Source organism: Schistocerca americana, chromosome 3, assembly GCF_021461395.2.
Source record: "Schistocerca americana isolate TAMUIC-IGC-003095 chromosome 3, iqSchAmer2.1, whole genome shotgun sequence".
NCBI lineage: Eukaryota > Metazoa > Arthropoda > Insecta > Orthoptera > Acrididae > Schistocerca > Schistocerca americana.
In genome coordinates this window covers 849,256,921-849,833,636 of record NC_060121.1, presented here as the reverse complement: position 1 = coordinate 849,833,636, position 576,716 = coordinate 849,256,921, and the positions used below count along the sequence as shown (strand labels likewise).

At 42.2% G+C, this 576,716-nt stretch overlaps 2 protein-coding genes across 2 annotated transcripts; both read right to left on the bottom strand.

Annotated features, from left to right (window-relative positions):
- Nucleotides 1–54,660: 54,660 nt before the first annotated feature.
- Nucleotides 54,661–71,821, bottom strand: LOC124606717 (ribonucleoside-diphosphate reductase subunit M2 B-like). The gene is made up of 7 exons (XM_047138747.1): nt 71,661–71,821; nt 71,493–71,570; nt 71,225–71,410; nt 70,727–70,962; nt 70,413–70,641; nt 70,114–70,332; nt 54,661–55,176 (listed from the first exon to the last, which is right to left on the bottom strand). The coding sequence occupies exons 1-7, from the start codon at nt 71,730–71,732 to the stop codon at nt 55,024–55,026; spliced, it is 1,173 nt and encodes a 390-aa protein (XP_046994703.1). The 5' UTR covers nt 71,733–71,821; the 3' UTR covers nt 54,661–55,023.
- A 153,517-nt stretch (nt 71,822–225,338) lies between these two features.
- LOC124607367 (nucleolar protein dao-5-like) lies at nt 225,339–556,302 on the bottom strand. Its single transcript, XM_047139680.1, has 3 exons — nt 556,250–556,302; nt 251,152–253,670; nt 225,339–228,150 (listed from the first exon to the last, which is right to left on the bottom strand). Exons 2-3 carry the CDS (start codon nt 253,582–253,584, stop codon nt 227,668–227,670), a joined length of 2,916 nt encoding a protein of 971 aa, XP_046995636.1. The 5' UTR covers nt 253,585–253,670; nt 556,250–556,302; the 3' UTR covers nt 225,339–227,667.
- Nucleotides 556,303–576,716: the final 20,414 nt, after the last annotated feature.

Here is a 576,716-nt window from a genome sequence, read left to right as displayed (position 1 = left end):
GCTTTCACAACTTTAGGTTGGCATCAATGGGATGAGCCAAGAACAGATGATTGATAAAAACTGATTTGTTTATAGTCTCTATATTGCATTTAACAATGGTATGTTCACTTGAACTTTCCAAATCATTTGAACAATGTTCAGTGATCTATCTTTGCTTTTTGAAGGTGAAAACCCAGCTACAATCTCTTCTTGGATCATTTAAAGGTATGGTAAACATCATATTAACTGCAGAAATTTTTATAAGCAAGTATAATAGTTCAAAGATGGTCAAACTTCAGTAACTGACAAGCAGCATCCTGGCTAGCCAGTTGAAGAGTCAACTCCTTCACTTGAAACCTTCATTGACAACATTCATGAAGTCCAATGTGTTAACAATTGAACTTACAGGAAAAACCATTACATTAAATGTTGGCACACAATGTTATCAGTAACAAGCTCAAGTGCAGCAAAACATGTGCAAGGTGTGCCCCAAAATAGTTAACACAACAACACAAGGAAACAAGACTCAAAATGTTTCCAGCCTTGGAAGAACGCTATGAAAGGGAAGATGACTCTTTTCTAAACAAGATTTTAATGTGTGATGAAACCTCTGTTCACCATTTTTAACCAGAGTCCAAAAGAATAAGCATGGAATGGAAGCACACCAGCTCATGTCTGAAAGAAATTGAGAAAGCAACCAGAAGCAGGAATAGTAAGGTTGACCATCTTTTTGGATGCCTTAGGTGTCATCTTTTGTGATCAGTTGGATGATCAGAATACAATAAAGAGGGCTTACTACTCAGACATGCTGATAAACAAAGTAAAACTGGCAATGAGAGAAAAATATCATGGATCTCAAAGAAAAGGCATGATAATGCTACGCGACAATGCTTGCCCTCCCACCATCCAAGTGACCCAAGAAATCAATGAAAACATAGGTTTGGAGATACTGCCTCATCCTCACTACAGTCCAGATTCAGCTTCCTCAGATTTTCATTTGTTTGGTCCATTGAAGGAGGCATTTTGTGGAAAAAAAGATCAGTAACAATGAGGATGTCAAAGAATTTTTGGGAGAGTAGCTCAGACAAGACAAAGACTTCTTTGCATCATGTATAGAAAAACTACATCATCATTTGGTCAAGTTTATTAATATTAGTTGGGACTATATTAAGAAGTAGTAAAGTCTCATTTTGTAAAAATATACATATTTTTTCCATTAATTTGTCTCTTTAATTATTGAATGTCCCTCTTAGCTCAATTCAGTTCAGTTCCTATCAAGATGTGAAATGCAACACAGTCATCAAAGCATTTATACTGCATGAAACTGTATGATACTGCATGATACTGTATGAAACACCACATAGTACAGACAAGAAGTTAATCAACATGATACAACATATTTTTGTTGTTGCGGTCTTCAGTCCAGAGACTGGTTTGCTGCAGCTCTTCATGCTACTCTATTCTGTGCAAGCCTCTTCATCTCCGAATAACTTTTGCAACCTACATTCTTCTGAATCTCCTTAGTGTATTCATCCCTTGGTCCCCTCTATGATTTTTACCCTCCACACTTCCCTCTAATACTAAATTGGTGATCCCTTAATGCCTCAGAAAATGTCCAACGAACTGGTCCCTTCTTCTAGTCAATTTGTGCCACAAATTCCTCTTCTCACCAATTCTGTTCAGTACTTTCTCATTAGCTACATGATCTACCCATCTAATCTTCAGCATTCTTCTGTGGCACCGCATTTTGAAAGCTTCTATTCTCTTCTTGTCTAAACTAGTTATCGTCCATGTTTCACTTCCATACATTGCTACACTCCATACAAATACTTTCAGAAAAGACTTCCTGACACTTAAATCTATACTCGATGTTAACAAATTTCTCTTTTTCTGAAGCGCTTTCCTTGCCATTGCCAGTCTACATTTTATAATCTCTCTACTTCAATCATCATCAGTTGTTTTGCTGCCCAAATAGCAAAACTCATCTACTACTTTAAGTGTCTCATTTGCTAATATAATTCCCTCGGCATCACCTAGTTTAATTCATCTACATTCCATTAGCCTCATTTTGCTTTTGTTGATGTTCATCTTATATTCTCCTTTCAGGACACTGTCCATTCCATTCAACTGCTCTTCCAATTCCTTTGCTGTCTCTGACAGAATTACAATGTCATCAGTGAACCCCAAACTTCTTATTTCTTCTCCATGGATTTTAATTTCTACTCAAATTTTTTTTTGTTCCCTTTACTGCTTGCTCAACATACAGATGGATTAACATCAGAGATAGGCTACAACCCTGTCTCACCCTCATCTCAACCACCACTTCCCTTTCATATTCCTTGGCTCTTATAGCTGCCATCTTTTTGCTGTACAAATTGTATATAGCCTTCCACTCCCTTTTTTACCCCTGCTACCTTCAGAATTTGAAAGAGAGTATTCCAGTCAACATTGTCAAAAGCTTTCTCTAAGTCTACAAATGCTAGAAATGTAGGTTTGTCTATCCTTAACCTATCTTCTAAGATAAGTTGTAGGGTCAGTATTGCCTCACGTGTTTCAACATGTCTACGGAATCCAACCCGATCTTCCATGAAATCAGCTTCTACCAGTTTTTCCATTTGTTTGTAAAGAATTTGTGTTAATATTTTTTGCAACCATGACATATTAAATTGATAGTTTGGTAATTTTCACACCTGTCAGCACCGGCTTTCTTTGGAATTGGAATTATTATACTCTTCTTGAAGTCTGAGGGTATTTCACCTGTCTCATACATATTGCTCACCAGATGGAAGAGTTTTGTCATGGCTGGCTCTACCAAGGCTGTCAGTAGTTCTAATGGAATGTTGTCTACTACCGGGGCCTTGTTTCAACTTGGGTCTTTCAGTGCTCTGTCAAATTCTTCATCCATTTCATCTTCATCTACGCCCTTTTCCATTTCCATAATATTGCCCTCAAGTACATCACCCTTGTATAGACCCTCTACATACTCCTGCCACCTTTCTGCTTTCCCTTCTTTGCTTAGGACTGATTTTACATCTGAGCACTTGATATTCATACAGGTGGTTTTATTTTCTCCAAAGGCCTATTTATTTTTCCTGTAGACCGTATCTATCTTACCTCTAGCGATACATGCTTCAACGTACTTACATTTGTCGTCTAGCTATCACTGCTTAGCCATTTTGCACTTCCTGTCAATCTCATTTTTGAGACATTTGTATTCCTTTTTGCCTGCTTCATTTACTTCATTTTTATATTTTTTCCTTTCATGAATTAAATTCAATATCTCTTCTATTACCCATGGATTTCTTCTAGCCCTCGTCTTTTTACCTACTTGATCCTCTGCTGCCTTTACTATTTCATCTCTCAAAGCTACTCATTCTTCTTCTACTGTACCTCTTTCCCCTGTTTTATGTCAGTCATTCCCTAATGCTCTCTCTGAAACTCTCTATAGTCACTGGTTCTTTCAGTTTATCCAGGTCTCATCTTCTTAAATTCCTACCTTTCTGCAGTTTTAATATACAGTTCATAACCAATAAATTGTGGTCAGAGTCCACATCTGCCACTGGAAATGTCTTACAATTTAAAACCTGGTTCCTAAATCTCTGTCTTACCATTATTTAATCTATCTGAAACTTTCCAATGTCTCTAAGCCTTTTACACGAACACAACCTTCTTTCATGATTCTTAAACCAAGTGTTAGCTTTGATTAAGTTATGCTTTGTACAAAATTCCTCTTTCATTCCTTACCCCCAGTCCATATTCACTTACTACTTTTCCTTCTCCTTTCCTACTATCGAATTGCAGTCCCACACGACTATTAAATTTTCATCTCCCTTAATTATCTGAATAATTTCTTTTATCGCATCATACATTTCTTCAGTCTCTTCATCATCTGTAGAGCGGGTAGTTGGCATGTCTATCTTGGCTACAGTAATGCATTCACCTATGCTGCTTGTAGTAGATTTCCACGTTCCTATTTTTATTCATTATTAAACCTACTCCTGCATTATCCTTATTTCATTTTGTATTTATAACCCTGTATTCATCTGACCAGAAGTCTTGTTCCTCCTGCCACCGAACTTCACTAATCCGCACTATATCTAACTTTAACCTACCCATTTCCCTTTTAAAATTGCCTAACCTACCAGCCTGATTAAGGGATCTGACATTTCACACTCTGAACTGTAGAACACTAGTTTTGTTTCTGCTAATAACGATGTCCTCCTGAGAAGTTCCTGCCCGGAGATCTGAATGGGGGACTATTTTACCTCTGGAATATTTTACCCAAGAGGACACCATCATTATTTAACCATACAGTAAAGTTCCATGTCCATGGGAAGAATTACAAATATAGTTACCCTTGCTTTCCGCAGTTCACAGTACCAACACAGCAAGGCTGTTTTGATTGATGATACAAGGCCAGATTAGTCAATACTCCAGACTGTTGCCCTGAAACTACTGAAAAGCCTGTTGCCTTTCTTCAGGAACCACACGTTTGTCTGGCCTCTTAATAGATACCCCTCCATCGTGGCTGCACCTACAGTATGGCTATCTGTATTCCTGAGGCACACAAGCCTCCCCACCAATGGCAAGGTCCATGGTTTCCACTAAAAGGTATTACATAGATAAAAGCAGCATAAATGTTGCTATAGATCACAACATAGCAAAATCAAAGTTAATTTAGCAAAAGAAAATAAGATAAAAGTATTTCAGTTGCCCCTTGGAGGCAAATTTATGTACTTCACTGATTCCTCCCTATTATCACACATTAGCCAACCTGGTGGTTTTCTGACCCTCAACGTTTTGGTCCCGAGTCAGTCAGTCCACAGCCAATTTTCAGAGGGAAATTATGTATTGTTTCAAGTGGAATTAGAGTCTGTTCAATAGTGTCACACGTACCATATTATTCTGCAAAAACTGTGAGGTTAGGCTTTGACTGCTCATAGATGTTCAACAGTAAACTATTGTAGCAGTATGTTGATGTTTGGCTGCAAACTATTAATGAGGCTTATCAAAAGTTAACCAATAGTGAACTGACCATATAACTGTGTAATATTGTGGGGTTGTGAACAGTGAAAGTAAAGAACTGTGAAAAGTGACTGTGCAACTGTTGGCTACATTGTTTACTGTAGTCAGTGTGAACTTCCACTCCCACCCCCTCCCATTTTTCAGCCAGTATAACAATGCAGTACATTGACACCAAGATCTATCAATGAAGAAGTAGCGCAGGTGAACATCGCATGCGGACCTCCACCTCAAGCATGGCTACATCAGTACCTTTGTCCATATCAAACATACCAGCCACCAATATAATGTCCATTTCAATGTGTGCCGCTAATTCCGTACCAAGAAGTCCCTGCCATACAGCCTAGACACCCATAGCCATCATATCTGTAGTGACGAGCAGTCCCTCTCCAAATATACCAGATGTCCTTCTGAGGCCTTCACAGACTGAAATTACCCTCCCAATGTTGTAGAGAAACACATCTCCCATGCCTGTCTGTCCAGTCACCTACCACCTACCACCTACCACCTACCACCTACCACATACCTACTGTCGAGCCACAGAGGAGCACTTGCCTCATGACTCAGTACCACCCAGGTCTGGAGCAACTGAATCATATTCTCTGCCAGGGTTTTGACAACCTCTTGTTGTGTCCTCAAATGAGGAATATCCTACCCACTATCCTTCCCACTCCTCCCACACTGGTATTCCATTGCCCATCAAACCTACCCACCCCTGCACCCAGCCCCTTTCCTCATGGCTCATATTCCTTCAATAGACCTAGATGCAAGATGCGTCCCATACATCCTCCCACCAGCATTTATCCCAGTCCAGTCACAGGCATCTCCTATCCCACCAAAGACAGGGTCACCTGTGAAAGCAGTTATGTAATCTACAAGCTAAGCTGAAACCATTATGTTGTCTTCTACACGGGCATGACATCTAACAGGTTGTCTGTCTGAATTAATGGCTGCTAAGAAACTGTGACCAAGAGACAGCTGGACCCCCACTCTGAATATGCTGTCCAACGCAGTGTGCTTCGCTTCAATGATTGCTTCACAGCATGTGCTGACTGGATCCTTCCTACCAACACCAGTTTTCTAAATTGTGCAAATGGGAATTGTCCCTTAAATATATCCTACATTCCTGTTAACCCCCCCCCCCCCCCCCAACCTGAACCTTCATTAACCTCAGTACTTCACCCACCTACTCTGTTCTCTCCTCCTCTCTCCTCCCACTCTAGCACTAAGCTCCCTTCTATTCCACCAATGCATCCACTAGTTCTTCCCCCTCTCTTCATCTCCCCTTTTCAGCTCACCCCCTCCCTCCTTCTCAAACCTCATGACTGCACCTAGCAGCCCTAACCCTACCCTATTCCTATAGCATTCCAGCATTCTCCCACAAGCAACACTACACCTTCCCTCACCCTGATGTGCATGACGTAGTAGGTCACTGTCATGCACATCCTATAGCCTGCCAAGTTAGTTAGTTAGTTAAACAATGGAAAATGCAGGATAGAATGTAACACGTAAGTGTGGCTTCAACTGCCAGAGGCTGCAGTCATGTGTGTGAGTTGCATTTGCATGTGTGTTTGTGTGTGTCTGTTGCCTATTTTTGACAGAGGCCTTGGTGGCCGAAAACTTATATTGTGACAGACTTTTTGTTGTGTCTATCTGCATCTCAGCATCTCCACTAAATTGTTAGTTAATTAGTTAGATACTTAGTTTTGTGTTCTGTGGATCATTTGTATTATTAACCACACTGATGAGGAGCGAGAAATTTTACATTCAAATGTAAATATGGATACATGCTTGTCATCTATTTTTTTTTAGTGCTGTTGTGGGTTAATAATTCCTACCAATTAGCTTTTACACATTACAAAATTAGAGAGTCTTCTACATAATAGAAGGAGTTATCAAGGAGAAGCTTTCTCATTTTGTTTTCAAATTTAAATTTGCTGTCTGTCACTCATTTTATATCATTGGGTTCATGATCAGGAACTTTGCTTGCAGCATTGTGCACCCATTTTTGTGCTAAAGACAACCTTAATGTGGCACAATGAATGTCATCTTTTCTTCTTGTGTTGTAATTATCTACATCATTGTTCTTTTTGAACTGCAGTGAATTATTTACAACATACTTTATGAGGTGATAAATATACTCTGAAGCTGTAGTCAAAATGCCTAACTCCTTAAACATATGTCTACAAGATGACCATGGATGAGCACCACATATTATTCTTACAGTATGTTTCCGAGCAACAAATGCTTTCTTTTTTAAAGTTGAGTCACTCTGTGAGAAGTGGGATACCAGCAGTATGGTACCAGAACAGTGACACTGCATAGAGGTACAATTTCCACACTATTTATTAGTAAGCATGCATACATAATACGTGGAAGCGTTACGAGCATACAGAACACACTAACCCCCACTGCCTTGCAGGGCAGTGATTCTCATTTACAGGGTCATAGATGCTACCATGTGCAGAAAGGCTGTGGCGGTGCATCATCTGTCTGAAGTGATGTAGGCAGCCATGTGATTGTGGATGCAATGGTAGACATGTCATAGTCAACATGGTGTGCCAGAGGGTGCAACTATCAGGTTGCCACCAACAGCATTAGCAGATAAAGAAGTAGTCTCAGCAGTGACTAATTGCTGCCACAGGAGATGTTTTGGGGCCAGCAACGGTGTAAGCCAGGGTGGTGATGATGAGTGTAACATCAACTGAAACACAAGTGATGAGCCCTGCTGTGTCAATTTCTGATGCGACAGGGGTGGTGTGCACAAAACTGTGTGTGAGACTGCTTGCGCACAACTGCCTATCCCTGTAGGTAGTGGTAATCATGAGGTTTGCATCACATAATGTGACGGATATGTCATCAGGTAGAAAATCATGAAGGTTCACACGCATTTAGAAATGTCTGTTGTGACAGGCCTGCTCAAGTCCATGCCAGTTTAAGCCAGTTCACTGACACTGTTGTTTGCTTTCCAGCAATTACTATATCAAAAGTATTTACATCAAGTTTCAACAGTCAATATGGTCCTGTAAATGGCGGTTATAGGGTGGATTTTACTGATTCTGTATGTAGCATCACATTAGAACACGTCAGGTCTCTATGAATAAAAATTCGTTGTGTCTTGATGGAAGGGGAATGGCACATGGATGCTTCGTATATGTGTGTGCACACATGTGACTAAATCTTTAAGTCCTGGTCTGTGGACACCATTTGATGTGCTATGAATCTTTGAATTCAGGGGGTAGAGAGACAGGCTCACTGTATAGTGTTTTGGCAAGGGACGCATCAAGGTCATCTTTATGTGCCATGTGAGAACCCATGGAAGGTCCTCCATCCCTGATTCTGAGTGGCACATGAGAGCAGCTTTCATCATCTGATGCCATCATTCCACAAGGCCTTTAGATTGACAGTGGTAGGCCATTGCGTGGAACAGGCACAGCTGCATGGGTTGCATAAGTCATTGAACAATTGGGATTCAATCTGCTGACCCTGGTCCGATGTTAAGGAGGCTGGGCAGCCAAATCTGGCAATCCAACTGATGGTGAAAGTTTTTGTTACTGTCTCTACTCATATGTCAGAAATGGGTGTGGTCTCCACCCATCATATTATGCGGTCTCTCATTGACAGAATGTAGTGGTAACCATACAGTTCAGAGAGTGGCCCTATGATATCAGTGTGGACATGCAGGAATAGCCCTTTTGGAATCAGGAATTTGTCGAAGGGGGTCTGAGTGTGGTGGCCACTTTTTCCCTGTTGGCATGGAATGCAAGTCTTGGTCCATGTGGCACAATCCACATGGTGAGGTGGTGCAGTAGTTAGCTTACTGAACTCACATTCGGGAGGATGGTAGTTCAAACTCGTATCCAGCCATCCTGATTTAGGTTTTCCGTGATTTCGCCAAATCGCATGGCCGACTTCATTCCACATCCTTCCCTAATCTGATGGGACTGATGACCTCACTGTTTGGTTCCCTCCCCCAAATCAACCAACCAACCTTTCTTATGTTAGGCCAGACAAACCATTCTGTGATGAGGTGTATGGCAGGGTACATGCCCACATGTGCAAGGTTGTTGAGAAGGTCAAAAATTGTCCTGTGATATGGCTCTGGGATGATTGGTCAGATCCATCCATTTGATATGTCACACAAAACTTGTTTGGTCATGCCAGGTAGCAGCATTGTTGCAACTGGAGTTCAGTGTCTGGTTTGTTAAACAAGCTGTGGAGATCAGTATCTGTCACTGGTGCAGCTGCGATTCTTTCACAATCCAACTGGGCGGAGGTAGCTGCAATATGCGAAAAATAGTCTACCACAATGTTATCAGCACCTTTAACATATCACATGTCAGTAGTGAACTGTGCTACAAAATCTAAATAGTGGAATTGTGTGGGTGCAGAATATGCTGACGTGTTGAGGAATGCATCTACCAGTGGGTGATAGTTCGTATATATGGTAAGGGGTCTCCCCTCAACATCAACTTGAAAGTGACGAACACTTCATATATGGCTGGTAGTTCATGGTCAATGTGAACCATTTTTCCTGGATGTCGGTAAGTGTGCATAAGAAATACCTGAGTGGTTGAGAGATTCCTCCAATCTTTTGTTGTAAATCATCCCCTATCATGTGATCATTAGCATCAATGCAATAATTAGAGGTGCATCAAAAAGGTTCAAATGGCTCTGAGCACTATGGGACTTAACATCTGAGGTCATCAGTCCCCTAGAACTTAGAACTACTTAAACCTAACTAACCTAAGGACATCACACACATCCATGCCTGAGGCAGGATTTGAACCTGCGACCATAGAGGTTGCGCAGTTCCAGACTGAAGCACCTAGAACCGCTCGGCCACAATGGCCGGCGATGTGCATCAGGTGATGGGTGGGCTAGGGTCATGGCATGTAACAGGTATTCGTTTATTTTGTTGAAGACTGCCAGCATTTGCAGTGTCCAATGGAAGTGTCATTTACCAGATGTATTCTTGGTGTGCAGTATTTGAGTAAGTGGTAGCTAAGTCTCAGTGGTGTGTGGCAATTAGTTCCTGTAGAAATTTACAACTGCCAAAAAACATATGCAGTTCTTGGTATTTGTTGGGTGGTGGGAGGAGGTGCATCTGGTCAGTTTTCTCAGGAGTAGGATGCACCCCCGATGCGTTGATGTTGTGTCACCCAGGGTTTCTCAAGTTCTCAATTATTTTGGTTTATCATGTCCCCTTGAGATGCCAGCTTTTCAAGGACAATACCCAGGTGGTTGTCAGCATCTGGCTTGTTTTGCAAAAAGATTATGATGTCATTGGGATAGGCTTAACAAAAAGGCATGTTGAACAGTACACTATCAATAAACCTTTGCCATGCCTGCGGCACATTTTTTCGTCCATTTATCCCAGTTTTTGGTAAATCTTCATCTGTTATCAGAATTTACAGGCATGCTGTTTCCAGTCAACAATGTTAAAAATTTTTGTCCACCAAGATGTGGGAAGAATCATGCAAGTCTGGAAAAGGGTAGCTGTCAATGATTGTACGGGCACTGAGGCAGTGACTGTGTTGTAGCAGACACAAGAGCAGATGGTAGAGTGGTCACATCAGTCCTGGCATCAGTGAGGAAATATGTGGATACCTGTCATGGATGAATAGTTGGAGAGCATCTTCCCATTGAAAAGCCGTGTCAGTGCTATTTTGTTGTGCTGTGCACAGACATCTTGTTAATGAAGAGCGGCCTGGTATTCTATGTCAGTTCAACGTACTAGCTTGGGCAGGTTCAGTGACCAGCTGGGAGGGCAACAACCTTGGCTGTCATTGTATGTGACTGTTACCTGCTGGAGCTGTGAAAGGTGATTGGGGTGTATCTACGTTCTATGGCAGATTTAGGAGCCAAAGTGTCTTTAGCACATGATCAGGCAGGAGCTGTGGGTCAATTAGGACTTGTAACTGTTACCAGAACAAATACGGTGTACTGTTGCCCAAAGTAGGCTGTTGACAAAATGTAGCTACTGCTCAGGTGTGCATGTTATTCATTATGGCAGTAGTGTCTTGGCAGTTTCGTATTTGTAAGAAGCCAGAACATCCAAAAGCAAGTCACTTGTAAGTTCCACTCTGTCTCCGAAGTGGTTAAGAAGAGAGGCAAACTTCTCATCATCCCCAATAATGCCACTGACTAGTGATGTAAAGAAGGCACTGACACCATGCTTTGACACTGGTGCCGGAGCATGGTACCAGAGATGGCGCGGTGACACAACTTGAAATGAACCAGTGCCAGTGGTACTCATATAAAAGTAAATCTGCAAAACCATGACAAGAATAAAAAGGTCTGTAATGTGAACATTGGCCTTAAAGGGCAACTCCTTATTTGGTAAGGGCAAGAACACACATCAGTCAAGCTCTCTTTCCTATGAGTTCATCAAACGGTATGGTGGGTGCGAGCAATGGCATTTTTCCCTAGCAAAGCCAATGGCATGGTACTTACAGACCATTAATTTCAGATCCATGCCATTATCAGTGGTAGTGTCAGGACAGATTGCTTCTACTAGTTCTCACGCCCCATCAGATGCTGCTGGACCATGCCACACTATGCTTTATTCTCTTTCATTATATTATCAATTGTCTTGAATTATGTGTCAATGGTAGACAGACAAAAATCTAGCCCATTGTGGAGCTATTTCACTCCAGGTATAAAAACCAGTGTATAGCAGTGTGTGATATTTGTAAACCTTGTGTATCGTTCATATCAACAATAACACGTTTAGAATGGTATATGCTACATCGCCACCCAGTTGTGATTTTACCTCAAGGTGGAGAGCTGATTCAGATGCTGGGAAAACTGAAATAAGAGTGGTCCTCAAAAGAAGAAAATAGACCTCACTTTATCAAAAAAGAATCTACATGGATTTACAGCCATACAGTTTGGTAGAGGCCACTGGATTTGTGGAGTGCACTCAAGCACTGAAACTTGACTGTGAACTCCCATCAAAATATGTTTTAAATAATTCACTGATAACTTCTCAGCATGAGTCTTGTCAGTTTAAAGTATGAGAATATTTTCATCTTGCACCTTCTGACTGTCTAACTACTGACTGTTGGACATCACTTAATACAGGAATTTTCATGGCTGTCGCCTCCCATTTTATTTTGCCAGACCTGTGACCATGCAGAGTGTCTTGTTAGACTGTTTTTCATATTGAGAGAGACACATTGCAAAAAGTCAATATGTTCAGCTTAAGCACATCACAAATGAATGAAACATCAATGAGAAATTTGTTGTTTCACTCATATGTTGAACTTAATAGTACAATTTGCATTCTACATCTACATCTATATCTAAATCTACATCTATACTCTGCAAACCACCATGAGGTGCATGGCAGAGGGTGCTTTCCATTGTACCAGTTATTAGGGTTTCTTCCTGTTCCATTCACTTACAAAGTGCTGGAAGGATGATTGCTTAAATGCTTCAGTGCATGCAGTAATTATTCTAATCTTATCCTCATGAGTCCTGTATGAGTGATATGTAGGGAGTTGTATTAAATCCCTAGAGTAGTCATTTAATTCAATTCTTGAAACTTTGTCAATAGACTTTCTCGAGATTGTTTACGTCTGTCTTGAAGACTGCCAATTCAGTTCCTTCATTATCTTTGGGGAACTCTCCCACAGTTTACACAAACCTGTGACCATTTGTGCTGCCCTTCACTGTATACATTCAATATCCCCTGTTACTCCTATCTGGCACAGATCCCACACACCTGAGCAATACTCTAGAACCAGCTGCACGAGTGATTTGTAAGCAGTACCTTTTGTGGACTGAGTGCACTTCCCCAGTATTCTACAAATAAATCAAAGTCTACCATGCGCTTTACCCATTATTGAACCTATGTGATCATTCCATTTCATATCCCTACAAAGTGTTACACCCAGGTATTTGTATGAGTTGGCCAATTTCAGCAGTGACTCATTGATATTGTGTCATAAGATACTTTTTTTTCATTTTGTGAAGTGCACAATTTTACATTTCTGAACATTTACAGCAAGTTGACAATCTCTGCACCACATTTAAATCTTATCAAGATCTGACTGAATATGTATGCAGCATCTCTCAGACAGTATTTCATTATAGATAACTGCATCATCTGCAAAAAGCCTGATTTTACTATTAATATTGTCTGCCTGGCTGTTAATGTACAACATAAACACCAAGGCTCCCAATACATTTACCTGGGGTACACCTGAAGTTACTTCTACATCTGATGGCTCTCCACCCAAGATAACATGTGCCCTCCCAACCAAAAAGTCCTCAGTGCAGTCTCAAATTTCACTTGATACCCTGTACCATCATACTTTTGACAATAAACATAAGTATGGAACTGAGTAATAAGCTTTTTGAAAATCAAGAAATACTGCATCTACCCCATTGCCTTGATCGAAAACTTTCTGAATGTCATGTGAAAAAAATTCAAGTTGGGTTTCACATGATCGATGTTTTCGAAATCCATGCTGGCTGGCATTTAGGAGCTCATTCTGTTTAAGATACCTTACTATGTTTCAACTCAGAATGTGTTCTGAGATTCTACAACAAATCAGTGTCAAGGATATTGAATGGTAGTTTTATGGATCACTTCTACTGACCTTCTGGTCGATGGGTGTGACCTGTGCTTTTTCCAACAACTGGGCATGGTTTTTCTTTCTTTTTTAGGGATCTATGATAGATTATAGTTACAAGAAGGGCTAACTCAACCACAAATTTGGTATAGAATCTGACAGAATTTCATTGGGGCCTGGAATTTTGTTCCATTTTAACAATTGTGGCTGTTTCTCAACACCACTGACACAAACTTATTTCATTCATCTTTTCAGTGATACAAGGATTAAATTGGAGCAATCCTGTTGGGTTTTCCTTTTTAAAGGAATATTTGAAAATGGAGTTAAGCATTATAGCTTTTGTTTTGCCACCCTCAATTTTAATTCCTGCCTCATCCACCAGAGACTGGGCACTAACTTTGGTACCACCAACAGTCTTTACATATGACCAGAATTTCTTTGGATTTTGTGAAAGGTCATTTGACAATATTCTGGTACAGTAGTCACTGAAGGCATCAGGCACTGCTCTCTTGACAGCCAAGGGCATTTCATTCAGCATATCTCTATCTATAGCCCTACACTTTATTTTATATCTATTATGCAGTAATCTCTTTTTCTTTAGAAGTTTATTTACAGTGACTGTATACCATGGATGTTCCCTCCTATTATGAACTGTTCTACTGAATACATATCTATCCAGTGCATGGTCAACTATTCTTTTAAACCTGAGCCACACTTCCGCTACATGCTCTTGCCATGCGCTGAAAGGTTCAAATTCCAAGATATGACACTACTGATTTTTTATCTAGTTAATTGAACGTATATCTTTCTGCTTGTTTTAGTTGTTCTTTGCTAATCATTGTTGCCACAACTGTTTCATGGTCACTGATACCGGCTTCAGTGTGGACATCCTCAAAGATGTCAAGCCTGTTCGTTGCCATTAGATCCAAAATATTTCCATCATGAGTGGGGTTCCTAACTATATGTTCTAGGTAGTTTTCTGAGAAGGCATTCAGTAAAGATTCACAGGATGCATTTTCATGCCCACCACTAAGAAAACTGTAATTTTCCCAATTAATTGTTGTATGATTTAAGTCTCCACCAATGGTTATAGTATGATTAGGGATCTTACGTACAAGTGAACTGAGGTTTTCTCTAAAGTTTTCAGTTACATCAGGAGATGAGTCTGGTGGGTGATAAAAGGATCCAATTATTATTTTAGGTCCACCCATGATACTGTGTCTTGCCTAAATAGTGGATTTAAGTTTTTTGTCTACTGCAACAAATACAGCACCTCCATTTCCAGTTTGCCTATCCTTTCGTGTACACTTACATTTTCCCCAAAAATTCCATTGCTGTCAATTTCAGATTCTAACCAGCTTTCTGCACCTAGTATTATGTGAGCTTCATTGCTTTTCATGAGTGCTTCAAACTCTGGCATTTTATTACAAATGCTTTGGCAGTTTACCATTAGGATTTTAATACTCTCACCGGTGGGGGCATTTCTTTCAATATCACACTTATACGTCTAGGTTGCTATCATTATATGGACTGTACGGAGAGTTGACTAATCTAAAAAAAACCTTATGTGCACCTCACTCACAGCCAGCTACCATAGTAGCAGCCTCTGGTGTGTAGTGCACATCTGACCTATTTATGGGAACCCTACAGTTCTCAACCCTATGGTGCAAGTCCAGAAATTCACAGCCTAACTTGTCACAGAACCTTCGAAGTCTCTGGTTCAATCCTTCCACTCAACTCAAAATCAAAGTACCACAATCAGTTCTGGAGACAATACTGTGAATTGTGAGCTTTGTTGAAACTCCAGGTGCGAGGCTGGTCTTCACAACTTTCTTTTCCAGTTGCTGGAATGACCCAAGAAAGACCTCAGAGCCCTGACAACAGGCATCATTTGTTCCAAAGTGTGACACAATCTGCCATTGGTTGGACTCTGTTCCCTCAACAGCTGCCAAAATAGCCTCTTCAACATGTTGAATGAGGCCCCCAGACATACACACTGAGTGCACATGGTACCCTTTCCTGTCCCTTGTTGCCATTTCCTTAAGGCATACCATCATTTGCTGTACATTTGAACTGCTGATGATTAATAGACCCCTACCCTTTTGCGTTTGCATCCTCCTGACACCAGACAGAGCAGGTTTCCCCAAACCATGTGAAGTGAATCCCAATGGCTCAGTCACTTCCAGTGAAAGACAGCATCTCAAACTAGTTGATTAGGAGGATTGGTCCTCCCTGCTCCCCACCCCACATGTCACCCAGATCTATCATTGACACACCAGTCTGTAAAAGGACACCCTCCTCTAACATTACCTTACTTCAACAGAAGAAATTGATACCAAAAATATTTTCGAATCTTGTATAGGTTAATATTACCTCTGCCATTTACCTAAAGGACTTTCATATGATTTTGTACATGATGTATTATATTTCAGGATAAAATGTACAAAAACAAATTAATTTATTTTTGTTGTAACAGTCGTTAATTACTATTGTTTTAGAAACATTTGAAAATAAGAAATATTTGGCATACTTAAAATTCCTATTGTTAGTTGCACAATCTGACAATATTTATTAAATTTATTTCTGGATGCATTTGTAAAATAATGATATACATTAGTCGACATTCATTTGTCAAGAAAATTTGTAAGCTCTTTGGAATATTGATAGGGCACACAGAATGAGAAGAGTGGGCATGCCTCTATGTGATCTGACATGTTTTTAATTTTGGCAATAGCAATGTAATTTTCAATTCAAAAGTGAAGATTTTGAAGATGGTGTGATATACAAAAATGTTAAAAAATAAAAATCAAGATAAAAACAGGCAATTCTTCACTATTATCATGTCATTTGGAACTTATAAAGTCAAAAATTTCAGTCTCAAGAATCAACCTCTAGATGTGATGAACTGGAGCCATTTATGAGAAAAGAAGATACGTAAAAAAGTTTATTTGTAAATCTTACTCCTCTCAAAGCTTATTAAAAGAGTTAATTACTTTGAAGACTGACAAACAACAAATGATGTGAGGGTAAGATTACAACTCGCAGCAGCCAAGTGGACAAATAATGACAGATCCTGTACTCTCTGCAGAGGAGACAGGATCCACAGGAGAGGATGGTACTTGAGATACCTCTGACACAGGTATCACAGGTACATGACTCTCAGGAGCTCTTCCAACACTCTACAGCAGCTACCAATCATTTGACAGTAGTCAGGGTGATGTCCATCTACTTACAAATGTTAAGTGACTCATCCCATGTTTGAGAACAGCATTCACAGTGGGGCTGCATTTTGGCAGGCATAATGTATTACAAGGCAATGAACAAATGACTTTAAATGAAACCTGCTGACTATCTTCTAATCTGTTGAGCTAAAAATTTGCTAATGCTGTATAAGAATTGAAGCAGGTACACAAAATGAAATTTCTATTGAGGCAACACAAAACCTGTGATAAAAATTATTAGTTTTCTAAAACATTTTGATGTAAATTATGGTTGTTAGCAAACTCTAAAACAGAGCTAATTTATCACAAATGCAGATAATATATAGGGCTACTCCCCCTTAGGAGAAAACTAGATGTAACACAATATGTTAGTTAGAAAATCTGCTATAGGAACTAAATCACAAGCCCCGATTTGTCACAAATTGCTCATACATTATGCAGAGGGCAATGGTAGCTTCTGAAAATTCTCAGAAATTCATTTTTATTTTGCTTTAATACACAATGAAATTCAGGGGTGATGTACTTTGGCTGAACTGTGAACCATACACACTGATTTGCTATGAATTGATTTACATATCCAAAACATTTGTATCACTAACTTACAGAACTATGGTTTTGTAAGTATCTGAAAATTCTGAAACTAACCTATTTCTCACATAATTGTACAATGACATTAGAGAAAGATTGTTCTGAATGAGGCTAGACCTACTGTACTTAATAATTTTAAAAGAGCACAATTTAGTTTAAGCCAACAATTGACAACAAGAGTACCAGTTTATTGCAGCACACCCGAATGTTCAAAATTTCACAATATATCACAATACAGATGGGTATCGATACAGTCAATGAAACATTAGGCAGGAGAAGTAATGAGAACAGTAAAATATGCCAATATAGAACTTTAAATCAAAGTGCAGTATTGTACAAGCGGTCTCACACAAGGCAAAATTCCTATGTCAGCTTTTATATATACACTGAAGTGCCAAACAAACTGGTATAGGCACGCACATTCAAATACATATGTATGTAAACTGGCAGAATATGGCACTGTGTTTGTAAATGCCTATATAAGGCAACAAGTGTCTGGGACAGTTGTTAGATCAGTTACTGCTGCTACAATGGCAGGTTATCAAGACTTAAGCAAGTTTGAACGTGGTGCACAAGCAATGGGACACAGCATCTCTGCGGTAGCAGTGAAGTGGGGATTTTCCCATACAACCATTTCATGAGTGTACCGTGAATATCAGGAATCCAACAAAACATCAAATCTCTGACAGTGCTGCAGCCAGAAAAAGATCCTGCAAGAACTGGACCAAAGATGACTGAAGAGAATCGTTCGACATGACAGAATTTCAACCTTTTGTAAATTGCTGCAGACTTCAATGCTGCGCCATCAACAAGTGTCAGCGTGTGAACCATTCAATGAAACATCATCTATATGGGCTTTTGGAGCCAAAGGGCCACTCGTGTGCCTTTGATGACTGCACGACACAAAACTTTATGCCTCACCTGGGCCCATCAACATTGACATTGGACTGTTAATGACTGGAAACATGTTGCATGGTCGGATGAGTCTCATTTAATTGTAACAAGCAGATGGACATGTACGGGTATGGGGACAACATCATGAATCCATGGATGCTGCTTGTCAGTAGGGGACTGTTCAAGCTGGTGAAGGCTCTGTCGTAGTGTCGGACATGTGCAGTTGAAGTGATATGGAACCCATGATACATCTAGATGTGACTCTGACTGTTGACATGTATGTAAGCATCCTGTCTGATCACCTGCATCCATTTGTGTCCAGCGTGTATTCCGACAGACTTGTGCAACTCCAGCTGGACAACGCAAACCCCACACATCCAGAATCGCTACAGAGTGGCTCCAGGAATACTCTTCTGAGTTAAAACACTTCTGCTGGCCACCAAACTACCCAAAAATGAACTTTATTGAGCATATCTGGGATGCCTTGCAATGTGATATTCAGAAGAGATTTCCATCCTCTTGTACTGTTACGGATTTATAGACAGCCCTGCAGGATTCATGGTGTCAGTTCCCTCCAACACTACTTCAGACATTAATCGAGTCCAAGCCACGTCATGTTGCAGCACTTCTGCATGCTCACAGGAGCCCTACATGATGTGAGGCAGGTGTACCAGTTTCTTTGGCTCTTCAGCATAAATAAACGTGTGTATTGCACAGAAAACACTTCTATACAGTCATCCTGATGAAGAACACTGCAGCATAAGTTTGTCTTGATCAAAATCATAACATTTGCAGCACCAACGATGTACAGTGTATCATCTAGGTAGAACATGACATTTTACATGATCAGGCTCTTCCATAAACCTCCAAGTGCTGTGAAAAGCATGGCTGCTTTACTGTATAGATGCTAATCACTAAGAGTCCCACCATTGCAATGGAAGAATGGCTCATTATTCATGATATGTGTGCAGTTTTGAAGCCATTCAAAATAGTGACAGATGAAATAAGTGCAGATCAATATGTATTGGCACTGAAGGTGATTGTTTGAAGGAAGAGATTACTTCAATTCAAAGAAGTTTCATAGCCTCATGAAGCAAGTTATAGACACACTAGTGTCAACCCATACATTCTTGGATCCTAGGTTCAAGAAAGAAAGCATATTTTACAATCTTATTGATGCCAGAAAGATCAAGGAAGATTTAATCATCAATGTAGCAGACCTAATTTTAAGATCCCATCCAGAAGAGAGTGCATGGAAAACTGGAAGTCCTGTTGCTGCATACCTGCATACACAGTTGCTGATGAACACGAAATAGGCAAATTTTCACCATGGGCTACCTACAGTGAGGACTTAGCAAGATGTCAGCAACCACAATTTTCAACACCTATGTCTCAATTTATAGAAGTAAATGGATAAGCCACCTAAATGTATGTTTATTGCTATTATTATTTTAGTCACTTTAAAATATTCGGAGTGACATTCTACTGAAACATGAACTCAGTCACTGGACATTCAGATTAGAGAAATAACATTTATTTTTATCTTTTTATTACAGGTACCAGTGTAAAGGTACACCCTTTTCTAACATGACCTTTTTTTTTTAAGAAATAGCCGATACCATGATTAATTTCGGATCTCATATAGGTGAACATTATCTTGGCTGTTTCACTGAAAGAATTTCATATGATTTTGTATATAATGTATTATGTTCTAGGCTAAAATGTATAAAAAGAAATTCATTTGTTACAATTGATACAACTAAAATTACTCTTCTTTTAAAAATATTTGAAATTACAAAATGTCTGGCACATTTAAAATTCATACTATTAATTGCAAATCTAACACTAATTATTAAATTTATTTCTGGATTCATTTACAAAATAATGATATAACTTGGTGATGATTCTTCCTTTGTCAAGCAAGTTTGTAAACTCTTCCGTTTTGTAAGCTCTTTGGAATATTCAGAATGAGACTTTCACTCTGCAATGGTGTGTGCACTGATATGAAACTTCCTGGCAAATTAAAACTGTGTGCCAGACCGAGATTCGAACTCAAGACCTTTGCCTTTCTCAGGCAAGAACTGTACCATCTGAGCTACCCAAGTATGACTAACGACACGTCCTCACAGCTTCAATTCTGCCAGTACCTCGTCTCCTACCTTTCAAACTTCACAGATGCTCTTCTGGGAACCTAGCAGAACTAGCACTCCTGGAAGAAAGGATATTTCAGAGACATGTCTTAGCCACAGCCTGGGGGATGTTTCCAGAATGAGATTTACACTATGCAGCAGAGTGTGCACTGATATGAAATTTCCTGGCAGATTAAAACTGTGTGCCATACTGAGACTCAGACTCAGGACCTTTGCCTTTCATGGACAAGTTCTGCTAGGCTTGCAGAAGACCTTCTGTGAAGTTTGGAAGGTAGGAGACTAGGTACTGGTAGAACTGAAGCTCTGAGGACGGGTCATGAGTCACGCTTGGGTAGCTCAGATGGTACAGCTCTTGCCCACGAAAGGCAAAGGTCCCAAGTTCAAGTCTCGGTCCGGCACACAGTTTTAATCTGCTAGGAAGTTTCGTTGGAATATTGTTAGTACCACAAAATTTAGTAGTAGCGGGCATGCCTCTGATGGAATCAGAGGTTTTTTTTTTTTTTTAATTTTGTCAATAACAATTTAATTTGTGGTGTATAGAAGTGGAAATTGTAAAAACCGTGTGATATTTAAAAATGTGACAAAAAATAAAATTCAAGAGTAAAACAGGCAAATCTTCAAACATTATCTAGTCATTTGGAACCCACTACATCAAAATTTCAGCCTCAAGAATTTACCTCCCGATGCGAGAACTGCAGCCAACAACTAGACAAAATGAACATAAGTAAAAAGTTCTTCTTTTTTATATCTTAAGCCTCTTGAAGCTTTCGAAACTTTTGCAGAGACAGAGACATTTAATGGTGATGTCTGGGTGAGTCAGGTTACACCTGAAAGACCCCTTAATAGCTAGGCAGGCAGATCTGTTAAAATGGTGTTTTGGAAGAAAGGTGTGTGTTGTAGCAATATCCATCCCTGCCAAACGTGTGTTTTCAAAAGCTGGTCAAATTTTTACTAACAGATGAAACAGCCTGTCAGTGGATAAAGTGAAAAAAATACTGTTCTTAAATGTGAATGGAATGCTTATCTGAGGATTATTTTAAAGTATTTTGCTTGTAAATATTAATATAAATTATGGTACATTAATGTGTAGTTCCTTTTTTTGTCAATACATGAAGCATGAATGTTTTTATATGAGTGCAATGAATAAGTATGCATCATGGCACTGACAGCACAGTGGCACTGGTGTTTTGGCATGGAGATGCATGTGGCACTGGCAATAAAATTTGCATCGCTACCACTGGATGACATCAAACAGTTGTTGAGCACAAAAAACATTGCAGGAGAATTCATGTGGAGCAATGGTAGTTTCAGCTGATAATGGATGGTCTGGTGCATGTCAGTGGTTTGACTGTAAGGCACCATTGCAAGGTGGGTGTGGCATGGAGAGGAAGGAGTGGGAGTGTGGGTGTGCAAGACAGGCAGGAAATGTGGCTTGACATGGGGTAGCATGTGATGAGGCGGGTCATGTCGTGGCATGGGTGGCTTCAGCATCGTACTGCAATGTGCATAGAATTTGACTAACTGTTCAAAGAACAGCCGTGCATGTGAGTGTAGTTCTGGGGCCAATGCGGTCGGTATGACTTTCCCAATGTCATATGTCTGAGATGGTGGAAAATGCATGCACATGAGCCCCTGGAACTATAATGAAGAAAGGTACAGTCCATCTATTATCCAGCGGCACTGTCTGTGTGTCATGGAGTTTGTGCAGATGTGCAGTCATTTGCGGCATGGCTGATGCAGGTGTGATGTCACTCAAACTAGAAAGCAGCAGCATCTGACCTTGCTGAGGCGAGGTAATGAAAAATGCATTCTTGGAGTCCATCACTGGTTTGGTGCTGGGTGCGGCTGATGCAAATGCGAAGCATAGTGCTGGACTGAAAGCAAGTAAGTTGTGATGCCTGATTCCTGGTGAAGTTGGGCTATGAGAGACACCACAGTCTGTCTCGTGGAACTCGCATTCAGTCACAATGGTCAGAACAGGATTGGAAAAATCGGAATGCAGAGATATTGAAAGATGATACAAACCTTGACCCCACAGTCTGTTGTCAGATGAATGATGAAACAGAACAATGGAGTGGTATGGTGCAGGCCACTGTTGTTCAGCCATAAAAGCATTGTGGGAGGTGTCCATATGTTTCATGTCATTAATGTGAGTGTCGTAATGCTCATCATCACTAGCACTCGAACCTGTGATGTTTTACCCTGTGTGAAAGTTGAAAGTACTTAGATCAACATTTGTTATGGAGGCAGGAGTCCATTGTTTATTGTGACTCTTTGCTGTGCTTTTGTCTGAAATATCAGGAATAGATTCATTTGGTGTCAAATCTGGAATGTTTATCATAAAATCACTCAGTAAATTTGACACTCATCGTGGCACAGTTCACTTGCTGGTATCAGCAGCAATACAAGATTGGTCCAAAGATGTGGCAAACAATGAAGGCATTGTCGCTATATTATCCAGCCCTTTAAGTATTGTCCAAGCCTTGGTGGATATTTGGTGATTTTGCACACGGGTTGGAATTCATGAGCACTGGTTGAGAGATGTTGTCGATATTGCCAAAGAAATGGTGAAGTTGTATTATTTGTAACAGCAGCATTGTTGATGGTGTAACTGGCGCAGCAGGTTTTCAACTTAACAGATAAAATTTGGAGTGACATGTAAATTCAGGGTAGGGGTACTGCCAGTGTGATAGCAGGATAGTGACACACCACTTATTAGTAAGCACATATACATAACATGTGCAAGCATTATGGGTATACACAGCATACTAACTCCCACTGCCTCATGGGGCAGCGATCCTCATTTAGAATCAGAGATGTTATGCCACCAAAACTCCATAACATTATTCCATATGTTGTTGAAAGCAGATATCCAAAATAAGGTAGGTGGTGAAGAAGTATGCATTTATTGGTTTTACTAAATATTTTTAAAAAACTTGTAGCAATAAATTACTCAAGCAACATCTACTGTAAAATCTTGGTAACATTGCGTGAAAGTTTCATTGTCATATAGTTATTATTAGAGGAGTAGTAAAAGTTTTCCTATAAAATAATTTTTTGTATTCTTACCCGCTGTGGGATAAGAGTTTGTGGCCTGGGGGGAACATGCATACTTTTACCCCTTATTGAAGGAGATGCGAAGGATTACAAATAGGTACATGGAGAAACAGACCACAAACTTTTATTTTTCAGGAAATCCAAGTAGTAAATGTCATAACAGTCTGAGATTAAGGCCAAAAAAGTTTTTATTGAGGGAAATGCAGTGCCACTATATTGCTTGCCCTCCCTTCAATGAAAAAGTTTTTGTAAATTGGCTGAGGTGCTCACTACCTTTGCCAGTTTTAAGACTTTTCTTAAAGTAGCCTCTAAAAGCCCAGTAGCTTTGGCTGCTTGTAGTATTGAGCTCCCACTTTCAATTAGTTCAGGAAGTCGATGGTTGATTGGCTCTATAAATGGCTGTTGAGTTGATGTTCTTGATTGGTTTCTGGAAAAAAATAGCACTCTCTGATTATGTTTGAGATGTGTTTGAGAATAGGGCTGTTTGAAAAAACCACCACCCAGTGAAAGAAAAACTACAAAAAGAAAAATTAATTTAAGTTCTCTAAGGTGAATAGTGAGGCATCTAAGATAAGTAAACATCAATAAAAAAAAACCTGGAATTTGCTAGAAGGGACTGCACAAGAGGTTAGGAGGTAAAAGTTCACATTAGATTCTTGATAGGGTAAATATATACCCCATGATCTTTGACCTCCATTAAATCTGTGTACTTCTACCAATTTCCCCTATACCTTTTTATGGAAATCTAAAGATAATGCACTAACTACAGTTGAGGAGATCAGGAGGATACCGGAAGCTTATAGCTGACAGTTCTGGTATCTGTTTTTTAAATAGATTTAGGTACACCCAACACTTAATGAAAACTATACAAATTTCACATCAAAAACACACAAAAGTAACTTAAAACACTTTCTCCGGTTGTGAGAGCTTGACTGCCACAAGGTGCGGAATAGAACTCAGGATATATTACATATTTACTGCCTCATGGAAGAATGCTGCACTCCTGCTTTAGGCAGTGGCTGCTCATGAGTCTACATTCTGGTGTTCACAAATTTATAGATTTAGATAAATTTGAGAGTGTGAAATTAATAGCATCTGCTGTACAATAGTAGGGGAAACAGGAAAACGGATAACTGAATACGCAACAAACTGTTCCCATATTTGTTTATACATACATATATTTCAGCACAAAGAAAGATACATGTGTACACTGTGATGCCTGAAGGGAGGTAGTGTGGGCGTCAGCGTCAGAGTGAGTAGTGCGAGGTGGCAGGCGCACGACTGGAAGCTCCATCTCAGTCAGGGCAGAGTTCGAATGCACAGTGACAGGCTGCAGGTCCACATCGTAATCAGACAGCCAGCGGAGGTGGACGATGTGTTGGCTGGCCTGGGAGCAGAGGTGTGGGGAGGGGTGCAGCATGCGAGCGTGCCTGCTCCTAATGCAGGTCAAGCCATCCAAGGAGATGAATGCACGAACTCTTGATGGATCGCACTCTCGGGGGAGGGACAGGCTATGCACTATCTTGACATCCTGTTCCTCGTTGAGTGTCGAGTCTGCAGCATCTGTGAGGAGCAGGAGCACACAGTCATCAAAAGTGACAATCGACACGTTTTCGATGCAGTTAGGTGGTAAATTGCAGCGCAAGTTGAAAGTCGGGGAGCAAGTCTCTGCAGTAGATGAAACATCATCAAAACCTGCGCATGGGGTTGATAACGACATGCTTGGGAAACCCGCAAACTGCGGTGACAAATCATCAGAAAGAGAAGACCCTACCACGGGATAACTCATTATCGGGCTCGGCAATGGAAAATTTGTCCAGATGGTTTGACTGGGACAGCAGAGGGGTGTCAGAGTCTACAAAAGCAGGCTTGAGCCTGTGTAGTGAAACAGTCTGCGGGTGATCTTTAACCATAATGTCGAACGTCATCTCGCCCCTCCGGAATACTTCAAAGGGGCCGAGGTATGGGGGTAGCAGGGGTTGTCTAACGGAATCGTCCCTGAGCATAACGTGGGAGCATGTGTTGCATGAGGTTGGCATATAAGTGTCCGGCGGGAAAGGACTGACAGGCAGATGTATTGTGCATGTCTAAAGTGGGTGCCTATTCTACAAATAAAGTCTTGGGAGGTGGGGAAATCCTTGGGTGCTTGAGGCAGGATAAGTTCCCCATGTAGAACCGGGTTCTTGCCAAAAACGAATTCGGAGGTGGTTCCCTGTTAATCAGGTTCAAAGGTCGAATGGATACCATGTAACACCCAAGGAAGCACCTCAGACCAGAGGCAGTCATGGCACCCAAGTGCTGTTTTAAGGGTGTGGTCCTATCATTCCACTAAACCATTGCTTTGTGGGTGGTAGGCTGTTGTATAAATTTTTTTAATACTGCAAAGGTTACATAGAATCGTGAAAAGAGCAGACTCAAACTGTCGACCCTGGTCATTGGTGATGGTGGACGGGCAACTGAACCTAGCGATTCATGATGAGACGAATCCCTTGGCCACAGTTTCTGCTGTGATGTTGGGTAAAGGAACAGCTTCCACCAACGAGACATGCAGTCGATTGCGGAGAGGATATATCTGTGGCCCTCTAACGGTGGCAGAGGGCCAATAATGTCAATATGTACATGACGAAAACATCCTTGTGGAATGTCAAACTTGCCAAGGGGGGGAGAGGTGTGGTGTCTGATTTTGTTGCATTAGCGGGAAATGCACCTGTGTTCCCAGGTTTGACAGTCCTGCTTAACATTTTTCCAAACAAAATGCTCAATAACGAGGCATGTGGTGGTGCAGATGCCAGGGTGGGTGAGGTTATGCAAGGCGTTGAAAGCTTGTCGGCGCAACATGGGAGGGAGCAACAGCTGCAGAGTGTCGGTAAAAGAGTCGCACCACACTTCATCCGAAATGCCGGGGAACTTGGCTTTGGTAAACACAAGCAATGTCTGAGGATCCGTGAGGAGAGCTTGAGATTCCTCGTCAGAGGCCTGGAGAGCAGCTAGGTTGGATAAATCGATGATGCGTCAGACAGTATTGATCCATGAAAAGAAATCAGCAGGGATGTTTTCCGTGCCTTTGAGGTAGCGTACGTCCATAGTAAATTGAGAGACCAGGCTGAAGTGGTGGAAATGCCCAGGGGGTGGATCCTCGAGAGGGTTGCAGAAAGCGTCTGCCAGTGGTTTGTGGTCAGTAAGGATGAAGAAAGAATGGCCCTCGATGTCAGGTTGAAAGTGTTTGACGGCTTCATAGACCACCAGAAGTTCTCTATCATAAGGGGAATATGTCTTCTGTGCTGTAGACAGTTTTTTAGAGAAGAAATGAAGAGGTGAAACCGTGTCGCCTTTGTGTTGCTGTAATACTGACCCGACCGTGAGGTCTCTGGCATCCGTAGTGATGAACATTTTGGCAGACGGATTGGGGTGGGCGAGTACGACGGCATGAGCTAATGCTGTCTTTAGAGCCGAAGGCCTCTAGCGTAGGTTCAGTCCAACAGACTGGCTTAAGGCCCAAAGTCTGTTTGCCGGACAGCGAGTCCATCAGTGGGGCCTGCACGGCAGTGGCAGAAGGTAGATGTCTATGGTAGTAATTTATAGTACCCAGGAAACATCGGAGTTGTTTGTACGTAGCTAGGGGTGGCAATGACGTGATAGCCTGCACGCGGGATTTGGGAGGCTGTATTCCGTCTGTGGAGGTGGTGTAACCCAAAAATGTCACAGAAGACTGACGCAAATGGAATTTATCTTTGTTGACCTCGACACCATTGGAGTTTAAGGCCTGGTGGACCTGGGATAAATGATCTTCGTGGTCCTCAGTCGACTTGCTGAAAATGAGGGTGTCATCGAGGCATGCAAAGCAGAACTAGAACTGTCATAAGATTGAGTCAATGAAACATTGCCACATTTGTGCCGCATTCCTTAAGCTGAATGGCATGAAGTTGTATTGGAACAAATCGAGCTGCGTGATGATAGCAGTCTTTGGAATGTCTTCCAGCGCTACGGGAATCTGGTGACAGGCACGTTTACAGTCAATCACACTGAAGATTGTGGTGCTCGATAACATATGGGTGAAATCGTTTATGTTTGGCACTGGGTAATTGTCCATTATGGTATGAGCATTTAAGCATCTGTAATCACCACACATTCGAAAAGAACCATTGTGTTTGGTGACAAGATAAATCAGTGAAGACCAATTGCTGTCCGATGGCTGCTGAATGCCTGCCTCCAGAAGTTTGTTAATTTGCTGCTGGGCCGCGCGCGCAATTTAATGGGGTTGAGGCATCTAATCTTGTGCCTAATAGGAGGGCCGGCAGTGGTAATTATCTTGTGTGTCGTTCCGTCAGTGACGGAAAAGACAGAACAGCACACGAGACTGAGTAACATCCTGACGTCAAGTTTTGGGACGAGTGGAGTTCGATTAGGCGTAGCCATTAGCACAAGTGGGAAAAGGCAGCATGAAAGTCACATGCCTATTACATGAGCATGGCATGCGCTTGTATGGAGAGGTCAGCTGCGCGTGCAGCACGGAGCGGATCGGGGCGTGCAGCGACTGTCTGTTGTTAGCTTTGCCTTGAGTAACCGGCGTGGGCAAGAGAGGCATTGGCATCATGCGGGGAGCAGCAATGGCCACTGAATCACATGGCTGGCACACAAGAGAGGGGGAATGTTTACCAGCATGTGGGGTGGCTGCCTGCATGGTGAGTGTGTTCACATCGTGCGCGCGACTGTCATTAGAAGCACTGTTTGAAAGATATGGCACTGCACATAGCGGGTGTGTGGCGGGTGCTTTGGCGTATCTTGGAAGTCCTACTGTCTCATGGTAGGATAGGCTGTCCTGTAACCCGGCACTACACTACTGGCGTGGGCGTGTTACTAGTAAACATGTCCCGAACAACGGCCAGTTGCAATGTCCCTGATGAGTCACGTAAGCACGATATGTCAGGCACGGTCGGTACCATGGGAACAAACGGATGAGTGGCGCCCTCCGTCTTAACTGCAACACTTCTCTGTCCACCACTCCCACCATACTATCCCTCCCCCTCCCTGCCCCAGCCTCCTCCTTACCTCCACCCAGTTGCCACTCCCATCATACACTGGTGCTCCTGCTCACAGTGTGGTTTCAGCTCTCTGAGACTGCAGACACGTGTGTGTGTGTGTGTGTGTGTGTGTGTGTGTGTGTGTGTGTGTGTGTGTGTGTGTGTGTGTGTGTGTGTGTGCACGCGCGCGCACGCATGTGTGGATGTGTGTCTACTGCTGACAAAGGCCTTAATGGCTGAAAGCTATAATTGTGTTAATCTCTTTGTCCACCAGTTTGATGGAAATTAACATACATAGCAATACTTAAATGGAGAATTAAAGTTTATTTGCAAGAAGACCAACCATTAAAACTTCAATATAGGAGTGGTCCACTCATAAACATTACAGGTTAACCTTCCTAGCAATAACAAGAAACAATGTACAAAGTCATTTTAAAGAAAATAATCACATAATAATCAAACAAAATCAAATAAGTCAACGTATACCATTACTGGGGCCTCTTAGGGACTAATAGATACTGTAATTTGGATATGCACCAAATGGCAGAAGGCCAGTTAAAATGTACATGTGTAACCCAAAGGCCTGCTCAACATGGAGCAAGCGAGTGTGCAAATACAAGCACGCACACACACATTACCTGCATGTACATACCTTTAGGCTTAGCGCAGCTTTAGTTACAGGTCAAATCCAATAACTCGCCCCAGGAAGGGCCATGAGGTCTACAACAAACAGAAGTCATGGTCAGTAGTATAAAATACTCAATGATAACAAATAATGATTTCAAGTACCAGATTAACATTGCAAAATATTAGCTTGGCACTTACAGAAACCTCGGATTGGCACACACAGCCCCAAAGGGGTTGCTGAAAGGCATAAAGGAACCAAATTCCTGGTCACCTCACACCAGGGCAGAATTAACATTCTTTAAGTACAGTACCTACTGAACAGTCTTCATATATAATTTCAAATAAATGCCAAGGAGGCTAATAGCTTCAGGACTCCAGGTAGGCACCGGATAATAGTGCCATCCTGCTCATATCTGCTAACAAGTTGTTTAGTACATCTCGGCGTATGGAGTAGACCACAACTGACTGATGCACTTCATAACCAGGATACATTCGATAAGAGCTGCTCCTTGCCTGCTAACTCTCTGGTATCAATGGACAATACTGCAGGAAAATTCATTCCCCCATAGCCCTACAGTCAATAGTTTCATCTCACTGCAATTACCGGGACGCCGAGTACTCACCCCATCTGTCCAGCTCCATGTCCCACATGCCACTCACTACCACATTGTCCCAGAGGGAACACATAACCAAGCAAAGATGGTACAACAAGGGCCAGAATCGATAGGACATGCACACAAGTGGCGCCAGTAGGATCGCGCATGTGCCCTCACAGAAGCTGCAACAGCTCAGCGACCTATGTGAAAGAACAGTCTAGTAATTAAACCACATACCTGTATAAACATATTCTGTTTAAACTAGAAGTCACCAGTAAGTGTAACATATCTAGTGACCTTGAGTGATTGGAAGAGGCTTATTAAAATTACATTGAGTATAAAGGTGAGATCAAATTGAACATTAAAGACCAAGAATAGGTGTCAATGGTTTTCAGATCTCCATGGAAAAAAAACAGCTACTCTTAGAAATAAAGAAAACAGATACAGAATCTATGAAATCAGAAGGGAAAGCAATTTCAGAACCTTGGAAAGCAACAACCAAATTTTTGCAATCAGAAATAAAGCCCAGGAATATTAGTGTAGATTCTTTGAGGAAGGACAGAATAGACATCAGAACAGATTTAGGTTCAAACTGGAATTAGTTGGGAGGGACCATAATCCTACTAAGAGGGAGGTTTATGAATGCATCAGTATATCAGCAGGTGAATTGAAATGACAGAAAAATAGAGTAGATATCAATACTGTTATTATAAGGGTTCAGTCAAATGAAAACCAAACACCCACCACAACAGGACAATGAAATGGTTCCATTCAAAAGTAACCACCACATGTGTTAAGACATTTATCCCACTGGGAGACAAGACAATCAGTTCCTGTTTCGTAGGACACAGTCAGCTACTGACAAATCCACAACCGCACCCACTCTTGCACTTTCTTGTCCAACTGAAAATAACATCCACATGTCATTCTTCAGGTTGTCAAAAATGTGAAAACCATACAGTGAAAGATCCAGGCTGTATGGAGTATGTTGTAGTGTTTCCCAACCAAATCACTGAAGTGGAGGCATGAAACGTGGAACCACAATCAGTGCACAGTGCTATGAGGACACTTTGCAGAAACTGTTATGGGTCATAAAGTCAAAACACCCAGGAATGCTGTCAGACACAATCATTCTGTTGCACAATAAGGACTACCCCCACACTGTTAATTGGATGAAAGCTATGCTTCAGTGGTTTGATTGGAAAACACTGCAACATTCTCTGTAGAGCCCAGCTTTTTCACTGTGTGATTTTCACATCTTTGGTGACCTGCAGATGGATATTGGTTTCAGTTGGATGAGGAAGTGCAAGATTGGGTGTAGTAGTGGACCCGTCAGCAGCCGACGGTATTCTCTGAAACACAAATTGATCATCTCCAGCTCCTAGGGGGATAAATGCCTTAATGCATATGGTGATTACTTTTGACTGGAACCATTCCACGGTCCCATTGTGGCAGGTGTTTGGTAGTCATTTGATTGCGTCTTGTAGTTCAGAAAATTATTGTCCAGAAGAAATATGTAAGAAAAGGATAATGAATATGATGAAACATTGGCAAGGAAAATAGAGCAGGAGGGAAACAAGAAAGATAGTGATTATGACAGTTGAAGTGAGTCAGATGAGATAGAATCAGGTGATGAATCTAACAAAGGTGGCAGAAAAGATTATAGTATCAAAGGGTAAAGTTAGAAAGGAAAGAAATGAGCAGCAACCAATGTGATTGATTCAGATGAGGAAAATGCCATTAGAATATATATAAACGGAATATGCTACAGATTGAAACAATGACAAGGAGAAACAGGGTCTTATGGAGCAAAGGTACTGAGTTAAGTCTTGGTAAAAGAAGGAGCAAGCAGCCCTCTTGAGCAGCACCTACCACATGCTGCTGTCTCTTCGTTGCATGCAGTGGCATCAGCCCAGTCAAACAGGAGGTGGTAGCCAGGAGTAGCCTGCCCTTGCCCACGATGGGCAGCTGGCAGGTTGTGATTTTCCCCAAAGGTTGTTTCATTTGATTTGATTAGATTAATTATTCATTTCATAGACCCAAAAAAGAGGGGATCTTCCTGGGTATGGAACATGTCAGATAAACACATTACAAAAATGTAATTAAAAAAACTTGAGTTTCATTAATTTTAATGATCCTCAGTCAATAAACAGTAAAATTATGTACATGAATTGAAATTAAACTTCTAATATTTACAAGTTTAATACTTACATCTGCTTTCATTAAATCCATCATTCCACAGTAGCTAATTACTTGGCTATTACAACCAAGTATTGTCAAAAATTAAAGTATAATAAATTTTCATTAAAATGGTCTACTGCACTTGAGAAATTCATGGATGGAATAGAAGGAGTTGGCCACCAAACATTCTTTTAAACTATGTTTAAATTCTGCCTTGTCTGAAACTAAACTCCTAATGTTTGCTGGTAACTTATTGATAATATGTTGCTGAATACTGGACTCCTTTCTGGGCAAGAGTAAGTGATTTTAAATCTTTATGTATACTGTTCTTATTTCTATTATTGATACTGTGTACTAAGCAGTTAGTTGGAAAAAGAGATGCATTATTTACAACAATCTTCATTAAGGAATAAATATACTGAGAAGTTGTGGTTAGTATGCCCAATTCTTTGAATAGGTTTCAACATGATGTTCTTGGATTTACACTACACATTACTCTTATTATACACTTCTGTTCTCTAAAAAATTTTTCTCGGTTTGTGGAGTTCCCCCAAAGTATGACACCATATGACATAATGGAGTGAAAATAAGCAAAATATGCCAGTTTTTTATATGTATATCTCCTATGTCTGACATCATTCACATTGCAAACACTGATTGGTTTAGGTGCTTTAGCGGTTCATTAGTATGTCACTCCCAACTGAATTTATTATCAAGTTGTAATCCCAAAATTTTACACTCTCAACTTCTCCTATTTCCATGTCATCATATTTTATACACACACTAGAAGGAAATCTCTTGGAAGTTCTGAAGTGCATATTGTGGGTCTTTTCAAAGTTTAATGACAGTGAATTGGCTATAAACCACTTATTAATGTCAGTAAAAATTTGATTAGCTGCCCTTTCTAAATTTATATTTCATTTACTATGTATTGCAATATTTCTATCATCTGCAAATAAGACAAACTTGGCATCTGGTAATGTAACAGATGACAGGTCATTAATATATACAAGAAAAAGTATTGGACCTAGTATGGAACCTCGGGGAACACCACATGTAATTTCTTCCCAGTTAGATGATGTCTGATTGCTTACTGCTGAAGTGTTACATAATGACACCCTTTGTTTTCTATTAGTAAGTTATGGCTGAAACCACTTTGCCTCACTACCAGTGATGCCATAATATTTTAATTTACTTAAAAGAATGCTGTGATTCACGCAGTCAAAAGCCTTTGACAAGTCACAGAATATGCCAATTGCCTCTAATTTGTTGTCTAATGAATAAAGGACATTTTTACTGTAAGTGTAAATAGCCTTAGAACCCTTAAGAAGCCCAAACTGTGACTTTGACAGTGTGTTATTTTCACTAAGGTGCTTAAGTAGTCACTTGAACAGAACCTTTTCGGAAAATTTTGAGAAATCTGGCAAAGGTGAGATCGGTCAGTAATTTGACGGCATTTCTTTGTCCCTTTCTTGCCAGTCCGGGAATGTTCCTGTGATAAGTGATTGATTACACAAATAACTTAAGGTATGACTAAACTCACATGAACACTCTTTTATTAACTTTATTGATATGTTACCATAACCACTAGAATGCTTTGATTTCAAGGACTTTATGATGGATTCTATTTCTTTGGGTGAAGTAAGTGTCAATTCCATTTTACTGAGATTGGTTGTGTGCACTGGTCTCAGATATTCCATTGCATTATTTCTGAACCTGACAACACCATGCTATCAGTAACAGAGACAAAATACTTGTTTAAGTGGTTTGCAACACAACATGCATTTGTTACCAGGATTTCATTTATTTTTAGAGCTATTTGTTCCTCCTCATTTCTGGTCCTATCTGTCTCTGGCTTAACTATATCCCATATTATTTTTTATTTTATTGCTGGATGTATTTATCTTTTCTCGTAATGCAAGTGTTTAGATTTCTGGATAACCTTCATCAATATTTTGCAGTAATTTTTGTAATGAGCTATAATGCTAGTGTCAAAGGTGTCCCTACATATCAGAGAGAGTTTCCTTTTGGTCTCACATGATATCTTTATCCCTTGTGTGATCCATGGTTTCTTATTAGACTTCTGCTTAATTTAAGTTACCTTCAGGGGAAAACAATTTTCAAATAAGGTGCTAACTTTATTAATGAATGTTTTGTATTTTTCAATTGTGTCTTGTTTACAACATCCATCCAATTAATTTCTTTGAGCAATCTCCTAAATTTCTCAGTTTTTGACTGTTTTATTGGCCTTCTGTACTCCATTGTGATAGATGTTTTACCCTGACAATTTTCAAAATTTAATGTTAGGTGTTGCATGTCACGGTAAGATAGCCCATTTACTACTGGTTTTGTAATGTGGCTTAGTTGCGTAGAATTGTGTATAAAGATGAAAGGATAGACTGCTACTCATTATATAGAGGAGACCCAGATTCTTAGACGGGCACAATGAAAAGACTTTTTGTTATACTTGTCTGCGACTCAGTGTCTCCTCTTTATGGACATTAGCAATCTATCCTTTTTCATAACGTTGTTGTTATTTCACCCTGGACATTCCAAGTGTGAATACCTTGTTACTTTGCAACTTATTACTAATGAAATATTTCAGAAACTGGTCTTGTACAGCACAAGAAGAACCACAAAATCTTTCCTTTAACCTTTATGTGTTTGAAAAAGTATTAGCTGGTCTATCATCAAGCTGTTCCTGTTAGTCAGTAAGCATATACTTTTTACCATTTCAAGGGAAGTTACATAAGTTACATGAAGCTTTGGAAACAACTTTCACCATATTAACTTGTAAGTGTATCCACCTTAAACAGATTCTCCACTTCTAGATGAGTATATTGAAAGTATTTTCCACCACATGATGTGCCCTGCATATTTGTTTATTGAAAATTTCTTTGAAGGATCTTCTCTTTTGTAATTTAAACCTTTCATCATCTATCGGCATATGGGAGATCCCATCTATGTTACCAATGGAGTTAGGAAATTGCCTCCATTCCATGAAGCCAATCTCAATTTTCTTCGAAATTTCCTCCATTGGTTGAGGTAATTATGGTCATCATAAAACATTGTGCAATTCTTGACGGACATATTTGGCTACATGTAGACAGTTGTTCTTCCCATGTAGAGTGAAAATGCAGTGGTGTGGTGTGATTCAACAGTGGCTAAATATTTGTAACTGCAGTTCAAATGTTCAAATGTGTGTGAAATCTTATGGGACTTAACTGCTAAGGTCATCAGTCCCTAAGCTTACACACTACTTAACCTAAATTATCCTAAAGACAAACACACACACCCATGCCCGAGGGAGGACTCGAACCTCCACCGGGACCAGGTGCACAGTCCATGACTGCAGCGCCTTAGACCGCTCGGCTAATCCCGCGTGGCTGTAACTGCAGTACCAGCAGCTAACCAGTCAGCTGCATTTTCAAATACACACACCACTAGCTATGCTGCTGCATTTCCTACTGCCATCACTGCAGCATGATGACACATTCGTTCATTGAGCCTATTTTGTGTGTTTGTCAGTTGAGTAACACTTACAGTCTTTCATAGTGGCCAGGGTGCATCATCTTCTAAATAGAAACTGTATTGAACAGTGACAGATTTTGAAATCTTTTGTATCTGTACATATTTCTACATTCAAATCTACTGTTAGCAACTGACACTGCAACTACAGAACAAAGTTATGCATTATTTTTACTATTTGATATTAGATATAGAAATAATTAATATCTTGTGACGATGTTGCCTGCTTTATCTCTTCATTGATTGTCCTTGGTGTTGAAGTATTGGCTGAAAAAAAAAGGGGTAGAAGTTCAACTACTGTCTACTGTAAATGATGTATCCAACAGATGCACATTTGCATTTCACAGTTTTTTACTTTCACTGTTCACAACCCCCCAATATTACACAGTTATATGGCCAGTGCTATATTGTTTTAACTCTCCATAAGTCTCATTAATAGTTTGCAGTTGAACAGCCACATACTGCTACAATACATCTATGACCAGTGAAAGCCTAACCACACAGTTCACAGTCTTTCAAATAAATTGAACAGACACTATCATTTCTTTCACACACAGCCTATTGGTGTAAACTTATTTCACTGTTAAGTTGATGCATTGTTGTCATTCTAACCAACACAGGTTCCTCATCTGAAACTTGGCCGTGGACTGACTGTCTCACAACAAAAAATCTGGCCCTAATACGAGGGTCACTCAAAAAGAAATGCACACTACTTTTTTTTAAACCTATCTTTTATTCTACATGTTTGAAAGTTTTACAGTGTGTAGATACATCCTTTAGGAACAATATTTTCATTTCTCCACATAATTTCCATCCCTCTCAACTGCCTAACACCATCTTGGAACCAGCTCCTGTATACCTGCATCGTAAAATTCTGGACCAACCTGTTGGAGCCACTGTTTCACAGCGTGCACAAGGGAGTCATCATCTTCAAACCTTGTTCCAAGAAGAGAGTCTTTCAGTTTCCCAAAGTGATGATAGTCACATGGGGCCAAGTCAGGACTGTAAGGCAGGTGTTTCAGTGTTGTCCATCCAAGTTTTGTGATTGCTTCCATGGTTTTTTGACTGACATGTGGCCGTGCATTGTTGTGCAACAGCAAAACATCCTGCTTTTGCCAATGTGATCAAACACAACTCAGTCGAGCTTGAAGTTTCTTCAGTTTGTCACATATGCATCAGAATTTATGGTGGTTCCACTTGGCATGATCTCCACAAGCAAAAGTCCTTCGGAATCAAAAAACACCGTAGCCATGACTTTTCCAGCAGAAGGTGTGGTTATGAATTTTTTTTTCTTGGGTGAATTTGCATGATGCCACTCCACTGATTGCCTCTTCATCTCTGGTGAAAAATGATGGAGCCATGTTTCATCACCTGTCCCAATTCTTCCAAGAAAATTATCTCCACGATTCTCGTACTGTTCCAAAAGTTCACTGCATACCATTTTTCTTGTTTCTTTGTGAGCCACTGTCAACATCCTGGGAACCCACCTGGCACAAACCTTTTTTAACGCCAACACTTTCAGTATTCTGCAAACACTTCCTTCCCCTATCCCAACGTAGTGTGACAATTTGTTCACTGTGATGCGTCTGTCAGCAGTCACCAATTCATTAACTCTCTGCACATTGTCTGGAGTGTGTGCAGTACGAGGCCTGCCACTGTGAGGACAATCCTCAATATTGCCGTGCCCACTTTCATCATGTAACCTGCTTGCCCACCGACTAACTGTACTGCGATTGACAGAAGCATATCCATACACCTTTTTCAACCTCTTGTGGATGTTTCCCACTGTCTCGTTTTCACAGCACAGAAATTCTACGACAGCACGTTGCTTCTGACGAATGTCAAATGTAGCAACCATCTTGAAGAAGTGCTGTGATGGCGCCACTCACAGAAACAGGTTGAACTAAGTTTGAAAACAAGTAGGAAGGATGTATCTACACACTGTAAAACTTTCACACATGCAGAATGAAAACTGTATTTTTACAAAAATAGTGTGCATTTCTTTTGGAGCAACCCTCGTATATCCTCACAATAATAGGGGCCGAAACTACACATTGTTCAAAGTTAAATTTATAGAAATTACAATTAAAACTTTACTCATTAAATTAACTGAATACATCAAAAACTTCTGCCTTTTTAGCAGTTTTTCCTACCACAAGGTTTAGGCAGAATTATTTGTTTAAATGCTAAAATTATCGAATATAAGCACTCAAACAATACTTTTGACCAAACTGTTAATTACTTATGAATTAATTAAGGCCTGTCTTTGCTAACATGTTTCCGACTAAAGCCAAATAGATACTTTAAGAATACTAGCATTTAGTTTTCCAAATGTTTACGATTATCACAGAATTTATATTTGTTTATATGTCAACAATAGGATTTAAGTTACAAAACAGTTACTGATTTTACCGTATAATGAAAGATACTAAGTAATAGTCAAGATAAATTAAAAAATCAATTACTTGCATAAAACTAAGCACAAAATTAGATCTGGTGTTACATTCTTTAAGACTAAGGGCCAACCTTTTTCTTTTGTGAAAATGCAGATTATACTTGTGTATGTTAATGGTAATTAGTCAACATGAAAAAACGAATTTGAGGAGGCAGATGGCAAAACAAGAAGGGAAGTAAAAATATCCCAGCTTGCTTCCTCACAATCTGAATTCTCTGTTCATGAACAGTATCTGTTCCTTGCTCCTGTATCCAATAAAGAATCCCATAGCATGCAAAGGAAGTTATAACAGTAACAAAATGTACTATATGTCCCTGCTAGTTATGCCAAACAATGCTTTTCTCTCCCTGCACCCATACCCTGGTATCCCTCCCCATTCCCTGCCCCACTCCAGATTACCATTCAATGTGACAGTTACACTTTGGTCGTCTTCACAGTGAGTAGCAATTTATGCTTTTGCTAATGTAGCTGTACTATATGTTAGTAATAAATGCAGCACATGAAATAAAATCAGTAATTTGCACGTGGTTTGATTGACAGTAAGGCCATATAAGTAAAATGGTAGAACTTACAAGACTGCTGTAGCAAATATCCAAAATTCATTAAGGGAGGCACAGGTTCAGCCAAAGTGATACCAAAATTGGCCATTGGTAAGTCAGATGGAGTTTCTTTCTGCTACACTGTCACCACATCTTCCATCATAGAATGGTAAGGAGCTAGTGTAACCACTGCCTGATTATGTGGCTTGAGAGAAGAGTTGTCAAATGAATCTGCAATGTCAGCTCCTCTAGTGAAAAAAAAAAAAAAAAAATCAAAAAGAAATGAAAGAAGCTGTGGCTGGTATCAGACAAAATATGCAACTGGATTGAGGATTCCTAGGTAGGGAGAACACAGCATGTTATCTTGAATGGAGAGTCACTGAATGTTGTATATTAATGATCTTGCAGGTGGTATTAATAGTAACCTCGGACTTTACACAGTTGATGCAGTTATCCACACTAAAGCAATAGCTTAATGAAGCTGTGTAAGTATTCATTCAGTCCTTTATAACATTTCAAAGTGGTGGCAGTTCAGAACCATGATTTGCCTCTGAACACAAGGAAACACCATTCATCAGCAGTCAGGGCCTCACTCAAAATGCAGCCAACTGTGTCGTGATAGCAGCCTACGAGTGACACAGAAATTCGCTAGCCCACCTATTGATAGTCTCCAACTAATGGTTCAGGATGACACAGAAGGTTTTAGGGAGTCCATTACTTCTTCATGGTTGGCAGGCACAGATGTGAAGTGGTTATGACACGCTTGGTGCAAAGTATGACATTTCTCGCACATGGCAGTAAGGTGTTTTCATGACGAGTATGCCTGCACTCATGTTCCCTTTTAGTCCAACATCAGACAACTGTCACATCTGAATGTCCCAAAAATCTGGATATTACATGATTTGACCATCCAATGAAGACTCACAATTAGGCCCCTTTCAAGCTCTGCCATGTGCTGATAACGCTGTCTCGCACAAGTATGTTCTTCACAGTGATCATAACATCTGACACTGTTCATGCCCCTCGTATTCCCTACCAGGGCTGGTAACAACATTAAACATGAACATGACTACTGCATGCAGGTAGAGCTGTTCTATGTATCACAGAGAACTGCAACTCTACTCATTTGGAATCCTCCAATGGCATATAAGTGTACAAAGCTCCAAGTTCCACTGACATCCAACCATGTCTTCTGTTACAGCACTTCCCTCGACACACAGTGCAACTGCATTTTTATGATTATTAATAGTTTTGAAAATATGTAAGTAGTGAATTAAATCTCATTATGTTACAGTAAATAATGAAAAATAGTAATAGCAATAGAAGAATAAGCTATCATAGACAATATACCTCAAATAAATTTACATTCTTTCCTGTGAACTTTCTCCAGTTCATTTTGAATGAGCTCATATAATGTTTCGAACTGTTTATGAGCTATTCAAAAGTAACTGAAGAAGTGGTCTTCATGAGACCACAGTTCCTTGCAAAGATTGTTGAAATCACATACCCAATTTCTTGGCTTTCTCAGTAAAAGTGCAAATAAAAGCAGCAGTCATTTGCCTGCAGAACTGCTGGTCATGTTTAGTGCACAGCAGCTGACTCACTCACAACAATCAACATTTGACAACTGAACTGCAGCATCTTGTGCGTGCTCTGTTTGACTGCAGCTGACTGCGGTGGAGAACAGCATATTCTGACTGAGTGGGTGGCCTGCTCTGTTTGATTGCGCCTTCGGATGTTATGGATGGAAGGAGGGAAAAGTCACCATACAAAAGGTTTCCAATGACATTGGAAAGTAGTGAGTCACCTCAGAAGCATAAAACAAAAGGATCACTGAATTCACCCCTTAAGCAGGCATGTGTGTGACATACATGGCTCCTCCAGATTTTTGCAATTCACTCTTTTTTGTCAAATTGTAATCTCTTAACTTTAGTTCTATTCTGTAAGTCCATTAGCAACATTTGACTGTAGAATCTATCACAGCAATTGACATAAAAGTAACCAGGAAGAGAGTATAAGTAATACTGGAAGTCGATTGGGATGTAAATAAGCAAGCAAAATACAAAGGAGATTGTTTGGTAGAGGAAATTAGATCAACATGATCTGGGCTGGAGAGAGAAAAAGGTGTGTTAGAAAGAGTGAAAAAAAGGTCACATAATGGCTACATAGTTTGTAGTAAGAAAAAAGAAAAGTAAACATTGATAAGGACATTATGAAAGAATAAACAAGGACACTTATTAATAAGAGAAATCTTGAAGGAAAACAATAGTGAAAAATGTAGATCAATGTTAGCATTGAGATGAAAAGTAGTATGACCTCAGGAAAGTCAAAGGAACTTAGAAAATAATGATGTAACAAAGAAGAGGAGAAATGAAATTATAGAGGAGAATAAGAGAGGAAAAAAGGAGGAAACGGAAGATTAGGAATGACTGATGAATTAAAAAGAAGAGAGAAGGAAAGTCTAAAAAAGGCATCAAAGTCAAAGTAGTCCCATACTCTGGAGATGGATGTATGGGAGCAGATGGAGGAATCTTGTATTGCCATTCAAGGCAAGATCCTAGTGGAGATGATTATTAGTTGCCTTCCTGTGACCTGTTAGGAAGTGTCAAGTGTGTATCTGTACTGTATGTATGATTGCGATGATTGCTCGTATGGTGTAGTCTAGGTTTTGTGTCGTTATAGATGAAGGCAAGAGAGAAGGTGCAACCCACTGTCGGCGCACAGCTTACTCTTGAATAACACCAAGGGGATCAATGAATTTAATGTCCCTACCTGACAGCTGGATTACCATCAACATTGCCACATGCCCTCGCTTCATTCTCACTGTGGAGAGGTTTGGAATTTGATCCAGGACAGTGGTGCAAAGACTGGTGATCAGCAACTTTATGCCATCTCCTGGCATTTGCCTTGCCCGCAAAATATGGCAGTGAAAGATTTTCCACCACCAGTGTTTCAACAGGATTACTTCCACATCAAGTGCCACCATACAGTCATGCATTAGCAACCTTGGCTGCAGAGGCAGTAAAAGAAGCACATTAAACTGTGAAATAGATGTATTAAGGATTAAAATAGGAATAGTAAATCATTGGGCAATGATGTTAGGATCCATTAGCATATCTGAAGATGATCAAAAGAGGAAACTGATATGCAGAGTAAATGAAGGGCAAAGGAATAATGGAGGCTTCACAAAGCAAAAGAAAAAAGTCACAAGAGTACCTTTCAGAATGTAGAAGTAGATTCTAGTGCAATTCCCCCATCCCTTTCCATTTCCCTGCCCCTGTCTGTGTCTGCCCAAGTGTTTTATTTAAACAATTTTGGACATATTTATTTATTTATTTACATGTGGTAACTATCAATAGTCTACCAAGCCAAAAACTTTGGAGTTCAGTCTGTATTAGATGTGATGTACTCTTGTGCTCTTGTATATACAGTTTATCCAGACAATAAAGTTCACATTGTTTCTTATAACTGAGTGGCTTCTCTTACCTCCAATGAGTATAGGGATAAATACCCACATTGGTAGCCCTGGATTATTTTTTGTTCACAATTAACTATTTTCATGTGTTACCACTATTCAATGTCACATTATGTAGATAATGGATCTGTTATGTGAAATACTTTGGATCCCACTCTTCTTGCTATGGTCAAGACAGTGATTGGGTGACTGTAAAGCACAGATGCACCAAAGAAAGTGCCAGTTTCAGGTGCTCACGTCCAGTCTTTTGATATTGGCCCGTATGTGCCTAACTTAACTGTGACTGCACCGGCATGGTGGGAACCTCATACAGTGCTGTCATTGCACACAGCAACGTATGCTGGCTGCCAAGATCTGTTTACCAGCATTGATTGAGGTCTGCATCATTTGAAGCAAGAATTCACCTTGCAACCTCTTGGTTCTAAGTATCCACCGCCTTTGTCAGTTTGTCACCCACAACAGGTAGTGGACACTCATTACACACAAGTGCAGCGTTCCATTCAGCTGCACAAGTAGTTTCTCACAAACTTTCCGTCTTGCCTTCTGACAACCATGGTCATCCCACCTGTGTCTGTCGGATTCACTCCCACATGCTGTGAAGAAACCATTGCAACCAACCACATCGCCAGCCCTCTTCCATCATAAACTGAGCCAACCAACCTCTATGCAACATTTCTCAGCCGGCAAATTCCCCAGGTTACCACAGCTCCAGAAGGAAAATCCCAAGGCATTGTTAGGCCCTATGGATAACATTCTTCACATACACTCAGTCCATATGGTTGGTAAGCCACCTTCATGACCATACCGACCTCATTAGTGACCTGATTTAGAGCAATCCAGAGGCAATTCATCATATTATCCACAAGGAACAGCTTGGTGACAGAAGCTCTCAGGTTTTCAAACCTCGTCCAGTGCAGTCGCCAAAAATCAGTCTTTTCTTCTCACCCAGTTAGGTAAGTCTCCCATGATCCGCAGTTCTGGATGACTCTTCTGAAATCTACCCCTTTTTCCTAGATTTCTCTAGTCCTTTTCTTTCATCCCTCTTCCTTCCCCTTCAACACTTCTGACTTTAGTATAGACATAGTCATTCTTAGCAATTGCAAGTACGATTATTCACAATTAACTGTTACATTATGTAATTGCAATTACACACGACATTTAGTGACCTCATGTTTCCGAATCACACTATAATGATTGCATTGCACACCAGAAAAACTATGTCACGTGCAGGGAACAGTTTAATGCACTGTACGTAAGTTTCACATCATCTGCCCCATGCAAAATCACTCGAGAGCAAACCGTGTCATGTAATCAATGCGTACCATGACTAGCAATGACTTACCAGTGATAAACGCAAACCTTAGTCCAATTGCAGTGAATTCCCCACCCTTCTAGCGGGAAAATTCAGTACTACATTTCGCCCAACTTTACAGCCAATTTATCTTGGTCCACATCTCGTCAGACAAAACTAAACACAGTTCTGTGGTGCTTGCATTTAATGAGCAAATGGCTATAGAACTACAAGACATCCTAGCTTTGCCGTCAAATACTGGAAGATGTGCCTCTATCAACCACACACTTGTCTCGGCCAGAAGCTAGGACACTTGAGAAATTGCTCTGCACTGAAGAACTCAGCGACTGCACACTATCTCAACCACTTTGCTGTCTTCGGCACGATTAGCAGCATCTCTTTGGCAGGCAGTGCAATTAACAACAGTATTATGAGGAATATTTGGCTGTCATACTTACCTGTGGATACACAGAAAATACAGTTTGCACTGGTGACCTTGATACTTTAACTCAAACTGCTGACCTAACAGTCAAGACGTATCCATCAATGAATGTTGCAACTATCTCTGCCAGAACAGGGACAGTGACATATTACCATCAGAAACAAGTGTTCACCAGGGAGAACATCAGCTGATATCACAAAAAAATTTGGAGCTGAAGCTCGGGAGAGTTGGCCACACTACAAGGGAAACACCACCAGAAACTGGTAATGAATGTGACAGATTTCAAACTGGACAGCCATTGACTGCTTATAATTGGGCACTTTGTTGCCAGGGCGCTGTACCTGATCATTGGTATGGACTTATCTTTTTAGTGTCTCCTCTCAGACCTTCACTATCCATGCCTGCTTGATTCTACGACAAAAATTGTCTACTCGTGGTCACCCTCACCATACCAACCAGCTGGTATCAGAGGGACTCCAGGTCATTCACCATACAATGACATGCTTTGTCAGTTCCCTGTCCATCACCTACTCCAGCACCACTAAGACAATTCAACGGTACATCACACTATTCAGGATTGCCAGTTCACACATGGCCTCTTCAGCTGTGTCTGGAAAAAGTAAAGATCATACAGCAAGAGTTCTCTTTCATGTTAGCACAAGGGATCAAATGCTCTGGGTTTTTCCACCACATATAGTTCCTGAAACCTGGTACGCACATCCATGGTAAGATTGTTTTCTCCACGATCATCTAGCGAGAGAGCATGTAGCACATCTACACCAAATATTCACTCGACTATAACATGGTTTAATGACATTATCGATGTTTTAATGCAAAAGAAGATTGAGTTATCTGACATAAGTGTAGTTATCTGACATAATTGTATATATACAGGGTGTTGAAAAAAAGGTGTCATATATTTAGAGGGGTGGTAGTACTCATAAGTCCTGTATACATGGTCTCTAAAATACATACCTTAAGAGCTATCAACACTTCTTCAGTAGAATAGAAGTGTTTCATAGTATTGAAGAGGAACAGATGTGCTTCTCAAAATTTTGGACACTCCTGTATTTGTAAAGAAAGAACCAACTGTGTGCCTAATATGTCAAGTGTTTGTTGCTGGTTTGGATGCTGATATAGTGTTTATTGACAAAAGTGGATCCTGTGTTCAAACAAATGTCTGTCACATTTGCATTTGGTGCTACAAAAATTGGTGCTTTACTTGTTGTCATTTTGCACAAGTCAGTCTCAAGAATATTACACACACACCTTTCATTCTGCAAGAGAGTATTCAGAGGGGGCTTATCAGAAGCTTTTTCAACCATAAATATTTATGTCAGATGACAGCAGCACACAAAGAAATGCTGAACAACTTATCTGCATCATCATCATTTAAGACTGATTATGCCTTTCAGCGTTCAGTCTGGAGCATAGCCCCCTTATAAAATTCCTCCATGGTCCTCTATTCAGTGGTAACATTGGTGCCTCTTCTGATGTTAAACCTATTACTTCAAAATCATTCTTAACCAAATCCAGGTACCTTCTCCTTGGTCTGCCCCGACTCCTCCTACCCTCTACTGCTGAACCCATGAGTCTCTTCGGTAACCTTGCTTCTCCCATGCATGTAACATGACCCCACCATCTAAGTCTGTTCACCCTGACTGCTACATCTATAGAGTTCATTCACAGTTTTTCTTTGATTTCCTCATTGTGGACACCCTCCTGCCATTGTTCCCATCTACTAGTGCCTGCAATCATCCTAGCTACTTTCATATCCGGAACCTCAACCTTGTTGATAAGGTAACCTGAATCCACCTAGCTTTCGCTCCCATACAACAAAATTGGTCGAAAGATTGAACGGTTCACAGATAACTTAGTCTTGGTACTGACTTCCTTCTTGCAGAAGAGAGTAGATCGTAGCTGAGCGCTCACTGCATTAGCTTTGCTACACCTCACTTCCAGTTCTTTCACTATGTTGCTACCCTGTGAGAATATGCATCCTAAGTACTTGAAACCGTCCACCTGTTCTAACTTTGTTCCTCCTATTTGGCACTCAATCCGTTTATATTTCTTTCCCACTGACATTACTTTCGTTTTGGAGATGCTAATCTTCATACCATAGTCATTACATTTCTGATCTAGCTCCGAAATATTACTTTGCAAACTTTCAGTCGAATCTGCCATCACAACTAAGTCATCCGCATATGCAAGACTGCTTATTTTGTGTTCACATATCTTAATCTCACCCAGCCAGTCTATTGTTTTCAACATATGATCCATAAATAATATGAACAACAGTGGAGACAGGTTGCAGCCTTGTCTTACCCCTGAAACTACTCTGAACCATGAACTCAATTTACCGTCAACTCTAACTGCTGCCTGACTATCCATGTAAAGACCTTTAATTGCTTGCAAAAGTTTGCCTCCTATTCCATAATTTCGTAGAACAGACAATAACTTCCTCCTAGGAACCCGGTCATATGCCTTTTCTAGGTCTATAAAGCATAGATACAATTCCCTGTTCCACTCATAACACTTCTCCACTATTTGCCATAAGCTAAAGATCTGGTCCTGACAACATCTAAGAGGCCTAAACCCACACTGATTTTCATCCAATTAGTCCTCAACTAATACTTGCATTTTCCTTTCAACAATACCTGAGAAGATTTTACCCACAACACTGATTAAAGAGATACCTCTGTAGTTGTTACAATCTTTTCTGTTTCCATGTTTAAAGATTGGTGTGATTACTGCTTTTTTCCAGTCTGATGGAACCTGTCCCGACTCCCAGGCCATTTCAATTATCCTGTGTAGCCATTTAAGACCTGACATTCCAATGTATTTGAAGAGTTCCGACTTAATTTCATCCACTCCAGCTGCTTTATTGCACTGCAATCTATTGACCATTTTCTCCACTTCCTCAAATGTGATCCTACTTCCATCATCATTCCTATCCCATTCTACCTCGAAATCTGAAACATAACTGATCGTATTTTCACCTACATTGAGCAACTCTTCAAAATATTCCCTCCATCTGCCCAAGGCATCCACCGGATTCACCAGCAGTTTTCCTGACCTGTCCAAAATACTTGTCATTTCCTTCTTACCTCCCTTTCGAAGACTGCTAATTACACTCCAGAATGGTTTTCCAGCAGCTTGACCCATAGTCTCCAACCTGTTTCCAAACTCTTCCCAAGATTTCTTCTTGGATGCTGCAATTATCTGTTTGGCTTTGTTTCTTTCTTCAACATAACTTTCTCTGTCTACCTGAGTTCTAGTATGTAGCCATTTTTGATATGCCTTCTTTTTCCTTTTACAGGCTGCCTTGACTGTGTCATTCCACCAAGCTGTTTGCTTCATCCTACTTTTACACACTACTGTTCCAAGACATTCTTTAGCCACTTCTAGTACTGTGTCCCTGTACCTTGTCCATTCCTTTTACAATGACTGTAATTGACTACATTCAACTAACTGGTACATTTCTGAGATCGCTGTTATGTACTTGTGCCTGATTTCCTTATCCTGAAGTTTCTCCACTCTTATTCTCCTACATATGGACCTGACCTCCTGCACTTTCGGCCTCACAATCCCAATTTCACTGCAGATTAAATAATGATCAGTGTCATCAAAGAATCCCCTGAATACACGTGTGTCCCTCACAGCCTTCCTGAATTCCTGATCTGTTATTATATAGTCAATGACAGATCTGGTTCCCCTGCCTTCCCAAGTATACTGGTGAATGTTCTTATGTTTAAAAAAGGAGTTTGTGATTACTAAGCCCATACTGGCACAGAAATCCAAGAGTTGTTTCCCGTTCCTGTTGGCCTCTATATCCTCTTCAAATTTACCCATAACCTTTTCATACCCATCTGTTCGATTTCCAATCCTGACGCTAAAATCACCCATGAGCAGAACACTGTCCTTATCCTTTACTCTAACAACTACATCACTGAGTGTCTCATAAAAACTATCCATCTTATCTTGATCTGTCCCTTCACAATGCGAATATACTGACACAATCCTAATTTTCTTGCTAGACCCTGTCAAATCTATCCACATCAGTCGTTCGTTTACATACATTATTGCAACTACGCTGGGTTCCATTTCTTTCCTGATGTAAAGCCCTACATCCCATTGTGCTATTCCTGCTCTGACTCCTGACAGGTAGACCTTGTATTCTCCCACTTCCTCTTCTTTCTCACCCCTTACCCGAATGTCACTAACAGATAAAACGTCCAGCCCCATCTTACTTGCAGCCTCTGACAGCTCTACCTTTTTCCCAGAGTAGCCACCATTGATATTAATAGCTCCCCATCTCATTACCATTTGTTTGCCAAGTCGTATCTTAAGAGTCCCTGATTTGTCAGAGGTGGGGCTCCGTCACCTCAAAAGGTCCGAGGCATTTTGCTCTGATTGTTGCCAGCATCATATTTAAAGTACCAGGGAAGCAGGTTGCTAGCCTTAGTTGCCCCGAGTCCCATTGGGTTTTACCCCTAACGGTTGAGGGACTAACCGGTGGATTTGGTAGCCTTTGCCGTATGAGCAAAAAGGTGACCACGACTCAGAATATGTCCGAGATGCCCAGCCTTCTTCCAAAGTAACTGGTATCCCGACTGTCGGGACCACTTACTTGGCCACTCATACGTTGCTCGTGGTTCATGAACTAGGACATGACTACAGGAAGCCACACCATGAACTTATCTGCATATTTCACATTAATCAAGATCTTTGGCATCAGTTATTGCAAAGTGATTATGACCACAGTCTAATTTATTAGGCTGTGTTAGGACCATGGAGGAAATTACCTCCATAGCTGTGACATTATTGAAGACTACCAATAACCAGCTATGAGCAAATTCCAAACTGTACTGTGTGCCAATGCAATGCAACAAGTTTGAGTGTGTGTGTGATTTATTAAATGAGGAGAAAGTGCAGTTAAGTAAAAAGTCCAAGAAACACCTAACACATTTGTGGGGACAGTTTGAATGGTGTTTACCACTGTCACATAGAGATCAAATATTTCTGTGAATCGTAAATATGAATTTTTAGACATAGAACTATGGCATTGTGAAGGTTTTAAAATGTGCGCATTAGTATACTTCACTGCAAAGACCTTTGAAGCATACCACAAGGAAAGATTTATTTCAGTTGCCAATGGGAATGCGAGAAGTCTTATGTTAGCATATGGGGGGAAAACAAATACCAAGGAAGGAGCAGTATTAGAGATGTTGAATGTATGGATGACAATACTTACTTTGTAAAAGAGAAGCCTCATCAATACATCGTCGCTTGCAGACTGGCAACAGGTGATTTCATCCATATGAAGCTTGGGCCAACATTGTAAACACCTATGCAGGGGGAGGGGAGGGCATCGCTATATTTAAGTGATTCTTATTGACACCACTGCAAAAATACGCTTTGGGTGGCCAATTTTCAGCACCATTCTTGAAAATATCACAGGAAAATCAAGTGCAAATAATGAAAGCAAGCCAAACCATTATATAAGGTGAAGTACCACACACTTAAACTTCCAATAAATCAAGAAGACAGCAGCATAACTGTCAATAAAAACCTACAGTACTGCTCAAAATAGTAAAGCCTACTGGCAAAGTATTGCTGTTATATTGCAAAGGAATTCAGATGCTGAACACACAAAAATTCTCACCAAGTTTGGGTCTGATTTGTGGAAGCTACAAATTCCAAGTACTGTATCATTTATTGTAAAAAAAATCTCAAACAATTGAAGTATAACCTACATCGGTGACACTCAGCAAAGAAAGGAATCTACTATGCTGCACCGGATAGATTGAATAAGAAGTCAAACCTGAATTGATGAAAAGAAAGTGTGTTCACAAAATTGCATCAAATATTGAGGATAATGAACCTACCACCAAAAAATACTCATTTAATACAAAAAGTGTTGTTATATTTTTGTATGTACCTAGTTACGATGACTGCGTAACGTAACTTATACATCTTTGAAGTTTTATTTCTATTCTATACAATAAAATAAAACAATGTGTATTTTATTCCCTATCCAAAACACACAAAAAATGACCCAAAACAAACACGGATTTGTAGCACTCAGTTGATGCACATTGTCACCTCATGCAAGTCGGTCAATGTAGAAATGGAAGCACTGTCATGTATGCCTCAATCCAAAGATTCAGGCATACGCTTAAAGGTAGACTTTTATACTTCTCACAGACCACTATCTAAATGTGTTGTTTGCTTTCAGTCAGAAGCCAGACTAAGGGTTGTTGCACCAGTTACCACATCTGGACTTCATTGCAAAATTTACTGCAGGCATTCATCTACATTTACTTGGCTACTCAGCAAATCACACTTAAGGCCTGGCAGATGGTTCGTATTATCCCACTCTCTAACAGCACATGGAAAAAAAGACGAGCACCTGTACCTTGCTGTGCAAGCTCTGATTTCCCTAATTTGTTATGATGGTTTCCCCCTAGGTAAGTCTGCATCAACAAAAAATTTTCACTTTTAGAGGAGAAAGTTGGCGATTGAAATTTCATGAAAAGATCCTGCCACAACGAGAAATGCCCATTTTAATTATGTCCACCTCAAATCCGTTATCACGTTCATGATACACACTCACCTATTTCTCAATAATACAAAACATGCTGCTCGTCTTTGAACGTCCTTTGATATATTCCGTTAACCCTACCTGGAAAGGATTCCACACTCTGCAGCAGTGGTTCAAAAGAGGGCAAACAAGAGTAGTGTTGGCAGTCTCTTTGCTTGATCTGTTCCATCCTCTGGAGTTGCTGCCAATAAAACAGTCTTTGATCAGCTTTCCCCACATTTTCTCTGTTTTCTTTTCAATTTAAGTTGTTCACAATTGTAATTCCTAGGTATTTAGTTGAATTTCCAGCCTTCAGATTTGACTGACTTACAATGTAACTGAAGTTAAATGGATTCCTTTTATCACTCATGTGATGACTTCACACTTTTCATTATTCCAGGTCAGTTGGTAATATCTTGCATACATAGACATCTTTTCTAAATAGTTTTGATCTTGTGATGACTTTACTAGTTGATAACGGAATCTGCAACAACCTAAAAGGGCTGCTCAGATTTTCTTCTAAATCAATTATATTGATAACAAACACCATAGCACCTTGTGCCTATACACTACCTCGGGTAATGCCAGAAATCTTATCCGTTTTACTCAACGACTTCCTGTGTTACCACGAACATACTTCTCTGACAATAAATAACAAATCAAGTCGCGTAACTGAGATAATATTCCATAATCATGCAAATTAGTTACAAGTCATTTGTGAGGTATGGTGTCAAAAGCCTTCTGGAAATCTATAAATACAGAATCAATCTCAAATTCTTTGTCAATAGCACTCAACATTGCGTAAGGAGCTAGTTGTTTCACAAAAATGTTTTCTAAAGCCATTGAGTACATGTCGATAGACCTTTCTATTTGAACATACTACACATTCCAAACTCCTGTGCCATGTCAACGTTAATGATATGGATCTGTGATTTATTACATTACCCCTACTACCTTTCTTGAATATTTGTGTGGTCTGAGAGACTTTCCTGTTTTTGGATATGTATCTTCTATCAAGTGAGCAATTTTGCACTATTGTCAAGTATTGGGCTACTGCATCAGCATACTTAGAAAGAAACTTAATGTGTGATCTGAACCAGAAGACTTGCTTTCATTCAGCGATTTAAGTTGCTTCACTACACCACGGATAAGTTACTAATGTGGCAGCTGCTCTCAATTCCAATACTTCGTTTTCTTTTCCACCCACAGAATTTCAGAGGGCTGTGTTTTATCAACTCTGCTTTAGCAGCACTGTCAATAGTTGGCTGGTTGTTTCGGGGAAGGAGACCAGACAGCGAGGTCATCGGTCTCATCGGATTAGGGAAGGACGGGGAAGGAAGTCGGCCGTGACCTTTGAAAGGAACCATCCCGGCATTTGCCTGGAGTGTTTTTTTGGAAATCACGGAAAACCTAAATCGGGATGGGCGGACGCGGGATTGAACCGTCGTCCTCCCGAATGCGAGTCCAGTGTCTAACCACTGCGCCATCTCGCTCGGTACTGTCAATAGTATTCCCATTGGTATCGCACAGTGAAGGCATGTTCTATGTGAGCAGAATGGACCCGCAGATGCACTATTTTGCACCAATGCCATCACAAAGTAACTTTACATTGTAGCACTTGCAAACATCCAGGAAAGAGACAAGCTGAAGGCATGCCTCGAAGCATCATCAGGCTTACAGCTCCAACACATCCAAATACCGAGCTTGAACGTAGCACTATACTGTGATGTATCAATGTCACAAGCGCAACCGTTTTCTACGGCAGATTTTACGAACCAAGTGACTTAGTCTATTCGTAGCCTCTCCCATCCATAAGTATGGGCTGCTGTGCGACTGGTGCAGGTATTTATTTTCGCAAATATTGGAGAGGACTGTAAAGCATTTGTTCACCAATGCACTGCTTGTTACTGCAATGAAGTAACTTGGCACATAATGGCTCTGCTAGGTACCTTCGCCTCACCAAGTCAACACTGTTCATGTCCACTTCCACATCATTGGACCTTTGCCACGGCCAGAAGGTTACAAATATTGCCCGACAGCAGCAGACTTTCTCTCATTGGCCTGAAGTGTACCATATACAAGACAATGGCAGCAACTGTAGGTGAGTTATCCTGTATGGAGTGGATCCCACACTACAGCATTCCTCTCTGTGTCACTACTGATCAGGCCAAGCAATTCAAGTCTCATCAGACTGACAGCCTACATGTTGTTCCACTAGGCCTTCCAACAGCCTTCAAAGATTTCAACACAAGTCTACAGGCAGACATCAATTGCTACGCGAATTCTTTATTGACACATCAAACAGTATTATTGAAGCATCTTATTTTACACAATATCTTCATTTACAGATCTGCAAGCTCTGTCATGTGATTTCCAAGCACATATTCCTTTCCTGCAATAAACTCATGCACAAACAAGTTATTGTCCAACATGATGCTATTTGGGAACCTCTTTCTCAAACAGCAATTGATCAGGAAAACTACAGTTAAGGAATCACCGAATTACAAATACATCTTCACTTCCCATCCAAATGATCTCTAATGTACACATGAATGTTTCAAACTTTCAATACCCCCCTACATGAGATTTTTTCCTAGAGGCAATTATTATGGAATTACTACAAGATGTAAATTTTACAAGTAAGACTCTTTAATAGACAATTTTATGCTGTACATGTTTTCTCTGTGGAAGACATTAAAAAGCTTGCTACACACACGACATATTCACAACACCAGTGTTGCAAGATGGCAGTTAAACCATTGACTAGGACCAATTTTACCCACAGCAGTAACAATGTCGACATTTCAGCTCAAGATTCATGTACAGTCACATGTGACATGGACCTCAACAGACTGGTGTTTGCATGTGCCAATTTGAACTTTAACTGCTGCCTTACCCACAGCCTATATACTTTGTGAATTTGGAAGTTACATTATGATCATAGCAAAGATTATATCCATCACTCGTTACAATGTACCTCTCTCTCTCTCCTTTTTATAAAAAACTTAAATTTTGATGTACAACATCCAGGTTCATAATTTTGCTAATTTAACTGAATTCTTAATTAGTGAATTATATGGAAAAATAAAGGCACCACTTGATTCAGATATATTAATGCAACGTAAGTAAGTCAAACCTATAAACTAAGCATACTTATAAGCTTAAATCCATGAAGCACTTAATGGGTCTAGCCAAACTTTAATTCCAGCTATTTCCTAAGATAACGAGTGTCTTCAGAGGGAAAGGGGGGAGGGGGGGGGGGGGGGGGGGGGGGCACTGGTTACTGCATAGGTTGAAATCAAGGGTATAAAACTAGGTGTCCCAATCCCCTTGAACTTACTGACTAGATCATTAATTCTGGCCACATGGCACCAAGATAATTTCAGTTGCAAATCACTTTTTATCAACAAGCATTAAGAGAAATTAAATATGCCACTAGACTCAGCAAGCTGGACACTTCATGAACAATTCAGATTATGCAATAGTCTTGAGTATAATTTACACACATATTGCATGTTTATTTGGCCACAGTTTAAAGACAAAGAAAAAAAAAAACTTAGTACTGAAAAGAAGTAGAATAGTAACAGGTAGAATAAGAACTTTGCCATTGCAAATGACCTTGCAGAATAACTCAGTCTGATGTTTAACAAAATAAAAATACAGCTCCAATCAATGGTACAATTCAAAATGAATTCACTAAACATTATTCAATACAAGAATTCACTGACGAGTTGCTGTGTTATTACAAAGTTAAAAAGATAGAAATATAATTATAGATATGTCTGGAGTTAAGAGCTTCCCACATTACACCAAGTATCTCAGAAGCCATGAAATAATTGTTCAAGTTAAAGGAAGAAAAACAGCATCTCGAAATTTTACTGCACTAAAAATTTAATCCTACAACAGAATTTCTCCATCATGTGCAATATCAAAAACTTATTGCAATGGTAGAAATGGTACCTAATAGAGGTAGTTTTTTATATTGACTGGAAATGTCAACTCTCCAATCACCTACGATTTACTCTTGAGTTACTATCATTTGCACCAGTCTTCAGTCATTTATACGCAATTGAAAATTAAGTTGCATGCAAAATTACTTTACTATGAAGACGACATCTGTAACCCAACATTTCCACCAGTTATCACAATGAATGACCCAAGGCTTACCTGTCGTGCCTTACACTAGTGTGGTCATCCGGATGACGTCTTCGAATGTTGTGATATTCTCCCTGTGGTCCCACCTGTTACAGGCTGGCAGACCAATAAATTGCTGAAATAGTTTAGTGCCTAGTTGGGCTCCAAAGCATAAGTAGCAAATTTACTCTGCACACCATTTCTATATTAAAATCATAGCATTCATGTTGCAATTTCAATGTTGTTGCCATCTAGTTACAGAGCTATGAGGTAAAATTTAAATAATACAAGTCCATAATACTGAAATCTTTGTATTTTATTTCATAGAAATATATACAAGTAAAAAAGTATTGCACAGTCATTTTCACACAAGCCACTTATAGCCTGTCTAGACAGTTATTGGGTAATTGCATATAAAAAGTCCCAGCCATAAGGAGACATTTGAGAAGTAATTTTCCATATGCAAACTCTTTAGATACAGTCTGTTCAATTATAGCCACAAATAAATAAACACATGCATAAAGTGACAGTATGGAAGTAAAGTTACACGAGTGGAAATGGTGATTGATGAATACTACAGAAGTGACAGAGACAAACACATAATAAAATATACAAATTTACAAAGGACCACAGGTGGACAAGGAAAGAGTATCACTTTTCAGAAATCAGCGTCTAGTGTGAAGACATTTTCTTCTTTGCTCGCCATTACACCACACTTCTGGTACTCTCCTACTTTCTTCTCAAAGAAATTAGTCTTTCCCTCCAAGGAAATGTGCTCCATGAAGTCAAATGGGTTTTCTGAGAAGTATACCTAAAAGACAAAACATAAACATTATTTTATTGGCAATGGGTCTCAAAAGTAACCTCAGGTATGTAAAAGTATGCCTCTATAGAAAGATTTCTGCTACTGACAGAAAGGGAGCATATTTAATGAGTTCAGAAGTACCACAAAATTGTATTATATGCGCGACACACAATGTAAGTACACAGAATTCTAGTAACACTATGCACGAAGTATTTATAGATCACTTTAAGTACAACATGATAGTCCACCATCTTGCAAATGAGTGAACGATGTAATGGATTTACACTATTGAGTGAGCTGTGTCTGATAACTGCTGTTATCAGGTGCAGCCAATGTAACTGAACTGTTCTCTGTTCTTTGTAAACAGTGTAAACCAAATGAACAGAGGTGTATAATTTTGGACAAAAATAACCAGATTGTACAATAAACAATAACTGAATCAATACACAAAAATTCCTTAGGCAGCGAGAGCAGCAGCAAGATTACAATTAACTAAAACAGATGCAAGAAAGAAGTATTTTCTTGAGCTTCCACATTTACAAGCCACATTGTGTTTACTACACAACGTGGATGCTACAATGAACAGAGGTACGACGCACATACAGGCTTTGATGTCACAGCCAACACTGCCCTTCCTCATTGCATAGCTTACAAGCACAGGGCATCTTAGTTAAAAAGCCATCATTTATTACACCTGTTTCTTAATTTTCTTGTGTTTTAGCATTAACTAACATGAAATAAGCACAAATTTTAACTAAAGGTGATCTGTGATATTATGCATGCATACAGTTAGGCGTATTACCCCTGTAGTGAGTCAGTCTGTGGTTAGGTATCAAACAGTGAAGGTGAAGACTGCATAATCTGCAATTAGTGTTACGTGATCATTACATTATGCAGTCTGTCTTTAGCTATATGAATGTGCGGTCCATACCTAAACTGCTTAAATTAACACGTTAAGTTCGCCACCAGATAATTTAACGATATGGTGCTTATTGGTGTAATGTATGGGTCTAATATTTGGACATCTGTTACAAAACATTAAACAGGCAACATTGTGTGTAAATAAATATGAAGTGATAGAAAATCAGTCCCTGTAGGCCAGTGTACATAATTCACATATGCCCATCAAATCCAGTAACAGCTGAAAGACAACCAGAGACCAACAGTCGGCTGAGGGTTAGTACCACGTTACTGATGTTATACCATATCCACTTTTACATTTATAACAATTAATTTAAGTTCTATAATTAACTTAATACCCTAAAGTTCCCAGTAGGTGACTTGCCCTACACTCAGAGAGAACAGCCCAACCCCTTTATTAATATTTATAAAGTCTTTCTTACCAGGAAAAAACAAATGGTTAATGGTCTGTCCACAAGCGTACTGTAAATATGGAAGTTCGATCAACTTTACAACCACTTCTTGAGTGAGCAAACTAGAAGATTTTATTTAACTTCAATTGTGAAACCACTCGATTCCTAACAACTTTAATGCATACAACCAAATCAAAGTTGTAATATATAGGCTATGTCACTTTTCCTGCTAAATTTCTGATGACCATAACTTCCACTTGTGGGAGTCTTCTGTGAATCACCTCTACATGCGCAAAACAGTTTACTGTACTTTTGACCTTGAGAGTTAGTTAAGTTTGACTGTGTTTCATAATATTAAATCTTAAATCAACGAAACCTGGTGGAATACTGAAGTGCCACAGACTACTTTTAATAGTAACTGCTTTAGGAAGAAGCAATTGAAGTACACTCTTGGAAAAAACAAAAAAAGCCTCACTATGGGTACACAAAGTAAATTTGCAGCCCTTTGAACATCTTCGCATTATCAATTACACTGTTCTTTGTCTCCCCCCGCCCAATTTGTCATGCGATACATTCAATCATTACCTAAAGACTGTTTTATTTAAAATCACTTAGCACTTCATGTCGTGAGGCAATTCTGTAACTATTCTTGAGCTAATGTGACTATTGCATGAAGTCTTTTCTGTTTTCCTATTCTTTGTATTGACACTATTACACAGATGTCTTGTGCTGTGTTCTCTGTACTAGTGTAATTAGTGAGTAATGAAGTTTTACAGTCTCTAAACTGTGTGTGTACTTCATATGAATAGTATACAAGAAGTACCCACAAATGGTGATCCAAAGCGGAACTGTTTACCTTGTATGTACATACTGATATATACTACACACCACTACAGTGTATCTCTCTTCCTGAGGAGCATCATACTTCCAGAACTGGTATCAACTAAGACACCAGCCTTTAACAACAGTATTTGCAAGGGAATCAGGAACAGAAGAATTCCACCTATCTGGCCAACCAATGGTCAATTGTGCGTAATGCCAAGTTGCACCATTTTTCGCTTGCAACATCGAGAAATTTATTATGATGATTTCGCAACTGGACCTTATGGTTAGCAAACAGACAGATGTGTTTGACATCAATCTTCTGCTGTTCTTCGGAACACCATCTCCGAACATTTCGTGCTGCCCCAGAATTGCAGCTTACAAAAAAATCACGTAGACTGAGGCAGTAACTGGTACTTCCTCTTCGAAGTGCTCTGCTGCCCCCTGCCCTTGTTGACAGAACAAGACCTGTTACATGGACAATCAATAGAGCTTTTATGGTTCATAGGTTTGCCACTACCCGTTTGGACAACATTGTCATTTCAAGACCTACAAATTGACTTAACTAGCACGAAAAGCAGACACACTGCCTATTGATTACGCAAATCCAAGTTTGTGTGAAGTGAAATCTTATGATATGGTGAGCAGCCCCAAACCAAGCATTACAGCCTCAGTTGTTTCAAGGAGCACTGTTTCTCCGCCAGCACCCACTCCAAATCTGCAACCATCTATGGACCATTTCATCACCATATTTGCCCACCTAATGCCAGGTGCAGCGACAGCAGGATGCAGTTTGCGACGAAGCAAGCTGGGATAATTGCAATCCCCCCCTCTTGTTTTGCCATCTGCCTCCTTAAATTTGTTTTGTTACTTCTATTTGCCCGTAACATACATGAATATAAACTGCATTTTCATAAAAGAGAAAGACTGGCCCTCAGTTTTAAAGAATATAACACCAGATCTAATTTTTTGCTTAATTTTATGCATGTACGACTTTCTAATTTATTTTGACTATTCCTAGTTAATCTCTTTCATTATAGGGCGAGATCAGTAATTGTTTCGTAACTTAAATTATACTGATGAAGTATAAACAAATATCAATTCTGTAATAATTATAAACATTTGGAAGACGAACTAATAGTATACTTGAAGTATGTATTTGGATCTATTCAAAAACACGTTAGCAAAGCCAGCCCTTAATTCCAAAGTAATTTCCAGTTTCGTCAGAAGTACTGTTTGTGGAACCATATATGTTAATTTCATCATTTAAACAAATAATTCAGCTTAAACCTTGTAGTAGAAGAAACTTAAAAAAGAACCAATTTTTCAATGTATTCAGTTAATTTAATGAAGTTTTAATTGCGATTTCTGTAAATTTAACTTCAAACAATATGTAGTTTCAACACCTATTATTGTGAGGATATATAATGGCCCGATTTTTTGATCATGAGACAGTCAGTCCACAGTAGAGTTTCAGAGGAGGGACCTGTGTTTGGTAGAATGACAACAATGCAGTAACTGAACTTTGTAATAAGTGTTACACAATTAGGCTATGCATTAGACCAGTGACAGTGTCTGCTCCATATGTACCTTTCTATTCTTCGAGAACTTTGTGGTTAGGCTTTCACTGCACGCAGATGATCAACAGTAATCTATTGTAGGAGTATGTGGATTGTTCACCTGCTAACTATTAAAGACGCTTATCAAAAGTTAGAACAATAGTGCATTGGTCATGTATCACTGTATTATTAGCGTGTTGTCAACATAGACGGCAATGAAATGCAACTGTGCATGTGTCGGCTACTTTATTTACCATAGCCAGTGCCCAAATTACAAACATCATTTTTCAGCCAGTGTAACAATGCAGTATGTTGACAATCAACAACTGAAGAAATAAAGGCAGGTGGAACTGTTAAGGCCACATCTTCCAACGACAGCCATGCGTGCAAATGGGGCTGGTTTTGTAATGTTTTACTACATTATGTGTCTACCCAAACATCCCGAATGAGTGCCAGTAGGTGTGCTTACTCATTGAGGTCACTTTAAGCACCTACAAGATGTAGACAACTGTATCCACAGTGATGGAATCAGACATTTTGTAATGGACAGGCACACTGGAAATTAGCGTATTTGTAGCAGTGCAGTTGACCTTTGATTTCTGTGGTGAGCCACGATCTATCTGCTTGGTGATAAAGTCGCAATCTTATGCATTCATTTTTTTCTGTCCCCTAATGCATACATCGTTGCCAAGTGCCATGTTCTCCTACTGCTGCCACATTGTATAGCATTATGAGTGATGCCATGGAGCTCCATCACTAGGATACCTGCAACGACCACACCAATGTTATCGCAACAGTAGAATTTGTTACCGTTCCTGCATCCATATCCATGCTGACTGCACATGAGAAGATGCAGACTGTTTCCTCTGCTCAGATAAATCAGCTGCAGGAGAGTTTTCTCATGCTTGTGGCACAAGTATCTCACTAAGATGTTTCAGAATGTTCACGATCTTCATCTCTCATCTCATGGGCTGATTCTTTGCACATGGTTAGGGGAGGGGGGAGGGGGGGGGGGAATGGGACATGGCACTTGGGTGTCAAGTATAAGGGCCTTTATTTCTGTACAATTCCGGGTGATTACCCACTTTTGAATGTGATGGGGACTAACTCAAATGTAGTGGGCTCGTGCATCTTCAGTGTTACTGATTCTGCAAAAGCTTTTCTGACATACTAATGGCAGAGAAGGTAAGCATATAACTGCCGTAACTATGCCAACTGGGCTCCTCAACACAAAACAGTGCATTTCAGCCTCCCCAATGCAGCACAAACATAGCAACTATTTATGCTGTTACATGGATGGCATTCTCAACCTTTTGCTTGCTGGCAAATGCACCTGTGGAAACAGGTGTTCCGTGGACTCCTGTGGAGACTTCTGCCACTAACACTATTAAACTGGCAATTGACAATGCTACCTTACTGGTACATCCTTATCCAAGGGCACCTCTGGCTTTAATGGTTCACTCTTTCATACATATGTTGCAATAAGAATAGCATTGGATTGCCTTTAACAGACAACAGCTTGCAATTTTTCTGACCAATTATTTCAGACCATGGCTTGAAGGGTACATTTTTACAATGTTCACAGAACATAAGCCACTCACATCCCTATTTCACCGAATTACAGAGTTCAATTCGCCTAATCCATACCACCACAATGATTACGTTGTGCAGTTCACCACCATCAGGCACATCACCTGCCATACCTATGTCATGGCTGACTGTTTGTCACAGGATTGTGCACTGCTCACAGCTATCAACTGGGATGCTGTGGCCACCGATAAAGAATCCAACCCCCCTCCTCCTGCAGTGTCTTCAAGGTCCATCATCCGCAAGATTGCATCCGCAGCTCCTCCCTTTGCAAGGATCTAAACGAAATGTGTGGTGTGCTAGATCTTGCAACAAGGTATGCCTCCTCATCCTTATTTGATGGTGCCACCCAATTTTTAACACATATCATGACCTAGCTCACCGAGGAATCAAAGCTACCACAAAATTGCTTCCTGGTAAAGTAGTCTGACATGGTTTGCAGCACAACTGTTGCCAATGGGCAAGCTGATGTGTAACCTGCCAAGCTTTCGAAGATCATACCATGTACCTGTTCCTATTTCTTACCATATCAACTTTTAGATCTTAGGCCCTCTTCTTGCTTCACAGTGTTTGCGTTACTTTTTAACAGTTATTGACAGAGTTACACATTGACCTGAAGCTAGAATAATTGTGAATATTTCTACTTCTTTCATTACTTGGGCTTTCATCGCTACATGGTTTTCATGTTTTGGCATCCTCATGCTATTACTACAGACCGGGGCAAACAATTTAAGACAAATATTTGCAAAGGTATTTTATTTGTGTGGGTGTCACCTCACCCGCACTACTAATGACCATCCCGTGAATAATGAAATGGTACAGCACCTACACTGCACCTTGAAGTTCACCCTGGACTGTCACTGAATCTTAGCCTGATTTCCTTCACAGGGTTTTCTTTGCCCGCATACAACCTAAAAGGAGGGCAGCAGCTGTTCCCCACGAACATGTTTATGGCAAAGCTCAGGAAGTTCAGGCAATTTCTTTTCTCCTTGCCCCATGCCCCACATACAATTTGGTGACAAAATTTTTCCTACACTAATTGCAATCTTATACAAACACGCCTCCACACCCCTGTGCATCACAATTCAAAGCCTGTCCATTGTTGCAAAGACTTTTGTTACTGCTTTTAGTCCGGGCTTGTGAAAGGCAGTTAAGCCACCAGTCTCCCCTGTATACAAGCGTCCACTTAAAAAGTACTGCGTGGTTCAAACAAAACCTTTGTCCATGACATTAATGGGAAAAATGATACAGTTTCCATTGACCACTTTAAGTCAGCACATAGAGGATTTCGGTATGAATAATGTAAGCCCTCAACAGTCACAGGTACCACAGGCTGTTATGTCCATTATAATTATCCGGGCTGTTATGCCGTGGTCGGTTGATGAATTCCGTGGTGATTCCCAACGTTTCGTCTCCGACTGCGGGAGACATCTTCAAGGGGGTCCGTAGCTTGATGGAAGGTCCAACACACACACTGGCTCGCTACAGCCTGTTACAGTGTGTGTTTCCCTTCACCACCACCACCTACATGAACCAGTAGGCAGAATAAGTGCCACTTAAGGAGCTCCAGGTTATAGTGCACCAACTGTTTTGAACTGCAGTGCTACGCCCTCATATCATTATAGAAACAGGACAGCGGTGGGTGGTGTGGCGACAATGGTGATGCAGTGGACCAACGAGAGAGAAGACTTGTTACACGTAACATATTGTCTGTTTTGTATTACTTGTATTAGATGGTGTGTGTATGCTCTGGTACACATGTCTTGTTTCGTGTTCTTCAAACTCTACATTGTGCTTTTACTTCATATGAGTATACAGCAAGTACCCACACTCATTACAATCTCTCAGATCAATCTGGGATACAACGAGATGTAACAGCATCAGCCTATGATTTTCATTTCAGAGGAAGATTTTACAGTTAACTCATGAAGACTTTTCCATAAGCTGAATCATAAGAATGTACTGAGTAGACAAAACTTAATTCCTAATTATTTTCCACTGTTCATAGTGGTTAGGACAGCTCCCTATCACCCTGAATGACATCTTTTTAACTGGAAACGATTTGAAACACACAACACCCACCCAACCCCCGTCCCACTAAAATGTAATTGTAGTATTTAATTGTCAGCAATTGCCAAGACCTCACACTTGTATAGCACATAAGCAATTGCTTATAATAATTACTGACCCACAGAACATAATGGTAATACCCTACTATAGCTGACAGGAGTAACTGACTTGCTAAGACCAGATGAAACACTATATTAACAGTAGTCACTAATGACTGCTTTGGTTTAGGCTTCTTGTGTGTACCTGATGCCACACATTCTCCAACAACCATTCAGTAGTTGTCTGAGCATTACTGCTGTGAACGTTTTAACCAGTGTGACCATTAAATGTCATCTTAGGGAGTTACTTAGTGACTTTTCCCATTTGGTACGAGTTCTTATGGCTTGTTAACGTTGGCGAGTGACAGATTCTATATAAACAAGGGAGAGAGATCATTACAGGATACATGCTTTCTTTAAATGTTAAGTATAAAACGGTCGGCCTATCACAGATGTTACCAAATCTCAGGATATTACTGCAGAAGCAAGTGGTGCCAGCTTGAGGACTGCTAGCAGATTGCCAGTCAAGCTACTTTATTAGTGCAGAACTGCAGGTACCCAGTTTTTTTATCTCCAAGAAACAACAGCAGTGAAAAGCCAAAACATAATAACTTTAAGTTACTCAAGCTTTAACATCCAATGATAACTTAAATAATTACTTAAGCTAAGGGGCACCCCAAAGAGAAGCAACTTTCACACAAGAAACAACCATGCACACAAACCTGAAATGTTGAAGGTATCTTGTGGGAAGAGAGACCTTCAACATTGCAGTTAATTTCATATTTATTTTGTGAGAGTGAATATTGCACTCTCTAGGGAGCACCCTTAATGAAATCCACACTTGTATTTCAATTTTGAGGAACTGCACAGCAAAACTTGCTCACATCTGCAAGGATACCTCTTCACTGTTGAGCCAAAGCTCATCCTCATCCAAAGTATCTTCCCTACCATGACCTATGGAGTAGAATCTTCAACTATGAAGACTGCGCACCTTCCCAGGACTGATGCCTGAACACCTGGTGCCTTAGAAGATCTTTCTCACGTAACAAGAAATGAAGTTGTCCTAAAAAGTGCAGGTGAAAAAACTCAGTGCAAAAGTATTACAATATTCTGAAACCTTGACCCTTTGCCCACTGATCTTTATATAAGACAGCACCAAAAGTATAGCTCAGTCGCAATTTTCTACACACACACCACACACACACACACACACACACACCTTATCACTCAAAATCTGTACCTATTTTGTACAAGAAGAATGTATGGGCATCTCGCTATCTGTATCTTGACAGGCGCTGCTTTCTGTTAACTTCTAGAATTAGTTTGAAGCAAACTTAAATGATAATGTGACAATTGACAGCCAATGTGTCCTCACGAAGTCTACAGTGTATTCTTTACATTCTGCAGTTTCTTGTAATTCTGTTACTAATAGGTCACATTTGTAGAGCACGCAAGACATTGTGGAAGCTCAAGGGGAAGAACTAAATTATTCTTTATCACAGGGAGAAATAACGAGTGGTACAGCCTGAAGAAGACAACTATTCAGGTAATCTGCAGCCTGGTAAAAATCTTTCCATTTGAATAACATTGCTACAGATACTGCTGCTGTAATTGAAATTTAGTTGTATCTTTGTCTTAATGTGATGTTTTTCACAGGTCAATATCGTGATGAAGCAGCATCCAACACAGGATTCCAAGATTTGATTGGAGAATTTATGTCAAAACAAGCAAGAAAGAAAGAAAGAAACTGGTGTCAGCTCTGATGGCAATGTATCTCTCTGCACAACAGAATACTTCAGACTTTTCCATACAGAAGTCAATAACATGTAAAATCACTCAAGATTTTATCTCACTTTTGTAAAGGGCAATTACTCCTAGCATCACTATCATAAAATTTATAATCTAAAAGATGAAAAATAACCCTTGAAACTTCGTCTTTGATGTGTGTAGCCCCTTAAGATTAACTCAAACACAGATGTGTCAGTAACACTTTGAACAATAGTGCAAATAGCCGATTTTCGTTGTACTGTGAATATAGTAGGGTCTAGTAATCTAGAAAAACCTGTAGTTCCGCTGCATCAGGAGATGCTTAGGAACTATGCACACCAACAGACTTTCAGCTACCATCAGGTAACATATTGGTGTAACTGTCAGTGGTTTGAAACAAAATCTCAAACTAGCCACGAACTTTAACATATCCCATAAAAATCAACAGATTGACCTCAACTTGAAAAATAAACAAGGAAAGCTTAAATGCGACTGACGTGAAATTTTTGGGACCACCTCTTCAGGATGATCTCAAACGGAACACACACATCCAGCCTAACAGGTGAGCTGTCACCTATTTGCTATATGCTGCTGATACTGAACTCAAGTGGAAATAGAAAAACAGTACCACAGGTGTATCATGTGAGTTTCCAGTCTGCAATCAGATATGGACTCATTCTGGAGAAATTCACCAGGTAGGCAAACTATATTCGAAATGCAAAACAGAGCTGTTAGCATTATTTGCAACAAAGATATTGTCATTCTCTTTTTGAAAGATTTAACATCCTCAACCTTCTGCTCTTTGATTTTCATGTAGCAATTTCCTTCACAAAAAGATTTAAACCACCCAATGCTTCTAAATTAAACACCTCCGTAAATCACCATGAAACAAGAAAGTGCAATATTCTTATCTCATACCAGAATGTCTGCCTACCAGGAAAGTGTCATAATTTGTAATGAACCACAATTTCTACTCTGTTAATGAATTTTTTAGCAAGTTAAGTGAACACTGTATACTCTAAAGTAAAATTACAGATCGTGGCAAATATTACCTTTATCTGACTAACGTAAAATAGCAAACATGCACATAGTAAATAAACTGCATAAATGTGATAATACTTATGTATTGTCTATAGGAATTATTCATGGAATGTAACATTATGGCTATGGCCGAAAGCTTGTATTGTGACAATCATTTTGCTGTGTATCTGTGGCTCAGCATCTCTTGCCACATGATGAGCAGCCAATTTCCTTTTCGCAAATTACAAAATTACCTAGATTGAATGTGTAATGATGATTAATTTCTGTATCATTCCAATGTGAAAAATGTGCATCATTTTATGGCTGCATTGTATTTTGACTTGTGCTGTAGAGTACAGAAAATGACACAGGAGCAAATAAAAATAAATAATTCATACGGGGTAAAAAGGAAAATGAAAATCTCAGTTAAAATTTATGTAGGTGAAAGGACATCCTGACATTAAATATAACAGAATACGCAGTGACTGGAGAAAAACTACTGCTTAATATGGCAATTTTGAGAATAGCTTATTACTGCAATCAGAGCTGAAGACCATATCATACATAACAAGGCACCAATGGGAAGACATATCAATCATGACTGATATCAATCGTCAATATACATTAAAGGGAAATGCGTCACAAAAGATGTGAAGCAGTTATGCAAATTGGTCACAAATTAATATTCATATGGAAATGCTAAAACTGTAAACTTTGGTAGCCAATGGACGAATGTATGGCACTGTTACCGTAATCTCACCATGCAGTCAGCAAAAATGTAAACAGGGGTATGTTGACGACAGGGCGTAAAATCTTCACGAATTTCATTCCATTTACTCAAGACAGCAACGACAGTTTTAGGCAGGCGTGTGAACAACATATGCAGATGTCAGCATATGAGAGGAGTATAGTTCTGCAAAGCAGTGTAACATTAGACAGCAATATCAGTGCCTAATGAAGGTTGGAACCAAAAATGTGCTAGTAGACTGTTTCTCAATGTAATTGAAAAACTAAGCAGAAATTACCAGAAGTAAAATCCAACAATTTATTAACTAACTTTGTATATCTTGAAAACAAATCAAATTGTAAATATCTTTAATTATAGGCTAACAATATCACTACTTCAATGAAGCAAAAAGTACCTGCTGAGAAAACCTTTCATTTTCTTAAACTGGCCATTACAAAGCAAAAATACCCTCTCAAAGTGTTTGTAAGTGTGAACAGCAGAGTAACCTTTGATATGAATGGAGTAATAAATAGTTCACCAGTATGGGGTAATTATTACAGAAGTATCCGATTCCATCAAACTGCTCTGACCCACGACGTCACCAATATGGCTGAAACTGCTACCTTCAGTGTATCCAATACGGTGACAATGATGTCAGTACATACATGTGAAAAAAAAAAACTGCATGATCCTAAAGCAAACATTATCCCAAAAAGAAAGCCAGAACTACAGCATTCCACTACACCAATGAAAATCACGGGTATGTGACATTTCCCTCTACCTATACAGCTCAAACTCATCTTTCTATTCCTACAAACCCCCAACATCTACAACTACAGAAAGTGGAACCAAAACACCAACATCTCACCAACCGGAAAATCTGACAACACCACAGCAATCAAAAGACCATCAACCTACCATAAATACACACAAGCACCACAATTACTATAAAATAAACCCAAAACCAAAATTACTTACCGACAACAACATCCAGCAACATGATTTAAGTTTGCCACCACACGTGAACGCAACAAAAACACACACTTTCACACCACCTACAACCCACCCACATCACCATTCAACGAATTCCCCTACCCACCCACAACCCACCCCATTAACTCAACAACAACCAATACCAACAACCTCTCCCCCCCCTTAACTCACAACCCCACAGACCTCTCCCCCCCCCCACCCCACCCCTACCAAAAGAAAAAAAATTATTTCACAGGGACCCTCTTCTGCCATCATCAAAATGATACTGCAGGTCAGAAGATCACCTCTTCCACCCTCCCCCAAAACATCTGTCGTGTTAGTACAAGCCACAGTTTCACAATCCTTGAACTCCATAGAGTAATTAAGAATTAATCAATCATAACCCCTCTTCCCCAAACCCCGGTAGGACGAAAATGCATTCAAAACTGAAGTGCTCGCCTTCTGAATATATTCAATCAAATCCACAAATTCCCTCTCAGTACAGTCCCTAAAAAAAAAAAAAAAAAAAAAAAAAAAAAAAAAAAAAAAAAAAAAAAAAAACACACACACAGCATACCCAGTTCCCAAAACAATGCCCGCCGCCCCCTCCTCCAAACCAACCTGAGAACTACCACTCCCATACTTCTTAGGAACTGTTAATTTATCAACATCAACAACCATCCCCACCCCACCCAACTTCATCCTGTACTCAACATGCTCAGAACAAACCTCTCGATAAAACGAAAACCAATCCAACTCGTGGACAAAAAACTGATAGAAGACCTATAACAAAAATAATACGCCAGCAAAACAAACAACATGGCCAACCTAGTTTTCTCGAACCAGGTACTGTGTTTAATCAACTTCCAGATGTTATCCCCGTAACACTGCTACATAAATGCGTCCCTGGTCCAAGATGCCGGGAACTCTTTAAGACTCATTGTCGCCATAAATGTTGCACCTGACATTCTGTAAGGAACCCAAATAACTGCACAAACTTAACAGACATTACTTCAAGAATGTCCACACATTGTGCCAGTGAATTTCACTGAAATTAAATTTTTGTGACCTAGACTGTTATTGTTTTAATTTCAGTGGAAACCCTTTCAAACTCCATTATCCACCAACTATGTACACTCGCAGCAACATTACAACTGTCACAACAAAGACTCAAATGAATCCAATATGACACATTACATTCAGCACATAAATGTACACCATCAAAAGGCATAATCAAACAAAAACAACGCAACATCTACAACACAACCAACACGAGAACTCTTGAGCTGTAATGAAATGAAATGTCGTGTGACGAGGGCCTCCCGTCGGGTAGACCGTTCGCCTGGTGCAAGTCTTTCAATTTGACGTCACTTCGGCGACTTGCGCATCGATGGGGATGAAATGATGATGATTAGGCCAACACAAAACCCAATCCCTGAGCGGACAAAATCTTCGACCCAGCCGGGAATCGAACCCGGGCCCTTTGGATTGACAGTGTCGTGCTGACCACTCAGCTACCAGGGGGACATAGTACACAACACCATTACATCACAGGTCGAAGCAGACGGGTGGAATCTGACAGTTCCGCTGATTCATTACAGCTACAGAGACAGATATTAGGTGAACTTGAAAGTCAAATGCTGCTAGACACAGGAAGATGTAAATCATTCTGTGTACTCTGGAAAATATTTCTTATACCACATACTTTGACAACTGAACAGGAACAGCATGTCACTATTAAATGGTACAGAAATAAATGGAAGATTGAAGTAAATGCAAAGAACTCTGAAGCATGTGTACAATGGAAAGTCTAGATTACACTTTTAAATGTAATAAAAGCAAAACCACAGGCACCTTGCAGTTAATACACATTGTACAATCAATTTTTATTTACCTCAATAGATGACTAGAAGACGCAGTTAAGTTTTTCTAAGTTCTAAAGATCAGGTCTGTGATATTTTTGAAAACTTAATTGCAATATGTTAGGAAGAGAAGTTGGAAAGAAGATGAACACTATCCAGTCCACACTAGGACGGGGTTGCAGAGAAATAGGACTCTGCTGAAAAGCAAGAAGTATGTTAACTGATACTTTGTTATCAACATGTTTTTGGCTGGATGCCATTTTGACAGCTATGTATTTGACCAATCTATTGCATCCTATAGCTGTAGAAAATAGAAATCCCTATGGAGGGTGAAGAGGGAAGAACCCAAATCTAAGCAACTACAAAGTCAAAATATGATTAGTCTGGTTTCAGCTGCCAGAGACTGGTCGTGTGTGTAAGACGGCAACAAACAATTCTATGAACATAGAAATTCCGGAATGTGAAGGAAACATTCTTCTTATAGACCTAAACCTAAGGAATACTGATATGAAATTTTTGTAGCACATTCTTTAAATAATTAACCTAGAACAGATGAAGATTCTATGAGTGGCCTGAATTCTCAACAATGGAGAGAAGCTACTGAAATAGAACTGGAGTCAGTTCATCACAATGAGACTTTTGGATGGGCTGAAATATAAAGAAGGGGAAGTGGGGAATTATTTGTTTTTTGTTTTTTACAGAGTGACTGGTTATAAAATTGACATTTCAAGAATGGAAACACTTGACTGAGTAAAACTAGAAGAAACAAAGATAAATCTGAGTTGACACGATCTTCCGAGCCAAAACTAGAAATGGTGAAAGTTCTGCCCCCACCCTCACACAGCATCATAACTATGTCACAGTATTTAACACTAACTGCCATGAAGTCATCACATGCAACAAGGCAGCCAATCTGTTGGCCTAATGAGTCATGTTTAGCACTAATTCCAAGAGACAACATAGAAACATCATTTCTAAGTATCTCCCATTTTCACAACAAGCACTCAGTAGGTTTTACTGGAAGACTATAATAAACATTACATTACAATTTTGTATTAATTTAAAACAACCTTAGTTTTCAGAGCTGCACTACTATATAAAACGTGACAGCAGAGCAAAGGGTTACACTCACTGTTAATGAAACATCAGCGTAACCAAGGTGGAAGGACTACCATTTAAGTTCTTTAACTAGAAGGGCAAACTTACCTTTGAACAGCCTAACTCCACAAGAAGTCTGTCAGCAACAAATTCAATGTACTTCTTCATAAGGTCACAGTTCATGCCTATCATTGCTACAGGCAATGCCTCTGTTAAAAATTCTTGTTCTATTTGAACAGCATCCTTAATAATATTAGTTATTTCCACTTCTGTGGGCTTCTGCACAACATGCTTAAACATGAGACATGCAAAGTCACAATGCAGGCCCTGCAAAAGAAAATACTTATAAGTAACAAAAACTAACATTTTACATATACTTAAAACACTCATTTATTTGTAAAATTTACCTCATCCCTTGAAATAAGTTCATTGCTAAATGTAAGGCCTGGCATTAAACCTCTTTTCTTGAGCCAGAAAATAGCTGCAAAACTGCCAGAAAAGAATATGCCTTCCACAGCAGCAAATGCAATTACACGTTCTGCAAATGTTGCAGATTCATCAGCAATCCACCTGAGTGCCCAATCAGCTTTCTTCTTTACACATGGGAGCGTTTCAATTGCATTAAAAAGAAACTCTCTGGAAAAGAAACATAGTATACTCAAAACTATTCATTCATTGATTCATATATATGCTCCAGTGATAATGGAATTTTATCACAAACCTTTCAGCAGAATCCTTTATATATGTATCAATGAGAAGACTATACATTTCAGAATGCACATTTTCCATAGCAATTTGGAAACCATAAAAACATCTTGCTTCTGTTACTTGCACTTCTTGGCTAAATCTTTCAACTAGGTTTTCATTAACAATGCCATCACTAGCAGCAAAGAAAGCAAGGACGTGGGAAATAAAATGCCTTTCTTCAGGTTTAAGCTGCTGCCAGTGAACCAAGTCCTATGAAATAAAGATGCAAATTAAATAGAATGTTCCTGTTTGAAATATTACGGGGCGACCATGACTTAAAATAGTTGAACAGCTACAAGCTAACCATATCGAGGAAAATTATAGCGAATGTTCGAGTATGATACGTTAATTTAAGTTAGTTCAACGTAGCTAAGAGTACTATGTTGCAATTCAGTTTTAATGTGGAAAACGGGAATCATTCACACTATGCCTTGTAACAAAAAACACCGAACTGACACTTTAAGAGATGTACCTTCGATAAGTCTACTTCTTCAGCCGTCCAGAACGAGGCTTCTGCTTTTTTGTACATAGCCCAGATATCATGATACTGAATCGGGAAGATGACGAATCTTCTTGGGTTCTCCCTCAATAAGGGTTCCAGTTGAATATCGAATTTTCTGAAAGATTTCTTGTCTTTCTCAATGAAATTCTCGTCGCCCTGTAAAACATATACTCTGAAATACCCTAAACAACAATATTCAAAACATAACTAAGCATTGAAATAAAATTGTCTTCCTTACGAAGCTGATTTGTTGGACTATATTGTGCCGCGTTGTCACATCCAAAACTGCATTTCGATGCTTTCCGCTCGAATTCACCTAAAAAATGAAGTAATTAGTCGTTGGAAAACAAGTCAGCACAACATATAGAAACTCCCCTCAGAATAATAAAATGAATACAATACTTACATTAGGATTAATCTTTAACGGAGACAGAGTAAGCGGCACATTTTCTTTATCACCAACCGCTTGAAAAGGCATCTTAACAACGTTTACACTTCGACTACACTACAGCAGAAACCCAAGCCAAACTGACCAAGTTAGTGCATGCTCCCTAGTTATAAACACGAAAAAGGCGGGAAACAAGCATGCCTACCAATAGGAGCTTAAGGTCTCAGCTGGTGTTAGTACAGAGAAGCCAATTTTCCCAAACAATGCGCTTCATAGCACCAACAAAAACCTTATGCAATAACCTTTGCCCATTACATGTAATATTACTTTTTATCATAGGGAACTACAATCATAAAAAAACAATGCATCATTTAATCCAATGCACAATCTCACACTGACCATCATAATTTGGCAACGTTCAGTCCCGCCACTTTATAAATTTTGCCGGGAACCAGTTAACGATGTTCCCGCCGAATTGTTGTTTCGAAGACGTCACAGTGTCAAAGAGTATATGAAAGCTAGAACAGTTCTCCCATGTTGTTACTCGAAGTGTGGATTTACTTTGTAACTAGTTCAAATTATATTATAAAATATATCGCCACATAATTGATATTTCTAGAATTTGTTATAAAGTATACATAATACCGATTATAATTAATGATATTTCAAGACAAGTAGGACTTCTTGGTGAATATGCGAAGTACGATTTGATTCATTAGTTAATTTTTTTACGTGGCATTTCGAATGTCAGACTTACCTTAGTTTTTTTTCCACATGCATTTACTAGTCGTTAATGAATGTTTAAACACGAGTTAACGACAGTAATTGCCTACGAATCGTATCTTTGATCGCTGTCATAGAGAGCTCATGACTTCGTAATGATCGCGCTGTTGGTTTATGCATCCCGCACAATAAAAACGGCAGGAAAAACAGTAGACAACTGCGTTACTTGAAGTCAGTGCTGTTAATAAAAGGAACGCCCGTCGTTGACGTATTTGGTATAGGATATGTAATTTTATTTTCTGTTTCTGTTACGCGCCAGAGCGCGAGTGCTGCTAGCGAACCAGTACGAACGGGTAGACACAAATACGTTTGATTGGAAGATTACAATAATAACTGTTATAAAGGGTAAATGCTACACAATGTGTAGCATTTACCCTTTATAACAGTTATTATTGTAATCTACTGGCGCGTAACACAAACAGAAAATAAAATTACATATTCTATACCAAATACAACGCCATACACATCAGTGGAAGGATATTACCACAATGGTGCCCCACTGTAATATAGAACTTAACTTTTATGTTTACCCTTGAGGAAAAGCGCTTCCAACGAGTGTCCGTTATAGAACATGTGACTTAATTAAAAATGCTGTTGCTTTTGTAGTACAGTACAGTAATATACCGGTACTGATTGTTGCACAATTATGTTACGCTAATCTACAGTGACGACGTGGTTCTTATGGCAAATGATAATGTACATATTGTATCAGAATGTTTAAACCCATGGATGTGACTTTAACAATAATGCTTACGTCAACTAGATCATGACATCAATAGTATATAGATAGGTGCCTGTGTTGTATTACCAAATGCTTTGTTAGAAGTATTACTAGATAAAAACAGTAATATATGTGGAGCAGGAATGATTTCCTTTTTGAAAGCATCCGTTTTTCTTTTAGTATCAAGTAATTTAAAAGTAATTCCCATAATTATGAGTGAAAGGGTAACCCAAATCATTTTTCATTCTAGTGTCGTACTTGCGATCACCTCTGTTAATCTCAAACTCACAATTGTCATTAATGACTAAATGTACTCTAAGGATGTGGTTAATATTACTAGCAGATTACAGAGATGCCTGCAAGATTTAGACGAGTGAATACGAAACATAATTCTAATTACTCTCTTTGGTGGAATGAATACTCATTGCTTAACTGAGGAAATATCCCAGAATTAGAGAGCAGTGAATGGAAATGTGCGAACTTACTGACTTATGTACCCTTGAAGTTGGCAGTTATTCTAAGGGCAAATGTAGCTCTCTAAGTGTTTTAGCAGACCTAGCGTATAATATGGCCACCATATGTTTTCATCAATATGCACACCAAAAACCTTTACATTATCACATACCATTTCAGTCTTGCTACTTGCTTCACTACATTACCTACTTTGTGCTATATGTACTCCAGTATTATAGTTTTATTTGATATATTGGTTTATGGTGTGATGATAGCTAATGGTTATTATTTTCGTGCACCTGATTGATGATTTCACATTACACCTGAAGATGGTCCTTTTCTGACTGAAGCTAGTGGATTAATACAGTGACAAAATAGCTGTGTGCAAACCACAATTTTTCAATTTTTTTTCTAATATCTTACAGTAATGTACATGATATGAAAGTACTTCTGAATCTTTACTTGTTCTGGTTATTCTGCAGAAGTCCTTTTCTATTGTGAAGAGACTCTGATATCTGTAGTGATCAATGGCTTTCTGTAATGAGTTCCCATTTAATAATCTTTCTCATTTAATATTCTTTTTAAAAAAGTTGTTTTCAAGAACAGACACAATCTCATTTAGAAATATGTTGAAAGTGGAGCTAGCTTAGGCTCATTGTAAACTTCACCGTAGTCAACAGTTTTAAACTTTCTTTAAATTCCTCAGTAGTTTTGCCATTTATCAGCATCACTGCATTTTTAGTTTTTCTGACTTTACATGGAGATAATCTGCAATGTGAGTGACTGTGCATTATGATCTGCTAATCAGTTTCGTACAGGATAGGCGTGCATCTCTTTAGCTTCTACCGGCTGTATCTTCAGCAACACTGGTAGAGAAATTTGTAATTGATACTTAATTATAAGTGGCTGACAGCACATCTAGATAAATTTTCCTGTCCAATTGCTTCAAGAAATTTACAGTAACCAAAAAATAATAATCCTTTCTGTGTGACAGCACAATGTCCCCTTAATTCTTTTCATGAAAATTTCTATTATAGACCTGCTATTGTAACAAGCACAAGTCTTCCATGTCCCAGTATTAACCTGCAAGCCCATGCTTCAATATTGTAATGTATATAGAATATAATGTGGTTATTTTTACATTTTTGTATTTTCCACTTTTATGCATGTGACAACTTCCCCTTTATCTATAATAGTTCTACATGAATATGCAGCAAATATATAACAACTTCCGTTAACATTTTTTATCTCTGTGGTTGTATGATGTTCAGACAGACAAATGACATCAGTTTCTTTCCAACTACTAAAATCTTGCAAACAAATTAACGGCTCATTTACTTCATTTTTTATCCTCCTAATACTCTGTTGAAATAAGTTGGTTGTGCTTTTCACTCTATTATTGTAAGTTCAACTGGAAGACTCTTGTCAATTTAATTTCCTTTAACACTGCATTTCTGAATTTGATCAAAAGTGTCAATGTCTCATCTGACCACAGTAACCACAGGGATTTGATTAACTTCACATGTTCCACATCCCTAAAGGCTTCCATTCATGATGGAAAATATGAAAAATAATGTATAGCCCTAAATAAAAACGGAGATTCAAAATGTTAAGATAATTTGTAGTAAGAGTGGTCAGTGATATACTTTCAATCTAGCATTGGAGGTACAGAGCTTTGGAGCTCTGTCTTTCGCTAGCAAACTAGCAAAGGTACTCGTATTCACACACACAATCAAAAAGACAACAAAATGGCTGTGCCCTTTGACACAATGAGAGTGTGGATTTTGTAGCTGTGTGGTTGTGTGTACTTTCGCTAGGAAAAGAGAGAGAGCTAAAAAGTTAGTGTGGGTGCATGGCTGTGTGCTCTGTACATTGGTCCACTGTTAGTGTTTACCTTTCCTTTATGTATTCTTATATTATGTTTGGTAAATCTTATTAGAATGATTCCAACTGTCTTATGAAGCTTTAAATATTGTCAGCGGCTTGTACGCATTTAATATTATTCACTTGGGTGTTCCCACAGCCACTCATGTAGCACATCATTCAAAAGGCTGTTCGGTGTTTGTTGACATCTAGGACCTACATTTTAACTGTAATTTTTGTTGAAACAGCAAGTCCCCCTTTTCTTTTGCTTTTACCATAACACTTTAACACTTACTCTATAGTTATACAGGCAGAATCTTTCACCTATCATACTTACTGGGTACTGTCAAGTGTTTCACCTCAGATCTACAGTACGCTATATCTACATCCACCGCTGTACTCTGCAAACCAGTGTGAAGTGCATATATCCTCTTGTACCAATTATTAGGCTTTCTACCCGTTCCATTAACTTATGGAGTGCAGGAAGATTGATTGTTTGAGTGCCTCCGCGCATGCAGTAATTGTTCTAATCGTATCCTCACAATTCCTACGTGAGTGAAACATAGGGGGTTGTGTATATTGCTAGAGTCATCATTTAAAGGTGAGTCTTATTGATAGACTTTATTGGGATAGTCTACATCTGACTACAAGAGTCTTCCAGTTCAGTTTATTCAGTATCTCTGTGACACACTTCCGTGGATCAAACAAATCTGTGACCATTCATGGTATATGTTCAGTATCCCCTGTTAGTCCTATTCAGTATGGTTCCCACATGCTTAAGCAATATTCTAGAACCAGCCACATGAGTTATTTGCAAGACATATCCTCCGTAGTCTGATTGACTTCCTCAGTGTTCTACTAATGAACCAAAGTTTACCACCTGCTTTAGCCATATCCCTATAAAGTGTTACAGCCAGGTGTTTCTATGAGTTGGGTGATTCCAGCAGTGAATCATTAATATTATAGTCATAGAACTATTTTTTCCCCATTTTGTGAAGTACACAGTTTCACATTTCTGAACACTCTTTGGAGCACTTTCAAATCAATAGATCTAACATAATATGTGTGCAGCTTTTTTCAACAATATTTCATTGTATATAACTGCATCATTTGCAAAAAGTCCAGTTACTTTTAATATTGTCTGCAAGGTCATTAATATACAATATGAACAGCAAGTGTCCCAACACACTACCATGGGGTACGCCTGAAGGCTTCCATATCTAACAGTGACTCTCCATTCAAGGTACCATAATGTGTTCTCTCTACTTAAAAGTCCTCAGTCAAGTCAAAAATTTCACTTGATACCCTATATGATTGTACTTTTGACCACAAGCATAAGTGTGGTACTGAGTCAAATCTTTTCAGAAATCAAGAAATACTGCACCTAACTGACTGCCTCGATCCAAAGCTTTCAGTACGTCATATGAAAAAAGAATAAGATGGGTTTCACATAATTGATGTTTTTGGAATCCTTGCTGGTTGGCATTGAGGAGGTCATTTTGTTCAAGGTACCTCATTTTGTTTGAGCTCAGAATATATTCTAAGATTTTACAACAAATTGACATCGGGGATATTATACACTAGTTTTGTGGACCCCTTCTACTACCCTTCTTGTAGACAGGTGTGACCTGTACTTTTCTCCAAGAACTGGGCACGATTTTATGTTTGAGGGATTTGTAATAGATTATAGATAGAAAAGGGGATAACTGAGCCACAAATTTAATATAGAATCTGACAGGAATTCCATTGGGTCCTGGAGCTTTATTCAATTTTAACAGTGTCAGCTTTTTCTCAACACCACTGCCACTAATACTTATTTCATTCTTCTTTTCAGTGGTATTAGGATTAAATTAGGGCAGTTTTTCTGGATTTTCCTTTCTAAAGAAACATTTGAAAACATTTTAAGCATTTCATCTTTTGCTCTGCTACCCTCAATTTCAGTTCCTGTCTCATTCACTATGGATGGGCACCAACTTTGGTGCCTTTACACACGAAAATAATTTCTTTGGTGTGTAAAATATCATTTAACAATATTCTGCTATGGTAGTAATTGAGAGCATCTTACATTGCTGTCTTTACAGCCAAACACGTTTCATTCAGCATCTCCGTATCTGTAGCCCTATGGTTTGTTTTACATCTGTTATGCAGTAATCTCTGTCGCCTTAGAAGTTTCTTTACAGTGCATCTGTTGATTGGAGGCTTTTGTTTGTAACATGAAGCTTGCCAGTGGTTATCAGTTGATACACATCTGATTATGATGTCACAGTACGCCTGAATATGGTCTGTTCACAACTGAAACTGGTTGTGTAATAAATCGAACAGTACAGTTGCATGCCACCATGACTTTCACCAACTTTCAGAAGGGCTGAAATGTAGCATATGAAAACAATAGGCTTTATGGAAGGCTAGCACAAATAGAGCTGTGTGACTTTTAAACTGCGTAACTCTGACAACTTACATTGATGTGAAGCAGTGAGTAGCAATAACTATAGAAGTATTTGTGGGTGAAATACTGGGGAGTGAATATTCATCTCGTCTCCTGTCACAGCAAAAATATACATAATTACAACATTAGGTGTACACAAATAGACTTAATTCAAGTGACAGAGAAACTGAAAATCCCACTTGAAAGCTCTGTCTACATTTAAACAAAAACTAAGATGTCACCTCATCTCACCCTGTCACTTCAGTGTAAGGGAGTTCTTAGATGCAAGTACACGAAATCCTTAAATGAGAAAATCCACAAATTCCATGAGAGATCATGTAAAGATTGTGACATTCACCTGCTTTATATCTTCGTTGATAGTCCTCAGTGTTGATGTACTGCATTTTTATACTGGCTGAAAAATGGAGAGTGGAAGTTCAACACTGACTACTGTAAATGATGTAGCCGACAGTTGCACAGTTGCTGCTTTTCACAGTTTTTTATTTTCATTGTTCACAACCCCACAATACTACACAGCTATATGGACTGTTCACTACTGATTAACTTGATAGCCCTCATTAACAGTTTGCAGGCAAACGTCAGCATACTGCTACAATAGTTCACCATTGAACATCCATGAGCAGTAAAAACCTAACCACACAGTTCTTGTAGAATAATACGGTACATGTGGCACTAGTGAACAGACACTGTCATTATTTTTAATATCCGGCCTATTTGTGTTATACTTATTTCACGGTTAAGTTGATGCATTGTTGGCCTAATGAATACAGGTTCCTCATCTGAAAATCGGCCGTGGACTGACTTGTCTTGGGACCAGAAATCAGGCCTTTATACATCCTCACAATAATAGGAACTGAAACTATACATTGTTCAATGTTTAATTTACAGAAATTACAATTAAAACATAACTCATTCAGTTAACCGAATAAATAGAAAAATACCTTCTTTTTAACACACTTCTACTACATCAGTTAGGCTGAATTATTTGTTTAAATAATGAACTCAACACATATAGCTATACAAGCAATACTTTGGACAAACCTGTTAATTATTTAGGAATTAAGGGCCGGCTTTGCTAACATGTTTTTGAATAGAGCCAAATAAATATATACAGAATGCTAGTGGTTCGTCTTCCAAATGTTTATAATTAGCACAGAATTTATATTTGTTTATAAGTCAATAATAGAATCTAAGTCATAGAACAATTGCTGATTTCACCCTATGATGAAAGATATTAACCAGGAATAGTCAAAATAAACTAGGAAATTGATGACACACACGCAAAACTAAGCACATAAATAGATATGGTGCTATATTCTTCAAAACTGGGGGCCAACCTTTCTCTTTTATGAATATGCAGAATATAATCATGTATGCTAATAGTAATTAGTCAAAAATGAATTTAAAGAGGCATATGGCAAAACGAGAGGAAGTAGAGATATCCCAGATTGCTTAGTCACAAGGTGTGGTGGCCACTGTATGTATGCCCACCACCACGCCACGCCATCTTCTCATCCATCAGTCCCTAGAGTTTGTGAAAACAGTCACCCTGTGCGTGGTGCGGTGACTGTTTTCACAAACTCTAGGGACTGTTGGATGAGAAGGTACAGAGCAAAAAAGGTATATTGAACTTAGGTCCAGAAACGTACAGTTTCCATGCTAGAGACCATTTATTCAGTCATTTGTTGTTACAGAGGTTGCGGTCTAACACACGCTGTACCATGCAGCTACAGTTACAATATGTTTTGAAAATGGTTTCCATGTCCCTCAACGCATCCATGTATGTGCCATAGCATATTCTGTCTCAGATGTTCGCATCACCCAGGCTGAGCTGAATAGTGTCAAAGGCAGCTTGTATACGCTGCTCCAGTGTCTCCACATCTGGAATTAGCTCTGCATGCATGATACTTTTGAGATGGCCCCCATAACCAGATATTGCATGCGTTGGGATCCAGTGAATGAGCAGGCTATGCAACTGGACCCCCTCGTCTGACTCGTTGACCAGGGCAGACATGATTGAGATGCATCCAGACATTTAATGGAGAAGTGGGCTGGACCACCATCATGTAGTAGCCACATAATCCTTCGAATCATCGATGGCACTTCTTCTAGCAGGGTAGGCAAAGTCACCCGCAAGAAACACTGATAGTTCCAGCCTGTTAGGCGATGTGGAGGCAAGACTGGTCCCAAAATATGGTTGCCAGTTATACTGGACCACACATTCCATCTGCACTGATGCTGATGATTCACTGTCACCATATCATGGGGGTTCTGCATACTATCCCACAGATAAATTTAATGAGGGTTGAAGATACCACTCCACATAAAGATGGATGACAGAAATCCCAGAATCGTGGTTGCCTGGTGAAGAAGCCAGTGACAAAACTGCTACCGATATGGAAAGCCTGTTGCTAGTAAGCCCTGCACAGCTGTAAATGATATGGATAGTAACAGTAGCTATTGAGAATGTTCCACACAGTTGTCTGTCTTACCTTCTACTGGCAGGTCAACTGCCTGGTATTGACATAGTGCTCTCCTTTCATCATGTTAATCACATTTTCATTCAGGTCTAGTGTTTGAACATTTCGGGTAGGTCCTTCATGATTTTTCTGCTTCCTGAAACTCCATATTTCAAACAGGAAAACACTGTTTCAAACATTGAATGCTGTGGTTGTTGTCGGCAGGTATAGGTCTCCTGATACAACCTTACTTCCTTCCGCTGGTTGCCATTTGCCTGTCCGTAAGTAAACACCATGTCTGCAGACTCTTGCTGTGTACAGTGGTATACCACGTCAACTACAAGGTGAGTCAGCAAGAGAAGTGAATCAGACACAACATTACCAATGACTATGGCAGGGGAGGGCACCAGGGCATGACGTACAAGTGACAGTACCACCATCGAGGAGGAAACCATGCGTGGCTGCATGGTACAGTGTGTATTGGACCACAGCCTCAGTAACGAGATATGATTGAATAAATGGTCTCTAGCATGGAAACCATGCTTTTCCAAACATAAGTTCATTAGACCTTTTTTCTTCCATATCCTCTCATTAATCAATCCCTAGAGTTTGCAAATGGTGGAAAAAAATAATGCTGTATGTATCTATACTGAACTGTAGTGGTTCCACGTTCTAGGAAGTCTGTAAGATGGCGAGAGAGCAGTGTGCTTATCGCATACGCCATCTGCACAATGTCACAAGGTAGAGGATGACATGGTGGCTGATCGACATTCCTTGGACCTTCGCGGCATGAATGAGGAGCTAGGTAAGCTTAGAAATGAGGTTCTTCCCAGAACTGGCAAGGAAGTGATCATATGGGAAACACTACCTCGAAAAAGAGATATGATGATGATGGAGTGTGTTAAGACTTCAGGGAATAATGCTCACAGTTATAGAGGACAAAAACTGGAGAGGGAGAGATAGTTTAAAATGCATACCACAAATAGAGTATTTTGGATGTAAGTATTGTTCTGAGTGTGGGTTAAAATTAATGACAATTGGTTGTATGTCACACCAAGAATTAGCCTCCATAGTTCTAGTTTATTAGAGGTCAGTTTTAGTTGAGCTGTAGTAGACAAGGAAGGATCAGGGGGAGTGGCTAAGACTCGTATAGTGTTTGTTTCATAGCATAAAAATGCAATATTAATAACTAATGCTGGTAATTTACTATAGAATATGAGAGTGGTATATTTATGCCAGTTTTCGTAGCAGCTGTAAATGCTTTAAAAGTTAAAACTGTGGTTCTGCTAAGACTAAACATTTTGTCAAAAATAACTAATACAATCAGAATTGATGTTCCTGTCTTTGTGTGACAATTTAATGTGCATTAGTATAGACATGCTTGACCTGTTTCATTTTATTACGATAAATGTTGCATTTGGCAACCTCATGGCGAGTCATCGTATTCATCTATTATCTACATCTTTGGAAAATTTAAAGATTGTCCACACACAGAAATGCTTTTAACATCTGGTTACTAAGTTACATGTATCTCTTACAAATGACCAGTTTTTATGTGCTCACCTTTTTTTAATCTCCTTTGGTGTTTTGTCTTTTCAACTAATTTTTGTCCACGAAGTATCTGCCCAAGTAAATCTCATGCATTTATATTTTGTTGTTCATGAAGGGGTGCAGTGCTTGCTGCCACTATCAAGTGGTAATCATTGAATGTAGTGGTCCAAAATTTGAAAGTGTTGCCATGTGTTCCAAAACTATATTCTAGGGTCTCAAATCCATTAGGGTCAGTATTTTTGTTTCTGTCTTGTTTAATAATGTTTCAAATTGTTTTTACCTTAAGTTTAAGTTTCTTCGGTTAGTATATAAGTTTTGCCATTATAATGACAGAGTTGATGATTTTCCAATAGTCATAGTAATGGAGTTTCAAGTCTTGACAGTAGCTCATCCTCTGAATTAGGTAGAGCTCTGCCTTCCTACCACAAGATACGTTAATCCAACAAATTATCCACTCCTTGTTCTTGCTTCTGTTCAGTTTTGCCCTTATTTGTTTTAGGGGAAAATAAGATGCAAAGTGCTGTAGGAATATCTTTAACAAAGGGTTAAACTTCCTGTCAATACTCTCTACTTTATAATTTTCTCTCCAACATTCTTCGGGTGATAAGTCTTTGTTTTTGATTTTATGATACAATACTTTCTTTCTGTGGTCTGTACCTAAATGATCAGTATATTTTATAGTTGTCATTTGTCTACCATTGGCAGATAAACCATTGGCTGGTGGTTTTACAGCTAAATCACTGAAGATTTTTGTGTCTAAAACCAAATGCTAAATAACTGCTACACTTTGTCCATCCATCCTCATATGGAATATTAGTGTGGAAAATGTGCAAAGCTGGATATCGACTACTCTAGGGCTTCTCGGTAATATCGGAGAGAAACTCAGCATTACAATCTCCACACATAATGATTTTCCAGTTAAGTCAGAATAACCATGTTAAAACTGTTTATAGCTGCTTTTTGAAACTTAAAATGCTTCGTGCTGGTTGAAGTACATGTTAGTACTTCAGTGTGGTGTTTATCCTGATACACTATTAGGCTTTGCATTCTGAAAGCTCTTCACACAACACGAATTTCTGACATGCACAAGAAGTGTTTTGAAATTCCATCTTTTCTTTTCGGTGTATTGATATGAGAAGTTAGTCTTTTTTGAGGCTTCTGATATTTTGATGTAAGACACTAATACCGTGGCCTTTGTCCAAGCTGCAGTATTTTGTTGTGCTGGTATCTGTATAAATTGTGGTTACATTTATTCTGCAGCTCTGTCTTTTGCATGAGTTTACTTCCAAACAAGGGCTAGATAACACATTGGGAGCTGTGCGATGGGTTGGATACTGCTTTGGTCAGATTGAATGTGTCTGGCAATTAGCTGTACAAATAGCCTGTTCCTAATAGCGTTCAGGTGCAAAGCACGGTTTGTATGATGCACCAAGGGAGCGGTTGTGCATCACTCTCAACAGTATGGGAACATCCTTCTCTCCCTGAGCAATTTTCAAAGCTCTTCTTCCACAGAGCATTTTAAACAGATCATGCTGCTCAAAGAGTGACACAATCTTCTCACTAGTGTCTACATCTACATATATACTCCACTAGCCACCAAGCAGTATGTGGCGGAGGGCACAGTTCGCGCCAAAGTCATAATCCCCCCCCTGTTCCACTCGCGAAGGAAAAAAATGACTGTCTGAACTCCTCAGTACGAGCCCTATATTTCCCTTATCTTTGAATGGTGATGATTGCGCGATTTGAAAGTTTGTGGTAATAATATATGCACTACATCCTCGGCAAAGATAGGATTTCGGAATTTAGTGAGCAGTCCCTTCCGTTTAGCGCGTCATCTATCTGCAAGTGTGCCCCACTTCAAACTTTCTATGAGATTTGTAATGCTCTCGCAATGGCTAAATGTACCAGTCACTAATTGTGCCGCTCTTCTTTGGACCTTCTCAATCTCTTGAATCAGACCCAACTGGTAAGTGTCCCATACAGACGAACAATACTCTAAGACTGGACAAACTAACGTATTGTAATCAATTTCCTTTGTTGAAGGACTGCATCGCTTCAAAATTCTACCAATAAACCGCAATCTAAAGTGTACCTTGCCCGTTATTTGTGTAATCTGATAATTCCATTTGAGATCATTTCGAATAGTCACACCCAGATACTTGATAGATATTACTGCTTCCAAAGACTGGGCATTCTCACTAGTGTGCCTGATGTCATCCTCAGTTGTGTTATTAAATTTACAATCCAAATGTATTGTAAAATGACCTTTTTTTTCCAAGATGTTTCCCTAAAGAGCCTAATCAGATGTGACATTGCTGAGCCCTACACTTGTCTTAAAAATTTTAGTTATATGATAATCACTCCTCACATAATTGTGTGCCAATTTTGACATTCCTGTCCTGTGAGTAGTACCTAGCAGTAAGATCTCTTGTTAAGAAGATCTGAAGCACACCTTAGTCTTGTGGACTTACATACACATTGAAAATCCAATGCAGTAGCCCATGTGACAGGGAAGGATCATCATGTACTCTCTCAGTTACAGCCCCCCTGATCATGCAGGCATCATATTGCTGATACTTGAGCTGTAAACTTTCCATACAAGCCATGAAGCAAGTACTCATCTTTCCTTGGACACTGAGACCCAGGGCAGTGACATCTGTGTCAAGTAACCATTGTCATGGCTGGGTAACACAAGTGGAGAGAGCCTCCAACTGGAGTGGCATGAGAGCAATAGGATGTATCAAACTTACGCAAACAAATGACTGTACGAGAAAGAAACTTCTGAATAAACAGTGGCTACTGTATAATAGGTATAAAACTAAGCATAAGGCTATAGACAGAGATGCTGAATGAAACATGTTTGGCTGCCATTAGTGACAACAGCAGCAGAATGGTGCTGGAAGATCTCTCACAAAACCCAATGAAATGATAGCCGTATGGCATCAAAATTAATGTCCAGTCATTCACAGATGAAACAGGAACTGAAGTTGAGGACAGCAAAGCAAAAACAGAAATGCTTAGCTCTGTTTTCAAATGTTCCTTTACAATGAAAAACCAGAGGTGTTGCTCTAGCCTAATTCTCATACCGCAGGAAAGATAAGTGAAATAGGTATTAGTGGTGGTGGTGTGGAGAAACAGCAGAAATCATTAAAACAGAACAGAGTCCTAATGTAATTCCTAAGAGGTTCTACATTGAATTTGTGGCCAAGTTAGCCCTTCTTCTAGCTGCAATCTGTCACAGATCCTATGAACAAAAACTGTGCCTAGTAACTGGAAGAAAGCCTGCAACAAGAGTAGCAGAAGCGATCCACAAAACTACTGTCCAATAATCTTGACATCCATACAACATATTCACAGTTCAAACATAGTGAGATATGCTATCTTGAACAGCATGATGTACTGAGTGAGGTGGCGCAGTGGTTAGCACGCTGGACTCACATTTGGGAGGACGACGGTTCAAACCCATGTACGACCATCCTCATTATGGTTTTCCGTGATTTTCCTAAATCGCTTCAGGCAAATGACCGAATGGTTCCTTTGAAAGGGCATGGCCAACTTCCTCCCCTATCTTCCCCTAAACTGACCGGACAGATGACCTCACTATTTGGTCCCCTCCCCCAAATCAATCAACCAGCCAACTGAATGACCTCCGAAAACATCGATGTGTGAAATCCAACTCTCAGATAAAGTACTGGAAGGCATACAGCAGTGAGTCAGGTAGGTGTTCCTCGATTTCTGAAAAACATTCAACCCAGTACCACTTCTACTCTTATTATCTGAATTATGGAATATCGAGCAAAATTTGTGATTTGAATGAATATTTCTTGAGAGGGAGGACACAGCATATGGTCTTGGAAAAAGAGTCATCACCACTTTTAGAAGTAACTTCGGGAGTGCCCCTGTGAAATGTGTTGGAACAGTATTTATTAATAGTAGCCCCAGACTTTTTATAAACGATGCAACCATCTATAATGAAGTAGGCTACTGCCTGAAAGTAGCAGTACAAATAGTCAGTCAGATGTTGATAAGATTTCAGAGTGGTGCAAACATTATTGGAAACTTGCTTTAAATGTTCAGAAATATAAATCTGTGCACTTCTGTAATTTTAAAAAAAAAAAAAACAAAACAAAACAAAACGTACTCTCCTGCGACTACGATATCAGTGATTCACAGTTGGAATTGGTCAATTCAAACAAATTCCTAGGCATAACACTTTCAATGTGTATGAAATGGAACAACCATGTAGGTTAAGTTGTAGGCGAAGCTGGTGGCAGACTTCGGTTTATTGGTAGAATTCTCGGGAAATTCAATCTGTCTGCAAAGGAGATTGGTTATAAATTACACTACAGGCCATCAAAATTGCTACTCCACAAAGATGACGTGCTACAGATGCAAAATTTAACCGACAGGAAGAAGATGCTGCGATCAGCAAATGATTAGCTTTTCAGAGCATTCACAGAAGGTTGGCGCCGGTGGCGACACCTACAACGTGCTAACATGAGGAAACTTTCCAACCGATTTTTCATACACAAACAGCAGTTGACCAGCGTTGCCTGGTGAAACGTTGTTTTGATGCCTCGTGTAAGGAGGAGAAATGCGTACCATCACGTTTCCGACTTTGATAAAGGTCGGATTGTAGCCTATCGCGATTGCGGTTTATTGTATTGCGACATTGCTGCTTGCGTTGTTCGAGATCCAATGACTGTTAGCAGAATATGTAATCGGTGGGTTCAGGATAATATGGAACACTGTGCTGGATCCCAACAGCCGCGTATCACTAGCAGTCGAGATGAGAGGCATCTTATCCGCATGGCTGTAACGGATCGTGCAACCACGTCTCGATCCCTGAATCAACAGATGGGGATGTTTGCAAGACAACAACCATCTGCACGAACAGTTCGACGACGTTTGCAGCAGCATGGACTATCAGCTTGGAGACCACGGTTGCGGTTACCCTTGACGCTGGATCACAGACAGGAGCGCCTGCGATGGTGTACTCAACGACAAACCTGGGTGCACGAATGGCAAAATGTCATTATTTGGATGAATCCAGGTGGTGTTTACAGCATCATTATGGTTGCATCTGTGTTTGGTGACATCATTGTGAATGCCCATTGGAAGCGTGTATTCGTCATCACCATACTGGCATATTACCCGGCGTGATGGTATGGGGTGCCATTGGTTACACGTCTCGGTCACCTCTTGTTCGCATTGACGGCACTTTGAACAGTGGACATTGCATTTTAGATGTGTTACGGCCCATGGCTCTACCCTTCATTCGATCCCTGCGAAACCCTACATTTCAGCAGGACAATGCACGACCGCATGTTGCAGGTCCTCTACGGGCCTTTCTGGATACAGAAAATGTTCGACTGCTGCCCTGGCCAGCACATTCTCCAGATCTCTCACCAATTGAAAATGTCTGGTCAATGGTGGCCGAGCAACTGGCTCGTCACAATACGCCAGTCACTATCCTTGATGAACTGTGGTATCGGGTTGAAGCTGCATGGGCAGCTGTACCTGTACACGCCATCCAAGCTCTGTTTGACTCAATGCCCAGGCATATCAAGGCCATTATTAAGGCCAGAGGTGGCTGTTCTGGGTACTGTTTTCTCAAGATCTATGCACCCAAATTTCATGAAAATGTAATCACATGTCAGTTCTAGTATAATATATTTGTCCAATGAATATCGGTTTATCATCTGCATTTTTTCTTGGTGAAGCAATTTTATAGGCCAGTAGTGTATTTGTATGACATATCCTAGAATATATCTCAAGTTTGTGGGACAAGTATCACACAGGATAATAGAGGACAGTACTACAATCCCCACTTATCCCTCTCATAGGATCATGGGGACAAGATTAGATTAATTACAGTCCACATAGAGACATTCAGAAAACAGCCAGCAGCTTAGGACATGACTCCCCTGCTGAATCACTCCATGAAGCTCACAACATAAGAAAAACATAAAATAGAATTAAGCAACAATGAACCCAATATGAACTCAATAGACTGATGCATGCCAGATCCAGAGAATCTTCCTTTCAACATGAACCCACAGTTTTTGTCTTTGCACATTTCATATACATACGTTCTTGACACATCAATGTAGAAGCCACATCAGAACTATTCAACCATTTGTTCTCAAACTAAGAAGAAGCCAATAAGGTGCTTCTTGTGACATTACATCCACCTGGATGTGGGATGATCTAGCAAACATAGCAAAATTGTGGACTATATACAACAGAAGAGGATGTAAATTGCATCATTACAGAGATTCTCAACAATACTGTTGACTGCAGCAAGAAGATAACATTCTACAAATTGTCAGAATACCAGGTAAATAATCTGAGGTTTTTTACTCCAGTGGGGGTTTACTGTCTTAAGGTGAATTCCAGGATTCAGTAGTAATAGAATAAGACCACCTTAATTTAAAATTAATCAAATCAAATGAGTACCTATATTTGAAAATAAAAAGTGCCACCACAGCATAACAGCAATTGGCGGCAAAGAGCTCCACCCTCCTGCAGTCCACCATTTTCAGAGGAGGATGATTCAAAAAATAAATGCTGATGCTCCATATGTGAGTGGAACAGGAAAAGTCCTAATAATCAGTACCATGGGATGTACACTCTGTCATGCACATAACACTATTTTGCAGTGTGTAGATGTATAAATACCAGTCAATTGTCATGTATTCATAACTTACTGAGTTATCCATTGTTAAGCCTGAGGCTGTTGATAGCTAACTAGAAGACTGCAATACAGGATACCAGAGACACAGTGCAGGCGGCTGCCATAAGTGGTGGCGTATAAGTTACACAAGGTAAACAGTAACAAAAGATGCTTGCAAACTGCAAACATATGGGCAGTGCTTCCAGGGTAGGAGTGTCAGTTCAGAGAACCAACTGATAACTTCGTACAGTGTCTTAGGCACTGTTGTAAGGTGTCACAGCAGACGTTGGTCACAGATATGATTGTCTTAGCATATACAGCATGCACGATTGCTGCTCCTTAGAACAGCAATATGAGTGGATTCACACAGGTTAGATCTAGACAGGAAATGAGTAAAAGGGCTAGAGCAGTGGTCCACACTCCCAAGAAAGAAGTCTCTACCCTTAGGGTTGGGCATAGTGACGCAAAACACTATTCCTGCTGGCTGTAGTAGAAGGGTGATGACTTTCACCTGAACGCTGTTGCTATGAAATATGGAGTTTGTTAGTGTAAAACCATCGAACACCCCTACCTGTTACAGTAGGAGAAGGGGAAGGACCTTAGTGTGGTTGGTCATAGATATCTTGGAGGTGCAGAGCGACATATCAGAGTAGCTGATGGCTGTAAAGTGGCAATGGATTGGTTGAGTGACTACAGACAGGAAGAAACAGTGCACCACCACAGTCCTTGGAAAAACCCAGAACTTTCATATTTAAGAGTGTTCTCAGTCAGGATGCCTACTCCATATTGGTCAAAACCCGTCTCAGGTGGGCTCCAATTCACATCTGTTTTCTAACGTGGAATGCTGCTCTCGAACATCTGTACTTTAAAAAGCTGCTACGGACTGCTGCTTCTGTTACTTCTCAACTCCATATATGCAGGTGCAGACTCCTGTTGTGCCAGCAGTCGAATTATTTGCATTTTCTAATATTTAGACATAGCATTCAGTGTAATGGTTAGTCTGAATGCAATAAAAAAGTGTTATCCAGACCCTTGAGAGCCTTGGGTCTCCTAAAAGTAAGTCCCAAAATCCGCACATTTCATAGCTGCTGTGTGGCAGTGTTTGGTGCTGATCCAAGAAATCACCTGCCATCACTGGAAGTTTGTCTTTCTCCATCTGCTACCAGTGGCTCATAAATTGCAAACTAGGGATGGGCTATGATCGCGCTCGAGAAATGCACGACGTGGAGGCAATTTCTCGAGAATGTCTCGGGTACGCTTGAGGAGTTGACAGTGCTACGCTCTCTGAGAAATTGCGAAAACCTTCAGTACACGAAGCACTGAGCCGCAGTGGTCGTACTCGTCGTACGTACGTGCACGGAAAACTTTGAAATTCTATTATTGATATCAACTTTACTAGTGTTATTAATGTGTACTGAAGTATTAGTATATGTCTCATAAGACAAAAATCATAGAATTGTTGTTAAAACAAAGCACAGAATTCGCATGAAACAGAAGCTTTATTCTTACAAAATAAATTACCTTGTACATTCTGCATGTATGCATGCATGCATAAACGTAAAAGAGAAGTGCTATAGCCTTTTATATACAGAGACTGCGTACATGCGTTTACTTACTGAAGAAAGAAAGGAAACAAAAGTTGTGCAGCAGAAGGCATTTTTACATCCCATTGCTGCACTGCCATCGATTTTTGTTTAGAAATATGATTTTATTAACCAATTGGCCTTTTAGTCTGATTCTTTGTTTGTTTATAAGAAGTGCTGTTTTCGGAAATATTCTTTCACTGGGAACAGAAGTTGCAGGTATTGCAAGATATTTTTTTGCCACGACAGCTAGACCTACGTAACTGTTTTCATTTTTTTTCCAGTAGTGTAAAGGATTATCCATGCGTTTGTAGGTACGGTTCTTCCAAATATCGTTGTTCCTGCAGGTCTATGATATCACAACCGCTTTTCATTAGATTTTTATTGGAAACCTCTTCATCGAAAGAAGCCCATAAGGAACTACTGGCGTTTTGTACGAAATGGTACTCATGGCTAGTGTCGTCAGCAACCGAATGAGCAGATCGTACGGTCTCTACCACGTTTGTGCACTCTGCTATTAGGCTTGCAATGGCATGTGTTGAATGAATGGGATTTGTAAATGGTAACGTTTTAAATATTGGGTCGAGAACTGTGGCAACGGCATGTACTTTGTCTGTTTCTATTAATCCTAGCCGGGCTATTAGTGAGTTGTGCAGATGCTGTAGCTATTGCGCTGTCGTGGTAGCCCACTTCCCATTGCATAGGTTAGGATTAGCTGTCTGATTATCGGAATAGCTTTCGAAAGAGAGGTATAGTTTTTAGTTGAGATTCACTTGTTACCACTTCAAATGGCTCCAGTACACACAAACATTCGCTCAAAATTCGCCATTCGTCAGCTGTGAGGTTCTCTACACCTGAATACAAAGATGATAAACAGGCTGCAATACATTCCTTTTCCTCCACTAGACGTTGTAGCATATAAAACGTACTGTTCCATCGGGTTTCGGTTTCCTCAATCGATTTTTGAACAGGTTTTTTCATTAGATCCTGGATCTCATGGAGTTTTTCATTAGCATTGCAACTTGTTTTAAAATAGCTAACAGTATTTCTGGCCTTTTCCCGCATTATGCAGAGCTCGCTGTTCAAAGAACTTTTCACACCTAAATTGATGGTGTGTGCTAAACAAGGCACATGTTGCTAATCTATGTTGCCACTGTGAATAAATTGTACTGCTGCTGTCATGTTACTGGCGTTGTCGGTTGTGATGCTTACAACTGTGTTTTCAATGTTCCATTTTGAAATCACGTTATCTAACGCCTCACTCATATTTAGCGCTGTATGCTTTTCCGGGAAACGGGATGTCTCGAGAGTTAAAGCTTTCAGGCACCAATTAGTGTTAATGAAATGACTAATTACAGCAATATATGCCTCACTATTGAGTGAGGTCCAAATATCGGTCGTTAAAGAAACTCAAGTTGAGTCTTCCACGGCCAAGTTTACAGTCTCTTTCTGTTTATGGTTTTCGTCCTCAATCATGAGGCGCAACTTTTTTCTATTTGGTATCGAATATTGTGGGTCCAACAAGTGAAACAAAATGTCGAAAACCAGTGTCCTCGACGATTGAAAGCGGTTGAAAATCGTCTGTTATCATGGCGACTAGTGCTTCATCCAGCTGTTGCCGTTTACTTCCCTCTATGGAGAGAAACGTAAGATTTAGTTTAGTGCTCCAGCAATGGGATACGTTATGCTCAACAACCAGTCCAATAAAATTACACATCGTATCGTGCAAAAGCTAGAATAGTATAGGTTTGATTTAGGGGTATGTTGTATGCTATTGGAATACGATTAAAAAATCAATGTTTTTTAAGCGTGGCGGACCGCTTCGGACACTATCCGAAATTTTTTGCACGGAATTCACCTTTCGTACCATACGTACCTGGATATTTTGTCTGCCTCGCACTATTGGAAGAACTAGCCTTTGTACCCACGGACGTCGCTGTTTTCTTGCTCGATAAATTGTGCAGTTTAAGATGTCTAATCATGCCCATTGTATTTTTTGATACATTACGGAGATTTTTACGAGAAATATTGCAAGTAACGAATCTCCATCCTCTGTAAAGTATTGCCAGCACCATGACGTTCGTTTTCGAGTGTCCATATTGATCTGAATAACAACTTTAGTCGAATGAAACGTGAGACATACTAGTTACGAGCACAGCGAGCGTGTTTGTCTAGCGGCGGCATTCAATTCATAAAACAACAGCCGCGCGGCGTATGTTGTCGCAGGCAACTGGCGCGCAGCGGCACACGCCGCCGAGCCGTCTCGTGAGCTTCTCGAGAATTGCTTGAGAACTAGAGGATCGAGGAATTCTCGGTGCACTCGAGTCGCCGCGCGTCGCCATCCCATCATTGTTGCAAACACCTGAAATCATCTTTAAGTCCTCATACACTTAATGTATCCTATGCCAGGACACGAAACGATATCACTCCGCTTAAATTCTTCATTGTGATTAAGGTATCATATTCTGCATAGATCTTACCATTCAAACTGATGACGAATAATGTGTACTACTAGAACAATGAGGAGTGCATAGAGGTCCAAAGGACGATCGGAAAATGGTGTTTGCATTTAAAGAGACCCTTCACCCAGAAAGGTTAAAGTCATCGTCTACAAATGCAGTGTCAGACCCTATGTATCTGCAATGATACGTCACCAGTGCAAGCATTTCAGAATGTGCACTGTGTAAGTGAATCAACTTGTCGAAATTATACAAGAGTGTAGCATTAAGACAGACCATGTGAACAACCTTCTGAAGTGTGCCTGGAGCTATGTTGTTTCTGAGGCCATTTTGGCTGATCTGTGACTGTCATGAGGGACGGACATTCCACTCCACCCATCCTTCTCCTGTGTGTGCAACTTATCACAACCCCCATAGCCATGACAACAGGGGAATGGGATTGTGTATGTGTGCACATACACTGAAGAGCCAAAGAAACTGATACACCTGCCTAATATCGTTAGGGTTCCTACGAGCACACAGAAGTGCCGCAATACGACATAGCACGGACTTGACTAATGCTTGAAGTAGTACTGGAGGGAACTGACACCTTGAATCTTACAGACTGTCCATAAATCCGCAAGAGTAGAAGGGGGTGGAGATCTCTGAACAGCGTGTTGCAAGGCATCCCAGATATGCTCGATAATGTTCTTGTTTGGGGAGCTGCGTGGTCAGTGGAAGTGTTTAAACTCAGAAAAGTGTTCCTGGAGCCGCTCTGCAGCAATTCTGGATGAGTAGAGTGTCGCATTGTCGTGCTGGAATTGCCCAAGTCCGTTGGAATGCACGCTGGACAAGAATGGATACAGGTGATCAGACAAGATGCTTACGTATGTGTCACCTCTCTGAGCTGTATATAGGTGATTCAGGGGGGGGGTCCCATATCATTCCAACTGCACATGCTCCACACCATTAAAGAGCCTCCACCAGCTTGAACAGTCCACTGCTGACATGCGGGGTCCATGGACTTGTGAGGTTGTATCCATACCTGTACATGTCCATCCGCTCGATACAGTTTGAGATCAGACTTGTTCCAACCAGGCAAAATGATTCCAGTCATCAACAGCCCCATGCCGGTGTTACTGGGCCCAGGCGAGGTGTAAAGCTGTGTGTTGTGCAATCATCAAGGGTATGCAAGTGAGCCTTCTGCTCTGAAAGCCCATATCGATGATGTTTCATTGACTGGTTCACACGCTGACACTTATTGATGGCCCAGCAATGAAATCTGCAGCAATTTGCAGAGGGGTTGCAATTCTGTCACGCTGAACAATTCTTTTCAGTTGTCGTTGGTCCCGTTTTTGCAGGATCTTTCTCCGGCCACGGCGATGTTGGAGATTTGATGTTTTACTGGATTCCTGATATTCATGGTACACTCATGAAATGGTAGTACGGGAAAGTGTCCATTTCATCGCTACCTGGGAAACGCTGTGTCCTATCGCTTGTGTGCCGACTATAAAACCATGTTCAGACCTACTTAAATCTTGATAACCTGCCACTGTATCAGCAGTAACCGATCTAACAACTGCACCAAATGCTTGTTGTCTTACATAGGCGTTGTCGACCGCAGCACCGTATTCTGCCTATTTACATACATCTGCGTTGGAGTACGCATGCCTGTACCAGTTTCTTTGGCACTTCGGTGTATAAGATTTATCTGTGGGATTGTGTGGATATATATAAGGCTCATCTGCAGGGAACCAGCTATTCCATCTAAACTACTCGTTTTAGAGCAGTTTCACGTCTGCTTTCTGCTATAACGTACAGGTTGACCTCCAGTGGCTCAAAACATGTGACTGTCACCTTGGCATCTGATAAAAGTTGTAACTGAAATGAGAATCGTCGGCGGAATATGAAGATACCGTTCACTGAGGTGGAGTGGGACCAGTTCTTTAGAAATTTGACCTCCAGTGGTTCCAAACATGTGACTGTAGGCCTGGCACTTCATAAGGAATGTGAGATCATAACTGAAACAAAGAATCGTCTGTGGAATATAAAGGTGCTGTTCAGTGAATTGGAGCGAGACAAGTTGTTTAGCAAATTAGGGTACGTTGCATCTTTGACCATGGAATAAATTCAATTTCCTCCAATAGTTAATATCTTTTATCACACATTATCTCTCCTTAGTATGTGAGGTGTTAGTACTCTGAAGATAGCACCAAAAACAGGAAGCTGTACACAGTGCATCTATCTGCAGCTTCCTAGTGTTGTGAACTTACGTAGTTTGTGCCTTGCATTATATGTTACTTGAGGCAGATTGAGTCGTTGGCTGCCACAAGTTCAACGATTTTGTGTAGTATAGGACGAAGCATTACGTTCAGGAGGAGGAATCATTAGACCAGCGCTTGAGAGAGAGAGAGAGAGAGAGAGAGAGAGAGAGAGAGAGTGTGTGTGTGTGTGTGTGTGTGTGTGTGTGGTATGTATTAGTCTGTTAGCGCTCCTATAGACTCGAATTCCATACTAGCTGAATTTACAGCATGGAAAAAGCGTTTGTTTTAAAGTGTGGCAAGAAAATTTAAAAAAGTCCGTACTGTTTGCTGTGTGTTTATTTGCATGAAGTATTTTCAGGAGCTGCAAAATAAGAACAGGGGCCGGTTGTTGACACCTCTCAGTCTAGTCCTGTAGACAGTCTCCTCGTTCAGATGGGGATCTTACCTCTTCAGTTCTAACCAACTCTTACTCACTCACACAGCACTACATGTTTACTTCATAATCACGTGCAGTGTTTTCATGGCAGAGCTTAAAGCCACCAACAGCGTCCTATATTTTATTGAAGGGATCTCCCTCGACGGTATTTTAATCTATAGTGACACAGTGAGCAGCCTCTGCACTGTTGTGTTGTTTTAGTCTTCTATACACTGTTTTCGCTCTTATCTTAGTCGTCCTACCTGCTCAGTTGTCTTTCTGTGGGTCTGAAGTCACATGTGTTTCCTGGGAAATGAACTGACAATCGTTTGGCTAGAGAAATAAGTACTCATCCAGCATTCACTTTGATGAACTCAGGTGCGGATTTGTGGGTGTAAATAAGACCTCTGCTTACTGAGAGTTACAACCACCTTTGATGGGCTACTGTACTTGTACTAAACAGAGAACTGTCAAGGAGACAATGGCTTTATGGCACTCCTCCTCCTGTTCCTCCCAGAAATACTCCACTGTCCCACATCGTTTCTACATCAGTCGTACCAGATTGACCCACAGTTTTATCTTACGTAACGAGCCACTCCACAAGTTGTCTGTGAAACATTATGGAGAGCAGCTCACATCCTGGTGGAATGCAACCTCCGTCTGGCTCTACATGCTAAGCATGATCTGCAATGTTATTTGTCTTTACTATTGACAGATGAAATAAAAACAACTGAACTGTTTCTTCGTTTCCTCAAAGAAAATGGTTTATATTCTAAGATACAGAGATGTTGGTTGGTTGGTTGGTTTGGGGAAGGAGACCAGTCAGCGAGGTCATCGGTCTCATCGGATTAGGGAAGGACGGGGAAGGAAGTCGGCCGTGCCCTTTGAAAGGAACCATCCCGGCATTTGCCTGGAGCGATTTAGGGAAATCACGGAAAACCTAAATCAGGATGGCCGGACGCGGGATTGAACTGTCGTCCTCCCGAATGCGAGTCCAGTGTCTAACCACTGCGCCACCTCGCTCGGTACAGAGATGTAAATTGCTGTTGGGATGGGGGCAGGGTTATGGGGGTTGGTATGTCTCACACCACTTGCTGGACCTTTGGGTGGGCCTCTGTACTGTATCAACTCTGCCACTCACTGTAGTCATCCTTCTTGCTGTTTTAGATCTAATTGCTTTTAGGTGTGGTTAGTAGTTTTTTCTGTCACACCCTCTCTTGCTTTTTAGGAATAGCTTTCTGATGAAGGCAATATCTGAAGGATCCTTTATCCTTTCTTCTATACCTTCATCATACTCTGCAAGCCACCTGACAATGAATGGCAGAGGGTGCATCTGGTACCACTAACTGATCGCCTCTTCCCTTTTCCACTCGCTTGTGGTGCCGGGGGAGAATGATTGTTAGTAAGTCTCTCTATTAGTTCTAATGTTTCGAATTTTTTTTTTTGTGAGTTGTACGTGGGAGGAAGCAATATGTTATCTGACTCTTCCTGGAGAGTGCTTTCTCGAAGTTTTAGTAGTAAACGTCTCTGTGATGCACAACGCCTCTCTTGTAACATCTGCCACTGGAGTTTGTTGACCAACTTTGTAACTCTCTTGCTCCAACTAAACTCTAAACTATTCCATGACTAAACACGCCGCTCTCTCTCTCTCTCTCTATCTCTCTAACTCACACACTCTACCTACCTACTAGTCCTACCTGGTAAAGGTCCCAAATGGATGAACAATACTCAAGAATTGGTCGAACAAGCGCCTTTTATGCCACTACCTTCGTGGATAAGTTATATTTCCTTAGGATTCTTCCTATAAATATCATTTGCTGTGTGTGATGATTCCACTCAAGATCGCTGTGGATAATTAGTCATAGATGTTTTATGGTAGAAGCTGTTTCCATCAGTTTGTCATCAGTAATGCATTTCTGCAGTAGTAGATTTCTTTTTGTATGTATGCGCATTATGTTACATTGATTGACATTCAGGGTCAATTGCCAGAGCCTGCACCATTCACCAGTCCTATGCAGGTCATTCTGAAAATCGATACTCCCTTCTGGCGTGTCTGTTTTCTTGTAGACAACCGCATCTTCTGCAAACAGCTTTAATGAGCTTCTGATGCTTTCTACTAGATCATTTATATACATGGTAAACAGTATACATGGCAAACAGTAATAGTCTTATCACACTCCCTTGGGGAAATTGTATTTGCATCTGTCGATTTTGTTCCTTAAGGAGCGACGTGTTGAATTCTGTCTGCAAGGAAGTCTTGAATCTAGTCACAAGTATTTGGTAAGCTCGTATTTATTTTTACCAAACGGCAGTGCTGGGCAGTGTGAAACGCATACTGTAAGTCAAGGAACATGGCATCAAAATGAGCACTATTGTCTAACGCGCTACATATCTTATAGAGGAATGGAGTTATCTGACTTTCGCAAGATCACTGTCTGCTGAATTGATGTTGATTTTTAAAGAGGAGATTTTTGTTGTTCTCCAAAAACGTCATAATTCTTGGACATAAAATATGTTCCATAATTCTAAAACAGAATGACATGAACGAATAGGCCTATAATTATGTGCATCTGTCTTAAACCCTTCTTGAAAACGAGAATGACCTGTGCTTTTTCCCGTCGCTAGGTAGCTTTCGTTGTTTCTGTGATCTGCCTTAAACTGCTGCTAGAAGGGAAGCAAGTTCTTTCACATAATCTTCATAGAATCCTATTGGTATCTCATCTGGTCGTGATGCCTCCAATAGTAAGCGATTGTAATTGCTTTTCTGTTCAGCGATCGGTTGTCTCAATACCTGCCATTTCGGCTTTCAGCGTCCTCTATACTAGCTGACGGCAAAAGAATAGTTGAACAGGCTTTTAAGCTTCCTCTGAGAGAGATGAGTCTACTCTTATATTTAATGCGTTCGTTCAAAAGATCGGCGGTTGGACGGTGATCTCAGGAGCAGCCCCAGTCGTACATGAGAGCCTCAGGGGAATACTCACTGTATCTGCCAACCTACTGGCCTGATTATTTTTCTGAGCTTATTTTACCATTATCACTCCAGCTGATTTCGTTACGTTCTTAGCCTTCTCACTTCCACTTTCCCAGCTAGAAGGTATTAGTTATTCCATTACTGGCAGGGGAGACATATGTGTTTTTCTTGCCACAGGTGAGTCCTGTGGGAGATCTCATCTGCTCTCTGACCTGCATTCTGGCCCAACCTATACGCAGGGTTACTCGTAAATACATCCTGGGTTTCAGAAGATGACTGTGTCAAAACTGCTAGACATACAGAAAAATGAGATTCACCAGTGTATAGAGCATGTCTCCAAGTTTGGATTCGTAGTAAACGCCATGGCATAGTAGCAGTATTGCGCCAGTACTGAGTATGTGTAATGTGAATTAAAAACTTGCAGAGCTGCCCTATCCACTGATAGATATTTATTTTCTGCATGTATCGTAGTTTTCATTAGAAGGACGAATGGGAGAAGAGCAACATGACTTCAGAACAGGAAGGTCCATGGTGGATCTAATTTTTGCTCTAAGACAACTGTAGGAACAGCACTATGAATATGGAATACATCTATTATTGACCTTCCTGGACATTGAAAAAGCGTAGGATAGTGTAGGTAGAAGCAAGGTATGGAAAGCCCTGGAGACCAGAGAAGCAGCAAAACAGATTATTTGGAGGATAAGGGAAATGTACCATGGAAGTGAGAGCTGTGTGAAAGTGGGAGGAGAAGGATCAGCTTGGATTGAACAGAAGAATGGCTTGAGGCTGGGAAATGCACTTTCACCATTACTCTTCACTGTAGTGATGGATGGTATACTATGTACAGTAGCACAAGTAATTAGTGAAAGGAAGATGAAAGCTATGGTGTTTGCAGATGATTTAATGATTTGGAGGAATAAGGAGGAGGAAGTATAAGAGCAGTTTGACGTATGGGAACGAGAAGTACAGGAATATGGGATGAAATTTAGTATAAGTAAGAGTGAGATGATTATCACACCAAGAAAGAGGGAGAGAGGAACAACTGGAATAACAATTGGTGGAGAACGATTGAGGAGAGTGGAGAGTTTCAAGTACCTAGGAAGCCTGATACAGGAAGACGGAAAAAACAACAGAGAAATAAACGAGCGGGGGAGAAAAGCGGAAGCATTTCGGAAGTGTGTCAGAAGCCCGATATGGAGAAAGGATGTAGCCCAAATCACTAAAAAGGTTATATACCGGTCATACCATGTCCCGATCCTGACATATGCATCAGAAACCTGAGTTATGAAAGGAAGAGAGAAAAGCAAAGCAAAAGCTAGTGAGATGAAATTCTTGAGAAACAGTATTGGAGTAGCAAAGACAGACAGGTTAAGAAATGAGAGGATCAGAGAGTTAAGGAAGGTGGAACCTTTACAAGAGGAGATAGAGAAATCAAGACGGAGATGGTATGGACATGTTAAGAGACTGGAAGGGAAGACAGTACCCAGGAGGATACATGAGATGAAACTGGAAGGAAAGAGACCAAGAGGAAGACCGAGAGACAGATGGCTGAAAGGATTAGAGGAGTGCGCCCAGAAGAAAGGAGAAGTCTGGACCAAGGTGAAAACGGAGAGATGGTGGCAAGACAGAAGACGATGCAGAGGCCTATGTTCCGTACAGACCCGGCCGGAGGCTGGAAACTGTCCAAGATAATGATGATGGCAGTTTTCATGTGGTCATGTTCTAAAACCATGGAAGTACTTACGAATAATCTTGTAATTTTACCTCCTTTTAAATTATTTCTCATCTCTTGTATCAATATTGTTTTGAGTGTTTCGATTTTATCACTTCTACGTTGATCAAAATTAGATAAAATTTTCAGGTGAGGTCACTAACTCTGTATGGATTATATTTTGAGTGAGGGGCTGATATAACCCTACTGCTTAGTGCCTTAAACGATCCCACTCCTGTTACTCCCTCCACAACCAATCAAACAGAAGAAGCTCATTCTCAGATGAACTTGCTGCACTCCTTTAGCAAAAGGCAGACGGGTAAACTTTGCACTTCCGTTTAATGTGAATGCTGCCAACAATAACGAAAACTGTAAACGCATGTACCTGAATGTGAATCAAAAGAAATTTATTACAGTTGTGACTTTGGTAGAAGATAGTACTGTTTTTCACATTTGTGAAATCATGTGGAACAAGATGGTTTGCTTTACTCCCTCCAGACTATGTTTGTTCCTCTGAAGTCATATTTCGAATCTGAAAACAAATGTTCATTGGTTATCAAATAACTCTTTGAAAAACCTTTACGAGAAACTGTACTCGCTACACAACCAAATATCAACTTCTCACATGGCAATTCAAAGAGTAGAGGCTGAAACAATTACAGTCTTTGAAGTAATTTTTGTGTTAAACGGTTAAAAAGGTAATTCAGCTTCCAAAGGTGACGATTGTTCCACAATATCAGCTGATAGGTCAGTTTTTAGTAAATTGGGAAATGAGGGTTTATCATCAAGATTACAGAATTTGAACAGATTGTCCATACATTTCATCAAATCACTGCTGAATATTTAAATAAGTGGCTTGACCCTATTGACAGTTTGTGGGACTGCAGTTGGTTAACACTTAAGGCAGGAGCGCTCCAGTGGAAGGATATACAAAGACTAAGGATTTCATTCGTAAAATGGCTCCTTCAACTACTACAGACGATACTGGTCTGTATAGTTAGTAAGTGTATATTAAAAATGTATATCATCGAAAGTAGTTAAAAAATTGAAACTGGGATAAAACATCACCTAGCGATTGTTGTGTAGAAATTATTTTACATTGTACGAATAATATGGACAATGTGCCTTATACAAATTTTCTTGAAATATTGGAACTTATTCTTTGTTTTACTAACACCATCACTGAATGAGTGTTTTTTCATGTGAATGGTTTGTGGTCAAATGATCCCTTCAGTGCAGAGTTTCAAAGTCATGTTGATTAATTAGGTGAACTTTAGACTCATTTTGTAAATTTTTACATAATGCTGTGTGGTAAAGAGATCTTAATGAAGAAGATCCGTTCATTAGCAAAATATGAATTAAGAATGACTCCTGCACTAATAATTCTACAGGACTGTTTGGCTGGAGTGCTTTCAGAGCTACTGTATATGTTAAGTTACATATTATTTATGTATTTACTTATTATTGGTTTCAAAACCATCGTATTTATGACGAAACAATTTTACACACTCTCTTTTGACCCTTCTTTCATTGGGAAATATAAAACGCCTGCTTTTCTTGTTTGAAAAATATGGTCATCTTAGGTACGGTATAAAAGGGGCATTAACAGCGTCAGCTGTTGATTGATCATTGTGAAGGATGTGGACATGTTACACGCTTATGTGAGACACTGTTTTCCGCACAAGTGGATATAAAAGAAGGAAACTGTTTTAAAAGATTCCTAAGTGACTCAGCATACCGTTTGTGGTCTGCATCGTCTGGGTAAAAATATGTTGTTTGATTCAGACGGATCGGAATTGTTATGGCTTACGACTGCATTCACTTATGTCTACATTCACTTCTTAAAGAAAATAAGCTTACATATATATTAGACACAACCGCCAAGGAGCAACATCATACTGCAACAAGGCTGTCAACATATCACTGCCATTTCAGCCCAAATGAGTTAGTGTGGTGAAATGTGAAGATGAACGTAAGGAATAAAGACAAGGCCTTTGCAATAAAAGAGGTAGAAAGGCTGTTCTGTGAAGGTCTTGTACTGTGGATGCAGCCTCGTGGAGGGGAAAGGTTTAACACATCGAAAAACTTACTCAAGCTGCATAGACAGTGGAAGCTATCATCAGTGGCCATGAACAGCTAATGATTTGCCTTGTTTCTAAAGGTGCCAGGGGTAAAATCAGGGAGCGAGAGGCTATATGTAATTCATATGAAACCAAATGACAGTTGTAAGAGTAGAAGGGCATGAAAGGGAAGCAATGCCTGAGAAGGGAGTCAGACAGGATTGTAGCCGATGATGATGGTGGTTGGTTTGTGGGGCACTCAACTGCACAACCATCAGTGCCCTTCCTATCTCTAATGTTATTCAGTCTGTTTATTGAGCATGCAGTAAAGGCAACAAAAGAGAAATTTGGAGTGGGAATTAAAATCCATGGAGAAGAAATAAAAACTTTGAGATTTGCCGATGACATTGCAATTCTGTCAGAGACAGCAAAGGATCTGGAACAGCAGTTGAATGGAATGGACAGTGTCTTGAAAGGAGGATATAAGAAGAACATCAACAAAAGCAAAATGAAGATAATGGGATGTAGTCGAATGAAGTCAGGTGATGCTGAGGGAATTAGATTAGGAAATGAGACACTTAACATGAGGTTTACTGTTTAGGGAGCAAAATAACTGATGATGGTCAAAGTATAAAGGATGTGAAATGCAGACTAGCAATGGCAAGGAAAGTGTTTCTGAAGAAGAAACATTTGTTAACATTGAATATAGATTTAAGTGTCAGGAAGTCGTTTCTGAAAGTATTTGTATGGAGTGTAGTCTTGCATGGAAGTGAAACATGGATGATAAATAGTTTAGACAAGGAGAGAATAGAAGCTTTCGAAATGTGATGCTACAGAAGAATTCTGAAGATAGGTGAGTAGGTCATGTAAGTAATGAAGAGGTACTGAACAGAATTGGAGAGAAGAGGAAATTGTGGCACAACCTGACTAAAAGAAGGGACTGGTAGGTAGGACACGTTCTGGGGCATCAGGGGATCACCATTTTAGTACTGGAGGGTATTGTGGAGGGTAAAAATAGTAGAGATAGACCAGCAGATGACTACACTAAGCAGATACAGAAGAATGTAGGTTGCAGTAGTTGCATTGTATTGTATGGAACCAGGGACCTAGAAATGACAGAGGCTTCATCCCCGCCGTAGTCCGCAGTGGTACACAACCCCACAATAGGCTGCAGTAGTCCACTCACCACACCTTCGCCCCACACCAAACCCAGGATTATTGTGTGGTTCGGCCCCCAGTGCCCCCCCTGCCCTGGGACCATCTCACACCAGACGAGTGTAACCCCAATGTTTGTGTGGTAGAGCAATTTTGGTATACACATATATGTTTGTGTAGAAGTTGCCGACATAATGTAACAGAGGTGGAATAAGGAGAACCACCTCACATTCACTGAGGCAGATGGAAAACCGCCTTAAAAACCATCCACAGACTGGCCAGCACACCAGACCTGGACACTAACAGTAATCCGCTGGGTGGATTCGTGATGGGGACCAGCACGCGTTCCTGCCTGGAAAGCAGTGCATTAGGCCGCATGGCTAACCAGGTGTTCTGCAGCAGTTACTCAGAGAGGAAGAAGCTTGCACAGGATAGAGTAGCATGTAGAGCTGCATCAAACCAGTCTCTGGACTGTAGACCACACGAACAACATGAGAACATCTGTCAAATTATGCAGTAACACTCCTTTGCCTACTACTGTTCTTGCATTGATTCCAACAGTTTTTCGGCAGGATTTGATGGCTGTCCATGAATACAAACATACTCTTCCCCCTGCTCGTGAAACTCATGAGTTCTCCATAGTACCTCCTGTGGTTGGTTCTTTTAGTTTTAGAAACACCTTGATGCAGATGATTGTCACTAGGCAATGAAGTATTGTCAGTGGTATTTTAAAAATATCAGAACTTTATAAAGCATAGCGAAACACAGAACAGTACAACGCAACAATCTAAAGTTTACAGGAATCACATTTCATTCATAAGTGAAGCCATTCAAGCAATATTTTCTTTTGTATACATTTATATACAGAAGAAACAGTTACACTGTTTACTTTTATTGTAGTGGCTTTATTTTTGCCATTTGACTTTAGGTGTGCCCTACTTTACTCAGCAGCCATTCTTCCTCTTCAGGCCTGTGTTTTCCACTGCCTTCCAAATCGCAAACGTTCCGACATCCAAGCCACACTGTATCAAGTCTCGTCCCAGCACAACCATGCTGATTGTTGAGCAACATCTCAAACATTAAATTCCTCTCCACGATATTTATTCGTTGTTCACATTTCCTTTAAAAAAGATTCTGGCTAGAACAGCCGGAGACAGCAATCATTTTTAAGTGAGTTTTGTTTGTATGATTGCATGAATATGTGTGTATGCTTTGCTTCCTTTCTGAAGAAGGCTATGGCTGAAAACTTATGTGAAAACTCTTTTCTTGCCTGCTGCTCGATTTGTGAGAAGCAATCTGTCCGTTTCACAGTATAGTTATTCTCTTATGAAGTTTGTTGTAAATAATCGACTGCACTTCAGCAGGAGCAACAATGCACACGATTACAGTACCAGAAGAAAAAAATGACATTCATTACACAACATTAAGATTGTCTGTAGCACAAACAGGGATCTACAATGCTTCAACTAAAAGTTTTGATCACTTACCCATTGATATAAAATGCCAGACAGACAGCAAAGTAAATCTGAAACTGAACGGAAAATATTTCTCTTTGACAGCTCCTCCTATTCCACAGAAGACTATATATTATTGTAATGTGTAAACAGTGACAGGTAGGAATTACTAACACCTGTCTTTAATTAACAACAAAAACAGATAAATGATATGAATGAAAGCTTTACAAAAAATAATATTAATGCAGAATGACTCATTCCACATCATTACGGTTTATCGCGCAAAGATACATGGGATAGGAAACTAACAAACTGCTTGTATCTCACAAAGTATGGTATAGCCTTATATACTTCAAAAACCTCAAAATGAAATTCAAAAGTAAAATCAAGCAGATGATCAAACTAGACATACATTGCAATTGTGATACATGTATGTTTGGTTACTCCTGAAAAAATCGACGGAGTTACTGGTGGGAAAAGAACAAACGGGTTATTCTTGGAAACAGGCCTACATGTTGCATTACTAGAAAAATGACTTACATACTTGTTAAAGCAAAACATCCATTTATGGGCTCTACATGTTCGAGACTATTCCTTTAATTACTTTTATAGCATTGCACAATGTTGGAATATATTTAAAAAATCATATCGCGTTTTTACCTTGTGAATTGCTATTATTGGGCATACATGCCATACATGCGTCATAGGTAACATTCGAAAGTGAAAAGATATTTAAACCACAGTGAGACCAATGCACTGACAATCGAATAAAACAAGAACACTATTTTGCATGGAGGTATACCTCTAAACAGTAATGTTTCTTTCACATTTCAATAATTGTCACTTCGTTGATATGTACAAGATATGAGAGCATGCCTTGCTTCTATTCTCAGTGCACACTTTCATGGGCTAACAAAGAACACATAGTTACGTTTTTTCCAAACGTGAACACCGTATATGTTGTGCATATGAAAATGTAACGAACAAGAAATAGTGTCAGTAAGCAAACAAGCATTGATTCTGGAGTTCCAGCTTCATTTCTATCCATACAAAGACGGTGAAAGTGGCATTACATGGATTACGAAAGCTTGCTTTTCCAGTCACTTCCTTTGCTTCTTGGTTATTGGAAATACATCAACAAAAACAGAATTCCAATAATGTGGCAAAATGTGTCGTATTACTAGAACAAACACGCATTTAAGAACAGATGAACGTTCGAAATTACCTTCTTGACACTATGTTATTCATGTAATCACTGTAATTGTTAGTATTTAAAACTGCATTTGGGCCATGCGACACAAATAACGAACAAGAAGCAGTCGTAAACAGTAGTCTGCCAATCATGAGGGTGGTTTGAAAAGTTCTCGGATCGGAATAGAAAAAAAATTACTTAAATCACTGAAACTTTTTTTTATTTTTCAATGTAGTCTCAGTCTAATGATTTGGTAGGTTTTGGCTCATTACCTCAGTTTTGGTTCATCTTGGAGTTCTCCTCGATTTTGCCAAAAACTTCGCCATTTAGCCAAAACCTACCAAATCATTCTACTATATTTCGAGAAGTTTAGGTCTAAATCCCCCATTTGCACTTAAAAGAATATATTTTGTACAAAGATCCATGTAAGAAAAATTAATTTAATTTTTTTATTTTTTATAAAAGGTGCATGTAAGAAAACGATTAGTGGATGTAAGAAAATAAATGGCACATGTAAGAAAATGAATAAATTAATTAAGAATCAAGACCATGTTAAACCAAAATATTGTAAATCATTTGAAAATTTTGGTAGCACTAAGGGGAAAAAATTTCACATTGTGAATTCTATATCATGAAGTTCAATATTTTTATTATTGAGTTTCTTCATCCCCTTATATTTCAATTTCATCTCTCTATCTTCAAAAAACTGAACATACCAGTCAGTAATTAATTTATAATATCTATCCGGTAAAAAAATTTTAAAATCATTATTAAGCTCTATACAAGTTTTTTCTCCATATGTAGTATTTACATATTCACATCCAGTAACATCATATAGAATGTTTACCTCTAGCTCACTTAGATTTTTAATCTCTTTTGGGGAAATTATATTGTTGAGCTTCTTGATTGGAGTCTCCATTTATATAGAAAAAAATTTTATTTTGATTTTTTATATTTTTTATTGTCCATAGGGTAGTGTATCTATGTTATTTTTCAAAACTTATCTTTTGTCATGAGGGCGCAATGCTTTCTTGCTTACTTCAACTCTGTAAATTTCATATCTGTCACTTGGAATCAGCTTAATACTATTGAGTGTTACTTAAGTAAATAAATTAGTGAAATCAAAGTGAACTAGAAATTAGAATATAAATGGAAAACTTGGTTTAGTTTGGAGAGTACATACTGGCACACAGCGGGCACAACAGCAGAACAGAAGAGACAATGACCGTGAAGTCAGCAAGTTCCACATAAGCGGGCGCTGTCGATTCAGCCATCAGGGCATCGCCCTACCGGCTCACGTGTTTCTCAGTTGTCGCATGTGAGCAAAGGCCCTCGCCTACATTCCAAGAGCCAATGACCGACGTTAAGAAGATTCTTCAAAAAGCTTTTCAACGTGACGGAAGAGGCAATGACCGGCTCACGTGTTTCTCAGTCGTCACATGCGATCAGAGGCCCTCGCCTACATTCCAAGAGCCAATGACCGAGGTCAAGAAGATTCTTCGAGAAGCTTTTCAACGTGACAGAAGAGGCAATGGCCATGAAGTCGTTCACCTCCAGTGAACTGAAGTGAATAAATACACGAGACGCGGTGGGCCCGACAGATGAAGACGGGGATGAAGACGAAGACGGAGATGGGGATGGAGATGAAGACGAGAGACGAAGGAAGAAAAGAAGAGTAGCAGTAGTTTTCAGTCAGTTTCGGTGCTGAAGACCGTCATGCAAGAAGAGACTGCATCATGCACAGACGCACCAAGTCCGCCGCTGTAATGGAATAGCAAGCAGCAGCCGTGGCGCCAGAAGACAGAAGTTAAAAGGTATTTGAAGTCTGATTTTTACATACCCGGGTGACTCATGAGGACGGGAAGGAGACGGCCTCACCTCAGCAGTCACCTGTGAGCTGGGATGAAGACCTGACAGCCGAAGACTGGCAAGCGGGAGTCCGTGGTTCGAGTTCGGGACACTGGCCTTGCCCCGCCGCGCCGCTCCGCTGGTCGACGCACAACACACGCGGCCGCTTAGAGAAGAGAAACACTGGGACGACACATCCAAGGTATCACCATCCGATGCACGTCTTCGCTCGCAATAATTAAACGGGCCACCTCGCGCCTTGCGTCTCCAGTCAACTGGGCGAGATGGCGACACGAGATACACACCGCTACGCGCAATCAGACGCCGCCGCCGCCGCTGGTGCCGCAGCAGAAGACTTCACAAACGACACAGCTGCCGCTCTCCGAACCAGAACATCCCGTAAGATACAGTTGTACAAATCTTCAATAAAAGTTATCTTATGTAAAAATGATGTTTCATTCGACCTCATACCCGAGCCAAGGAAGAACCCACCCTGCCCACATGTTGTTAAGAGAGAAAAGTTAATTATTTAATATTTTCACCCTGACAGAATGCTTTAGAATGCTCATCCTGACAATTGACAGCATCAAAAGAGAAAACCCAGTTACACTGAGTGACAGAAGTGTCACATTTAGTAACACAACTGTTACAATACTTCTATACTGTTCTCTACTGTTAAACAAACAATCTTTGTAAACTTCTAAGTTTATTCTGTTTTTAACAACACATTTCTTAACGCTTTTAAATTTTTCTGTATTTTATCACCAACTTTATAAGCATACATTTTTGCTCTTAAACTGCAGAATTCTTCGATTATTTTCGCGTTACATTCATCTTTCATTTTTCCTGAAGCTTTCTTGTTTACTTGTAGAATTCCATAAATATTACCTGTTGGATAATCACTTGTAATAAAGTAATCAATCACGGTTTTCTGTCTTCATAAAATTCTTCAGTCTGTATATTGTAGATAAAACCATGTGTATCTTGATAACACAACTCCATATTTTCTCAATATTTCTTTTTCATTACTCTATAGTGAGAATCATACATCAGTTCTTTAGATAAATCAAGTATGCTCATTCTGACATAGACAGGCTTATTAAATGTGATTTTTGTCTTTTTCATGTGAATGGCCACAAGATGTTCACAAAAAATAGTTCTTCCTCTAAAGTTTGGGTTTGCTATAAGATCATCACATTTTTCTCCATCTGAAACTAAGATTATGTCCACTCTGTTTCTTATGTTTTCCACCATCTTATCAAACAGAATTGTTCATTAATTTGTAGAAATTTTTTTCAAAATGGTTTTTGGCTTTAGTTCTCATTTGTTTATTGAAGTCTATATATTTCAACCAATTAGATTGCTTAAATTTTAAGACTCTGTATTTTTGTGAGTTTCATTCCAAGAGACAGACACTGTTTGGGGTTTCTAAAGTGAACTACGTAATTATGATTGTCAAGCAGGGTAGTCAACAACTTGCTTTCTTTAGTGTTATGCACAATTTTATTTTCAGGTGCAAGTGGTAAATCTTGATGTAAATCATGTAATTCTTTTGGATATTCTACTTCAAAAATATATCAATTTTTAGCAGTATCTGACATATCACTTATTCTTTTACAATAGAAAGAATCTGGTTCGTGCCATTCAAATCCTCAATATGGTAAATATTGACTCATACCATGACCATATAAACTGTTAGCATCTAAATAAGCTAAATAATTTGATACCTTAGTAACATCATAATTACTCAGATATTTGTTGTTTGCCTTTATGTATCTCTTGCAAGATTGTGATATTAATCCTCTTAGTCCCTTTTCAACCATCAGAATCATAGTTGAGTCATTTTCAACGTCACAAACCAAGACAAATTAGGAGCTGTAAAATACCAAGAAGGATCTTGTATACAAGTTTTTCTAAAATTTTCAAACATATCACCAAATAACAAAACATCAGTTTTCAGATACAAATAATGATGTTCACCAAGATTTTTCATATTGAATTTTTTCCAAACCAATTTTGCCTGTTTGTAATCTCCATCACAAATTTCACAGTCATTCAGTTTATTATAAAATTCATCTTTTGCTGGTGACTGTGTCTCTTCAAATTTCTTCCAAGAATCCATGTAATCATATGGAGAGACACCTCTTCTCATCACTAAATTGAATAACTCTTCTGAAGAGAAAAATTTCCTAATGTCCTTCATTTGTCGTCTCTTCAAATTTGAAGAAAGTTTGTCAAGTGAAGAAGCTATAAATTTAAATGTATCAATGAATCTCATTTTCAAACTTTCTGTCCTTTTACCAAAACTAATATATCTGTCTTCATTCTTGGGTATTAAATCTATCTCTTTCTTATCATAGCCAAGTTCTTTCACAAACAAATGAGAATCATATCCAGATAAATTATGTAAATAAATTGGTAGAAAGCATGAATGTTTCAACTTTAAATTACATTTATTGCATCATGGATTTATATATTTTCCAGTCAAATGATCGTGATGTTGAACCTTTTTATTTTTCTGTGAGTAATGACATTTCCACAGTGTACAAAGTTTAGATTTGTTATGTCTTGATTGTTCTTCAGGAGTTAATGGTCTTATTTCTTTAATTTCAGAATAAATTCTTCCAATTTCTTCAGCTTCTTGTGTGATAAATTCTATAAATTTTTTATGGCAGTTCGGTCCCCTCTAAACAACAGGATCTTCATAATGCCCATTTATATATTAAATGTAGTAACATAATCCACTTTGCTCATATTGTTGATACTTCATTGTATATGAATTTTCTAGATTTGCTTGACAGTTGTTGAGCTTCAATAGTAAACTTTCAAAATCAGCATAAATAAGAAATGGAACTTTTTGTGTATGTTGATAATTTTTAAAATTTACGTATAACCCTTTCCTTTGCATTTCTACTTTTAATGGTTTTTTAGTCGAACAACTTGGTGTTGATTATCTAGTTTTTCTGTACTAGTGAAGTGAAACAAACACATATCACAAATAAACTTTACTCCTTAACATTTATTAATTTGACTCGAAACAAGCCTAGATAAATTTATCATATGACAATAGTGTGAATTACTTCCTTCCTGAAACAAAGGAGATTTACATGTTGCTATTTCTTACATTTCGTAATTTTTAATTGATACACTTGATATGACCTCAGATGTTAAGTCTCATAGTGCTCAGAGCCATTTGAACCATTTTTTGAACTACTTAATCTCTAACCGTTTTCTTGTCTCTTGGTTTCTCAAATAAATTAGTGTAAAAGGGGAGTAGTTTTTCTTCATTAGTCCTAGTTTTTGGTTTTGTAAACACATCAGTAGAAATCGGAAATATTTTTTTCAATGGTTTAGCTTCAATTATCTGTTTTGCAAACACATCGGTAGAAAATGGAAATATATCTTTCAATGGTTTATCTGCTTTAGTTTTGAAAATTTCTTCACCATTATCAGTGTTATGATAAGGTAATTTTTTCCAGAGATTGGTCTTAGGGGAACCCACTTTCAGTGTGTGATGTCTAGCGATAAGTGCAATTAGGTCAGCTTTCCTTAATTTACCATACCCTCCTAATTTCTTTCTCTTACAGTAATCATGAAGTAATAAAACTGTGAAGTTCTCCGTTTGACCTCTTCAATAGTTGTGAAGTTTAGCAACTCCATTTGACCATTCTATTTATAGGAAATAAATATATTAGCTTTGTAAAAAAAAATCAGATTTCCAAAATTTCACACACCTGCTTTGTTATTTAAGAGATATTTAAAATTAAGTACAACATTATTTTTCTTTCTTATTCTTCATATATTCTAAAGTACACTTCTTACATTTATTATCATGTTTATCTTTATGTGAAGGATTTATGTAAAAATAATTCAAATTTTTAATCTCTACAGCCTTTACATTTCTTTTTAGATGAGTCAGTGTCCTGCTTTTCAACATTTTCCATTGACAGTAATATTTTCGAATGTTCTTCACTTCGAATCAACCATAAACGTTCTATGTAATAATATTTAGCAATATTTTTTCCACATATACAAGGAATTCGATTGTCATTGTAATTTTTTACATGATATTTTTTTACACATGGTCTACACATGTTCTGCAACCACCATTTGTGTATTTATGTAGTGTACAATTTTCAATTGACTTCTCAGTGTTACAATATTTGAAGAAATTGGATTTAATCAGACACAGTTTCAAAAGGCAGATTTCAGCTGTCAGTGACTCAATTTAAATAGAAAATAATTTATTAGATTTGTGGGAAAGAAATATTTTTCTAATTTTTCCAATGCGTCTTTCAAAATAGTTATTAGTTCAGGATCTAAAGCAGATGGTTTATTACAATCAATACCAAATAAAGGTAAATCAGTTGTACCAGGTCTAAGTACTTTTTTTGTAAATTCACTGTATTCATAGAATGTATCATCCTTAAAAAATACAATAATTCATTAACATATCTAAATAACGAATTTATTCCAGTAGGTAAGCCAGGAAATTCTCTAGTTATATTTCCTTGTAATTAAATGTAAACTTATATTTATCTAATTCTACATAGAAAAGTTCATTAAAGAATAAAAATGTTCTACCTGAATAAGTGTTAACTACTCCATTTACAAAAAGTTTGTACATAATCCTGTAGTAGATATTGAGTTTGGATATCCCGGAATTAACTGTAATGTGTGTAAATTCATCACATATACCATATTGTCAACAAATAAAGTAACTGTACCACTTCATTTTTGATATATGCCATCTATTTTATGGAAACTTTGAGGTAAGAATTTTAACCAACTGGTTATCAATTGTGGCTTATTATCGCCTATTGAGATCCCATTCTTATGAAAATACTATAAAACCCCATTTACAAAAGTAAGTGATTGAACTTTTTAATTTGACATAACGACTCAATTCATTCATTTGGTATGGAAGGTTGTGTTGATGATGGCTTAAGTGCTATACTTGGTTGCATTATTATTTTTTACCATAAAAACTTTGAGTAGCATCAATATAATCTTGCATTATGTTAGAGTCGACACAGCTGAATAAGTAATAGCGAGTAAAACACGTTTAGTGCCGGTAACTATATTTGTACTTCCAGGTAAAATACATTGAATACAATAACTAAGGAACACTCAATTACATACATGGAACTCAGAGCATACAACAGCAACCAGAGAGATCTATTATAATCCACATGATGTACTTTGCTATCATTTCACACGAAATATATTGTTCACACAATTCCGACACCCCCCTTTGAACATTTATTTTGTGGCTGTCCTTCACAAGATAAACCAAATAGTCCCACAGTCTTTTGAATCTTTTCTTTGCACAAGGGTTTTGTCAGAAAATCAGCCAACATGTCTTCTGCTTCACAGGTATTCCACGGCGATGTTCTATCACTCTATGTGGTCCGCAATAGAATAGTGCCTTAGATCAATATGTTTTGTTCTAGCACTAGTGACATCATTTTTATCCAGGTTAATGGCTCCTTTATTGTCACAGATGATCGTTTATATTCCACTATTAAATTGCGTTCTATTTCACATATTAATGTTCTTAGGCACAATGTTTCCTGTCTGGTGTAAGACAGCGCCATATACTCGGCCTCTAAGGTACTCAGTGCAACAGTTTTTTGCTTTTGGCAGGACCATGAAATGAGGACTCCCATTAACTTAAACCAGCAGCCATTAGTGGAGTGCCTATCTCCCGGTTCACTCCCCCAGTCTGCATCGCTGTAGCCTTCTAGTTTTGCATTACCTTCTCTATGGTTGTTTGAAGTTCCTCTTAGGTATCAGAATATCCTTTTCACAGCTTTTCCTTTGGGTCTCTGCAATATCTGCTCACTGCATTAGTGGCGAAAGCAATGACAGGTCGTTACATTTGAGACAAATATAACAGACTCCGTACTGCTTATAAATATGGAACATTCTTATCACACTCCACATCTGTCTCATTTATATTTAACTTCACTCCTACTTCCATTGGAGTAATTAGTGTTTACAATCAGTCATGCCAAATTTCTTCAAGATTTTTTCTGTATATGATGATTGATTTATTCTCAGTTCTGGTCGCTCTTCATCCTTAGTAATCTGCATACCTAAATAACGTTTAACTTATCCCAAATCATGCACCTTAAACTTGGTCTGCAGCTTTGTCTTAAAAATTCTCATTTGACTTTCGTTTTCAGCCAGGATAAAGAAGTTGTCCAACCATATTGCCCTTATTACTATCCCTTCTCTTTCACTTTTATAGTATATACTGCGATCTGCCTTAGATTACTTCATATTAATGTTAATTAGAGTTTTATGTAGGCATCGATTCCAGCACTGTCCACTCTGTTTAAGTCCATAAATACTTTTTTGCAAACACCAAACTTTTTCCCTTTTCGATCTGGTTTTCGTAGCTTCTCTTGGTGGAATGACACATATCTCTTCTTCCAGTTTCCCATTTAAATTTGCTGTTTTTACATCCATACCATGAATTGCTAAATTTCGTTTTGTTGCCAAGGGTAAAATATATCTCAATGAGGCATACTTGACTACAGGTGAAAAAGTTTCTTTGTAATCTACCCCTTGTTTTTGTGAATATCCTTTTGTTACAAGTCATGCTTTATGGTGATCAATTTTTTGAACTCTTCAAAGTGAATACTGGCATATTTTCCCATTCAAAGGTTTCGTTCTGACATACAGATTGCAGTTCTCTCTCCATTGCGTCTTTGCATTCTTGAGAGTTTGGGGCGCTCATTGCTTCTTCTGCTGTTGCTGGCTCATCATTAAAATACTGGGCTGCATACATTTCAAAATCTGGATGTTCTTTCGGTTTTGATAAGCGAGAAGAAAGCCTTACATTATTCTCTTCATTTTGTTCGTCCTAAAACTCATTGTCGTCATAAATAGTCTCCATTTACCTTTGACTCTCCTCTTCCTGTTCTTCACTTTCTCTTTCTTCACATAAGGTTTCACTCTTGAACTAGGTGCAGTTAACTTAGTAGTCTTGCCCTCTTCAGAGTCCTTTCTATTTTCAAAGAATACTACATCCCATTTTGTAACAATCGTTTTATTCAATGGATCCACTAATCTGTAGCCCTTTGAATTCTCACAACAGCTTACAAAAATATACTTTTCAGCTTTCAGGACCCATTTTCTTCTTAGCTGTTTTGGAATGTGCGCCATTGCATCACACCCAAAAGACCTTATATTGCTTAGGTCAGGTTTCCTTCCTACCCATATCTCATATCTCTGTAGGTGATCTATTGTTCAAATGTAAGGCCATTGATGCCGCCTTTGCCCAAAATCTTTTCATAATCCAGCATCAGTTAGCATGCTTCTTGCTTTTTCGACAATGGTCCTATTAGCCCTCTCATCAACCCCATTTTGAGATGGGCTGTACCTTATAGTAGTTTGATGCCTGATTCCCACTTTTGCGAGAAGTGTCTTCAATTTCTGGTTAATATCCCATTTTTGCGAGAAGTGTCTTCAATTTCTGGTTAATATATTCTCTTCCATTATCAGACCTGATAATCTTAATCTTCTTTCCTGCCCATCTTTTGACCATATTACAATATTCCTCAAAAATGTCACTCACTTGATCTTTGAAAATAAGAAAGTAAACATCAGTATATCTTGAATAATCATCAATAAACATAAGAAAATAATGGCTCCCATCTACAGATTCACACTCCATCAGACCACATACAACTGTATGGATTAACTGTAAGACATCTGTAGATTACTTTCACTGGTCTTAGAAGGTAGTCTCGCTTGTTTTCCTCTTATGCATATCTCACAAGGGTCCTTGGTTACACTATAACTATGTATTCCCTTCACCATATCCCTCATTAAAGACATCGTCTTTCTATTTAGGTGTCCAAGTGTGTGGTGCTATAAAAACCTGCCACTTAATATACTGAATGTCTAAGATTTCTATATTTACTGTTAATGGTATCCAACTTTAAAATACCCCTTTCGTTACTTACTGTAGTTATAACTTCACAATTTTAGTTGATTACTCCTGCACTATGCATGTCAAAAACGACTGTATTTCACTTCTTGACAATTTCCCCTGCAGACAGTAGGTTAGTCGCAACATTTTTTACATAATGAACATCATGTACCATAACCATATCGGATTCACCATTTACATTTGCATGCGGGTCTAGTTTCCTAGCGAAATGACGCTGAAGCTTGCTGCCATCAACAGTAGATTTTCCCATATGAGTCTTATCTTTAACATCATAAAGAAGAGATTTGTTTTTAACAATATGCACAAATACACCTGAGTCTAAAATCGATTCCACTCGACGATTACCCACATCTCCAAAAGAATAAAAACATGAGAGTGCCTTACCTTTATTATTGGTCCGTCTCTCAGAGCTGTCATCAACATACCTCTTTTGGTGCATGTCTGACCTTGGGTTTACTTTTTCTCTGCGCTGTGATGCAATATGCCCCTTCATCTTACATCTATAGCAACTCACTAATTTCTTCTTTCAGTTTTTTCAATAAAGAGCAGATGAAGTTTCTTTCTCCAGTAATGACAGTCTGAAGTACTCTTTACATCCTGTAGGATTTTCACTCTAACACTGTCACCCGTGATCGGTATACCTGAGCTTTCCAGTCCCATAATCATAGGCGCATACCTACTACATAACAGTAGTGTCCCTATCCATTCGTCAGTGATCTCAAACCCAATGTTTCTCAGTCGGTTCGACAGGGCTATTATTTTGTTGATGTATTTGTCTACACTTACATAACAATCCTACTACCCTTGTAAGACCTCCATTCTCAAATGCACTTCATAATTTGTCCCAGACTTCTTTTGCTGTTGCAGCTTTTTCAATGTGAACATAATTCACTGGGTCAACTAGTAATATCAACTTTGATTTTTATATACTATCCTTACCTGAATAATTCTGATCTATGGATTTCATTGTCCTATGCACCACATCTCATAGGTCATCTAAAGTCTAAACGTAAGTATGCTTCTACTGCAAAATTCCACGTTACATAGATTTCACAACCCATAAGTCTCTCAATCTGCGGAACTTGGGCTGCGCTCATTTTAATGGTAACTTTGAACTTCCTTGACGAAAAGAATAATACTGAAGAATAATACAAAGGAGTTGAGTTTGTCTTGTAAGGAGAACTCATACTTCATGCAAGTGCACTACTTGGAACTTTTCCAATACTTTCTCACTATTATATTGTATAGTTACTTATTCCAAATGCATTGCTGGGCCCATAACCTGTGAGAGTTGACACAGCTGAATAAACAATAGTGAGTAAAACACATATAGTGCCAGTAACTACACTCCTGGAAATGGAAAAAAGAACACATTGACACCGGTGTGTCAGACCCACCATACTTGCTCCGGACACTGCGAGAGGGCTGTACAAGCAATGATCACAAGCACGGCACGGCGGACACACTAGGAACCGCGGTGTTGGCCGTCGAATGGCGCTAGCTGCGCAGCATTTGTGCACCGCCGCCGTCAGTGTCAGCCAGTTTGCCGTGGCATACGGAGCTCCATCGCAGTCTTTAACACTGGTAGCATGCCGCGACAGCGTGGACGTGAACCGTATGTGCAGTTGACGGACTTTGAGCGAGGGCGTATAGTGGGCATGCGGGAGGCCAGGTGGACATACCGCCGAATTGCTCAACACGAGGGGCGTGAGGTCTCCACAGTACATCGATGTTGTCGCCAGTGGTAGGCGGAAGGTGCACGTGCCCGTCGACCTGGGACCAGACCGCAGCGACGCACGGATGCACGCCAAGACCGTAGGATCCTACGCAGTGCCGTAGGGGACTGCACCGCCACTTCCCAGCAAATTAGGGACACTGTTGCTCCTGGGGTATCGGCGAGGACCATTCGCAACCGTCTCCATGAAGCTGGGCTACGGTCCCGCACACCATTAGGCCGTCTTCCGCTCACGCCCCAACATCGTGCAGCCCGCCTCCAGTGGTGTCGTGACAGGCGTGAATGGAGGGACGAATGGAGACGTGTCGTCTTCAGCGATGAGAGTCGCTTCTGCCTTGGTGCCAATGATGGTCGTATGCGTGTTTGGCGCCGTGCAGGTGAGCGCCACAATCAGGACTGCATACGACCGAGGCACACAGGGCCAACACTCGACATCATGGTGTGGGGAGCGATTTCCTACACTGGCCGTACACCACTGGTGATCGTCGAGGGGACACTGAATAGTGCACGGTACATCCAAACCGTCATCGACCCCATCGTTCTACCATTCCTAGACCGGCAAGGGAACTTGCTGTTCCAACAGGACAATGCACGTCCGCATGTATCCCGTGCCACCCAACGTGCTCTAGAAGGTGTAAGTCAACTACCCTGGCCAGCAAGATCTCCAGATCTGTCCCCCATTGAGCATGTTTGGGACTGGATGAAGCATCGTCTCACGCGGTCTGCACGTCCAGCACGAACGCTGGTCCAACTGAGGCGCCAGGTGGAAATGGCATGGCAAGCCGTTCCACAGGACTACATCCAGCATCTCTACGATCGTCTCCATTGGAGAATAGCAGCCTGCATTGCTGCGAAAGGTGGATATACACTGTACTAGTGCCGACATTGTGCATGCTCTGTTGCCTGTGTCTATGTGCCTGTGGATCTGTCAGTGTGATCATGTGATGTATCTGACCCCAGGAATGTGTCAATAAAGTTTCCCCTTCCTGGGACAATGAATTTACGGTGTTCGTATTTCAATTTCCAGGAGTGTATATTTGCACTTCCAGGGAAAATACATTGAACACAACAACCAAGGAACATTCAATTACATACTTAAAACTCGGAGTATACAATAGCTCCAGAGAGAGCTATTATATTCCACATGATGCACTTTGCCACCATTTCACACGAAATATATTGTTAACACTATTCCAACATATAAATTCTAAATGTGAACCATTATAGTAAGGATACACAATTGATTCATAAACATCTGAATGATATATACCTAATGAGTGACCAATTTCATGAACTAAAACTTCTAATAAATTTGTCAGATGTATTTTGTCAGTTTCTAAGTACCATAACTCATCTTCATCCATATGTATTTCTATTGGATAATTATTCTTATTTGGAAAAAATGCATGACCTAACACATTTCCTTTTACACCTAGATCCTTTGGGCAACGATAACTATATATTTCATTTTTGTATAATCGCCTTTTATTTGAAATTACAATATTGGGGTTATTGTTAACGAGGTGAAATTTAATATTGGTATATTTTTGCCATAAATTAAATGCTTTATCTGTTATTTCTAATACTTTCTTAGTTGCTTCTTTATGGAACCATTTTATATTCTATAACTACAAGAAGTATCTTTTACACCAGATCTAGGGCGATTCATAAAATTTAAAGTATCTCACTTAACTCGCCAGTTATTTCAAGATTGTGTGTTAGTTGAAATAACATTAATGATTCTCAGAATACATCATCACTCACTTGAGTAAGTTATGTATCATCATGAATATTTAAGTAACCAATATCATACAATAATTTGTAGCTTCATCCTTTTCAGCAGATGATAATATTACAAACAACAGTAGTAGAAGTATTTTCATTTATATACACTCAAAATACATCATCATCATCACCATAAGCATCATAGGCAGATACTAAATCATAATCATTTTAAGTTGTATTGCTCTGCTCAATATTTATTTTAATAGCACATCTACACAATGGACAATTAAACGTTCTGGTACCGTATTGTCGAGAACGCGAGAGTAGCGTTGCAAGTCGTCTCAGGGTGCAAGCGCATGAGCTGGTGAATAATTCTTGTGCCCCTTTAGGTGATTTAAGTCCATTTTACTTTGTGTAGATCTGCTAGGTTCCAGAGTAATTAATTTGCAGGTTTGGTTATTTGAGAAATATTGAAAGTTCGCTTACTTCGGGATTCTTGTACAGAATATTTATCATTGTTCAGCTTTATTAATTGGCTATTTGTCCGTATTTTAAGAGAAATAACTGTACAGACACTGGTTGTGAACTTGTTAAGACTGTGAGAATATTAACAAATGTGCAACGTGTTAATGTAGCTGTGACACTATCAATCGTTTCTACCCTTTCAACGCTACAATGTGTTTGCTCCATTTCATGTGTTTCACGTTAGTATTCCTGCTGTATAAACGATGTTGTTTGAACCTGATGTATAGCACTAATGTTGTAACAAATCAGATAGGACTGAGTTATTGCCTTCATTTGTGGGTATTATTGGATGACTGGCAACTGATTCTGATCATACATACAGGATGTTTCACAATTCCTGTTATATTCGTGTAGAAGTTGTAGAGGGGTTTGATAAAGAACCCGTTGTAATGTCTCTTGCAGCGGTCTCTCTGCGATATTTTCAGAAATTTTATAAATTATATAACTCAGTACATATCTCGAAATATCTCTTCTTATCTTACCGATTATCAATGCAATGTAGTTTCAAACCCAATTATTCCTTGGAGCGTCCATTTACTCCATCGGAATAGCTTCTCTGCTATCTATGTTTTCTCTTATGAAAAGAATGAAGGAATGCTTGCCGATTAATCGTGAAAGAAGGAGGATGTATATGTATGTATTGTTGAGTTAGTCGCCATCTTGATGAGATTCTGTATGAGAAGGAATTTAATACATGAACTAAACTAAAGTAAGTGTGTTCGCGCATTATTTAACTGATTATTATTGACAGTGTCTGCTTACTACGCTGTGTTGCACGGGATCAGTGGGGAACGTCTGATTTACACTGGACGAACATGCCGTTTTGTATGCTCAAGATATCCAGTTACTTCAAATAAATAGGCTAACACGGTCTTACCAGCAGATCCTGGTCTTCCCCATGTGATCACCGAAAGTTAATAATTATTACCAAATGTTTTCAGGAGATCGACTGACAATTTTCGTCGCACCGAGACTTCGAAATTGCTTCACTGCCTTATGGAATTTAAGTTAAGCTCAATTTAATCAGGATAGAACAGTATTGAAATGTGTGAATGTGATAAGCCTGCTTTGTGAATGAAAATTCCCTTAACATACGCATGTTTTTACTATACTGATCAGTGAAGCTAAATCAGGCCGGTGTGAGAGAGGTTTTTAAATTTTTTGAATACCACAAAAAATATTAAAAATGGTCAGCAGGGCTAACTGGACGCTATTCAACCAGCTGGCTGTGTTTGAACATCACATCAGTGTCAAGGAATAGGTGGACCATATCACATAAGAGATCCATCATGTCACTGACTTACCCATCACGAAGTCCTCAGGTCATGTTAGGAGGTGACCTATACCTTGGTGGACAGATGAGTGCCATTCAGCCATCCAGGACAGTCATGCAGCTCTCCGATGATTAAGTGCTGCCCTACAGCAGCCTATTGAGTTGCGAGAGCGAAGGCTCAACGCGTAGTTAAGAAGAGTAAGAAAAGATCATGGCAAGTGTTCCTGGACTCTGTCAACCATTCCCCTTATTCTACGAAAGTATGGGAAACAAACAGGAGCATTCCTGGTGATCGCAGTCGTTCACCGATAGCAGCAGTGCTGAAACAGGGATGTCTCCAAACAGCAGCCAGAGACATCGCTCAGATGCTGGCAGGGAATTTTTCACAGACTACTGTCAGTGCCATCCAGGATCCGGCGTTTCGTCGCTACTGTGCGTCTATAGAGAGGGGCAAGTTGGATTTTAGATCCAATAGTTCTGAGGCCAACAACTCTCCTTTCTGCATGTGAGAACTGGAATTGGCACTGTCTGAGACTTGTGACATGTACGCAGTCGTGGCCAGATCCGGTACTGTATGTTTCGACATTTTCCGGTAGTGTCAAAGGAAACACTCCTCGAATTTTTTAATCTTACATAGCAGACAGGTACCTACCCCACCTTGTGGAGAGGGGCACTTTTGATACATCTCCTGAAACCAGGAAAGGACTGCACATATCGTAGTAGTTATCAGAGTATCACCTTACCGAGCTGTGTAGGAAAGACCCTGGAGCGAATGGCAACTCCTTAGCTGCTCTCAGTGTGGATTCCAGAGATTTCGGTCCACTATCGACAACTTGACCTTGCTAGTGGCAGCCATTCAGCACGCATTCCTACATAAACATCAGTGCATCGGTATATTCTTTGATATCAGTAAGGCGTATGATACTACTTGTAGATACTATATTGCCACATAACTACATCAGTTGGACTTTCATTGCCACCTCCTCATCTTCACACAGTCTTTCCTGTTTCAGCAGTTTCTTAGGACCCATTTTTGGTGACTCACTGTCAGATCGTTTTGAGCCATGGCCGTAAACAGTTGCACGTCTACAGTAATTCATTCTGTACAGCACTCCTTATTTGTGGACGGTTTTGCTGTTTTTTGTTCCTCCTCTAATATTGCAGTAGCGAGCCATCAGTCACAGCTTACAGTGTGGAGTTTAAAGGAGTAGGCTGCGAAGTCGAGTTTTCAGTTTTCTGTGTATATATATATATATATATATATATATATATATATATATATATATATATATGTATATGTATATGTATATATGGTGTGTGTGTATCTGTTCATTTTAATCGTTGTTGTAGTATTTTTAATTTCGTGTCTTGCATGTGAGGGACATCGTCCTACATTTCAGAGACTCAGTGAGGTTCCTGGGCCTCATTTTTCCTCGAAACTGTTGTAGTTGCCATGCCTAAGAGACCTAAAAGCCAGATCTCTCACGGCACTAAACATCATAAAATGCCTTAGCAACAGCTCTTGGGGAGAATCTCCTCCAGTTCTATAGGGCTTTCATGCATTCGCATCCCAGTGTATGGATCAGCGAGGCCTTTTTATTTGAAGATAATTGTCACTGTCCGTCATGAGGGGATTCAGTTGGCTTGGGACCAGTCCCATACCCAGCCTCTGTGATGAGGCCAAGGAACCACCACTACCACCAGGCGGCAGCTCGTCCTAGTGTAGCAGGTGTGTAGGTTTCTTGCAGCTCTGACTTCACCTGCACAAATGAGCCAAATGCTGTTTGGGATCCGCATGTAGCGTGTGCTGGAATCATTCGGTGCAGAGCAAGTACAGCTCTAAATCCAGTGTTTTAACCGTCTGCCGCCCTGGTTACTGGAAAGGACCAGACTACTTTTAGATCTGGAGCAGTAGAGGAGAAATTGTACTACAACTTCCGTTTTTAATGCGATATTTCTGACATTTTATCCGAGCAGCACAACTCTGTAGCTGCTTTTCTGGATCGGTTGAACCAGGGGACTATGTTGATTGCTTTGCTGTTTCCCTGGATCATGTCCTCAAGGTTCGACTGCCGCAAGACTTTAATGGCTTTGATGCAGGATTATATGCGGTTTTGCTGATGAGTCGTTTCTCCAGTGCTACATTTCTTGTCTATTCCTATTCTCTGAGTGCCCTTCACTCTCCGGAACGTTTGCACGCAGCAGATAAAGTAGTTCAGACTGTCCAGGATGCCCTCCTGCAACTACAACGAAACAGAAAAGAGGTGTGTTTCTGCTGGGTATCAGGGTACATGGGAATTGTGGGGAATGAAAGGGCCTATCCAGCAGCCAAGGAGGCGCATCATGATCCTCAGGTAGTTAAGAGTGCCATCCCCCTGCATGCTAAAACCTCGTTGTTGAGCTCCAGAGTCTTGCGTCAGGGGGAGTATGAGCGGGTGGAAGTGACAGACAATATGCCCCATCTAGTAAAGCCGAACTGCAGCCGTGGTGTACTGCATTCCAGCCACATAGATGGCATGAGATTTCTCCTCACTCATCTTTGCATAGGCCATAGCCCTTTGATGGATGGCTTATTGCTCCAGCGAGAGGACCATCCAGTGCGTGGCGCTTGCGGCGTACAGATCACTGTGCGCTACATTTTATTGGACTGTGTTTTATTTTCCAACCAGCCGACCGTTGCTGAATTGCTGGCAGATCTGCAATCTATTTTACGTAACCTTCAAACAAATTTGGTTAGAGTTTTAATCTTTTGTGGATTGTCCAAATATTTTTTCAAGATATTAGGTTCAAATGGCTCTGATCACTATGCGACTTAACTTCTGAGGTCATCAGCCGCCTAGAGCTTAGAACTAATTAAACCTAACTAACCTAAGGACATCACACACATCCATGCCCGAGGCAGGATTCGAACCTGCGACCGTAGCGGTCGCTCGGCTCCAGACTGCAGTGCCTAGAATCGCACGGCCACTCCGGCCGGCAAGATATTAGGGAGATAGTTTTAATGAGTTAAGTGGGTGACTGGGTCACCCATATTTTACGTAAGTGGTCAGCCAGTGGCATTTCCCTGTGCCCTCCTTTTTGCTCCATTGTCGTTTTACCTGTGTTTTACTCTCCTGCATAGCATCTTTTATCCTTTCTTGTTGTCTGAGCGTGTATGATCACGTTTTAGTAAATTTATCCACATTCGTTTCTTTTAATATGTGTAAGGGCGCTGGTAACCTCGCTGTTGAGCACCTGTAATCACCAAACACACACATACACACACGGCTTACAATGGCACTTCCTCTCCTGCTCTCGGCAGGGCCTGCCTGTAACCCCAAGCAGTATTGCTCTCCCCAACACATGTCCTCCCGACTACGACTCTACCAGCCACAATGGTCCATGTGCACTCTACTCACTGGCGAAGGCGTTATGCACTCCTGGAAATGGAAAAAAGAACACATTGACACCGGTGTGTCAGACCCACCATACTTGCTCCGGACACTGCGAGAGGGCTGTACAAGCAATGATCACACGCACGGCACAGCGGACACACCAGGAACCGCGGTGTTGGCCGTCAAATGGCGCTAGCTGCGCAGCATTTGTGCACCGCCGCCATCAGTGTCAGCCAGTTTGCCGTGGCATACGGAGCTCCATCGCAGTCTTTAACACTGGTAGCATGCCGCGACAGCGTGGACGTGAACCGTATGTGCAGTTGACGGACTTTGAGCGAGGGCGTTATGCACTCCTGGAAATGGAAAAAAGAACACATTGACACCGGTGTGTCAGACCCACCATACTTGCTCCGGACACTGCGAGAGGGCTGTACAAGCAATGATCAGTGGGCATGCGGGAGGCCGGGTGGACGTACCGCCGAATTGCTCAACACGTGGGGCGTGAGGTCTCCACAGTACATCGATGTTGTCGCCAGTGGTCGGCGGAAGGTGCACGTGTCCGTCGACCTGGGACCGGACCGCAGCGACGCACGGATGCACGCCAAGACCGTAGGATCCTACGCAGTGCCGTAGGGGACCGCACCGCCACTTCCCAGCAAATTAGGGACACTGTTGCTCCTGGGGTATCGACGAGGACCATTCGCAACCGTCTCCATGAAGCTGGGCTATGGTCCCGCACACCGTTAGGCCGTCTTCCGCTCACGCCCCAACATCGTGCAGGCCGCCTCCAGTGGTGTCGCGACAGGCGTGAATGGAGGGACAAATGGAGACGTGTCGTCTTCAGCGATGAGAGTCGCTTCTGCCTTGGTGCCAATGATGGTCGTATGCGTGTTTGGCGCCGTATGCGTGTTTGGCGCCGCGCAGGTGAGCGCCACAATCAGGACTGCATACGACCGAGGCACACCCGGCATCATGGTGTGGGGAGCGATCTCCTACACTGGCCGTACACCACTGGTGATCGTCGAGGGGACACTGAATAGTGCACGGTACATCCAAACCGTCATCGAACCCATCGTTCTACCATTCCTAGACCGGCAAGGGAACTTGCTGTTCCAACAGGACAATGCACGTCCGCATGTATCCCGTGCCACCCAACGTGCTCTAGAAGGTGTACGTCAACTACCCTGGCCAGCAAGATATCCGGATCTGTCCCCCATTGAGCATGTTTGGGACTGGATGAAGCGTCGTCTCACGCGGTCTGCACGTCCAGCACGAACACTGGTCCAACTGAGGCGCCAGGTGGAAATGGCATGGCAAGCCGTTCCACAGGACTACATCCAGCATCTCTACGATCGTCTCCATTGGAGAATAGCAGCCTGCATTGCTGCGAAAGGTGGATATACACTGTACTAGTGCCGACATTGTGCATGCTCTGTTGCCTGTGTCTATGTGCCTGTGGTTCTGTCAGTGTGATCATGTGATGTATCTGACCCCAGGAATGTGTCAATAAAGTTTCCCCTTCCTGGGACAATGAATTCACGGTGTTCTTATTTCAATTTCCAGAAGTGTAGCATCAAATAATCTGTCAGCTACCTCCGCCGCAGCGTCTAAGGATACGCCAGTTTGTGATGCAATAAAGGCTTTCACTTGGGGTGGCAAACGATTACTTCAGAGAGTGCGCAAAAGACTATCAGGCACGATTCCCATAGCCACACTTCACTCTGCAGGTGTCACAAATACTGTGAGGGTCTTCTGTCCCCAGTGTCTTCTTGGGTTAGGAATTGTCTGATGGGTTCTTCCTGCGAAGTGGAAATCAGTCGTACCACCTCTGTTTTTAACATCTAGTATGCGTCCATCGTAGGAGAAGTGGTGATCACAACCTCAACCTCCACTGCATATTTATGATACTCTTGGCTCACAACGATTACAAACTTGGATGCATCCGCCATAATTCCACCATATGGAAAGCTTGCTTCCACCTGCGCGAACCATAACACCTCGTTATGCGGCCAGAAGGGCAGCAAACTCAGGACGAGTCGTGAGGCTGGAGGCACAGGCTCCTACAATGCCTTCGTCATGTAGAACGTGGGTCCTTCCTGCTGTACAATAAGGCTAATTCTATCACATCGGGGTCACCAGTGTCGGAGTGACCTTGTGTCTGACGCCGTCCATACAAATTACTGCGTACGCACTATTAGTCACCAATTCATATCAGAATGAATAAGTATTTTACTCTGTTGCACAGGTAGCTAGTTCACGATGAAATAGAACCAACGTGAGAACTAGAACATTCAGCACTCAAAATCAGTGTAACTCCATAACTAATTAACAAAGAAATAAAAAACTTAGAAAGAGTTAGCAGCGCCTTTGGTCCTGGCGCGGAAGCACATTGGCAGCGTCACAAATTTACGCGTGAAACCCACACAACTTGCCATGAAGGTAAAAAAAGAAGGGAGTTGCCATTATGTCAGAAATTTGAAGCTGACGTCCGCCATCTTATATAGCCCAAAACATTAGGTTCGCCACATTTATATCTCCATGGTTCACTCCAGTGATACTTCACTGTTACGTCACCCTTATATACCTGTGCTCAGTTTCGTCCTTTGGGATATCTACCAGCTTTCACGATCGTATCTGAAATATCATGGTGGTTGGTGCAGACGGAACTCTTTCATAAAAAATACCAGCTTTATCATTTACGACTGTACTAATCGATCCGACCGTATTCTGTAGTTTAAAGGAATCCTGTTTCATTCGTAAGCGGAGCCGTTCAGGCAATATTGTCTTTTGTATACATGAATTATGGTTCCGCTGTTTGCTTTTACACTACTGGCCATTAAAATTGATACACCAAGAAGAAATGGTTCAAATGGTTCAAATGGCTATGAGCACTAAGCGACTCAACTTCTGAGGTCATCAGTCGCCTAGAACTTAGAACTAATTAAACCTAACTAACCTAAGGACATCACACACATCCATGCCCGAGGCAGGATTCGAACCTGCGACCGTAGCGGTCACGCGGTTCCAGACTGAAGCGCCTTTAACCGCACGGCCACACCGGCCGGCCCAGAAGAAATGCAGATGATAAACGGGTATTCATTGGGCAAATATGTTTTACTAGAAGTGACATGTGATTACATTTTCACGCAATTTGGGTGCATATATCCTGAGAAATCAGTACCCAGAACAACCACCTCTGGCCGTAACAATGGCCTCGATACGCCTGGGCATTGAGTGAAACAGAGCTTGGATGGCGTGTACAGGTACAGCTGCCCATGCAGCTTCAACACGATACCACAGTTCATCAAGGGTAGTGACTGGCGTATTGTGACGAGCCAGTTGCTAGGCCACCATTGATCAGACTTTTCAGTTGGTGAGAGATCTGGAGAATGTGCTGGCCAGGGCAGCAGTCGAACATTTTCTGTATCCAGAAAGGCCCGTACAGTACCTGCAAAACGCGGTCGTGCATCATCCTGCTGAAATGTAGGGTTTCACAGGGATCGAATGAAGGGTAGAATCACGGGTCGTAACACATCTGAAATGTAACGACCACTGTTCAAAGTGCCGTCAATGTCAACAAGGGGTGACCGACACGTGTAACCAATGGCACCCCAAACCATCACGCTGGGTGATACTCCAGTATGGCGATGACGAATACACGCTTCCAATGTGGGTTCACCGCGATGTCGCCAAACACGGATGCGACCATCATGATGCTGTAAACAGAACCTGGATTCATCCGAAAAAATGACGTTTTGCCACTCGTGCACTCAGGTTCGTCGTTGAGTACACCATCGCAGGCGCTCCTGTCTGTGATGTAGCGTCAAGGGTAACCGCAGCCATGGTCTCCGAGCTGATAGTCCATGCTGCTGCAAACGTCGACGAACTGTTCGTGCAGATGGTTGTTGTCTTGCAAACATCCCCATCTGTTGACTCAGGGATCGAGACGTGGCTGCACGATCCGTTACAGCATGTGGATAAGATGCCAGCTAGTGATACGAGGCCGTTGGGATGCAGCATAGCGTTCCGCATTACCCTCCTGAACCCACCGATTCCATATTCTGCTAACAGCAGCAATGTCGCGATACGATAAACCGCAATCGTGATAGGCTACAATCCGACGTTTATCGAAGTCGGAAACGTGATGGTACGCATTTCTCCTCCTTACACGAGGCATCACAATAACGTTTCACCAGGCAACGGCGGTCAACTGCTGTTTATGTATGAGAAATCGGTTGGAAACTATCCTCATGTCAGCACGTTGTAGGTGCCGCCACCGGCGCCAACCTTGTGTGAATGCTCTGAAAAGCTAATCATTTGTATATCACAGCATCTTCTTCCTGTCGGTTAAACTTCGCGTCTGTAGCACGTCATCTTCGTAGTGTTGAAATTTTAATGGGCAGTAGTGTATTGTAGTTTTTTTTTCTTCTTTGTGAACTGCTATCATTGGCCACACATTGAAAGTTGCATCATAGGCAAGATTTGAAACTACAGTGAGACTAAAGCATTGATAGTCTAATAACACAAAAACTCGATTCATCATGGTGGTAACCTCTACCCATCTCTTGTTTTAGACATTTCGATAATCGTTCAGTTTATTGACATGTACAAGACAGAACAGCATGCCTTTCTTCTTTCCTCATTACACACGGGATAACAAAGGAAACGTAGGTTAAGTATCTTGCACACGTGAAGGTTAAAAATGTTGTGCATACGAGTTGAAAGATGAAAATGTAACGAACAATAAGCAACCAAGCATTGATTTCGGAGTTCCAGGTTCATTTGCTATCGATACAAATACAGTAAAAGTGGAATTAACTGGATTACGTAAGCATAATTTTCACACCACAGTCTTATGTTCTTGGGTATTCGACGTATATCAGCAAAACAAGTTACATTAACGAAGCCAAATGTGTCGTATTACTAGAGCAAATATGCATTCAAGAACAGAAAACGCTGGAAATTGCCTTTCTTACAATGTGTTAGTCATGTAGGCACTGTAATTTTTGGTATTTAATACAGCTGTTATGTGCACACGACCGAAATAATGAACAAGAAGCAATGATAAATAGCAGTCTTCTAATGCTTTGGGCTATTTAAGATGTCGGCAGGCCCCGCCCACTCTGGCTTCAAAACAACGTGCACTCCAAGTCCATAGCGCCATCGCCTTTCTTCTTTTACCTCCACGCAACGTGCACTGAACAGGAACTTCACTTCTGTCTACTACAAACTGTTAAGGTACGCTGCCAACTTGAAATGCAAACTTCAAGTGTGAAGTTTCAGCGGCATGGATAAACGGAGGGGTGCTTTTATTGATTCATTTTCGGAGATGACTCGACGATTGAAAAACTTCATCTTTAATGATTTTTATTAATTAGGTCACAGTAGCATTCACTTAAATAATATTTTCGGAAGTTTGATTCACTGGGCACAGATTGGTCCATATACTTCTCCAAAAACTGTCTTAATGTAGGATTCAGTAGTTTCCACAAAGGGATTCCGGCATGAATAAGAGCATTACATTAAATCGAATGCAAATTATTATTTATTCGACTCGATATTGCAACTGCCGTTAGCAGCAAAGAAATCTTCATCCGAATACCTTGGAAAGTGCATTTTTGTGTTTGGTTGTACTGATATATTGAGAAATGAAATATTTCTTTTCGCAGTTCGCTGACTACTCACATATTTTGCATAAAAGTATTTTGCCGTCAGTAGAAATTACGACGGATCCGAAAGCGTTACTGTAACATCGTAATTTTCTGCGTAAAGGAAGTCTGAATTTCAGCATTCAACATCGTAACAATGACAACTAACTGAAAGGGAAATTGAAAAGGACAATGAAGCCGCATTTTAGCTTCGACATTCTTTTCTTTTGAAGGAGGTATGATCCCATAAGAAGCCAACTAATCACAAACGATAGTTAAAATTTTTGCCTACTGTTACCTCCTTTTACGGAGACATTATTTGTTGTTTTTAATAATGAGTAAGTAACCACCAAAAGGGCAACGAAAGGCAGTTAGATATTTATGCATAAAACGTAGAAGAAGGCAATATAAAACCGCTGTATTTCAGTCACAAAGATGAATATTCTACATCTACATCTATACTCCGCGAGCCACCTTACGGTGTGTGGCGGAGGGTACTTATTGTACCACTATCTGATCCCCCCTTCCCTGTTCCATTCACGAATTGTGCGTGGGAAGAACGACTGCTTGTAAGTCTCCGTATTTGCTCTAATTTCTCGGATCTTTTCGTTGTGATCATTACGCGAGATATATGTGGGCGGTAGTAATATGTTGCCCATCTCTTCCCGGAATGTGCTCTCTCGTAATTTCGATAATAAACCTCTCCGTATTGCGTAACGCCTTTCTTGAAGTGTCCGCCACTGGAGCTTGTTCAGCATCTCCGTAACGCTCTCGCGCTGACTAAATGTCCCCATGACGAATCGCGCTGCTTTTCGCTGGATCATGTCTATCTCTTCTATTAATCCAACCTGGTAAGGGTCCCATACTGATGAGCAATACTCAAGAATCGGACGAACAAGCGTTTTGTAAGCTACTTCTTTCGTCGATGAGTCACATTTTCTTAGAATTCTTCCTATGAATCTCAACCTGGCGCCTGCTTTTCCCACTATTTGTTTTATGTGATCATTCCACTTCAGATCGCTCCGGATAGTAACTCCTAAGTATTTTACGGTCGTTACCGCTTCCAATGATTTACCACCTATGGCATAATCGTACTGGAATGGATTTCTGCCCCTATGTATGCGCATTATATTACATTTATCTACGTTTAGGGAAAGCTGCCAGCTGTCGCACCATGCATTAATCCTCTGCAGGTCCTCCTGGAGTACGTACGAGTCTTCTGATGTTGCTACTTTCTTGTAGACAACCGTGTCATCTGCAAATAGCCTCACGGAGCTACCGATGTTGTCAACTAAGTCATTTATGTATATTGTAAACAATAAAGGTCCTATCACGCTTCCCTGCGGTACTCCCGAAATTACCTCTACATCTGCAGATTTTGAACCGTTAAGAATGACATGTTGTGTTCTTTCTTCTAGGAAATCCTGAATCCAATCACAAACCTGGTCCGATATTCCGTAAGCTCGTATTTTTTTCACTAAACGTAAGTGCGGAACCGTATCAAATGCCTTCCTGAAGTCCAGGAATACGGCATCAATCTGCTCGCCGGTGTCTACGGCACTGTGAATTTCTTGGGCAAATAGGGCGAGCTGAGTTTCACATGATCTCTGTTTGCGGAATCCATGTTGGTTATGATGAAGGAGATTTTTATTATCTAAGAACGTCATAATACGAGAACACAAAACATGTTCCATTATTCTACAACAGATTGACGTAAGCGAAATAGGCCTATAATTATTCGCATCTGATTTATGGCCCTTCTTGAAAATGGGAACGACCTGCGCTTTCTTCCAGTCGCTAGGTACTTTACGTTCTTCCAGCGATCTACGATAAATTGCTGATAGAAAGGGGGCAAGTTCTTTAGCATAATCACTGTAGAATCTTAAAGGTATCTCGTCTGGTCCGGATGCTTTTCCGCTACTAAGTGATAGCAGTTGTTTTTCAATTCCGATATCGTTTATTTCAATATTTTCCATTTTGGCGTCCGTGCGACGGCTGAAGTCAGGGACCGTGTTACGATTTTCCGCAGTGAAACAGTTTCGGAACACTGAATTCAGTATTTCTGCCTTTCTTCGGTCGTCCTCTGTTTCGGTGCCATCGTGGTCAACGAGTGACTGAATAGGGGATTTAGATCCGCTTACCGATTTTACATATGACCAAAACTTTTTAGGGTTCTTGTTTAGATTGTTTGCCAATGTTTTATGTTCGAATTCGTTGAATGCTTCTCTCATTGCTCTCTTTAAGCTCTTTTTCGCTTCGTTCAGCTTTTCCTTATCAGCTATGATTCGACTACTCTTAAACCTATGATGAAGCTTTCTTTGTTTCCGTAGTACCTTTCGTACATGATTGTTATACCACGGTGGATCTTTCCCCTCGCTTTGGACCTTAGTCGGTACGAACTTATCTAAGGCGTACTGGACGATGTTTCTGAATTTTTTCCATTTTTGTTCCACATCCTCTTCCTCAGAAATGAACGTTTGATGGTGGTCACTCAGATATTCTGCGATTTGTGCCCTATCACTCTTGTTAAGCAAATATATTTTCCTTCCTTTCTTGGCATTTCTTATTACACTTGTAGTCATTGATGCAACCACTGACTTATGATCACTGATACCCTCTTCTACATTCACGGAGTCGAAAAGTTCCGGTCTATTTGTTGCTATGAGGTCTAAAACGTTAGCTTCACGAGTTGGTTCTCTAACTATCTGCTCGAAGTAATTCTCGGACAAGGCAGTCAGGATAATGTCACAAGAGTCTCTGTCCCTGGCTCCAGTTCTGATTGTGTGACTATCCCATTCTATACCTGGTAGATTGAAGTCTCCCCCTATTACAATAGTATGATCACGAAACTTCTTCACGACGTTCTGCAGGTTCTCTCTGAGGCGCTCAACTACTACGGTTGCTGATGCAGGTGGTCTATAGAAGCATCCGACTATCATATCTGACCCACCTTTGATACTTAACTTAACCCAGATTATTTCACATTCGCATTCGCTAATAACTTCACTGGATATTATTGAATTCTTTACTGCTATAAATACTCCTCCACCATTGGCGTTTATCCTATCCTTGCGGTATATATTCCATTCTGTGTCTAGGATTTCGTTACTGTTCACTTCCGGTTTTAACCAACTTTCCGTTCCTAATACTATATGCGCACTATTTCCTTCAATAAGAGATACTAATTCAGGAACCTTGCCCTGGATACTCCTGCAGTTTACCAATATTACGTTAACTTTTCCTGTTTTTGGTCTCTGAGGACGGACGTTCTTTATCAACGATGATAATGTCCTCTCTGGTAAGCCGTCAGGTATTTTATCGTTTCGCCCAAGGGGGGGTCCCTCTAACCTAAAAAACCCCCGTGTGCACGCCACACGTACTCTGCTACCCTAGTAGCTGCTTCCGGTGTGTAGTGCACGCCTGACCTGTCTAGGGGGGCCCTACAGTTCTCCACCGAATAACGGAGGTCGATGAATTTGCAACCATTATAGTCGCAGAGTCGTCTGAGCCTCTGGTTTAGACCCTCCACACGGCTCCAAACCAGAGGACCGCGATCGACTCTGGGCACTATGCTGCAGATATTAAGCTCAGCTTGCACTCCGCGTGCGATGCTGGTTGTCTTCACCAAATCAGCCAGCCGCCGGAAGGAACCAAGGATGGCCTCAGAACCCAAGCGGCAGGCGTCATTCGTTCCGACATGTGCTACTATCTGCAGCCGGTCACACCCAGTGCGTTCAATAGCTGCCGGAAGGGCCTCCTCCACATTACGGACGAGACCCCCCGGCAAGCACACCGAGTGCGCACTGGCATTCTTCCCCGACCTACCCGCTATTTTCCTGAGGGGCTCCATAACCCGCCTAACGTTGGAGCTCCCTATAACTAATAGGCCCGCCCTCTGTGACTGTCGGGACCTTGCCGGAGAATCGGCCACTGGCCCAACAGGCGAGGCATCCTGTGGTGGCTCGGAAACGATGTCATCACCACTAGGAAGCACCCCATACCTGTTGGAAAGGGGTAAGGCAGCTGCCACGCGGCCAGATCCCACCTTCGCCTTTCGGCCAGGCACGCGCGAGCCCACCACTGTCCGCCATTCACCCTGGAGTGATGGCTGACCGGTAAGATGCTCACTGCCGGAAGACGCAGCGACATCAGGGGTTCCATGTGATTCCAAGGCCACCGAAGTAGGCATAGGTCTCACCACAGTTGCCCCAACGCCACTACGAGCCGACGCCTGCGCCTCGAGCTCGATGAGCCTAACAGACAAAGCCTCCACCTGCGCCCGAAGAGTGGCCAATTCTCCTTGCGTCCGCTCACAACAACCACAGTCCCTACACATGACTATGTTTACCCTACTCTATACGGTGACAAATTCCCAAGATAATCTTCTGATGAGCTACTCTGATAATCAAGAAACACTCACTCTCATTCAAATTAAAAATAGGTTTAGCACATTGAAAAAGACATCCCAGCAGAGTATGGGTCTGTGGTGATAATACTTATAGACAGGACCGCATTCAGGATCTACAAACTTCTATGATTGAACCTGTTGTGTGGTTCCACCAGGGGTAATTTTGTGGTAACTGTAGAATAAAAACAGCATTTTAGAGCAATTGTTGAATTAAAAGCCTTGAAGGTAGCAGTTGAGGTTTGATAAAAAATTGTAAAAACAGAGATTTTGGAACCAGGTTTTAAGCTCTAAGACATACATAGGGGCAGACGTGGATTCTGCCTGCAATTTGTTCGTTATGAATATCAAAACTGAAGAAATTGGGAAAAGGTAAGAAATTAAGGAGGTGGGACATAAGTAAGGTAAAAGAAACACAAGTCTCTGAGAGTTTCGGAGGGAGCATTAGGCAACTGTTGACTAAAAAGGTGGAGAGGAGTACAGTAAAAGTTGAATGGGTGACTTTGAGAGATGAAATAGTGAAGGCAGCAGAAGGTCCAAAAGGTAAAAAGTCAAGAGCAATTAGAAATCCTTGGATATGAGAGTAGATATTGAATTTAATTGATAGAAGGAGAAAATATCAAAATGCAGCAGACGAAACAGGGAAAGGGAACACAGGCGTCTAAGGCATGAAATTGAAAGCAAGTGCAGAATGGCTAAACTGGAATGGCTAGATGACAAATGTAGGGATACAGAAGCACATGCAACGAGGAGAGAGATAGATATCCTCCACAGGAAAATTAAACAGACGTTTGGAGGAAAGAAAAACAGCTGTATGAATATAAAGGTCTCAGACGCAAAAGCAGTATCAAGCAAAGGGAAAGCTAAAAGATGTAAGGAGTGTATAGAGAGTCTATAAAAAGGAAATTAAAGTGAAGGTAATATTATAGAAAGAGAAGAGTGCATAGACGAAGATGAGATAGGGGATATGATACCACGAGCAGGATTTGATACAGCACTGAAAGACGTAAGTCAAAACAAGGCTGCTGGAATGGACAACATTCGCTCAGAACTACTGACATCCTTGGGAGAGCCAGACATAACAAAACTATTCTACCTGATGTGCAAGATCTATGAGACAGGCGACATACCCTCAGTCTTTGAGAAGAATATAATAATTTCAATTCCAGAAGAAGCATGTACTGACAGGTGTGAATATTACTGAACTGTTAGGTTAATAAGTCATGGCTGCTACCACGAATTATTTACAAGGGAATGGAAAAAACTGGTAGTAGCCGACCTCGGGAAAATCAATTTGGATTCTAGAGAACTGTAGGAACACACAATGCTACACTGACCCTATGAATTAGCTTGGAAGATAGGTTAAGGAAAAGCAAACCTTCGTTGATGTCTTCTGTAGATTTGGAAAACGCTGTGGGCAATGCTGGTTGGAACATACCCTTTGAAATTCTGAAGGTAACAAGGGTAAAATACAGGAAGTGAAAGATTGTGTACAACTTGTACAGAAAACAGACAGTAATTGTGAGAGTCGATGGGCACAAAAGGGAAGAAATGGTTGATAAGAGATTTAGACAGGGTTGTCGCCTGACCCCAATACTATTCAATCTTACAATGAAATGAATACCCCTAGTGCATACAGGCGTTAATATAATTCAATGGGGACTGTTGAAAATGTGTGCCCCGACCGGGACTTGAAACCAGGATCTCCTGCTTACATGGCAGACGCTCTATCCATCTTTCTTCTTTTTCTTTTTTTTTTTTGTTGATATCATTTTGTTCTATATTCTTCATTGGATTTGTTCGATGACACCCGTTTAGGTTCTTCATTGATCCATTCACTCAGTTTTTTATAACAGGAGTAGCTAATCCTCTGACCGAACACACTGAGCTACTGTGCCGGCCGCCATCTGAGCCACCGAGGACACAGAGCATATTGCGACTGCTGGGGTTTATCTCTGGAACGCCTCCCATGAGACCCACATTCCCAACTTAGTGTCCTGCACTATATTCATAGTGTCCCTGCCCATTATACTTATTATTCGCGGCTTTTTGCCGATTCCTGTAATTTTGGCTCACCAGCTGTATATATATATATATATATATATATATATATATATATATATATATATATATATATATATATATATATAAAGGCTCAACAGCCATTTGACCATCTTCTTCTGTGCAGATGCACAAACAATGTCCGAATTCTTACGGGAGTCGGCAAAAAGCCACGAGTAATAAGTATAATGGGCAGGAGCACTATGAATATAATGTGATAATGTGGGTCTTGTGGGAGGCGTGCCAGAGATAAGTCCCTGCAGTCGCCCTGTCCTCTGTGTCCTTGGTGGCTCAAATGGATAGAGCTTTTGGCATGTAAGCAGAAGATCCTGGGTTCGAGTCCCAGTCGAGTCACACATTTTCAACTGTCCCCATTGACTTACATCAACGCCTGTCTGCAGCTAGGGGTATTCATTTCATTGTAATTTAATTCTAACGATCTCTATGGCAACTGATGGTATCTGTTCTTTCAGACAAGAACAGATACCATCTTCATATACTGTTCAATCTGTATATAGAGCAAACAGTAAAGGAAACCAAAGAAAAATTAGAAGGAGGATTTAAAGTTAAGACAGAAGAAATAAAAACTCTGAGTTTTGCCAGTGACATTGCAATTCTATTAGAGATAGCAAAGGATTTGGGGAAGGATTTTTACAGAATGGGAAGCGCCTTGGAAGGAGGATGTCAGATGAACATCAACAAAAGCAAAAGATGGTTAATGGTAATTAGTAAAAGTAATGCAGGTGGTGCTGAGAGTTAGGAAATGGGAGACTAAATGAAGTAGATAAGTTTTGCTATTTGGTTAGCAAAATAACTAGTGATAACAGAAATAGAAAGGATATAAAGTACAGTCTGTCAACAGCAAGAAAAGCGTTTCTGAAGGAGAGAACTTTGTTAACAGTGAATATAGTTTAAGTGTTAGGAATAAGTGAAAAGTGCATGATAATCAATTCAGACTATTAGAGATAGCAAAGGACTTGGGGAAGGATATTTACAGAATGGGAAGCGCCTTGGAAGGAGGATGTCAGATGAACATCAACAGAAGCAAAAGATGGTTAATGGTAATTAGTAAAAGTAATGCAGGTGGTGCTGAGAGTTAGGAAATGGGAGACTAAATGAAGTAGATAAGTTTTGCTATTTGGTCAGCAAAATAACTAATGATAACAGAAATAGAAAGGATATAAAGTACAGTCTGTCAACAGCAAGAAAAGCGTTTCTGAAGGAGAGAACTTTGTTAACAGTGAATATAGTTTAAGTGTTAGGAATAAGTGAAAAGTGCATGATAATCAATTCAGACTAGAAGAGAAAGGAGGCTATTTAGTTACTGAGTTGATTTCATGTTCCTTGTACATTTGCATGATAAACAATAATGATGTGGGACAAGTCATTTTACATAACATCACAATTTAATTTTCAAATGCATGATAATCAGTTCAGACAAGAAGAGAATGGAGACTAGTTAGTTACTGAGTTGATTTCATGTTCCTTGTATATTTGCATGATAAACAATAGTGACGTGGGACAAGTCATTTTACATAGAATCATAATTAACTTTTCGAATACATGGTGAACATTCAAAAAGGTTTTTTTAAAGGTATCTACAGATGTGAGTTACTAATTCCAACCCACCACCTTTTACACATTACTGCAATACAAATTGTTCAACAGAATAGAAGGAATTGTCAAAGAGAAACTTTTTTTAGTTTGTTTTCAAATATTACTTCGCTATCTGTGAGAAATTTTATTTTCCTCGCTAAGTTATCAAAAATTTTTGTTTGACTATGAAACCTTTTCTGTGCTAAAGATAACATAAATGAGAAGGAATAAATGTCATTTTTCCTTCTGGTATTGGAATTACACAAAGTAGACCATGTTATGGTTCCTTTTAAACTACAGTGGATTATTTACAACGAACTTCATCTGGGAATAACAATATTATGAAGCAGTAGTTAGAAAGCCAATCCTTAAAACATATGTTTCCATGATGATTGTGGGTGTGCACCATCTGCTACACGTACAGCATGTTCTTGAGCAATGGAGATTTTCTTTCTTAGAGGAGAGTTGCCCAAGAACGTTGTTCCATGACATTATTTAACTCAAATATACAAAATACGTCAACTCACTGATCTGCCTCTTCTCATGATTTGCAGTGATTTTAAGTGCAAATGGGGTTCAACTAACTTCTTTTAGAAGTCCCAAAATATTCTTTTTCCAGTTTAAATTCTCATCAACATGAACACCTAAGAATTTTGAAGTTTCCTCCCGATGTGTAACACTTATCATTGGTGTAGTACCTCTGGATGTACAGAAATGAATATGTTGTGTCTTTGTAAAACTGCAAACATGTCAATGATACTTTTAAGAACATCATTTGCTATTTCTTCTGTTTCTATATATATACATGCATGGATTGACTACAATAAAACAGTGTCATCTACAAAAGGAACTAATTCTGCTTGTTTGCATAGAAGATGGACGATCATTTACACATATGAGGAACAACAGTGAATCAAAGACTGAGCCTTGGGGAAACCCATATCTGATTTGCTTTTGAAATGTAGAGCTCTAGATGAATGCTGAATATTATGTGGGTATATCATGTAAACAATGAGGAAGTACTGAATAGAACTGGGGATAAAAGAATATCTGGCATAATTTGACTAAGAGAAGAGATTGGTAGATGGGACTCATCCTGAGAAATCAAAATATCGCTGGTTTAGTATTTTTGGGAAGTGTGATGGGTAAAAATTGTAGGAGATCAAGAGATGGATACAGAAATAAGGTTAAAAAAAATGTACATTGCAGTAGTTATTCAGAGATGAAGAGGTTTGCACAGGATAAGGTAGCATGGAGAGCAGCACCAAACTAGTGTTTGGCTGAAGACCACAACAACAAAAACAACAACAACATGCAATTGTATAAAATTTTACTATAAAATATATGGTTTAATGAATTGATGAGATTAAAATATTGATAATCAGTAAGATATTCAATGAGATTTATTAACATAATATGAAATGCTCTATTAAAGAAGAGAAGAAAAACTTCAGATTCATGTTCGTACAAAAATCGGTGTTTTAATTTTAAAAATAGCTACATGTAACTGTAAGCAATCATGTTTGTTAAGCAACTGCGAGGTAACAAAGGGAATGTAACATCAAAGCAAAATTGAAATATATTTGTTTCAAGTACAATAATTTCCCACAATATCTCATTATCGAAATTTATCTGTGAATGCTTGTCCAGTGTGTCAAGAGTCAAAAGAAACGCGTCTGGCGACAGGAAGCAAAAAGTTTTATGAGTCCTAGCTTGAAAAGAATGAGGTATGAAAGAATGGGGTGGATAACTGCCTGGGGAACTCTGGTTGCCATTAGCTCAGGGACAAGCAAGTCCCCGAAGAGGCATCCAAAAGAAAGACTTGCACTTAGTCATTGAAGCATAAGATATTATTATTACTTTAAATTTTTGGGGTGTGGGCTCCTAGACAGACTCTGCGTAAATGCAATAGGACAAGACTTGTCGTGCTGTGCTGGTTTTAGTTCCATGTTTACTGGTCGCAAGTGTTATTTAGGTCATTCATGTCTCCAAGCAGCAGAAGAGAGAACAGTCTGCGTGGAAACCATACCAAAGAGACCTAACAGGGATATTGAACGTATATTGAAAAGGTTAGCACGAATGGTCAGAGGTTTGTTTGACCTGTGGGAATGTGTCACAGAGATGCTGAAGAAAGTGAACTGGCAAACCATTGAAGATAGATGTAAACCTTCCCGAGAAGGCAACTTACAAAGTTTCAAGAACCGGCTTTAATTCATGACTCTAGGAATGTACTACAACTTTCTATGTATCGCTCAAACAGGGATCGTGAGGACAAGATTAGATTAATTGCAGCATGCTCAGAGGCATTTAAGCTGTCATTTTTGTAGTGCTCAATGCGTGAATGGTACAGGAAGAAACGCTAATAATAGGTGTAATAGGACCTACTCTCAGCTGTACACTTCACACTGGTTTGATATGTGTAGTTTAAAATGTAGATGTAGACATGTGAGTTAAAAAACTGCTCTTGATCTAGTAGACACTACCTTATGTGATGTTCAGAATTCAATAGTGGGCAAGTTGGGCAGAATCCAACTCACAACAAACAATGCGTTAGTCTTCGAGCAAGAATAAAAGAAATGAACCATGACATATTCATTTTTTGTTAGAAGAAAACTCAATGTACTTGGATGAAGGTCCATTTTGTCGCAGCAGAAACTGAGTAGCACCGTGGTGTAGTGGTTATGACACTAAACTGTTGCATGGAGGGTCGTGATTTCAAGACTCAGGTGGACTGTACAGTTTTAATTTTTATATTAGGCTGGAGTACATTCTAGAAGTATCCACAAATGTCACGAATCATTGTACTGGAATGTTCTGTAGCTGTATATACACTGTATGTGTTCTGCCCGGAGGCAGTTCGCTCCGCGCTCTTGTATGTGCAACTGCTGAATAAATCTTCGTTAAGTGAAGTTAGTGTTCGTCATTCATCTAATTACACCTTCTTCTACGTGACATTATTCTGGTGGAGACGCTGGGTATAGGAACTTGTGATAGCGCACATTATCTACGACACAGTGGCTCCCATCAGGCCACGACAGAGCCGCCATTTACGTGGCGAGAAACCCGAGTTCGAGCCGTATTCAACAGATCACAGTCTATCGGAGACAGAAAAAGCAGAAAACGTTACGATGACAGCAACTGTGTGCCACCACATGAGACATCCTTCCGGGTTCTCTGGTGACGATGGCCAAGATCCAAACAAGTGGCTAAAGGTATATGAGCGTATAGCCAAATTTGACAAATGGGATGACGCCGTGTGTTCGGCTAACGTATTTTTCTACTTGGAGGGCACTGCCAAGCAATGGTATGAGAACAATGAGGAGAAGTTCACAAACTGGGAAGTATTCCAGGCGGAACTGAGGAAGTATTTCGGTGACACACAACAACAGAAGTGCAAAAAAGCTGAAGATAAATTAAAGTGCAGGGCACAGCGTCCAGGAGAAACTACAGCATCCTACATTCAAAACGTCTTGGGGCTGTGTAAAATAGTGGAAGATACGGTTGCACATCTCATGAATGGTGTTGCTGAGGACATGTATGAAGCCCTACTCCTGAAGGAGGTTTCGACAGCAGACGACTTCCTAAAATGGTGCCAGTATATCGAGTCAATGCATCAAAAAAAAAAAAAAAATTACACGCAAGAAGTTTGAACGGGTTCCAAACGCCGTATCGATGTCTGTGATGGAGGAGGCAACTGATTTCACAAGTGTTCTTCGTCAGATAGTGAGACAGGAAGTTCAGAAGGCACTTGGATTGCACGACGACCAGAAAACCGAGGCACTTCAAGAGGTCATAAGGGAGGAAGCGGTACAGGCATTGAACCCAATAAATCGTCCTTCATTTCCCTTTATAACGGTGAAAAAGTCGAGACCCAGGCGGAGTTACGTTCCTGCAATGCCGCATGAGGAACCTGTTTGGACACCAAGGAAGACTGATGTCTGGAGGACCCAGGATAACCAACCGGTATGTTTCCACTGTGGACGACAGGGACATGGGGTGCGCTATTGTCGAGAAAGGCGGTGGATATTTGATGACGCCCGCACCAGAAGACAGCAGACCGATCTTAGCCGACGCCAACTCTGGGACGACGAAGATGAACAGGAAGATGTGGGTGCCGGGTGATGTAGGTCACCGTCGCCGCAAGCTAGCTACTGGAGAGGACGCTCCCCAACACGTCGATTAAGGTCTCCATCGCCGTTAAGAAGCTCCAGCCGATCACCTAGGCGCCACAACCTGGAAAACTAAATGTTGCGATCTTCCTTGGAGGTGAGGCCGCCGTCGATCACTACATAAATGATAGGAAACTACGTCGATATCCTCATGGATGACCGACCAGCCCAAGCTCTTACGGACGCTGGAGCATCATATTCATTCATTTCGGAGAAGTACCATCGTCAATTGCAGAAAACCATATTCGACGACAGCAAAACATCTCTGCTGATAGTGTCTAATGGGAAATACGTAAAACCTACAGGAAGATGCACCATTCATATGGATATAAGTGGCCTTACACAGTAGAATTCGTCGTCTTACAAGAGTGTAGTCATGACGTCGTTCTCGGATGGGACTTTTTGAAAGCTTCTCAGGCAATTATAGATTGCGGTCGTTCGAAGATTATGCTAGACGAGATGAGATACTGAGGACAGGAAGATGCGTCTGTGGAGACTATGTGTGCTGGATGAAATGATCATTCCTGCAGTCAGCGCTAGAAAGGTAGCTGACATGTATAATGTCATGCATCAGCCTATGGATCTTGTAGTGGAATGTAAGAGAAGCATACCACTGGAGAATAACTTGGTCATCCCAGCCCCTGTCGTCTCGTTTAAGAACAGTTTCAGTGAATTGTGGATAATTAACTGTCGCCGAGAACTGCAGATCCTTCCAAGGCGCATAAGCGTAGCAAACGCTGAGCCGTTAATTGAAGAACAGCTGACCGTCATAGAAACCTCCCATGCCGAGTCTGTGGGCGAAATTAGCGCTACCACTACGAGACAAGGTCTTCTAGCTCGACTATCACCAGATCTCACTAAGGAACAACAGAAGACGCTACTTGCCATTATTCAACAGTTCTCTGAATGCTTCATTCCACAGATGAAGAGCAAATTAGACAAATCAACGGTGAAGCACCGGATGAGCACTGGAGTCGATCAACCAATAAGCCAAAGAGCATACCGTGTCTCAGCAACGGAACGTCGAATAATTTGCGACGAGCTAGAGAAAATGATGAAGAATGACATCATTCAGCCTTTGCAGAGCCCATGGTCGTCACCAGTGGTCCTCGTCAGCAAGAAGGATGGCAGTTGACGCTTTTGTGTTGATTACAGGAAGCTTAATAAAGTAACTGAAAAGGACGTTTACCCTCTTCCACGAACTGACGATACACTAAATTCTCTGAAGGGGGCTAAATTTTTCTCAACCATGGACATGCACTCGGGATACTGGCAAATCGAAGTAGATGAGGCTGATCGTGAGAAAACTGCATTCATCACCCCTGAGGGCCTGTATGAGTTTAAGGTAATGCCGTTTGGTTTGTGTAATGCACCAGCAACTTTTGAATGGATGATGGATAATCTTCTAAGGCACCTGAAGTGAACGATGTGTCTTTGTTATTTAGATGACATGGACCATGGATCTTGATGTTGGTGGAGAGGCTTGCGTGCCTCAGCGATACAGATGGCTGTACCGTAGGTGCAACCACAATGGAGGGGTATCTGTTGAGAGGCCAGACAAACATGTGGTTCCTGAAGAGGGGCAGCAGCCTTTTCAGTAGTTGCAGGGGCAACAGTCTGGATGATTGACTGATCTGGCTTTGTAACATTAACCAAAACGGCCTTGCTGTGCTGGTACTGCGAACAGCTGAAAGCAAGGGGAAACTACAGCCGTAATTTTTCCCGAGGACATGCAGCTTTACTGTATGATTAAATGATGATGGCGTCCTCTTGGGTAAAATAATCCGGAGGTAAAATAGTCCCCCATTCGGATCTCCGGGCGGGGACTACTCAGGAGGACGTCGTTATCAGGAGAAAGAAAACTGGTGTTCTACGGATCGGAGCGTGGAATGTCAGATCCCTTAATCGGGCAGGTAGGTTAGAAAATTTAAAAAGGGAAATGGATAGGTTAAAGTTAGATATAGTGGGAATTAGTGAAGTTCGGTGGCAGGAGGAACAAGACTTCTGGTCAGGTGATTACAGGGTTATAAATACAAAATCAAATAGGGGTAATGCAGGAGTAGGTTTAATAATGAATAAAAAAAATAGGAGTGTGGGTTAGCTACTACAAACAGCACAGTGAACGCATTATTGTGGCCAAGATAGACACAAAGCCCATGCCTACTACAGTAGTACAAGTTTATACGCCAACTAGCGCTGCAGATGATGAAGAAATAGATGAAATGTATGACGAGATAAAAGAAATTATTCAGGTAGTGAAGGGAGACGAAAATTTAATAGTCATGGGTGACTGGAATTCGTCAGTAGGAAAAGGGAGAGAAGGAAACATAGTAGGTGAATATCGATTGGGGGAAGGAATGAAAGAGGAAGCCGCCTTGTAGAATTTTGCACAGAGCATAACTTAATCATAGCTAACACTTGGTTCAAGAATCATAAAAGAAGGTTGTATACCTGGAAGAATACTGGAGATACTAAAAGGTATCAGATAGATTATATAATGGTAACACAGAGATTTAGGAACCAGGTTTTAAATTGTAAGACATTTCCGGGGGCAGATGTGGATTCTGACCACAATCTATTGGTTATGAACTGCAGATTGAAACTGAAGAAACTGCAAAAAGGTGGGAATTTAAGGAGATGGGACCTGGATAAACTGAAAGAACCAGAGGTTGTACAGAGTTTCAGGGAGAGCATAAGGGAACAATTGACAGGAATGGGGGAAAGAAATACAGTAGAAGAAGAATGGGTAGCTCTGAGGGATGAAGTAGTGAAGGCAGCAGACGATCAAGTAGGTAAAAAGACGAGGGCTAATAGAAATCCTTGGGTAACAGAAGAAATATTGAATTTAATTGATGAAAGGAGAAAATATAAAAATGCAGTAAATGAAGTATTCAAAAAGGAATACAAACGTCTCAAAAATGATATCGACAGGAAGTGCAAAATGGCTAAGCAGGGATGGCTAGAGGACAAATGTAAGGATGTAGAGGCCTGTCTGACTAGGGGTAAGATAGATACTGCCTACAGGAAAATTAAAGAGACCTTTGGAGAGAAGAGAACCACTTTTATGAATATCAAGAGCTCAGATGGAAACCCAGTTCTAAGCAAAGAAGGGAAGGCAGAAAGGTGGAACGAGTATATAGAGGGTTTATACAAGGGCGATGTACTTCAGGACAATATTATGGAAATGGAAGAGGATGTAGATGAAGACGAACTGGGAGATAAGATACTGCGTGAAGAGTTTGACAGAGCACTGAAAGACCTGAGTCGAAACAAGGCCCCCGGAGTAGACAACATTCCATTAGAACTACTGATGGCCTCGGGAGAGCCAGTCATGACAAAACTCTACCATCTGGTGAGCACGATGTATGAGACAGGCGAAATACCCTCAGACTTTAAGAAGAATATAATAATTCCAATCCCAAAGAAAGCAGGCGTTGACAGATGTGAAAATTACAGAACTATCAGTTTAATAAGTCACAGCTGCAAAATACTAACGCGAATTCTGTACAGACGAATGGAAAAACTGGTAGAAGCGGACCTCGGGGAAGATCAGTTTGGATTTCGTAGAAATGTTGGAACACGTGAGGCAATACTAACCTTACGACTTATCTTAGAAGAAAGATTAAGAAAAGGCAAACCTACGTTTCTAGCATTTGTAGACTTAGAGAAAGCTTTTGACAATGTTAACTGGAATACTCTCTTTCAAATTCTGAAGGTGGCAGGGGTAAAATACAGGGAGCGAAAGGCTATTTACAATTTGTACAGAAACCAGATGGCATTATAAGAGTTGAGGGGCATGAAAGGGAAGCAGTGGTTGGGAAAGGAGTGAGACAGGGTTGTAGCCTCTCCCCGATGTTATTCAATCTGTATATTGAGCAAGCAGTAAAGGAAACAAAAGAAAAATTCGGAGTAGGTATTAAAATTCATGGAGAAGAAGTAAAAACTTTGAGGTTCGCCGATGACATTGTAATTCTGTCAGAGACAGCAAAGGACTTGGAAGAGCAGTTGAACGGAATGGACAGTGTCTTGAAACGAGGATATAAGATGAACATCAACAAAAGCAAAACGAGGATAATGGAATGTAATCAAATTAAGTCTGGTGATGCTCAGGGAATCAGATTAGGAAATGAGACACTTAAAGTAGTAAAGGAGTTTTGCTATTTAGGGAGTAAAATAACTGATGATGGTCGAAGTAGAGATGATATAAAATGTAGACTGGCAATGGCAGGGAAAGCGTTTCTGAAGAAGAGAAATTTGTTAACATCGAGTATAGATTTAAGTGTCAGGAATTCGTTTCTGAAAGTATTTGTATGGAGTGTAGCCATGTATGGAAGTGAAACATGGACGATAACTAGTTTGGACAAGAAGAGAATAGAAGCTTTCGAAATGTGGTGCTACAGAAGAATGCTGAAGATAAGGTGGGTAGATCATGTAACTAATGAGGAGGTATTGAATAGGATTGTGGAGAAGAGAAGTTTGTGGCACAACTTGACTAGAAGAAGGGATCTGTTGGTAGGACATGTTTTGAGGCATCAAGGGATCACAAATTTTGCATTGGAGGGCACCGTGGAGGGGAAAAAATCGTAGAGGGAGACCAAGAGATGAATACACTAAGCAGATTCAGAAGGATGTAGGTTGCAGTAGGTACTGGGTGATGAAGAAGCTTGCACAGGATAGAGTAGCATGGAGAGCTGCATCAAACCAGTCTCAGGACTGAAGACCACAACAACAACAACAACATATAGTGTTCTCAGAGACATTTGACGAACACATACAAAGACTGAGGGCCGTTCTTAAGTGTCTCCAACAAACTGGACCGAAACTTAATCCAAGAACATGTCTCTTTGGAGCAAAAGAAATCAAAATACTTGGGCACCTTGTGTCAAACGAAGGTGTGTGGCCAGACCCAGAAAAGGTGAGAGCTATAACGGAGTTTCGTATTCCTCATAGTATTAGAGATGTGAGTAGCTTCCTCGGATTGTGTTCTTATTACCGTCGTTTTATCAAAGACTTTTGTATCAAAGCCAGGCCACTCCAAGAGTTGTTAAAGGCCAATGCTAAATTTATCTGGATTGTTTCTCAACAAGATTCTTTCGATGTGCTGCGAGAAGCTCTGACGACCGATCCTGTACTTGGTCTTTATGATGAGAGAGCACCTACAGAACTACACACAGATGCCAGCGAGTATGGGATCGGTGCTGTTCTGGTGCAAATTACGGATGGAAAAGAGAAGGTTATAGCCTATGCTTCTAGGACACTTACAAAAGCCGAGAGAAACTACTCAACTACAGAAAGAGAATGTCTCGCTGTGATCTGGGCCATGTGCAGTTTTCGACAGTATCTCTATGGAAGGCCATTCACAGCTGTTACAGACCATCATTCACTTCTTTGGTTGACAGGTCGTAAGGATCCAACAGGATGACTCGCCAGGTGGGCACTACGTCTTCGAGAGTATGACATTACCATAGTGCACAAAAGTGGAAGAAAACACCAAGATGCCGACTGTCTCTCAAGAAACCCTGTGCAACACCATCAAGACTTTGATGAAGATAGTGACTGTTTCGCTGCACTCCAGGATCTCTCTGCTGAGCAGAAGAAGGACGCCGAGATATTTCAAATAATGCTTGCCTTAAATCGGTCAGAGGATGTGAAAGGACAATTTAAGGTAGATAATGGATTACTTTGCAAGAAAGATTTTGATCCGTTTGGAAAGAGGTGGCTGTCAGTGATTTCTAAACAAATGCTCTTAGATGTGCTACAGAAATTCCATGACACACCTGAGACCGGACATCTAGAATTTATTAAGACATACAATAGAATCCGCAAAAGATTTTTCTGCCCAGGCTTGTTGAGGAGTGTCCGTCACTACGTGTCGCACTGTCGAGAGTGCCAGAGGAGAAAGGCAGTTCCTCAGAGACCGCCTGGTCGACTGATACCAACTCCACCAGCCGAAGCTCCTTTCTAGCGTGTTGGGATTGACCTCCTTGGACGATTTCCAACGTCTGCTAGTGGCAATAGATGGATTATTGTTTGCACTGATTATCTGACACGCTACACCATTACAAAAGCCGTGAAAACAGCCGAAGCCTTCGAAGTAGCCAAATTCATCGTAGAAGACATTGTATTAAAACACGGTGCAACAAGGTAATTAATTACGGTTCGAGGGAAAGTTTTTCAATCGAACATTGTGACAGACATAAAACGTCGGTGCAACATTACTCATCACATGACGACTGCCTACCATCCGCAAATTAATGGGCTTACTGAATGCCTTAATAAGATCTTGGACGACATGCTATCAGTGTTCGTCAATGTTGAGGAGAGAAACAGTGCATAAGGTGCTACCTTTCGTTACGTTTGCCTACAACACCGCCAAACAAGACACCACAGGATTTACACCATTTTTCCTGGTGCATGGGCGTGAGGCAACTACGACGATGGACACTGTGTTTCCGTTACATCCTGATGACGTGGACGATGACTGCATCGGCCAGGTGTTAACCAGAGCTGAGGAAGCTCGGCAGTTAGCTCGACTCCGCACGCTGAAGGCTCAAGATAACGATCGCCGAAGGTATGACGCGAGCCACTGCCCTGTTGTCTACCAGCCTGGTGACCTCGTCTGGGTCTTCACTCCTGTTCGAAAGGTTGGTCTCTTTGAGAAGCTCCTCAGGCGCTACTTTGGACCTTATAAGGCTGTAAGACAGTTGTCTGACGTTACTCATGAAGTTGAAGATTTCGACCCCGACACAAGAAGACGAAAGATCAGAGATACGGTCCACGTCCTTCAAATGAATCCCTATAAGGATCCTGCAACCCAGGATAAATTCGAAGTTCCAGCGATAGGCAACAAGCAGAAAGGTGATGAAGTGCGCAGCGACAAAAGAAGTTCTAAGAAGATCACCTTCAGGGCGAGAATCAGTCATCAAGGGTCGGAGTATGCTTGACAAATGACTCGTTCGCGGACTAGGACGACGTAACACCGAGACGCTGTTCTCTTAAGGAGGGAGCAATGCCGCAGCAGAATTGAGTAGCACCGTGGTGTAGTGGTTATGACACTAAAGTCTTGCAAGGAGGGTCATGAATTCAAAACTCATCTGGACTGTGCAATTTTAATTTCTATATGCAGTTCGACTACATTCACCAATCATTATACAGGAATGTCCTGTAGCTGTATATATACTGTATGTGGCAGTTCACTCCGCGCTCTTGTATATGCAAGTGGTGAATAAACCTTCATTAAGTAAAGTTAGTGTTCGTCATTCATCTAATGACACCTTCTTCTATGTGACAATATATGTTGGAATTGTTCAGAGAATAATTGCAAAACTTATATAGCCCTTTGAGAGTATGGTTCAAATGGCTCTGAGCACTATGGGACTTAACATCTGAGGTCATCAGTCCCTTAGAACTACTAAACCTAACTAACCTAAGGACATCAGACACATCCATGCCCGGGGCAGGATTCGAACCTGCGACCGCAGCGGTCGCACGGTTCCAGACTGAAGCGCCTAGAATCGCTCGACTATAACGGCCGGCTTTGAGAGTATGGTGGGGATTATCGCTAAATGTGTGCGTCTGTTAATAAAACATGTATTTAAAACAATTCAGATCACCACTTTGTGATTAGTAACTGGTTTCAGTTAAAATCGTCGTCAGAACGGGTTAGGACTATACAAAATAGTCGCTGATCTTAATTTACCACGGACATGTCTAATAGTTATAAAACTGTTAGCCCTGTTTTCTTCGTCCATAATAATTCGACTGAACTAAAAGAGCTCATTCCAGAAGATCTTGTGCGACTTTTTTTCTTTTTGGTAGATTATTCATAATTTTATCATGTTCTGGAAAACATTTAAAGAAAGAAAGCTTTCTGAGATGTCTAATGAGTCGCTTTAAATATTAATAAACACTAGCAACAGTTAAATAGTGAGATGCTAGAAGTTATCCCGGCGTGAAGAGTAATCCATGAGGTTTGAGACTGTCAGCCGAGAGACGTCGATATTTTGCCACGGCTGACAATCATTCAGCCGTTTTCAAAGAGTAAAACTCACCTAAAGATGGCTGCATTGTTGTCAGCCGAAATAATGCGGCAAGATGTCGACGTCATCCGGCTGCGAGCTTGAAACTTAATGGAATAACGGTTAAAAACTACCTTAAAAATCAACTGTTGTTAAATATCATTAAACTACTTGTGCTTACTAAATTTCAGTTGAATGCAGCAGTATTAGCGGGTAAAAATGCTCTGTTTGCTTGCTTGTATAAAGCATCTGGTATTTATCTATTGATATTAGTTTAATATTTACATGGCCACGTCCAAAGCAAAGCAGTATATGAGATTTGAATCATCAGAGTAGGTATAAATCAAGTACCTAAGTGTTGGTCATCCTGGTTCTCGGAAATTGATGGGCTTTTGATTTCTCTCTTTCCCTGAACCAAAGAAAACTACACCATTTGACATTTGACTGAGTTTAGCGAGAGTAAAATTCAATGTCATGAGTGCAAGCCTAGGACATGGTGCTGAAAAGTGATGACTCCGAATTTTTTATGTTGTTCTCAGTTGAGGTACTATGTGTCTTGCGTATTACCCGGTCGACTTTCCTGCTTCGATCTTCGCCGTGATATCTACCCTTCCTTCCAACTGTAATCTGGTCTTGTTCCCCCCCCCCCTCTCCCAAGGGCTCCCCTTTTCGTCTCCCCTCCTTCTGCCAGTGTATTTTCCACAACCCCCCCCCCCCCCCTGAGTCCCTCCTCGACTGTTTCCCTCCCACGTCCTTCCGTCGCCAGCCCTCTTCGGTGCGCCTCCCGCCCGTATCCCACCTCTCCTCTCCTCCCTCCCTTCTTGACTTCTCCCTCGTCTCCATGTCCCTGGCAGATCCTCTCAGTTTGCGCATCGTAATCAGTGTGCTCCGTCTGTGTTGTGCTTGGTGCTGTTCTCCCGTGTGTCAAGAGCTATGATTTTCATTGTGCTGGACTTGTGCATAGTGTTACTGTCAGTGACTGTTATGTGCTATGTCGTCTGTCGATACTTTTAGGATCTGCTCATACTTCGCCTTGTGCTCTTTAATTGTCCCAGTGTGTGGTTTTTCTGTGAGCACTACTTTCTTATGGCTTTTATCTCCATTTTACAGTCGCCCCATTTTTGTCTGTTCTCTTCCGTACTGTCCCACTTTTTATATCTCTGTATACCATATTTTCTCCTTTGTGTTATTTTAAATGTCTTCTTTTGTATAATCACTGTCTTTCGGTTGAAGAGCAGCGCATTTGCTGCTGCCATCTCGCCCCAGATGGGACACTGAAGTACAATAAAGGAAAACACGAAAAACCGCTTCGATGACGCAGGTTGCAAGCCTCTGCCACTAGAGGATTCCGATTTGTAACGCGTAACATGGCGGCGTGTAAAGTAGCTATACTCCACTGAAAGTAGAGAAGGCCTGTAAACACACCAAGGTGCGTGAACACAGCGCTGATGTCGAGGGGTGAAAAATACAGGGAGTGCTCGCTCAGTGTGGCAGCATCTGTTGCCAGTGTAAGTCGTTAGTGTGCGCTGTTATACAGTGATGATCTTCGAATCTGATTGTAAAGTTCATCGATTTTGAAAGACAACACTTTGATTGTTAGTGTATCAGTGTCTGTAATTACATTTCAGCATTCTTTGATTCTGTGCCCATCCAACTGCTATTCCTTCTTTTCCATTAGTGTCACTTTCGAATAAACTTATTATGTCATCATCCACAGATACAACGTGTGAGGTCTCAATTTTGAGTCCACCCAAGAAGCGATCAAAGGAGAAATCATTAAGTTCTGCAGAGAAACACATGGTTCTTAATGTGTACAAAACGGTGCTATTGTACCCAGAGCAGTCAATGACCGATTTTCTTTGAACATAGCTGCATCTACAGGTGTTGGTCGTTATTAAATGTGTCGTGTGGCAAGTGAGTATGAGGCCACACAATCTTTGAAATCGCCAAAGAAAGAAAAATCACTATAGAAGCTTTCAGAAACTGTTGATGACCTTGATAGAAATGCGACACGAAGGGGAGTAGCATCATGATCATTTTTCGCAAAAACTGCCAACAATTCATAAAGTGGTTGCTGCTGTGAACGAGCATCCAGATTTGAGCAATTTCTGGAGAACTACATTTTATAAATTATTAAAAGAAATGAATTTTAAATATATTTGGCATGGAAACCATTGCGTACTAATAGACAGGAATGATCATTTTATGGAGGCGGCGTATCTCGAACCATTAAATTGTTGACAGGTGAAGGAAGATCAATTTACCATTTGGACGAGACATGGTTGAACGAAGGACATACCCGGAGTAACATATGGCTAGAAAATGCCATAAAATCCTCTAAACACGCGATATGTCCGTATCATCTGCTGGACAGACCGATGAACTGGCTGTTTGGTCCCCTCTGCCAAATCAACCAATTATCCACTGCAGACAATGAGCCCACCAAGTAACGCAGAAACGCCTTATTATCACACACATTAGGACCAATGCAGCACCGGCCAGGTGGCCGACCTGTTCTAGGCGCTACAGTCTGGAACCGCGCGACCGCTACAGTCGCAGGTTCGAATCCAGCCTCGGGCATGGATGTGTGTGCTGTCCTTAGGTTAGTTAGGTTTAAGTAGTTCTAAGTTCTGGGAGACTGATGACCTTAGAAGTTAAGTCCCGTAGTGCTCAGAGCCATTTGAACCAATGCAGGCTTCGTCAAAGGCTGTTTGTGAACTTTTGAATCCGAAAAGAGTGGAGACTACAATGACGAAATGTGCGCCGATACTTGCGACAAAAGGTTCAAGATGTTCTTTCTCGGCTTCAGGAAAACGCACCATACCATTCTCGTCGGAAAGCAAAAGTTCGTAATGCGAATTTGACTAAGAAAGATGTATCAGAATAGCTAAAATCTAAAGATATCAGTTTTGAAGGTAGTATGTTGAAGAGAGAACTACTGGAAATCGTTAAAAAAAATAAAAAAACGCAGTAGCGCACAACGAAATTATAGTGGAAGAAATGGCAAATACCACTGCGAATTAAACGCCATTAGGTTAGTTTGGGCTAGAATTAAAGCTCATGTTGCAGCAAAAAAAAGAACATACAAAATATCGGAAATTAAAGAACTATCAGAACAAGCAGTAGGAACAGTGACTGCAGAACAGTGGGAACACTTGAAAGTCAAATGTAAAAATTAAACTGCATTATAGAGAAAAGAGAAGAGCATTTTGTCATAAATTGTATGAAAGGAGCTCGTTATTAAAATTGCTTGCAAATTTGTGATAAGTTCTATGGCACCAAATTGCTGAGGTCATCGGTCCCTAGGTTTACACACTACTTAATCTAACTTAAACTAATTTATGCTAAGGACAGCACACACACCCATGCCAAAGGGAGGACTCGAACCTCCGACGGGAGCAGTCGCGCGTAAAATCGCTTATCTTTGAATCTGTTATGCCATGTGTCGGTTGTTTTACACTCTCTTTCAGCACATTGTAGCCCAGGTTTCTAATACAGGGTTTCTCATGAGCGATCCACGCTTCACCGACAGCCAACTACATAGTGTGCACGAAGGACTTTCGACACCCCTGCTTTCACTGGAACACTACATAACCTGCATGAAGGACTTTCGACATCCTGTGTTTACTGGAACAGAAGGTGGTCGGTCACATGAAATTGTTTTTGTTTCGTCCCAGTTCTCAATGAACAGGCTTCTTTGTTGTTCGCGAGAAAACGTGCTTCCAATTGAAATCCATAAAAGAATGAAAGCTGTTTACGGCTATGGTATCGACGTCAGTTATGTGCAGCATCAGCAACAATCCGACGCCTTCGATCATCTTCCATAAAGTACCGACTTGGCCTCATCCTATTTTCATCTGTTTCCAAAACGTGCAGAAAACTTCGAAGACTTCACTTTGATATACACTCCTGGAAATTGAAATAAGAACACCGTGTATTCATTGTCCCAGGAAGGGGAAACTTTATTGACACATTCCTGGGGTCAGATACATCACATGATCACACTGACAGAACCACAGGCACATAGACACAGGCAACAGAGCATGCACAATGTCGGCACTAGTACAGTGTATATACACCTTTCGCAGCAATGCAGGCTGCTATTCTCCCATGGAGACGATCGTAGAGATGCTGGATGTAGTCCTGTGGAACGGCTTGCCATGCCATTTCCACCTGGTGCCCCAGTTGGACCAGCGTTCGTGCTGGACGTGCAGACCGCGTGAGACGACGCTTCATCCAGTCCCAAACATGCTCAATGGGGGACAGATCCGGAGATCTTGCTGGCCAGGGTAGTTGACTTACACCTTCTAGAGCACGTTGGGTGGCACGGGATACATGCGGACGTGCATTGTCCTGTTGGAACAGCAAGTTCCCTTGCTGGTCTAGGAATGGTAGAACGATGGGTTCGATGACGGTTTGGATGTACCGTGCACTATTCAGTGTCCCCTCGACGATCACCATTGGTGTACGGCCAGTGTAGGAGATCACTCCCCACACCATGATGCCGGGTGTTGGCCCTGTGTGCCTCGGTCGTATGCAGTCCTGATTGTGGCGCTCACCTGCACGGCGCCAAACACGCATACGACCATCATTGGCACCAAGGCAGAAGCGACTCTCATCGCTGAAGACGACACGTCTCCATTCGTCCCTCCATTCACGCCTGTCACGACACCACTGGAGGCGGGCTGCACGATGTTGGGGCGTGAGCGGAAGACGGCCTAACGGTGTGCGGGACCGTAGCCCAGCTTCATGGAGACGGTTGCGAATGGTCCTCGCCGATACCCCAGGAGCAACAGTGTCCCTAATTTGCTGGGAAGTGGCGGTGCGGTCCCCTACGGCACTGCGTAGGATCCTACGGTCTTGGCGTGCATCCGTGCGTCGCTGCGGTCCGGTCCCAGGTCGACGGGCACGTGCATCTTCCGCCGACCACTGGCGACAACATCGATGTACTGTGGAGACCTCACGCCCCACGTGTTGAGCAATTCGGCGGTACGTCCACCCGGCCTCCCGCATGCCCACTATACGCCCTCGCTCAAAGTCCGTCAACTGCACATACGGTTCACGTCCACGCTGTCGCGGCATGCTACCAGTGTTAAAGACTGCGATGGAGCTCCGTATGCCACGGCAAACTGGCTGACACTGACGGCGGCGGTGCACAAATGCTGCGCAGCTAGCGCCATTCGACGGCCAACACCGCGGTTCCTGGTGTGTCCGCTGTGCCGTGCGTGTGGTCGTTGCTTGTACAGCGCTCTTGCAGTGTCCGGAGCAAGTATGGTGGGTCTGACACACCGGTGTCAATGTGTTCTTTTTTCCATTTCCAGGAGTGTAGATGAAATGGTGCGAGCAGAGTCGAGGCTGTGCCTCCATCAACAAAGTCCAACGCTCTACAGTGAAAGTTTAAACAAACTGGTCTCTCGTTGGCAGACATGTGTTAGTCGCCAGGGTAGCTATGTAGGCATGGAGGAAAAAATGTAGAATATTAATAAAGTTTGTTTGGTTTAAAAAATACTTTAACAGATTTAACATAAAAAATACGGAGGAATTAATTTTCACCTCGCAATCATATTCATCTGTAATCAATTCTTCAACCAAGTAGAACATGTGTAAACATAAACACTTTAAATGTCGCATCGAAAAAAAAACAGAGCTCTTGAAAACAGAATTGCTGAAAAAGGTATCAACTGATCTACTGTGGTTGATACAGTCGAAGCTCACAAGAGTGAGACTATTACACTTACAGAAAAGTTGATGGGCAAAACATATCGTTGCTATGATGCATGAAGCAGGTAAATCGTTTTTGATTAATTCAGATAAGAAAATTGACTGAAGTATTGCGTGATGTCCTTCTTATTGGGATCTGCGGCCGACGATTATTTGATAGTTCCCTGATCTTTCGCTAGGAAAAGCGAATGGCTTTCTCAAAAACTGACTCACCATTCGTGATGGAGGATTGGAGTCGAGCCCGTGGCTGGAGCTTATCTTAGGATCTTTGAAGAAGAAGCGAACCGGTGGCTGTAAATGAAAAATACTGAAAGAATATGTGGAAGAATGTGTGACTCCTGTAAGAGCGCAGAGGCCCCAAACTCGCTGTTGCAGGGACAACTTGGGCACACACCCACTTGGAAGCAGAGCGAGCACATGTATGTGTCAATTATTTGCTGCACTCAGAAGTCCTAAAAACAAAAATGGAGTCTTCAAATGAAAAACAAAAGATAGTAGTGCGTTTCTTTATTGCAGAAGGATGGCGGGGAAGAGAAATGCATCAAATAATAGCGCAAGTGGATGAAGATTTCTGCATGTCCGTTGCAAGGGTCAGGGCGTGGCACAACCGACTCAAGGAAGGCTGGATGTCGTTCACTGGTAATGCGCGATCTGGAACGTCAAACCGCATTACCGATGCCTTTATCCAGCAGGTGGATGTGCCCATTCTTGAAGACCGACGAGCTACGATGACAGTCGTTGCTCCAGAAGTCGGCTTGAAGGTCGGAAGGGCTATGGACAACCAGTGCTCTCTGTTCACTTGTGCTATTTTTCGATGAATTTCTGTATCCGGGACACCTTCCGCTGAAAGGAAAGGCACTACATCTTTTGGCTCCTCTTTTGAAGCCTCCATTTCACGGTTTTCACCACTACTGAGAGCAGTGTGTGATGGACGCGAGCACGTGCTATCTGTGTCATCACGCGGATGTGCTCCCATGTCCCTTTAGTGCAGGGGCTCCCAAACTTTTCCTCTACATAGCACTTTGAAAATCCTGGTACTCTCATGGAAGACCATGTTTATTTTGAAGGTTAGTAAAATTTTAGAAAATAGAGCACTTTCCAGAATGAGATTTTCACTCTGCAGCAGAGTGTGCACTGATATGAAACTTCCTGGCAGATTAAAACTGCGTGCCGGACAGAGGCTCGAACTCGGGATCTTTGTCTTTCGGGGGCAAATGCTCTACCAACTGAGCTACCCAAGCACGACTGACGCCGCGTCCTCACAGCTTTACTTCTGCCAGTAGGAAGGTAGGAGACGAGGTACTGGCAGAAGTAAGGCTGTGAGGACGGGGCGTGAGTCGTGCTTGGGTAGCTCAGTTGTAAGCCAGCACGGTAAATCAGCGTGTTCAGTCAGAGGAATAACTGCCCTCTGTAATAAAAAAACTGAGTTAATGGAAGTTGGTAGAGCACTTGCCCGCGAAAGGCAAAGGTCCCGAGTTCGAGTCTCGGTCCGGCATACAGTTTTAATCTGCCAGGAAGTTTCAGAGAGCACTTGATTTTATTCAGTGATTACTTCAATCATTACTAATAATACAGAAATAATAATTTTAAGAAAAATAATTAGTCTAAAGGAAGAGTCGAAAAAACACCATGTTTTTAATAGTTTTTCCACGGAGCATTTATTCAGTTCCCATGGAACATCGGTTTGGGACACCATACTGTAGTGGCGAGTTTGTGTACTCAGCACTCGTTTAGAGATCACACAGTGGCATTACCATCCCTTCAGCAGTTTTCATTTTGCAGCCTGTTTGTCTTTTTGAATGACCTTTATAGTATGTACTCTCCGCGCTAACGACCGCTGGGGGCGTTTTCGTGGTTGTTACGGGTGACACTCCTCCACTGTTACTTACAACGATTTGTTACAGCTCAGGAATTCAGGCTGTATTTATCTTAATGTAACAACAGATAAGCTACGGTGTTAACGACCAGGGAAACGTCACCAACAATGAAGAGTGAAACTTTGAGAATGCTAGACACTCGTACTGGCGAAACGTTATAAAATCATTAAACAATCATCGCCTGTCAATCCCAGTACGAAAGGCGACAATTGGCCCCGAAAGCCTAAAGAATTTAGTGAACAGAGTAAGATTACGAAGAGAAAATTAAGGCCACAAAAATGCAACTGGTGCTGTTAAATTCAGTTTTGTAAGCATTATGGTATATCAGATGCAAAAGTTTAAAAGTGTAAGTCAACGTTGAGCCCACCAAAAAGAATTAACCACTAGAGTAACAATCACGAAATTAATGAGAGGCACAGTACATAATCCCAAAACCTGCTGTAGAGAGTGTAAATATCATCTCCAATTGCTTGCAACAGGGGCATGGTAATGGTACACATAAAAATGGACATTAGTCTTGCATATGTACAGTTTGATATGACACTGATGTACTCGAAAGTGTTAAAAAAAAGAAGAAATAATTTCAAGTGCGTATAATTCAGAGATTACAGCTTGAGGTATTTATTGCAAACATGTGTAATCTGTGACTTCATTCTGGTTCGTTTAGCTTTTGGTGAACTAGAATGATGGAATGAACTAGAATGATGTTGTTGTGAACTGAGAATTCTTCCCTGCTGTCGGACATGAAATGACGAATAAATGACTAATGAGACAGCCCCACGATACGAGCCGGCAATTAATTGATATCAATAATTAAATGAAACCAAACACGAAGGGCACGAAATTAAGGAGTTAGTGTATGAATGTAAAAGACTGCTTATATTATCAAAACATGAAAGAAAAACATTTATGTCAGTACCATTTACAAGGGATGAATCGTCTCACCATTATTCGTGATTATTTGTCGTGTGGTGCTGTCGGCGCAGGCACTGCGTCGGTACGGCGCATTGCCCCAGAACTGTCCAGCTCCACGACGCGTAATCACAAATAACGGTGAGAAGAGTCGACCCCCCTTCCCCCTCCACCCCTTAATAACTGAGTCATGTACCTTCGTATTTATAACTTTGTTTTGCTTCGTGTAAACAGCGCTGAAATACATTTCTTTCATGTTTTGTTTGTATAAGCAATATTTCACATTCATACAAGAAACTTTTAATCAGTGCCCTTCGTGTCTGATTTCATTCAGTTATTGATATCAATTACTTGCTGGCTCCTAATGTGAGGCCATCTCATTAGTCATCTACTCATCATTTCATGTCCGATAGCAGAGAGTGGAAATTATCAGTTCACTACATATTGTGACGCCCAATGTGCGGCTTCTATCTGACTTCATTCTCACGTGTGTGAGAGCTAAATTTTCAGACACGACACAGGAAGAATTCCAATTCTTTTATTCGCGTATGTTAACCTCTGTGTGTGTGATGTCAGGTGCACGGATTGTGTGTTTGTGTGTTTTGGATGTGTTGCAAACGAAGGTATAAAGTAGATACAGTGACAGCTAGTGTATATACACTCCTGGAAATGGAAAAAAGAACACATTGACACCGGTGTGTCAGACCCACCATACTTGCTCCGGACACTGCGAGAGGGCTGTACAAGCAATGATAACACGCACGGCACAGCGGACACACCAGGAACTGCGGTGTTGGCCGTCGAATGGCGCTAGCTGCGCAGCATTTGTGCACCGCCGCCGGCAGTGTCAGCCAGTTTGCCGTGGCATACGGAGCTCCATCGCAGTCTTTAACACTGGTAGCATGCCGCGACAGCGTGGACGTGAACCGTATGTGCAGTTGACGGACTTTGAGCGAGGGCGTATAGTGGGCATGCGGGAGGCCGGGTGAACGTACCGCCGAATTGCTCAACACGTGGGGCGTGAGGTCTCCACAGTACATCGATGTTGTCGCCAGTGGTCGGCGGAAGGTGCACGTGCCCGTCGACCTGGGACCGGACCGCAGTGACGCACGGATGCACGCCAAGACCGTAGGATCCTACGCAGTGCCGTAGGGGACCGCACCGCCACTTCCCAGCAAATTAGGGACACTGTTGCTCCTGGGGTATCGGCGAGGACCATTCGCAACCGTCTCCATGAAGCTGGGCTACGGTCCCGCACACCGTTAGGCCGTCTTCCGCTCACGCCCCAACATCGTGCAGCCCGCCTCCAGTGGTGTCGCGACAGGCGTGAATGGAGGGACGAATGGAGACGTGTCGTCTTCAGCGATGAGAGTCGCTTCTGCCTTGGTGCCAATGATGGTCGTATGCGTGTTTGGCGCCGTGCAGGTGAGCGCCACAATCAGGACTGCATACGACCAAGGCACACAGGGCCAACACCCGGCATCATGGTGTGGGGAGCGATCTCCTACACTGGCCGTACACCACTGGTGATCGTGGAGGGGACACTGAATAGTGCACGGTACATCCAAACCGTCATCGAACCCATCGTTCTACCATTCCTAGACCGGCAAGGGAACTTGCTCTTCCAACAGGACAATGCACGTCCGCATGTATCCCGTGCCACCCAACGTGCTCTAGAAGGTGTAAGTCAACTACCCTGGCCAGCGAGATCTCCGGATCTGTCCCCCATTCAGCATGTTTGGGACTGGATGAAGCGTCGTCTCACGCGGTCTGCACGTCCAGCACGAACACTGGTCCAACTGAGGCGCCAGGTGGAAATGGCATGGCAAGCCGTTCCACAGGACTACATCCAGCATCTCTACGATCGTCTCCATGGGAGAATAGCAGCCTGCATTGCTGCGAAAGGTGGATATACACTGTACTAGTGCCGACATTGTGCATGCTCTGTTGCCTGTGTCTATGTGCCTGTGGTTCTGTCAGTGTGATCATGTGATGTATCTGACCCCAGGAATGTGTCAATAAAGTTTCCCCTTCCTGGGACAATGAATTCACGGTGTTCTTATTTCAATTTCCCGGAGTGTAGTTTCCGTTCCCACAGCTTCCCCTGTATTTTGTTATACAGTTTTACAACGTCTGGTTTGTTATTGTGAATATTCTGTTCCATGATTACATTTTTCTGTTTGCGGATACTAACGTTGCTATTCTCTGTCTGTTTGTTCTGTGGAGTGTCGTTATTCTATGCAACTGAGATCTGGGAGTCTGATAAATATTGAAACAGCCAGGCTAGTTGAGGAACGTTCGGGGCCTAGTGAGTAAACCACAAGGCACGTCTGTGAGGGATACGCAAAGTCAGCGTCCACTGGATCAGATTCTCGCGATATTAGAACACCACGTATCACAGTTAACACTAATGAGGGAGACGAATAAAACACGGTTTGACAGACTGGAGACTGAGCTAAAATTTTAATTAGGCACGAACTGGAGACGGAACGGCTCCAAGATACGGACGGAGGTCACCAACAGCGTGAACGGGGTGAGGAAAGAGTGTGAAACGAAGATTGGCAGCTTAGAAACGCGAGTAAACGTGAATATAACTGGTATCTCTGTGTGCATAGATGAGAAAAGTAATCATCCGAGGAAACAAACACAAAAAAAGTAATCATCCGAGGAAACAAACACGAGTGTCAGTCCTGGAGCAAGAAGTGTCTGCATGCGACGAGACAGTGTCTGTAGACCAGGTCAAGCAGACGAATTTGCAAGCCGCATTCCCGATGCACAGGGTGGATATACCTCTGCCAAAGTTCTGTCGAATGCGCAGTATTCTCTCGAGGGCATACTTAAAGAACATAAGACGCGTATCTGCTTGTGAAAGGAGTGGCAAAATGTAATGCTTTACTCGTTCCACAGTAGAAGCTCGGCCAAGGAGGGGGCTGCGTTTGACGTCACAATTTGCGAGAACACTAGTTACAATAGTTACAAGGATTTTTGCATTTCGTTTCTGGCAAGGTACTGGAACCTGGCTGCACAGGCAGGTGCAAAGATCAGCATATATCTGGGCAGTATGCACCACATTCACGCCAATCCATGGCAACATACGTTGCTCGCTTTGTCGTTCTGGCGGGATACTTCTTCAACAAAATGAAAGATGAGGAATGGTGCAGCGCGATGCGCTCACATTTTCCTTCTCACGGAGGGTAGAATGGGTACGGTTGAAACAAAGTAAATAGCTCAAGAACGCTTACGGAGAGAGTGTAGGGTGTAATGGGACAACGAAGAGGGCGACAGGTCTGAACACGAGTTTCATTGTTGCCCCGCTGACTGCACATGGTCGTCACATTGTGTTTTAAGAGCAAAAGTAAATATTTGCTTCTTACTTTTTTGCTAATGTCGTGTATTTTATTTGACTCAAAATAATCCGTGTCCGCCTGTGACTTATGTAGAGTTCGGAATTATGAGTAGTGTTATTATTACTACCAATACTATAAACTGTCTTTTACCAAAGGTGGAGTTGGGGACGGTTGAAACAATTTTTTTGGGTACAGTTGAAACAGTCAATATATTATTTTTGTTTTGTTTTGTAGATGCCTAGAGTTCGGGCGAGAAAGATATCCAAAAGGCAGATTGATTTGTCGAGTTATAAAGACGCATATGAAGAGGTAAAAGCTGGACACTCACTATGAAAAACATGCGTGGAATAATATACTGTTCTCTGTTGAAATATATACGAAAGTGATATGCGACAGGTGAGTACAATGAAGGTATGGGATATAGAGCATACAACAGAGTTTTCTATGAAGAACAAGAGCTAGAATTATCAAAATATTTGATCCGATGTGCAGATATATATTTTGGACTATCTAAGAAAGAGGTGACAAAATGGGGGGACGAACTTGGCATTAAGTATAATTTATCACGACCTCGAACTTGGGACGACAACGAAATGGCTGGTGAGGAATTGTTTCGGATATTTATGAGACCCTGAAGTGTCCGTACGCACTGCACAAGCTACAAGCCTATCCAGGGTGACTAGGTTTAATAAAACTCACCTCGATGCTTTCTATGACAATTTGGCTATCGTCATGGACCGCCATAACTTTGAACCCCAACACATATATAACACCGATGAAACAGGCATAAAGACCTTTCAAAAACCAGATAAAACTGTAGCTAGACGTGGTACTCGTCAAGTAGGTTCAGTATCTTCAGCTGAAAGGAGTACTTTAGTTACAGTAACTTTTGCAGCAAATGCCGTTGGCAATGTTATTCCTCCATAATTCCACGAGTGCGTTTCGAAAACCATTTTGTTAGGGATGGGCCAGTAGGATCTGCTAGAACTGCAAATCCCACTGGTTGGATTCAGGATGAATCATACATGAATTTCCTGGAACACTTCAAGAAGCACGCAAACGTATCCCCGTCTCATAAAGTGTTACTCATACTCGATAATCACTCCTCACATGATCAAATTACGCACTGGACTTTTTCAAGAACAATGGCATTGTCTTACTGTCCTTCCCTCCCCACTGCTTTCACGAAATCCAGCCACTTGATCAGCTGGCATACGGCCTTTTAAGGAAGGCTGTCAACTAGACCTGTGATGCAAGGATGTGAATCCATCCAGGAAAAACAATGTCGATCACTTTCGCAAAACGGGAATTTACCCATATAACCGGCAGCTGTTTACTGATCTTGGTTTTGCTTCTGCTATTGTAACGGATAGACCTAATCATAGAAATTCAGCTGAGATGGCAGTAGCAGGGACAACGGTTCAACAATTGGCTACCAATAACTCACCTGTTCCAACAATCCAGCAACAAAGCGTTGATGAACGCCAAGAAACTTTGAATAAGGCTACATCATCTAGACTTCACAGGAGCATTATCATCCAGGAAACTTCACTGAAACAGTCTACAAGTGCACAAGCCATTTTTAATGAAGCTGTTGTATTTACAACGGAAGCAGTACACCCATTACCAAAGATCACCCAAGGAAAAGGGCGAAAAACTAGAAAGTCTGCAATTTACACTAGAGAAAGAAGAGAAAAGAACATGAAGCAAGATTGAAATGGACCAGGGCTAAGTAAGTTATGAATATATTGGATAGAAGAAAAGGTAAGAAAATATTTCAAAATGAAAAAATAATAATCAACAGGAAATGTCATCAGAAGACATATCACAATATTCAGAGAGCAGACCCAGAGAAAAGTGGATTCAGTGCACCACTTGTAAACAGTCAGCTCACGAAGAATGCACAGAAGGTGGTCTTAGTTATCTTTGAAACAACTGTGACTCAGATTGATCTATAAGCTATATGTTTAATTGATTGAAGAAATGTTCGCTTTTAGTTTGTCCTGCAGGCAATATTTATTTGATTGAAGAAATGTTTTATTTTATTATTTGGAAATATCTTTTCGAGTATTAATACCAGTACGACATTAATTTTGCCATAGAGTGCCATAATTATGCATGTAACTAGAATGAATGGTAAATAAAACATGTTTCAGTACTGTATTTTGTATTATTTGCATGTGTTTTAACTGACCCTAATCACTGTTTCAACCGCCCCTAATACGGGGACGATTGAAACAAAACGGACTTTTTTAAAAATTTTGAATCTTTGTATAAATTGTACCCCAGGAACAAAAGCCGTTTCGCAATTGAAACAAGCTCTTTAATTTGACATATCGTTATTGTCAATTGGTTTGTAAACAACAATAACATGAGCGACAAAAGCCACATTGTTTCAACCGTACCCAATCTACTCTACAACGTGTACTCATTGGGAGCTGTCAAGAGAACAATTCCTCAATATCTTAAGGTCCTTGAATCTCATGAGTCATCTACTTGTCGTTCATTTCCGACAGCAGAGAGTAAAAATTATCAGTTCACTACAGTCTTTTTCTGTCACTTAAATTTTCAAAACTTGTCGAACTGATATCTTTATCATGTAAGCATTTGCCAGTCACCTGAGTATTCTAAGGGCATGTACCGAATGTGACAGCGGCACAGCCGAGTCAGACTGTAAACCTCAGCTCATAATTCTCAAAGTATGTTTGTTTCTTAGGTGGTACACTTTTATCAAAATAATTGCTGCCAATTTTTAATAAATAGTCTGGCACAGAAGAGTTTATACGAACTGTGGAAGATAGGAAATAATAATGTCGAGTCATTGTTAACTTCAGGCTACTCTTTATTATTGAATACTGTTACATTAAGTCACATTGAAATACTCGTTTATGATCTTTGTATACACATACATGTAAGTTGATGTGTTAATGACAACAAACATGAATTGTCTCAGAGAAACACAGAGTATTAATACTGACATATAGGCCTATGTTTTCAAGCAGGATAGGTTTAGAAAACAATTAACGATACATTGTTGATATCGTTAGTATTATTACACTGAACACTGAGAAGAAATAGATTAGTGGATTACCTATTTATTGAAGGATTTCCATTATCTGGACTTCAGTAGATGATGAAGGAAATATACTCACTTTAATCGTTTGAAGAACAGCATATTATGTTTTATACTGAATTTCTGTGAATCTAACACTGAAGTTTGTTATACATATTACACAGTTGAATGATCTTTTTGTTTATGTTACAATCACGAGAAATTTGAATATCAGCTATTAATTAATTGATAGAATGAGATAATCAGGTTTTTCTGTTCTACAGCAGAGGGAGACCATTTAATTAATACACCAGATGATTTGACTAGATATAAACATCAATCAAAATTTTTGTTCACAATATTTTCACCATATTGAAATTATGATTCACATATAGATAGTTATTCTGTAATTACCAAAAGTTTACTTACATCTAAGTACAATAACTGTGTGGAGTTAATGTGTGAAAGAAATGTTTTGCATTCATTATACAATCAGACAGCTTTGATACTGACTCAGCCAGTCAGAGTAACTAAGATCTGCAGTTAGTACTAATGAACATGACATTTCTTCATCTGTGAATAGCTTACTGACACTACAATCATCCACAGTCATGAAATTTTTAACAATAAGGTAAGTATGCTGATTTTGGACTAGTATAATTTGAAAAATTCAACACTGTAAATCATCATATAAAAAAGGAACAATTATATTGAAGTTGTGTGCAGAAACTGATTACATTCTAGATTTAAAATATGGGATTATACTTTCTTTGTTCCATGCTGAAAGGACGATTCAGTTAGACATACTTTACCTACACCAGTTCATACAAAACTGCAAGAATTATTGATCTCTATCAGTCTAAAACTGAAACTTAATATGGTATATTATTTTTTGTGATTTTAGTGCATTTTATTTTTATTGTGAATTTAAATAATAAACATTTCTACACATTTCATATTACATATAGACATGTAGGCCTATGTTTTCAAGCAGGATAGATTAAGGAATCAATTAATCCTACATTGTTGATATCATTAGTATTATTACACTGAACACTGAGAAGAAATAGATTGGTGGATTACTATTTATTGAAGGATTTCCATTATCAGGACTTCAGTAGTTGATGAAGGAAATATATTCATTTTAATTGTTTGATGAACAGCATATTATGTTTTATATTGAATTTCTGTGAATCTAACACTGAAGTTTGTTATACATATTACACAGTTGAATGTTCTTTTTGTTTACGTTACAATCACGAGAAATTTGAGTATCAGCTATTAATTAATTTATATAATGCGATAATCAGGTATTTTCTGTTCTACAGCAGAGGGAGACCATTTAATCAATACACCAGATGATTTGATTAGATATAAACATCAATCTAAATTTTCGTTCACAATATTTTCACCATATTGAAATTATGATTCACATATAGATAGTTATTCTGTAATTACCATAAGATTACTTACATCTAAACACAATAATTGTGTGGAGTAAATGTGTGAAAGAAATGTTTTCCATTCATTATACAGTCAGACAGCTTTGATACTGACTCAGACTGTCAGAGTAACTAAGATCTGCAGTTAGTACTAATGAACATGACATTTCTTCATTTGTGAATAGCTTACTGACACTACAATCATCCTAAGTCATGAAATTAGCTACATTTTTAACAATAAGGTAAGTATGCTGATTTTGGACTAGTATAATTTGAAAAATTCAACACTGTAAATCATCATATAAAAAAGGAACAATTCTATTGAAGTTGTGTGCAGAAACTGATTACATCCACGATTTAAAATATGGGATTTTACTTTGTCTGTTCCATGCTGAAAGGACGATTAAGTTAGACATGCTTTACCTACACCAGTTCATACAAAACTGCAAGAAGTATTGATTTCTATCAGTCTAAAACTGAAACTTAATATGGTTTATTATTTTTTGTGATTCTGGTGCATTTTATTTTTATTGTGAATTTAAATAATAGACATTTCTACATATTTCATATTATATATAGACATTAATTTGGTTTCAAAATAACATTATATTTGCCTACATTATGCTATTTGTGATTTTTGCTGATTATTATGTTGAAATTGTTTTGAATTCATAATCATGGACCAGTATCGCCGACAAGCTTGTATTAGACTGTGATAAGATACTATACAATATATTAAATCTAAGACAGTAACTTATGTTCACATTTTTGCTTTTCTGTGGCTTATCTGATGTCCTGTAGGTCGATTGTTGTAGTTTAAACTGAAGCATATTTTTAGTGGTTCAGCCAGTGATAGAGGTCATGATGTGGGGGAGGGTGTATGGGTATTACAGGTTACTTTTTTGGTAGGCTTGTCTGAGATCAGCATTTTGATCATAATTTAATGTGCATATTTAAACCTTGTGTTCAATTATGTCAGATGCACTTAAGGTTATTCAAATAAAAAAAGTTGTTACTAGACAGAAACTTTTGAAACTTTTCTTTACTTACTGGAGGAAAAGCTAAGGAACCATTGTTATCTCAGCTTGTTTCAACTTAATGTACAATATCTGCAACATAGACCTGTGTCTACAGTTGTAAATACTTAATGCATTCAGCATAAATACAACTTTTCCATTTTTCATCAACTGGAAAAAATAGTCGTTTTTGGCAGTAACGTCGTGTCTTTACCTAAATCAAACTATTTTTTCGTGATGAATTGTTAAAACCAAAATAAAATATCGATCATATTAATCATCAATTAGACAATTTATGTAAAACCAGTTAATGTTTTTAATTGTATAGAATGGTGTACTCACAGGGAGAATGAATTTTCATCCCACATGCTGACACTTTTGTTGTTAATTGCCGAACAGTATCTTCCTTTTTTGTAAGTGCTTAAATACTAGACACTTCAGCAGTCAACAGGTTTTTCCTTTCAGAAATGAATGCAGTTCAGTGATTACGGTTCAGTTTAAACTACAAAAACCAATATATTATTAATGCAACCATACTGCCACTGAAAGAAAGAATGTAATTTATTACTATTGGTAAAACTTATTCAATTATCCATTTTCTGGTATGACCATATTGTGTACCGTGTGCCACTCTTAAAAAGAATTTATGCACCTGTGACTGACCAAATAAATAATGAACTACGTAAAAACAAAAACACTTAGTTTAAGGTGTTTGCTTTAAAAGGCTTCTTTCTTATTCAGTAGCTGACTGTGGCAAGGTATTAGGTTGTACAGGCATGATGCTCTCTGTGATAGGCATCTTTGTAGCTGGAGGAGAGGTATCAATAGGCTTAGCTAGAGGAGCAACAGGGATACTTGGCTTTTTCTTGGCACGTAGGATTGCACGGAGAATTAATATTGCCAGAAGAACCATCACACCACAGCAAAAAACGCCCAGGCCAATCCAACGGCAGAGCTCTAAACGATAGTTGAACGCACTTGCTGAGGGATCAAGTACTTCCACGTCGTTTTGTGTGTCCAGCACAGCCTGGCGGGGTGGAGTAAGATGGCCCACCATCATGGTAATCGTGCCTATTGTCATCATGTTGATACTATCCATCAAGAAAGCTCGGAACCAAAGCTTTTTGAAATCCCACTTATTTTTCGTAGCGTGACGCACCACAATCATCTTCATCCTGTAAAAAATGCACATTCTTCTGTAATAAGTTGTAGGTCCCATTAATAATTACTATGATCAATTGTTAGTGACATAACACAATGAAATCAATCAACAACTTAATGGAATTATGAAAAAAATATTTTCTAAAACGTATGCACTTTTATTCCCAATAAAAATTTTTAATCTTAAATTTTTGTTTTGTACGTGTTTCTTCTTTTCATCTTTGATAAATTCCACCATCCTTCATAGATACTCTAGTAGGTCTCGTACTAACAATTAGTTGGGTGTTAGGATACATACAGGAGTTATTGGAAGTTACCATCAATTTTATCTGAAACAGTTCTTTGGTATTGGGCCAGCTGCGTCTATTACAATAAATACCAGGCGCACAATCCGAGAAAATGTTCCGCTACATGTGTTATGACAGTATTAAGTGGAAGTTGGAATAAGAGAAAATGGAGAGAGAGGCAGAGAGAGTGACAGAATGGTTGAACATTTTTAGAGACGGAATGGTGGAACATTTTTTAAAAAAATAAACAAAAATTTTGTGGAATCTAAGAGTCCACCACCCGAAAAACAGAATCTCGTTTGTTGCTAGAATTTCATAATCTGAAAGCCTGTATAGCTTCGCTTACAGTTTTAGCGAGAGCAGGCACTGCCCGCAGAGGAAACAGCGACTGCTGAAATTACGTTTTTCAGGGCAGCCACAAGTCGCACACAGTATTTTTCGCCCGGTTTCGCTCAATTTAAGAAGGGTATCGTCAGAAGCCATAAAACTTACGGTTCAGAGTAGTCGGTTGATTACAATGCAGATGCCAGAGGCTAAGTTAGTGTATAACAGTGTTTATAATGTCTATGGTCATTTATTACAAACACTGCTATACAGCCAGCTTACTTCTCTGACATCGGGGATGTAATCGGCCAATTACTTTGTACTGTAAATCTGACAACGGTCTTGTTAAATTGAGCGAAAGCGGTAAATAAAAAATATTGAGTGCGGCTTGTGGCTGCCCTGAAAAACTGAATTCCCCGGTAATCATTAAGATTTCCTTTTCGTTCAATTCTTTTCCCTCCATTTCTCAATGAAAAGGAGTTCATCATCTGTACATCTTTTAGATGTGTATCAGTCTGCTGTCACCTGGAGACATCTAAAGAACAGCTTTGTATTTAGAGAAAAATCGAATGAGGGAGTTGGGTAATATTGTCATGTATGTCTACCTGCATGCAAATTCATCTGAAGTTCGCAAGCCACCTGCTATACACCACTGTCTCTTCCTCTTTTTCCTGTTCTGCTCCAGTCGCGAATGTGCGCGGATTTCTCTAATTTTGCCTTCATAGTCTTCTCGCAAGGTATAACTAGACGAATAAAATAGGTACCCTAACTCTTCTAGGAAAGTATGTTCTCGGAATTTTAACAGTAAACCAAATCCTGATTGCAATGTCTATCTTGTAGAGTCTCGCACTTAGAGTTGCAGTCAACTCATCGAAGGAAGCACTTGAGAATTCACGACATCCAGAAACAGACGGCCCCATTATGTGAATATCGATAATTTTTGAGAGGTGCACATGGGGCCTGAAGATGGCATATTGAACCGCCGAAACTGGTAGGGAAAGTAAAGTAAAACATCTTCCCAATTTGCACGGCTGTTTGGAGAATTTCTTTGTTAAATATTTGACCAGCCGCTGTCCCACATCCACAATGGATCAACAGGGACACTTTCTGACGGTTGTTATAATCAATCTCTGTATAGCCTCTGCCGTTCCTAGGTTTACTTATACACCGAGGTGACTAAAATCTTAGAATAGCGATACTCACATATACAGATGGTGGTAGCATCGTGTGCACAGGGTATAAAGGGGTGGTGTATTGCAGGAAGTGGTATTTGTACTCAAGTGAGTCATTGGAAAAGTTTTCTGACGTTGTTATTACTGCACGACAGGAATTAATAGACTTTGAATGCGGAGTAAGTTTGAGCTAGACGCATGGGAGATTTAATTTGGGAATTCACTATTCCGAGGTCCACCGTATCAAGAGTGTGCCGAGCATACCATATTTCAGGGACTACCTCCTCACCACTGACAACGCAGTAGTCGACGGCCTTCACTTAATGACCGAGAGCAGCAGCGTTTGCGTAGAGTTGTCAGGGCTAACAAACAAGCAACACTGAATGAAATAACCGCAGAAATTAATGCAGGACGTAAGACGAACGTATCCGTTAGGGCTGCGCGGGGAAAATTGGCGATAATGGGCTGTGGCAGGAGATGAACGATGCGAGTGCGTTTGCTAACAGCACGACATAGCTGCAGCGCGTTTCCTGAGTCCATGACCATATCAGTTGGACCTTAGACGACTGCAAAACAGTGGCCTGCTCAGATGAGTCTCGATTTCAGCTGGTAAAAGCCAATGGTAGGATTCGAGTGTGGCACGGGCCCCATGACGCCATGGCCCTCCGTTGTCAAAAGGCACTGTGCAAGCTGGTGGTGGCTTCATAATGGTGTGGGCCGTGTTTACATGGAATGCACTGAGCCCTCTGCTCCAGCTGAACGATCATTGACAGGAAATGGTTATATTTGGTTACATGGAGACCATTTGCAGCCATACAGGTACTTCATATTGCCAAAGAACGATGCACCATGTCACCAGGTCACAGCTGCTCACGACTGTTTTGAAGAACATTCTGGGCAATTCTAGTGGATGATCGGGCCACCCAACTCGCCCTCCGTCAGTTCCATCGAACACTTATGCACCATAATCGAGAGGTCACTTTGTGCACAAAATCCTGCACCGGAAACACTTTCACAATTACGGACGGTTGTAGAGGTAGCGTGGCTCAAAATTTCTGCAGGGAACTTGTTGAGTTCATGGCACGTCGGGTTACTGCGTTACGCCGGGTGAAAGGGTGTGCGACACGATATTAATAGATATCTCATGACTTTTGTTACTCAGTGTACGTCGTCATTCTTCTTCAAATCGCTCTGTACGCGTGCTTCTTTGATATTTAGTGGACATGAGTGCTTCTAATGACTGTTCAACAATACTGTAATCAAAACACAATAGTTCATTTCTCATATTTGTGTGCAATATGTTTCGTTTGATAATGCTGAGGGTCAACTGCCAATCCTTGCATCAAGAATTGATCCTCTGAAATATGCAGTTCTATTTTAAAACTTTGCAGCACAGATGCAAACAAACAAATTTGAGCTAAGTTGGGAAATTCTGCAAAAACTAAAACTTGATTTATGGGCGACAGAATAATACTAGAAATTAATGTAACATAGTAAATGAGATGTACATAAGAGCAGACAGGAAACACCGGTTATAGACAATTTTCGAACGGTTATAAATTTGTCCGGAAAAGAATTATCCAGGGAAGAAACTTCTGTTCTCTCGAAAGGAGGAAATTTTGCAATTACTGCACTGAAGATTCCGACGGAGGATATTGTAGCTAATATAGAGGCGGGGATTCGGCTGTTACCATCACACACTGCTGATGAAGTTAGGATGGAAACAGCCAGGATACTGCGTAAAGCTAAGCCACCTAGCAGTAATCTGTCTCAAGGAGAAAGGAAAGCACTACGGGAGATTAATGCGGACAAGAGTATTATTGTGACAAGGGAAATGCTACCGTGGTGATGAAGAGTGAAGACTACCACAAGAAGATCAGTGACCTTTTGGATCTTACCACTTTCAAAAAATTGAAAAAGGATCCTGCAACGAAAATGTTGACAGTTACCAATCAACTAATAAAAAAGTCTTCTATTCCTTCAGAGGATAAAAAAGATCTTTGCAAAACGGAAGCTTATCCTCCTAGATTATATGGGCTACCTAAGGTGCATAAACCTAATGTCCCACTGAGACCGATAGTAAGTGCTATTGGATCCCCTACTCAAGAGCTGGCTAGACATCTTGCCACCTTGCTACAACCGTTTATTGGAAAAACTGATCATCATATTAAAAAGCATATCTGACATTTATCCTACTGACATAGTAGCTTTGTTTAGACATTGCCTTTCCACGACTTATTTTCAGTATAATAATGAGTTCTATGAACAAATTAATGGAGTGGAAATGGGTAGCCCTCTAAGTCCAGCCGTTGCTAATATTTTTATGGAATTTTTTGAACAGCAAGCACTGCAGTCAGCCAGAAAAAGGCCTTTGAAGTGGTATCGGTATGTGGACGACACTTTTGTCATATGGAATCACGGTGAAGAAGAACTGAACCGTTTTTTGAAGCATTTGAATAACATCAGTTCAAAAACACAATTCACTACAGAGACAGAAAGTAATGGACAGATAAATTTTTTGGACGTCTCAGTAATTAAACGAGCAGATGGGACTCTGGGTCACAAAGTCTACAGAAAAGATAGGCATACCGATCGTTATCTTCATAAGGATTCAAACCATCATCCCAGGCAGAAGAGAGGTATTATCAAGACATTGGTGGACAGGGCTAATAAAATCTGTGAGCCAGCTTATTTGAAAGAGGAACTAAACCACTTGCGAACCGCTTTCCAGAGAAATTGGTACGCTAGCAAGGAGATAGATAGAGCACTCCATCCTAGAAGAAAAATGTCCGAAAACGTGCAACAACAACAACCATTGGTGGGGAAAGTTTTTCTTCCATTCATCCACAATATTACGGACGGTATCGGGAAAGTGCTGGCCAAGTTCAGAGTTGAAACAATCTTCAGACCCACCAAGAAGATTAGTGAATGCTTAAGATCGGCGAAAGATGCACGACACCCTTTAGCTACTCCTGGTGTGTATAAGATTCCGTGTAGTTGTGGGAAGGTTTACATTGGAACCACAAAAAGAAGTATCAATACTCGCCTAACTGAACATAAAAGGAACTGTTGACTGGCACACACGGACAAATCGGCTGACGCGGAACATGTTTTTGAAACGGGTGACCATGAAATAAAATTTAGTGAGATGAGCGTGCTAGCTAAGACATCACATTATTATGCACGTATGTATAGAGAGGCTGTAGAGATTTTTAAACAACACAATAACTTTAACAGGAAAGAAGAAGGCTTGAAGCTAGATAAGATATGGCGATCGACTCTGTACCAAAGTGTGAGAATCGATTACCTTCGATCGAGAGTAATGACGCCAGCCAGAGATAGTTTTACTGTTGACAACACGTGACGAGTGGTGGCGCCCTCTACGTGCTCTATATAAACAGGACCTCCACGGCCTAGCAGCCAGTCGTAGACTCACCTCAGATGATGTTGCCCACAGCTGGCAACGAAACGTCAGGGAGAAGTATTTCTACTATTGGACCACGGCCTCTTAGCCCGGAAGTTTTAATTACTGAAGACGCCGGCTGTGAAAGCCTACACGCTATGATTATTCAGTCATACTTATCTAATAGATCTCAAACTGTTTACTTCAATAACCAATATTCTAGTTTCTTTCCCATTAACCATGGTGTTCCTCAAGGGTCAATCTTGGGCCCTTTCTTGTTCATATTATATATGAATGACCTACCTAGCAATGTAATAGATGGTAGTACAAACTGTTACTTGTATGCAGATGATATCAGTTTAAGTGTTACAGTGCCTCAAACAATAACATAAGTAACTCTACCTCACTCAAGGTAGATATAGTTTCTGACTGGTGCAATGCCAATAGCCTGTCTATGAACATAAGTAAAACACAGGAATTGAGCATTTCTTATAACAATAGAATCACCTTAGAGACAGTTCCTGTAAAGTTTCTTGGCATTGTTTTGAAAAATAATTTAGACTGGCAGGCATATGTGAATTATTTAACACCAAAAATTTCTAAAGGAATATTTATGCTCAGAAAATTACAAGCAACAGTAGATGAGAAAATTTTGCTTCCTGTCTATTATAGTTACATTCACTCTCATTTGACGTATGGGACAATCTTGTGGGGAAATAATTGCTACTCAAAATGCTTATTTACAGCCCAGAAAAAAGCTGTCAGACTGATATGTAAAATACCACCTAGAACTCACTGTAGAGAATTATTTATTAAACTTAGTATTATGACCTCGCCATGTATATACATATTTCAGTGTCTCTTGCACATTAAAAATAATTTGTCTAGTTTTGATCTGAATTCTGATGCACATAGTTATAACACACGAACCTGTAATGATGTAAGAAAAGATTAATGCTCATATACCAAAACTCTAAACAGCTTCAAACACACATCTGTGAAGCTATTTAATAAACTACCAGAGTCAGTTAAGTATGGAGCTGAAAAAATTTAAGATATTTGTAAGAACTTTATTAATTCAAAATTGTTTTTATACCATGGAAGATTTCTGTGAGCATAATTTCTAACATAGAGTAATTATTTGTGTATTTATTGTTATTCATCTACATCTGCATTTATACTCCGCAAGCCACCCAACGGTGTGTGGTGGTGGGCACTTTACGTGCCACTGTCATTACCTCCCTTTCCTGTTCCAGTCGTGTATGGTTCACGGGAAGAACGACTGCTGGAAAGCCTCTGTGCGCGCTCTAATCTCTCTAATTTTACATTCGTGATCTCCTCTGGAGGTATAAGTAGGGGGAAGCAATATATTCGATATCTCAACCAGAAACGCACCCTCTCGAAACCTGGCGAGCAAGCAACACCGCGATGCAGAGCGCCTCTCTTGCAGAGTCTGCCACTTGAGTTTGTTAAACATCTCTGTAACGCTATCACGGTTACCAAATAACCCTGTGGCGAAACGCGCCGCTCTTCTTTGGATCTTCTCTATCTCCTGTTGTTGTTTGTACGTTTATTGACGTTGCTTATATAATCTTTACATCCCTGTAAATGTTTTGTTTTTGGGCAATAAAAATCAATCAATCAACTGCACTTCTTTATTTACCGCCCCATCGCAATTGGGGGCTCGTCCGAGATACTAGTGTGCTAGGCAACTAGGCCCGAAGGCTAGTGGAACCAGGCAAAGCATGAACATTCCCGGAAACTTGTGTTTCGGTTAATCGAGTGCGCACCTACTATCGCCGTTCGACGACGCCATGCAGCGCGGATCGAGCGACCAGCGAAGGTGCAGCGAGCGCCAGCGGAGTGTGGGCGCGGCCGATTCTCAACCGTGCGACGGGCTGCCAGCGGCTGAGTGTCCACCAACCAGCGGATCTGCAACAAGCGACCATAACTACGATGCGCAACGCAGCCTCTTCAGCAGCGCCGGGACCGACGCAGCCCCTCCAGAAAGATAAGTGGTCACAGCAGGCGCAAATTTTGTTTTTGGTTTCCTTGTTTTCAGTTCCTGTGCTAGCCAGGGCAATGGGGCACAAAATAAAAAAAATCACTTAGTGATTGCGGGTCGTCAGGGAGTGGTAGTGAACCACAAAGTCCTCAGAGACAGGAGGAAATCGGTATCTCTGTAATGTCTAAAGAATTAATTGCTCTTCTCCAAAATATGAGTAGCTAAATAGATTCATTTAAAACAGATATGGATAATAAATTAAGTACTTTAGACACTAATTTTTGGAACTAAATTAAATTCCGAATTAAGTTCTCTGAAGATTAATGTGGGCGAAATAAATAGTCAATTGGGGTCAATGAAACAAGAAATTGTGACCGAATTAGGTAATAGAATAGAAAAAGTAGACGAGAGCTGGCATTCCAAGGTTGAAGCGGTTGAGGCTGAGCTGAAGGGTGAAATTGTTTTGGGAAGGCAGATGTGTGATGATAGGGAAGAGGCGACAAGACGATCTTTGGATGAAGTGAATGCGAAAATAGTGGCTAGCAATGATGAGATAAAAGCTGTGCTGAAAAATAAATTAGACAGTACAGCTGGTGATCTCAGAAAGGAAATGGCAACTGTCACCTCAAAAGCAAATGACAAAATTACCCAGATAGAATTGTATAATATTTCAGGTCATGCTGGTTGTCCAGGAATGCTGGCACCTAGTGGAAAGCCATTTTCAGGCGAAAACAAATATCATGCTGTGGACTTTTTGGCCAATTGCAAGAACTATTTTCTGCCTGGGATGTCAGATGAGACAAAAGTAAAATTTGTAAAGAGAATACTGGGAGGTTCAGCTCAGACATGGGCCTACAATTTTAAGGATCAGTTCATTTCATTTGAAATATTTGAACAAATGTTTCTAGACAAATACTGGAGTAAAAATAAGCAGTGTAGGTTGCAAAATGAGTTTTTGAATGGACTTGAGTACAGGGGATGCAGACAAACTATGAGGGAATTTTGGCAGAAAGAGTTGAATAAATTAGTACATCTGGATCAGCCTTTAGGTGTGTTAACAGAAATATCTACTTTAAGGAGGAGACTACCTGAGGAGTTACAATGGGAACTCATACATTGCCCCACTGATTCTGTGGAGAAGTTTTAGACTTTGTTGAGAGGATGGAGCAGGCTATGTGCTATAGGCCTGGTTCAAAGGGAAACAATCCAGGGAATAACCATAGGGATCTGAGGGAGAGAAGAAATATGAATTGGGGTAACAATCATCAAAATGGTCACAGAAATAGGAATTGAGAAAATAATCAGAGCCATCACAGGGACAGAAATATAAATGAATATTGAAGAAAAAATGGGGGAAGATATAATGAAGGGAGCCACAGTCAAAGGGATTTTAGGGGCAGTGATGTGAGAAATGACCCAAGGCCAATGTTGGGAAATGGATGTGGAAGAGGGGGACAGAACAACAGCACACAACAGGGACAGCATCCTTTAAACTAGGAGTTCTCTCACATGGGGTCCACTTTGGGACAAGACAAGTTGCAAACAATAGGGTCAAGAGATGGAATGATAATAATTATAATCAGACAGGGGGTGGTTATTCTAAAGGAGGGTGTGAAAATAATGATAGAAGTAGGAGAGAGGTAAGAATTTGTTGTATTGAAGCTTTCGTGAAATCTTCTCGGGTGATCAGCCGAGTAAAGGCGTCGTCTTCTCGCAACGTTTCGAAGGGTTTCGTACCCATCATCTTCAAGCGAAGTGTCGAGATGCTGTGTTGCGCGGTCCTATAAAGGCTCCTGGACCAGTGACTGATTCCGGGCGCCGACCAATCAGGTACCTGCGGAATCGGCCGCCGCGCCAGTGGTGGAGGGTTCGCGGCGCGGACCGGGCGTCGAGTCCCTGCCGGTTCCTAATACGTCTGTGGCCGCTACCGTCTTCGTGCCGGAGCGTTCTCTTCTAATTTTAGTTATTGCGGGATTCCAAGCTGTACTAAGTTGGAAACCAGTGTCTCGATTGATCAGGTTGCTGTTCAACCGAATTTCTACAGCCTCTTTGAAAACTGAATCCCAAAATCCTTTAGCGTCACACAGCTTCTTCGTACCCTCAAAGAGGAAGGTGTGTCCTTCGTTAAGGCTATGTTCCGCTACCGCCGATTTTTCTGTCTGACCAAGGCGTACATTTCTAATGTGTTCCGAGCGCCTCTGCGTGATGCAGCGCTGCGTTTGTCCGATGTATTTCGTACCACATTCACATTCAATACTGTATACGCCCGGAGTCTGCAGTCCTAGGTGGTCTTTGACTGAGCCAAGTATGTCCTTAATTTTACTTGGGGCATGAAAAACTGTCTTGATGTTGTGTTTCTCCAGAATGCGGGCAATCTTGGCTGTTGGCGGTCCCGCGTATGGTAGAAATGCCAGGCATCTGGTCTCATCTTCTTCTTCTGGTGTGTCTACCTTCCTGCTCTTGTGTAGGGCGCGCGAGATTTGCGTCTCATTATAACCGTTGCTGCGGAAGGTCTTCCTTAGGTGTTGTAACTCTGCAGGTAGGCTGTCATCATCACAGATAGACTTGGCCCTGTGCACAAGTGTGTTAAGCACTGAGTTGCGTTGTGCTGGGTGGTGGCAACTCTGTGCATGAAGGTATAAATCCGTATGTGTCTTCTTCCTATACACAGCGTGACCCAAGGTGCCATCGGGGTGCCTCTTGATTAGAATGTCAAGGAAGGGCAAGCTTCCGTTTTCTTCCACCTCCATGGTGGAAGAAAACGGAAGCTTGCCCTTCCTTGACATTCTAATCAAGAGGCACCCCGATGGCACCTTGGGTCACGCTGTGTATAGGAAGAAGACACATACGGATTTATACCTTCATGCACAGAGTTGCCACCACCCAGCACAACGCAACTCAGTGCTTAACACACTTGTGCACAGGGCCAAGTCTATCTGTGATGATGACAGCCTACCTGCAGAGTTACAACACCTAAGGAAGACCTTCCGCAGCAACGGTTATAATGAGACGCAAATCTCGCGCGCCCTACACAAGAGCAGGAAGGTAGACACACCAGAAGAAGAAGATGAGACCAGATGCCTGGCATTTCTACCATACGCGGGACCGCCAACAGCCAAGATTGCCCGCATTCTGGAGAAACACAACATCAAGACAGTTTTTCATGCCCCAAGTAAAATTAAGGACATACTTGGCTCAGTCAAAGACCACCTAGGACTGCAGACTCCGGGCGTATACAGTATTGAATGTGAATGTGGTACGAAATACATCGGACAAACGCAGCGCTGCATCACGCAGAGGCGCTCGGAACACATTAGAAATGTACGCCTTGGTCAGACAGAAAAATCGGCGGTAGCGGAACATAGCCTTAACGAAGGACACACCTTCCTCTTTGAGGGTACGAAGAAGCTGTGTGACGCTAAAGGATTTTGGGATTCAGTTTTCAAAGAGGCTGTAGAAATTCGGTTGAACAGCAACCTGATCAATCGAGACACTGGTTTCCAACTTAGTACAGCTTGGAATCCCGCAATAACTAAAATTAGAAGAGAACGCTCCGGCACGAAGACGGTAGCGGCCACAGACGTATTAGGAACCGGCAGGGACTCGACGCCCGGTCCGCGCCGCGAACCCTCCACCACTGGCGCGGCGGCCGATTCCGCAGGTACCTGATTGGTCGGCGCCCGGAATCAGTCACTGGTCCAGGAGCCTTTATAGGACCGCGCAACACAGCATCTCGACACTTCGCTTGAAGATGATGGGTACGAAACCCTTCGAAACGTTGCGAGAAGACGACGCCTTTACTCGGCTGATCACCCGAGAAGATTTCACGAATGGAATACGCCGAGAAAGTCTCAAATCACATTTGTATTGAAGCTGTTTTAAATGATGGAAATGAATTGGGGAGCTGGTGCATGGAGCATGGCAAAAGGAGAGCTTTTAAGAGGAAGAATGTTAGGGGTTTAAAAGCCCAAATGGTAGAAATCGATGCTGAGAATGTTTTTCGTACAGAGTTCAGCGATGTGAATTCTGAGAAAGATAGTATTGGTTTGGTGAGCATTATTAACAGGTCAGGGACTAAGGCGCTGTCTGAAGGTATAGATGGATGTTGTGATGACCAAAGTGTGTATGAAAGTAATAGTAAGAAATTTGTTGAGTTGTGTGTAATGGAAGCAGATATAGTGGATGATAACGTTCATTCTGAGAGGGCCAAGGTGCCTGAAACTAATGGTTTTGTAGATGATGGTAATGATTTTGGGGCCATAGTACCTATCGTTGATGTAGTGATAAATGAATATGTACCAGAGAGTGTCTCTGGTGAAATTTATGAGGTTAGCTGTGAGCAGCCAGAGATGTTCTGGTGAAAGTGTTTGTAATGTGCAGGATGGTAATGCAAGTGATGTTTTGGTGGGGAAAGCTGTATCTGAATCCATGAAACATGATGAAACAAATTGTGCTAGTGTTTACATGCATGGGGCTAAACAGCAAACTAAGAATGATGAACAGTGGAGAACTAAGGGGGAATCTGAATTGAACTTAAATGATTGGGTAGCAAGGGCAAAATGGTTGCAAAAATATACTCCAGAAAATTGGACAGTAGGGAAATATAATTTTGTGAACAGTTTAAAGCAGTCAAATGTTGAAGATGAGGCATATTATGATGTACTCAAGAAAATATTTGACGGGGATAAGGAGTCTGCTGGTTTAACAGTGGATTTTATAAATGAAATGGCAGGATGTGCTGTGGAGAGTAACTGCAGGGTTACAGATTGTGGAAAATTAGTGTATGATGAGGGAGATGAAGTTGAAAAGGTGAATAATTATGTAGTGTATGAGGATGAGCAGTATGGAGGTATGGAAGAGGCTGAATGGAATACTGGTTGGATGGGGAAGAGTGAATGTGATTTTGATGCAAGTGATTGTGTGGATTTTTCTAAGTATAACGGAAGTTGGGACCAAAGGTACCGGAGAAGGAAAAGTTTAGTTTTGCCAGAAAATTAGGATGGTTGGGCTTAGAAAATAAACAACACAAAGATGCTTTTGAAGTAATATTTGAAGGGAATAAGGAAACAGAATCATTCAATGGGGGCCAGGTATGCACTATGGAAAAGTACTGTGCTAATGAAGTGGAGGAGGATCTTTTAGCAGAAGTAGAGCTCAAGCAGAAACATTTTAAGAAGGTGCAACCAATAGTTAAAGTTAAGATAGGTAAAGTCAGTGAAGAAGCCTTGGTGGACATAGGTAGTACAGTCAGTGGGATAGCAGAGGGTTTCTACAATTATATAAGGAATGACAAAATGGTAGAATTCCTGGTAACAGGGGTTAGAATAAAAAATGCTACTGATAATTACAGCAAGACAGTGAGGAAGGGGGCTGTGTTAGATGTAAAGATTGGTGGAGAATTGTTTAGTCACCCATTCCTGGTGATTCAAAATTTAAGTATATATATGGTTCTGGTTACAGATTTTTTAAATAAGAATGGGGCAAATATCAACTGTGGGGACAGGTGTTGGAACTTAATGTTGGGGGATGTATAAAGGAGACAAAATTTGTAAATGCAACAGGTGATGATTTACTGGCAAGCTAGCACATGGCCCAGTGCATGTTGGATGAAGTAGGGATTGAGGAGGCGATAAAAAGGAAGGTCTATGAGATAGAGGGTGTTGGTGACAGTGAGAGGGAAGAACTGTATAATTTACTGGTAGAGAATAAAGACGTGTTCTCAGAGAGACTTGGGCAACTGGTAAATTTTGAATATAGTCAGGGTGAAGCCTCATGAGCCTATTAAGGTTAGGCCATATCCTATTGCCGTAATAGACAAAGATGCTATTAGGTCAGAAGTAAAATGCATGGAGGCTTGGGGGGGTGATTGAAAAATGCGGGAGTGAGTACTGTAACCCAATAGCGGTGGTCAAAAAGAGAGACAAGTCAGTTCGACTAGTTCTAGATGCTAGTAAATTAAATAAAATTATAATACTAGAAACTGACCACCCTGAAAATATGGACGAACTAGTCCAAGACTACAAAAACATAAGGATAATGACCAGTATGGACCTGACATCTGGGCTCTGGCAAGTTCCTTTGGCAGAACAAAGCAGGAAATACACTGCTTTCCTGTTTGAAGGTAGAGTTTACTAATATAGGGTAGTCCCATTCGGCCTCTGCATATCAGTTGCTGTCTTTGTTAGAGCACTGAATTATGTACTTGGGGATGAGTTGGTGACATTCTTGTGGCTACTACTAATTGGAGGAAACATTATTTGCTATTGAGAGAGGTGTTAACAACTTTGCAAAAAAGGGGGGATGAAACAGAAACTAAAGAAGTGTGACTTTGTAAAAGCAAAAATAAATTTTTTGGGCTATGTACTGTCTTCGGAGGGAATAATACCCATTGGAGATAAGATCAGAGCAATAGCTGAGAGTGCCAGACCCAGGAATTGGAAACAGTTAAAGTCATTCCTCGGCATGGCCAGTTTCTATCGGAAGTTTGTAAATGACCTGAGTTTGAATTCACCAAATCTGTCATGGTTAATGAAAAAGAATGTGGCATGGCTATGGAATGAGGAATGTAATAAGGATTTCAAAAAGATAAAAAGCAGTTTGTGTAACAGCAAGATATTGTCACTTCCATTCTATCTAGCGACAGATACCTCAGACTATGGCATAGGTGTTGAACTGTCCCAATGACAACTAGTAGATGGGAGGCCTGAGCATTGTAGCATAGCTTTTGCTAGCAGAGTGCTATCTAAGCATGAGTGAGGATATGGGATCTCAGAGAAGGAACTGTTAGCAGTGGTAAGGGGTTTCCTGAAATTTAGGGTGTACTTAGAAGGACATGAGACCATAGTCATGACTGACCATAAGGTTCTAAGTTATTTGTAGGATTGAAAGCTGTTGAACCATAGGCTGGCACAGCGCTCATTCTACAGCAATTACAATATGAGATTGAGAACATTAAAGGAACTGCCAATGTAGTTGCTGACATGCTCCCGCATTTGCCAAATCGAGGTGAGGAAGACATTGAGGAAGAGGGGAGCACAGCCAGATTTGTGAGGATGTATATGAAGGGAGTGGAAGGAGAAAAGCAGATCCGGGGAATATGTAAAGACATGAGGTGGGTGCAGAATACTGACCCAGTTTTGAAACTGGTGAAAACAAACTTTGGTACAAAGGGGCATGAAAAACTGGAGAAGTATTATAAAATTTACAAAGGGGTACCGTTTAGAAGGAGAGACGTGGAGCAGGAGTGGCGTTTGTGTTGGCCAGAGGAACATGTTCAATCATTAATAAACTATGCACATCTACGGTATGGCCATTAAGGGGCACAAAAGTGTTTGGGGGTACTGCAGGACTATGTAATCTTTAATAATATGGAACGAAGAGTCAGGAAACAGTTGAGTGCTTGTGACAGGTGTCACATGTCAAACATAGTATCATTGCCAGACAAGGGGAAATGCAAAACATCCTTCCCAGGGGAGTGGGAGATTTACTGGCAATTGATATTTTTGGCCTGTTACCAGGCAGTAGAGGGGGACAAAAGCATGTGATGCTGGCTGTGGATATGTTCTCCAAATATGTAATACTATATGGTATGAAGAGGACCACCAGCAAAGTAATGATTTGGAAACTGGAAGTAGATTACTTTAAGAACTTGGGGAAGCCAAAGACGGTGTTGACTGATAATGGATCACAATTTACTTCGAAGTTATGGGAGGACTACATGAAACAAGTAGGTGTGAAACATATGAAGACCTCCGTCTTCCACCCAGCAGGTAACACTGTTGCACGCTATGTGCATGGCTTGGTACTTGTGCTGGACCTATTGTAGCCATAAGCATACATCATAGGCTGAACATATTGCACCATTTGAAGATCTCATGAACAGTGTCAAAAGCAGTGCTACTGGGTTTCCACTGTGTGAGGTGATGTTGAACAACAGGTCAGCAAACTTGGTAGGTGAAACGGTAGACTTTCCTCCAGAATCTCCCATCACTAAGCAGCATCAGCAAAGGCTGGTTATAGAAAGAATGGCCAGAGTGGCTACACAAAGGAAACACAGGCAAGATAGTCGGTACAAGCCAGTTAAGTACAAGGTAAATGACCTTGTGTTGGTGAAGACGAAGGAACGGTCAAGTGACATTGATGGGGAAATAAAGAAACTATTTTAATTGTACCATGGGCCAATTTTGGTAGCAAGTTGCCCACACCCAAATGCATATCGGTTGGAGTCCCAAAAATCAAAAAAGCCACTATGGCTTAGAAATGTAATTGAGCTGCAGTTGTATAAACCACCGGTATGAGAAACATATGGGCATTGGCAGCCTAAGATAGAATTATATGTACATATACTTGAAGAGATCTTAGGTACATTAGCAATACGAATTTTTGGAGAAGTAAAAGTTATGTGCTGTGGTGTCTGAATAACGGTTGGGCTTTTATATATATATATATATATATATATATATATATATATATATATATATATATATATATATATATATATAATGGAAGGAAACATTCCACGTGGGAAAAATTATATATAAAAACAAAGATGAGGTGAGTTACCGAACAAAAGCGCTGGCAGGTCGATAGACACACAAACATACACACAAAATTCAAGCTTTCGCAACAAACTGTTGCCTCATCAGGAAAGAGGGAAGGAGAGGGGAAGACGAAAGGAAGTGGGTTTTAAGGGAGAGGGTAAGGAGTCATTCCAATCCCGGGAGCGGAAAGACTTACCTTAGGGGGAAAAAAGGACAGGTATACACTCGCACACACGCACATATCCATCCACACATACAGACACAAGCAGACATATTTAAAGACCTTTAAATATGTCTAATCTAGTATTGAACAGATTGTTGGACACAAGTACCCAGCTGTTGTTCTAGCCTGTTTCTTAGTTATGGTTTGCCCTGAAATTCTGTCTTAGCTGTGTCAGCTCTGGATCTGGATTGCATGAGGATGGGTCTAGGCTGGACCACTCTATGGTAAAAGGGGAAAACTTTCGTGTATATGAGATTTTCATTGGGGATTTTGTGTGTTCCCTGGTAGTGCTCCATAAACTGGCAAGTGGGAGGACAGGAAATAGCGCCAGAGTAGGGAGCTGTGACACTACATCTAGTCTGGGGGCATCCCTGGGAGACATTTTAGGCAGTTAGAAGTGGTAGTGCTTGTGAAACAAATTGATAAATGATATGTGTTCCAAAGTGAATAGATTGATTGGCAACAATTTGGTGTGCATAATATGCTGCCTAAAATAAGGAAGTTAAAAAATTGATAAAAGTTATTGTGATTTTATAAATTTGTTTGTGTTTGTTTTGCTTTGCCAGGCCTGTTGTACTATGCAAACACACATAGAAGACACGAATTTAGAATAATGGTCAAGGAAAATTATATTTTTTGGATTGGGGTTATTTACAGATATGTTACAACAAATTTCTTTTTGTTGGGCGCAAAATACATAGCGAATTTTAGTTAGTTTAGGATGATGCCACCGCCGACCAGGTTGCCAAGTAAACTGTTAACATTCTAAGACTAATTTAACATGACTAGTCGGTCACCCTTTCTGTGGTTTCTTTCTTTTTTTTTTGTGCTACTTGCTACCTCATATACTGCGTGCATGGGCTAGCAAGTGGGGGTATTGTGACGCTACAAACCCCCGTTACTAGATGAATATTTCTAGTATGCAATGATTGCTTTGTGGAGAGCGAGCGCGCTACATGGTACGCGGTTCGCGGAAGCGCGTGGCGCGCCCGCAAGACATTTGCAATGGTCGGTGGGATGGTCTCCGCTGCCGGGCGGCCACGTGGCCCGCAGCTTGGGGCATTGTTTGGTTTTTCGCGCATTACGCGGAAACTGTGTAACTTACTGTGAAGAGCGATGCTGCAGTGGATTGTGGTCAGCAATATGAACCTTCTGAAAGATCGATCTTTAGTTCAAGTCACGAGACGCAAAAGTTATAGTAACCTCAAAATCGGTTAAATCACTAATATTGAAAGATTAATAAAAATAGTAAATAACAACTTACAGGGATGAGCGAGCACTCATTAAAAACGTTTCGTCATAGCGGATAGAGTGCCATAGTTATATGTTAAGATTCATAAATAATTAAGCCCCTAAAGAACAATAAACAAGGTTTAAGGGGAAATTGTTTACAAAATTCAATAGAAAATTCATGACGTAAAGAATGGCACTGTATAATATTTTGGGTGGCATCACATGTATTTTAGACTAGTTAAGTTATACTATACACTTAACATGCAGTAGTTTTCATTGTTTGCATATTATTATTAACATTTATCGTCCATAATATATATATATATATATATATGAAGATTTTGAGCAGTGCATTGTGTAGAGCTCTGTAGATTACGTCTAAAAACGGTGCTATATTCAGTTCTATGTTAAAACTTTGCAGCACAGATGTAAGCAAACAAATTTGCGCTAAGTGGCGAAATTTTGCAAAAACTAAAACTTGATTTATGGGCGACAGAATAATCCTAGAAATTAATGTAACATAGTAAATGAGATGTACTTTTTAGCGCAGTTCCGATGGTGTACTTACTTCTGTCAAGGGATGTATGTATCAAAATTTGTAACCTTAAGTGGTGAGATTGGTACCTGCAGAACCAGGGGGTGGACATCCGAGCCTGTATAAGCGAGTGGCCATCTTGGCTACGGATCAATAGTTGGTCAGTCGTTTTGGAGGATGTGTGGCGCGCAAGTCAGGGTGGCCCATGTGGTCGTTTGAGAATTCTTTTTCGCGCCGGTTTATTTCGACAAAGAGTATTGGTTAATAAACAAGTGTTCAAGCATATATTTGGTGAACTGGAAGTGCTACGATTATTCGTGTGATTTACAAGGTATACATCGTCGTAAGTGAACTTGTGCCGTTCTGTGATTTCGCGCCAAAACTGCTAGAACAAAGAGGACAGTGGGATTTGTGGTTCTGTTCGAATTGATAGAGTAATTTTCGTTTATAGCAGCCTACATTACTGCTATTGGGGGCTCGGAGTCAAATTATTATTAAAGTAAAACTGTAAACCATCTCACCAGTGCTAATTTCATTGTGTGAAAGAAGAGGACAATGCCAATAAATAGTAATTGATCTGTATTGTGAAAAACTGATTTTGCTACGATAATCGCCTAATTTTTGTTCCCTATCATAAACCGTACTCATGAATATTAATTCAAAACTTTAACTAATGCGCGGGTGTGGAACAGTGTACTAATGCAACAAGTGTGGAAATCATCCCCTGAGACTTACGTGAGAGCCAAAATTTGCAATAACATTTTTTAACCAATATTTGTATATGCACATTTGTGAGAACTCTACAACCGCACTTCTTTATTTACTGCCCCATCGCAATGTCAATGTGATGTTGAATACGAATCTCCTCCTCTTCCTCACATGCTGAGCAAAATATGGGAAAAAGTAGTGGCCGTAATTGGCCAGTACTTTGAATCGTACATATTTTGTAAGATTATCACAATAAAGCCTCGAAGTTCGAGAAAAAGTGGAGCAAGCAAAGTTGTAGACCAAATATTAATCCTCGGTTTTCTGAAAGAGAAGACTCCTAATCCCTCATGTTCCAGTGTAACGATAAGTGACGGCATGAAGATGAAGAACAAAAGAGCAGAGAAGGCTGTGAGACAACGTCAGCCAATAGCATGATGACTAGGACCGCTCCACGACGGTAGTGGTCCCTAGCCAAAGAGAACATAAGTGCCGCTCCTGCCGGCCTCGGCTGGATAGTAGTGGACCAGCACTAGCAGACCAGGACAGTAACAGAAGGACACTAACAGAGTGGACTAGAAGAACAGTGATAATAACGATAGCAGTGACTTATGAGTGAGTGTGAATAACCTGCAAGGACATTGTAATTAGTGAAGAACTTTGATTATTTGCATGTCGTCATTTGCTTGCGACCCAAAGTTAAGTATTGTCAATTTACTTCATTGTAATAAAAATTGAATTGTTGTATAGCTATCTGAGAAGGCAGAATCCTTTAGGCATCCTATAAGAGACGAGTTGGCAGGACACCACACCTCAGATCTACAGATACTTCTGAATTTTGGTGTTTCCAAAATGCGTCAAAACGATGTGTAGTACAGAGTTCTAAAGGCTTGATTTTTTTTATTGTGTCAGTTAGTTTTACCTACATGTTAATTACTGCAGAAAAGTTGGAAGGAACTCAAAATACATTAGTTGTTTATCTAAAACGCCCCAAGAATAAGAATCCCAATAAAATACGTTGTTCAGTACTGTTTATTTGCATACTTGCAACCTGGTGATAGTGCTGTCAAAGAACAGTGAGCCTGTGGGGACAAAACTACAAGCTCCATTGTGCTGGCGTAAAGTCGTGCGTGCACACCCTGTGACATAGAGGTTGTGAGAAGATCGATAGAGGCCAATGACAGACTCACAGCAAATGTGCCACCAATGCCCTATAGCCTGAGAGTATTTAGAGCGCCACCATGAACTGAAGGGTCAGTCTGTCTCACCGAGTATGTTCCAGTCTGTCATCAGTCATAGCCCAGTCGGAGTCACAGTCACAGCCTCTAGCTCAGAATCAGGCAGCATATAGCGATCAGAATAGTTTTTATTTATTTATTTAATCGTATGGCTAGGGGGCCCCCGTCAGGTAGACCGTTCGCCTGGTGCCGGTCTTTCAAGTTGACGCCATTTCGTCGACCTGCAGTCAAAAATGGTTCAAATGGCTCTGAGCACTATGGGACTTAACATCTGAGGTCATCAGTCCCCTAGAACTTAGAACTACTTAAACCTAGCTAACCTAAGGACATCACATACATCCATGCCCGAGGCAGGATTTGAACCTGCGACCGTAGCAGCAGCGCGGTTCCAGACTGAAGCGCCTAGAACCGCTCGGTCACAATGGTCGGCGACCTACAGTCTATGAGGATGATAGGATGATGATGAGGACAGCAAAACACCCAGTCCCTGGGCGGAGAAAATTCGCTGACCCAACCGGGAAACGAACCCGGGCCCAGAGGATTGACAACCCGTCATACTGACCATTCAGCTACGAGGGGCGGACTGGATCAGAATACTGAACATAGCGGACTTTATATTTGACCAGCAGTGAGGCTAACATGGACTATTACAGAGAGCTTGTACAACAACGACTATCTTGAGTTAAGTAAATTTCTATTTTTATGAATAAAGAACCCAGTTAATATATGCATGCATTTTGTTTTACAGAAAGAGGATACCAGCCACCAATCAACAGCCTCTCCTTGCTTCTCTTGGTAGAAGCCTACAAGAGACGACATAAAAGATGACGACGAGTGTAATTCAGAAGAAGATTTTGCTTGCTTCTCTTGTGTTTTAGCCTGCAGAGATGCTCATTGCTAATTTCCTGTTGTGTTCTTACGTGTATTCCCGGAGGGGAGCCACAGAACTAAACAACTTTTCTCTTTTCAGAGGCTTTGCTTCCTTTTTTGCTGTAACATATTTGTGTGAACCATGGCTACCTCGCCTCCTCCACCGCGCGCCTCAGCCACTGTAATGGATCTACCACGAGCTTTTCAGTTTCAGAACCAACAAATTGATGCCTTGCTGACGACGGTACAACAACTTCTGCCAGCACAAGTCGCGTCCTCCACACAACGGATCGACAGACAAATCCAACAAGTGCCGCCAACCAGCATACCAACGTTCCGGCTATTTAACGACACAGAAGAGGAATGGCTTGAATACTTGACATAGTTGCTAGCTCGTTGTGCAGTTCATTGAGTTGAAGGTGCTGTGAAGCTACAATATTTTCTTTCAATTGCCGGGTCCCCAGTGTTCAGGTTAATACAAAAACTATTCCCAACTGCGTCTCCTGACGAACTCAGTTATGACGAAGTAACCGCTCCATTAACCAAGTACTATGACCAGCAAGTCCAAGTAGCTGCAGCTAGATGTAAGTTCTTTCGTTTGCAGAAAAAGCCGGATCAGACGTACCGTCAGTGGTACACAGAATAAACGGTCATGGCTAGGAAGTGTAAATTTAAGAGTAGCTGTGGCAACTTTTACCGTGACTTAATGATTAGAGATGTTTATCTTTCAGTGTCCCAGATAGTAGAATACGAGAACAGATCCTAAAGTACTCTGATCCATCACTTCCTCAAGTACTGCAGATCCTAGAGCAATATGATTGAGATGCCATAGCGGCCGATAAGTTTGACCAGGCCTCGATTTGTGGGGTTGAGTCGCCCCTTGCTCGTGACCACCCCAAGCAGCCACAGTACCGAGCACATACACAGCCGCGCGGGCAGTCATGTAGACAGGTAAACGGACCTATGAACTTAGTGCAGTCTTGCCCTAGATGTTTTGCTCGCCATAAAAGACCGGATTGCCCATAATGTAATGCAACGTGTTACACGTGTGGAAAAAAAGCCATGTCCAAGCAGTTTGTTTGCAACGGCATAAAAACGCCACTTTTCCGCACTCTCAGAGAAAACAAGCTCGTGCACATGCAGTGAACGTTGTGTTTTCTAAGCCCAAAACAGGTTCTGGCAAAAGTAAGATTAAGGTTGTGTCTCCTTCCCGCCCCAGTGCTGTGCAACGACGCTCTTACAAACTATTTGTCTCATCATGAATTGATGGCCATCGCGTGAACTTTCAGTTAGACACAGGTGCCTCAGCAACTCCGCTTAATCGTGCGACGTACGAATAGTTAGGCTCACCACGCCTTTCTAAGTCTACCAAGCGCCTAATGCTTACAACGGACAGGAAATTCCAGTGCTTGGACAGTGTAGTTAGCCTGCCACTTGCAAATCTCACACTAGGACAGTGAGTTTTACTGTGTTGAAATGAAGAGTCAGCGAGAACATCTTCAGTTTAGATGCCTTTGATTTGTATGGCCTTGGCATCCAAAATAACGTACTTTCCATATCGGCTTCTGATTTAATTTGACTGGTCGGTCACTCTTTCTGTGTTTTTGTTTTTTGTTGGTGCTACTTGCTACCTAATTTACTGCATGCATGTGCTAGCAAGTGGGGGTATTGTGACGCTATAAACCCCCGTTACTAGGTGAATATTTCTAGTATGCAAGTATTACTTTTCGGAGAGCGAGCGCGCTACATGGCGCGCGATTCGCGAAAGCGCGTGGCGCGCCCGCGCGAGATTTGCAACGGTCGGTGGGATGGTCTGCGCCGCCGGGCGGCCACGTGGCCCGCAGCTTGGGGCATTGTTTGGTTTTTCGCGCATTACGCGGAAACTGTGTAGCTTACTGTGAAGAGCGATGCTGCAGTGGATTGTGGTCAGCAATATGCACCTACTGAAAGATCGATCTTCATTTCAAATCACGACACGCAAAAGTTATAGCAACCTCAAAATCGGTTAATATCACGAATACTGAAAGATTAATAAAAATAGTAAATGACAACTTACAGGGATGAGTGAGCACTCATTAAAAACGTTTCGTCATAGCGGATAGAGTGCCATAGTTATATGTTAAGATTCATAAATAATTAAGCCCGTAAAGAACAATAAACAAAGTTTGAGGGCAAATTGTTTATAAAATTCAATAGAAAATTCATGACGTAAAGAATGGCACTGTATAATACTTTAGGTGGCATCACATGTATTTTAGACTAGTTCAGTTATACTATACACTTAACATGCAGTAGTTTTCATTGTTTGCATATTATTATTAACATTTATCGCCTAAAATTATATATATATATATATATATATATATACAAAGATTTTGAGCAGTGCATTGTGTAGAGCGCTGTAGATTACGTCTAAAAACGGTGCTATATTCAGTTCTATGTTAAAACTTTGCAGCACAGATGTAAACAAACAAATTTGCGCTATGTGGCGAAATTTTGCAGAAACTAAATCTTGATTTATGGGCGATAGAATAATCCTAGAAATTAATGTAACATAGTAAATGAGATGTACTTTTTAGCGCGGTTCCAATGGTGTAATTATTTCTGTCGAGGGATGTATGTATCAAAATTTGTAACCTTAAGTGGTGAGATTGATACTTTCATAACCAGGGGGTGGACATCCGAGCCTATATAAGCGAGCGGCCATCTTGGCCACAGATCAGTCGTTTTGGAGGGTGGATGGCGAGAAAGCCCCACTTGAGGGTGGCCCATGTGGTCGTTTGAGAATTCTTTTTCTCGCCGATTTATTTCGACAAAGACTATTTTTTGACAGTGCAAGTGTGCAAGCATATATTTGGTGAACTGGAAGTGCTACGATTATTTGTGTGAGTACGATTTACGAAGTGAACTTGTGGTGATCTGTGATTTCGCGCCAAAACTGCTAAAACAAAGAGGACAGTGAGATTTGTGGGCCTGTTCGAATTGATTGAGTAATTTTGGTTTATAGCAGCTTACATTACTGCTATTGGGGGCTCGGAGTCAACTTATTATTAAAGTAAAACAGTAAACCGTCTCACCAGTGCTAATGTCATTGTGTTAAAGAAAAGGACAACGCCAATAAATAGTAATGGAACTGTGTCGCGAAAAACTGATTTTGCTACAATAATCGCCTAATTTTTGTTCCCTATTATAAACCGTACTCATGAATATTAATTCATACCTATAACTAATGCGCGGGTGTGGAACAGTGTTCTAATGCACCAACTTTGGAAATTCCAGTGCTTGGACAGTGTAGTTAGCCTGCCACTTGCAAATCTCACACTAGGACAGTGAGTTTTTCTGTGTTGAAATGAAGAGACAGTGAGAACATCTTCAGTTTAGATGCCTTTGATTTGTTTGGCCTTAGCATCCAAAATAACGTACTTTCCATATCGGCTTCTGATCCAAAAGACAGTGTCGCTAGCTTGCTTAACGAATTTCCTCAACTATTTTCAGAAGGAATGGGAAAGCCAATACCTTTGCAGCGCATGTTACATTGAAAGACAATTCACAGTCTCAGTTTTTCCGGGCCCACTCCGTTCCAATTGCTTTACGAGACAAAGTAGCTAGTGATCTGAACGAATTGCAAGATAATGGTGTAATTCCTCCCATTCAAGCGAGTCAGTGGGCAAGTTCACTAGTTTTGTTGCCTAAGCCTTCTGTTCGCATTCAAATTGTGTTGACTTCAAGTCTAAGTCAACACAGAGACAGTAGTTGATACCTACCCCTTACCTCGCCCTGAGGAACTCATGGACGGCTTGGTGCAGGAAGTAAATTTTTTAAGATACATTTTCGTGATGCATACTCGCAAATTCTATTGGATGAAGAATCACAGAAAGTGTTTGTTGTATATACACACTTAGGACTGTTCAATTATTTGCGTTTGCCCTTCGGCACCCGCCATTTTTCGACGTTACTTGGAACAGCTGACTGCAAAAGTGCCATTTTTTTCAAATTACCTTTACGATACTATCGCCTCTGGTTGTACTCCAGAGGAGCACACTGCCAATTTTCGTACTCTTTTTCGAGTGTTGTCAGAAGCAGGACTCAAGTGTCGTCTCGAAAAGTGTGACTTTTCTTCAAAAATGAACTACAGTACTTAGGTCATGTGGTAACAGTCCAGGTGTGCACCCCCTAACCCCCCCCCCCCCCCCCCTCCAATCTCATTTGCTTGCAAATCGTGACATGTCTGTTCCTCGCAATGTGTCTGAACTGCAGTTAGTATTAGACAAGATGACGTACTACATTCGGTGCATACCGATTGCCGCCCAGATCGCGGCTCCATTGCATCGTTGGCGTCGCAAAAATATGCATTTCGTGTGGAGTAAAAACTGCCAAGCCGCCTTTCAGAAACTCAAAAATGCCTTGCTTTGACATGTTTAGTGAATTTTGACCCTGACGATCTGGCTGTTTTGCAAGTCGACGCTTCTTCCTACGGAATCGGCGCTGTGCTGTCACATAGAATTGGTGCACAAGACAGACATATATCTTTTGCCTCAAAGTTGTTTGCTCAAACTCAGTGCAATTATTTTCAAATGAAAAAGAGGCTCTCTCTATTGCGTATGGTGTGACAAAATCCCATCACTATTTGTATGGTCGCAAGTTCTATTTAGTGACAGATCACAAGCCTTTGTAATCCTTGTTTCATCCGTCAAAGCCGGTTCCTGCAAACACTGTTAAAAATTTCCACGATGGGCTTCGTTGCTTTCGCAGTATCAGTATTAAATTGTGTACAGACCTACGGCAAAGCATGGCAAGGCAGATGCCCTATCTCGCCTACCGATAGGCCCAATCTCTGATTTTGATGTATCTGCTGCAACTTGTTGCCAAATCGACGCACAGGACTCTGAATCACTGGACCCTTTTGCCTTGCACTACAGAAAAATTGCGCAGGTCACAGAAGCATACCCACATCTCAAGATTTTGTTACATTGGATTCGGACTTCTTGGCCTCGTTCATTGAACAATATCCAGAACTCGGTTGTGTGCCGATATTTTGCACGTCGGCATAGCCTTTCAGTTCAGCGGGGTGTGATTCTAGTTCAAAATGACAGTGGACAATCCTGTGTGTTTATTCCCAAAGTGTTGCAAAAGGATTTGTTGCGGTTGTTCCACCAAGGACATTAGGAAACTGTTCACACTAAACAGTTAGCGCGCCGGCACCGTAGCTGCAGGGCATGGACGCCCACATAGAACAGATGACGCCACAGTGTCGCACATGCGCGAAGAACCAATCAGCTCCGCCACAGACATTCGCAGCTTGGCCTAAGACTCAATCGCCATGGCAACGAGTGTACATAGACTTTGCAGGACCATTTTGGAACACTCATTGGCTCACAGTGGTAGACTCTTTTAGCAAGTTTCTGTTCACAGTGTCTATGAATTCTACCACATGACGTAGCACCATTTTGTCCTGCATATTTTGCGTCAAAGATTTACCAGAAGTACTTGCGTTGGGCAATGGACCACAGTTCACTTCACGTGACTTTGAAAAGTTTTGTGAATGCAGTGGCATGCGTCATTTTACCCGCAGTCCAACAGAGAAGCAGAATGCTTCGTACACACTTTCAAGCTAGAGATGTCCAAGCTTCGCACCACTCACACACGAGAACAGGCGCTGCAACTCTTTCTCGCCTCCTATCGCTCCCATCCACGAGACCGACCTTCACCGGCGAAACTTTTGCATGGCTGCCGCCATCGGATGCTGCAACACTTGCAGCATCCAGCGCCGCCAGAGGACCGCAAGTATTGCTTTTCACTACACGATCTTGTTCTTTTCAGGGTTTAATGCAACTGTGGGAGCTGGGAAAGAGGCACGATCCAGGAACACATCGACTCTTCTATGTATTTGATTGCAGGTCCCGATGATTTGCAGCGCCACCACCAGAACCAAATTCGCGCATGTCATTTGCCTTTGCAGCCGCCTGCTGTTGCCACAAGGGCAGCCCAGGAGGAGTGGATGGACGATGCTCCCTCGCCCCCACCGACCCCGCTCGCTGACATCATGGACCTGGACCAGCCATCATCGTCGCCGTCGCTGTCATCGCACCAGGACACACCCTCCAGCCTGAACACGTGCCCTGGCAGCAGTTTTCTGGAGGATGTTCCTGTTGACTCACAAGCCAGATGGTGGGGTGCAGTCAGGAGTGTGCCGTCCTTCACAGCTACAGCTCCCAGCACATCTCTACGTCCAGCATCCTGCCTCCCTCCCCATTGTCGTTGTCGTTCACAACCTCACTATGTTCAACAGTGCAGCATTTCGGGGGGTGGCGGGGTGGAGGAATGTGCTAGTGTAAGCTGGCACCAGCACACCGTGCAGCATAGAGGTTGCGAGAAGATCGACAGAGGCCAATGACACACTCACAGAAAATGTGCCACCAATGCCCTGTCAGCTGCCAGTATTTAGATTGCAGATATGAACCAGAGGGCCAGTCTGTCACAGTCTACCGCACCGAGTTAATTCCAGTCTGTCGTCAGTCACATTCCAGTCGGAGTCGCAGTCACAGCCTCATGCTCAGAATCAGGCAGCACATAGCTACCAGAGTAGTGAACATAATGGACTTTGTAATTCACCAGCAGTAAGGCTAATGTGGACTATTGCAGAGAGCTTGTACCACAATGACTATCTTGGGTGAAGAAACTTCCTATTTTTATGAATAAAGAACCCAGTTAATATATCCGTGCAATTTGTGTTATAGAAAGAGGATACCATCCACCAATCATCAGCCTCTCCTTGCTTCCCTTGGTACAAACCTGCAAGAGACAACAAGACGATATAAAATCCATGGAAGTAGTAGAGCTACCTGTGTGCCACCCCACATTCCATTGTTGCCAAATTTATTGAAGATGGCAGAGATGACGTCATCCAAGATAGCGGATTTTGGTGGGAAGTTTGAATTTTGGCAGTAAGATAGGGCTACCTCCACTAACCTAACTCTCCAGAAAAAAATTCGCTGGAAATTCAAATTCCAACACGATAATGTATCACACCACGAAAATGAAAGGTGAATAGACCAACTGGGCTATGTCCGCTAACCTAATCCCCTAGAAAATGGCGGAACGTTCAGTTCCCAGCAGGATAACGGCGGGAAAACCGGACTTGTCTTTATTATTATTTAAACAGTATGATGCAGGTGTGTTTGCCACGAGGTCCAGACTCCAACTGGCTTAGTTCATATTCTCGTCAGCAGAGGGTGCCACACTTACATCAGATCATCATGCAACTACCGTTATTCAAGACGGCTGAACCCAGTCTGTGTTCTCCATTTGGTCTGGACTCCAACTGACTTAGTGCATATCACTGCCACCAGACAGCGCCACCGCGACGTCAGATCATGACGAAAGTACAGTTATTGAAGATGGCTGCACCCGATGTATCCACCACGAGCTCCAGAGCTCAAGTGGCTTAGTTCATATCGTGACCGCCAGAGGACGTTACCGTGACGTCATGTGGTGACACAAGATCGTCTACTCTCTCTCTCTCTCTCACGCACGCATTATAACTGGACATGCACCGCTCCACTGACCTACATGCTCTCCAAATGTGGATGTGACTGGATTCAGTCGAGTGCAGTGCTATATTACACATCCTGATCAAGGCATTTGGGCTAGGTTGTGGCAGCTGTGCTACAATTACAATCAATTTTAGAACACAGAATGAGATGTTATGCCATGACATCCAAGTCGTGGCAGAAAACGAATTGTTTGGCAATGTACAAAAGCGTGTTAGAAAACAGTGTTTGAAACAGGAGCAGAGGGAGCGTCTCATACGATAATTCGCATAGAGTATAAGTGATGAAAGTTCAAAGTTATCTATGTGGTGTTTGTACATTTAATATGCTCGTCTCCACATAGGCAGCTGCGGTTTGATGTGTCGGACTTGGTGAACCATTAGCAATGCTGGGGTGGCTGCACGCTACGCTATTCTGAGGAAGTATTGTGAAATGGTTTTCTTCGCGCTGGAGGCCCACCGTAGCTATACGTCATTGCACCCACGATGATGCCTAGGTGACATGTAAATAGGATGAGCTTTTATAGTTTGTAATTTTTCTGTGTTTGGGTGGGTATAGAATGACGAAGATAGCATGTTGGGGTTCTGTAGTACTTGTATTTAGTTTGGGTACGCACCACATTGCGCGCATTTGCACTGAATGCTCAAAACTTGGTTCTGTTGCAGCAACGAAGGGTTTCTAAAAGGGTTGCAGAATGTGTTGGATATGTCTTCCTCTGACTTAAATTGGAACTAGCAGTTGTGGAAAGCTGTAGAAATGGCTGCAACTGGAGGATGTATAGGGTGTGATTAAACGGAGGTTGTAATTTTACTGTGGCAAACAGATTCGAGGAAGGTGATTTGTTTAGAGATACGACGGGGCGTGAAATATGATTGACTTGTGGGTATGAACCTATAAAAGTATCTGTCTGAATGGACGTAATTTCTAATATATAGGGTTAAGGCTAGAGATCTGTGAAGTTAGTGCATATTTTTCTTCTTAGGACCTCAATCAGCAAATCATCTACTACTACTGTCTGTCATCGCCTTAACTCAGCGGATATATCGCGGAACGTCTGATATGGTCTTGAGACAGAATATGTTGCAAAAAGTAATGAATTATGTAGTTGGGTGCAGTGTGAGGGAGCTGCAAATACCGGTCACATACCGCGTTCCTTAGCTGAATGACTTCCAAAATTCATTGAGTATATCGCGACCTTGCATCGTTGGCTCTTAATACTCACATTTCTACGGTCAACGTCACAGTATTTGTCTAGAAAACACCACTTCATTCAGAGGTAATGTCGTACCTCGATTCGTAAAGCAATTATAGGTTTTAACATGGATACTTGGGTGCACCTGTAGAACGATGAGCGCTTGTGAGACTAACATTCAGTAGTTGTTGGGATCGGTATTTTTTTCTTTAACATCTGCTCGATTACGTTTATTACTCGCAGGAAGAACTAAGAGACATGCACACCCATCGTTGATTTTCGGTCAGTGTTATTTGGTATCGTATGCATTCAGTTATTGATGATGTAATATTATACTTAGTATTAGTGCTGGGTGTGTGATATGTTCGCATTTGAGCATCAGGTTTATAAAGCATATGTGTTTGTGTAAAGGAAATGACTATGTGCTGCTGTAGGGATGGTATGGATTCAACTTGGAGTACTGTGATAGGAAAGGGAAGAGTGAAGAGTATGTCAAGTCATAAGAATGGTGGTGATATTTCTATTTCGCCCATTGTTGAATGCCGGTCAATTGAGAACACTATTGTAACATTTAATTGTAAGAATAATAATAAAGAAATATGAGACCGGTTTTCTGGAATGTGTCATTGTATGCAAAGTCTGTGATGGTATTAATTCACGTTCCCATGATAATTGTAGCAGTCTTCCAAATGCAGAGGCCTGTTGGGGTGTAGGAATGTATCATAGTTAACTTTACCATCTTCTAGACGACCGAATAGCGAACTAACACTTAGTATGTGCTGGGCGACTTTAGTGATCAGGTGTAGCTTTGAGAAGATGATGCGTTTGCGGTGGAGCATTATTCCCTCCCATGTAAATTGTTTGGTCGACTGCTTCTGCACATTTGGTGCCTTTATTTAGTTGAGGGAATATCGATTGTGGGATTGTGGAGTGTGTTGGACTCATGTTTGCCTGTTCTCTAGACCTGCGAAAGACCTTAGTTGGCTTGTAAATTATAGGAATGATTTGGAATATGTTACATCACCGACAATGGTATTCGAGAGTGCAAATATCGTTTTTCGTCTGTTTGTTTCTAGTTATTGAGCTGTCTAGAGCAGGATCCACCTAGCTAAAGTTTCGGTTCTTTTAATAGAGGAGTATGGAGATGTCTGTAGAAATGTGAGCAAGAAAGCGGAAAGAGTAACGCGCTTGCGCTAGGGTGAAACGAGCCTCTCTTTGCACATCAGTTCTGAGAGAGTGACTTCGGTTCGCTGATGTAAAGGGGATGATTTGGTATGGTGAGGGATATGAATTGCATGTTTACGAGATCGAGACAAAATGGATCAAATGGCTCTGAGCACTATGGAACTCAACTGCTGAGGTCATTAGTCCCCTAGAACTTAGAACTAGTTAAGCCTAACTAACCTAAGGACATCACAAACATCCATGCCCGAGGCAGGATTCGAACCTGCGACCGTAGCGGTCTTGCGGTTCCAGACTGCAGCGCCTTTAACCGCACGGCCACTTCGGCCGGCTGAGATCGAGACAGTACTCAGTGATATATTCCCTGGATGGAGATTGGTTTGAGGCTCCAATATTCTTGTAAGTATGGTATGTATTTGATGACTTATAGACAAGTTTCGGATGCTTAGTTTTCGGTTCTAAATTGTGATCAGTGTAAAATAGTTTATTACCACTAAGTGTAGCGTCTGTAGAAAGAAAGAACAGGTTGGGGGTGTATAGATTGAGGGAACTGTATGTGCAATTTAGTAATCTTTGCAAAATAACGACAGAAAGCCCCAGAAAGAAAAGGTGGATGGTGCTTCGTTACCGACCTCGTTAGTAATTCGACTGTTAAAATCGATAAGAGCGAATGAGAATGCTCGATTGATTGTGGTGGTATATAGGAGCAGTGAGAACATTTTCATATGTTTTGAGCAGGAGGGCTATCACGCTATGTCCGGGAGGAAGGCTGGATTCGGCGATATTTTGGTAAACAGGTTCTGTTAGGGTAAGAATTTCCGTGCATACAAGCTGAGGCATCAAGAAAGCAAGCATTAACTATTACTGGGACACTATACAACTCCCGAGAGGTTGACTTGGCTCTAATTTTTTTACAAAGCGATGTGACATAACAATGAGATTGGGGAAGTTGTTATATGAGTTTGTAATTACGCGCGTGCACTTGGCGGCGTTGCGTCGGTTACGCTGGGGGGGAGGGGGGTTACATGCGGTTGTGCAGTTGAGCGCGTGTGTCAACACGCTCTGTGCTATTCTGCCTTCAATGGTAAAGACAAGTGGTGCCTGGAGATGCCTTGAATATGGGACCGGCGTGAACGCACTTTGGAATGCTATGACAGTATAACGATGACTATATAGAAACATGCAACTTTCACTGGTGTTCGGTGGCGGCGGCTGGCGGGTGCAATGGAACGGGCTAGACCCGAGCTGCGGCTGCCTCACTGCGCGGACCAGCTTCGCTCCCGTCATCGTCGGCGTCTAGGTGAACACTTATTTGGATAGGAATTTCGTGGGTGTGGAGTATGAATGCGGCTGTCGCCACCTCATGTTTGCAGAAGCCGAGCAGTGAGCTGTGAGGGGTTTGACAGCTGACGGGCGTGTGACTTGCCAATCCTGTGGACAGGGCGTGGAGGAGGATGCTTTCACGCGTTGATTGCATTATTCTGTGAGCGGCCCTGTAGTCTGCACTATGCGTTATTTGGACAGTTTACGAGTACTGAGCGTGTTTTTAGATATGTGTACTGCATTATTTAGGAGCAGTTTGCTATTGTGTACTGAAATTATGAGTTGGTTGCGTGTCTGTGGGCTGTGTGACATGGCCTCAGGCACATCTGGGTGAGTATTCTGTGATAGTGTGATAGATATACTCTATTGTTAAATAAGTTATTTCTAAATAAATAGAGTGCTGTCAATCCTTACTCTCTCCAGCAGCCCAGAGTAGACTGAGTCCTTTTGCCACCATTTTCTCTAACCATCTTGGTTTACATCATGAAAAGGACGACAGCGTCCTCTGCTGGTGGTACTATTTGACCTCGTAGAGAACACGCTGTTTGCCGCCATCATGGATAACTGTACTTGGGTCATCAGTTGGTGTCACTGTGGCGTCCTCTGATGACGAGGAAATGTACTAAGCCAGTTCGGATCAGGAGCTTGTGGTAAACCCACTACATGGCGCCATCTTAGATTACGGTACTTGCGTCACTACAGCGTCCTCTAGTGGCATTGATATGAACTAAGTCAGTTCGGCTATGGACTCAGTGGAGATTGCACTTGGTGGTGGTACTGCCTCTAATTGTTTAAATAAAGGCTGGTCTATGATTTCGGCACTTGACAATTAGCAAGCAGAGTCTTTTACATGGATTATTATTTTGACAATTTACGAGTTGTTTGGCTATCTGGACGTAAGTGCTGTGCATTGTTTATGGGTGACTCTCATGTCTATAGGTTGTGCAATGTGTTATTTTTGACGGTTTACAATTAGCAAGAGTGTGTGTAGAGCTTTATACATGAGTTATGTAGGAGTAGTTTACAGGTCTGTATGCTGTGGGATACGTCAGAGCGTGTGTTCTGTGATACATATACTCCATCCCTAAATAAATTTCTCCCAAATAAATAAAGTACATTCCTTCCTCTCTCCATCAGCCTAGTGCGGGCTGAGTCCTTTTACCACCCACCCTAGGAAGAGGTGGCGGTCTGGCGACTTAAGTTAGTGGTGGTGGTGAGCTTCGTTTGCAGCAATTTTCTTACATTGGTAGCGAAAACGCAAGTGAGCTTTGTTTACTGGCAGATTTCACTCTTGGTGCTGGATCCTAGGAGGAAGTGGCGGTCGGGTGGATGAGGTTTGTTGCAACGGCGACCGGAACGGTCGCGGGGTTGTAGTGACGGAAACGCGGTGGGACCCGCGGAGTGGCCTGCAAACAACAACACAACGGCAGAGGATGGACACGACCAACGAAGGACCTGATGACACAACAAGAACAGACAACAGAGTCACGAACCAAACAAGACAACCACATCCACTCGTAAAGCAACAAGAAAGTCAATACGTTGCGAGGCGATATATCCTGAGACGCACGCGAGGTTAGACTGGCAGGCGTTTAAAAGTACTCGTTCGGGGACGCCGCTATTGGCTGCTGCGGGCCAGGAGGCGCGCGCCGCCACAGCTTACGGCGCGATCGTACAGAGACCTCTACGTCCACGACGTCTGGTGGACATTCAAATTCTGCGGCGCGCGGTACCAGAAGGTTAGTACAAGTATCCTTTCTTCACCCCCCCCCCCCCCCCCCCAATTTTCTTAGGTTGGTAACGAAAGCGCAAGTGACCTTTCTTTATTGCCAGAATTCAAACATGGCGACGGTTCCTAGGACGAGGTGGTGGTCTGGTCCTTGAAAAGTAGTTGAATCTAGGTAGATGAAAGCATAGTAAACACCTTTTTTTACCTATATGAAATTGTAAATTGAACTACTCAATATGATTAAAACTGAAATGCAATTAAGTACTTAGGTAATTGATAGGTTAGATGCAGGATGCAGGATATTTACAGAAGACTATGTCTGGTACATGTATGGAGGTGGCAGCTGAGGGTGTGTGACGTAAGCGGTCAGACACCCTCGGGCCGGTGGCAGGATGCATGTCCGGTTATAATGTGCACACGTGAGAGTGAGCAGACGATATTGTGCCATCATGCGACGTCACAGTAGCGTCCTCTGGTGGCCACGATATGAACTAAGCCACTTGAGCTCTGGAGCTCGTGGTGGATACATCGGTTGCAGCCATTTTGAATAACGATACTTGTGTGATGGTCTGACATCAGGAGAGCACCCTATGAACTAAGCCAGTTGGAGTCCAGACCCAGTTGAGAACACAACTGCTTGAAATTGGTTAAACAATAAAGACACGTTTGTTTTTCCCGCCATTATCGTAGACGTGCCGCTTTATCATGTTGGAATTTGAACATTGTGCGATTTTTATTGGGGAGGGGGTTAGTCTAGTGGAGGTAGGCCAAGTGTACAATCTTACATCACGTGGTGGATACACTGGGTGGAGCCATCTTGAATAACAGTACATGCGTCATGTTCTGACGTAAAGGTGGCACTATCTGGTGTCAGTAATATTTAATAGACTCTGGACCTCATGATGGTGGACACTGTGGGTGCAACCATCTTGAATAAGTGAACTTGCATCATGATCTGACGTCGCGGTGGCGCTGTCATGTGGCAGCGATATGAACTAAGTCAGTTGGAGTTACAGGCCCAGTGGAGAACACAGACTGCGTACAGCCATCAGCGTGATGATCTGATGTAAGGGTGGCACCATCTGCTGACGAGAATATGAACTAAGCCAGTTGGAGTCCAGACCTCTTGGCAACACACCTGCATGATATTGTTTAAATAATAGTAAAGATAAGTCCGGCTTTCTCGCCTTTATCGTGCTGGAATGTGAACTTGCCGCCATTTTCTAGGGGATTAGGTTAGTGGACGTAGCCTGATTGATATATTTTCCCGCCATTTTCCCGGTGTGATGCGTTGTTGTGCTGGAATTTGAATTTCCGGCAAATTTTGTCCTGGTGGGTTAGGTTAGTGGAGGTAGCCCAATTGCCCTATCTTCCTGCCAAAATTTAAACTTCCCGCCAAACTCCGCCACCTTGGATGACGTCATGCACTGTTGCCAAGTCTACATGCCCCCATCTTTCATGACATCATCACAGCCATCTTAAATAAATTTGGCAACAATGGAATGTTGGGTGGCACACAGGTAGCTCTACTACTCATAGAGACAGTGATTCAAACAAACCAAAGCCACATATACTTCTGAGTTACTGTGTTAACTTCTAGAAGATTCTTTTCCTTTCTTTATGTGTATTTGCTATTATGGGTTTCTCGCCAACATCATGACTGATAGCATACGTTTCGTGAATGGTATCTGATCAGTTTGCAGCTGAAACCATTTTGAACCTAAAATTCATTTAATAGTTACATATCTATTTCATACTAATATATAAAGACGAGTCATAGTTTAATGTTGTTGCCAGAAATCTCAAAACGTTCTTGACTGATTTATTTCAGGTTTTTGCATATTACTCTAATAAATGTTTGGATAGACATAAGCTACAAATTTTCTATTACACACACACACACACACACACACACACACACACACACACACACACACACACACACACACATATATATATATATATATATATATATTTATATATTGTTGACAAATTTACTTCAGGTTATTATACAATAGTCTAATAAATGTTTAGGTAGATGTAAGGTTCAAATCTTTTAATATATCCAGTATTAAATAAATATATAAAATCTAATCTCCTAAATGGAGACAAGCTGTAGTTTAATGACGCCAGAAATCTCGAAAAGTTTTTGATCGATTTATTTTTAAGTTTTACATTATATTCGAATAAACATTCAGGTGGACATAGGCAACACTTATATATATATATATATATATATATATATATATATATATATATATATATACTATAAAAAGAGGGAGTTGACAATATATAATGTATACACTATAAAAAAGAGAAACTTTGTTGGCAAAATTTTCGAAAAGTTCTTGACTGATTTGCTTCAGATTTTTATGTGATACTCTAACAAACATTCCGATAGACATATAATTAACGTATTTTAATGTATCATACTTCTAAATAGAGATATGTTGTAGTTTAATGCTGTTACCAAAGAATCTCCAAAAGTTCTTGACCACTTTACTTCAAGGTTTTGCACATTACTCTAAAAAAATTTCAGACAGGCATAGACTACACATGTTTAATGTATTGTAATGTGAATATCTATAAACTTTTTAAAGGGGATATGTTGCTGGCAAAAAGTTGGAAAAGTTCATGACAAATTTACGTCAGATTTTTAAATTTGGACGCACACAGACTATACCCTTTTCACAATATGTAATATATAAATCATATAAGAGAGCAACGTTGTTAACAAAAATCTCGATATTTCCTCGACCGAATAACTTTACACTTTTACACAATTCTCTAATAAACGTTTAAATAGACGTAGACTACATATTCTTTTAATATATGTATATACATAATCAAATGGATGCACGACTGCTTGAGGAATACCAGGCGTCACTAGTTGGGAGACATGCAAGTTACCGAGCTGGCATCCAAATGAAAGACTTGCATGAGCCTGTTAAGCCATGCAACATTATTATTATTTTACATTTTTGGGGTGCAGGCATGTATCTTGGTCACAAGTGTCAGTTAGGTCATTCACGTCTCCAAGCAGCGGAAGAGAGAACAAGTAGTGAGTAAAAAAGCTGCAGCTCTTGTTCTAGTTTTGCAGCCGTATGACATCGAGATCTTTCCACATTATATCGGCTAACAATCATGCAGCCATGTTCAGGGGAGGTTTAAAGCGTGAAATTCAGCTGAAGTTGGCTGAATGGTTGTCAACCATGGAAAAATCTGGACAGCACTTGATTCCTAGAGTGAAACCACATGGCATACTCGGTAAACAGCAAAGATTTCAAACATAGCAATTTTTATCAGCTTCTGGTCTTTGTTAATATTTAACGTGACACATTAGACGTCTCAGAAAGTTCTTCTTTCGTTACACCCTCTTCGCGAACGTGATGGATTTATGAATCATCCCATAAAAAGTCAGATATCCAAGAAATAACTTTTTTCTTATTAAATTGAATTATTACATCGCAAGTGAACATAACAGTTTTAGCAATGAATTGCAGTTACAAAGTACCTTAAAAATTAATTATTATCACATTTCTGTAAACGACTTGTGCTTGCTCTGGCTAAATTTAATACAATACTACTAGTAGAAAGGAACGCTACAGTTTCCTTGGTTGCATAAAGTATCTGTTGTTTACTTGCAAATTATAGTTTGATATTTACATGATGACGCCCAAAGTAGTGTAACATGTAAGGTTACTTATCATCAGACTAGGTATAAATCAAATTCTGAATAGCAGTAGTTTTGATTTTCAGTAATTAATGTACTTTTGATAAGTTTTTCGGCTTCCGATTGAGTTTTCCCAGAGTAGAATTCCGAGTAGTGAGTGCAAGCCCTATATTCAACAGCATGTCAGCAGCTGTCCTACTTCCTCATCAAGTAGAACATTTGTAAACAGATGCATTTTAAATGTCACATCGAAAAAACAGTCGTCTTTAAAACAGCACTGCTGAAGAAAATGCCTTGAATTCTTTAGCGGTGGATATGCTTGAAAATTGTGAGAATGTGACTGTAAACTCACAGAAACGTTGAGGAGGCAAAACCCTTCCTTGCTATAACGCATGAACAAGTTACTTGTTCTAGATTAATTGCAATAGGGTAGCTGACTTAATTACAGCCTGATTAATTCCGATAAGTTAAATGACTTACTTACAGCCTACTGGCTTTCGTACATGGAACTTCGGCCAACAATTTTTCGGACTGATGATAGAGGACTTGAGTCGAGGCTGCAACAGACGCTAGGATCGTCCAAGAAGAAGCGAGCCGATGGCTGTGAAATGAAAACCACTGAAGGGGTCGTAATGCCAAAAGGCTCCAAAATCGCTACAGCAGGAACATGGGCGCACACCCACAGGATGATAGAGCGAACACGTGTATGCGTCGAGCGTCCACTGTACTCAGCAGTAATGAAAACATGAGCTTCAAAAGAAGAGAAAAGAGGTATATTGCGTTTCCTTACAGCGGAAGGAGCGCAGGGAACAGAAATTCGTCAAATAATGGTGCAGGTGAATGAAGAATGTGTCAGGGCGTGACACAACTGATTCAAGGAAGGCTGGATGTTGTTCTGTAATGATACACGATCTGGAACGTCACACCGCATTACCGAAGCCTTTGTCCAGCAGGTGGTGTGCCCAATCTGGAAGACCAACGAGCTACGGTGGCAGCCATTGCTCCGGAATTCAGTTTGAGCGTCAGAAGAGCTACGGACAATCAGTGCACTCTGTTCACGTGTGCCATTTTTCGATGACTTTCTGTACCCCGGACACCTTCCACTGAAAGGAAAGGCACTACACCTTTTAGCTCCTTTTCCGAAGCGTCGATTTCTTACTTTTCAGCACTACTGTGTGCAGTGAGTAGTCGATTTGAGCACGTTCTCGCTCTGTCATCATGTGTGTGTGCAACCAAATCCCCATAGGAAAGTGGCTCCCAAACTTTCCATCTGAGAGAAGACTTTGAGAATTCTGGTACTTTGTTGGAACACTTTTTCTATTTTGAAAATTAATAAAACTTTTAAGAAATAGCCGGCCGGAGTGGCCGCGCGGTTAAAGGCGTTTCAGTCTGGAACCGCACGACCGCTACGGTCGCAGGTTCGAATCCTGCCTCGGGCATGGATGTGTGTGATGTCCTTAGGTTAGTTAGGTTTAAGTAGTTCTAAGTTCTAGTGGAGTTATGACCACAGCAGTTGAGTTCCATAGTGCTCAGAGCCATTTGAATCATTTTTTAAGAAATGAGGGAAAGTTGTTTTATTCAGGGAGTACTTCAATTTGAAATATATAACTGTATATGACGGGTATCATCAAACTGTCGAAAAATCCGCCATGTTATTAATAGCTTTTTGCGGAGCACTTATTCATTTCCTGTGGAAAACAAGCGTTACGCAGAGCATCATTTAAAAAGAAACCTGATCCAGTGGCGAGTATGAGGCCTCAGCACTCTTATATGGACCTCACCTTCTTCCGTTGACAATGGCATTAAGGGCCCTTCAGCACTTTCTCATTTTACAACCTCTTTGTCTTTTTGAGTAACCTAATATTATTTACTCTCCGAGCTGAAGTCCACTGGGGAATTTTTCTGGTTGCTATCGGTGACACTTCTCCACTGTTACTTGCAACGGTTCGTTGCAGCATTGGAATTCAGGATCCGTATTACTTGAGGCTTGCTCCTTTCTTCTGTTGCTTTGTTCATCAATTTCAATGCTTTCCCTGGACAAACGGAGGTTTGCTCAGATTCTTCTCCACAATTTGGACCTGAGTCCCGCTGTGAAGAAGTGCTTAGTTCAAAAGGCTCTGAGCACTATGGGACTTAACATCTATGGTCATCAGTCCCCTAGAACTTAGAACTACTTAAACCTAACTAACCTAAGAACAGCACACAACACCCAGTCATCACGAGGCAGAGAAAGAAGAAGAGCTTTCATGACGCTTTTTAAGGGAAGTCGTTGAAATTCGGGAATTTGACGATAGTTCTAACAGGAAAGAAGAGAGCCTTAAGATAAAGAGATCCAGAATTTCTGTGGGTAGGATAGCAATGTGTGTTCTGGCAGAGAATTTTCTGACATGAGCCCGTTCTTATCTGGGGTTACAGTTGAGACAACTATGCATGTTATACTGAATTTAGCTGAAAGTAGCATCAGCAAGGTCATTCCAGGAATCATGACATCCTGCCCTGTGCTGACATCAAAGAGGGGAGAGGCGAAGAGGGCCCTCCTACCCCTTGCAGTTCTGCAAATTTTGTGTGAAGTACCACCATCCCCATGCGCCTCCATTCTGCAGCTAGATACGACAAAGCACCTGAACTGCCGTAAATTTGGCCAACTGACTTCCAAAAATTCGTTTAAGGACTGGCTTCACCAGCCACATTGGTATCTTTGATCTAAAGCAATATATCATTCGCCATGGAATATCAAAACGATAGACAGCATATTTCTCTACAAATAATTAAAAACCAATATTTTCTTATAAAACACTAACAACTAATTAGTAATTCGAATTTGTTGAAAATGAATTTTATCTTAAGCACTATCCCACAAACCCCCAAAACCGCAAATCCATATCCTGTTTGCTTCTGTTACCATCAAATGGCTGCACTGTAGATAATGAGTGATTAGCACCACCAGCAGATGACTGCACTGTAAAATCGAGGAAGTTTGATCTACGTACCACAATTTCGCACAGCTGTCAACAGATTGTACAGTTAAAAAATGCAACAAAGCCATAAATTTAACACTTTCTCACATCTAAGATGTTCAAAAAATGTTCAAGTCTGCAAAAGTCATCAGCAGCACGAAAAATGCGATGTTTACATGGCTTGTTGAGGTTAATATGCGAAAACTACTGTTGGACACAAATCAATTCATATAATTCCACGGTATTGCGAAAACGTCTATAATGTAAAAAAAGTTCACATTAATTTCGACATATACACGAAACTGCCAAATTAGTGACCAACGTTCCAAAGTCTCAATGGTATACTTCAACACCTAATAGCAGATGACATTTGAAAACGTATAGCTAAAAATTCGATGTCATAAAACTATCCCAGACAGGCTTATAGGTGCAGAAAAATAAAGGTTAGCTGAGCAGGCAAACAGACAGACTGAATATAGCCAACAAGGCCTACTTAGAACACACCCTGAAATAAAATGTTTGCGCATTTTTAAATTGTTCTCAAGCACCAATTTTAGCAAGAACAAAGATAAAATATCATGTTGTTCTCTATAAACAGTACAAACAGCGTTACAGATGGTCATTTATAGGTTCAAATGGTTCAAATGGCTCTGAGCTCTATGGGACTTAATATCTGAGGTCATCAGTCCCCTAGAACTTAGAACTACTTAAACCTAACTAACCTAAGGACATCACACACATCCATGCCCGAGGCAGGATTCGAACTTGCGACCGGAGCGGTCACGCGGTTCCAGACTGAAGCGCCTAGAACCGCACGGCCACACCGGCCGGCGGTCAGTTATTGCTCTTATTACAAATGACACATGCCTACTGAAGGGTTAGTACAATAACAGCACTTTTGCAGACAGATCATTGGTGGTAAAGCACAAAAAATGTAGAAAAAATCTAAAATGTCTGTAAAATGCATAGGCTGCACAAAACGCTTGAAGTTTTACATGTTAGTTGAGGTTATCACATGTAAAAACACTGTAAGATTGAAATCAATTAATGTGCTGTCGCATACATCTGCAATGCAAAAGAAAATGTTAATTAATTTCCACAGATACACATATTTGTCAAATTAATCCCCCAAAATTCTTGTATACGTGCCCTAATGGCAGATTTCAACACGTAATAGCGTTGATATTTTAGAAGATGGGCCTAATAATTTGTTGTCTTAAAGCTGTGCTGAGATGGCTTCCAATTGCACAAAAATACTTGTTAGCTAAGCAGGCAAACAGATAGATTCAATTAACTAATTCGGCCCATTCTTGATGTAAGTCACAACATCACCTCAAAATATATATTCCCGCATTTAAAGAAAGTCGTCAAGCACCGTTTTTGGAGGGACAAAGATAACACATCATGTTATTCACTAGAGAAAATATCCATGTTATTCATTGCCATTGTTATAGCTCACAATATTACAAGAAATACGCGAAAAGAGGCATGTTCAGGTGGCAGCGGTATCTAAATATGTTAAGCGTGTATTCAATCTGTGCAGTTTCATTCTTAAGAACTATGGATTGTGCAAATAAAAACCCATAACCAACTACACCACCACAAAGACACACGAAACACAGACTGTAAAAGAACAGTACTGCTTGTAAACAAACAATCAAAGACGGTAACAGCGAGATATGTGACGTTTCCAAAGACAATGTCGGAGTCGATATCTCAGAAAAACTTATCATGTGCTGCGAGATGTCTCCCATTTGCAACCACAAATTAATTATCACCACATCTAAATTGCCTGTTTAACTCATTAAAATATATGATTATTGTAATTGAAGCTAAATCGCTATGATCGTTCAATTTCATACGCCTTGCAGTCACAAAGACCCACCATAAAGCGTCTAACACCCAACGCAAGACGTTGTATGACCACACTCCATTGCTATTAATTCGGAACAAATGCGGCAACATGAATTAAAGTGATGTTATTCTCTGTAACGTATAGATATCGAGACGCAGATGTGGAGTCGTTTTGTTCTAAAAAATTAGTGAATCGTAAACGGAAATGACGTTAGAGGTTGTACCAAGCCATGATAATGCCGCAGTTAAAATATACGCTTGATATCAAGTTCTAAACCACATCACCCATCTTAGGACTTCCAATAAACAAATCTCAAACAAAATGGCTCTAAATATTACGAGGTGTGGTACCCAATATTGCGACGTGACGACATGAAAGTGCCAATTTGCAAAGACGAAAATATCGACCTCATAATACACGGAAAAACAGAGATGAAATAATGTGATTGTAGTGGCAACAGCAGTGTGGATTTACCAATAACTGCCAAAGTGACATAATTGACTACCATAACAGAATAGTTGGAAAGAAAGATGCAAGTCATTATGTACATACCAGTCTTGCACAGAGATGGAACTCACAATACATTCAGCAGCGGTCTCCAGCCTGGTAACACCGTGTTCTTTAGCCGAGGAAGTTTTCTGTAGTCACGTGTCTGGATACTTTATAAAAATCAGTTAGCATAGAGTGGATTGAAGTACAATGTGAATACTATTACGTGGTATTTAATTCACTTAAGGTGTCTTGCACAGGGCCAAAGCAGAAGATCCATCCTGTTTCCATCTATAAGATTCTATTTTACCCTTTATTTAGATTCTGAATGCAGTAAGGTTCTATCACAATACATACGAGCTGTGAGTAAAGTTCTGGCGGTAACAATATAACAACCTAGAATGAAATTTTTACTCTACAGCGGAGTGTGCGCTGATATGAAACTTCCTGGCAGATTAAAACTGTCAGCCGGACCGAGACTCGAACTCCGGACCTTTGCCTTTCGCGGGCAAGTGCTCTACCAACTGAGCTACCCAAGCACGACTCAGGCCCCGTCCTCACAACTTTAATTCCGCCAGTACCTCGTCTCCTACCTTCCAAACTTTACAGAAGCTCTCCTGCGAACCTGCAGAACTAGCACTCCTGCAAGAAAGGATATTGCGGAGACATGGCTTAGCCACAACCTGGGCTTGTTTCTAGGTTTTCAGGCACACAGTTTTAATCTGCCAGGAAGTTTAATATAAAAACCGTTTGCAGAGTTTAAAACTGATGGAATACCGGTTACAATGGTAATTCAGCAGAGTTTCATAGCTGCCTGCTGTCATTTCCCAATAGCGAATCGCTCTCCATACAGTAGAAAACGTAAGTCCATGTGTGGTGTTCCGCACTTTCTACACTGGAGTAATAAGCCCCTAACCACAGTTAGAGTAAAACGTTTACGAAAGGAAAGAAAACCAGAAATGTAGGGTCTCAGAATCATATAGGATGTTACTACACTTTCAACTATAAGCGGCGTTCAAAAAGAAACGAGCCGGAGTCTAGAATGCGCAAACCGGTGGCAGGAGGGTAAAATCGTCGCGTGTGTAACGAGGTGTGGTTCCTAGCCGAGCGTGGAAGTTCACAGCCCGCCGCTAGAAGGCACATGTACACGTCACGTGACTATACAGAGCTAGCAGAAGCACGCATGAACCGTCCAACACTGCCACTCACATTGCAAACAGTGACATGGGGGGGTCAGAATAAAAGCAAAGAGGTGTTGTTCGTTTTGTGATAGCGGAAGGAGTAGGAAGAACAGACATTCATCGACGAATGTCACAAGTGTACGGTGACTGCTGTATGTTCCTTGCTAGGGTCAAAGCGTGGCATAAACGCTTCAGGGAAGGACAGGTGTCGTTAGCCGATGATGCACGGTCTGGAGTACCACACTGCATTACCTATGACGTAGTCCAGCTAGTGGATACTATCATTACCCAGGACTGCCGAGTGACAGTGAAAGCCATAGCCGCCATGGTCGGATTGAGCGTCGGAAGTGTTCACACCATCATGAAGGAACGACTGCACATGAGCAGAGTGTGTGCCCAATGGGTGCCCCACAGTCTTCAACCACATCAGGAAGCATGTCGGATGGCCCAGTGTCTTGCTCATCTGCAGCACTATGCTGGGGAAGGGAATACGTTCTTGGTACGAGTGGTGGCTGGAGATGAGTCATGGTGTCGTCAGTACGAACCAGGATCAAAACGACAAAGCCTCCAGTGGAAGCATCAAGGGTCACCACCACCACCAAATTAAACCAAGGCCATCTACACGAGTGCAGGAAAGGTTATACTGACGTTCTTCCTTGACCAAGATGGCCCGCTTCTGATTCACTCCCTGCAGCACGGGACAAAAGTGAATGCCCAGCGTTACTCCCAAACCTTGACCACCCTTCGCCAAGTGATCATATCAAAACGACCAGGCAATCTCACCTGTGGCGTCATTCTGCTCCACGACAATGCAAAGCCTCATACGGCCAACACAGTCTCGGCACTCCTGCCGGAATTCAAACGGGAGGTTCTCGGACACACTCCATACAGTCCGGACCTCTCTCCCTGTGATTGTGTCATTTTTGGTCCCCTTAAAAAGGGAAGCAGTTGTTGGGAAGGGAGTGAGACAGGGTTGTAGCCTCTCCCCGATGTTATTCAATCTGTATATTGAGCAAGCAGTGAAGGAAATAAAAGAAAAATTTGGAGTAGGTATTAAAATCCATGGAGAAGAAATAAAAACTTTGAGGTTCGCCGATGACATTGTAATTCTGTCAGAGACAGCAACGGACTTGGAAGAGCAGTTGAACGGAATGGATACTGTCTTGAAAGGAGGATATAAAATGAACATCAACAAAAGCAAAACGACGATAATGGAATGTGGTCTAATTAAGTCCGGTGATGCTCAGGGAATTAGATTAGGAAATGAGACACTTAAAGTAGTAAAGGAATTTTGCTATTTGGGGAGCAAAATAACTGATGATGGTCGAAGTAGAGAGGATATAAAATGTAGACTGGCAATGGCAAGGAAGGCATTTTTGAAGAAGAGAAGTTTGTTAGCATCGAGTATAGATTTAAGTGTCAGGAAGTCGTTTCTGAAAGTATTTGTATGGAGTGTAGCCATGTATGGAAGTGAAACATGGACGATAAATAGTTTGTACAAGAAGAGAATAGAAGCTTTTGAGATGTGGTGCTACAGAAGAATGCTGAAGATTAGGTGGGTAGATCACACAACTAATAATGAGGTACTGAATAGGATTGGGGAGAAGAGAAATTTGTGGCAAAACTTGACTAGAAGAAGGGATCGGTTGGTAGGACATGTTCTGAGGCATCAAGGGATCGCCAATTTAGTATTGGAGGGCAGCGTGGAGGGTAAAAATCGTAGAGGGAGACCAAGAGAAGAATACACTAAGCAGATTCAGAAGGCTGTAGGTTGCAGTAGTTACTGGGAGATGAAGAAGCTTGCACAGGATAGAGTAGCATGGAGAGCTGCATCAAACCAGTCTCAGGACTGAAGACCACAACAACAACAACAACAAAAAGGCTCTGACGGCAAATGATTCACCTTGGACGGCGACGTCCAGCTGCACGTGCGGAACTGGTTAATATCGCAGCCCCGGGAATTTTATGAGACAGTCATTCACTGCCTGGCGTCACAGTGGAACAAGTGTCTCAACAGCCAGGGTCAATACTTCTAACATACAGGTACTGGTTTCTCTACATCTAAATCTACATGACTACTCTGCAATTCACATTTAAGTGCTTGGCAGAGAGTTCATCGAACCACAATCATACTATATCTCTACTATTCCACTCCCGAACAGCGCGCGGGAAAAACGAACACCTAAACCTTTCTGTTCGAGCTCTGATTTCTCTTATTTTATTTTGATGATCATTCCCACCTATGTAGGTTGGGCTCAACAAAATATTTTCGCATTCGGAAGAGAAAGTTGGTGACTGAAATTTCGTAAATAGATCTCGCCGCGACGAAAAACGTCTTTGCTTTAATGACTTCCATCCCAATTCGCGTATCATATCGTGGCTCGTTTCTTTTTGGACGCCCCTTATACCTAGTATCAGCTGATTTTAAAGGTCATACAAGTACACTACTGGCCATTAAAATTGCTACATCACGAAGATGACGTGCTACAGACGCGGAATTTAACCGACAGGAAGAAGATGCTGTGATATGCAAATGATTAGCTTTTCAGAGCATCCACACAAGGTTGGCGCCGGTGGCGACACCTACAACGTGCTGACATGAAGAAAGTTTCCAACTGATTTCTCATACACAAACAACAGTTGACCGGCGATGCCTGGTGAAACGTTGTTGTGATGCCTCGTGTACGGAAAAGAAATGCGTACCAGCACGTTTCCGACTTTGATAAAGGTCGGATTGTAGCCTATCGCGATTGCGGTTTATCGTATCGCGACACTGCTGCTTGCGTTGGTCGAGATCCAATGACTGTTTGCAGAATATGGAATCGGTGGGTTCAGGAGGGTAATATGGAACGCCGTGCTAGATTCCAACGGCTTTGTATCACTAGCAGTCGAGATGACAGGCATCTTATCAGCATGGCTGTAACGGATCGTGCAGCGATGTCTCGATCCCTGAGTCAACAGATGGGGACGTTTGCAAGACAACAACCATCTGCACGAACAGTTCGACGACGTTTGCAGCAGCATGGACTATCAGCTCGGAGACCATGGCTGCGGTTATCCTTGACGCTGCATCACAGACAGGAGCGCCTGCGATGGTGTACTCAACGACGAACCTGGGTGCGCGAATGGCAAAATGTCATTTTTTCGGATGAATCCAGGTTCTGTTTACAGCATCATGATGGTCGCATCCGTGCTTGGCGACATCACGGTGAATGCCCATTGGAAGTGTGTATTCGTCATCGCGATACTGGCGTATCACCCGGCGTGATGGTATGGGGTGCAATTGGTTACACGTCTCCGTCACCTCTTGTTCGCATTGACGGCACTTTGAACAGTTGACGTTACATTTCAGATGTGTTACGACCCGTGGCTCTACCCTTCATTCGATCCCTCCGAAATCCTACATTTCAGCAGGATAATGCACGACCGCATGTTGCAGGTCCTGTACGGGCCTTTCTGGATACCGAAAATGTTCGACTGCTGCCCTGGCCAGCACATTCTCCAGATCTCTCACCAACTGAAAACGTCTGGTCAATGGTGGCCGAGCAACTGGCTCGTCACAACACGCCAGTCACTACTCTTGATGAACTGTGGTATCGTGTTGAAACTGTATGGGCAGCTGTACCTGTACACGCCATCCAAGTCTGTAGCTCTGTTTGACTCAATGCCCAGGCGTATCAAGGCCGTTGTTCTGGGTACTGATTTCTAAGGATCTATGCACCCAAACTGGGTGACAATGTAATCACATGTCAGTTCTAGTATAATATATTTGTCCAATGAATACCCGTTTATCATCTGCATTTCTTCCTGGTGTAGCAATTTTAACGACCAGTAGTGTACATACCCATATTCCACACACATAGATAATCTAAAATTGAAGAATTTTTAAAATTTTAAGTTTTTGCGAGCACAGAGAATAAGAAAGCATAATACATAATCAAACTTTATTAATTCTTACATATACCAATAAGCTCTGTTCCTTCCAGCAGTCTTCTCGGCGAGAATGTTCGGAGATTTTAATTTTACCTATTACTATTTTATAGCACTCCTCATCTTTCTCGTTGTACGCTACGAGTTCTTCTGTTGCACATCCTGGTGGAATTTCCGTGTAGAACTTAATGCTTATAATTTTTGCAAACGAGTGGTCATTAATTCTGCTATGCCGTTTGCTTTAAGGTATGAAATCGGTCGTTCGGTTACTGCACGCACAACATCCAGTGCAGCACATTTAGATACAGTATAACCAGTCCCTGTAATCAGGACCAGATGGGAATGGAGCTTAATAAACGGATTTTTCGTGTGTCGTTCGATGTAGTAAATATGCTCCAATCCATTATTTTCGGCCAGGACTGCAATATATGATCTCTTACCAGTGCTTTTAATGTAAAATGTAGATATTTGCTGTTCCACACCTATTACTAGATTTCGAAGTAAACGGTGTTTAAAGCGATTTGTAAGGCTTTCCTGCACATCTGCAATAGCTTCCTCTTCTTCCTATTGTAGTTTATATTCTTCCTTCATGGCAGTTATCTTCGCTGTATACTCCACTTTCCCTTTTTCTGCGACGATCTCTTCCATTCACAATTTTCTTTTCGGTACACACAACGCAGTAACTACAGGCAAAGGCATAATTTCTACAATAGGGAACAGTTTAAGTCTGTGAAATATATTTATTCACTCTCTTAGTTCTTATGGCACAATTTAGCTTGTGGGTACCAGTCCTAATTTAGCGATATCTATCGGTATTGTGGAGAACAATATCCTCGATTGAAACAAATACATTTTTCCTCCTTTAACATAGCATTTCTTCGTAATACATATGATGTCTGTGCTGAAGTCAACGTAAAGAATCTCCACGTAGTTTATGGGTAGATAATTAAAACTATATGCAGGCAGAACATAATTTGTAAGCTTTTTTCTCTCTTGATTGTCAGGAAGGGTTGTTTGTACACCAGTTAATTTTTATGTGTTGTTATTACCCCAGTAGACGAACAGCAGAACGTTGTTAAACGCCACACAGCAGCTGTTCAGCAACTTACTCATTATTTGACACCACATGGCAGTGGCGGCAGTACTTAATCGAGCATGCAGTACATCAGGGAATGTCGTTCAAGCTGGAACCAGCACGAGCGACATCCAGGGATATTGTTTGGGGCAGATCTATCAGTGCAAAGGCTGGGATAATGATTGGGTGGATCCATCTACACAAAGAAAATTCTTGGATAGTGTTCTGTATGGATCCACCCATACATGACCATCCGATGTGTCGTCCAAAACGTGGATCCACCAGTACTACGTCCAGGAATATTGTTCGGGCTAGATCCATCAAGTGGTACATCACAGAATATTGTTCAGGCTAGAACCAGCACGTGGTACATCCGTGGATACTGTTTGGTGTGGATCCACTTGTGCAAAGTCCATAGTAATTCTTGGGATAAATCCATCTATGCAGTATGCAATAATGTTCAGTATGGATCCACGCATGTATGATCTGGGGTAGCACGTGAAAGGTGGATCTACCTGCTTTATATCTGTGCCTGCAACAGCCTTCGCCACCGCCGCCGCCGCCACTGCCTCTGATGACAGCTCTGGAATCGGGGAACAGAATGTCAAAGCACTCCTACCTCGGTACTCATCGATAAAACTACGGATTGCATGGGGACTGTGGTATAAACATTAGTTAAAGACAGTTGCAAGCATCTACAGCCTCACAAACTGCAATTTATCTACTACTGTGTTGATCACATGATCTTTAACTTACGGTTATCTTGCAAATCATTGATTAGCTAGTGACCCGTTTAGATTAACATCTAAATGTATAGCTGCTCTCTATGCCATATTAATTGAGAACACTACAAATTACATGGATATTGTGGTATAAACATATGTTACACACAGATGCCTACATTTGTATCTCGAGCCTTACGAACTGGAATGTGTCTGCTGCTGCGTTGATCATGTGATCATTAACTTGAAATTCCCTACTCGCTTCTGCCCACCTGTGAGTGACATCGGATGCTTTGCTTCTCTGGCCACTTTACGCCCATGTTGCTGCACGATTGGTTATAACGTGTTGCACCAGCATGCCAGGATGGGGCGTTGCGTTAATACCTATAGTTAGCAGAACACACATTCTAAGAGGTGTGCTGATTGCCAGACACCTAACATCTCACACCTGGTGCCCGACATCTGATGGTCGATGACCTACTCCCTGACGCTCGAAGTCTGCCGTCTGATACCTGAAACTCGACCCCCCCCATGCCTGATGCCTGATGCCTAATGCGCAACACCTGACAGCCCTCAAGAAACTGACACACCTGCACACACAACAGTGCAGTCGATCTAGGAGTTTACTGCAGGTACAGTTAAACTGAGCAAGAATGAGCGGAGGATTACTTAATCAGAAGTACCACCATCTTTGATCCTTAGAGTGCAAAAGGAGACTCAATAGTTGCAACTCAGCAGCTTTCTGTGGTAGTGGAAAGTATCAAAATGCCTTCCCCCAACGTGCCAAACATCCCTCAGCTATTAGAGAGCAGATTGTGACCAAATCACGAACGATTTGGTTTGTGTTTATTACTGGAGAACTTGGATAATCTTGCTACTGATATTTGTAGAATAAATTACACAAAAAATGGCACTCTTCTCAGCAGGAAGAATTTAAGTGTGCTTATACCCATTACAGAAGCGTTTTGTAGTAACATTGCAGATACATGTGATCAAGTGGACTGTCAGGGGCACTTATAAAAGGGGCGGTCTATAATGTTAAAGAAGGAAATATGTGGATCATTTAACTATTATCTGCATAGTAAATTATCCAAGTTAGTCAAAGTTAATCACTGAAAGACTTCGTATCAAGGCGAAGCTGCCTTTTTTCCCAACACAGGAACAACTGTGCGACAGCAAGATGAATGTTACAAAAAATCGGAAGGAAAGCACTGGAAATCATTTTGAAGAAATACAAATACGCTGTGTCGATAACAGACGAAGTAGTATTAACTGACGTTAAATCGAATGTTCTAATGAAAGAGCTGCCTGGAATATTACAGCAGTTTTGTGTGGATGACTATTATCTTTTGGATTTGGACATAACTCAAGATTTAGTCGCAATTTTTAATAAAATGGAGATATGGTATTACCTAGTATCAAACCATGATTTCTGCTTTAAAGGAGACTGGCAGGTAAACAGCAATGTGACAGTTGACAATGATAAAACAGTTAGGATTGACAGTTTAATGTGGATGTCCCTCAGTTGTAAAATAAGGATATATAATAAATATATATGTCGAATCACAAGCCCAGGCGTGAACAAATTTATGAGTAACCACCATATAGATTTTATAACACGTTCAGACAAGCGACTACAAGGAACTTTTATGCCCACTCTGGCTAAATAATATGGTTTTACCAAGGCTGGAGATTAAAATATACAACTACAGAATGGATCGTGTCTGATTCTGTGCAGGACTGTTCAAGTGTTTTAAGCTAAATGGATCGTGTCCTTGATCCTGTGCAAAACTGTTCAAGTGTTTTAAACTCTAACTAACAGTATTTGTAATGTGCTCGAATGCACTCCATGACAATCACGTGCAAGTGGTGTCAGTTACCGAATAACTTGTTGGGTAGCTGCTGTGTGGCGTTTAACAACGTTCTGCAGTTCGTGTACTGGAGTAATAAGGACCCAGGAACATTAATTGATGTGCAAACATCTCTTTCTGAGACTCAAGAGAGAGAAAAGTTTGCAGATTATGTTTTATCTGCGTATAGGTTTGATTATCTATCTGTAAACTATGTGGAGATTGTTAACACTGCTGACTCCAACAAAGACAACATAAGTATTACAAAGAACAGCTGTATTAAGGTAAGAGAAACGTATTTGTTTCAATCCAGGACATTGTTATCCACCTATCGATAGATATTGCCAAATTAGGACTGGTACCCACAAATAAAGTTATCCCATAAGACCAAAGAAAATCAGGAAATGTATCACACAGACTTAAACCATTCCCTATTATAGAAATTATGCCTTTACATGTAGTTACTGTGGCGTGTGTACGAAAAACAAAACTAGAAATGGAAGAGATCGTCGCAAAAAAAAGAAACTGGAGTATACAGCGAAGATAACTCCCATTAAGAAAGAATATAAATTACAATTGGGAAAAGGAAAGCCACTGCAAATATGCAGGCAACTGCTTTAAATACTGTTTATGACGAAATCTTGCAATGACTGGAGAATGTTAAATATCTACATTTATTGTTCCCAGCACTGGTATGTGATCGTATGTTGGAGTCCTGGCAGAAAATTATGCATGGAACGTGTTTATCACTTTAAAGGACCCACAAAAAATCTGTTTATGAGGCTCTAATTCCACCTGGATCTGCTTACAAGGGATGATTATTTTGTCTGTAAAAATGCTTGACTGGATATTATGCACCTAATAACAGAACAATCGTTCACAGAGCTTGAAACCAACGGAATACCAATTAATGAACACTCGTTTCCAAAAATTGTAAGCATAAAGTTCTGTATGAAAATTCCACAAGAATGAGCAACAAAGGGCTGGTACTACACACCCAGGAAGATGTGAAGTGTTATAAAAATAGTGTTTTGCAGGAAATAACAGGTAAAATCAAAATCTTGGAATGCTCTCGCTTAGAAGAACCGCTGGAAAGAACAGAGCTAATTGTCAAAGCCAGAAAAGAGGTAGATAACAGCAAAACCTTAGATATGTATTGGAATTCCTTCTTTGTATCCAATGAAATTACTGGCTGGAGAAGAAATTAGAAGAGTCCAATGTAGATTTAATTCATAAGTTAAAAATTAACCTCGATGTTATCAAACCGACACCAAATAAAAAGAAAGAGCGAGTTGATTTTTGTGTGTGAATGTACATGAAAGAATTAATAAAGTTTGATAATGTATTATCCTTTCTTATTCGCTGCCCTCGCAGAATCCTAAAAAAATCTCCCATTTACGATGATTTATGTATGTTGGATGTGGGTAGTTCTATGAGCTTGAAAAGCAGCTGAAACTTGGTATCTATATGACTTCGAGCCCCTAATTTTCTGGGTTTCTTTTCTTTCGTATTCGTAACACACTAACCGTGTTTAGGGGCTTATTACTCCAGTATAGAAAATGCGGAACACCACACATAGACTGACATTTTCTTCTGTATGGAGAGAGGTTAGCTAGTGGAAAATGACAGAAGGTAGCTATGGACCGCTCCTGGGTTACCATTGTAAGTGGTATTCCATCAGTTTTAAACTCTGCAGACGGTTGTTATGCTGTTATCGCGATAACTTTACTTGCAGTTCATATGCGTTGGGATAGAACCTTACTGCATTCAGAATCTAAATAAAGGGTACAACACAATCTTACTCTGAGAGCAGAACGAATCATTGGCTTTGGGATTGTGCAAGACTGCATACAACAGTATTTACGTTGTTCTCCATTCCACTCTACGCCAATCGCTTTCATAGTATGCAGACATGTGTACATAGAAAACGTTTTACATATTCCCAGGTAAAGCACGTTGCGCTTAGCCTTCAGTATGGTTGTGTCATCCTTAATTATAGCAATACTTGGCAACGAATAGCATCGTTTATATTGTTTCTAGAGAATAGCACCGTGATATATCACTGTCCCTCCTAAAAGCGGTGCTCCAGAACAATTTAAAAATGCGGAAATATTTTATTTGAGGATCTGTTTTGAGCAGGTCACATTAGCTACATTCAGTCTGTCTATTTGCTTTCTTAGCTAACACTTATTTTACTCCAGCTATGAGACTGATGTGGGTATTTTTCCGACATCGAATTTTTATCTATATGCTCAAAAGTCAACTTTTATTAGGCCTTGAAATCTACTATTGGGGTACATACTTTAGTATTTTGGACACTAATTTGGCGATAATGTTTATATATTGGGAAATGAACTAGCACTTTTTCTACATTACAGACATCTTCTGAAATACTGTGATATCACATTAAATTATTTGTGTCGTACAGCAGTTTTTGTGTATTAATCTCAATGAGCTATTTAAACATCGCAGTTTTAGAGCTGCTGATGAATTTTACAGGCTTTTAGAATGTTTTCAACTTCCTGTATGTGGAAACTATTTAATTTACGAAATTTTAGTATATAGATAGAACTTCCTCGATTTTACAGTACAACCATCTGATGGAGACAAAAGTAGCCAGGATGTGAAAGTGGACTTGCTTTTATTTGCGTTTTCAAGGTGTGTGGGTTAGTACTGAAGGTAAAATTCGTTTCCAACAAATTTGAATTTCTGATTTGTTATTTGTATCCTAAAAGCAAATGTTGGTTTGTCCATCCTTTGTCACTGTTAACGATACCAGACACTGCTTTCCTTGCCCTCTACCCTACACTCCAGAAATCCCACCAATCCCTCCAAATGCGCCTCAATCAGTTTACCTCCTGTTGTAACCAATGGATGCTCAAGATGAACCCCTTCAAAACCCTGGTAATAATTATAGGATGAACCACCCGCACCTTCCGACTCCATGACTTCTACCTTACCATTTACAACCATGTTATCCAGTTGACTAACACACTAAAGTATCTTGGACTAACCCCAGATTGCCAGCTAAAGTGGAAACCACACCTACTGACCATCCAACAGAAAGTCCACAAGAGACTAAAACTACTAACAGGCCAGACTTGGGGATTAGACACCATCATTATTCTCTACACCTGAAAAACCAGGATCTGAGCCATCCTCCACTATGCAAATGTTGCATGCATCTCCACTGCACCTCCTGTCCCTCCAAATCTTTGAACGCCTTACACTTCATCTTGCTTTCCACAGCCGTTTACCTTCCCTCACCTGGGTCCTCTATCATTTCATCAAATTCCCACTGCTCCTCAGAAACATCAAATACATCCACTTCTCCTGTACTGATTGCAAGCTACATTCTAATCACTCCATTGTCTCCCCTCTGATCATCAACCTCGGTATGCTGCTGTGCCTTTACCTACACATACCTCCATATCTTATCAGAACACAATTTCAGCCGACTCCCTCTCCTAGACAGTGAGATCTGTCTCAATATCTATTCCTCCTATCAAATTTAGCTCTTCCTCCGCTATCCCTCTCCACATCAGAGCTCCTCTCTCCTTTCCCTCTCCATCCCTTTCCTCTGGCAATCACTGCCATACTCACATGACACACTACTCCTCACCCTCTGTCTTTCCACCGACTGTATTTTCCACCATCCACATCATCTCCCACTCTCATCTCCATTACTTTCCTATCTAACAGATCGCTATCTTCCTACTCACACTCCTTCGACCCTATGGAACATACACTGTCCTCAGACAGTACCTGTCACCCTAGTGCAGGTTCCCCAGATTCGATGTTTTTATCAGAAGAATTCACCTTCCTGTGATGTATTGTTGAAGTTTATATACGTCCGTTTTTTAACTCTCCATCTTTGATTTTTAATTTAAAATAAAAAAAAACCACAATTTTTGTTTGTGTTTCTCACCGTAAGTTTTTTTAATTCGATTGGTTGAAAAGTGGAGAATTGGACCACTAACAGCCCTCCCTCCACCCATATGGGGTGAGGGGATGAAAAACAATAAAGAAAAATTTACCAGTCTAACTGTCATTGTACAATTTTTTGGAAGTCAGTAAAGCAGACGTAGGTGACGAATTGTTTGCAAGTTCAAATACTTTGTCGTATTTGGCTACAGAGTGGGGGCCCATGCAATGGGGATGCATCACGCAAAATTTGCAGAAGAGCAGGTGGGGGTGGAAAGTCCCTTCCATCCCCTCCCCTCCTTGATCTTGCCACATGGCAGGATGTCATGATTCCTTGAATGACCTTGAAGGTAAGGATGAGCGATGCTGCTGTCAGCGAAATAAAACATGCACAGTTGTCTCACCTGTAATGTGACACCAGAGATGAGAAAGCACTGATGCTGACATCAACACATGCTCTGCCAGAAGAAACACTGACAACCTACTCCCATGCTGCAGTGAAGAACTGTTACGGGTAACAAAAGAGGAGTTGCAACGGTACCGATCTGGGAAAAGCCACAAGCAATGGCGAGTGAACCTTGAAAATGCTGGGGAAACGTCTGAAAATTCATTAAATAATCATTGGTCGACAATCCCAGTACGGAATCAACCAGAGAATGCGTCGACAATTGGCTATGAAAGCTTCAACAATTTAGTAAATTGAGCAAGAGTCAAAAGAGGAAATTAAGATGACATAAATGCAGCTATGTTCAGTCACATCAATTCTATGAGCAGTATGGTAAAGCAGATGCAAGTATTCAAAAGTTAAAATCATTGCTGAGACCACTGAAAACGAAAATAAACATTAGATGTACAATAATGAAATTAATGAGAAGCACAGTATGTGACTCGAAAACCTGCTCTAGAGAGTCTAAATATTAACACCAGCTGTGAGCAACAGAGAAGTGGTGATGCTACACATAAAAATAAACAACAGGCTTGTATGGGTAGAGTTTAATGAGTTATTAGTTTGTTGGAAGTTGTAAAAAAAGAAGAAATAATTTCAAGTGCACATGATTCAGAGTTTACAGCTTGAGGTACCTATTGCAAACATTCATGAAAAGTGCCATCTTTGTGTTCATTCTGGTTCGTTTAGCTTTTGGTGAATTGGAATGATGAAATATGTTCACACATCTGCTTCTGTCACTTGAGTTTTCAAAACTTGTAGATCTGAAATTTTAGTGTGCAGCCATTTCTCACTCACCTGTGTATTCTTAAGTAGGTGCACCGAAAATGACAGCAGCAAAACTGAGTCAAACAGTAAACCTAAGCTCATAATTCTCAAAGTATATTTATTTCATAGATGGTATACTTTTATCAAAAGAAATACTTGCAAATTTTAAAAAACAATGTCACACAGAAGTGTTTATGGGAACTACAGAAGATAGAATATAATAATATAGAGGCACTGTTAACTTCAGGTTAATCTTTATTACTGAATACAGTTATATTCAGTCACATCAAAATAGCTCCATTATGATTTTTGTATATACATATATATGTTGATTTATTAACAACAACAAACATGTATTGTCTTAGTGAAACACACAGTATTGGTATCGACATGTAGGCCTATGTTTTCAAGTTGGACAGATTAAGGAAACAATTACTCCCACATTGTTGATATCATTAGTATTATTATATTGAACATTGAGAGAAAATAGATTAGTAGATTACCTATTTATTGAAGATTATCTATTCTCTGGCCTTCAGTAGAAGTTGAAGAAAATATATTCAGTTTTTTTTATTTGAAGAACAGCATATTATGTTTTATATTGAATTTCTGTGAAGTTGACATTGAAATTTGTTACACATATTACTCATTTTAATACATATTTTTATTTGTGTTACAATCATGAGAAATTTGAGTATAAGATAATAATTAATTAAAATACCGAGATAGTCAGGCTCTTCTGCACTACAGAAGAGAGAAGGTGTGTAATGAATACACCTGATGACTTAGGTTTGACATAATCTTCAGTCTAAATATTTGCCCACAATATTTTCACTATATTGGAGTTATGGTTCACATATAGATAGCTATTCTGTAATTACCACAATTTTACTTACACTGCAGTACAAAAATTGTGTAGAGTAAATGTGTAAAAGAAATATTCTGCATCTGTTGTACTGTCAGACTTCTCTGATACTGACTCACATAATGAGAGTAACTAAAATCATCACTTAGTACTAATGAAGATTTCATCACTTGTAAATAGGGCACCAGCACTACAATTATTCCAAGTTATGAAATATGTTACTTTTTAAAAATAAGAAAAATATGCTGATTCCAATTAGTATTATTTGAAAAATTCAACAGAGTGTATTATCATACAAAAAAGGAAGAATTCTATTGAACTTGTGTGTTGAGGGTGAGTATATTTGGGATTTCAAATAATGGGATTTTGCTTCCTCTGTTCTTTGCTGAAATGATGATCAAATTAGGTATGCTGTACCTATACCAATTCATACAAAAATATAAGGATCATTGGTTTCTATCACTATTAGCAGATTAAAAATCAACTTCATAGGATTATTATTTTTTTGTGATTTCGTTGCATTTTATTTTTGTTGTGAATATAAATAATAGACAGATGTTTCTACACATTTCATATTACATATAGACATTACTTTGATTTCACAGTAACATTATATTTATCTACATTGTACAATTTGTGATTTTTACAGTCTGTTAGTTTGAAATTGTTTTGAATTAATAATCATGGTCCAGATGTTCAGCAAGACTTTTATTAAATTGTGATCAAATACTAAACAGTACTTCAAATCTAAGAGTAGCTTATGTTCACATTTTTCCTTGTTCTGTGACTTATCTGATGTGCTGTAGATCCACTGTTCTAGTTTAAATTAAAGCATATTGTTAGTGGTTCAGCCTTTGTCATATGTCATGATGTGGAGAAGGCTGTATGGATATTCCAGTAGGCTTCTCAGAGATCAGCTTTTTGTCATAATTTAATATGTATATTTAAACCCTGTGTTCAGTCAGATAGGATACATTTAAAGTTATCCACATGTATACAAGTTGTTGCCAGATAGAAACTTTTGAATCTTTTCTTTACTTACTGTACTGCAAAAAAACTAAGGAACCATTTTTATCTTAGTTTGCCTCAACTTCATGTACGATAGCTACAACATAGACTTGTGTCTAAAGTTGCAAATAGTTAATATATTCAGCATAAAGACAACTTTTCCATTTGGCCCCTGTTAGAAAAATTACCCGTTTTTTGGAAGAAAATTACTATTTTTATTCAAATGAAGCAATTTTTTTCATGATGAACATTGTTGAAACCAAACTAAAATATCGATCACATTAATCATCTGTTAGACAATTTATGTAACATCAGTTAATATTTTTTATTGTAGCGAATTGAGTGTTCACAAAGGGGAATGAATTTTCGTTCCACGAGCTGACACTTTTGTTGTTCATTGCAACGCATTGTATTACCTTTTTGTAAGTACTTAAATACTATCCACTTTAGCAGTTAACCCATTTTTTCTCTCAGAATTGAATGCAGTGCCATGACCATGTTTCAGTTTCAAGTATAAAAAAGAGTGGATTATTAATAACTACACTGCCATTGAATGCAAACATATAATTCATTACTATTGTTAAAACTCATTTACTTACCGATTTTCTAGTATTTCCATACTGTGTACACCATGCCATACTTCAAAAGAATTTGTGCACTTGTGTCTGACGAAATAAATAACGAACTATGTAAAATATAAACTCTAAGATTAAGGCATCTGCACTACAAGGCTTCCATCTCGCACAGTAGCTGACTGTGGCCAGATACTGGGTTGTACAGGCTTGATTCTCTCTGTGATAGGTATCTTTGTAGCTGAAGGAGAGGCCTCAAAAGGCTCAACAAGAGGAGCAGCGGGAATTGTTGGTTCTCTCTGGGCGTGTTTGATTGTAGACACAAGTAATGTTATCAGAAGAACCATCCCACCGCAGCAAAACACGCCCAGACCAACCAAACGGCAGAGCTCTAGACGGTGGTTGAACGCGATAGCGGTGCGATCAAGTACTTCCAGGTCGTAGCCTGTCTCCAGCACAACCTGACGAGGTGGTGTCAGGTGGCCCACCAGCATGGCAATCATGCCAATTAAGAGTAAGTTGGCGCCTCCCCAAATACCAGCGCGAAACCAAAGACCTTGGGAGCAACAGGATTTCCTTCTCTTAGCGGGATCCACCATATATTCGAAATCATCTTCATCCTGCAAAACAATGCACATTCATTTGTAATAAGTTGTAGGTGACATTATCATGATCAACTGTTAGTGATATACGAGGGTTATTCCAAAAGTAAGGTCCGATTGATTGCCAAATTGAAACCACAGTGAACATCAGAAATGTTTTACTTGTAACAATTAGCTACACCTTTCAGCTACTTCTCTACGTAGTCGCCGTTCTGACTTAGACTTTTGTCATAGCGTTGTACCAACTTTTCAATAGCCTCATCATAGAAGGCAGCCGCCAGTGCTTTCCGCCAATTCTCCACGCTGGCCTACACCTCGTTGTCTGTGTCAAAATGTTTTCTTCAAAGACAGCGGTTCATGTGACCAGAGATGAAACTCAGGGGGAGACAATTGCGGACTGTATTGTGGGTAATCTAACATTTCCATTTGAAAACGATGCAGGAGCATCTTCATTGCCCCTGCAGAATGCGGCTACGAATTGTCGTGAAGACGAAACAGCACGACAGTTATGTAATGTTGGCTGCATAGCTTCAGGCGAAATTTCTCACCAGGCCCTCGTACTTGGCGGCAGACACTATTTTCTAGACATCTTTACGCACTCACTGCGAGCTCAGAAATGAGAAGAGCGACGTGATGCTAACTGGGGTTATACTAGAGACACTACCCAACACATCTGTGCAAAGCTTTATCGGATTTTCATAGTCGTTTCCATTTCGCGACCGATCGGACCTTACTTTTGGAATAACCCTCGTAATACAGGGCGACTCAAAAGAACGGGAAATTTTGGAATGGAGATTAATGGACGAGCACAATTACTTCGCATATATTTATTTATATCAAAGTGTAGTACAGAGTATGCCATTATTGAATGTCACAAGCATTTTTATTTCTTGAATATCATATCTGATAGATGAGGTCCCCCTCGGCGCACATATTCCTGTAGTCTGAGAGAAACGTTACACATGAATCAACCTAACATTTCAGTAGGAATCCTGGAGATTTCCTCTCGTATTCTTGATTCAAGATCTTCGGTGGTAGCAGGTCGACTAGGGTAAACCGCGCTCTTAAGCGTGTCCCACAAGAAAAAAAAAATTGCACGCTATCAGGTCAGGCGATCTTCGGGGTCATGCAATGTCATACCGAGCCTTCAAGCGACACGGTTACCAAACAACAGTCACACAGCTCCCATCGATGTCCGTGCCGTATGTGCCATTGCTCCGTCATGTTGCAACCACCTGTTGGCAGGAAGATCTGGCATTTCACGCGAATAAAGTTTTCCATCATCGCAACACAATGAATAGACGTTGCAGTGATTATGCACCCAAGTCATCATAAAAGAAAGTAGTGGTTTGTAATGCCACTCGATGACATCGTGCACCATGCAGTAACCTCGCTGCAGTGCAATGCACGCTCGTGTAGCTGATGTGGATTTTGCTCAGGACAATAACGAAAATTATGCCTATTGACAAAGCCTGAGCTTCGTCTGAGGTCCGTAGGATGGTAATGAAATTGTTGCCGTCATGCACTTTTCCTATCAAGCGTTCAGCATATTTTATAGGCATCAGCAGATTGCTAGGTTGGCGCTGCTGAACGATCTGCAGCTTCTGCGGATGGAACTTCATATGCATTTTCAGTATTCGTTGAACACTCGAACGACGCAACTGTAGAGACTCTGCGTGACGTCGAACAGAGCGCTGTGGGTTTCTTACGAAAGCACTTCGTACAGCCTCGACACTGTCTCCCGTACGAGAGGTTCTGGCTCTCCACATTTCCATTTTTGTCATAGGCTTTTACCACAAAGGCATGCCGCACACCGTTCCCTTGCTCCATGTTTACTGTTTACTAAATGGCAAGACAGTGCGAGTAGTAGAATGTATATGTCATTCGCAGCCACCTACCTCGCAGCATTGCCACAATACTTTCCGAAATTTTCTGTTCTTTTGAGTCACCTTCTACGACAAAATCAAGTAACTACTTAATGAAACTATCAAAAATATATTCTAAATATCTTCAATTTATATCCCCACCGCAAATTTTTAAATTTAATTTTTTATGTTCTCCTACGTTTCATTTTTATAAATTCCACCATCCTTCAGAAAAACACCAGTAGCCTGTATTAACAATTTGTTACATGTTAGGATACACACAGGAGTTATTGAAAGTTACCATAATTTTTATTTGAAACAGTTACTTAGTATCTGGTTAACTGCTTTTGTTGCACTAAACACCAAAAGCACAATCTGTGTAGGCATTGTGCTATATGTGCTATGAAAATCTTATGTGGAAGTTGTAATAAGGGAAATGATAGATAGATAGATAGATAGATAGATAGATAGATAGAGAGAGAGAGAGAGAGAGAGAGACTTCTGGTTGACATTTGTCGAATATTTAGAATGAACTTTTTAAAAAGATAAATACAAGCTTAAGGAAATTAAGGGTCCACTATCTGAAAAACAGAGTCTCGTTTGCTGCTATAATTGCGTAATTTATTTCCCTGTCATTCTATCTAGACAGTGTTTTCATCTAAGAGCTTGAATAACTTCTCTGATGACTTTAGCGAGAGCGAGCATTGCCAGCAGGGGGAACAGAAATTGCTGAAATCAATTTTTTCAGGACAGCAGCAAGTGGCACCAAATATTTTTTATCATCCTGTTTCTCACAGTTTAAAAAGAGCGTCTCACAGTTCCAAACAGTCGGCTGATTACATTACTGATGTCAGAGATTAAGTTGATTCTATAACAGTGTTTGTAGCGTCTGTGGTCATGCGTACAAACACTGTTATACTAACAGCTTCGTCTCTTACATTGGCGATGTAATCAGCCAGCTACTCTGAATTGTAAATTCCACAGTTTCTGACGCGCTCCTGTGAAACTGAGCGAAAACGGCCAGTAAAAAATACTGAGTGCGACTTGTGGCTGTCCTGAAACACTTTAAGATTTCTTTACTATCCAATTCCATTCCCTCTGTTTCTCAGTGCGAAGAAGTCCTAGATAAAAGAGCTCTGTGTATGTCTGTTGTCACGCGGCAACGTCTAAAGAACGGCTTTACATTTAGAGAAAAATCAAGTGAGGGAGTTGAGTGGTACTGTCATACATATGTATCTACATGCATCTACATCTAAACTCAACAAGCCACCTCGCATGCTCCACTGTCTCTTCCTCTTTTTCCTTCCCAGCCGCAAATTGATTCCATATTTTTAGATTACCACAAGGCTTTCGACACCATTCCTCACAAGTGTCTTCCAACCAAACTGCGTGCCTACGGAGTATCGCCTCAGTTGTGCGACTGGATTCGTGATTTCCTGTCAGAAAGGCCACAGTTCGTAGTAATAGACGGAAAGTCATAGAGTAAAACAGAAGTAATATCCGGCGTTCCCCAAGGAAGTGTTACAGGCCCTCTATTGTTCCTGGTCTATATTAACGACATAGGAGACAAACTAAGAAGCCGTCTTAGATTGGTTGCAGATGATGCTGTCATTTACCGTCTTGTGAAGTCATCAGATGATCAACACGACTTGCAAAATGATTTAGATAAGATATCTGTATGGTGCGAAAAGTGACAATTGACCCTGAATAAGGAAAGGTGTGAAGCTATTCACATGAGTACTAAAAGAAATCAGCTAAATTTCGATTACGCGATAAGTCACACAAATCTGAAGGCTGTAAATTCAACTAAATATTTAGGGATTACAATTACAGATAACCTAAATTGGTACGATCGCATAGATAATATTGTGGGTAGAACAAACCAAAGACTGCGATTCATAGACAGAACACTTAGAAGGTGCAACAGGTCTACTGAAGAGACTGCTTACACCACGCTTGTCCGCCCTATTCTGGAGTATTGTTGTGCAGTGTGGGATTCGCATCAGGTGGGACTGACGGATGACATCGAAAGAGTACAAAAAAGGGCAGCTCGTTTTGTATTATCGCGAAATAGGGGAGATAGTGTCAGAGACATGATACATGAATTGGAGTGGCAATCATTAAAACAAAGGCGTTTTCCGTTGCGACGGGATCTTCTTATGAAATTTCAATCACCAGTTTTCTCCTCCGATTGCGAAAACATTCTGTTGGCGTCCACCTACATAGGGAGAAATTATCGGTCCGCTTCCGGTAGCTGAGTGGTCAGCGTGACGGCATGTCAATCCTAAGGGCCCGGGTTCGATTCCCGGCTGGGACGGAGATTTTCTCCGCTCAGGGACTGGGTGTTGTGTTGTCCTAATCATCATCATTTCATCCCCATCGACGCGCAGGTCACCGAAGTGGCGTCAACTCGAAAGACCTGCACCAGGCGAACGGTCTACCCGACGGGAGGCCCTAGCCACACGACATTTCATTTCATTTCATCATCACGACAAAGTAAGAGAAATCAGGGCTCGCACAGAAAAATTAAGTGCTCGTTTTTCGCGCGTGCCTTCAAGAGTGGAACGGTTGAGAGACAGCTTGAAGGTGGTTCATTGAACCCTCTGCCAGGCACTTTACTGTGAATAGCAGAGTAATCACGTAGATGGCGAACGACTGTTAGTAAGCAACGAAAGCGTTCGGATCCTTCTAATTTTGTCTTCATGGTCTTTTCGCGAGATATATCTAGATGAATGTAAAAGGTTCCCTAATTCTTCTAGGAACGTACGTTATTGGAATTTTATCCGTAACTACACAGCCTGTCTCTTAGAGTCTTCCGCTGAAACTGCATGACAGCCTCCGAGACGCTTTCTCTCTTTCTAAACGAACCCATGAAAAAACGTACTTCTGTTTTCAGTAAATTCTCTATTTCCTCTGTCGGTCGCAATTGTTAAGGGTCCCAGACTCAGGCGCAATTCTCAGATACTGGTCAAACGAAGTTTTCGTAAGCTCTGACAGTGGTGGGAGGGTTGTTCGAATGAGCCTCAATCAGGCCTCTGCCTTTCCTAAGATTAGTTTTATGTTACCGTTCCACTTTAAATAGCTCCATACGCGTGCTCTTTGATATTTAATGCGCGCGTTTACTCCTAGTGATCGTTCAGCAATAGTGTAATCAAATCACAATTACTCGCTCTGCCTATTTATGTCAAGTACGTTACATTTGTTTGTGTTGTTGGTCAACTGCCTTGCACAAAGAGTTGATCTGCAGGAGCTCTTCCTGCATTTCAGTACAGTTTTCTAGCGATGATTTCTCTGTATACAAAAGTATCAACTGTAAACAGTTTCATGGAACCTCTGAAGTTGTCGTCTAGGTAATTCGTGTATATTGTGAACGGCACTGGTACTGTAACACTCCACTGGGGCAAGCATGCTTGTATTCTTACCGACATATCAGAAAATTTGTCTCCGTTAAATACGACATGTGTTTTGTCTGACAGAGCGCAGCTGTGTCTAATACCTTCCGGAAGTCAAGGACGACGATATTGACTTGGGTGCAGGTATCTTCTAACTTCTGGATTTCGTTGACGCCTCAAAGGGCTGGCCAGTGAAAATATAAAATAGTGAGATTATCGTGCTAAATGCCTTTTGAAGTAAGCTTTCAACGGACCAGAGCTCTTTTGTCAAAATTTTCTCCCCTTTGCCATACAATAACGACTTTCAGGTGTGGATGATCTATGCTCCAATCTCTCCCTTTTGTTAAGTCCACAGCCGCGCGGGATTAGCCGAGCGGTCTAGGGCGCTGCAGTCATGGACTCTGCGGCTGGTCGCGGCGGAGGTTCGAGTCCTCCCTCGGGCATGGCTGTGTGTGTTTGTCCTTAGGATAATTTAGGTTAAATAGTGTGTAACCTTAGGGACTGATGACCTTAGCAGTTAAGTCCCATAAGATTTCACACACTTTTTTTTTGTTAAGTCCACAGAAAAACCCTCTAATACTAATCCTCGGTTTTCACAAAGAGAAGACCTCTACTGTTCCTCACATCTGTGGCTGTTTCCGATTTTTCATATTTCTGGCATGAATCATAGTAAATGTATAAATGTAGAGTAAAGAGTCTAAGACTTGGAATTCTTTATTAACCCTAAATATTGTCTACATACACTACTGGCCATTAAAATTCCTACACCAAGAAGAAATGCAGATGATAAACGGGTATTCATTGGACAAATATATTATACTAGAACTGACATGTGATTACATTTTCACCCAATCTGGGTGCATAGATCCCAGAAATCAGTACCCAGAACAACCACCACTAGACGTAATAACGGCCTTGATGCGCCTGGGCATTGAGTCAAACAGAGCTTGGATGGCGTGTACAGGTACAGCTGCCCATGCAGCTTCAACACGATACCACAGTTCATCAAGAGTAGTGACTGGCGTATTGTGACGAGCCAGTTGCTCGTCCACCATTGACCAGACGTTTTCAATTGGTGAGAGATCTGGAGAAAGTGCTGGCCAGGGCAGCAGTCGAACATTTTCGGTATCCAGAAAGGCCCGTACAGGACCTGCAACATGCGGTCGTGCATTATCCTGCTGAAATGTAGGATTTCGCAGGGATCGAATGAAGGGTAGAGCCACGGGTCGTAACACATCTGAAATGTAACGTCCACTGTTCAAAGTGCCGTCAATGCGAACAAGAGGTGACCGTGACGTGTAACTAATGGCACCCCATACCATCACGCCGGTGATACTCCAGTATGGCGATGACGAATACACACTTCCAATGGGCATTCACCGTGATGTCGCCAAGCACGGATGCGACCATCATGATGCTGTAAACAGAACCTGGATTCATCCGAAAAAATGACGTTTTGCCATTCATGCTCCCAGGTTCGTCGTTGAGTACACCATCGCAGGCGCTCCTGTCTGTGATGCAGCGTCAAGGATAACCGCAGCCACGGTCTCCGAGCTGATAGTCCATGCTGCTGCAAACGTCGTCGAACTGTTGGTGCAGATGGTTGTTGTCTTGCAAACGTCCCCATCTGTTGACTCAGGGATCGAGACGTGGCTGCAAGATCCGTTACAGCGATGCTGATAAGATGCCTGTCATCTCGACTGCTAGTGATACGAGGCGGTTGGGATCCAGCACGGCGATCCGTATTACCCTCCTGAACCCACCGATTCCATATTCTGCTAGCAGTCATAGGATCTCGACCAACTTGAGCAGCAATGTCGCGATACGATAAACCGCAATCGCGATAGGCTACAATCCGACCTTTATCAAAGTCGGAAACGTGATGGTACGCATTTCTCCTCCTTACACGAGGCATCACAACAACGTTTCACCAGGCAACGCCGGTCAACTGCTGTTTGTGTATGAGAAATCGGTTGGAAACTTTCCTCATGTCAGCACGTTGTAGGTGTCGCCATCGGCGCCAACCTTGTGTGAATGCCCTGAAAAGCTAATCATTTGCGTATCACAGCATCTTCTTCCTGTCGGCTAAATTTCGCGTCTGTAGCACGTCATCTTCGTGGTGTAGCAATTTTAATGGCCAGTAGTGTATTAATATCTGTGTATAAGCGGCAAAGTAAGTTCAACTAAAAGTAATTGCTTATCTATAGGTGACAAACGAACAAGGGTCGAAACTAAATATGCAGTTTAAGACAGTTTGTTTGCGTACTTGCAATCTGATGATTACTCCTTTAACGAACAGTGAGTCTGTGACGGCAAAACTACAAGTTACTCGGAGACAGTGATTCAAAGAAACCTAAGCTCCATATATTTGTAAATGACTCAACGTAAATTATTAATGAGAATGCTTTACCCTTCATTACGTATACCTGGTATCATGGGACTCATGTCAACCTGATCACTGATAGTACGTTTTCTGAACAGCCTCTGATCTGTCAGTGGTGAAGAGCATATGAATTTAAAGTTCATTCAGTAATTGCATATACAATGCCTGTAAAAAAGCGAAGTGCCCAGAAGATAAGGTCGGAGGTCAATGCACCTTCATACACGTACACACCATCACCGGGTTAGTAAATGATTAGCGTTTCAATTCTCTGTGGCAGGTTGAACCGTCACCAGATTGTATTAGTGTCGTTCGCATTTAGGGTTGTTCGCTGGCCTGGTAGGATAATAAGGGGCGACGACAGCGTCAGATGTTGAGTGATCACTGTGAAGAACACAGACATATAGCGTAGTCATGTGAGACAGCTTTATCAGGACTTAACCATGTTTGCAAGGGGTGTGACTGTGGGTGTACACTTGGTCAGATCGTACAACATGCAGAACAGAGAGGCACTGGCCCGAAGGTGCCCCGTATGGGAACGAGAGGGCAGACATATCCGTCATCAAGGTTCCGGCCAACCACGTCTGACCATCACAGGGAGGGGTCGCCTCGCAGTGTTGTGCACCAAGAATGTAAGTAACCTTTTCATGTCTATGGCTAATATCTGAGAACAAGCAAAGGACTCCTTGCAACATTTCGTGTCATCCCACGCCACTGGTAGGCGATCAGCAGCAGCCGGAAATTACCGTCCCACGCGTAAGCTCCCGTTAACAGCACGACACGAACGACTGCGTTTGGAGATGCGGTGTGAGTGTGACCAGGAAGCATAAACTGCTGATGAATGGCGTCGCATTGCGTTCAGCGACCAATCGCGGTTCTGCACCCCCAAATCTGTCCCTGATAGGACGTGTGTGAGGCGAGCTCGGACGTCAGTATCAAGGATATGAAGGTCCAGTTGCAACAGTTCCGGGCCAGATTGGCTCGGAAGGGGGCACAACGGCCGTGAACACCCCTCCCAACTGAATCAGTGTATGCATCCAGGGTGCTTCGCTTTTTTTGGTAGGCAGTGTATGGAACTATCAGAACGGTGCCAGCAATCTCAGTTGTTTCTATATTTACATCTACATACATACTCCGCAAGCCACCGTACGGTGTGTGGCGGAAGGTACCCTGTACATCTATTAGTCATTTCCTAGCAAACAGCTCGACTGGAAACTGTATCTATGCCTCCGTATGAGCTCTAATTTCTCGTAACTTATTTTGGTGTTCCTTAGGCGAAATGTGTGTTGACGGCAGTAGGATCGTTCTGCTGTCAGCTTCAAATGCCGGTTCTCTAAATTCTGTCAACAGTATTCCTCGAAAAGAACGTCGCCTTCCCTCCAGGGATTTCCATTTCCGTCCCCAAACTATCTACGTAACACTTGAGTGTTGTTCGAAACCTTCGGTAAAAAAATCTGGAGCTCCCTTCTGTATTACTACGATGTCTTACTCTAAGCCCAAAAACTCGCGCTGTACTCAAGAATAGGTGCGGTCTCCTTTACAGACGAACCATACTTTCCTAGATTTCTCCCAATAAAACGAAGAAGACCATTCGTCTTCCCTACCTAAGTTATCACATGCTCGTTCCACCTCATATCGCTTTACAACGTTACGCCCAGATATTGAAACGACTTGACTGTGTGAAGCAGGACACTAGTAATACTGTATCCGAACATTACAGGTTTGATCTTCCTGCTCATCCGCATTAACTTACATTTTTCCACATTTCGAGCTAGCTGGCATTCATCACGCCAACGAGAAATTTTGTCTGAGTTATCTTGTGTCATCCTACAGTCTCTCAGTTCCGTCACCTTCCCGCACACCACAGCATCGTCAACAAACAACAGCATGTTGCTGCGCACACTGTCCGCCTGATCATTTATATATGTAGAAAATAACAGTAGTCTTGTCACACTTCCCTTGGGCGCTCCTGACGATACCCTTGCCTCTGATGAACACTCGCAGTGGAGGACAGTATATTGGGTTATATTGCGTAAGAAGTCTTCGAGTCACCCGTATCTGGAAATCTATCCCTTTTGCTCGTACTTTCGTTAACAGCCGGGAGAGGAGTACCGTGTCAAATGTTTTTCGGAAATCTAAGAATATGGAATCTGCCTGTTGCCCTTCATCCATAGTTCACAGCAAATCTATCAGGTGAGGATGTACCACTACCACTAAGAAGAAAAAAAAACCTGCTCCCAGTGGGGCGGTTTGGTTTCAAGAAAGTAAACACCAGAGTAGTTAACTTCTGCGACTACTTGAGGAATTGGTAAGGGTCACTGAGCGTTGAGTGTACTTTATAATAATGCTCCTTGGCGTGTCAAGCTCTTTTCACTCTATAAGGCACGGCGAAATTCTGAATGAGCTCCGTGTTCCGGAAGTACCTTCGCTCATCGTGTTCTATGTTCTAACTAGTGAGTACAACCCGCTTTGTGAGCTAATAGGATGGACAGTTCACTGAGGCTTTTCCAAGAAGGCGTCCCACACTGTTTGATATTCGAAATGCTGCTATGTAGACTGCCTCCTATTAAGTTCATACTATTTGATGACAACTGAACCACATACTCAGTAGAACCAAGGAAGGAGGAAGCATATGATCTGCAGCGATCCAGAGATAGTGGCCAAACAGGGTGTCCTGAAAGGTATGGATCAAGACTATCAGCTTGACAGATATTCAGTCAAATTTCGATAAAATTTCACAGTGGTGCAAAGATTTGCAACTTGCTGATCAGATAAGCAGCATCATGACAGGTACAGGGTTTAGTGACCATGAAGCTATCGTATCTAGATTGAATTCCGTAATATCCAAGCCCACCAAAAAGAAACCGAAAATACATCTATTTAAAAAAGCAGATAAAAATTCTCTTGACACCTTCCTAAGAGACAGTCTCCAGTCCTTCCAATCTGACGATGTAAGCGTAGACCGGATGTGCTTTAAATTCAAAGAAATAGTATCGACAGCAAGTGAGGGATGTATACCAAACAAACTAATAACAGATGACACTGATCCCATATGGTACACAAAACAGATCATGACGCCATTGTAGAAGCAATGAAAAAAGCATGTCATATTTAAAAGAACGCATAGTCCCCAAGATTGGCGAAGTTTTACAGAAAGTGTAAATTTAGCACAGACTTCAACGCGAGATGCTTTTAATGGTTTCCGCAACGAAACTCTGCCTCGAAATCTGGCAGAAAAACCAAAGAGATTCTGCTCGTATAAAAAGTACACCAGTGTTAAGACGCAATCGATACCTTCACTGCGTCATAACAGTGGTGATGTTATTAAAGACGGCACCTCTATAGCAGAGTTACTAAACACAACTTTCCGAAATTTCTTCACGAAAGAAGAAAAAGTAATATTCCGGAATTACAATCAATAACAACTGCCAACATGAATAACTTAGAAAAAGATATTCTTAGCACAGCAAAGCAACTAAAACACTTAAGAACGGCAAGGCTTCGGGTACAGATTGTATAGTATTCAGTGCCATACTTACCAGTCAAATACAACCGCTCGCTCGTAGATAGGTCCGTACCCAGAGACTGGAAAGTTTAAAAAGTCCCACAAGTACTCAAGAAAGGAAATAGGAGTAATGTCCTTTATTACAGACAAATAACACTAACGTCGATTTGCAGTAGGATTTTGGAACGTATGCTGTGCTCGAACTCTATGAATCACCTCGAAGAAAACGACTTATTGACAAACAGCCAGCACGGATTTAGAAAATATCGTTGTTATGAAACACAACTATCTCTATTCTCACGAAGCAATGAGTGCTATCGACAGGGGGTGTCAAATTGGTTTCATATTTTTATATTTCCAGGAGGCTTTTGACACCATTCCTCATAAAAAACTTTGTGCTCTGCCTTACGGGGGATCTTGTCATGGGGGAAGCCTCGTCAGAGAGGACCACCGCATGAGCGTCTAGGGAACTGATTCCAGTGGTGGTTTCCCGTTGCCTTCCACTGATGAGGATGAAATGATAATGAGGCCAACACAACACCCAGTCCCTGGGAGGAGAAAATCTCCGACTCAGCCGGAAATCGAACCCGGGCCCCTTGGCGTGACAGACCGCCGCGCTGACCACTTTTTTAAAATCTCATTTTGTTCTATATTGCTCGTTGAATTTGTTCGTGGCGGACGTCCAATGACACCCGTTCAGGTTGTTCGTTGATCTGTTCACTCAGATTTTTTATTACAGAGGGGAGTTAAACCCTCTGACCGAACACGCTGAGCTACGGTCCCGGCCGGTTGTGTGAGTGGATTCGTGGTTTCCGGTCAGAAAGGTCACAGTCCGCAATAACTGACAGAAAGTCATCGAGTAAAACAGAAGCAATATCTGGCATTCCCCAAAGAAGTGTTACAGGCCCTCTGTTGCTCCTGATCTACATACAGGATTTAGGAGACAATCTGAGCAGTCCTCTTAGATTATTTACAGATGATGCTGTTATTTATCGTCACGCAATGTCATCAGATGATCAAAACGAATTGTAAAATGATTTAGACAAGATATCTGTATGGTGCAAAAAGTGGCAATTGACTCTAAATCTTGAAAAGTTTGAAGTCATCCGCATGAACACTTTGTAAAAAGAATCCGCTAAATTTCAGTTACACGATAAATAACAAAAACCTGGAAGCTCTGAACTGAGTTAATACTTAGGGTTTACAACTACGAATAACTTAAACTGGAACGATCACATAATGTTGTGGGGAAAGCAATACAAAGACTGCAATTTATTGACAGAACACTTAGAAAATGTAACAGGTTTACTAAAGAATCTGCTTACACTACGCTTGTCCGTCCTCTTCTGAAGAACTGTTGTGCGGTGTGGGATCCACATCAAACAGGATTGACGGAGGACATTGAAAAATTTCAAGGAAGGGCGGGTCGATTTTATCATCGCGAAATGGGGGAGAGAGTGCCATGGATGTAATACACGAATTAAAACAAAGATGTTTTTCGCCGCAGCAGGACCTTATCATGAAATCTGAATCACCAACTTTCTCCTCAGAGTGTGAAAATATTTTATTGGCGCCTACCAACATAGGGAGAAATCATAATTAAATCATAATAAAAGAAGAGAAATCAGGCCTCTCACGGAAAGATTTAAATGTTTGTTTTTCCAACGCCCGCTGTTCGAGAGTGGAACGGTAGAGAAGTAGTTGAAAGGTGGTTCGATGAAGCTTCTACCATGCACTTAATTGTGAATTGCAGATGTAGAAATCTACAAAAATGTAAAATTGTATGCTCCTCAAGAGGTAGAAGAGTAGTATTATGTGATTACAATATCAAAGAGTTACGCTTAGTATCGGTCAACTCATAAAAGTACATAAATTTTGCAATCTGGGGGAATATGAAACGAAATGATGGCACAGGCTCAATGGTAGGTAAACCGGCAGACAGACTTCTGTTCGTTGGTGCGATACTGGTAAAATACAACGAGTCTACAAATGACACTACGCATTAAGCTTCCTTGCACCCTTCTTAGAAAATTAGTTTAGTATGAGAGACCCATACCAAATGGGACTAATAAGGAATAGTGAACGTATACAAATAAGGGCAACACCAAAGTTCACAGCACCACAAGATGACCACATAGGGCGATGAGATAAGCAATGTCCCGTGCCCAAAGAACATAACAGTTTCTTTTCAGACACACAAAAACATATAAGAAAATTGCAGTTGATGAAAATAATAATCAGCACTTTATAACGAGGTGCATTTGTTTAACGTTTGTAGACTTCAAAAACGCGTATGAGTCGATTGACACGGCAACTTGGTTCAACACCTTAAAACAGTATGGAGCTAACGCGAATCAGTAGCAATGACAAATACAATACGAGTTTCAGATGTGGTAGTAATGTGTAAAATATGACTTTTAGTAAGTGAAGATCACTTAGCCGCTCTTACTCAACTCCGTCTCTCATCTCCAACTTGATGACCTCTGGGAAGCTGAGGGGCACTGTGGGAGATGGGGTACCCAGTCTCAGTGCGAAACAGGGTCAGGGCAGACAGGAGCAGGAGAAACGGTCCTCCGAAGAATAGGGCGTTGGGATATGTATCGCCCGATAACTCACACCCTGAAAAAAGTTTTATTACGAAATCTCAAGAAAATACAGACGGACGGACCCTAAGGCAAAGAAATGGCAAAGTAACAAAGAATATGAGAACTGGATCATGGAATGTACACACATTATGTAGAATTGGAGCCCTTGGAATCCTGATTGGAATAATGAAGGCAAGAAAGGTGGATATCATGTCCCTGAAAGAGACTCGAGGGAATGTACAAGGTACCTTCCAGGATCAGCGGTGTACTGTGTACTACAGCAGTGTACTATGTGCTACACAACAGTGAGCACATATTTGATGTGGGATTTAAAGTCAATCAGCGCATTGAACAACTACTGATAGGATTCGAAGCTGTAAGTAGAAGGATATGTTATATGCGAATAAAGGCGCAATCCTTCGACTAGAGTCTCCTAAATGCGAATGCTCCTATTGAGGAGAAGACAGCAGAAGAGAAGGATATCTGCTATGATGAAATGGGGCAAGCTTATCGTTTGTGTCTATAACATTGTATAAAAATGGTGACAGGCTATATGAAGGGCTTATTTCAATAGTGGTACAAGTCCATTACCTCCAGTTTTCTGCCTATAATGCTTCTGAAGTTAATGATCCAAACAAACAGAAAGAAAGTTTCATCTCTAGCAAGAAGCCACATGCTTGAATATTTCTGGTATCTCAACAGTAAACTTTTCAGCGTTCATTTAATTTTAGGACTCTGTATCTCAAAAATGAACTTGTACCATAATTGAAATAAGCCCTTAATATGAATACTAAGGTAGAGAGGAGAGTGTCCTATAACCTACCATTGGTGAATACATCCTCCATAAAGACAGTAATAACAATGGACTCCTGCTGAAAAATTTTGCAGAATCATTTAACATGACAATTTCTAGCACGTGATTCCAGCATAAGAATACACGTAAAATGGCCTTGGTGTCACCAGACAATACTAGGAACCAAATTGATCATACATTAACAGATACCAGCTATGGCTCTGATGTACTAGGCTGCCGTAGTTTCAGAGGTGCTAATATGAACTCTCATTAGAGCAAAAACTACAGGGAGCATTTCAGATGCACATAAAGTTAAAGGATAAAGACAAAATAAGTGCAATATCTTGTAACTTAAGATCACAAGGAAGGCTGAACACCCAGCTATTAATTTGGAAAATAAATTGACAGGAATCCTTCGGAACCATAATCATAACATAAATAGGCAGTGGAATAAAATCAGAAACGAAATACAGGCTGCTGCAGGGGAACTGACAGGTACGGAACAACAGACCAGATGGAATGAATAGTATGATGAAGAGTATTAGAAGGCAACAAGAACAAAGAATGAAGCATACAAAAAGTTGCAGGCCAGAAGAACAAGAATGCTAGTAGATAACTACAGAGAAAAAAAGGCGTGCAGAAGAACGGATTCTGAAAGCAAAAAGAGAAGCTTTTTCGGAAGGCAGCTGCAGGATACTGAATCACTGAATAACGATAGTAAAAGCAGGAAATTCTATGGAAAGGTCAGTAACATTAGAAAGGGATTTCAACCAAAAACTACACAATGTAAAGGAAAATACCGTGAACTAACAGCATAACAGGAATGAGTCTTACATCGTTGGGCAAAGCACTTTGGAATTATTATAGTTAGAGAGTGCAGAAGTATGGGAACTAACTGAAACCCAACCTGTGGAAGAAGAGGAAAATGGGATGCCATCGATGCAAGAGATTCGGCTAGTAATAAAGGAACTAGACGACAATTAGTCACCTGGCAATCATAGCCTGCCATCTGAGATTATTGAGTGTGCTCGAGTTAGATGCATGTACACCCTAATCTCAGATACATGGCCGCAAAAAGACATCCCAAACGATTGGAATATGGGAGTAATATGTGCAGTACTAAAAAAAGAAGGCCTCCTGGAATGTAAAAAAAATAGAGGAATTATGTTACTGAACACCGCATATAAAATATTCTCCCCCCTTATTGATTGGCAACTCCATGGAGTGTCCTGTGCACCACGACCAAATAATGGATATACTTAGGAGAGACAGCACTGGTCGTATTTTTTTGGTTTATTAACCGCAAAATCGATTTTCGGTCACTTAGTGACCATCCTCAGTGCTGTTATACACAACTTAAATTGGTAGGCACTGGTGTCAACAAGCTTAGACCGATCACATAAACTGAGGCCGCTGTTTACATGCATGTAAACAGCGGCCTCAGTTTATGCGATCGGTCTAAGCTTGTTGACACCAGTGCCTACCAATTTAAATTGTATATTACGGCACTGAGGATGGTCACTAAGTGACCGAAAATCGATTTTGCGGTTAATAAAACAAGAAAAAAAAGACCAATGCTGTCTCTCCTTCTAAGTATATAAAAAAATTCTCCCCCCTGCTTTGTAGCCCTGTATAAACTTTAGCAGAAAAAACAATTAGGAGATAACAGGCGGGCTTTAGACCTGGAAAATCAGCTGCTGACCAAACATCCACCCTGAGGCAGTTACTGAAAAAAAAACATCAAAGTAATAAATATAGAAATATGTCATACATTAGTTGATTTTAAAGCAGCATATGAAACCATAAAAAGAAACAAGCTAACTGAAGCCACGATTGAACTTTATACAACAGTTAATACGCCTCGTAAGTTTTACTATGGGAAAACTGGTATGTAAAGAACAGGTACAAGGAAATTTAATACCAAATTCTGAAACTAACTGTAGGCTGAGGCAAGAGGATGCACTCTCTTATATGCTTTTTAACACAGCACTAGAGAAGGTAATGAGGACAGCTGAAATCAACACTACAAGGACAATATACAATAGAATGATGCAGGTTCTGGCAGTGCAGATGATGTGGATATTAGTGCAAGAGCAGAAATAGCTGCTAAAGGAATATATTGGGTACCGCAGCAGCAACGACAGAAATGGGACCGGAAGTGAACATCAATAAAACCAAATATATGAGAATAATACCACCAGAACTAAACACAATGTTAGCAACTGACGAGGTTCAAATAGAATCTGTTTGCGAATTTGTCTACTTGAAAACACTGTCAACATCACAAAACGATATTAGGTGCAATTAAAGCGGCGCATCTACCTAACTAATAAATGCTATTATGGGCTGAACCCACAACTTATGTCCAGAAATTTGTCCAGAAGAACAAAGTGTCAACTGTATAAAACTTTAATACTTCCAGTATTAACATGGCTCGAAAACGTGGACACTGACACAACAGTGTGAAGAGCTAATAGAATGTTTTGAATGTTTTGAATGCAGGGTGTTACGCGAAATCTATGGAGCGAGTAATGAAAGTAGAGCGTGGCTAGGACGATATAATTTTGAATTGCACAAACTATGTAAATATCTTGAAATCGTGAAGTTCATTAAAACAAAACCAGCTGAAATGGATCGGCCACTGTTTTCGAATGTTACTTAAGAAGCCAACAAAAGCAGCGCTGCTCCAAAACTCATGGGGACGAAGAAGCAGTGTAAAAACAAGACTTCGATACTGGAATGACATATAAGAAGATCTAAAAACTATTGGTGTCAGAGGATGGAGATGCAAGACACTGAACAAGAAAGAACAGAATTATGTCCTAGAGTAGATCAAGGCCCACCAAGGGCTGTTAGAGCCAGAAATAGGAGAACAAAAACAAAATGCAAAATTAAATTTTTAGATGAAAGTTCCAAGGCTTTTGAGATCAAAATTGGTGTGATACAAGGAGATGGATCGTCCCAAATGGTGTTAAATTGTGTACTAGAAAATGTAATCAGGAAATGGAGGAAAAGAACGGAATAAGGAAGTATGAAAGTCATATCTGGGAGAAAAGATAGGAGAAATGATTGTTTGTCTTTCGCAGATAATCTTGTCGTCACTAGCTGAATCTATAGAAGATGCAACAAAGAAGAAAGATCTCGTACAAGAGACAGCTTTAAAAAGAAGACTGATTTTTTTTTTTTTTTTTTAGTCCGGGGTGATAAGTTACAATACAGCATCACCGGTCTATTGCGGTCTAACTGTGATGGTGAGGCAGTAAATTTCCACAGGGCAGTGACTGCGTCACTGCAATTCACTTTGGAGGTGTGGCGGTGGGACTTGTGGTCCCGTACCACCCTCTGACGGTGATAGTACTACATGAGTCAGGCAGAAAAATTTTGCCTAACATGGGCAGGTGTAGGTGAACAAGACTGAGTAAACCAAACTAATAATAATAATAATAACGATAGCTGCGAGAGAGGTCTGAAAGATCAGCCAATATATTAGCGGTCGTGAAGCTCGGAAGACACCCTACAATTTGTCTATTTTCGAGCACTTTTCTGTTGTCGGGAAGACAATAGGAATTTTGAGGAAATGAAGAAATCGCATTTTTCAAAAAAATCCAAATAGTTGTTAAGAAATCAACGAACTGTTGTTACCGTCCCAATCAAAACTAATGAAAATCCTTGAACATGTTGGTGGTACTGATACAATTGTTTTAATATCGACATTCTGTTTCCACTTTTTTTGGCATTTTCATTCTAGATATGATAGTTATAAGTCACATTTGTAACGTGTCGCGAATTTTATGCCAGTGACTTTATTTGCATATTAGGTCTCAGAAGTATGTAAAGTGTGTTGGCGTTGCGAAATATACAATTAGTGGTCATTATGTCAGTCTAAAGTTCGATACACATCATGGTCTACATCTACACCTACATCTACATGGATACTCTGCAAATCACATTTAAGTGCCTGGCAGAGGGTTCATCGAAACACCTTCACGATTCTCTATTATTACAATCTCGTATAGCGCGCGGAAAGAACGAACACCTCTATCTTTCTGTACGAGCTCTGATTTCCCTTATTTTATCGTGGTGATCGTTCCGCCCTATGTAGGTCGGTGTCAGTAAAATATTTTTGCATTCGGAGGAGAAAGTTGGTGACTTGAATTTCGTGAGAAGATTACGTCGCAACGAAAAACGCCTTTCTTATAATGATTTCCAGCCCAAATCCTGTATCATCTCTGTGACACTCTCACCCATATTTCGGGATAACAGAAAACGTGCTGCCTTTCTTTGAACTTTTTCGATGTACTACGTCAGTCCTACCTGGTAAGGATCCCACACCGCGCAGCAGTATTCTGAAAGAGGACGGACAAGCATAGTGTAGGCAGTCTCCTTAGTAGGTCTGTTACATTTTCTAAGTGTCCTGCCAATAAAACGCAGCCTCTGGTTAGCCTTCCCCACAACATTTTCTACGTGTTCTTTCCAATTTAAGTTGTTCGTAATTGTAATACCTAGATATTTAGTTGAATTTACGGCTTTTAGATTAGACTGATTTATCGTGTAACCGAAGTTTAACGAGTTCATTTTGGTACTCATGTGGATGACCTCACACTTTTCGTTATTTAGGGTCAACTGCCACTTTTTGCACCATTCAGTTATTTTTTCGAAATCGTTTTGCAGATCTTCTGATGACTTTATTAGTCGATATAGGACAGCGTCATCTGCAAACAACCGAAGACGGCTGCTCAGATTGTCTCCCAAATCGTTTATATATATAAGGAACAGCAAAGGGCCTATAACACTACCTTGGGGAACGCCTGAAATCACTTCTGTTTTACTCGATGACTTTCCGTCAATTACTACGAACTGTGACCTCTCTGACAGGAAATCGCAAATCCCGTCACATAACTTAGACGATATTCCATAAGCAAGCAATTTTACTACGAGCCGCTTGTGTGGTACAGTTACAAAAGCCTTCCGGAAACCCAGGAATACGGAATCGATCTGAAATCCCTTGTCAATAGCACTTGGCGCTTCATGTGTTAAAGAGCTAGTTGTGTTTCACAGGAACGATGTTTTCTAAACCCATGTTGACTGTGTGTCAATAGACCGTTTCCTTCGAGGTAATTAATTTCGTTTGAACACAATATATGTTCTAAAATCCTGCTGCATATCGATGTTAACGATATGGGCCTGATTTAGTAGATTACTCCTACTACCTTTCTTGAATATTGGTGTGACCTGTGCAACTTACCAGTCTTTGGGTACGGATCTTTCTTCGAGCGAACGGTTGTATATGATTGTTAAGTATGGAGCTAATGCATCAGCATACTCCGAAAGGAACGTAACTAGTATACAGCCTGGACCAGAACACATGCTTTTATTAAGTGATTTGAGTTGCTTCACTACTCGGAGAATATTTACTTCTACGTTACTCATGTTGGCATCTGTTCTCGATTCGAATCCTGGAATATTTACTTCATCTTCTTCTGTGAAGGCATTTCGGAAGGCTGTGTTTAGCAAATCTGCTTTGGCAGCACTGTCTTCTAAAGTATCTCCATTGTTATCGCTCAGAGAAGGCATTGATTGTTTCTTGCCGCTAACAAACTTCACGTACGACCAGAATCTCTTTGGACTTTCTGCCAGGTTCCGAGACAAAGTTTCGTTGTGGAAACCGTTATAGGCGTCTCGCATTGAACTCCGCGCTACGTTTCGAGCTTCTGTAAAGGATCGCCAATCTTGGGGATTTTGCGTCTGTTTAAATTTGGCATGTTTGTTTCGTTGTTTCTGCAACAGTGTTCTCACCTGTTTTGTGTACCAAGGAGGATCAGCTCCGTCGTTTGTTAGTTTATTTGGTATAAACCTCTCAATTGCCACATCGGGTCAGCACTTACATTATTAATTTGGAATGAGTGGAGATTGTCTCTTAGGAAGGCGTCAAGTGAATTTCTATCTGATTTTTTAAATAGGTATATTTTTCGCTTATTTTTCGAGGATTTGGGGATCACAATATTAAGTCTCGCTATGACAACCCTATGTTCACTAATCCCTATACCGGTTTTGATGCTGGTTATTAACTCAGGATTATTTGTTGCTAAGAGGTCAAGTGTGTTTTCACAACCGTTTACTATTCGCGTGGGCTCATGAACTAACTGCTCGAAATAATTTTCAGAGAATGCGTTTAGCACGATTTCGGATGATATTTTATGCGTACCTCCGGAATTAAACATGTATTTTCGCCAACATATCGAGGGTAAATTAAAGTCACAACCAACTATTATCGTATGAGTCGGGTACGTGTTTGAAATGAAACTCAAGTTTTCTTTGAACCTTTCAGCAACTGCATCATCTGAACTGGGAGGTCGGTAAAAGTATCCAATTATTATTTTATTCCGATTGCCAACAATGACCTCTGCCCATTCTAACTCACAGGAAGTAGCTACTTCAATTTCGCGACAAGTTAAACTACTTCTAACAGCAACAAACACGCCACCGCCAACCCCGTGTTTAGCCTATCTTTTCGGAACACCATTAGGTTCTTCGCAAAAACTTCGGCTGAGCTTATATCCGGCTTTAGCCAGCTTTCAGTGCCTATAACGATTTGAGCATCAGTGCTTTCTATTAGCGCTTGGAGCTCTGGTACTTTCCCAACACAGCTACGACAATTTACAACTGTTACCCCAATGGTTCCTGTATCTATGTTCTTCCTGTGTTCAGCCTGCACCCTTTGTGACTGAAGCCCATCTTGTGTTTTCCCGAGACCCTCTAAACTAAAAAACCGCCCAGTCCACGCCACACAGCCCCTGCTACCCGTGTAGCCGCCTCCTGCGTATAGTGGACACCTGACCTATTCAGCGGAACCCGACACCCAACCACCCTTTGGCGCAAGTGGAGGAATCTGCAGCCTACACGGTCACAGAACCGTCTGAGCCTCTGATTCAGACCCTCCACTTGGCTCTGTACCAGAGGTCCGCAATCGGTCCTGTCGACTATACTGCAAATGGTCAGCTCTGCTTTCATCTTGCAATCAAGACTGGCAGCCTTTACCACTTCTGTTAGCCGCTCGAAACCAGAGAGAATCTCTTCTGATCCAAAGCGACACACATCACTGGTATCGGCGTGAGCAACCACCTGCAGTTGGCTGCACCCTGTGCTCTTCGTGGCATCCGGGAGGACCCTTTCCACATCTGGAATGACTCCACCCGGTATGCAAACGGAGTGCACATTGGTTTTCTTACCCTCCTTGTTAGACAAGTCCCTAAGGGGCCCCATAACGCGCCTAACGTTGGAGCTCCCAAGTACCAATAGTCCCACCCTCTGCGATTACCTGGATCTTGCAGGCTGAGTTGTTTCCTCTGAAACAGGACAGGCGACAGCATACGGCTCAGTGACAGAGTCAGCCACAGACAGCACCTGGAACCTGTTTGTCAGACAAACTGGGGAGTCCTTACGTGCGGCCGCCTGGGAAGTCTTTCGCCGCCTGCTTGGCCTGGGGCGACCTCTCACTCGACCTCAGGTGAGGGGTCAGCCTCACTGCAAGCAGTGACTGGGTCGGCCACCGGTGAGGACCGATCGGAGGACTCTGACGCGCTGGACGTCCGTTGGATCCCCACGGCCGGCCCACAACAGTGGTGCCCATCCACTGCAGCCTCCAGCTGTGTAACCGAAGCCATCACAGCCTGAAGCTGAGAGCGAAGTGTCACCAACTCGGCTCGCATCCGCAAACAACACTCGCAGTCCCTGTCCATACCAAAGACTGTGGAAAACTAAACTATGCAGATAAACGGACTATCAGCACATGCTGCGCATCTCTAATGTAGACCCTGACGAAAACGCATGAACTGTGTCTAGTAATACGCAGATATTCAAGAACCTAACTACCGAAGCACTAAGATGCAACTAAATAATTTGCCCCTGAAAAGGAACTTGTAATATATCACAAAATCGATTTACTTTCTGATGCAAACGAAACGTGAGAACTGTGGCTATTACATTTTAAATTTACTCGCAGAAACTCAAGAAACTAAACTATTAAAGCACACAGATGATATAATAAAATTCGCTCCTGGTTAGGAACTCGTGAATGTCACAAAAGCGGTTTACTTATCTGTTGCTGCGACTGCCGCGGTCGGCTACTCACTGCCTGACTTACTAACGCCAACAAGCGGTCACACTGTGCGGTGATGCTGTGAAAGTTGGAATCTGATACGTTTCAGAAAATCTACGCTGCCATGTTGTCTGTCAGACAGCAACTACCATGCAGTTTAAGTACCTATGTGATTCTGTTTCCCCATAAGCGTTTTTTTTAATTTTTTTTACAGGAAAGGTTTCTACTGTTTCACTATGACATACGTAATGGCGAGAGTAAACAAACATTATTGTTTATGTTATTTGTGTGCTGCTTGCAGTAACCTCTAGAAGCAGAAAACATGCCACAAAACCGTACTGGGTTGCTAATTAGGGGATTAGACCAGAAGAAATTACATGAACTGGAAAATAGTTATGTACCTCTAAGTAAGCTTCGTATGATTGTAGTCCTGACGGATCTGAGTCATAGAACTGATGCAGATAGCTTTTGACACCAAAATAAACTGGACATTTTCTCCCTTGAAGTCCCCCACATCCAGAAGATTCATCTTCCACCTGTGCTTCCTTAGCCCTTGAAATCTGAGCTTGTCCATGTGTATCAAATTTCTGTGGCTGTTCTTGGCCATTTAAATGATTAATTCGAGGTTCATCGGTTGTGGAGTATTTATTTTGAGGAGAAGACGTTAACGTAATATTCGCTCCGTTCACATTCTTTAGATGTTTGTTTGTAAGCTTACTGAAGCATTTCGCGTCATTGTCGGGAAAAACATTGCGATTCTCCAGTCTCTGAAGTTTCTCATCTCTTACTTTCTCTTTATTAACCAGTTCCTGGTACCCATCTGGTATCTTTGTTCTTAACGTCTTCCGAGTGGGAGAGGACAAATTTATGTCACTCTTCATCGTGTCCACTTTTGCTATTTTCCTTATAGTTCCTTCTCCTTGCAAGAGTTTTTCGTGGAGCGAGTCGACATGAAATTTGTCCTCCTGTGTTTTTTCAGATTTGTTCTTGGTCTTCCTCTTTTCCTCTGTTTCTTCAAATATTCTGCCTGCAGATTTGTCTCTCTTGTTTCGCACACTGCTGTCGGAGTGTACTCTCTTTTTCTTCTCAGACGGACATTTTTCGCTCTCGGATCTCCTCAGGCCGCTAGTGACTGTCGGTTTGTGCATATTTTCTGGCTGATTAGCATTTCGTGCCTCAGGTAATCCTTTAATCGTGCTGTTCTTCTCATCCTTTTTCTTCCTCTCCAAGGTCAACAGTTCGCTGGTGTTACACTCCTCTTCGGTTACATCTTCTTTGGCATCGTCTGAATGAGAGGCTCCTGTAACACTTTGTAGTTTATCTGACTGATTCTGTGGATCACTGAAATATGTCTGTATCGCGTTATTTCGCAAAGTGAGTGCTTCTTTTGTAGACAATTCAGTTTCTCCAGCAGAAGCGTTGCCTCCTATCTCGCCACTAACACAGCTAGATGCTGGGCCTTTATCGGAAGATAGTTTTATTTCGGAGAGAGACGTCTCGGCCATGTTTTGTGTCTTCTTGCCATATTCTGGGTGACTCTGCTCATGAAAGCTTGGACTATGCTCCGGAACGCTGTTCACCTTCGGAGTCTCTTTAGTTTCTGTCGTTTTTGCAGTATTTCCATCATCCTTTTGTTGCTGGTTTGTCTCGCTGATATGTTGTGGCTCTCTCTCGAACTGCGGTCTTGCAGTACTTTCTCTAGCAAGTGGTACATTGCCATTTCCGTTCGTTTGTAGCATTGGTTGATCATGTCGATGTTCTGCTGTAAACATTGTCTGACGTACTATTGGTTTAGAACTGTGATCCTCTGATTTACCCGCTTCGGAACTCCCTCCAGAATCGGTCGTCTTTGCTTCCTGTTTGCTGTAATCAGAAGCATCTTCTGAGATCTTAGGAGCGCCGACATCTTCGGGTGGTCTACACTTGGTTTTAGGCACGGCTTCCTTAACATGCTCCTCTTGGAGGCTCTCCGATGATTCTCTGTCCTTCTGACGATATGAACTGGTCTTCGACTTTGGCACTCGCTTTGGAGAGGTTTCTCCCTGTCTCGGCGACGTGATCTTTTTTTTCGTGCCGGGAGAGCCCCGGGAAGACGGGCTCGCAGTTTTCATCTCTGTTGGAGACCTGGCTTTCCGCTGAGGCGACACTTTCAGCTGTTCCTCCGAGCGTCTGGCATCAGGGCCGGCTCCGCTCGTTCTCTTCGAACCAGATGTCTGCTGGAGTCTCTTGGGCGAGCCACCAGGAGATGGCGTGCTGGCTTTGTCGTCGCGTGGCGACCTGGCGCAGCGCCCTTCATCCCTCCCGGAGGCAGCTTCCTGACAAGCCCCGTGCCTCGCATTCGCTTCTGCCCGCCTCTGCGAGAGGGGAGACTTTGGCTCGGCCGTGACCCTCTTCGGCGACGGCTCCTTCCTAGTGGTCAACCTGGGTGAAGTCTCTCTCTTCCTGCACGGCGACTTGGACGCTGCACGCGTGTCGCTCTGCTCCGTGCTCCTCCCCGGCTTCATCACCGTCTTCGCTGGATCCCTCTGTGTCGGCCTGCTCGCTTTGGTCTTCTCCACCTGCTCTCCGCCACGCTCGGCGGACGGCGTCGGCGCTGCCTCTTTCAGCGGCAGGTCCTTGGGCTTCTGGGCGCTCGCCCGCAGCCGAACCGGAGGTGGCGCTCGACCACCGCCCGGTTTCTGTTCCTTCGCGGAGGATTCTTTCTTGACCGCTACAGCGTCTTCCTTGCGGACAGCCGCTCCACAGGCAGATGGCGTCCCTGCCTCCGCGCTCTTCTGCTTTTTGTCGTCGTCTTCCTCTTCTGCACCATCTGTTCTCTCCTTATCGCTGTCCATCGCAGCTACTGAGCGGCGGTCGTCATCTTCTTCAAACAGCCAAATGCGTCGCAACGCATTCAGACATAGCTGCCTTCGCTCGGAGTCTGAAACATAAAATTACCAAAATAATGTTACTGCCAGGATTTTGCTGCTTAATTCCAACTAGTCAGGGAGATATGTATGTTTGGCACAAGATTCGTCACACAGCATTACATTATGTCAGGCCTCGTGGTCTAGGGGCACATTCCCGCTTCGCGCGTCGGGCCAGTAGGTTCCGCTGGTTACATCTCTATTGCAGAGCTGCGAGAGCTTCCTTTAATGTCGTAAGAGTCCTTGTGCGCTCTGCATCGTTGTTTCTCCCTCTGCGTCTCATGTTTGTGAATCAATTTTGAGGTGGCGTTGCCTTGCGCCGTGATGTGGTCCATGGCACCCACGAAAAATCCACGTACAAGTACCATCAGTTTTAGTTTTGACAAGTCCGCCAGGTTCATTGGAAATTCATGATTAGCCTGTAGACACGTTCAAGATAACTTCGGAACATGTTCATATGGCTTACTTCTATTCTGAACCGTATGTGTCTGATGTCAAGTTTCTAGATCCACTTCAGGTGGACAGCCTTCTTTTGCACCACAGACAGCAAGTCCCTTTTACTATTACAATGGTTCTAATAGCTTGGCTATTCTGACAAGCGTGGAGATGGAATATACGAATGCTGGGTGTTTTACCATCCGCCCAAAACTGATAACAGTTTCCTCAAGACCATCCTGCTTCCGGTTGGGAACATACGGAATATACAGCCAGGAATGCTGGTCCACTCAACATCGTTTACACGTGTATAGTGGTGTTCGATCCGTGGACATGGTGGTAAAACGCAGTATCCACTCTCATTTGCAAACGTGTGGATACCGACTATGTGGTGTCACTGTCAGACACCACACTTGCTAGGTGGTAGCCTTTAAATCGGCCGCGGTCCGTTAGTATACGTCGGACCCGCGTGTCGCCACTATCAGTGATTGCAGACCGAGCGCCGCCACACGGCAGGTCTAGAGAGACTTCCTAGCAGTCGCCCTAGTTGTACAACCGACTTTGCTAGCGATGGTTCACTGACAAAATACGCTCTCATTTGCCGAGACGATAGTTAGCATAGCCTTCAGCTACGTCATTTGCTACGACCTAGCAAGGCGCCATTACCAGTTACTATTGATACTGAGTCAAGAGCAACGCTCATCATTAATGGATTAAAGTTAAGTATTCCACCAGCTATGTCCGTTTTTCTAAAGTCTAATTTCCTTGTCCTGTTCCAGACCTCACGCCAGCCTGCATGAGCTAAAACGCGTGCCTTTTGGCTTCCTCTAATAATACGGTGTTGGCTCTCTTGCCAACCCACAACATTGGCGACGAGGCAACACCGCGTTCGTAACTATACTGCCCTGATTTACTTGTGAAATGGCTTCGCCACCATCTCCAGATGTACTGTCCGAATTTTATCGCTTACAGAATCAGCAGACGCAGGCCTGACTGGATGCCCTTGGACAGCTCGTCCAGGGTCAGCGTGCAATACAAAACGATGTGGCAGCCTCCGCTCCACCGCTAACGCAGCCACAACATGCAGTTGCACCAACTTTTCGTCCTTTTGATGCTGCAATGGAAGCTGGACGGAGTGGTCATGCCAATTTGGATTCCATCTCGCCGCCTACAGAATTCAAGGTAACGAGCGGCAGCCTTTTTTATTGTCCTCCATCGGGGTGCACACGTACCGTGTAATAGTGAAATTATTTCCCTGACGCGACGTAGCAACTCTGTCCTATGACACAATTTTGTCTGCATTAGATGCATATTTCAAAGAATCAGTCAATGTAGTTGCCAACGGTATACCTTCTTTCGTACAAAACGTATGGCAGGTCAGACTAATAGGGAGTGGGTTGCAACCTTGCAAGGCCTTACTAGGGATTGTGCTTTTGAGTGTCAATGTGGACTCCCTTATTCAGATACTATGGTGCGTGATGCAACTGCACAGAACGTTTCTGATGTTCGTATACGGGAACAGATTTTGAAACTAGTCAATCCCTCCCTTCAACAAGTGATGGACATACTGGATCGGCAGGACACACTTGACTTTGCTCAGGAATCATTTGAAACTTCGCCACCTGTGTGTCAGGTTAACCGGCCCGCCGGGCGAGCTGCACGGAACAGTAAACAATCCTCGCACCCGACTGTGCCGCTGCCGCCAGGCTCTCAGCCACGTGTACCATGCCAGCAAGTAAATGCAGTGCTAAAATTATGCCCGCGGTGTGCTACTAGAGATTCGCGTGAGAATTGCCTGTCACGCCAAGCTATTTGCTTTTACTGTAATAAAAAAGGACATGTTCAAAGTGTTTGCCAGAAAAACCTCAGATCGGAAGCTCAAAACCATTCCAGGCCCTTTGCTTCGCACCGGAATCGGAATCGAATCAATGATACTCCGGCTCGCGACACTTTGCCCATGGAAATTCATATAGTTCATGCCACTCCACCCAGTGCCTCTCTCTCTAACAGTGACTGCGTTCGTCCCACAAATAGTGTGCGTCAACGTCGCCGGCACTCCCGTCAAGTTGCAAGTGATTTTGAACCAGTGTCAGTTCACGTTGCACGAGATAGTCGCTCTTGTCGTCAGCAGGACAATAAACTTTTTGTGGACTTAGACATTAACGGCAAAGTGATACCATTCCAGCTTGATACCGGGGCTGCAGTTTCACTGATCAATCGAGGCACTTACAAACTGCTGGGCACACCTCCGTTGCGTGCCGCAACTGTTCAGTTAACTACCTATTCAGCTCACAAGATCCCTGTGTTAGGACAGTGCAGCCTTCTTGCAACATACAAGGGACAAACAAAACTTGTGTCATTTTACGTCCTTCGTTCTTCTTCTGCAGTGAACTTGTTTGGTTTCGATTTATTTCAGTTGTTTAACTTGTCTATAGTAAATCAGGTCCTATCAGTGAACCAGACTGTGCCTTCAGACAGTGTTTCTCGTCTGTGTGAAGAATTTGCAGACATTTCTGCACCGGGCTTCGGTTGCGCTAAGAACTATAAAGCACATTTGGAACTGAAAGTTAACGCGCAACCAAAGTTTTTCAGAGTGCACAATGTTCCCCACGCATTGCATGATGAGGTCGCAAACACATTACACGATTTGGAATCACAAGGTGTAATTGAACGTGTGCAGGCTTCTCTCTGGGCATCACCCTTAGTAATTTTGCCAAAACCTTCCGGAAAATTGAGACTTTGCGTGGACTTCAAGGCAACAGTGAAACCACAACTAGTGACTGCAACATTTCCTTTACCCCGCCCGGAAGATCTTTTTGACAAACTGTGCCTGGGTAAATATTTTTCGAAGTTGGACCTAGCAGATGCGTACTTGCAAATACTGGTGGACGAAGAATCCCAGCGCGTTTTGGTGGTTAACACGCATCTTGGTTTGTATCGATTCAAACGACTGCCATTCGGGTGTGCATCCGCCCCTGCATTGTTTCAGCAATATCTACAAACTGTTTGTGCGTCGGTCCCTACTGCAGCAAACTATCTGAACGATATTATGATCTCCGGAAAGACGGAAGAAGAACATTTAGCCAATCTCAGAACATTATTTCAGGTCTTGCGACAAAATGGTCTTCGCTTGCGGAAGGACAAATGTGCGTTTTTTGCTCGTGACTTACCCTATTTGGCACATGTACTCAATGCCCAAGGCAATCATCCCAGTCCAGAGCACCTTCGTGTCATACAAGACTTGCCACACAATTTGCAGCAGCTACAGAGTGTGCAGGGAAAAATAAATTACTATAACAGTTATATCCCACACGCCTCTTCCATTTCAGCTCCGCTTCATCGCTTACGTCGTAAAGGTGTTCCGTTCGTCTGGACGACGGAATGCGAACGCGCCTTTCGCCAGTTGAAATCGGCGTTGCTTTCCAATGCTTGCCTTACGCCATTCGATCCCCGGAAGCCCCTTTTGTTGATGGTGGATGCATCGGATTTCGGGATCGGTGCTGTGCTTGCATACAAAGATGGTTCGCACAATCGCCCTTTTGCCTTTGCGTCCAAATTGCTCTCGTCTGCGCAAAGAAATTATTCACAGATCGAGAAAGAAGCATTGGCTCTCGTATTTGGTGTTACAAAGTTTCATGATTCCTTGTATGGTCGTCACTTTACCATCATCACAGACCACAAACCATTGACATCGCTTTTTCATCCGACCGAGCCTGTACCTCCCTGTACAGCGCAGAAATTCATTCGCTGGTCTATTTTCCTCTCGCAGTACCGCTACGATATCCACTACGATATCCACTGCTAAGCACGGAAACGCCGATGCATTGTCCCATTTGCCTGTTGCTGAGGGTAGAGCATTCGATTCCTCCGAACTTACTTGCATGTTCATTGATTCGGAAACCGATGACGTGGTCGAATCGTTTCCGATTGATTTTTGTCGTGTAGCTCCAGCCACAGCTGCCGACCCTGTCCTTGCTACCGTTCTCCGTTTTGTCGCTACGCAATGGCCCTTGTCAAAGTCACGGGTCGGGGATCCGTTGGTTCGCCGATTTTTTGCTCACTGGGAGAGACTTTTTGTATGACGTGGTGTTTTGCTGTTGCGATCTGATAATGATCAGTCCAGGGTCGTGGTCCCACGTTCGTTACAGTCCTCTGTCTTACGGCTTCTCCACCAAGGACATTGGGGTATAGTGAGAACGAAACAACTTGCTCGTCAGCACTGTACTTGGTTCGGAATCGATGCCGCGATTACGAATATGTGCTCTTCTTGCATGGTGTGTGCCGAACAACAATCAGCACCACCGCGGGAATTCTTTGCATGGCCACAAGCCACTTCCCCTTGGATTTTCGATTTTGCTGGTCCATTCTGGAATGCTCGATAGTTGGTTGTGGCAGATTCATTCAGCAATTTTCCTTTTGTTGTCCGGATGTCTTCCACGACGTCATCTGCCACCATCCAAGCGTTATCTGCTATCTTTTGCATTGAAGGTCTTCCACAGACTATTGCTTCCGACAATGGCCCACAATTCGTGTCCGCAGAATTTCAGTCATTCTGCAAGGCCAATGGTATTCAACATCTGACGTCCGCGCCGTTTTCGCCACAGTCAAACGGTGCCGCTGAACGATTGGTCAGGACTTTCGAGTCACAGATGTTGAAGTTGAGAGAGTCGCATTCTCGGGAGGACGCGTTATTGCTCTTTTTGTCCTCGTATCGCTTTCAGCCCCAAGATGGTCGCTCGCCGGCTGAGTTGCTCCACGGTCGCCCTCATCGAACCTTGATGTCTTTGCTACATCCGCCGCATCAGGTTCCTGTGCAGCGGCAGACACCTGCTTTTGCCCCAGGCGATGTTGTCTACTACCGCAGGTATCGAGGTTCACGGCGTAGGCTCGAAGGGCGCATTATTCGCTGCCTCGGCCGCGTTATGTATCTGGTTTTAAGGGCCTCTGGTGAGGTGCGTCGGCATCTCAATCAGCTGCGCCTCTGTCGTCGCATGGGATCTGCCGCTCGCAGTCTGCTTTCAGCGACGGTGCCGTCCGGTCAGCGCCCTTGGGACCCATCTACTGGCTCGCCTCAGCCCCAGGTGTTACCGACGCTGCCTTCCATTTTGCCCCATGGCGACGCGACGTGCCGCCGCCGCCGCCGCCTGTTCTCCCGCCGGCGACGCCTGCAGTGGACGCGTCGCTGCAACTGCCAGGCGCCTCCCTGGGTCACGCGCCGCCTATCGCTTCCCGTGACCAGTTGTCCTCCGACATGGAACTTTTGCCCGCTCCGGACCATATGTCGTCTTTGCCCGTCGGGTGCCCCGGCGCGATGGAGGTCGACCCTTCGGCCCCTCCTGTCTCTCTGCGGGCGCATACACCGCATGTTGGCGTGCACCCTGGAGCAGGTTTTCAGGCGTTTCCTAGCTCCCCGAGGTCCGAATGGCAGGGTGCGGGTGGCACAGCCTCGCCTGTTGTTAGGCTCCCCACCTCGTCGCATACGTCAACATGGGGTCCTCCCCACGGCGGTCGGAAGCCTTATGCCACAACCGTGCGCCGATTTGCGGGGGAGGAATGTGGTGCCACCGCCCGACACCACACTTGCTAGGTGGTAGCCTTTAAATCGGCCGCGGTCCGTTAGTATACGTCGGACCCGCGTGTCGCCACTATCAGTGATTGCAGACCGAGCGCCGCCACACGGCAGGTCTAGAGAGACTTCCTAGCACTCGCCCCAGTTGTACAACCGACTTTGCTAGCGATGGTTCATTGACAAAATACGCTCTCATTTGCCGAGACGATAGTTAGCATAGCCTTCAGCTACGTCATTTGCTACGACCTAGCAAGGCGCCATTACCAGTTACTACTGATACTGAGTCATGTACAGTCAAGAGCGACGCTCATCATTAATGGATTAAAGTTAAGTATTCCGCCAGCTACGTCCGTTTTTCTAAAGTCTAATTTCCTTGTCCTGTTCCAGACCTCACGTCAGCCTGCGTGAGCAAAAACGCGTGCCTTTCGGCTTCCTCTAATAATACGGTGTTGGCTCTCCTGCCAACCCACAACAGAGTACATATAATTTACACAGGACAAATAGGAACCTATTTTATATGTAATGGGTGTCGACACTTCCGTAAAAGTTGCTCGCGTCCTGTTATGGTCTCAGGATGCGCTTATGAATACCGTAAAAGGCTAACTTTAGCGGATCTCGTTCCCCAAGTGAAGGCCATTGTGCTAACCAAGTTCCTGAGGGCAACCCGAATCATTGCTTAGTGGAAAACAGTGAGGAGTCAGACGATTTCTCTTCCCCTCTCCCCTCGCCTAGTTCAGACTGGGTGATAACATGTCAGCTGCTGTTCAAGATCCGAAAGCCCCCAGCAACTCCTCCGATACGTCTCCCGTGATCGAGACTGACTCTTCAGGATTACAGGAGGATGGACCTATTCCAGAGCTCCTTACTATATTGACGATCTTGCCGGGCATCCCTGATTCTGTAAGGTATGTCCACCCTTCTTCTGGGCCCCAGAATGGGGAAAGCTTGCCACATGCCGCTGCTGATCAGACCCAGATGGGCACGAGTATGTCAGTGGAACACGTGGTGACGGTGAAAGACATACCATTAGCTTTCATTTCCGCCGATTCTCAGCAGCCACACTGCCCACAAATGGAGGATTGTGGTGTGCTGACTTCTTCCTCTGCACCTGATACTGAATCTCCGCATGCGGAAGTCACGTCCCCTCAAAGCCACAATAAACAGCATTTTCAATCTGAGCGTGCGGCGTCGCGAAAAAAGAAAGGGGAAAGAAAAAACATATACAGAGTGTGGAGGAGAGGGATGCAGCACCTTACGTTGAAATTCATGTGTCATACACGAACTTTAAAGTCACAAGCAGTCATCTGAATTGTTGTGGCACTAACTGGAAGCTGGCCTATACTCTCCTTACTTGTGGACAGAATTAGTTCCGGTATTAGACTTGTGACGCTGCGACAATTGATTTACGATTCAAGAGCACCCGTGACATTTTTGCAACAAGTGTTATTTGATCATTTTTATATCCAAGGTTTCCTCCCTTATTAAATGCGGCTCCCGAACTATCTATTGGTATTGCGTTATTTTACAGAGAGGGAATATCACTGACCGATTGATAACGGGCGAGAGATAAGCTGCATTTTTTTACCTTGTTTTTAATCTTCTTTATGCCCCATCAGGATCAGGCTATTCCACAACGAGCGCGTTTTAAAAAGGGGATATAGTTTACTGCGTAAAGCTCGGTAGAAACTCCTGTCAGGTGGAGATTTTAACTGTGTTTTGCATCCTGTGGATCGGACGAGCGCGTTTTTAAAAAGAGGATGTAGTTTACTGCGTAAAACTCGGCAGAAACTTCTGTCAGGCGGTGATTTTATCTGTGTTTTCCGTCCTATGGATGAGACTGTGACTGTCCCAATCTCATCACGTATACACATTTTGCAGGTACTTCGCGCAGCAGACTTTATCGTTTTTGTCTTTCTGATTCTTTATGGGGCAACTATTAGCGGCAGACGTCATACCCACTTGTTTAACAGATCACTGTGCCGCAGTTGTAAACTTAAATCATGTGCCGCAACTAGTAAAACTGCATCGTCTCCCATGAATGTTGAACAGAGCTCTCTTAATGGACCCTCCCGTCGAGATTATCGTATGAGAGGTTTGAACCCGTTGCTAGCGTTTCCAGAACCGTTACCCTTTTCTTATGGAATGGCGGTTAGGGCGTGACAAATTACTGCTCCGGAAAGCGTGAATTCGTTATGGCGCCGAGAGGGCGACGGATCTGCGGCAGACCCAGGAATTTTATTATTCTGTCTTACGACAACATTATGAAGGTGCCTGATAAGCTCCCTCACGGATTATAGATGTCCACCATGTTAAGGCGAAGCTTCTTCAGTTAAAGAACAACAATCCGTGTTACTGAAATGATTTCCCCTGATGCATTCACTCCTATCCTGGATTGCATGTGTAAGTAGGCAGTTTAGGTTTTTATGTTGGTAACGCGACGTAGCGCTCTATATGAAAATCACTGACTGTGCTGTGGGAAGTCTGTGGCTGGTTTGCATTGTTGGAATATTTGCTACTGTAGTGTCGGGCAGTTGGAAGTGGACAGCGCGTAGCGTTGCGCAGTTGGAGGTGAGCCGCCAGCAGTGGTGGATGTGGAGAGAGAGACGGCAGAATTTTAAGAGCGGGCGATCTGGACGTGTGTCCGCCAGAAAGAGTAAATTTGTAATACTGTATATCATGAACTGATATATATATATATATATATATATATATATATATGATGACTTTTGAACATTATTAAGGTAAATACATTGTTTGTTCTCTAAAAAAAATATTGTGTGTCAGTTTATTGTTGATCACAATAAGTAAAGAGAGAAGTGTCTGAGTACGTTTAATTTTTGCTCAGCTGTTTGAAAATCAAATAATGTAGAGGTTTTTCAGCACAGTAATTCATTAAGTTTTCTGAGGTGACGTTTCACATGGTACTTCAGCATTAAATGATTAGTTTCTAAGTGACTTTACTCAAGATCATATATATTGTCTCGGTGGTATTCCTAACGAATTTTGTGTACATTTCGGCCTCTTATAGGAGATACCATTACGTCACTGACAAATGAGGTGATACGGGAGGGTTTGATTCCTGCCCCTTCCAAGATTGGTAAATTTGTTCTAATTCCGAAGATAACCGGACTGATGAATTCCGCCCGATCACATTTCTTAATTTTGAGTCTAAAAATGTTGCACGGACTGTTAATAGCCGCTTGTCGACAATGATAGAGAAAATTCTTGCAGTTAAGCAAAGCTGTGTGCCTGGGCGCACGATCCTATCTCCTGTAATCAATTGCCGGAACATCGTCTCGGAGCCTTACCTTTTATTGATTTTAATAAGGCATTTGACGGGACAGTCACAGTTTCTTGATGCAGATGTTGGAGGTGACCAGTGTAAATCATATCACATTATTCAGTCTTTTTACTGGTATTCAAACGCCTCCCCAGATTACAGTCCGACGGGACTTAATTAGAGAAGCCCCCTCTCCATGTCGTTTTTTTGTTCTTGTCTTTAGAACCTCTGTTTCGCCGTAATGCTGTTCAGTTATCTGGGTGGAAGATATTGGGAGAAACCTTCTCGATGCGAGGGTTTGCGGATGATGTTATGGTATTGCTACGTCATATTAACGATATATCGTTACTCAAGGTCAGATTGGAGTCCTTTTGCTCTATCTCTGGGGACCGCATTAATGAACGGAAATGCACCGTTACCACTGCGTGCTTTTCGTCAAGCTGTCATTCCATGGGCAACGGCGGTTGATTGCCGCAAGTCTTAGGGGACTGCTGTGGATCGTTGCCTGATGAACATGGGTGCACTTAACTGGCGAAAGGTAACGGATCGCATTCAAGGGGCAATTCGTGAACACGAACCCCGTTTCGTTAGTCTTCTTGACAAAGCATCGGTCTAAGATGCGTACGTTTTTAGTAAAGTACATTATGTTACACAAATATTCCCGTTCCCCGTGATGATAGCACGCAAATTGATATAACTATGCGATCGTTTCCTATGGAAAAGTCATATTTTTCGACTCCGGTACGAACTGGAAGCGAGGTCCCGTCCCCTTGGAGGATTGAGATTTTCAGATATCAAAGTAAAGGTTTCCATATTGCTTATATGGCGTAACACCTTAAAATGCACTCGAGCTACTCAATCCATTACATCTCGCTTATTTACATATCATTGACCGGCCACTCTGACTCCTCCTGCAGACTTTGGCCGGATCAACTCTAAACTGCGGCACATACAAGAATTTTATATTATAAAAAGTCTTCTGGGAATTTTATCAGTGATACACCTTACCACCAGACACCTGCTGAAATTGCCGCGCCATTGATATCCTGAAAACCATTGTGGTTTCACGCTGGTCTTCTTATCCTCCTGATGGAAGTCGCCTCTTCGTGGTAGACAGTCATTCATAATGTGATCCCGACCATCCAATGCCTCCACCGCATTGGTCTTCGTTCGACTGGCCTTTGCGACATATGTCAAGAAGCTGATACATTACCACTAAGGATCGCCTCTTGCGAAAGAAAACACTGTGCGAGAGTTCATGCCGAAGAAGCGCGACTTCTTGTAGTTAGGCTCAGGCGCTGGTCGGACGTCAACCCTGCAAAAGTTCAAAAAACTCTTCTTGTGATGTTTCCAAGCTACAGATAGAAAGTTCGTATACTGAACAAAGACTTTCTTTATTATACATGTATCTGTCATTGAACATCAACTTACTCCATTAACAAACGTGAGATGTTCTGAGGTAGGAAAAAACATCAATCGTGAAGTAACTGAAACGTTTTACATTGAACCTTTCATCTATTACTGATTATTGAGAAGCCCCTAGGCAAAGAACTTCCCCAGGAGGGTTCCATGGCGCGACGCACGACGTTGCAGACTCCGAAGAAGCACTGTATACGACGCAAACACTTCGTACGGATCCTCCGCGTCGCAGCACGACGGTCCGGGAGTCCCTCAAACGTAGAAGTTCCCACCAAACGAAAACAGCATCACGCTAATATATCAACTAACAAACGCCAGTTATATGTTGGCCGAGCCTAGTTCAAAATATCCGCACTTGCTCAATCATACAAGACCACTGAGGGTACAAATGGTATTCAAAGGCTCGTATACGTTAAAAAAAATCGTGTAGCCTCGCATGCCTGTATACCACCCCCATGATTGAGTAAGCGTGGGAAACACTAAACTAAATCATCACAGAAACAAAGATTTGTAACACAGCATCTCTAATTTGTCCGTTCTGTGTACATATAGTTCTTTTCAACTAACCGTTGCGTTATTGATGGCGTTTACATCATAACAGTTTTTTACGAACAATATGTTTAAACTTACATGTAGTAATTATCGAGTATCGATCAAACACCAATTTGTATTACATTTTAGGTTCAGCACAGTTCAATGTTTAAATACTGTTACTTTCATTTTCTTGTGATTCTAAATTATTGTGTGTAAATTAGCCTCTTTATTAGCTTTCTTGAAACATTGATTAATATCCTTTAAAGACCTTTACCACTAATCAGTTCAATACAGTGTACAACATTATCCAGTGGGTCAACTTACACTCTGTTTCTAGTGTCTAATAAATCCCTTTCGTATGGTATCTGACCATAACTAAATATTTGTAACTGTGTTCCCAGATGTGAAAGTCTTGTTCACTATCCCTTTACTTCAATTGTCAATAACAGAGAATAGTTTCTTGTCTTTACAGGAGGGAGGGCCTTGTTTTCACCATCAATTATATCCTAAGAACTGACTTACATTAAACTGATCAGGAGTTTACTGAAGCCTCCACTGCCTCTGTCAGTAACATTATTTGACTGGAAATTATTCTTTCTCACTGATCAGAATAGGCAATCAAGACCAACTAGTCCACTTGTAACTTCTTTCCCATAGAAAATTATAGAACCAATTACACACCCAAAACTTATTTCCCCAAAAAATGTAGTAACTTCTTACCCCCTTAAAAAGTATTGCTTGTTACTAAATAAATAAGTAATGGTCAAGGTTATTAACCTATGTGTCATTATTACAGTTTCGTTTAAAAGTGCGGTGAAATTTTGAAAGATGATTAGTAGTTTGAAGGCAAACGTTTCATTTGCCCTGGATAACTTTTACAGTGCAACATAACTTAGGAACTCGTGGAACTGTAAGTATTAATAAGCTCAATCATTCCACAGCTCTACATTAACTACAGCACAGAAAATTTTAATTTTGCTGAGTGACTTTGTACTCTTCACATGAAGCAAAAAAGTAATTCTCTTATACAGTAATCATTATACAAGTAGTACTTATTATGTACCAATGCATTTACTTCCACAACCACATTCAATCACTTTATCCTATACCTTCCTGGCGCACAAATTACTATAGAGACAGTCTCTTGCGTCAAGCACTCGTCTCTACAGTTTAGCCTCATCACCTTCTTCCTTACTGTTACTTATTTCGACTGCCCACCTCCTGCCCCACTCCCCCCCCCCCCCCTCCCTGTCCGATTAGGCACCTGGGTCCTCAGACTCTAAAACTCATTATACACTATCACCACCATCCATTCACCAACGTTTACCTAAGCTTATATTAAAGTTAACAGAATTTTCAATTCATTTTGTACCTCTTCGTTTTTTGTGTTTGCGTATGTATGTATGTGTGTGTGTGCGTGTGTGTGTGTGTGTGTGTGTGTGTGTGTGTGTGTGTGTGTGTTTGTGTGCATCTGTGTGTTTGTGTGATAGAGTATGTGTATATTTGTCAGTGGGCGTGTCTTCCAGTCCCCCCAACCTCAAGACAGTGGAACAATGTGGTTCATTTTGAATACAGACATTATTTACAAGCATTTAGTTACAATTTGTTATGAAAGGTCACAAGTCTAGAGTGTCATACACACCTTCCACCTTTTTTTGTAGGTGGGTCAGTCAGTATTGATGCTTTGGCGTGTGGCACTCTTGTGATTGCAAATGGTCCTAGATACAATAGATAAAACTTACTAATTAACTTCTCACTCTGAGAACTACATTTATGATTTGTCACTGGAACCAGGTCACCTATCTTACAGGATGTCGGAGTTCCACTCTGATTGAGATTCTATACTATCTAAATGTTCGAGGTGCGCTGAAAGACTATTCACTTTTCCCCAGTCTCTGCCCAGGAGTTTATCCCTTACTCGCCAAGGTAGCCAACTTATAATTGCTCCGAGCAAATGTTCTTCTTTAATAGGGTCATCTACATACTGAGCTTTATGTAACTGGTGCTCCAAAAAGTGTCAGTAGCCTTTCCAGTTACTATTATTACACACTTTTGACCCTAATATTTCTAAAAGTAATTTCTTCTGAGCTCCATTGCTCCAATATTTCAATTTAAACTCATGTTCAAAGTCCGGTAGGTTCTAAATTAATCTAATCTGAGCATGCCCAAATTCTGTCTTATTATGCTCATTCCACGTTTCAGCTAGTATTCCTTGGAAAGCTTCCACAAAAACCACCAGGTGATATCACCAGGTGTGGTAAAACTTCTGAAACTTATGGTTCAACCCCTTGCACAACACTGCGGAAAAATCATTATCTGTATTAAACTGTGACTTACCTTATTTAAACCAACATCGCGGCTTTTTCATTCCTCTTGATGTAAAAAACCAGAATTCAGTATGCCGTTACTTGCGTTATTTGTATGCGAGTTAGTGTTGTCTCTTTCGAGTTGGCCGAGATCATTTGGATTCCCGTAGGTAGCGCATTAAAAGGTGGATCTGCTGAAGCTTTTATGCTGTCATTAGGATTAGTATGCGTACTGTTAGTCGCAAGTCCACTTTTACATTCTAACTTCTGTGTTCTGGAAATAATCAACACTATTGTGTTGATCAGCCCTTTGAGGTTTGTGCATGTGAACTTCAGCTAGGTAATGTAGTATTGATATTAGCAACAGTGTACAGGTCCCCATTAGGAGACTGGGAGCTATTCATAAAAAAAGTTTGACTCTCTGTTAAGCTGTCTGTCAGACAAAAACAAGAAGTTATAAATCTGTGGTGATTTCAATGTAAACTCTCTTCTGATAGGTGGCGCAGTGGTTAGCACACTGGACTCGCATTCAGGAGCACGACGGTTCAAAACCGCGTCCGGTCATCCTGGTTTAGGCTTTCTGTGATTTCCCTAAATAACTTACAGCTAAGGCCGGAATGGCTCCAATGGGACCGATAACCACGCTGTTTAGTCCCCTCCCCAAAAACCATCTAACCAACCAACCTGTAATGAATGTTGAATACACAGTAAACGATAGTCCAAGCTACAAAATGATATAAACAATATGACGGAGCCACCGGATAGCTGTTAATTACTGGTGATTCGCAGTAACTGCTGATGAAGGTGGCACGCTTGCATAGAGATGAGCACAGCTTCCCGAGGTCCCGACGGGTTTATACTGCAGCTGGTCATGTTGCCAACTGCCGCTGATATATTCGCTGACTTCGGTGGTGGGTGAACGTAATTGTTGACACCGGGTCTTCTTAGTGCCAGTCACTTTTGTTGTGAAGATACTGACGACTCAGCGGTTGCCAATAAAGTAGAGCAGCATCCACTTATCGCAGTCGGGGCACTCAACATAGATTAGTTATTTACGACGCATTAAAGTGACATCTTATTCAATCTAGTTGATTCACGCAGCAACCCCTTACTGACCGGTGTTGTCAAACCCATATCGCTTGTATTTGATGAAAAAATCTTCACGTTTTAGAGTAACACTTTTTAATTCTTTTTAAGACACTTCACGGTCGACAGTCTTCTTCTACTGCGATCACACTGAATTGTGTGTGCAACTTCATACGGCTGCGCATCCTGACGGCTGGTAAATGAAATGAAATGTCGTGTGCCTAGGGCCTCCCGTCGGGTAGACCGTTCGCCTGGTGCAGGTCTTTCGAGTTGACGCCACTTAGGCGGTAGCGCCGTACTACGAACGCGCCACCAGAAAAAAATTCATCGTATTCAGTGTGAACTTCTGATATCGTTTAAATGCAGCAAATTTCCCATACATAAATAACGGTCGCCGCCCGCAGGGCTGTCGCCAAACGAGTTATTATCTTCTTTTAGTTGTATTTTAAGTTGAGAATCCGCTACTTTCACGACATCGTAATTTGACTCTTGGTAGGACCGTCTGGCTGGGTCGCCATCTACGAAGGTTTATACCGACGAAGTAAAACGTCTTGCAGATAGACCGTGGCGCTGGTCCGGCGAGAACTCTGCAAAATGTCAAAAAATTCTTCTTGCGATGTTTACAAAGTACTGACAGAAAGTCTGTATGCTGAACAACGACTTTCTTTATTATGTATATACCAGCTTTTGAACATCAAATTATCTCGTTAACAAAAGCGAGATGTTCTCAAGTCGGAAACAACATCAGTTGTGAACTAACTGAAACGTTTACATTGAATCTTCCATCTGTTCTTTGATTGTTGAGAAGCCACTTACCAAAGAACTTCTCCAGCATCACGCTAATAGATCAACGGGTACGTTGGCCGAACCTAGAGCAAAATATACTTACTTGCTCAATCATATAAGACTGCTCAGGGTACAAGTACTACCCAAAGGCTCGTATATGTTATTTTTTTTTTTTAAAAAAAAAGAACGTATGTAACCTCACAATTGGCCCTGGTTTCGCCAACAACTAGCTTTACTTACCCGATCAGCTGAAGCTGCTTTCTAGGCTGATTTCCCTCGCATGAAGGCTAATACGGTCGTATGGCTCCCCGGACACTACGACCACTGCATAGTCGATTGTGACAACGATCACGATCGCCGTGTTCTTCGCCAATATATGGTAAACGCGCGTGCTTTATTTGCGAATATGTTGCTCCTTGTCTGTAATTGTCACGGTATCGGATGCTTTTTGTTTTTTCCTCCTTGTTCTGGAGACTTACCTCATTGCGTTCTTCCTAGAGAAAAAAACCAATTTTCTTTTGAGTTCCGGAACTGTGGAATTTACGTCTTACCAAGTATTATTTTCTGGAAAAGCTAGTACCATGTGATGGAGTCGCGAGAAACAACACATGGTTCAGATTCCACGTTAAACTGTCTCCTTTCCGACCTTGGCTAACTGGGGGTAGGTTAGGGGCACGCAAGTCGGCGAAGTGGCGTACAATTGAGACTTGCACCAGATCATTGAGCCATACGAAATTGTTATTATTATTACGGCATCCGTTGTAACAAATTATAGTGTGTCACATAAACACAACAAAGTTGACTGGAATATACTTCTTTAAAATTCTAAAGGTGATGAGAACAAAATACAGGCAGTAAAAGGTTGTCTTCAAGTTGTAGAGAAACGAGAGTGCAGTTAGGAGACTCGAAGGGCGTTAAAAAGAAGCTCTGGTTAAGACGGGAGTGAGAAACTAGTGTAAGCTATCCCCGATATTATGCAGTCTGCTTCAAATGGCTCTAAGCACTATGGGACTTAACATCTGAGGTCATTAGTCCCCTAGACTTAGAACTAAACCTAACTAACCCAAGGACATCACACACACCAATGCCCGAGGCAGGATTAGAACCTGCGACCGTAGCAGCAGCGCGGTTCCGGACTGAAATGCCTAGAACCGTTCGGTCACAGCGGCCGGCTATGCAGTCTGAACACCGAGCAACCAGTATTAGAAACCAAGACGAAATTTGGAAAGGGAATCAAAGTTTTTTTTCAGTTTATTGCCTTTCATAGTAGACATTACTTTAAGCCGCACTCTGGTACGAAGTTACATAGGCTTCACAAAGAACTGATTCTACATAAAGCAAATTTTAGAATCAGAGTTTACTAAAATGAGTAAACAAGACAAAACTGTAACACAGGATACACAGTGGTAGAAAGCTATAAAAATCCTTCAGGTAACTTAATAAGAAATGGTAAATCGGTGTTGGTACACATATGGAATATTCCCAGTTGGGTCCATATTAATGACTATATAACTAAATTAGCAACAAAATTTTCTTTATATGTCCTCTAAGAATTGTTCAAAAGCTATGGATAGAGAATTGAAGATTTGTGCCGGTCTATAAGTACCATCTAGACAGAATAGGACAGTCTACAAGAACCAGATTTGCCACACTTATAGATACACCAGTATTCAGACACGTACGTATAGGAGGTAAATAGCGACATAGTTTTAGACGCTGGGCGTCCCGTACATTACTGAGTAGTAAGTGGGAATATAGTAACTAATTGACTTCCTGGTCCTGCCCTGACATTACCAAGTACCAAGCATTAGATTAGCAGCGCAGTGAGCATACCTTGATGTTGGCACTGTTGACAAACTCGTACAGTAGTTTATACGTTGCTTTATTGTTGGATGCTGACAAGCGTTGGAAGCTGCATGGGAACTGATGACCAAGAGTCCGAAGATTACTTGCCAGTGAATTTCTGAGATCCGTGTTCCGAAGACATTGTAAGAATATATGGTTTGGATCGTCTTCCTCTGCGCAATCACATAGAGAGGTGGTGCTTAGGTCGAGTCGATAGAGGTGTTTGTTAAACTTCCAACCATTACATTTCAGCGGAGCTATAACTGTCGTCAAGCTCCTTGCTGTATGTGCCTTGTCATACCTTGGTACTTCTGGATTTATGGGAGCTATTAGTGTGTAGTGCCCGCCTTTGATTTTAGATGTCCTCGACCGCCAGTCCGCTGGACAAACGCTTTCTGGACGTTGGTATTATATCTGCGATAGGGAGTTATCATATTAAATACTCCACGCAGAGATGCCTCTTGCTCATTTCCAAATATCCCAGAGCGGCCTTTTATCCATACTATCACTACCTTGCGACAGTTCCCCTGCACCCGAAACTAAACGTCGAGAATTGCAGCAACTATGGGTTTGGCACAACTATTATGGTAGTTTCGAATCAGTTGCAGAGCAGACACACTATCAGAGATTATGGTTATTGATTCTGCTGTGGTCATATGTGCGAGTATCATTTCTTCCAAAATGCCAATCATTTCAGCTGTAATAATAGTGGAATGTGGCTCCAGCTTGTACAGGCCTTGTCGTTTGCTTCGGGATTCCCAATAAGCACAACCAGCGCCTTCACTACACTTGGACCTATCTGTATACACAATGCACGCATCGTGATAGTGAGTCTCGAAATCATTGCCGTTGTGTTAGCTGGGTCCTCGTTTTGAAACGTTAAACAGGTTCTGGCGTAAATTTGCAGAGTCGAGTGTTGTAATTCCGTATAAGAGGACTTTCCCATACCTGGTGCCTTAATGCCTGCAACTCTATGTAGTCAGCCGCGACTAATTGAAGTTGCTTATTTATCTACTATCTTCCGCCCGCACAGTAGCATGTTAATTCCCGAATGTTTTCGTCAAGCCGCAAGAGGAATTTCTTACAGAGAAGTATTCGTCGCAGCTTTAACGGTGCTTCATTTGCTTCAAAAAGTAATGCGTTGACTGTGATTGACATGAACGGTCCAGTAACTGTGTTCTAGGCTTTGTACTGCAGACTGCCGCTCTTTTTGAGCGTGCTAATCAGAAGCCCACCATACTCCAGGCGTAGCTCTGATGAGATCACATGCTTTTTCATATCTAGTAACGATATGTTGGATATGATGAGTCCATCTTATTTTATTGTCGATAATCTGCCCAAGATATTATGTTGTTTACGCACCTGGAAAATTATGTTGTCCCAGTTGCATTTTTTGGGAAAGTTGAATGTTGTGGCGAGTAAATATCAGTACAGTAGATTTGCCATTAGAGATTTCGAGGCCACTCTGTGTGCGGCATTCATGCAGATGTATGTGAGCAGTGTGCATTTTCAGATGGTAGGACTGAAGGGTACTGTCTTTGGAGCATACGCATTCGTCGTCAGCGTAATAGATGGATGTATTGGCAAAGAGGTCACGGTGGTCTGCAGTATAGAGACTGAATAATTAGGGAGCCAGCACTGATCCCTGTGGGAGTGTTCTGCTAATATCGTGGGTCCCAGTGTAGCTCCATGTTGAAAATGATTGTTTTCTTGCTGCTGAGAAAGCTGACAATGTTACACACGAGTGGGTTAGGAATCTGAAGCTCCAGGTTTTTCCCTAAGATTGACAAGACAACGTTGTCATATGCTTTCGTCCAGACAATGAACGCCACAATCATATAATTATTCCGAGAAAAATTCAGCAGTATATTAGTAACTAACCATAGAAGGATTTCAGCTCTCCTTTTTTCTTTTCGAAAACCAAATTCTTTATCCCCAAATATTTTCTTGTTTTCATACCACCATTCTAAGAGTTGCTTAATAATCCTTTTCATTAACTTACATGAACACGGTAGTAAGGTGATAGGGCCGATACGGCTCGGGCTTATCACATCTTGTTCCCGATTTGTGGATGGAGACAACAGGACATATTTTCAGCGTGTCGACTTTGATCTTATGTGTCGATACGTTACTGTAAATTTTGAGCAGCAGTAATTTCCCTTTGTGTGAGATGTGTCCTATTATTGGGTAGACAGTATAATCCGGGCCAGGTGCAGTACCCTTCCCTTGAGAGAGCGCAATCTGGAGTTCTTCCAGCGAAAACGGTAATGTAAAGATACTGTTCTCCTCTACATATTCCGTCTCGTCTACCTCATCCATTACTTCATGTGGGGCTGTCCTACACAAGAATGATTCTAAGTTCGCCGGATGGTGGAAGTGTGGGCATGTCCAGTGTCACATCAGTTTTCGTCTTCCGTATTACACCCAGCCAAGTTAATGGAGTGACTTTGCAGACCGCAGAGCAGAAATTTTTCCACAACTTTTTTTGTCCTTTTCTTGGCTGCAGCTTCGCGCTCTTAAGGGCAAGAAAGTTTGCATCACTAGAGATATTTTTGTATTTGTTAATGTCTCCGTTCGTTCCCTGAGCACTCTGTCTTATTCTGAATCTCAACAAAAGAGTGACGGCGGGTGAGCAGTCCGCTTATGTCCCATTTGAGGTACTGAACCTTGCTCTACTTCACTGATACGCGACACCAAGCGATTTACATCCAGCCCAGTTCGCCTAGAAACAAAGAATCACACAGACCAAAATATTAGTCAACACCTATAAACGTGACGCCAGTCTCCATCTACATCAAATGGTTCAAATGTCTCTGAGCACTATGGGACTTAACATCTGAGGTCATCAGTCCCCTAGAACTTAGAACTACTTAAACCTAACCAACTTAAGGACATCACACACATCCATGCCCGAGGCAGGATTCAAACCTACGATCGTAGCGGTCGCGCGGTTCCGGACTGAAGCGCCTAGAACCGCTCGGCCAACCGGGCAGCTCCATCTACATCTGTCCTCCACAAGCAACCTTACGGTGTATGGCTGAGAGACCTAAGATACCGCTTTCAGTTCTCCCTCTTACTGTTCCATTCGCGAATGGAACGTGGAAAGAATGACTGTAGGTAAACCTCCGTATCAGCTCTAATTTATAAAAAAGAAAGGAAGAAACGCTTACAGCCACAGACTGTGCTTTTATTTCAATCCACGATGCATATCCAGCCCTGGGGGCCCATCTTCAAGTGCTAGATCAGTTTACATAACTTTTTTTGATGTAGGTTACTACTGCTTCTGTTCAGAGTGCATAGGTATTTTACAAGGAGATATATTGTGACTACAATTTTTACGTAACTAAGACAAAAGCGAAAAATTAATTATTTTTTCCTGAAGTGGTTAAATAGTTTTTAAGCACGGTATGATTACTCAGATTTACATTATATATATATATATATATATATATATATATATATATATATATATATATATATATATACACTCCTGGAAATGGAAAAAAGAACACATTGACACCGGTGTGTCAGACCCACCATACTTGCTCCGGACACTGCGAGAGGGCTGTACAAGCAATGATCACACGCACGGCACAGCGGACACACCAGGAACCGCGGTGTTGGCCGTCGAATGGCGCTAGCTGCGCAGCATTTGTGCACCGCCGCCGTCAGTGTCAGCCAGTTTGCCGTGGCATACGGAGCTCCATCGCAGTCTTTAACACTGGTAGCATGCCGCGACAGCGTGGACGTGAACCGTATGTGCAGTTGACGGACTTTGAGCGAGGGCGTATAGTGGGCATGCGGGAGGCCGGGTGGACGTACCGCCGAATTGCTCAACACGTGGGGCGTGAGGTCTCCACAGTACATCGATGTTGTCGCCAGTGGTCGGCGGAAGGTGCACGTGCCCGTCGACCTGGGACCGGACCGCAGCGACGCACGGATGCACGCCAAGACCGTAGGATCCTACGCAGTGCCGTAGGGGACCGCACCGCCACTTCCCAGCAAATTAGGGACACTGTTGCTCCTGGGGTATCGGCGAGGACCATTCGTAACCGTCTCCATGAAGCTGGGCTACGGTCCCGCACACCGTTAGGCCGTCTTCCGCTCACGCCCCAACATCGTGCAGCCCGCCTCCAGTGGTGTCGCGACAGGCGTGAATGGAGGGACGAATGGAGACGTGTCGTCTTCAGCGATGAGAGTCGCTTCTGCCTTGGTGCCAATGATGGTCATATGCGTGTTTGGCGCCGTGCAGGTGAGCGCCACAATCAGGACTGCATACGACCGAGGCACACAGGGCCAACACTCGGCATCATGGTGTGGGGAGCGATCTCCTACACTGGCCGTACACCACTGGTGATCGTCGAGGGGACACTGAATAGTGCACGGTACATCCAAACCGTCATCGAACCCATCGTTCTACCATTCCTAGACCGGCAAGGGAACTTGCTGTTCCAACAGGACAATGCACGTCCGCATGTATCCTGTGCCACCCAACGTGCTCTAGAAGGTGTAAGTCAACTACCCTGGCCAGCAAGATCTCCGGATCTGTCCCCCATTGAGCATGTTTGGGACTGGATGAAGCGTCGTCTCACGCGGTCTGCACGTCCAGCACGAACGCTGGTCCAACTGAGGCGCCAGGTGGAAATGGCATGGCAAGCCGTTCCACAGGACTACATCCAGCATCTCTACGATCGTCTCCATGGGAGAATAGCAGCCTGCATTGCTGCGAAAGGTGGATATACACTGTACTAGTGCCGACATTGTGCATGCTCTGTTGCCTGTGTCTATGTGCCTGTGGTTCTGTCAGTGTGATCATGTGATGTATCTGACCCCAGGAATGTGTCAATAAAGTTTCCCCTTCCTGGGACAATGAATTCACGGTGTTCTTATTTCAATTTCCAGGAGTGTATATATATATACAGGGTGAGTCACCTAACGTTACCGCTGGATATATTTCGTAAACCACATCAAATACTGACGAACCGATTCCACAGACCGAACCTGAGGAGAGGGGCTAGTGTAATTGTTTAATACAAACCACACAAAAATGCACGGAAGTATGTTTTTTAACACAATCCCACGTTTTTTTAAATGGAACCCCGTTAGTTTTGTTAGCACATCTGAACATATAAACAAATACGTAATCAGTGCCGTTTGTTGCATTGTAAAATGTTAATTACATCCGGAGATATTGTAACCTAAAGTTGACGCTTGAGTACCACTCCTCCGCTGTTCGATCGTGTGTATCGGAGAGCACCGAATTACGTAGGGATCCAAAGGGAACGGTGATGGACCTTAGGTACAGAAGAGAGTGGAACAGCACATTACGTCCACATGCTAACACCTTTTTATTGGTCTTTTTCACTGACGCACATGTACGTTACCATGAGGGGTGAGGTACACGTAAACACGTGGTTTCCGTTTTCAATTACGGAGTGGAATAGAGTGTGTCCCCGACATGTCAGGCCAATATATGTTCAATGTGGTGGCCATCATTTGCTGCACACAATTGCAATCTCTGGCGTAATGAATGTCGTACACGCTGCAGTAATGTCGCCGCAGGCTGCCACAATACGTTGTTTCATATCCTCTGGGGTTGTAGGCACATCACGGAACGCATTCTCCTTTAACGTACCCCACAGAAAGAGGTCCAGAGGTGTAAGGTCAGGAGAACGGGCTGGCCAATTTATGCGTCCTCCACGTCCTATGAAACGCCCGTCGAACATCCTGTCAAGGGTCAGCCTAGTGTTAATTGCGGAATGTGCAGGTGCACCATCATGCTGATACCACATACGTCGACGCGTTTCCAGTGGGACATTTTCGAGCAACGTTGGCAGATCATTCTGTAGAAACGCGATGTATGTTGCAGTGCTCTCCGATACACACGATCGAACAGCGGAGGAGTGGTACTCAAGCGTCAACTTTAGGTTACAATACCTCCGGATGTAATTAACATTTTGCAATGCAACAAACGGCACTGATTACGTATTTGTTTATATGTTCAGATGTGCTAACAAAACTAACGGGGTTCCATTTTTAAAAAAGTAGGTTTGTATTAAAAAACATACTTCCGTGCATTTTTGTGTGGTTTGTATTAACCAATTACACTAGCCCCTCTCCTCACGTTCGGTCTGTGGACTCGGTTCGTCAGTATTTGATGTGGTTTACGAAATATATCCAGCGGTAACGTTAGGTGACTCACCCTGTATGTACAACACATACCTTTAATTTCACATCGCCGGCCGGAGTGACCGAGCGGTTAAAAGCGCTACAGTCTGGAACCGCACGACCACTACGGTCGCAGGTTCGACTCCTGCCTCGGGCATGGATGTGTGTGATGTCCTTAGGTTAGTTAGGTTTAAGTAGTTCTAAGTTCTAGGGGACTTATGACCACAGCAGTTGTGTCCCATAGTGCTCAGAGCCATTTGAAGCATTTAGTTTCACATCACATTTGTAAATAAAATTCAAGCAAGTCAAAAAATATCCAAATGTAAAGACGCTACTTTTTCACATATTCAGGAGTGTAGTTATTTCTAAGATGATTCAAAGATGTTACATTATTATTTATATACCTAGATGTCATTTGTAAAACAAATTATTTGTGCAGATATCAGATGTGATCTTACATTGTATAATGGCTCCAACCATTACATTTTGTTTTCTATAGGAAAATCAATATTTTGAAACTGCTGAAAAAACTTAGCGAAACTCTGTTTGTTTAACATATTTTCAGACAATTTTTCACTGTGTAACAGTATTTCTAATTGTTCTAGCAGATCACTTTTTCTACTGTTATCTTGACTGTTAGGTACAGTTACGTGGCTGTTATCGGAGTGCCATTCCTTGTATACTTCATGCATCATGAGAATAAACATGTTGTATACCAATACAAACGCGATAACTGATCAGACGCCGTAATGTGAGTATACTGGTATTGTTACGCTCTTGAAAGTAGGTTGTACTTTTGTATTAAATATCTTATTACTAAGTTAGAGTAAATGAAACTTTAAGATATTCTAATGTATTAACAGCCATCAACGTTTCTCTTAATCGTATTTTAGCTGTGTAGATTTTATTTAAAAAATCGTGTGCAGTCGCAGTCTCTGTACTGTTGTGCTCTGATCGTCGTGCTGTTGATACACAGGTTGAAAAAGCCTGTTACTGCTTTCTGCTCTGCAGTAAAACTCGCTCGTGAAACAGAGTCAAAAAGTGGCGAGAAACAGATTGTTCTCAAGGTTTTTCACAAGTTTACAGGAAAAAAAATGAGCTTTGAAGTCTTCCGAGAACAGTATTTTCTACAGTTAAAGCGCTTTCTAAGTGGGGTGGATAGTTCAGTAGGTAGCGTTGTAGAATGGAAATCTCGTGTTTATCGCTCGATGGTTCAGACCTTGCGTTGGTCTTTCCTTTTCTCGTTCCATTTGGAAAACTTACATCTTTTAAATGTAAAATTCATCTACTTTATGCTAATTAACACTTATTTAATCATCAATTTTATGAAAAATGAATGCCTTCTTGTTTCTCATTACAAGTTGCACGCAGAATTCCAGTTTTCATTGAAAATATAAATTCTCAGTTATAGATATTTTATAAAAGATTGTTAATAAAAGTTTTGCAAATTAAGAAAACACAAAAAATTAAATTTTTAGGACAAAAACGAAAATTCAAATACCATTATTTGGATTATGTCTTGTTTTATACCACAGATGTGGTGTCACATCAGCCACAGTGGTGAGCATCGTAGAAACGTGGAAAACGACTTTCACAACATCGAGCACACCGTATAAATGTTGCATTTCTAAGGCTGCCACTGTACTGTTGTAGTATACACCCAACAGAACTGATCTGGAGCCAAGTAAAGGGATCTGTAGCGGGAAATACGACATTTAAGCTGCCACACGTACTGGAGCTAATGCACGAAGCTTTGCCACACGTCACTGCCAAATGCTGGCGGGATACAGAGCGGTACGTCAAAAGAATAAGAGAAAATGTGGTACACGGGTGGCTTCGTGGATTCTATTTTTGATCGAGTCCTTATCAACGTAGCAGATGACACTTCCAGTACTGAAATGTATTTCTCGGATTCAGATATGGAGTTCATAGATTATCAGAGGAATGACTTAAGTAATGCCTTCAGTGGCTGCAATTGGCGAAATCCCTGCAGTACGTTTTTGCGCCACACATAACTTGTTCAGAAAAAATACCCTGTGTTTAAGTTAGGAATTTTCGTCGCTCTTGTTTGTAATTGCCGTACAATACTTTGCTAGCTATGAACAAGAGCATGTTACGCTTATCGTCTGGTTGCCTAAGAAGCATGCGGTATTACTGGAGTTCTGCAGAATATTATTACATTCTCTTAATAAAGTAAATGACATTCGAAGGTGTTTAATTTTTCTCTGCTCATCTCTTTTTACGTGTTCACTGCTCGCATCACTGCATGTTAGTTTACCAGTCTGCTGTCCAAGTTAAATGCGCCAGTAAAGCTGTTGTCCCGTGTTATCGTTCAGTAAACCGTATCCTTATTATCGTACCAGACTGTACTCGAGGCAGCTTGGTTTCTACTCCGCGTGAGACGAAATCCATTGAGGTTCCAGCAAACGCGGAGGACTACATGGTGCGCCCGCTCGGTTAGCCGCGCGGTCTTAACGCGCTGCTTCCCGAGAGAGAAGGCGTGCCGGTCCTCGGCACGAATCTGCCTGGCGGATTAGTGTCGAGGTCTTGTGAGTCAGCCATCCTGAGGATGGTTTTTAAGGCGGTTTTCCATGAGCCTTGGCGAATACGGGCTGGTTCCGCTCTTTCCGCCACAGTTACACTATGTCGGCATTTTTTAAAAAGAGATGGGGCCCCTCCACGCCCGCACCAACGTGGTGACCAGACCAAAAGTTCTACTGTCACCTCCGTAAACATGTTAGTTATCTAGTAAGTGGATCACAGGATGCTGGGCTGTGATGTTGTCCGTGCGTCTGGGTAAGGATACGCATTAACACGGTCCATCAGGTGATAGATAGTGGACGAAACGCGAGTGAGAGTAGCGATTTGAAGAGCAGAGGGAAAAAAGTGCCATGGCTCGTGCCGTGGGAAAAAAACCTCTGCGACAGTGGGATGGGTAGTAAGAGCAGTAGTGGCTTACTAGCTGCGATAGCTCATGCAAGGTTGGATTTGTTAGTATAGGTATCATGCATCATTACCGTGACAAGCGATGGCGATGTGTCCCAGTTGCTGCAGCTGCTACATTCCTTGAACAATCAAGATCATTATACAGTAGTAGGAGATCGGCCATAGATCATCTCACTGTGTGGGGGATGTGTGGAGCTTGTTTGCATGCAGTGTACGGTACGGCTTCCCTGTGTGGTGTCAGTTATTCGACAGTGTATTTCAGCTGGATATCCAGCAATGGCGTCTGATTAACAGGGGCTCGCCTGTGCCGTTATGTTTGCGTGTGCTTGGCCATAGATGTTATGTCCTTACAAGTATGTCTTTTGGTCTTTTATGTTTCCATCTATGGTTGTGGTCGTAGTTCCCCAGATTCAGAATAAACGGGTTCTGCGAATGTCTGGAGTTTCTGTATAGTCTTGTGGTGAGTTTGTGGATTACCTCCGTGAGAGTCTCAAGTCGGTATTCCCGGTGAAGGTCCGCGATGCGTGTGTATCGTGGAGCATTGCTTATGATTTTGAGTACTTTGTTTTGTATGAGCTGCAGACGGCGCAGGCGTGTAGGCGCAGCCTATCCCCAGACAGGAGCTGCGTACGTCATCAGGGGGTGGATAAGTGTCATGTACATGGACCTCGACACCCTTCTGTTCAGTGTGCTACGCCTGTTGAGCATAGAATAGAGCTGTTTGAGCCTCGCGCTAGCTCGGTTGGTCATGTGTTGTATGTGGTCCCCCCAGAGTAATTTCCGGTCCAGCCAGACACCGAGGTATTGGACGTGCATGTAGAGTTATGGGTCTGCAGTAGCGGTGTTTGCGCAGTTGCTTCGGTCTTCTAGTGAACAGAACGGCTTCGCACTTGTCGACGTTTACTCTAACACGCCATTTCTCCAACCGAGGCTCGGCCACTCTTGAGTGCAGTCTGTAGGCGTGACGTAATGTTTGATGGTTTCCAATCTTGCGCAAGGATGGCTGTGTCATCCGCGTAGATTGCCATCATTGTGTTGTGTATGGTTGGGAGATCGTTTATGTAGAGGTTAAACAGTAGGGGCCCTAGGATGCTTCCCTGGGGTACTCCCGCGTGTATACCGTGTCGTGTTGATTGTTTTCCCTGCACGTCAGTGTTGAAACTCCTGTCTGTGAGGTATGAGTGTATTAGACGCAGCAGCCCGTCGGGGAATCCCGCGTCGCTGAGTTTGCGGATGAGGCCGTTGTGCCATAGACGGTCGAAAGCCTTTTCGTGTGTCCAGGAACACTGCCCCTGTAGCTTTGTTTATGTTGAAGCCGTGTGTTATATGTTCAACGACTCGTAGGAGTTGTTGTGTTGTGGAGTGGTGATTCCTGAAGCCGAATTGCTCCGGTCTCAGGATGTCATTTGTTATGCAGTGCCTAGTGATGCGTTTGAGAATCACCGTCTCAACAATCTTACTGAGCGAGCTCAGAAGGCTGATGGGTCGGTAATTTTGTGGGAGGCTGTGGCCTTTCCCCGGCTTCCTGAACATCAGGACCTTGGCCGTCTTCCAAAAGGCGGGGAAGTGTTGGTGTTTTAGTATGGCATTCGTTATGTGTGTTAGGTACTCAGTTGCTTTATCCGCGAACTCCTGGAGGACACGGTTTTGAATGCCATCATGACCAGGGGCTTTCCTAGCAGCGGAATGCATTATAGCCCAGGAGACTTCGGCTGTGCTAGCATGTCGAATGTCGTCGCGCGATGGCTGGGCTAGAATGCGTATAACCTCTTGGTCAGTAGCCAGTGTGAACACTGGATCTGATGGTACCAGGCTCGGTGTGAATGACGCTGCGAGTGTTCGGACCATTAGTTCTGCTTTCTCTTCCGCTGAGTATGCAGGTCCGTCAGGCCCTTGAAGCGTTGGGGTGTATATTTTCTCCCTGGTGAATTGTCGGGCTAGTTGCCACACGCCAGGTCGTGTGGTGTCCAGCCCTTCAAGTTTTTGGTTCCACTGTTGTGTTCTATGTGTTTGTATTTTATCGTGTATGATGCCCTGTAGTCTGTTAATGTGCCGTTTGAAGTACGGACGCCTGGTACGCTGCCATTGTCTCCTGAGGCGATTCCTCATTGAGATTAGGTCCAGGATTTCCTGGGGCAGGGCCGCACTGCGTTGTTGTGAGGTGCGATCAGGTATGGTGCCTGCCATTGCGTCCTGGACGGCGTTAGTGCGGGTTTCTACTGCCTCGTCAATTTGTGCTGTTTCGTTAATTTCGTGTATAGGTGGGATGTGGCTATCAAGCGTCTGCTTGAACAATGTCCAATTCGCACGCCCCTAGTCCAACATCTTGCGTTGTTCCGTGTGCTGCAGTGTTTCCTCAATGTATAGTATTACAGGTTGGTGGTTTGAGGGCAGATCGTTTTCAACGGCAACGTTGAGTGTCCCTGTAATGCCCTTGATGAGGGCCATGTCTATCACGTCTGGCCTGTGTCCCCTCTGATAGGGAATGTGCGTCGGTTCAGTCGGCGCTAGTATAATGTAGTTTCTGCCTAGCGAATGTTCGTACAGTTTTTTGCCGTTGGGATTTCGTATGCGTGAATTCCATTCTGGGTGTTTTGCGTTCAGATATCCAGCGACTATTACTCGCGGTGAAATGTTGAGTAATGTGCTGATATCGCGTGTTGAGATGCCTACAGGGCTGTTGTATACCGATATCAGTGTGGTGTAGGCTCCGTTGAACTTGACTCTCACGGCCGTAGCCTCGATTTTTTCCAGTTCAGGGATCTCTATGTTTGTGTGCTCAATGTCTTTGTGTATGACGATTGCAGTTCCACCTGCCACGGCGTCGCCCGGTCGGTCGGTGCGATACACACAATAGCCAGGAAAGTTTAATTGTTTGTACGGTTTAAGTTTAGTCTCGCTCAGTAGCGCGACAAGGATTCCCTTGCGCTCCATGAACGCGGCAAATTCTGCCCTTTTGTTGTGGATCGAGTCTGCATTCCAGAACAGGATCTGTGATAGTGTATGCGGATCTGCGTTATGGGCTGGGTGTGGCATATTATTCATGTAAGAGTGTGAAAGAGTGTTGTGATGGCATTGTGTATGACAGCCCAGTATTGCCCGGGTTCGGCGCTCATGAGCTGGATGAGGAATGTAGTGACGGCCGTCAGCACCTTGGTAAGGATTTGAACGGTCGTGTGTCGGGGGAATAGTGTTTCCAGTATTCCCCCAGGTGGTGTGTTGGTGTTGGGTGTGGCAGACTGAGGTGGTGCTGTGGAGTTAGCGGCCGCTTGTGCGGGTATTGGTGTGTTGTTAGGAGCGGCATTTGTGCTTTGTGACAGAGGTTGTAGCGCCTGTGTTACTTCTGTGGTGAGGGGGATGGTAGTGTGAGTTACAGTCTCGGTGTCTTGTTGACTGTTTTCCTGTGTGTTGCTGTTCTGTTGTTGCTGTGTGGCCTGTTGTGGTGATTTCGTGTTCCCCGCCCTGTGTTTGCGTGTACGTCTATTCTTCCTCTGGGCTTGGGGTTCGGGGGGTTCTTGTGTGGGTGTGTTCTCCTGTATATGGTGCGTTTCTTCGCAGCACGTGACGGCAATTGCTGTGGAAACACTGTCTCCACCTACGCGTACACCATAATTACCACGCAAATATTTGGAGGTACACGAGACGTTCCGGGCGGAGTGGTGGTGGGGGGGGGGGGGGGGGAGGGGACCACTGGGGGCCGAACCGCACAATAACCCTGGGTTCGGTGTGGGGCGGCGGTGGGGCGGGTGGTCTGCTGTGGCCTGTTGTGGGGTTGTGAACCACTGAGGGTTACGGCGGGACGAAGCCTCTCCGTCGTTTCTAGGTTCGCGGTTCAATATACACAATACATGGTGCAATGTTTACGTCGTGTTTATTTCTATGATGAACGCAGTGAAGACGCGTTGATGCACCAACATAGGCAACTTAATTCACGGCGTGCTCATCGGCAGGTCCAAACACGATAGCTCCTTTTTCCTATTCTGTCATGTCCCCACGTCGAGCCACTTACTGCATTGATTCTGCACAACCGACTGGCGCTAGACTTCACTGCCATCGCTTACGTCAACGTTGGAGCAATACGTCACCGCCTGGCGTCAGTGCTACACCAGCTCTATCCCTCGAAAACAACCGCGGCGTGACTATTATTTTAATAGTAAAAAACTGTGAAATACGGATTAAAATGTCTTCTAGACTGCAGATCATATGTAACAACAACAACTAATAAATAAATAAGAGATTGCAATCATGATTCTGTCCATTTCTCGAGCTTTCGCTCGTTCCGCGATTTGGTGGCGTCTCGTGGTACTATCTCCAAGACTGGTCTTATAAATTATTCTGACGATACCGGTAGCAATTGCAGTCAGTTTATCACTTTATATTTCGTTTTTTAGGCTTCTAATTTTTGAATAATTTTCTTTCTTATTTCATCCGAATGATGCCATCTTGTTTTCAAACTGTTTTGTAACGTTTTTACATGCTGATATAATGGTATTTATATAGAAATTGGAATGATATTTTGCAACCTACTTCGTAAAATATTGTACTGGGTTCAGCCATGTAACTTTTATGGACTATATTTTTGCCTTTCCCTGTTAACTTTACTTAAAATCAGCATAACTGTTTATATATGCATACATACCCGTACTGTATGAGAACTGTAACTGCAATTACGAGTATACTCAAATACAAGACGAGTCTGTGCAGTGATAAGATTTAAGTTAATTTCTTTCTGAGTTTCACGAAATTATCAAATTTTAAGCAGAGCCACAGCTGATTGTTGCGGCTAGTTCATAGTTTCTCGCGTATCTGTTGTATTCGCGCTGCTCTAGTCAAATGTCACGTGGTTGTTCGTACAGGTTCGATACTGTATAGAACGTAACGGTGTATCGGGATAAACCTCGAACCCGTTCGAACATAAGTATCGTTGTCCAGCACTAACTTCACTGAAGAAAACGCAGAATTTGTAATTGCAGAAAGATATTCCGCCTCGTCACATGTTAAGTATGGAGTATTTACATACCATGATTCTCATTTCTCACGGCCAGAGCTGCATACAGTTTTATTTATAGCTTTTATATCTGATTATTTGTAATACAAGTCTCAAATTACCTTGTGGACATGTGTAGCGATGTTAGCTTATTCATTTGCAAATGTTTAGCACTTGGGAAGACATTCATTTGATTTATCAGAATATGAAAACATTAAAAAAAGGTGAGTAGTTATATTGTTTGGTTTTGTCAAAAGAGACCTAAGTAATGATATCAAAAATGGTTCAAATGGCTCTGGGCACTATGGGACTTAACATCTGAGGTCATCAGTCCCCTAGAACTCAGAACTACTTAAACCTAACTGACCTAAGGACATCGCACATATCCATGCCAGAGGCAGGATTCGAACCTGCGACCGTAGCAGTCGCGCGGTTCCAGACTGAAGCGCCTAGAACCTCTCGGTCACACCGGCCGGCGTTTTAGTATCGATTCACTCAAGCCGGTGCCGTGATTATGGTTGGCAGATTAAATTGACAAAATTACCGAACATTATGCCTGGCGAAAAGGTATGCTGTGCTGAGTGTGAACACAAAAACACCTTTAATTTTTGGTGAAAATCGTTTATGTTGTAAACTAAACTGACAACTAATGCGCCACTCTGCATTTACCATAGCGACACTCAATTTGTTTCTAGCCCCAGGCCTTAAATAATTATTGTGACTGAAGACTCTTTCCACCCAGTCATTGCTTCATGGAACCGCCTTATACTTCTGACATGTTCTTTGTGTTAGGGTTTCTTCTGCGTTTAAAAAGGTTTTCCACGAAAACGAGTTTATGGACGTAGAAGCATGCTTCGTAATAGTTCCTAAGTTTCATTTAGTATACGGATCTCTTCGTATAAACTACTTAAATAGGTGAGATCAGTGGAACAGTTCGGTTAAAGTCCGAACACCTGGCGCCTGACTGGGTATATTCACACTGACCCGGCGCGTGATCGTGGCGTCACCGTACGGTTAAGGTCTGATTTCTTGCGGATGATATTTTGCAAATACGATCATGCAACTCGTGGGCTATTTGAGTCTTCTGATTTTTCATTTTGTAGATTCGACGTGAAAACGTCTGTTCGCTACCCGTCGAACAAAATACCGTCAGATTTGAATCGTTAATAACTACGAGATTAATATTGCGTAAACAATGGTTGAGCCCAGAACGGATAGATCATATCCCTACCTGTTTGGACTGTGACTTCATCATGCCAGTGTAGGCGCATGCGGGTGATTGTTACGAATAACTTAGTGTAAAGTTGTAAATTGGTGTAGCGTGGAAACGCGTTTAACGAATAAGTTGATTCTGAAGTCATTGTGAAGAGCAATGAAAATATTCGCAGGACTATAACGGAAAATCGGTATTAAGGTGGAAGTCACAAAATAATAAAATATTTCATCTCATCTGACTCGTTGTCCGCAGCTCGTGGTCGTGTGGTAGCGTTCTCGCTTCCCACGCCCGAGTTCCCGGGTTCGATTCCCGGCGGGGTCAGGGATTTTCTCTGCCTCTTGATGACTGGGTGTTGTGTGATGTCCTTAGGTTAGTTAGGTTTAAATAGTTCTAAGTTCTAGGGGAGTGATGACCGTAGATGTTAAGTCCCATAGTGCTCAGAGCCATTTTTTTGACTCGTAAATACGCTTGGAATTATGGAAAACGCTAGTCAGAGGAAAGGTCGAGTCGAAAGGAAGCCAAAAGGCTTAAAAAGACCAGTAACGAGTGAAAGTGAGAGCTACGGCAGCGTCGAAAACGAAATGAAAAAACGGCACAAAGCGATTACTTATCTGACATTCATGTTTACTAAGGGAGGATCGAAAAGTTTCCGTTTGAAGGCCGTACAGTCAAGAATCGGTATGCCAATCAGGCAAAATGGCCGTGAGCACAGAGGTACCATCCCACTGAAGCACCAGGTTGAAGATGCTCGTGTCCCACACTAGAGTCTCCCAGTTTAGGTTGGCCTGCCAGATCGACGGGAATCTTGCGTCGAGTCCCGACCATCACGGAACTTGGCGCACCATTCCATAACTGCAGTTTTCGACAGACGTGCTGCCCCACACACATTCTTCACTCTCCGATGGATATCTACCGCTGTTTCTCCTTCGGCAGCCAATAACAGCGTGTTGGTCCTTTTGGATGCATTTGGTAATAACATGCCTTCCGCATATACCGCACGCACATCGGAAAGACAGGAATACGGTACTAATCCCCTGCCTACACGTCGCTGGTTACATACTCGCATCGAATTCGCGCGACGTTGCTTGTACGTTGCAGCAACGCGCTCAAACGAAAAATTTGATCGCCCCTTATATTAATTACTTTATTAATTTGTGCAAGAAGTCATTGGAAAACATGTTCAGTTTAATGGAGAGACTAACTTAGCACTTGCCAATTTGAAAAATAGCCTTTTATAAAGTTAACAATGAAAAAATGTGGGGCGTAATGAAAAAAAAGGCACTACTACATTAAAAAAAAATCATAAGAAGCGTGAGTGAAAGTGGAGTACTGGCCGCTTCTTTCATCACTAAGAGGAGAGAGGGGTTAGAGAAGTATGCACTATTGCGCCCACATTTTGCTACGTGAGTGGAAAACTAGCTTGATGTAGGTACTAGATTAGCTTTAATCTAACGATATCACAAATTTAACAAGGAAAGAGAAAGACTGCAAAAAGGAATTTACCTTCTGTACAAAACACCAAAAGACTCTCGTAGGACTATACACACGAAAAAATGGATTTCATAAGGCCACATAACAACAAAAACAGGTTTTTATTACATGAAATATTCTTTATCTGGCTTGATTAGTAGTTCTGCCTAACAAGCCACCTATCTTCAGAATATAAAACATTCTTGATTAGTGTTTATCACATTACGGCTTCACACACCGTTAAAACCTTTCTTAAAATGACAACATTCATACGTAACATAAATAAAAAGAGCTTTCCATCGTTCGCAGCCAGAGTAACTAAACGATGGTCATAAAGCAAAGGCGTTATGCCATTACAGCTTAATAACTGACAATCAGTATTTACATCATTTCGCCACATTACAGGCAACATATGTGTATACTATGTATATACCGAATGTTGTGTTTATTGAACGTTGTACTGGACATCAGCCGCCACACTATTCCCATTTATCACGTCATATGGCCGCGTGGTTCTAGGCGCAACAGTCTGGAACCGCGTGACCGCTACGATCGCAGTTTCGAATCCTGCCTCGGGGCATGGATGTGTGTGATGTCCTTAGGTTAGTTAGGTTTAAGTAGTTTTAAGTTCTAGGGGACTGATGACCTCAGAAATTAGGTCCCATAGTGCTCAGAGCCATTTGAACAATTTTTGAACCACGTCATAGCAAAATACATATGATGATATCTGTTACAAATTGATGTAAAAACTGATTGTCAGTTAATAACAAGTTGTAACGGCATAACGCCTTTGTTTTATAACCATCGTTCAATTATACTGGCCACAAACGACGAAAAGTTGTTTCTAATTATGTCACGTATGAATGCTGTCATTTTAAGAAAGATTTTAACTATGTGTGGAGCTGTGATGGCAGCAACACTAATCAAGAATGTTTTGTGATCTGAAGGTGGTTCAAAATGGTTCAAATGGCTCTGAGCACTATGGGACTTAACATCTGAGGTCATCAGTCCCCTGGACTTAGAACTACTTAAACGTAACTAACCTAAGTACTTCACAGACACCCATGCCCGAGACAGGATTCGAACCTGCGACCGTAGCAGCTGCTCGGTTCCGGGCTTAAGCGCCTAGAACCGCTCGGCTACAACGGCCGGCTTTGAAGGTGGCTAGATTGTTAGCCGAAACTTGTACGCAATCCAAATAAAGAAGAGTTCATGTGCGATCTTGACTTCATGGGTTTTCAATACCTAACATAAATAAAAATTTTCAGCAGATCGCATGTATCCTGGTCATTTGCATTAGTATAAATATTTTTTGTTACAAATTTATTTTACCGAAAACACTGGTGCTACTGTTTTAGCTTCGAACTGTGCACACGGGGGAATTGAAACATGTACGTGTGCACGTTTTCATCTTACGTTAGAAATTCTAAGAGCGGGCGGTTTCCAGAATTTCGTTGTCCTCGGAGGACGCTTGTATTATTCAGCGAGCAGTGAGCTTCCCTGCTCCAGGGCGGCAGAAATCTGCTGGCGCTCTACTCTCTTTTGAAAGGCCAGCGGTGGCTCGAGATCGATACGTCCTCAGAGAAACAAAGCGACTGGGGGCTGCACACGTCTCTCGGCGGTCGACGCAGACAACGCCAGTGGCGCCGGCGTCGGCTTCTGTAGCATTGGTCGTCCACCTAGCGGCCGTTCCCCCACACCGCCTGTTCACCGCAGGCAACTCTAGAGAAAACTAAACTACAGGTGTCCAACATTGAAGCAGACTCGAGAAATAACAATGTATTTTCTGAACAGGATTCAGTGACGCCACATTTTGAGGAAAACATTTTGAGAGAACACTTGGGGACGCGGTAACCTTGATGAAATGTTTGGGGAAGAACAATTTGGTACTGACGAAATTGGGGAAGTATTTTATCTGCCTAGCATTACCACTAATGAAATCTCTGATATTTCAGTTGAACAACCTATGCTTAATTTTCTATGTATCGACTAGCACTCTTTCCAAATCAATAGATACACCTTTCCATTTGTGGGAGACGTTACGCTCACCGCAGTGATACCTTTCCGGCGCTGAAGACCGTGCTGTCGTGCGCCCAAAAAACCCCTCTACTACTACTACCCCCACGATACCTTTCCGTGAATTTACTATGGCGTGCCATGCCCAGTTTCGACTTTCGTGGCCGCATCGAATTCTGAGGAGATGCCATATTGGATTTCGCCAATTTAGCTGAAGCTTGTATTTGATTGTTTTGTATTATATGTCCTATGAATATAGGCTCTTCGCGGTAAATGATGACAGCCAAAACAGTTGCAGGATAAAGATTTATTAAAATTCTTTACCACGGTTTCGGTATATATAAATATACCTTCATCAGAAGTAAAATACCCTGAACAGGAAGACACTTTCATTAGCAAAAACTTAGCATCGGAAATGAGAGAGAGAGAGAGAGAGAGAGAGAGAGAGAGAGAGAGAGAGAGACAAATTACCAGAGTACTACAGGCACAAAAACTTTTAGTCACTTACTAAAATTACATCTTGCAATGGAGATTAGTAAAACAATTGTGTCAAAGGCGTCGTCAATAGTTAAAACATCATTTCCATTCATACAATATTATCATGGACAGAGGGTCGATGCGAGCACAGCTTAGCATCAGCACTTCGCCTATGAACTATCGCGACAAGGGTGTGAAAGCCCTAAGGCAGATAGTTTCGCCGAGAGAGGGCACTTGTGGTATGTGCCAGACACTCGCGCACATTAAAATCCATGGATACATACACATGCGTATCAAAATTGTTAAAAGTTGTGCTAATTCAGACCTTCTGTCTTAATAAATAAAACATATCAGAACCATTTAAAAACATCTCCGTAAAATAGAAAATATGAAGCCAATTTACCTGTGTCCTAGTGTCAAGCAGATGAAGCTTGCGCTACGGGACACATCTAACGAGAGAGGGCACTAGTGTTATGAGCGAGAATCTCGCGTAACTTAAACGGTAAAGTACATACTAGCGAAAACAACCAAAATGTTAAAGTAAAACGAAACCATCTGTCATTGTGAATAAAAACATGACAGACATACACATCGAAAACCACAAACAGCAAACATTAAAAATACGTTTTAACAATTTGGCCGGCCAGTGTGGCCGTGCGGTTAAAGGCTTCAGTCTGGAATCGCGTGACCGCTACGGTCGCAGGTTCGAATCCTGCCTCGGGCATGGATGTGTGTGATGTCCTTAGGTTAGTTGGGTTTAATTAGTTCTAAGTTCTAGGCGACTGATGACCTCAGAAGTTAAGTCGCATAGTGCTCAGAGCCATTTGAACCATTTTGAACAATTTTGATGTGTATGTATCCACGGATTTTAATCTGCGCGAGTGTCTGGCACATACCACAAGTGCCCTCTCTCGGCGGAACTATCTGCCCTAGGGCGTTCACACCCTCGTCACGATAGTTCATAGGCGAAGTACTGATGCTAAGCTGTGTTCGCATCGACCCTCTGTCCATAATCATGTTGTATAAATGGAGGTGATATTTTAACTACTGACGACGCCTTTGGCACAATTGTTTTATTAATCTCCATTGCAGGACGTAATTTTAGTAAGTGACTAAAAGTTTTTGTGCCTGTAATACTCTGGTAATTTTATGGTTACTTAAGCTATAGTGTTTTTTCTTTCTCATAAGTCCCTCCAGATCCTTGAGCGTCATGCACTCCGCCTCGCCTTCCGTATACGTCTCCCGTCCCCCACGCGGATCCTCTATGATCTCATTCCTTTCCCCCATCTGCTCCTATTCCTCGAACATATCCGCATCCTCTACACCTCCCGCCGTCTTGAACCCCCTCACCCCCTGGTTGCTCCTCTCCTCTCCGATCCCCGGCCCCTGCCCCGTCTTCACCATTGTGTCCCCCCTACCGTCCATCTCTACACCTTACATCTCCTTTCCCAAGGTGGCTTCCATCAACTCCCCCTCCCGGATGATGCCCTCTCTCCCTCCATTTATCCCTCCTATCAACTCTGATCCTAACTCCCCCTCCTTTCCTCTGTCCTTTTCCCGGGCTCCCTCTCCCCCCCTTCCATCCTCTTTCTTCCCCACCACCCCTCTCTTTGCCCCCTTCTCTCCCCCGCGTCCTTTTACATTTCCCTCCTCTGCCTCCTCTCATTCCCTCTCGTGTCTGCCCTTCTCCCCCTTTATTAGTCCTCTCCATCCTTGGTTCCCCCCCTTTTGTTTTTTCCTCTCCTCCCTCCTTGTTTTTCCCCCTACTCCAGGTAACCCCCCCCCCCCCCCCATCTGCCTTGGATCGGGAGTGCCATCTTTGTGCCGCCTTTTTCGTGCAGTGTTTTACAGTGTGTTTTTCCAGTGCGTGCTCCGTGTTGTGTCTTTTGGGAAGTGTAGCGAACAGCCATCATACTGTCGCTGGGTGTGCTTTTTATTACTTGCGAACAGAAACCAGACTGTCGCCATGTTTTTTAATTGTGTGTCTACTGTGTTACATGTCTGATTCCTGTGTCTTTTATCTACATTGCCAACCCCCTTTTGCTTTCTGTTTTAACTTTCCGCAATTTTACGCCATTTTACACTTTAAATCGCCATTTTATCGCCTGTTTTTCCTTGTTTCTTTCTTCTTCCTTTATTTAAAAAAAGTCTGTAGGCTGTAGAGCAGTGTAGTAAGCTGCTGCCGGCCCGCCCCCTTCGCGGGGGAATTGAAAATCAATAAAGAAAAAAAAAATAATTCTTTCTCATTTCCGATGCTAAGTTTTTGCTAACGAACGTGTCTTCCTGTTCACGGCATTTTACTTCTGATTAAGGTATATTTATATATACCGAAACGGTGGTAAAGAATTTTAATAAATCTTTATCCTGCAACTGTTTTGGCTGTCATCATTTACCGTGAAGAATTTCTGCTGTTTCAGCCATGTTTAAAATTTTGAAATATTGGCTCTTTCAAATACTGAGCATCTCTCGAAAACGCATTGCTATGGATATGATTTCTTACAATTAAACGTAAGGTAATAATGCATCGGCGGTTAAGAGCGTTCAGGAGGTGTAATTAAAAAACACATGCACGGATTTTGTGTCTTCATAGTAGCGTAATGGATAGAGGTTTCGAGTTTCGAAGTGAGATGTACGTGGTGCGCTAAAATCAACAGAACAATGAAAACCGCACGAAGAAACAGATGCGGTGACCCTAGAGCAATAAAAATTTCTGGTATGTGCTATAGTTTCTGATATGTGCTATAGTTTTATGGCCTTGAACACACAATTCTCTCTCTTACAACTGACATCACTGATAACAAATAATATTTAAAGGAGTATGTAGCTTTACGATATTTGGAGAAAAGTCTCCGAAATGGTATTACTTTAGGACGTTTTCTTTTGTTTGCTACGGGGAAACTTCGCAAAACTCAGTCTCAGATGGCTGCAGGAAGTGCAAGTGGCCTTAGAACACACAATTTATTTCGATATTACACTGTCCACAACAGCCGGCCGCGGTGGCCGTGCGGATCTAGGCGCTCCAGTCCGGAGCCGCACTGCTGCTACGGTCGCAGGTTCGAATCCTGCCTCGGGCATGGGTGTGTGTGATGTCCTTAGGTTAGTTAGGTTTAAGTAAGTCTAAGTTCTAGGTGACTGATGACCACAGCAGTTGAGTCCCATAGTGATCAGAGCCATTTGAACCATTTTTGTCCACAACATGTACATTGCTCAAATACGTTTTGGACCACCTGGGAAATGTGTAGGGCGGGCAAACATTCAACACGAACAGGGAATGAAAGAATAACGCTTCTGAAAAAAAAAGACCTTAGCGTGAAATGAAAGGAAAACAATACAGTATATCTCCATCCACATACATACTTCCTACGACACCATACGATGCATGACGCAGGGAACCTTGTACCACTGCCAGTCATTCGCTTTGCTGTTTGACTCACAAATGTTTATATACCTCCATACGAAACCTAATTTCTCTTACCTTGGCTTCACGGTCCTTACGCGAAATGCACCAGTATGATCGCTGTGCAATCAACCGTGAAAAGAACGTCCTCTTCAAAAATTCAAATGACTCCAAGCACTATGGGACTTAACATCTGAGGTCATCAGTCCCCTAGACTTAGAACTACTTAAACCTAACTAATCTAAGGACATCACACACATCCATGCCCGAGGCAGGATTCGAACCTGCGACCGTAGTGGTCGCGCGGTTCCAGACGTAGCGCCTAAAACCGCTCGGCCACACCGGCCGGCTGAACACCCACAGTCGAGGACAATGTACTGGCTTTTGTTTTCAAATATGGGAATGGCTCGAAGACTCTTTAAGAGTCTCAAATGCTTTCTGGAAATCTATGAATATGGAATCTGCCTATTGCCCTTCAACCAAGATTCGCAGGATATCGTGTGAGAAAAGGGTAAGCTGAATTTCACACAATCGATGTTTTCTAAATCCGTTATAATTTCTGAGAGGAAGTTTTTCTGCCTCAAGGGAATATATTGTATTCGAACTTAGGATACGCTCCGTTCTTTTATCGGTATTATATGCAGGATTTACCTGCACTTCTTTCCAGTCGGTTGGGATTTAAGCTGCTCGAGAGATTCAGGGTAAATGTAAGCTGAATAAGGTGCTACTGCCGAAGAGTACTCTCTATAAAACCGAATTCCATCCGATTCCATGCGCACCTGGCGATGTATTTGTTTTCAACTCTTTGAGTTGCTTCTCAGCGCCAGGGATGCCCATTGCTATGTCCTCCATACGGGAGTCTGTGCGACGGTCAAACGATTGAATGTCTCCTGGATTCTCGTGCACGAATGATTTTTTAAACGCCGAATTTAAAACTTCAGCTTTCCTTTTGGTGTCTTCTATTACCGCACCAGACTGGTCAACGGGTGTCTGGACAGAAGCCTTCGATCCGTGATTTTACGTAGGCCCAGATTTTTATCGGGTTCTTGGCGAGATCTTTCGCTAAGACATCACGGTGGAAGTTGTTGAATGCTTCGATCTTTTCATAGACGCATGAATTTCTACTAAAAGAAGTAAGGACAGTCTGTTCAAAAGTGGACCCCTTTGCAAATTTATGATATCAACATCTGTGGCTGGGTAACATTGAGTACCACATTGCTCCATCTATTTCTTTGTAACACCCTTGAATCCCCTTGGCATGCTCTTCACAATGTCGTCTACACGCTGCTTTTCAAGTCTGCCCCAATCTTCGACGATGATTCTGGTGTATGAGGAATGTTCCTGTGACGAAGCACTTTTGATTTCAACTGGAGTAAGGAGTTTGCGAAGGGGAACTGGTGCGCTCGCGCGTTATCATCTTCAAAGAGGTACCCACCGCCGAAATGTTGATTGTAGGTGTGGTAAGTAAGCTAAAAGATCTTGTCCCGATACTGTCCAAGCCTCTAATTAACCTTGTAATGAACCGGTCTGCGGGAGAGAATTAGTTCGAACAGACGTTCTCCAGGAGCGGCGGGTGTGTATTCAGTCCACTATTATCATTTCCTTTTCTCTCACGCTTCGAGTACATTGGGAAGTAAGCATCAACGTCTCTATCGCTTTATTTTGTAATGTTGCTATTAATTTACTGCGCATTTAAGCCAACAAGACAATCGATAAAAACGGGCACCTTATAGGATCAATTTGTTGTCCGTCTCTCTGTCTGTCTGCCCGACTGTTAAAAACCCTTTTTCTCAGGAACGGATACTCATACCATGTTGCACTGTATATTTATAACAAAGTCCGGCGGACCCTTGGCGATGTAAAGAACTGACGCGTCTAAGCCAATGAAATCGGAAGATAAAGCCATTTATGCCCCATATTTTGATACTTTCAAACTCACTAATCAAAACCTATAGGATACTTCCCGTTGACCCAGAAACATGAAATTTGGCAAGAAGCAAAGTTTTCACAGAAAAACCAAAGGAATAATCCGAACATTGCTAAATTGTAATTATATCACGCGAAAAAAAATATTTTTGTCTTTTGTTATCCGACTGTTTGTCCATCCATCCGTCTGTTAAGCCTCCTTTTTGCTCAGGAAAGGATATGCGTAAAAAGTTGAAACTGATCTCACATAGTAAGGTCTACGGTCCCTTGGCGATTTAATAAACGTTAGCTTCTAAGTCAATGCAGTGAAAAGATACGGCCATTTGTGTCACGTATTTTGATACTCGCAAATTCACACATCAAAATCTACAAGGTGCATCCCATTCACATAGAATCTTGACTCAGCAGTAAGCAACGTTTCACATCACAAGTAAAAGGAAAAATCAGAAAATTGTTAAATTGCTGCTATAAACTAAAAACTAAACTCCTCCCGAACAGGCCATGAAGGCCCAACGGACCGCCCGGCCGCCGTGTTATCCTCAGCCCAAAGGCGTTACTGGAAGCGGATATGGAGGGGCATGTGGTCAGCACACCGCTCTCCCGTCGTATGTCAGTTTCCGAGTCCGGAGCCGCTACTTCTCAATTAAGTAGCTCCTCAGTTTGCCTCACAAGGGCTGAGTGGACCCCGCTTGCCAACAGCGCTCGGTAGACAAGATGGTCACCCATCCAAGTGCCAGCCCAGCCCGACAGCGGTAAACTTCGGTGAGTTAACGGGAACCGATATTACCACTGCGGCAAGGCTGTTGGCTAAATTGCAATTATATCATACGGAAAAATTTATTTTGCAATTTGTTATCGATTTCAAACTTTCTCGAAAGTCTTGGAATCTCCGGGACAGAGATCTTGCCAGTATCAATGTCGATAACTGGCAAAAATCGTCGATATTCTCCATTCACGAGATGGATGAAAAGTCTCTCTACATGATGAAATCTGTACGGAACCTTCAGAGGGCGAGTGCTTCCTTCTATTTGAGATATTGCATTTGTGGAGAGAGACGCGTTGCTCTAGTGTCATGTGGTAGAGACAAGTCGAACTACTTGTACAGTATGAGATTTTCACTCTGCAGCAGAGTGTGCGCTGATATAAAACTTCCTGGCAGATTAAAACTGTGTGCCCGACCGAGACTCGAACGCGGGACCTTTGCCTTTCGCGGGCAAGTGCTGTACCAACTGAGTACGGGGCGTGAGTCGTGCTTCGGTAGCTCAGTTGGTAGAGCACTTGCCCGCGAAAGGCAAAGGTCCCGAGTTCGAGTCTCGGTCGGGCACACAGTTTTAATCTGCCAGGAAGTTTCATATCAGCGCACACTCCGCTGCAGAGTGAAAATCTCATTCTGGAAACATTCCCTAGGCTGTGGCTAAGCCATGTCTCCGCAATATCCTTTCTTTCAGGAGTGCTAGTTCTGCAAGGTTCGCAGGTGAGCTTCTGTAAAGTTTGGAAGGTAGGAGACGAGGTACTGGCGGAAGTACAGCTGTGAGTACCGGACGTGAGTTGTGCTTCGGTAGCTCAGTTGGTAGAGCACTTGCCCGCGAAAGGCAAAGGTCCCGAGTTCGAGTCTCGGTCGGGCACACAGTTTTAATCTACTAGTACAGTCTTTACCTTCAGACGATGTTGCTACACAGCAAGGATCTTATATAAAGTCAACGAAACAAGGAACAGAATATTTAAAAATAAGAAAAATAATAGAAATTTCACACCTGTTAACTTTCGTCTTAGAGGCGACAGCATCCATAGTAATGATGCTGAGAATTAGTTTTGAAAAAGATCTCTTTCTTCTAGCCATTCCTCTTTCGCATCTTGTAAATGATACTGAAGGTAATGTGTATCTCGTAAAATGTGCTGTACCTATGTAGCTGAACTTAAAGTCTTTAATTACATGCTTTCTCCTGTAGTGAACATTATTCCTACACCATTTAGGAAATTCTCATGAATTAATTATGCTGATTATCGTTTTTGTGTCACGTAACTGTGAGTAGATAATATTTGTTTTGTCTGGTGGAAGTAGAAATCATTCTAATAAGTCCGTAAGCATGACAACAATTTTGTTGAAATAATTTTAACAGTAAGGCACCTTTAAAGAATGTTCATGTGACAAGCAAGCCCAATAGTTTTTACCGTCTACAGTTCCCTCTTGTACCATGGAAACAACGTCCTGATGCCCAGTGTAACTGAATGATAATCAGTTTTGATATTAATCTCTCGCTATTCTACTTTTGTCTTTCTTCGTCTTATTCTCCATTCATATTCTAAATGGTTCAAATGGCTCTGAGCACTATAGGACTTAACATCTATGGTCATCAGTCCCCTAGAACTTAGAACTACTTAAACCTAACTAACCTAAGGACAGCACACAACACCCAGCCATCACGAGGCAGAGAAAATCCCTGACCCCGCCGGGAATCGAACCCGGGAACCCGGGCGTGGGAAGCGAGAACGCTACCGCACGACCACGAGATGCGGGCTTCATATTCTCTATTCATTAGACCAGGGCTTCCCAACCTTTTCAGCTAGCGGACCCCTTCTTCAGTCGCAAAACCATGGCAGACCACTAGTCAGCACAGTAACTTTAAATTTCAGAGCGAAACCCATGGTAACTGAAAGCTTCTTAATGCAAGTGCCATGTTCCCAATGCCCCCCCCCCCCCCCCCCCCGAAGTATCAATAGTGTTTGGTTTAGAGATGAATGAAGACAACTTGAAATTAACGCTCCAATTTGAATTCCCATCGTATCCAGACGCTTACTAGTGGATTTACTCCCTTTGTTCAACACACTGTAGCCTGATTAAAATTACTTGGTAATTGACATTTTACACGTTGGAGCTGCCTTCCTCCAAGAGCAATCAACGTCACGTCCAAACTCTTCGCTGTTGACAAGCTACCGCTTATGGTCTGTTCACTTCCACTGTTTGTCTGCTGTTGTGTAAGGAGCATGCGTATTTCGTAACAGTAGTGTGTGTGTGTGTGTGTGTGTGTGTGTGTGTGTCTGTGGTTTTTCGTGAAATACGAAGAAAAATGTTGAAATGTATGTAAAGTCTATGGGACGTAACTGCTGAGGTCATCAGTCCCTAGTCTTACACACGATTAACCTAAGTTTAACTTCCGCTAAGGACAATACACACACACATGCCCGAGGGAGGACTCGAACCTCCGGCGGGAGCGGCCGCACTATCCACGGCGACATGGCGCCTGAGAATGTGCGGCCATTCCGCGCGGCTGTGAAGGAAAGAGGCAGACCCATGATTCGGGATACAAACACATCGCGAAAGAAAAGAGGCAAAGGAATTGCCTTTAAAGGACTATTGTGACATCTGTTGTGCAATGTGTGGGAATACATTCACCCAGTTTACATGCGTTTGCAAAATCTCACTTTCGCTTTTGCTTGGTCAGGTAAACACTTCAAAATCGATTCTGGAAATCTGCTTTTATAAAGCCGTTTTCCAGTTCCACAATCGATTTTCGTGCCCATGTAAACAGCTCGGAAAGTCTAGTTATTTTTACGTTTTTGCGTATCTACTGAACGGCAGCTGTCAGTCCATAGCAGGCAGTTAGCAGGTGGCGTTGCAACAGTGTACTGTCAGTTGGTAGTTGGCAACTGGCAGGCGGCGTGGCAACAGTTACGCCTCAGCTGACAACTTCAACTACTACTTGGACCCTAAATCGTGGCAGTCAGCCTCGACTGTAAACAAATTAGGAAAACAAACAAACAGACTCTCTTATTTCTATATAAGAAGACAAAGCATTTCAAAGAACGTAAGACATTTTTCTCAAAGGAAACAATTCTGGCAGAGGAGGTTTACCTTTTACAAGGTGGCACGTGAAAAGTCCTCATTTGTTTACGCTTGCAGCCAGTTGCCACAAAATAGTGTCAGAGTAATAGTAGGTAATTGTAATTGAAGTATAGGCAGGCCATATTTTTAACTGAGAGGAAAAGAAATCAGCTGTACAGATCATTTTAATTTTCCTAACAAAAATATCAATGCCAACAGAAGTCAGTTAATAATTATTTTGTAAATGATAGAAGACAGAAACAAAATTCCTACAGAGTTATAGTTCAGGTACGTTCACTGAGCATCTACAAAGAAAAATGCTTTCTTTTTTAGTATAGATGAGTCTGTAGGAATAATAATGGAATCCTAATGTGATGGTTGAGGGTGCTTCTGCTGACACAATTTTGAAAAGTTGGGTTCAATTCTTGACAACTGTAGACTGATGTCTGGTTCGGCATCTAGACAGCTTCGGTACTTAGTTTTGTGGGCAGCATAGATCGAGAATTCAGATTCACACATGTATGTTGTGGCAAATGGAAGACGTACACGTTTTGCATTTTCAACAACGGGGTAGTATTTCTTGTTATCCAAACGGATCCAAAATGTAACTGTCAATGTCAAAACTTGATTTCAAAGTAGGGTCTGTGCCAATTTCTATTAACAACTCATATTCATTTGATGACAGAATGTTCGGCTTTTTGGATACAGTGAATGGGTTGACCACCCATTCGTATTTCTGCAGCTTCTCATCTTCAGCTGTAGGGAAATAATGCTTCAACAATGACATCAAGCTTCGGAGATATTCCAGGATTTGATGAAACAAATTATTCCCAAGGGCCAGTGTTTTGTTCTTCAAAAACTCCTTGAGAAGAGGAAAACACTCGACCACCCTCTCCTCGACTCTCTCTGCCCAAAAATTGATTTTCCTCTTGAATACTCGAACTTCGTCTATAGCAGTGACCTTTGTTTTCGAGTGAAATATTCATTTCGTTCATTTTGGAGAAAATATCTGACAAATAGGCAAGTATACACTGCCAATTTTCGTCATTAATAAGGTCTGCTAATTTGGTGTTATGCTCCAAAAGGAAAACTGAGACTTCCAATCTTAATCAGTGCAACCGAGAGAGTGCAATCCCACGTGAGAGCCACCTTACTTCTGTGTGGAGAAGCAGGGAACGATGAAGGCTTCCCATATCTTCACACAGTATTGTGAAAAGTCTTGACTTCAACGGCCTAGATTTTATGTAGTTAATGATTTGAATGGATTCGTCTAAAACTTTCTTGAATGAAAGAGGCATTTGTTTCGTAGCTAAAGCGTATCTGTGGAGAGCACAATGACTACTGCTGCAGTTCTTGGGGGGCCGGCCGGTGTGGCAGAGCGGTTCTAGGCGCTACAGTCTGGAACCGCGCGACCGCTATGGTCGCAGGTTCGAATCATGCCTCGGGCATGGATGTGTGTGATGTCCTTAGGTTAGTTAGGTGTACGTAGTTCTAAGTTCTAGGCGACTGATGACCTCAGAAGTTAAGTCCTATAGTGTAACTCTTCAAGCTTTCCTGGCGAGATCTTGACATTTGGAATAATAGGGACTACTGCCTGATGTTTGTGTCACTCTGGCACAATATTTCGGCCACGTAGCTCGTTTCCTTCTTCATGTGCTACCTGAGACTGCCGTATTGGAGGATCTTCTCCAGTATTTATGCCCAGGGGGCGCTGGGTGCTCTCTTTGCTGTCCGCGCCCGCCTGGCGCTGCTTCTAGTGTGTTGTCCCTTGCCCAGTGCTCCCTCGGCCGTCCGCGCCCGACTTGGCCGCCATCTGTGGCAGCTCTCTGAGGCCCGGCCTGTGTCCGCGCCTGCCTGGTGCTGCTCCTGAGGCTTTGACGCTCCCCTAGTGCTCCCACGGACGTCCGCGCCCGGCTCGTCCACCATCTGTGGTCGTGGCAGCTGTCTGGGTCCGGACCCGCGTTTGGCGTTCCGTTCGTGGTCCGCGCCCGCTTGGCGCTGCGCCTGAGGTGTTGGAACTTCCCTGGTGCTCCGATGCTCGTCCGCGACCGCCTCGTCCACCATCTGCAGTTGTGGCAGCTGTCTGAGGCCCATCTCGCGTCGGGCGCTGCGTTCGCGTTCCGCGCCTGCCTGGTGCCGCATGTAATGTGTTGTCTCTTCCCCGGTGCTCCCTCAGACGTCCGCGCCCGACTTGGTCTTCATCTGTGGCAGCTTTCTCAGGCACGTCCTTTGGCGGGCGTTCCATTCGCGGTCCGCGCCCGCCTGGTGCTGCATGTAATGTGTTGTCTCTTTCCCGGTGCTCCCTCAGACGTCCGCGCCCGACTTGGTCTCCATCTGTGGCAGCTTTCTGAGGCCCGTCCTTTGGCGGACGTTCCATTCGCGGTCCGCGTCCGCCTGGTGCTGCATGTAAAGTGTTCTCTCTTCCCCGGTGCTCCCTCAGACGTCCGCGCCCGACTTGGTCTCCATCTGTGGCAGCTTTCTGAGGCCCGTCCTTTGGCGGGCGTTCCATTCGCGGTCCGCGCCCGCCTGGTGCTGCATGTAATGTGTTGTCTCTTCCCCGGTGCTCCCTCAGACGTCCGCGCCCGACTTGGTCTCCATCTGTGGCAGCTTTCTGAGGCCCGTCCTTTGGCGGGCGTTCCATTCGCGGTCCGCGCCCGCCTGGCGCTGCGTCTGAGGTGTTGGCACTTCCCTGGTGCTACAACGGTCGTCCGCGCTCGGCTCGTCTATCATCTGCGGTTGTGGCGGCTGTCATTGGCCTGTCCTGCGCCGGGAGTTGCGTTCGCGGTCCGCGCCCGCCTGGCGCTGCTCCTGTGGTGGTACTACTTCTTGAGGAGTTTCTTGATTCCTTTCGTTGGGCTCCTGATAAGCTCCAGAGCCGGACTCCACGACGAGCTGAGTTGGTAACCGCTGTCTCGGTTTATTAGGTTGTCTGTGACCTGGATCTCGATGACCTCCTTTATGACACTGTCCCAAAATCTTGGCATCTGTGTCACAATTTTGGTGTTGTTGCAGTCCATTGAGTGACCGAGCTCCAGACAGTGCTTCGCTAAGGCAGATTTGGTTGCCTGTCCGAGTCTGGTGTGCCTACGGTGTTCTTTGCACCTGACGTCCACCTTCCTGGTTGTCTGAACAATGTATGACTTTCCACACTGGCACAGGATGTTGTAAATGCCTGGCTTACGTAGCCCCAGGTCGTCCTTCACGCTCCCTAGCATTGTCCCAATTTTGGAGGATGGGCAGAAAATACTCTTTATATCATATATATCATATTTTGAAAGAATTCTGCTGATATTTGCAGAAATAGGTCCAGCATATGGCGCGTATGCCACCTTGTTCACCTCATCTGGTTCCTCTTCTGTACCCTGTGGTTAGCTAGTAGCACAAAGTGCCCTTTGGATGTCTGTGCATGAGTATCCATTTCTGCTGAACACCAGCTGTAGATGTTCTATCTCTGTGGCCAGACTTTCTGTATCTGACAGAGCCCGAGCCCTGTGAACTAATGTTTTCAAAACTCCATTCTTCTGTGCCGGGTGGTGGTAGCTACTGGCTTGAAGGTATAAGTCAGTGTTGGTGGGCTTACAATACTATGCTCCAGAGTGCCATCTGCCTTCCTCTTGGCTAGAACATCCAAGAATGGGAGCTGTCCATCCTTCACTAGCTCCAAAGTAAATTTTATACTTGGGTGGCGTGAATTTAGATGTTCCAGAAAGTCATCTAGCTTCTCCCTGCCATGGGGCCAAATGACAAAAGTGTCATCTACATACCTAAGAAAGCACTTGGGTTGGTAAGTGGCTGATGCAAGTGCCTCCTCTTCGTACCTTTCCATGAAAAGGATGGGTACCACTGATGATAAAGGGCTGCCCATTGCCACTCCTTCTGTTTGCTCATAAAATTGACCCCTGAAAAGAAAATATGTCGAGGTCAGTACATGCTTGAACAGGTCGAGCAGGGCACCATCAAACTTCTCTCCATCCAATGATATTGAGTGAATCGGTGAGTGGCGCTCGTGTGAAGAGCGACACCACATCGAAACTGACCATGTTGTCAGAGTCCACGGTGTGTAGCTGCCTTTGCCGTTGTAGGAAGTCCTCCGAGTTCCGAATGTGGTGTGCACATTTGCCCACATATGGTGCCAATATCTTCTTCAGGTATTGCGCAGTGAGGTATGTCGCTGCACCAATGTTAGTGACAATTGGTCGAAGTGGGAGCCCCTCCTTGTGGACCTTGGGGAGTCCATAGAGTCTGGATGGTACAGGCGCTTTGGGATGAAGCTTCTTGATGACCTGTTCAGGTAGACTTGTCTCCTTCAGCAACTTCCAGGACTTCTTATCAGTGGTTTGTAAGCAGTGTCTTCTAGGAGTTGTTGCACCTTCCTATCATACTCCAACTTGTTTAAGATGACTTTGGAGTTCCTCTTATCAGCTGGCAGAAGTACAACGCTGTCATCCTCCCGTAGCCGCCTGAGTGCCACCCTCTCCTCACTCGAGATGTTGGATTTGGGTGGCTTCGTCCTGTTGAGTGTCCTGCATGTCTCCCTGAAGATCTCTTCAGACATCTTGGAAGGTAGCGTGTTGACGACTTCCTCAACCAAACTGATGAAGGAAGCAACAGGTACGCTTCTGGGAGTCACTGCAAAGTTGAGGCCCTTGCTGAGTGCTTTTGAGGTGGCCTCATCGAGCTGCTTGTCGCTCAAGTTCACCACTGTCCATGTCCCCATCCTGTTGTACCTTCTTGTTAAGGCGCTCAAACTTGGCCTGTTGACATGCTGTTGATTTTATGAGCAAACGGAAGGAGTGGCAATGGGCAGCCCTTTATCACCAGTGGTAGCCAACCTTTTCATGGAAAGGTACGAAGAGGAGGCACTTGCATCAGCCACTTACCAACCCAAGTGCTTTCTTAGGTATGTCGATGACACTTTTGTCATTTGGCCCCATGGCAGGGAGAAGCTAGATGACTTTTTTGAACATCTAAATTCACGCCACCCAAGTATAAAATTTAATATGGAGCTAGAGAAGGATGGACAGCTCCCATTCTTGGATGTCCTAGTCAAGAGGAAGGCAGATGGCACTCTGGGGCAAAGTGTGTATTGTAAGCCCACCAACACTGATTTATACCTTAAAGGCAGTAGCTGCCACCTCCCGGCACAGAAGAATGGAGTCTTGAAAACATTAGTTCACAGGGCTCGGGCTCTGTCAGATACGGAAAGTCTGGCCACAGAGATAGAACATCTACAGCTGATGTTCAGCAGAAATGGATACTCATCCACAGACATCCAAAGGGCACCAAGTGACAACTGCCTCTCTGGTGCCTTTACCTTTCCATCCGCCAAACTGATCGTCAGCTAACAGATCTTGAATTTTCTTACCCATTCTTTAGCATATCATTCTTGCCAGTAGCTTGGATATATGAAATGTTAAGCTGATTGTGCTATAATTTTCGTACCTGTCTGCCCTTGCTGTCTTAGGAGTTGATATATTTCCAAACGTCTGAGAGTACGACGTCGGTTTCACAGATTCTATACACCACCTTCAATAGTCGTTCGGTTGCAATATCCCCCAATGGTTTTCGAAATTCCAATGGAATGTTGTGTATCCCTTCTGCTTTATTTGATCTCAGGTCTTCCACAGGTCTTCCAAATCCTCACTTTAACAATGGCTCCCCCATTTCTTCCTTATCGACTCCAGTCTCTTCTTCTATCGAGTCATCAGATAAGTCCTTTCCCTCATAGACACTTTCAGTGCATTCTTCCCAACTATCCGCTCTTTCCTCTGTGTTTGGCATTGGAATTCCTTCGGCACTCTTAACATTACCACCCTTGATTTTAATTTCACCTAAAGTTGTTTTGACTTTTCTATATGCTGAGTCAGTCCTTACCACTATCATTTCTTTTTCGATTTGTTCACATTTTTTACGCAGTCATTTCGTCTTGAATGCCCTGACGTCCTATTTATTTCATTCCTAAGTGATTTATATTGCTGTATTCCTGTCTTTCCATGGATATTTTTATACTTCCTCCTTTTGTCGATCAATTGAAATATTTCTTGTGTTACCAAAGGTTTCTTTGTAGTTACCTGCCCTTTACCTATGTCCATCTGCCTGACATCTGTGACTGTCCTTTTTAGAGATGTTCATTCAGCTTCAAACATCCCTCGTCATTCTTCAGTACTTCAGCATAAGACTTCCACCCACACTAGTTCTTCTGGACAATTGTCTTATACTGCAGTTTACTCTTCTTCATTTCTAAATTGTGATCTGAGTCTATATCTGCTCCCTGGTGCGTCTTACAATCCAATATCCGATTTCGGAATCTCGGTCTGACCATGGTGTAATCCAGGTGGAATCTTCCAGCGTTTCCATGTATACCTCCTCCTTTTGTGATTCTTGAACAGAGTATTTGTTATTACCATCTGACATTTACTGCAGAACACACTTAGTCCCTCTCCTTTCTCATTGGTACGTCCTAGACCATATTCTCCCGTAACCGTTCACTACAACAGTCCTCCAGTCTTAGACTCTGATCTCTCTTTAGATATCGAATTACCCTTCACTTAGACGAAGGTGTAAGTAGATGAATGACGAACACTAAAGTCAGTTAACGAAGGTTTATTCAGTACTTGCACATTCAAGACAGCGGAGCGAACTGCCTCCGACCAGAACACATACAGTATATATACAGTTAAAGAACATTCCAGTACAATTATTCTTGCCATTTCTGCATACTTCTAGAATGTACTCGAACCGAAAATAGAAATTAAAACTTTTCAGCTCACGTGAGTTTCACCCTCTATGCAACAATCTCATATTATAAGCACTACACTACGGCAACGGCCCTGCTTGGTTGCTTCTGCGACATTACTCCCTCCTTAAAAGAACAGCATCTCGTTGTTACATCCTCCTAGTCCGGGAACGAGTCGTAGGTGCTGCATACTCCGACTCCCGATGACTGATGTTCACCCTGGCGGTGATCTTCTTAGAACTTCCCTTGCCGCTACGTTCTTCGTTGACTTTCCGCTTGTTCCCTGTCACTGGAACTTCGAATTTACCCTGAGTTGTAGGATCCTTATAGGGATTCATTTGAAGAACGTGGACGTATCTCTGATCTTTCGTCATCTTGTGTGGGGTCGAAATCTTCAACTTCATGATTAACATCAGACAGCCGTATTACAACCTAATAGGATCCAAAGTACCGCCTGAGGAGCTTCTCAGAGAGACCAATTCTCCGAACGGGAGTGAAGATCCAGACGAGATCACCAGGTTGGTAGACAACAGAGCAGTGGCTGCGTTATACCTTTGGCGATCGTTTTCTTGAGTCTGCACCGTGTGGAGTCGAGCTATCTGCCGAGCTTCCTCAGCTCTGGTTAACACCTGGCCGATGTAGTCGTCGTCCACGTCATCAGGATGTAACGGAAACACAGTGTCCATCGTCGTCGTCGTCTCACTTCCATGCACCAGGAAAAATGGCGTAAATCCTGTGGTGTCTTGTTTGGCGGTGTTGTAGGCAAACGTCACAAAAGGTAGCATCTCATGCCAGTTGCTCTGCTCAACATTGACGAACACTGATAGCATGTCGGCCAAGATCTTATTAAGGCATTCAGTAAGCCCATTAATTTGCGGATGGTAGGCAGTCGTCATGTAATGAGTAATGTTGCACCGACGTTTTATCTCTGTCACAATATTCGATTGAAAAACTTTCCCTCGAACCGTAATTAATTACCTTGTTGCACCGTGTTTTAATACAATGTCTTCTACGATGAATATGGCTACTTCGAATGCTTCGGCTGTTTTCACGGCTTTTGTAATGGTGTAGCGTGTCAGATAATCAGTGCAAACAATAATCCATCTATTGCCACTAGCAGACGTTGGAAATCGTCCAAGGACATCAATCCCAACACGCTGGAAAGGCGTTTCGGCAGGTGGAATTGGTATGAGTCGGCCAGGTGGTTTCTGAGGAACTGCCTTTCTCCTCTGTCACTCTCGACAGTGCGACACATAGTGACGGACACTCCTAAATAAACCTGGCCAGAAAAATCTCTTGCGGATCCTGTCGTATGTCGTAATAAATCCTAAATGCCTGGCCTCAGGTGTATCGTGGAATATCTGCAGAACATCTAAACGAATGTGTTTAGGAATCACTGGTAGCCACCTCTTTCCAAACGGATCAAAGTTTTTCTTGCAAAGTAATCCTCTGACCGATAATTTGAGATATCTTGGCGTCCTTCTTCTGCTCAGAAGAGAGATCCTGAAGTGCAGCGAGCCAGTCACTATCTTCATCAAAGTCTTGATGGTCTTGCACAGGGTTTCTTGAGAGACAGTCGGCATCTTGGTGTTTTCTTCCACTTTTGTGCACTATGGTAATGTCATACTCTCGAAGACGTAGTGCCCACCTGGCGAGTCATCCTGTTGGATCCAACGAAGTGAATGATTTGTCTGTAACAGCTGTGAATGGCCTTCCATACAGATACTATCGAAATTTGCACATGGCGCAGATCACAGCAAGACATTCTCTTTTTGTAGTTGAATAGTTTCTCACAGCTTTTGTAAGTATCCTAGGAGCATAGGCTATAACCTTCTCTTTTCCATCCGAAATCTTCGCCAGAACAGCACCTATCCAGTCTGGAACCGCGAGACCGGTACGGTCGCATGTTCGAACCCTGCCTCGGACATGGATGTGTGTGATGTCCTTAGGTTAGTTAGGTTTAAGTAGTTCTGAGTTCTAGGGGACTGATGACCTCAGAAGTTGAGTCCCATAGTGCTCAGAGCCATTTTTGAACAGCACCGATCCCATACTAACTGGCATCTGTGTGTAATTTTGTAGGTGCTCTCTCATCATACAGACCAAGTACAGGATCAGTCGTCAGAGCTTTTCGTAGCATATCGAAAGAATATTGTTGAGCACCACCCCAGATAAATATAGCATTGGCTTTTAACAACTCTTGGAGTGGCCTGGCTTTGATACAAAAGTCTTTGATAAAATGACGGTAATAAGAACACAATCTGAGGAAGCTACTCACATCTCTAATACTTTTAGAAATACGGAACTCCGTTATAGCTCTCACCTTTTGTGGGTCTGGCCGCACACCTTCGTTTGGTACAAGGTGCCCAAGTATTTTGATTTCTTTTGCTCCAAAGAGACATGTTCTTGGATTAAATTGCCGAAGTGGCCGTGCGGTTAAAGGCGCTGCAGTCTGGAACCGCAAGACCGCTCCGGTCGCAGGTTCGAATCCTGCCTCGGGCATGGATGTTTGTGATGTCCTTAGGTTAGTTACGTTTAACTAGTTCTAAGTTCTAGGGGACTAATGACCTCAGCAGTTTAGTCCCATAGTGCTCAGAGCCATTTGAACCATTTGGATTAAATTTCGGTCCAGTTTGTTGGAGACACTTAAGAACGGCCCTCAGTCTTTTTATGTGTTCATCAAATGTCTCTGAGAACACTATAATGTCATCTAAATAATAAAGACACACCGTCCGCTTCAGGTGCCTTAGAAAATTATCCATCATTCGTCCAAAATTTGTTGGTGCATTACACAAACCAAACGGCATTACCTTCAACTCATACAGGCCCTCAGGAGTGATGAATGCAGTTTTCTCACGATCAGCCCAATCTACTTCGATCTGCCAGTATCTCGAGTACATGTCCATGGTTGAGAAAAACTTATCCCCCTTCAGACAATCTAGTGTATCATCAATTCGTGGAAGAGGGTAAACGTCCTTTTTAGTTATCTTATTAAGCTTCCTGTAATCAACAAAAAACCGCCAACTGCTATCCTTATAACCTGACGAGAGCCACTGGTGACGACCATGGGCTCTGCGAAGGCTGAATGATGTCATTCTTCGTCATTTTCTCTACCTCGTCGCGAATTATTCGACGTTCCATTGCTGACACACGGTATGCTCTCTGGCTTATTGGTTGATGGTCTCCAGTGCTAATTCGCTGCTTCACCGTCGATTTGTCTAATTTTCTCTTCACCTGTAGATTGAAGCATTCAGAGAACTCTTGAAGAATGGCAAGTAGCTTCTTCTCTTGTTCCTTAGTGAGATCTGGTGATAGTCGAACTAGAAGATCTCGTCTCCTCGCGGTAGCGCTAACTTCGCCCACAGACTCGGCATGGGAGGTTTCTATGACGCTTAGCTGTTCTGCAATGAACGGCTCAGCATTTGCTACGCACATGCATCTTGAACTGCGGTTCTCGGCGACAGTTAACTATCCACAATTCACTGAACCCGTTCTTAAACGAGACGACAGAGGCTGGGATGACCAAGTTATTCTTCAGTGGTATGCTTCTCTTACATTCCACTACAAGATCCATGGGTTGATGCATGGCATGACACGTGACAGTCACCTTTCTAGCGCTGACTGCAGGAATGATCACTTCATCCAGCACACACAGTCTCCACACACGCTGATGCGTATCTTCCTGTCCACAGTATCTCATCTCGTCTAGCATGATCTTCGAGCGACCATATTCTATAATTGCTTGCGAAGCTTTCGAAAAGTCCCATCCGAGAATGACGTCATGACTACACTCTTGTAAGATGATGAATTGTAAGGGCTGTGTATGACCACTTATACCCACACGAATGACACATCTTCCTGTAGGTTTTACATATTTCCCATTAGCCACCTTCAGCAGAGATGCTTTGTTGTCGACGAATACGGTTTTCTGCAACTGGCCACGGTACTTCTCCGACATGACTGAATATGATGCTCCAGAGTCCACAAGAGCTTGGGCTGGTCGGCCATCCATGAGGATATCGACGTAGTTTCGTATCCTTTTTGTAGTGATCGACGGCGGAGGATTTTTTCCTTTAGCGGCCGCACCTCCAAGGAAGGTTGTACCTTTAGTTTTCCAGGTTTCGGCGGCTAGATGATCGGCTGGAGCTTCTAAACAGTGATGGAGACCTTGATCGGCGTTTTGGGGAGCGTCCTCTCCCGCGGTTAGCTTGCGGCGATGGTGACCTACATCGTCCTGCACCCTCATCTTTCCTCATCTTCGTCGTCCCGGAGTTGGCGTCAGCTAAGATCGGTCTGCTGTCTTCTGGAGCGGGCGTCATCAAATATTCACCGCCTTTCTCGACAATAGCGCACCACATGTCCCGGTCGTCCACAGTAGAAACATACTGGTTGGTTATCCTGGGTCCTCCAGACGTCAGTCTCCCTTGGTGCCCAAACAGGTTCCTCATGCGGCATTGCAGGAACGTAACTTCGCCTTGGTCTCGAATTTTTTGCCGTTTTAAAGGAAAATGAAGGACGTGAGAATGGGTTCAATGTCTGTTCCACTTCTTCCCTTATGACCTCTTGAAGCGTCTCGGTTTTCTGCTCGCCTTGAAATCCAAGTGTCTTCTGAACTTCCTTTCTCACTATCTGACGAAGAATACTTGTGAAATCAGTTTCTTCCTCCATTACAGACATCGTTACGACGTTTGGAAGCCGTTCAAACTTCTTGTGTGTCACTCTTTTTTGATGCATTGTCTCGATATACTGGCACAATTTTATGAAGTCGTCTGCTGCCGAAACCTCCTTCAGGAGTAGGGCTTGATACATGTCCTCAGCAACATCCTTCATGAGATGTGCAACCTTATCTTCCACTATTTTACACAGTCCCAAGACGTCTTGAATGTAGGATGCTGTAGTTTCTCCTGGACGCTGTGTCCTGCACTTTAATTTTTCTTCAGCCTTGCACTTCTGTCGTTGTGCGTCACCGAAATACTTGCGCAGTTCCGCCTGGAATATTTCCCTGCTTGTGAACTTCTATTCGTTGTTCTCAATCATTGCTTGGCAGTGCCCTCCAAGTAGAAAAATACATTAGTCAAACACACGGTGTCATCCCATTTGTTAAATTTGGCTATACGCTCATATACCTTCAGACACTTGTCTCGATCTTGGCCATCGTCACCAGAGAACCCGGGAGGATGTCTCATGTGGTGGCACACAGTTGCTGTCATCGTGACGTCCTCTTCTTCTTCTGTCTCCGATAGACTGCGATCTGTTGAATATGGCTCGAGTCGGGTTTCTCGACACGTAAACGGCGGCTCTGTCGTGGCCTGATGGGAGCCACTATGTCGTCGATAATGTGCGGTATGACAAGTTCCAATACCCAGCGTCTCCACCAGAATAATGTCACGTAGAGGAAGGTGTAAGTAGATGAATGACGAACACTTAACTTCACTTAACGAAGGTTTATTCAGCACTTGCACATACAAGAGCGCGGAGCGAGCTGCCTCTGGCCAGAACACATACGGTATAGATACAGTTACAGAACATTCCAGTACAATTATTCTTGCTATTTGTGGATACTTCTAGAATGTACACGAACCGAAGATAGAAATCGAAATCTTTCAGTGCAAGTGAGTTTTGAACTCACGACCCGTCATGTAGTAATCTAGTATCATGACCACTACACTGCGGCGGCGGCGGCGTTACTTTGTGTCTTCTGCGACAATATGCACAGGTACTTGCTTCATCTCTTCGTATTCTGCTTTCGACATTGCCATGTATACCTGAAATATCGTTGTTGACCATGGTTTGCTGTCGAATCTGTTGAGAACGACCCTCTTCACTGAACTGTTCACAGCAGCTCACTCTCTGTCCCACTTTCCTAGTCATAACGAAGTTACAGTTACCAAGTTGCGATTCCTTTCAAGTAATAGTGTGCGTTGACGTTCTGACCATTTTACGTGGCCAGCATTTCCTGTAAGATTCAGGAGGTTAGCAGATATGATTTGGCTTTGTGCAGTTCCGCTGCTAAGCCAAAAGGTAACTAATTTTGTTTAGAAATAGTACTCACGGAGAAACAAGACTAGTTCTGCATTGTGATTTTTAAAACAGGTTTCTAAGAAAAGTATAAAGAAAAGCTGCCCCACTCATTCTGATACATGGGTGAGTCGTGAGAGTTTCTCTATTGATGAGAGGCATTTTACATCCAACATGACACCGGCTCGAAACATGACCGATCCAGCTCCCTGCTGATTCCGTGTGACTGATGAGACGTGCCTTCGTACTTGACCATCTCCACACACTTCTACGACGGTTATCAGGGCCCGACAAACCCTGCTCTCGTTGTGGAAGAGCACCTAACACCGTCAACCAGGGTCCCAGTGCAGATTTTCCTTGCCAACCTTCTTGGAGCACCTTGGTGCTGCAGGGTTTGTAGTAATGTTCATTATGGACGCCTATAGGTCACATTGATGAAATGGATACTTTTGAGCACTCGATACGTTGCCCTCCTAATTGCCTCCAAACAGGCAGCTGGCAGTTCCGGCGCATTCTCCTGGGAGTCTCTATGAACTGTAATTTATACACTGCCAGCCAAAAAAGTGAAGCACCCAGAAGACATGGTCGGACGTCAATGTAACTTCTTACATGTACACATCTTCGGAGGTGGAGAGAGAGGGGGGGGGGGATGTAATGACTAGAGTTGCAATTCTCTACGATAGGTAGAACGGCCACCAAGCGCATGACACGCAGCGAATGACACGGAGATGCCATGTGTTCGTGTGAGACAACGTGATTAGCACCTGACAGAGTCTGAAAGTGGGCTCATCTGGGTCTCCATTTGGTTGGCTGGTCATAGCGTCTAATTTCGAGATTTCTTGGGCATTCGGATGTGACAGTGGCCCGACATTGGAGTGCAGGGAGCGCTAGAATAGACAATCGTCGTCAAGATTCTTGTGGACCAAGTCTGACCACGACAGCGGAGAATCGCCGCATTGCTCACCAAGCACATTCTAAACTCTTCACATCTTCGCCTGCCATCAGGGAGCAAATAATGGACTGCCTGCAACATCCTGCGGAGTCTCACAAAATTGGTTGAACACTAGCGACAGCTGGAATAGAGAATTATCGTCTCATACGTAGGCTGCACTACAACACAAGCAGTATTGTTTGGAGTGATGCCGTGATCAGAAAGCATGGGCTGCTAACGAATGGAGTCTCATTGTGTTCAGCGAAGAATAACGACCTTTGTTGGCGAGTACAGCGGCTACCTGGGGATTCATTCAGTGTATTGGAGACGCACCTCTGTGTTACTCCAAGAGTTATGGAGAGGGGAGCCGTCGGGTGTAACTTCATGTTTTGGTTGGTAGTGACTGAAGAAACTGTGACGGCGAAATGATGCGTCACGGACATCCTGCGTGCTCATGTGTTACGTCTCATGCGACAGTTTTGTGGTGCCAGTCTTCAACAGGACAATGCCAGTCCACATATGGCTCATGAGTCTACGAACTGTGTGCATGATGTTTAGGTACCGAAGTGGTAGAAGGTCCCGAGAGTTGTCCCCGACAGAACAAGTGTGGGACCAACTCGGACTTCATCTTCGTTCTAGAACCACCATCCAGGATATCAAGAACCAGTTACAATAGTTGAGGATCAGCTTACCTCACTGCCTACTTAGCGCATGCATCAAGGCCAGGGGGGGGGGGGGGAGTTACAAAATCATATTGATAAGTAGGCTCATATTTGTAAATCTGACTCGATTTTGTAACCCCTGAAACAACATCATATACTCCCTCACCCGGGAAATTTCGTTTCCTCCTTCCCTTGTAGGTGCATAACTTTTTTGTCTGGCAGTGTAAATAACGGTTATCAGGTCGTATTGTCGACCGCGAGCGACCACTACGGAGCAGATATCTTCAGTGGTTCGTGTGCCTCGATAGCCGTCCCATACATATTGCAAAACATGTAACAAAAGTGGAAACCACTTGCACAACAAAAAATAGTTAACAGGGTATATAGTTTCAGTACTCGTGAAGCATGCTTGATGACGACGTAGCATATCCTCTATCAGGTGGTCGTAGAATACTGTCGCCAGTCCTACTTTTTAGAAAGAGCTTTGAGCAGCTGTTGAAGTCACTAGAGGTGACTGACTGGCCGCAGTTCGTCTTCCAACTGCTATATCTCAGACACGCACAATATGTCTGAGAGCTGGAGGCCACGCTCGCCACTCCATTTGGTGCATATCGTCTCCTGTGCGGAAATCATCCACTAGTGCAGCTCAGTACGTACTACCTTTCGTGAAAAGAAATCTGAACTAAATATACCACTTTCAAATACTCCTTTTTAAAAGAGTGTCTGAGCCTGAGTAGCCATGATTATTTCTTGTTCCTTCCTTCTTCCTGAATTCTCTTCATACGATCGCTGTGTTCTCTCTTGCTTTCGTCCGACCATATGTTTCATGTTCTCTTTTCCTTGTGTTTTTGTTAACTGTATGCTTTTTAATGATATTCCTGAACTACTGGGTGTTGTGTGATGTCCTTAGGTTAGTTAGGTTTAAGTAGTTCTAAGTTCTAAGGGACTGATGACCATAGATGTTAAGTCCCATAGTGCTCAGAGCCATTTGAACCATTTTTTTATTCCTGAACTGTTCTCGATTGATTATGTTATCTTGTGTGATTATTGAATCTTTAATTTTATCTTTTTACAATTATCAGTTTTCTCTTGTTTTTGCCAGTGTTTGATGTCTTAACGATTTCGTGTGAGCCTGTTTTTGTTCATCCTTTGGATATGGCCATAAAATTTCACCCTGCTATTTCTAAACATGTCCGTAACCGTTTCTATGTATTTGTAGATCTCTATCGACGGCTTCTTTATCAGAGTTCCTTCAAGAAAACCTGACCTTAAGATTTTTCTGAGAATTATCATTTCTTGCTTTTTCCTTCTTGTTTTTATTTGGCCGTGAATCATCGCAGCTTCTGCAGCGTATATGCTACCTATATTGTAATTTCTCTGCTTTCCATTGCCAGAGATAGATTCTTTATTGTAATGAATCCACGTGAGCTCATATGATTTTGGCAGTTTTGAGATTCCTTCTTGACTGGCTATTGTGTTCATTCCTCATGGTTGGATGACCTAAATATTTAAATTGCACAGATTTTGACACTTCCCGTACTGAGTCCGCAGCTCGTGGCCTAGTGGCTAGCGTTGCTACCCGTGGATCACGTGGTCCCGGGTTCGATTCCCGGCCTGGTTGGGGATTTTCTCTGCCCGGGGACTGGGGGTTTGTGTTGTTCTCATAATTTCATCATCATCATTCGTGATAGTGGCTAGATTGGACTGTGTACGGATTGGGAAGATGTTCGGGCAGTGATGACCGCGCAGTTGAGCGCCCCATAAACCAAACATCATCATCATCATCTCCGTACTGAGTTATGATGGAGAGATTATCTGCAGGCTTCCTTAGAGATTTGTAGACCAGTTTTCCATGAGGTTCGTGAAGCTCCTCCAGGAAAAGTTCGGCTTATACTATATTGTTCGCAAGAATAGCGAGATAGTTTGCGAAAGCCAGACATTGAATGTTGATTATCTGTTCATTTTTAATCCCGAGCTGGAGTCCTTTTATTTCTCTTCACAATTTTTGCGCAGAATTATGTTAATTGGCGCAGCGGGGGGAACGGGGCAGTCCAGCTCCTAGGCGAACACCGGAGTGAGTTTGAAATGTGCTTCTGAAGTACTTCCATGAATTTAACTTTGAAGGTTGTAACCGCTAATGTCTGTTGGATAAATTTTTTGTTTGCCTGATTATTATGAATTCTTCCCGGCAAGAAATAAATAAATAAAAGTAATCTCTATATAGAAGCAAAACGAGGATAATGGATTGCAGTCGAGTTAACTCGGGTGATGCTGAGGGAATTAGATTAGGACATGAGACACTTAAAGTAGTAAAGGAGTTTTGCTATTTGGGGAGCGAAATAACTGATGATGGTCGAAGTAGAGAGGATATAAAATGTAGACTGGCAATGGTAAGGAAAGCGTTTTTGAAGAAGAAAAATTTGTTAAGATCGAGTACAGATTTAAGTGTCAGGAAGTCGTTTCTGAAAGTATTTGTATGGAGTGTAGCCATGTATGGAAGTGAATCTTGGACGATAAATAGTTTAGACAAGAAGAGAATAGAAGCTTTCGAAATGTGGTGCTACAGAAGAATGCTGAAGATTAGATGGGTAGATCTTATAAGTAATGAGGAGGTATTGAATAGAATTGGGGAGAAGAGGAGCTTGTGGCACAACTTGACTAGAAGAAGGGATCTGTTGGTAGGACATGTTCGGAGACATCGAGGGATCACCAATTTAGTACTGGAGGGCAGCGTGGAGGGTAAAAATCATAGAGGGAGACCAAGAGATGAAAACACTTAGCAGATGCAGAAGGATGTAGGTTGCAGTAGGTACTGGGAGATGAAGAAGCTTGCACAGGATAGAGTATCATGGAGAGCTGCATCAAATCAGTCTCAGGACTGAAGACCACAACTACAACAACGACGACAACATATAGAAGTTACCCAGTAGAGATTATTTTTAGTTTCTTATTAATCGCCGGACTAGTATCGGATGCATACCGATCGTCGGTGGCATCTGCATTACAAAAGACAAAATATCTAGCAAATGAGATAGCATGGCCTCACTATCCATTCACCAATATTCGGTGTCAGTACAATTTTTCTCAAAATGACAATTGCCCGATGACAAGGTCACTTAAATTACTTGCAATAATTATCATTTATTGCGATCTGAACTGCATTATAAGTAAAAATTTAAGAGACAACGAAATTAACTTCAAGCACAAACCGAAATCATATTTGCTTAACAACTGCTTCTACTCAACTGAATTTTAAAAAATATGTAAGGTATGTGCCTGGATGTGTTTGACTATAGTTACGTGTAATCACTGCGCGAAAGAAAGAATTAGTGATAGAAAAGACTAATGTAAAAGACTATCGTCAAAATGGTCAGCGAGTTGTCCTATTTTTCGCTGTTAACGGGCATTATGAGTATAAACTAACGCGTTCGACATTACAGTGAGAGATCGCATTTATAACCCATTGAACAAGCAAAGAATTAACCGTCATCCCGAAGTAACTCCTGGAAATGCTGGCTGATAACATCCAGAACTACCGATATCTCGACAAGTAACAGCTATTGTCATTTTAGGGTCTTATCCAGTTCGTGTCTTGAAAATGACACAGGCTCACACTTGGAATGTCGGACTTCTGACATATTTATCCAGCTGCATTCTCGCGTGTTATTGGAGCATACAACATGGTGGGAGAATCTCATTGGGCCATATGTTGAACATTATGCTCTGCATAATACAAAGGATACGAAGTCCTAATAAAAAAGGCCAAGAAGTTCTCATTATTATATATGCAACTGATATGTTGACAAGCTCATTTTTTAAACCACGAGTCTTTAATACTACAAAACATTATTACTTTGTTCCAAAGTCTACATCGTAACCACGTCACCTCTATGTGAATCTGTTTCTAAACAATCTGACTGTAAATTTACAATGATAGGTTCAAGGCTTATATCCAACGTCACTTCCCTGTCAAATTCTTCTCTCTGAAGCTCTTCAGCATGTCGCATAGACTGTACCCGAGCTACAGGTGGGATGTTTGTTGCCTCATGCACAAGCGATTCAGTGTATGTTATCTTGAATATTTTGTTTTTCTCCCACATAACCAAAACCTTTTGAACAAATTAATTCCATGGAGCTACACTGACAGTGACACATGGTTAAACGCAAAACTGTGTGACCCCACTCACGTGAAAGCAAGTCAAGTTTGTACGTTCTGTTACGTGACTTGTATAAATTAACGAGATGCAGGAGTTCGGCACGAGTCTGGTTTATACTGTGCTTAATATTTTTATTTTTAAGCTACGGAAAAATATCCGCTTTTCTGGTGTTTTTACTCAGTGTTTTCTCTGTAGCAGTTGAATTATAACTGGTAATGGCCGACTTCGAAGCAAGGTATGACAAGAATTGTGAATCACGTCATGAAACTGATTGTGTTTATTTCCGAATGGTAGCCACTGCTGTTTTTCTTACACGCAAATACAAGATTATTCTCAGAAATAAAACCAGAAGAAGAGTCATCATGCAGAATAAATCCGAGAATCTGTGCCTATGAGAACTTTAAAACCACCAGAACCATCACTCATTTTCCTCAGATCTTCCTGGAATGATTCTAATTGAACCATGTTTCAGAAGGTAATACACTGTTGAACTACCTCCTTGTCTTGTATCGTGCATATTTGTATGGGATGTAGTTCGTTCTGCACAAATATCGCTTCTTTGAACTAACAACTCTCTTCTTAACATATCTGGAACCTACGTCTTTTAAAATTCTTAACATTGATGAAGCGCTTATCATTGAAGCCAATTTTCTCGTGCATAACTGTAACACGTTTTTGTGGTGTCGCGCATTCATCATTCACATGGAGCACTTTGAAACACAAAAGAAATCGACAGTTGACTGTATAATTCAATTGTCGCGAAGTACGGCAACAGTGCAGTATGTAGGAGCGAGATTCTCGCTCTCTAACTGTAATTCTCGGCTAGGCCCCTCCGAAACATAATTAATATTATTGGCTACTCGTAGCTAGTGGAAGGGAATGCGCAGAACGGCTGAAAATTGGGCCTCCTTCCTACATGAAGCTTTTTTTTAGCATATACAACCAATAGATTTATGTGAAGTACGTAAACAAATGCATAAATGCACTTTATTTCGAATTTTACTATAAAAATGGAACATTCCGACATGCCGTGGAAGAACAACACAAAATATCTTAACTCGTTGATACATGTATCACCTCTACGTTGCATGCAAACTAATGTAAAATATTTAATAGTAATAGCTCATTTTACAAATGTAAATATTTTGTACCAAATGTTTCTTTAGAGGTTAACATGTACAGAAAGAAAATAAACAAATGCAGCTAATGAAGAAAGCATAAAAAGTGCTGAAACTTGTCTGGGTGAAAATAAAACTAAAAAATAGGGTTTTGTATAAGGCGGAATTCCTCTTCAGTTTTTATCAAATAGGCACAGATGTAAGAACTGCAACCCTGACAAGATGATTAAGCGTATACTTGCAATAGCTTGATGGGATCTAGATACCATGTGGGAATGAGCCGTCGTTCTAAACCGATAGAGATAAATAAAATATTTAAAAAATGCAGCTATGGTGGGTTATTATTACATCAGTATGCGTTTCATGTTATCATCATGCGTAAATAAAATATCAGTAAATCTCTCCATATCCACGCAGTAAGCCTCTCTGTGTGCCACGTAAACGAACCTGTTTCTACATCTATGATGACTGCCTTTTGAAAATTTTACAAAACCGGCGGAAGAAAATGTTTCTTTGATACAAATCGTTTACTACATCTCAAAATATTCGCCTTTAAAATTCATTTGCTTCTGAAGTTAGAATCAAGTCTGGAAACATTTTTATTTCCCATCTGGCGCTGGTACCTCATAAATTTTGCTTTAGAAGGATTGAAGTGATGAAAATAGCTGTCCAGGCATTTGTTGATGGACATAATGGAACAAAAAAAGTGGTTAGACGATAAATCAGGTGAATACGAGTGGTTAGACATTAATTCAATGTTTTTCTCCGTCAGATAATGAACTGTTTGGCGTCCCATGAGACAGCTGAGCTGTGAGGATGAAGCGTGAGCTTTCGGTTGTTTTTCGTTGATGAATTGTAGTAAACAACTTGCTGAATACCATTCAGCATTAATTGTTGTTCGACCCTCTAAAACGACATCTCCAGGGTGTGTCGGTTGGCAGGATTCTGCGTATCGACTAGCGTTTGGTATCGATTAGTACCGAGCGTCTGTTTCCTCAGGAACAGAGCCGCGAGGCGACATGGCGGTTAGGGAGGGAGCCGCCGAGTGGCAACAGCGGCAAGCGTGTTTGCCGAGCTGCGCTGTGGGGAGTAACGGTGGACTGGGGAAAGGTGTTGACTTCGCTAAGTGAAATCGTGACGTTGTGCTGGGCTTCACCGTATGTTCTGATGGTACAGAAGCAAAATTGTGTGAAACCATATGTGGATTTTAGGTAAGTAACATGAACGTGAATTCCTACTAACGTGGCCGGCCAGAGTGGCCGAGCGGTTCTAGGCACTACAGTCTGGACCCACGTGACCTGCTACGGTCGCAGGTTCGAATCCTGCTAAGTTCTAGGGGACTGATGACCTCAGAAGTTAAGTCCTATAGTGCTCAGACCCGTTTGAACCATTTGAACCTACTAACATGGATACTTCTGGTTGCGGACTATAGAAAAGTAATATGAAGGTTAACTGGCACTAACGTGGATACTTTTGGTTGCGTATTTTAGAAAAGTAGTATGAACGTGAATTGGCACTAACTTGGAGGCTATTGGTTGTGGCCTGCGGTTGATATGAATTGTGTTGCTGAGCATCCTATTACCTCTTGGTTTTTAGAACACTGCCCGGCGGGGTTGCTGTAATTAGCACGTGTCGTATCAGTTCTTGTGTATGACTCTTCGACCTGCCCTGTGAAACAGGAAGCTGGAAGGAAGAAGGTCTCAATATTACGAGTGAAGGACTATTGGTTCTTGATTAGTTGGATGCATGGCATATTTGGAAATGTTCTCACTCAGAGACACGATTATGGAATTCTAATGGACTCAACGTCTCATCAATTAAAGATACATTGAGAAAACACTCTGTTGTATTTGTGTCTTAAGTATTCGTTAACAGAAGTTTCAGTTACATAAAATAAGGTTATTGTTGGTTATTTTACGACAGAGTTACCTCTGGCAGTTTATTAATTTTAATTCGGCTGGGGAGGTGACTTCGGAATTTAAGGTCTGGAGAATTTTACAAGTTTTTTTTGTTTTTGGTGTACTGGATCAGCTGTTCTCAGATATGCTCTTTCCCTTTATGGGCTGCTGGGTACTACAGAGGAACAGATAATCCTAAGAGTTAGCTTTTGATAAGATTTGCATGTTACGATTTCAGTTTGTGGTTTCAATGAACTAAATGTATGTTACTGTGAACTTTCTTCCTTGTTCATTCTAGAGAACGTTAAAATACCACGGCAGCTTTTGATAATAATTGCGCGTAATGATTTCATTAGTGGTTTCAATTAATTAAATGTATTTCACTACGAACCTTCTTCCTGGTTCTTTCAAGAGTACCTTACATTTCCGCTGCACAGCTGTAACCAAATACACCAGCAATTATTATCCTGGAAGCGCTAAGTGGACGAACCGCTTTAGTCGGTTTCAGTTCATGGTAGACGATGCACACAGGTGACCGCTGCTCAGTTTCTGGCTTGAGCAAATATATCTAAGTTTCATGTCCATCTTTTTCATACCTAAATATTCATGCTAAATCGAATGTACTGCAGTCTTCTGCATGCGTAAAGCTACATTAACATGGGCGATAAAAGTTGCATATTGCTGACTATATACCCTGACAATGTTGTGACAACATGAATTGCTGCCACATGCACTACAACAATGACAGCCAGTGTTGCCCAACAATTTTTGTGGCAATAACTTTATAAGCCAGAAGTTTTTACATTGGGCTACGCTATTGCCGCAAAATGGACGAACGCAACCTAGTGGTAATGAGTGTGCCTCTGCTGCTTTTACATCACAGAAGGAATAAAGTTAGAAAGAACAAAAGCCGGCCGGTGTGGCCGTGCGGTTCTAGGCGCTTCAGTCTGGAACCGCGTGACCGCTACGGTCGCAGGTTCGAATCCTGCCTCGGGCATGGATGTGTGTGATGTCCTTAGGTTAGTTAGGTTTAAGCAGTTTTTTTCTTTTGAAGTAAATGAATTTATTGAGAAGCTTCTTTGAATATTCCTAGTTCCGTAAATAAATGTCTGCAAGGTGACGCTGAGTGGGCACTTTAGTGTAATGAATACTTTTCCCTTAATGATGAATTACCCCAAAATGTGATGCCATACGAAAGCAGTGAATAAAAGTATAGTAAGCTATTTTAGTGATACATTTAACTCCAAAATTTGCAGTAACCCTAATAGCATAAGTAGCTGAACTCAGACATTTTACTAGATTATCAGTGTGCTTCTTCCAAGTTCATCTCTCATCAATGCACACAACCAAATGTTTGCAATGTTCTGTTTTAGCTACAGACTTACGTTCAAACTCTGTATTTATTAATGGCGTTATGTCACTTACTGTAGAGCACACTACATACTGTGTTTTACTAAAATTTAATGAGACCATATGCAGAAAAGCTCTTAATGTTCTGAAAGACTTTATTTTACAATTTTATCAGTTAATTCTTGTTTGTTGGGTGTGATTACTACAGTTGTCGTTGATATGGATAAAGAACAATAAGGGACCCAGCACTGAACCTCATGGGACCTCATTCTTGATACCTCATCAGTACAAGGAATCTGCTGACTTTTCTGCATTACGTCATTTCAATTTTCTGGACTCTTCCAGTTAAACATGAATTAAACCACTTGTGCACTGTCCTGGTCAAACCACAATACTCCAGCTTACCTAGAAGAATTGTGATTTACATAATCAAAAGCCTTTCAGAGATCACAAAAATTCCCAGTGGGTGATTTTTGGCTACTCAGAGCATTTAATATTGATCAGTGGAAGGATATATAGCATTTTCTGTGGACAAGTCATTATGGAAACCAAACTGACATTTTGTGAGTATTTTTATAAACATGTGAAGCTACTCTTGAATACAGTACATTTTCAAGAATTTTTGATAAAGCTGTCAGAAGTGAGATTGGGCAGTGGTTGTTGGCATCAGATCTCCCTTTTCATACAATGGTTTAATAATAGCGTATTTCAGTCTATCAGGAAAAATGCCCTGTTTCAGTGAGATATTACACATTTAAATGAGAATTCGGCTTATCTATTTCAGGTGTGGTGGAAGAATTTCAGTTTTATCAGATTTCGTAGGTGTTGCCTCTTCCATGTATTGCTTTCTTTCCTAATGAACATCTGGAGCCTATTTTCTCCACGACATTTTAAAACAGATTATTAAAAATATTTTCAACTTCTGACTTTTCGTTAGTAAACTTTTCATTCAATTTGATGGTAATACGGTTTTGATGTGTTCTTAGTTGCCTAGTTTCCCTTTCAACAAAATTCCAAATTGTTCTAATTTTATAATCAGAGATACTAACGTCAGACATAATACACATACTTCAGGACTTCATGAAATAAGTTAGATTTTAAGTTAGCACCAGCATCATGTCAGTGATTAGATTTGCGCTTATCTGTGACAGGTAGAACGGTCTTCAGGGTGCATTAGTATTGTTCGTATTCACTCTTGTTACCAGGCTTCATAGGGTATATAAGAAGCGTGAACAGTGTCAAATTATGAGTGTTCTCTGAAAACGTCACGGAGATGCCGCATACTCGTATGAGATAACGTTCTCATCACCTAACAAAGTTTGAAAGAGTCCTCATTGTGAGTCTCCATTTGGGCAGCTGGTGGAATCGTGCAGAATCCAGTTCTGTGGGCCATTCAGGTGTGACTGTAGCTGGATTTTGGACCGCACGGGAACGAGTCAGCAGGCATACTCGTCATCAAGATTCCAGTCGTCCACGTTCGACCACCACAAGGGACGATCGCCATATTAGGCACCAAGCACAATGTAACCCCTTCACACCTACAATTGCCATCAGAGAAAAAGTAATGGACTATGTGCAACATTCTGTGTCATCCTTCACCATTGGTTGGAGACTAGCAGCAGTCAGACTAGGGAATTACCGTCGCATGAATAGACTGCCACTAACACCATAACACAAACGGCTGCATTTGTAGTGGGCCTGCGACTGGAAAGTATGGCTTGGTGATGAATGGCATTGCATTGTGTTCAGCAATGAATCGACATTGCGCACTAACCAGAATGACAATTGTCGGAGGAGACTATGGTGGCGACCCAGGGAAAAGTTCCATTCTTCTAGTATTTTGGAGAGGGACAGACGTTTTACTCTTTGCTCATGGTGTGAGGAGCCATTGGCTACGGCTGGTAGTGACTGACGAAACTCTGACAACACAACATTATGTGACGGACGTCCTGTGTTCTCTCTCATTCGACAATATCGTGGTACTACATTTCAACAAGACAACGCTCGTCTAAACGTGGCACATGTGTCTATGAACAGTATGTGATATTGAGCTTTTCCTGTAGGCAGCCAAGGTCCCTAGATCTATCCCCAATTAAACATGTTCCAGACCAACTCGTACAGGAACCCTATCCCTCTGCCAGTATCCAAGATATCAAGGACCAGTTACAACAGAAGATAAAATCGCTTTGTGGCACCGTTCCCAACCGAACCAGCAGATGCATTCAGATGTTAGAGAGTGTAAAGTCATTCTGGTAAGTGGGCTAGAGGGGGTGCAAGTAGTTTCACATTACCAAGTCCTTTTTTAATTTGTGTCGATATTGTGATCACTGAAATAATATCACATACCCTCTCAACCTGTGAAATTACGTTTCGTTTCCAGTTTCCCTCCTGGGTATTACACTTTTTTTTGTTAGGGAGTGTGTATTAGGAAGCGGACTGTGACACAACGGCAGTTCGTCAGAGGACGGAAAGAGAGAGTAACCTTTCCGCAACGTCGTACTCACAATGCGATCTTATGCGTCAAGGAAGCCGTGAAGATTTTATTCTATTGACACCACGCGCAACCGTTAATGGACACGGTTCAAAAGTTACTTAAAGGCGAAGTAGCAGTGCCATTGGTTTTGCAAATCCTCGATCGAAAATCCAGGGTTGCTCGTCGTTTTTCTAAATCTATAAAGGCAATTTCCGGGTTGGTTCCTTAGGGAAGGACACAGTCGATTTAGTTCTCCATCTTTATCCAGTTCGCACTTGTGTTCTCTGGTTACAGAGTTGGGCGTCGAAGGGAACGTTAAAGTATTACCTTCCGTGCTTCAGTAACGCTGACCGGTGGCGTCTTAGGCAAAGTTTGAAACTTCCGTTGCTCGGCAGAACGATGTGTCAGAGCGATTGCTGGTTAATGATGGTCATGAACTACTGGGTCATCAGCCAACTAGGACGACTGCACGAGGCAGGGAGGTTTTAATTTTGCTTATATCCAAATTTTCAATCTAGATTAGACTTTACTTTTTCTTATTACGCATCTCAGGAGATTGTCAATATCGGATCAATAACTTAAAGAATCAAAATAATGTATTACGTGGAACAGCATATGGTCGTACCGAATTTAGTATGCGCTTATACCCGAGACTATCATGTACTATTTGACGTAACACAGTGTTTTGATTATTTAAGTTACTGATTTGTTGATAGCAGCCTGCCAAAACACGTAATTATAAGAAAGAAAATGCGATTTATATTGAAAATTTTGTGTGTTAGTGCATCATGGTCGCAGACCTCTGCAAAGATTTTCTGTCTTCCTTATTCGAGTTTACAAGACCAACTTTATCGGATTTGGAGAAATGTTCGACACGGAAAAAATGAAAAGAACGTAACATCGTTCAGGACTGAATTAGATTAGAACCAGTCCAAACTTAAAACTGAGATCAGTTACATAATAAGGAAAATCGCATATGAGAAAGCATCAAGTTTCTTAAAGTAATTAAGAAATAATGTAATGGGAGAACTGATACATAGAGTTAATACTGCGAAGAGAACACGAATACTTGTCTGTAGCCAGTAATTTAGGTCTACATTTGGCTTGAAGATAGAAAAAATGTTTCAGGTATGTCACTAACTATAAAAATGAAACAATTACATGTGAGTGATAGAAGTAAAGACAAACAAATACGGGTTGCCTTTTTCTTATTATCTTGAATTTACGCTACTTGACCATAGAGCCAGGAGTAGTCATAAAAATACAGAGTTAACATAAAACTTTAAGTTAAAGTAATATGACAGAGAAATCTTAAAGCGATGTGGATTATACAACATACTAAAGAGAGTGCATTACGCACAAGTCTGCTCTTACGTAAGGATTATCTTATTCAAGACAGTTGAAGTCTATATATTCATGCACAAGTTCTTAATACAAAAAGTATACAAAGGAACAATGATTTGAGTCCTCATTAAGAAATATAATTTGAGCCCCATATACTTGCAGTACCAAGTTATCTGTATATCAGCTTCTTTTAAGTATTCCGCTATGAAATTGTACTTGCTTACATCGAATCTGTATAGTAAGCAGGTGACACTTATAGGAAGAAGAAAATCCTGTGGAACTGGTTCCCTATGCTCTTGTACTTCCTTACATTTAGTGCATGCCAGTATTATAATGTGATTTAGATCGGCTACTTCAGTACGATCCGGGTCACTACCTCTAGAAACTAGAATTGTTATTCGATGTAAATTTGCGGGGTGACGTCCGTGTCCCAGTTTCACACAAATTATGGACGTCAGATGACGTTTAGTGTCACATAGCGGAACCGCGGTCGAGGAAAGATGTCCGGTTATATGACCGCAAGGTGTCTGCTATTATGTCATAGTAAGCAGCTTTTTTGCTTGTAGGTTTGAAAACAGTATGAGAGGCTGGTGTTAGACGGAAATGTCCTTCAGTATTGTTCCTCTTTGCTACGTGGTCGACTACTTGGTTGTGGATCCAGAACACATCTGTTAGTCTGCTTGTCGGATTTGGGATTTTGTAATTTCTGCAAAACGCTTTGGGCGCTCCGTGAGTACCAATATGAGCTTAAACGTCTGTATAACATAATGAATAGCCTCCATTACAACCAGTAACTCCGCTTTATAGTTAGAAGTTCCAGATGGGACCGCTATGATTTGATAGCTGCTATTAGAGTGGCTGAAGTTTTAGAGCCATCCGTGTATGTGCAAGCGTGCTGTGGTCACTGTCGTTAATAAATAACTCTAGTTCGTAACTTATGTCCTTCTCGTTTCGTAAATCACGTTTCTAGTATAACAGAGGGGCATTATCAAAGATGTCAAACGAATACCGAAAGCGAGGTAATATCGTGTCCCGCAGGGTTATTGGTGAGAGATTTCGCCATTTCTCGAGGCCACCTATTAGGAGAGGAGTTTGGTATCCGCTTTCCCTGTTAGGTGATTGTGTTAGCCCCCAGAATTTAGTCACTGTCTTTATGAAATTATGATCAGATATCGATAAATGACTCTAGAGAAATGTACCTGGCAACACCTGTCTTCGTATCTTTAGTGGCATTTCTAGAAGCCTCCAATAACAGTGCGCTGGTGGAGAGCTGACTTCATGGCTCCAAGTCCTGGGCGGCCCACCCTATTATGGAGAACATCTAGTTCCTGTAAAGTAGGTTTCGGAGTGTTTCCATATTCTAAGACAGAGAGGATCAAGACTTTATGTAGTGTCAAATGTACTCAGTATGACGAATCAAGTTAGTTTGCAGTCAGAGTACACTCCAAGTAATTTAGCACGTGACGGTAATACAGAGTGTCTGAAAATTCACATCCATGGTATTCACTGAACAATGGAGTACTGAATATCAAAAAAAAAAAAATATTAGAACGGTCTATGTCCTTTGTGTCCCTGTGTGTTCCACGTAGGCAGAAATGAAATTAAAAATCAGCGTTAAAGAATCTCGACTTTGTTCATATTAGAAGAATCAGGTTCGTAGAAATAAGCAACTTCGTAAAAAAAAAAAATCTCCTTGCAACTATGGCGGCTATACACAGTAAAAGCAGGAACATCATCTTCGTTAGTCCGAGTACTTCAGAGCGTATGCTGATGAGACTATGGCCCCGTGCTATCGCTTTGCTGTGAATAGCTGATGGGGCATGCACGAGGTCTGCTTCTACCTGACGCCAGCATAATGCACAGCACGTCACCCTGCATGAAACGCTGACGCGACGTGGGAACTGGCGCCATGCGACAGAACGTCGCTGGAGCGCAGCGAGCACAACACGTGGACGACACCACCCTTTACAACATAATTAACGACACACCCTTAATATCCGGTAGTCTTCTTTTGAATTCAGCAGCTTCAGGGGACTCCTGTCTACGAGGCAGTGCAGAATGAGCTGAAATTTAGTTTCGTGAATGAAATAGCTTCCATCTCCTAACAAACAACCGAGACCACGCGGGCCAACAACATAGTGCCCACGGCAGAAATATCTGAAGTTCCGTGGAGTATGGTTTACTAGCCCATCAGCCCATCAGCTTGTCTTCTCTCCGGAACCGAGTTATCTTCGGATCCGAAGTCGAATCTAAAAAGGGGACGGGATCTTCAGTAGGACCCCACCTACTGTACAGATGGTGACGTGGAAAATCGACTAAATTTCGGGTCAACGAGGTTTCTAGGGCTAGTGTGAAAAGAAAATTAGACGATGAGTGCTCTAGCCTCCGAAATTACTATTACTGAAGCTCTGTTACAATACTTGTTGTCTACTCTACATATTTTTTTTTAAATATTAGCAAATTTCTTTCTATCTTTCTCCTTTCTGCTCTTCTCTCAATCCTTGTTTTCATTATTGTTATCATAAGTTTTTTCTGTAATATTATGTGGAGGATGGTTCTAATAGATAAATTTGTGATAACTTACAACTAGTTTGTAGAAGGAACAAGTGGAAAGACATGCAGGCTGTCGAAACGATCATTCGTCAGCAGGTAACGAGACCAGTAGTATGTATTAAGCCAGGTTTACACGACGACACTAGGTTGCATGCAACTGCGCTACCGGCTACTGCGCATGCGCGCCTCGCGTTTGCGCAACTCGTCGGTGAAACTAAGCGCTTTCGGCGTGTTCCAACTTTGGCGACACTAGCTGCATGAATTTTGAGGTTATGTTTCTTCGTAGAGTGTAGACAAACTGAAATATGCAGTGAGGAACGGAGGATAATGTTCGCTTTTTGGATATCTATGCTTTGCATAGGTGTTTGTGGGATTTCAGTGATGCTGATTACAAAAATAAGCAATATATTGCTACTCCTGAGACCTTCACGTGCGATCAGAACACAGAAAGTTTAACAATATCTGAGCTGCAGGGCAACATTTACTGAATTAGAAACACATATTCAACTGAATTAAGAAAAAACAAGCAAATGTAATTCTAGCTGTGGAAATGCTCTCGTCTACAAGACTAAAATCCCATCGTTCGAATTGGCAGACTCTTTTTTTTAAGGGATATTGTTGACAGGAGGGAAGGCTACACAAATCAAAAAGCTGCATTCTTTATTCAATATTCATCTATTTAAAACGTCGCAGCTGTGCCCCCCATCCACACATGGTTGACTTTTTAAATGTTGCATCTTCTGAGTCCTGTCAATTAAACACAGTCTTTGGTTCGCCTTCCTCACAACTTTTCCATGTGTTTTTACCAATTGAAGTTGTTCGTAGTTGTAATAAAAAGCTCTTTCATGTTAGAGTTCGTTTAGTATTTTTTATCTGTCTTGTTTTTAGTACCGATGAACAATTCTGCTTCTTTGAATTCACAAACCCTGACATTTAGTAGAGAGTACTCCCATAGTACAATATGCGCAAATTACCTAGACCAATTAATATTATAAAGTACAAGTCTATTGTGTTGAGTTCTGTATGCTGTCTCGCAGTGTAGTTAATAAAATGTTCCGGGCTATTATGCCATGGTTTTCATAATAGCTCGGAGTAATTTTAACTTTTCCGGCCGTGAAAATTTGCATGTTTCTCATTCTACAAACAATGACAAACACCAAACAGCTTAATCTTTACAACTCCGCGAGTAAACTTTACACCATTGTTATTAAACTTGGATTTCAGTTTCAAATTTTGCTTCGTTTTCGGAAGTGGCGCTTCGTTACCTTCGCAATACAGCGACGAATCCATAAGAAAAAAATGCTTCACGAGTTGTCAAACTCACGGTAGCAACAAGCAATTGCTTTAATCGATTTCTGACTCGCTACCGATTCATGTAAAGTTCAGTGCAACGACAGTGGTGTAACGGTTGGTGAACGCAAGTTTGCCAACTTAGCTCTCTTCGAGCTAAGAGTTGAATTTTTAATTTCAGTTGCACTTACAAAACTGCTTCTTAATTTACGCCGTCGGAGTGTGAACAGACTACATCGAGTGAAGTATTGATCATTTTGGTATAATCGCGACTTTTAAGTATCCCGACAAGGTTTAATCGGGAGTTGGGTTTTCAGCCTTAAATCGAGGTACCCGTGTGCATGGAAACTACCAAAGCAACCTCGAAATGGCGATGGCAGAATATAAACGTTAAAGGATAAATCAGTCAAGAATCACCTGTCATCAAGAAACAAGCCGACGATGATCTTTATTAACAAGCAGATTACCGTTCCACGCAATCAAGAATCCATGTTTAGCAGCTGTCACCGATGCGAACGATATTCGAAAGCTGTTGAGATGCGCGTCGCGTCTGCTCTGTAATCAATAGCTCCTAGCTGACAGAGATTGTGTTTGGTTATGCGACTGGACGGAGTCTGCCAATAGCTGCCGCGTCGTCTGTTTACTTTGGTCTTTGCCGGGGATGGACTCTTCGATCCTGTGGCGCGGCCGCTCGAGAGAAGCGACGGTTTGAGAGGACTGGAAAATGCCAAAATACTGCGTTCTTGTGGTACCAGTTACTCTACATCTAGCTTATTTGTAGATATGGTATAACTTTATTTTTAATAATGTAGAGGTGCACTCAACGCAAAAAATGAACGCTGTAATACTTATTACGGCCCCTCCAAGTGGAGGTTACACAACCTTTTACAGAGTGTATACGCTGATAAAAAAAATTCCTGATTTTTTCCAGATTTCCAGGTTAAAATCCCCTTTTTTTAGGTGAAAATACACGATTTTCCGGGTGAAAATACAGTTTCCCGCGTTAAGCGACGGTATATTTTTCCTCGGACCTCTAAAACTTATTAATCTTTTGAATGGCAAAATCGCGATTTTTACGTATCCCGACAAGGTTTAATCGTGAGTTGGGTTTTCAGCCTTAAATGTTTTATACGCCGGCGTAGCACTTCCCAGACCTCCAGCAAAAAATATCGCTTTTTGGAAAGATCTTCGATGCAACATGTGCACTGTTATTTTGGTATTACAGAAGTATAAACACGAATTCCACCAAATAAAGCACAGTAGTTTCAGAAGACAGAACACCAAAATAACTTCAGTGCGATGCCCATGCTACTATACGGAAACAGAGACCGTTGTAGCGCTCCGTGCTGGACCGGCAGTGAATTTAGAATTCGGGAATGTATGGCGCGATAATATGTAGAACATATCGTGGGTTACCTGGCTGAATTCCTGTTCACTCGACCACTTATACTTTTCCATAGAAAAGCCATTTACATATGAAATTGCTCAAGAACTCACCTTGCACTTTCTTGAAGATTAGTTAAAATTTTTGCCATCGCTATTGCATAATTTGTAACTATGAAAGAACTAAAATAAATATGAAAACTAACCTTGAAGCTGGGTCTTTTTAGCGTCTGGTTAACCTTCAAGATATATCAAACACAAATGTGCCAGTAAAATTTTAAATAATGCCCTAAATAGTTGGTCTTCTGAGTCCGATATTTTTCTAAGCGGCTGGTCTTCAAAGTGTTAAACTTTGAATGAGAATCTAACTCTCTGTGACTTAAAGAAATTCATCTCACGTTCTCACACAGAACATAATTCATCTTGCAAAAAAGGAAATTTACTGTGAAAGTAACGCTTCTCAGCCGGCCGCGGTGGCCGTGCGGTTCTAGGCGCTTCAGTCCGGAACCGCGTGACTGCTACGGTCGCAGGTTCGAATCCTGCCTCGGGCAGCGATGTGTGTGATGTGCTTAGGTTGGTTAGGTTTAAGTAGTTCTAAGTTCTAGGGGACTGATGACCTCAGATGTTAAGTCCCATAGTGCTCAGAGCCATTAGAACCATTTTTTTTTTTTTTGTGCTAGGGGACTGATAACCTCAGATATTAAGGCCCATAGTGCTCAGAGCACTGAAAGACCTGAGTCGAAACAAGGACCCCGGAGTAGACAACATTCCATTGGAACTACTGACGGCCTTGGGAGAGCCAGTCCTGACAAAACTCTACCATCTGGTGAGCAAGATGTATGAAACAGGCGAAATACCCTCAGACTTCAAGAAGAATATAATAATTCCAATCCCAAAGAAAGCAGGTGTTGACAGATGTGAAAATTACCGAACTATCAGTTTAATAAGTCACAGCTGCAAAATACTAACTTGAATTCTTTACAGACGAATGGAAAAACTAGTAGAAGCCAACCTCGGGGAAGATCAGTTCGGATTCCGTAGAAACACTGGAACACGTGAGGCAATACTGACCTTACGACTTATCTTAGAAGAAAGATTAAGGAAAGGCAAACCTACGTTTCTAGCATTTGTAGACTTAGAGAAAGCTTTTTACAGTGTTGACTGGAATACTCTCTTTCAAATTCTAAAGGTGGCAGGGGTAAAATACAGGGAGCGAAAGGCTATTTACAATTTGTACAGAAACCAGATGGCAGTTATAAGAGTCGAGGGACATGAAAGGGAAGCAGTGGTTGGGAATGGAGTAAGACAGGGTTGTAGCCTCTCCCCGATGTTGTTCTATCTGTATATTGAGCAACAGTAAAGGAAACAAAAGAAAAATTCGGAGTAGGTATTAAAATTCATGGAGAAGAAATAAAAACTTTGATGTTCGCCGATGACATTGTAATTCTGTCAGAGACAGCAAAGGACTTGGAAGAGCAGTTGAATGGAATGGACAGTGTCTTGAAAGGAGGATATAAGATGAACATCAACAAAAGCAAAACAAGGATAATGGAATGTAGTCTAATTAAGTCGGGTGATGCTGAGGGAATTAGATTAGGAAATGAGGCACTTAAAGTAGTAAAGGAGTTTTGCTATTTGGGGAGCAAAATAACTGATGGTGGTCGAAATAGAGAGGATATAAAATGTAGGCTGGCAATGGCAAGGAAAGCGTTTCTGAAGAAGAGAAATTTGTTAACATCCAGTATTGATTTAAATGTTAGGAAGTCATTTCTGAAAGTATTCGTATGGAGTGTAGCCATGTATGGAAGTGAAACGTGGATGATAAATAGTTTGGACAAGAAGAGAATAGAAGGTTTCGAAATGGTTTGCTACAGAAGAATGCTGAAGATTGATGGGTAGATCACATAACTAATGAGGAAGTATTGAATAGGATTGGGGAGAAGAGAAGTTTGTGGCACAACTTGACCAGAAGAAGGGATCGGTTGATAGGACATGTTCTGAGGCATCAAGGGATCACCAATTTAGTATTGGAGGGCAGCGTGGAGGGTAAAAATCGTAGAGGGAGACCAAGAGATGAATACACTAAGCAGATTCAGAAGGATGTAGGTTGCAGTAGGTACTGGGAGATGAAAAAGCTTGCACAGGATAGAGTAGCATGGAGAGCTGCATCAAACCAGTCTCAGGACTGAAGACCACAACAACAACAGTGCTCAGAGCCATTTGAACCATTTGAACGCTTCTCAAACCACCATTCCCAATATTTTCCCGCAACCTGTTAATGTAAACTGTTGTGACGTCACGCACATCGAAAGCAGTTTGTTGTTAAGAAGTATTGTGTAGTTTTCATCGTAAAGCCTTTGACACATTTTGCTGTCGTCAGACGCTTGCACGTGCGCTGTGCTTTGTTGTTGTAAGTAGCGTATTTTCTTTGCAACTAATGTTTCATTTTTCTGTCATTTATGTTTTATTGCTGCAATAATATTCTGCAGTAGAGGTTTAAAGTAAAAGTCTTCATTAGAGTATCAGTTCGTACCAGTCAAAATTACAGAAATTTAATTGAAACTAAATGAAAAATCCCCTGAATTGCAAAAAAATTCCCGGAATTCTAAAAAATTACCGGGTTTTTCTCGGTTGTCCCGGACTGTATAATTAGCGCATCCAGTGACGCCAGTTGTATAGGATGATAACGGTAATCGATCGGTACAGATGAGCCTGCTTGGACCTGTGGACGGAGTTTCCGTTCACAATCTTTTATTATTGTCAGTGGTTAAGTTTGCTAAATATCAGAAAATTTTTTTTGAACCAGTCAGAATTAGAAATCCGCGCCTTTGGATTTTAGTCAGACATTCGCCGACTCAGTTACCAAACTACAATTTAACTGAAGTAAAAACTAAACTAAATTCCGTCCGAACAGTCCTCGCGAGGCCCAACGGTACTGAACGACGCCCGTATGATCCTCTGCCGATAGGCGCCACTGGATGCGGATAAGGGGAGGCATGTGGTAGCCACACCGCTCTCCCGGCCGATGCCAGTTTTCGTGACCGGAGTCGCTACTTCTCAGTCAAGTAGCTCCTCAATTTGCCTCACAAGGGCTGAGTGCAGCCCGCATGCCAACAGCACTCGGCAGACCGGTCGGTCATCCATCCAAGTGCTAGCCAAGACCGACAGCGCTTAACTTCAGTGAACTGACGGGAACCTGTGTTGCCACTGCGGCATTTTACTGAAGTGGTGGTTGCAAAATTAAGCAACAAAGTAGTTTAGCAGTGACTTACAAATGGATTCAGGCAACCATTTGTAAGTCACTATATATATATAGGGTGTTACAAAAAGGTACGGCCAAACTTTCAGGAAACATTCCTCACACACAAAGAAAGAAAATATGTTATGTGGACATGTGTGCGGAAACGCTTACTTTCCATGTTAGAGCTCATTTTATTACTTCTCTTCAAATCACATTAATTATGAAATGGTAACACACAGCAACAGAACGTACCAGCGTGACTTCAAACACTTCGTTAAAGGAAATGTTCAAAATGTCCTCTGTTAGCGAGGATACATGCTTCCACCCTCCGTCGCATGGAATCCCTGATGCGCTGATGCAGCCATGGAGAATGGCGTATTGTGTCACAGCCGAACACAATACGAGCACGAAGAGTCTCTACATTTGGTACCGGGGTTGCGTAGACAAGAGACTTCAAATGCCCCCATAAATGAAAGTCAAGAGGGTTGAGGTCAGGAGAGCGTGGAGGCCATGGAATTGGGCCGCCTCTACCAATCCATCGGTCACCGAATCTGTTGTTGAGAAGCGTACGAACACTTAGACTGAAATGTGCAGGAGCTCCATCGTGCATGAACCACATGTTGTGTCGTACTTGTAAGGGCACATGTTCTAGCAGCACAGGTAGAGTATCCCGTATGAAATCATGATAACGTGCTCCATTGAGCGTAGGTGGAAGAACATGGGGCCCAATCAAGACATCACCAACAATGCCTGCCCAAACGTTGACAGAAAATCTGTGTTGATGACGTGACTGCACAATTGCGTGCGGATTCTCGTCAGCCCACACATGTTGATTTTGAAAATTTACAATTTGATCACGAGGAAGTACAGTAAATACTGACGAAACTAAAATGAGCTCTAACATGGAAATTAAGCGTTTCCGGACACATGTCCACATAACATATTTTCTTTCTTTGTGTGTGAGGAATGTTTCCTGAAAGTTTGGCCGTACCTTTTCGTAACACCCTGTATAAGGCTCACCGGCCATTTGACCATCTTCGCCGGCCGGTGTGGCCGTGCGGTTAAAGGCGCTTCAGTCTGGAACCGCGTGACCGCTACGGTCGCAGGTTCGAATCCTGCCTCGGGCATGGATGTGTGTGATGTCCTTAGGTTAGTTAGGTTTAATTAGTTCTAAGTTCTAGGCGACTGATGACCTCAGAAGTTAAGTCGCATAGTGCTCAGAGCCATTTGAACCATTTTTTTGACCATCTTCTTCTGTGCGGATCCATAAACAGTGCCCGAATTCTTACAGGAACCGGCAAAAAGCCGCGAGTAATGAGTATAATGGGCAGGGGCACTATGAATATAGTGCGGGACAATAAGTTGAGAATGTGGGTCTCACGGAAGAGATGCCAGAGATAAGTCCCTGCAGTCGCACTATCCTCTGTGTCCTCGGTGGCTCAGATGGATAGAGCGTCTGCCATATAAGCAGGAGATCCCGGGTTCGAGTCCATGTCGGGGCACACATTTTCAACTGTCCTCGTTGACTTATATCAACGCCTGTATGCAGCTAGGGGTATTCATTTCATTGTAATTACAAACTGATACAAATACATGAGTGTAACCATTTGTGCGGTTATTAAAAATCTAATGATTACATAGGTCCAATAGTAAGTATGACAAATGGCTCTGAGCACTATGGGACTTAACGTCTGAGGTCATCAGTCCCCTAGAACTTAGAACTACCTAAACCTAACTAACCTAAGGACATCACACACATCCATGCCCTTGGCAGGATTCGAACCTGCGACCGTAGCAGTCGCGCGGTTCCGGACTGAAGCGCCTAGAACCGCTTGGCCACCGCGGCCGGCAGTAAGTATGACAGGTTATAGACTTATGTTCATTGGTAGGATACTGGAAAAGTGTAGACAATCTACAAAGGAGATTCCTTACAAAGACTCGTGTGGTTCTTCCTAGAACACTGTTCAAATGTGTGGGGCCCGTACGAAATAGAAATGGCAGGGGATATTGAACTAATATGAAGAGGGACAGCACGAATGGTCACAGGTTGTTTGATCCACGGCAGAACGCCACTGAGGCGCAGAAATACCCTAGCTGGCAGACGCTTGGAGATAGACAGAAACTTTCCATCGAAACTCTATTTACATAGTTTCAGTGAACCGCATTAACTGAGGAATACTGAAATGTGTGTAAGAAAGGAAGACTATCGTCTGACGGCGGAAAACAATGAGCTATACAGGGTCGTTTCGTGATGATGTTACAGACTTTCAGGGATGAGGGGAAGGGTAAATGTGTCAATTTGAGGTAAGGTACCATAGTCCCGGAACGACCGAGCCTGAAGTTGTAAGCGAAAATCATTTTGATACTGTTTTTGCTACTGTTGTAGTGTAGGTAACTTTCAGAGGTGGTAGCATGAATGAAAACTAGAAAAAAATATCTGGTAAACATGGGCTCTAAATACATGCCTTAAGAGCTAGAAGTAGTTCTTCATCTTCGATACCGTGAAACTCATCTCTTCCACAGCAAGCACTTTGCTTCGCATATTTTGAGAGGTGGTAGTATGAACCAAAACAAGGAAAGAATGTACCGTAAACATGGGCTTATAAGTGGATGCCTTAAGAGCTATGAGCACTTGTCTATCTTCGCTGCTGTGAAACCCTTGTCTTCTACTGAACAAGTGTTCATAGCTTTTGGGATATGCATTTTAGAGTCCATGTTAACAGGGCAGTTTTTTCTTGTTCTAGTCCATACGACCTACTGTCAAACTATTGAAAGCAAAGAGCTTGTAGTAGAAGACGTCGACTGTCAGAGGTACCAAAACCATTTTCAGTTACAACTTGTAACTGTTCCCAGACCAGGGTCCTTTACCTCAAACTGATACATTTACTCTTCTCCATCATCTCTAAAAGTTCGTAACCCTGTGATTCCATCGATGGAATATCTGAAGTGTCTGGTGTGCTATACGCTCTTTGTACATATCCCATAATAGTTTTAACTCATAATATATGCCATGTTGTTACATTTTTTTCATTGACGATATGACGCTCACAGTAAAAAACAGATGTAATGTGGTAGGGGTTATTTGCGATGTTTTGTATACTGTAGCCGGCCGGTGTGGCCGAGCGATTCTAGGCGCTTAAGTCTGGAACCGCGCGACCGCTACGGTCGCAAGTTCGAATCCTGCCTCGGGCATGGATGTGTGTGATGTCCTTAGATTAGTTAGGTTTAAATAGTTCTAAGTTCTAGGTGACTGATGACCTCAGATGTTAAGTCCCATAGTGCTCAGAGCCATTTGAACCATTTTTTGTATATTGTAAACACTATGTCCTGGTATGTTTCGATCTTTGAGATCAACGTCATCTGACGCCAATTTGAAGTAATACGGTTTTGGAATCTGCTGCCGCCAATCCGGCATGCGACATCTCAAAGTAGCTTCTTCCAAAAATACCCAAGTGTGTACGTTTTTCTTGTATTGATCATTTACATGAACTTTCCTAAGCGTGTTGTAAGTACTTACACTCAATGTGTAACTTTCGTTCGTGATGTTACACTGGCCTGTAGTATTTATATATAAGCTTTAGCAATTTTGTGTCGATTTTGGCAATAGTTATGTGATGACTACTCGAAACGCGACATAAATAGAGTATTTACTAATTAAGAGGCTTCCAAGGAATTACTTCATGCCAAATCTAAATAGACACATGCATTTTAAATGGTTGACTTCATCATTCAAATGGAACAACAAAAACTGGTATAGTTCTCTAGAAGAAACGAAGATTAGCGTTTAAGTACCGTCGACTATGAAACCATTAGAGACATAGCGCTAGCTCCCATTGGAATTCCGTGTTCTTCTTAAGCTCCCTTTATTTACATCTGAACGAATGGGAGCCAACCCAAGCGGATGCGCATTCGAAGACAACTCGCCAGCGTTCACTACCATTCGCATGTATATGTGAAGAAACGTTTACACTAGAGGCAACGGAAGAGAAGACTGACGTGTCCGAAAGAACAGATAACACCTTCATATAGATGAGGCTTACCGACCAATGCTCTTCTTCAGTGCAGATGCACTCACACTGCCCGAACTCTTACAGGAATCGGTAGATTGACTGCCTCGAGTAATGAGTATAGTGTGCAGGGGCACTACAAATGTAGTGTGTGGACAGTAAGCTGGGAATGTGGATCTTACGGGGAGCGTGCCAGAGATAAGTCTCTGCAGTCGCACTATTCTCTGTGTCCATGGTGGCTCTGACGGATAGAGCGTGTGCCATGTAAGCAGGAGATCCCGGGTTCGAATTCCGCGCGGGGTACACATTTTCAACTGTCCCCGTTGATATTTATCTACGCTTGTAAGTAGCTAAAGGACTGATTTTCATTGTAATTTCAGCTTTAAGTGTTGTCTTTCTCAAGCGCTGTTAGAGACTGAAACGATAGAGAAATAATCTGAAGGCGGTCGATGAAGCCTCTGCCAGGCACTTCAGTGAGCATTGCAGAGTGGTTATGACTCGAAGAATTTTTAAACATTGCCCTGGCCAATGAATATTCATCAAGGACAAGATTTTCGTCAGAGATACCTCAGGGAAGTGTGGTAGGACCTTTCTTGATCTCTACATCTGTCCTATAGATTGAGCAGCAGTATGTGGTTGTTTGCTAATGACGCTCTACTGTACGAGAAAGCGTCATCGTTCAGTAACTGTGCGAGGGTATGGGATGAATTAGACAGAATTTATATTTGGTGTGATGAACCGGTGGCTTGCTCTAAACTTGGAAAAATTAAAGGCAGATGAATTACTGAGGTAGTTCTAGGGAAGTGTAAACGAGACCGCTTATACAACTCTTATGCAACCCATTCTTAAGTACTGCTGTAATATTTGGGATTCTCACCAGGTCTGATTGAAGGAAAACACCGAAGCATTTCAGAGTCGTGGTGCCACATTTGTTACCAGTAGCTTCCACCAACACGCGAGCGTTACGGAAATGCTCCGTGAACTGAAATGGGAATGCCCGGAGATAAGTTCTTTTCGCAGAACACTGTTGGAAGTTTAGAGAACTGGCATTTGTGGCAGACTGCAGAACGTACAAGGACCGAGGAAACAAGATCATAGACATCAAGGCTTGTAGTCATTCATCCCTCGTTCCATCAACGAATGAAACAGGAAAGGGGATAACGGACGATGTTACAATGATACAATGTCATGCGCCTTACGCTGGTTTGCGGACGATGTATGCAGAATGTTACTGTTACGTCAAAAATGCAGTCTGTGTACCTTTAGTGGCAAATATTTATTACATTGATTACTATGTGTCAGAAGAGATCTAGGTGTTTTTCACTGAATAGCCTAACTTAGTAAAGAGTTACCTATACCAGCCCACTCTATTTCTTACAGTATGTGCTGTTACGCTGTGTAACATCGTAAGTATTTGAATGACGTCAGTGAAAGTGCTCTTTCCTCCGGTTGCCGCTTGCACACACCCTTCGAAGCACAGTTCCGCTGAGAGAAATTTGTCCCTCAGGAGAGAACGGTACATTTCCTATTCGCTCTTACCGCGGATCGGTACAACGCTTAACGCTTGGTGTGTAAATCTCTTGTAGCGACGCTGCCGCTCGCTAATTCAAGCTCGCCGGTGTGTGTGTGTGTGTGTGTGTGTGTGTGTGTGTGTGTTTTGTGTGAGTGGTGTTTGCGCGTGTGTCAGTGCAGTGCTGTGTGGTCGTAATTACTGTACACGACGTCTGTGTAGTTCCGCGCCCAACCTCTAGAGGCGCTGTGTTTTCTAGCTTTTATATACGTTCTGTTTATTATTATTATTATTATTATTCTTTGTTTTTTGAGTTATTGGAGTTCCGTGCCTCCTGGCTGGTGTGGACGAGTACTGTTTTCTCTCCTAACTACGTAAGTTTTCCGAGGATTAAGAATCCTTCTGTAGAGGCCGGAAGCAAATTTTTTAACTCCGACCAGTCCATGCATGCCGGGCGTCGTCAGATACGCGCTCGCAATAAAGTTACTGTTGCTGAACTGAAGGTCTTTATTCTTCTGAATCACGTCAAGCAAAGGTCGGACAGCCACCAGTTTAGCTGAACCCGACAAGTGGTGACCCCGACGTGATCCAAGCAGAAACCGACGTGATTAAGAAGAAGCAGGCGTGAGCTACGTAAGTAACGAGCACATAATGACCGAACAGCAGGCCGTCTCCCGGATTGCAGTCCGTTTGCCGCCGTTCTGGCCCGACAACACGGTACTCTGGTTCGCGCAGGCAGAGGAAAGTTTTGGCTGCCCTGGAATAACGGCCGAAGCAACTAAATTTGCGCTGATTGTGAGCCAGCTCGACCAACGTTACGCAGCCGAGGTGCAGGACATAATCACAGCACCGCCCGAGACTGGAGCTTATGCCAGGCTAAAATCAGAGTTTTTCGACGGGTGGCCGCGACACAAGAGGACCGGATACGTCAGGTTCTGACACAGGAAGAAATTGGCGACAGGAAGCCTTCTCAATACCTGAGACATCTACGCAGCAAAGTTGACACCGTTACTGTGCCAGACAGTCTGCTCAGAACGCTGTGGAGCAGTAGGTTGCCGCCGCAAATAAAAATGGTTCAAATGACTCCGAGCACTATGGGACTCAACTGCTGTGGTCATCAGTCCCCTAGAACTTAGAACTACTTAAACCTAACTAACCTAAGGACATCACACACATCCATGCCCGAGGCAGGATTCGAACCTGCGACCGTAGCAGTCGCACGGTTCCAGACTGAGCGCCTAGAACCGCGAGACCACCGCGGTCGGCGCAAATAAAACCCATGATCGCCTCACAAACGGACATGTCGCTGGATGACGTGGCGCAGCTAGCAGACCGGATTCAAAACGCGATAACACCGGCCCAGGTCAGCGCAGTCGCGGCGTTGGACAACAGTACAAACAGTACCGCGTCTGTAGCACGGGCCGACCATGATTCACTCGCGGCCAAGGTTGAGCTTTTGTGCGCCCAGGTCAGTGCGCTGCTGGCACGTGACGACGACAACAATAGAAGAAGCCGATACAGACGACGGCGTTCCAGAAGCAGATCTTCCGGCAGTACTACCACTCCGCAAGGCGAGGTACCGTTGTGCTGGTACCACCGACGATTCGGCGATCAGGCAAGGAAGTGCACATCGCCATGCTCGCACCCAAACACCACCGGCGGTCGACAATAGGCGCAACCAACTGCCAGTTATCCTCCGAGCGCCTGTTCGTTACCGATAGGAGTTCCGGCGTAAAGTTTTTTTAATTGACACTGGGTCGGACCTGAGTATCATACCACGAACAGCCATACATCGTTGACGGCCGCCAACTGCCTTCCGTCTGACGACTGCCAATAATTCTTCCATCGCAACATATGGCACACAGATGATGCAGCTTAATCTCGGCCTACGTCGCCCGTACGAGTGGGATTTTACAGTGGCTGACGTCACGGAGGCGGTCGTCGTGGCTGACCTCCTGGCGCACCGCCACCTGCTGCCGGACGTCGCGAACGCACGCTTGGTAGACAGCGTCACTGGCTTAGCAGGCACGGGTTTCCGTCGCAACACCGCAACGCACAGTGCCAAGTTGGTCCATGCTACTGAGGGTGAGTACGCTGAATTACTGCTTAACTATCCGAACTTGACCAGGCCGCCCGGCGCTCTCAGGTTCATACCACATGACACGGTGCATCACATTCAAACGACTGATGGTCCCCCCAGTAGCATGCCGACCTAGGTGTCTCGCCCCGGACCGATTGTCGATAGCGAAGGCGGAAGTTGACGCCTAGATTAGCGAGGGCATAATGCGGCCATCTAGGAGCCCGTGGTCCTCCGCATTACATCTTGTTCCGAAGAAGGGTGGAGCTTGGCGCCCATGCGGTGACTACCGTGCGCTTAACGCGCGAACAGTGCCGGACAGATATCCCGTTCCGTTACTGAGGGATTATAATCACGCTTTACATGGTGACACGGTGTTCACAGTTCTGGACTGCGCTAAAGCGTGTACACGGATTCCGGTGGACAATGACGACATTCCAAAGACTGCAATAATAACGCCTTCCGGTTTATTTGAAAGCAAATTTATGACTTTCGGTTTACGCAATGCCGCTCAGACCTGGCAAAGGTTTATAGATTCGGTTCTCCAGGGGCTGCCGTTTTGTTTCGCCTACCTGGACGATGTGTTAGTGTTCTCTGCTGACCACGAACAACACCGACAACATCTGCGAGAGATTTTCGAGCGATTGGAGCGTTACGGTGTCGTCTTGAACGTGGACAAGTGTGTTTTTGCGCAGTCAGAGGTGACATTTCTTGGCCATAAGATTTCTGCTGAAGGCTCTCTTCCTCTGTCCGAGAAGGTGGACGCTATCTTGCAGCTATCCCGATCAACTACGATCAAAGAATTACGTCGTTTTTTGGGGATGCTCAATTTTTATCTACGACACCTTCCTCACGCTGCAGGAACCTTTGACGGCGGCATTATCAGGCCCTAAAGTAAATAGCAAGTCTCTGATACAGTGGGCAGAGGACATGTGTTCTGCGTTCGAGGCAACAAAGAGGAGCATGGCCGACGCGGCGCTTCTCGCACACCCACGGCTCGACGCCCCATTAGCAATTGTCGTAGACGCGAGCCAGACGGCAATCGGAGCCACGTTACAACAATGGTCGGACAACGCATGGCAGCCACTGGCGTATTATTCCCACAAGCTTTCGCCTGCACGAAGAAAATGGAGCACATATGACCGTGAGCTGCTGGCGGTATACGAAGCAGTGAAATATTTCCGCCCCCAAGTGGAAGCGCGAACTTTCACGATATATACAGACCACAAGCCACTCACGTCCGCCTCCCGTCGGAATACTGTCAACTGCTCCCCCCGTCAATTTCATCACCTTGAGTTCGTGGCCCAGTTTACTACCGACATTAGACATATTTCTGGGATCGACAACATTGTTGCGGATTGCCTATCACGGATCAGCAGCGTTTCCAGTACCATAGACTTTCCTGCACTGGCACAGGCACAGAGAGACGACGAAGAACTCCTTGCCTATGTTAAAGATACGGCTTCCGCGTTGCAACTGAAACTCGTTGATGTTCCGGGGGAAGATACACAGCTATACTGCGACGCTTCTCGAGGCCGACCGCATCCCTTTCTGACGCCGGCTTTTAGAAGACAAGCCTTTGATACAGTACATGGATTGTGCCATCCAGGGGTACGCCCGACATTCCGCCTAGTATCGCAACGTTTCGTGTAGCCGGGCATGCAAAAAGACTGCCGCGAGTGGGTCCGATCTTGTCTTCAGTGCCAACGCTGCAAGATTAACCGCCATGCACACGCACCGATCGGCGATTTTCCTGATACCACTGCCCGCTTTGCCCACGTTCATTTGAATGTAGTCGGACCACTTCCACCTTCGAACGGACAAAAATATCTGTTTACAATGATCGACAGTTTTACACGTTGGCCGGAGGCAGTGCCGGTGGATAATATCTCAGCAGACACGTTAGCTTCCGCTTTTGCAATGACAAAGTTGGCAAGATTTGGGTGCCCACTACATATTACCACTTACCGCGGACGGCAGTTTGAATCAGACCTGTTCTCACAGCTGGCCAAGTTCTGTGGTTAACCCACCATAAGACCACAAGTTATCACCCAGCAAGCAACGGAATGATCGAACGCTGGCACCGTTGTTTGAAGGCCGCGCTGATGTGCCACGAGAAACCTGGACAACCGCACTACCAGTGGTCTTGTTAGGCTTACGGACGACTTTCAAACCAGACCTGGGGTCGTCAGCGGCAGAACTGGTTTATGGAGAAACACTGCGCCTTTCTGGTGACTTTGTAGACGCTGATGCCATAGAGACAGTTGCTACTGGCCAGCCGGATTTCTTGCGACGCTTGAGGGACCATGTATCAAAGCTTCGCCCTCCGAAAACCACACGTCATGGCAAGCCGCCCACTTTCGTGCACCAGGACCTGGAACAATATCGTCACGTCATGCTCCGCACTGAGGGCGTTAAGCCGCCTCTACAAGCTCCTTGTTCTGGTCCATATGAAGTGCTAAGGCGCAGTGCCCACACGATGGATATCCTAGTGAACGGCAAAACCACGACTGTTGCATTGAATCGGGTTAAACCTGCGTATGTTTTTCCTGACACCCCACTACCGGCACCTCGTCGTAGGCATCCACCTACCGCTGTTCCAGACACTGACGCCACATCTCCGGCGCCGGCTCTTCAACATCCGCCGCCCAACGCAGCACAACATCCGCCTGCTGACGCTGTTCCTCCTCCTCTGACGAGGACGACCCGTTCTGGACGTCGGGTGCACTTTCCGACGCGGTATCTCGACGCCGACGCTCCACTTCCGCCCGGGGGGCTGATGTAGCGACGCTGCCGCGCGCTAATTCAAGCTCGCCGGTGTGTGTGTGTGTGTGTGTGTGTGTGTGTGTGTGTGTGTGTGTGTGTGTGTGGTGCGTGCGCCTGTGTCAGTGTAGCACTGTGTGGTCGAAATTACTGTACACGACGTTTGTGTAGTTCCGCGCCCGGCCTCTAGAGGCGCTGTGTTTTCTAGCTTTTATATACGTTCTGTTTATTATTATTATTCCTTGTTTTTAGAGTTATTGGAGTTCCGTGCCTCCTGGCTGGTGTGGACGGGTACTGTTTTCTCTCCTAACTACGGAAGTTTTCCGTGGATTAAGGATCCTTCTGTAGGCGCCGGAAGCAAAGTTTGTAACTCCGATCAGTCCATGCATGCCGGGCGTCGTCAGATACGCGCTCGCAATAAAGTTATTGTTGCTGAACTGAAGGTCTTTATTCTTCTGAATCACGTTAAGCAAAGGTCGGAAAGCCACCAGTTTAGCTGAACCCCACACTCTTTTCCGCTAGTCAGAAACAACGACAATGAGAACTCTTCAAGAAAGAGAATAGTACAGATTCTCCTAGTTTCATTTTGTACTGAGTATCCGAGTAGCTCCCATTCACTCACTCATTGGAGCACAACACGACACAGTGATGTAGCCCATATATCCGGAGTCTTATTTCACTTTGACCACGTGTGCTCCAGTAGAGTCCGGTGAAACCAACTGAATCATCAGCCGCAGTTTCTTATTCTGGCGCTTAAACTGAAGACAGCTAACAGAGAACCCAATCATTAAATTCCCAATTTAAAAGTGTGGTGTCACCGCCAGACACCACACTTGCTAGGTGGTAGCCTTTAAATCGGCCGCGGTCCGTTAGTATACGTCGGACCCGCGTGTCGCCACTGTCAGGATTGCAGACCGAGCGCCACCACACGGCAGGTCTAGAGAGACTTACCAGCACTCGCCCCGGTTGTACAGCAGACTTTGCTAGCGAAGCTACACTGACCGATACGCTCTCATTTGCCGAGACGATAGTTAGCATAGCCTTCAGCTACGTCATTTGCTACGACCTGGCAAGGCGCCATAGCAGTTGATAATTAATATTATGAAGCATGTACCGTAACGAGAGATGTTCTACAAATGTGGATTAAAGTTAAGTATTACAGCAACTGCGTCCATTTTCTAAGTTCTCATTTCCTTTTAACTGTTCCAGACCTCACGCCAATCTGCGTGAGCTTAACGCGTGCCTTTCGGCTTCCTCTCGTTGTGACTTGGCTGTCTTGCTAAGTCACAACAAAAAGCGTATCCACGTTCGAGAATGCCACTTAATAATTTTTGACCGCCTCATACATCCAAACCGAGATATTAAGGAATAGTAACTGCTGGTACTGCGAAATAATTAAGACTACTGAAAAAGAACAAGGCACTAGGCCGTGACAGAATTCCTATTACATTTTACATGGCATACGCTATGGAATTAGCACCTTTCTTAGCTCACATTTATCCAGAATCTCTTACGAGTTAACGTCACTGGATAACAGTTAGGTTACTTCGGTTTATTAAAACATATAAAGCACTAGGCTATCTTGTCGAAAACTAACATTTTGAGAACCGTAGTTATAGTGTTAAAAGGTTTATAATTTAAACAGCAGCCAGCCTCAAGCATAGTTTAAAAGCTGGCAGCTGTGGCCGAGCGGTTCTAGGCGCTTCGGTCCGGAACCGCGCTGCTGATACGGTCGCAGGTTCGAATCCTGCCTCGGGTATGTATGTGTGTGATGTTCTTAGGTTAGTTAGGTTTAAGTAATTCTAAGTCTAGGGGACTGATGACCTCAGATATTAAGTCCCATAGTGCTTAGAGCCATTTGAACCATGGTTTAAAAACCTTTATTTGAATCAAATCATGGTCGGCTGCGGATTTCTTACAAATCCATCTTCAGACGGTTTTTACAGGTTTGCCTGCTTCCTTGCTGGAGTCTCTTTTTTTATTCGTTATTGGTTTGCTGCACAAGGATAGACAGAAAGCTTTTTGTTCACAATTCGGTAAACATTGCGAGAGATTTGGTTCTTTTGACCTCTATCAAAACATTCACGAAAAGCTTTTAAAGTTAGTGAAACGTGAAGTAAGGTGGAAACGTACGTGCTGTATGATTCAATGGGACGAAATCAACCTGTTTTTCTTTTTCTTAATTTTAAAATTAACACATTTGTGGATGTGCACTGTGTGAGTTGCTATTCAATTCACTGGAAAACTGTTTACACCACACCATTCTCTATTTAACGGCAGCACACAAAATAAACATTTACAAAGCGTGGTTCAGCTTCCTATGAATAGCATAAACCATTTTAAAAGATGTTATAGTGGTAAAGATGTTAGGCTACCGATGCTGTGAAAGAGTACGACGTAGTAAAATATTTCTTTGCCAATGCAAAGAAATTAATTTAAAAATCGAAAAGAAAAGAAAAGTTATTTACAATCATTTCCAACATATGTTCTATTGAATGGTTAGGATTACACCTACAAAGATTATATATAAACAAAAGCAAATACTGCGTAGAGTACATACCCTCAATGAGGTTGTTGTCTGCCATAGCGTTACAGCTAAGTTTGAACATTGAAGCTACAGCTGCATTTTAGATTTACATAGTTATATAGATTCTTTATTCATTGTTCGTTGCAATTATAACAAATAAGTTGTAATGTTTTAGTACATCAGTCTATTAATATAATTTAAATGTGAATTTTATAATAAATATTTAAGTAATTTACTATGCATTCTTAAAAGATTTTCAGATTAATTTCATTCTACTAACAAAGACCTATTTTACTACGCTCAAACACTCTCGCAGCAACGGTAAACCTAACATCGTTACCACTGTAACATCTTCGAAAATATGGTTTATGTTATTTATGATAAACTGGTCCATGCTTTGTAAATGTTTATCATGTGTGCTGCCACTAAACAGAGAATGATGTGGTGTAAAAAGTTTTCCAGTGACTTGGACAGCGCTCTCATAGCGCACTTCCATACCAGCTTTTCGTGAATGTTTTGATAGAGGTCAAAAGAAATCAATCTCTCCCAAATTTTACCGATTTGTGAACAAAAAACTTTGTCTATCATCGTACATCAAACCAATATCAAATACAAAACAAGGTTCAGCAAGACAGCAAAGAAACCTGTAACAACCATCTTTCTTATCAGTCGAGAATATCGAGCAATTTTTTTTTTTTTTTTTTTTTTTTTTTTTTTTTTTTTGCGAAACGCGAAACCAGTCGTGGTCTGGGTCAAATAAAGTTTTTTTAAACACACTTTTGGCTGGCTGCTATTTAAAATATAGCCGTTATATACAGCAATGACGCACAAAATTAAAATCAGTATCGGGACCGTTCGTCCGTTGCAGGACGCTAGAACTCGTTGGATGCACAGTTCTTTCTGTTTACAATATATATTCTGCAAATAGTAGACACTATTAAATAGGTGGATTCTGTCTTTCTGCATATACGTAAGACATGGAACATTCCTCCATATTCTTGACTGATAACCAAGAATTAATCCTATGAATATCTCCACTCACGTGCAGTGAATTCTGGTTAATGAAATTCACTACGATTACTGGACGGCAAATCCTCATTAGGGATCACAGTAACATTGGGTGTCCTCCAAGGAACAGTAATTGACCGCTAATTTGTTACATATATATAAAAGATTTGTCAACGAGGTCCAGATCTGAAAAGACACTGACAGAGACAAAATCCAAGATAAGGTTTGGTGTGAATCTCAGATCCTTTCGAAACCAAAACGGGAGTAAGACAAAAAGATGGTCTGTCTCCACTAGCTTTCAACTGTGTCTTTAAGAAAGTGATACACGAAAGCTGCAAACAGAAATCAAATATCAGAATTGACCAACCGATCACTTTAGGCAGAGACAAGTTATCTGTAGACGGTCTAGCACTGGCACACGATTTAGCAATCTTAACTCGTGACATTTAATCAGCTCAAAAGCTAACTGACTCTTGAGAAAACCTGCAGAAAAAGATGGTCTCCAAATATCTTCTGAAAAGATAGAATGTGACCTGCAAGAAACAAGCATCATCAAAAAAAGAGTATCACAATTTAAAAATCTCACCGAAACCATTCAGGAAAATGAAATCGAAAGAAAATCAAATTAAATTAGATGCCAAAATACAGACCTGCGTACTGACTTATCCAAAGTATTTGCAATAATAAATGTACCTCTAAGCACACAAAACTAAGACTCTAAAATACAGAATGCCTGTATGTACCAGAAACACCATTTTGAGCAAGAAAACAGTCTTTGGGAACATCGGGAAAAAGGAACGCAAAATATTAAGAAAAATGTTAGGCCCAAAATTTGTCGACAAACAATATCGACTCAGTCATATAGGAAGTCAAACAATATTTAAATATCCATACTAACATTAGAAACGCACGTTGAGATTCTGTGGACACATTAAAATAATGAACCCAGACAGACTTAAATAAACAATTAGTGGAATTCTTGGTAAACAAGGGTAAAGCTAAAATGGACGCGATGAAATAGATTGGCGAGGTTTAAAATGAAATGAAATTGGTAGTAATTACAACAGTAGATATCCAAGACCAAGGAATTTTCACGCCCGAAATCGGAACTGCTGAGATGGCCAAAACGAAAATCCAGAGGAAAAGAATGGAACAACATGGTGTAAAGAAACAAAGGAGGCCCACAGGAAGATAATGAAATAACTATGGTCCTAAGGAAGGCAAATTCCGACGTCTAAGTACTTTCCGTATCTCTAATGGGCTTATTCGACAATTATTGATAAATTTATTAAACAGATTTAGAAGTAGTATCAATTAATCACTGACAATGTGTTGTCTACATTAAAATATAATTGCTGGAAAATCTGTAAAAAATACAGAACTATTTAAACAGCATTTCTACTTGCTTCAATGAATGGCAGCTCTCTTTAAATGTGGGTAACATCCATACCAAAGAGAAAGGGTCCGTTAGTATCCGATTATGATTAGTGGTGAGCTAGAGCCCATTACACCATTTAAATATTTAAGGGTAATACCATGAAACGATGTGAAATTAATGAAATGAACATTTAAAAGCAGTAACACGAAGGGAGATTGGAAAACAAATTATTTGAGAGGATTCTGCACGAGTGGTGAATCTGTGAAAGAAACCGTTTAAAATAAGGTATATTGCTAAAATATAGCTATATTTTTCACAACATTGGATTTAAACCTGTATTGAAGAATATTATAAATACAAAATATTGTGTTGTAAATATTTTTTATAAAAACCGTGTACGCAGAAGTACTATCGTTTTCAGAGGCAGCCGTGAAAGATACGAATCAGAGGCGAGGTTGTTGGTAGCTCATCGCCGAAAAGACTGTTCTAAGATAACTGTTGTTACAAGTGCTAACTTTCAATAGATAATGGATAGCCAGTTTGATTTGAAATGAAATTTTTGTTTCCATGCATTTCTTAATTTTTTTGTCGTAAATCCTCTGACCGGCTTAATGTGACCTGCCACGAATTCCTCTTGTGCCAACCACTTCATCTCAGAATAACAGTTGCACCCAACATCCTCAGTTATTTATTGGTGTATTCCAGTTTCTGCCTTTCCGTACATTTTTTACTGTCTACACTGCCTCTGCTGCTATGAAAGTTATTCCCTGATGTACATATCCTGTGCTTCTTGTCAGTATTTTCCATGTGTTTCGCCTGCGACGGGTCGGGGTCGGTCGTCAGAGTTGTTGTTAATGCTGTCGTTCAGTCCACCTACATCGATAGGATTCTTGCCGATGTCCCTTCTCTCTGTGGTATCAGATACGTGCTAGGCAGCGTAAAGCAGCGTTTATGAAACCACTACCTAATACCTACCACACAGACGCCGCGTAACTCTCGTTGAAAGTCAGTTCCTGAAAGTTCATGATGCAAAAATCGAGCGTTCGGGATGCGGAAAAGCGTTTAAAATTAGATTAACTCTGTTTTTTATTTATATTGAAACACATGAAATGGCTATCAGGTCCGTATTTAATATGGTGAAACGGTATCATTGAAAGTTCACTGCCTGTATAACAAATATTCACTTGAAAAAGCAGCCAGAATTTTAGCAAGTCCGATTCGACTAATTTTCACGTTCTACCAGTCACAGACCCACAACTTTGCGCGAGTTAAACATTCGGTCGTTTCAGTGGTCTTCTTCGTAAGAAGTGCTCGCCAAAATATTCTGTACAGCGCACGAAACACTCCATGCGGATTTGTTACTACGACCAGAAAGTTCACACGCTCATATCTCTCAAACTATTTAACTTAGAAAACACTAAACTTTCATTAAAATGTTCGTAACTCCAGTCGCTTCAGTCACGATATGTTCGAACCGAAATTAGCTCACAATTTTCTCATCTTTCAGAGTATTTTTAAGGAATGATCTGACATCTTGTTATCCGTAGGCCGACTAGCAAGCGACTCTCTCGAGGTACTCTCCTTTCTGCCCACTCCTCTATTCACGCCGCGGGAACAGCTTAATTCTGATTGGCTGTTGATCTAAACGACCTATCAGAATGTTCCTTCCTGATCATTCTCTCAGCAAATCTTGCCTTATCCAATCACTAATCTGATAGTTCTTAATGTCAGCAAAACTTCAATTTCTTGTATTATGTTTAATCAAGATAAGCAAAGTGCGAATTATTCTTCAAATTGATAAATTAATTTATTCCGCCTCTAACTGCCATTCTGGCTGCTTTTATACAAAAGCATGTTTACACTGACATACATCACCTCAATCATGGATGCAACAACTTTCCCACGGTTCGTTTGTACAAGGTTCTACGTAAAACGAAATATTAAATTTTAACGTATGCCCCACATACTCTCTCTTAACTTTTTTCACGCACTCACACGACAATATATAATCAACTAATAATTTTGACCTATTTTTGTATTACATAATGCAGAGTGACGAAAGTTTTAAAAAGAAAATGATAATTAATTGATTTTTATGCACTGACAATTTGTAATGGCTTCTAATGATAGCGAAAGTCAATCTGTTATTGTTTCTAACTTGCTTTTAAAAAACAAGCGTAGGTTATAGGACTTTTAGGTAATTCTCTTTATCTCTGGAACTATAATAAATAAAAATCTGTAATTTTGACAGCATCATTCCATTAATAACAAAAGGCTGTGTACCAAATTTGAACAAAATCGAATAATAACTAATATGGATTATTTAGATTTGTAGAGGGTATGAATCTTCGTATCGACTGAATGTTACGCTATGCGGCTCTCACGGCAGGCAGCGTCAGCTGCGCTGTGAGCAGAGCGAAAAAAGAACTCGACGGCTGCGTGCCTTACTGCAACGCATGTTATCTCGTAATAACTTACTGTGTTACACGCCCTTTGCCGATTCTGCGGAAAACATCCTCATTTGTTATGTTACCAGTCTACCTAAATTTTATCCTGCTTCTATAGCACCGCATCTCAAATGCTTCAACTCTTTTCCCTGCCGATTTTCCCAAAATCTATTTTCTCTTCCATACAATCCCGTACTTAAGCAAACATTCCCAGAAGTTTCTTCCTCAAATTAAAATCGATGTTGTTGATAATTGTGGACATCTTTTGGCTTGGTACCCCCTCTTTACCTGTTCTAATCTTCTATTTATGTCCCCTTTGTTTAATTAGTGGTTTTGCTTCCAAGATCGCACAATACCTTCACTTCATCTGTTTCATCGTCTCCAGTTTTGATGGTAAGTTCATCGCTGATCTCATTTCCAACACTGCACATGGCTTTCATATTTCTTTGATTTACTCTCAATCTGCAAAATGTATTCATTAGACTGTTCATCCCACTGAATGGGACCTGCAACTCTTCCTCACTTTCACTGAAGATAGCAATGTTATCAGCGAATGTTATTACTGTCATCCTCTCACTCCGAATTTTGATAGCACTCCTGAACTTTTCCTCAATTTCCATCATTACTTCCTCGATTTATAGATTGATCAGTAAGGGGCAGTAAACTACTTCGCCCTCATCTACCCAAATCCGAGTACTTTGTTCTTTGTCTTTCATTCTTATTGTTCCCCTTAGTTCTTGTACATATTGTGAATCCGTCTTTCCCGTAGTCCTTGCATTTTCTCCTGAGAATTTCGAACATCTTACACATTTTACATTATCGAATGTCTTTTCTGCATCAAAAAGTCCTATGAAGGTATCATGATTTTTCTTAAATCTTTATTCAGTTGTCAAGTGCGGCGACAGAACTGCCTCGCTGGTGCTTTACTTTTCCTAAAGCCGAAGTGGTCGCCGTCTAACACATCCTCAAGAACACAGACCCAAAATATTCTTTAAACGACCTTTCTTGAAGCAGGTAAAATTTTAATTAAGCAATAAGGCAGCAAAAATTGTCACTTCAGTTGCGCCATATTAACATAACAAGAAGAGAAATTGTACTGCAGAGGGCCGGCTCACCCTACTCCGCCTACATTATTACGCGATGTATGAGGCGAAGTACAGTTTCTGCGATACTAACAACGGACATGATAATTTTGCTGCGCTAATTTAGAAAAAAAGCACTGCTTGTGATTAACGTAACTGTCACAGGCGTGTGCATCTGAAGCGACTATTTACATTCAATACAGCTCGGTAGATGTATCGTTTTTCTGTTTTCAACATCACAGGAGCAGTCTTATTACATATAATCATGACACTGAGTAGTTACGAAATCGTATACATAACAGAATTTCGAAAATTTAAGTTATTACTCCCGCCCCCTCCTTTTTTCATCCACTGAGCTACGTGACGATGTGGAAAGACGATGATGAACTCGCGGTTCGACAGTCCATCCATCCATATTTAGTGTAAGAATCATTTGGACTTCCTAAATCGCATAAAACAAATCCTGGGGCGCATCGGAAATTTCTCTACTATATGATACAACTTGTTTGAACTTACTTTCCAATTTTAGTTATTTATAAAGAAAACTAAGTTACATATGGAGCGAAAACAGGCAACGACGATTGATGCCCTTCCCAATGAGACATGTCTTCATTAATCACAAGCCAAGCTGAGTATGTCGTTATAATGATGTGAGCAAGTATTCTTAACAATGAACGTAGATCTTGGGATACACTATAATTCAGTTCCTTACCAGAATGGTTATTTCTTATTCACATTCACTGGCTTTGCTAACTCACAGTCAAGCTGCCACTTCCCAATCTGACTTGGACCTCTGGTTACGATACAGATCAGCCTATCATCACGTCTTTGGGGAGGATATTTTACTATATGTGGTAGACAGAGGTTACTGTTTTATTAAAGCTGTCAATTCAAACTAATGTAAGAGATAGCTAGATAACTAAAGTAAATACGTACGAACTCGAGAAAACTGCAGTTATGTTGGAGATTCTATCACGCTATTTACTTTCATATTGAGAACTCACAGTGGAAACAAATCTCACAGACAGTACTAAGTAATGAATCCTCGTTATCTTTTATCTTCCAGAACTTTCGAAACCGTGTTTGTTTCGTTACAGTGCTGCCTTTTAGCATTCTTCATGTTACGTGCAAACGTTCACACATTTGTAACATGAATATTGAGTATGTACCTACATTGTTTTCTGAATCACGATTTTGCTTCTAATACCAGAGTGACCTACTTTTAATCCTAAAGAACGTTACAGTTCCACATTTGTGGGGAATTATCTAATAGCAAATGTTTCACACAAACAAGTGGTATTGGTGCCTTGCAAAACCGGTCAGCGGTGCTATTAATAGATTTTTTTTTCGTTATTTTTACAGGAAGTTCGACAGCAATATCCCTTTAAAGGCATCAAATGTAAGACTACGAGCTCTGCATGCAGTAAACAGAAAATCACGCAGTGGCCATTATACATGAACAATACGTGTCTGGTGTTGTTGTCTTTGCCTGTATTGGGTGCAGTACCAGTTAGCAAAGAACTTAAGGCACTTCGATTATTACTGTTATTATGAACCTTAACAGCTAATGAAAGCTCTTAGCTGCTGATTTCACAACATCTTGGAAGGTAGTTCTGTCTTGGCTTTTAATTTCCTAGTTTCGCACAAGCAGAAGTTTCAAGCTTTCTCTCATGTTGTCAAAGAAACGTATTCGTGGTCTTCAGAGAGTTCTTCGTCCTAGAATGTGTTCTGCACATTCTTCTCGAGCTCTGTGTGCCCGTTCCAAAGAAGTCTTCTATTTTTAATTTCGGATATGGTTCCTTGTTCTCGACCCACATTATAGATTTCTTGTGGTTTTGTCTTGAATTCTTCACCTGGTTTTGTCGTAGGCCATATCCTACATCTGTAAGTTAGAACAAGCATGGGAAGAGGGTTATGTACACATATCTTTGCTTTTTATAGTGTGCAGCAGTTCAAAATAACACCTATTTGCTTTTTTACTTACTGTGTATTTCTCCTTTGATGTTACTGTCTGTAGGTATCATAGTTCCAAGGTAAGTGGACAGATTCACTTTTTCATTTTGCCCAGTATCAATTTCACCGCTCGATTGATTCCTTATCGGATGCTATACAGTACTTGCTGTTTAGTTAGCCTACACTTTAACTATATATACTGTCTATATCCCTTTACGTCAAGTGGTTGAATCATAACACGTTACATCCTTGTACAAGAAGAGTGGCAGAAGTGATATACAAAACCGCTGTTCTGTATCACTGATAAATAGAATATATTGAGTTCAATATTGATAGACTCCATAACAATCATTATGGATTCCGAAATCATCGAACATTGGTCCCGTGAAACTGAATTTACGCATTTTCTTATATGACATCCTGGAAACCACACACCAAGGCATTCATATGATGTTCTTTATTTCAAAAACGCATTTGATTCAGTTCCATAATAACGTTTATTATCTGAATTGCGATTACATGGGGTATCAAATGAAATTTGTGATTGGAATGAGGATTTCTCGGTAGGGACTTTGCAGCGTAATATCTTTGATCTACATATATGTATAAATGTAGAAGGACCTTTAGACGAGTCTCAGGGAAGTCTGTTGACTTCCTTATCGTTTATGTTGTATATTAATGACCTAGCAGACCATATTAATAGAAAGCTCGCATTTCTGCAGATGATACAGTTATTTATAAGGAAGAGCTGTCTAGAAACAGCTGCACGAATATCCATACAGATCTTGACAAAATTTCAAAGTGTTGCAAAGATTAGCTAAATCATTTCGTAAAACACAAAAAATTGTATCCTATGACTACATTAACAACGAGTCACATTTGGAATCAGTCAATTCGTACAGTTCGTGAGGAAATGAACTGGAATTATCATTTAAGCTCAAAGGTAAAGCAGCTACTAGACTTCGTCGCATTTGTAGGGTACCTCGCTAACGGAATCTAAAAATGAGTCTGCTTAAAAAACACTCGTGCGCCCCAGCCTAGTACATTGTTCAAATATGTGGGAACCATACCAAGCAGGACTAGCAGCGGATATTGAACTTACAAAAAGAACAGTATGACTGCTCTCAAGGATAGTGTCAAGGGAAAGTGTCTCGGAAATTCTATAAAGCTTGAACTGGCAAATGTTTCGAGAACTAGAATTAATCTAGATTACGTTACCATCTCCACCGCATCGCCCACGCATGGTACGCGAAGACAATGATACACTAATTACAGGGCGAACAGCTGCAGCTAAGTATTCATTCTTTCAGCACTCGATACGCAAATTGAACCGGCAGGAACTTCGTTATGTCGTGCAGTGGGAAGTATCCTTCGGTACCTCGAAGGAGTTCGCAGAGTACTGATGTAGATGTGGAAGCTCTTGCTCAGTCTCACTGAATAGATGCCAAGTCTCAGATATAAAGTTGACATTAGTTCGGTGAGACTGAGCAACAGCATCAGATCCGAAGGTGGCAGCCAGTTGAAATATTTTGTCCAGTTACTGTTGACATCCGGACGCAAATCCAAGACGATTGGCATAAATTATTACGCCGGGAATGTCTGCATAGACACAGTTCCTTCGTAATCTCTGTTGCCCGCAGAAACTTCGATATTTTGTTCCAATGTAGTGAATAAGCTGCAATTTGATTCGGGTAAGCCACTGTTGAAAATGTGGAGACGTCATCATCTTCAGTCGCAAAGCAGGTTTCATTTCTTGACGTCCTTACCGAAACTCACACTTTTCTTGATACCCTCATCATGAACAGCAGCTGTTGTCCTCGCTGTCCTCGCCGTCCTGGAATTTGCAACGCGTGTGTGCACATTCACTGATATTGCACCGGCACCGATGTCAGAAGCCTGCGCTGAGACCAAGTGCTAGCCTTTGTTCATTGTTCTGCCGTATCGCGGGAGAAGTGACGTCAGTTTCCTTCCTGTGTGCGTCCCGGTGCGACAGCAGCACAAAGGTTTTCACTCCATCACAGCTCTTACGTAATTCCTACATTACTGAGACAGCGCTTTCTTCGTGTAATAGCATACGCCTGAACCAGCTCTGAAACATAGAACACTGTAGAACAAAAAGGAAAACGCTAAGACGCTGAATGACGCCGTCATCATAAATGTAGTCCAAAAGCCTTACTGAAAGCCAGTGGCGGCACGACGCTAATATGACTGGGGATTCACGCGGGAATTCAAAAATGTCCATGCGTATGAATATCATTACAAAGTTTATAAGAAACACATACAATTTTACTAAAAACTACAAATAAGATATATTGGACTAAAACATCTTCAGCTACTTCTGCTCGTGACGGAGGAACACACCTGTATTCAATTATTGTACTTGAAGTCCATTATTCTGTCTTTCTTCGACGCAAGTAAGTTAGTAACCTTTTCTATGGAGAGCATTGATTAAACAGTCTAGACTCGATTTTTGTCTTTGTTGATAATTCTTGACCTCATTCAGAGATGAGAAGCGTCGCTCAGGTCGAGCAGTAGCCCACAGGTATCGTACAGACAACTGTCTAAAAGTTTGCATCTTTCTGAAATTATTGTAAGTAGGTCGTTCCCCCACTGTGAATTGAAGAAGATCTTTTCTGCCAATCATGATTCGCAATTCTTGCCGTCTATAGATAACTCCTAGTTCAGTTTTTTGGCCGGCCGGAGTGGCCGTGCGGTTCTAGGCGCTACAGTCTGGAGCCGAGCGACTGCTACGGTCGCAGGTTCGCCTGCCTCGGGCATGGATGTGTGTGATGTCCTTAGGTTAGTTAGGTTTAAGTAGTTCTAAGTTCTAGGCGACTGATGACCTCAGAAGTTAAGTCGCATAGTGCTCAGAGCCATTTGAACCTTTTTTTTTTCAGTTTTTGGATGTTCTTTCTCTAAACAAGGATTTGCGTCTACTGAACAAGGTATACTTTTCCGTACCTTGCATAGGTTTTGGCATGGAAAAGGGGTACTGCAGAACTGAAATACGAATAAAATTCTTTTCTTTATTTGATATACACTCTAAGACAAAAAAGAAAGAAGACCCGCTATAAACGAATTATCCGAATGGGACAGAAATTGGCAGGTGTGATATGCACGTGCAGACAAATAAATGATTACAATTTTAGAAAAATTGGATGATTTATTCAAGGTAGAGAGCTCCACAAATTGAGCAAGTCAATAACGTGTTGGTCCACCTATAGCCTTTATGCAAGCGGTTATTCGTCTTGGCCCTGACTGATAAAGTTGCTGGACGCCCCGACAACCAGAAGTGATGGTTTTTGATTAAATCTGCGGAGCAGTATGTGGTACTCGACGTATTTAGAGCGGTCTGTTCGTCTGGGGAAACTGAGAGGAGGAGACTCAAGAACAGGTGGATGCTTGGGAAGAAACCGTGAGAGTGTGTCGAACGAAATTTATTGTAAGCAAATGCGACAGCGTGGCTACTTCTAGAAAGAAAGACAGACTAACTAGGAGAGTAATAATTGGCGGCCAATAATTGAAGAAAGTGAAAAGTGTCAAGTACTTGGGAAGTGTGATAGAGGAAAATGGAAGAAATGAGAATGAGATCAGTGCACTTGTCAGACAGGCAGAAGCATTCCTTAGGAGAGTTGAGAGCGTGGTTTGGAACAATACTGCATCTCAGTATTGACCTATGCCTCTGAAATATGAGTAACGGAGAAAAGAGATGCAAACTGATTGCAGGCATGAGAAATGAAGTTCCCCAGAAGTAGGATAGGAGTAACAAAGATTGATAGGATGAGTAATGAAAGGGTGAGGGAAATAGTTAAAGAGGAACACTTGCAGAGCAGGATAGAAACATTGATGGGTACTTAAAAAGAATGGACAGCAAGAGCATTCCCATGCAGATACATAAAGATGCGAAAGAAACGACCAAGAGGAAGACAAGGGCTGAAAGATGTGGAGGAGTGTGTTGAAAAAAGAGACGACGATTAGACGAGAGTGAATGATGTTCGGAAAACAGGACTAAGTGTTTAAGACGATGACGATGATGTTCATGGGAGACTGTGGTTTTACGACTTGTCTGACTTGTGAGGAACACGAAAAAATATTAATTTAAGTACCATAACAGTCACTTACTCTAGCGACGTCAACTTGATGTTTACGAGTAATATGGGATGTACAGTATTTATTCGACAATTTATGTGCGCTGCAGCCGTGGTTCACACAAAATATCGCTTGTGGGGGAAGCAGGTCAAAGCTCGTGATGAGGTGTCCTCTCCTACGATTTCTCCAGGCGGTACCTTCTTAATGCTAAATAAATAAATAAGTAAATAAATACGGCCAATGAAATATCAGTCACCTCGTCATTAACGGAAATAAGCGAAATCCAACAACACAGGGAGTTTACAGTATTTCTAGTTCCTTCTATAGTACGAGTGTCCGACCTTTTAGCTTACCTGAGCTACAATGGAAGAAAATGAGTATTTTTGGGCCGCACATGCAATACTTAACACTAATAATAACCGGTGAGAAAAAAAATAGAAAAAATGAAATGCGCCATATGTCAATGAGAGAAGAGTAATACAGTGTGGCGGGAGTTTCAAATTGAAAATATTCAATTTATCATAACTTTAAGTAAACGGGATTTTACGGATTATTTTATTTTATCACGATCGCGTGATAGATGTTCACTTCTTGGGCCGCATTGATATTTACTTTGCATGCAGACCACAGGTTGGATACGACTGATCTATACAGTTCTCCAGTCTTACACAAAGATAATACACTCTATCCAGTGTAGTGGCCGGAGGATGAGGAAGAGGGTATGAAGGGGAGGGTGCAGAGAAGAGGGCTTTGAAGTCTTTGGACACGTACGGAAAGCAAGTGTCTGATCACCAGCTACTTTATCAGCACTATGTTACACTGGCGCATCATTTATTAAATAATTTCCTAAGTAACAATCAGCCGCCTGTTGACCGCAAAGGTGATTATTAAACTGTATTATTTAATGAAATAAGATAAATCTGCAGTAACAGTAAAGTTGTCTAAAGTTAAAACTATCTGTTGTTGAACAAAAAATAAGAAAAGACAAGCACACAAAATAAATGGAAATTTGAAATGTAAAAAAGCTCATATCGTTTCCTTCGAAAGATTTTCATTAGCTCAGTTATTAGTACAAAATCAAATATTGTCGAATGTTGTGATGAGTGTTCGCGAAACACAATTGAAATCTCCATGCTGTTATGTGTCGATTCTTAATTATAACGATATTACATTTATCGTTGCGATCCTGGGAATTGTTACTGGAACAACTCAAAATGCTCATTTTACGTTCTTCGCAATGTCGCCAACGGGATACATCTCTGAATAAGAAATTTACCGGAAAATTTAGCTACATTTATTACATCACTGTTCATCAAATTCAGTAAGAACAATGGAATAAATATTACAACTATACTATACTGTAAATCCGTTTTTCCCGTAGTTCTTGCATTTTCTCCTGAGAATTTCGAACATCTTAACATCTTTTCTACATCAAAAAGTCCTTTGAAGATGTCATGATATTTCTTAAATCTTTCTTCAGTTGTCAAGTGCAGCGACAGAAGAACTTCACTGGCGCTTTACTTTTCCAGAAGCGAAACTAATCGTCGTCTAACAGATCCTCAAGAATACAGGCCCAACATATTCTTTAAAAGTAGGTAAAATTTTATTTAAGGTATAAAGCAGCAAAAATTGTCACTTCAGTTGCGCCGCCATATTAACAAACAAGAAGAGAAAGTGTACTGCAGAGGGCCTGCTCACCCTAAACCGCCTACGTTATTACGCGAACTACAAGGCGAGGTGCAGTATCTGTGATACTAACAACAAACGTGATAATTTTGCTGCGCTAATTTATAAAAAAAGCGCTGAGTGTGATTAACGTAACTGTCATAGGCGTGTCCATCTGAAACAATTGTTTACATTCAATACAACTCGGTAGATGTATCGTTTTTCTGTTTTCAATGTCACAGGAGCAGTCGTATTACATACAATCATGCCACTGAGTAGTTAAGAAATCGTATACATTACAGAATTTCGAAAATTTACGTTATTACTCCCGCCCCCCCTCCTATTTTCATCCACTGTGCTACGTCACGATGTGGAAAGACGATGATGTGTCTCAATGTCTGTGCAGGAATGGCAGCCCATTATTCCCCAAGAGCAGAACCAGGAGAAAGTGGTCATAAACATGATTATGTGGTCTGGAGCGAGGTCCGACTTGTAACTCCATTCCATCCATTAATATTTCATGTGAGAATCGCATGAAGTAAATTCCGAGTTGCATCAGAAAATGAGATGTGTCCACCCTTCGATTTTTGATGAACTGAACTAGTGTGGATACTTTCAATAATGTGTGTGAATGTCTGTGCACGAATCGCAGCCCTATCTTCCCCAAGACCCGAATCCTGGAAATGTGGTCATAAAGATGATAATGTGGTCTGGAGCGAGGTCTAACTCGTATCTCCAGTCCATCCATCCATATTTAGTGTTAGAATCATGTTGGCTTCATAAATCGCATAAAGTAATTTCTTAGGTCGTTCAAATGGTTCAAATGGCTCTGAGCACTATGGGACTCAACTGCTGAGGTCATTAGTCCCCTAGAACTTAGAACTAGTTAAACCTAACTAACCTAAGGACATCACAAACATCCATGCCCGAGGCAGGATTCGAACCTGCGACCGTAGCGGTCTTGCGGTTCCAGACTGCAGCGCCTTTAACCGCACGGCCAATTCGGCCGGCTTTTCCGAGGTGCATCGGAAAATGAGAAGTGTCCTCCCTTCGCCTTTTTGGCGACCTGAACTCCGGTTTGGATACTTTCAACAATGTGACTTTGCAGGAATGGCAGCCCATTCTTCCCCAAGAACGCCGGCCGCGGTGGTCTAGCGGTTCTAGGCGCTCAGTCCGGAACCGCGCGACTGCTACGGTCGCAGGTTCGAATCCTGCCTCGGGCATGGATGTGTGTGATGTCCTTAGGTTAGTTAGGTTTAAGTAGTTCTAAGTTCTAGGGGACTAATGACCACAGACGTTTAGTCCCATAGTGCTCAGAGCCATTTTAACCATTTCCCCAAGGACCGAAACCAGAAAAGGTGCTCAGAAACAAGATACTGTGGGCTGGAGCAAAGTCAAACTTGTAGCTCCACTGCATCTATCGATATTTAGTGTAAGAATAATTTGGACATCCTAAATCGCATAAGGTAAATTCCGAGGTGGATCGGAAAATGACATGTGTCCACCCTTCGCCTTTTTGACGATCTGAACTCTGGTGTGATTACTTTCAATAATGTGTCTGAATGTCTGTGCAGGAATGTCAGCCCATTCTTCCCAAAGAACCGAAACCAGAAAAGGTGATCATAAACATGATTCTGTGGGCTGGATCGAGGTGACACTTGCAACTCCAGTCCATCCATAAATATTTAGTGTGAGAATCATATGGACTCCCTAAATAGCATACAGCAAATCCTAAGGTGCACCGGAAAATGAGATGTGTCCACCCTTCAAATTTCTGACGACCTGTACTCTGGCGTGGATACTTTCAATAATGTGTGTGAATGTCTGTGCAGGAATGACAGCCCATTCTTCCAGTAGGGTGGAAACCTGACAAGGCGGTCATAAACATGTTTCTGTGGTCTGGAGCGAGATTAAACTTGTAACTCCAGTCCATCCATCCATATTTAGTGTGAGAATCTTTTCGACATCCTAAATCGCATAAAGTAATTCCGAGGTGCGTCGGTAAATGAGATGTGTCCACCCTTCGCCTTTATGACGACCTGAACACTGGTTTGGATACTTTCAATAATGTGTGTAAATGTCTATGCAGGCATTGCAGCCCATTCTTCCCCAAGAACCGAAACCAGAAAAGGTGGTCATAAACAATATACTGTGGTCTGAAGCGAAGTTAAACTAGCAGCTACATTCCAACAATCCATATTTGGTGTTAGAATCATTCGGACTTCCTAAATCGCATAAAGTAAATTCCGAGGTGCATCGGATAATGAGATGTGTCCACACTTCGCCTTTTTGACGACCTGAACTCTGGCGTGGATACTTTCAATAATGTGTCCGAATGTCAGTGCAGGAATGGCAGCCCATTCTTCCCTAAGAACCGAATCCAGAAGAGATGGTCAGAAACATGATACTGTGGTATGGAGCGAGGTCAAACCTGTAACTCCATTCCATCGATTCATAATTAGTGCAAGAATCGTTTTGAGTTCCTAAATCGCATAAAGTAAATTCCGAAGTGCATCGGAAAAAGAGATGTGTCCACCCTTCGCCTTTATGACGACGTGAACTCTGATGTGGGTACTTTCAATAAAGTGTCTGAATGTCTGTGCGGGAACGGCAGACCATTCTTACCCAAGAGCAGAATCCAGAGAAGGTGGTCAAAAACATGATACTGTGGTATGGAGCGAGGTCAAACCTGTAACTCCATTCCATCGATTCATAATTAGTGCAAGAATCGTTTTGAGTTCCTAAATCGCATAAAGTAAATTCCGAAGTGCATCGGAAAAAGAGATGTGTCCACCCTTCGCCTTTATGACGACGTGAACTCTGATGTGGATACTTTCAATAAAGTATCTGAATGTCTGTGCGGGAACGGCAGACCATTCTTACCCAAGAGCAGAATCCAGAGAAGGTGGTCAAAAACATGATACTGTGGTATGGAGCGAGGTCAAACCTGTAACTCCATTCCATCGATTCATAATTAGTGCAAGAATCGTTTTGAGTTCCTAAATCGCATAAAGTAAATTCCGAAGTGCATCGGAAAAAGAGATGTGTCCACCCTTCGCCTTTATGACGACGTGAACTCTGATGTGGATACTTTCAATAAGGTGTCTGAATGTCTGTGCAGGAACGGCAGACCATTCTTACCCAAGAGCAGAATCCAGAGAAGGTGGTCAAAATCATGATTCTGTGGTCTGGAGCGAGGTCAAACTTGTAACTCCCGTCCATCCATTCATTGTTAGTGTAAGAATCATTTGGAATCCCTTAATCGCATAAAGTATATCCTGAGGTGCATGGGGAAATGTGATGTGTCCTCCCTTCGCCTTTTTGACAACCTTAACTCTGGTGTGGATAGTTTCAATAGTGTCTCTGATTTACTGTACAGGAATGGCAGCCCATATTTCCCCAAGAGCGGAAACCAGAGAACGTAGTCATAAACATGATGATGTGGTCTGGAACGAGGTCAAACTTGTAACTCCAGTCCATCCATCTATATTCAGTGTAAGAATCATTTGGACTTCCTAAATCGCAAAAAGTAAATCCTCATGTGCATCGGAAAATGAGATTTGTCCAACCTCCGGCTTTTTGACGACCTGAACTCTGGTGTTTAGACTTTCAATAGTGTCTCTGAATAACTGTACAGGAATGGCAGCCCATTCTGCCCCAAGAACCGAAATCAGTAAATGTGGTCATAAATATGATACTGTGGTCTGGAGCGAGGTCGAACTTGTTACTCAATTCCATCCATCCGTATTTAGTGTGACAGGTGACAGTTATTTGCATATCCTAAATCGCATAAAATAAATTACGTGATGCATCGGAAACAGAGATGTGTCCACTCATCGCCTTTTTGACGACCTGAAGTCTGGTGTGGATACTTTTAATAATGTGTGTGAATGTCTGTGCAGGAATGGCATCCGATTCTTCCCCGAGAACGGAAACCAGAGAAGGTGGTCATAACCACAATTCTGTGATCTGGAGCGAGTGTAAACATAGAGTTTGTTACAAAAACATACGGCCAAACTTTCAGGAAACATTCCTCACACACAAAGAAAGAAAATATGTTATGTGGACATGTGTCCGGAAACGCTTACTTTCCATGTTAGAGCTCATTTTATTACTTCTCTTCAAATCACATTAATTATGGAATGGTAACACACAGCAACAGAACGTACCAGCGTGACTTCAAACACTTCGTTACAGGAAATGTTCAAAATGTCCTCTGTTAGCGAGGATACATGCATCCACCCTCCGTCGCATGGAATCCCTGATGCGCTGGTGCAGCCATGGAGAATGGCGTATTGTGTCACAGCCGATCACAATACGAGCACGAAGAGTCTCTACATTTAGTACCGGGGTTGCGTAGATAAGAGATTTCAAATGCCCACATAAATGAAAGTCAAGAGGGTTGAGGTCAGGAGAGCGTGGAGGCCATGGAATTGGTCCGCCTCTACCAATCCATCGGTCACCGAATCTGTTGTTGAGAAGCGAACGACCACTTTGACTGAAATGTGCAGGAGCTCCATCGTGCATGAACCACATGTTGTGTCGTACTTGTAAAGGCACATCTTCTAGCAGCACAGGTAGAGTATCCCGTATGAAATCATGATAACGTGCTCCATTGAGCGTAGGTGGAAGAACATGGGGCCCAATCAAGACATCACCAACAATGCCTGCCCAAACGTTCATAGAAAATCTGTGTTGATGACATGATTGCACAACTGCATGCGGATTCTCGTAAGCCCACACATGTTGATTGTGAAAATTTACAATTTGATCACGTTGGAATCGAGGAAGTACAATACATACTGATGAAACTAAAATGATCTCCAACATGGAAATTAAGCGTTTCTGGACACATGTCCACATACCATTTTTCCTTTATTTGTGTGTGAGGAATGTTTCCTGAAAGTTTGGCCGTACCTTTTTGTAACACCCTGTATAACGCCATCCATCAATCCATATTTAGTGTTAGAATCATTTGGACTTGCTAAATCGCATAAAGTAACTTCGGAGGTGCAGCGGAAAATGAGATGTGTCCACCCTTCACCTTTTTGTCGACCTGCACTCTGGTGTGAATACTTTCAATAATGTGTCTGAACGTCTGTGCAGGAAAGGTGGTCATATACATGATGCTGTGGTCTGGAGCGAGCTCAAACTTGTATCTCCAGTCCATTCATCCATATTTAGTGTGACAAGCTTTTGGACTTCCTAAATCGCATAAAGTAAATCCCGGGGTGCATCGAAAAATGGAGGTGTCCATACTTCCTTTTTGACGACCTGAACTCTGGTGTGGATACTTTCAATAATGTGTCTGAATGTCTGTGCAGTAATGGTTGCCTATTGTTCCCCAAGAGTGAAAACCAGAGAAGTTGGTCAGGAACATGATTCTGTGGTCTGGAGCGAACTCTGACTTGTAATGCCAATCCATCCACCATTTTTTAGTGTAAGAATCACTTGGACTTCCTAAATGCCGTAAAGTATATCATGTGGTGCATCGAAATTGAGATGTGTCCACCATTCGTCTTTCTGACGAATTGAACTCTGATGTGGATACTTTCAATATGTGTCTGCTTGTCTCTGAACGAATGGCAGCCCATTCTTCCCCATGAGCGGAGATCAGAGAATGTGGTCATAAACATGATTCTGTGGTCAGGAACGAGGTCAAACATGTAACTCCAGTCCATTCATCCATATTTAGCGTGAGACTCATTTGGACTTCCTAAATCGCAACAAGTGAATCACGAGGTCCATCGGAAAATGAGATGTGTCCACCCTTTGCCTTTTTGGCGACCTGAACTCTGGTGTGGTTATTTTCAATAATGTGTCTGAATGCCGGTGCAGGAATGGCAGCCCATTCTTCCAGAAGAGCAGAGACCAGAGAAGGTAGTCATTAACATGATTCTGTGGTCTGGAACGAGGTCAACCTTGTAGCTCCAGTCCATTCATCCATATTTAGTGTGAGACTCATTTGGACTACCTAAATCGCTTCAAGTGAATCACGAGGTCCATCGGAAAATGAGATGAGTGCACCCTTTGCCTTTTTGACGAGCTGAACTCTGGTGTGGATACTTTCAATACTTTGTCTGATTGTCTATGCAGGAATTACAGCCCATTCTTCCCCATGAACCGAAACTTTTAAAGGTGGTCGTAAACATGATGCTGTGGTCTGGAGCGAGGTCAAACCTGTATCTCCATTCCATCCATCCATATTTAGTGTGAGAATCATTTGGACTTCCAAAATTGCATAAAGTAATTTCCGAAGTACATCGGAAAATGTGATGTGTCCACCCTTCGCCTTTTTTAACATCTGCAACTCTGGTGGAGAAACTTTCAATAATGTGTGTGAATGACTGTTCAGGATTGGCAGCCCATTTTTCCCCAAGAATGGAAACAAGAAAACGTGGTCACCAACATGAATTTGTGGCCTGTAGCGAGGTCAAACTTGTAACTCCATTCCATCCATCCATATTTAGTGTAAGAATTATTTGGAATTCCAAAACTGCATAAAGTAATTTCAGAAGTGCATCTGAAAATGTGATGTGTTCATCCTTTGCCAATTTGACGTCCTGGAACTGTGTTGTGGAAACTTTCAATAAAGAGTGTGAATGACTGTGCAGCAATGGCAGCCCATTTAACCCCAAGAATGGAAACCAGTGAAGGTGACCAGAAACACGAATCTGTGGTGTGGAGCGAGGTGTGATTTTGCCTCCAGTCCATCCTTCCATATTTAGTGTGAGAATCATTTGGACTTACAAAATTGCATACAGTTATTTCCGTAGTGCATAGGAAAATGTGATGTGTCCACCCTTCGCCTTTTTGACGAACAGCAACTCTGTTGTGGAAACTTTCAATAATGTGTGTGAATGACTGTGCAGCAATGGCAGCCTATTTTTCCCCAAGAATGGAAACCAGCGAAGGTGGTCATAAAAAGGATTCTGTGGTGTGGAGCGAGGTCAGACTTGTAACTCCAGTACATCCATCCATATTTAGTGTGAGAATCATTTGGACTTCCAGAATTGCGTACATTAATTTCCGAAGTGCATCGGAAAATGAGATGTGTCCATCCTTCGCCGTTTTGACGACCTGGACTCTGGTGTGGAAGCTTTCAATAAAGTGTGTGAATGGCTGTGCAGGAATGGCAGCCCATTTTCCCCCAAGAATGGAAAACAGAAAACGTGGTCACAAACATGAATCTGTGGTCTGTAGCGATGTCAAACTTGTAAATCCAGTCCATCTATCCATGTTTAGTGTAACAATCATTTGGACTTTCTAAATGGAAAAAAGTATATCCCAGGGTGCATCGCAAAATGAGATGTGTCCATCCTTCGTCTTGTTGACGAACTGAACTCTGATGTAGCTACTTTCAATAATGTGTGTAAATGTCTATGCAGGAATGTCAGCCCATTCTTCCCCAAGAACCGAAACAAGAGAAGGTGGTCATAAACATGATTGTGTGGTCTGCAGCGAGGTAAAATATGTTACTTTAGTCCATCCATACAAGTGTAGTGTGAGAATCAAATGGACTTCCTAAATCGCAACAAGTAACTCCTGAGGTGCATCAGAAAATGAGATGTGCCCACATTTCGCCTCTTTGACGACCTGAACTGTGATGTGAATACTTTCGATAATGTGTCTGAATATCTGTGCAAGAATGGCACCCCATTCTTCCCCAAGAGCGGAGACCAGAGAAGGTGGTCATAAACGTTATTCTGTGGTTTGGAACGACGTCAACCTTGTACCTCCAGTACATCCATGTATAGTTTGTGTAAGAATCATTTGGACTTCCTAAATTACATGAAGTAAACCCTGAGGTGCATCGTAAGATAGGATCTGTCCAACTTTCACCTTTTTTGACGACCTGAACTCTGGTGTGGATTTTTTCAATAATCTGTCTGAATGTATGTGCAGCAATGGCAGCCCATTTTTCCCCATGAACCGAAACCAGAAAAGGTGGTCTTAAACATGATGATGTGGTCTGGAGCGAGGTCACACTTTTATCTCCATTCCATAAATCCATATTTAATGTGAGAAGCATTTGGACTTCCAAAACTGCATCAGGTAATTTCCGAAGTGCATCGGAAAATGTGATGTGTCCACCCTCCGACTTTTGGACGACGTGCAACTCTGGTGTGGAAGCTTTCAGTCATGTGTGTGCATTACTGTGCATGAATGGCAGACCATTTTTCCCCAAGGTTGGATAGCAGCGAAGGTGGTCATACACAGGATTCTGTGGTCTGCAACGAAGTCAAACATGTAACTCCAGTCCATCCATTAATACTTCGTGTGAGAATCATTTGGACTTCCTAAACTGCATAAAGTAAATCTCGAGGTGCATCGGAAAATGAGATGTGTCCACCATTTGTCTTTTTGACGACCTGAGCTCTGGTGTGGATACTTTCAATAATGTGTGTGAATGACTGTGCAGCATTGGCAGCCCATTGGTCCCCAAGAATGGAAACTAGTGAAGGTGGTCAGAAACACGAATCTGTGGTGTGGAGCGAGGTGTGATTTGTGCCTCCAGTCCATCCTTCCATATTTAGTGTGAGAATCATTTGGACTTCCAAAATTGCATTCAGTTATTTCCGAAGTGTATCGGAAAATGTGATGTGTCCATCCTCCGCCTTTTTGACGACGTGCAACTCAGGTGTGGAAGCTTTCAATAATGTGTGTGATTGACTGTGCACTAATTCCAGCCAATTTTTCCCCAAGAATGGAAATCAGCGAAGGTGGTCATACACAGGATTCTGTGGTCTGGAACGACGTCAAACTTGTAATTCGAGTCCATCCATCCATAGTAAGTGTAAGAATCATTTGGACTTCCAAAAATGCATAAAGTAATTTCCGAAGTGATCGAAAAATCCGATGTGTCCACCCTTCGCCTTTTTGACGACCTGAACTCTGGTGTGGAAGCTTTCAATAATGTGTGTGAATGACTGTGCAGGAATGGCAGCCCATTTTTCCCCAAGAATGGAAACCAGAAAACGTGGTCACAACCATGAATCTGTGGTCTGTAGCGAGGTCAAACTTGTAACTCCAGTCCATCCATCCATATTTAGTGTAACAATCATTGGGACTTTCTAAATGGCAAAACGTATATCCCAGGGTGCATCGGAAAATTAAATGATCCACCCTTCGTCTTTCTGACGAACTGAACTCTGATGTGACTACTTTCAATTATGTGTCTGAATGTCTGTGCAGGAATGGCAGCCCATTCTTCCCCAAGAGCGGAGACCAGAGAAGGTAGTCATTAACGTGATTGTGGGGTCTGGAACGAGGTCAAACTTGTAATTCGAGTCCATCCATCCATAGATAGTGTAAGAAATATTTGGACTCCCCAAATCGCATAAAGGTATCCTGAGGTGCATCAGAAAATCTGATGTGTCCACCCTTCGCCTTTTTGACGACCTGAACTCTGGTGTGGATACTTTCAATAATGTGTCTGAATGTCTATGCAGGAATGTCCGCTCATTCTTCCCCAAGAACCGAAACCAGAGAAGGTGGTCATAAACATGATTCTGTGGGCTGGATCGAGGTCAGACTTGTAACGCCAGTCCCTTCATCCATATACAGTGTATCAATCATTTGGACTTCTTAAATGATAAAAAGTATATCCCAGGGTGCATTGCAAAATGAGATGTGTCCACCCTTCGTCTTGTTGACGAACTGAAGTCTGATGTAGCTACTTTCAAGAATATGTCTGAAAGTCTGTGCAGGAATGTCAGCCCATTCTTCCCCAAGAACCGAAACCAGAGAAGGTGGTCATAAACATGATTCTGTGGGCTGGATCGAAGTCAGACTTGTAACGCCAGTACATCTATCCTTATTACGTGTGAGAATCATCTGAGCGTCATAAATCGTATAAAATAAATCCTGAGGTGCATCGTAAAATGAGATGTGTCAACCCTACACCTTTTTGACGACCTGAACTGTGGTGTGGATACTTTCAATAATGTGCCGGAACGTATGTGCAAAATGGCAGCCCAATCCTCCCCAAGAAACGAAACCAGAAATGGTGTCCATATACATATTCTGTGGTCGGACCCGTGTCCAGCTTCTATCTCACCCATCCATCCATGTTTAGCGTAGGAAACACTTAGGATTCCTAAATGACAAAAATTAAATCCTGGGGTGCATCGGAAAATGAGTTGTGTCCACCCTTCGCCGTTCTGACGAACTGAATTCTGATGTGGATACTTTCAATAATGTGTCTGAATGTCTGTGTAGAAATGGCAGCCAATCCTTCCCCAATAGCCGAAACCAGAGAAGGTGGTCATAAACATGATTGTGTGGTCTGCAGCGAGGTAAAATAGGTTACTTTAGTCCATCCATACACATTTAGTGTGAGAACCAAGTGGACTTCCTAAATCGCAACAAGTACATCCCGAGGTGCATCGTAAGATGAGACGTGTCCAACTTTCACCTTTCTTGACGACCTGAACTTTGGTGTGGATTTTTTCAATAATCTGTCTGAATGTATGTGCAGCAATGGCAGCCCATTTTTCCGCATGAACCGAAACCACAAAAGGTGGTCTTAAACATGATGATGTAGTCTGGAGCTACGTCAAACTGGTATCTCCATTCCATCAATCCATATTTAATGTGAGAATCGTTTGGACTTCCAAAACTGCATCAGGTAATATCCGAAGTGCATCGGAAAATGTGATGTGTTCGCCCTCCGACTTTTGGACGACGTGCAACTCTGGTGTGGAAGCTTTCAGTTATGTGTGTGAATTACTGTGCATGAATGGCAGACCATTTTTCCCCAAGGTTGGATAGCAGCGGAGGTGGTCATACACAGGATTCTGTGGTCTGCAACGAAGTCAAACTTATAACTCCAGTCCATCCATTAATATTTCGTGTGAGAATCATTTGGACTTCTTATATCGCATCAAGTAAATCGAGAGGTGCATCGGAAAATGTGATGTGTCCACCCTTCGGCTTTTTGAACATCTGCAACGCTGGTGTGGAAACTTTCAATAATGTGAATGACTGTGCAGGAATGGCAGCCCATATTTCCCCAAGAATGGAAACCTGAAAACGTGGTCACAAACATGAATCTGTGGTCTGTAGCGAGGTCAAACTGGTAACTCCAGTCCATCCACCCATATTTAGTGTAGCAATCATTTGAACTTCTTAAATGGCAAAAAATAAATCCCAGGGTGTATCGGAAAATTATTTGTGTCCACCTTTCGTCTTTCTGACGAACTGAACTCTGATGTGGATACTTTCAATAATGTGTCTGAATGTCTGTTCAGGAAGGGCAGCCCATTAGTCCCCAAGACCCGAAACAAGAGAAGGTGGTCATAAACATGATTCTGTGGGCTGGATCGAAGTCAGACTTGTAACGCCAGTCCATCTATCCTTATTCAATGTGAGAAACATATGAGCGTCCTAAATGGCATAAAATAAATCCTGAGGTGCATCGGAAAATGAGATGTGTCCACCCTACACCTTTTTGACGACCTGAACTGTGGTGTGGATACTTTCAATAATGTGTCGGAATGTATGTGCAGAATTGCAGCATATTCCTCCCCAAGAAACGAAACCAAAAATGGTGTCCATATACATGATGCTGTGGTCTGGAGCCATGTCTAAGTTGTATCACCCATCCATCGATGTTTAGTGTAGGAAACACTTGGGATTCCTAAATGACAAAACTTAAATCCTGGGGTGCATCGGAAAATGAGATGTATCCACCCTTCACCATTTTGACGAACTGAATTCTGATGTGGATACTTTCAATAATGTGTCTGAATATCTGTGCAGCAATGGCAGCCCATTTTTCCCCATGAACCGAACCCAGAAAATGTGGTCTTAAACATGATTCTGTGTTCTGGAACTGAGGTCATATTAAAACTCGAGTGCATCCATCCATACTTAGTGTAAAAATCATTTGGAATTCCTAAGTCGCATAAAGTTAATCCTGAGGTGCATCAGAAAATGAAGGTCCATCCTTCACCCTTATGACGACTTGAACTCTGTTGTGGATAAATTCAATAATGTGTCCGAATGTCCGTACAGGAAAGGCAGCCCTTTCTTCCCCAAGAACCGAACCCGAAAAAGTGGTCACAAACAAGATTCTGTGGACTGCAGCGAGGTCAAACTTGTAACGCAAGTCTATCCATCCATATTTTGCGCAAGAATCATTTGGCCTTCCTAAATGGCATAAAATATATCCCGGGGTCATCGACAAAGGGAGGTGTCCATCCTTCGCCTTTTTGACGACCTGAACTCTGGTGTGCATACTTTCAATAATGTGTCTGAATGTCTGCAGGAATGGTTGCCCATTCTTCCGCAAGAGTGAAAACCACAGAAGTTGGTCAGAAACATGTTTCAGTGGTGTGGGGCGAGGTCAGACTTGTAATGCCAATCCATCCACCATTTTTAGTGTAAGAATCACTTGGACTTCCTAAATGGCATAAAGTATATCCTGTGGTGCATCGAAATTGAGATGTGTCCACAATTCGTCTTTCTGACGAATTGAACTCTGATGTGGCTATTTTCAATAATGTTCCTGAATGTCTGTGCAGGAATGGCAGTCAATTCTTCCTCAAGAGAGGAGACCAGTGAAGGTAGTCATAAACATGATTCTGTGGTCTGGAACGAGGGCAAACTTGTAATTCCAGTCCATCCATCCATAGTTAGTGTAAGAATCATTTGGACTTCCTAAATCTCATAAAGATAATCCTGAGGTGCATCAGAATATGAGATGTGTCCATCCTTCACCTTCTTGACGACCTGAAATATTGTGTGGACACCTTCAATAATGTGTCTGAATGTCTGTGCAGGAATGGCAGCCCATTCTTCCTTAACAAGCAAAACCAGAAAAGGTGGTCATACACATGATGCTGTTGGAGTGAGGTCAAACTTGTATCTCGATTCCATCCATTCTTATTTAGTGTGAGAATCATTTGGACTTCCAAAATTGCATAAAGTAATTTCCGAAGTATATCGGAAAATGTGATGTGTCCACCGTTCGCCTTTTTGAAAATCTGCAACTATGGTGTGGAAAGTTTCAATAATGTGGGTGAATGACTGTGCAGGAATGGCAGCCCATTCTTCCCCAAGAATGGAAACTAGAAAACGTGGTCACAAACATGAATCTGTGGTCTTTAGCGAGGTCAAACTTGTAATTCCAGTCCATCCATCCATATTTAGTGTAACAATCATTTGGACTTTCTAAATGGCAAAACATATATCCCAGGGTGCATCGGAAAATTAAATGTTACACCCTTCGTCTTTCTGACGAACTGAACTCTGATGTGGCTACTTTAAATAATGTCTGAATGTCTGTGCGGGAATGGCAGCCCATTCTTCCCCAAGAGCGGAGACCAGATAAGGTAGCCATTAACCTGATTATGTGGTCTGGAACGACGTCAAACTCGTATCTCCAGTCCATTCGTCCATATTTAGTGTGAGACCTATGTGGACTAGCTAAATCGCTTCAAGTGAATCACGTGTTCACCCTTTGCCTTTTTGACGAGCTGAACTCCGGTGTGGATACTTTCAATAATTTGTCTAATTGTCTGTGCACGAATTGCAGCCCACTCTTCCCCATTAACCGAAACTTGTGAAGGTGGTCTTAAACATGATGCTATGGTCTGGAGCGAGGTCAAACCTGTATCTCCATTCCATCCATCCATATTTAGTGTGAGAATTGTAAAGGATGAGCCAGACAATAAGGGATTTTGCTTTAGTATATGAGCCTCAAACCGGTAACTTCATTTTTCCATTACGGCCAAGCCACAGCCGGCAGTGTTAGCTGCCTGTAAATTCTTTCGTCCCACGGTCTAGTAACAGGAAGTCAGCACCGAGGAAGGGCACCTTGATCACGCGCCTCTCTCATGTACTTACGAGGTAACGCCGTCCAAGGCGTCGTTTAGCAGGCAACGTTCTGGAAAGTTCCATGCCGCTCGCACGGTTTTCTCGGTCCTGACCAATCAGGGCGGAGAAAGCCGCGTGGTGCGTCGAATATACCCGGCCGCCCGTCAACGGGCTCGCTCTCTTGTATTCTTGCTCACCCGCGAGTCGGATGCGCGCCCTGTAGCTTTGAACATCCCCCCGCTTCTCCGGGTGCTGCGGCACTGTGGACTTAGTTTTGGCAGACAACCACTTTCGGTAGCTTCGCAAACAATGTTGCCAAATTGTAAGCTCTGGCTCACCCTCACCTCCCTAGGCCTATGTAGCCCCTTTTCATCATGCTTTAGCCAATAAATGGCCTTTCTCTAAAATTTACACTATTATTCCATAACGCCCACCGCCTGCCCATACTCGCCATCCTGTACAGAATCATTTGGACTTCCAAAATTCCATAAAGTAAATTCCGAAGTGCATCGGAAAATGTGATGTGTCCACCCTTCGCCTTTTTGAACATCTGCAACTCTGGTGTGGATACTTTCAATAATGTGTGTGAATGACTGTGCAGGAATGGCAGCCCATTTTTCCCCAAGAATGGAAACCAGAAAACGTGGTCACAAACATGAATATGTGGTCTGTAGCGAAGTCAAACTTGTAACTCCAGTCCATCCATCCATATTTAGGGTAACAATCATTTGGAATTCCTAAATGGAAAAATGTATATCGTAGGGTGCATCGGAAAATGAGATGTGTCCACCCTTCGTCGTTCTGACGAGCTGAACTCTGATGTCGCTACTTTCAAGAATGTGTCTGAATGTCAGTGCAGGAATGGCAGCCCATTCCTCCCCAAGAGCGGAGACCAAAGAAGGTAGTCATTAACATGATGCTGTGGTCTGGAACGTGGTCAAAGTTGTATGTCTATTCCATCCATCCATATTTAGTGTGAGAATCATTTGGACTTCCAAAATTGCATAAAGTAATTTCCGAAGTGCATCGGAAAATGTGATGTGTCCACCCTTCGGCTTTTTGAACATCTGCAACGCTGGTGTGGAAACTTTCAATAATGTGAATGACTGTGCAGGAATTGCAGCCCATTTTTCCCCAAGAATGGAAACCAGAAAACGTGGTCACAAACATGAATATGTGGTCTGTAGCGAAGTCAAACTTGTAACTCCAGTCCATCCATCCATATTTAGGGTAACAATCATTAGGAATTCCTAAATGGAAAAATGTATATCGTAGGGTGCATCGGAAAATGAGATGTGTCCACCCTTCGTCGTTCTGACGAGCTGAACTCTGATGTGGCTACTTTCAAGAATGTGTCTGAATGTCAGTGCAGGAATGGCAGCCCATTCCTCCCCATGAGCGGAGACCAGAGAAGGTAGTCATTAACATGATTCTGTGGTCTGGAACGAGGTCAAACTTGTAACTCGAGTCCATCCATCCATAGTTAGTGTAAGAAATATTTGGACTCCGCAAATCGCATAAAGGTAATTCTGAGGTGCATCAGAATATGAGATGTGTCCATTTTTCAACCTTTTGACAACCTGAACTCTGGTTTGGATACTTTCGATAATGTGTCTGAATGTCAGTGCAGGAATGGCAGCCCATTCCTCCCCAAGAGTGGAGACCAAAGAAGGTAGTCATTAACATGATGCTGTGGTCTGGAACGAGGTCAAAGTTGTATGTCTATTCCATCCATCCATATTTAGTGTGAGAATCATTTGGACTTCCAAAATTGCATAAAGTAATTTCCGAAGTGCATCTGAAAATGTGATGTGTCCACCCTTCGGCTTTTTGAACATCTGCAACGCTGGTGTGGAAACTTTCAATAATGTGAATGACTGTGCAGGAATTGCAGCCCATTTTTCCCCAAGAATGGAAACCAGAAAACGTGGTCACAAACATGAATATGTGGTCTGTAGCGAAGTCAAACTTGTAACTCCAGTCCATCCATCCATATTTAGGGTAACAATCATTAGGAATTCCTAAATGGAAAAATGTATATCGTAGGGTGCATCGGAAAATGAGATGTGTCCACCCTTCGTCGTTCTGACGAGCTGAACTCTGATGTCGCTACTTTCAAGAATGTGTCTGAATGTCAGTGCAGGAATGGCAGCCCATTCCTCCCCAAGAGCGGAGACCAGAGAAGGTAGTCATTAACATGATTCTGTGGTCTGGAACGAGGTCAAACTTGTAACTCGAGTCCATCCATCCATAGTTAGTGTAAGAAATATTTGGACTCCGCAAATCGCATAAAGGTAATTCTGAGGTGCATCAGAATATGAGATGTGTCCATTTTTCAACCTTTTGACAACCTGAACTCTGGTTTGGATACTTTCGATAATGTGTCTGAATGTCAGTGCAGGAATGGCAGCCCATTCCTCCCCAAGAGTGGAGACCAAAGAAGGTAGTCATTAACATGATGCTGTGGTCTGGAACGAGGTCAAAGTTGTATGTCTATTCCATCCATCCATATTTAGTGTGAGAATCATTTGGACTTCCAAAATTGCATAAAGTAATTTCCGAAGTGCATCTGAAAATGTGATGTGTCCACCCTTCGGCTTTTTGAACATCTGCAACGCTGGTGTGGAAACTTTCAATAATGTGAATGACTGTGCAGGAATTGCAGCCCATTTTTCCCCAAGAATGGAAACCAGAAAACGTGGTCACAAACATGAATATGTGGTCTGTAGCGAAGTCAAACTTGTAACTCCAGTCCATCCATCCATATTTAGGGTAACAATCATTAGGAATTCCTAAATGGAAAAATGTATATCGTAGGGTGCATCGGAAAATGAGATGTGTCCACCCTTCGTCGTTCTGACGAGCTGAACTCTGATGTCGCTACTTTCAAGAATGTGTCTGAATGTCAGTGCAGGAATGGCAGCCCATTCCTCCCCAAGAGCGGAGACCAGAGAAGGTAGTCATTAACATGATTCTGTGGTCTGGAACGAGGTCAAACTTGTAACTCGAGTCCATCCATCCATAGTTAGTGTAAGAAATATTTGGACTCCCCAAATCGCATAAAGGTAATTCTGAGGTGCATCAGAATATGAGATGTGTCCATGTTTCAACCTTTTGACAACCTGAACTCTGGTTTGGATACTTTCGATAAAGTGTCTGAATGTCAGTGCAGGAATGGCAGCCCATTCCTCCCCAAGAGCGGAGACCAAAGAAGGTAGTCATTAACATGATGCTGTGGTCTGGAACGAGGTCAAAGTTGTATGTCTATTCCATCCATCCATATTTAGTGTGAGAATCATTTGGACTTCCAAAATTGCATAAAGTAATTTCCGAAGTGCATCTGAAAATGTGATGTGTCCACCCTTCGGCTTTTTGAACATCTGCAACGCTGGTGTGGAAACTTTCAATAATGTGAATGACTGTGCAGGAATTGCAGCCCATTTTTCCCCAAGAATGGAAACCAGAAAACGTGGTCACAAACATGAATATGTGGTCTGTAGCGAAGTCAAACTTGTAACTCCAGTCCATCCATCCATATTTAGGGTAACAATCATTAGGAATTCCTAAATGGAAAAATGTATATCGTAGGGTGCATCGGAAAATGAGATGTGTCCGCCCTTCGTCGTTTTGACGAGCTGAACTCCGATGTCGCTACTTTCAAGAATGTGTCTGAATGTCAGTGCAGGAATGGCAGCCCATTCCTCCCCAAGAGCGGAGACCAGAGAAGGTAGTCATTAACATGATTCTGTGGTCTGGAACGAGGTCAAACTTGTAACTCGAGTCCATCCATCCATAGTTAGTGTAAGAAATATTTGGACTCCGCAAATCGCATAAAGGTAATTCTGAGGTGCATCAGAATATGAGATGTGTCCATGATGCAACCTTTTGACAACCTGAACTCTGGTTTGGATACTTTCGATAATGTGTCTGAATGTCAGTGCAGGAATGGCAGCCCATTCCTCCCCAAGAGCGGAGACCAAAGAAGGTAGTCATTAACATGATGCTGTGGTCTGGAACGAGGTCAAAGTTGTATGTCTATTCCATCCATCCATATTTAGTGTGAGAATCATTTGGACTTCCAAAATTGCATAAAGTAATTTCCGAAGTGCATCTGAAAATGTGATGTGTCCACCCTTCGGCTTTTTGAACATCTGCAACGCTGGTGTGGAAACTTTCAATAATGTGAATGACTGTGCAGGAATTGCAGCCCATTTTTCCCCAAGAATGGAAACCAGAAAACGTGGTCACAAACATGAATATGTGGTCTGTAGCGAAGTCAAACTTGTAACTCCAGTCCATCCATCCATATTTAGGGTAACAATCATTAGGAATTCCTAAATGGAAAAATGTATATCGTAGGGTGCATCGGAAAATGAGATGTGTCCACCCTTCGTCGTTCTGACGAGCTGAACTCTGATGTCGCTACTTTCCAGAATGTGTCTGAATGTCAGTGCAGGAATGGCAGCCCATTCCTCCCCAAGAGCGGAGACCAGAGAAGGTAGTCATTAACATGATTCTGTGGTCTGGAACGAGGTCAAACTTGTAACTCGAGTCCATCCATCCATAGTTAGTGTAAGAAATATTTGGACTCCGCAAATCGCATAAAGGTAATTCTGAGGTGCATCAGAATATGAGATGTGTCCATGTTTCAACCTTTTGACAACCTGAACTCTGGGTTGGATACTTTCGATAATGTGTCTGAATGTCAGTGCAGGAATGGCAGCCCATTCCTCCCCAAGAGCGGAGACCAAAGAAGGTAGTCATTAACATGATGCTGTGGTCTGGAACGTGGTCAAAGTTGTATGTCTATTCCATCCATCCATATTTAGTGTGAGAATCATTTGGACTTCCAAAATTGCATAAAGTAATTTCCGAAGTGCATCGGAAAATGTGATGTGTCCACCCTTCGGCTTTTTGAACATCTGCAACGCTGGTGTGGAAACTTTCGATAATGTGAATGACTGTGCAGGAATTGCAGCCCATTTTTCCCCAAGAATGGAAACCAGAAAACTTGGTCAGAAACATGAATCTGTGGTCTGTAGCGTGGTCAAACTTGTAACTCCAGTCCATCCACACATATTTAGTGTAGCAATCATTTGAACTTCTTAAATGGCAAAACGTAAATACCAGGGTGTATCGAAAAATTATTTGTGTCCACCTTTCGTCTTTCTGACGAACTGAACTCTGATGCGGATTCTTTCAATAATGTCTGAATATTTGTGCAGGAATGGCAGCCCATTCTTCCCCAAGAGCGGAGACCAGAGAAGGTGGTCATAAACATTATTCTGTGGTTTGGGACGACGTCAACCTTGCAACTCCAGTACATCCATCCGTAGTTTGTGTAAGAATCATTTGAACTTCTTAAACTACATGAAGTAAATCCTGAGGTGCATCGTAAGATGAGATGTGCCCAACTTTCACCTTTTTTGACGACCTGAACTCTGGTGTAGATTTTGTCAATAATCTGTCTGAATGTAAGTGCAGCAATGGCAGCCCATTTTTCCCCATGAACCGAAACCAGAAAAGGTGGTCTTAAACATGATGATGTGGTCTGGAGCGAGGTCAAACTTGTATCTCCATTCCATAAATCCATATTTAATGTGAGAAGCATTTGGACTTCCAAAACTGCATCAGGTAATTTCCGAAGTGCATCGGAAAATGTGATGTGTCCACCCTCCGACTTTTGGACGACGTGCAACTCTGGTGTGGAAGCTTTCAATTATGTGTGTGAATTACTGTGTTTGAATGGCAGACCATTTTTCCCCGAGATTGGATAGCAGCGAAGGTGGTCATACACAGGATTCTGTGGTCTGCAACGAAGTCAAACTAGTAACTCCACTCCATCCATTAATATTTCGTGTGAGAATCATTTGGACTTAGTAAATCGCATCAAGTAAACCACGAGATGCATCGGAAAAAGAGATGTGTCCACCATTTGCCTTTTTGACGACCTGAACTCTGGTGTGGATACTTTCAATAATGTGTCTGAATGTCAGTACAGGATTGGCAGCCCATTGTTCCCCAAGAACCGAAGCCCCAAAATGTGTTCACAAACACGATTCCGTGGTCTGGAGCGTTTTCAAACTTGTAACTCCATCCCATCCATCCATATTTAGTGTGAGAATTATTTGGACTTCCAAAATTGCATAAAGTAATTTCAGAAGTGCATCTGAAAATGTGATGTGTTCATCCTGTGCCTTTATGACGTCCTGGAACTGTGTTGCGGAAACTTTCAATAATGTGTGTGAATGACTGCCCAGCAATGACAGCCCATTTATCCCCAAGAATGGAAACCAGTGAAGGTGGTGAGAAACACGAATCTGTGGTGTGGAGTGAGGTCAGACTTGTAACTCCAGTACATCCATCCCGATTTAGTGTGAGAATCATTTGGACTTCCAAAATTGCATACAGTAATTTCCGAAGTGCATCGGAAAATGTGATATGTCCACCCTACGCCTTTTTGACGACCTGAACTCTGGTGTGGAAGCTGTCAATAATGTGTGTGAATGACTGTGCAGGAATGGCAGCCAATTTTTCTGCAAGAATGGAAACCGGCGAAGGTGGTCATAAATAGGATTCTGTGGTCTGGAACGAGGTCAAACTTGTAACTCGAGTCCATCCATAGTAAGTGTAAGAATCATTTGGACTTCCTAAATCGCATAAACTAAACGCCGGGCTGTGTCGTAAGATGAGATGTGTCCACCTTTCGCCTTTTTGACGACCTGAACTCTGGTGTGGATACTTTCAATAATGTGTCTGAATGTGTGTGTTTGGAATGGCAGCCCATCGTTCCCCAAGAACTGAAACATGAAAAGGTAGCCACAAACATGATTCTGTATTCTGGAGCGAGGTAAAACATGTAACTCCAGACCAACCATCCATATTTAGTGTAAGAATCATTTGGACTTCCTAAATCTCATAAAGATAATCCTGAGGTGCATCAGAAAATGAGATGAGCCCATCCTTCAACGTCTTGACGACCTGAACTATGGTGTGGACACCTTCAATAATGTGTCTGAATTTCTGTGCAGGAATGGCAGCCCATTCATCCCCAAGAATGGAAACCAGAAAACGTGGTCACAAACACGAATCTGTGGTCTGTAGCGAGGTCAAACTTGTAGCTCCAGTACATACATCCATATTTAGTGTAACAATCATTTGGATTTCCTAAATGGCAAAACGTATATCTCAGGGTGCATCGGAAAATTAAATGTTCCACCCTTCGTCTTTCTGAAGAAAAGAACTGGGATGGGGCTACTTTCAATAATGTGTCTGAATGTCTGTGCAGGAATGGCAGCCCATTCTTCCCCAAGAGCGGAGACCAGAGAAGGTAGTCATTAACATGATGCTGTGGTCTGGAGCGAGGTCAAACCCGTATCTCCCTCCATCCATTCATATTTAGTGTGAGAATCATTTGGACATCCAAGATTGCATAAAGTAATTTCCGAAGTGCATCGGAAAATGTGATGTGTCCACCCTTCGGCTTTTTGAACATCTGCAACGCTGCTGTGGATATTTTAAATAATGTGTATGACTGTGCAGGAATTGCAGCCCATTTTTCCCCAAGAATGAGAACCAGAAAGCGTGGTCATAAACATGAATCTGTGGTCTGTAGCGAGGTGAAGCTTGAAACTCCAGTCCATCCACCCATATTTAGTGTAGCAATCATTTGAACTTCTTAAATGGCAAAAAGTAAATCTCAGGGTGTATCGGAAAATTATTTGTGTCCACCTTTCGTCTTTCTGACGAACTGAACTCTGATGTAGATACTTTCAATAATGTGTCTGAATGTCTGTTCAGGAATGTCAGCCCATTCTTCCCTAAGAACCGAAACCAGAGAAGGTGGTCATAAACATGATTCTGTGGTCTTGAACGAGATCAAACTTGTAACTCGAGTCCATCCATCCATAGTTAGTGTAAGAATCACTTGGACTCCTTAAATCACATAAAGATAATCCTGAGGTGCATCAAAAAATGAGATGTGTCCATCTTCCACCGCTTTGACGACCTGAACTCTGGTGTGGATACTTTCAATAATGTGTCTGAATATCTGTGCAGGAAGGTCAGCCCATTAGTCCCCAAGACTCGAAACAGGAGAAGGTAATCTTAAACATGATTCTGTGGTCTGGATCGAAGTCAGACTTGTAACGGCAGTCCATCTACCCTTATTTAGTGTGAGAATCATTAGAGTGTCCTAGATGACATAAAATAAATCCTGAGGTGCATCGGAAAATGAGATTTATCCACCATACACCTTTTTGACGACCTGACCTCTGGTGTGGATACTTTCAATAATGTTTCGGAGTGTATGTGCAGAATGGCAGCCCATTCCTCACCAAGAAACGAAACCAGAAATGGTGTTCATATACACGATGCTGTGGTCTGGAGCGATGTCCAACTTGTATCTCACCCCATCCACACATGTTTAGTGTACGAAACACTTGAGATTCCTAAATTTCGAAAATTAAATCCCGGGGTGCATCGGAAAATGAGGTGTGTCCCCACTTCGTCTTTCTGACGAACTAAACTCTGATGTGGATACTTTCAATAATGTGTCTGAATGTCTCTCCAGGAATGGTAGCCCATTCTTCCCCAAGAGCAGAGACCTGAGGAGATGGTAATAAGGATGATCCTGTGGTCTGGAACAAGGTCGAACTTGTAACTCCAGTCCATCAATCCATAGTTAGTGTAAGAATCAATTGGAGTACCTAAATCGCATAAAGTAAATCCTGAGGTGCATCATAAGATGATATGTGTCCACCTTTCACCTTTTTGACGACCTGAATTCTGGTGTTTTACTTTAAATAATCTGTCTGAATGTCTGCACAGGAATGGCAGCCCATTCTTTCCCATGAACCGAAACCAGAAAAGGTGGTCTTAAACATGATGCTGTGGTCTGGAGCGAGGTCAAACTTGTATCTCCATTCCATCAATCCATATTTAGTGTGAGAGTCATTTAGACTTCAAAAATTGCATAAAGTAATTCCGAAGTGCATCGGAAAATGTGGTGTGTCCATCTTTCGCCTTTTTGACGACCTGCAACTCTCGTGTGGAAGCTTTCAATAATGTGTGTGAATGACTGTGCAGGAATGGCAGCCCTTTTTCCCCAACAACGAATACCAGCGAAGGTGGTCATACAAAGGATTCTGTGGTCTGGAGCAAGGCCAAACTTGTAACTGCAATCCATTCATCAATATTTAGTGTGAGACTCATTTGGACTTACTAAATCGCTTCAAGTGAATCACGAGGTCCATCGGAAAATAAGATGTGTGCACCCTTAGCCTTTTTGACGACCTGAACTCTGGTGTGGATACTTTCAATAATGTGTCTGACTGTCTGTGCAGTTCCCCATGAACCAAAACCAAAAAAGGTGGTCTCAAACATGATGCTGTGGTCTGTAGCGTGGTCAAACCAGTATCTCCATTCCATCCATCCATATTTGGTGCGAGAATCATTTGGACTTCCAAAATTCCATAAAGTAACTTCCGAAGTGCATAGGAAAATGTGATGTGTCCACCCTTCGGCTTTTTGAACATCTGCATCTCTGGTGTGGAAACTTTTAATAATATGTGTGAATGACTGTGCAGTAATGGCAGCCCATTTTTCCCCAAGAATGGAAACCAGAAAATGTGGTCACAAACATGATTCTGTGGTCTGGAGCGAGGCCAAACCTGTATCTCCAGTCCATCCATCAATATTTAGTGTGAGAATCATTTGGACTTCCTAAATAGCATCATGTAAATCACAAGGTGCATCGTAAAATGAGATGTGTCCACCATTTGCCTTTTTGACGACCTGAACTCTGGTGTGGATCCGTTCAATAATGTGTCTGAATGTCTGTGCAGGAACGGCAGCCAATTCTTCCCGAAATACGGAAACCACAAAAGGTGATCACAATCATGATGCTGTGGTCTGGAGCGAGGTCAAACTTGTAACTGCAGTTCACCCAGCAATATTTAAGGTAAGAATCATTTGGACTGCCTAAAGCACATAGAGTAAGTCCCGGGGTGCATCGGAAAATGAGTTGTTCCATCTTTCGCCTTTTTGACGACCTGAACTCTGGTCTGGATACTTTCAATAATGTGTCTGAATGTCTGTGCAGGAATGGCAGCCCATTCATCCCCATGAACCGAAACCAGAAAAGGCGGCCATATACATGACGCTGTGGCCTGGAGCGAGGTCAAACTTGTAACTCCAGTCCATCCATCCATCTTTAGTGCAGGAAACATTTGGAGTTCCTATACGGCAAAAAGTATATCCCGGGGAGCATCAGAAAATGACATGTGTCCACCCTTCGTCTTTCATACGAACTGAGCTCTGATGTGGATACTTTCTGTAATATGTCTGAATGTCTGTGCAGGAATGGTAGCCCATTCTTCCCCAAAAGAGACTAAACCAGAGAAGGTGGTCATAAACATGATTCTGTAGTCGGCAGAGGTGTCAAACATGTTACCTTAGTCCATCCATCCACATTTAGTGTGAGAATCATTTTGACTTCCTAAATCGCATAAAGTAAATCCTGAGGTGCATCGGAAAATGATATGTGGGCACCCTTCACCTTTTTGACGAACTGAACTCCGGTGTAGATACTTTCAGCAATGTGTCTAAATGTCTGTTCAGAATTGGCAGCCCCCTTATTCAACAAGAACCGAAACCAGAAAAGGTAATCATAAACCTGATGCTGTGTACTGAAGCTAGCCAGACTTGTATCTCCATTTCATCCATCCATATGTAGTGTGAGAATCATTTGGACTTCGTAAATCGCATAAAGTAATTTCCGAGGTGCATCGGAAAAGGAGATGTGTCCACCGTTCGCTTTTTTGACGACCTGATCTCTGGTGTGGATTCTTTCAATAACGTGTCTGAATGCCTGTGCAGGAATGGCGCCCCACGCTTCCCCAAGAGCCGAAACCAGAGAAGGTGGTCATAAAAGTGATTCTGTGGTCTGGAGCGAGGTCAAACTTGTAACTCCAGTCCATCTATCCATATATAGTATAGGAATCTTTTGGACTTCCAAAGTCGCATAAACAGAATCCCGGGTTGCATAGGATAATGAGATGTGTCCACACTTCGCCTTTCTTACGACCTGAACTCTGGCTTGGATACTTTCAATAATGTGTGTGAATTGACTGTGCAGGAATGGCAGCCCATTTTTCCCCAGGAACGGAAACCAGAGGAGGTGGTCATAAACATGATTCTGTGGGCTGGAACGATGTCAGACTTATAACTCAAGTCTATCCATCCATATTTAATTTGGGTATCACTTGGGCTTCCTAAATCGCATAAAGTAAATACCTAGGTGCATCGGAAAATGAGATGTGTCCACCCTTCGCCTTTGTGACACCCTGAACTCTTGTGTGGATACTTTCAATAATGTGTTCAATGTCTGTGCAGGGATGGCAGCCCATTCTTCCCCAAGAGCGGAAGCCAGAGAAGGTGGTCATAAACATGAATCTGTGGTCTGGAGCGAGGTCAAACTCGTTACTTTGGTCCATCCATCCACATTCAGTGTGAGAATCATTTGGACTTCATAAATCACATAAAGTAAATCGCGAGGTCCATCGGAAAATGAGATGTGTACGCCCTTTGCCTTTTTGACGACGTGAACTCTGTTGTGGATACTTTCAATATTGTGTCTGAAAGTCTGTGCAGGAATAGAAGCCCATTATTCCCTATGAACCGAAACCAGAGAAGGTGGTCATAAGGATGATTCATGGGTCAGTAGCAAGCTCAAACTCATTCCAAAGGTCTTACAGAGGTATCGTCCAAAGATCCTGTTGCTGTAGCCGAAGTCGGAACCTCGAATCGATAGTGTAGAAGTCGACGATGTCTCGTTGCATTCCACAACGGCGACTGGGAGGAGCCACTGCATGGACGCCGATATACAGCCAAGCAGAACAACGGCCACGTTCAGTTTGTGTTCAACGATTATGACGTCAGCATTGCCTTAGGTGGGGCGCTAGCGTATTTCATATCTTATGCTAAACTTTACCTGTAACATTATATCTACGTATTTGAAGTGAAGAGTCTTGTAAATTATCAGTGTCCAGTGTTACTTCAATATTCAGGGACAGCTGTAAATAATCAGAACATTCCTGTGGAAACTATTAATAAAAATTAAGTAAATCTTCATATCTGTCTTTTAATAATGTGAACTAATATTTTACATGTTCTAGTTTACACTCGTTCTCCTCTCGCAGCAAGTAAAGGACCCACTGTTGTACTGACGACTGTATTTTCGTCAGGTACAGCAGTTTCACTGTGTTCAGGTCGGGATACTGGGCAGTTGAACCCATGTCAGGAATGTAACTGTCCTCATACAATTGCCTCACCGATCAAGCTTTATGGCAGGGCAGTTATCCTACTGATACAAACAGCCACCATCTCCTAAGTATTCCTTCACTGTACGCAGCACATACTGCTGTAAAGTGTGTTCACACCCTTCCGCACTTAGCGTTTCCTCAAGCGCAATATGTCGACCACATTTTAACCACGAGAAACACCTCCATACCGTAATACCAACACCTCCTTACTTGGCGCCACACATGATGGCAGGTAATGTCATGCATGCAAATCTAAACCCATCGGATTGCTACAGTATATAGCGTGATTCATCACTCCAGTGTACTCGTTTCCAATCGTCTAATATTCAGCTATTTTGCTCTTTACATCACATCGAACTTTGCTTACACGAGAAACTCCCTATAGCTGCGCCATCAAATTTAGTGGTAAGAGGGTCCAGCGAACAGACCATCAAATCAAGCACGAAAGTAGGAAGTAGGTGTACCGAACTGTGAAAAAACGAAAAAACAAATTAGAAACAGTGAGCGGTCCAAGCTCAAGAAGTGCAACAGCGAGAGAAGTCGAAAAGTCACGGCATCGTGGTTAATTGTTCACGGTGTTGGGCTGCTAAGCGGCCGATCTTTATTCCAAGCTCCCTCGTGCCATTTTTTTTCCTCACGAAACTGTGAACTGCCCGTCTAGTCATTGACGAGTCTGTTCGTTGTATTCAAATTTATGTGGGTGTCGTGGTGTACCGTAGGTTTGCAACCACGAGGTGTACGGTAGGGACCTGGAATGGAAGTTGTTTCTGCAACTACTCTCTTAGCAGCCGATTGGAAGTGGGTTTCGAGTGGGAACACAAACGTTTGATGACAAGGCGACAGAGTCAACCGAATCCTCCACCGAAAAACACGTCTGGCATGTCATACACGGTATTAGTGACAGTACGTGTGTCATATGATAGGAATCTCTCACTCTCACTTAACTTGGTGAGTGATGTATACTTCCTTACTCGATTTAGGTGTTCGTATGAATATGAATGTGATCACTCCCAAAGAAATGATGAAAACATAATAGCCAGTGACATAAGCTGCAACAAATGAACGCAACAGTTTCACAATCACACAGTTTTCCCTGTGCATTATCAAAACATACGTTTTTAACGTTTTTGAAATGGCGTTCCGTTTTGAAAGTTTCAATTCTTGAATTCCTTTTTTATAACATAGTTCACACCCGTTTATTTGTTGTTTTCATTTCTGTGAGATGTCTACGTGGTACCTCGCCTGCTCTCACTATTCATTACATTTACTTGCGACAGGAACGTACCCTTACCACATGACTCATGCTCTATAACCAACGTATAGTATGACAATTGCCAAGACTTCTGAAAGAGAACAAACACTGCAATGACTGCACATACAGTTCATAATTTTGTGAAAAATAAGGGTACGATGGAGTTTTGAACAGGGTTCTTCTGCTTTGCAGTCCAACACCGTGACCACTTACCCACGACGCGTGGCCCTTCTCCTCCGCTGAATGTTACACTAATTACACTTAAACCGTCCACTGTTTCTATTTTGCTTTTTTTTTCTCTATTCAGCACACCTTCTTCCTGTTTTCATGCTTGATCTGTGTTCAGCTTCTGACAGGCTATCCACTGGGCCATCTTACCACTAAATCCGAGGAGGCTACAATGGGGAGTTTCCCTTGTTAGCATGAACTACGGAAATGTGAGGCTTACGAAGAGTTGCTCGACTGTTGTACCCCATTCTATTTAACTGCCTACGCACAGTCATTATGCTAGCAACACAGTCATTATGCTACCAGGATTGCTGATAGCAGTTTGGAACTCGCAAGAGATTCCTTCCCCTGACTTCATGCGATGTTTACGATCCCCGTCCCTCAGTACATGAGATACGCCTGGTTTTGATTTAGTTAAACTTGCTCCTTTGCGTTTCCGCTTCACAGTCGTAGCACCAAACTAGCTTTAACTTGGCCGCCTTTAGAAGAGATGGGGTAACTTCCAGTAATAGTCCACGTCCGTCATCACCTGCTACGTTTACAACTTCCGGAAGACGAAAACCGTTTTTTTTTTCAATTTTGAATTTCAATTCCCCGCGAAGGGGGCGGGCTGGCAGCAGCTTAGTACGCTGCTCCACAGCCTTCAGCCTTTTTATGAACGTAAGAAGAAAAGAAACAAGAAAAACAGGGCGATAAACGGTGACTTTAATTGTAAAACGGCGGAAAATTGTGGAAAGTTAAAACATAAAGCAAACGGGTTAGCAATGTTAATAAAATACACAGGAATCAGACAAGTAATATAGTAGACACACAATTAAAAAAACATGGCGACAGTCTGGTTTCTGTTCGCAAGAGATAAAAAATCACACCCAGCGACAGTATGATGGCCGCTCGCAACACTTCCCAAAAGACACACAACATGGAACACTCACTGTAAAACACTCGCTGTAAAATACTGCACGAAAATGTCGGCACAAAGATGACACTCGCTAGCCAAGGGCAGATGGGGGGTGGGGGGACTGGGACGAGGGGGAAAACAAGGAGGGAGCAGAGGAAAAAACCAAAGGGGGGGACCAAAGGAGGGAGAGGACTCATAAGGGGGGGGAGGCGCAAGGCAGATGCGAGAGGGAATGGGAAAAGGCAGAGGAGGGAAATGCAAAAGGACTCGGGGAATGAAGGGGGGCAGAGAGAGGGTAGGTGGGGAAAAAAGAGGATGGAAGGGGGGGGGGGGAGAGGGAACCCGGGGAAAGGACAGAGGAAAGGAGGGTGACTGAGGATCAGAGTTGATAAGAGGGATAAATGGAGGGAGAGAGGGCATCACCGGGAGGTGGAGTTGATGGAAGCCACCTTGGGAAAGGAGATGATGGGTGTAGAGAGGGAGAGTAGGGGGGACACAACAGTGAAGATGTGGCAGGGGGCAGGGATGGGAGAGGAGAGGAGCAACCAGGGGATGAGGGGGATCAAGGTGGCGGGAGGTGTAGAGTATGCGGATATGTTCGAGGAATAAGAGCAGATGGGGAAAAGGAATGAGGTCATAGAGGACTTGTATGGGGGACGGGAGGCGTATACGGAAGGTGAGGCGGAGTGCATGATGTTCAAGGATCTGGAGGGACTTATAGAGTTTGGGGGGGGGGGCGGATTAAGGATTTGTAGGTGTGGAGAATGGTAGAGGGGTGCAACCCCCATGTCCGGCCAGAGAGGAGTTTGAGGAGTCGGAGGCGGTTGTGGGCTTTGGATTGGATGGAGCAGAGATGAGGGATCCAGGTGAGGTGACGGTCAATGGTGAGGCCAAGGTAGGTGAGGGTGGGGGTGAGGCGGACAGGGAGAAATCCAGGAGCTGGAAGGAGCGAATGGTACGACCTACGATGATTGCCTGGGTCTTGGAAGGATTGATTTTCAGGAGCCACTGGCTACACCAAGTGGCAAAAAGGTCAAGGCGATTCTGGAGAAGCCGTTGGGACCGTTGGAGGGTAGGAGCGAGGGCGAGGAATGCGGTGTCATCGACATGAAAACGAAAACCGAATTGCGGTAACACTTTTACGCTGTCGTGTTAACATGTTAAGGCCCGAGCAGATTTGCTAGAACAGCCAAATATCGGTTTTTCGATCGTCAGCTGTTTTACGCAAACGGCGTCTGGAGATCAGTTATTCCGGTTTCTTATTTATTTAGTCCTCTCATTGGCTGCGTGTGTTCAGTTAAACATCGGAGGTAGTTAACGTAATGCTCAGACTAATATTTCTACTTCTCCTTTACGACACAAGGTGTCACTCCGTCCATGTTAGCCGAAAGTTTTTAAGAACAAGCCGTGACCCATGCGCGTTTCAAAACAGTTATGCGTTTGCATGTGAGCGAAATTCGATTCTGAAAAAAGAAATCCGGTAGCCAGAGACGCATTTTCCGAATCGATATTGAACTATTTACACGACCAATCAGAATCGGTACTGGTAATTCGGTTTACAAAGTCCGATTCTCGGAGGCCTATGTAAACGTAGTGTATAAGCTCTCCCGACCAACCGATTTTGCTTTTACTACTTCTCTACTGACGACACAGTGCTCCCTGCCTCCTTTTACACTAGCGGGTCCATCTGTCGCGACGTCTAGTGGTCAGTAAGCATGCTTATGCGTTCCTTGCTGATATCCTGGCTTGGTATATACATACATGTGACTTATTTACTGCAAATTATCAATGTGTCAATTTGTGTTTATAATAACCACACACTAATATACATTTTTGGATATATCACGAGATTATGATTTTGTGAACAAGATACTGGCATCTGCTAAACCATTACTAGGTAAGTTTCTGTGATACGTTTCTTATACTTTACACAAATGTGTAGCCAAGCGGAAAGGATTTCTAATATGTCTTATTTTGTAGCCTTCTGAATATGACAAATTAATTTGTCGGAAACGTAAATAGAAATAAAAATTATCTGTGCAACTGAGATTGGATTTTATTTTGAAACATATGCTGCAGTTGCTGCAAAATATGAATATGAATAAAATAATAAACCAACAGGAGTATTTGATAATGGAACATGTTCCAAAAGAAGCTTGTCGTGAACTTATGCAATCAAAAAGAATTAAACAGTTTGGAGCTAATTTGTCAAAAACCTAAAGAAGATGCCATATTCAATCGGTTCATTTCAGACGAACGCTAGTTGCACCGTACTCATTTTAGTGTCTTGTACAGGTTATATTCGTATCGTGCATCTAAAGTTTGTCTCTGTCCAGCTGGCAGCGATGTGTCGCAGTACTTACAGTCTCTATGTCCCTGTACTTACTCATGATATGTTAAGTTACAGCGATTGACGCAATACTTTGTGTCATGTTGTTAATTTAAAGTCCATTAAGGTAGTAAAATATTTCATTAACACCAGACAGCCAGTACATCAGATTATCGTCATTCAGGACATTTGTTGTGGATCCCGTCGCAAATTAACTAGTTTTAAAATATTGTACCAAGCGTGAAGAGTTTGACAGAGCACTGAAAGACCTGAGTCGAAACAAGGCCCCTAGAGTAGACAAATTTCCATTAGAACTATTGATGGCCTTGGGAGAGCCAGTCTTGACAAAACTCTACCACCTGGTGAGCAAGATGTATGAGACAGGCGAAATACCCTCAGACTTAAAGAAGAATATAATAATTCCAATCCCAAAGAAAGCAGGTGTTGACAGATGTGAAAATTACCGAACTATCAGTTTAATAAGTCACAGCTGCAAAATACTAACGCGAATTCTTTACAGACGAATGGAAAAACTAGTAGAAACCGACCTCGGGGAAGATCAGTTTGGATTCCGTAGAAATACTGACCTTACGACTTATCTTAGAAGAAAGATTAAGGAAAGGCAAACCTACGTTTCTAGCATTTGTAGACTTAGAGAAAGCTTTTGACAATGTTGACTGGCATACTCTCTTTCAAATTCTGAAGGTGGCAGGGGTAAAATACAGGGAGCGAAAGGCTATTTACAATTTGTACAGAAACCAGATGGCAGTTATTAGAGTCGAGGGGCACGAAAGGGAAGCAGTGGTTGGGAAGGGAGTGAGACAGGGTTGTAGCCTCTCCCCGATGTTATTCAATCTGTATATTGAGCGAGCAGTAAAGGAAACAAAAGAAAAGTTCGTATAGGCATTAAAATCCATGGAGAAGAAATAAAAACTTTAAGGTTCGCCGATGACATTGTAATTCTATCAGAGACAGCAAATGACTTGGAAGAGCAGTTGAACGGAATGGACAGTGTCTTGAAAGGAGGATATAAGATGAACATCAACAAAAGCAAAACGAGGGTAATGGAATGTAGTCGAATTAAGTCGGGTGATGCTGAGGGAATTAGATTAGGAAATCAGGCACTTAAAGTAGTAAAGGAGTTTTGCTATTTGGGGAGCAAAATAACTGATGATGGTCGAAGTAGAGAAGATATAAAATGTAGACTGGCAATGGCAAGGAAATCATTTCTGAAGAAGAGAAATTTGTTAACATCGAGTATAGATTTAAGTGTCAGGAAGTCGTTTCTGAAAGTATTTGTATGGAGTGTAGCCATGTATGGAAGTGAAACATGGACGATAAATAGTTTGGACAAGAAGAGAATAGAAGCTTTCGAAATGTGGTGCTACAGAAGAATGCTCAAGATTAGATGGGTAGACCACAAAACTAATGATGAAGTATTGAATAGAATTGGGGAGAAGAGGAGTATGTGGCACAATTTGACAAAAAGAAGGGACCGGTTGGTAGGACATGTTCTGAGGCATCAAGGGATCACCAATTTAGCATTGGAGGGCAGCGTGGAGGGTAAAAATCGTAGAGGGAGACCAAGAGATGAATACACTAAGCAGATTCAGAAGGATGTAGGTTGCAGTAAGTACTGGAGATGAAGAAGCTTGCACAGGATAGGGTAGCATGGAGAGCTGCATCAAACCAGTCTCAGGACTGAAGACCACAACAACAACAACCAAGCGTACGGACGAGAGCTAAGTGTTCGTGGACAGAATGGTTATGATTGGGAATAAAGAAGAGCGTGTACGTGATGGTTTCTGATAGTCTGAAGAAGTGGCTGCGCTGACTGATTTGACTAATGATCAGTTAACACAGAAGCTAAATACAGAAGATAATCTTCCGACCTGGGCTGCAGAACTATAGTTGAGCGATTGGAAGAAATGCAGCCAACCGGGCGACGGGTTTTGTTCACTCCAAGTCCAAGATGGCCGCCGAGTAAGTGACGCCAGAAACCATTTCCAGAAAGTTAAGTGATTTAGACAGGAATATAATTTAGTTTAACGCCGACAACAAATTAAATACGTGCATTAGTGTATCGTTTAGTCTTGCCATTAAAGGTTTGACTTTTCTTTGCGTATTTTTTTAGAAAACACGAAAAGATCGTAACTTCGCGAAGTCGCGCTTAGGCTTAAATTTTGTAAACGTGTTTGTTTCTTGTTTCACGGTAATTTAACTAGTTTCTCGGTAAACTACCGTAAATAGCGTATAACTTCATTGTTTTTATACAGATTTCAGAAAAACAACGTAACTTTATATCAGAAACTTGCCTATATACATTTGTTTTATAGGCCTAATTCTCGTAACGTTTTTGGAGAATCAAAGTTAAAGTATCTCGTTTAATTGTCCTTTTTTTCATTCCATCGAGTGAAATATATAATAAATAGCATATACCTTCATTGTTTTAATACAGATCTCAGAAAAACAGCGGAATTTTAAATCAGAAACTTGCTTATATACATTCGTGAATAGGCTTAATTCTTGTAACGTCTTTTTTGATTTTCGGTAATTTAACTGATTTATTCTAGCTAAAGTATTATTTTTGCCATGAGTGAGAAGTGCCTGACATGCCGTAGAATTGTTAGTTCCGGGGTTTGGTGTGATGGATGCAGTAGTTTTTTTCACTGGGGGGACTGCAGTGGCGTGGGTGTTGGGAAAGTGGATCATGCTCATCAGTGGTTATGTAGGATTTGCAGCAGAGATAGGAAGATAGTGGAACAGGAGGGGAAAATTGCTGCCCTTCAGGCTGAGCTAGATCAGGCTAGGGAAGATCTGGACAGGTTAAGGAGGGAGAAGGGCAAAGAGAGGTGGGAAGTGGCAACAGGTAGCAGAAGGAACAGGCCTAGAACTAAGTCTGACAGTTTTGTGGTGAATGTCAAAAATAAGTTTGACCTGTTGCTTCAGTTAGAAACTGATGAGCCTCAAGCAGAGGTAGGTGTAGACAGGACACAACAAACTTTCAATAGGAAATTGAAAAAGAATGTAGGAAAGTCATTGAAAAGGAAGAAAGTTTTGTTTTTAGGCAGTTCTCATGCCAGAGGTGTAGGCCAACTTCTGCAGGAGGAATTAGGACCAGAATACCAGGTCACAAATTTTTTCAAACCAAGTGCTAGTCTGGATCAGGTGACAGAGGATTTAGGTTCACTCTGTAAAGGATTTACCAGGGAAGACACCGTGGTTATTGTGGGAGGGCCAGGGAACAGCATCGACAGAGATCCCGGGTACAGTATAGAGTGTGACCTGGTAAAGATTGTGTCGGCATCGAGACACACCAATGTTGAATTTGTATCTGTCCTGAGACACCATGACCGGCCTCATTTGAACACTTCTGTTGGGAGAGTTAATTTGGAGTTGGAACGGCTGCTTGGGTCAGGTGCGGGGGCTCATATTGGTGTTGTTCCTGTTGATGATCTCAGTAGGTGGGACTATACCAGGCACGGCCTACATCTCAACAGGAAAGGGAAGGGGAAACTGGCTGGGGTAATAGCAGGAAATTTAAGGGGGGGAGGCACTGCCATGAATGGTAAAATACCAGTGGTTACAGGTGTTGGAGCAGCACCTTTTTTAGGATAGGTAAGACAGAAAGATGTCAAGTTCTACGAGAGGTCAGGATTGAAACAAATCTTCAGTTTAGGAAAGAAATTAAACAGCACAATTCTAGCACATTGGATCACCAATCACAGCTATCAATTATAAATTTTCACCAATCACCAGAAATTTTATCTCCACCAAGTTGTATCTCAGTCCTAGGTAACTGCATTGATGAATTAAAGTCACCCAACCCAGTTGACATAATCTGCCTCTCTGAACACCGTGTGACCACTGGTATAGGAACTAGGCCTAAGCACAATGAGGAACTCAGACAGGAGAGTACTGCAAATGTTAGAATAAGGAAAGGTTCTCAGAAAAGTATAATTAAAAATAATGTAAGTATATTTCATCAAAATATTGGGAGTTTAAAGAATAAAGTAGATGAGCTTCTGGTTTGTTTAGAAGATTTAGAAGCTGAGAATGAAATAGATGTACTATGCCTGTCTGAGCATCACATTGTTACTGATATGGATAAGGTAAATGTAAGTGGATATAAGCTCTCTGCACGTGTAATGAGAGAAAATATGGAGAAAGGAGGAGTTGCCATATATGTCAAAAGTTATCATTGTGCAAAAAGTATAGAAACAAAAAAGTTTTGTGTAGAGAAACATATAGAAGCATGTGCCTGTCAGCTTAAATTAAATAAAGGCACATTTATAATTGTAACTGTATATAGGTCCCCATCAGGAAATTTTCATCTATTTCTGAAAAATTTGGACTCCTTGTTGTGCTATCTGTCAGACAGGGGGAAGCAAATTATTATTTGTGGGGACTTCAATGTAGATTCTCTGAAAGAGGGTAATAGGAAAAATGACCTTGAAGTATTACTCGGTTCTTTCAATTTGACACCCGTTATTGATTTTCCTACTCGGGTGGTAAAGGATAGCAGCTCACTGATAGATAACTTCTTTATAGACCAAGATAAGTTTAACCAGATAAATGCTCAGCCTGTTGAGAATGGTCTTTCTGATCATGGTGCACAGCTAGTTACAATATATGACATAGCTCCATTCATCAATACTAAACAGTCCTCCAAAGTAGTACGTTCAGTCAACGATTTAACAATTGCAAATTTCAGGGAAAGCCTACAGCAGATAGACTGGGATGAGGTGTACCATGAACCTGATGCCAATTTAAAATATAATTTATTTCATGACATTTTTGTAAATGCATTTGAAAACTGCTTCCCAAGAAAATAGTTAAATATACTCGTAAGAAACCTTGTAACAAACCATGGATTACTAAGGGTATAAAAATATCTTGTAACCGGAAAAGGGAAATGTATCTGACAGCAAGAAAGAGTAGTGACCCGGAAACTATCAAAAATTATAAAAACTACTGTGTTATATTAAGAAAAGTTATTAAAAAATCCAGGAGTATGTGTATCATGTCTGAAATCAGCAACTCTGATAATAAAATTAAAACAATTTGGAATATTATTAAAAGAGAAACAGGTCAACCAAGAGCAGAGGAAGACAGTATTACCATCAAATTGAATGAAAACTTTACGAACAAAAAGTCAGAAGTTGAAAATATTTTTAATAATCATTTTCTAAATGTTGTGGATATAGTAGGATCCAGGTGTTCATTAGAAGATGCTAGGCTGTTAATGGAAGAGGCCATACCTATGCAATTTGATACAATTGAAATCTCACCCACTTCTCCCTCTGAAATTAGGAAAATAATAAACTTGCTTAAAAGCAAAAACCCACATGGAATTGATGGCATTTCCAGCAAAATACTAAAAGCTTGTTCTCAACAGATAAGTAAGATTCTCAGCCACCTGTGTAATAGCTCTCTGGAACAGGGCATTTTCCCTGATAGACTGAAATATGCTATTGTTATACCTTTGCATAAAAAGGGGATAGATCTGATGTCAACAATTACTGTCCAATCTCCCTTCTAACAGCTTTATCCAAAATTTTTGAGAAAGTAATGTATTCAAGAGTAGCTTCACATATCTGTAAAAATGAAGTACTAACAAAATGTCAGTTTGGTTTCCAGAAAGGTTTTTCAACAGAAAATGCCATATATGCTTTCACCAGTCAAATTTTGAATGATCTGAATAACCGAACACCACCCATTGGGATTTTTTGTGATCTCTCAAAGGCTTTTGATTGTGTAAATCATGAAATTCTGCTAGACAAGCTCAAGTATTGTGGCATGAGTGGGACAGTGCACAAATGGTTTAATTCGTACCTAACTGGAAGAGTGCAGAAAGTTGAAATAAGTAGTTCTCGTAACATGCAAAGATCAGCACATTCCTCAAACTGGGGAACTATCAAGAATGGGGTTCCACAAGGGTCAGTCTTGGGTCCTTTGTTGTTCTTATTATATATTAATGACTTGCCATTCTATATTCATGAAGAGGCAAAGTTAGTTCTCTTTGCTGATGATACAAGTATAGTAATCACGCCTGACAAACAAGAATTAACTGATGAAATTGTCAATACTGTCTTTCAGAAAATTACTAAGTGGTTCCTTGTAAACGGACTCTCACTGAATTTTGATAAGACACAGTACATACAGTTCCGCACAGTGAATGGTATGACGCCATTAATAAATATAGACCTTAATCAGAAGCATATAGCTAAGGTAGAATATTCCAAATTTTTAGGTGTGTCCATTGATGAGAGATTAAATTGGAAGAAACACATTGATGATCTGCTGAAACGTTTGAGTTCAGCTACTTATGCAATAAGGGTCATTGCAAATTTTGGTGATAAACATCTTAGTAAATTAGCTTACTACGCCTATTTTCACTCATTGCTTTCATATGGCATCATATTTTGGGGTAATTCATCACTGAGGAATAAAGTATTTATTGCACAAAAGCGTGTAATCAGAATAATAGCTGGAGTCCACCCAAGATCATCCTGCAGACATTTATTTAAGGATCTAGGGATATTCACAGTAGCTTCTCAGTATATATATTCTCTTATGAAATTTGTTATTAACAACCAAACCCAATTCAAAAGTAATAGCAGTGTGCATAACTACAATACTAGGAGAAAGGATGATCTTCACTATTCAAGATTAAATCTAACTTTGGCACAGAAAGGGGTGAATTATACTGGCACTAAAGTCTTTGGTCACTTACCAAATAGTATCAAAAGTCTGACAGATAACCAACAAGTATTTAAGAAGAAATTAAAAGAATTTCTGAATGACAACTCCTTCTACTCCATAGAGGAATTTTTAGATATAAATTGAGGAAAAAAAGAAAAAAATATTTAAAAAAATAAAAAATTAAAAAAAAATAAAGTTGTTATATTAACTTAAGTATGTTGTTAAATTAACCTAATTATGTCATGTATTGGAAAATTTGACTCGTTCCACATCATTACGAAATATCGTATTCATGATCCATGGAACTAGTATTAATCTAATCTAATCTAATCTAATCTGTTTAACTTATGTGCTATGAATCAAATGGTTCAAATGGCTCTGAGCACTATGCGACTTAACTTCTGAGGTCATCAGTCACATAGAACTAATTAAATCTAACTAAGTCACCTAGAACTTAGAACTAATTAAACCTAACTAACCTAAGGATATCACACACATCCATTCCCGAGGCAGGATTCGAACCTGCGACCGTAGCGGTCGCTCGGCTCCAGACTGTAGCGCCTAGAACCGCACGGCCACTCCGGCCAGCAGCTATCAATCATCGACAATGGAGTCAATGCCCACTATAGGTGAATAACCAGTCAATATTTAGATTGTAGGTGAACCCACAACATTTAAATGCCAATAATGTCATGGGTTAAAAGTGCAGTGTTCTAAACTTCATTCTGCATTTGTGTGTTTCGTTTTACCTAGTATGTCGTGAAATCATGCATGTAACGGTCTAGTTACATACAGTTTTTTAATTCCCCCCACTGAAGTATTAAATTAATATTCATAAAGGCAGATAAACGGCGGGAAGCTTTCGACAAGTGGGGAAAGTACATTTAGTTAATAATGTTATGAAAATCAGTTGAATGCGCACTTTAAAGAACATTCGAAGCGGGATACTGCATCGTGGTACGGGGAATTGAGTTTCCGGGAAACTAATGTGTATGTGGCGGAGGAGATGCACTATATAATCCATCTACCGATTTTGTAAAAATTTGAAGCAATTAAGAGTTGACTATAAAGTAGTCAGACATCGCGTTGTATTATTTCTGGATTAACGCGTTTATAGAACTGCGTCAGGCCGGGGTGTTGCAGTTATTATTCATGTTTTTAAAAGCTATTACAAAAGCTTAATATTGAGAGGCGCAGAGCCTCTAATTCTATTGGGAGGATGCATTATGTTATTAAGTCAATGAAAAATAGTTTACTTTGCAAAATGGAGTGACAGGAGAGTGTATTTGATTTATTTCCAAACAATTTTGCTCAGTCTGCAGTTTTTTAATCGTGCGCCCAGCTACCAGCATTTATTCCGCGGATTAGCGTGTTATGTTCAACTGTTTAGTTAATATCGCTGGTACAGATGGAACACTTTTAGTGCAGTCAGACGCTAAATCTAGGGATCCAGTAACGGTTTTTATGCTGCACTTGCGACCAATTGTACATGGGAACTACAAAAAGAGGCACTAAAACCCGCCATGAGGAACATAAGACCATTGTCGCCTGCGCAAGGCGGATTAATCAGCAGTAGCAGATCATGCAGTAGGGCTGGAAAACCAGCAAATTCGTTTCTCTGGTAGTGCGGTTTTAGCAAGATCTAATAATTACTAACAGGCGCGGCTCGTGGTTTCCATAGTAGGGAAAGCTACGACATTTGTTAATTGGAACTAATCTAGACCTCAGACTACGTTCAGATTAGTCTGTCACCACAAACAAGGTTTCAAGTGGGAGAAGAACAGTATCACCTTCTGCCCAGACGTTTACATAATAAGCTACTAAATAACATTAAAAATTAACTCCATGATAAAATCCATAGGTAGCTTGTACCCCAACGTCACGTTTGCCGACAGTTTACCACAACAGATCGTACTACAAGACGTATCTTGGAGAGATATTTGATGTAGTGAATGTTAGCTTCGCTGCATGTTTGGTGTTCACGGTCTTTTCATTTCTAAACTTCAGATGTTCAATGTTTTGTGCGCTCGAACCGTGGCGTTTGAGTTCACGTGACGAAACAGTGATATACTCATGACGTCACGGATCCTGTGCTGCGATTGGCTGACATGAGAAAACCTAACAACCACCATGGTAATTTACACGCCGCATTTACAGAAATATGCATTTTAAGTGATGTAGTGCACACAACAACTTAGCTGTTAAATTTCATGTATAATCTTTTTGTTTTTGCCTCATGTTTACGTCACATATGGGAGCACCAAGTTCCTTCACTTTCATCCTAACTACATGTTTCAAAACTCTGCCTGATAAATTTCTCACCGACTTCATAGTGTGTTGTGTTTGAACGCATGGTATGCTGCCATTATTCGCAAGAAAGTAAAGCTCACTAAACGCATGCATAATAAACGCGCAAAATAAATTTGCTAATAACGCACGTTACCCGCAGTCTGCAAGCAAGGAAACTTAAAAAGAACGAGACACATTTCGCGCACAGGATAATTTCGCGCGCTTTTTCCTCCAATCCTTCATTAGACTCTCGCTAGGTGGTGATACTTACGTTACCCTACTCTATAGCACTCTGGCGATATATTTGCAAACTTATTCGAACGGTGGATAGAATAGCCAATCATAAAAACTGTCTAAAACTCTATCAGAACAATAATATTAAACGTCGATTAAAGACATATCAAAGCATAATAAAGATATAAGGGGAAAGGGATTCGATAGCGAAGTTTCAGCAACTCTTGTTCGTTCCCTTGTGATGTAAGTAGTGATACCTGAAAACTGTGTGCAAATTGGTAGGACACCCTTAGGATAAAACACTAGAGCCTTCGGGACGCCAATAAGAGCTGTACTGCAAGGAAGACACGCACCCAAACATCTGCTGCTCGAGTTAAACGACATTTCAAGGCGAAACTTTAAGACAAGCTACCAGCAATTCAAAAAACATCGCTTGACATTACATATCAACAGTCTCGTAAACTTTGAAAGGCGTTATTTAAATTCGTGTGGGAAATATGCCAAATGCGTTCTGATAATTTATATTCTGTAATATTTTACTTAGAAATTTACTTCAATATATATTTGGGGGCGGCTCCGCCTCAAACTTTAATTACGAACTGCGCCTGATTACTACGCTAGAATGTGCAGAGAGGCCATAGAAATTCAAAACTAAAAACAATTGGAACAGAAAAGAAGAAAGACTTAGTGCTAAACAAAACAAACAGCGCCAACTCTTTCCCACTACAGAATCGATAGCAAATATTGTTCCGACTCCTCGTTCTTATCACTAGATAACTAAACTCTCGTAAAATTTATGACTGCAATAGGGTATAAAGTAAGACACCCTGTACTTAATTTTTCATGAAGACGTTCCCTGTAGCGTTCAAAATCGTCAGACGGGTTTCCCGTAGTAAGTCTGGCAACAGCTGGACAAAACCTCATAGCATTACTCCTCTTCCTAACTCGCTTTCTTTTGAAGTTCCCTGGCTATTTTTCCAATTCGTCCAGAATTGGATTAGTAAAGACAGCCATTTAAAAATTGTTTAAGAGTGCACTTATGAATAGCTTAGACGGTTCAAATGGCTCTGAGAACTATGGAGCTTAACATCTTAGGTCATCAGTCCCCTAGAACGTAGAACTACTTAAAGCTAACTAACCTAAGGACATCACACATATCCATGCGCGAGGCAGGATTCGAACCTGCGACCGTAGCAGTTGCGCTGTTCCGGACTGAAGCGCCTAGAACCGCTCGGCCACGCGGCCGGATAGCTTAGACGTCTGACAAAGAACGTATGCACAGACGTAATATGAAAGAAACTTTTGCTACAACATTAGCTGCCGAAGTGAAAGCTTCACATTTGCAATACAAAGCAAAGTTCCTGAATCATGCCGCAAATGTTTTTTCTAAACAAGCAATCCAAGCAATCGTATTACGTTGGAATGGACTTATCTTGTGATGTGGTCAGACGTAAAGTAAGCCGTTAATTGTTGAAGTCACGCATGAAATCGTAATTGCGACCAAGTTTCGGCACCAGAATGTTACGGACAGACAACATCGTGATTCCAGTACAACAGTGATTTATTTCACACGAAGGAATGTACATCATGGAATACACAACAGATCAAGTCATGGATAATCAACATGCCAGAGAGTCTATAATTACAAATATCAACCCGCAATTTCTTTGCGGCGAGATCTATTTACGAAATTTCAGTCACCAACTTTCTCTTCCGAATGCGAAAATATTTTGTTGACACTCACCTACGTAGGGAGAAATGATCATCATAATAAAAAAAGAGAAATCAGAGCTCGAACGGAAACGATTAGGTGTTCCTTTTTCCCACGCGCCATTCGAGTGTGGAATGGTAGAGAAGTAGTATGAAAATTGTTCGATGAACACTCTGCCAGGCACATAAGTGTGAATTGCAGAGTAACCATGCAGATGTAGATGTAGATCTCATCATGGTAATGAACTAATGCATAAATTATAAATTATGACTTCCTTAGAATAAAATGTGGAGTAGTAAACTGTACGGTGTTTCGTACCAATGTAATATTACCCCCCCCCCTCCCCCCACCTTAAGTGTTCTAGGATTACAGGTCGCACACGCGAGCGATAACGTAGATCGCATGTGTGTAGGCAAATCGCTGATCGCATGGAAATCTCTGGAAAACTGATGAATCGCATGTGATGTGCGGTAATATGGCCGCCTGGCTGTGACTCCTATTTACACATTGACCAATAAAAATCCCTACGCCAAGAAGTAGTTGTGCGTCATAAACGAAAGTTGGTAGGCGTGTTTATACATCTGAAAGATAACTATTCTAATTTTGCGTCAGTTGCGTAAGAGTGGTGCTAGTATCGCCGCTATGAGGATGCGAATAAAGTTTGCTTTAAGTACACTCTGTAGCGGTCGTGAGTGTTAGTTGCGTTACGGATTGCATGTAGTGAGTTGATATTAGTCAAGAATGCCTTTAAGGCGACAAAGACGCCATTATCAACACCTCACTGAGTTTGAACGATGTCGTGTAATAGGGCTACGAGAAGCTGGATGTTTCTTCTGGATACTGCAGAACGGCTTAATAGGAATGTATGCATTGTACATGAGTGCTCGCAGCGGTGGTCACGGGGATGTAGGGTCGCAAGAAGACCGCGTTCCGGCCTTCACCTGGCAATGGAGAGAGGGAAGACCATCGTCTTCGGCGTATGGCTTTGGCGCATCGTACGGTACCTGCAGCACCAATTTGAGTTGAAGAGAAAAGGTAGGTAATGACAGTGGCACGTAAAGTGCCCTCCGCCACACACCGTTGGGTGGCTTGCGGAGTGTAAATGTAGATGTAGATGTAGACACCACAGTGACACGACGAGCGGTTACAAATCGGTTACTTCCAGAACAGCTCCGAGCCAGACGCCACTTATCGCAAAACTAACGCCATTTGCTACTTCACCTGTGTCAAGTGAGAGCTCATTGTGCGGCAGGGTGGAGGTCTGTTTTATTTTGTGATGAAAGCTGGTTCTGCCTCGGTGCCAGTGATGGCCGTGTGGTGGTCAGAAAGGGGCCAGTTGAGGGCCTGCAACCATCCTCTGTGCGTGCTAGACACACTGGGCCTACACCTGGAGTTATCGTCTGGAGTGCGATTTCGTATGACAGCGGAAGCACACTCGTGGTTATTTCACGCCTCCTGACTGCTAATCTGTACGTCGCTCTGATGATTCAACTCGTTGTGCTGCCATTCATGAACAGCAGTCAAGGGGATATTTTCCAACAGGATAACGCTCGCCCACATGCCGCTGTTGTAACTCAACGTGCTCTACAGACTATGGACGTGTCGCCTTGACCTGCTCGGTCACCAGATCTGTCTCCAGTCGCGCACATATGGGACATTATCGAACGACAACTCCAGTCTCATCCACAACCTGCATTAACCATACCTGTATTGACCGACCAAGTGCAGAAGGCATGGAACTCCATGCCACAAACTTACATCTGGCACCTGTACAACACAATGCAACCACGTTTGCATGCTTCTATTCAACATTCTGGCGGTTAAACCGGTTGTTAATGCACCAGGATTTTACATTTGCGATGGCCTATCTTACGCTTACATTAACCTGTAAACTTGCAATGTTAATCACTTAAATATGTTTCCTACACAAATGCATTCCCGAAATTTCATTATTCTACATTAACTGTCTTTTGGTGTTGTGATTTTTTTTCCATCGCTACAGTTATTTAGCGTGATTCCGTAGTTACGTGTCGTTTCGCTTTATCCATGTTGAGTAAGGATATTTATGTTAGAATTTCTAGGTATTCAGGGAACACGAGCCACTCTTAGAAGCTCGAGGCCACAGCTGCCATTTAGAAGTAATACAAAACAAAACCCTTCGATTTTGAAATGACTAGCATTTTGAAGCATGTGATGTAGCAGTAGAATTGATGGAAAGTTCGTGATAATAGTCACGATACACTGTACACCCTCTGATGATTTTGAGTTATTTATAAAATTATTACCAGTACATGCGTTATTAAAGTTTCCAGCTTCCATTTAGAATGTCCTACCGCAAAGATGGACATAGAAATTTAAATGCTCAGGGGAAACATATTGTAGAGCTATATTCAAATCCCTTGCCATTTCATATGATATAAACCTCCCTCATGCAATTCATAACACAAGTTTTTGTAATCAGCAGTGCTGCTATTGACCACATATCTATAAACTCTTTTAGTTTGCTAAACACATTGCGCAAGTACTTGCAGTTAAACTATAAGAGTAATAAATGAAAAGCGAGTTGTGGTAGAACATTGGAGAGATGCACACAATCCCCTTGGCGTAATTGAAAAATGTAATATAGTCTGCAAAATAACAGAGTTCTCAAGAAAAGCGTGTCAAAACTAGTTTAATAAATTACAATTCCCGTTTTGTTATTTTAATTTAATTTATTTTTCGCAGGAATTCATGGGGATGTGGGGATCAACTGTCAGTCATGCTGAACATGGCAGTTCATTTCCCATAGCACAACATTTCGAGACGGGAGCGTTCATAATACTAGTTGCAATTGCTTGACAAATACCTCGTGTGTAGCGTGGTCGAGGAGAGCGACCGACTGCAGGGATCGCTTACGACGGATCGCAGCGACCTCTTCGTAGATCGCACGTGAGTGAGCACATCGCAGCGATCGGTGGCTAATCGCTGGTCGCATGGAAATCGCTGGCAAAACGATGGATCGCATTCCATTCGTGTTTGCAATACGGCTGATGGCTGGTTAGCAGCGGACTGTGACAATTTCTCTATTAGTTACTAAGCGTGTCTGTGCAGGTTTGTTACGCCTCGTTTTGCCCACGTTGAGTAAGAACTTTACCTGTGATCAGTTTTGCAAAACTAATTACAGATCCCAGAACTCAATCTAATACACAATACAGAAAAATCTGTCTCTGAAAGACATAAGTTGACCCTGATTGAATTTAAAAAAAATCAAAGTATTTAGTCCTTACCTCTATTCTTCGCAAATCTGGATGACGCGTTGCAGTACTGCTCTGCCTTGCGCGCCACTATGCTAAAGCTGAAAATTACTATACCTACACAGACACCCCCGTGTTAGTTGCAAATCGAAATATTTTCGGAACACACTTAGTTACTTTTCTAATTTTGAAACAAATCATGATCAATTAAAAATTGTAAGAGAAAGGTAAGTGAAAAATGGCGCTACAACAATAAGAGTGACTTCAAAAGCCGCGCGGGATTATCCGAGCGGTCAAAGGCGCTGCAGTCATGGACTGCGCGGCTGATCCCGGCGGAGGTTCGAGTCCTCCCTTGGGCATGGGTGTGTGTGTTTTAGGTTAAGTAGTGTGTAAGCTTAGGGACTGATGACCTTAGCAGTTAAGTCCCATAAGATTTCACACACATTTGAACATTTTTTTGTGTCTTCAAAAAAATTTACCGTACAATTTCTCTTCACGTAAATAAAAGATTCCATTATACATCCTTCTTCTCAGATCAGTTGCCATTACATAATCATCTTAATTATACACATCGATAAATTGAGGCTTCACATTTGAAACATAGCATTACAACCGCTTCCTCATTTTAACACAGCTAACCACTATCTGCCACTGTGCTTCGCGCACACCAAAGATAATAACCTAACTTCTGCGATACAGCTTTACAACATCGCTGCTCGCTCACAATCTATTCAGATACCAAAATACATGACGCCTATCAAAATTAGCAACTGTGCATGACTTCTCGGAAGAGGTCGGACTAAATGTTGATGTAAGCTGTGAACCTCTCATGGAAGCGTTTTTGAGCTTGTTCCCACACAAAATGATGGAAGATTGATAACTGCATGTTTGAGTGGTTCCAAAGCAAAACCACCTTCACAAAGCAATCTGTTGTTTACTTTTTGACAATTTATTGTTGTACTGATTGCTTACGTTGACAATACCGTTTAACTGCGTGAAAATTTTATATTTTTTTCGTATTGTTGGGACTCTAAAGGGTTAAAAGAGGTCGCTGTCCTTTCGCTGATAATTGTTTGTTTGTAACTTTTAATACTGGACGGTCGTAATAACTGAAGCTACCGTAAATAATTTTAGGCGTCATTTGGGAGAGCGTCAGTGTTGTATCACGTCTGTGGAAGACGACCGGTAGTCTGCTGCGCTGATCGCAGCCGTCTGTCTGGCGAACGCAGAATGGGGCGAAACGGACTGGTGCACGCACCATCGACCGGTCTGTATGTGCTATCGGCAAAGCCCCCCGCTGCTACCGCCACCAACACCAGCACCATCACACCAGCCAGAGCTTTGAAGCGGTCCCTCACTACTGCGGCAGCTGGTAGATTCGCACCCCCCCCCCCCCTGCTGCGTGGCTCCGCCTTTCGCTCAGAACTGACAGCAAGGTTCAGTTCCCGATTAGGCACGTAGCAACATCTAGAAAATGCTACGTGCCCTGGACATTACGGCGCCCCGCGCCTTGGTGTAAAAAATTTGTTAACTTAGGTACGACAGTTCGCGTCATGCAAGAAGGCGGCCCAATTTTCAGCCGTTCTGCGCATCCCCCTCCATTAGCCACTGGCAGCCAATAATATTCATTCTCTTTCCGAGCGGCCAGCAGAGAGCTGCAGCTAGAGAGCGAGAATCTCACTCCTACGAGTACATGTTCCACTGTTGCCGTACTTCACGACAATCGAATTATTCATTCAACGAATTATTCATTCAACTGTCAACTTTTTTTATTTCCTTTTTTTCCCTTGCAGCAGTATAGCTGTGAATGTGTGTCTGTAAATGTGTAAGTGCGATTAAAAAAAAAGCTAGGCGACGACAATAAACGTGAAGTGCTTCACAAGCAGGCAAGAGGGATTATTTGCTTTAAAAAACGTGAATTTGAAAGCAGGTCTCCCTCTGTTGACATCTGAAAAGACAAGAACCGACTCCAGAACCATGTGGTGTAAACGAAAGTGTCAGAGCTTTAGGAACTGTAGAAAAAGTTGGTTTCGTGTCGCCTGGAAAGCATAGAAATCGCAGGGAACCTGTAGCATAAATGGATAGTTATAACACCGATGTTTTAAAGTGTTCCATATGAATCATGAATGCCTGACATCACAAAAACGAGTTACAGTTATGCAAGCTTCAATGGCAAGCGCTTCGCCAATGTAAAGAATTTTAAGACTTTGGTTCCAGATATATTAAGAAGAGAGTTTTTAGTTCAAAGAAGTGGCATAGTTGCAGCACGTACTGTATCCCATATAAAGATTCACGATTCAAGAGAAGGAGGTAGTTCAACAGCGTATTACCTTGATGAAACATGGGTCAGTCAGAATCATTCCAGGAAGATCTGCTGGAAAATGAGTGATGGTACTGGCGGTTTTAAAGCACGCATAGGAATAGGTTCTTGGATAATTATTCTGTATGCTGACTCTTCTGGTTTTGTTTCTGAGCATAAACTTGTATTTACGTGTAAGAAAAAAGCAGTGACTACCATTCGGAAATGAACGCTGCCAGTTTTGTGACGTGATTCACAATTCCTGTCATACCCTGCTTCGAAGTCGGTCACTGCCAGTTATAATTCAACTATTACAGACAAAACACAACCAGAAGAGCGGATATTTTTTCCCGGATTAAAAATAAAAACATTAAGCACAATACAATCCAGACTCGTGCCGATCTCCTACAGGTCGTTAATTTATACGAATCACGTGCCAGGACGTAAAAACTTGACTTCCTTGCACGTGAATGGGGTCACACAGTTTTGCGTTGAACCATGTGTCAGTGTAGCCCCATGGAATTAATTTGTTCAAAGGGTTAAGGCTATGTGGGAGAACAAAAAAACATTCAAGATAACATACACTAAATCGCTTGTGCGTAAGGCAACAGACAACATTCCACCTGTAGCGTGGGCACAGTCTGTGCGGCATGCTGATAAGATGCAGAAAAAAAAACCTTGACAAAGAACCTATCATCGTAAATTTACAATGGGATTGTTCGGAAGCAGACTCAAATAGAAGTGGCGATGGTATTACAATGCAGACTTTGGAACAAAGTAATAATATTTTTTAGTTTTAAAGACTCGTGGCTTAAAAATGTTTGTGATCATATCAGTAGCGTACGTAATAATGAGAACTTCCTAGCCTTTTTGATTAGGACTTCGTATCTTTTTAATAATGTAGACTATAATGTTCAACGTATTGCCCAAGAAATTATGCTTCTCTCACCATGTTGTATGCTCTAATAACACGCGAGAATGCGGCTGGATAGATTCATCAGAAGTGCGATATTTTCACATATAAACCTCTGTAATTTTCAAGGCACGAACTGGATGAGGCCCTAAAATGATAGTAACTGTTACTTGTCGTGATATCGGTGGTTTTAGATGTTATCGATCAACATTCCCTAGAGTTATTCGCAGATGGTGGTTAACTATTTGCTTGTTCAATGGATTATAAATGCGGTCTGTCACTGTAATGTCCAACGCCTTAGTTTACACTCATAATGCCCATTAACAGCGAAAAATATGACTACTTCCTTACCAATTTTACGGTAGTCTCCTACATTAGTTTTGTCTACCACTAATTCATTTTTATACCCAGTGATTATACTTAACTCGAGTCAAACAGGGGCGACCGGAGTGGCCGAGCGGTTCTAGGCTCTTCAGTCTGGAGCCGAGCGACCGCTACGGTCGCAGGTTCGAATCCTGCCTCGGGCATGGATGTGTGTGATGTCCTTAGGTTAGTTAGGTTTAAGTAGTTCTAAGTTCTAGGGGACTGATGACCTCATAAGTTAAGTCCCATAGTGCTCAGAGCCATTTTTGAACCAAATTAAAAATAGAGCAGCATCTAATAACTGCCGGAGAAAAATTAGTACGCCTGGAAAGAGGACGTCTGTTTTGATCCGATGACGCCATGTACCACCTGGAGGATAGTAGATGCGCTAATAATGGCTTCTGCATCGTCCACCAACAGCGTAATGACCTAGCTATCAGAGCAAAATCTGTGTCTATCCTTTAATAGGGAACGTTCACAGCCAGAAATCTCAATGTGGTGCGAACGTGTGATGCAAGCAGGCAACCATATCACGGAGACGCATTCGTGCTTCCTACAGCCAACCATGTTGTCTACAGCACACTTTGACGTTGTGAACAGCACAAGCTTACAGCAGAAAGACGACATACAGAATGGCGCACCCACAGACTGCGTTGTCTTCTATATCTTTCACATCACTTGCAGCGCCATCTGTTGTTGAAAATTGTAACTACTGTAATTTCGAAAGTTTGTCCGCCTGAAAATGTACTGTTGCAACAAACGGTGTATTTCTATCGCTGCTCGTTTAGTTTTTATTGCCGTTTCAAATATACCGGTCATTTTTGAAACACCCTGTATATCGTTATGAGGATACGTCAAGCAATGCGGTTCTCATTTTCAGCTACTGGACAAATAAGCCAAAGTGATGACCAGACTAGAAGACAGAATATTTCGCTTGGTTGCGTATCATTATCATAAATGTACGACACAATACAAAGCTCAGATGGCGGAGATTGTATGAATTGTAAAGTTGAAGGTATGTAACTTTTCTCTCTGTGAGGATCTGCCAATTTTTTTTCGTTACATCTTTTGGAAAATTATTACCTCGTCAGTTTGGTTTTGTCCTTGCAGATTCGAAGATGGTAACAAAGTCTTATCGAAACCGCTCTTCTGAATTAATGCTTTATAGTGATGTTGCTGTTTGCAGTTTTTCAGGACTTCGTTATTCTACAGCTCTCCCCCATTCTGGAAATGTTAGGAATATATAATGAAGTAAGTAAATGGACATCGTCTTTTATTACAGAAGATTCTTGTCAGCATTTTATTCTCAATTTTGTCTGGTAGATGATTACAGACTTGTCACGAACCATTAGGCACACGGTTTAATTTTATTAACGGGTTGAAATGATGATCCAAGTGCTAAAAACATACAAAAGCAAGAATCACTAGCAAAATACCAAAATATAAATGAAACAGTGTTACAGTGACGTTTGGTCAGAGGATTACGAATTGAAATTGCATTTTCTCTAGCCAAAGTATTACGACAACTGTCGACGTATATTTATCGACCTTTTAATTAATTAACAGTAACAAATACACCGTCTTATAAATAAAACTAATTATTAAAATAGAGTTTTTTTTGTAGAAACCTCACCCGTTGGTTATTAATATTCACTATCAATAAATTCTGACGTTGTTCGTCTTTGGGTGTGTGGAGGGCTTGGTGTTTACAGTGTGTGTAACATTCCTGTAAGCAACATGAAGAAATTCCAGAGAGCTTGGTGTGAGACCAAGGAGCGCACTTCTTACTCCAACCCTCCTCCCCCCCCCCCCTCCTTCCCGTGAAGGTATTTACAATTGCGAAAACCTACGAGATCTCTGAAAGCCCGCAAGCTAGTGTGAACACCACAGTGGTGCACTTGGAATGTTCTCATGGGAGGTGACATGCCTTTGCCTTTCTTAGACGTTTGAAGTGATTTCTCCTAACCAATTGTATAGAGAGCTTCTCTTTAATGTTAACTCCTAAATGTGGTGCAACTTCTAATTCTTTAGATTAACAAGTCATTGCCAGAGGTAAAAGTAACAAGAAACTGAAAATATTTCATTACCATCAGGGAACAGAACCCTCTCCTTTGAAGGTTCTCACTGAGCCACTCTTTGTATCTGAAACAAAATGTGAAGTCTATGACTTGCTTAACATGTACTACAGTAAATCTGGGACCCACCTTTCTTTTTTCGCACAATTAAGATTACCGTGGTTTTTTTCTCTATTTATCTACAGCTACATCTACATCTACGTCTACATCATACTCTGAAAGCAACCTAATGGTGTGTGGCAAAGGGTACTTTCGGTACTACAGTTCCATTCCAGAATATTAAGAGGGTTGGAACTTAAACCTAGGTTTACATTTGAGCAGTTTAATGAATGTCCCCCATACGACGAGAGTTTCCACTCCTTGACTTTATGCTTGCCAAACCCTATTTCGCCAGGAAGGTCGCCAGATTCCGCCCCAAATGAGAACGTTTGAAACATCATGAGCAGGACCCTCTCACTAACTCGATATTTTGACGATGACGTGTTATTGACTTGCCCAGTTTGTGAAGCTCTTTCTCTTGAATAAAGCATCATTTTTTTAAAATGTAATCATTTGTTTGTAAATGAACATCGCATCTGCGGTCTTGCGACCCATTCGGATACTTTCTTCGTGGTGCATAGTTTTTTTTTCCTAGAGTGTATTTACGCCTAGTAGATGTGCGTGTATTTTTCATTTAGAGTAATGGGGGAGTGGGGGGGGGGGGAGGAGGAGGGAGGCTTGTAACTTATTTAAATTTTTAAATTAAGAGATGGGGAAACTATCACAGTCAAAATATGTGAGGTTAGTCCGTCTGTAAGAATCAGTATGTGTCGCCACGAATTAATTTGCTGAGTTACTCGACATGCAGTAGAGTGCCTCACACAGATAACGCTCATTAACAACGCACACACATATAAAACATAGCAGTAACGAAAAACATCTTTCACAAGGAAATGAGAAAGTAGTGCGACTAACAGAGGGAATTCTACTACTGGTGATAATCGGATGAAGAAAAAAGCTGTTCCGACTGTGAATAAATCCTCTCACATGAGTAGCATGGGAAATTGAAAGGACTTACAGAGAATACTAATCAGTCTAAAACAAGAAGCTTTGTTATTGGGCCTATTATCCGCGTAACTTTGTTCTCGAAGCTAGTAACTAAGTTGTTTATAAAGTGATTATCGAGATCCGAAACCTTGCTGTAACGCGATATTCTGATTGCATCCCTGCATAGACTTCGTCAGTTGAATTATCCTGCACGGAACAGGGTAATAAAAGCCAATATCCTGCCTTTCGATTACGCTGTAGCACATTATGCCTCTATTGTGCTGATCTGCACTGTTTTTGGAATAATTTTGCAATCAAACCTAAAACACGGTTTTTTTTAAACTGACGTTACTTTTTATTACTTGCAGTTTTCAGTTCACATTACAGTTTCGTTTATTTGTTTAGCCATCTGGGGAAATACTGACCACTGTTACATTTAAATTTATGAAACCAATCTGTAATTGCTCACAAATTGTTTGGAATTCTGGCTTCTTGATCTTAGTCGTGATGCTCTTGAATCTGACAGATCTTTGATTTCAGTTCATTGGCATAACCCTCTGGGGTACTACGTTGTTTGAAATCCTGATGTTTGTCTGATTTGTGTATTTGCACTGCAAAGTCGAGCAGCAAGACAAGAATGACTACAAGAATTTCTATATGAATGCTGGAAACGTTTGCATAAACATTTTCGTTAATCATAGTTCAAAACTGTGATGTACTATCGAACTTGAGATATTTTCAGGAGTCATACAAGCTTCCGGAGTGATTTGTATCTCGATTATTACTGATGCGTCAGTGGAAAAATTCCCAATAGTTTCTGCACTGTTTTCAATTTCAGTCCCATACTACAAAATTGTAAACATTTAACCCCTATAGCACTGTAAGAGTTAAAACTTTGTCACGAACAAAAAATTACGATTTTCGCTAAGAAATTACCATCTGTCTGTTACTGCAACAAAACATGAAACAATCGATTAACTACCCTCTCTATAGCAGTAAAGGATGAGCAATATGACAGAAATTCTGTAAACAAACTGTAGAATGGTATGTGTATCATTAAACGCTATAGTAGCGCCTAATAATATTCTCATTCAGTTTAACGCTTCAGATTTAAACGGTCGTTAGGATTCATGAGTGGCATAATAACCTCTTATAAGGGAAATGGCAGCCAGGTATAAAGGGATTGTTCACTGTTACGAATATATTTGGTGACGTCTGATACTTCAAAAAGACAAAAGAAAACAGCTATACAATCTACAAAAATAGTTAGAAGTAAAATTAAAAAGCAAAATACGTAAAATCTAAATTTCTTATGATCAGCAAAGATTTCTAGTACTTTCAATAGAGCTCTCTTATTCATCAACAATTTAATCGAAGAAATCAGCAACACACAATCGAAGAAACGTGAAAATATTACCGTTGACGATTGGCGGTTTATTATTATGCTGCAAGCCACCTAATTCTTCGTAGAGAAATAGAAGCAATGAGTGAATTTTTCTGTAAACTTCTGAAATTACGAATTGACTTAGATTGAAAGATCTTCCTTCATCACGGGAAGTCAAACTCTGATCTTCCTACTGATATGAAATCGAGATATCATTTGGGGAAACTATGTCAGAATGCTACATACGTCTTCAAAAATGTAAAGAAAATTAATATCTTCTTCATTTATGTGACCATAGTGTCCGTAGTAGCTTTATAATTCATGAGGGTATTTTTGTTCTGTCGCTCCAACTACAAAAATGCGTGACTTTTTTCATCAGACACATTTCGCTTTATTGAAGTAAAGCATCATCAGTGGCCTGTAATTAAGTTATTTACATTTTTATTTGCTTTTAGAACGAAAAGCAGTTTCTGTGGCAAAATTATTGGAGAGAAATTGACAAAGAGTGCAACACAAGGACGTCTTAAGAGTTACTAGTCGACAGTGCAACGTGAGCACCTCTTAAGAACTGTTAGTCAGAAAAGGTAGCAGTATCAGCCTTTTGCACAAACCCGAGAGGGATTCACAGATTCTGTGCATCTAAAGGTACAACATGCCCAATCAGGTGAAGAATCAATTTCTGTTACCTAAAATTTTTAACCATAATTGGTAAAGTATGGATGATGGCAAACAATCGAAATTCAGAAGAGTGTACACCCGAAACTTTGCTTTCTCTATGTACAAAACGAAATTTGTAGTAGATATCACGGTAGGGTGCCATATTTAGATGTAAAAAGAAAAATACTGTCACTAAAGGGGGACTATAAACTGTTATTAATGTTGTTGCGGTCTTCAGTCCGTAGAAGTAGCGCAAAGTCTTTTAATTTAAAATCAACTTTTTTTAAAATGAGTTATTTTTATTTGTAAAAAAAAATATGAAAAGTCGTCAGTGCTGTTTTAATAACAATACCAACAGAAACGAGCAACAAACACAAGGCATGAGAATTTGTAATGCATTGATGACACTATAATGTATGTGTTAAGACGTGCTGTTGCCTATTGGTTGGTATGCGCATACGTGCAGCGTCCAAGTTATGCCCCTACATGTTGTGTTATCAGTGGTCTTAGCAGAACATGGGACCACTGTGAATGCTGCACCATACATTAAAACTCTGGTTAAGTTGCGACGTGCCCTTCGTGACAAACGCCACAATATTAATACTGAGTGTGTCAGGCTTCCTCATGAGAATGCTCGACCCCATGCTGCTGCTATTGTTCGTGAGAAAATAGCCATACCTGGATGGGAGGTACTCCAGCATCCACCATACAGTCCGAACCTTGCATTGTCGGACTTTCATCTGTTTGGACCCACGAAAAAATTCCTGGCCAGCCAACGCTTTGCGAAAGATGCGGAAGTGAAATCAGCAATCCGCAGATGGCTGTACTTCAAGCAAACGGTCTTCTACGAACAGGGCATATTGAAACTGTTACCACGATTGGAGAAATTGTAAGTAGGCTGTTTAGGTTGTTATGTTCGTAACGCCACGCAGCGCTCTGTATGAAAATCACTGACTGTGCTGTGTGCAGTCTGTGGCTGGTTGGACTCATTGTTAGAATATTCGCTTGTGTGGTGTTGGGCAGTTGGATGTGAATAGCACGTAGCGCTGGGCAGTAGGAGGTGAGCCGCCAGCAGTGGTGGACGTGGAGAGAGAGATGTCAGGGTTTGGAGAGGTTGCTATAAGCAGACGATCTGGACGTGTGTCCGCCAGGAAAAGGAAATTTGTAAAGATAGATATCATGAATTGATATATATATATATATATATATATATATATATATATATATATATATATATATATATATATATATATGATCACTTTTGAACACTATTAAGTTAAATACATTGTTTGTTCTCGATCAAAATCTTTCATTTGCTAACTATGCCTATTTGTAGTTAGCGCCTTAAGTAGTTAGAATCTTTTATTTAGCTCGCAGTAATGGCGTTCGCTCGCTGTATTCCAGTAGTTCGAGTAACGAAAATTTTTGTGACGTAAAGTGATTCATGAAAGGTATAGGTTAATGTTAGGGCCATTCTTTTTTAGAGATTATTGAAAGTCAGACTGCGTTGCGCTAAAAAATATTGTGTGTCAGTTTTAGTGATGATCAGAATAAATAAAGAGAGAACTGTCTGAGTACGTTCAGTTTTACCCATCTGTCTTTGTATCAAATAACGTATAAATTTACCAGCACAGTCAATCATAATTTTTCTAAGGGGACGTCACAAAAAATTCAAGTGGCTCTGAGCACTATGGGACTTAACTTCTGAGGTCATCAGTCCCCTAGAACTTAGAACTACTTAAACCTAACTAACCTAAGGACATCACACACATCCATACCCGAGGCAGGATTCGAACCTGCGACCGTAGCGGTTGAGCGGTTCCAGACTGTAGCGGCTAGAACCGCTCGGCCACTCCGGCCGGCCGTTACAAAATGTGTTGAGAATGTTGGTGTCTATGTAGAAAAGTAGGTGAAAGATGTATGTTCGTTCGTGATTTTTTTCTTACCTATTAAACTTTTTGGTAATAAAATTATCGTTGTCCCTTTCCTATCTTTCGTCGTATAAGATTATCTCTCTTAATAAGTAGTTTATGACAGCAGTTTAAATTTTGTAATTCGTTCAATAATTACGCGAAATATTGAAAATCAAATACATTTTTCCTCTGGAAGGCGAGAGATAGGCAACTGGCAAATGGTGTTGGCTTCCGGAATAGGCGTTTAGTAATACAAATTCCTATAGAAATATAACAATTTCTCACGCAAGATACGAATCCAGAAGTCGGTTACTTCTCTGCAGTCTAGGCTGAACAGAGACTGCAGTACCTCGCTAGCGAAACGAGAGCTCCACTCAAACGAACTCCCGCTGGCAACATTTTCTCTATGGAGAACGTTCGTGCTGTCAAGAGCACGTAATTCATCAACAAACCCGGGCAGTGGTTCGTCGAATCGGTTCTCCTCGCAGTTTGCACGACCGGTAGACGAAAAAAAAGATGATTACTGTCCATGCCACCACTCCTCGTGCAGATATGCGAATACAGTTCGGGGAGCAGAGAGCCGAGAATCGAGAGGCGGATGAACTCGATGGGGCAGAAACGATGTGCTCCCTTCATTCCAGCTGCCCAGCCGAGCGTAGAGATGCGCGGCATTCCCTCGCTACTTGTCACATTTATTGACGCGCACCGCAGTTGCAGCTTTTCCGTACGCTGATCGCCGTCCGTTGATCGACCAGTAGCCTTGTTGAAAGCCAGCGCAGATTCAAACTCAGCTTACAGGTAAAAATTGCTGCGCAGGTAGAATAATTGTTTGTAATCCTCTGTGTGATTTCGTATCTCTATAGTCTTACCTTGGTGGTTTATTTTCGAGTCGTAAGTAGAAAGAAACAGATCACTGGTTGACTGTATTAGAAATATGTGCTCTCGAAATATGAGGGTAAGTCAATTATTATCCGCAAGGTAGTTAATAATATTTTATTGTAATCAAATAGGAAACTTACAAGAACATCTCTTTTTTTTCAAAAAGAGATGGAATCCTAAGGCAGACTTACTGTTGGAGCTAGACAATTTTCTCCTCTCATTTTTTTCCGCATCCCTCGACAAGCTGACTGTCATTTTTCGACATAGTCTCCTTGAGTTTCAACAAACTTGGTCCAGCGTTGTACAAGCTTCCTGATGCCCTCACAAAAGGAGGTCCTCGGTCGAACTGCGAGCGAGAAATCCATCGCTTCTTTCACTGCTCAGTCCTAGGGAATCAATACTTCAAATTTGAGTTTCTGGAGCAGTATGCGGACGGGCATTATCGTGCAACAGCACAACACCTTTTGACAACAATCCTCGGCGTTTGCTTCGAATTGCAGGCTTTAGCCTGTCAGTAAGCGTCTCACTGTTACGTACACTGTTTATTGTTGTGCCTCTTTCCCCATAATGTTCCAGTACTGGACCTTCTGTGTCGCAGAAAACCGTAAACATCAGTTTTCCTGCGGACGGATGGGTCTTGAACTTTTTCTTGCACGGCGAATTTGGATGTTTCCATTCCATACTCTGTCGTTTACTCTCCGGCTCATGATGGTGTATCCATGTTTCGTCACCATTACTGATCCTGTCTAAGAAGTTGTTTCCCTTCCTTACCATAGCGATCCAAATGTGTTTTGCAGATGTCCAAGCGCGTTTGTTTATGCAACTGTGTGAGTTGTTTTGGGACCCATCTTGTACAAACTTTATGAAACCCAAGTTTGTTGTGGATGATTTCGTAGGCAGAACCGTGACTAATTTGCAGACGATGTGCCACTTCGTCAATAGTTAATCGTCTGTCTAAGAGAATCATTTCACGTGAACGCTCAATGATTTCTTCATTTGTGGCGGTAAACGGTCGTCCGGCTCCTTCATCGCGTGTAACACTTGTGTGACCATTTCGGAATTTTCCAATCCATTCGTAGACACTCCTCTGAGGCAAAACACTATTCCCGTACTGTACCGAAAGTCTTCAATGAATTTCGGCCCCTTATACGCCTTCCGACCACAGAAAACGGATCACTGAACGCTGCTCTTCTTTGGCGCAAGTAGACACCGGAGCAGCCATGATTAACAGCACGGCAGCGGTAACGAAACTAACCTAGCAGCTTGAAAACTGCAAAGGTATAACAACAAATAAACAAAGCAGTACTACCAAAATAATCAAAAATCTAACTAAATTGCGGATAATAATTGACTTACCCTCGTATTAATAATAAACTACACCGTGATGCACACACATCCGTCGTAGCGTCCATCACTGCAGTTTTATGACAATTACCGTGACGCTTTCGCGCTTACTAAATAAATCTGTGGCGAAACGCGATGATGGTTCAAATGGCTGTGAGCACTATGGGACTTAACTTCTCAGGTCATCAGTCCCCTAGAACTTAGAACTACTTACACTGAACTAACCTATGGACACCACACACATCCATTCCCGAGGCAGGATTCGAACCTGCGACCGTAGCGGTCGTGCGGTTCCAAACTCTAGCGCCTAGAACCGCTTGGCCACTCCGGCTGGCCAAACGCGATGATACTCTATTGATTAAAAGTGTACGGACAGCCCTACGTAAAGCAGTATTGACCACGATACGTCACGGGAGACTAACCTACCGGTGTTGTATTGTGTTGTGAGTAGAGAAACAGAAATAACAGAATGAGTCGGTCAGAAGTGGTCAATGGCTTCGAACACGGACCAGTCATTGGATGTCACTTAAATTGCAAGTCCATTAGGGAGATTTCAAGCCTTCTAAAGCTGCCCAAATCGGCTGTTGGTGATGCGATTGGAAAGTCGACACGCGAAGGAGTAACGAAGACCAAGCAAGCCTCACGTACTGATGGACGGGGCCGTCGACCATTGGGGAGGATGGCTGCAAAGAATCACATGAAATCAGCTGAAGGAACCACTCGTGAGTTCCGAAGTGCTAACAGCAGTCTATCTAGCTCAGTGACTGTGCATAAGAGTGGGGGTAAAATGGTCTAGTAGCTCCTCATGAGCCACACTTTTCCTGTAGTCAGCGTTAAACAACACCTGAAGAGGTGTAAAGAGCAACGCTATTGGTTCGCGGATGACTGGAAACGAGTGATCTGGATTGAGGAGACACGCTATATCACGTGTCAGTCAGAGAGAAGGACCAGGTTTGGCGAATGCCTTGAGAAAGTCACCGGTCATCGTGTGTAGTGGCAACAGTGAAGTGCGCAGAAGTTTGTGTTACGGCATGGGAGTGTTTTTCGTGTTTACGGTGTGGTTACTGTATTGCACTTAAGACAATGGCGAATTCGGAAGGATATGAACACACTTTACAGAACTGTATACAGTGTACAGTAGAGGAACGGTTCGAATACGATGATGGTTTGTACCAGTTTGGCATTGCGGCTTGTCATAAATTAGCATCGACGAGGCAACAGTCTGTGGACAATAACGTTCTCGAAATGGACTGGCGTGCCCAGATTCCTGGCCTGGATCCAACTATACGCCTTTGGAATACGTCAGGAAGCCGACTTCGCTCCAGACAATATAACGTCCCCTTAGAAAAATTATGATGACTGTGCTGATAAACTTCTATGTTATTTGATTTTCAAACAGCTGATTGGTTGGTTGGTTTGTAGGTGTTAAAGGGACCAGACTGCGACGGTCATCGGTCCCTTTTTCCAAAAACTTAAAATCACCCACAGAGAATAAAAAACGAACAACAGAAAAGACGGCAGACGACACAGGACAAGAGAGACTCAGACAGACAAAACAAATTAAAATCAGACAGAGTGTGACAATGGTTGCCCAGAGAAAAAAAGGAAAGGCCAACCACCGAGAAACATATTAAAATCTCAGTCTAAAACCGTAGGCCAAAGGCCAGAATCAACACAAAAGAACATAACAAGCACTCAGATTAAATGATAAAAAAACCCTGACCGAATAAAACGCAAAACTAAGCCTACCATGGCAGTGTCTTCAGTTAAAAGGGCAGGGAGCATATCAGGCAGCGCAAATGTCTGCCTGACCACAGTTAAAAGGGTGCAGGCCAACAAAATGTGGGCCACTGACAAAGCTGCCCCGCAGCGACATTGAAGAGGGTCCTCCCGACGCAGTAAATAACTGACGCAGTAAATAACTGTGCGTCAGCCGGGAGTGGCCAATGCGGAGCCAACAAAGGACAACTGAGTCTCTGCAATTGGCTTGCATGGATGACCGCCACACAGTCGTCGTCTCCTTGATAGCATGGAGTTTATTGGGTGCGGTCAGATTGCCTCATTCAGCGTCCCATGGCGCAAAAACTTTGTGGCGTAAGAAGGCTCGCAAATCAGTCTCTGGGAGGCCAACGTCCAGAGATGGTTTACTGGTGGCCTCTTTCGCCAGGCGGTCAACAAAGACCACAGAGCGGCCGCAACGGGCAAGAGTATTCAGGAACTCCTGGAGAGCTATCACCAGACGAGAACGAGAGAAACACTGGTCGAGAGCTCATAAACCGCTCAGGGAATCGCTACAGATAACTAAGGAGTCACTTGAGCAAGAGCGGATATACTCTAGGGCACGAAAGATGGCGACCAGCTCAGCAGTGAAAACGCTGCAGCCAGCTGGCAAGGAACGTTGTTCGTAGTGGTCCCCTAGCATTAGAGCATAACCAACACGACCATCAACCATCGAACCGTCAGTGTAAACAACGCCAGACCCCTGATACGTGGCTAGGATGGAATAAAAGCGGCGGCGGAAGGCCTCCGGAGGGACTGAGTCCTTCGGGCCCTGTGCCAATTCGAGCCAAAGGCAAGGGCGGGGCACACATTACGGGGGTGTATGCAGAGGAGCCCGGAAAGGAGTTGGATAAGGGGAAACCCCAAGCCAGCAGAGGAGCTCTCTGACGTAGACCGCAATCGTACAACCTGACTGGGGCCGACGATCTGGGAGACGGACGACCAACAGCGGGAACAGAAGACGATAATTGGGATGCCCGGGCAAGCTACAAACATCCGTAGCATAAGCGGCCAGTAAACGTTGGCGCCATAACCGCAGTGGAGGGACACCTGGCACCACAAGTATGCTGTCCACAGGGCTGGTCTGGGAAGCAAAAGTGGCAAGACGGGCCCCGCTGTGAAGGACTGGGTCCAGCACCCGCAATGCAGAAGGGGATGCTGAACCATAAGCCAGCCTCCCATAATCCAGACGGGACTGGATTAGCGCTTGGTAGAGGCTTAAGAGGGTAGAGCGGTCGGCGCCCCAGCTGGTGTGGCTCAAGCATCGCAGAGCATTAAGATGCCGGCAACACATCTGCTTAAGCTGCCGAATATATGGGAGCCAAGTCAACTGGGCATCAAAAACGACACCCAAAGAGCAATGTGTGTCCACCACAGCAAGAAGTTCGCCGGCAAGATAAAGCTGTGGCTCAGACTGAACTGTTCATCGCCGGCAGAAATGCATAACGCAGGTCTTGGCAGCTGAAAACTGGAAGCCATGCGCTGCAGCCCAAGACTGCGTCTTGCAGACAGCGCCCTGCAGCTGACGTTCAGCAGCTGCAATGCCAACGGAGCTGTAGTAGAGGCAGAAGTCGTCAGCATACAAGGATGCTGAGACATACGTTCCCACCGCCGCAGCGAGCCCGGTAATTGCAATTAAAAACAGGCAGACACGTAAAACAGACCCCTGTGGTACCCCGTTCTCCTGAACTCGGGAGGAACTATGGGAGGCCGCGACCTGCACACGGAAGGTACGATGCGACAGAAAATTGCGTATGAAAATCGGCAGTGGACCCCAAAGACCCCAACATGAAGTGTAGAGGGGATGTGACGGCGCCACGTCGTATCGTACACCTTCCGCATGTCAAAAAAGACAGTGATGAGGTGCTGACGGCGGGCAAAGGCCGTACGGATGGCGGACTCCAGGCTCACCAGATTGTCGGCGGCAGAGCGCCTTTCAAAGAACCCATCCTGAGACGGAGCCAGGAGGCCCCGAGACTCGAGTACCCAACTCAATTGCTGGCTCACCATCTGTTCGAGCAACTTGCAAAGAACGTTGGTGAGGCTAATGGGGCGGTAGCTGTCCACATCCAAAGGGTTCTTGCCAGGTTTCAAAACGGGGGTGACAATGCTTTCCCGCCATTGCAACAGAAACTCACCCTCGACCCAGAGATGGTTGTAAAGGTCGAGGAGGCGTCGCTGGCAGTCCACTGAAAGGTGTTTCAGCATCTGACAGTGGATGCTATCCGGCCCAGGAGCGGTATCAGGGCAAGCGGCTAGGGCAATGTGAAATTCCCCCTCACTGAATGGAACATTGTAGGATTCAGGATGGTGGGTGCGAAATGAAAGGCTCCAACGTTCCATCCGCTCTTTAATGGAGCGGAAGGCCAGTGGGTAATTCACAGATGTGGAACTGAGAGCAAAATGCTCTGCCAAGCGGTTGGCAATTACGTCGGAGTCACTACAAACTGCTCCATTCAGTGAGAGCACAGGGACACTGACAGGGGTCCGTTAGCCGTAGAGGCGTCAAATCTTGGCCCAGACCTCTGATGGAGAGACATGGAGGCCAATGGTGGAAACAAAGTTCCCAGCACTCCTGCTTGCGTTGGCAGATAAGGCGGCGGGCTTGCACACACAGCCGTTTGATGGCGATGAGGTGTTCTGTGGTAGGATGTCGCTTGTGACGCTGGAGCGCTCGCTGGCGGTCTTTAATCGCCTCTGCGATCTCGGGCGACCACCAAGGCGCAGTCCTCCGCCGAGGAGACCCAGAAGAACGGGGAATGGCAGATTCTGCGGTAGTAACGATGGCGGTGGTGACTGAGTGAACCACCGCATTAGTGGCTACATGAGAGACAGCTTCAAGAGGAGCAGTGGAGGAGAACAAGTCCCAGTCAGCCTTATTCATAGCCCACCTGCAAGGGTGCCCAGAAGACAGACGCTGTGGCAGTGACAGAAAGATCAGAAAGTGGACACTACCACACAGGTCGTCATGCACACTCCATTGAACATACGGTAAGAGGCTAGGGCTGCAGATCGAAAGGTCGATGGTGGAGTACGTGCCATGTGGCACACTGAAGTGTCTGAAGGCACCATCGTTTAAAAGGGAGAGGTGGAGCTGTGCCAATACGTTCTCTATGGTGGCGCCTCGACCTGTTGCCACTGACCCACCCTACAGAGGGTTATGGGCGTTGAAGTCGCCCGGTAACGGGAAAGGTGGCGGCAATTGGGCTATCAGGGCCGCCAGGACATGCTGTGCGACATCATCATCCAGTGGAAGGTAGAGACTGCAGACAGTAACAGCCTGTGGCATCCACACCCAAACAGCGACAGCTTCTAAAGGTGTTTGTAGAGGGACAGACTCGCTGTGAAGAGAGTGAAGGACATAGATGCAGACGCCACCAGACACCCTTTCATAAGCTGCCCGGTTCTTATAATAACCCCAATAGCCATGGAGGGCGAGGATTTGCATTACCAGAAACCACGTTTCTTGGAGAGCAATGCAGAAGAAAGGGTGAAGGCTGATAAGTTGTCGAAGCTCAGCTATGTGGTGGAAGAAACCGCTGCAGTTCCACTGGAGGATGATACTGTCCATGGCTGAGAAAGGCGGGAAGGGACTGGGGAGGCAGATTACGCCTCCTGGTCCCCTGCTGCCACCGATTCACTATCTGTGCAACAGCTAGCCATCGCTTCTGAGGGACTGGCGAGATCCAGGTACTCAGCAGATGCCAGAATCTCCTCATATTCAGACGCAGAGTTGGAAGGATGCGGTGGGACGGGTGCCACCGCAATGTCAGGATTCTGTGCTTTTGGTGGTTCTGGTTGGGAGGGCCTCACTGGGTCAGTCTCAGGGACTGGCGACGACCGTGACGCCCTACGACCAGCGACCGGTGGTTGGTTTAGAAACTTGCGGGTGTCTGCTTTGGCACAGGGAAAAGCCTGGGATGCGAGGGCGCCAAGGGACCCCTTCCTGGCGAGAGTAGCTGAAGAAGATTCACGCTTCTCCGGCTGGGAAGGGGGAACTAATGTCCCTGATGGTTGGGGTGGTGTTGCTCCTGAAGTAGATGGAGCAGGAGCAACAGGGAGTGAAGTGCCCCCCACAACCAAGGGGGCCAGTGAATTCTGACATAGCTGGCAGCCAACTGTATGGGACGACACGGTAGAGGATCAAACCGGTGTTGCAGCAGTGACATAGGTTGATGGCATTGGTACAGGATGTAGCCGCTCATATTTCCGCCTTGCCTCGGTGTAGGTCAGGTGGGCCAGGGTCTTATATTCCATGATCTTCCTTTCTTTCTGGAATATCCTACAGTCCGACGAGCAGGGGGAATGATGTTCTCCACAGTTAACACAGATAGGAGGCGGGGCACATGGAGTATTGGGATGCGAAGGACATCTACAATTGCGACACGTGATGCCGGAAGTACAGCGGGATGACATGTGCCCGAACTTCCAGCATTTAAAACACCACATCGGAGGAGGAATATATGGCTTCACATCACAATGGTAAACCATCACCTTAACCTCTTTGGGTAAGACATCACCCTCGAACGCCAAGATGAAGGCACCAGTGGCTACCTGATTATCCCTTGGACCCTGATGGACACGCTGGACGAAGTGAACACCTCGTCGTTCTAGGTTGGTGCGAAGTTCATCGTCGGACTGCAGAAGAAGATCTCTGTGGAAGATAATACTCTGGACCATGTTTAGACTCTTATGAGGCGCGATGTGAACTGAAACATCCCCCAACTTGTCACAAGCGAGAAACCTCCGTGACTGGGCAGATGATGCTGTTTTGATGAGAACTGAACCAGAGCGCATTTTGGACAAGCCCTCCACCTCCCAGAACTTGTCCTCTAAATGCTCCACAAAAAACTGGGGCTTGGTCGACATAAATGAGTCACCATCAACTCGCGTACAGACGAGGTACCGGGGTGAATAATCTCCACTGCCTTCTTTAGCCATACGTTCCTCCCATGGAGTGGCCAGGGAGGGAAATGATCTCGGATCATATTTCTTCCCATTGAGGTTAGACCTCGATCGCTTAGAGACTGCTGGTGGAGGCCCACCAGCGCGAGATGGTGTACCACACTTCATTGCGGGTCATCCGCCCTGATGCCACCCACTCCGACCAGGGGCTCTCCCCACGGGCGCCACCCAGCCACAGCAAAGACCACCTGGCAGGATGGCCTTTGCCGGGAGTCCTGATGCCCCAGAGGTATAGGCATCTACTCCTCGGCATATGTGGGGAGGTAGCAGCTCAGGCATCAGCAGTGCGATCCCTGTGTAGTCAGGGGGCTACCACCAAGAGGATACATGACGACCCCACCACAACGGACTGGCTACCGTGCTGGTTGTCGGGTGTCGAATATCCATGTATATAGGGAGCAAAGATGGAAGTGCACGATGGAGGGAATGTATGCTACCCGGAATACACTGCAGCCGATGTAACTGGAAGCTCAGTGTAAGTCCAGATCGATGACAATAACGAATATGCCAGATGTTAGGGCAAGATGGATATAGAATGCACCATGTAAAGCGTCCTTCCCCAAATAGTACGTACTAACCCCTTAGGGGACCATCACATTAAAGGCCGAAACAGTTGAGGCTCCTTTTAGTCGCCTCTTACGACAGGCAGGAATACCGTGGGCCTATTCTTACCCCCGAACCCGCAGGGGGGCAAACAGCTGAGCAAAACTCAACGTACTCAAAATATTTTCTCTTTACTTATTCTGATCATCACTTAACTGACACACAATGTTTTTAGCGCAACGCAATCTGACTTTCAATAATCCCTACAAAAGAATGGCCCTGACTAACAATAACCTATACCTTTCATGAATCACTTACGTCACAAAAATCTTCGTTACTCGAACTACTGCAATACAGCGAGCGCCAATACTGCCAGCAAAAAAAAAAAAAGATTCTAACTACTGTGGCACTAACTACCGATAGTCATAGTTAGCAAATGAAAGATTTTGATAGAGAACAAACAATTTATTTAGCTTAATAATGTTCAAAAGTCATCATATATCTATCAATTCATGACAACCATCTTAACAAATTTCCTTTTTCTAGCGGACACACGTCCAAAACGTCCGCCTATAGCAACCTCTCAAAACTGTGGCATCTCTCTCACCAAATCCACCACTGCCGGCGGCTCACCTCCAACTGCACAACGCTGCGTGCTGTTCACATCCAACCGCCCAACACTACACAAGCGAATACTCCAACACATGAGTCCAACCATCCACAGACTGCACACAGCACAGTCAGTGATTTTCATACAGAGCGCTACTTGGCGTTACCAACATAAAAACCTAAACAGACTACTTACAACAGCAGCGTCCAACATGACTACTATCTCTGGTTTCGGTTCTTGAGGAAGAATGCGCTGCCGTCTCCCGCAGATATTCGTACACCTCAAGGAAAGTGTTCCGGCAGAGTTCAAATCATCATAAGGGCGAACGGTGGACACACCGCATTTCAACGTCCATATATAGACGTCCGGTTTCTTTTGGATCTTCTCTTTTCGACTATCAATCCTGTGTGGTACTCTGACGCGTGATATTAAGGTATATGAAGGTTTTCTAAGCCACCTATATCGTACGTAGGCTCCATTTCCGTAGGATTCTTTCATTGAAACTCAGCATGACATCTGCCTTCCCTCCAATTGGTTTTGCGATGTCGTTCTATTTTAAATAGCTCCTAATCGTACTGACGGATATTTGATGAATGCAGCTGATTCCAGTAACTTTTCTGCAATTTTATAAAATCATTGGCTTCCTGGTTATTTATGTGTAATACGTTGCATTTTTATATGCAGAACAACAAGCTGCCAAGCCCTGCACAAGCTGTCGATCCTATGTAGATTTTTGTCCCAATGTGAATGTCTTATACGTTCTCTCTTAATACTTTTTCATACTGCTCTCAGTATTGTGTAACTATTTTGGTTGAAACTTTTTCCTTATGTAACTGCCACGCGCCTGTCGTACATCCTTGCCACCGTTGTTACAGTGACTCCACCAATCGTTTGCGTGAAGCCATCTCAAGATAAGATTTCAGGTATCTACAGCGTATTCATAGGTGATGATTCTCTTGTGATGTGTTCTTGAGCAGCATCAGTTTCATTTGGATTGTTGTTGTCATACGGAGGGAACAGATCGATTCAGAGGCATACTTTTAGGGTTGTAATCAAAGCAGTGTTTATGACTTTGTTATGGAGGTGCTGAGGTAACTTATATCGCAATTGTCCGAGAAAAGAGTGCATTCAGCTTGAAATCATCGAGTTGGAAAAGCAGTACTCGACATAGATCGTTAAACAAATCTGCTGTCGTCAAATATATGTATTTCTTTTAAAGCACCATACGAACGAAATGAGAAAGATCCGCATGCTTACGGAGGTAAAGTTAATTTTCCCTCTCTCCTTTAGCGAACCGCGCTGGGATTACGACAAGCAATGCAGTTCACAAAGGCTTCCTGGGTACACAGGCATATGCGAGGAGGACTAGATTAACCCTCTATTACGAACTGCCACTGCTAATCTACGGCGACCAGACTAAAGCGCCGTAGAAAAATAGCGTTTCTAGTTGAAGGACTTCCAATTTCCCTCCTGAGTAACTCTGAAAGAGGGACAGTACACAAAAAGACAGTGGCGCTGCAGGCGTCTACCAGTATTTCGTTCAACAACCCAAGCTAATAAAAGCCATGTCGTCAGTGTTGCAGTACAGAGGGCTCTATAGGAAAAGTAATTAAAATCTCGTTGCTGAAGCAAGAGCGGCGCTGCGTCCGTTGGTGTCGCAAGAGCTTCGCAACCGTTCGGCAGAACATCTGTTCCGCGTTTTAAGGCACTGATATTGTTGGATGGAGTGAGATACCCGCAAGACGTTAATTATCGAAGCGAAATTAAAATCTGTAATGGAAATGGGTCCACACACTGTTAAATCTGCTCAATTTTCAAAATTTCGAAATAGTAGCCGCCATTAGTGAGACAGAATGTTGATACGGATCCGTCGTATCGAAGACACATTATTAGCAGAAAATACACTCCTGGAAATTGAAATAAGAACACTGTGAATTCATTGTCCCAGGAAGGGGAAACTTTATTGACACATTCCTGGGGTCAGATACATCACATGATCACACTGACAGAACCACAGGCACATAGACACAGGCAACAGAGCATCACAATGTCGGCACTAGTACAGTGTATATCCACCTTTCGCAGCAATGCAGGCTGCTATTCTCCCATGGAGACGATCGTAGAAATGCTGGATGTAGTCCTGTGGAACAACTTGCCATGCCATTTCCACCTGGCGCCTCAGTTGGACCAGCGTTCGTGTTGGACGTGCAGACCGCGTGAGACGACGCTTCATCCAGTCCCAAACATGCTCAATGGGGGACAGATCCGGAGATCTTGCTGGCCAGGGTAGTTGACTTACACCTTCTAGAGCACGTTGGGTGGCACGGGATACATGCGGACGTTCATTGTCCTGTTGGAACAGCAAGTTCCCTTGCCGGTCTAGGAATGGTAGAACGATGGGTTCGATGACGGTTTGGATGTACCGTGCACTATTCAGTGTCCCCTCGACGATCACCAGTGTACGGCCAGTGTAGGAGATCGCTCCCCACACCATGATGCCGGGTGTTGGCCCAGTGTGCCTCGGTCGTATGCAGTCCTGATTGTGGCGCTCACCTGCACGGCGCCAAACACGCATACGACCATCATTGGCACCAAGGCAGAAGCGACTCTCATCGCTGAAGACGACACGTCTCCATTCGTCCCTCCATTCACGCCTGTCGCGACACCACTGGAGGCGGGCTGCACGATGTTGGGGCGTGAGCGGAAGACGGCCTAACGGTGTGCGGGACCGTAGCCCAGCTTCATGGAGACGGTTGCGAATGGTCCTCGCCGATGCCCCAGGAGCAACAGTGTCCCTAATTCGCTGGGAAGTGGCGGTGCGGTCCCCTACGGCACTGCGTAGGATCCTACGGTCTTGGCGTGCATCCGTGCGTCGCTGCGGTCCGGTCCCTGGACGACGGGCACGTGCACCTTCCGCCGACCACTGGCGACAACATCGATGTACTGTGGAGACCTCACGCCCCACGTGTTGAGCAATTCGGCGGTACATCCACCCGGCCTCCCGCATGCCCACTATACGCCCTCGCTCAAAGTCCGTCCACTGCACATACGGTTCACGTCCACGCTGTCGCGGCATGCTACCAGTGTTAAAGACTGCGATGGAGCTCCGTATGCCACGGCAAACTGGCTGACACTGACGGCGGCGGTGCACAAATGCTGCGTAGCTAGCGCCATTCGACGGCCAACACCGCGGTTCCTGGTGTGTCCGCTGTGCCGTGCGTGTGATCATTGCTTGTACAGCCCTCTCGCAGTGTCCGGAGCAAGTATGGTGGGTCTGACACACCGGTGTCAATGTGTTCTTTTTTCCATTTCCAGGAGTGTAGTTATTTAGAAAAACAGTGAACGGATATCCTGTCGATGAAGCTCGGTTGTGCCCGGGTTGCACAAGGTGTTTCAGGACGAACTGTAAATATTCTAATAGGTGGTAGACTAATTCGAATAAAACAAGCCGGCCAGAGTGGACGAGCGGTTCCAGGCGCTACAGTCTGGAACCACGCGACCGCTAGGGTCGCAGGTTCGAATCCTGCGTCGGGCATGGATGTATGTGATGTCCTTAGGTTAGTTAGGTTTAAGTAGTTCTAAGTTCTAGGGGACTGATGACCTCAGCAGTTAAGTCCCATAGTGCTCAGAGCCATTTTTTTGAATAAAACAAGCCACATAGCGTGTGTCTAGTTTTTATTAATTACAGGACGTATTGTAATTATTTAAAAGGTGGTAGTACAGACTAATTCGAATAAAACATTCTGTATAACACGTGTCTAATTTTTATTATTTACCAAGATACTGCTGTTAGGATATTACCCAAACAGCTACTTACAGAACGAATCAAGCGTGGCAAATGATTGAAATTGGAAGTTGGTTTTCACAAATTCCACTTCTGACTTCAATGCTCTTTCGAATTCTCTTAACAATAGGACGTGTAACTCTTCCGAGGTCATTTCTTTTATGAGGGTAGCACTACTGATAATATGAAAGGTAATTTCGTCCCTTGTCTTTACTTTTTCTTTGTAGACTTCGCGCTTAAACAATCCCCATAGCAAAAATCTAAGGTCTGTAGATGCTGGTAACCAAGAGATGTGATCATTTATGCAGGGGACTGTTATGTTTAGGTCATGTGTCACCTGATGACTAGAATGTACGGGGGTCTCTTCATGCTGCAAGAACATAGCCACTGATTGTCTATCGTACCACATCACAACACACATTTACAGATGAGCGTTCTTTCAAAACGTTTGTTCACTAAGGCGCGTGGATTTTCGTCGGATCGCCCATGTGAGTTAAAAGTGTTACTGGTACCGTCACGAACGTTGTGTGCTGATGTCGTGGTGTACGGCAAGGTGTCGAAGTCGAGTGACTGTAGGACTTGACTTGGATTAAATTTTTAGTTGGTGTGATGAATGGCAGCTAAGTCTAAGTGTGGGAAAATGTAAGTTAATGCGGATGAGTGAGTGCAAAAAACAAACACAGCATCCCGACACTTCGCCAGAAGATGATAGGTACGAAACTCATTGAAAGGTTGCGACAAAACGACGCCACGACTCGGCTGATAACCCGAGTAGAATTCATCAAAAAACAAACCCGCAATGTTCAGATAGAGCATTAGTAGTACACTGCTGGACACAATCACGTCGTTTAAATGTCTGGGCGTAACGTTGCAAAGCGATATGAAATGGAACAAGGGTGTGAGGACTGTGGTAAGGAAGGCGAATGGTCGACTTCGGTTTATTGGGAGAATTTTAGGAAAGAGTGGTTCATCTTTAAATGCGGCCGCATAAGGGTCGCTGGTGCGACCTATAGTTGGATACTCCTCGAGCGTTTGGGATTGAAAGAAGACATCGAAGCAATTCAGAGGCGGGCTGCCAGATTTGTTACTGCTAGTTTCGAACAACACCTTAGTGTTACGGAGATGCTTTGGCAACTGAAACGGTTCCCTGGAGGGAAGTCGACGTTCTTTTCGAAGAACGCTATGGAGAAAGTTCAGAGCCGACTGCCGAATGATTTCACTATCGCCTACATACACTGCACTTAAGGACCACGAAGATATGATACGAAAATTTAGGCCTCATCCGGAGGGATATAGACAGCCGTTTTTCCCGCGCTCTCTTTGCGAGTAGAAAAGGGAAGGAAAAGACTGTTAATGGTACAGGGTCCCCTCCGCCACACACCATGCGATGGCTTGCGGACAATCTACGTAGAAGTAGATGTAGAATGAAAATAGCATCTGTGCACAGTATTAATAGAATACTGAGCGATTCTCAGTTAGCCATAGACGAAATTCCAAAGATGCCGTGCGTATGTTATGTCCGCCATATTTTTGTATTTGGTACCAATACGTGCTTATTGATGTGATACGTTTGTAACCTTTTCTGAATAAAAATGTTTACTTGAATGTTTTGAACAAAACCTGGAATAGTTCCGTATCTTTAAACTTCGTGTATCCTTGTTGTCTTCCTGTACAACGGCATTGGTGTAATTACGGCAACGCTATCTGATTAAATGAGTCGCCAAAATTATGTGAAATTGTAATACTATTCTTAAACAGACCTTTTCCAAAATAATCAGAAAACCTAAAAGTGTGTACTAATGAAACTGTCCTATGAAATTCTATATTGTGCCCCTCGTGACTTGCAGTTTCAACAGTCAAGAGTAACAGAATGAAAGCGTTATATTAAATTATAAAACGAGTTTTGAAGAAATAAATATCCCAAAATGTTTCTGAGAAAAAGCCGTGTGACTTTACGTAAAGAAACTAAGGAAAACTCTGATTATTAAATAAAACACACGCAGATGCAACACGGCTCTGTAATAATGGAATTGTCTGCTAAGAAGTGACATCTTAACACACTTTACCTAATCTGAACCTCATAATAATTTTGAAAAGCAAATCCTAGCTGTGAACGATCTTATTATATTCTGACTTTTGCGTTAAACTGGCTCTTACTGTAATTTTCGTGACTTACCTGAATACAGCGCTGCAGCAAACTAGCTAAATAAGAAAGCAAACATTGCGAAGTGCAATGTGAGGACGTGTGATTATTCTAAGTAGATTAAGCTTTGACTGTAGCCACTGTGTTTTGCAGTGTGCAATGCTGGGACATACGTAACCAGAAAATGAACTTTGGCGAGGAGACTGTGGCACAATTTAGACTTATTCTCTGCCTACAACAATCATCTTTACAAAAACATGACTCTGCCTTGAAATTAATTGTTAAAATGGTAAATGATCGATAAATATGTAATTTCTCAAGTGGAAGTCACGCGAGCTGATAACTTTACTTATCCACCTCTGAGCAATGAAACTAACCCAAACCGATAAAGAAGAATTCCACTAAAATTTCCCGTTTTCCAGACACATCATAAATTACGTGCAAGCAAGCAGTTATGCAACAACAGTACCTGGAAATTCCATTTCCAAAATTCAGCATCCTCTGTATCTTTATCTCTGCGCTCTGCGAGGATTTCCAGATCGCTCATTAGCATGACCATCACCCTACTCGCTAACTATAAAAAAGTACGATTAAAATTACTTGATAGCTGTCACTTTACGCGTTGGAGCTGGTTTCATCCAATCAGAGCTCTCAACTTTACGCCCGAAGCGTACGCCGTTGGCATACTACTACAACAATTGCTCAGGTCACTTTCAGCTCCTTGTTCGGCTTCTTTCTTGATGAGTCTGGATCTCGAATCCTAGCTCTGTACCTCTCATATTTCAACACAGACGATAGTCACACACACACACACACACACACACACACACACACACACACACACAATGATACTAACGAAATACATACGTTTTATACACAGCACCAAGCTGATCCTTTCGCAAAAGGCGCGATTCAGTGTCACATGTACAGTTATTACAATCGCAGAAATTGGCTTACATTAGATAAGCTTTGCACGACATAGCGTGAAGGCGAATTTTTGAAGGCTCCAATCATCGTTGCGATTGGGTCACCAGAGTTTTAAACAGAAGGCCGTAAAGCAGTGTACTATAATAGCGCAGTGATTATCCTAGGTTCGAATCTCGTTGACTGCGATGAAATTTTTTTATTTTTAAATCTAATCAGGGGAGTATTATTTTTTCAACTGTCTGAAATGCAGTTTTTTTATTTCTCATACTTTTCGTCACCGTATTGACTTTTTTATTTGACCCGCCAGGTTAGCGGAGAGCGCTAATACACTGCTTCCTGGACTCGGGTAGGCGCGCCGGTCCCGGATCGAATCCGCCCGGCGGCTTAACGACGGAGGCCGATGTGCCGGCCAGACTGGATGTGGTTTTCAGGCGGTTTTCCACATCCCACTAAGTGAATACCAGGCTGGTCCCCACGTTCCGCCTCAGTTCCACGGCTCGCAGACATCTGAACACATTCGCATTATTCCATGGATTACACTAGTCGCAGACAGTTGGGGTACACTCATTCTGTCTCGGGGGGGTATGGGGTGGCGGCAGGAAGGGCATCCAGCCACCCCTTAAATTAATCTTGCCAATTCCGATTAACCATGCCGACTCTACGTCACTGCGGGACAAAGGCACAAGCAAAAGAAAGGAAAGAAGAAAGAAATTGACTTTCTTATTTGCTCTTGTTTTTCTTCGTATCTTTCTTTTTTCTGTAGGAATCTGCCTGTGCCGCCTATAATTGGCAACTAAGTGTCGAACAGGACTGCTCATCGGCTGCTAACACAGCAACTCACTAACCAGCGTGAGGATAGTTTCTGATAACCAATGACAGAGAGAAATTACACTTTGCTTTTGCGAGCTGAAAATGAAAATTTTCTGTTGTGAGTTTGCTCGTAGATGTTGGCTTTAATCGCCGTGAACAAAGCGACCGTGATTTTAGTCCTGCCACAGATTGTTCACCGCCGTTTTCTCGGATGCACTGCACATCTCGGGGCTGTGGTTATGTTACGACATGAATTGAAATGTGGGGCTACAAAACACGTCGTCGCTGCAATTCAGTCACTTAAAAGCAGCTGCCGACACAGCATCTCGCATTTTGGTCGTAACTCGCGACGGCCTCTTTCAATATTGCTCCGCGTTAGAAGTTAATAGCATTTGTGAATTGACTCGCTGTGTTTTTGTGTGTAGCCTGTAACGGAGCGGTAGACGGCAGCCATGCGGTAACACTTTAGCTGCAGGTGACAGACATCAACAATCGAGTAATACTGATCGGACTATAGCTTCTCTTAGAATCCTACAGCAACCAAAAAATACATTTCTTGAACCAAGAACTTCTGTGGCGTATCATATCGACTATCTAAAACCTTTGTTCGAAAAATATTCAGTACACAGACATGAAATATGACACCCTGAATGAAAATACAGCTTATATCACTTTCCTTGAGTACCAAAAGTAAGCTAGGAACCTTACACCGGTCTAAGGCGCTGCACTCATGGACTGTGCGGCTGGTCCCGGCGGAGGTTCGAGTCCTCCCTCGGGCATGGGTGTGTGTGTTTGTCCTTAGGATAATTTAGGTTAAGTAGTGTGTAAGCTTAGGAACTGATGACCTTAGCAGTTAAGTCCCGTAAGATTTCACACACATTTGAACATTTTTGAACCTTACACCAGTGGTTCCCAGCCTGGTGGTGATTACCCCCTGAGGGGTAAATTGAAATTTTTTGCGGAGTAGAAACTAAACGTTTCGATTCTGTTTCAGTCACGAAAGTAAATTATTTTCAAAAGTTCATTACTATAATCACAATTCTGTAAGATCAAATGTCGATTATATGAGTCATCAATAATTACTTTCTCTCAGTAAGTAGCATTAATGAGGTGGAAGTTACAGGTTCCTCACTTAGCCTATCCACTACACACATATGTTGAGCTTTGTCCGTACATTACTCATGATAAAACTGAGACATATACGTTGCGAATGCTAAGTACCCCAACGAAATGTCTTCTGCAAGTTGTAAATATTACCTGCAGTAGTCCAGAAATTGCTTTCTCGCTTCGAGACAGATAAATGAATTAACTGACAGCATGACACAGCAGTAAGTAACATAAGGGCTACTACAGTGCTGCACACAGTATTATTGTTATTATTATTACTATTACTATTAGTGGTTGTGGTCAGACACACAGCATTAACAGCCTGAAGTCTTGCAATTCATGCCAGTTCAGAAGTAAGGAGTGTAGAAATCAAGTGATTTACGAACAGTATTTATAGTGCACACATTTTAACCTGGTTGACTTTAAATGGGGTTTCAGCGTGCAGGTCAAGCAAGTGCCGCAATGGAGAGGAGTAATGCTGGGGAAGAATGTCTTGTTACAAGTGTCTACCCTCGTTGTGGATAGTTAATTCTCTTACATGAGAGTAATTTGTGGGTAGCACTTGCAATACACTACGAATTCCTTTGTCATTCATACACACACACACACACACACACACACACACACACAAACTATCATTTATCTTTCATCATTTTAAAAATTGTTGCAAGAAAAATCTTTCAGTCTACAGTTTAGTTAGGTGCTGAAGTAGGTGATAAGGAGGGGGAAAGGGGGGGAAACAGACGACCGGGGGTGGGGAGAGGTGGCACTAGCTAATGTCTGATTGGACTCAGGGGTACTGGTCTAAGACAGGTTGGGAACCATTGCCTTACACAGTCTACCAACTGCATGTCTTCCACTTCATCAACACTGATCATTTGGACGTCCAGATGAAATATGACTGCGAGGCACTGCACCAGTCTCATGCAGTTTAGTGCGGACCTGAATGAACAGTCCTGAATCTGGTACCCTGCGGTTAGGAAATCGTCTATCATATTCTGTACTTGCAGCGGCAGCGTTTCATTACGAAATTCGTGCACCAGTGCCACTTGGCAGACTCAACATTCGCAAATAAGGCAGCATGTTTAAACGGTACAGTGTAATTGACCAACAAATCAAAGTCTCAACTGCAATTCAAAAATTCGGTTATATAACCTGAGCACAACTTCCTAACTTGCACTTCAAAACAAAAATTGCAATCGATAAATAAACCGATGGGATCTGGAGCACCAACACGTGAAATTAAAACTTATCTTTGTAACCAGCTCTATCTCTGTAACAAATAAAAATTGTGCCCTAATTACATGGAATGTTTTATGCAAATTAGTATACACTACCACCCTCTGAAATACAGAGCATATAAACGGAAGAAGCGTCACGCAACTTCAGACGCTGACTTCGCAGAAGCAGTGGGGGATGTGCAATACATCTACATCTATACTCCGCGAGCCACCTTACGGTGTGTGGCGGAGGGTACTTATTGTACCACTATCTGATCCCCCCCTTCCCTGTTCCATTCACGAATTGTGCGTGGGAAGAACGACTGCTTGTAAGTCTCCGTATTTGCTCTAATTTCTCGAATCTTTTCGTTGTGATCATTACGCGAGATATATGTGGGCGGTAGTAATATGTTGCCCATCTCTTCCCGGAATGTGCTCTCTCGTAATTTCGATAATAAACCTCTCCGTATTGCGTAACGCCTTTCTTGAAGTGTCCGCCACTGGAGCTTGTTCAGCATCTCCGTAACGCTCTCGCGCTGACTAAATGTCCCCATGACGAATCGCGCTGCTTTTCGCTGGATCATGTCTATCTCTTCTATTAATCCAACCTGGTAAGGGTCCCATACTGATGAGCAATACTCAAGAATCGGACGAACAAGCGTTTTGTAAGCTACTTCTTTCGTCGATGAGTCACATTTTCTTAGAATTCTTCCTATGAATCTCAACCTGGCGCCTGCTTTTCCCACTATTTGTTTTATGTGATCATTCCACTTCAGATCGCTCCGGATAGTAACTCCTAAGTATTTTACGGTCGTTACCGCTTCCAATGATTTACCACCTATGGCATAATCGTACTGGAATGGATTTCTGCCCCTATGTATGCGCATTATATTACATTTATCTACATTTAGGGAAAGCTGCCAGCTGTCGCACCATGCATTAATCCTCTGCAGGTCCTCCTGGAGTACGTACGAGTCTTCTGATGTTGCTACTTTCTTGTAGACAACCGTGTCATCTGCAAATAGCCTCACGGAGCTACCGATGTTGTCAACTAAGTCATTTATGTATATTGTAAACAATAAAGGTCCTATCACGCTTCCCTGCGGTACTCCCGAAATTACCTCTACATCTGCAGATTTTGAACCGTTAAGAATGACATGTTGTGTTCTTTCTTCTAGGAAATCCTGAATCCAATCACAAACCTGGTCCGATATTCCGTAAGCTCGTATTTTTTTCACTAAACGTAAGTGCGGAACCGTATCAAATGCCTTCCTGAAGTCCAGGAAAACGGCATCAATCTGCTCGCCAGTGTCTACGGCACTGTGAATTTCTTGGGCAAATAGGGCGAGCTGAGTTTCACATGATCTCTGTTTGCGGAATCCATGTTGGTTATGATGAAGGAGATTTGTATTATCTAAGAACGTCATAATACGAGAACACAAAACATGTTCCATTATTCTACAACAGATTGACGTAAGCGAAATAGGCCTATAATTATTCGCATCTGATTTATGACCCTTCTTGAAAATGGGAACGACCTGCGCTTTCTTCCAGTCGCTAGGTACTTTACGTTCTTCCAGCGATCTACGATAAATTGCTGATAGAAAGGGGGCAAGTTCTTTAGCGTAATCACTGTAGAATCTTAAGGGTATCTCGTCTGGTCCGGATGCTTTTCCGCTACTAAGTGATAGCAGTTGTTTTTCAATTCCGATATCGTTTATTTCAATATTTTCCATTTTGGCGTCCGTGCGACGGCTGAAGTCGGGGACCGTGTTAAGATTTTCCGCAGTGAAACAGTTTCGGAACACTGAATTCAGTATTTCTGCCTTTCTTCGGTCGTCCTCTGTTTCGGTGCCATCGTGGTCAACGAGTGACTGAATAGGGGATTTAGATCCGCTTACCAATTTTACATATGACCAAAACTGTTAAGGGTTCTTGTTTAGATTGTTTGCCAATGTTTTATGTTCGAATTCGTTGAATGCTTCTCTCATTGCTCTCTTTACGCTCTTTTTCGCTTCGTTCAGCTTTTCCTTATCAGCTATGATTCGACTACTCTTAAACCTATGATGAAGCTTTCTTTGTTTCCGTAGTACCTTTCGTACATGATTGTTATACCACGGTGGATCTTTCCCCTCGCTTTGGACCTTAGTCGGTACGAACTTATCTAAGGCGTACTGGACGATGTTTCTGAATTTTTTCCATTTTTGTTCCACATCCTCTTCCTCAGAAATGAACGTTTGATGGTGGTCACTCAGATATTCTGCGATTTGTGCCCTATCACTCTTGTTAAGCAAATATATTTTCCTTCTTTTCTTGGCATTTCTTATTACACTTGTAGTCATTGATGCAACCACTGACTTATGATCACTGATACCCTCTTCTACATTCACGGAGTCGAAAAGTTCTGGTCTATTTGTTGCTATGAGGTCTAAAACGTTAGCTTCACGAGTTGGTTCTCTAACTATCTGCTCGAAGTAATTCTCGGACAAGGCAGTCAGGATAATGTCACAAGAGTCTCTGTCCCTGGCTCCAGTTCTGATTGTGTGACTATCCCATTCTATACCTGGTAGATTGAAGTCTCCCCCTATTACAATAGTATGATCACGAAACTTCTTCACGACGTTCTGCAGGTTCTCTCTGAGGCGCTCAACTACTACGGTTGCTGATGCAGGTGGTCTATAGAAGCATCCGACTATCATATCTGACCCACCTTTGATACTTAACTTAACCCAGATTATTTCACATTCGCATTCGCTAATAACTTCACTGGATATTATTGAATTCTTTACTGCTATAAATACTCCTCCACCATTGGCGTTTATCCTATCCTTGCGGTATATATTCCATTCTGTGTCTAGGATTTCGTTACTGTTCACTTCCGGTTTTAACCAACTTTCCGTTCCTAATACTATATGCGCACTATTTCCTTCAATAAGAGATACTAATTCAGGAACCTTGCCCTGGATACTCCTGCAGTTTACCAATATTACGTTAACTTTTCCTGTTTTTGGTCTCTGAGGACGGACGTTCTTTATCAACGATGATAATGTCCTCTCTGGTAAGCCGTCAGGTATTTTATCGTTTCGCCCAAGGGGGGTCCCTCTAACCTAAAAAACCCCCGTGTGCACGCCACACGTACTCTGCTACCCTAGTAGCTGCTTCCGGTGTGTAGTGCACGCCTGACCTGTCTAGGGGGGCCCTACAGTTCTCCACCCAATAACGGAGGTCGATGAATTTGCAACCATTATAGTCGCAGAGTCGTCTGAGGCTCTGGTTTAGACCCTCCACACGGCTCCAAACCAGAGGACCGCGATCGACTCTGGGCACTATGCTGCAGATATTAAGCTCAGCTTGCACTCCGCGTGCGATGCTGGTTGTCTTCACCAAATCAGCCAGCCGCCGGAAGGAACCAAGGATGGCCTCAGAACCCAAGCGGCAGGCGTCATTCGTTCCGACATGTGCTACTATCTGCAGCCGGTCACACCCAGTGCGTTCAATAGCTGCCGGAAGGGCCTCCTCCACATTACGGACGAGACCCCCCGGCAAGCACACCGAGTGCACACTGGCATTCTTCCCCGACCTACCCGCTATTTTCCTGAGGGGCTCCATAACCCGCCTAACATTGGAGCTCCCTATAACTAATAGGCCCGCCCTCTGTGACTGTCGGGACCTTGCCGGAGAATCGGCCACTGGCCCAACAGGCGAGGCATCCTGTGGTGGCTCGGAAACGATGTCATCACCACTAGGAAGCACCCCGTACCTGTTGGAAAGGGGTAAGGCAGCTGCCACGCGGCCAGATCCCACCTTCGCCTTTCGGCCAGGCACGCGCGAGCCCACCACTGTCCGCCATTCACCCTGGAGTGATGGCTGACCGGTAAGATGCTCACTGCCGGAAGACGCAGCGACATCAGGGGTTCCATGTGATTCCAAGGCCACCGAAGTAGGCATAGGTCTCACCACAGTTGCCCCAACGTCACTACGAGCCGACGCCTGCGCCTCGAGCTCGATGAGCCTAACAGACAAAGCCTCCACCTGCCCCCGAAGAGTGGCCAATTCTCCTTGCGTCCGCTCACAACAACCACAGTCCCTACACATGACTATGTTTACCCTACTCTATACGGTGACAAATTCCCAAGCAATAAAATTTAACAGTATCAATGTGATCGATACGTTGTGGAACCAAAGCACCTTTTAATTCTGGGAAGCACAGGAATTCCAGATGGAGCAAAACATTGTCGAAACGCCGCAGGGAATTCTAAGGAGCAAGTGGTGCTTGAATATATCTGTTGCGGTACGCTAGCATTGCTAAAGCTGCACAGGCAAGGAAACCCGTAGAAACAAATGCTCCATTTCAGACGTCTATCGCCACATACAAAATTCTGTCACAGTTCAACAGTAACCGGCATTGCTGATAATAAAAAATATGCCTTTGGATCGAAACATTATACATTACTTTTAAATCAAAGGGCAACGCGAAGGAGTCAGAACGCTGCTGGATAAGGACTTTCAAAATAACGTTTTACGTAAATGTAAATGTTTTTGATAATACAAAGCCCTTTAGGAAGCTATAACCTGCTACTACTAAACAGCTATACAGTTCTTGTCAGGCATGCTCGTTCATGTTAATGAAATGCAATAGATCCTAGGCAGACTCGCATTTATATTCATAGTAATGAGTAATAAACAATTCTATAGAAAGTGGCATGGTAACTCAAATTACTGGGAACTGTGTGTCATGTCGTGCACAATTGTTTTTCGATCTTAAACTGGGGCGGATGGTAAATACGAAGCAGTCTCTAACATTCTGACAAGCGAATGCAAAAATGCTGTGATCAGACACACGAACGAATACAGACGTGTATAGGTCCAAATAGACTCCCTACTGAAGACGAACCAACAGCCCATCAGTTACCACTGAACTGATGAATTTTGATGAAACGTGTCTCAGGGTAAGGACGCAGTACGAGGCCGAACAAGACCGCCGCACCACAATATGCAAACTAATTCTTTAGCAATGTGAACACGATATTCCTTATTCCTCAGCTATTGTATAAACGAAAACATTCATAATGAATTTATCCATTATGAACTAAATTGGCTCTGTACTAATACTTCCCTCACTGTTAGGGAGTGCTTTTTATAGACTGACATTTACATTTTTCTGAAGGTTAACATTAACATTAAACGCTGTTACTCATCTATAGCTGCAAATCTGTTTTCTTCTTATTTATGCTAATATATAATTGTAAATCTGTTTTCTTCTTAATTATGCTACCTTAATTACATATAAGAATTTCTTAAAAATTATCAGGTGACAAGTTTTCAACAACAGGAGTCAATTTCCTTTACCTTTCGAAAGTCTGTGTTTTCTGGATAACAAACATTTAATTATGGTCCTTCTCTGTCGGTGTTGTTTACATGATCACCGTCTTAAGTGATTAAACGTCAAACTGTTTTCACTATAGATAGTTTTCGAACTGTGTGTAAAGTTGGGTGATAATCAACACGAGTATTTTCCAGTGCGCTGTAAACTACTCGCTAACATGATGCGAACCTTATAGTTTCTTATAATACAGAGCAAAAATGTTATTTATAATGAATTCTAATAAAGTCATCCACACAATACTTATAGTGCAATGTTTGGAACGAAGGCAACTACATGAATTACAGAAAACTGCAATAACGACCTTTCGTCTATAATTAGCAAGCAACCATATACGTAACTGTGAAGACGCAGTAACATGAGTAAGGGAAATTTTTCTCTTTTAAGAAGATTTTTCAAATTTACTCTTAGAAGTGGTATTACGTTGATGCCGAAATATAACAAAAATAGCGATGTCCAATACAGATAAATTAGAGGTCGAAATTCGACAGCTAATTAAATCATATTTTTCCATAGCAGAAACTAAAGTAAGCGAGCTAGAAAACTGTATTCTTATTTCAAGAAGTTCCTAAGCTTTTGTGCATGTGTTTTATGTTTCTGAAGGCACCTAGCACACGAACAATAATTAAATGAGTTACACTGAGGCAAATTCGGATAGCCCAATTGATGTACCACTGATTTACCCAAAAGAGTAGTAATTGGAACTTTGATGTACCGTAAAAGCTACTGGTGTACTCCGAACATCAGTAAATTTCAACCGTATTAACTTTGTTTCCAGAATCGATCTGTTTATGTCGAAGACCTCGCGATGAGAAAGACCATCGGGGTCATTTGGGGAACACGCCCCCCATCGTTCAGTAATAGATCTAGCCTAGCGCCGTTTGAGGCGAGATGCCACAAGGGGAACCGGGTCTGCGGCTTCATGAACGCAAGAAGGATGGAGCATTCACGTAGCGCAATCTCAGACAGTATTAGAAACACAACAGAAGAAACTGGAAAATGTTCACAAGCTCGTATTTCCATTTCCGAAGGTATTTTAATACAGTCCGTTTTAGGGTTCAACCTCTACCGTATAGATTATAAATTCGCAGAACAAAAATGAGCGTGTCAACCTTACAAATTCCGCATTGCTGCGAGCAAACGCTTCTGCTGCTAGTTGTTATATAACTAATGATTTATTGCACGAAGGAAAACTCCTTAGGGCGTTGATTCTCATATTCAGTTTCACGAGGATTTGCATTTGATCGATAATATGTGTCTTCTCCTGAAAAATATTATCCTTTTTTCTTCGTCTCGGTGTGATTAAAAGTCGGGAAACTGCCTAAGTACAGTGTGACGTTTAAAGCTTTCCCGGAGTAGCGATTGTTCCATAAAAACACGGGAGAACTGCCGGATATCAGTAACGTCCTGCTACGATATTTCGGCGCAGAGTCTTCTGTCCATCTTCAGGTGAGTACCACTGTAGTAGTACTGGCGAGTACTCGCTGAGCTCTGCTATTTAAAGCCATACTGAGGTGACTCTGCGCCTGCACTGCTCAGCGAGCGCGTTCATAACAATGAATTTTACAAACAATCTGACGGTGTCGCCATGGGGAGTCCTTTGTCTCCCCTGGTGGCCAATCTTTTTATGGAAGATTTCGAGAAGAGAGCACTCGACTCTGCCACTTTTAAACCGACAGTATTTTGGCGATACGTTGACGATACTTTTATAGTGTGGCCTCATGGTCTGGACCGTCTCCAAGAATTTTTACGTCACATAAACTCCATACATGAAAACATAAAGTTCACTATGGAGATAAAGACGGTTGTCTACCATTTTTAGGCGTCTTGGTGCGACGGAAGAGTGATGGCACACTTGGTCACTCGGTGTACAGAAAGCCCACTCATACAGACCTGTATCTACAAGCCACTAGTTGCCACCATCCAGCACAAACAATGGTCGTTCTCAAAACCTTGATCCACCGTGCCCATACCATCTCTGACGCCGACAGTCTTCAAGCGGAACTGGAACACCTGCAAAAAGTATTTCTGAAGAATGGCTTTACAACTAGGCAAATGAACAGAGTGATGCTGACCTACAAACGACGGAACAAGGAAGAGGAAGAGGCCTTCAGGTCGACTGCTTATCTACTATTTATTGGGAATATTTCTTCACAGATAGGCAGAATATTGAGAAAGTATCAAGTGAGAGTCATCTTTCGCTCCGTCCGTCATTGGTTATTTTACTGCCTAGGTAGCAGAATTCTTTAACTTCATTGACTTCATGACCATCAATCCTGGTGTTAAGTTCCTCGCTGTTCTCATTTCTACTACTTCTAATTACCTTCGTCTTTCTCCGATTTCCTCTCAAACCATATTGTGTACTCATTAGACTGTTCATTCCGTTCAGCAGATAATTTAATTCTTCTTCACTTTCACTCAGGATAGCAATGTCATCAGCGAATCGTATCATTGATATCCTTTCACCTTGTATTTTAATTCCACTCCTGAACCTTTCTTTTATTTCCATCATTGCTTCCTCGATGTACAGATTGAAGAGTAGGGGCGAAAGACTACAGCCTTGTCTTACACCCTTCTTAATACGAGCACTTCGTTCTTGATCGTCCACTCTTATTATTCCCTCTTGGTTGTTGTGCATATTGTATACGACCCGTCTCTCCCTATAGCTTACAACACTAACTAATAAAAGCATCTCGCACTGAGGCTCGCATTAAGTTTCGAGCATCTGTGAACCGCCGCCACTCTTTGATATTTTACATCCCTTTTCATCTGGCACACCTTTTTCGTTACTTCTACGTCCAAATACTGAAAAGAATTTTTCGAAAATATGAGTCAAAGCGTTTACTAGCTTATAGCTCTGCGAGTGGAAGAAAAACGCCATAATATCTTATGAAAGGTGTTATTACCACGAAAATCGGGAAGATGTTTATGAGCTGAGAAGTGGATTCTATACTTCGCAACACATCTACACCTTACGCGGTTCAAGAGCACTACGAGATTTCCAGAGACGTCGAAAGGCTTTACGTCGGAGTAGCTCCCTGTCCCTCTTAAGACTCTTACGAACCCAGAGCTCTGTTCAACTGGGGTAAATCGGATCACCACCGGTAGGCTTACGTTATGTTGACCCAAAAATATGGAACGGTCTTCTGAGATAAAAGTATCTTTGCAGAAACAGAAGTGCATCTTCACACAGCCAAGATCGCTCTTGCACGGACTCTATTGTGACGACAGGTTTCAGAAAACTACGTTTCCATCTTCAGATCTTCTGCACTACATTTCACTGAATTTGGCCCAATACGTCTTATATCGTATCATATCACAGAACGATATTTCATGGACATAAAAACAACAGTATACCAGAAAGTGAAGCATAAAATAACTATTCTGCTAATGTACAAACATGAGCTTGTATAATCAATGTAATGTGTACGTTGTTTATGTAATAGTTATTTTATACTTTACTTGCTGATATACTGTTGTTCTCATGTTCATGTAATATCGTTCTGTGATATGCTACGATATAAGATGTGTTTGGTCAAGATTAAGTGAAATGTAGCGCAAAAGACGTGATGATGGCAACGTAGTTTGCAGAAACAGGTTTTCACAATGAAGGCTACACAAGAAAGATCATGGCTGTTTCTGCATTAATCTAGATCGCCTCTTAGCTCGACAATGTCAAGCATGTATGAAAAGTATCTTTCTTTTAGGTGCACAGTATCTAGAAATTGATTCTTTGGCTCTTTCTTAACACTCGGTTATTTTTCATTAAAATCCTTCTGGATGCACTGCGCTATTTTGTCGATTTCACATCTAAAAAAAGTGCCTGTTTGGAGCTGAAGATGTTTTGAAGCCAAGACGAGAAATTATCTTCGCTAAAGATACTCTCTTAAATGTATTTGGATGGAGGAAGGAAGAAGTTGACGGGTATGGTGAAGGAGACACAGACGAAACCTGGGGAAGGGGAGGAGGGGGTGGGGAGGGGCGAGGGAATAGAACTAATGATCACCCAAGCTACCGAAAAACTGCTCTGTATTTCGATATGCAAAAGTACCATATCGTTTATAAGAGAACTCTTAACGAAACGAACCGGGAGTATCTCCATTTACATGACTGCTCCACATGTTACTCTTAATCGCTTGGCAGAGTGTTCATCGACTCACCTTCCGACTGTCTCTCAATCGTTCCACTGTCGATAGCTCGCGGGAAACAGGAACACTTAAATGTTTCCATATCAACTCTGATTTCTCTCATTTTATCACAACAATCATTCTCCCTATGCAGACGAGCGTCAACAAAATATTTTCGCATTTGGAAGAGAGATATAGTGATTGAAATGTAGCGAAAAGATCTCGCCGCCAGGGAAAATGCCTTTCTGTTAGCGATTGCCACCCCAACTCGCATATTATCTACGTCTATGTGCATACTTTAGAAGCCACTGCATAGTGCGCGGGTCGGAGGGCATCCTATACTACTACTGTTTTAGTCATTTCCTTTCCTATTCCACTCGCAAATAGAGCGAGGGAAAAACGACTGACCATATGCCTCCGTAAAAGCCCTAACCGCTCTAACTTCGCCGCGCGGGGTAGCCGCCTGGTGTAGGGCGCCTTGCCACGGTTAGCGCGGCTCCTACATCTACATTAATACTCCGCAAGCCACCTAACGGTGTGTGGTGGAGGGCACTTTACGTGCCACTATCATTACCTCCCTTTCCTGTTCCAGTCGCGTATGGTTCGCGGGAAGAACGACTGCCGGAAAGCCTCCGTGCGCGCTCTAATCTCTCTAATTTTACATTCGTGATCTCCTCGGGAGGTATAAGTAGGGGGAAGCAATATATTCGTCACCTCATCCAGAAACGCACCCTCTCGAAACGTGGACAGCAAGCTACACCGCGATTCAGAGCGCCTCTCTTGCAGAATCTGCTACTTGAGTTTGCTAAACATCTCCGTAACGCTATCACGCTTACCAAATAACACTGTGACGAAACGCGCCGCTCTTCTTTGGATGTCTCTATCTCCTCCGTCAACCCGACCTGGTACGGATCCCACACTGATGAGCAATACTCAAGTATAGGTCGAACGAGTGTTTTGTAAGCCACCTCCTTTGTTGATGGATTACATTTTCTAAGGACTCTCCCAACGAATCTCAACCTGGCACCTGCCTTACCAACAATTAATTTTATATGATCATTCCACTTCAAATCGTTCTATACGCATACTCCCAGATATTTTACAGAAGTAACTGCTCTCAGTGTTTGTTCTGCTATCATATAATCATACAATAAAGGATCCTTCTTTCCATGTATTCGCAATACATTACATTTGTCTATGTTAAGGGTCAGTTACCACTCCCTGCACCAAGTGCCTATCCGCTGCAGATCTTCCTGCATTTCGCTGCAATTTTCTAATGCTGCAACTTCTCTGTATGGTACAGCATCATCCGCAAAAAGCCGCATGGAACTTCCGACACTATCTACTAGGTCATTTATATATACTGTGAAAAGCAATGGTCCCATAACACTCCCCTGTGGCACGCCAGAGGTTACTTTAACGTCTGTAGACGTCTCTCCATTGAGAACAACAAGTTAGTTTAAGTTAGATTAAGTAGTGTGTAAGCCTAGGGACCGATGACCTCAGCAGTTTGGTCCCATAGAAAATTACCACCACCACCTCTCTAATCTTACCTTCAAGGTCGAAATGTACGGTGGCGGCAACAGAGTTGTTCTGCAATGAGCCTCAAATGCCGGCTCTCTAGATCCACAGCACAGTGAATATCGGCGCTCAGGTTGATGCCGTGTTCCTTGTTTTCAGTAAGGCGTCTGACACCATCCCGCATTGCCGTTTAATGAAAAAAATACTAGCTTACGGAGTATCGGAGCAGACTTCCGATTGGATTCGACTTTGTTGCAGATAGAACACAACACGTCGCTCTTAACGGAACAAAATCGACAGATGTAAAGATAATACCCGGATTACCTCAGGGAAGTCTGATAGGGCCGTTGCTATTTACAATATGTATAAATGATCTAGTAGAAAGCGTCGGACGTTCTATAAGGCTATTCGCAGTTGTCTATACCAAAGTAGCAACGTCAGAAGAATTTGCAGGTCGACCTGCAGAGAACTGATGATTGGTGCAGGCTCTGGCAGTTGACCCTGAACGTAAATAAATGTAACATACTGGGCATACATAGGAAAAGAAATCCACTACTGTACAGCTACACTATTGATTACAAACAGCTGGAGACAGCGTCTGCCGTAAAACATCTAGACGTGACTATCCAGAGCGGTCTTAAGTGAAATGACCACATAAGAGGCAGTGGGAAAGGAAGATATGAGACTCAAATTCATAGGAAGAATCTTAAGGAAATGTAACTCAACCACGAAGGAAGTGGCTTATAAAGCGCTTGTTCGCCCAATTCTTGAGTATTGTTCATCTTTCTGGGATCCCTATCACCCAGGGCTGATAGAGGAGATAGAGAAGATCCACCGAAGAGCGGCGCGTTTCGTCACGGGATCGTTTAGCTGGCGAGAGAGCGTTACGGAAATGCGAAACAAACTTCACTGGCGGACGTTAGAAGAGAGGCGTTGTGCATCACGGAGAGATTGACTATTGAAATTTCGGGACAGCACTTTTCTGGAGGAGTCAGACAACATATTACTTCCCTCCACATACATCTCGCGTATTGACCACGAGGAGAAAATTCGAGAAATTAGAGCCAATACAGAGGCTCACCGATAATCATTCTTTCCACGCACTATTCGCGAATGGAACAGGGTTGGAGGGATCAGATAGTGGTACCGAAAGTACCGTCTGTCCCACACCATTAGGTGGCTTCCGGAGTATGTTGTAGATATAGATGTACATATTCGAACTCAGAATATGTTCAAGGATTCTGCAGCAAATCAGTGTTAAAGATATTGGTCTGTGATTTTGCAGTTCCGTTCTTTTACCCTTCTTACATACAGGAGACACCTGCAATTTTTTCAGTTGGTTGGGACGTTACGCTGAGCGAAAGATTCGCGATAAATGCAAGCTAAGCAAGAAGCTAATTCTGTAGAGTACTGTTTGCAAAACCGAACTGGGACACAATCAAGACGTGATGACTTATTTGATTTCAGTTCTTTCAGTCGTTTCTGTCTGTGAGCGATGCCTATTACTACGTTCTCCTACGGGAGTTTGTGCGATGGTCAAACGACGGTATTTTCGTACGACCCTCCTGCGTGATCGATTTCTTAAATGTGAAATTTAAAACTGCGGCTTTACTTTTGCTATGTTCTACTGCCACTCCAGACTGGTCAACCAGTGACTATTTAGCGATGTACAACACGAGCTGCCCCTATATGAACTTTTTCGATATCCTCTGTCAGTCCTATCTATTACTCGAAAGTATTCCATACCGTACAACACTACTTCAGAAGAATTAAAAGTGCATCTACCGTCAAATGACAGAATGGCTGAACACTTGTGTATGTATTGTGTATACAGCCTCTTACAAGTGAACGCGGCTAACAGCTGGAAGAAGAGCTCAGAAGCTTACGCTGCAGAGAATGAATTCCGGCTCTAGGGAAGAGCTGTACGGGAAGTTGCCGTGACAAGATGTCCCAAGCGGCCACGACACCCCATTTTCTGGAGGATCAACAGGAGATCTGTTGCGGACCTGTTGCTTGATCCTCTCGCTTATCGTAACAGGAAGAATTCACAAGAATAAAGCACAGGTGGAAGAGCAGGTGAGAATTACGTGCAAGATTCCGGAGAAAATAGAATCACACCCTATGAAGAAGCGAAGATACTTTTCTACGAGGTTAAGGTTTAAGATCTCTGATATGAACACAAGAGGTATAACCATAGGTGCATAAATAATGTACTTGTTCTCCAGCAGTCGACAGAAACGTGGAGAGAATACCTCCTAGAAACTAAAATTGTATTTGAAGCAGTGGAAAAAGTTCTTGATTTTATGTTCAGTGCCACGCTATAAATAATAAATGCAAGTGGGATACTAATGATCTTAACTCGATTATAAAACGTTAATACTGTGAGACTAGATTAAATATACAAAACGAAACGACTTTCATTAAAACAAACAGAACATTAGCCAAGCACCGTCGGAGGTTCGAGTCCTCCTTTGGGCATCGGTGTGTGTGTTATCCTTAGCGTAAGTTAAAGTTAGATTAAGTAGTGTGTAAGCTTAGGGACCGATGACCTCAGCAGTTTGATCCCATAAGACATTAACACAAATTTCCAATTTTCCATTAAACAAGGGTGCAGTTTATGATGGACACATTTTAATTTATATATCGCCAACAGGAATGAAATCTTTGGGCGTGAGGATTATTAAAAACTGTTTCATGAACGTTCTCCAACTTGGCTACAACTTAATCCTCCTAGAACAATAGTTGTTCGATGTGAGCAGCCGCGAATTCCTCTGTCAGCACTCAAAGATACAGTCTATCACGAAGTCCCAACTACGCCATACGATATCTGCGTCGAATCACCAGTCCACTGTAATTACATCTGTTCATCGTTCTATCGAACGACGATTGCAAATGTTCCTTTCAGGCCATGGTCAACAATTTGGACACATGATCAAATAAAGGATAATGTTAATATTTTGGAAGACAAAATTTATGTTATGTGATTTGGGTGGTTACCAAATCATTGTTAGTAAACCGTTTATTTCCTCTACGTGTGTACGAAATTGCATTGTAATGTCAAATAAGTGGACAGCGTGTATTGCACGTAGCTGGTAACACTGACGTTACGCACTTACGTTCAGCGTGAAACGACGTTTCCTTAAAAAGAATATTTATTTTGCGGTGTACAGGTGATCACCAAAGTACTTTTAATAACATGTTTAGTTCAACCAATATATTCCATATGATATAATTTAGAACAGTGTAGTAGAGACAGTTGTCCGACAGCATGTATTTAACATCTAATCAGCGCACAAGAAAAGATAGGTCAAATATTTCTTCTAATATTTACGTATGTAATACCTTAGTTGGTTTTAGCAGCGTATAAGATCTCTTTACTTTTGAAGTAGAACAGTTGATTTCTCTGCTTCAGCTTACGTAAATGTGGGTGGATACAGAAACGTGAAATAATTTTTCATATAGAACATTCGTAGGTGAACCTCCATCTAGGTCGTAAGTTGGTTCAAGGGGAAATAAAGCTTTATTCTCGTAGCGCAGGCCTACCTTACAGTATATAACTACACACAGCCAGGTCCGAGACGCCTGCTTGGCAGTATCTGCAATCTGCACCGCAAAGGCCGTTTCCGGCCACTGTGCTATCACATTCTAGCATATTGCTCGAATTTCTTACGACATGTTTCAACGTCAACATTGACAAACTACATATCAAAGTATACGGTTCTATTTTTAAAAAGTACTTACTTAATTATCTCAGTTAATATCAGAGCTGGAAACATTAACCAAACAAAAACATACGCAACCCTCGACGCTCTAACATCTGCCGAAAACCGCGTTTCGATATGTTGACCGTTCACGAAATAAAATGGGTGTTACGTCTTAAGTGATTTCCCCTTTATATTACGTGTAAATTCAGGGTGGAGATGGGGAGAAAGGGAAGGGAAGGGAAGGGAAGGGAAGGGAAGGGAAGGGAAGGGATTATTGATAGCAGGTGCATCGGACACTGTGCGGAATCAGCCGCTACGAGTGAAAATGTGTACTGGACCAGGATTCAAAAAATGGTTCAAATGGCTCTGATCTCTACGGGACTTAACTTCTGAGGTCATCAGTCCCCTAGAACTTAGAACTACTTAAACCTAACTAACCTAAGGACATCACACACATCCATGCAAGAGGCAGAATTCGAACCTGCGACCGTAGCGGTCGCGCGGTTCCAGACTGTATCGCCTAGAACCGCTCGGCCACCCTAGCCAGCGGACCAGGATTCAAACCCGGGATATCCTGCTTACTAGGCAGATGTGTTAACCACTGAGCCATCCGGGACACAGCGTTACGCAACCGCGCGGACTACTTCGGCATGCCTCACGGCCGACCCCTATTCCCACCGAGCGCCATCTGTCTGCAGCCCCTATCCATTTCCTTCATGTTCGCTACTCTGAGACTCCCGCAAGAGGTAGGTCGTAATTATGCAACCGCACTGTGTAGGTGGATCCAGAGCCCATCTACGCGAATCAATTATATGAATGTGTGGTGTGTGTTCTTTCGGACATGTCCGAAAGAACAGACACTATGCATTCATATTATCACCCTGTATAAGTTTAATCTCTGTATGTAAAAGTAAATGTCCGGACTGACTGACTGATACATCACTGCCTACCCCAAAACGATAAGGAGAGAAACTCGAAATTTGGAGAGAATATTGATCTTATGCTGCAGGCATCGCTTAAGAAGGGAGTTTTGAAAGTCCATCCCATGGGGTGGGCGAAATAGGGAATGAAAAGTTTTTTGAAAATATGTCGCTATTAAGGCAATTTCGAAGTTGGAACTATGAAAATCAGGATTTGGTTTCTAAGTAAGAAATAAGAAAAATACATGTTTCAGTATTTTTTGGAAATTCAACCCCCAGGGATGAAATAGTGGGTGAAAGTTTTTCTTAATAAATCATTATTAAAGAATTGGCCACGCGGGATTAACCGAGCGGTCTGCGGTGCTGCAATCATGGATTGTGTGGCTGGTCCCGGCGGAGGTTCGAGTCCTCCCTCGGGCATGGGTGTGTGTGTTTGTGCTTACGACTGCGTAGGTAGTGTGTAAGCTTAGGGACTGATGACCTTGGCAGTTAAGTCTCATAAGATTCCACACACATTTACTATAACATTTTTAAAGCTGCATCTGTGAAAAGTGGTCTTTGATCTCTTGGTTGGACGTAAACAAAAAATTTTTGTTTCGGTGTTCTTGGGAAATAAACCCCTACGGGGGTGAAATAGAGCAGAAAGTTTATATGGAAATATTTCATTTTAAAATCATTTTTGAAGGTAAACCCGTGGAAAGTTGTATTTGGTTACTAGGTTAAAAATAAAAAAAAATAGGTGTTTCATTGTTTTTGGAAATTCAGCACCTGGGCAGGGGGGGGGGGGGGGGTGATATAATGATATAAGAAATGAAAAGTTCTATGAAAATATTTCATTACGATAGCATTTTAAAATCTAAATTTATGAAAATTTGTATTTCGATTCTCGCTTAGAAATTAAAAAAAAAAAACTGTGGTTCAATATTTTTGGACCTTGTACCTCTAAGAGTGTGAAATGGGGGATAAAAATTTTTCTGAAAATATTTCGTTGTTTTAAGACATTTTTAACGCTAAATCTGTGATTTGGTATCTGATTTATCGTTTCGAAAGAAAGAAATATGTGTTTGGAGATAAAGGTTTCTGTGGAAATATCACAAGAACTCAAAAGGCAAGTGAAACAAAAACCTCTGATTTAAATTACATTTTGCTCAGAACTACATTCGGAAAAGACCATGCCACTATGGCCTTAATTTGGGTGAAATCTATAGAAGCTGTTGTAGTTCGTGAACTACATCAAAGAAAGCTATTTAACAATCACCTCGATAAATTTTCTTTGTCAGAAATTGCATAAAAAAGCTGTTCTTTTAATACATTAATTTTGTTTGGGAAATTATTTTTGTTCCAATTACGACGCAAGCGCCAGCGAAGCAGCAGGTGCTAAGCTAGCTGTTTAATAAATGAATGATGATTCTGAATGATCAGAATGACTAATTATCACTGCCTGTCGTCATGCTTTCTGCAAAGGCAACTCGTTCGACGCAGGCATGAATCCGCACGTCACTGCTGCCTGGTTCAACAGCAGCGTTATGCTCGACGTTTCTTATGGAATGCCTCGTTTGCTTTACGAGCCTCTGCGGTCGTTAGGTCCCGACGTCAAAAGCGGTTTCCAAGGAATGGCGGAGTCGTTACCTCTTCACAATGTTGTGCCCGTTGCATCGCTGCTTCCTTTTGCACGAGCGCGATTTGTCGGGGCAAGCGTATAACGTATTCTCGGAACCGCGATGGCGGGGGCAGATAAGGCGAACCGTCACAATGTTTGCAGAAAGCTGCAGGTACCGCACTGCCTGAAAGCGACCGAAATACATCGCTGCAGGCTGCCACACGAAGGGCAGAGTTTCTGAAAGCATCCGTCGCGTCGTTCTCCATCGTCACTTCACAGAACGAGCGTTGATATTTGGTTGTGAGACGTACATATCAAAAGTCAAAATAGGCACGCTCAAATCTTGATATCTTTCGCTCCATGAGAAAAGGAAAGGGATTTAGTGGAGACAAATATACCTAGTTTATTAACATTCTACTGTATTACGTTGAGCGATATATTTGTCAACTTAATAAGGGCCACCGTGACTTACAAATGTTGTGTCAACATTTTTAATCTGAAAATGCATAACAAAAAAGTGAGAAAGGATATCTGACAACACATTCTCGCTCTGTAAAATGTCCGAACATGAAGAGAGCACGTCCTGCAGAGATCAGGAGGTGAAGTGCTTGCTACTTCATTGCCTGTATTTGCCGAGATATTGTCATAGGGTCGCGTACTTTGTGAATGAGTTTTCTAGTGGACCAAACACTCTTCTACAAAACTTGACAACATTAAATCGTGGCGAAGATTCTGGAAAATGGCGATGCATTAAAAAAGAAAAGCTGGTATTTAGTTTTACGAAAGTTCATGAGCTGGGTGACTGTAGTACCTTGTGGCCGAATATTTGAGTTACACACTTCCAGTAATGACTGACAGTTGAAACGTTTTGTTTATGTTCATCACAGCGCTGAACGTATAATCTGCAACACCGTGAAGGTATTAATTACTATTACGAAAACTGACACCGCACATTAGTAACGAAGCTTCAAGTCAATATTTAAAATATAACACAATACAATAAAATTACTGCCACGTAATGTGTATTTTATGAAGCTATAATGAATTTTAATACGAGCTTCGGCGAATCATTCACTAAATGAGAGCGGCTGTTTATACATATTAACAGATGGACGTACGCGATCGTCAATAAGCACTAATTTTAACAGTTTTGTTCATCTACGGTAGGCAGCAAGTGTAACGTTCTTAAAGATAAGTCGTTTGCTTGCTTAGACTGTTCTTTCACTTTCAATGAAACGCTTTGTTTCGTCAATGAAATCCTCTCGTGTTATCAGCCGAGTCTTGTCCTCGTGTAGGCACAAAGTTTAGAACAGTTTCCTACCCTTCATCTTCAGGCGAAGATGACGAGTACGAAACTCGTCCTAATGTTGCGATAATACGACACCACTGCGGAGCTGATAAACCGAAAAGATTTCATACTTCTTTACAATAAAAATTGTTATGTTTATAGCTTATTTTGGGAAAGCAACATACGATGGCGTCCCTAACATGAATGTCGCACAGCGGTTATAGGTGCGACCACAAAAATTACAGATATGCAATCAGTATAAATATGGAAAAAGTGAAATTGTTATGCGAGGTTTTGGCACCGTACCAGCTATACAAGACATGCTGTAAGCATAAGAATTGCTGATCTGATGTAGCACAAGCATGCGAAATTAGCTAACTGAGTTTGAAAGTGAAAGAACGATCGCCGGCCACGATGGCCGAGCGGTTCTAGGCGCTACAGTCCGGAACCGTGCGACTGCTACGGTGGCAGGTTCGAATCCTGCCTCCGGCATGGATATGTGTGATGTCCTTAGGTTAGTTAGGTTTAAGTAGTTCTAAGTTCTAGGGGATTGATGACCTCAGATGTTAAGTCCCATAGTGCTCAGAACCATTTTTGAGAGAACGATCTAAACATGAATATGACTTCCTTCAAGGGAAGAATTTCAATTCAAGGCTGAGACATTTGTAGAACATGTGTCCGTAACATGTCATGAGTATTTATTCCCTCCCACCGGAGGTTCGAGTCTTCCCTCGGGCATGGGTGTGTGTGTGTGTTGATCTTAGCATAAGTTAGTTTAAGTGGTGTGTAAGTCTAGGGACCGTTGACCTCAGCAGTCTGATCCCTTAGCAATTCACACACATTTGCATATTTTGAACATTTGAATATTTATTCGAAAGGAAGCAGAGGGCTGTTTACTGATCTTTATACGTCAATATACGTTCGAGAATTCATTTTGTTTAGATCGATGGCTTCGTGCGTGTTAGACAACGATTCGAAAGGTCCGGAGATCAGTACTCGCATTTTATTGTCACTTAGCGTGTCGTTGACGACTGGCTCTGATTAGACAACGTGAAAAAATTACAAGTTGCGTCGTGGTTCACATTAAACTGTAGGTCTACGCACGACTAGCTGGGTAAGTCAGTTCAAAGATCGCGGAAAGAAATGGACGCCTCCAACAGGATTATGCTTAGGAACGAACAGTGAGACTTACCTTTTTAACATGTATTTCAATCCTCGGTGGGATGAAATCAATTGTTCTCGAGTGAGAAACATACAAATACACAGACTGAAAATCGCACCAGGAAGTAGAATAATTGGACTGGAGAAATAAAAATATCTTCATTACACATGTACCGAGAACTTCCCACCTTCCAAGGCACTCGAGGTGGCATCTTCCATGCATGATGTTGGGCACAGAAGGCAATGATGAATGTGGCTTGTGGTTTTCTCTTATGCACAGTCAGTATGTCTTATCAACAATGAACCTCCACTCCCTCATACTTTTCATGACTTTTATCGTTCTGGATATTAATTCAATTTGCAACTTTCATTCTGTCCAGAGGATAGCTACTCGGTTGCTACGGTCCATCTGCAAAGATGAGTTCTGTTACGATTTACGCCTCTCCTAATGATCAACTGCTTTTCTGCGTACTGACAGTGGCGCTATTGCAGCTCGTCTGCTGGACGGGTGCGAGGCAACCTGTAATCGACCAAAATGTCTACAGAGCCCTGTGTACATTTGTCTGGTATACGACTATTTGTACCAAATTGGAAAGGTGTATTTCGTGGAAGAGAGACACATAGTGCCATCGTAGATGCACGGATTGTTGGGGGTGTGAGCCCAGTTTTGACTTTGCTAGCTTACGGATCTAAGTGTTTCATGTGGAGATTTCCATTCTGGTGTTCTTACAATGGCTTTTGAATGTAAGAAATCTGTCAAGCGTTACTCAGAGGTATTTTGCAGCGTGACGATGCTATAATCGGGTTCCTGATCAAACAATGTATAGCTCACGATGAGCTACCCTTTTTCCTAATGGAATGTACAGAATTGTTTCTTAGAAGGGTCTGGTCAATCATGATTATAGTATCCTGGTAGAATTCTGAGAGTAGTTACCAGAGAAGCTGTTGCTCTGTGCAGCATGGGATAGGTCATCGGCGAACAGGAAGCGTCTTGTATTTGGAGCCAACGGTTGTTCTTGAGTGTAGACCAGTAATCACCCCCACCCCTACTATTTAAAGATTCGAACTCCCAAGTATAAAACATCTTCAGACACTGGACAAGGGTAGTATGGAGAACTGGCTCTCCGTCTTAAGAAACGGTAGAGCTTCACATGTTTCATTGTTTATAACTTCGTATTTCCTGAACTATGTGTCGTACAATGATAAAATTTTGTAGTCTTTTAGTGGTATGTGTTGCGCATAGGGTTAGTAGTAGAGAAGTAATAAATTAAAACATCATGCCTAATCCTGAAGTTTTACGGCATGAACAGTGAAAACGTAATAATCGATAAACTTTTTGCTTTTCACCATTTTGTGTGTGTGTGTGTGTGTGTGTGTGTGTGTGTGTGTGTGTGTGTGTGTGTGTGTGTGTGTGTGTGTGTGTGGAGGGGGGGGAGGGGGCCGTGGGTGGGGGGGGGGGGTTCAGCAAGAGGTAGTTTGAAATTATGTAATTATGTATAAAGTTTGTCGGGAATCGGTGAGTGCTTTCATTTTCAAATGCAGGATGAACGTACGTAGTCATTTCTTTCGCGCGCCGTGACTTATGCTGTCTCAAGAAATAAACACAGTGCATAACTGTAATTCTTGCCCTACGGTGTTAAACCTTTGACATTAGGTTATGCCTCTTAATGAGTAGATTACGACAGCATTTAAAATTTTTAAATTCAGTTCAGTAATTATATGAAACACTGAAATTCAATTTTAGTTGCCCCTTCAAGCCATTAGAAACTAGTGAGCAAACTTCTATAGCACCGCGTCATAATTCTTCGATTCCGTCTTTTCCGGCGTTCCCACAGTCCACGGTTCACTATCGTACAATGCTGTGTTCTCAGTGTACATTCTCAGAAATTTCTTCCTCAGATTAAGGACGATGTTTGATACTAGCACGTGCTAATCTGCTTTTTATATCCTCTTCGATGAATTCCGTAACTCCCTCTACTTCATGGTCCCCGGTTCTGATGTCGAGTTCATTGCTAATCCCATTTCTGTTACTCCACATTACTCTCCTCTTTCTTCTGATTGCTCTCAATCCATATTCTGTACTCATTAGACTGTTCATTAAATTAAACGGGTAATTCTCCTTCACTTTCACCGGGAACTGCAATGTCATCAGCGAGTTTTATTCTTGATGTTCTTTGACCCTGAGTTTTGATCCTGCTCTTGAACCTTTCTTCTGTTTCTGTAAGTGCTTCGATACGTAGACTGAACAGTGCTACATTTCTAATTGCGCGTAATTTGGAGGAAATACGCGTTACTGTTTGGTAACGCGACTGATGAACGATCACTGGAAACAGTCATATCCATTAAAAACCTTTAAATATGCGTCAGGACCTTGTAGATTTCTGACGATTCCATTATTCGGCCGAACTGATTTAGCAGAATCACGGAAATACGTAAATCTGGATGGCTGGATGGGAAGCGACACAGTTCAGTGTTATATGAACATGTTATCTGTTCTTTCGGACATGTCGCAAAGGACAGATACCATCTTCATGTAGTTAAAGGTAACCGGCCATTGACGTTCTTCTTCCGTGCTGGATGCACACACATTGCCCGAACTCTTACGGGACTCGGTAAGATTGTCTGCCGCGAGTAATGAGTGTAATGGGCAGGGGCACTATGAATGTAGTGTGTGGACATTATGTTGGGAATGTGGGTCTCACGGCGAGCGTGCAAGGGATAAATCTCTGCAGTCGCACTATCCTTTGTGCCCTCGGTGGCTCAGATGGATAGAGCGTCTGCTATGTAAGAAGGAGATCCTGGGTTCGAATCCTGGTCGGTGCACACATTTTCAAGTGTCCCCGTTGATGTATATCAACGCCTGTCGACAGCTTAGGGTCTTGATTTAATTATCATTCGGATTAGTGTTTGTGATATACTGAATCTGCAGCATTTTATAACGTAATAATGCATATTAATCACGGGGCAGTAACAAAAGTAAAATAGGCCTTGTGGCCACCATAACAAAAGTGCGATGTTCATCGGGAGCCAGTGCTAAAAATGCCCTCTACCTCATCTCTGTACACGTCAATCCAGCGGATTCGAACCTCTTGTGTGTATGTGCCTGGTCGCCCAGACAGCACGCTGGACGTGCGAGAGTTGTAGTAACAGATCGAGGTCGTTCTCTCTGGGTGAAACTGCCGTTCAGAAGCACCTGCTCCCAGGACACAAACCAGCGTTATCGCAGTGCTGGCGTACGGCCACAATAGCGAGCCGCGCTCAAAGGAGAACGCCAAAGTAAACAGTAGACAGAGGGGAGATTGGTTCTGCACAACAGCAAACAGGCGTAGCTGTTGTGCAGTTACCAAGAAAACTGTGGGAAGGCGAGCTGACAGAGCGCTACGCTAAAGGACTGCAACAGTTGGGCACTCCACGAATGACAAGAGTTCCTCGAGACATATTAGCGGTGCACTTGCCAAAGAACGAAGGAAAAGCAGAAGTGTGCGAGCAAAGAGGAAAGAAGACAGCACTCGTTACCGGTGGAGAAATCGGCCATTTCCAGAAGTGACAAATGTGTTCCAGGTACAACAATGTAGTTAGTTGAGGCTCCCGGGTCTATTACGAGCCAGAAGTTACACACGGACTTCAAATTAGACATATACATTTCATTCAAATATATCGTCAACGATCCAGCATATTAGGACATATTTTATAAGACAGATCTGAAGATGGTCATTGCTGACCGAAACCGGTAGTACGTTGACCTGCAAGTTTGTGACCACAGACGTGAAATATAAGAAATTTATTATTGATCAAGGAATAGTATTAACTTGATGGTCTTAACAGTGTGGTGTGCCGACCAGTATCTGGATGGTTTTGAGGAGGCTTTCCATCTGCCTCGGCGAATGCGGGCTGGTTTCCCTTATTCCGCCTCAGTCACGCTATGTCGGTGATTGTTGCGCAAACACTGTCTCCACGTACGGGTCCACCATAGTTACTCTACCACGCAAACATTGGGGTTACACTCATCTGGGGTGCGCTATGTCGGTGATTGTTGCGCAAACACTGTCTCCACGTACGGGTCCACCATAGTTACTCTACCACGCAAACATTGGGGTTACACTCATCTGGGGTGAGACGGTCCCTGGGGAGTCCACCGGGGGCCGAACCGCACAGTAACTCTGGGTCCGGCGTGGGGTAGCTGTGGGGTGAGTGGACTGTTGTAGCCTGTTGTGAGGTTGTGAACCACTGAGGGCTACGGCAGGGACGAAGCCTCTCCGTCGTTTCTAAGTCCCCAGTTCCATCCAATACAATACAATATAATGAACTTGATGGTTCAGAGCGGTGTTACGAAGCTGACTGTTAAAGTTGTACACTACGAAGGAGGCATGGAATATTTATTTTACACAACGAATAAAATTATCTTCTCACAAATAAAAACCATTCAGATGCCATTTCTAGAAGGGAGACGCGCTGCGTAATCTTCCCTCATACTAGTACGCGGAGAGCGGAAAAGAGATGGCATGACTGCTCGGAACTGCTGATGATTTGCATATCCGTGCTAGTAGTACGCTTCATGCCAGTTTGAGTTTGTTGTACGCCACTTTAATTTTGTTGCAATTTTAATTGCCAGTTTTGGTTTACGAATCCTACTGAGGAATCCGCAATACTCGTTTTATACGATGAAGGAGACGTGAACTGTCTATATTTTTATGAACCAGATACGGAACGCAACAAACATATATATCCGAGTAGCGTCTGTGACAGAGGTTGTCCTTCGAACATCGACGGAGCCTAGGTGTCAACCCGAAAGATTGGAGTTGTATTAAATGTGAAGTTCAGCCACTTAACTGTGTGCCATCTGCCTATCTGGAGGTACTATGTACAAGACAAGTAGATATTTTCTGCGGTAACTATATGCCTTTTTATTTACCATACAGTTGCTTTATTCGATGTTTTTTGTTTGTGTCCTGTTTGAATGATTTCTTGCTATCTTCCATTTTTTGTGAACGGCAGTTACTGAAAAGAATAGCAGAATGATCATTAAGAATAATAATAATTAGATGTGATGGACGGCCGTATGATGATAGACAAATGCCAATAAAGGAAAAAAAAATCATCTGTTGTGCCTCTCCAATCGTAGTTGCCAACCATGGCCTACTGTTATGACATAATGATAATGATGATAGTAATAATAATAATAAAATAGATGTTCAGTGACAGATATGACCATCTGCAGCTATTCCGCAGGGAATTAAAAGCATAACAAATGCGATATACGGCTATTCTGAAGTCGATTGTGAACACTAATTTTCCATTTTTTTAAAAATTTAGCACAGCTTGTTGTTTCTGCATTAAGTACGCTGCATTCTAACCGGAATTAATGACGTACTCAGTATTCTTACAAGTTAATAGCGAATTAGACGAATCGACTATGTAATTTAGAACAGAAACAAGTGTAACAGCATTCAAGATTGTTCAGAGCGGCGAATCGAACAGTGATCACTTTTTTCAAATCAAGAAAATGACAAAAAAAACTCACTGCATAACACAGACACAAGAAGACCTCACACTTCCCCAACAGAATCGGACTATAGGACTAGACGGACAGTGACGATGGTCGCTGGGGCATTTTGTCTCTTTCACATCAATGTATTTTTCAGGGGAAAACCTTCCAGGTCGCCCAGTAATGTTCTCGAACTTTTACAAATATTCTCAAATGTTAATGAATGTTCTCGAAACAGCTCGTATCGCATTGGTCCACACTCTGGCAAAATTGCCTTAACCGATGAATTATACAAAGTAATAAATACAAAGGAATAATTCACCAAACAATGTTTATTCGCTTATAGGGAGAAATTACATAGCAAAGAATGGTTGTGTGAGCGAACAGATTAACAACAAAAAGCTCAGAAAATACAGAAAATGAGAACAGGGGAAGAAAAAATAATTAATTCTATTGGTACAGCAGTGAACCGCGACGAAAGCGTAAACGTCCCAGCAGAATTCCTAAATTCGCATAATGTTCCCGATATGTCCTCGCAACAAGCTTCTGAATAACATCATAGAGGGGGAAATAGTAACCAGAAAAGGAAAAGACAGGTCAGTATTCATACCATAAACTACTCTTTTCAACTATATTACTTACCCTCTAACTGCAAGAGGCACCAATTTCAGGTAAGATTAGTGTAGAGTATAACAATCTCTAAAGCGCAATGGGAAACATTCCATTGTTTCAGAATGAATTTAAAAGCATCATGTTACCCGCACGGACAACTAAAAGTAGCCTGCATAGGTGTTACACTACAAAGCAAACACCAAATGTAGTTCATAAGAATATACTTTGAACGGATTAAATGCTATACAAAGGACGCTACTGATTGCATTTCTTTCCAATTCAGAAGCCAAATGGAAGAAAGGATCGAGGGAAGCGGGTCCTTTTCAGTTAGTTATACAAAATGTCTCCAAATAGCGTACATTATATTGACAACAGTTTGAAGACTTGTTATGTACCTTTCCAAACAATAATTTCTGATAATTGGCTATTTTGCATGCAGTAGGGTCCATAGCCACCAAATGTTTCCTGAATGATAACATTCTGCCGAAGTGGCTATCACTGGCTGAAATAAAATATTCCTTTATCTTGTATCTTATTCGGATTCAGAATACAGGGATATTTCGATGTTATCATTCACAAAATTTTATACTAAGTCTTGTACTTCACGGACAAGAAATAGGTTTATGTAAAGTACAAAAATTACTTTGCAGTACTGAAAACCGTAATTACTATATGAACAGCAAACAAATTCATACTGTAATACTAAAATGAAATCCTTCAGCATTGAAAGACCGTTCCTTCTTCAGCTACGTTTTAATTCTTTGACATAGCTGATTCGCACCGCGCCACTACATTTTCCTCCGAAATGCGCCGTTGTTGATCAGAACACACACACATTTCTTGCATTTCACTTTTCATTTAGGCTACAAAGACGCTGAACGTTTATTCTTCACGTCACTGCTCACTTCCCTATTTTATCCATGTGTACCCAGCAGAAAGATATCAACACCTTCTCGTACACGTAGGCGCGATTGCGAGTCAGGAGATAAGGAATCTCCTGCTAAAGACACGATAACGTGTGGCGGGAATATAAGATAACGAGTAGTAAATCATAGTGCCGGTTATACAAACTGCACAGGCTACAAAACTGCGTCGTAATAGCGACCGTAGACGTTTCTTGTAGCTGCTTCGCCTCTGCACTTCATAACCAGTATTTAAAATTTCAGTACTTAATAATGGAGTCTCTTGAAATGTTTTAATTAAATAAAGTTAGACACGATGAAATCCATAGAAGATCACATTTACTGTGACTGCATTTAGATGAAGTCAAACGGATAACAAAGCTGACTATTCCAAAGGATATGCTTCTCATTGGACAGCTCTGAATAATCGTAGTTTAATTTTTCTAGAATTATAATTTAAAAAATGCCTCTTCAGAGTTGAACACATCTGTACGAGAAATTTGTTAATTGTTGCTGAACGCACACTGTTTGCATTGAATTGTGTCGCGAAGTGCAATATTTTAGTCCTTTCAATTTTGGATGAAGTTTTAACACGAACTTAGCTTATAATGCTAGAAAAGATGCAATTGAAGTAGAATTGATACTTAGCTTATAATGCGAGAAAAGATGCATTTGAAATAGAATTGATACTCGATGAAAATGTAATTGCGCATAAACTGAGACTCTTATTAATAAATACAGAAAAATACATACGGATTTACTGCATTGGAATTACTGTTAATAGAAAACTCTATGAGAATATATAAGATATACATTTTACTTCAGGATAGATATTCACAGAAATACGCAACTATCATACTATATATGAGTAATCAGTGATATGCACCATATATTGTAGATGTATATAGCTGAATTTGTTGTAGGTTTTAACCAAAAGTTTTGCTGGTTTTAGAGGATGTAACACTGTGAGAAGTGTCAGTTTTGTTTCCTCAGTACATGTATAAAGGCGATCCTCTGGATTCCAAAGTTTACATTGCTTTCAAGTAGACATTCCACGTTGGCTGAAGTGGTTGTGAGGAGGCGTGGAGGCCAGATTTCGAAATGCTAATGCTGTAACTTGGAATAGATTAGGGAAGGTAAAATCCGGCTACGCATGTACGTGCGCTAGTATCGCAGAAGGTGGGATGTCGCCTTTAGGGAACATTCTCCGTATTGGTTTATACATTTCGTAGCTTTAACTCTTGACTGTTACGATACTGTTGTTTCAAATACCCAGAAATTGTATGAACTCACGGAAGAAACTCATCATTCTTTCGACATTTTTCTTTCAAAACTGTCTTAAGTTCTGGCTAAAGAGTTAATTTCATGACTGTAAGAAGTTTTGTCTAAGGAATTAATTTTGAGAACTTTGTGCTACGTATTCACATTACAGTTACAATGATCACTGATGCGGTGTCGTTCACACTTTTCTAATCTGGCCAGTAATATACAGCTAAAGCAAAACGGTTTGTAAATTATCCGTTATTAAGCCTCTGCATTCCATTTGGTACTTAAAAGTTTAAAAAAACAACAATTCGGCCTCACACTGCAGCTCGCGAAATCCGATAATTAACTTGCGATCTGCTGGCACTTGGCACACTTACATTGCACTCTGCAAATTGTATTTAAGTAAAGGCAAAAGCTGTGTGGTTTCTTTCAGCGTATTCCTAAGAAATACTATTGCATTGCAACTGCCTGATTATCCGTTGTGAGGAAGTCAAGCCAAAAGGCTTATTAGGATCGGGATTAAACATTGTTTTATGCACGTAGTAGGGAACATTGATTGTCTATTCAGATTGCATTCAGTGAAACAGTAGCTAGTTTTATGTACATTTTGATATTTTTTAGTTTAGTGGTTGTGTAAGTGTTTTGCATTGAAGATTTAAATACTGAGATAATGTATTAAGTTTTTACAGCAACATAGTGGTCACATGTAATAGATCAGATGCGCATTGTTCATATGGTACAAAATTATTCACGTAGATACTTTAAACGTTAAAGCTTCACATGCAGTACAATTAATGGTTACTTACCGCTACTAATGAGCAAACTGTTACATTTAGCCAGTCACACAGGTTAAAGAGTTAAAGCATAAAAGTTACACTAAGTTTCACTGGAATAGATCTTAAGAAAAGATTAATACAATTTGGAGAGTTACACTAGCAACTATTTCCAGAGCTGGAAAGTTACACTGAATGAGTGAGGTATAAAAGTTACGTACTGAAAGTTTTGGCGACATCCAAAGGTGGTACTTCTGCACTTTGGTTGCAGTGTTTCAATCACATAAGGTAATCTTCTGGCTCAGTGTGATTTATCATAATAGCAAATAAAGTAATTCACATAGCAGCTTTTGGTGTCGATATGACAATTCATAGAAATAAAAATTTGTGGGCACCACCTAAAGAAAAAGAGAACCTACAAGGAAGACATCAGGCTACTGTCTACCTCTATCATTGCCAAATCCAGAATAACGTGCAGACCCCACGAAGATACTGGATAAAGACCAGGAAAAAGGAGGAGAAATTGCACCCACGTATCAAAATTTTTGAGCAGAGTCTAGTGTGATTTCATGTATCGCTTGTGTAAATAGAGACAGTGTTGATTTGGTATTTACGTCTAACTGCGAGAGGCCAGAGTTCAGAGAAATGTCGCCAAGTTACTCAAACACCGTTTTCCCTTGCTGTGATGGGCAACCGCGCTTCGTAACCTCTGCAACTGTTACAAACTTACCTCGTTTTCGACAGAGACGTGATAAAATCCCATCCACAAGTACGCGTGGCACGGTCTTCATCGCACAACCTCGGAATCGGTGTTCACAAAGTCGACTGTTTGAAGTCCAGTCACAGTTCGTTTTCAGTCTTACCAACCATTGTGGACAAACAGGGAGTATCATGACGGATACAGGGATTAGCGACCACAAGGCAATTGCTGCTAGGCTGAATGCCATATCAACTACAACTATCAAAAAGAAACGCAAAGTACATCTATTTAAAAAAGCTGATAAAACTGCTCGTAACGACTGTTTAAGAGAAAGTCTCCATTCCTTCCGATCTGATCATGTAAGCGTAGCAAAGATGTGGAATGATTTCAAAAGATAGTATCGAACGCAATTGAGAGATTATGCCACATAAATAAATAAGTGATGGTACTGATCCCCCATGGTACACAAAACGGGTCAGATCGCTGTTGCAGAAGCAACGAAAAAAGCATGCCAAATTTAAAAGAACGCAAAATCCCCAAGATTGGTAAAGTTTTGCAGAAGTTCGAAATATAGCGCGTACTTCAGTGCGAGATGCTTTCAATAGTTTCCACAACGAAACTCTGTTCGAAATCTGGCAGAAAACCCAAAGAGATTCTTGTCCAATATAAAGCACACCAGTGGCAAGACGCAATCAATACCTTCACTGCGCGATAACAACGTTCAAGTCACTACAGATGACAGTGCCACTAAAGCAGAGTTATCAAACACGGTTTTTCGAAACTCCTTCATCAAAGGAGACGATGTAAATATTCCTGAATTCCAATCAAGAACAACTGCCAAGATGATAAACATAGAAGTAGATATCCTTGGTGTAGCAAAGCAGCTTAAATCACTTAATAACGGTCGCAGGTTGGAATCCTGCCTCGGACATGGATGTGTGTGATGTCCTTAGGTTGGTTAGGTTTAAGTAGTTATAAGTTATAGGAGACTGATGCCCTCAGATGTTAAGTCCCTTAGTGCTCAGAGCCATTTTTTTCACTTAATAAATGCAAGGCCTCCGGTCCAGATTGTATACCGGTCAGGTTCCTTTCAGAGTATGCTGATACAATAGTTCCATATTTAGTAATTATGAACAACTGCTCACTTATAGAAAGATCCGTACCTAAAGACTGGAAAATTGCTGAAGTCACACAAGTACCCAAAAAGGAAAGTAGGAGTAATCCGTCGAATTACAGGCCCGTATCGCTAACTTGGATTTGCAGTAGGATTTGGAACATTACGAATTACCTAGAAGAAAACGATTTTCTGACACATGGTGCGCACGGATTCAGAAAATATCGTTCTTGTGAAACACAACTAGCACTCATGAAGTAATGAGTGCTATCGACAGGGGACGTCAGATTGATTCCATATTTTTAGATTTCCAGAAGGCTTTCGACACCTTTCCTCACAAGCGTCTTCTAACCAAACTGCATGTCTATGGAACATCCCCTCAGCTGTGGGCCTGGATTCTTGATTTTCTGTCAGAAAGCCCACAGTTCGCAGTAATAGACGAAAGTCATTGAGTAAAACAGAAGTAATATACGGCGTTTCCAGGGAAGTGTTATAGGCCCGCTATTGTTCTTGATCTATATTAACGACGTAGGAGACAATCTGAGTAGCCCACTTACACTACTGACCACGAAGAATCTACAACGGCCAAAGGAATAAGTGGTAGTTCGGAATACATCAACGTCTTAAAATACACTATTGGCCATTAAAATTGCTACACCACGAAGATGACGTGCTACAGACGTGAAATTTAACCGACAGGAAGGAGATGCTGTGATATGCAAATGATTAGCTTTTCAGAGCGTTCACACAAGGTTGGCGCCGGTGGCGACACTTACAGCGTTCTGACATGAGGAAAGTTTCTAACCGATTTCTCATACATAAACAGCAGTTAACCGGCGTTGCCTGGTGAAACGTTGTTGTGATGCCTCGTGTAAGGAGGAGAAATGCGTACCATCACGTTTCCGACTTCGATAAAGGTCGGATTGTAGCCTATCGCAATTGCGGTTGAAAGGTCTCTGTTGCCAGAATGAGATTTTCACTCTGCAGCGGAGTGTGCGCTGATATGAAACTTCCTGGCAGATTAAAACTGTGTGCCCGACCGAGACTCGAACTCGGGAGCTTTGCCTTTCGCGGGCAAGTGCTCTACCAACTTGCCCACGAAAGGCAAAGGTCCCGAGTTCGAGTCTCGGTCGGGCACACAGTTTTAATCTGCAAGGAAGTTTCAGGTCTCTGTTGGATTCCTTTCTTGTTAATTTCTTAAATCTGTTGTCATTTACGGCATAAATTCCTCTTCTAAATTTACTGTGGTGTGTCTGACTATCTGGGAGGAGACTGAGCAGTGGAACGTGTTACTTTTACACATAAACAAGAACGACTGTCACACTACTACACTTTAAAACACAGTTTATATGTAATTCATGTCACACAGTCTCATACGGAACCTACTTCCGCTTTCTTTTATATACTGTATATGATAAGATACTGTCATCCCCCTTCCCTTCTGTGTGAGAGGATGAATGAGCAAATGTATTTCTAGTTGCATGCTTGATGGTAGCAGACAAGCCTGTCTGCTAGAGAACAGTAGGACCAACGTCGGAACAGGTAGCTACGCTTTCTAGAAGCAAAGAGGTTTCTATTCTTAGTATGGTCCTGTCCGTCCCTTGTCATGTTGGTATAGGGAACTGCCTCTCTGGTCACTTCCGTTTGTATTTGTGAAGCACGCTCGGTAGAAGCCCAGGTCAGTCTGTCCGCAGCGAGCGTCTGAAGTAGTAAGATCTCCGGCTAAGAGCGTGTCTGCTAAGTCCGTAGGACAATGGATTACTTAAGTTCAGCCTAACTGAAAATTTAATCACCTTTATTTCAGGTTTGGATCTAAAATATCTAATGTTATCTTAAATTTCAACGCAGTGTATTTCGAGTGTGAAGTTCAGAATATCTTCCAGTAGTTACTTTGTCACTACTTTGTGAGTAAAGTGGAACCACGTGTTGATCAGTAACTGTAACTAAGATCATCAATCTTAAATGCGAATGTGCGTGAGATTATAACGTCTCGTCTTGACAATATTTTTCAATATAGCAACTTTTCTTTATGTTCAACCCACGTGGGGTGTCCTTTGTGAGACCAGTACCAAGTGCTTATACAATTGTTTGACCCATCAGGTTAATAGTAAGACGATAGTAACCAGTTCGAGGTTTTTCTTTTGTAAATTGCTTTTCGATCTAAATTATTTTAATTATCAAAATTACTGTGGAGTTACACTCTTTGTGTAAACCAAGTTGAACACGTGAAGCATGTGGTGTAATCATCAAAGTCGCCCTCAGCTATTCGTTTCGGGAAGATTTCACAGAGAGTTAGTATGAATTTAGTATACCAGTGTGTGGTAATTACATGACGGACACGATTGCGCTACGAACGTAACTTCTTTGGGTGAAAATTGAATCAGTTGGTTGTGGTTAATTTCCTCTTGCATACTACGGTCGCAGGTTCGAATCCTGTCTCGGGCATGGATGTGTGTGATGTCCTTAGGTTAGTTAGGTTTAAGTAGTTCTAAGTTCTAGGGGACTGATGACCTCCACTGTTAAGTCCCATAGTGCTCAGAGCCTCTTGCATATGTTTCAACGTTCTTCGTGTGTTATTTTATGAGTGCAGTGTTGTATGCAGTCTCCCAAACTTGGCTCCATATTTGATGTGTTCTGTAAGATTACAAACTCACATTTTCACAGTCCAAAATAAGGCACCAGCTTAGTTATGACTCAAGTTTAATATGCTGAAATTTCAATGATCAATGTTAAAATAAATTTCCAAATATAAACTGATTTATTTCTTTTTATTTAAATTCTATATATATATATATATATATATATATATATATATATATATATAACCGGTTGTCGTATAACTATTAAAAGATTATAATTAATGTTAGTCTGGTTGGGAATTTGGTAAGCTAGACTGGATACCTGGTGAAACAGTTGCTCAGTAATGCAAGGTTAACTTCCCCAGACAGCTCACAGCATTTAACCCACTTTATGGTCTTGAACATCAGCACCGCTTTCAGAACAAATTAAAGCAACAACATTACACGGTTTATCGTATCGGGATATTGCTGCTCGTGTTGGTCGAGATCGAATGACTGTTAGCAGAATATGGAATCGGTGGGTTTAGGAGGATAATACGGAACGCCGTTCTGGATCCCAACGGCCTCATATCACTAGCAGTTGAGATGACAGGCATCTTATCCGCATGGCTGTAATGGATCGTGCAGCCATGTCTCCATCCCTGAGTCAACAGATGGGGACGTTTGCAAGACAACAACCATCTGCACGAACAGTTCGACGACGTTTGCAGCAGCATGAGTATCAGCTCGGAGATCATGGCTGCGGTTACCCTTGACGCTGCATCACAAACAGGAGTGCCTGCGATGGTGTACTCAACGACAAACCTGGGTGTACGAATGGCAAAACGTCAATTTTCGGATGAATCCAGGTTCTGTTTACAGCATCATGATGGTCGCATCCGTGTTTGGCGACATCGCAGCGAACGCACATTGGAAGCGTGTATTCGTCATCGCCATACTGGTTTATCACCTGGCGTGATGGTATGGGGTGCCATTGGTTACACGTCTCGGTCACCTCTTGTTCGCATTGACGGCACTTTGAACAGTAGACGTTACATTTCAGACGTGTTACGACCCGTGGCTGTACCCTTCATTCGATCCCTGCGAAACCCTACATTTCAGTAGGATAATTGCAGGTCCTGTACGAGCCTTTCTGAATACAGAACATGTTCGACTGCTGCCCTGGCCAGCACATTCTCCAGATCTCTCACCACTTGAAAACGTCTGGTCAATGGTGGCCTAGCAACTGGCTCGTCACAATACGCCAGTCACTACTCTTGATGAACTGTGGTATCCTGTGTAAGCTGCATGTGCAGCTGAACCTGTACACGCCATCCAAGCTCTGTTTGACTCAATGCCCAGGCGTATCAAGGTCGTTATTACGGCCAGAGGTGGTTGCTCTGGGTACTAATTTCTCAGGATCTATGCACCCAAATTGCGTGAAAATATAATCACATGTCAGTTCTAGTATAATATATTTGTCCAATGAATACCTGTTTGTCATCTGCATTTCTTCTTAGTGCAGCAATTTTAATGGCCAGTAGTGTAGAGTGTTTTCAGATGATGCTGTCATTTGCCGCCTTGTCATCAGATGACCAAAACGAATTGCAGAATGATTTAGGTAAGATATCTGTATGGTGCGAAAAGTGGCATTTGACCCTGAATAAATAAAAGTGTGAAGTTGTTCACATGGACACTAAAAGAAATCCGCTTAGGGATTACAATTACAAATAACCTAAACTGAAACAATCAGATAGATAATGTTGTGGGTAGAGAAAACCAAAGACTGGAGTTCACTGGCAGAACACTGAGAAGGTGCAACAGGTCTGCTTATACCACACTTGTCTGCCCTATCCTGGAGTGTTGCTGTGCGGTGTGGGATCCGCATCAGTTGTGACTGACGGATGACATCGAAAAAGTACAAAGAAAGGCAGCTCGTTTTGTATTATCGCGAAATAGTGGGGATAGCGTCACAGACATGATACGTGGAGTGGCAATCATGAAAACAAAGACGTTTTTCGTTGCGACGGGATCGTCTTACGAAATTTCGACCACCAGTTTTCTCCTCCAATTGCGAAAAAATTCTGTTGGCTCGCACCTACATTGGGAGAAAAGATCATTACGATAAAATAAGAGAAATCACGCCTTGCACAGAAAAATTTAAGTGCTCGTTTTTCCCGCGCGCCGTTCGAGAGTGGAACGGTAGAGAGACAGCCGGCTTTTGTGGCCGAACGGTTCTAGGCGCTTCAGTCTGGAACCGCGGGACCGCTACGGTCGCAGGTTCGGATCCTGCCTCGGGCATGGATGTGTGTGATGTCCTTAGGTTAGTTAGGTTTAAGTAGTTCTAAGTTCTAGGGGACTGATGACCTCAGATAGTGCCCATAGTGCTCAGAGCCATTTGAACCATTTTTGGTAGAGAGACAGCATGAAGGTGGTTCATTGAACCCTCTGCCCGGCACTTCATTGTGAATAGCAGAGTAATGGCGTGGATGTACATGTAGATGTGGTCGAATGATGTATTCTGAGGTGGCGTCTGTTGACATCTATGCCATGCTTTACTGTATATGGTTTGAATTCACAGACGCTGTGGTGGCTCTCCAGAAGAATAAATCCACTCTACTTACACAAAGACGATACATTTTTCAGTGAGATACTCAGATCAAAGCTATAAGTAGGAAACTAAAAGATTACTGCTCCCATCTAATCAACAATTGCGGTTGAAAGACACTGTTGTTGGAGCATATATGCCAGGAGGCATAGTCCAGCGTCTACTGCGTCACGGAGAGAATGTATCATTGTGGGAGGTGAAAAACTTTTCCTCAGTGCACTAGTCCGTCTCTCATAGCCTCGTTTCCGACGTTCAGTTAAACCGTAAACAAATGAAGAAGTGAACAAACTGAAAAAGCCAGCGATGACTAATAGAACTGTTCTAAAGGAATTTGCGATTGATGATGGAACATTGTACGTTTTCTGGATGGCAATGTTTTTCTAGATAGTCAGGACCATGGTGAACATATCGCCTAACATATATTTTTGCATAAGGAAACAGGGAAAAGACAGTGGCTACCTAAGGAACGTAGCAAGCCTGAAACTTAGCGTACTGTCAGTAACGAGATTTTGTAGGATCTGAGCTGTAGGACAATAACAGTCTAGTAAAGATTAGTCAAGAAAACTGTCGCTTACTTTAAGGAGGAACCACACGGGGAGTCGCCCTGTGTTATTCAGGCAAATCGTTACTTTCGAATACCAGTGAAAGGCGTTAAACTAAAATACTTCTCTCGCTGATTACGGAAAGATTTACGTACGTGGCCGGCTATTCGCAATAGGTCAGGACATGAATAGAAACTAAGATTGTTTGTAGTCAGGTAATGGCATCATGGGAGGCAATACCATAAAACAGCGTAACACTATATTGATAATAAGGGAAACAATTAACATCTTATGTATCCTTCGTTGTTCTTGTCGTCTTCAGTCCAGAGATTGGTTTGATGCAGCGCTCCATGCTACTCACCCTCCACGCTGCCCTCCAGTACTAAATTGGTGACCCCTTGATGCCTCAGAACGTGTCCTACCAACCGATTCCTTCTTCTAGTCAAGTTGTGCCACAAATTTCTCTTCTCCCCAATTCTATTCAGTACCTCCTCATTAGTCACGTGATCTACCCATCTAATCTTCAGTATTCTTCTGTAGCACCACATTTCGAAAGCTTCTTCTTGTCTAAACTATTTATCGTTCATGTTTCACTTCCATACATGGTTACATTCCATACAAACTGTATCCTTCATTCTCCCTTAAATGAATGTTGAATTTCCTCCTACAATGCCTCGTTGTGTTTGTGTATCATGGTATGTAGTGGGCTATTCATAACAGTCGGAATGTATCTTGTGGACACGGAACAAGGAAACATCGAGTTAAAATGTTGGTGCTTTTCTTAACATTCATTTTTTGATTGGTTTAAAACGAGGCATTTAGAGCGAAACTTTACTCTGTTGCAGACAGTGTGTCGTAAGGGAATATTAAACTTTTCTTTCAATAATGCTACTGTTTCAGGCATACAGTATGTACCCAATCTCGCCGTGAGTATATATAAAATTTCTAATAACAACAAAAGGACTTTTACCGGAAATGGCTACTCGCACGAGACAGCATCCTTGCAATAACATTCCCGAAAGCGCACAACTTTGAACGTCATTGTATGTCTTTTTTTTTCGAAAACACTTTCTTTGTTCCGAATCGCCCAAAGTACCGGAGATAAAGAGCACAAAGAGATATTTCAGGAACTACGAGATTAACTTACAGTCGGAGAAGTTTACCGCCGTGAATATTCACGGCTACTTTTCAGATGAGATTTTTCTTTTAGTTATACACGATTGATGAGACTCCGTGGATAAAATCAATCGTTTCTTTTTATTTTTCGACAAACGTGCTCTTAAACAGAATAGCCAAAAGACCTGAGGATGAAAATGATAGAAAACGTTGTGGTTTAGCTGAGTATTTTGAGATAAAGAACCAATGGTCGAAAATTGCTATTTTAGAAGGTAAGTATCTTGAATGAGCAATAGATGTCAACCACGTTTGTAAACTGTTTATCTTTCGTAATAGACAGCTGTCTGCAGCATCGACGTTGGTGGCTCAGATATGAAATACAATATAAGGTCGTGTGTAATGTGTTAAAGAAGTGTGCGGTAACATGAACCTCGACTTCGCCTACATACGATGTCAAACAAAAATTCTACCAAAATAGTGTCAAAATAATTTCACATGTTGTTATATTGTTTATCATGTTATCTTAATGTTCGTATTGCGCCTGTGTTTAAGAAGGAAGATGGGAATCTTTGCATTAGCTTACATCACTTTGTTACTGTAAACTATGTATAAAAATTGTCAAAAATGGTGTTATTGGAACAGCTTACATTTCGATAGTATCATCTACAATCCTTGTAAACAGAATACGGAAAAAATACTCCAACTGGTTTACGGCATAAGTCCTCATCTTTATGTTTTATAATATTCTATATTAGCATTACTGTTTTCATAGTTTTGACACTTGTATCGAGAAGTTCTCTCTTGACTACTGTGTTTAAGAAGTGTGCGGGAGGATGAACTCGGACTGAACCTGTATTTATGTTAGATACGATGTCAGACTAAAGTGTAACGAAAATAGTATCACGTGTAGTTATGTTATTAATCATTTTATCTTCATGTTTCTTGTAGCTGTGTGCGTGTAAGAAGCAAACTGGGAATGTGTACATTATGTTATTTCATTATACTGTGGCATACTACGTATAACAGCTGTTACAAAAATGGTATTACTGGAACAGCTTATGTTTCTATTGATGTATACAGAACAAAGTGAGAAAAAAATCCTTGTTTCCTTGCCTGCGTAACATTCATGTTAATATCTTACGTTAGATAACATAGATCACATATAGAGCGTATCTGTCCACATGGGTTTATTTTTGACTTGTTTACCACGAGGCATAGCTGCGCACAGTTCAGTGCTCCCAGACACTAGTAAACGGCGTGGCTGTGTGCTAATGGATAATTAAAGTTTGTTAGTTCTAAATTGTAGGTATACTCTTTCTTTCTGATATCCCTTATTCTTTTCTTTTTTAACTTTAAGGGATCCTATACGTTCCATGGACGGTTTACTGGGTTCAGGCGACTAAAAACATGAGCTAACTCCTTCCATCCCAACATTCGTACCAATAGGATTACCAATAAAAATAGTAATACAGTAGGATTGTTCAAGTTCTCATTAGCATCATTGATTCAAGATCCAGATTGAGTATTTTGTTCCACGGCTCTAGGACTAATAGGACAGAAGAAAATTAATTCTGACGTTAAAAATTGGTCCTATTCACTTATTTTTTTCGGAACCTTTTGTACTGAACCGAGTGACATTCGTACAGCTCTCAAGACTGGTAATGTGGCAAAATACTTGTTGCATGACGGTTTCAGCTACTGCATACTTACCTTTTCTTCTGTACTTACAAGGTATTTTTAATTTACTTTATTGTATAGCATCCCAACCAATGACTACCCACGAAATAATACTATTGCAATCCAAAACATCTGTAGTTAACGAGTTAAACGTTGTAAATGCTCTTTTGGATCTGTTTTTAGCCTGATTTTATTCTGGCGAATATAACCAATAGTTACTTTTTTATACTTTGTGCTGTAATTATGTTTTTTATTGCATGTATGTGATTACTTGTGAATGACTACATAGCCTAAAAGTTGTAGCACACAAAATGAAAATAAAATGGAAATGAAAAACAGCCTATGCAGGAAACTTATTTCTTTCAGGTAAAATGTTCAGGTTAATAAATACTAAAGGAAAAACGAGTGAAAGCGGAAATAAGTTTCATCAAACGTCATGCAATGGCTGACTTAATATCATCTACCATCAAATCATAGCGTCATTCCTAAGGTTTTCCCATAGTAATAAAATTCTTATCGACGATTATGCAAATTGGATTAAATAATAGTAAATTTCTAATCCATCTGATCCGGGAAAGGACTGAAAATCCATAATGATTTCCATAATGAAGAAGGAGAAGTGAATGTACTATTTTCGTGTATCTGGTGCAATACACAATCTTCAAGCATTCAACGAGCGTTGAGGACTAATACAGATGCTCTGCCTGTTTCGCCAATTAGTTACGTAATCTTATATTAACAAAGATGCGAACAAAAGAACAGACTGATACTGCTTTTATTTCGTTTCAGTTACACCCTTACTTTATTCTTAACAGAGTAGAGTGCAACTGCATTCGAAGGCAGACAGGACAAGAGCTGTTTTTTGTGCTTCCGCCCCACACGCTGCAGTTTACACAGATTATCCAGTGAAAAATGGAGCCGAAAAAGTTAAATGGAATAAGTTTTTTTCTTATTTATTTTCTCTTTGTGCTTAATACTGTGGAAAGCGACGCGCAGAATTTATGGACTAAGTTCTCGCTAAGTATAAATTCTATCGGGTCTCAGAGGAGCGGAAAGAGTAGAATAAAATACGGTGCTGATCCTCTTAAACGGCCCGAATTAGCTTTTCTTTTTTCTATGGAAGTAAATAAAAACACCCGCAGGTATTGCGGAGCTGATGCGGGTTTTAATTTTCACTGATATTTATGGATTGTGCCGGAGTGGGATAAAACTAGATAGAAAATTTCATTAAATTTATATGTTCTCTCTTGTCGCTTCACTTAACATGTAAAATACGCTGAAAATTCTTTGCCTGATGTTCACAGCGATTTTCGTTCCATATTCATTTACCCTTTACAAATTCTTCGTAGTTCGTATATGTCGCGCTCTTTACAATACCAGCGACTTTCAAAATCATTTACAGGTTCTTCGACTGTCGTATATGCAGCATAAAGGTGACAATAAGCCGCAAAGAGAACATACAGGGGAGTTTCGTATCCCAATGGTACCTATAAAAAAATGATAGCGTCTGCTGTTTTCATCATAGAACACGTATAACAATAATGAACCTGCTTTCCTAAGACTTACCGGAAGATATTACAATACCGTTGTAGAAGGAGCACTCTCTTTCTAATTGACTATTTTAACACCAGGTGTTTTCTGTCCTTGCACTCTGTTTCCGCTTAGATTTACCTTGATGCGTTCCATGGGATAACAGGATTCAAAGCGTTGTTGGAACACATATTAGAAAGTGTAAAATTTTTTAACTGGTCTGTCTATGAACTTCTTCCCAACGTCCGTTTCATAAGTTCCCTTTAAACATTGCTGCTGAGAAATTTTCACAGGTAGTCATCAGACAGTCTAAATGCACATTCTGCAAGCGGTGACGTCACGTTTCATTTACGTTGTCGGAGTAAGTTTGTTGTTTTAAATGTTTTTGTGATTGTTGTCGATTGAAAATAAAAGTACAGTAGGCAGAAGTTCCGTCGTTGGTTGTGATTTATGCGCTGCAGAATAGTACCACCCTTTTACTACATATTAATGGTTTCTAAATTACTAATCCTTTGAAAAAATTAATCAGGAAAATAATAAAATTTATCCATACAGGAAAATGACAACATTCGAGCAAATAATCCCTTCCACTCCTGACAGATGGCGTTATTTGTTAAAGTCACAAAATGGCCCCTACTTTTGTATATCTTGAGCTCTGCTATGAGCTGAAATTTACGAACATTCGAATAAAATTTACGCTGTGTCTTCATGCCCTAAAAGTGAGTGTATTTAAAGGAATGTTGCTGTCTTTACGTAATTGTGTCATTACAAGATATCATGCGAGCGCCCCGTTATTGATCAGTAGGAATGGTTTGTTTTTTCTGCACTCGGAATAAGCTCGCATAAGGACGAAATTTTGATCACAATATCCCGCAGGCATGGGAATACTGTGGTACTAGTTTCATAGAATCTAGTCATTGTGTTCATGGTATAACACTTTCCATTTCTGTCATTGTAAACATAGACTGGATGAGTGAAGAGACACTTTAAAACCTTCTTCATGAACAGCACTGGGTCAGGGGGAGGGGGCGAGGGGGGAGTTGAATGTAAGCATACGGCGAATTGGTTACTATTAAGGGTGTCTTATGCCTTTATTTCATTATACGCTGCGGAGACGTTTGATACATTAGCCGGAACATCAAACCAGTGACTAGGGTTCGCTAAAACCTGTCCTTCTATTTCCAGCAGAATTCCAGTTCTGAAAATTTCAACTATCACTGCGCTTCGAAGGGCGTAAAGCCGCCGGCACACGGGCCGTGCTGTCGAACGTTAACGTTCAGCGTGCCAAGTTGAACGTGCTGCTGGACGCTCGGGAACGATGCGACTCGTGCACACGGTACGTGGGCCCCGACGTATACGCGATCGCAACGCACGCCAGCGGCAGTTGAGGGACGTTTCTAGTTCGTAAATCACACTGTTTACTCAACGGGCCAGAGTAAAAACCTACGTTTCTAGCATCTGTAGACTTAGAGAAAACTTTTGACAATGTTGACTGGAATACTCTCTTTCAAATTCTGAAGGTGGCAGGGGCAAAATACAGGTAGCGAAAGGCTATTTACAATTTGTACAGAAACCAGATGGCAGTAATAAGAGTCGAGGGGCATGAAAGGGGAAGCAGTGATTGGTAAGGGAGTAAGTCAGGGTTGTAGCCTCTCCCCGATTCTATTCAATCTGTATATTGAGCAAGCAGTGAAGGAAACAAAAGAAAAATTCGGAGAAGGTATTAAAATCCATGGAGAAGAAATAAAAACTTTGAGGTTCGCCGATGACATCGTAATTCTGTCAGAGACAGCAAAGGACTTGGAAGAGCAGTTGAACGGAATGGATAGTGTCTTGAAAGAAGGATATAAGATGAACATCAACAAAAGCAAAACGGGGATAATGGAATGTAGTCGAATTAAGTAGGGAGGTGCTGAGGGTATTAGATTAGGAAATGAGACACTTAAAGTAGTAAAGGAGTTTTGCTATTTGGGGAGCAAAATAACTGATGATGGTCGAAGTAGAGAGGATATAAAATGTAGACTGGCAACGGCAAGGAAAGCGTTTCTGAAGAAGAGAAATTTGTTAACGTGGAGTATAGATTTAAGTGTCAGGAAGTCATTTCTGAAAGTATTTGTATGGAGTGTAGCCATGTATGGAAATGAAACATGGACGATAAATAGTTTGGACAAGAAGAGAATAGAAGCTTTCGAAATGTGGTGCTACAGAAGAATGCTGAAGATTAGATGGGTAGATCACATAACTAATGAGGAGGTATTGAATAGGATTGGGGAGAAGAGAAGTTTGTGGCACAACTTGACCAGAAGAAGGGATCGGTTGGTAGGACATGTTCTGAGGCATCAAGGGATCACCAATTTAGTATTGGAGGGCAGCGTGGAGGCTAAAAATCGTAGAGGGAGACCAAGAGATGACTACACTGAGCAGATTCAGAAGGATGTAGGTTGCAGTAGGTACTGGGAGATGAAGAAGCTTGCACAGGATAGGGTAGCATGGAGAGCTGCATCAAACCAGTCTCAGGACTGAAGACCACAACAACAATGTGTATCCACAGGACATTTGGCCTGTAATGGAAAAAACGTCACAAGGATCTTGCGCAGGTCGCACCAGTGTTTAAGAAGGATAGTAGGAGTAAACCATCGAACAACAGACCTATATCATTGACGTCGGTCTGCAGTAGGGTTTTGGAGCATATACTGTATTTAAACACTATGAATCACCTCGAAAGGAACGATCTATTGATACGTAATCAGCACGGTGTCAGACAACATCGTTCTTGTGCAACGCAGCTCGCTCTTTATTCGCACGAAGTAATGGCCGCTGTCGACAGGGGATCTCAAGTTGATTCCGTATTTCTGGATTTCCGGAAGGCTTTTGACACCGTTCCTCACAAGCGACTTCTAATCGAGCTGCGGGCCTATGGGGTATCGTCTCAGTTGTGCGACTGGATTCGTGATTTCCTGTCAGGAAGGTCGCAATTCGTGGTAATAGACGGCAAATCATCGAGTAAAACTGAAGTGATATCAGGTGTTCCCCAGGGAAGCGTCCTGGGACCTCTGCCGTTCCTGATCTGTATAAATGACCTGGGTGACAATCTGAGCAGTTCTCTTAGGTTGTTCGCAGATGATGCTGTAATTTACCGTCTAGTAAGGTCATCCGAAGACCAGTATCAGTTGCATAGCGATTTAGAAAAGATTTCTGTATGGTGTGGTAGGTGGCAGTTGACGCTAAATAACGAAAAGTGTGAGGTGATCCACACGAGTTCCAAAAGAAATCCGTTGGAATTTGATTATTCGATAAATAGTACAATTCTCAAGGCTGTCAATTCAACTACCTGGGTGTTAAAATTACGAACAACTTCAGTTGGAAAGACCACATAGATAATATTGTGGGGAAGGCGAGCCAAAGGTTGCGTTTCATTGGCAGGACACTTAGAAGATGCAACAAGTCCACTAAAGAGACAGCTTACACTACACTCGTTCATCCTCTGTTAGAATATTGCTGTGCGGTGTGGGATCCTTACCAGATGGGATTGACGGAGGACATCGAAAGGGTGCAAAAAAGGGCAGCTCGTTTTGTATTATCACGTAGCAGGGGAGAGAGTGTGGCAGATATGATACGCGAGTTGGAATGGAAGTCATTAAAGCAAAGACGTTTCTCGTCGCGGCGAGATCTATTTACGAAATTTCAGTCACCAACTTTCTCCTCCGAACGCGAAAATATTTTGTTGAGCCCAACCTACATAGGTAGGAATGATCACCAAAATAAAATATGAGAAATCAGAGCTCGAACAGAAAGCTTTAGGTGTTCGTTTTTCCCACGCGCTGTTCCGGAGTGGAATGGTAGAGAGATAGTATGATTGTGGTTCGATGAACCCTCTGCCAAACACTTAAATGTGAATTGCAGAGTGATCATGTAGATGTAGATCAATAAGGACACAGGCTTATAAAACTTCCATTACAAACAGCACGGTACAAATTTGGAATACTTCTGCGCATAAGAATAACAAATAATGTTTATTATTTCATCGTTACCACATTTTAGTAAAACCCCAAGGTCAATCTTACTTGATCACTGTCCCTACCCAGTAGCAGAATCTTTGCAACATATGAATTACGAAGCGTAAAAGGAGCAAAATATCTTTATACAAGTAGCGCAAGCTGTCTAGTAGATTAAGCCAATCGAACAGTCACCCCTCAAAAAAAGGTGAACTTATGTTTACATAACATCAAATATTATAGTGTATACTTATATTAAACTAATAATAAAGTATCAGAACCTAATAAAAACGCGAATGTTATGGAAAAAAATCTGGAAGTGTCTAGCCCCGACAGTCATCTCATTACAAGTCGGTGATTCTGCTCATTACGCTTTTTTTCTTTGTGATCTCATTTTGTTCGTTTTCGTTCGTTGCATCTGCTCGGGGCGGATGTCACAAGACATCCGTTTCAGTTCGTCGTTGATCCATTAACTCAGTTTTTTATTATAGAGGGCAGCTGACCCTCTGACGAACACGCTGAGTTACCGTGCGGGCTACTTTGGCTAAACCAACAACAAATCCTTGGCTCCAATGATAGTATCTTATTCCACACTGGAAACCTTAGTCGCAGATAATTACTGATTGAAATTTAATTATAAGAAATTGTACGAAGAACAATGCGTTTTGGGTGGGTCTTCAGTGTGCCGGTGCCTTCAAATAGCCTACTCTCATAATACGCAAGTTACAATAACTCTTTTGCCACGAATATGATGTTTCTCATTATTTTATTGGAACGGATCATACAGTTAACAACGGGTTTTCCAGTGATTCTCAATTTGCTGGTGCTCAGAAACGGCATATATACATATAGGCTTGAAATGAATGCCAATATGATGCCTCACAACTCCGTACTGAAGGGAGACGGCGTGCTTGTGACGTAGGTGGCGTTGTGCCATCTCATTGGTCAACGCTCAGACGCACGCTCAGAATATCTGACATGCCACATATTGCTCTGCACGTTCGGAAAGACTCCCGAGCGTGCTATTCCACGCTATGACGTCAGAAACTCGGCACGCTCAACGCTCAACTTTCCGATGCACGGTCCGTGTGCCGACGGCTTAACTTTACGTCGATCGCCACCACTAACGATATCCGCTACCGAGGTGGGTGCGCCAAGTGGCACATGAGCGGCAAAACACCGAACGGAGTCTAGTATTATAGGGAGCCTTAAGTTACCACTACGGAGAAGATCATATTGGCAATTCGCTTGGCAGTGGCTGGTCGTTAATGCCGTAGCTGACTCATAACATGACGTTTTAATAGGTCGTAAACAGGAAGATGTGCGCCGGGCAGAACAAGTGAGCATCACTGCGTGCCCTAAAGGCGACGGCTATGATCGCCGCCGGTGGACGCTTCGTCGCACACACAGACTTCTTTGAATTTAGGCCGACGTCTGGGGCTCACTGCAAAGGCATAAATCCCTCTTTACGAGCGCCGCGGAAGGCATGGCACAGATTCAGCGGCAAACAGTCGAGACGTAAAGGGTTGGCTGTAGCTTTAGTCGCAGCACAGGAAGCGCTGCAGGCAGAATAAGTTTCAATACGTGCGATATTACGGATTCGCTGTCCCCTGATGGGAAGCAGCGTTTGCTACAAAAGTCTATTCTTGACTCATAGAATAAAAATATCTGTGGAATAACCATTCAGTGCACAGAACAAATATTCTGTTGTCAACACTATTGCTACCCTGGTCATATGGCCTCACGACGGTGTAGGTTTGTCCATAAGCTTAGGCGATAAAAGTCATAGGCAACGATATGCACATATAAACGTACAGGAGGTATAAAAGGGCAGCGATTTGGTAGAGCTGGTGATTCATGCGAAAAAGTTTCCGACATGATGATGGTCACACGACGGGAATTACCAGACTTTGAACGCGGAATAGTAGTTGGAACTAGATGCATAGGACTTTCCATTTCAGAAATCGTTAGGGAATTCAATATTCCGAGATCCACAGTGTCAAGCGTATGTCGAGAATACCAAATGTCAGGCATTACCTCTCACGACGGACAATACAGTTCGAGACAGAGAGCAGCGGCTTTTGTGTAGAGTTATCAGTGCTAATATACAAGCTACAGTGCGTGCAATAACCGCAGAAATTAGTGTGGGGCGTACGACGAAAGTATCCATTAGGACAATGTGGCGACAGTTGGCGTTGTTGTTGTTGTTGTTGTTGTTGTTGTTGTGGTCTTCAGTACAGAGACTGGTTTGATGCAGCTCTCCATGCTACTCTATCCTGTGCAAGCTTCTTCATCTCCCAGTACCTACTGCAATCTACGTCCTTCTGAATCTGCTAAGTGTATTCATCTCTTGGTCTCCCTCTACGATTTTTACCGTCCACGCTGCCCTCCAATGCTAAATTCGTGATCCCTTGATGCCTGAGAACATGCCCTACCAACCGATCCCTTCTTCTAGTCAAGTTGTGCCGCAAATTTCTCTCCTCTCCAATTCTCTTCAATACCTCCTCATTTGTTATGTGATCTACCCATCTAATCTTCAGTATTCTTCTGTAGCACCACATTTCGAAAGCTTCTATTCTCTTCTTGTCCAAACTATTTATCGTCCACGTTTCACTTCCATACATGACTACACTCCATACAAATACTTTCAGAAACGACTTCCTGACACTTAAATCTACACTCGATGTTAACAAATTTCTCTTCTTCAGAAACGCTTTCCTTGCCATTGCCAGTCTATATTTTATATCCTTTCTACTTCGACCATCATCAGTTATTTTGCTCCCCAAATAGTAAAACTCGTTTACTACTTTAAGCGTCTCATTTCCTAGTCTCATTCCCGCAGCATCACCCGATTTAATTCGACTACATTCCATCATCCTCGTTTTGCTTTTGTTGATGTTCATCTTATATCTTCCTTTCAAGACACTGTCCATTCCGTTCAGCTGCTCTTCCAGGTCCTTCGCTGTCTCTGATAGAATTACAACGTCATCGGCGAACCTCAAAGTTTTTATTTCTTCTCCATGGATTTTAATTCCAACTCCGAATTTTTCTTTTGTTTCCTTTACTGCTTGCTCACTATACAGATTGAATAACATCGGGGATAGGCTACAACCTTGTCTCACTCCCTTCCCAACCACTGCTTCCCTTTCATGCTCCTGGACTCCGATAACTGCCATCTAGTTTCTGTACAATTTTTAAATAGCCTTTCGCTCCCTGTATTTTACCGCTGCCACCTTCAGAATTTGAAAGAGAGTATTCCTGTCAACATTGTTAAAAGCTTTCTCTAAGTCTACAAATGCTAGAAACGTAGGTTTGCCTTTCCGTAATCCATTTTCTAAGATAAGCCGTAGGGTCAGTATTGGGCTATTTCAGCAGACGACGGACACGAGTGCTTTTGCTAAAAACGTGGCAACGCCTGTAGCGCCTCTCCTGGGCTCATGACCATATGGGTTAGACCCTAGACGAAGAAAACCGGGGCGTGGTCAGATGAGTACTGATTTCACTTGGTAAGAGCTGATGGTAGGGTTCTAGTGTGTCGCAGCTATGAACCCAAGTGACCAACAAAGCACTGCGCAAGCTGTTGGTGGCTCCGTAATGGTGTAGGCTGTGTTTACGTGGAATGGACTGGGTCCTCTGGATGTTCGGCTACTTGGAGCCCATTCATGGGATTCATGTCCCCAAACAACTACGTAATTTTTATGGATGACCGTGCTCCATGTCAGTGGGTCAGAATTGTTCATGATTGGTTTGAAGAACATTCTGGACAACTCGAGCGAATGGTTTGACGACCCAGACTGCTCGACATGGATCCTGTGGAACATTTACGGGATGTAATCGGGAGGTCGGTTAGTGCACAAAATCCTGCACCGGCAACACTTTCGCAATTATGGACGGATTTAGAGGAAATATGGCTCAATGTTTCTGCAGGGGAATTCCAACGACTTGTTGAGTCCATCCACGTCGAGTTGCTGCACTACGCCGAGCTAAAGGAAGTCCCATACGAAATGACGACGTGTCCCATGACTGTTGTCAGAGTATAGAGTCTGAATGTCAGTACATAGCTAGTACGCACAGATACTCTTCGATCGTGGTGTGGATTTGCTGTATACGTTCGTAGACATCATATAACGTGAAGAGTGTGAAGGCGAGTTATTCGAACTATATGAGCAACACCAGGTTAAGTCGAGATTCGTTTGCCAGAATGGAATGCTGGTTAGAGAGCAATTACTCAGTTGAAAATCTGTTAGGTTACGTCGCACTCGTAAAGGTTTGCGTTTTCTAAGATGGACCTTACTATAATAGCGGCCGGTCGCCCCTGTATTGTGTCTTCACGCTCAGTTGTCACGACGTCCGTCTAATTCGTGCGTTTAAGAAGGACCAACATACCTGTGTGGGCCTTCCATTCAGGGCTTGAGTTCCGCCTGCCGTTTCATCTCCACCGGCCTTCCAACCTCTACTACTATAGACAATCATTCATTACGCCGTTCTGGTAATAAAGACACTCTGTCACTTTTCGTGCACTGTTGTTGTTGTTTGTCTTCAGTCCTGAGACTGGTTTGATGCAGCTCTCCATGCTACTCTACCCTGTGCAAGCTTCTTCATCTCCCAGAACTTACTGCAACCTACATCCTTCTGAATCTGCTTAGTGTATTCATCTCTCGGTCTCCCTCTATGATTTTTACCCTCCACGCTGCCCTCCAATGCTAAATTTGTGATCCCTTGATGCCTCAGAACATGTCCTACCAACCGGTCCCTTCTTCTTGTCAGGTTGTGACACAAACTCCTCTTCTCCCCAATTCTATTCAATACCTCCTCATTAGTTATGTGATCTACCCATCATGCAATAAGCGTTAACAATTATTTACAAGGCGTACGTGACAATGTCAGTCTCCTTTATGTATTCACATATACGATGTACAACCTATCAAATGATAGCTAATTGTGTTTGTAGATCACGGCAAAGTATGTGGATGGGTGCTTGTAAGTTGGGAAATTATAGCCACCTTACAATTTGAGTCGTGGAACAAACTGGGTTCTTATCTTTGAAGAGAAAAATGAAGTTGCATTTCCATTTTCTTTGCGACAAATGTTACAGTTCAAATGTATCTCCTTTGGTTTCTGGGACAGCCACCGCCGTTTTTATGTGTTACACAACACTTTTATAGTATTTCTGACTCCTTTCTAGTAGAATTTTCTTTGGTGGATATTGCCACTTGTCATTGTCTTTGAAACTGTCCCGAAAAACACCGAATTTGTACCACATTAGCGATTATACCACCTGCTTGTTCATTACTTTTTCCCTACTTTTTCACAAAGAAACACAAATGCAGAGCCCTGTATTGTCATCTTCTGAGGCATAGGCCAACGTAACAGCATTATGGAAAGTGGCCACTATGACACACATAAAGGAAATACATGGCATCTCACGTACTGATATTTTATGCTTGTTAATCCAAAGGTGAAGATAATAAGCTGAAGCTAAAATCCACTACAGCAGCAGAATTTAGAGTAAAATGATTACACTGTATGCGTGTTGACCTTGTTATGTTTGTCTCATTTCTGTTTCCCATTATTTTATTCATTTTCAATCTGTCGATTTCTTATTGGCGTATTTGCAAAGTGAAATCTACAGCTTTCGCCTGAGAATGTCAATGTTGTAATGAAAATAAACAACTCGGGTGTTCTGTGTCAGATTTCTGCGGAAAATATATTTAAGATACGTGCTGAAGTTTTATCCAACACACTGTTTGATATTTTGCAATTTTCATTTTATTTCACAAATATTCATTTCACACTGCTGTCAGCACATATTTAATTTTTTATTTCCTTGCAACTTCCTGTAATCTAAAGATTTGTTGCTGAATACACACAGGCAAGCACAGTTTTTCGTTTCTATTGTGCAAACATCCTTTGAGACAAACGTAAACATTGCAGAAAGTTATTGCTTTAGAATTAAACACAATGGTTTTTCTCACTGGGTGTTCGGCACCCACAAAAGAAACTGATGTTTTTCAAACAGTGGACTTCAACAGCCCATTCCATGTGTGAACAGCAAGACGGAATTCACCATTAGAAATAACTGCTGCAGGTAGAGAAAGACAATCCTACATACTCTGCATTGGTACAATAAATGATTTAAAGCATATATTCAAAATGCAACCAAAATAGCAGAATACATCAAATTACTGATACGACCAACACAAACATACTGCGTGCGTGAATTCAAAATAAATGCTGTTCATTCCATATGTTCAAATAATAGTAATTCACCATTATTACGAATAAACAAATGGTACAACTGGAGCAGTTACGAGTAATATTAAAGTTTCGAACTCAGCAGAATGTATAAAGAAGCAGCGTTATTCCCAGATCAGGTGACAGTCCCAGATTAATGTGAACAGGATACAAAAAACGTAATGCTCCCTCCGGAAATATTTCTACTCTATGTCTTGACTCGGAGATGTTATGGTCACGGGGGACGTTCACATGGAGGTAAAAAAAAAGGGAGTTGTCATTATGTCGCAAACTTGAATCCAATGTCCGCCATCTTAAGTAGCCCAAAACATTAGGTTCAACACGTTGATAATTCCTTGTGACGTCTCTTAGACGTGCCCGTGCCCAGTATCGACCGTATTGGGTGCTTTGATTATGTGGAGACGTAGTTGTTTCGTCAAAAATGTCAGACTGCGTTGTTAACGGCTGTACTAATCAATCCGATCATAATCTAAAGTTTAGAGGAATTACATTTCAGTCGCACTGATTACTCTTAGCGTAAATGTTGGGAAGCATACAATCGAAATGAGAGAAGCACGAAATTTATCAGAACTGGTTTGCTATTGATTCACATTTGATGAGTGTGCATTGGCTTTGTTTCGCTCGTCTGTTTGTGGGCAGACCACTGCGGTGGCCTGTATTTTGTTCGAGGGATCGTAAAACGCACACGCCGCAGCCTCGATGATCGATCCGCGTCTACTCGCTTGCTGTTCACATGTTCCTCGTGCGGCAGCTGTTTAGTGATAGTGTACTGCCCACACATTGCGGTTTGTCGAGCAAACATAAACCAGTCATATTTATGTGATTGTGTACCATTCGCTGATTGCAGAGTAAAGACCCTTTTGACAATATTTCTGAGGACATTTTAAAAAATGGAACGGTATTTCAAATTTCATCGCTAAGCACATAAATTCTAAAATGCTTTTTTCTTGCTTGAAAATTACTGTATTGCTAGATTAAAATCTAATTTAACGTTTGTAATAGATACTTTTCCTGTACTTCAATATTCATGGGGCCTGCAAGCTGAAGTTAGTTACACATGATTCTAATTTTTGAAAAAAGTTATAAGGTTTCAACGTCAGTCATTACCTGTGAGAGTAACTGAATGATGTTTTCACGCATAAGCTTTGTATTAGTTTCAATTAATTTAAATGAAATGATAAGTTATAAAGCTGTTGTGGCGTATTCAGCTTACGTCTTTAAATATTCACTGGCTGTGTCAATTGTCAAAGAAGTTTAGTAAGTTCATTATATACTCAGTATTTATTAAAATGTTTTTACAAATATCTAGAATTTAAGGAAGCGGTTTGGTAGAATCATCAGTTAGCAAGATTCACTACCATAAACAAATCATTTTTAGTGCTGCTATGAACTGCATAAAACCACTCTTCATAAAATAGTATTGACCGTCAAAATAATAATCCTTGCATGCTTATTTATGAATTCTAGACCATTACTATAACATTAAATTCCCCATAGACGTGAAAATGGCATTGACTACCGAACAATTCATCAGTTATTGTATGAGCGACAAAAACTGTTGAATGAAAATGTTTCGTACTGACAGTGGTGTTGGCTCCTTTGTTGACTAATATGAAGTTTTACAAAAAGAATATTAGTAACATAGTTTTCGCGTAGCACTTCTCCATTACTGTACTATGTGATTTATAAACTGTCCTATAAAGAAGCGCATTTTTCAGCACAAAGTTCGCCATGAATCAATTAAATGTTTATTGAAGTATTGTGGGGGCTCACTTACGCGTCAGCGATATGTAACATTATGGCCGAAAGCTTTAAAACGCGGTGCCGGCAAATTCCTCCCGCAGCCTGCGAGGCACGAACCGCATTTTGTTACGCCGTTCGGTGTAGGACTTACAGAATCGCTGCATTCGAGTTTCACTAAAAGGAGTCGTGCTTTTATTGTCACGGTCGTTTCCGCACCTCCATCTCACTCTTACCGCCTGTCGATTTACAGTCCATATCAATAATATGCTAAATCGAACGAATTCTTGTTGGACGCTGGTGGTTTGAACAAAGCTTAGCAGACATACAACGGAAACTTTCTTACGCGGTGCACTATGTGGAGAGCAGTAGCGTCCTCAGGCGGCGAATCTTTTCCGCTACGCAAACACAACAAAGCTAAGACGTATGGAACAGCCTTCAGCAGCGGTATCAATATTTTACAACGCTATCTCGCTTGGCGTTAATTTTAAACGAATTAACGTTGTTACAGACTATATCGCATGGAGGTAAGAAAAGAAGGGAGTTGTCATTACGTCATTAACTTGAAGTCGACGTCCGTCATCGTACGTAGCCCAAAAACGTTGGATTCACCGCATTTGTACTTCCATGGTTCGCCGCGGTGATGCTTTCCCGTGACGTCACTCTGACGTGACCATGCCTAGTTTTGACCATTGGGAATAACTATCGACTTTTGTGGTCGTATCCCAAATAACATCTGATGCTTTGATAGTGTGGATACGTAGTTGTTTCATAAAAAATGACGTTTCAATAATAGTTCACTTTGTTGACATGCGTAGATACGATAGTATGACTTGCTTCTTTCCTCATTGCACACGTTTATGGGCTAACAAAGAACTCGTAGATACGTTTTTGCAAACGTGGACATTAAAAATGTTGTCCCTATCAGCTGAAAGATGAAACTGTAACGAACAAGGAGTACCTGTAAGCAAACAAGCACTGGTTTCGGAGTTTCGGCTTTATTTGTTATCGATACAAATACAGTAAAAATGGAATTGCATGGATCACGAAAGCATCATTTTCGCATCACAACCTTCTCTCCTGGGTTATCCGAAATAACAACAAATAAAAGTCACAGTAACGAAGCTAAATGTATCCTATTATTAGAGCAAACATGCATTCAAGAACAGAACAATGTTCGAAATTGCCTTCCTGACACTATGTTATTCATGTAGGTACTCTAATCGTTACTATTTAAAGTGCTGTTGCTTGCACACAACATAAATAATGAATGAGAATCATTCGTAAACAGTAGTCTGGCATGTTTTGGGGTATTTAAGATGGCGGCACGACCCGCTCATTCTGGGTTCAGAACAACGTACTGCATAAGTCTACAGTGCCAAGACTGCAGTGCCGTCTGAGATAGTGGTTGTTGTGGTAGACAGACATATCTTTGTGCTCTACGCTAGATGGTATATTATTGCTCTCATGAAGATTTAATCGTTGTTTATATAAACTAGGTGGTTGTATAAAAATTAAACTTACTAATTACAAATACGACGAATCATGAAGTAAACAAAACTCTGTAGCCCTAAAGTTTTATCACTAGCATAGAGCAGAGCATGACCGGATGTTTCCTACCAGCAAGAAAGCGACGACAACGAGGCAAGAGGTAAAATATTTAATTTATTTCCATGGAAGTCCGATAGCTTTCATGCAGAATAGGAATCAAGAGCCCCTAACAACAACGAAAACTAATCTGCGATCTAGCGGTAAAGCATTTGACTGGTCATCAGAACGTCATATGTTAATTCTCGCAGTATATGCAGAGAAAACTAAAACCTGTGATCTAGCGGTGCAACATATGACTGGTCACCAGAATGTCAAATGTAGCGGCTTCTAAGGAGCAACTGTTGAATTTTTACGTAAAACTCGTCATCAATAGCAGCTGAAGACTTGCTGCATAAGGAGTCACCCTCGTTCTGCCATTGGCCTTGTCAAAGATGGTGGAGGAGCGGACACAAGTTCACTGCACACTCTTGTGGTTGGGGTAGGAAGGTGCCCCTAAAAGAGGAAGAATGATCAGCGGTATGAGGACACAGAAGGTAAGTTAAATATCACTTTAAATGCGAACATTTAGACAGTGCCACAAGTTCCTCCAAAAAATCGAAAACATCACAAACACAAATGTCATACTAACAAATGTAAAGCCACCTGATGGTGGAGGCTTAAACCTTTGAAACGCTTCGTGGGAATAAACGAACAGTGACTCGTAACGGTAAACTTGTTGTTTCATTTAAAGTTAAATATCAGACCAGTCCAACGTAACACTGGGAAGTTTTTAAACTTAACACGAGCTGCAGTTTCTGCCACCATGTATATTTCAGACGAATTATCTCACGACAACGGTTCAGACATGAAAGATGGTATCTGCTTCGGACGTTCTGAGACCATATTCCGTCCGAGTTACTGAGGGGTACGTCAAATCGTAAAGTACGCCGTTAGGACACTATTACGGTCTAAAGCGAGTGCCAGAATTATAAGCTTCAGGTTGGAACAAGTACATCAACTCAATGAAGAGGTTGACATATATACGTGGCCCGCATAGCTTCTAACGTATTGATCTTCATGTTAGAACTGCCTCACAGGGCTCAACCAGGGTCGTTTCCGCTTTTTATTTTAGGTGTAGGCAGCCGCTGTCTGCAGTACCTGTCCTATGACTGTAATACAATACGGAATAATTAACTACTTTCTGAACAGGAAACGTACATATATATATATATATATATATATATATATATATATATATATTGTTGTTTTTGTGGTCCTGAGACAGATTTGATGCAGCTCTCCATGCTACCCTATCCTGTGCAAGCTTCTTCATCTCCCAGTATCTACTGCAACCTACATCCTTCTGAATCTACTTAGTGTATTCATCTCTTGGTCTCCCTCTACGATTTTTACCCTCTACGCTGCCCTCCAAAGCTAAATTTGTGATCCCTTGATGCTTCAGAACATGTCCTACCAACCGGTCCCTTCTTCTTGTCAAGTTGTGCCACAAACGCCTCTTCTCCCCAATTCTATTCAATACCTCCTCATTAGTTATGTGATCTACCCATTTAATCTTCAGCATTCTTTTGTAGCAGCACATTTGGAAAGGTTCTACGCCGGCCGCGGTGGCCGAGCCGTTCTAGGCGCTTCAGTCTGGGACTGCGCGACCGCTATGGTCGCAGGTTCGAATCCTGCCTCGGGCATGGATGTGTGTGTTGTCCTTAGGTTAGTTAGGTTTAAGTAGTTCTTTGTTCTCGGGGACTGATGACCTCAGATGTTAGGTCCCATAGTGCTCAGAGCCATTTGAACCATTTTTGAAAGTTTCTATTCTCTTCTTGTCCACACTATTTATCGTCCATACTTCACTTCCATACAAGGCTACACTCCATACAAATACTTTCAGAAACGACTTCTTGACACTTAAATCTATACTCGATGTAAACAAATTTCTCTACTTCAGAAATGCTTTCCTTGCCATTGCCAGTTTACATTTTATGCTTCTCTACTTCGACCATCATCAGGTATTTTGCTTCCCAAATAGCAAAACTCCTTCACTACTTTAAGTGTCTCATTGTCTAATCTAATTCCCTCAGCATCAACCGACTTAATTCGATTACATTCCATTATCGTCGTTTTGCTTTTGTTGATGTTCATCTTATATCCTCCTTCCAAGACACTATCCATTCCGTTCAACTGCTCTTCCAAGTTCTTTGCTGTCTCTGACAGAATTACAATGTCATCGACGAACCTCAAAGTTTTTATTTCTTCTCCATGGATTTTAATACCTACTCCGAATTTTTCTTTTGTTTCATTTACTGCTTGCTCAATATACAGATTGAATAAAATCGGGGACATGCTACAACCCTGTCTCACTCCCTTCCCAACCGCTGCTTCCCTTTCATGCCCCTCGACTCTTATAACTGCCATATGGTTTCTGTACAAATTGTAAATAGCCTTTCGCTCCCTGTATTTTACCCCTGCCACCTTTAGAATTTGAAAGAGAGTGTTACAGTCAACATTGTCAAAAGCTTCTCCACGTCTACAAATGCCAGAAACGTAGGTTTGCCCTTCCTTAATCTTTCCTCTAAGATAAGTCGTAAGGTCAGTATTGCCTCACGTGTTCCAATAATATATAACTCTGCCACCTCAGATATCTCTGGAACAACAGCAGGTATTCAAAATCGGTTTTCATCAGTATGAACATACGGCAGGGGCTTGGGAAACCAAATACTGAGCGAAATTTTAAAACGTAAACAAATGTTATTTTCAACACAAACTTGTGTATTTTACGTAGACACCCCGTGTTATTTTGTAGGCAATCAATAGCATAAAAAATTAAAAAAATAATAGCGTTGGTTGCATCACAATACGTCAATTACATCCCGAGAAATTGCGAAGCGAAGTTGATGCTTGAAATAAATGAAGAGCACAGCTAGCGCACGTCCTGAGATTCAAGCGTGCACCTCATTCTGCCTCTGTCAGGGGCTCACACAATGGGAAGGTATGCACAATCCACAAAAATAAACAAGTGACACGTCCAACGCAAAGTTACGTTTTTCAAATTGTAAATGTATGTTTATTCTAGCGAAATGACAACTAGAACTACAATTAGAGATAACACACTTGAAAAATGGTTCAAATGGCTCTGAGCACTATGGGACTCAACTGCTGTGGTTATAAGTCCCCTAGAACTTAGAACTACTTAAACCTAACTAACCTAAGGACAGCACACAACACCCAGCCATCACGAGGCAGAGAAAATCCCTGACCCCGCCGGGAATAGAACCCGGGAACCCGGGCGTGGGAAGCGAGAACGCTACCGCACGACCACGAGATGCGGGCAACACACTTGAATTCACTTTGCTAAACACATTTACTAGTGCTCTGTCGCCCACAGAAATTGTACGGTTGTGCATTACATCCAGCATAGAAAATAAACCCACATCTTGACTAATGAAACTGTGTGCCGTCAACATTTGTTCGAAGTGCCCCCCGTTTGCCTTCATACACGTTTTCAGACGGGTAACGAGAGAGTGTTGCACAGATTGTAGAGTTTCTACAGATATGGCCGCACACGCCGCAATTATACGATGTTGCATATCCTCTACTGTCGTTGGAGGTTCTTGATGCATTCTGCCTCTCACTGCGCCTCAGAGAAAGAAATCCAGTGGCGTCAAGTCGGGGGTCCGTGCTGGTCATCGCACAGTACCTCCCCGCCCCATCCACCATTTGTAAATGTCGGATCTAGAACGTCTCTGGTAAATTTTGAATTGTGTGCGGGACATCCATCATGTTGAAATCACATTGATAGACGAGTTTCCAATCTTAGATCCTCCATGAGGAGCGCTAGTGTGTGTTGAAGAAATGATGCATATCACTGTCCATTCAACGTTCGACGGTAAAAATAGGTACCTACAGTACAGTTAGCAATGATACCGCACCAAACATTGACACTCCACTCTCGTTGATGAGCATCTTGGCTAATCCAGTGGGGATTTTGCACGGACCAGTAGTCCATGTTCCGCAGATTCACAATACCATGATTTGTAAATAAAGCCTCGTCCGTAAACAACGTATTGCTTAGGAATACTGGATTACCTTGAAACTGCTGAAGTGCAAAACGACAGAATTCAATGTTGGATTCAAAGTCATTCCCGTACAGTTCTTGGTGCAGTGAGATATGGTACGGATGAAACCGATGCCTATGCGAGATTCTGCACATGCTTCTGTGGCTTATTCCTACACCTCGTGCAATTTCTCGTACACCCACCTGAGGGTTGTGCGCTACAGCAGCCAGAACAGCAGTTTTGTTTCCATTGCCAGTCGCTGGCGTTGTACTTCGACGTTTTGTGGGAGCACAGCTTCCTGTTTCCGTGAGTGTCTTGCAGATGTTGCCAGTGGTTCGACGTGACGGTAACGGCCGATTTGGGTAGCGTTCAGCATACAGTGTCACAGATGCGGTTGCATTTCTGTGACATTAGCAATATATTAAAATAATATCTAGTTTTTCTTCATTACTGAAGGCTGGTATATCGACTAGATGACGGCAAATGTAACTAGCCACAAGAAAACAGGTCTTAATGTGGCAACGTACGTGAGTTACGTTACAGTATGAGAGCAGTTCAGCAGACCAGATTAGGAGATGCTTGTACACTGAAGGTAGAGCGTGCTGTGGTGATACCGGTATGTTTACGGCAGGATACAGGCGCCAGTGCAGGCAACCTCTGCTCTGAGCAAAGTACTACATGCGATGCCTTATGTGAGAAACTGTGACGCCGTTGCTGTCCTTTACAAGTCATATATTTCAGAACTTTTGAGGTTTAGAAATCTGAAACCAAGTGTGTTATCACTAATTGTACCTCTAGTTGTCATTTCGCAACAATAAATATTATTCGCAGGACATCCATCATTCTGATACCGCATTATTTGACACGTTATAAGAGTCTCTCCACATTCGTTCCTTTTACTGTGTGTCAGGGCGCTGATGACCTCGATGTTGAGCGCCCATAAACCCCAACACACACACACACACATAAGAGGTGGACCAGTACAGCTCAAGAAGGGGCTAAACTATCCCCCTTTAGGAGTGCCATCAATGAAATATGGGCCAATGATGTGATGTCAATCACATCATGATTACCGGCAGTGTGAGGTGCAAGCTTGAGTCTCAGGACGTGCGCTTCATTTATTTCAAGCGTCAACTTCGTTTCGCAATTTCTCGGGATGTAATTGACGTATTATGATGCAACCAACGCCATTATTTTTGTGATTTTTCATGCTATTGATTACCTACGAAATAATACGGGGTGTCAATTTAAAAACACACAAGTTTGTGTTGAAAATTGCATTTGTTTACGTTTTAAAATTTCGTATAGTATTTGGTTTCGTAAGCCCCTGCCGTACGGCCATGCTGGTAAAAACCGTTTTTGCATATCTATTGTTGTTCCAGAGATATTTGAGGTGAGGTGGTGGAGGTAGGTGAGACACCCTGTATATCAAATAAATAGAGTAATCTATTACTAATACAAAACCTAGTCATATTCTTTGTAAATAAACAAATGTAAATGTCGTGTCACCATGGCATCCCGTCTGGTAGGCCGTTCACCGGTTGCAAGTCTTTCGATTTGAGGGCACTTCGGCGACTTGCCCGTCGATGGGGTTGAAATGATGATGATTAGGACAACACAAATCCCACTCTTTGAGTGTAGAAAATCTCCGACCCAGCCGGGAATCGAACCCGGGCCCTTATGATTAACATTCTGTCGCGCTGACCCTTTCTTTTCTTTTTTTTAATCTCATTTTGTTCGTTTTCGTTCTTTGTATCTGCTCTCGGCGGACGTCGAAGGACACCCGTTCCAGTTCGCTGGTGATCCATTAACTCAGTTTTTTTTTATTACAGAGGGCAGCTAGCCCTCTGACCGAACACGCTGAGCTACCGTGCCGGCATCCACTCAGCTACCGAGGGGGCGGGCATATTCTTTATAATATTGGTGCATTTATTGTGCATCTCTCGCCCAACATAGAGTCCAAAGTGGCTGGAAAAAAGCACAATTGACTCCAGTACATAAGAAGGGTAGAAGAAAGGACCCGCAAAAATTACAGACCAATATCCCTAGCTTCGGTTAGCTGCAGAATCCTTGAACGTATACTCAGTTCGAACGTAATACTTTCTTAAGACTGGGAAGCTAATGTTCACGAATCAGCATGGTTTTAGAAAGCATCGCTCTTGCGAAACTCAGCTTGCCCTTTTCTCAGATGATATACTGTGAACAACGTATGAAGGGCAACTGGCAGAGTACACATTTCTAGAGTTCCGGAAAGCATTTGTCACGGTGACCCATTATTGGCTATTAACGAAGGTACGAGCTTATGGAATAATTCGCAGATATGTGAGTGGCACGTAGACTATCTAAATAGTAGAACCGAGTATGTTGTCCTCGATGGCAGGTGTTCATCAGAGAGAAGGGTATCGTGAGGAGTGTCCCAGGGAACTGAGATAGGACCGTTGTTGCTCTCTATATACATAAATGATTTGGCGGACAGGGTGGTCAGCAATCTGGAGTCGTTTGATGATGATGCCATAGTGTACGGTGAGGTGTCGAAGTTGAGTGACTGCAGGAAGATACAAGACAACTTAAACAAAATTTCCGGTCGATGTGATGAACAGCAGCTACTTCTAAATGTAGAAAAATGTAAGTTAGTGCGGATGAGTAGGAAGAACAAACGTGTAATGTTCGGACAAAGTATTACTAGTGTCCTGCTTGACACAGACAAGTCGTTTAAATATTTGGGCGAAACTTTGCAAAGCGAGAGGAAATTAAACGGACATGTGAGGACGGTGGGAGGGAAGGCAAATGGTCGACTTCGGTTTTTTCGAAGAATTTTAGGAAAGAGTGGTTCACCTGTAAAGGAGACCGCATACAGGACGCTGGTGCGACCTATTCTTGAGTATTGCTCGAGTGTTTGTGATCCGTACCAGCTGGGATTGAAGGAAGACATCGAAGCAATTCAGAGACGGGCTGCTAGATTTGTTACCGGTAGGTTCGAACAACACGTAAGTGTTACGGAGATGCTTCGGGAACTCAAATGCGAACACCTGGACGGAGGGCTACATTCTTTTCGAGAGACACTATTGAACCGACATTTGAAGGTGACTGTCAAACGATTTTACTGCCGCCAACATACATTGCGGATAAGGGCAACGAAGATAAGAGACGAGAAATTTGGGCTCGTCGGGAGGCACATAGAGAGTCGTTTTTCCCTCGCTCTATTTGCGAGTGGAACAGGAAAGAAAATGATTTGTAGTGACAAAGGATACTCTCCGCCACGCACCATATATTGGCTGGCGGAGTATCTATGTGGATGTAGATGTAAATGTATGGGTATTAAGCGGTGGTCTGTGGCACGTTTCTGTGCCTAGCGTTTCATATCCAACAACGGGAGAGATCCTCAGAGACTACAAAGACGAGATTAGTTAAATTTCAAATGTAAAACTGTTTAGCAAGCTGAAACTATGGAACTGTTTATTGATACCGCGCAACGATGGTGTCGTGATGTCATCCGACCGCTGACTAAATTCGAGGACTCGCGCCACCGTTTGCGCCCTCGTCCGAATTCCATTCTCCAAGACTAAAGTTTTGTCGAGGCCCAATTATTACTGTCCTAGGAGCAATTCCAACGAAAACGAAAAACAACTTTAACAGCAAAGAGGACTGAAACTAGACAAGTGTGGTCCTAGTGCTGAACAAAGCAAAGAGCGTCAACATCTTCCGCTGAACAAACTCCACAGCATACATCGGCGCTACTCAGCGATCTTAGGCAGCGATTGGAAGACGCCACAACTCGACCGTTGGGTGTTTGCCTAACAGTAGTTCAGCGGTTTCGGCATGCTAAATAAGTTTTCTATTGAAAATAGACTACATCTTGATAGTTTCTGAGGATGTCTCCCACAGTGGGAGATGAAACGTTCGGCAGTTAGACCCTGGCCCATAAAACCAATACCACCGAAGATATAAATCTCGGAATTGAAAGTCTGCGTAGTATGAACAAACCAAAGTTTTTCATAAGTTGTCAAAATAATCAGTGACTGGGACAATCGCTGAAATAGATTAAAATCGCAGTTTTATGTAGAAACGATAGCTCAGTGAGGTTTGAAATTTAAACGAAAATAACAGATTTGTTTATGTATCCTCGTCACATATTCATCCGCGAACGGAATGGAGAGCTTCCATGCCTTCGCTACCGTCAGCAGTATTACTCGGTGTATGCAGCACAAGCAGGATATTTACAGAAATAGCCGTGCCTGTCTCTTGGCGGTGTGCATATCTCGTGGAAGCTAAGCTATGTGCACTAGTGTGACTGCTCATAATGAATGTTTGAAGGGGTGTTGAAGAAGTCAGTCACGATGTATAGGGTGGGCTAAAAGTCACGAAGGGGTTTTGACTGTGAATAACTTTATTTGTTCTGTTCTCCTTTCAGTTATTTCAGATTCTGGCAGAGGAAGGACGGGAGAGTGGCCGTCTTCGGTCTTTTAATTATGTGAAATATCAGTGGAAATTAATGATAAAATGAAAACGTCATTCACACTTGTAACTTCATCGTGACTTTTGGCCTAGCCTGTGCATACTAGCACATAAGTTGCTGAATAAATGTTCATTTATATTAATTCACGAGGTAGAGATGTTAAAGGCCAATGTGTGAGGAATAGCTGCATATGGTATCCGAAAAATACTTGAGATGGAAAGATGTTAAAGAACGTTGTGCAGCATGAAAAGGACAGTCATGGACATCACAAGTGCTCAAACAAGCTGTCGCCAGTTCTATTCATGCAACGCACTCTCGGAAAAATGAGTGTCACGTAGTTTTGAAGGCGTGTTGAAGAAATATATATACTAACAAGTAAGTTGCTACAAAAGTGTTAGTTTATATTAATGCAGGAGTTAAAGAAGTTAAATGGCGCTCAATGAGAGGTCTAACTTAGTTTCGCACTAGTGAACTACACAGGAATGCATTTCTGTGCATCCGTTTGTGTGCCTGCTACACTCTACAGGCTATTTGCACCTTCAACAATATGTACTAACTTTATCTTCAACTCTAACACTTCCATCCGAACAGCAGATCAGAATTATTTCTTCTCAGCAAAGCAAAATACTAATTAACTAACACAGTCATCTTCTCGAAAGCTTCCCGTCCCACACACCACCTCTCGCTCACGTCTACAGAGTCCTCGAGAAGAGGGTGTTTCGGTAGTTTTTTGAAGATGTGCAGCAATATCATAGTAGGCTTTCTCTTCCTTTAAGTCTACTATCACTCTCGTTGTAGACATCTCTGTCATTAGCCCTTCTCTTTCTCGTGATATTGAATAAGGCTTATGTCTGAATGTCTGCTATTGCTATTATCATTTCCACTGGTAACTATAATTATTCACACAGTAGTACCTCAAATGTATCCATAACTGCGCCACAAGCAGGCACTGCAGTGATGATTACTATGGAATGGTAATGACTATGCCTGTACAGCAACAATAAACCTAGCCTTTGTCATGTACCTAGGAAATGTATGTGAGCAGATACAGATCGTAAAATACGATGCAATTTGTCGGCTATTTCTCGGAAGGCAGACAAAAAAATCTACTGCACTGTTTAACAGCTAGCAAAGTTTCTTTTACGATCGCGGGAAACAGCAGGACCTGTGATAGTCGTGTCTGTTATTGAACCAGCGCCATAATGGGATGTATGACCTAGTTTCCTCTGGGACCCCTCTCCACTTCTTCTGCAGGGTTTCCTTTACGAGTGTTTTTCCAGCTCCAGCCCCCGCCCCCTCCGATCCCACCATTCCCCCCCCCCCCCCCCCCCCCCCGAGCACATCCCGTCTTGCCCCGTTGCCCCGTCTAGCATGAAATAACCACTAAAAGCAGTGTAACAGTGCAGAGAGTACTACGTAAACGGGCACTCATAATTAAAATGGAAAAAAGTACACACTAAGTAAATAATGCGGTGCCAGCACGGTGAGTATTGCACGGCAACTACAAACAGTAAACCCCTCAAACACATAGGCCAATAGCGTTCTCCTATCGATTCCTGATGTTGTGTGCATCTCACGATGAGCGCTAAACAGTTTGCATTTAATTTTAGTGTTGGAGTATTACGGCATTTATTCTGTTGCGTTAGACGTTTTCTGTGATTTCCACGGATAGGATCCCCAAAGGTGTGAAATAAAGCCAAGGATGTTCGTTTTACTGGAGTGAAACACAATGAAATGACTTCAGTTATGAAATAATATCGTATTACAATATGAGACTTCTGACTGGTTTCACGTTCGTTCAGTTATGTGTAAAACAGGTGACAGCCTCCGGTTCATAGGTGTGACGCTGGGAAAATGAAATCAATCTGCAAAGGAAGTTTCTTACAGTACATTCGTGCGGCCAATCCTACTTCATTGATCAAGTGCGTGGAATTCAAACAAATAGGACTAACAGGGGATATTGAATGGCAGCTTAATAGGCCACAGGTTTGGTGGACGCATTGGAAAGCATCGTGGAGATGCTGAAAAACTTGAGCTTGTGGATGCTTGAGGATCGTAGTCCACTATTACGTGAAAGCGTATTTGCCAAGTTTCAAGAAATATAGCTAAATGAGTGATGTAGTAATATACTTCAGCCCACTATGTATCGCTTCCACAGGTACCGCCAAGACAGAGACTAATTACAAGGCAAGCAGGGGCATATAAGGAAACCTTTTTTCACGCGCTCCGTATCAGGGTAAAACAGGAAGAACGCTAATATGTGGTCATTTTTTTTCACAGTGGATTGCTGAGGATCGATGTATTTGTAAATGTTGATGCAAATGTAGAGGAGCGAAGCTTAAATCCGCTTTCAGCCATACAGACTTAGGTTTTCTGTAGTTTCCCTGAACTATGAAAGGCAAATGCTGCGATGGAACCTTTGAAAAAGACACCACAGATCGTTTCTGGACGTAAATCTTACATACTTCAAGGACCGGTAAAAGATAAAACTGTATAAGTACTAAAAAGAGTACACTACACTAAAGAGCCAAAGAAACTGGTACACCTGCCTAATGTCATGTAGGGCCCCCGGGAGCTCGCAGAAGTGCCGCAACACGACGTGCCATGGACTCGACTAATGTCTGAAGTAGAGGTGGAGGGAAATGACTTCATGAATCCTGCAGTTCTGTCCATAAATCCGTGAGAGTACGGGGGGCTGGAGATCTCTTCTGAACAGCATGTTGCAGGGCATCCCAGATATGCTCAATGCGGAGTTTGGTGGCCAGCGGATGTGTTTAAACTCAGAATAGTGTACCTGGAGCCGTTCTGTAGCAATTCTGGACGTATAGGGTGTCGCATTATCCTGTTGGAACTGCCCAAGTCAGCCAGAATGCACAATGGGCATGAATGGATGCAGGTGACCAGACAGGACGGTTATGTACGTGTTACCTGCCAGAGTCGTATCTAGACGTATCAGTGGTCCCACATCACTCCAACTGCATATGCCCCACACCATTAGAGTGCCTCCACCAGCTTGAACAGCTCCCTGCTGTCATGCAGGGACCATGGATTCGTGTTGTTGTCTCCGTACTCGTACACGTCCATCTGCTCGATACAATTTAAAATGAGACTCGACCGATCAGGCAACATGTTTCCAGTCACCAAAATTCCAAAGTCGGTGTTGACGGGCCAAGGCGAGGCGTAAAGCTTTGTGTCGTGCACTCATCAAGGGTACACGAGGTACACGACTAGGGCTTCGGCTCTCAAAGCCCACATCAACGATGTTTCGGTGAATGGTTCGCACGCTGACACTTGCTGAGAGCCCAGCATTGAAATCTGCACCAATTTGCAGAAGGGTTGCACTTCCGTCACGCTGAACAATTCTCCTCAGTCGTCGTTTGTCACGTTCTTGCAGGATCTTTTTCTGGCCGCAGCGATGTTGGAGATCTGATGTTTTAACGGATTCCTGAAATTCATGGTACACTCGGGAAATGGTCGTACGGGAAAATCTCCACTTCATCGCTGACTCGGAGATGCTGTGTCCCATCGCTCATGTGCCGACTATAGCACCACGTTCAAACTCACTTACAGCTTGAAACAGCGTACACTCCGCTGCAGAGTGAAAATCTCATTCTGGAAACATCCCCCATGCTGTGGCTAATCCATGTCTCCGCAATATCTTTTCTTTCAGGAGTGCTAGTCCTGCAAGGTTCGCAGGAGAGCTTCTGTAAAGTTTGGAAGGTAGGAGACGAGATACTGGAAGAAGTAAAGCTGTGAGGACGGGGCGTGAGTCGTGCTTGGGTAGCTCAGTTGGTAGAGCACTTGCCTGCGAAAGGCAAAGATCCCGATTTAGAGTCTCGGTCCGGCACCCAGTTTTAATCTGCCAGGAAGTTTAATATCAGCGCACACTCCGCTGCAGAGTGAAAATCTCATTCTGGAAACATCCCCCATGCTGTGGCTAAGCCATGTCTCCGCAATATCTTTTCTTTCAGGAGTGCTAGTCCTGCAAGGTTCGCAGGAGAGCTTCTGTAAAGTTTGGAAGGTAGGAGACGAGATACTGGAAGAAGTAAAGCTGTGAGGACGGGGCGTGAGTCGTGCTTGGGTAGCTCAGTTGGTAGAGCACTTGCCTGCGAAAGGCAAAGATCCCGATTTAGAGTCTCGGTCCGGCACCCAGTTTTAATCTGCCAGGAAGTTTAATATCAGCCCACACTCCGCTGCAGAGTGAAAATCTCATTCTCACACTTGTTAACCTGCCACTGCAGGAGCAGTAACCGATATAACAACTGTGCCAGACACTTGTCGTCTTACATAGGCGTTGCCAACCGCAGCGCCTTATTCTGCCTGTTTACGTAACTCTGTATTTGAATATGCATGCCTGTAACTGTTTGTCTGGCGGTTCAGAGAAACACATTGTTGGGAAATCTGCATGAAATAGACAAAAATGAAAAGTTCAACACAGAGATGAAGGATGAAGGCAGCCGATAGAATGACAGAGCCAATCCCTACTGCATATAATAAGGTTTTACACTATCTATCTATGAGTGAAGAAATATGTCATTTGGGTAGGGACGACCACTACCTGACCGGGATGATTTTACTGCTTAACTATGGACGTCCGCCGGCATAAACGGTGTTCATTGTAACCGAAGACATTGAAACAGCTAGAAAACTACGTATAGAATCAAAAAAAGCTATAATTGCAATTTGTTGGTCTCGGAGGGGGACATCCAATGATACCACACTCCACGCACCACCCCACTAGTGTGTGGGTCGCCAGGAGCAACTTCGAATTCTTCAAAGGGAACCCTCGTCTTTTTATTGCATATTACGATGATAGAGAAAAATCTACATACGTTTTGCCTGAAGCATTTTCTTAGTTTCGCTGAGATACTGTCAATATAAACCCATCCAGGCGGTAGCACCGTCGCCTAGCGATGAATGACTGCTAGTCAGACACACGCACAGTGCACGTAGTCTCACGGAGCGTGCTGTCCATGTGTAGTATGGGGAAGGCTCGCGATCTATCTGAGTTTGACTGAGGGCAGATTGTGATGACCCGGAGGCTCAGTAGGAGATTTCGGAAACTGCACAGTTTGTCAGGTCTTCGAGGAGTGCTGCAGTAAATGTCTTCAACACGTGGCCTAACCAACGAGAAACCACGTCCAGACGTCATAGGGTTGGGCGGCCACCTAGCATTACAGATGTCGGACGTCGTGGGCTGGGCAGACTGGGAAAACAGGACAGGGGGTGATCTGTGGCGATACTAACATTAGGCTTTAATGCTGAACAGGGTGCAGGTGTGTCTGAACACACAGTGCACCGAACAATCCTAACAATTGGCCTCCACAGCCAGCGACCCATGCATGGTTCAAATGGCTCTGAGCACTATGGGACTTAACTTCTGAGGTCATCGGTCCCCTAGAACTTAGAACTACTTAAACCTAACTAACCTAAGGACAGCACATACATCCATGCCCAAGGCAGAATTTGAACCTGCGACCGTAGCGGTTCCAGACTGTAGCGCCTAGAACCGCTCGGTCACCCCGGCTGGCGACCCATGCATGTGCCAGTGTTAAAAACACGACATCGGCAACTGCGACTGAGATGTGCATATGGCCACTAGCTCTGGACCGCGGTGCAGGGCAGAGTGTTGCATGATCTGATGAATCTAGATAACTGCTTCATCATGCTGATGGGAGGGCATGGATCCAGCATCTTTCAGAGGAACAGCTCCTTGACAAGCTGGCGGCGACTCCATTGTGCTCTGAGGAACATATACCTGAGCATCCAATGGTCCAGTGGAGCTTGTGCAAGGCACCACGATGGCCAAGGAGCATCGTATGCTGGTTGCAGACCACGTACACCACTTGTAACGCCGGAAACGCATATCCACCTATTTCCATCCATTGTACTATAAATATTTTCCTTATTTTGTTACCTGAAGATATGACATTTCAGTGTCTTTGTATATTGTAATTGTTTTACAATTTATATATATATATATATATATATATATATATATATATATATAGTGTGTGTGTGTGTGTGTGTGTGTGTCGATGTATAATTGGTTTGTTTTGTAAATATCATTTGTATTTTTACGCTGGGTCTGATCTAGGGAAAACTATGCTATCGAACGATTACATCGATGGGTCATGTGGAGTTCTTAGGATCTTTGGTAGTGTCAACTCTGCCGCATGGAGCGCGGGCAGAGCAGAGTCTGGCTGGAGTAGGGCGGTGGAGCAGGTGTGGTGACACTCCCGCGAGTTACCGCGCTTTCGGGGTTTGGCAGCATGTAATTACGCTCGACTTGCTACGATAGTTTCTGACACGGTGTCCCGGCGGGAAGCATTAGCTGGAGCACACCAAGAGCCCGTTTTGCCTGGTGACCGTGTTGAGGAGAAGGCGCGCCAACATCCAGCTTCTGCAACAGCGACGGCCGACAATAAGTGATTGTCGCCATCTCCTCGATCGATGACTTCAAACCCTCAATCAACCAACAAGGAAGACTGATAACACGTTAAGTTTTAGAACTGTATGGCAGACCTCAGCTTTCGAAACTGTTCCATTTGCATCACAAAAATTCAGCAACTTAGCATGAACCTTTGTTGCTCATTGTCCCAATTGCATTACCAAGCAGGATCCCTTCCTTTTCTGGAATGAACCCGAGTGTCGCTGAAATTCAAACGCCAGCATTAAAGTAATATCATTCCATTTCACTACTTTAATTTCAAAGTTCAGTTAAAGTATTCATAGGTCTATTAATTTCAGTCACTAAATTAATTTTCAGTTTTCCGGTTTTATTAATTCTTTTGCTAAATTAAGTCAGAGTGTAGCGAAATTTATTACTCCCGACAAACATTCAGTTTTCACACAACACGTGTCAACCTTCAGTTGCCACGCTTTTAGTGCTAATTACATGTGCAATAACCTTTCTTTTTCAGTTATTATAGTAGTTGTCCATAGGACTGGCGGCCGTAATTTTCCCCAAATCTCAAATATCTAATTAGCGCCGGTTAATTGTTAACGTAGCGACGGCACATTTACTTTCTTTATTAACTTTACCCTTTTTCAAAATTATTTTCCACCAATTTCATTTGCATTTTGCCTTTCATTTAGATATAACCCTTCCTCCCTCTTTACCGACAGATTAACTTCGGTGACGATTGTTTTTCCCAAATATCCATTAGATACACGCGGTTTAATTTTTCACTGTCATTAAGGTCGATAAGTGAGGGGGAGGTTACACACTTCATGACGATGATATTTCCCGACGGCAGTGTCATTTTTCAACAAGATAAATACCATGTCACAAAACCAGAAGTGTGATAGAGTGGTTCGAGGAACACATTAATGAGTTCCAGTTGATGTTCTGGCCCTCCATCTCGTGAGATCTGAAACCAATCAAACAAATCTGGAGTGCGACTGACCCTGACATCAGAGCTCATCACCCCCTCCCAAGAATTTACGGGAACTGGGTGACTGGTATGTGCAGATGTGGTGTCAACTGCCTCCAGCGACCTATCGACGCCTTATTGCTTCCATGCCATGACACATCGCCACTGTTAGCCATGCCAAAGGTAGTAGATTAGGCTATTAGGCAGATGGTCATAAAGTTCTGAGTGATCATTGTATGTGAATCCTGTGTGCAAAACTGGTTGGGAATAGGATCAGTAGTAAATAGGTAACAAATTAAAACATCATGCCAAATGTGCTAGTTTTACTACATGAACGCCAAAACTATATTAAGCGATAAATGTTTCTTCTTTTATCATACTTTTAGAGTGCACAATATCTGACGATTGAAATGATGCTGATTTTATTAGTGATTCATCATTACTATCACTACGATCACAATCCGATGGCCTCAGGTCGCTGTCATCAGTAGATACATGCGAAGAATCGGAACTAGACTATCTACAATAAAATAAACACCATTGCATCATTTTCATCTGGTATTTAATTACACAATAACTCATGTATAATGACAATTTAGCGTACATCACAAGATGATACAACTATCTTTACTTCCTAGGAAAAGCACGCTTTTTCCGTATAACAGCACAGTATTTTAAAAGAAGTACGTGTTTCTTGCACTGGATACGCAGATGTACACAGTACATCAAGAAACATTGTCCAAAATCGAATCATAACCTCAACCATTATCACACAAAACAAACTTGCATCATTGTACCGATTTTCCTACATATTCACAATCTATTTACCAAATACGTTCACTCTGTAAGACACTAACTTCGAATAATTAAATCAACAATAACCCACCTTGGTTCATTATGGCAAATAAATGCACGAACAAGAACAAGGAGCAACACAACGAACGTAAACAATGCACTTGTATTACTTTTCCTTGGAGCCAAAACCTCAAAGTCGAAGTAGTACACGTATTTGGACGTCAGAGTGCAGCTCTGAGTGGAGCGTCACGTATATTACTTTCCTCCACAACAGACTTAATATTCTAAAACATATATGTGTACTTATCTCATTTTCTTAAAAAATGTCACTTATATCACTTTGCTTCTGACCCCCTCAACTGTGGTACATGTCTAATGTATTAAACCCTAACACAAGATTATAGCTCTTATGTGCAAATTGTGACAGCATTTTAAAAGTTTCTATTCGGTCAGTAACTACATGAAATACTGAAAACCAAATTTTTGTTACATATGGAAGTGGCTAGGTAGACAACCTCCAACTGGCAATGTGCACCACGAACCATGAACCAAGTTTACCGTTTAGTAATATAAATATGATCAGAGATCTAAGTGTTCATTTGCCACTCACTTGGCAAATCGCAGTATTGTCTAATCCGCAAATAACAAGTTGACCTACAAAAAATATTACGTGACTCTGGACAGGAGATGACTTTATAAACTCATCCTTTGTTCAGAGTCAAGTAATACTTTTTGTAGGTCAATATTTTTTTGTCTATTAGCTGTACTTAAAAATCACGATAGATAACCATATACACTTCAATACCGCCCGAAATGTCTCACTACAGGTTTGTTCAAATACAAATGGAATTTGTACTGCGTACGTCTGTGTCGGGATTTAAATCTAGTTCCTTCTGTGTTCAACGATATTGTCAAAGTTTAAACGAAGTGATAGCTTATTGTTGTGGCTAGTTCGATGTTTAGATGTACCATTTATACTCTCACGCCACTTGGAGACAATTGTCACATGACTTTCGAGCAGTGTTTGAAAACTTATCGAGAATCTCGGACCCATTCGGCTACGAGTATCGTATGGCCAGCAGCACTATTTACCGGCACCATAAAGTAGCAGCTTCCTACAAAGAGCATACGTGTGTGGCGACTTAAGATAGATAATTACAAATGAAACTAGCATTACGCCGAGAGTCTACAGTTTCATAGATGTTTCACGATTTGAAGAACACATTAAATGAGTATGACACCAGAAAATTACAAAGACTTTCAAATGTATTTCGTTATTTTTGCAGATTGTAAAGAGAGATGGCTCTAGACAAGAAGTACCACACCGCACAAAGAGAATAATAGATCATAAACAAATGTAGAATGCATTGCTATCACGAAATAACGTTGAGTAGGTAATGTCATCAATATAATGTCTTTATTCGCCCTATTTCTCGCTTATCATTGTACCAGGAGCGAATACTACTTTATCTAATTACTATGTGTGCTTTTAGCATGGAGTAAATCTTTAATGATAATATACACTCCTGGAAATGGAAAAAAGAACACATTGACACCGGTGTGTCAGACCCACCATACTTGCTCCGGACACTGCGAGAGGGCTGTACAAGCAATGATCACACTCACGGCACAGCGGACACACCAGGAACCGCGGTGTTGGCCGTCGAATGGCGCTAGCTGCGCAGCATTTGTGCACCGCCGCCGTCAGTGTCAGCCAGTTTGCCGTGGCATACGGAGCTCCATCGCAGTCTTTAACACTGGTAGCATGCCGCGACAGCGTGGACGTGAACCGTATGTGCAGTTGATGGACTTTGAGCGAGGGCGTATAGTGGGCATGCGGGAGGCCGGGTGGACGTACCGCCGAATTGCTCAACACGTGGGGCGTGAGGTCTCCACAGTACATCGATGTTGTTGCCAGTGGTCGGCGGAAGGTGCACGTGCCCGTCGACCTGGGACCGGACCGCAGCGACGCACGGATGCACGCCAAGACCGTAGGATCCTTCGCAGTGCCGTAGGGGACCGCACCGCCACTTCCCAGCAAATTAGGGACACTGTTGCTCCTGGGGTATCGGCGAGGACCATTCGCACCCGTCTCCATGAAGCCGGGCTACGGTCCCGCACACCGTTAGGCCGTCTTCCGCTCACGCCCCAACATCGTGCAGCCCGCCTCCAGTGGTGTCGCGACAGGCGTGAATGGAGGGACGAATGGAGACGTGTCGTCTTCAGCGATGAGAGTCGCTTCTGCCTTGGTGCCAATGATGGTCGTATGCGTGTTTGGCGCCGTGCAGGTGAGCGCCACAATCAGGACTGCATACGACCGAGGCACACAGGGCCAACACCCGGCATCATGGTGTGGGGAGCGATCTCCTACACTGGCCGTACACCACTGGTGATCGTCGAGGGGACACTGAATAGTGCACGGTACATCCAAACCGTCATCGAATCCATCGTTCTACCATTCCTAGACCGGCAAGGGAACTTGCTGTTCCAACAGGACAATGCACGTCCGCATGTATCCCGTGCCACCCAACGTGCTCTAGAAGGTGTAAGTCAATTACCCTGGCCAGCAAGATCTCCGGATCTGTCCCCCATTGAGCATGTTTGGGACTGGATGAAGCGTCGTCTCACGCGGTCTGCACGTCCAGCACGAACGCTGGTCCAACTGAGGCACCAGGTGGAAATGGCATGGCAAGCCGTTCCACAGGACTACATCCAGCATCTCTACGATCGTCTCCATGGGAGAATAGCAGCCTGCATTGCTGCGAAAGGTGGATATACACTGTACTAGTGCCGACATTGTGCATGCTCTGTTGCCTGTGTCTATGTGCCTGTGGTTCTGTCAGTGTGATCATGTGATGTATCTGACCCCAGGAATGTGTCAATAAAGTTTCCCCTTCCTGGGACAATGAATTCACGGTGTTCTTATTTCAATTTCCAGGAGTGTATATTGAACCGCTTTTATGTGGTCCTAATTGAAAGCTGTGTTTAGAACTTTGAGCAAACATCTACATCCGTTTGATCGGGCATTAATGAACGGTAATCGCCATGTAACCAAATTGCGATCTGTACTTTAATTTTGTATAATTATCTTTGTATAATTATCTGTCCGTGTTTGTCAGCCTGCTATTACAGTTTAACCACCGCCACCGAAAGCCGTTATTAAATGTTTCAACGGCTTTTGATGAATATGGGAACGACGTCAGTAATTTGCGAAAACGGTTGCTTCTGATTTTTATCGTTGTTGGTTAATGGAGATGAATGTCGTTTTGCGGCAGTAGCCTTTTTATGGTGAGCGTATATTAACGAGAGTTACTTGCTTTGTCATTGCCTTACATTGATACAACCGGGAAATGCGTCTTACACAATAGATTTCGTTCAACTTTGTATAATTATATTTTACAGCGGTTTGGCAGAATAATGAAACTGAGGTATGGAAAGTAGTTCTTTGAGACTAAATTTTTCTCTCATGTTTTAAACGACTGAGGATTCCCGACAATATAAATAAGACTATTATCTGTAATATTTTACACTGAAGCGCCAAAGAAACTGGTACGGACATGGCAGAATACGGCGCTGCGGTCGGCAACGCCTATATAGGACAACAAGTGTCTGGCTCAGTTGTTAGAGCGGTTACTGCTGCTGCAATGACAGGTTATCTAGACTTAAGTGAATTTGAACGTGGTGTTATAGTGGGCGCACAAGCGATGGGACGCAGCATCTCCGAGGTAGCAATGAAGTGGGGATTTTCCCATACGACCAAATCACGAATGTACCGTAAATATCAGGAATCCGGTAAAACATAATATCTCCGACACTGCTGCGGCCGGAAAAAGATCCTGCAAGAATGGGACCGACGAAGACTGAAGAGACTCGTTCAACTTGACAGAATTGCAACCCTTCCTCAAATTCCTGCGGATTTCAATGCTGGGCCGTCAGAAAGTGTCAGCGTGCGAACCATTTAACGGAACATCATAGATATGGCTTTTCGGAGCCGAAGGGCCATACGTGTAGTCTTGGTGACTGCACGATACAAAGCTTTACACCTCGCTTGGGCCCGTCAACACTGATATTGTACTGTTGATGACTGGAAACATGTTGCGTGGTCGGGCGAGTCTCGTATCAGATTGTATCGATCGGATGGACGTGTACGGGTACAGAAGCAACCTCGTGAATCTATGGACCCTACATGTCAGCAGGGAACTGTTCAAGCTGGTGGAGGCTCTATAATGGTGTGGGGCGTGTGCAGTTGGAGTGATATGGGGCCCCTGATACGTCTAGATATGACTCTGACAGGTGACACGCACGTAAGCATCCTGTGCGATCACCTGCATCCATTCATGTCCATTGTGCATTCCGGCGGACTTGGGCAGTTCCAACAGGACAATGCGACACCCGACACGCCCAGAATTGGTACAGATTGGCGCAGGTACACTCTTCTGAGTTTCAACACATCCGCTGGCCATCAAACTCTGCAGACATGAACATTATTGAGCACTGCCTTGCAACGTGTTATTGAGAAGAGATTTCTAGCCCCTCATACTCTCACGGATTTATGGACAGCCCTGCAGGATCCATGGTGTCGATTCCCTCCAGCACTGCTTCAGACATTAGTCGAGTCCATAGCACGTCCTGTTGCGGCACTTCTGCGCGCTCGTGGGGGCGTTTACCAGTTTGATTGGCTTTTCAGTGTACGAGTATGTTTTAGCCTATATTTCGTAATGCGTATGTCTCCTTCTTATGTTTAATATGTTTTTAGGGTCCCGTAGTTCCGTCGGTGGAAACGGAGCTCTTGCAGGTTCCGTCTGTTAATACCCCTTTTTCTCAGGGACGGATGGAGGAATAAAGTTGAAATTTATTTCAAATAGTAAGGTCTACGGTTTCTCGGCGATGTTAACTATGTAAGTTTCTAAGTCAATTCAGTGAAGAGATACGGTCATTTAAATCACATATTTTGATACTCGCGAACTCACCCATCAAAACCTGTACAGTATGATACTTCCCGACAATCTAGTATCATGAAATTTGGCAGGAAGCAAATTTCACGGTACAAATGAAGGAAAAGTCCGGTAATAGTTTATTTGTAATTATATCACATAAAAATTATTTTTTTGACATTGGTTATCCGTCCAGCTTTCCGTTTTTTAAGACCCCTTTTTCTCAAGAACGAGCAGAGGTATCAAGGTGAAACATATGTTAAATAGTAAGGTCTACGATCTCTTGGCGGTGTAAAAAAAAGGTAGGCTTCTGAATCAATGCAGTCTAAAGATACAGCCATATATGTCACATATTTTGATGCTCACAAACTCATCAAAACTTGTAGATGAACTATCTATATAGATAATCAAGTTTATACAGAACCATCACACCACGAGCTCTACTCGCAGTTGTCCTACATTTTATACGACGAAAGCAATGAGATAGTTCTCTGCAATATAGTCAAAATTTTAAAAAAATCTCAAGGAAATAATGCGTGTGGCTAAGCCATATCTCCGGAATATCCTTTCTTTCAGGAGTGGTAGTTCTGCAAGGTTCGCAGAAGAGGTTCTGTAACGTTTGGAAGGTAGGAGTCGAGGTACTGGCGGAAGTAAAGCTCTGAGGACAGGACGTGAGTCGTGTTTGACTAGCTTAGTTGGTAAAATACTTGCCCGCGAAAGGCAAAGGTCCCGAGTTCGAGTCTCGGTCCGGCACACCGTTTTAATCTGCCAGGAAGTTTCATATCAGCGCACACTCCGCTGCAGTGTGGAAATTCTCATTCTGTATCCAGGATCTGTTTACAGCATCATGATGGTCGCATCCGTGTTTGGCGACATCGCGGTGAACGCAGATTGGAAGCGTGTATTCGTCATCGCCACACTGGCGTTATCACCCAACGTGATGGTATGGGGTGCCATTGGTCACACGTGTCGGTTACCTCTTGTTCGCATTTACGGCACTTTGAACAGTGGACGTTACATTTCAGATGTGTTACGACCCGTGGCTCTACCCTTCATTCGATCCCTGCGAAACCCTACATTTCAGCAGGATAATGCACGACCACATGTTGCTGGCCCTGTACGGGCCTTTCTGGATACAGAAAATGTTCGACTGCTGCCCTGGCTAGCACATTCTCGAGATCTCTCACCAACTGAAAACGTTTGGTCAATGGTGGCCGAGCAACTGGCTCGTCACAATATGCCAGTCACTAATCTTGATGAACTGTGGTATCGTGTTGAAGCTACATGGGCAGCTGTACCTGTACACGCCATCCAAGCTCTGTTTGACTCAATGCCCAGGCGTATCAAGGCCGTTATTAAGGCCCGTGTATTTAAAGCAACCCTGATTTGCATCCTCATCGATCCAGGCAAATGGCGGGATGGTTCCTGTAAGAAGCGCGCGAACGATTTCCTTTCCCGGCCTTTTACAGTCCGAGCTTGTACTCCTTCTCTAATAACCTGACTAATAACCTAACTGATGTGGGACGTCGATTTATGCCCAGTATTCACCTAGTCGGGTGTGGGAAACCGCTTAAAAACCACATCCAGACTGGGCAGCACACTGGTCCTCGTCGTTAATCCATCTGGCGGATTCGATTCGTTGCCTGTGCGCCTCCTCAGATCCCGGAAGCGGTGTGCTAACGCGCAGCTATACGGGCGGTCATTCTGCATTTAATAGTAATTATAAAAGAAAACTAATACTAATTTATACAATTATGAACTATATCTTCCTGTTGCTGCTTACTTATTCCAACTGAAATAATAGAATGACGAACTATGGTTGAGAAATATTAATTACTGGTTTACACACCCGGGAATTCATTTTGCCAATTTTCTACTAGAAAAGAAAGCAAAAAATTTAAACTTCTTGACAAAATGAAAAAAAAATCATTTCCGTGTATTCATGAAAACTCCTCTGGAATTATGAAACGGTCGTAAAGAGATCCCGTATAGTTTTTGTCCACTGGGCACAGCTGCTTCACGTGTCTACGACGCGATTTTGTAAACGTTTCTATGGCAACGTCTCTTCGTAGCTCTACAGATGGTTATTGTTTTCGCCTACAACGTTTGCGCTTCTCAGTCGAAAGCTGTCAAAAGCGCCGCCAGGTATCAGGGATTTCCTTAAAGTTAACTCCACTGTATTTCTAACGTCGTATCTCCTGAACGGTGTGTTGTACCATGATATATTTTGTAGGTGATTTAAGCGGCATACGCGGATACTGTCTGGACCATTTTTTACTCCCACAGCGATTGTTGCCTGACAGTACAGATATGTGCAACAAGCTTGATTAAAATGAGTCCAGTGGTTTACGAGGAGATGTGTAACAGACCCACCGCGCGCTCATACATTTTTATAGTATGTATGGATTACACTGAAGCGCCGAAGAAATTGGTATAGGGATGCGTATTCCAATACAGAGAGTGTAAGGAGGCAGAATACGGCGATGCGGTCGGCAACGCCTTTATAAGGCAACAAGTGTCTGGCCCAGTTGTTAGATCGATTACTGCTTCTACAATGGCAGGTAATCGCCTGGGCCCGTCGACAGCATCATTAGACTGTTGGTGACTGGAAACATGTTGCCTGGTCGGGCGAGTCTCGTCTCAAGTTGTATCGACGTATGTGGGTATGGAGGCAACCTCATGAGTCCATGGACCCTGCGTGTCAGCAGGGAACTTTTCAGGCTGATGGAGGCTCTGTAATGGTGTGGGGCGTGTGCAGTTGGAGTGATACGGGACCCCTGACACGTCTAGACACCACTATGACAGGTGACACGCACGTAAGAATCCTGCCTGATCATCTGCATCCATTCATATCCATTGTGCATTCCGACGGACATGGGCAGTTCCAACGGGACAGCCGGCCGGAGTGGCCGTGCGGTTTTAGGCGCTACAGTCTGGAACCGAGCGACCGCTACGGCCGCAGGTTCGAATCCTACCTCGGGCATGGATGTGTGTGATGTCCTTAGGTTAGTTAGGTTTAATTACTTCTAAGTTCTAGGTGACTGATGACCTCAGAAGTTAAGTCGCATAGTGCTCAGAGCCATTTGAACCAAGCCCAGCGGGACAATGTGACACCCCACACACCTAGAATTGCTACAGAGTGGCTCCAGGACCGCTCTTCTGAGTTTAAACACTTCCGCTGTCCACCACACTCCCCAGATATGAACATTATTGAGCATATCTGGGATGCCTTACAACGTGCTGTTCAGAAGAGATCTCCACCCCTCGTACTCTTAAGGATTTTGGACAGGCCTGCGGAATTCATGCTGTCAGTTCCCTCCAGCAGTACTTCAGACATTAGTCGAGTCCATGCCACGTCGTGCTGCGGCACTTCTGCGTGCTCGCAGGCGTTCTACACGATGTTATGCAGATGTACCAATTTCTTTGGCTCTTCACTGTATACAACCAAGTGGCTCTGAGCACTATGCGACTTAACTTCTGAGGTCATCAGTCACCTAGAACTTAGGACTAATTAAACCTAACTAACCTAAGGACATCACACACATCCATGTTCGAGGCAGGATTCGAACCTGCGACCGTAGCGGTCGCTCGGCTCCAGACTGCAGCGCCTAGAACCGCACGGCCACTCCGGCCGGCCTACAACCAAGTGACTGACACGAATACATTAATTACTGACGAACTGAACTAATATTCTTTCTGTATACGTTCATATCATTCGCTTAATTCATCAGTAAACATGTATCGCGAACAACAATTCTGAAAATGTATCAAATATGACCAACGAATATGGTATCGATCTCTGCATATTAACTTTGTCCATTACTAGATGCTTCACAAGTTGGAGTTTATCACATGTCGATATTGAAGCTATATTAAACGTCCGAAATAAGGGTGAAAGGCGCAGCAGGGCTCGGAGTCGCTGCCCACTCCGGCCCCCCCTCCCCCCTCCACCCCCCTCCCTCTCCCCATTGCCCAGCCGTGGACCAATTTCGCTGCGAGTGGCACACGCACCCGCCTACCGATCTGCCAGCGGAGTGCCGGGAGTGTGTGTAATACGTTTTAAGCCCGGAAATGGGCGGCGCCGGGTCGATGCGGGAGTGGACTCGTTTATCACTGTGCACACAGCGGGGCGCTCTGACCGGCGCCGTCCCGCGCGTCGAGCGCCGGATTAGTCGCGCCGGGAACCTGTTTTGCCTCGCGGAGCGCACCTCGCCGCTCCGTTATCCGGCGGCCTGCATTTCCAGCTAATCAGCCAATTGCCTCTGTGAAGGCCCGTAATCGGCACTGGTTGCTGCACCCCCGTGTACGAGGCTATTGGTTGCTTACAATATACACTGGCTGGCAAAACAAGTGACGCACGCAGAAGGCACGGTCAGATGTCAGTATAACTTCGTACATGCATAGACCACCGGCAAGTATGCAAAATGTCCAGACACTCTGTGACCAAAATGGTACTGAAACAGAGGATGACAGACTAAAGGCAGAAATACTAAATGTCTTTTTCCAAAGCTGTTTCACAGAGGAATACTGCACTGTAATTCCTTCTCTAGATTGTCACACAGATGACAGAATGGTAGCTATCGAAATAGATGACAGAGGGATAGAAAAACAATTAAAATCGCTCAAAAGAGGAAAGGCCGCTGGACCTGATGGGATACCAGATCGATTTTTTACAGAGTACGCGAAGGAACTTGCCCCCCTTCTTGCAGCGGTGTACCAGCGGTGTACCGTAGGTCTCTAGAAGAGCGTAGCGTTCCGAAGATTGGAAAAGGGCACAGGTTATCTCTGTTTTCAAGAAGGGACGTCGAACAGATGTGCAGATGATATCTCTAACGTCTATCAGTTGTAGAATTTTGGAACACGTATTATGTTCGAGTATAATGACTTTTCTGGAGACTAGAAATCTACTCTGTAGGATACAGTTACACACAGTCGTTTAATGAACAAGGTAAGAGAATATGGACTATCAGACCAATTGTGTGATTGGGTTGAAGAGTTCCTAGACAACAGAACGCAACATGTCATTCTCAATGGAGAGAAGTCTCCCGAAGTAAGAGTGATTTCAGGTGTTCCACTGGGGAGTGTCGTAGGACCGTTGTTATTCACAATTCGGAAGTTCACTGAGGCTTCTTGCGGATGATGCTGTAGTACATCGAGAGGTTGTAACAATGGAAAATTGGACTGAAATGTAGGAGGATCTGCAACGAATTGACGCATGGTGCAGGGAATGGCAATTGAATCTCTATGAAGACAAGTGTAATGTGCTGCGAATACATAGAAAGAAAGATCCTATATCATTTAGCTACTATATAGCAGGTCAGCAACTGGAAGCAGTTGATTCCATAAATTACCTGGGAGTAGGCATTAGGAGTGATTTAAAATGGAATGACCATATAAAATTAATCGTCGGTAAAGCAGATGCCAGACTGAGATTCATTGGAAGAATCCTAAGGAAATGCAATCCGAAAACAAAGAAAGTAGGTTACAGTACACTTATTCGCCCACTGCTTGAATACTGCTCACCGGTGTGGGATCCGTACCAGATAGGGTTGATAGAAGAGATAGAGAAGATCCAACGGAGAGCAGCGCGGTTCGTTACCGGATCATTTGTTGTTGTTGTTGTGGTCTTCAGTCCTGAGACTGGTTTGATGCAGCTCTCCATGCTACTCTATCCTGTGCAAGCTTTTTCATCTCCCAGTACCTACTGCAACCTACATCCTTCTGAATCTGCTTAGTGTATTCATCTCTTGGTCTCCCTCTACGATTTTTACCCTCCACGCTGCCCTCCAATACTAAATTGGTGATCCCTTGATGCCTCAGAACATGTCCTACCAACCGATCCCTTCTTCTGGTCAAGTTGTGCCACAAACTTCTCTTCTCCCCAATCCTATTCAATACTTCCTCATTAGTTATGTGATCTACCCATCTAATCTTCAGCATTCTTCTGTAGCACCACATTTCGAAAGCTTCTATTCTCTTCTTGTCCAAACTATTTATCGTCCATGTTTCACTTCCATACATGGCTACACTCCATACGAATACTTTCAGAAATGACTTCCTGACACTTAAATCAATACTGGATGTTAACAAATTTCTCTTCTTCAGAAATGCTTTCCTTGCCATTGCCAGCCTACATTTTATATCCTTTCTACTTCGGCCATCATCAGTTATTTTGCTCCCCAAATAGCAAAACTCCTTTACTACTTTAAGTGCCTCATTTCCTAATCTAATTCCCTCAGCATCACCCGACTTAATTAGACTACATTCCATTATCCTTGTTTTGCTTTTGTTGATGTTCATCTTATATCCTCCTTTCAAGACACTGTCCATTCCATTCAACTGCTCTTGCAAGTCCTTTGCTGTCTCTGACAGAATTACAATGTCATCGGCGAACCTCAAAGTTTTTATTTCTTCTCCATGAATTTTAATACCTACTCCGAATTTTTCTTTTGTTTCCTTTACTGCTTGCTCAATATACAGATTGAACAACATCGGGGAGAGGCTACAACCCTGTCTTACTCCCTTCCCAACCACTGCTTCCCTTTCATGTCCCTCGACTCTTATAACTGCCATCTGGTTTCTGTACAAATTGTAAATAGCCTTTCGCTCCCTGTATTTTACCCCTGCCACCTTTAGAATTTGAAAGAGAGTATTCCAGTCAACATTGTCAAAAGCTTTCTCTAAGTCTACAAATGCTAGAAACGTAGGTTTGCCTTTCCTTAATCGTTCTTCTAAGATAAGTCGTAAGGTCAGTATTGCCTCACGTGTTCCAGTGTTTCTACGGAATCCAAACTGATCTTCCCAGAGGTTGGCTTCTACTAGTTTTTCCATTCGTCTGTAAAGAATTCGTGTTAGTATTTTGCAGCTGTGACTTATTAAGCTGATAGTTCGGTAATTTTCACATCTGTCAACACCTGCTTTCTTTGGGATTGGAATTATTATATTCTTCTTGAAGTCTGAGGGTATTTCGCCTGTTTCATACATCTTGCTCACCAGATGGTAGAGTTTTGTCAGGACTGGCTCTCCCACGGCCGTCAGTAGTTCCAATGGAATATTGTCTACTCCGGGGGCCTTGTTTCGACTCAGGTCTTTCAGTGCTCTGTCAAACTCTTCACGCAGTATCATATCTCCCATTTCATCTTCATCTACATCCTCTTCCATTTCCATAATATTGTCCTCAAGTACATCGCCCTTGTATAGACCCTCTATATACTCCTTCCACCTTTCTGCTTTCCCTTCTTTGCTTAGAACTGGGTTTCCATCTGAGCTCTTGATATTAATACAAGTTGTTCTCTTATCTCCAAAGGTCTCTTTAATTTTCCTGTAGGCGGTATCTATCTTACCCCTAGTGAGATAGGCCTCTACATCCTTACATTTGTCCTCTAGCCATCCCTGCTTAGCCATTTTGCACTTCCTGTCGATCTCATTTTTGAGACGTTTGTATTCGTTTTTGCCTGTTTCACTTACTGCATTTTTATATTTTCTCCTTCCATCAATTAAATTCAATATTTCTTCTGTTACCCAAGGATTTCTACTAGCCCTCGTCTTTTTACCTACTTGATCCTCTGTTGCCTTCACTACGTCATCCCTCAAAGCTACCCATTCTTCTTCTACTGTATTTATTTCCCCCATTCCTGTCAATTGCTCCCTTATGCTCTCCCTGAATCTCTGTACAACCTCTGGTTCTTTTAGTTTATCCAGGTCCCATCTCCTTAAATTCCCACCTTTTTGCAGTTTCTTCAGTTTTAATCTACAGGTCATAACCAATAGATTGTGATCAGAGTCCACATCTGCCCCTGGAAATGTCTTACAATTTAAAACCTGGTTCCTAAATCTCTGTCTTACCATTATATAATCTATCTGAAACCTTTTAGTATCTCCAGGGTTCTTCCATGTATACAACCTTCTTTCATGATTCTTAAACCAAGTGTTAGTTATGATTATGTTGTGCTCTGTGCAAAATTCGATCAGGCGGCTTCCTCTTTCATTTCTGCCCCCCAATCCATATTCACCTACTATGTTTCCTTCTCTCCCTTTTCCTACACTCGAATTCCAGTCACCCATGACTATTAAATTTTCGTCTCCCTTCACAATCTGAATAATTTCTTTTATTTCATCAAACATTTCTTCAATTTCTTCGTCATCTGCAGAGCTAGTTGGCATATAAACTTGTACTACTGTAGTAGGCGTGGGCTTCGTATCTATCTTGGCCACAATAATGCGTTCACTATGCTGTTTGTAGTAGCTTACCCGCATTCCTATTTTCCTATTCATTATTAAACCTACTCCTGCATTACCCCTATTTGATTTTGTGTTTATAACCCTGTAGTCACCTGACCAGAAGTCTTGTTCCTCCTGCCACCTAACTTCACTAATTCCCACTATATCTAACTTCAACCTATCCATTTCCCTTTTTAAATTTTCTAACCTACCTGCCCGATTAAGGGATCTGACATTCCACGCTCCGATCCGTAGAACGCCAGTTTTCTTTCTCCTGATAACGACATCCTCTTGAGTAGTCCCCGCCCGGAGATCCGAATGGGGGACTATTTTACCTCCGGAATATTTTACCCAAGAGGACGCCATCATCATGTAATCATACAGTAAAGCTGCATGCCCTCGGGAAAAATTACGGCTGTAGTTTCCCCTTGCTTTCAGCCGTTCGCAGTACCAGCACAGCAAGGCCGTTTTGGTTATTGTTACAAGGCCAGATCAGTCAATCATCCAGACTGTTGCCCTTGCAACTACTGAAAAGGCTGCTGCCCCTCTTCAGGAACCAGACGTTTGTCTGGCCTCTCAACAGATACCCCTCCGTTGTGGTTGCACCTACGGTACGGCTATCAGTATCGCTGAGGCACGCAAGCCTCCCCACCAACGGCAAGGTCCATGGTTCATGGGGGGGATCATTTAGTAATCGCGAAAGCGTTTCGGAGATGATAGATAAACTCCAGTGGAAGGCACTGCAAGAGAGACGCTCAGTAGCTCTGTACGGGCTTTTGTTGAAGTTTTGAGAACATACCTTCAACGAGGAGTCAAGCAGTACATTCCTCCCTCCTACGTATATCTCGCGAAGAGACCATGAGGATAAAATCAGAGCCCACACAGAGGCATACCGACAATCTTTCCTTCCACGAACAATACGAGACTGGAATAGAAGGGAGAACCGATATAGGTACTCAAGGTACCCTCCGCCACACACGGTCAGGTGGCTTACGGAGTATGGATGTAGATGTAGAGTAGATGTAGAATGATAAGGGGACCTGGATGTCATGAGGGCTAAAAATGGAAAGGTTTTTATTTAACAAAATCCTGTGATTCTTTCTTACTAAAAAAAATATGCTTTATGGATAGTACCTTGTAATTATGCTCTTTCAATACTTTTCTAAAGCAAGTGCGGCGCTTGAAAGCCTAGATGACAGACTACTGCCAAACGCAAGACCTTGCCTACAATGACTCGTTATTTAATTCTGGAGCCGCTGTTTCAATAGCCACAGGTTTGTCCCATCTCATTGAATAATAAATCAACTGTACTGTGAGCAGGTCTTTATTGCAATCGGTCTTTCTGTCGATACGAGTAGATTACTTGAGATTACTTAAATTGCTCGCGTGCATTCGCGTTGCAAACTTGTTGTGACTGCGTATGTCAGTCACTTTACATTGTAAAATGCCAAAGACGAAGAAGTTTAATTAGGGTCGTACTTTAAGTTAATCAACGTTCGTGTGTTGTTGAAAATCGTAAAAAAATGAAGAAAATGTTACGCCGTAGCGAAATGAGGTTCGGCATAAAACTTCCACAGACAGTGCAAGTTGAAACAACGTACCGAAAATGAACAAGATGTTGGTGTTGTAAATAGTGAACATAACGATTACGTTTTAATTAGTTAGTGCAAGCTTTTAGAATTGCTTCTGCCTGGTGCTAAATGTAAATATTGTAAGAGTGAAAAATCGCTTACATGAGGACATAATTAAGAGCAAAATTGTAGTGCAGTGTAGTGTGTAAAGTAACGAAATGTACAATGGCATCGCCTGTAACATGCACAAAATACAGTGAATATCCACTTTGCTTGTTCCGTGAGGTTGCATTGTGAAGATAAGAAAAGAGACCCAGACATTCCGTGTTATGATGGATCTCCCACTGCCACATCTCAAATTTGAGAACACCTTTCAGCAGGCTGGTTTCCAAATTTATTTTATTTGGCTACCATTTTCTGCGATTTACTACGCCATCTGCAGATGGTCGGCAGATGATGGTTGAAGTGATCGTTATAGCAAGCAGAAATCTATTAATAGAAGTACTGGTAGCCCCTGTCTCGACCAGAACCGAGATGGAATCTTCCTACACGTCGGGCGGAGGCCTGAAGACGGCGATGTAAATAGCCGAAACTAGTAGCCAAATAAAATAACTTTCGAAACTAGACGGCTGAAATACGTTTCATTTGACATCCCATACTTGTTAAAGTTCTGGTCAACTACTTCCTAGCACCGCAAGGGAGAGTAGTGGTGCATCAAGCTTACTGTAAACCGTTCACATATGTGCCTGACATAAGTGAAGAAGTGATGGACTCCCTGCAATATTCTGTGTCATCCCGCATCACTGATCGCAGACTAGCAGAGCCGGTCTAGACAATTACCGTCCCATGGATAGGCTGCCGCTGACACCACAACACAAACGGCTGCCTTCGGAGGGGTGACGTAACTAGGAAGCATGGAATATTGAAGAATGGCGTCGCAATGTGCTCAGTGTTGAAATGAGGTCCTGCGCTATCCTGGATGACCATCGTCGGCAAATATGATGACGATCTGGGGAGAGGTCCTATACTTCCAGTGTTTTAGAGTGCCACAGTGGTGTTACTCCTACCGTCGTGGTGTGGGGAGCCATCGAGTGAGAGTTCAGGCCACGACTGGTAGTAATTGATGGAACGCTGACGGCATAACGGGTACGGCATCCCCATGTGTTAACTGTCATGCAACAATGACGTGGTGTCATCTTAAGCAGGACAATGCTCTTCCACACATGGTACGTGTCTCTATGGACTGTCTGCACCGTGTTGAAGTACTTTCGCGGCCATCAAGATCCAAAGATTTGTCCCCAATGCAATACGTTTGGGACCAGCTGGGACTTCAACCCCGCTCCACTTGCAGTATCCAGGATATCAAGGACCAGTTACAAACTGTGGGCCAGCTTATCTCAGGAGAGGATACTATGGTTTTGTGACACCTCGCCCAGTCGAATCAATGCGTGCTTCCCAGAAAGAGGGGGTGCAACGTCATACTGATACGTACACTTTCATGGCGCGACGTTTCATTTCGTTTCCTCCTCTCTTTCTGTGTGCTACACATTTTTTATCATGCATTGTACATAATAATCTCGTATTTTTGTAGATGAGGCAGTTGTCTATACTGCAGTAGTATGTGCAAAACCTACACCTACACCTCTAGGCCAGTGGTCGAGAAACCGCGGTACGCGAACCACATGCGGCTCTTCGGCCCCTTGAGTGTGGCTCTTCCACGAAACACCACATGCGGTTTAAAACCCTTGATCATCACCAATACGAAGAATTTTTAGTTGGAATGGAGAGCGAGTACGCAGATTTTCCGCTGCATAACAAGATACATTGGCTGTCAAGAGTAAGAGTTCTGTAACATTTCGCTATCTTATATACCATTTATCGCCGAGAAGGGATTCATTACTGAGAAGTAATGAACGATCCCTGGATCTAATTATTTTATTTCAGGGTAGGCTTTATGCCTAATCTACGTCAGCTTAATCGTAAACTAGTGGGGAAAGGAAACAGTTCTTTTTCAATGTTATGAGCAGTTATTTCACTCGAAAACAAACTGTCAGTTTTGTTGTAGATTTTGAAAGAGAAACTTTAATTCACTTTCGTAGCCTACTGAAACGTCCAGAAAAAAATAATTCTATTACTGACATTTGCTACTTCGAAAGAACACATTTAAACGTGAGGGAAGCTTTTCGCAACACTTTTCAGTAATTCAGAATTATCAAAAACAACAACTGCTACTCTTAACGTTACTGCAACAGAATTAAATCTTTTGTCCCTTTAATATTGACATTGGCAACTCTGAAAAGTAACTGCTGTATTTTTTTTTAAAGAAAAAAGAATTTTAGAGCTCTAAATCTGAACGTGTTTTTGCTTACACAGAAATATTGGAGACAAACAAATATGAACTTACTTGTTAGTTCACACGCAGTTTGCTTTGAAAGACCAAGAAAAGGAAGATATATTATTTTAGCACCTAGTATAGTATTCCTGTGTTACACAATCACCTGAAAAAGTAGCTTTTGCCGTTCATTCCTTAATCGCGTTCGCAATATGACACTAATAGGAACGGTAAGACTAGTATCCCCCCGAGCGAGTACAAGTACCGCAGCAGGACGTGACATGGATTAGAATAATGTCTGAAGTAGCGCTGGAGGGAATTGACGCCATGAATCCTGCAGGGCTCTTCTGAACAGCAAGTTGCAAGACATCCCAGATATACTCAATAATGTTCATGTCTCAGGAGTTTGGTGGCCAACGGATGTGTTGAAACTCAGAAGAGTGTTCCCAGAGCCAGTCTGTAGCAATTCTGGACATATGGGGTTCGCATTGTCCTGTTGGAATTGCCCGAGTCCTTCGGAATGTACAATGGACATGGATGGATGCAGGTGATCAGACATGATGCTTACGTGCGTGTCAACTGTCACAGTGGTATCAGACATATCAGGTTCCCATATCACTCCAACTGCACACGTCTCACACCATTACATAGTTTCCACTAGCTTGAACAGTCCACTGCTGACATGCAAGATCCACGCATTGTCTCCATAGCGGTACACGTCCATCAGCTCGATACAATTTGAAACGAGATTCGTCCGACCTGGCAACATGTTTCCAATCATCAGCAGTCCAGCGTCGGTGTTGACGGACCAAGGCGAGATATCACGCAGTCATCAATGCTACATGAGTGGGCCTTCTGCTTCGAAAGTCCATATCGATATGATGTTTTGTTGAATGGATTGCACGGTGACACTTGTTGATGGCCCAGCACTGAAATCTGCAGAAATTTGGGGAAGGGTTGCGCTTCTGTCACGTTGAACGATTCTCTTCAGTCGACGGTGGTCCCGTTCTTGCAGGATCTTTTTCCAGTCGCAGCGATGTTGGAGGTTTGATGTTTTATCTGATTACTGATATTCACGTTGTACACGTGAAACGGTCGTACGGGAAAGTCCCCACTTCAACGCTACCTCGGAGATGCCGTGTCCCACCGCTCGTGCGCCGACTATAACACCACGTTCCAACTCATTTAAATCTTGATGACCTGCCATTGTAGCAGCAGTGACCAATCTAACAACTGCGCCAGACACTTATGTTATATAGGTGTTGCCGACCGCAGCGCCGTATTCTGCCTGTTTACATATCTGTGTATTCGAAGACGCATGCCTGTACCATTTTTTTGGCGTTTCAGTGTATTTGCGTCCAGTTTACAGCTAGATGCGTTAACGTTTATCCTATAACTTGTCGTAATTCCTTCTTTCAGATTTATATTGATGTCAAGAGCAATTTTAAAGACGCTGATATACCGATGCAATTAGGTCTCCGATTCGAAATCTGATTTTCATTAACGTATTTTTTTTATCATTCAATCAGTATGTTAGTGTTTTATTTGACTCTACGTCCCATAGAGCTAGAGCCATTGTGTCTGTCAGAGATGGCAGACCTGTGTACTAAGTTGCACACCATGTATACACCCAAGTCATCTACAGATTTAATCGTGTGTTTCAATAAAATCGTTCTGCATATTAGGCCGCGTCGTTAGGAAACACTAAAAGAACTAAAATGTCGACGTTTCGACCATCTTTGCAGCGGTTCTCTTCAGAGCGATTACTCCTGTACTCTTCACACCAAAACCCAACAATTAGTGGCCCTGAATAGGACCACTGTAAAGACGATCGATACAAAGTAATTTTAGTTCTTCATTATGAAGCAGCCCTATACCCAAAATGATTTTCATCAAAATGAGACTGGCTGTGGAAGCCGCGGAAGCCTAGGCACAACAAAAGGACTCTCACAATTACAGCTTTCGGCCACTACGGCTTTCGTCAACAATAGACACACATACACACTCGCTAACGACCATAGTCTCAGGCAACTGTAGTTTCGGTTGCCTGTGACTGCAGTCGTGTGTGTGACTTGCGTTTGGGTGAGTGTGTGTGCGTGTGTGTACGTGTGTCTATTGTTCACGAAAGCTGTACCGCCCGAAAGCTGTAATTGTGAGAGTCCTTTTGTTGTGCCTATCGGCGACTCAGCATCTCCGCTATATGGTGAGTAGCAACTTTCCTTCTCATAATATCGTTATATATCTTAGTCACGTGTTCGTCCTACTATTCGGTAAACACACAGTCGCAGCCAAAGCTGTAGAAAGAGTCTTGGTAGGTGGAATTATGTTACGTGGCAGTTCAGTGCACTGAGGGTGATTGAAATTACGGATAAGACGAATACATATTGCTGCAAAATAAACTGTCGGTTAACACAGGAGATGATACAGTGTATGATCCTGTCACTAGAAATGAATGCCACATGCCACTAATGTCTTCATTCTATGTAAGTTGTCTATTCATATATTCCGACGTGTTAATAAACTGTCAAAAGCTTGGAATATTCCAACAGCGGCGCTGTCTCGTAAGCTCGAAAATGAAATTTCCTATGAGAGGAGAAGAGACATGTTCACTACACATGACAGAATTGTTCATGGAAACAGTTTTAAAAGAGCGCTTTTGCACGTAGCCTCGGAGTCTGGAATTCTAGTTCATCTGCGCTGTCACAGCTGGTTTTCATGTTGTGTGAAATGTGGTAATGTGGCAGCACAAGGGTGCCTGGGAAGATCACTGTGTGGCGAAACCGGAAATTCACATGAAAAGCGCTCTGCAGTTCCCAGTTGTCTCTCCTGGCCGCACACGAATTTGGCTTACACACACACACAGACACTTAGTATCTATCATTAAATATGCTGATCCGTTTTATCCGCTGGAACATACAATATCTGACGAAAAACGTCCGAACACCTATTAGTGGTCATTAACATGGGGTGCGTCTGCCCTTTTCCTTTATGACGGCTTCAGCTCTGGTGGGGACACTTTCAGTGAGTTTTTCAAGTGTCTGTGGAGGAATGGTGGCCCATTCTTCTTCAAGAGCCGAAACCAGAGGTGGTTACGTTGGACGCTGGAGTCTGAAAAGACGTCAAAGTTCTAACTCGGTTTCAATACCACTAAGGGTATCTTCTCCAGAAGGATGACTGAACTCGGTCACTGGGTGCTCTTACAACAAGCTGTAACAATTTTTACTGTTTTTCATGGAGGACTTTATCCATAATTTCTGCTGTTTGACTTGAGCGTCTTAGCTCATAATGTATGCTTATAATTTTAACGTAGTCTAAGTTATATGACTTTATTCCCTCTGAAGAAGATATACTTAGCGGTATTTAACACTGGTCAAGGTTTATTACAATAAACTTTATGCAACCGTTTGGCTGTATACATCACTTATTGAAAGTTTATTTATGGTTGCTGCTGTCAGACAAGTTTAAAACTATCATCCTATAGGCGTTTCTTTGGGTTCAGGCCAGGAATCTGGGCAGGCCAGTCCATTTCAGGAGTGTTACTGCCCGTAAACTGCTGCCTCGCAGGTGCTGGTTTATGAAAGGGTGCATTGTCATGCTAGTTCAAACAGTTATCGTCTTCGAACTGTTCCTCTACTGTATGCAGCATACAGTGTTAAAAATGTGTTCATATCGCCGGCCGGTGTGGCCGCGCGGCTCTAGGCGCTTCAGTCTGGAACTGCGTGACCGCTACAGTCGCAGGTTCGAATCCTGCCTGGGGCATGGATGTGTGTGATGTCCTTAGGTTAGTTAGGTTTAAGTAGTTCTAAGTTCTAGGGGACTGATGACCTCAGATGTTAAGTCCCATAGTGCTCAGAGCCATTTGAACCATTTTGTGTTCATATCCTTCCGCGTTTTCTTGTGCAATACAAAGATAGCACCCGAATCACGGAAGACACTCCCAAATTGTAACACCACCTTCTCTGTAAATCATTATTGGCATCACACAATGATGACAGGTAACATTTTCCAGGTATTCTCCAATGCCAAACCGTTCCATCGGATTGCCACAGAATATAGTGTGATTCATCAATCCAAATCACTCATTTCCAGTCCATTACTTTCCAATGGCGTCGCTCTTTACCCCACCTCAAGCAACAGTTAACATTGACTGCCCAAGTGTGTTGCTTATGAGGAGCTGCTCGACCATTGTATCCAATTCATTTTAACTCCCTCGACCAATGTACCCCATTATTTTTAACTCCCTCGACCAATGTACCCAGTTCGTTTTAACTCGCTCGACCATTGTACCCCATTATTTTTAACTCCCTCGATCATTGTACCCAATTCTTTTTAACGGTACCCTGAGAAATCAGCGGTGCTTTAGAAAACGGACGCCTTATTGCATTTACAGAGATATCTGTTACTACGCTGACTAGTAGTTTTTGGGATAGTATTATAAACGAAGCGGTCGAGTTAAAAATTTCTGACAACACCCACAATAAAGACGGCGGCCTGCAGCTAAGAGCAGTTTGGAACTCGACGGTCAGAAAGTTGAAGAGGGCGCGGCAAGCGCGCAATGAAAACATTACCATATATGGCACTGGGCGAGCACCAGTGACGTCACTGAAGACAGCGAGGCTATATAAGGACGGCAGCAGCAACCATTCGACAGTCACCACTTGACAATGGCTACGGAGAACTCTGCCGAAAGTTGTGGATTTTAAACCCTGGACGCTGCTAGAAGCCCGAGAAAATTTTATCAGTTGCTCTACATTGTTCCTACTTCACTATGTCCCTCACCCTTTCCTTCCTTATCCTATCTCTCCTTCTTGCTCCTATCCTGCTTCTGAAGAACATCATTTCGTATGCCTGTAATCTGATCATATCTTTTCTTTATTGCCTGAGTTTCAGATGCACAGGTCTAACTGAGATGATATTACTACTTTTTTTTTTTTTTTTTTTTTTTTTTGTGGAACGTGTTTGTTCCAAACCAGGTTCCTAACACTTAGCAGGAATGCTTCTGCCTGTCTGCCACTGTCACTGATCTCTTCCTCATTACTTCGAAGTTCCTCTATCAGATTTCCCAAGTACTTGACACTTTCCACTTTCGTCAATTGTTCACCCCCCCATTCCTTATTCCGCTAGTTGGTCTATCTTTCCAGCTGTCTATCTTTCCAGCTGTTCCTGAATCGCCTCTTCCTTGATTCTCTAGGTCATCAATTCATCCGTGAATACAGTTGCTTTCATCTTGCCTTCCCCAGCTTTTTCTGCCGCCATAGTCATTATCTCATCGAAGACCACAATGAATAGGTGGGGTGACAATTAACAGCCCTGTTTCACTCCACTTGCTGGCTGGAACCAATCCGTCCTTTCATTTCCCACTATCATACAACACAGGCTTCCACAGAACATCTCTTCCACTCTGCTTGTTGTCTCTTTCCCCACTCCCGTCTCTTGTAGTGCTTTCCAGAGCTTTCTTGTACAGATGCTATCGAATTTCTGTACTATGTACAGAAAGGCTATCAAAACATCTTCCCCGAATTCATAATAGTTCTCCTGGAGCTGCGGCATTGAAAATATGAGGACAACGGTCGACCTCCCAGGTCTGAAGTCATGCTATTTGTCTCACAATTTGATCTCGACTCTTGTTAGGTTCCTGTTCTCCAGCGTATTTTCATATACCTCGGAACTGTGGGGTATCAGTGTGGCTCCCTGTGTTTTCAACAATTCTTCCTATTCCCTACGCGCTCGAATGGCAGAAGGAAATCAACTGTGTCGTTTCCAAAGAAACCGTCCAGGCATTTGCTTTGAGCTATTTAGTAAGCAGAGACATTAGACCTTTAATGAAATTGCATTCTAAAACGATCCTGTCTGGAATGAAGCGTACGCAGTACATGAACGTCAGAAGACGTAGTTTGGATGTGAGATCAGCCTTAACTGACAGCGACAAGCAAGAATAAAATGACGATTCATCAAGTGGATAATCAGACCTGACACAAAAGAAAAAGGATTAGGTAATACTCTCAGCTTTATGTGACTCTCATGCACTGCCATACTTCTGTAGAGCTTTCGCTTCGCTTTTACGAGGATATTGAAATGCAGTTCAAAGTGATGCAGATACAAGACACCATTTTTCAATATGGTCACTAAGTCTCTGCAAACAGCGGTCTGAGCACTCTACCAAAAGCTCAGTTCCTCGACGATAAAAATGCGGTCGTTGATCACGGTTCGAGAAGCGGTGTGTGAACGTACTCGTTGGCGGAAAGTATGCGATGGATGAGAGAGAGAGAGAGAGAGAGAGAGAGAGAGAGAGAGAGGGATATAAGAGAGTGAGAGAGAGAGAGAGAGAGAGATGGCACCTTTCGAGTTCATGTTCGTAGGCTTCACCTCATGGATTAGCCGTTCGGTGACTATGATGGTATCGCAGAAGAAAACACAAGTCATATTCAAACTGCGCAGTATGTAGGAGAATTCTTCTTCAGAAATTGTTGAGGAATTACGTTCAGCAAGCATTCTCGATCAATACCCTCTTCCACATTAACAACACTCGAGATTATGGCTCGATTGCAGAATATATGTGGCGTAGATAACTCAACACTTGCTCTATTTTACATTTGCGTAATAAATTCAAGTCGACCTTTCTCCAAAGCCAAATGATAAATAAAGATGAAAAGTGACGTGAAAGTTTTCTCGGTTCAAAATGGTTCAAATGGCTCTGAGCACTATGGGACTTAACTTCTGAGTTCATCAGTCCCCTAGAACTTAGAACTACTTAAACCTAACTAACCTAAGGACATCACACACATCCATGCCCGAAGCAGGATTCGAACCTGCGACCGTAGCGGTCGCGCGGTTCGAGACTGTAGCGCCTAGAACCGCTCGGCCACCCCGGCCGGCTTTCTGGGTATATTACCGCCTCATATAGTCAAGAAAACTATTACTAATGATACCCACGTATCGGGTACGGCTACAGTGGCCTTCTGTGTGTGAACCATTACTAAGGATGGTAGAAGACAGGAGAGCATGGAGAGTACCGTGTGAAATATTGCCTTTTGGCAGAACGTTATTGATACCAGAAGCATGCCTACTAACATTTTTCTTTGTTCTTGCTTTTAGCAATTTCTCGCCGTCAGCAGTCCTTGCTCTCACAGAATTTTTTTTTCTACTTGAGATTCGTTGGGTTCAAATAGCTCTTTTTGCAAGTTCTGCCTTTTATTCTCCTGTGTCTTCAGTTTTCTACATTGCGTTTCCATCTGCTATTGTCTTAAAGTTGACTGGCGTATCAGTCAGAATGACAGTGCAAAATAACGCGTAGACGTGCGCCAATAGAACTATGTAAACGTCCCCCATCGCAGTGTTTTGAATTAGCCTCGAATCTACAATAGTAACTTTCAGATTATGGAAATGTACCTTGTAAAGCAGAATAATCTCCTGTAAACGAACATATATTTAGCTCTTCTCAGTTATAAAAAGTATTCTCCCGGGAGCATCGATATTTGAGTAACGATATTCACTCAGCTTTCACAAAACACAAATATGTTTGCGATATTACAGTGCCTGCGTAGAAGAAGAACGATGTCATGATCCGTCGAACATGCATGCACGTTCGAAAGAGCAGGAACTGCGGTGACTATAGCCATTATGAAATACATGAACTGTATTCGCAGTTGCGAATACGAACAATCATCAGCTGTGTAAGGGAGGGACGACAGTAAAAATTTGTGCCGCTTTACGCGAGCGGTCGCCTTAACCGCTTTTGCTATCCGTGCACGACTCACTAGATTCAAACTTTAGTTCGTCTTCGTTCCTGCGTAACAACCTGTACTCGTACACACATTTTGTAAGTCCCGTAAAGGGAGGGCATTTTGACTGAAAGTCGCTGCCTGGTATCTGCTGATAAATGCTATACACAGTGGTCCATTGATAATGACCGGGTCAAATATCTCACGAAATAAGCATCAAACGAAAAAACTACAAAGAACGAAACTCGTCTAGCTTGAAGGGGGAAACCAGATAGCGCTATGGTTGGCCCGCTAGATGGCGCTGACATGGGTCAAATGGATATCAACTGCGTTTTTTTTTAAATACGAACCCCAATTTTTATTACATATTCCTGTAGTATGTAAAGAAATATGAATGTTTTAGTTGGACCACTTCTTTCGCTTTGTGATAGATGGCGCTGTAATAGTCACAGACGTATAAGTACCTGGTATCACGTAACATTCCGCCAGTGCGGACGATATTTGCTTAGTGATACATTACCCCTGTTAAAATTGACCTTTTACCAATTGCGGAAAAGGTCGATATCGTGTTGATGTATGGCTATTGTGAACAAAATGCCCAACGGGCGTGTGCTGTGTATGTTGCTCGGTATCCTGGACGACATCATCCAAGCGTCCGGACCGTTCGCCGGATAGTTACGTTATTTAAGGAAACAGGAAGTGTTCAGCCACATGTCAAACGTCAGCCACGACCTGCAACAGATGATGATGCCCAAGTAGGTGTTTAAGCTGCTGTCGCGGCTAATCCGCACATCAGTAGCAGACAAATTGCGCGAGAATCGAGAATCTCAAAAATGTCGGTGTTGAGAATGCTACATCAATATCGATTGCACCCGTACCATATTTCTATGCACCAGGAATTGCATGGCGACGACTTTGAACGTCGTGTACGGTTCTGCCACTGGGCACAAGAGAAATTACGGGACGATGACAGATTTTTTGCACTCGTTCTATTTAGCTACGAAGCGTCATTCACCAACAGCGGTAATGTAAACCGGCATAATATGCACTATTGGGCAACGGAAAATTGACGATGGCTGCGACAAGTGGAACATCAACGACATTGGCGGGTTAATGTATGGTGCGACATTATGGGAGGAATGATAATTGGCCCCCATTTTATCGATGGAAATCTAACAAGGGGAGGCCATATGTCGTCGTTCCTGAGTAACAAACTGTACTCGTACACACATTACGTAATTCCTGTACTGCATGCATGTTCAAAAGAACATTGTCTAGTTCTACGTAACAATACAGGCTGCTATACAGGGTGGTCCATTGATCGTGGCCGGGCCAAATATCTCACGAAATAAGCGCCAAACGAAAAAACTCCAAAGAACGAAACTTCTCTAGCTTGAAGGAGGAAACCAGATGGCGCTATGTTTGGCCCGCTAGAAAGAGGTGCCATAGGTCAAACGGATATCAACTGCGTTTTTTAAAATAGATACTCCCATTTTTGATTACATATTCGTGAGTACATAAACAAATATGAATGTTTTAGTTGGACCACTTTTTTCGCTTTGTGATGGATGGCGCTGTAATAGTCACGGACATATGGATCACAATTTTAGACGAACGGTTGGTAACAGGTAGACTTTTTAAATTAAAATACAGAACGTAGGTACGTTTGAACTTATTTCGGTTGTTCCAGTGTGATACATGTACCTTTCTGAACTTAACATTTCTGAGAACGCATGCTGCTACAGCGTGATTACCTGTAAATACCACATTAATGCAATAAATGCTCAAAATGATGCCCGTCAACCTCAATGCATTTGGTATACGTGTAAAGACATTCCTGCCAACAGCGAGTAGTTCGCCTTCCGTAATTTTCGCACATACATTGACAACACGTTGACGCATGTTGTCAGGCGTTGTAGGTGGATCACGATAGCAAATATCCTTCAACTTTCCACACAGAAAGAAATCCGTGGACGTCAGATCCGGTGAACGTGCGGGACATGGTATGGTGCTTCGACGACCAATCCACCTGTCATGAAATACGCTATTCAATACCGCTTCAACCGCACTCGAGTTATGTGCCGGACATCCATCATGTTGGAAGTACGTCAACATTCTGTCATGCAGTGAAACATCCTGTAGAACATCGGTAGAACATTAGTAGGAAATCAGCATACATTGCACCACTTACAAGGGGAGGCCGCCAATTGTGAAATTCAGATTCGATTCATACTGCGCATAATAAAAGCTCATGGCCAGAGGTGTAATGTGGCAAAGCACCAAGATGCACTTCTCAGCCGTTGTCGAGAAAATCGACAGTTAAAAGAAACCGTTGCGGTGAAATACTCTCTACGATTACTAGTTTTCTACAGCGTCGTGGCGCAGCGGTAAGCGCTCGGGTTTGTAATCCGAAGATCGCCGGATCGAATCTCGCACCATGCAACATTTTTTTAGTATTTGTTTCTTGTAATTCAAATGTATATATATAGAAACAATCAGTTGCAACAATTATGCATATAATAAGTTGTTGAAAGTCGTTTGTCGTGGAAACACTGGCGACTTCGAACATCATTATGTTTTCCGCAAACAAAGTTGTATTTCACAAATGTTATTAATTGTCTTCATAATGTTAACCACGTATAGTTAACGGAAGACGTTGTAACAATATTCCGAAACGAATACGTATAGCGTACGTCAAACGTTAGAATTGGAATAGAGACCCCACTAACACAAATTCCCTGTGGCAGGTATGAAATATAAACTCCGTTACTCGCTCGTTACACTTGAAGGACAGATGTTGAATGGGCCGAAACGAGCCGCCGCATAACAGCGTAGTTGCGTGCTAACTTCGAAAGAAGGTAGATGCGGTCCCTAGCGCAACGTATAACATCATCGAAAATCAGTGCGGACGGGAGAGCTTTGGTACACCCAGTTAAAAAAACGGAAAAATGGAGGCGGTACAATTGGAGAGCGATCCGCCTTCACCAACATGCATAAGCAATTCATTAATAGTTTATATATATATATATATATATATATATATTTAATTACAAAAAAACTAATAATAAAAATTTGCTCGGCGCGAGATTCGATCCGGCGACCTTCGGATTACGAACCCGCGCGCTTACCGCTGCGCCACGACGCTGTAGAAAACTAGTAATCGTAGAGAGTATTTCACCGTAACGGTTTCTTTTAACTGTCGATTTTCTCGACAACGGCTGAGAAGTGCATCTTGGTGCTTTGCCACATTACACCTCTGGCCATGAGCTTTTATTATGCGCGGTATGAATCGAATCTGAATTTCACAATTGGCGGCCTCCCCTTGTAAGTGGTGCAATGTATGCTGATTTCCTACTAATGTTCTACCGATGTTACTACAAGATGTTTCACTGCATGACAGAATGTTGACGTACTTCCAACGTGATGGATGTCCGGCACATAACTCGAGTGCGGTTGAAGCGGTATTGAATAGCGTATTTCATGACAGGTGGATTGGTCGTCGAAGCACCATACCATGTCCCGCACGTTCACCGGATCTGACGTCCACGGATTTCTTTCTGTGTGGAAAGTTGAAGGATATTTGCTATCGTCATCCACCTACAACGCCTGACAACATGCGTCAACGTGTTGCCAATGTATGTGCGAAAATTACGGAAGGCGAACTACTCGCTGTTGGCAGGAATGTCTTTACACGTATACCAAATGCATTGAGGTTGACGGGCATCATTTCGAGCATTTATTGCATTAATGTGGTATTTACAGGTAATCACGCTGTAGCAGCATGCGTTCTCAGAAATGTTAAGTTCAGAAAGGTACATGTATCACACTGGAACAACCGAAATAAGTTCAAACGTACCTACGTTCTGTATTTTAATTTAAAAAGTCTACCTGTTACCAAACGTTCGTCTAAAATTGTGATCCATATGTCCGTGACTATTACAGCGCCATCCATCACAAAGCGAAAAAAGTGGTCCAACTAAAACATTCATATTTGTTTATGTACTACACGAATATGTAATCAAAAATGGGGGTTTCTATTTTAAAAAACGCAGTTGATATCCGTTTGACCTATGGCACCTCTTTCTAGCGGGCCAAACATAGCGTCATCTGGTTTCCCCCTTCAAGCTAGAGAAGTTTCGTTCTTTGGAGTTTTTTCGTTTGGCGCTTATTTCGTGAGATATTTGGCCCGGCCACGATCAATGGACCACCCTCTATAGCAGCCTGTATTGTTACGTAGAACTAGACAACGTTCTTTTGAACATGCATGCAGTACAGGAATTACGTAATGTGTGTACGAGTACAGTTTGTTACTCAGGAACGACGACATATGGAGTCGTGCTCGAATAGCGAAAGTGATTAAGGCGGCCGCTCGCATAAAGCGAGAAACCAGAGTTCGAATCCCGGTCCGGCACAAGTTTTCTTTGTCGCCGTTAACGTATACAGCTGATGGTTGTTTGTACGCTGAATCTGAGACGTTCACTCAGCTGACGCCGTGAAGTTTGTTAAGTCCTCAGTAGATGGCAGTACTAGTCTTCTAGTGTCGGTAGCACTCTAGCAGGAATGTTTCCCGAGAGGACTACTCTGCGTAAACGAGCCCCATGAGCAAACGAGACCTGGTCTCCCCCAGAGATACGCCAGCGATGTTGTGAGAGTCGGCGTATAAGCTCGCTGGCTCGTCGGCGTTCAGGCGAGCGGACGCATGCGCAGCGACGGCAGGGCAGAGAACCCGGAAGAGGCGGGAAGGCGGAGCCCGTTGTTATGCTTGTGCTGGGGGCGGCTGGGGGCAGCGCCAGCTGCTGCAAAACAATCTGGGCCTCCGGCCCGCCGGGACCCACCCCACTCCACACCACCGGCGCACAAACAACCCCTGCTGCTCGTGTTGTTGTTCTGCTGGCTGTCGGGAGGAAAGTCGTTTATCCTAGGCGCCACACACTGCCATCAGAAAAAAAACAACATTTTTTTAAGGGTCTTTCGACTTGTTTTATGCTGACCTCCATCTTTTCCTATCTCGTGATAATTTTTTTCATAGATCTTAAGATGGACAATCCAATCTACATCATCCACACCAGCTGTGATTTGGGTTGCTTATCTTTAGGTGCATAACATATTTTCGGGGGCAGTTTTATTTTCCTCGCAACGTATGTTCACCTGATTTTTTTAACATTCTTCAAGAACAACAAATATCAAATGCTTTAAGATTTTTTTTTTTTTTTTTGGGTAGCCATTGGTCCTCGTTTCACTTTTTAACTAGCTTATTTGACATCTATTATTGTATAGTACATCTACTACTACTAATCGTTTACAGTTCTGTAAGATATTAAAAAGTGTTATGTATTTTTTAACGTTGCGTATCTTGGATTATAACGACTTTGTGTGTACAGATGCAATGTAATGTATAAAGTAAAATCAATAAAGTTATTTATTAGGTAATGTTATTACAATATAGGTATGTCAAAAAAATGTTCAAATGTGTGTGAAATCTTATGGGACTTAACTCCTAAGGTCATCAGTCCCTAAGCTTGCACACTACTTAACCTAAATTATCCTAAGGACAAACACACACACCAATACCCGAGGGAGGACGCGAACCTCCGCCGCGATCAGCCGCACAGTCCATGACTGCAGCATCACAGACCGCTCGGCTAATCCCGCGCGGCTCTAAGTATGTTACTTCGTTGTAATTTTAGAAGTATCAGACCGTTAGGAACATTAATAGCTGTGAATAGTGTTACGAAAAACCAGGTGAGGAGCGATGGTCAGCAATGTGGAGTGGCAACTATCATTCCGTTTACAAGCGGCTGTCAAAACCGGATTTCGTAAACCGATTTCCCAGTACTGCTTTTGGTTGGTCATGTAAACACTCCAAAATCGATTCTGGAAATCCGCTTCTTGCTGCCAGTTTTCCACTTCTACAATTGATTTTCGCTACCAAGTAAACGCACAAGCGCTTTTGAAACGTGCTTGGGGCTTCAGGTTAGACTTGTTTTAAAATGTTCCGGCTAATATAGATGCAGTGACTTTATGCATTGTAAAGGAGAAACAGAAATATTACACAGCGAGTGAAGGTGTCTACTTTTAATATTTAATTGATGAGAAATAGCGATTGTGCTGACTAAATGAGAAAGTATAACATCTGGCTTCCAGACGCCATATTCGGTTGGGCTAGCAAATTCGCTTCAGGCCTTAACATGTAAACACGACATCGAAAACCGGTTTCCGAAATTCGGTCTTTGTGTTCCGGAAAATGTGACGCATGTAAACGTATTGTATGACTGGAGATGAATACCACGAGTAGAGCCGGCCGCGGTGGTCTCGCGGTTCTAGGCGCTCAGTCCGGAACCGCGCGACTGCTACGGTCGCAGGTTCGAATCCAGCATCGGGCTTGGATGTGTGTGATGTCCTTCGGTTAGTTAGGTTTAAGTAGTTCTAAGTTCTAGGGGACTGATGACCTAAGATGTTAAGTCCCATAGTGCTCAGAGCCATTTTTGAACCACGATTAGAACGGAGTGTTGTCATTAGCACCAATAAACTGTGTATTGTGTGGTCAGGTGTGCTCAGGACCGTATCGGAATTTATGCGAGGACTAGGCTTCTGCACAGTTTAATTTTGGTGATGTGCAAATAAACAGGCGGGTTGCACATCAGGATTGATATTCGATATGTTCTCAGTATTAAATTAACCATAATAATCCTGTCGCATTCCGTTTACAGAAACAGGAGAAGTTTATTATGGTATATTTTGACGGATCGGCAACGGAACGTCGGCACCGGAGATTCTACAGCAAACGTCTCAGATAGGAAGCTACGTCGTGCACATCTCTGCAATCATACTGTCGACTGTCAACTGACATTTCATAGTTGCAGAGCGACAATACGAGCTCCCATCGACAAATATTACTGAAGTGCGTCACGTACATTGAAGTCAGTTTTCGATTTACCTTCCAACAGTTCTCTTCCAGTAACGCCACAAATTAAAACTATGTTCTACGTTGTAAAAGGCTATTTCGAGTGCCAGAAAAAAAATGGTTCTAATGGTTCTGAGCACTGTGGGACTTAACTTCTGAGATCATCAGTCCCCTAGAACGTATAACTACTTAAACCTAACTAAGCTAAGAACATCACACACAGCCATACCAGAGGCAGGATTCGAGCCTGCAACCGTATCGGTCGCGCGGTTCCAAGCTGTAGCGCCCAGAGCCGCTCGGCCACCCCGGCCGGCGGCCGAGTGCCAGAGATTTACGTACTTGCCTCATAACAAAGTGCGTCAACGGTTTATGCTGAGAACACTAGTCTCCTATTACTTTGTTAATTTGTGGAAATTCCAAAGCCATAGTTCAAGTAAAGGTATTTTGAAGACGCTAGGGATAAAGATTGAACGATTTTGATTTACTGATGCCGTGAGCTCATGTTATTAATGCGGGGTCCTACCCACTCGTCTCTTGTAGGGTGCCTAAAGGATACTGCTTTCTCGGGTAGCTATACAACAATTGAAGCAAATCACATTAATGATTTTTATTACAATAAAGTAGTCTGAGAATACTTTGGTTTACAATGTCGTGTCGCGAGCTATTGGCGACATGTAAATAATCAATAACTTTCTCTATATAGAATGTCCATGCAAGTAATGGATAGGGATCACGTGTTAACAGCTGTTCTAGTGCGAGTCTATTAGTGTCCGTCTTCTACTGCCCGGCCGAAGTTGGCATGGGCGGCGCTTGTATTCTCTCCTGATAGAGGCCACTCCTATCGTGGTGCGCTCCTAGTCAGCGCACTATTGGGTGACGTCGTCTCACAGCCTTCTCTTCTATTGCGTTCTTCATCTTCGTGTCGTCATTTCAATGAAATCAGTACGCTTAGCTGCATACAGACGTTGATATACGTCAACGGGGACAGTCGAATATGTGTGCTCCGACCGGGTCTCGAACCCGGGATCTCCTGCTTACATGGCAGACGCTCTATCCATCTGAGCCACCGAGGACGCAGGGACTTACCTCTGGCACGCTTCCCGTGATACCCACGTTCCCAACTTATTGTCCCGCACTATATTCATAGTACTACTGCCCGTTATACTCATTACTCGCGGCTTTTTGCCGATTCCCGTAAGAGTTCGGGCACTGTTTGTGCATCCGCACAGAATAAGATGGTCAAATAGCCGGTGAGCCTTATATATATGATATCTGCTCTTTCGTACCCTCATTTTCGTTACGCCGGAACAATTAAACCTGGTGCTCGTGAAGCAATAGAGGCACTTATAATCAGTTACGACGTGAAGTCGAAACTGCTTGCAGCTGCTTCATTTCAAGCCAGGTCATCACTCATTCTTTAGTGTTGACATTAATTTTATTCCAGTCAAGTGTTATGTACTTGTTCATTGATTGCACTGCTTAATAATTTAAGTTTCCCACAAGGACGTTCTGAATGCTAACAGATCCAAGTAGCTAACAGTAATAAGCAAATATGCGTCAAATTTGCAAGCTTGGTGAAAGAATGTTGTGCACTGCCTGCCCACATATCCACCTTCATTAGCAAACAGTAACCCAAGTTACTTATTGTTATAGCAGCACTCGCTAAATAATATTTGTGTATATTTTATCTGTTAGTGTGTCTTACTCGTATGTATTTCTTTTGCATTTGATTGAAGTGTGCTTGTATTCCGTATCTGCGATCTCAATCAGTCGTTCTTAGATATAAACACTGTCTACCAGATTATATCAGAGACATATTAGTTATGATAGAAACAGTCTGCTGAGTGGTTGGATTAAATTGACATGTGAGTGGCGATTTAATCACAACAGACTGCTGTTTACCGAATGGGTCAGATAGTTTACGTATGCAGAAAACAAAAACGGTCCTATCTCACTTCCGTGGGGCACTCCTGATCATACCTTCGTCTGTGACTAACGCTAGCCGTCCAGGGATCGTACTTCGAGTTCTATTAGTTAACAAGTCTTCGAGCCGCTCACATTCTTGGAAACCTCTTCTGTATGCTGGGACCATCGTTAATAGTCTGCTGTGTGGCACTTCCCCAACTGCTTTCTGAAATGTATGAATGTGGAATCTGCATGTTGCCCTTCATTCGTGGATCGCAGCACATTGTATGAGAAAAGGGCAAGCCGAGTTCCGCACGAACGATGCTTTCTAAATCTTTACTTCTTTGTGGACAGCTTTTCCGTCTCAAGAAACTGTTATGTATTCTGCAGCAGACCGATGTTACAGACGTGTTAAAATTGAACAGCTACAGCCGGAACTTTAATAGTGGCAACTTTTTATTTACAGTTCGTACAAAATACATACTTGATTCAGAGTAGTTACCGGCATTGTGTATAACAGCGATGTGGAAGTCGTAGGATACTCTTAGCAGTGCCAGTTGTGTTGACAGTTCGAGCGGCGCGGTCTATTGCCCGTTGAATTTGTAGCACTTCTGAAGCGAATGCCGTGAAATGTTTCCTTCAGTATAGAAATCGAGTTGAACTCACGAGGGCTTAAGTCAGGGGAGTTCACGCTGTGAAACTGAAATGAGATTCCATCCGGACTTGCCGAGTTATTTGTTTTTAACTTCAAATGGGTCAAATGGCTTCTGAGCACTATGGGACTTAACTTCTGAGGTCATCAGTCCCCTAGAACTTAGAACTACTGAAACCTAACTAACCTAAGGACATCACACACACCATTGCCAGAGGCAGGATTCGAACCTGCGACCGTAGCGGTCGCGCGGTTCCTGACTGTAGCGCCTAGAACCGCTCGGCCACTCCGGCCGGCTGTTTTTAACACTAACAGTTGCCTTCCAACACTAGGTATCCCTCTTCCTACGTCCTCCACATGGGAGTGTGTGCGACTGTCAAACGGTGGAACGTCAGTAAGATCCTCCTGCGCGAATTATTTTTTTAAGCAAAATTTAATACTCCAGCTTTTCTTTAACTATCTTCTATTACCACACCAAACTGGTCAACGAGTGGCTGGATCGAAATCCGCGACGCGCTTTGTGGTCGTACGTACGACCAGAATTTTCTCGGCTCGTGTGCATTCATCGGTACTACCCCAACATGGGACCCGTCTTCAAAAAATACAACTATACGAATCACACGGCTCCATTTCCGTTGGCTGAGCAAGAGAGTAAAATAATATGTGTTCCCTGGCCACGACAAGCCCACAGTTTTAATACTTCACCACAGTCGATGTATTCTGCACAGAAAAACTGTCCAGTGCCCATCACGTTTTTCCAGCAACTTTCAATGTACTGGAACCCTCTTTTTACGAAAAATCACATAAATCATTCCATTCGATGTCATTCAGTATTTGTATTTATTGATCCCTACGAGAATTCATATGTTTTTCGACGTACTTCATACGTTTTTCGACGTCATAATTGCCTCATATGGTGCATGAGAACAGAAGATCCAACTCACAGTACCAATTTATGAATATCTTTGGAAGCAACCAGACTTCATAGTGATGACTCCACCATCACTTCCCGCGTCAAGTCTGTAATTCTGCGGTGGTGGTAAGTGGCTAGGTAGGGAGTGGTAAGGGGGGGAGGGGGAAGGCGAAGTGTCGTAGGATAGGGAGGAGGGAAATAACGTCACTGCGATCCAACAGACAAATGTCACCTCACTAAGTTTGGTATACTTTAAGATCAACTAAGCAAAATTCGCGATTTGAAAAGCTAAGAGCAGTTTTGTTTGGGGAGGACTATATTGGCCCAGCGTGTCAATATCAGTATAAAGCAAACAATATTTACTGTTAACAATAGTAAAGAAATTCTACAAAATCGTTACTTTACACGTAAACAATTTATCCCAAATGTGCCAGTTAAGTAATAAACTTCTAAATTACGTTAATATCTTCAACGTAAAGAAAGTAGTCGACTCAAACTGATGTTTGTAGGTGGAAGGTTCACATTCGTCTGGCATCAAATACTGTCGTCGACGATAAATTACGCCATCGATTTGCTAATTTACATATATCTTTCGTTAATTATATCAAAAAATCCGAACTGTTTGTAAAGAAGTTGCAATCCAGCATACATACGTTCATTCCTCGTTCACCAAGACAGAATCTAATACAGAGCCACCAACTGAATTTCGTTATGAAGCATACGGACATTGCAGTAGAACCGATTTTAGCAGCAGATATGATGTCTGCCCAGTGATCGTATCTTTTTAGCCAATATAGTAGTGGAATTACAGCGAATATCAGTAAGTAAGATTGACAGTTAGACTGTTACTTAACATTTAAAAGAAGTTATTACAAACTTCAGCTTCGGAGCAAGTGGAGAATCACTTTCGAGGCAAGCCATCTGGAGTTAACACTCTGTTTACGGAGAACATGAAATGTCACCAAAGATGTGATGGTGTAGCTGTAAATTTTGTGTATTGAAACTTAAACTGTAGTGCTTCTAAAAAATGTCGTATTTTGTACATTCTGAAAATAAGCTATCGTCAGTTTCAAGATATCATTGTGACTGAGCTCCATAACTTTCTTCGATACGAGCGAAATGTATGATTATGCTAAGTATTTGGTTCGTGGAGGTCTGACGTCAATTCCTCCGGTGAATCAGACAATAATTAAAAAATACTCAAAATAAAAGCCACAAAAAACCTAACCAGAGAATCTAGTATTATAGGAAGCGCACATAAAACAAGAATTGATAAAATTTTAATAAATAATGGAGAACAACGTAAGTCTCTGGTATGATTATTACTTGTAAACTATGTATCTACGTACTAGTAAATGTAGAGGTTTTCATATAATCAAAAGACAATGTTTTACATATTTTACTTTACGCAGGGATTGGCTTAATACTACAAGAAAAGCTGCTCTTCACTACTTGAAAAATGTATGAAACTATGTTAACTTGAGATTTACTGTAATAGATTTTCGCAGCAAACAACTCGTCCACACCAAAAACGCAGTCTTTAGCATGATTTCGGGGTAGTTAATATCCTTCATTTATTCTAGATAACGAAAACCTACATTTTAATAAATATCAAGGTACAGAATCAGTTGATTAGGAAATAGCACAAACCATTGAGAAAAATTTCATTTAACAGTAACTGATGTTGAGTTTGTTTGGTGGAGACGAAAATTGCTTCAGGCAACACAAGTTAAGAAACAAATTTTGTGAGAACTATAAGAAGTTACTCTAGAACAATTTACGGTACGAATCAGCGTAGAAAGAACCTAGGAGTAAGATTAAGTCAATGGAGAATAATTCAGTTGTTACAAAGGAATGTGTTAACAAATTTAGAGAATTGAAAATAAAAAAAAAACGTTGCAAATTAGTATTAACTTATGCCGCCAGCACAAGAGATATACACTAACCTTAGGCTAGGTGGTCACACCATTTAGGAAGTGTGAATTTTTAAATGACATTGAGCTTATTGCCAATACACGCTCAAACATCCGATACATGAATAAGTCAAGAACTATAAATTGACAATAAGACCTTAGAAATTTCACAGCTCCATCTGTTAACGATGTAGAGAGGGCGATATTGCCAAAGTCGGAAAGCGCATGTAGCGTAGTCAATCTGTAGAAACGACAGGAAGCCTGGCAATGCGGTGGCCAGTGTGCTGTGTGAAAAATTGAGAAATGTCTCTGAGGGCGAGAGACAGAGTTGCTGACAGAGTTGATCGAGGGGCAGAAATTCCCCGGAGACATCAAGGAAACATTGGGCCGTGGCCGAGGGAGCTGTCCTCGTGCTATCGTCGCTTAGTTGTAGCCCATAACTCACGCGGACAATAAATTTGCCGTTGCCAGTCTGACACGTGTACGGCATACACTTATTTTTGTTTTAGACACAATAAAGTATGCGATAACAGTAATAACCATTTCAGCTATACATTGACCATCTTCAGGTTCTACAGTAGGAAAAGAAGTCAGGTTGTACATTAAATCTGTAAAATATGTTCCTAGCCCTACTTATAAATAGTAAAAAGTAAAAATGTTAACGTTTGAAATTCATACCTATACCTCATAGTTTTCGGCACTTGTTGTCGTCATACATCTAGTGGATTCTGATCCGACAGGCTGGCACTTTTATCTGATTTTTTAAAATAATTTCAAATACCTTATTACATTTATTTACTGCTACAACTAAGTTCTGAAAATTAGTCATTCATAGCACATCAGTGAAGAGCGCCTATCGTAAAAGAAATAAAAACAAATGCGTAAGCGTTTTGTTTTCAATAAAAAGGAAGCAGGAACGATGTACTTATTAATGCAAACTGCCGACGACCGTGGAAATGCGAAGAAAATTATCTGGGGGTGGGGGGAGGGGAAAGAATCTAAAATTGCCATTTTTTAATACAAATGAGTTGGTCAATTTCGAGCCGTGTCATGCCGCAACAACCAAATTTTACAGGTTTTGAAGATAACCCTACAGTGTGATATGCATTCTTTCTTTCCTTTACGTTGTGCTTTATTTTTCCTTGGTTTACGCTTTGTTCGCTTGACACATTGGAATATTTATTTTAGAATGAGTTTTGTCACCACATTTCTTTGTGCACCATTGTTTCTGTTTACATCATGGAGCTTCTATTGATGGAACTGTTCTTTTCATTTATCCTGATGCTGTGTGTTTGCACGTTTACTAGTTATTCAATTTATTTTCCATGAACCTAATAATGTGAAGGAAGCTGTGGTTTTTTATTAAATTGTAAATCGATGTACTAGGAATATTTGAAAGTGCCATGTCAAGCGAGATATTTAGAGCTGTAGAAACATATCGAGGGGTCGACAGAGAAATACACCAACCAAGTGTCTGAAGCGAAAACAAAGTGATTGTCTTGGCGTGTAAGTCGTGTACTGTGTTATTGGCTGATGTTAAGTAACTGTTTGATGGATGATACGCTTTGTGATACAGGTGTGTACCATGGATAATGAACTTCTGCTCTACACATAATGTTAAATGTATGATATACAGATCGCGGAGCCCAGTGTATGTTGTACGTGTACGAATAACAAGTCTTGAGCAAAGCATTGGTAAGGTGTTTCAATTCCCCGTCAAGCATCTCGGATTTTCAAATGTTCTCCGCTGTATCCACCAATGTTTTTACGGTGCTTCGCTGTTATGGGTGGTAGTTCGAATTCGGTGTAGGTAATGGCCTGTGCTCGCAGGTTTTCGGTAACCTGTGTCACCAAATCTACCTCCTGCTCCTTGGTAAACTGAATCTTCTTCCTCTCTGCCATGCCTCCACAAAAAAAAACTTATCATATACGTAGCAGAAACAAATTTTCCTGTTTTTTTTTTCAGTTTCCAGTGAGTGCTCCTCGAAGTTATTAGATGAACATTGTCATTTCTAGTTAGATTAATATTTGAGCGGGTTCTACTTCGTCACAAGCTGACGGAAAGAACTAACTTTGTCCAAGAGAATTGATGGTGTACGAGAACCCCGCAACTAATAAAAACTCCTTCCGCCAGATTCTATAGTGAGGAGAGACAAGGAATTCACTCCCCTCACCCTTACGCACACCCAACCCGAAGACTGAGGTATCTTCACTTGCAGTTGTGAGGTAGGGAGAAATTTAGCTAATAGGTCATATGCTCAGAATAGACAACGGGGCCCGGACCATTGATACGAATACCTCGCAACCAGATGTGGAAAAGCGACCAGTCGTGGATAATATGCAGGAGGAAATGAGAATACACCCATGAAATTTTGGAGAATGTTTTGTTCAAAGATATTTTCTTTTTGTTGTAAGTGACCTGTGATCTCCGGCGACTCGTTGCAGAGTAATGTTGTAATTATCAGTTATTCAGTTAGTTACCTAAGTTACCTTCGTTTTTGTGAAAATACTTTCGCAACAGTGAGAAAGTTAATAACGTGCGATCACCAAAAGGTACAACACAAAATACTGAGTAAACCAACAGTCCTCAGACAAAACACGTACGGTACGCTTTTATCACTATGGTGTTGTTGCTGTTGCTGTGTGAGCAAGCTCATCATAGCGTTATTTCGAAGCTCTTACGTTGTTGCATTTAGTGAACCTGTACATGATGCGCATTCGGCCATCACTACATCAATAAGCCTATCCACAAAGCTGTGAATCACTGTTAACGTACAATAAACGCTGCTGGGAAAAGAAATCCTAGACAGTGTCGAGAGGTACTGAATGCAAGTCTGAGGGTGTAGAATAAAACGGGCATTAGTGTCGTCAACAGCATATACCGCGAGAAAATAGAACGAACAGGTTTGTTTCCAAGCAAGACACACAGCGCCTACCACGGTTGCGTCGAAATTTTAAGTTCAGTACAGGTACAAATATAAATGGAGATAAAGAATCAAACGAAATGAAAATACTGTATAATGAGCCACTGGAGACTACCAGTTCCTTGTAGCATAATGAAGATATCCCCGAACAACCTCCGAAATTCTGTCGGGGGATTTAATCTATTGTTAAAAAGTCTGTCATTCCTACTTTCCTTTTATTAAAAATGAAGAAGCACTTTTTACATATCGTTTTATTACTTCTATTACTTGCGCTCTTCACTGATACGCAACGAACATTTAATTGTTCACACTTGCAGCAAATAAACATAGTAAATTATTTGAATATGAGGCACAAAAGCTAGGCTAGTAGAATGAAAGCTAATGAGTTTTTCAAATCTGTTTCCGTGTAACTGTTTTATGCCTCTTTGTATAATCAGGTTCTGCTTTGTCGCATAGAGAACGGGCACGTCTGTGGCAAAGAGTATGGAAAGGGAGATACCATTTGATTATGCTTATAAAATCCCACCCTTTTGTTCTTAGGTTTAGTATGACAACGCAAGTCGCGACGGATTTATTCGCCAGATAACGACTATGGCGTATAGGCGTGAATCTTATGTGTTTTGATTTTTCTGTATGTACTTACAAGTAGAACTGACAAAAAGAAAATTACTGATATTAAGATTCTAATGTAGACTTTTTCTTCTTTTGTTTTCGTAGAATCTGAAACGGTCAATATATGGTAGAAAACGGTTGCGACTGGTAACGCGTTATGTGACTGTATCTAAAATAAAAACAAGTGTGTGATACGTCAAGCATTCCTGTCTGTAGACAGAGTGTCGTTTCTTTCTCGAAAAGTGTGTCAAGTGTAATGCTCTATCATGACATCTTCCTGAGGTTGGGTTGGTGGTTCTTAGTTCTAATGACTCTAAAACAAATTATATTATAAAGACATTACTTACTGGAGGTACAGGGGGCTGTTTATTGCCCCGATATGGATCAGTACCCAATCACGCCAATGATCACCGTAACGTTTAGCAGAGACTATTGTGCCTACGTCGTCCTAGGACCGCTGTTAACATCAGCTGCTTTGGTTTAGCACGTTCGTATTCCACGCCGCTAAACTTAAACCATATTTACACATACACTCCGCAAACTATTTTACGCTGCAAATATTATTCGCACAATAACACTCGCATATGGCTTTAGCGACAGATGCCTATCTGTACGTTTCCTTAGGCAGCCTGACAGGTCTGATGTTATTTCTCTGTTCTGTATTTGAGATGTTTGGTTGTTGACGTTGAACTGCTACGGAGGTCATTCTCGAATAGCTACCTCCATTCGTTAGACCGTAGTCAACTGCTATGGGCTATGGTCAGGTTGACTCTCTACTATACATAGAGCAACATTCTAGAATAGGTCGACCTACGAAGACATTTCCGTAATAGATGCACTTGACTTTCTCAGGATTTCTTCTATTACTCTATCTTTCATGCACGTTCCGTATTACTTTCCTCACATAATCGTACAGTTTAATGTCGCTTTGTAATATTTCTTCAGTGTATTTAAAGAATGTGGAAGTATATTACTGATATAATCGGAGATATCAGTTGTTTTTTATGATCTTTATACAGCTTTATCCCCAAGCAGTAAAATGCAGTGTAACATTCAATTCATCAAATGGAAGTCCAACAATAAACATTTGGGGAACTTTCGATGACATTACGGCCACTTAACTTTTTGAGGTGCTATAAACTTTTATGCGATTTGTAACAGAGTACACTGTAGGATCTTTATTTTGAAATCGCATATCAGTTCGGCGTATCACAGTGCTCAAAAGATTCATTGTGTGTGGGCAAGTACATATGATAGAGTACTCTATATCCATTTAGCAATGCTGTGGGCAGGAGTTGTAATGTTATTGACATGAGAAGCACATTTGTAACATCAGTGATATAATTTTCAGGTGTGGGCGTCGTATAACGTACTTCGCAACAATGTATTTTCACTGAACACAACTGTAATTCAACATGACGTGTATGTGGCATTTGACAATTCATGCTGTTGTACGTCCCACCATTTACATACCCCTTATTTCAAAGGTATAGCGTTCTCGCCACAGTACAGGTTAAAAAAATTGCTGTCCCATGTACTTCTGTCATACGCATTATCTTACGAGTTGTGTGTGATGGGGTGATTGCGAAATGTGACTCTGGTCCGTTTAGCCAACGAATCTTGAGGTACGATTGTCGATGAGAGATATAGGGCGGTCTGAGAGATTCCCCCAATCGTTTTGTTTTTCTTGGCGGTTGTCAACCGACCTTGTATTCCTGCCGAATGCAGCACCAACAGTGCACAAATGGGAGCGGTGATGATCATTTCCGATGAACCGTTTATCCTCACACTACCATCAAATTTTGTAGGACAAATTGTGCACCATACTAATGCTTTTACACCACACTGAGGTACTTGATGTAACTGGCGATGATTTTCAGAACGTCAATTCGATTGTTCCACGAATTTGTGTTCAACAACCACAGTGTTCATAATAACTTTTTCTTAATCAATTTGGTATTGTTGTTTTATTACAACCTTGCTTTTAATACTTACCGAGTTATTTGCTTACTTTATTAGCAACTGGCGAACCTGGTAGTGCTTTGCAATTGCTAAATATGTATAGTAACTGGATATACGTCTTAATCTCTTCCTGCTCGTAGCATTGTCCTTCTCTCTCTCTCTCCTGCCACCCCTCCCTGTCAGTCATCTCGTCCACCCTGTCTCTCTGCATCTCCCCTTCCACCCTGGTATGTCCACCTTCTCCACCCCTCCCCCAAACTCTGTCAATCTCATCTTCTCCTCATTACACCTCTCTCTGGCGGGGAACGTTGTTTATTTTTACTGGCAATGAAACCTTGATCTCGAAATTAAGCCACTTAACATGAATGGCTAATATGGTTGGCATCGTTGGTATAGAAGAGGGTATGAGAGAGATCTCTCTAGCTGCTGCATCTGCGAGTACGATACCTTCAATGAGAGCATTCCGCATAGTTCTTATCTGCGAATAGGTAGGATTACAAAGTTTTGGAGGATTCAGATTCCGCTGCAGTATTCTAATCATAAGTCGGTAAATCATAAATAAGCCTTTCTCACTTCTGTTAAAACAGATTGCGAGGAAGGGAAAAACAGCACTTTCTTATGTGTACAACATTTGTTTAAAATTATGTATTACGAAAATAATATACACTGGAAAACAATTTATCTAATAGTGCAAATGCAATGCTAGTGTAGCTATAACCGACTGCGAGGAAGAAAACGGAACCACACATTTTCACAGCACGGAACAACACAGCATTATATTTCTGGCAGTCGGTTTTAGCAAGTAATCTGTGCACTGATGTTTAAAAAAATATTGTCCATGGCCATCCGAATGTTTATTGAAGCAAATCGGTCAGAACTATTCAATATTTTTGTTACCAACGTTTACGCTTTATATATAATATACATTCGAAAAATATATAGACTATTGCCTCTCTATATTTATTAGAACGTCGTGTAAAAATTGGGAGTAAATCGGTCAAGAACTTTTCGAGATTTTTGCTAACAACGTTTCTTCCTGTATCTCATTTATATATATGTTGGAAAAATATATAGCCTTTGTCCATCCGAATTTTTATTAGAGCATCGTGTAAAAGTATGAAGTAAACCAGTCAAGAACTTTTCGAGACTTTTGGATGCAGTGTTTGAAATTTGTCTCAACTGTGCTTACGACCTTCCTCTGCAATGTGGAAAAATAGTGACCCGTCAATATCGGTCTTGATGACGCTTCAAACAGCATGGTGTCAACACAAAGAGAAAAAAAGCAGAGCTCAGAAGTTCTTGTGACGTGTAATCTGGTTTAGTGATGTCACACTGACATCAAATTTCACCACAATTCTGCCCAGTGCCACTGTGGGCGTGTCAAACGATAGGGAGGTAGTCATAGTCAGTCTTTTCACTTTTCACGCATTCTTTTGACGCCTCTGCGATGAAGATCAGAATGCGACGCCCAGTGTTGAAGTCACGTGGTTTTCCTATGGGTTACAGCGGAAAACTTCTTTCCTTGGGACGTTGATTCCCACACATTCTGTCGTCGAGAACGACAGCTTGCAGTGCAGTGAGCAAGAGAAAGACGATTTTGACAAAATTTGGCACTGTTAACACCTTATGGTCGGTTCGACCCATGCGCCAGACACCACAGGCTAGCAGTTCCATTGGACGTGGTATCACCCATTTGGAGTGCACTGCAACGGCACTTTTTGCTCTGGTGTGTGGTGTGGAACCACTAGGAACCGTTCAAAACCCTTCGACTAAATTTGAACGTGAACTGAATCAGCAGAGGGTCCTTAGGCTTTCTCAGTGTATCTCTTTCATGCCCTCCTGTGGTGTGATCACAGAGCGGTGCAAAACTGACACATTTATGAGTAAAATGGAAAAGGGTCGCTCTAAGAAACCCCAGTTCTGTAACATTCTAGGCAGCATCCACGCACATTTATTGAGAATTTTAAAAATGTTCCTTTATAGACAAAACTTGCAAAGTAGCCCGAGTCACCTGCTGGTAGGCAACCACATGACTCACCTCTGACGCCAGTGATCTGCCTGCAAGCGTATAGCAATATTTCGCAGGTTTTTTCTGCAAAGGCACATTCTGAAAATATTCAATAAATTTGGATGGGTGCCATCGAAGATTTTGCCAACCTGAGGGTTCTCAGGGAGACGCTTTGCCATTCTATTTACACATGTGTCAGTGACACACCTCTCCATGATCACGTCATGGGAGGGCAAGAAAGAGAAACACTGAAAAAGCATAAGGACCCTTTGCTGCTTCAGATCAATTCCAAATTTGCTCGACTGCTTTTGAACGTTCCCTAGTGGTTCCACCCTGTACACCAGAGCAATAATTGCAGTCATACTGCTCTCCCAAGGAGGGAGAGCAACTTCAATCGGGTTGCAGCCCCATGACGTCCATAGAGATGTGTTGAATCACCCAGGAGATAGTCAACAACGTCTTCCCATCGTACATCGCTCTGTAAACTGTCGTTTTCGAACACGTAATGTGTGGGAATCAACGTCACAAGGGAAGGTGTGGTTCCAATGAGGCCATTTATGCCACATCTTGAGGCTTTTTCGTTTCGATGCTGAGTGGTGGTGTGTCTGAAATGCTTTCTTCGGCCACCCGTGAGAAAGCTGAGTGATTTCAACGCTGGAAGTCGCGGTTCTGACTTCCATCGTGGAGGCGTCAAAAGAAGGGGTAAAAAGTGGTAGGAGGGGGTGTGACGCGATGTAATTCACCATAACTGTGGTGAAATTTGATGATAGTGTGACCTCATTAACTCAGTTTATACGTCACATGAACTTCTGAGCTCTGGTCTTTGTTTTGCCGTTTGAAGTGTCGTCGAGCTCGAGGGTGACAACGCAGGGCGCCACGGTTTTGCACCATTGCAGAGAAATGTTGTAGGCATCTATGAGCCAAATTTCAAACTTATGCTTCAGAACCGTAGACAGTTACAGGGTTTCGAAAAAGTTATCCTTTAAATCTGGGTAGGTTTCGAACCAGTGTAGTCTCATCATGAGATGGAAGTGTCACAGGAACATATCGTATACCAAGCGTAGCTATACGCTGTCGTCATGGTGCTGGCGAAAATGGCGGCAGTTTACTTATCGATAGTGAAACGTTTATGAAATGAAGAGGTTGTCACTTTTTGGGTACTTACAGTGTACTGAATCGAGTTATCCATAGCGATTCCGTTTTCCAGGTAATACATGTATATTTATATGTAGTACCTGATAATACAAATCATGGAACGGATTTTTTATGAATATCATGATGCAGTGTACTCTAAGTACCCAAAACATAACAATCTTTCCGTTTCATAAACGTTTCATAACTGAACATACGTCGTTTCCGCCAGTATCGTCACCACAATGTCCCACCAAACTGGGTCTATGATGTGATGTTCCTGTAACACCTCGGTCTGATGATGGTGTCCACTGCTTCGAAAGTACATCACATCAAAAATAAAAAAAAATCGACTGCTTGCATATTTATGCCCAAATAAATCGCCAATAGAACTCTCAGTTGCAGTTCGTCATCCATAATGGGTATCCTGAAAAACATAATTTTACTTGACTGAAGATTACTATGCATGTAGTGTATGTCCGTCACTGATAAAATGCGTGTTGCTAATGACTACATCACTCAAATGCTAAGGATTTAGGTGCAAATAAAACAAGATTTTTAATAAAAAACAAACTTGTATCTCTTTTTGAAGAAAACAGTTGAAGCATGTCTGCTAACAAATTTTAATCGTCGATCAATGAGACATTTTTGTACTGTTAATTTAAAAGATTTGAATTTTGCTTCACATTACATCTTTTGTGGCAATCTCCATTCAGCACGCTAGGGAGTGCTTAACGGTTCTTCTTGTTATGGGTAAGTAGTCATTTACTTACAGAAAGGAATAATATTAAACTGTTCATTTTACTGCAATCAGAAACTGCTGTATGGCGACGACACGTTTATTGTACAAGTATGGCAATAATTAAAAATATTTCAAAGCATATGACTTCGTTAGCAACTTACTTTTGTAAGAATATAGTAACCAGCAGTAACAGATTATATGTAAATTCTGAGCAGTGTAACTTATTTTAAAAATGGTCTTGTATGTTTCTGATTGAAACACAACTCATACAAGTATGAGGACGTGTGCTTATTTTTTGATCGTTCGTTGTCTGACAACGTATTGATTCAGAAAGTTGTATATTGTACTACTTAAACGGTACAAGAGGGTTGCGGTAGATTGAGAATTGAGCTTTCTCCTTGGTGAATACTCAGTTATGAAAGGCAGTCTCGTGATTGCCTGTCGCTACATGTCTATAACAATCGAATCGGATCAAACCGTACATGTAACCATTCGCTTGTTAAGGGGCATCTCCTAATGAAAGATTTCTTCGGGCAAATCTCTCATAATGATGCATACAAATGCAGCCAAGCAATTATCGGGTGCAAACACTTCTAGAGGAGAACAACACACACACACACACACACACACACACACACACACACACACACACACACACATAAACTCACACATAGACAGAGACAAAGAAGAAGTATAGTTTTGTCACTGACAATATAATGAATCTCTGAACTGACTGAGAACTGCAAGCTGCATATTTATTAATTTTAAATTAGTCACGAAGTGTGCTCGAATAGCTTTAATTTTCGGTTGGGCGGATATTTATCGACTGTAAATAGGTGGGCGGCAATGTTTACGTAACACCGAATTTCAAAAAGACGGTACGACGCGGAAAGTGTGAGTTTTTTCACACAAAAAAATACAACGTTTTGATGCTGCTATCAGCTTTCAGCAAAAAAGAAAATGACACTTTAGAGGGGAGCATTTCAGTTGTAATAGGTATGCTAGCCGCCATCCGCACACAAGCTGAATGACGTAAAACCCGCTTTCACCTCATTGGTTTCGTGAACGGTGCAAAATATCGGAATGAGATTTTCATCAAATAGTTATATTAAAAAGAGAGCGCGCGGCTTTGTTGGACGTTTAATATTCTTACCTCTTGTTTCAGTCTAGATACTTATAGAAAAATTTTTTTTTAACGCAACGATAGAACTTTTAAAGACATTTGAAAAGAAGAACGAATACAATGATATAATATTTGTTAACGAGGGCTTTGAAACACTCCGCAAAGAGATACTCGTGAAATATGTCAAAACTGAAGGCCAATGTGCCGTAGTCAGCTGTTGCGGTGGAAATACCACCAAATAGGGCGGCAGTATTTCTTCTTGAGACAAGCACATAGGCCCACTAAGATTAAAGATAATTTTTGGACCTTCTTCAAACGACATAGTTACAGATGTAGACAATATTTTTGTAAATAGAAATATGTACTAACTTCTTGTGTATCAGCAGGCGTTTGGAAGGCTATTTCTGATATGTTTGTTGTACTGAAGAGCGGTTGTGAAATCAAGAGAACAGTCGAAAGATTTGAAACAAAGACAATGGGAGCCCTTGTTGGCTGTGTTTCCATCACAACAGTCGACTAGGGTCTTACAGATTTTCAACTTTGGCTCATTTCAGGGATATTCTTGCAAAAACTTTCGACGCCAACTTTAACTGGCGTTATACCACCGCATTCGTCTTTCCAAGAGCTTTAGAATGCCGTCAATAAGTTCCATTAAAAAATACTTGCTTCAAAATCTCTCTAAGAGGATTCAGCACGCAACAAAATTATATATCCTCTAATTTTTATAATTTGCCAAAAACCTCGAGTAGTTATCTTGAACCGTTCGCGAAATGTAAGCGGTGTTACGTCTTACGAAAAATATTTTCCGGCGAGTTGCGAGTAAATAATGCAGCAGGTTTTTGAGTGCGAAATATAGCTTGTTTTGTAAACACAAAAAATAGCAGTTTCCGGTAAAAACATGTGTGTTTCGAATTACCCGAGTTTTCCGGTTATCTGTGCAGTCTCGGGTCCGCAATCGCTCGGATAAGCGGAAGCTTGCCGTATATAGAATAACCACGAGCAAACGTAGGAGACGGCGCGAAATGCTGGCTCGCCCCCCACCAAGTATGCAGCCCGCAACGCATCGCGCCGGCCGCCAGCAGCAGCGGCGGCGGCGGCGGCGGCGGCCGCGCGCTCACCTGCTCTGGAGGGCGTCCTCTGCAGTCGACGTGGTGGGCTGCCTGTCTGCGTATCACATCGCTACTGGCCGAGCGGGCGTCGGCGTCGGCGCCACAGCGCCTGCGCGCACACACCCTGCCTGCCGGCCGCGCCACCTGCCGCCGCGCTGGAGCGCAGGGGCTGCAGATCGGCTATGTTCCCAATCACTCTGCTTCGGAGAACACTCGCTAGCACGGAGCGTCCATTCGTAGAAGCGTAAACGAGTGCCTGTAGCATTTATTGCTACTGTAGTTCACTCGACAGATAAAAGCTGTAACTAAGAAACTATAGTCTGATTAAAATTACTTGATAGTTGCCACATCACGCGTTGGAGCTGGTTTCCTCCAGTCGGCGCCTTGAACATAACGCCCGAGCAATTCCCCGTTGTCAAGCTGCCACAACAGTTCAAAAAAATGTTCAAATATGTGTGAAATCTTATGGAACTTAACTGCTAAGGTCATCAGTCCCTAAGCTTACACACTACTTAACCTAAATTATCCTAAGGACAAACACACATACCCATGACCGAGGAAGGACTCGAACCTACGCCGGGACCAGCCGCACAGTCTATGACTGCAGCACCCTAGCCGCGCGGGATTAGCCGAGCGGTCTGAGGCGCTGCAGTCATGGACTGTGCGGCTGGTCCCGGCGGAGGCTCGAGTCCTCCCTCGGGCATGGGTGTGAGTGTTTGTCATTAGGATAATTTAGGTTAAGTAGTGTGTATGCTTAGGGACTGATGACCTTAGCAGTTAAGTTCCATAAGATTTCACACATATTTGAACCTTTTTTTTTTTGCAGCACCCTAGACAGCTCGGCTAATCCCACGCGGTGCCACAACAGTTGGTCAGTTCGCTTTCAGTTTCTTGTCCGGTATTCTTTCTTGACGTGTTTGGATCCCGAATCATATGTCGGGGCTTCTATTTCGTATTTCATCATACATGACAACCACACCACAAATAACACACACACACATAACGATGCAAACGAGATACGCATGTTTTATACACAGCAGTAACTAAACACTACTGGGTACTCTCTCACAAAATGCGATTTAGCGTCACATGTGCGGTTATCATAATCACAAAACTGGTTTACGTTAGATGAGTTTCGCACGACAATACGTGAAAACGAATTTTTGAAGGCTGCAATTCCTCATTACTACTGTGTGACACAGTCAAAAATTTAAGAGCTACAGTTGGCATTGTACTTTAGCGCAATGGTTGGCACAATAACTTGCAATGTTGAAGGTCGTAGTTCAAATGCCATGATATTTGTTTCCATATCCAATCAAAAGATGTTCATTATCATTTTTATTCAATTAATTGTTTGTAATTTTCATCATTGCATTGGCATCTTTTATTTGCTCTTGTTTTTCAATCTATCAATCTTTTTTCGTCTGGAATGTGTCTATGTTGTCTATAACCTGAAACCGAGTGCCAACGAGGTGTTCATCGGTTAGTAAGGCAGCTGCTCATGTAGTCAGTGAGAAACTAGTTCCAGGTAACCATTGATAGCAAGAAGTTAGGTTAGCTTTCAGCGCTGAAACAGAACTTTTTCTGTCATCGTTTGCTAGTAGAAATTAGTTTTAATAACCGTGAATAAAGCGATCATGATGTTTGTTCTGCCGCAGAGGGTTTACCACCGCTTTCTTGAATGTATTGCAAATCATGAGGTTGTGGTTAGCTTAGGTCAGGAGTTTAAATTCAGGGCCACGAAAGGCGTTGTCCGTCGCAGTTGAATCATTGGTCTCTTAAACTCAGTTGTCGACAGAGCATCTCGCATTTCCGAGATATCTTGAGCGGCCACTTCCAACATTCCTCCGCGTTACACATTAACAGCATTTGTGAAATCAGTTGCTGTGTTTGTGTGTTACCTGTAACCGAGCGACAGCCGGCGGCCGATGAGGCAACACCGTAGGAACAAGTGACGCATGTCAACTATCAAGTAATTTATACATTTTATAGTAACGCTACACATTCTTTAATCGATAAAATTGTAAAAGTCACAATTCGTTGAGATAAGAGCACAGGTCTCTCTGAACTACAGACATCCTTGCGAGACCCAGCGAGCACAGAACTATAGTACGTGGCGAACAAGATGTATGAGACAGGCGAAACGCCCTCAGATTTCAAAATGAAACTATTGTGCATTTGCAAAGTATCTTCGCATCGGCGAGCTTCACGTTTCTCGCCTTGCGGCATGCGTATGGTTGGCAGCACCTCGCCTGCACCTTTTGGTTGGTTGGTTGATTTGTAGGAGGGGACCAAACAGCGAGGTCATCGGTCCGATAGGATTAGGGAAGGATGGGGAAGGAAGTCGGCCGTGCTCTTTCAAAGGAACCTTTCCGGCCTTTTCCTGAAACGATTTAGGGAAATCACGGAAAATCTAATCAGGATGGCCTGACGCGGGTTTGAACCGTCGTCCTTCCGAAAGCGAGTCCACTGTGCTGACCACTGCACCACCTCGCTCGGTCCTGCACCTATGCTGTGGACCTGCAGTGGCAGGATGGGTATACTAGTGTTGCGTATGTGTTGCAGCTGTTAGCTGTGCCATAGTCAAGTTTTACATCTTCATCTACATCTATATGTATACTCTGCAAATCACATTTAAGTTCCTGGCAGAGGGTTCATCGAACCACCTTCATAATTCTCTATTATTGCAATTTCGTATAGCGCGCAGAAAGAATGAACACGAGCTCTGATTAGCCTTATTTTATCGTGGTGATCGTTCCTCCCTATGTAGGTTGGTGTTAACAAAATATTTTCGCATTCGGAGGAGAAATTTGGTGATTGGAATTTCGTGTGAGGATTCCGTCCCAACGAGAAACGTCTTTCTTTTAATGATTTCCAGCCCAAATACTGTATCATTTCTGTGACACTCTCTCCCCTATTTCGCGATAATACAAAACGTGCTGCCTTTCTTTGAACTTTCTCAGTGTACTCCGTCAGTCCTATTTGGTAAGGATCCCACACCGCGCAGCAGTATTCTAAAAGGGGAAGGACAAGCGTAATGTAGGCAGTCTCCTTAGTAGATCTGTTACATTTTCTAAGTGTCCTGCGAATAACACCCAGTCTTTCGTTAGCCTTCCCCACAACATTTTCTATGTGTTCCTTCCACTTAAAGTTGTTTGTAATTGTAATTCCTAGGTATTTAGTTGAATTTACGGCCTTTTAGATTTGACTGATTTATCGTGTAACCGAAGTTTAACGGGTTCCTTTTAGCACTCATGTAAATGACCTCACACTTTTCATTATTTAGGGCCAATTGCCAATTTCCGCACGATACATATGTCTTTTCTAAATCGTTTTGAATTTGTTTTGATCTTCTGATGACTTTACTAGTTGAGAAACGACAGCTTCATCTGCAAACAACCTAAGACGGCTACTCAGATTGTCTCCCAAATCGTTTATATAGATAAGGAACACCAAAGGGTCTACAACACTACCTTGGGGAACGCCCATAGTGCTCAGAGCCATTTGTACCATATCGTGGAATATTCCCTCTTCACCCCCAACAGTTTCATGAAGTTCTGATAGGTGGCGGCACTATACGTAGCCTTCAAAATGGCGTCTGTAACAGAGGTGTGTTCCAAACAGAGAACTGTCATTGATTCTTTTTGGCGGAAAATCAGAGCATCGCAGATATTCATAGGCACTTGGAGAATGTCTGCGGAGACCTGGTAGCGAAGAAAGGCTTGGTGAGTCTTTGGGTGAGGCGTCTGTATCACAGCAACAACATCGTGCAGACCTGTCCATTCTTCCGCGTGCCGACCAGCCGAACACAGCTGTGACTCCTGCAATGTTGGAACGTGTGGACACTCTCACTTGAGGTCATCGACAGGCCACAATCAAACACTTTGCTCTACAACTGGAGGTCTCTGTTGGCAGTACTGATTATTCTGCGCCAGTTGGGGTGCTTAAAGATGTGTGTCGCTGGGTTCCTTGCTGCCTACGCGCCTTCGGACTTACATCTGTCTGGTCCAATGACGAAAGCAGTACATGGATAAATGGCAACTTATTGATGCAGCAAGACGTTGGCCAGTTATTGATGCATTAAGACGTTGGATCCGACGTCGACCAGAAGAGTGGTACCATACGGCTGTACAGACTCTCCCAGTAAGGTGGTATGAGGTCGTCGTATTGAACAGAGAGTAGTTGAAAAATAGGGTTTTGTAGCCAAAAGAGTGTGGAAAAATATGGTGTACTGGAATCCCGAGTAAAACCAACTTTGCTTCAGAAAAAATATTTATCATTACTTATTGCATGCCTGTCGTAATAATAATAAATCAGAAATAAATTAGCGTATGCTGATATCTTGGCATGAGCTGTGTTAGGTATAGATGTATTACCTATTTGTGACACTTGAAAATTTGTACCAGATTGGTACTAGAACCCAGATTTCCCGCTTATCACGAGCAGCCGACTTAACTACTTCGGCTATCCGTGCACGCCTCCGTATTCATAGGTAGTACATCTGTACCTAACACAACAAATGTCAAGATATTCAAATTCACCGAATTTATTTCAAATTAATTTCGGACGATTGTCTATCGCCACTAATGTCTGCTGATCCAGACATGCAAGTAAATAATAATAATAATCATAATAATAATAACAATTAATGGTATCGAGGGCAACGACACCATTAACTGTCAGGATGGTCGTTTCTGTCCCAGATGGCATGTGCGATGTTTGCGTGGTAGCAGCACCACGGCGGCAGTGGAATCAGATGAGTTCAATTAGCAGCTACATTCTTTATTCTACAAATCACTTGGTATGAGGGACAACTGCAACTGTGAAGATACATTTCAAGTGATGAAAACTGCAACAGCTGCATCATAATGATGTCTTAATCAAGCTTAGATTCATGGCGTTATAGTCACATGTTTATTTTACAAGGAGCTGATGCAAGTGTTGGCGACGAGGGCTCGTTGGCTTGTGTGGTCTCCCAGGCAGCAGTTGCTACCTCAGCATAGCACACAGTTGTCAGTGTTCGGAAGGCGGCGGCATACGCTGAACGGCCAGCCGCTACAGGCAATCAGTCAAGCGTATTGGCGCCCTGGAGTCGAGGCCAGGACCGCTTGGAGACGTCCAGTGGGCAGCTGAGTAGACCATGGAACAAGTACTCCTTTGGTAACACTGGCTCGGGGCCCAGATCCATCAAATACGGCAGTGTCTCGTAGACTAGAAACTAATTGATGATGCCAGTAGACGTAGCTGAATCTGGTTGGCCGTATGGAACTGATGGCTGGTACGTATGTGGCCCCTCCTGTTTGGGAAAGTATTTCATTTTCTAAATTTTACTAGAACTCGACAGATAGTATGAGTAATCCACTGTCTTACGTAGCACTTCAGAATATGATGGCGGCGATATGGCGAAGTAGCGAATCATGGGAGTGAGGAGAAGTACGTGAGGTCTGAGAGCGTATCTTGTCTGCCAGTCAGTGCGTAGGAAAACCACAAGTGTTTTCTTTATTAAATATTAGTTACTAAAGTCCACCTTTGACCCAGCAGACACTAGGAGAAGCCTAGGTGTCATCAGAGCTTTAATACAATAACATCTCTGTGCGGTAAACAAGCTAATTCAGTACACAAATGAATAATGTTAAATTACTGAAGATGTACAAAGAGTATTTCGATGTAACCAACAGATTTCTTCCGCGCGCTAATCTCGCCAGTCGGCGATACAGTTTATTAGGAGCCAATTGCTGTCTGACAGTTGATCTTACCATGCTCTCGAAATTGTTACTGTTTTACGATGTTTGCTAATAAACGCATCGTAATGACATCCCGGGGCTTGTTACAAGTATATAAGTATCTGCTTCGCCACTTAAAAAATCACAGGTAGCCTGCTTGCATGCTCTGAAGAATACTATGCGCTACAGAACTGCTTCAAGAAACAACATCTACGACAGATTCATAGAAAACAGGTAGGACGAAATGTTACGTGCCAGTCATTAAGATAATCCACGAAAGGCTTAGCTTAACTAGTGCAGTCTCGAATGGGAAGGCATGACCAGTCACACACTGAAGTGACAAAGGTCATGGGATAGGTCATGGGATACCTCCTAATATCGTGGCGGACGTCCTTTTGCCCGACGTAGTGCAGCGACTAGATGTAGCGTGGACTCAGCAACAAGTCTTTGGAGGTAAGATGCAGAAATACTGAGCCGTGCTGTCTCTATAGCCGTCCATAATTGCGAGAGTGTTGCCGGTGCAGGATTTTGTGCACGAACTTACCTCTCGATTATGTACCATAAGTGTTCGATAGGATTCATGTCGGGCGATCTGGATGGCCAAACATACGCTCGTTCTTCATACCAACCACGAAAAATTTTGGCCTGGTGACCTGGCGCATAGTCATCCATAAAAATTCCATCGTTGTTCTGGAACATGAAATCCATGTATAGCTGCAAATGGTGTCCATCTAGTCGAGCACAACCATTTCCAGTCAACGATCGGTTAAGTTGGCTCAGAGCACCCAGTCTATCCCATGTACATACTGCCCACACCATCATGGGGCCCCCGTCAGCTCACACACTACCTTCTTGACAGTTTGGGTCCATGGCTCTGTGGGATCTGCACCACACTCGAACCCTACCATCAGATCTTAGCAACTGAAATCGGGACTCATCTGACCAGGCTATGGAACTAACCGATGTGGTCACGAGCCCAGCAGAGGCGCTGCATTCTATGTCCTGCAATTAGCAAAGGCACCCGCGTCGGTCCTTAGCTGTCACAGCCCATTAACGCCAAATTTCGTCGCACTGGCCTAACGGCTACGGTCGTCGAATAACTGACATTGGTCTCTAAGGTTATTTCACGCAGTGTTGCTTGTCTGTTAGCACTGACAACTCTACGCAGTTTCCGCTTCTCTCGGTCGTCAAGTGAAGACCGTCGGCCCCTGCGTTGTCCGTGGTGAGAGATAACGCCTGAAATTTGATATTCTCGTCACACTCTTGACGCTGTTTATCTCGGAATATTGAATTCCCTAACTATTTGCCACATGGGATGCCCCGTGCGTCTAGCTCCAACCAACATTTCGGATTCAAGTTCTGTTAATTCACCTTTTCACAAGAATCACCTGAGGACAAATGGCAGCTATTCCAATGCATTGCCCATTTATACCTTGTGCACGCGATGGTACCGCCTTTTGTATATGTGGATATCGCTATTCTATTATTTTTGTCACCTCGTTGTACTCTACGTCACCTGTTGCACTTTCTGCGGAATCGTGGCTGTACTGAGAAACTTTTGTGTCGGTTTAGTACAGCGAGAGGATTTTGCACGTGGAGTATGTCACGGCATCGGCAACAGCAGTCTGCTGCTAGGATTTGGCTTGTATTTATAGCTGCTCTGTTTGCCTCTAGTTTTTTTTGTTTTGTTTGTTTGTTGAATTGTGTTGCATTCGTTACACATTAGGCGCTCTTACTAAAGCGTTGATTGAATATCTTCTTCATTTTAGAAACAGATAATTCGATGATCATCAATATAAAGTACATTGTCAAATGGTTCAAATGGCTCTGAGCACTATGGGACGTAACATCTGAGGTCATCAGTCCCCTAGACTTAGAACTACTTAAACCTAACTAACCTAAGGACATCACACACATCCATGCCCGAGGCAGGATTGGAACCTGCGACCGTAGCAGCAGCGCGGTTCCAGAATGAAGCACCTTGATCCGCTCGGCCACAACGGCCGGCCAGAGCAGTTCTTCTGATCTCCTTGTTAAGAGACGTACACGGATTTCCATTTCTTTCTCTCTCTCTCTCTCTCTGTCTCTTTTATTTCCTATCGAAATAGACACGTAACATACAAATATTTCCTGTCGATTGACTCGTACGCCAATCAGTGGACAGAGCGAACAACGTTAGACGTTTACATTCGTAACATTTGCAGAACTGCTTCAGATATTACACTGCCTATAAAATATTAACTCATTGTAACCATAAGAAACAAAAAAAAAATCACTGGGCACGATGAAGAATTTGACAGGACAGGAAGCTGCCTGAGGTACAGTGCAGATAGCAGGTGTTGTAGCGGTAGGATTGACGGTTAGGGAACCACAGGTGATTGCTGCGGCTACAGGCCTCGTGGGATCGGCGGAATTCGTATCGTGCTTTCCGCGCTAGGCTCACCTCATTACTTTCTTCGTAGCAGCCAATCCTAAAGCCAATTTGCAGTGTATTTCGTCGTCTCGGGTAGTTTACGGGCCGCTATGGCTGAACTTTCGGCAGGCCGCTGCGGTTCGTCGCTTGAGCGGAGCTGAGTGGCCGACGTGAAGCGACGCGTCCGCCCGCCGCGAGTGTAAACACGTCGCACCGCGTTCTGCCTCTCGACTGCGCGCCGAGGCACGTCACAGGCGCCCCCTGGCGAGCTGGGCGCCGGCCGCAGGCGCCGGGTCAGGTCGGGGTCGATCGCCTTCGTCGCTGAGCCGCTGAGCCGCCGAGGCACGAGAAGAAGGACGGAGGCGCCTCCCAGTCCACGACTCCGTGCAACAGTACTCACTAGTAAACCTACCCAAGGGACATGGGATACAATTCGATTTTGACCGGCTTTGATTACATTGCAATGAAGAGAAAAACAAGAGACATGTTTATATATTTAACAGCCGTACTGGTCCGTATATATATGACGGTCGTTCATACCACACCTTTTTTTCTCAGAACATATTCGTTGTTAAGAGTCAGAATTTGGTGACAATACATATCATCATGTCTTGTCCATATCCTACTTTTCTTCGTAGTCTCCATCATGTTCAATGGTCGTACGCCAACGTTCGTTGTGGAAGAGCATGTATTCCCTGCTGCTAAAAGCTCTACATCTACATCTACATTTATACTCCGCAAGCCACCCAACGGTGTGTGGCGGAGGGCACTTTACGTGCCACTGTCGTTACCTCCCTCTTCTGTTCCAGTCGCTTAAGGTTCGCGGGAAGAACGACTGCCGGAAAGCCTCCGTGCATTCTCGAATCTCTCTAATTTTACATTCGTGATCTCCTCGGGAGTATAAGTAGGGGAAGCAATATATTCGATACCTCATCCAGAAACGCACCCTCTCGAAATCTGGACAGCAAACTACACCGCGATGCAGAGCGCCTCTCTTGCAGAATCTGCCACTTGAGTTTGCTAAACATCTCCGTAAGGCTAGCACGCTTACCAAATAACCCTGTGACGAAACGCGCCGCTCTTCTTTGGATCTTCTCTATCTCCTCTGACAACCTGACCTGGTACGGATCCCACACTGATGAGCAATACTCAAGTTTAGGTCGAACGAATGTTGTATAAGCCACCTCCTTTGTTGATGGATTACATTTTCTAAGGACTCTCCCAATGAATCTCAACCTGTGCACTCGCCTTACCAACAATTAAATTTATATGATCATTCCACTTCAAATCGTTCTATACGCATACTCCCAGATATTTTACAGAAGTAACTGCTACCAGTGTTTGTTCTGCTATCATATAATCATACAATAAAAGATCCTTCTTTCTATATATTCGCAATACATTACATTTGTGTAATGTTAAGGGTCAGTTGCCACTCCTTGCACCAAGTGCCTATCCGCTGCAGATCTTCCTGCATTTCGCTACAATTTTCTAATGCTGCAACTTCTCTGTATACTACAGCATCATTTATGTATATTGTGAAAAGCAATGGTCCCATAACACTCCCCTGTGGCACGCCAGAGGCTACTTTAACGTCTTTAGACGTCTCTCCATTGAGAACAACATGGTGTATTCTGTTTGCTAAAAACTCTTCAATCCAGCTACACAGCTGGTCTGATATTCCGTAGGCTCTTACTTTGTCTATCAGGCGACAGTGCGGAACTGTTTCGAACGACTTCCGGAAGTCAAGGAAAATAGCATCTACCTGGGAGCCTGTATCTGATATTTTCTGGGTTTCATGAACAAATAAAGCGAGTTGGGTCTCATACGATCGCTGTTTCCGGAATCCATGTTGATTCCTACAGAGTAGATTCTGGATTTCCAGAAATGACATGATACGCGAACAAAAAACATGTTCTACAATTCTACAAAAGCTCGATGTCAGAGATGTTGTTGTTGTTGTGGTCTTCAGTCCTGAGACTGGTTTGATGCAGCTCTCCATGTTACTCTATCCTGTGCAAGCTGCTTCATCTCCCAGTACCTACTGCAACCTACATCCTTCTGAATCTGCTTAGTGTATTCATCTCTTAGTCTCCCTCTACAATTTTTACTCTCCACGCTGCCCTCCAATACTAAACTGGTGATCCCTTGATGCCTCAGACATGTCCTACCAACCGATCCCTTCTTCTAGTTAAGTTGTGCCACAAACTTCTCTTCTCCCCAATCCTATTCAATACCTCCTCATTACTTATGTGATCTACCCATATCATCTTCAGCATTCTTCTGTAGCACCACATTTCGAAAGCTTCTATTCTCTTCTTGTCTAAACTATTTATCGTCCATGTTTCACTTCCATAAATGGCTACACTCCACACAAATACTTTCAGAAACGACTTCCTGACACTTAAATCAATACTCGATGTTAACAAATTTCTCTTCTTCAGAAACGCTTTCCTTGCCATTGGCAGTCTACATTTGATATCCTCTCTACTTCGACCATCATCAGTTATTTTGCTCCCCAAATAGCAAAACTCCTTTACTACTTTAAGTGTCTCATTTCCTAATCTAATTCCCTCAGCATCACCAGACTTAATTCGACTACATTCCATTATCCTCGTTTTGCTTTTGTTGATGTTCATCTTATACCCTCCTTTCATGACACTGTCCATTCCGTTCAACTGCTATTCCAAGTCCTTTGCTGTCTCTGACAGAATTACAATGTCATCGGCGACCCTCAAAGTTTTTATTTCTTCTCCATGGATTTTAATACCTACTCCGAACTTTTCTTTTGTTATAGGCCTATAATTTTGCGCATCTGCTCGACGACCCTTCTTGAAAACTGGAACTACCTGTGCTCTTTACCAATAATTTGGAACCTTCCGTTCTTCTAGAGGCTTGCGGTACACAGTTGTTAGAAGGGAGGCAAGTTCTTTCGCGTACTTTGTGTAGAATCGAACTGGTATCCCGTCAAGTCCAGTGGACTTTCCTCTGTTGAGTGATTTCAGTTGCTTTTCTATTCCTTGGACACTTATTTCGATGTCAGCCATTTTTTCGTTCGTACGAGGATTTAGAGAAGGAACTGCGGTGCGGTCATCCTCTGTGAAACAGCTTTGGAAGAAGGTGTTTAGTATTTCAGCTTTACGGGTGCCATCCTCTGTTTCAATGCCATTATCATCCCAGAGTGTCTGGATATGCTGTTTCGATCCACTTACTGATTTAACATAAGATCAGAACTTCCTAGGATTTTGTGTCAAGTCGGTACATAGAATTTTACTGTCGAATTCACTGAACGCTTCACGCATAGCCCTCCTTACGCTAACTTGACATCGTTTAGCTTCTGTTTGTCTGAGAGGTTATGGCTGCGCTTAAATTTGCAGTGAAGCTCTCATTGCTTTCGCAGTAGTTTCCTAACTTTGTTGTTGAACAACGGTGGGTTTTTCCCGTCCCTAACAGTTTTACTCGGCACGTACCTGTCTAAAACGCATTTTACGATTGCCTTGAACTTTTTCCATAAGCACTGACTGAACATTGTCAGTGTCGGAACAGAAATTTTCGTTTCGATCTGTTAGATAGTCTTAAATCTGCCTCCTATTACTCTTGCTAAACAGATAAACCTTCCTCCCTTTTTTTATATTGCTTTTTACTTTCATATTCAGGGATGCTGCAACTGCCTTATGATCACTGATTCCCTGTTCTGCGCTTACAGAGTCGAAAAGTTCGGGTCTGTTTGTTATCAGTTGGCATAGCCATGTTTTCACTGCATGACTGACACTCTCGTCATCTTGAAAGTTTGTTTCCTGTAGAGAATCTTTAAGTGACCCAAAGAGTTGGAAGTCTCAGTTCAGATGAAACAGTCTTTCTTTGAATCTTGTGGTTCGCTGTGAGCTTTTGTGGAACCTATCGTGAGCACTTCTTCGAATATCCGAGAGCTTCGATCATTGTAGAGGCACTTCCAACGCTGACTGACAACTGTAGAGCTAATTGTCGAGTTGTGATGCGCCGGTCGGCACCAATAATGGCATCCGCACGATTCAGCATGTCCGGAGCAGTGACTGTGGCAGGACGTCCCGAGCGTGGCTGATCATGGGGCTCTGTTTCTTCTTTTCCTGAGGCTGTAGCTTTCTTTACCCATTGCCCAACTGTACTCCAATCAACTCCAGCATCGCCACACACTGCATACCAACGTTTAAGGATGTTCACCACGGTTTCTTTTTCTGCACACAAGAATTCGATAACAGCACGCTGCTTGTGGCGTGAGTCGTATGTAGACACCATTTTGACGCTGTACTACTGCTCTGGTATCTGGCAGAACGGTCAGAAACTTCACCGGCACACAGAACAAACATCAAATATGAAGCACCAATACGGACTTTTGTCTATGCATATTAATGGCTATTTTGAAAAGAGTGTGACATTACGTATTGAACGACCTTTCATCAACATAAAGCACATTGTCGATATACTTGTTCTAGTGTAGTCTAATGCCATGTCTTACTTTAGAGTTCTATTCTTTGAGATTGCTTCCTACAGCCGCCACCGCGAACGTTTACGCCGCTGCCAATGATATGCGATCGTCCCACTCTCCGAAACGTGCCATTATTTGCATCTACCTCTCGGTAGATAGTGTGGCTGCACTGCTTTCAAAGATATCTTTTGGCTTTCTCGAAGGTATCGATAGATGTCTCTGTTGTCAAGGTATCATCGTGACTGCGGCATCCATTCTAGCAGATGAATTAAAGCAGAAGCTATTTATTTGTTCGACTGGTTCATTCACTGCAAATTTGGAAAATATTGCTCTCTTTTTGTTCTTTCAAAATGACAATCTGCCCAATTTATTTACACAGCGGTATATAAAATGAAAAGTACTCAAGAAGCTCCTCCAACCCAATATAAGTGTGCTTGTGGTGTGAAGTATTTTCTAATTTGCGCGAAAAATTACATCTCTGTGCCAGGAGTGTAAACTTCTTCCTTTTCTCTTGAAAGTAACTGAAACACCAGCAAAAATGAGCCTTCACCATTACCAGGACATGTTTCGTCGGTATATATGTGTGTTTAATTTAAAGACGTTCCTGTTTGGAAAAGAAGTGTCTTAAAATAACTAGCTTGTAGCCGGCCGAAGTGGCCGTGCGGTTAAAGGCGCTGCAGTCTGGAACCGCAAGACCGCTACGGTCGCAGGTTCGAATTCTGCCTCGGCATGGATGTTTGTGATGTCCTTAGGTTAGTTAAGTTTAACTAGTTCTAAGTTCTAGGGGACTAATGACCTCAGCAGTTGAGTCCCACAGTGCTCAGAGCCATTTGATCCATTTTTTGAACTAGCTTGTAAATTTTCTGTTACACTTTAAGACGCCTGACAGTGAGAATAAAGCCACATTTTAATTCTTTCTCAAGTGTCAGTCTTTTTTAAATTTTTTGTTCTGACGATGAGCGGTGGTTTGCTTCCACCAGATAATCGACGTGTTTTGAATATTCCTTCGCATTTCCGTGTTTCAGGCTTAATTTATACATTACTGACAGTTAAAAGTCCCACAAGATCTCAGAACTGTGAAGGTGAACAATAAAATTTTAGGTTCGGGCAGGACTCGAACCAAAATTTCCGAGATCGCAATTTAATCTCTTCGTCCACTACTGGCGATGTTCCCCACTACACCAAGTGAGGAACGGCGTAAGAACACTAAGTCCTGTGTCATACGTCTACTGAAGTGTTTAAACGCCACTAATTCTTATCTGATATTTAATATCAATAAACTGTACCATTTCGAGAGGTGCTCAATGTATAAGTGTTTTGGAACAGTATTTATTTATAGGATGTGGTTATAATATAAAACATACCAACTACGAGCTTGACGAAATCCAATATGGCCTCACATAGGTTGGTTCAACAAAAGTATATCTTTGAAAGGAACTACCTCTCGTAACGTATCTCTAAATAAAGATACGTCTCTCCGGAGCTCCAGCGGCGTGTCTACATAAGTTCAGTCATCGACGCACAGAGCCCCGTTTTGTGTCTCTGCCATTTCATAACGTCAACAGAATTTCATAGCGGTCAGGGTTCGTCATCTAGGGAGTAATTATTTTATTGAAAACTGACTGAATTGTAAACCTTTGTAACTGTATCTATATCAACATTCAAATTTACTGTAAGAACAGACGCCGCGACTTGTAGTGTCTAGGAATTCAGCGTACTCGGTTCGCTAGACAAACAATCAAACAAGTCGTATTAATGAGTTTTATTATAATAAGAAAATTACAATACTTTGGCAATTACACAGATATGTCGCAAGCAAAGGGTTACATGCGAAATAATCAGTCTTTGCAGTGACTGCTGATCTCTAACTGACAAAAGTCTTTCCTCAACTGCTATCGAAGTCACTAATCTTGAAGGTTATGTCCTATTCACATAGGGGCCGTTACTGTAGCGTTGTCGTCCTGGAGGGAGGTCCAGTCAGTGTGCGATTGGCTGATTTCTTCTTGCAGCCTATTCTGCTTTGTCGTTCCTGACTGGCATGCTGGCGCTTGACTTTATGCCATGACACAACTACAGCAAACAAAGCTATGCGTTACTTTTATTGTTTGCTATTAGATGTAGAATAAATCAGTATTTGAATTCTCTGTCCATGAACCGCATGTGTTCCTCGCTCCTGTGTCCACTGAAGATCCACTAAGCGTGCAAAGGTAGTTACAACACAGATAAAAAAACTTCAAAGAAAAGCTCGGGAGTTTTTAATGCACTTTACAACGGGGAACCAAGATGTGCTGGAAAAATCTTTTTAAGTCCCCTTCTATCGGCACTTGACTAACAGCATAACGTATAGCATCTTAAATACCAAATTCAGTCATATGTGATGAAGTGGTATTACAGAGACGTATTTGTCAGAAATACGCTAGAAATATCTTATATTGCAGTTCCCCATCCTAGTATCGGTCCACTTCAGCACCAATTATCATGTTGGGTTAGTTAATAAGTCTTTCTTAGATAAATATACAGGGTGAACATCAATAAAACCGACAGACTGCAGGGACGGATTCCTGGCTGGGCATGGGGAAAGTGCAGACAAGTGACGGAATGTGCGTACGCCATATTTGGAGGACCGGGTTCTGCAGGACATCTAGACAAACTATAGTGCAAGCTCCAAACCTGGTGTACGCACAGTCCGCCGCCCCCCTGCACGTTCGTCTGTCTGAAAGGAGCCATGACCACACAAACGCCCAAGAGGGGCTTGAAATATTGTGTGATGTGGTTGGTGTCTGTGGGGGTACTTGTTTTGGTATAGCCATGCTGCCTCTCGACTGTTTCCATCTGCTTGGCCGCACATAAACACTATCTCGACTTGTTCCCGACATGAATACCGGACCATTCCGCTGTTAACAGTACGCTGTGACAGTCAGACAGCCAGCAACTCAGAGGGAACACACGCCAAGTGGTCAGAGGTACTGTCATTCCTTGGCGGTATCTACCGTGTCACTCAAGTATTTCCTGATACATATTCTTAGGGCCTTTTTACCTCCATCCCTGCAGTTTGTCAGCTTTATTAGCGTTCACCCTACACATTGTTTAAAAAAAGTGTCAAACACTTTGGGAGGCGGTAGTATCCACCTTAACAAGAAAAAATGTCGAACAAGCATGGGCTCTAAAGTTCACACTTGAAGAGCTATGAGAACTTGTTAATCTTCGATACTATGAAACGCATCTTTTCTACTGCAACCTCTTAGCTCTCCATACTGTGGGAGAAGACAGTGCGGACCACAACAATAAAAAAGTCTAGTAAACATTGGCTCTAAAAGTAAACATTGGGTCTAAAATGCATATCTTAAGAACTATGAGCACTCGCTCATGTTTGCTGCAGTGAAACAAGTCTCAACTACTAAACAAGCGCTCATAGCTCTTGAGGTATGTATTTTAGAGCAGATGTTTACTGGACATTTGTTTCTTGTTTTGGTCCATACTATCACTTCCCAAAATGTGGAATCCAAAGAACTTGCAGGAGAAGAGAATATTGATCATCACTTCTGAAACACCCTGTATAGTGCCCTTCGCTTCTACTTCCGGACCGAGCGAGGTGGCGCAGTGGTTAGACACTGGACTCGCATTCGGGAGGACGACGGTTCAATCCCGCGTCCGGCCATCCTGATTTAGGTTTTCTGTGATTTCCCTAAATCAGTCCAGGCAAATGCCGGGATGGTTCCTCTGAAAGGGCACGGCCGACTTCCTTCCCCATCCTTCCCTAATCCGATGAGAACGATGACCACGCTGTCTGGTCTCCTTCCCCAAAACAACCAACCAATCTACTTCCGGTAAAGTGACATCGGTGCTCATAAAGAATTGGTTTCATCAGGTTTACATACATAATACGAATGAAAAATATGCCTTGTGCTTAGATTTAAGGACAGGACGAAACAAAAAACTATTTGACGCCATTGATGAGCATGGAAAAGAGGTGAATACATAAAGGTTCCCGCTGGAATGATCGGTATGATTCAGCCAATAGACGTATATACATGTCGACCGTGGAAAAATTTCTTGACACATTTTTCAGACGTAATAAGATTATATAATTACGATGTTAACTCGCATTTAAGATACAGTATTTTAAAAATGCAATCCTTCATTCATAATCAGTTTTCTTCTCTCTGATTCTTCAATCTTTTTAAATATGTATGGCACAAGAGTGGGTTCGTTGAACAAAAACAATCTAAATGTGAGACACCTGTTCGCTTTTGCTTTAGAAACTGTGATCCTGTTTGTGACTCCTGTCATGAAACGTAAGTTGTTCGATGTGCTTTGTGCACAAAATCAAAGTGTGTTGTGTATTTTTGACCTGAAAAATTGATTTCTTCATTATTGTACAGATTTACAGTTATGTTACAAAAACACTGTACAAACTGTTTCAAATATAACATAATTCAGTCTGAAAAGACTACAACTTAGAAAAAAAAAATATACACCAAATGAAAAAAAAACCACAAATATAACACAAGATATTTTATAGATCATAAAATTGAAAGAAAATATCTATATAGAACAATGTATGTAGAATATACATTGAGAATATATTTATACGGGAAAGATTTATTAAACAACCCAACATGACAAATGGAACTGAAGTGGACACATATCGGGCGTACATACAGTGATATAGATATTTATAGCTTATTTCTGACTCATGCGCTTTTGGAATACCACTTTGTCACATGTCACTGAATTTGATATTAACGATGCTATACGTTTTGCTGTTAGTCAAAAGTCGAAATGAAAAGCAAAATAATGGGGGAACGGGATTTAAAAAAAAAAAAAGGAATTAGTCGACAAATCTGGGTTTACCGTTGCCATATGCATTAAATGCTACAGCACTTTTATTTGAAGTTTTTTTTTTTTTAAATATCTGTTACCGTTTGAACGGTATTCATTCACAAATATCAAACTCAATCTTTCTCAAGGGAGTTTTCAGTCCCTTAACGGCCGCAGGGGCAAGTATAATAACTAGGTCTCTTATTTTTCTCTGCACTAAAACGTACTCGAAACCAATTAAAATCGAAGTATATTCCTTTGGTAGGTATACTTTGTCAGTAAACAGAACGCACATTCATTTCCATTTGGTGTTCCGTGGACCACGCACTATTCCGTTCACAAGCCTCTGTTGTTTCCTTATTCTGCTCCTTCGCTTCATCAGTCGGCGTCTTTATCCCCTCCGCACTTCTCCATTCATCTTCTCTTCCCACATTGGAATCCTTACTTTTCAAGAGTTTCTTGACAGTAGCTATTTTTCCTGCATGATGTTGTTTTTTTCACACAGCATGGCAAGAAAAGTGAAGTAACTAAAAGAGGACGAGTGAATGATATGAGGCTTCATGGGCTGAGACGATATACACTCAAGATAAAAACCAAAGAGCGAGAGACGCGGCAGGAAGGAATTATCCGAATAGGGCGGAAAACGGTAGCTATGATATACATGTAAGGACAAACAACAAATAATTCAAGAGTAAGAGCTGCACAAATTGAGCAGGCCGATAACGTGTTGATCCACGTCTGGTCCTTACGCAAGCAGTTATTCTTTTGGTACTGATTGATAAAGTTGCTGGATGTCCTGCTGAGGGTTATCATGCCAAATTCTGTCAAATTCGCAAGTTAAATTGTCAAAATCCCCTGCTTGCTGGAGGGCCCTGCCCATATTGCTCCAAACGTTCTCAACTGCGGAGAGATCCAGCGACCTTGCTGGCTAAGGTAGGGTTTGCCAAATACAAAGACAAGCATGGATGTGTGATGTCCTTTGGTTAGTTAGGTTTAAGTAGTTCTAAGTTCTAGGGGATTGATGACCTCAGAAGTTAAGTCCCATAGTGCTCAGAGCCATTTCAACCATTAATACAAGTAGTTGCTTTCTTAGTAGGTAGAGAATTTCGAGACCATTATTGTTAGATCTATAAATAGTTATACTGGTGTAACTGAACTTTGGTAACGTAGACGTACAGTTTTTCTCAGTAACTGTAAAATATTACCATGAGTGAGAAGTGTGGCCTCTGTCGTAGGTTTGTGAGTAGTCTGTTACGGTCTGGGATTTGTTCAAAGTATTTTCATTGGGGGGAATGTAGTGGGGAAGTCAGTGGTCTGGGAATGCAGAATCTGTAATAGAAATAAGTTGATAGAGGAGCAGGGGCGTAAGATCTGTGCCCTTCAGGTGCAGTTACAAGGCGCAAAGGAGAAACTAGATAGATTGAGGAAGGTGAAGGGTGGTGCGTTATGGGAACTGGCAGTTGGCAAGAAGGTAGCTAGGAAAAGGAGGCGTTCAGACAGTTTTACTTTGCGTATACGCAATAGATTTGACCAACTGTCAGAGTTGAGTGGAGAGGAGCCTCGTGTGGCTTGGATGTAGGGAACATGCAGCAGTCCTCAGCAATTAGGAGGCTTAGGTTAGTCGGAAAGTCTGCCAGAAAGAAAAAGGTTCTGCTGTTAGGTAGTTCTCACGGTAGAGGTGTGGGCCAGCAGTTGCAGGAAGTGTTGGGGAATGAATACCAGGTCACCAGCATTGTGAAGCCTAGTGCAGGGTTGGCTAAAGTGACTGACAGCACAGGGGAGTTATGTAGGAATTTTACGAAGGAGGATCAGGTAGTGATAGTGGGTGGAGCAGGGAACGGTCTCGACAGGGACGGGGAATATGATGTAGGTGGTGACCTGGTAAAGATAGCTATTCAAACTGGTGGCACGAATGTGCATTTCGTGCAACTGTTTCAGTATCATGATCGGCCTCATATTCCATTTGTGTCCATAGGCGTATCACGACGCTGCATTGAACAGATATTTGAATGTTGTGCAGGGCAGTTGAATTTAATGAAACTAAACTTGTAATTATTGTTGTTTATATGTCCCCTAACTCCGACTTCAGAGCATTTCTGCTCAAGATAGAGACGGTTCTTGATTCACTTTGTAGGAAGTACCAAAAATTACTTATATGTTGTGACTTCAATATTACTTTTGTATGTGATGGTGCAAGAAAAAGGATGTTGGTAGATCTCCTAAATTCATATGATCTGATGCTGACTGTTTTTTCCAACTAGGGTGCAGGGGAACAATAGCACAGCCATAGACAATATTTTTATTCATTCTTCATTACAAGATGGGCATTCTGTTAGTGAAAGCGTGAATGGCCTTTCAGACCATGATGCACAAATATTAACACTAAAAGGCTTTTGTACTCAAACTAATGACATATTTAATTTCAAACTATGTCGGAAAGTTAATCCAACAACAATAGAGAGTTTTTTAAAATATGTCAAGGAACAAGACTGGTAGGATGTTATTAGTGCCGATAACAATGATGAAAATACAAAGCTTTCCTTAACACATTTCTCATGTTCTTTGAGAGCTGGTTTCCATTAGAACGTTCTAAAAGGGGTACTAGCAGTTACAGGCAGCCCAGGTGGCTGAGTAGTGGGATAAGGATATCTTGTAGAACGAAGCGGGAATTATATCAAAATGTTAGAAGTAGTCACAATCAAGCTTCAGTAGCCCATTAAAAACAGTACTGCAAGGTACTTAAAATGTTATTAGGAAGGCAAAGAGTATGTGGTATGCAAATAGAACAGCTATTTCACAGGATAAAATTAAAACCATATGGCCAGTTGTGAAGGAAGTGTCTGGTCAGCAGAACAAGGCCGATGATATAAAGTTAGTTAACAGTAAAATATTTCTGTTACTGATAAATCAGATATATGTACCGTATTTAATAATCGTTTTCTGAGCATTGCTGGTGAATTAAATAAAAATTTAGTTTCTACAGGAAATCATATATCTTTCTTGGCAAATGCCTTTCTGAGATTGATGTCTGAAATACTCCTCTGTGATACAGAC

Coding starts and splice junctions, on each gene's coding strand:
- LOC124606717 (XM_047138747.1), bottom strand. CDS start 71,732: ATGCCTTTTCAAGCGGTTGGTGATAAAGAAAATGTGCCGCTTACTCTG. Junction 71,571..71,660: donor CGTTAAAGATTAATCCTAAT/GTAAGTATTGTA, acceptor TTCATTTTTTAG/GTGAATTCGAGCGGAAAGCA. Junction 71,411..71,492: donor TAGTCCAACAAATCAGCTTC/GTAAGGAAGACA, acceptor TATGTTTTACAG/GGCGACGAGAATTTCATTGA.
- LOC124607367 (XM_047139680.1), bottom strand. CDS start 253,584: ATGGACAGCGATAAGGAGAGAACAGATGGTGCAGAAGAGGAAGACGAC. Junction 228,151..251,151: donor CATACGAAGCTTACTTAGAG/GTACATAACTAT, acceptor ATTGTTTTGCAG/GATGAAGATGATTTCGAATA.